Source organism: Pectinophora gossypiella, chromosome 24, assembly GCF_024362695.1.
Source record: "Pectinophora gossypiella chromosome 24, ilPecGoss1.1, whole genome shotgun sequence".
NCBI lineage: Eukaryota > Metazoa > Arthropoda > Insecta > Lepidoptera > Gelechiidae > Pectinophora > Pectinophora gossypiella.
Window position 1 is genome coordinate 10,286,329 of NC_065427.1, and position 534,158 is coordinate 10,820,486.

Below are 534,158 nucleotides of genomic sequence, written 5' to 3' on the forward strand. Positions count from 1 at the left end.
TGTATGTGTGTATACACGTTTGTTCCCTCCTAACCCCTAAAGCACCCCTAACGCACTTATCAGAGTTAAACAAATGAGGTGTCACTAAAAAGCGTCTTGATTGTCTGGTGGTAGGCTATGTGACGTACATATTACTTAATATATTAGGTATAAGTCAGTAAGATTTATAATGTGAACACACACAAACACAAAATATTAACAGAATGGAACACAAAATACTATCTCACTAGTCTTGCATAAAATACGCTCTGCTGTAATAGTTGACAATATCTGGATTGAGGCAAGATCGGCATATGACGGACTTCCCTCTCTTAATGTAGACGGTCTTCCCAACTATTATATTTTCTAATTTAAAATTTCACACGGGTATAAATTCTAAATAAAAGCTATATTCTTGCACTATGTTTAACGAATACATTAATGGATCAATAAATAACCTAAGTGATCAGAAAAACTTCTGAAAATCCTCCGATTTGCCACTTTTTTTGATCAAAAATCCGCCACTGGCCACTGCATTCTGAAGCGCGAAATGGTAAAAAAAATTGCAGGACCGATATTGTCCAAACTAATCATACTAGCGGCATCCACGGTTTTTAGTTCGAACTGGCTCTTTAGGGAGTGTTTTATAGACAGAGACGTAAGGCGCTAGTTATTCAAATTTAGAAGTTATTGGCAATATACGGTCTTTTAGCCCAGACGGTCTTCACCACATTGACTTAATGGTTTAAATGGGATGAAAATTAAGTAAGTACTTATGTATTATTAGGCTTTTTCTTGTATAATTGATATTTACTATTACATCACTAATTTTAGAGCCATGCTGTTGTCGGTGTAGCATCCTCCATGCTACTTTTTAGGGAAAAATAGAGCAGTGGTTTCCCTCTTGCTTTCTGCCCCGCAGTACTCTGTCTGACGCGAGTGGGATAACTCCCAGACTCCTACTATAACTTTCATTATTTTTCGCCTTTATAAATTAAATTATGTTGATTATAGTGTGAAAATCAAATGCAGAAAATGAAATAAAAAAAACTTTTACAACTAAAAGCAACAACAACAACAAAAAACAACTTAAATAAAGATTCTATCTATCTATCTATAAAAGCAAGCTAACAGTTATTTTATCTGATTATATACAGTCTATTGGGAAGTCATTGAACCTGTACATACAAAAAATACTGTTATACATACATACATAAACGTACACTAGGTGGGGACAGACCATAGATGTAAACATGGGGGTTAAAATGGCCACATTGAAGCAATTCCTCTAAAAAACCAATATTGCTATTTGACATTTCGTTTGCATTGCGCACTTACTTTTATATGCGCAAATGTCAAATTGCAATTGTATTGCTTTTATTGTTTTTTTGTCCTTTTGCCCATTTGAGGGTCAGGCTAAGATCGTAAGACCATTGCTGCCTAGTCTTCAGTATAAACTTTTTAGATGAATTGCAATTAGCCACTATTGATCCATCTTTGAAAGGACACAATACCAAGTAAAACACATAATACCGGGTTCATACCGCGTTATTATCAGGGATAAAAAGAAAGAGGGAAGAAATTGCTCTAGAGCAATAAGGCCGCCCAAATTGTACTGTATTCATGTGTAAGTCTGATTGTTTAAATGTAGTTCTGTGCAATAAAGTATATTTGATTTGATTTGATATGAGACTCCCGATATTATGATATATCCCATCGACGGTTTCTAGAAGAAGAGGTTGGAAAGGCCCTAACGCGCACTTTGTATGAGAACCCCACTCTCTTTTACTACTACTCCTGCAAAGAGATAACTACGATAGCTCTACTGCTTCTCAAATTCCATAGCCACTTTACCAGGAATGTATATTTTATGTGATAGGCTGTAATTTTATCATTACTTTTCCTAAGATACACTACTTTTGTATACAGTATATAATTCTTCTTCTATCGTGTGGGTTGTGAGGTGAATTACCAACCACATCAACCCTGGTGGCAAGGTTATTATTGACCCGCCAAAGGCCCCTGACATGGCTCATGTAACGACTACTTACTTACATCAGTAAGTAGTAACCGGGACCAACGGCTTAACGTGCCTTTTGAAACACGCATCATCTTACTTTTTGGACAATCAGGTGATCAGCCTATAATGTCCTAGTAAAACTAGGGATCTCAAAGTGGTTTTTGTGATATGTCCCCACCGGGATTCGAACCCGGGACCTCCGGATCGTGAGCCCAACGCTCAACAAAACGCACACACATACAAAGGATCCAAAGTGCGTACTTGAACCGTAAATTCTAATGAATTTTGATCTCTCTGTTTGTTGACGACGAAATAAGACTATTTACGTCACACTAAACAAATAAAGCCAAGAGCGTGTCGGGCTCGCGCATGTAGAGTTCCGTTCCAATATTGCATGATACGGATAAATCTTTTCCATACTTGCCTATAGGCATAACCCTTGAAATCATTTAAGTATTTCAATTAGATTGAATTATGAACATAATCACCAGCCCATTAACGTCCCCACTGCTGGGGCACGGGCCTTCCCTATGGATGGATAGGGAGATCGGGCCTTAAACCATCACGCGGGCTTAGTGCGGATTGGTGGTTATTAACGACTGCTAATGCAACCGGGAACAACGGCTTAACGTGCCTTCCGAAGCACGGAGGAGTTCGAGATGAAAACTTTTTTTTTTGTGGTCACCCATCCTATGACCGGCTTTGCGAAAGTTGCTTAACTTCAACAATCGCAGACCGAGCGCGTTTACCGCTGCGCCACCGAGCTCCTCAACGAACTCGAGCTCGTTAATGGGCTGGTGATGATGATGATGATGTACATAATTAATATAATTATGATACATTGTTTTAAGTTTACGCGGTTATTATCATAATTAAAACACATAATAACGGGTTCTTACCGCGTTTAAATGGGGATATGAGACTCCCGATATTTCGACACTGTTGCAAGTGCCATGATCACGGGATGACTGATGAGATTGGAGTGGAGTAGGTAGATCCATAATTTTCTACGGGCAGACATATCTGTCTACCCTCTTTCTTTGCCGTTTGTTTATGTTTTTGATATCGGAATGTTCGGAACCATCTGAACTCGCACCAAACTCACTACGACAAACCGCACTCACTGTCATGGCACTTGCAACAGTGTCGAAATATCGGGAGTCTCATATCCCCATTTAAACGCGGTAAGAACCCGTTATTATGTGTTTTAATAATTATGATAATTTATAAATCACCGGCTGAGCTAGGTTTACCTCGACCTCGACTTTATCACGTTTCTCTATGACGTCACAGTGTGCTTTTTCATACAAAATCCACAGTAGTAAATAGTAACTGATTTGACTAGTTGAAAACTAGCCTATTGACTCAATTAAAAAGTCACAAGGTTGACTCTACAATATACTTAATATACTTCCTACGTATTTAGTTACTGAACCCTAAAATAAACGCTATTGAAAACACTACGTCACATGCTATTACTTACCTACAAATGTTCGCCGAATTGATTTGTTTCCTACTTATGGCGCGTTCTAATTTTTTTTGCTACTATATAACACCATTGTCTGTCTGTTTGTCACAAGGAAACGATAATCTATTTATTGTATCATTATTTTATTATTTAGTATTAATCGTTTTTTTTTATCCGGAATCATATGGTAAACAATTTGGTAGTACATGAACCATGATTGATTTTAAATTGATATTGAGTCATGCCGGTTATTAGTTAGCTTCTCGTTAAAACCGATAGAGGGAACTTGTCATGCAGTTTTCACTAACACAGTTGTCTCGACCGCTATAGACGGCGATACGGCTCACCTATCACGTTGGTCTAACAGAAAGCTCGGTGAGGTGTGGGTACTTAGTTCACCTTGCGATGGATGTATCTCTGACTACCCCAATGGCATGTTTTTATTTATTTATTTGTACACAATAAAAAAGACACAAGGAACATACAAAAAAGTTAAATTTTATATGTTTTTATTAGTGGAACTTATATGATACTTCCTGGTTAAGTTTTTGTCTCAAAATGTCAGCAATTCTGCACGTTTTGTTGCATTTGTTTTGAGTTAGTATTTTGAATTTATCTTTTTTAGATCAAGATCAATCAAAGTAATTAGTTAAACTGCCTTTTTTTTAAGTCAACAATACGGAATTACTTAGGTACCTACTAAAGTGTATAATTGTTGCAAAAATAAAATCGTGCAGATTCAAAATAGTTTAAACGCGGATATGGAGAGCTTTATCACAGAATAAATAATAGTATTAAGGTTTTAGTGTAAATAGGATTTAACCCCGATACCGACCGACCGCGTGGTCGACGATTTCAGCGCTTATCGCCATCGACCTACTAGGGTCCATTAATTCTTTCAAATATTCTTCCTCTCAGACGACGCCCTGAGCCGACGTTCGCGCCCAACTGGGCACCCTCAGGCCTGTTGTTTTAAATTTGTACCGGGTGAGAGCCCTCAGACCTCCCGACTAAGTAGTTAATGCCATCTGCGGCAAATCTACAATAAGCCACGTAAAAAAAAGAAGTAAGAATAGGTTTCATTACGAAAACATCGTGAGGGAACCCACATTCCCCAGAAATGCATTTTCGGAGGTTGCTGATTGGCGAAGGTCTTTATAATTACGGTTAATAGCTGGGAATTTGAAAAGCAATAGAGCTATCGTAGATAGTAAAAAATAATCACCATCATCCATTTAAGTGCCACGCTCTTGTCGGTGTAGCATTCTCTATTCTTGTCTATTATTTTTTAATCATCATCAGCCCATTAACGTCCCCACTGATGGGGCACGGGCCTTCCCTGTAGATGATGGTTATTAACGACTGCTAATGCAGCCGGGACCAACGGCTTAGCGTGCCTTCCGAAGCACGGAGGAGCTCGAGATGAAAACTTTTTTTTGTGGTCACCCATCCTATGACCGGCCTTTGCGAAAGTTGCTTAACTTCAACAATCGCAGACCGAGCGCGTGAACCGCTGCGCCAGCGAGCTCCTCCATTATTTTTTAATAAGGAGAATATAATAATAATTAAAATATGGCGATCGCCGCCATCTTTAAATATGTATCTACGTATTAAGTACCATGTACATATCACAGCGTCCTTCCAAATACTATTCAAAGTTCATTGCTTCACAAAACAAGAAGTAAATAGTTCTAATTTTTACCTTCTTTTATGGAAAATTGCGAAATATTTCTAAGAAATTCGCTCCGTGTCTTGCTATTAGTGTATACGACGCATTTTACGCTACCTACTTAAAATGCAAATAGTCGATTAATTTCTTAGGTTCAAAATTATTTACCAAATCTTTGAAAAATTGTAGAATTACATCGATTCATCGATTACAATATCAATCAAGTTTTAAATATAATCGACACCAGCGCCGCTACCGGTGGATAATGTTACTAATTTTACAATAATTATGATTGTCAACGTTTGGCCATATCATGAAGTAAACATGCATTTAGTTGCTCATATCGTTAAACGTTTTGTGTTCATTGATCTGGCCAAACTACATCATGATGTGGCCACCGGGTGAGAGCCTTCAGCGCTCCCCATTTGTCCGGCCAAGTAGTTAATACCATCTGCGGCAAATCTACAATAAGTCACGTCAAAAAAAATCATGATGTGGCCAACGAGTGATATTCTATTTCATGAAATAAATAAAAATAAATAAATAATAAAAATATTTATTTGACCATAATAACAACAAACTTAGGACAATAGATTAAAAACTAAAAACATAAGCTTCAAAACTTGAACCCTGCTCCTTAAACTAGGTTAGCCTGTATCTTAAGGAGCAGTGATCGGTGCATGCGAGATGACAGTACAGTACCAGTGTTATAACAGCTTGTTCGGATTTAAAATACATACTTAATATTAGTGTTCATATTTGTTAGAGTGTATGTGTGTTTGTGTGTGTGAGTGTCACCACACCAATATGACCATTTTATGAAATGATCGAGCACATCATGAAATGATCAATTCTAAGATCTGGCCACGACATTTACACCGTAAGTGCAGATATGTTATCAAGTATAATTGAGAATTCAGCATTGGCCTACATATTTTATCTAAGTGGTTTTTAAACCTACATACCTGAATCTAATCATTGTCCTTTAAGCACACGTGCATCAATTAATCTTCGAAAACAATAGATGCTTCTTCTTCTATCGTGTGGGTCGTGAGGTGGATTACCAACCCCATCAACCCTGGTGTCAGGGTCACTATTGAGCCGCCAAAGGCCTCTGACATGGCCCATGTAACAACTACTACTACTCTGGGCGCCATCCCACTTGCGTCAGACAGAGTACTGCGGGGCGGAAGGCAAGAGGGAAACCACTGCCCTATTTTTCCCTAAAAAAGTAGCATTACTGCTACACCGACAAGAGCGTGGCTCTTAAATTGATGATGATGAGACTCTGCTTACCCCGGTGGGATATAGGCGTGATTTTATGTATGTTCAAGTATTTTCCTATTGTCTATCCTGGTTCGCCTTCTACCCACATCTAGCCTTACAGCAACACAAGGCCCATGATGAGTATAGCTAATAATATCACTGTATTACGAGCACATACCTAGGTTTATTTAAGTACTAGCTTTTGTCCGCGGCTTCGCTCGCGTTAAAATCGGGGCAACACGGTTCCCCTATCCTTATGTACCATTTTTTTTTGACGTGACTTATTGTGGATTTGCCGCAGATGGCATTAACTTGGCCGGACAAATAGGGAGCGCTGATTCTCACCCGGTACAACGTTTAAGACAACAGGCCTGAGGGTGCCCAGTTGGGCAATTATGTACCAACTTTAGCTTCCTACCTTGAAAACTGCGAAAAGTCCCATATAAGATATCACACCCTCTTTGAAGGGGTAGGGGCAGATTTCAAAAAAAAAATGGTGCACGATTTTTTTGTTAGTCACAAATAGTCCATCATCATCAATTTAAGAGCCACGCTCTTGTCGATGCAGCATTCTCCATGCTACTTTTTTAGGGAAAAATAGGGCAGTGGTTTCCCTCTTGCCTTCCGCCTAGTACTCTGTCTGACGCAAGTGGGATGGCGCCCAGAGTAGTCTATTACAAAGCCGTACTAGGACTCCTGTCCTCCGCCTCTGAACAGTACTGACAGTTACTGCTGCCCTCACAAATAGTCCGCATACCAATTTTTAGCTTTCTACCTTGAAAATTGCGGAATGCTCCATACAAATGTCCACCCCCTATTTTAGGGAAGTGGGGTGTTAGAAAGAGACAAAAAATAGCCTATGTCATTTTCCATCATTTCAACTATCTTTATTTAAAAAATCACGTCAATTCGTCGCTCCGTTTTGCCGTGAATGACGAACAAACAAACTGACTCACACATTTTCGCATTTATAATATTAATATGGATAACTTAGTTGTAAACATACATATCATAGTGGCTAACCTTGCTTAGAAGGGCTACGCTATTAACATAACATAAACTCACGCCTATATCCCATTTGGGTTAGGCAGAAGTAAATCCATCGCAAGATGAACTAAGTATATAATGGTCGAACCAACTTTGTTACAGTTAATAACCTCATTAGTCATCTTTTATCTACTTTTTACTCCGTGGTCCAGTTGCTGAGCGCTGGGCTCACGACCCGGACGTCTCGGGTTCGATTCCCGGTGGGGACATACCACAAAAATTACTTTGAGGTCCCTAGTTTGGTTAGGACATTACTGGCTGATCACCAGATTGTCCGAAAGTAAGATGATCCGTGCTTAGGAAGTCACGTTAAGCCGTTGGTCCCGGTTACTACTTACTGATGTAAGTAAGTAGTTGTTACATGAACCATGTCAGGGGCCTTTGGCGGAAGTAGCAATATTGTCATTTGACATTAAAGTTGGCACGCACTTACCTTTACATGCGCAAATGTCAAATAGCAATATTGCTTTTTTAGATGAATTGCTTAAATGTTGCCTTTTTCACCCCCCTGCTTAATTATAATACATCAGCACCTCTGATGTATTATAATTAAGGCGTTTTATGATTTTGTGACTGTTATCCTTATTATGTTAGTAGCGTGGTAGAACATGCGACTTGATATAATTGATTGAATTGATTTAGTCTTCATACACACGTGTTTTATTGACATAAATAAAAGTTATTTACTTATATTAATAATAATAACTATAGCCCCTACAGCCGTCCTTCAAATAAAAACACTTTCCACTGTTTAGTCATTTAATATTCCACTCCAGAAGGTTAAAAGTATAAAAATATTGTAAATTATTATAACCAGTAGGCTCTGCACGGTAACCGCGCCGCGCGCGGCGCGAATTATATCGAGGCCTTCGACCAATAGCCGTTTGTCATCCATCTACGTAGATAGCATTCGTATCGTTTATTGGTCGAAGCGCTCAATATCATTCGCGTCTATTGCAGACCCGGCAGTTCGTGTGTCACCCAACAGGGTCCACATAATATCAGCATCGTGGTTCACGCCGCGACTTGTGCTGAGTGAGGCCCTTTTATCTCAGGACGTATTATAGGGGGGACGTATTAGGGGGGTATTTTTTTTTTATTGCACCATCCCGCATCCAAGTTGTTTGCAAATGTTTGTTTCCTTTTGGTGGTTGCCTGGAAGAAATTGCTCTAGAGCAATAAGGCCGCCCAAATTGTACTGTTTTCATGTGTTATGTCTGATTGTTGAAATTTTAGTTCTGTGCAATAAAGTATATTTGATTAGATTTGATTTTTGATTTGACGTCCACCACCACCTTATGGTCATTTTTAGTGGAAATTTGATATGATGTTGTTGTCTTTTTTTGTGTGTGGCGTCCTTTTATAATAAACTTTTTCTATTCTATTCTATTGTATTCTAAAACAAAACTAAGGCAAGCGCGGTAGCAGGCAGGCGGACAGAGCGTTTATTTGGCGCGCGATTAGCACCAATAGGTGCGTTTATTTTACTCGCTATAGGACTTTCCACGCTACGTTCCCCAAAAAATATAGATGGCGGTTCTTTATAGGTGACACCTAATTCGCTCCCCATTGATCCGGCCAAGAAGTGAACAAGTTATGCGGAAAATCTGCAATAAGTCACGTCAAAAGGAAATCTTTGCTCTTCTTCTATCGTGTGGGTTGTGAGGTGAATTACCAACCTCATCAACCCTGGTGTCAGGGTTATTGAGCCGCCAAAGGCCCCTGATATGGCTCATGTAACGACTACTTACCTACATCAGTAAGTAGTAACCGGGACAGGACAGGGGAAGCACGGGTCATCTTACTTTTGGACAATCTGGTGATCAGCCTGTAGTGTCCTAACCAAACTAAGGATCATAAAGTGATTTTGGTGATATGTCTCCACCGGGATTCGAACCCGGGACCTCCGGATCGTGACCCCACGCTCAACCACTGGACTGCGGAGGCCTGTTATCTTTACTAATATCGGTCAAGAGAAAATTAAAGCGAAAAAAAAATCTGACTCGGGCAAGACTTGAACCCACAGCTCTTGGTCCATCCCACCCACGTCAAACAGAGTACTGCGGGGCGGAAGGCAAGAGGGAAACCACTGCCCTATTTTTCCCTAAAAAGTAACATGGAGAATGCTACACCGACAAGAGCGTGGCTCTTAAATTAGTGATGAGAAAAATTACTAATTTTTTTTCCATTTAATTTTCTCTTTAGTGTGAGTTTCCCTAAGCACGCGTGAATGCTATAAAAAGAAAAACAAATTACGGGGTGCTTGAAAGATACATTTATGTATGACGTATGTAGCTTGTTTGTCTTATGGTAGATAGTTTAATAATAATCGGAAATACCAGGGACATAGCGACATTCTTAGATGTAAATATTTATTTTAATTATTACATTTTAAATAATACAAATATACCTAGCTGATGTGACAGGAACCTTACGCATGGGACGTCACAGCCCAGTTATCATAGACAAATATTTACGCGTCTATTTCTGTATTTCTGGTACCTAGTCTCATCCGGTGGTACTGTGGAATTTCTACTTCCGTTCTACGAGAAAAACCCTTTTTTTAACGTTATTTGTGCCGTTTCCAGGAATGTCCCTCTTTGAGAACGTACCCGGCAGTGAAAAGGCACAAAACTCGTATAAACAGGGGGGTTAAAATGGCCACATCGAAAAAAGCAATATAGCTTTTTGACATTTCGTTCGAATTGCGCACTTACTTTTATATGCGCATTTGCTTTATTAGATGAATTGCGTCGATGTGGCTTTTTAGTCCCCCCCGAGCTTTATTACCTAACCTTTAGGCTGATAAAATCAGAATACAAGAAAGAACAATTTGAAAAAGAAAATCCGTCGGTACCTTACAGTTTAGCACGAAGATAAATTATTGATTTTTTTTTTTGTTTTGGTTTTCCCCGAAGGGTAAGGCAAAGGGAACTATGCCCATACAGCCATGTCTGACGTATTTTTTTTCTTGATGATTAATGAAATGATGAAAGGTGATGATGATGAAACCTAAGCCCCCACCCTCGGAGTAGACTCCTACTCCGAACCCCAAACGAATTAACTCAAAAGTCCGCATAAACTTTTGAGTTATGAAGCGGCTTCCCGGCACGAAGCGAAAATAGGCAGATACACTTTGTTCATTGAATACTCCAATATAATAACACTCGCGAATCTCTTCCGACTAACTTAATGCGATCATTAACCACAAAACACCACCTCGTATTAATTATTTAGATTACTCAATGAAGAAAGCAACTGTCCCGTTCCCGTTTCCCGCCGAAAAGCCGATAAATTATTGAAATGAACTTCACTGATTTTGTAAATCTTCTTCTTCTTCTATCGTGTGGGTTATGAGCAAAGAGTACCAACCTCATCAACTCTGGTGTCAGGGTTACTATTATTATTTTGTAAATTATGTAAAGTATGTTATGTAACGAAAACTTTGAGGGATGATTCAGACCATCAATCCATAAAGTTTTCGTTACGATGTCACTTACAAGTTACACCCTGTATAGTTGAACAGGAAGTCTCTTTTTTATTTTGTTTCTTATCCGTACTTACTTCATATCATATTTTACAGTTTTGGATACATGTTCGGTTTGAACACTTACTGACTTTTAAAGAGTTTTTACAACGGGATCATCCCACTTTGGGAACCTTTGCGAAAACGGCACGTAGCGAATTCTATTTGTCTTGGCATTTACTTTTCGAATTCTTTTCGAATTCGAATTTCGAATCCTTAACGGAGTTTCCAAACATATTGACCTGTTGCATTGTCCGTTGTCGAAATTCACAGCCACAACATTAAGATATCTAGATTCATTGACATAATATTTGACATCCTTTAATTTATTGTTATTGTTGTTAATAATTCTTAGTTGTAAGTTTTGTTATTTAATAGTAACGGGATGGCCTAATACTTGATATGTAGTATATGCATTACGCTGTTTGAATCATCTGATTAAGATGTAAAGGCCTGTGATGATGAGTATAATGCATATAATTATAATGGTGGAATTACTGCTGTTATTGAGATTTTAGACCGTACCACTTTGATTTTTCTTAATTCTACTTTAAATAATTTTAAATAATAGTTAATTGTATATGTTTTTTATATTAATATTGTTTGTAAAGTTGTTATTTTCTGTCATATAGTTTTTATTCATTTTTGTTAATTTTGTATGAATGTTTATTTGGTTTCTCAAAGGAACCTTGTTTTTCCATCATCGCATTGGGCTTGCCTGTAATGGTGATGTGATTGTACTATTAGATATAAGTAAATAAACAAATAAATACTTGGCCGGACAATTGGGGAGCGCTGAAACCTCTCACCCGGTACAAAATTTCACACAACAGGCCTAAAGCTGCACAGAAAAAATCAAATGCTCAAATGCAGAAAAAAAAAATCAAATATCGTTTAACACAGGCACTACACACTGACGTTATCGTACACGCGCAATTTTTTGTGTGACGTCTGACGCCCATACTTAGAACAATAATGGGTGGAAGATGTAATTGTGCCTGGGTGTAATAAAAAGGGTTATTGGCCAATGTAAAATTATTGGTTGATTTAGATTTCCGCCTAAAATTGACTTGTGTTCCATAAATACTGTCGATTACCCGTCCCTTTCCTTTTCATCCATAGATTTACTACAACCGTAGATTGAACGTTCAAAAAGTGGGACGCAAAGTTACTGTTAATATAGCGACGTTGACAGTACTTTACCTCAGTGCGCGATTAGGCGCCGAACTGGCAACACGGTAAAAAAGTCGTGGTAAAAACTTGCAAAAAAAGCTCAAAGCGAAAAAAGAAGGATAGAACATCATATTTCTAATAAGTAATGGCATTGTGCATGATATCATAGTATCAACATTTTAATTTTCGCAGTTAAACCCCCCATAATTATTATTTTAGTTTAAAATACACTAAAACAAGTATTCCCGGTCAATCCGAGTCGCAGTATAACCCGACCGCGTTACGAAACACTACGTGCTAATTTACTTAATTAGACGATACGTACTTTCTTAATTTGACACGATTTTATTGAAGGTATATACCGCTGTGTACGAATGTATAGCTAAACAAGAGCCAAGTTTTCGCCGCATTTTTGTATCAAGCGCTCTATCTATGGTGAATTGTACTAACAAATAAATGGATCTGTGTTGTCAGAAATCAGAATCATTTATTCAACGTAATTATCATGGATAAACTTGTTGAAGGTCAATGTAACATTTTTGAATTTACGTCATTTCGACGAATGAAATGACAAGAAACTGCAACAGCAACACATCTTTTAAAAACCAATGAGGATATACATTACAAGTTATTTAATAACTAGAGGAACACATTCAATACCAGACATTTTTATCATTTAGGTAGTCATTAATCTTATAATAAGCTTTTTCACATGAGCTTTAAATTTATTTTCTGACAAATTTAGAATATTATCTGGTATTTTATTGTAAAAACGTATACATAACCCCAAAAAAGATGAATTTAATTTACTTAATCTAGAATTTTGAATAGCAATTTTATGTTTATTTCTTGTATTGTAAGTATGCCTTTCACAGTTTCTCGGAAGGAGAGATAAATGTTTACGTACATATATAATGTTTTCATATATATATTGATTTGCGACCGTCAGTATATTTATTTCTTTAAACAGCTCCCTCAAAGAGTCCGACAACGCAGCTTATAAATAGCGCGAACTGCTCTTTTTTGAATGATGAAAATAGTTAGTGTCTTTAATAAATAATACATACATACAAACATAAACTCACGCCCGTAATCCCTAATGGGGTGGGCAGAGCCACAAGTAATCAAAGACAACTTGCAGCCACTGTTGATACGATATCGTTAGCTGGATATGATGAACCTTATGGTGATAAGGGATCAGCCTATCGCCCATAACATTAGTCAAATAAATAAATAAATTATTAATTATTATTATGGTAGTGGTAAATCAATGTTTTCGGCGGATAAGAAAATGACAGTTACAACTTAAAATAGAATTAGACCGTGTGTATCAGTAGCATTGCGTAGATTAAATTAATATTTACTCGGAAGGAATAATATTTAAACAATTATGAGGTGTTGAGAGTGGAAATTACCTTCACTGTTTTTTTCATTACATAATTATACTATGATCCATAAATAGACTATTGTGATGCTTTATCTTGAAAGACGTAAGTAATATTTATCTGCGGAACAGTTGTTAATGGTATCAACTCTTATTAGAGGTCAGGGATTTGGTTCCCGGTTCATATTATTTATACTGAGATAATTTCTTCACTTTATTGCATGATATAAACAAGCGTTCTGAGTGTAAAAAAACAGAAGCAGTTTTTTTTTTGACGTGACTTATTGTAGATTTGCCGCAGATGGCATTAACTACTTGGCCGGACAAATAGGGAGCGCTGAAGGCTCTCACCCGGTACAACGTTTAAGACAACAGGCCTGAGGGTGCCCAGTTGGGCGCGAACCTCGGCTCAGGGTGTCGTCTGAGAGGAAAAATATTTGAAAGAATTAATCGACCCTAGTGAGTCGATAGCGATAAGCGCTGAATGAGGGAAATCGTCGACCACGCCGGCGGGGTCGGTATCGGGGCCCTGAAGTGTTTGGTGTCGCGAGCTGATTGGCTGCCTCTATGGCTAGAGTAATCGGGTCGTCGGGATCGTATATTACGTTTAAAAGTAAGAAGTCTATCTAAGACTACGCCGAGATATTTGACTTGCTCCTCCCAAGGGATCGGCTTGCCAAACATCGTTTTGACTTTAAGTTGACGGCGTGACCGTGGCGTGTTATAATAGCCCTTTGAAAAGTACACCGCTGCACTTTTCTCCGGGTTTACCTCGATTCTCCATTTGCGAAAGCACTTGCCCAAGGCATTGGCCGCGCGTTGGAGGATTCCGGTCATCATAACTCGACTACGGCACGAAGAATAGATGGCTGTATCATCCGCAAATAACAGAAGCAGTGTAATTGTAGCTTGGTATAAAAAGGCCACAATTCCTGCAGACACCTAACTCGAAAATTATAGGTTTAGGCCCGTGCTAGATTCGAACCTGCGACTTTACAGTCAGAGTCAAGCGTTTTTCGAACTTGGCTACCACGGCTGGCTCACGGATGACTCAATATCAATTTTAAATCAATCATTGTCCAAATCTACCACCACCTAAGTTAAGTTACTTTTTTATTTTTTTGACGTGACCTATTGTAAATTTGGCGCAATGGCATTAACTATTCGTACTTGGCCGGAAAGATTAAGTTACCTATATCATAAATTCATAATGCATTATGTAACAGCTGTATTAAGTGATTTAGTAAGTATATAATATAGATCAACCTGAAGATACCAACTATAATGGCCTCGATTCCTGCAGACACCTCCTAATTTTATTTTAAGTTAAGTATACCTTTTATTTTCTGAAATATTAAGATAAGTGAACGCTTACGCATTTACTTTAAATTTCCTTTAAACTTATGCATTTATTTCGAATACATTTTTTTTTACAAAATAAGTATATCTCTTGCCTAATTTCCACCTTTAAATTGCTGGACTGATTTGGATAAAAATTTGCTCATAGACTTTACTTCTTATCGTGTGGGTTGTGAGGTGGAATACCAACCTCATCAACCCTAGTGTCAGGGTTACTATTGACCCGCCAAAGGCCCCTGACATGACTCATGTAACGACTACTTACTTACATCAGTAAGTAGTAACCACCAACGGCTTAATGTGCCATCTGAAGCACGGATCATCTTACTTACGGACAATCAGGTGATCAGCCAGTAATGTCTTTACCAAACTTGGTCTATGTCTCCACCGGGAATCGAACCCGAGGCCTCCGGATCGTGAACCCAACACTCAACCACTGGACCACGGAGGTCGTTAGGATAAAAATTGGCACATGGACTTTACTAATACTCCAGTTTAGTATTTCATTTCGACATTGAACCCCTATTTGTACGTATAGTGCGCACGAAAAACATAGTGATAGCATTTATGTATAAATAATTATGATAGTTTAAGATAATAGAGAGTCGCCTAAAAAGTCCGATGACATGGAGAGTGACAGTTTTGGAGACACGTGCATAGTAGTGATGGGACGCTTATATCGATATGTCCATGGCCAGATCGTAAAATTGATCATTTCATGATGTGTTCGACCACTTCATGTCGTGGCCAGGTCTTAGAATTGATCATTTCATGATGTGTTCGACCATTTCATGTCGTGGACAGATCGTAGCACTGATCATTTCATGATGTGTTCGACCATTTCATGTCGTGGCCAGATCTTAGAATTGGTCATTTCATGATGTGTTCGACCATTTCACGAAATGGTCATATTTCAAGAACTAAACCAGATATCCAAGTTCTGCTCAGTTGTCAAATTATTTAAGCTATATTTATCGTACTCAAGTCATAAGCCGATTGTGGGGAAAGTAATAGAGTTAATATTTAACATTTTAATTTTTACCATAACAGATTAATAACTGTCGGAAAATATTTGTGTTTTTTGGATGATTCAGGCCATGATTCTGAGTTAATATCAAGTGGAATTTTTCGTCGCAAAATTCATGATTTTTTTAGTTTTTTTTAAATTATTTTCAATTATATACTTTTGCGATGAAAAATTCCACTTGATATTAACTCAGAATAATCAGCTGAATCATCCCCCTCAGTATTCGTTACGATGTCACTTACACCCCACACAAGTACTACGGTAGCCATACAAGTAGGTATGGGTGTTAGTGACACCGTAACGAATACCGAGGGGGATGATTCAGACCATGATTCTGAGTTGATATCAAGTGGAATTTTCAGGCAGAATTAATTTTTTCCTGAAAATTTTTGTGTTTTTTTAAATTATTTTCAATTCCATACTTTTGCGACGGAAAATTCCACTTGATATCATCTCAGAATCATGGCCTCAATCACCCCTTAAAGTTTTCGTTACGATGTCACTAACACCCTGTATACATACTTAATTTTGATTTATTTACACCAAACAGCTCATTACAAGTTCAAATATTTTGCTCTAAAAGGAAACAAAAAAATAGGTACATTTCTCTGAATTTTTTCCGGACGGTTCATTCATTTATTTATTTGCATCATGTACATTATAAAAAGGTCTTAAAGTTAATAATACATACATAAACAGCCTATATACGTCCCACTGCTGGGCACAGGCCTCCCCTCAATCAATCGGAGGAGGTAATAATAGTTAAGCAAAGTTAATAATAGTATCAGTACACAACCCTGATAGGACATCGCAAGTTATGTAGTTATGTTCAGGAGACAGCCGTGGTCGTATGTTGGTTTTTAAACTTAAGTACTTATATATTTTTATTTATATTATTTTATGTTTTATTTATGAAGATAACATTCACATTCACAACTTCCAATACGTGTGTTATGCAAGATTTTGGAGATAAAACCTATCCGAAACATTTTTGAGCAGTTCCGTTATCAATTTAACGTAATTATCGAGTAAATACAAGGAAACCCGCAAGTAAAGACTGGTAATATGTACATATTTGAAATGTGCAATTTAAGACCTTTCATTTGACACCCAACACACTACCACTCAAAAAAAAATATTTCGTCCTCACTTTATGTCCTCTAGAGGGCGCCATATTGAATTTAGCGTGACGTCATATAACCTATAACCACCGGACAATCAAGACGCTTCTAGTGACACCTCATTTGTTAAATTCCGACAGGTGGTTTAGAAGTTAGGTTGGAACAGACGTGCATACACACATACATAGCGGTCAAACACATAACCCTCCTTTTGTTTCGCTGCAGTCGGGTAAAAAAAAAGTATCCACTTAACTAGAACTTGTTCACTGTCTTTCCGGCCATGTATTGAATGGTGTTGAGACACACGAGACATGTCAAAAAAAAACCTCGCGAAGGTCAACAGGACCAGTCACCTTACTGTAACGGCCTCCGTGGCACAGTGGTTGAGCGTTGGGCTCACGATCCGGAGGTCCCGGGTTCGAATCTCGATGGGCACATATGACAAAAATCACTTTGTGATCCCTAGTTTGGTTAGGACATTACAGGCTAATCACCTGATTGTCCGAAAGTAAGATGATCCGTGCTTCGTTAGGTTAGCCCGTTGGTCCCGGTTAATACTGACTGTTGTAGGTAGTCGTTACATGAGCCATGTCAGGGGCCTTTGGCGGCTCAATAGTAACCCTGACACCAGGGTTGATGGGGTTAGTAATCCACCTCACAACCCACACGATAGAAGATCTGATTACACGACCAACTAGTTACCTATTTGTGTCTCAGCATCTTTACTAAGACCGCCAATTAGGTCCCCGAAACCGAATATAGGCACCAGGTGAAAGCTCTCAGCGCTCTCCACTTGTCCGGCCTAGTGGATGTCATCTTCATCTACCTACCATCAGGTAAAAATAAGGTAATAACCTATTATAAACACGGCTCACCACCTATTGCACGCAGGTACTCAGTTCATCATGCGATGAATGCATTTTTTATTGACGTGACTTATTGTAGATTTGCCGCAGATGGCATTGATTACTTGGCCGGACAAATGGGGAGCGCTGAAGGCTCTCACCCGGAAAAAACGCAGAACACTATATTCAGTAAGAACCTAAACAGTTCATAAGAACATCGCCCATTTCGAAGTCGCTCCCGCGACATACAAACCAGCAGGCAGCGAGGACCAAGACGCCAAGACGCTGAACTCCGCCTCGAGCTACATGTGATTGAGAAAAACCATATTAACAGGCGTGCCCAATTGGGCGCGAACTTCACCTCAGGGCGTCGTCTGAGAGGGTTATATTTGACAGGAAATTGTCGACCTCCCCGGCGTGGTTGGTACTGAGGTCGAGTATGTGTTGTCGCGATCTGATTGCCCGCCTATATGGCTAGAGTAATCCGGTAGTCAGGATCATAATATTGCGTCCTTCGAGCATCTTCTTCTATCGTGTGGGTTGTGAGGTGGTTTACCTACCTCAGCAGTAAATTCCCAATGGGGCTAGTCAGAGATACATTCGTCCTCGAAGAAGTCAACCGCCTCTATGGTCTAGTGGTTCAGCGTTGGGCTCACGATCCGATCATGATCATATAACAAAAATCACTTTGTGATCCCTAGTTTGCTTAGGACGTTACAGGCTGATCACCTGACTGTCCTCAAAGTAAGATTATCCGTGCTTCGGGAGGCACGTTAAGCCATTGGTCCCGGTTACTACTTACTGATGTAAGTAAGTAGCCGTTACATGAGTCATGTCAGGGGCCTTTGGCGGCTCAATAATAACCCTGAGACCAGGGTTGATGAGGTTGGCAATTCACCTCACAACCCACATGGTAGAAGATTGTAACCACGCAAAAATGAATAAAAACAAAAAAAAAATTACAGATCCTAAAAATAAAGTGTGCAACGGTGCAACCAGATATTTTTAATTCTAAATCGGTTGTAAATCAAAATACTCGTAACGATTCCCCGTATGGAAGATTATATTCTCGAGTCGGTTTTAAAACAAGTTTCTCGAATGTCGACTATAGCCTGCTGATTAATAATTATTATTCCCTCCCTAGTATACGCATCTATACTAGCTATACACCGATATCTCAGTCAGTATAATAACTGTCACGGTCTGTGCTACACGTATGTGCCTGTAACTAGTATCGCGGAACAGAATAATATTTGCCGCCTGTGATTTTGTGCGCATCTCTAAGTGACGCGAGGGAAAAAGGTAAGTAGGTACCTAGCTTTCTTTTGTTTTTGAAAATTCAAATCGTGTTCTATTTATTTATTCTTATTTTTTATAATTTAAAATTAGTTTCGATAATAGTGAATGTTGCCAATGAAAAATAGAGCATATTGAATGCAATCTTATTTTATTTTATCATTATAAGAGGTAATTTAATTTGTTACTTTTTATAAGTAGGTATTTAATTTACTAAAACGTATCTATTTATCAAATTCGTACTTAAATGTAATATCACTATTTCTAAAATTAAAAAATACACTAATAATATCTTCAAGCACAAAATCAAATGGGATTTTTTAATGTTTCATAAAATACCTAATTTGATGTTTTATGTTTTGTGCATTTTGTTACTTTAATTTTATTTTAATATCTTCTTTTGAATAAAAAATACCTTTGACACTCGAAATATCAATATATAACATTACTTATTGTAGTTAAAACGAACGAATAAACAAGTTCAGGCGATTCTTGGGACCTTATTAAAACGGCACTATGATTTTAATTTGAATAAATAATATTCTGTCTGCCGAAAAACCATGGTTTGTTGTCAGTATTCTCACAATATTCTGCTAAAAAGCATATGACCCTACAAATAACGATTGCAATACAGTAATAATAATGTCAATTTTTGTTTGAATCCTAAGTTGTAATTGACGAATCATTGAAAGATGTAATATAGCTCTTACATGACGCGAAATTCGTAGCGGCGCACCATACATTAGGCATTAGCGGATTACAAACAAGCCAATGCGACCTTACCTTATAGTGTGAACATCGCCTTATAGATACATTTGAATACAATACTTTTACAGTTACTTTTTACTAAACGAAATTACTATGGAATTTGCATGAAAAAACACACTGTGACGTCACAGAGAAACGTGATAAAATGTCTGACTTATTATTCACAAATAATAATTAAGTCAAATAGAAAAAAGATAATGTTTTTCGTTAGTTTTAGATCTGTCTTTATGTAGTAATTAGAATTTCATATTTTATCTTGAATCAGACGAAAAAACGTCGGCGACAATTTCAAAATTCGAACATTTATAAACTAAACTGATAAAAAATAACAAAAACAACCGTCCGCGCGCTGCCTTCACGATTCAAGTCTAGACTGTTCGAGGGGGGTGAGGTAAACCTAGCTCAGCCGCTGGTGGGGTGCAGAGAATTGCCCTTCTATACGTATATTATTCCTTATTCTATAGTATTAGCAATTAGTATCGTGTAAACACAATTGACCTTTGACTAATTTATCATGGATATTACGTCAAATAAAATTGAAGTACGTCTGATTTGCGCGTAGGCATAATATTTACTTGTAAAAGAGGCCCCTTGTTTTATCTATCACTAAATATATTACATTAGGTACTTTCACTACTTACATAAATAGCCTATATACGTCCCACTGCTGGGCACAGGCCTCCCCTCAATCAACCGGAGGGGGTATGGAGCATATCCACGACGCTGCTCCACTGCGGGTTGGTGGAGGTATTTTTACGGCTAATAGCCGAGACCCACGGCTTAACGTGCCCTCCGCAGCACGGAATCAACTTATTTTTTTAGACAATCAGGTGATCCAAGCCTGTAAAGTCCTTACCAGACAAAGGACAGTCTCACAAAGTGATTTCGACAACGTCCCCATCGGGAATCGAACTCGGACCTCCAGATCGCGAGCCTAACGCTCTAACCACTAGACCACGGCTGTCACGAAGCCTTTTACTACTTAATAATATATTATATAAGTCACTGTCCTGTTGTTATAGAATAGCATAGATTAGAAATAGTTTAATTATAAAAGGACGCCACACACAAAAAAAAAGACAATAGCATCATATTTATCAAATTACCACAAAACAATTACAAAAAGCAAGACGGATGTTCGTCGAAATGATCATAAGGTGGTGGTGGACGTCCTGAGATAAAAGGGCCTCAGTCAGCACAAGTCGCGGCGTGAACCACGACGCTGATATTATGTGGACCCTGATTCTTCCTGGCTTGCTTCTGAAACAAGCCAGCGCTGGTACTAGCCCCAGTATTGAACTTGCACCAATGAGTAATTAATTTGTCTTAAGTGCAGTTTTCACTAACAGTTGGCTCGACTGGGCCCTGTGGTTCAGCGGCTTGCTTCTCAAACCGCCAGTGGCGATTCGAGCCCCGATACTGGACTTGCACCAATGAGTTATTAATTTGTCTTAAGTGCAGTTTTCACTAACAGTTGGCTCGACCATTATAGACGGCGATACGACTCACCTATCACGTTGGTCTAACAGAAAGCTCGGTGAGCTGTGGGTACTTAGTTCATCTTGCTATGGATGTACCTCTGACTACCGCATTAGGATATAGTCGTGGGCTTATGTTCATCATGAATTTAAGAGCCACGCTCTTGTCGGTGTAGCATTTTCCTCCATGCTACTTTTTTAGGGAAAAATACGGCAGTGGTTTCCCTCTTGCCTTCCGCCCAGTACTCTGACGCAAGTGTGATGGCGCCCAGAGTAGTCTATTACAAAGCCCTACTAGGACTCCTGTCCTCCGCCTCTGAATAGTAGGTACTGACAGTTACTGCTGCCCTCTGTCAGGTTCCAGGTTGCAATCCCTGTGACTTGCCCCTTCCGTTCATTGCCGTACCGATGGCTTCCATCATCGCATCTGCAACCGTCTGAGCTTATGTCATGTTATTAATATATTCGCAACCTTCTACTTCTTCTTTCCTTCTTCTTCTTTTGAAATAAATTGTTAGAGGGTAAGACATTTTAAAAACCGTCTAAAAATTGGCTAGTTGATAAGGAATTTTATGACTTGAATGAATATTTTGAACAACAATGATATTTGAAATTGACAAATGTTTATAAAGTGACTAATTATTAGGTAAGTACTTCTTATTTCCTTGATGCTTAATAATGACATAATTTGTAATGTTGTACGTCTGACATGGACATGCTGTTGAGACAATTTTATAATGTTTGACACCTGCATGTATGTACCTACACAGCTTCACAATAAATGTTTCTTGTTTCATGGCTAGCCAAATTGGTATTAACCAAACTGCCTTTTCATATGTGAAATCGTTTTTTGACTAATATTCTGACATCTCGTCAATCAATCAGATATATTATGATCGGTTGTAACTTTTACTTTCACTTTTAAGTATGCTGCCCATACGATTCATACAATTTCTTTTTGACGTGACTTATTGTAGATTTGCCGCAGGCATTAACTACTTGGCCGGACAAATGGGGAGCGCTGAAGACTCTCACCCGGTACAACGTTTAAGACAACAGGCCTGAGGGTGCCCAGTTGGGCGCGAACCTTGACTCAAGGCGTCGTCTGAGATGAAAAATATTAGAAAGAATTAATCGACCCTAGTGGGTCGAAAGCGATAAGCGCTAATTGAGGGAAATCGTCAACCACGCCGGCGGGGTCGGTATTGGGGTCCTGAAGTGGTTCGTGTCGCGAGCTGATTGGCTGCCTTAATAAACATTCTATACTTGCCTACAATGGGTCTGATTCCTGCAGACACCTCCTTATTGGGTTGTGTACCTACAGTCATGAGCAATACAATGTACCCACTTTAGGACTCTATCGCACTAACATATTTGACATTTAGTGAGATTTACAGTTCAATTTGTCAAAAAAGTTAATGAGACATGGTACCAAAGTGTATACATATTAATGCTCTTGACCGTACCAGGTTCAAGATTTCAATGTTTCAGTTTCTTGTTCAGTGGCAATTCTCTGCACCCCACCAGCCGCTGAGATAGGTTTACCTCACCCCCTTCGAACGTAGTCTAGACTTGAATCGCGAAGGCAGCGCGCGGACTGATGCTTTTTTATTTTTTATCAGTTTAGTATATGTTCGAATTTTGAAATTGTCCCCAACGTTTTTTCGTCTGATTCGAATATTTGAATCAAAGTTCATAATTGGGTCAACTTAAGTTGGCTATTTCATGAAATATGACCATTTCATGAAATGGTCGCCGAACATATCATGAAATTATCAATTCTAAGATCTGGCAACGACACATACGTAAATTCAATTAAGTAAAAACTCCTTAAGGACATTGGCTGCTTTTATTTTGCAAATTGTTACCGACTTCAAAAAAAAGGAGAAGGTTCTCAATTCGACCGTATATTTTTTTTTATGTTTGTTCGGGGATAACTTCGTCGTGTATGAACCGATTTTGATAATTCTTTTTTTTTTGTTCTTTCTTGTACTCTGGTATTATCTGCCTAAAGGTTAGGTAATAAAACTCTTTTTACATAACATTTGCGCCATTTACTGCCCGGAATCTCCCGACGACTCGATTACTGTAGCCATAGAGGCAGCCAATCAGCTCGCGACACCAAACACTTCAGAACCCCGATACCGACCCCGCCGGCGTGGTCGACGATTTCTCTCATTCAGCGGTTATCGCTATCGACCCACTAGGGTCGATTAATCCTTTCAATATTCTTCCTCTCAGACGACGCCCTGAGCCGAGGTTCGCGCCCAACTGGGCACCCTCAGGCCTGTTGTCTTAAACGTTGTACCGGGTGAGAGCCTTCAGCGCTCCCCATTTGTCCGGCCAAGTAGTTAATGCCATCTGCGGCAAATCTACAACAAGTCACGTCAAAAAAAAAATCGTATCTGTTTTTTACTTTTGAAGGGTTTGCTCTTGGCCCCAGAATTGCCCGAAGGCATTGACGAGGCCTAAGATGGAGCCCAGAAGGTGCCTGTTCACTCTAGCCTTGAAAGCACCCGGGTTATACGCATATTATCGATGTCTGTGACAAACAAACAACACTACAGATAGTAAATTCTCGATGTTATCTGTCCTCTTCATATTGTAAGATTAGATTTATGTAAATCTTTGACACTTATCTACAGTTTTTTTGTTATTTTTTTTATTTATCTTAACACATTCCTCGCTCCCCGCTCGGATCCGAGTGGGGCGGGGCTATTGAAGCGGCGCCTACCGCTCGGATCCGAGTGCTAGGGATGGCAATTAATAATATGTAAGTACTTAATAAAAATTCACCTTAAAAAGTTTTGGTTTCCAGAGCAGATTTTTATTTATTTTCTAAACAGTGAATGTGTTAAGTGCAGTTTCCACTAACACAGTTGGCTCGACCATTATCTAAGGCTGCGTTTCCATTGATGCGGAGCTGTACGGAGATGAGCGGAGTTGTGCAGGAATCGACCAATCACCGTGAGCGAGAGAGTGACAGAGCGTCTTCGTTTTCCGCTCTCTCGAACGCTGTGATTGGTCAAATCCGCACATCTCAGCTCTTCTCCGCCCATTTCCGCGTCAGTGGAAACCCGGCCTAAGACAGCGATACGGCTCGCCACCGACGCTGGTCTAACAGAAAGCTCGGTGAGGTGTGGGGACTTAGTTCATCTTGCAATGGATGTACCTCTGACTACCCCAATTAGGATATAGTCGTGAGCTTAAGTATGTTATAATTTACAAAAAGGGCTGTAAACCACTGAATTCGACTTATGAGTTTGAATTCATGTTTAAGATCATAGATAATTGATATCACGTGGTTTCCAGGGTTTGAGTACATACTATATATACACCTCTGCCTGCCTTTACTGGAACACAGGCGTGATGCTACCTCATCATCAGCCCATTAACGTCCCCACTGCTGGGGCACGGGCCTTCCCTATGGATGGATTGGGAGATTGGGCCTTAAACCATAACGCGGGCCCAGTGCGGATTGATGGTTATTAACGACTGCTAATGCAGCCGGGACCAACGGCTTAACGTGCCTTCCGAAGCACGGAGGAGCTCGAGATGAAAACTTTTTTTTTGTGGGCATCCACCAGTAGTTTTAGGTAGCATTACCTAAAAAAAACATTTCTCAGGTCGATTGGTAAATAATGCGTTTGGATGATTATCTTGGTGCGGTTGGTCATCGACCCCACCGCACAAAAGAAGATAGTGCTTATCACTCACGCATGAGTAGACAAAACAGGTCATTATGTCATCTATCCTTCAATGCAGCTTGATTTATTTGACAGCTGTCAAAACAAGATATATGGTAAACGGCCTGCGTGGTCCAGTGGTTGAGCGTTAGACTCACGATCCGGAGGTCATGGGTTCGAATCCTGGTGGGGAAACATCACAAAACGTGCTTCTGTTGATCACCTGACTGTTCTAAAGTAAGAAGATCCGTGCTTCGAAACGTTAAGCCATTGTAACCGGGACGTTACATGAGCCATGTCAGGGGCCTTTGGCGGCTCAAAGCTCTTAAAAGAGAGTTCAGAAAGATTTGTATTTGTATTCGATAGCGATAGTTCACTATGAAGCGACGGTATGTAGTATGTACTTATATCCTTATAAATACTTAGTAAATGTCTCCATGGAATTTCAAGGATAACCTGACGCTCACTTGATTCAAAGCTTTTAACTAGATAACTTCACGAGTCGTTTACAAATACTAAACTGTACATACATAAACTCACGCCTATTTCCCACCGGGGTAAACAGAGACTATAGAATTCCATTTGCTTCGATCCTGACACACTTCTCTTGCTTCCTCCACATTCATCAATCGCTTCATACACGCACGCCGGTTCAGAGCAGAGGCCTGTTTAATAAAACTTACAATTGTAAATTACAATGACAATTTTATGTATATTGCGGAGTATGTGATCACAAATATTTTGCAGTTTCATATTAGCTACGCAATGGACACCAAATTGTCGTTGTAATTTACAATTGTAAATTTTATTAAACAGAGCCCAGATCGTACTAAACCTCTTCTAAGGACATCTCCAATTTGGTTTTGGCGATACGGCTGACCTATCACGTTGCTCTAACAGAAAGCTCGGTGAGGTGTGGGTACTTAGTTCATCCTGGGATGGATGTACCTCTGACTACCCCTATTGGGATATGGTCGTGAGCTTTTATTACCATCTCGGAATCAAAACGTTCGACCGGTTTTGCTATAGCAACAGTATGAAGTATCATTGCAATACCATATGTGAGACGCACGCGCATATAATGAGGCTTAATAAGGACACTATCCTTTTATAATATGGAGCAAGGTTGCAGACTATATTAATGTCGAATCATGATTATACAGGGTGTTAGTGACATCGTAACGAAACCTTTGAGGGATGATTCAGACCATGATTCTAAGTTGATATCAAGCGGAAATTTCCGTTGCAAAAGTATGGAACTGAAAATAATTTATTATACATAATTATAAACCTTCTTGTTCTTGCGACTGGCCGGAATACGCACAGGACCGCTAAAAATGGAAAGAGGAAGGGGAGGCCTTTGCCCAACAGTGGGATCTTGTAGGCTAGATTAGATTAGATTAGATAAACCTTCCTCTCGAATCACTCTATCTATCAAAAGAAAGCGCATCAAAGTCCGTTGCGTAGTTTTAAAGATTTAAGCGTACATAGGGATATAGGGACAGAAAAAGCGACTTTCTTTTATACTATGTAGTGATAAAAACAAAAGCCTTACTTTACACCCTCGTTGCTATGCGCCATATAATTAACAAACCTAGGCAACGGGGTTGCTACAGCGGACGCCAACAGGAGAGCCAGCGCTCCCCACTTGTTCGCCCAAGTAGTTGCATATGCGACAAATCTCCAATAAGTCATGACAAAAATTTGAAAAAGCAACGCAGATAAAGTCGGTGTTCCGGCTAGTAACGTAACACATGCGGTTATTTGGGCGAAACAACTGGTATTCTCAAAATAACTCGACCCTTTATACCGTTAAGTGCATTGGTGAAATCGACATAAAGATGGCACTGGAGTGAAATCGATAATAAAAACCATACCTTAACACGTTTACTGTGTTACTGAAAATTAAATATCGACGCTGCCATTAACCCAGCTAAAGTGTTTCTAGTGACGTGAATACAATTATTGAAGAATCGTAGATGTTTAACGACGACATAAAATACACTTATGAGTATGATTAATTTTTTTGTTCAATATTTCATATAGAAAAGGCAGCCCCCGACGGATATTCCTCGGTTATGTATAATGGTAAAATTATTATCGCTACATTTAAGTATATCTACGAGAAACAGACACGTTAGGAAAAAACTGTAAACATCCATATTCATTGTTTAGGTACTTAAGTATATCTATTACCGATTTCTCGAGATATCAACTCTTTTTTAGAAAGTATTTTTAAGTCTATTATAATATTTCGTCACATAATAATTGGGTTAAGTCGGGGGTTTTGAGTTATTTTATTATTTTTCGATGAGATTTTTACCGTCGTGGGTTATCTTCAAAATTTTTAATTTTGCTTAATTTTATTACAGAAGGGACTGCCTGTCTGACCTTCCAACCCGCGAAGGGAAAACCTTACACTATTGTGTAGGGTATAGTGTATTCTATTGTATTAAATAATTAGTATTTTGTCTCCCTACAATACTTTCCGTGTTAATAAATCGCTTAAACGCTAACAATCTTATGATATTGCAAAATATATCAATGTGGTTTAACCAATACGACTTGGAGTCCCTTAATTTCTGTCGTAGCTGTACCAAACTACGGGTCTTCATGAACTGTTCGCTAGTTTTACAGTCGCGAAGTCTCATATTCTTTATGCTGGGAATATGACTTATGAGGGACTTCATGTTAAGTTTATAATGTGCAGTCTTTGATGAATCTAGTCACGCAAGGAAAGAATACAATAGAATTGCAAAACTAATGCGACCTAGACCCGTTTGTAAAGATGTCATAAGTCATATGTAAACGGTGTCTAGACTTACTGGCTTATTACGAAGGACTAAAGTCGGCCTAAGAAGGCTACATAAAATCTTTTTTTTTTAAGTGACTTATTGTAGTTTTGCCGCAGATGGCATTAACCTTTAAATTAAATTAATTAAGGCCGGACAAATGGGGAGCGTTGAAGGCTCTCACCCGGTACAACGTTAAGACAACAGGCCTGAGGGTGCCCAGTTGGGCGCGAACCTCGGCTTATGGCGTCGTCTGAGAGGAAAAATATTTGAAAAAATTAATCGACCCTAGCGGGTCGATAGCGATAAGCGCTGATTGAGGGAAATCGTCGACCACGCCGGCGGGGTCGGTATCGGGGTCCCAACAACAGTATCATCATACTGTTATGTTCCAAACGGCATAATAATGACGATAATATCAATGCTAACGTTAGTACTATTTAAAATAATTGGCACATACTGATAAAATATGAAATTTGTTATAAGTACATAGGGTTGCCATCCGTCCGGGTTTCCCCGGATTTGTCCTCGTTTAGAGGGCATCCGAGTAGCGTCCGGGGAAGGTTTTATTTGTAAACCGAGTTTTAATAAATACTTAAATAAAATTTGGGCCGCCCGCGAAACACGCACTATATATGCTCGCACGCACACCACGATTAACCGACGAACCAAGTATATTCACAACCAAGTATATTATATGTTTTTGTTTAATATTTTAATAAGGTTTTGTTTTCTTATTTCAAGAATTAAAAAAACTGTTTTATATAAACAATTTGTAACAAATTGTAATATGATTCTGTTTTGTTAAAATAATGAATGAATAAAACAGGTGATTTATGACATTTTCAACTGTTTTTTATTACATTGAATATGTTTAAAAGATCTTGTTGACATATCCGGCTTTCGGACTCTAAAATCGGGGGTTTTCACGCGTCTTGTCCTGTTTTCCAAATTTTAGAGATGGCAACCCTAGTTATACATCACAAGTTAGTCATATGTACATTGCAATGTTTAATTAGTTGTTAGTGCGCAGGAGATAAGGTTTTCCTCGTAAAATAGGTATTTATAACTATAATAATGTTTATATCACTTTCTACAAATTGGGGACAAAATGATGATGTAAATTTAACACAAACATAAGTGTTACGAGTATAAAATAACATAAGCTTACGATTATATCCCCATTGGGGTAGTCAGGAGCCAGGAGCCCCATTGGAGGAGCTCGGTGGCGCAGCGGTAAACGCGCTCGGTCTGCGATTGTTGAAGTTAAGCAACTTTCGCAAAGGCCAGTCATAGGATGGGTGACCACAAAAAAAAGTTTTCATCTCGAGCTCCTCCGTGCTTCGGAAGGCACGCTAAGCCGTTGGTCCCGGCTGCATTAGCAGTCGTTAATAACCATCAATCCGCACTGGGCCAGCGTGATGGTTTAAGGCCCGATCTCCCTATCCATCCAAAAGGCCCGTGCCCCAGCAGTGGGGACGTTAATGGGCTGATGATGATGATGATGATGGGGTAGTCAGAGGCATATCCGCAGATGAACTAAGTACTGACATCTCACCGAGCTTTCTGTTAGACCAACGTGATAGGTGAGCCGTATCGCCGTCTATAATGGTCGAGACATTTGTGTTAGTGAAAACTGCACTTAAGATAAATTAATAAGTAACTCATTGGTGCATGTCCGGTACCGGGGTTCGATCCGGCGCTTCCCGTTTGAGAAGCAAGCCCGTCCAAAAAAAAACATCCAGCCAACGACATAAATCTCCGCTCACCACCACAGCGGCTGAGCTAGGTTTACGTCACCCCTTGGGTCGTCAGACGTCACAAACACAGATGCGCGAGTGCAATTACATCAATGTATAGTGTCTGTGTAAAACGAGGTGTTTTGTATGTAGTGTCCGGGGTTTTTTATGTCATGTTTTTAGACTCCCTGATACAAAAAAAAAAAACATATAAATAATCATCATCATCAATTTAAGGGTACGCTCTTGTCGGTGCAGCATTTTCCATGCTACTTTTTAGGGAAAAATAGGGCAGTGGTTTCCCTCTTGCCTTTCCGCCCCGCAGTACTCTGTCTGACGCAAGTGGGATGGCGCCCAGAGTAGTCTATTACAAAGCCATACTAGGACTCCTGTCCTCCGCCCCTGAATAGTAGTAGTAGTAAGTATATTAAGTAATAGATGCCTAATAATCTCAATTTTCCTCCGAGCCTCCGTGGTCTAGTGGTTAGAGCGTTGGGCTCACGATCTGGAGGTCCGGGTTCGATTCCCGATGGGGACATTGTCGAAATCACTTTGTGAGACTGTCCTTTGTTTGGTAAGGACTTTTCAGGCTTGAATCACCTGATTGTCCGAAAAAGTAAGATGATTCCGTGCTTCGGAGGGCACGTTAAGCCGTTGGTCCCGGCTATTAGCCGTAAAAACACCTCCACCAACCCGCAGTGGAGCAGCGTGGTGGAGTATGCTCCATACCCCCTCCGGTTGATTGAGGGGAGGCCTGTGCCCAGCAGTGGGACGTATATAGGCTGTTGATGAATCTCAATTTTACCTTCTTTCCAGGAAAAGGAATGGCCACAGAAAAGAACAAAGTGGAAGATGCAAAAGACTCGACTCCAGCAGAACCTCACAACGCCACAGATAACACAAACAATGAACCAAATAATAAAATAGTTAAAGAAAATAATTTAAATATCAATACAAATTATACTGAAAAGTATAGAAAACTCGATGAACTAGATAATAAAATAATAAAAACTAATGAAAATGGGAGTAGCAATGAAGTAGCAGAGGGTATAAAAATTTCCAATTATGTTCAGAATATTAAGATATCGAACTCAAGTCCTGGGTTGATCGTGGATAAGGAAGGCAGGGAGATTGAACTGCTGGAAGACTCGAAGACGATCATCAAATTCTCACCGATCTGGAAACAGGTAAACATTAAAACACACAAGGTTATTATCATAATTAAAACACATAATAACGGGTTCTTACCGCGTTTAAACCGGCCGGCCGTACCGGGTCAGAGCTCCCCATTTGTCCGGCCAAGTAGTTAATGCCATCTGCGTCAAATCTACAATTAGTCATGTCAACAAAAAGCCTTCTCTTTGATCTGTTCCATGTAAGCTCTTCTTGGTCTTTCCCTTCCACTCTTTCCTAACTTATGTTGATAAAATTGCAGTTCAACAATTGGGTCGTCTAGGTTCAAGATAAATTTTGAAATTCTCATTAAGTACTAAATAAAGACAGATCTAAAAGTAATGAAAAACCTTTTCTTTTTAACTTATTTACGAATTATAATCAAGAAAACGCAATAATAAGTCCGACATTTTATCACGTTTTGTGTACTTTTTTTTTCAAATAAATTCCATAGCAATTTCGTGTTTTGACGTTTAGTAAAATGTAACTGATTTGACTAGTTGGAAACTAGCCTATTACATTGGAGTCTGTTCTGGCACTCATTGTTCCTGCCTTATCATGTATCTGCAATTTCTTCCAGACTCTGACAGCGGCAGCATCCATCCTGCTCACCTTCACAGCCGGTCTGACGTCTGGCTACTCCGCCATCTTGCTGCCGCAACTCAAGGAGCGAGGCAGCATCATCAATTATGATGAAAACACTGGCTCTTGGATCGGTAAGTAGTTTATTCCACTTATTAAGTAGTAGTAGCAAGTCCGTGCTTCGGAAGACCTACGCACGGGTGGTTTTTTCTCATGCGAGTCCCTCTCAAATCCACCGTCTACAGGTAATACAAAATCGTTTCATGTGGAAAGCCACAGAAGCTCCGTGGTTCCTTCGCAATGAAAATCTGCACATTGACCTAGGTCTGCCAACCATTACCCAATGGCTCAAATTAGCTTCAAAACGTTTTTTTGATTCTGCTCCGCATCACCCAAATCCCCTGGTAGTTGCGGCTTCCGAATACATCCCGCTTAGGGACGGTACTGAAAAGTATCGGCGTCCGAAAGACGTAATATACGATCCCGACGACCCGATTACTCTAGCCATAGAGGTAGCCAATCAGCTCGCGACACCAAAGTAGACTGGTAAAGCAAAAAATATCGGTGACATCAACCCAATCGCCGTAAAAAGACTCGCCGTAGCGGGAATCGCAATAATTCACTTAAAGGGTACTTAAACTATTATTATTATTATTAGCCAGTATGATCCCACTGCTGAGCAAAGACCTCCCCCATATCTTTCCAAGTATCCCGGTTCTGTGCGAGCTCTATCCAGTCTTTTCGGATAGAGCTCGTTTCCGGGGTCTTCCACGTCTACGGTGTCCGTCCTGTGGTACCCGTGCGTGATGATCTTTGCCCATCGTTCCGGATGCATGCGGCACGCGTGTTCAGCCCAGTCCCACTTTAGCCTGGCCGTCTTCCTGCCCCCCATGATAGTCTATCCACATAAACTATTATAGCACAGTTAATAGAAATAAGTATGCAGCTAAATGTCGCGACAGGTCCCTTACCTAAACGACGCATAAAGTGTCTGAGATAGTATAAAAAAGCCGGTCAAGAGTCGGACTCACGCACCGAGGGTTCCGTACAAGACGACAAACCTGATACCTGTACGCGAGAGGAGCTGATGAATGCCACCGAAAATGCTGTCCAGGTGGCAAAATACTGGGCTGAAAGAATCTGAATGCCATCGAACCGACAAGAAGAAGAAGGGTTCCGTTTTTCCTTTTGAGGGTTATTATTGAGCTGCTCTGCCTCCACCAAACCGCAGTGGAGCAGCGTGGTGGAGTATGCTCCATACCCCCTCCGGTTGATTGAGGGGAGGCCTGTGCCCAGCAGTGGGGCGTATATAAGCTGTTTATGTTATGTGTATTGAACTGCTAAAAGCCTCAGTAAGGCATCAGTACCTAAGTAGTAACTGCGGCCAACAGCTTAACGTGCCTTCCCAAGCACGGATCGCCTTACTTTTCAGGTGATCAACCTGTAATGTCCTAACCAAACTAGTAATCACAAAGGAATTTTTGTGGTGTGTTCTCACCGGGATACGAATCTGAAACCTCCGGATCGTGGGCCCAACGCTCAACCACTGGACGAAGGAGTCGTTATCGTGGTCTAGCTTATTAATGATAATTATGTCAGTCAACCCGCAATTACCGTAGATAAATTATAAACATTTGGGTTAAATAAACAAAAACCCTACAACGATAAAACCTTGAAAGTTGAAAGTTGTACTTAATTGGTACTAACTAATTGTACCTAAGTAGTACCAATTATGTATTTGTACCTACTAAAAGCTAGACTAATTGAGACAAGATAAATTTACCTCAAAGATTATTAATCTTAAAGTTGAATGTGCTGTTTATATCTAGACCGAAGTTCAAATGTTATTATAATATTATTATGTTTTACAAGCTATTTATGGTTGAAACACTCAGACGCATGCAAAATCCTGTTTTGATGTTTTCGTATTCGGAGATAGAGTCAATATTAAGCAGCTTTTCATCACTAATTTAAGAGCTACAATCTTGTCGGTGTAACATTCTCCATGCTACTTTTTAGGGAAAAATAGGGCAGTGGTTTCCTCTTACAGTACTCTGTCTGACGCGAGTGGATGGCGCTCAGTCTATTTCAAAGCCGTACTAGGACTCCTGTCCTCCGCCTCTCAATAGTACTGACAGTTACTGTTGCCCTCTATCAGGTTCTAGGTCACAGTCCCCGTGACTCGCCTCTTCCGTCTTGCATTGCCGTACCGATGGCTCCCATCTCCGCCTCTGCAACTGTTGAGGTCTTCACCCGTATCCCTGGGCAAAGGTTCTACGTTATATCCCGCTAGCGTTAGCTAAGTATTAACTAAACTATAAACATGAATACAATTAGTTCCTAATGAAGCCATCACAGCCATATGCGAAGACAACATGCAGTCACTTTTGAAACGAAGTCTTAAACCCACTAACGGAAGCGGTCAGGTACGCAGGTGTATTAAGGTGCGCAGACGTTCGCGCAAAACGCAGGCGCACATACTCGTCCGCCTCGTCGTCGTCGTCTTAAATCCACTAATTCGTATTATAGAGAAATGCTACGGTAGCATAGCCGGTGGCGAAATATGCACAAAACAGTCATATTATATGAGGCAACGATTGCATTATAAAACTGTCCACGTCGTTCATTGCTTCTTTTCTATCGCGCAACCACAACAAGAGCTTGTGTTACCACGCAATGAATGGCGGATAGATCGATGTAGCGGTCCAGCCAGATATGTCTTGGTGCGGCCGCTTCACACGCCGACGTGAGGTAACAGGCGACATGCTCGTGTAATGCAGTACTGAGGGCATATCTGCGTTGTTTATATGATCTGTGCTTGAAACAGATGCGATAAACAGTGTTGGGTCATTGGCCCATTATCGCCCATTATGGTAGAATGCACACAATTCCTCTGCTGGATTGGTTTCCGACCAGCTGACGTTTTTCTATTTTAATTGCCAATTTGTGTATAAGTCTGATGTTTTCTTATTGTTACTGCGTCTGGCATCCTTTTAAAATAAATAATTACGTAATTTCTTTCTTTTTAAAATCGTGTTAGGGAAGTTAAAGAGCTGGAAGCTTTCTTTCAGTGAAGTAAGTTTTAAAGAACACATTCTAAAAGTCTTCTTCCATTTCAGCGGCGATGGCGGCGCTCCCGATGGCTCCAGGCTGCTTAATCTCCGGATGGATGATGGAGAAGTTCGGAAGAAAGACCTCGCACTACATGGTCTGCGCGCCCTTCCTCCTCGGATGGATCCTGATCGCTTGCGCCTCAGACCTGTCTCTGATGCTCCTAGGACGCTTCTTCACTGGTCTCTGCGTCGGGTTGCTAGGCCCTCTTGGCCCGGTCTACATTGGAGAAACCACCGACCCGAAGTACAGAGGTTTCTTCCTTGCCGCTGTCTCCTTAGCCATAGCCGTCGGCATCCTAGTCGCTCATCTAATTGGAACCTTCTTAACTTGGCAATGGACAGCCACAATCTGCTCCTTATTCCCAGTTTTAAGCATCTTTCTACTAATGTTGGTCCCAGAAAGTCCTACCTGGTTGATAGCTAAAGGACAACTCGAAGATGGCGTGAGATCCTTCCATTGGTTAAGGGGTTTCGATGACTCCGCGAAGACTGAGTTAAAAGGACTGGTTGACAGGCAGAAAGCACAAGACTCCGAACCTCAAATGTCTTTGAAAGAAAAGCTGATCAACTTGAAGAGCCCTGAACTGTTGAAGCCTTTGTTCATCATGATAATATTCTTCATAACGTGCCAATTTTCTGGAGTAAATGCTGTAGCGTTTTACTCAATAGAAATCGTTGAGAAAGCCGTCGGTACTGGCATGGACAGATACATGGCCATGCTCTTGATAGATGCTTTAAGAGTAGTAATGTCTGTGGTAGCGTGCGTCATATGCAAAATGTATGGACGAAGACCTTTGTGCTTCATAAGTGGAATTTGGACGGCGTTATCCATGGTTGGGCTTTCAATATACCTTTATTGGTCTAATGCGACGCAAACAAGCATGTCATGGCTACCTTTGACTTGTTTGATGATGTACATAACAGCGATTTCTATAGGCTTTGTTCCCTTGCCATGGATTATATGTGGAGAAGTATTCCCAACAAGAGTTCGAGGACTGGGATCAGGGATTAGCTCAGCGACGACTTTTGCCTCCTTCTTCATAGTTGTCAAGACTGCCCCTGGTATGATGTCGAATTTAGGAGAAGTAGTGACATTCTTAATCTACGGTATAGTAGCACTAGTTGGCACTATAGTTTTATTCTTCATACTGCCAGAGACTAGAGGAAAGAGTCTACAGGAGATTGAAGAGAGATTCAGAAGTGGCAAGAAAGATTTGAATGCTGCTTAACAAATGTTATTTTTTTAACTATTTTTAAGAGTTTTTCCTTCTATATTATTGTTATGATGAGATTGATAATGCTAATCTGTGATACTTAAGTAGTGAAATTATTCAATTAGAATTGTTGTTTTCTTGTTGTTAGCTTTCGTAATCCGATACTGGACCTAACCTTACTTTATAGACACTCCCTACAATAATAAGTCCAAGAAAGAGAAAGCGCTAGTTTCACAACTGTGAAAACTTTTATTGACTTCTCACGCCATGTAACCCCGCGTGGCTAGAATAGATCTCTTTTAGAGATAAGTCCACCTATTGTATCTGTATTGTATCTGAGGAGCTCGGTGGCGCAGCGGTTAACGCGCTCGGTCTGCGATTGTTGAAGTTAAGCAACTTTCGCAAAGGCCGCAGAAATAGTGTCTACAAAAAAAAGTTTTCATCTCGAGCTCCTCCGTGCTTCGGAAGGCACGTTAAGTCGTTGGTCCCGGCTGCATTGGCAGTCGTTAATAACCATCAATCCGCAAGGAACGAGGAAGGCCCCAGCAGTGGGGACGTTAATGGGCTGATGATGATGATGATTGTATCTGATATTTTTGTCATTAAAAGAAGGCGAATGCCGCGTCTTATAAGGAAGTGAATGAATTGGATTGGATAAAATGCTAATCTAGAAATAAATGGTTGTCTCGATGATCAAAATTCAATCTCATTTTACTTTTCGACTTATTTTCGAATTTTAATTACGAATTAAGTAACAATGAGTACGACGTTTGACCGCTTTTATTGATGACGTCACAGGACAGTATTTCCATACAAACTCCAAAGAGAACTTTCGTTTTGACGTTTCAAAATAAGTATCTCATTAGTAGCCTATTAACGACCTCCGTGGTCTAGTGGTTGAGCGTTGTGCTCACCCGGAGGTCCCGGGTTCGAACCCTAGTGGGGACTGTTGTATGCGTCACTATTAATTACGGACATCTCTATTAGCTGTCATATAAAAAGGGCTATTGTCTATGTCAGACTGTCATTGTATGCTACCGATGTTAATAAAATTAATTACATTCAAGTCGTCGTATGATTTTATAACTAAAAGGACCGGCCAACACGCTAAAATACAGGGACAAATCACTTTATGATCCCTAGTTTGGTTAGGACATTGCAGGCTGATCACCTGATTGTCCAGAAGTAAGATGATCCGTGTTTCGGAAGACACGTTAAACCGTTGGTCCCGGTTACTACTTACTGATGTAAGTATGTAGTCGTTACTTAAGTCACGTCAGGGGCCTTTGGAGTTTCAATAATAACCCTGACACCAGGGTTGATGAGGTTGGTCAGCCACCTCACAACCCACGCGAAGAACTAGCCTATTCAAAGAAATCGAGGTTTTGTTAAAAAAAAAAACACTAGAATGTCATTTTTCAAAATGGTGCTTACGTAGTTTTTATTATAAGGCGACCTTTTGGCCTTTTATTCATGTTTGTATTTAGATTATGGATTGCAAGCATATTGCAAGTTATCAATGCAAGAATTCACGTAGAAAACCGCTTGATAACTGAACATTTCTTTAAAACCCCTAAAGCAACACGAGCTTACGTAGAAAACGCCTGATGAAATCTTCATATTGCGCATTTAAGCGTTATCGATGTGGTAAAACCGTCAGGATTTCTAAGTCGGTATAGATTCCTTTTCGGGTGATTCCTCAACAGTTGCAGAGGCGGAGATGGGAGCCATCGGTACGGCAATGCAGGACGGAAGGGGCAAGTCATAGGGACTGTAACCTGGAACCTGACAGATGGCAGCAGTAACTGTCAGTATTATTCAGAGGCGGAGGCAAGAGTAAGGCTTTAAAATAGAAGGCAAGAGGGAAATCACTGCCCTGTTATTCCCAAAAAAAAGTAGCATAGAGAATGCTAACCAGACAAATGCGTGGCTTTTGAATTAGTGATGACTGCGCACTTCTCTTGCTTCCTCCACATTTATCAATCGTTTCATACACGCACGCCGGTTCAGAGTAAGTACACACCAAACCGACCCTTTCTAAGGAAATCTCCAATTTGGTCAATGTTGGTTATGTAATATGTATAATGTCGTGGCCAGATCTTAGAACTGATCATTCTCAATTCAATTCTCAATTATTTATTACATTCCATGTGGTGCAATGGGGTGTTACATAGGCATAGGAACTAAAACATGGACCCTGTATTAAATGATCACATTTCATGAAATAGCCAACTTAAGTTTGACCATATCTTTGAAACGTCAACGTTTAATGATATTTCAATCAACGTTTGGCCATATCGGTAATGTAGGCGGTGTCCATGCTCTATGGTGTAATAAAAAATAATTTCTTAGGTTCAAAATTATTTATGTAATCGATTATAGTATCGATTACGATATCGATAGCGATATGGAAAATTGTACAATTACATTCATTCATAGATTATATAATATCAATCAAGTTTTAAATATAATCGACACCAGCGCCGCTACCGGTGGATAATGTTACTAATTTTACGATATGATTGCCAACGTTTGGCCATATATCATGAAGTAATCATGCATTTAGTTGCTCATATCGTTAAACGTTATGTGTTCATTGATTTGGACAAACTACATTATGATGTAGCCAACGAATGATGTGAAATATGACCATTACATGAAATGATCGAGCACATCATGAAATATATCAATTCTAAGATCTGGCCACGACATATGTATGAAAAGAAAAATAAAAGACGATGTAGAATAACTTTTTAATTTAATAACAAAATGATACAAGTAGCTATAATTATGGCACATTAGTACGATCTTAGGTAAATGCAATATGGTTCTAAACAAGAAGTCTTTTCAAATGATTTTACAAGTATAACGTAAACGAAAGCAAAATGTATGACTGGGTTATATTTCAGTAAATAAATGTATGTGTTTGTATTACATGTTATGTATGTTAATTCGATGAGGGACTTTGCACACCACGTGTCTTCAATCGTATGGGCGTCTGGCGTCACACACACAGATGCGCGTGTACGATAACGTCAATGTGTAGTGTCTGTGTAAAACGAGGTGTGAATGTAGTGTCAGGGGTATAGACGTAAGGCCGATTTAAAACCATTTAAAAACCAATCCGTTTAAAACGAAAAAAAACCGTTTAAAACCGAAACGCGCACCATATAGTACGCGGAACTGAAAACTGCTTTTTTTTTTGACGTGACTTATTGTAGATTTGCCGCAAATGGCATTAACTACTTGGCCGGACAAATGGGGAGCGCTGAAGGCTCTCATCCGGTACAACGTTTAAGACAACAGGCCTGAGGGTGCCCAGTTGGGCGCGAACCTCGGCTCAGGGCGTCGTCTGAGAGGAAAAATATTTGAAAGAATTAATCGACCCTAGCGGGTCGATAGCGATAAGCGCTGAATGAGAGAAATCATCGACCACGCCGGCGGGGTCGGTATCGGGGTCCTGAAGTGTTTGGTGTCGCGAGCTAATTGGCTGCCTCTATGGCTAGAGTAATCGGGTCGTCTGCACGCGGAACTGAAAACTGCATACGTGTTTGTGCCCGTGGCTTTTGAGACTGCAGGTCCTTGGGGTAGTGAGGCGAGGGAATTGGTCAGGGAGATCGGCCGGAGACTCAAAGTCAGAGGGGGTGACCCTAGGTCTGCGTCTTACCTGGTCCAACGCCTGTCAATGGCTGTGCAACGGGGCAATGCCGCTAGTGTAATGGGTTCGTTTGGACCAGGTCAGATTCAGAACACTTAAACGCCTAGTTGGACGTGACGAAGTTACGTATGTTTCTGATTATGCGACAAATTGTATTATTGTAAGAAAATTGTGACCTGTTTAAATCAACCATTTATTTCGATTTAAAACGGCTGCTGGTGATGACCATGTTTTTCTTAATTAAGTATACTTAAGTACATTTTCTTGATTTTACCGAGTTAGGGTAACGGATTACCTATAAACTGTGTAAAGAATTTTGAATGTGTAATAAGTATTCATAAAAAGTACCCAAAAAAGTAAAAAAAAACCCTAAATCTTTTTAAACTTTTCCCTAAAAAGTAGCATGGAAATTGCTGCACCGACAAGAGCGTGGCTCTTAAATTGATGATGATGAATACGTTATTGATAATAATTTACTTAGCGTGTTTAGTTCTATAGGTATTTTTTATTGATTGGATAAACTAATAACACGAAACATGACGTCAAGTGACCAAAAATTGCCCATAATCAAGTTCAACACAGTTCTTTTATTGTTGTAGGCGAGTTTTCAACGGTTTAAAACGATTTATTTGGGGTTTAAAACGGCAATGGCCCCGATTCCTGCAGACACCGCCTAATTTTATTTTAGGTTATATCCGTCATTTTCGTATCCGTCGAAAAGGAAAGGGACGGATGATTCACAGCTCTTAATTTTAGGAAGAATGAGTAAATTAATGTGTCGGGTTATTGACTGACGTAAAATTTTTAGACGGTTGGTTTAGATTTGTGCTTAAAATTGACGTGTGTTGCATAAATTTTATGCTTGTCGATTACCCGTCCCTTTCCTTTTCGGCGGATAAGAAAAGGACAGATATAACTTAAAATAAAATTAAATGGTATTTACAGGAATTAGCACCTATATTTGGTTTAAAACGTTTTAAATCTGTTGTTTTACATCTATTGTCCGGAGCTTTATTTTAGTCTTATATAGTCGTACGCTGCTAAAGAGTGAGAGGGAAAGGGCGTGTGGTCTCTCTCGCACTTTTGCGCTTTAGGCAGCACACGGAAAGAATGTCATTTTTGTATGGAGTATCCTGGGTGCGGTGTGGAGCAACTTGGTGAGGCTGATCGAAGCCCCTTTTGATACAGTCATGTCCATGATAATGCGTAGAAGTTTCATGATGATATCCCTGTCAGCCCAAGGTCTTCCCGTCTACTTGGACCGCGAAGGTTTGACGATGCGGGAGGCTGGTGGTGCGAACTTCGCGAACCCTTGCTGGTCGAACACCGGGAGGAGGTCGCGCACGCGCGCTGAGACCGTACCGCCTGTTACCCTGGGGATTGAGTAAGGTATTAACCGACCTCCGTGGTCCAGTGGTTGAGCGTTGGGCTCACAATCCGGAGGTCCCTGGTTCGATTCCCGGTGGGGACATATCACAAAAATTACTTTGTGATCCCAAGTTTGGTTAGGACATTACTGGCTGATCACCAGATTGTCCGAAAGTAAGATGATCCGTGCTTCGGAAGGCACGTTAAGCCGTTGGTCCCGGTTACCACTTACTGATGTAAGTAAGTAGTTGTTACATACTACTTACACCAGGGTTGATGACCCACACGAGAGAAGATCTAGATTGAGCACCGATAAAACTCACCTAGAAGGTTTAATTAGCTTGGCCGCTTGCGCCGGAGTGGCCAATTCCGTCGGGAAGTACGTAGCTCCGTAGAAGTCCAGGCCATTCTGCAGCAGAATGTTGGCCTCCTCAATATTGGCCAGGGTCACGCGGAGGACGCTGGTAGCCTCCTTCGGGATCATGCTGCTTACCAGCTCCCCGTCTATGGTCGTCAGCGCGCGAGGAGGAGTCTTCTCCAAGGGTTTTGGGGTTGAAGAGCCTGAGGGTTAAAATAGAGTTATCATAATCAGGTCAGGTACATTTTTTTTTAATCAGAAACGTCCAGGACCTTGTGCCGTGGATTTTCTTGCAGCTTCTTTTCCCCGGCCACTCAGGTTGTGAGAAGCTGCAGTAGTTTTAGGCGGATGAGCGTTCGACAAAAGTATTTGTGTAAAAATTGATCATTCAAAGTCTAGCTATGTTGCCTAACGAATCTTCTATCGTGTGGATTGTGAGGTGGATTACCAACCTCATCCACCCTGGTGTCAGGGATATTACTGAGCCGTCATAGGTCCCTGATATGACTCATGTAACGACTACAAGTCATTCAAGTCTAAATTATGTTCAAGGGGGGTGAAGTAAACCTAGAACAGACGCTGGTGGAGGGCGTAGAGTTGACGTTCTATACGTATTCATCATCATCAGCCCATTAATGTCCCCACTGCTGGGGCACGGGCCTTCCCTATGGATGGATAGGGAGATCGGGCCTAAAACCATCACGCGGGCCCATTGCGGATTGATGGTTATTAACGACTGCTAATGCAACCGGGACCAACGGCTTAACGTGCCTTCCGAAGCACGGAGGAGCTCGAGATGAAAACTTTTTTTTTTGTGGTCACCCATCCTATGACCGGCCTTTGCGAAAGTTGCTTAACTTCAACAATCGCAATCTATTAAACCTTATTCTATGCTACATTAAATTCGGACCATATTCAGAATCCCTCGCGGAGGGTTTCTGGCTTTGACTCCAAACGAAAAATCTGGACCCGACTGAACCGGTGTAGGACCATGGAAAGTCAAACCATCACCTACATAAATGGGGCTTAAAGGAGTCGCCATACTGTGAATGTGGTCACCCGGATCAAATCATATCTCACATAGTGAACGAGTGCCCTCTACACCGGTTCCCAGGTGGCTATCGAGCTGCATTGTGTGACGGATGCAGCAGAGACTTGGTTAGGGGAGCTTAAGCTGGATATACGCAGGGTATTTTATTTTTGTCTGCCATACGCAATAATAATTCACGAATGCGCTTTTAATGCGCTGTCTATTAGAGCGAATATGATAGCCCGCAGGTTCGCGCTTTGCTCTAAAGAAGCGAAGTTGACACTGTTCAGAGCTTACTGTACGACCTTCTATACAAGCGGCCTGTGGGCTACTTTCACGCAGAAACAATACAGCGCGCTGCGCGTTCAATATAACAACGCGTTCAGGGTGCTGATGGGGCTGCCGCAGCGTTCAAGCGCGTCAGGGATGTTCGCTGAGGCGCGGGTCGACTGCTTCTACACCACAATGCGTAAACGATGCACATCACTGACTCGTAGGATCCGCGCCAGCCCCAACAGTATCCTGAGCATGATTGTAAGTAGGCTGGACTGTCCGTACATGACTCATTGCTCCATGAGTCACTTAACATAACATAACATAACAAATACTTTATTGCACAAACAGGAAAAAACAAAATACAAAACAAAAGAGAAATAGAATTAGTACAATAGGCGGCCTTATTGCTAAGTAGCAATCTCTTCCAGGTCACTTGTACAGGAGCAGTAAATAAATGTCATATTTTTATTTCAATTTTATTGTGTATGTGTGTGTATTGTGCATCTATGTAATACTAATATTAGTGAGTAAGAAATCATTGTTACTAACAACCTGGGTCCAAGTTACCCGTATTTTTTTTATTTATTTTTTTATAGTAGTAATGTTACCAGTGTTAGCACCTCTGGGCGAATCGGAGTAGTGTAGGCGGACCACCTCCACCACAGAGCCGAACTTGTAGAGCGCATGCCTCACGTCCTCCTCTGGGACCTCATCAGGCACGTCGTAGACGTACACCGTGAAGGTCTTCTGGGGTCGGCAGGGGATCGCTATCTGAAGTCACACGTGGTTAAGAGGAATTATCAGACAAGAATGATTAACCCAATCAAAAAAAATCAAAATCAGAAAGTATTTATTTTCTCTTCTGACATGTTTTTTTTTTTAAACTAGTTATTGGAGCCTCCTTTTAAGCAAAATATGCCTGTACCAGGAGACTCCGCTCTTCTATAACAGTAGTAAATAGGTAAGAAAGTTTTGTTACCTTTAGGTTTTACAAATAAGCAATTAAAGAATGTTTGTATAATGTGGGTATGTGTGTGTGTGTGTGTGTGTGTGTGTGTGTGCGTGCGTGCGTGTGTGTACGTGTGTGTAAGTGTGGGCGTACTCGGGCAAAATAAGTCTTGTCACTTGAATAAATCATAGATTTACTACAACCGTAGATTGAACATCAGCGCTCAAAAAGTGGGACGCAAAGTTACTGTTAATATAGCGACGTTGACAGTACTTTACCTCAGTGCGCGATTAGGCGCCGAACTGGCAACACGGGGAAGTGCGTGGTAAAAACTTGCAAAAATAGAAGCTTAAAGAGAAAAAAGAAGGATGGAACATCGTTTTTCTAATGACTAATGACATTGTGCACGTTATCATAGTATAAACATTTTAATTTTCGCAGTAAAACCCACTAAAATTATTATTTTAGTTTAAAATACACTAAAACAAGTATTCCCGGTCAATCCGAGTCGCAGTATAACCCGACCGCGTTCTTAATTTGACACGGTTTTATTGAAGGTATATACCGCTGTGTACTAATGTATAGCTAAACAAGCGCCAAGTTTTTGCCGCATTAAAAGATAAAGATTTTTATTGTGCATAAATTTAGGTACAACACCACATTCCCACAGGCCGCAATTTCGTATCAAGCGCTGTATCTACGGTAGTGGTAAACCAATGGAATAAATAAATAAATTATTACTTATAATCATTATTATTACAGACATCACCAGAGAGGTAAACTACTTAGTAAGTATGTATATTATAAAAGTTTTATTTCTTCAACTTCAATAAGCCATCATTAGATAGGTTAAGTATTGTCAATTTTGACGTGAATTTGATTGATTGATTGATTTTTGAATAAAATACTGTTTTTGTAGAAAAGCAAATTAAAATAGGTATAACTCCCGGCAAACTTCTTGAACATCGAGTGTCGTAGTGGGGGAAAGTTCGCGCACGTACACTTCCGTGCAAAAAAAAATAACTTTTGATTATTTTCTTAACTTCATTAAAAAAAACAATTATTATATTATTTAATTATGTAAATAAAACTAAACTTATATTATTATAGTTTATTAAAACTTATATTATATTATTATATTTAATAAAAATCTAATCGTCAGGTAAGTATAATATTGATTAATGAAGATTAATATGAGGTTGAAACCAGCAATACCAGAGCTAGTGCTAGGTTTTGGATTTGTAGACATCCCAAGTAGCATTCGGGGTTCTATATAAGATGTCTAGTCGTTCACATGTACTCTACAAGCTGTGTATGTCAGCTGTATATGAGCTGTATAGCTTGCTATAATGCTTTTATTGAACCAGTTTGGGCACAAATTAGACAGCCTTAAGTTCACTATGGCTGTACATTAGAAGTATAATAGCATTATAATAGCAGTTTAAGTAGTAACATCGGACTTAAGGCTGACTTACGGCACTATATGGAACGCAGTGTGAACCATACAACGTACATGAGTGTAATAAAGAGTAATAAGTGGCTAAATACACAGCCTTTACAGTTAAAATCGGACAAAAGTACTCCAGTAAGCTACCTTAAATTCACTTGTGTCCTAAATTATTTCCACATTTTAATATATTAGTTTGACAATTGTACGGAGTGCACGGATTCGGGGCAAACTAACTCCGGCGGATTATTATTATAATATAACACGCGATTAGTACCTGTTTTATATACCATATCATGTTAATGCCATGGGAATGCAACTTTATCGTGAAATGTATACATATTGACAACTAAAAATTTCACGCGCCTCTGTAAAAACGCTTTATTCATTTTGAAATATTTAAAACTGGCTGAGAGGAAAATTTACATTTTCAGTTTTTGATATTTTATTGGAATTATAATTATACTACGGTAATTAATTTTAACATGAAACCAAAACTCATTCGCTCTATCTGCGTATTTTGTGATAAATCTGCATTAATCTTGTAGATTTATTTGGTAAATATTTTAGGTTACGTAGAACAAAATGGTGGAAATGAAATACGGCTATGTGAACTGTTATAACTCCTATTTAATGCGGTGAGCGTATATTAGGTTCACATGTGTTCTGTTAGAATGCTGTTATCTATATGAAGTCCCACATTTGTACCACTACAGCGCCAATGCCAATTAATTTATTCTAATGTGAACTTATGTACAGCTTTAAGATGTAGTTCAGGACAATTGTGTATCTTTAATTCTTTCTTCAAATACTGAAATTTTAGAGATCCGCAATAAAAATTATTAATGGCCGTTAAATGCCCAGTTAAAAATGCCCAGTTACTTATAGTCAAGTATGAATACCTAAAGTACAAATTTTGTAACAAACTAACAAAAATCACCTTTTCGTGTGAGACACACAGTTGGCGTCAGAGTATTTACATTACAAAAACACTACTCTGTTCAAGGAGGTATTTAAAATAATGTAAAAAAACTAGATAAACAGGGACAACATTATGCCCTGCGACAGAAAAGGACAGAAAATAATTTGTTTGCAATCACCATTATTTTGAAGGGAACTTTCAGGTTCAGGCATAATATTTTCCTCTGCATCATGTACGGAACCACCAACAACGGTTGCAATGGCGCTTGGGAAAAAGTGTAATAGAATATCACATTTACATTCATGTTCAGCTTACAGCAAATAAGAGTAGTACTTGTGGACAAATAAACTGCTATTGATGTTAATGGACAACACATATGGTCTTTCTAACAGCCTAGAGTCCACATGTGAATCATTTAAACACTTCTGTACAGATAGTAAAAAAAGGTTATTTTAAGTATCACAAACAAGTCCTAATACAGCTACTGGCTGTATAACAGTCTAAAACAAGTAAACATAACAGCCTTTGGCTTTATAAATGTCCACAAGTGTTATATTAAAATGCTAGCTCTATAACATCGAACTAGTAGGCCGTTAAACAGCGGTTGCCGTATCTCTACCCTCCTATAATGCTCTTAGTCAGAAAGCTGACTAAAGGATAGTTGTTAGAGTATTATAACACCCATAATCGTATAAAAGTATTACTCTACACTCCTATACGTCCCTTAGACAGGTATAGGTGTAATTAATTGCAATAATGCAGCTAATACATCACGAGTGAACTGTAGTAATGCTTTAAGTTCACCTTGGAACTAAATGTGTACTCTTAAATGGAACAAAATGCTACTTGGGATAGACCTCGTGCTAGTAACTAATTCTTAAACTTAAAAAAATGAGCAATAACAAAAAAATCCAACAAAAGAGCAATAACAAAAACGTGACAGTTTCACTGCACGCAAGTGTATTCGGGAGTCAAAGGGACGAAGACAAGAGTGCGCGGGGGAAGTGTCGACTGATCTACCAATAGCCGGTCGATGCGGGACTCACCTGCCCCCGCGCCCCGTACCGCACCACCAAAGAGATCTAAAATTCGGTTGTGCGCAGTCAAGAAGTTTGCCGGGACCTATACCGGTACTGTTTTTTCACTATTCTTCTTCTAATCCTTTTATCCCCTGTTGGGATGTCGGTTTCGAATAGATTTCCACTCCTCGCGTTCTTTTGCAGCCTCTGTGCAATCCCATGACATGGCGAGAGTTTTCTACTTTCGATCAACCGAGCGTCGCCAGGTCGGGAGTCAAAGGGACGAAGACAAGAGTGCGCGGGGGAAGTGTCGACTGATCTACCAATAGCCGGTCGATGCGGGACTCACCCGCCCCCGCGCCCCGTGCCGCACCACCAAAGAGACCTAAAATTCGGTTGTGCGCAGTCAAGGTCGATGCTCAAGAAGTTTGCCGGGACCTATACATATAGATAAGTATTCGTTTATTTATTTACTCAGGATAGTTCTAAACACAGATACAGAACATCAAAAGCATACAAGTAGAAGAAGCAGAAACAGAAAGAGAAGGTAGAAGAGAGAAAGGGACACCAACACCTTACCTTCCTATAAAACCTGGACCCGGTAACCTTATGGAATCCCTTCTTGAAGACCATCTGATAGTCATCCACGCTGGAGAATTTGAACAGGATTCCCGTAGCAGTCTTGGTCAGGGAGAAGCAGCCTTTGAACTCCATCTTCTCACAAATGGTGGAAGCTTTCTCCATGCTGAGCCCGTGAGAGGGGGTGAGCAGGAAGGCGCCCTTGCAGAGGAAGTGTTCGGAGTCCGATATGTCGGACTCGCTCTCTCCGCCCTTCATGAGGGTGTGAATCTGCTCCTTCCACATGTACGACTCTGACATCTGCGGTGGAATTTTGATGGTTAATGCACTGACATACTATAAAAATGTAGACTCACAATCTTTCTTTTTTAATTTTTTTTCAAGAACATATAATATGTCCTAACCCTCTTGTAAATACGTATTCTTATATTAAATTAGTATAAGTAAGTTCGTTTCCTAAAATTAAGATGTTTATGGTTGTTAAAAAAAACAATATCGGTTGTACAGGGTCGTCATTATGCCTTTTTTTGACGTGGCTTAATGTAGATTTGCCGCAGATGGCATTAACTACTTGGCCGGACAAATGGGGAGCGCTGAAGGGTCTCATCCGGTACAACATTTAAGACAACAGGCCTGAGGGTGCCCAGTTGTGCGCGAACCTCGGCTCAGGGCGTCTTTTGAGAGGAAAAATATTTGAAAGAATTAATCGACCCTAGTGGGTCGGTAGATCTTATGTCCTTCTAGGTCTTCGTCTACCACCCCTACCACCAACCTTCGCTTTAGCTTTCGTAATCCTATTATCCTTCATCCGCTCTACGTGTCCAAACCAACTTAACATTCCCTTCTAAATCCTAGCCACTAAATTAATAACGCCTCTGTGATCCAATGGTTGAGTGTTGAGCTCACGATCCGGAGGTCCCGGGTTCGAATCCAGGTCGGGACATATCACAAAAATCACTTTGTAATCCTTAGTTTGGTTAGGACATTACAGGCTGATCACCTGATTGTCCGAAAGTAAGATGATTCGTGCTTCGGTAGGTTAAGCCGTTGGTCCCGGTTACTGCTTACTGATGCAAGTGAGTAATCGTTACATGAGCCATGTCAGGGGCCTTTGCTCAATAAAAACCCTGACACTAGGGTTGCTGAGGTTGGTAATCTACATCACAACCCACACGATAGAAGAAGACTAAATTAATATTAATAAAAAACACAGAATGAATATAAAGGCCATACAACACAAACAACATAAGAAAACCGATGTTACAAAGGGCGTCCTTATTGCTAAGGTAGCAATCTCAATTTATCATGATCCAATGCACAGCGAAGAAAAACAATAAGAATACAATAGAATCAATGATGTCGACATAATGGCCGGTAATCCCGTCGCGGTTGGTTAGAGATCCGGCGCACGCGCAGATGTTGTTTTGGGATCGGTAGGCTGGAGAATAGGTTAGAGAATGTTTTCACCGGGTTGCTTCTCAAATGGGGACGCTGGCTCGAACCCGCTTCACTTACACTTGTAACGACTTACTGTAACTTAGGTAAGCAGTACTTAGGTACTGATGTAAGCACGTAGTCGCTACATGTCAGGGGACTTTGGCGGCTCAATAATAACCCTGACACCAGGGTTGATGAGGTTGGTAACCCACCTCACAATCCACACGATAGAAGAAAGGAAGTAACTAGTAACCGGGATCAACGGCTTAACGTACTTTCCGAAGCACGGAATTATTTTACATTCGGACAATCGGCTGCTCAGTCTGTAACGTCCTAACCAAACTAGGGATCACTAAGTGATTTTTGTGATTTCCAAAATTCGAACCCAGGACGGAGGTCCTGGATCGTGAGTAAAAAGCTCAACCACTGGACTAATTTAAGCAGCACGGTTGATAATTTAAGCAGCAAACATCCTGACCTTCCCTGGAATCATCATCTCCCTAGCATTACCCCGTTTTTCACAGGGTCCGCTTACCTAATCTAAAGGTTCTACAGGGCCGGTTTTTTACAGAAGCGACTGCCTGTCTGACCTTCCAACCCGCGAAGGGAAAACCACAATACAGGTTAGGTCACATACCTCCGAAAATGCATTTCTCAGGAATGTGGGTCTCACGATGTTTTCCTTCACTGCTGAGCACGCGGTAATCCAAACATGAATTCGAAAACAAATTCGACAATCATTGGTTTAGGCCTGTGGTGGATTCGAACTTACGACCTCAAAGTGAGAGGCAAGCGTTCCACCAACTAGGCTACGACGGCTCCTGACCTTCTATAGAATCGAATTAACCAATTAATAGGTGTAATTTGTCACTCTATATAAGTCTTTACAGCACAGATAGCAATAGATCGAAGCACAATTGGGTAGTTACAGCGTCTGTCCACCCACGGTATATAATTAAAGTGGCAAATTGCATCTCGCCTACGATTAGCTATCCTAATAGTTAAAATTGAACCAATTCGTGCGTTTTTTTTTAAGTTTTTTACGTCATTTCATGCGAAAAGCCACGGGAACCCCGTGGTTCACAATGAATCTGCATTGGTCTTCCAACCAATTCCCTTATTCACCGCGCATCGCTATCGGCCCTCATCATCGTCAACCCGTTAACGTCCCCACTGTTGGGGCACGGGCCTTCTCTATGGATGGATAGGAAGATCGGGCCGTAAACCATCACGCGGGCCCAGTGCGGATTGATGGTTATTAACGACTGCTAATGCAGCCGGGACCAACTGCTTAACGTGCCTTCCGAAGCACGGAGGAGCTCGAGATGAAAACTTTTTTTTTGTGGTCACCCATCCTATGACCGGCCTTTGCGAAAGTTGCTTAACTTCAACAATCGCAGACCGAGCGCGTTTACCGCTGCGCCACCGAGCTCCTCTATAATATTGAGTACTTACTAATATTACTTTAGACCAACAAGCCAATAGTTACGATTACAATTTTCTGTTTGTAAGTTACCCTAAACACGGGAAAGTGTTATAGGTAAAATAAAAAATCGTTTCAACGATTCTGTTCCGCACCACCCAAATCCCCTGGTAGTTGCGGCTTCCGAATACATCCCGCTTAGGGACGGTACTGAAAAGTATCGGCGTCCGAAGGACGTAATATACGATCCTGACGACCCGATTACTCTAGCCATAGAGGCGGCCAATCAGCTTGCGACGACAAACATTTCAGGACCCCAATTTCCCTTATTCACCGGAAATCGCTATCGGCCCTAAAGGTTGATTAATTCTTTCAAATATAACCCCCTCAGATGACGCCCTAAACTGAGGTTCGCGTCAAACTGGGCACCCTAAGGCCTGTTGTCCTGTTTTATACCGGGTGAGAGCTCTCAGCGCTCCCCAATCGTCCGGCCAAGTTATGAATGTTTTACAATAAGTTGAAAAAAGTGGGTTACATGGCTGTTTTTAATCTAAGATCCTTTTGTTTTGAGACCTCATATTCGAAAATTTTCGCGCACATACGTGTAAGTATGTTCGATTTGTTCACGGTTACGGAAACAGCGACGTCAAAAAAAACAAAAACAAATGGCGGAAAAACAAAAGAACATCTGCTTTTCAATGAGCGTTAGTTTAAAACTAATTTCGATTGACAAATGGCTGTTATTAATTGATTAATTCGACCGAGCAAGGCCGACGTTTGAATTTTGCAGTTTCATACCACAACTTTGAAGTTTAAGATGCTTAAATTGTTGCAGTTTTCACTAACACAGTTAGCTCGACCATTATAGACGGCGATACGGCTCACCTATCACGTTGGTCTAACAGAAAGCTCGGGTGTGGGTACTTAGTTCATCTTGCGATGGATGTACTTACATACGTACCTCTGACTACCCCATTGGGATATAGTCGTGAGCTTATGTTAGAATGAATATGGTAAGTACTTACTTGCTAAAGTCACGCTCGTAATGCCTAATGGGGTGGGTAGAGCTACAAGACAACTTGCAACTTACAACGAAACAATGATTACTACTTACTTATGTAAGTTAGGTAGTAGTTAAGGGCCTTTGGCGGCTCAATAGTAACCCAGACGCCAGGGTTGATGGGGTTGGTAATCCACCTGACAACCCACACGATAGGAGAGGAATAAAAACCTTAAAACTAGGCGGAAATGATCTTTTTCTATCTTGTGGGTTGTGAAGTCAATTACCATCCTCATCAACCCTGGTGTCAGGGTTATTATTGAGCAAAGGCCCCCTGGCTCATGTAACGATTACTCACTTACATCAATAAGTAGTAACCGGGACCAACGGCTTAACCTACCGAAGCACGGATCATCTTACTTTTGGACACTCAGATGATCAGCCTGTAATGTCTTAACCAAACTAGGGATCACAAAGTGATTTTTGTGATAAGTTCCCTACCGGGATACGAACTCGGGACCTCTGGATCGTGAGCCCAATACTCAACCACTGGACCACAGAGGCCGTTAATAAAAAGGATCCAAATATCAAGCAACAATAAGTTTTATTAGCTTCTGCCATTACATTAATACATTTTTGAATAATTATGTACCCTGAGGAGCTCGGTGGCGCAGCGGTTAACGCGCTCGGTCTGCGATTGTTGAAGTTAAGCAACTTTCGCAAAGGCCGGTCAGAGGATGGGTAACCACAAAAAAAAAGTTTTCATCTCGAGCTCCTCCGTGCTTCGGAAGGCACGTTAAACCGTTGGTCCCGGCTGCATTAGCAGTCGTTAGTAACCACCAATCCGCACTGGGCCCGCGTGGTGGTTTAATTCCCGATCTCCCTATCCATCCATCCATAGGGAAGGCCCGTGCCCCAGCAGGGGGGACGTTAATGGGCTGGTGGTGATGATGTGCCGCAGCAATGAGAAAATAAGTAATTGTCACGTTAAAAGTGAACAACGCCATCTATCGTGTTTCTGGGGAATGTCGATTGGCAAGTCCCTCAAAAACAGTCAATGAAATCCACACAAGTTCTTCAAATTCTTATAAGTATATTCTTTGATTAAAAGGATATACTCACGCGTCTTTGAATGGGCCGTGGAATCCTGCTGTTGAAGTCACGGTAATACTTCACCCTCATCTTGTCCTTGGAAACTCCAGAAAAGTCCAGAAAATTCTGGAAAAAGCTGTAGGAAAGCACTTGCCTGTCCTCTTTTATCTGGTTTCTTCTTAGCGCCCTGGTTGTTGGTGGTTGCTGTTGTCTTGTCGTCGGTCTCTGGTCGGTGTTCGGTGTCCGAGGCGCCTTCAGCTAAGGACATGGTGCGACTGAGGTTCACGCTCGACAACCACGGGTTTTCGTTGCGGAATGATGGTTGATCAGCCGTGGAGTGCCGCTCCTTGGGTCGGTGGACAGAGTACGCCGTGGAGGCGACGTTGGTGTAAATTTTTTAAATGTTTTTAATGTGGTAATGGTGCTAATTCCTGTAAACACCATCTAATTTTATTTTAAGTTATATCTGTAATTTTCTTATCCGCCAAAAAGAAGAGGGAGGGGTAACCGACAAGCATAAAATTTATGAAACACACGTCAATTTCAAGCGCAAATCTAAAACAACCGTCTAAAAATTTAACATTGGCCAATAACCCGCCAGAATTATGTTGACAGCACACGTCAAACGGTTTGCATACCAGCGACATACCTTTTTGATTCCTTATTCATTCATTTACTCATTCTTCCTAAAAATTAAGAACTGTCAATCATCCGTCCCTTTCCTTTTCGGCGGATAAGAAAATGACAGGTGTAACTTAAAGTAAAATTAGGAGGTGTCTGCAGGAATCGGGGCCATTATGGTGTTTAAGAACCGTTAAATTTTATTGGAGCGAAATTCGTTGACAAATAATAATTTAAAAAGTAGATGTATTAAAACATTCAAAGTGTTTTATTAATAAAATTAGCATTTTTTAAACTGTGTTCATTTTTGGTCGGACCATAGATACATAATATACATAAACTCACGCCTGTAGTCCCTAATGGGGTGGGCAGAGCTACAAAGTAATCGGAAGACGATTTGCAGCCACATTTGATACGAAAGGATATGATAAATCGTACGGTGAAAGGTGATCAAGCCATCGCATCGTCCATCATGTTAGGAAGGTGACAATCCTTCTGTCGGATTTTACGACAAGGCCGGGAAGATTAACAGCTTAGCGCGTTCCTTGTTTTTATTCAACAGCAAGCAAAGAAGAAGAGCTCGGTGGCGCAGCGGTAAACGCGCTCGGTCTGCGATTATTGAAGTTAGGCAACTTTCGCAAAGGCCGGTCATAGAATGGGTGACCACAATTTTTTTTTATTTCGAGCTCCTCCGTGCTTCGGAAAGCACGTTAAGCCGTTCGTCCCGGCTGCATAAGCAGTCATTAATAACCAATAACCAATCCGCACTGGGCCCGCGTGACGGTTTAAGACCCGATCTCCCTATCCATCCATAGGGAAGGCCCGTGCCCCAGCAGTGGGGACGTTAATGGGCTGATGATGATGAAGCAAAGAACCAAATATTTAATCAAAAATATTTAAGTATTTTAAATAAAAAATAACTCAATGCGACTCTACATCTTTTAAGCAATTTTTAACTAAGGAACAGCTATAAGAATAACCTTTACGAATACAGTAGGTTGATCAAAATGTTAAGATGTGTCCACAGCGTGGCAGATCGGATTAGCACACGACCTTATTTTAAAATAGACTAAGCGTTTTACATAATTTCTTAATACGATTTAAATGTGACTTCCAATTTGTAATGTTTCGGTACCTAAGCCGGATATGAATTATTGTTTTATTCTACTGTTTTGATATCACAAAAATGTATGTACATACCTACTCAAGTAAATTCACGCCTTTAATCCCAATAGGGGTAGGCAGAACGTCAATGAGTACCTCAAAGACAACATGCTTACAACCACGGAATAGAAGATTGAAGTTGGAAGGGCCAAGTGAGAGCGAAACGCGCGCCATACAAGTATGAGCAAATAGTTCGTACTTCCAACTGGGCACCCTCAGGCCTGTTGTCTTAAACGTTGTACCGGGTGAGAGCCTTCAGCGCTCCCCATTTGTCCGGCCAAGTAGTTAATGCCATCTGCGGCAAATCTACAATAAGTCACATCAAAAAAAAAAGAAAAAATAGTTCGTATTTCCACTTTGCACTTACTATTATCACAGGAAAGCTAAAATCTTTTTTAATATTATTAAAAAATATATTTTTTGTGTAAGTATAGTATAATATCTTACGAAAAGTACTTAATGATAAAATTGTAGCCTAATGGATAAAAATAATAAAAATAAAATGGATTTCTCGGCAATGGTTTTGCTCACGATGTTTTCCTTCACCGCTGAGCACGTGATAATCATAAATTTGTAAACAAATTCGACAATCATTGGTTTAGGCCTTTGCTGGATTCGAACCTGCGACCTCAAAGTGAGACGCGTACGTTCTAGCAACTGGGCTACCACGGCTAAAAAGGCGTGATTCTGTAAAAAACTTACATATCCTAGAAACACTTAGCCGTAGAGGCGGCCAAACACTTCAGTACCCCGATACGGACCCCGCCGGCGTGTTCGACGATTTTCCTTCAGCGCTTATCGTTATCGATTAATTCTTTCAAACATTCTTCCTCTCAGACAACGCCCTGAGCCGAGGTTCGCGCCCAACTGGGCACTCTCAGGCCTGTTGTCTTAAATTTTGTACCGAGTGAGAGCCCTCAACGCTCCCCATTTGTCCGGCCAAGTAGGTAATGCCATATGCGGCAACTCTACAATAAGTCACGTCAAAAAAAATCCTAGAAGCACTTCTTTAGTGCCAAAAACGCGACAGTAAAGATGGAATGCCAATAGAGAGGGTAATGGAGCATACGATGACATAACTTTCAGTTCCGGGCACCGCCTCTGTGATCAATGGCAGTTAAAATAAACAAGGATTAAATATGGGTAATATGGGTAGTAACAGCCTCCGTGGTCTAGTGGTTAGAGCATTAGGCTCACGATCTGGAGGTCCTGGTTCGATTCCCGATGGGGGCATTCTCGAAATCACTTTGTGAGACTGTCCTTTGTTTGGTAAGGACTTTTCAGGCTTGAATCCCCTGATTGTCCGAAAAAGTAAGATGATTCCGTGTTTCGGAGGGCACGTTAAGCCGTTGGTCTCGGCTATTAGCCGTAAAAACAACTCCACCAACTCGCATTGGAGCAGCATGGTGGAGTATGCTCCATACCCCCTCCGGTTGATTGAGGGGAGGCCTGTGCCCAGCAGTGGGACGTATATAGGCTGTTTATGTATGTTATGTAAATATGGGTCTGGCCGGCGGGGTCGGTATCGGGATTTGAACCCGATAACTCGCGTAAAGTACTTACTTACTTGCATATACAGGGTGTTAGTGACATCGTAACGAAAACTTTGAGGGAAGATTTAGGACATGATTCTGAGTTGATATCAAGTGGAATTTTCCGTCGCAAAAGTTTGGAATGGAAAATAATTTAAGAAAACACAAAAATTTTCATGAATTTTCCGACAGGAAATTCCACTTAATATCAACTCAGAATCATGGTCTGAATCATCCTCCTCAGTATTCGTTACGGTGTCACTAACACCCATACCTACTTGTATGGCTACCTGTATGTACTGGTACGGGGTGTAAGTGACATCGTAACGAATACTGAGGGGACTGATTTAGCTCATTATTCTGAGTTAATATCTAGTGGAATTTTTGATCGCAAAAGTATAGAATTGAAAATAATTAAAAAAATAATAAAAAAAATCATGAATTTTGCGACGGAAAATTCCACTTGATTTTAACTTAGAATCATGGTCTGAATCATCCCCCTCAGTATTCGTTACGATGTCACTAACACCCAGTATAATACCTACTTACAACATCAAAACCACGGAATAGAAGAAACAGGTTGGAAAGGACCTAACGCGCATTTTGTATGAGAACCGCTTCTTTTCCCCGGCTATAAAGGTTGTGAGAAGCTGCAGTAGTTTTAGGCGGATGAGACGTTCGTTATGTAAAAAATTGACGATTCAAAGTGTAGCTATGTTACCTACTGAATAAAGATATTTTTGAATTTGAATTTGTCGCCGGTCTTACCCCACACTCATACTACTACTCCTGCAAACAGATAACTCTACTGCTTCTCAAATTCCATAGCCACTTTACCGGCAATGTATATTTTATGTGATAGGCTGCAATTTTATCATTACTTTTCGTAAGCTGCATACACAAGTATTTTTTTCGGTAAATAACCGATCATACTAAGGTTTTTAGCTTAAAGATAAAGATAATGTATTTGCTTAAACATGAGTAATATAAATACAGATGACAGCGTTCACATTATAAGTTCTTCATGTTTGCCTTGCGGCGCACAAAATTTTAAATAAGTACCTAAGTAGTATATTGGCCCCGATTCCTGCAAACACCGCCTAATTTTATTTTAAGTTATATCCGTCATTTTCATATCCGTCGAAAAGGAAAGGGACGGATGATTCACAGCTCTTAATTTTAGGAAGAATGAGTAAATGAATGAATAACCCGGGCGAATCAAAAGGTACGTCGCTGGTATGCAATCCGTTTGACGTGCTGTCTACTTAACTGTGTCGGGTTATTGACCGATGTAAAATTTTTAGACGGTTGGTTTAGATTTGTGCTTAAAATTGACGTGTGTTCCATAAATTTTATGCTTGTCGATTACCCGTCCCTTTCCTTTTCGGCGGATAAGAAAATGACAGATACAACTTAAAATAAAATTAGATGGTATTTACAGGAATTAGCACCATTATCTATATAAATACATGCATCATGAAAAATACGACAATAGGGAAATGGAAACAGTTATGAGCATTAATTGCAGAATAAAATTAATGATTTTTTACATGACAAATTGGAACATTAGTGTCATTACAATTTATCATTCAAAAACTCATCTATCGTATAATAACATCTTTTAGTTAACAACTCATTCAATTTTCTTCTAAATAGACTTAAGTATTGATAGGCTTTCCTGGGATAAGGAGGAATCTCCTTGCATGATAGACGATATTTGACCTATTATTACCCTGCAGGTTATAATACACAAAACGACCTTTTAATATACTATAGCGGAGCTCCGTGCGTCGTAAAGTTTGCGGACGAGTGGAGTGCAAAGTTGAAGTAAGAAATATTGAGGAGCTCGGTGGCGCAGTGGTAAACGCGCGCGGTCTGCGATTGTTAAAGTTAAGCAACTTTCGCAAAGGCCGGTCATAGGATGGGTGACCACAAAAAAAAGTTTTCATCTCGGCCCGAGGTCCCGGCTGCATTAGCAGTCGTTAATAACCATCATTCCGCACTGGGCCCGCGTGGTGGTTTAAGGCCCGATCTCCCTATCCATCCATAGGGAAGGCCCGTGCCCCAGCAGTGGGGACGTTAATGGGCTGATGATGATGACTTGTATGGCGCGCGTTTTGCGCTCACTTGGCCCTTCCAACCTCTTTCGTCTATTCCGTGATCGAAAAAGTCAACAAACTGGGTCCCTCGCAAAAACGAAGTCAATACACTCAAGTTATTAAGTTTTAATTTTTTCCTCCTATCACGAAGGTCTCAAATATAGACATAAAGAGCAATTCACAGTGAAGCCGCCATGACTTACTCAATTATTTAAATCAATCAATCAATAATACTTTATTGCACAGCGACACATACAAAGGACATAAACATACGACTAAAATTAGCACAATAGGCGGCCTTATTGCTAAACAGCAATTTCTGCCAGGCAACCTCAGGGTGAAAGAAGTTTATGCATTGGAGCACGGGATGCGCGGGATTATTTTTCTTCCTATTTATGTACTTAATTGTGTCGTATTATGTTTTAAATCGGAGGGGGTATAGAGCATACTCCACCACGCTGCTCCAATACGGGTTGGTGGAGGTTTTTTTACGGCTAATAGCCGAGACCTACGGCTTAACGTGCCCTCCGAAGCACGGAATCATCTTACTTTTTCGGACAATCATGTGATTCAAGCCTGAAAAGTCCTTACCAAACAAAGGACAGTCTCACAAAGTGATTTCGACAATGTCCCTCCCCATCGGGAATGGAACCCGGACCTCCAGATCGTGAGCCTAACGCCTGACCACTAGACCACTGAGGCTGTTTGTTAAGCTTCACATAAGCTTTTTTATTTTCTGATTAATTATACCGTTATCTCTGATGTGGACTATTCTTTAGTAAATACTTACCTAACTTTTTTTTCCTCAATCGGTCAAGGCTTCATATAGTACCTAAGCCAAACCATTCAGGTAATAATTATTTTATGCCAGTTACAACACTGCTGTGGTTAAGTGAAGTGTGTTTGAAAATAAATATATAGATATTATAACATTATAATGTTCAATATTAAAAAATAACGTTACAAAGGTAAGTATTTTTTTTTTTGAAATCGGGTTTATTTTCGTAAGTACATTCTTACCTGCGCAACTGGGCACTCTCAGGCCTGTTGTATTAAAGTTTGTACTTGATCCTTCGAGTGAATAATGAATAACCCGGGCGAATAAAATCTCGCTAAATCAATCAATCAATCTGTCGGGTTATTGGCCAATATAAAAATTTCTTTTCTGCCTAAAATTGACTTGTGTTCCAAAAGTTTTATGCCTGTCGATTACCCGTCCCTTCCTTTTCGGCGGATAAGAAAATGACAGGTCATAACTTGAAATAAACTTTGAGGGTGTATAGATACTGAAATCAGTACTTATTTAAGTACAATGTGGTGTAGGTGTGACGAAGTCACATGACGGATGCATGTAAGTAACCCAATTTATGTACTTAGCCTTAGTTTTTAGACGCTTATTGGTACCTACAAATTCCTGCAGACGCCGTCTAATTTTATTTTAAGTTATATCTGTCATTTTCTTATCCGTTGAAAAGAAAGGGACGGGTAATCGACATGCATAAAATTTACAGAATACACGCCAATTTTAAGCAGAAATCTAAAACAACTGTCTAAAAATTTTACATCGGCCAATAACCCGACAGAGTTAAGTAGACATCACGTCAAACGGATTACATACCAGCGAGACGCCTATTTTATTCGCCCGGGTTATTCATTCGTTTTAATTTTAACTAGTTGTCAATCATCCGTCCCTTTCCTTTTCGGCGGTTAAGAAAATGACGGGTACTTATAACTTAAAATAAAATTAGGTGTTTGCAGGAATCGAGGCCATTTATTCAATATATCTTCTGACGTTAAACAGTTAACATTTAATTGTGTTTCACTTAATATTCCTAAAGAATCTATAACTAAACAGAAAATAGACATATAACTAAACCATACTTACACCTTTCTGAAGAAGCAAGTCATAGCGTCTTAACAAATTGAAGTAAAAAGTAGCAAACACGTGGCTTAGAATATTTATGTTATCATTACGACGTTCTTGGAGATCTTATCACTATCTACGATTGTAATGTGCAAGTGGAAATAACAAGTATACAATATGTACATGTAGCATTCTATATCTACAGCCAGTTATGAACCAGAAGCCATGACGAGGACAGGAACGGTTTCTCCGTTTTATAGACAGGTGAGTTTTAAGTATTTTTATTTACTTACTCAATTATTTACAAAAAAAGGTACTCAATTATTATGACATCATCATCAATTTAAGAGCCACGCTCTTGTCGGTGCAGCATTTTCCATGCTACTTTTTAGGGAAAATAGGGCAGTGGTTTCCCTCTTGCCTTCCGCCCCGCAGTACTCTGTCTGACGCAAGTGGGATGGCGCCCAGAGTAGTCTATTACAAAGCCGTACTAGGACTCCTGTCCTCCGCCTCTGAATAGTACTGACAGTTACTGCTGCCCTCTGTCCGATTCCAAAAATTAAAAAAATCCAATCAATTCCAATTATTATGACAAAATGGTGAACAAATCAAACCCTTTATTTTTAAAATCTTGATAATTGAATATTAAAAAACAGTGTATTAAACATTATTTTCTATTTCACCCCTAACATCCAACTTTATGGCTGTAATAACACAATTTATAAAAAAAATCGGCGCGCATTATATTCACATACACTTTATGACAGCAATTTATGTGAATTTACAACGTGTCCTTTAAGGTCTTCTTCTTCTATCGTGTGGGTTGTGAGGTAGTTTACCAACCCCATCAACCCTAGTGGCAGGGTTACTATTGAGCCGCCAAAGGCCCCTGACATGGCTCATGTAACGACTACGAACTTACATCAGTAAGTAGTAACCGGGACCAACGCGACGGCTTAACGTGCCTTCCGAAGCACGGATCATCTTACTTTCGGAGGTGATCAGCCTGTAATGTCCTAACCAAACTAGGGTTCACAAAGTGATTTTTGTGATATGTCCCCATCGGGACCTCCAAGATCATAAGCCCAACGCTCAACCACTGGACCACGGAGGCCGTTTGTGAAGTCAGCAATGACCATTTTATCTCCTTCCAGTGCTTCGTAACAGCAGCAGTATGTGGCCACATTATTGGTCACGGCTGCGCGCTGGGCTACCCTGCTGTGCTGCTGCCCAAGCTGGAGGCGCCAGGATCCTCGCTGCCGATCACTAAGGAGATGTCATCGTGGATCGGTAAGAGCGATGAACACAATAGGCGTCTGCGGTATATTTTGGAAAAACCTCTCAGACGACGCCCTGAGCCGAGGTTCGCGCCCAACTGGGCACTCTCAGGCCTGTTGTCTTAAACGTTGAACAGGGTGAGAACCTTCAGCGCTCCCCATTTGTCCGGAAAAGTAGTTAATGCCATCTGCGGCAAATCTACAATACGTCACGCTACGAATAAATAAGAAGGTATATTTTGCAAAGGAATATCAAACGAAATATAGGTTATCCAAAATGTAACTATGTTCATCATCATCATCAACAATTTAAGAGCTACGCTCTTGTCGGTGCAGCATTTTCCTTGCTACTTTTTTCGGGAAAAATAGGGCAGTGGTTTCCCTTTTGCCTTCCGCCCAACTATGTAACTATTTTACCTAAGGAATAAAGCTATTTTTGAGTTTAATGATGGATCATAATCTCCTCGTCTCCTCAGCTTCAGCGATGGCCATCCCCATGCTGCTGGGGAACTTCATGTCGCCGCCCATCATGGACCGACTCGGGCGCAAGACCGCGCACTACACCGTCGCTGTGCCAGTGCTGGTTGGCTGGATTGTCATCATCATGGCCACTAGTTTTGAGGTAATCAGCTGATTTTTTCTTTAGTGGTTTGGCGAACTCGGCTTGGTCCCCATGAGATCCCCATAAAACTGTTCTGTGCTTTTGTTAGTCTTCCAAACTGGAGACCAAACCAAATCGACCAAATTGGAGATGTCCTTAGAAATGATTCAGAAGATTTATTCTAAACCGGCGTGCGTGTATGAAACGATTGATGAATGTAGAGGAAACAAGAGCAGTATGTCAGGATTGAAGCAAATGGAATTCCATAGTCTTCTGCTTATCCCGGTTAGAAATAGGCGTGAGTTTATATATGTATGTGGTTGTGAGGTTACTGACCAACCTCATCAACCCTGGTGTCAGGGTTATTGAGCCGCCAAAGGCCTTTGACATGACTCATGTAACGACTACTTACATCAGTAAGTAGTGACCTGAACCAGCGGCTTAACCAAACTAGAGATCAGATAGAGATTTTTGTGGTATATCTCCACCGGGATTTGACCCTGGGGCCTCCGGATCGTGAGACCAACGCTCAACCATTGGACCAGAGAGGACGTTCTTGTTAGTGGAGTGCCAAGGCTATCCTTGGCGACCTAAGTGAGGCTGCTATTGTCTTCCAATGGCTGTATGGAGATAGGTTCCCAGTTAATCTATCATATATAGGAGGTCCAAGAGTACTCTATACCGGCAAGCATGCATGACGTCTTTGATGAGAGTGGAGGAAGCGAAAGTGGTGTGTCAGGTTCGTAGTAAGTGGAATTCCGCGGTCTCTGCCTACCCTAATAGGAAATAGGCGTGATCTGATCATGTATGGTCCATCATGTTAGAGAGGATATAATCCCTTTGACAATATTTATGAAACGCTCAGGATGATGAATGAGTTCTATGTTTTTTCTCTCCAGTCTGGCAGACTACAATGGTACGAAATAAAAACGATAGCATGACGTCAAATGCGTCATTACTTATTACTTGACACAGAATGACTAAAAAGTCTATATTCTCTTTTTCTCTTTCAGGCGCTAGTCATCGGGAGAATCCTCCACGGCCTATCCTTTGGCTTAAACCTGCCTCTTCGCTCCGTCCTCATCGGCGAATACACCAGCCCTAAGAACAGAGGTGCCTTCCTTACCATGGTCTCTCTCGCCCAATCATTTGGCATATTCTTCGTCCACCTAATCGGATCATTAATAAGTTGGCAGAAGACTGCATTGATCTGCATATTATTTTCATTCGCAAGCCTTATCATGACTATTTATTCGCCAGAATCACCAAGTTATTTAGCTGCTAGAGGGAAGTATGATGACTGTAGAGAAGTCTTCAGATGGCTTAGAGGTGATGAGGAAGACGACGAATTGGACAGTATGATTCAAGCTAGACAGGATATTAAGGCTAATGGAGTTACAAGAAGAAAAGGCGCGAAAGAAATGCTAGTTACAATAAAGAAAAAAGAGTTTTACAAGCCAATTCTGCTTATGGTCCACGCGTATGCTATGGTGGAATTCGCTGGAGGCACAACCATGGCATCTTATTCAACAGTTATCATAGGATTAATCCTTGGCCCTAATGCTAATGTTAACTTCTGGATGATAGCTTTGGATGGGCAGAGGATCATATCGAATACAGCTGCTGTGTACGTCATAAACAGAAGCAAGAGAAGAGTTATGATGTTTTCTATAGGAACTTTGAGTGCTGTAACGCATTTGGTGATAGCTGGTTATGTCTACGGGAAAGCAGGTGGGATGTTATCGTATGATGCACTATGGATCCCAGTGCTTTTGATAAATTTGCACATATTTACTGTTGCTACTGGGATGGTGCCTCTACCAAGCGTCATAGCTGGAGAAGTGTTTCCTTTAGAATACAGAAGTATTGGTGGAAGCATCAGCATTATATCGGTTGCAACTGTGTCTTTTTTAGTTCTAAAAACATTCCCAGCTTTGATAGATAGTTTAGGTCTATCAGGAACCTATGTTTTATACTCGGGTATGATAGCATATTTTCTGATAGTCATGTGGTTTTTGTTACCAGAGACAAAAGGCAGGACTTTGCAGGAAATAGAAGACGAATATAAAGGTGTTAGGAAGGACAATGACAGAGAGGTGATGAAACCTCTGTCTGATGATGATAAGCTATCAAAAGAGTGACTTGGATCGTGATATCTGTGATAACTGTGATACTTATGTTGTGGATTTATGTTTGATTTGTTTAATAAATTATTTACATACTTACTGAACTGTTTCTTTTCTTTTGGCAATGAGGATAAAAACTAAAAGCACATAATTATGTAGGTGGCAGCCTCCGTGGTCTAGTGGTTAGAGCGTTAGGTTCACGATCTGGAGGTCCGGGTTCGATTCCCGATGGGGACATTGTCGAAATCACTTTGTGAGACTGTCCTTTGTTTGGTAAGGACTTTTCAGGCTTGAATCACCTGATTGTCCGAAAAAGTAAAATGATTCCGTGCTTTGGAGGGCACGTTAAGCCGTTGGTCCCGGCCATTAGGCGTAAAAAAAAACACCTCCACCAACCCGCATTGGAGCAGCGTGGTGGAGTATGCTCCATACCCCCTCCGGTTGATTGAGGGGAGACCTGTGCCCAGCAGTGGGACGTATATAGGCTATTTATGTATGTAGGTGGCACCACTGTTGAGTGTTCCTAAATTATGACTAGCTAAAATCTTGCTATAAAATGTGGAGCAACGTGGAGTGTATCCCGTCTAAAAGATGAGTTACGAAAAAGAAAAGCAGCCATCAGTTGGAAAAAGGCAGTCTTGATTGAAAATAAGTTTTTCTAAGCTTTGTCTTTTCGATATTTAAGAAATAAATATAACACTCGCATAAAGGGTTACGGTCTAAAAACAATAATATTACTTACTTACTTGTTTGTTTGCTCAAATATGGGGAACTGTCAAATTTTATGAACACTCAACAGTAGCGACATCTGATGGGAAAAATAGGTAGTTTTTATCCGCATTGCTGTGCGGAGTGTCCGTTCTGTAAGTAAGTACAATCAAAGAGCAAAAGTGCAGTCACTGAGCCCAGCGAATTATTTGTGAAATTATGAACCACTAGTTGTCATAATTATATAAAACTTATGATTTTGTAGGTGTTTTTGGTCTATTACAAATACAACATGTAATCAGGAGGTTTTAAGTGCAACCAGTTAATTTATTACTTTGCAAGAAACTGATTGGACTTTTGCATCTTATCGTATTTATTATTATTCAATGCCAAGTCCACGTCAATCTTCGAGGATTTATCGTAAAATGAATCTTTTATCAATCAATCGAAGTTGAAGTGTCAAGATTGCGTTCACAAGTGTCTGAGATGTCGAAACACTTAGTGGTGCCGACGCAATGGCCGAGTCCGGGAAACTACCGCTCGTGAGACAGGTTGAGTAGTTATTTTGAATTACTGTCATAGTTGTTCATCAAATTTATCGACTTTCAAATACTTACTCTTACTAGGTACTTACCTAAGTACAGTATTTAATTCAAAACGAAGATAAATTAGGTTTAAAATACACGAATGAAGCGCGCAGATTAAGTACTTACTTATAACTTTTCAATGACTTTACAGGGTACGTTCCCCAAAAATAGTTACTGTAATTTTTTTTCTTCCTAATTTCATGGATAACAGATTACTTATATGGGTTGTTCTTCTTTTTTATAGACAATGATCTGTCCTTCGTTCTGCTTCTGATAAGTTATGTTTTAGAATTTTATTTCATGTTTTGATTGTCCAAAAATATAGTTATCTTATTATACTCAAAATACAAGCAAAATACTAATCGGTTCCTCAATTAGTTATTAACGTAGCTTGATCGTTTTTCACAAAATTATGTGACAGAGTGGTAAATTGAAATGCTGTCTCCGATGAAAAGGGCCACTCTGTCACAATATTTTTTGGAATGCGCCTGCAAAGAAAAGTATGTTACCAAGATAAAGAGAACCACTAAATAGTCCTCTACAGACACATCTTTATATGATGTTTTAAAATATTTATTGCCGTTATAATTTTAAAGATGTTAAATCCGATAAATCGAGAAAATGTCTTTTTATTGTCGATAAAAAAGAAGAACGACCCATATGCATCTTTTATTTACTTACCTTTGTTTTTGGGTATAAATGATGACCCTTTTTATTACAGACACAATTCACAACATTTCATTTTTACTAAGGTGCCTTAAATCGAAAACCATTTTGAGATATTTCTATGATTTACACAAAACACATTTTTTCAGATTTTTTAATTCAGTAATAATAGAAATATATTGAAAAATATACGAGGTCAGAAGAGGAAGGCATAATAAGTTCAGACCTTTACATAAAAATTATAAAAAAAGTAAATGTCATACATAACATGATACTTTGTTTGCGACTTGTTTTAAATACGCATGCAAAGGTACATTACATTATACTGCCTTCATTCTATCAATGGCAGAATCCAATTTTCAAAAAATATTTTTTGTAACTTCTAGTGGAAAAATCTTGAAAAAAAAAAATACGTGTCTTCTATTTAAACAAGTACTTACTTTCGAAATAGCACAAAAAAACCACGGCTTAAAAATTTGAAATGTTGTCAATTACATCTTCCACCCATTGTTATCCTGATCAAAATAAAGAGAAGCAATATAGCAAGGAGTTTTACCATTTGCTTCGATCCTGACACACTTCAGCTTCTCTTACTTACCGAGTAATAAGAAAATAAGTTATTTAATATGGTGGTAATGATTTATTTTTAAACCGATATTACAGGGTTCTCGAAGAGAAAGAATTAAAGAAAATATTAAGATACAGAATAACAATCCGCTGCCATGAGGGGCCGTGCATTTAAAATCGCTGTTACTATTTTTTTTTTGTTTCAAACGCTATACAGCCTCGTTACAGTAATAAAATAAAAAAATAAAAATAAAATGCATTTATTTCGGGTAGGTGCCCATATTGTAAGATACAATTATTATGTGACTTTAAAATTATAAATATTCTATATTATTATTGCACCTATATTTTTTACTTTTATAATATTTAACAATAAAACTATTAAAGAAAACTTAGTCCATAAATAACCCGCCCCTGACCGTTCCCGGTGCAAAGGTGCCCATAACGCTCGCCGCATTGCCGCGCTGAATAGCAATGGCTAACCTTTGCTCCAAGAACGAACCGGAGCGAGAGTCACCCGATTTTTCCCTGAGCCTGCAAATTAAAAGTTACCTATTACTTACAATGAAAAAAAAAAAAACGTAAATGGGTCGTTCTTCTTTTTTATCGACAATAAAAAGACATTTTCTCGATTTATCGGATTTAACATCTTTAAAATTATAACGGCAATAAATATTTTAAAACATCATATAAAGATGTGTCTGTAGAGGACTATTTAGTGGTTCTCTTTATCTTGGTAACATACTTTTCTTTGCAGGCGCATTCCAAAAAATATTGTGACAGAGTGGCCCTTTTCATCGGAGACAGCATTTCAATTTACCACTCTGTCACATAATTTTGTGAAAAACGATCAAGCTACGTTAATAACTAATTGAGGAACCGATTAGTATTTTGCTTGTATTTTAAGTATAATAAGATAACTATATTTTTGGACAATCAAAACATGAAATAAAATTCTAAAACATAACTTATCAGAAGCAGAGCGAAGGACAGATCATTGTCGATAAAAAAGAAGAACAACCCAAATAATGAATTAGGTAATTATCAAGTTAAAGCTGTACAACGCCATCTACATTGTTTTTGGTGAACGTAGCCTTGAAAGTCCTTCATTACAACCACTAAACAATGTGTGGCGAATAAATATTCTTCTTTTATCTTTCTAACAGTATTTCACGACTGCTTCCTTCTTCTCAGAGCTTCGTGACTGCGGGTATCTGCGTCAACATCCTGTCCCATGGCTGTATGGTGGGCTTCCCAGCTGTGCTGCTGCCGCAGCTGAGCCGTCCTGGTGCTGCTATCACGTTGACTGCTGACGCCTCATCATGGTTGGGTGAGTGACAACCGCATGCCAATTCATTTAGTGGAGACAAAACGGATTTATTATCTAGTGTTCAGAAAACGTATACTTACGTGTTTTGGGATGGAATACCCCTCGGGTTGGAAGCTAAGACAGGCAGTCGCTTCTGTAAAAAATACCGGACGTGTCAAATCTTCAGGTTAGGTAAACGGTGTTTACTCCGTGTGAAAACGGAGTAACGCTACGGAGCTTTTACCAAGAGGGAAGAGGTCAGATAGCTTTCTATGTAGAGTAAATGGAATATCAACACTTACCAAAAGTAACTGCAACTGGTCTTCTGCCTCATCAGCTCTGCACACCACATTAAGATCACTTGCAAGAGAGTATGTGTAGATTTACACCAATGATATAAGTACACGACGTCCGCGAAGATACGAAAGCGTAAGCTACCTCATTTACAAGTCACACATACATAAACTCACCTATTTCCCACCGGGGTAAGGTAAGCACACAGACCATGGAATTCCATTTGCTTCGATCCTGACACACTTCTCTTGCATCCTCCACATTCATCAATCGCTTCACACACGCACGCCAGTTCAGAGTAGATCGTTCTGAACCTTTTCTAAGGACATCTCCAATTTAGTCAATAAATAAACAACAAAGTAAGGAGAATCCAAACCAATTCTTTCATTTTCTTGACGTAAAAGTGACTAATTCTACATTTTCCCCAGACGACATTGAATACCTACTTGGTCGGACAAATGAGGAACGCCAAGGGTTTTCACCCGATATAAGATAGAGTGCATACCATTCTCATACTTTTGTACTAACGTTGAAACATGAATCACACCCACAGCATCCCTGATGATGGTCCCGCTGCTGGTGGGCAACTTCTTCGTGCCGAGCATCATGGACCGGCTGGGCAGGAAGGTGGCGCATCACTCCGTCATCATCCCCGCCATCGCTGGCTGGCTGGCACTTGCCATGGCCGACAGTCTCACGGTGTGTACTTTCAAGCATCTTACATAAACTGCCTATATACGTCCCACTGCTGGGCACAGGCCTCCCCTCAATAAACCGGAGGTGGTATGGAGCAGACGGGACCAACGGCCCTCCGAAGCACGGAATCATCTTACTTTTTCGGACAATCAGGTGATTCAAGCCTGAAAAGTCCTTACCAAACAAAGGACAGTCTCACAAAGTGATTTCGACAATGTCCCCATCGGGAATCGAACCCGGACCTCCAGATCGTGAGCCTAACGCTCTGACTACTAGGCCACTGAGCATCTTACTTCCTATTAATTAACATAAGCTCATCATCATCACAAATTTAAGAGCCACGCTCTTGTTGTGCCTAGCTAAGGAAATGCCGAAGGTGCCCCAATGAGGACTAAAGTATATTCAAATTGATTAAATTACTTTGTGATCCCTGGTTTGTTTAGGACATTACAGGCTGATCACCTGATTGTCCGAAAGTAAGACGATCCGTGCTTCGGAAGGCACGTTAAGCCGTTGGTCCCGGTTACCGATTATTAGTCATGTCAGAACCCTGACACCAGGGTTGATGGGGTTGGTGATCCACCTCACAGCCCACACGATAGAAGAGAAAATATTAATTATAGGTACATACCATCATAAGTAATGTTGCCATGTCGTTTTTATTTAGGCGGGTATTGATAGGCATAACAAAAAACTAGTACCTACCTACCTATCACGGGGTCCGCTTACCTAACTTGAAGGTTTGACACGTCCGGTTTTTTACAGAAGTGATCGCAATACAGGTTGGTTACCCTCCAAAACGCATTACGCATTCAATCGAATTCTCCTCTTTCCAGACCCTGGTCATCGGCAGATTACTGCAAGGGCTATCATTCGGGCTGATGCTACCACTTCGTTCAGCTGTCATCGGAGAATACACCAGCCCAAGGTTCAGAGGAGCATTCCTCATGACCGTCTCCTTAGCCCAGGCTTCAGGCATCTTCCTCGTTCACCTCCTGGGATCCTTCATAGATTGGCAAATAACTGCTTTAATCTGTGTCATATTCCCTTTCATAAGTCTCGTGATAACTCTTTACACTCCTGAGTCCCCAGTGTATTTGGCTTCTAAAGGTAGAATTGACGAGTGCAGAGATGTTTTTAGATGGTTGAGAGGTTTTGATGAAGAAGAAGAATTAGAAGAAATGATAGAAGCGCGGTCTATAGAGTTGGAGAACGAAAATGGTGGATTTAGGGAGTTCTTGATGACACTGAAGAAGAAGGAGTTTTATAAACCGGTGATGATAATGATACACGCCAATGGAATGATGCAGTTTGCTGGTGGGACCACTATGGCTGCGTACTCCACTACGATTATCGCCTTGATATTGGGCCCATCAGCCAACGCAAGTTTCTGGATGATATTCCTCGACGGACAAAGGATTGTCTTCAACTTCCTGGCTGTATATGTGATCAATAAGCACAAGAGACGAACCATGATGATTTCTATTGGGGGTCTCTGCGTGATATCCCATTTGGCAATAGCAGTTTATGTTTATTCTAGAAACAGTGGTATTATCCTGTACGATGCTATATGGATTCCAGTGGCATTATTGAACTTGCAATTCTTTACAGTCGCTACTGGGATGGTCCCGCTTCCAAATGTGATAGCTGGGGAGATATTCCCCTTCCAATATCGAGGAGTCGGAGGCAGCGTGAGTGTTATAGCTGTATCAGGCTTTTCCTTCTTGGTTTTAAAGACCTTCCCGACTTTATCGATCAGCATAGGCATCGAGGGTTTATATTTGGGTTACGCGTTGATAATGATGTACTTCTTAATGGTCGTATGGTTTATGTTGCCAGAAACTAAGGGGAAGACGTTGCAGCAGATAGAAGACGAGTTCAGAGGCACGCCAAGGAAGGTGGAAGAGCCTCTGATGGTCTTAAAGAATGTGTCGAGTAAAACAAATGTGAATAGGAAGATGTCTGTGATATCGAATTACAGTTTGGTTGTGGAATTATAACTTATAATTCTTTTTCTATTGTGTGGGTTGGGTTGTAAGGCGGATTAACCTCAACAACCCTGTTGTCAGTGTTTCTATTGACCCGCCAAAATCCCGTGACATGGCTTATGTAACGACTAACTTAGTAATCTATGACATTATTATTATAAGGTAGATTATGTAAGTAGTATGCCAAAGTTTTAATATTTATTGTAAGTAACTAAATTAATCTGTGATTACGACTAAATAGTTTGGGTATTTAGGTTGAAAGGACCACATTGAAAGGACCGCGGTCCGTTCAGCCGTAAACGAAAACTGACTAAGTTCGAAAGGACCGGTGAATTTTTGTACACAAATTAAATAACAGGAGGTCGTGTGCCCAACGCTTGAACCACTAGACCACGGAGGCTGTAACAGGGCAAACACAGAATAAAACACTTGGAATATTTTCTATAATTTTCTATATTATTTGGTACACGATACTTCGTCATCCTGTCCAACCATACCTGGTGAGTTAGCAGTTGGCATCTTGCTCAATTTTCACTAAACTATTCATTTAAAAAGGTTTTTTTTTCATCATTGGTCGCCTTATATCGCCTGTATAGTTGCACAGTCGACTCACAATAATTCTTAACTAGATTCTGTACAACACTTCTCATACACACATCATGTTATGTCCACTTCGCGAAATGTTATGTTATTTACCGCGTGTTATATTCAGTGTTACAGTAAAGGTAACTCACTATGTTAACAAACGTAATATTTAGTCTTTTTTTTTTGTGAATAACAAAAAGTTTAAATTTAATTTTGTGAAGTTTTGTTATTCATAAAAAAGCAAGCTCTAAGCTCGTAAGTAACACGAAGACATGTCCGTCGGTTTCGTGCGAATTCGCCGTAACATTTGAAATAACACGCGAAGTGCACGTAACATTTGGCGTAGTGAGCATGAATATATTATACAATTGTTTAACATTTAAATCAGATCAGGGCGTGGAGTAACCGCGGATATGAAGCGAGAGATCAAGTGTGCGGGATGCGTTGGCGAAATGGTCGTAACATATGACATGCCGATTTTGTATTATGAATTATTTAATGTAACATTACAATTATGTTATGGTTAATAAAAAAAATAAATAGTTTGCGTGGATGGAAATGACCTGTTGAAAATGACAGATTATCTGTACGTGCGAAAGGTATATCTTTCACTATAATGATTCAATACGTCCCTTTTCTATTTTAAAAAAAATACTGCCAACCCGAAAAGGCTTAGATAGTAAGATTTCACGTATGTCTATACTAAAAAAGTAAACAAAAATAAAGAAAGGCCAGTTTATAAACTAGCATATAAGATGCTTAAAGCAAGTGGAATTCGGATAATTCCGCCGATTAATTTGTCTGTATATATATTATTTTTTCTTTTTTACGTCATCAGCTGACCATTTCGCACATGTGCTGGGAACTTATCTATACTCAACAGCCATGTTTTAAAATAAATAACAAAATCAATACACCGACAGTAGCAGCTACTTCTAAAGTAACTAATAAAAATATTGGTTATTTTTAATACTAGCTAATCATTACAATTTTGTCTTGTTAGACACTTGCCATTAAAGTGTAAAATCAAACTAATTTCGACGATTCCTTTTTTTAGTTATTGTCCGCATTTAACATATTAATTTAAAAATAAAAATCACCAAATCATTACAAACCTTTTCCGTAAAAAACACTTAAAAGAATTTTCACAAACAAATCAATTTAACATGGTAATCAAAATATGCAAAATTGAATACTTATACAACTACAAAGTTGTCTCAAATAAATTAACGTCTATTAGTAAAGGTCTGCCTAATATTTGCTATTGACACCAAGACATAATGACTTCTTGATAAAACTGAGCTGAACTAAATCTCTGACTTAATCTACTCACATTTCTTTTTTGAATAATATAGGCTCGCGATTGACCACAATCTCACCTGATGGTAAGTGTCAATGTGGTCTAGCGTGGATCACGCTTACCTAACAAATGCCCATTCACATGGAAAAACAGAGAACAGCAGACAGCTCTTTTGCTGTTCGCATCAAAGAGACAATATTCCTTCTTCAAACTTTTCTGGCCTTGAATTTAAACAAATGCGTGCGTCCATGCCTTATCCTTGGCATGTCAAACACGGATTGTGTTTCTCCAATGCGCATGGTTCTCCCACATCCAGGCCTCATGGCAGAGCACTGGACAAAATGGCGGCTACAGCTCAGCTAATTCAAGATGGCGTCGATAGCAAATACAAGGTTACATTTGACACAATCACTTGAGCGATCACAAAAACTTTTAACGAACTCACAAACACTATATCCAAATTATATTTTGTACAAAAAAGGCCGACTTTTTTATTATCCTTATGAGTGTTGCCGTTGTTAAAAAATTATAACATTTAAATATAGAAGTTTATAAAATCGGCCTTAGCGAATAATTAGCCGTAATTAATTTGACAGATTCCAAACATGATAAATCACAAATAATTCCGAAAAACAAAGATATGGTACATTGGTTGAGGTTTATGCGGTTATTATCATAATTAAAACACAAAGTACCAGGTGCTTACTGCGTTATGAACGGCGGAGTCTCTCGAAGAACCCGGTATAATGTGTTTTTTAAAGATATGGTAGCCAGACTTCCGAACGTTGATCGCCTGAAGAAAATATTTTTCCATTTTTTTTTAAGGGGTCGACAAATTAAGCTCGGTCTTTGAGTTAATACGAGAAAAAAACTGATTTTATGATGTATGAAACAGTCAAATTCACTACGGCTAAAAAAACATTTACATAAGTAAAATCATGGTATAAGGAAACCAGGTATGTTCAATCCTATGACAAGCCGCCATTGCTAGCCCATTGATGACGTAAGTGTTACTATTAAATCGGTATATCCAACATTCCAAGGACGTAAATTTTATTATTGAATATTAAGACTTCTTCTTCTATCGTGTGGGTTGTGAAGTGAATTACCAACCTCATCAACCCTGTTGTCGGGTTACTATTGAGCCGCCAAAGGCCCCTCCCTGACATGACTCATATAACGACTACGTACTTACATCAGTAAGTAGTAACCGGGAACAACGGTTTAACGTGCCTTCCGAAGCACGGATCGTCTTACTTTCGGACAATCAGGTGATCAGCCTGTAATGAATGTATATTAAGCCAATATTAAGTGAATTACTGACTAATGTATTTAATTACTAAATTAAATTTCCTTGCAAACTAAATATGAAAACATTGGCCGTGGTTAATTTGTTTATTACGAAATGGCAATACAGGGCAGGATGACGTCAGCTGGGCTAACCTTGAAATGTTAGCTGTCAGTTTTGAGTATACCAGAGGCCTGTTTAATAAAACTTACAATTGTAAATTACGACGACAATTTGATGTTCATTACGTAGCTAATATCAAACTTCAAAATATTCATGATCACATACTCCGCAATGTACATCAAATTGTCATTGTAATTTACAATTGTAAGTTTTATTAAACAGGCCCCTGGTCTTCTTATACCATGAGTAAAATAAAACAAATTTTAAGTCTACTCGGAATACCAACCGCATCCTGTTAAACCTAAAACTATCAACAATCCAAACAATCAACTGGACTAAATCAAGTTATGGCTCGCGGCTAAAACCGTCTTTTAAATTTAATTTTGTATATTAAAAAATAAATGTTAAAATTCATATCGGCTTGTCATGAAAAACGGAATAAAATAATATTATTTAAATATAGGGAAATATTGGCCCCGATTCCTGCAGACACCGCCTAATTTTATTTTAAGTTATATCCGTCATTTTCATATCCGTCGAAAAGGAAAGGGACGGATGATTCACAGCTCTTTAATTTTAGGAAGAATGAGTAAATGAATGAATAACCCGGGCGAATCAAAAGGTACGTCGCTGGTATGCAATCCGTTTGACGTGCTGTCTACTTAACTGTGTCGGGTTATTGACGGATGTAAATTTTTTTGACGGTTGGTTTAGATTTGTGCTTAAAATTGACGTGTGTTCCATAAATTTTATGCTTGTCGATTACCCGTCCCTTTCCTTTTCGGCGGATAAGAAAATGACAGATATAACTTAAGATAAAATTAGATGGTATTTACAGGAATTAGCACCATTGGCCCCGATTCCTGCAGACACCTCCTAATTTTAATTTAATTTAGTCCCGCCATTTTCTTATCAGCAGAATAGGAAAGGGACGGATGATTGACAACAGATTATAAAATCCGGGCGAATGAAATAGGCATCTCGCTGATATGCAACCCGCTTGACGTGTGCTGTCAACTTAATTCTGTCGGGTAGGATTTTAGAAGGGTTTTAAATATCTGTATACAATTGACGTGTGTTCCATAAATTTCATGCCTATCGATTACCCGTCCTTTTCCTTTTCGTCGGACAAGAAGACAGGTATAACTTAAAATAAAATGAGATAGTGTGTATTGGAATCAACACCATTTAGGAAACATAGTGGGTTAGTTTTATTGAAGACAGTGCTAAGGATGGTGGTGAAGAAATGCTACTATCAACTAATAGAATATAATCATGCGTTTAATTATCTCTGCTCAAAACTGTATATAATAACATCGTATAATTTTGGTCTTACGATGGCATTTTGCGTTTCATTTTTCACGGAATTGCACAAACATAAACAGTAGTACGACTATATCTTAATTGCCTACTTGACAGTTGTAACAATATAATATGAATTATGTCGGATATGGTAGTTTATCATTTAACGATAATTATCCAGTAGTTTTTAAATTAAGATAATTTTTAAATATTTTATGTTCACAAAATAAGAATGACATTTTTTTATCTGTGTATTACAAGACCCGAAACACGGGCGGCCATTACTGAGCTTCGTGTGACGTCACATTTCACAAAATAAACAAAAACTATCTGACAGGTTTCAAATTTGACAGGTTACAGGTTTGACAGTTTCTTTGTTTATTGAAATGTGACGTCACTGGACGAAATGTCACGTGACCAACTGTTTTCGCGCGAAATTTGAAATTAATTAGGAAAAATATGTTTTTTTTTTCTATTATATAAATCGTTAACGAAAAAATAAAATATTTTAAGACGTATAAAATAAGAGTCTTTATTTATTTTTTTAAATACTTATCCGAAAACTGTCAAGTGGCCATTTAAAAAGGGGTATTCAGAGGTACATCCAACGCAATATGAACTAAGTACCCACACCTCAAGGTGTTTTGTTTTACAAAATTGCGTGAGTGAAAAAAATGTGTCTGTGTAATAGGCAGTGTAAGGGCCCGGCTATTAGACGTAAAAAAACGCCTCCATCAACCCGCAGTGGAGCAGCGTGGTGGGGTTGATTATGCTCCATACCCCCTCCGGTTGATTGAGAGGAGGCCTGTGCCCATCAGTGGGACTTATAGGCTTTGTATTTATGTATTGTCACCAATAAAACTAACATCCACGTATTTCCACACAAATGTCAAAAGCAGTTACAATTAGGCTTTATTATACCAAGACTGATATTCACAGATATGTCCAAGAATTGGCTTTGACTGAAAATTTACAAATTCATTCATAAATACTTCATTATGCCTTCGTAAAACATTTAAAATTTGTAAAATACGCTATGAGAACAACATCGAGTTATAGACCAATATATAATGTCATAAATCATTTAACATAGTACTATTAGCATAGTGAACTATCTTCAGGGAACGGTATCGTAAAATATACATTTATAATTATAGTAACACCTGCCAGCGGCACCGCGACCAAGTCGCCCGCGGCGCGAAATATATCAAGGGTTTCGACCAATAAACGCAGCAAATTCTACCTACGCAGATAAATGCCGTACGGCTATTGGTCGAAACCTTCTAAATCGCGCCGCGCGCGGTGCGGGTGCTGTGCCGCAGGAGTTGTTGGTCAATGATACCGTCTAAGGAGTGAAATGCTTGCCGATGTAATGCTTTTTCACTATTAACCTTAAAAAATCAAATATGATACGCCAAGATGTCCAAAATAATACACACATTGGGCTGGGTAAAACGTATAGAAAAGTAAATCAAAAGAAAAGCTACTCTTCCGACGTAGCAATTAAGTGGAATTTAGCTCACAACTGCGAAAATAGGGAATCACGGGAAAAAAAATGCACAGAAGATTCATTCAAAGAAATAGCTACTTTTTTTACACGGCAATAAAATACAATTTAGCTTGTAACCGCGATGATCGTTAGCATTCAATGAAGATAGCTTTTATCGCTACAGTACTACGTCTGCCATCGCGCTTTAATTCTAAGGCGCTGAGCAGAGTCTTGGGGAATTTGGAAGATATCTGATTCAGAGCACCGCACACGTATAAACTTCTTTATTATCCAGGTTAGGCTTGTTGGACGTGGTAAGTGGAACGAGTAGGACTTACTTTTTGGATGCTGTGGGGTATAGGCTCGCCCCGAATTACATGGGACTTGTAACATAGCTGGCGAGGAGTGAGCGTACAGTCATGAGCAAATGTACCCACTTTAGGACTCTGTCGCACTAACATATTTGACATTTAGTGAGACATACAGTTCAATTTGTCAAAAAAGTTAACGTGACATGGTATCAAAGTGTATACATATTAATGCTCGTGACCGTATATACTATACACATCTGCCTAAACCTTCAGGGATGCAGACGGGATGCTGTTATGGGCTTGTATTAATTTACCACTACCGTAGATACAGCGCTTGATACGAAAATGCGGCGAAAACTGAGCGCTTGTTTAGCTATAAATTCAAATTATCAAATCAAATCGTATCAAATTAAAAAAGTAAGCATCGTCTTATTACGTATATTAGCGCGTGGTGCTTCGTAACACGGTCGGGTTATACTGTAACTCGGATTGACCGGGAGTACTTGTTTTAGTGTATTTTAAACTAAAATAATAATTTTGGTTTAAAATTTATACTATGATAACGTGCATAATGTCATTACTCATTAGAAATATAATGTTCCATCCTACTTTTTTCGCTTCGAGCTTCTATTTTTGCAAGTTTTTAACACGCACTTCCCCGTGTTTCCAGTTCGGCGCCTAATCGCGCACTGAGGTAAAGTACTGTCAACGTAGCTATATTAACAGTAACTTTGCGTCCCACTTTTTGAGCGCTGATGTTCAATCTACGGTAGTGGTAAATCAATGTGGGCTCCTGTATAGGTTCTTCCCTCAAGGGTTGAGAGTTCAATGACCAACCTCATCAACCCTAGAGTCTGACATGGTTCATGTAACGACAAATTTCTAAAGTATGATTGTGACAAAACACTGGGCACTATTTAGTGTAATTAATGTATTGTAAAATCTTTGCCCCACCAATCGCTCCACTAACCCCCGCTCCACTCAGCCCCACCGACGTAGCGGCCACGCCTGAACAACATATATGTACTACTAATATTTACATTCCAGATACGAATATAAGCTCGACAGAATACGGCTTTCATTGCGTAACTACTGAGTTCTGTTTGGTAATTTTCTGGTGCTTGTGGGGTAAAAATTTCATTGTTAACAACTTTGCCACCTCTTTTTACTCCCTTTGGGGTTGGATTTCCAAAAATCCCGTCGTAATGAGCATCTACGTCCTAAGAGGAGCTCCAATGCAAAGTTCGAGACGCCTAGCATTTGTAATTTCTGAGATTTTGTGATGAGTTAATCAGTCAACGACCTTCATCATTATCTCCCGTCCGCTTACCTAACCTGAAGATTTGACAAGTCCAGTTTCTTATGGAAGCAACTGTGACTGTGCGGTAAAATGTTCGGAAACAAATTATATTTTTTCACTAACGAGAATGTCTTTTTTGATCTGGAAGACCACTAACCTGTAATAGGTCTGGTTGGCTGGTTCCCTTCAAGTTGCAAGGCGATGTTTTAACTTGTCACGACTTGCATCAGAATGCATCAACTACTTGGCCGGACAAATAGGGAGCGCTGAGGGCTCTCACCAAAGGCTAGTGCTAGCAAACATGGTCTGTTCGAGTTGCAAAACAGAGTCAGACTCTTTTCTCCTTGTAAGTTTTCCTTCGAAAACGAAATACTTTGACAAAAGCGTTACAATATGATTCCCATTGACATTCAGAATTTACCTTGGAACAGTTTTAAGACTGTAATTAAACAGAACATATGAATGCATGGGATTTAGTGTCTGGAAGCTGATATTAGGCACCCAAATTACTAAATTGTATAACAATATTTTGTATCTTTTTAAGGAACGTCTACGCCCTTTGCGGAGGTTTTCCTTGCAGCTTCTTTTCCCTGGCAGGTATACAGGTTGTAAGAAGCTGCAATCGTTTTCGGCGGAGATGTTCGTTATGTAAAAAATGACGATCCAAATTGTAACTATGTTACCTTTTGAATTTGAATTGAATTTTTACCCCGATGAAACACCAGTAAATACCGCCCAACACAGCCCAGCAATACACTTGAGACGGTGAACAGTAACAAACATGGCAGCAGTCACTCCACACTCGCTTCAGTTGGTCATTGACGCCAAAACTCACACAAAACACTCACAGTAGCAAAATAATATTCAAAACACACGTTAATGATATTGATTTTATGTCTCTCACAGACAAATGTCTGTGCTTAGCGACTTTCGCCGTTTCGTAAATAAGTTGACAAGCGGGCTTAGCACCGTAAGCGCGCGACTCTTTCTCGCCTCGACATACGTCACCCGTCACTCTCTCACAGTACTGCACAGAAAGAGACAGACGATCTCTGTCGCGGCGAGAAAGAGTCGCGTGCTTACGGTGCTAAGCCCGCAATAAGTAACAAAAGGCGCGCGCCTATACACCACAGCAATAAAGGCCATAGTGGCATATTAATACTTATTACACTGACGGTATGATTTTGAGCCCCGCCCCCGCGGTACGATTTTCGTTGCGTCATTTTTGAGCCATAAAACTGCTTCCATGTTTATTTCAGTTCACCGACTTGAAACATCAAAACGTTGAAACTCAGCCACTGGCGACATCTCCCGCAATCAATCAATAACAATTTCTTTTATCAACAATCACAATTTCCATGATACGCGTCCTTTGAAAAAAATTACTCCTTCCAAAAACAATTAATTACAATAAATGTAGAATTGGGCTTATTTATTTATACATAAATAAAAAAGGTAAAATAGTAAAAAAGTTATTAAAATGACTTATTTGGAACAGTTTAGAAGATTCTTTTTATAAACGGTTTGAATAATTAATACACGAATCTGATTGGTCGGTAGATCGACCAATCACAAGCCTGTATTTTCCGTGCACGTTTTATAAAAAAAGTGATCCTCTAACCTCTGAATACCCCACACAGGAATATAGTTGTGAGCTTATGTCATATTTATCCAACATACTTTTTTTACTGACAGTATAATTTAAGAATCTTATGGCCAAGGACACCCCTCAAGGACACCCATCCCTCATCATATCCATCTTGGGACTTGGTATCAAAAGTGGCTGCAAGTTGTCTTTGATTACTTGTGGCTCTGCCCACCCCATTAGGGATTACGGGCGTGAGTTTATATATGTATGTATAACGTAAGAAACATCGTTGCAAAAACGAAGTGTCGATACGGCTCACCACCTATCACGTTGGACTAATAGAAAGCTCGGTGAGGTATGGGTACTTAGTTCATTTTACGATGGATGTTCCTCTGACTACCGTAATTGGGACATAGATAAGATACATTCCGACTTAAAATACTAAGTAAAATAAGTATGTTGGAATTAAAGCCCTTTCACCAAAAACGCGCGGTTTAATCAAACACTTCGGTTAGTATGGAAGCGTGTACAAAAATCGCGCGATTTTAACGTGTACAGGCTAAGTCAAAAACAACGCTTAGTATCAATAATAAACTTAGGTTTCAAGCACATCCCACACTCAAGCACACCCCAATAACTACACCTTAAAGCCCTATCAGTATTTGCAAAAATTTCAAATATACGTTAAAAAATTTCGTCTAACACCTCTTCGTCGCCTCAAAATTTTCCTTTAAAAAAATATTTACAAAAATTTCTTTTTTATCTCTTCTTTGCGCCTCCGAAGACCTTTCTTTATTCCTAAATAACTTTCAACAAGCCACCTTATTCTAGCGTTCGAAAAACCCCTTGATTTATTCGTTCGAAATATCCCGTCCGGTTCATTGTCAACCAATCCTTGTTAAATAGTTTACTTGAGAAGTATTTGTCTGGATTTCTATTTAAGCGACGATAAACAAGGCATATAATATAATGTCGAGTTCTTTAAAAGCGTCACGTCGACACAATTCATCTAAAAAGACCACTGTAATTTCAACAAATGCCGAATAGCAATATAGCTTTCTTAGATGAATTAATGCAACATTACGAACTTTTTAGACCCCTAGAATTATACCTTCTCCTTATAATGAACACCATGTAGGCGCCATTTTGAAAAATCACATTCGGGTGTGATTTTTGTTGACAAAACTTCGCAATAGACAGGCTAGTTTTAATCCAGGTAAAAATTTGGTCTTTACTTTTATCCGAATTGAAATTAATTGAAAACAATCGAGGTTTTGTCGGAGAAAATCTTATCGGGATGATTTTTCATTGGCGCTTACGTCTCTTTCGAATTCCGCTATGAACGCTTAAATAAAAAACCAGACTTCATAGCATAATAGCTATACCCTTAATCGTCGTTACATCCCTCTGCGGAGGGACATATCCCCTCTAAACAAGAGGACCGAGCTACATAAGTAACCTTCTCTGACTTATCCAAGTCTTAAAAAAAACTTATAAAATAGACAATAAAATGACACATTTGGCCCTGATTCCTACAGACACGTAATTTCACTTTAAATTATACCTGTCATTTTCTTATCCGCCGAAAAGGAAAGGGACGGAGGATTGACAACTGTTAATTTTAAAACGGAAGATTAATGAATGAATAAACCGAGCGAATCAAATAGGTATCTCGCTGGTATGCAACCCGTTTAACATGTGCTGTCAACTTAATTCTGTCGGGTAATTATCCGATGTGTTCCATACATTTTACGCCTGTCTATTACCCGTCCCTTTCTTTTTGAGCGGATAAGAAAATGACAGTTATAACTTAAAATAAAATTAGACGGTAGTTCCGTCTCTCTTCATGAAAAAAGAGAATCGTTTTGTCCGTCAGGACTTTAAATGGGAATAGGTTAACAACTAATATAGATTACTAAAATTCCCCTATCAAAAACGAGGGGAATAAAACTGAATAAGAAGCATGGGCATCTTTATACGGAAGCTGGCACTGACAGATAAACCACAATCAATAAGAATAATTTACACGCAGTTTGAAAGGTCCCAAGTTTACTAAGGGAACAGGAAATGACTGAAAACCAACGCTGGAGTAGATCGTACTAAATCTTTTCTAAGGACATCTCCAATTTGATCAATGTAAGTCCTTCTAGGTCTTGGGTAAACACAGACGTCTGTAGTATGTATTATTCTTTATCCTATGGTAAAAGCTTGCAAGATAGAAACACCGAATATAAATTATTCTTTTTGTGCCTTTATCAACCAGTCCTAGAATGCCCACACAACTTTGGAAACCTTCCTACAGTTTCAAGTTCCGCAACCAGAGTCCATCTCCTTTCCAATAAAATATATATATAGATATTTGATATTGAATCTACACATCGATAGACATTGAACTGACATTTAGAACCATAAAATATAATTATGTATCGCGACCAAAGGAACATTTATTTCCACAATAGGGTAGTTTCCTATGTCAAAGATAAATTATGAAATTCCGATTACCAAATAAATCTAAAACCGACAAAAACGTTTTCTTTTTTCTATTTAACTTATTTATGATTTTTTGTATATTAAGTGGGACATTTTGTCACGTTTTTCTATGACGTCACAGTGTGCTTTTTCGTACAAATTCCATAGTAAGTTCGTATTTTGAAGTTTAGTAAAAAGTAACTGATTTGACTAGTTGAAAACTACCCTATTACAATTTAAAAGTGGTATACTGTGACACGACTCAGGATTTCCATCGGTTTGGCACCCGTCCATTAACCCTTGAGCAACCATTCTGACCCCGCCCTGACTGAGGCCTAGAGATTTCTAGATTAGCATGTTATTATTTATCTTTGACACAGTCAAATACCCTATTCCCGGGTCGGTTTCAATGTTTAAAAAGGCCACATCGAAGCAATTCATCTTAAAAAAACCAATATGGGAATTCGACATTTAAAAGTGCGCAATGCAAACAAATGTCAAATAGCAATGTTGCTGTTTAGATGAATTGCTTAGATGTGGCCTTTTTAACCCTTGGAACCGTCCCAGGTCAAATACCCTGTATTTGACTGTGTCAAAGATGAATTATAAAATGCTAATCTAGAAATAGACGCCAGTCTAAGACGATCAAAAACCAATTTCATTTTAGTTTCGACTTCCGAATTTTATTTACGAATTAAGTTACAATGAGTACGACGTTTGACCGCTTTTATTGACCACGTCACAGGACAGTAATTCCATACAAACTCTCAAGAAAACTTTCGTTTGACGTTTCTCATTTGACTAGGTTATCGAGTAGACTATTGAGAGGCGATCGTTTCACGTTTGAGGGTGATAATAAACCAGCCGGCCCTTCGCGGGACCTACCACCACTGGTAGAATAGTTCAGCTGTTACCACAAGCATTTCACTTCGTGGTGAACTTTATTATCATTCCCATAGAGCACAGTCTTGTATTTTATGTTATGTGCTATGTTATCTCTTTAAATGAACAGTGGGCGAATAATTTGCAGTTGTATATTATTCGTGCTCTTATTGGCAATGGGACAAGGTGCCTTTGACTTTAATCTTTATTAATAGTCAAATTAAGTTCGAAAGCGTTCAGTTACACGAACAGTGACCTGAGTTGCGTTCCAATGTTTCTATAATTTACGTCCGTATTGGACTTAGAACTCTGTGACTTCCTGAATACATCCCAATTTACTTTTGACAAAATCCTATTTGAGAACCACACAGCTGTGAAAGCGAGAAGGTTCTATCTCGTCGCTTACGCGTTTCATTGTTTGGAGATCAGACTTCGTATAGAATCTTTGTCTATTGATATTGTGCTTCAACCAATTACTACCGACTAAGCAAATTTGGAGGCACGCTATTGGTCGAAATATGATATCAAAATTATCTTTTCTACCAATCAAAATACTTCAAAATTCTACCCCTGGATCTCGGTACTTGTGTCCAATTTTAATATTGTCTATTCCTTCATATACTTATTTGTTCCGAATCGGTTAAAAAAGCTATTTATTAGCTACGTCACTCCTGTAAAAAGTCGTTTATATCTTTGAACGGTAACAAACATGGTAGCAGTCTCGCCATACTCGTGCAGTTGGTCATTGAGGGCGAAACTCACACAAAACAAAACACACTCACAGTAGCAAAATAAGGCTGCGTTTCCATTGAAGCGGAGCTGTGCGAAGAGGAGCGGAGATGTGCAGGAATGGACCAATCACCGTGAGGGAGAGAGGGACAGAGCGTCTTCGTTTTTCGCTCTCTCGAACGCTGTGATTGGTCAAATCCGCCCATCTCCGCGTCAGTCGGAAACCCGGCCTAATGTTCAAAAACCACGTTAATGCTATTTGTCTGTGCTTAGCCACTTACGCCGTTTCGTAAATAAGTTGATCAAAAAGTGACAAAAGGCGCACGCCGATTTATACTTTTGCACCACAGCAATACAACCCATAGTGGCATATCTACTTCTATCGTGTGGGTTGTGAGGTGGATTACTAACCCCATCAACCCTGGCATATAATTATAGTGGCATATTAATGCTTATTATACTGACAGTAACAGGGCGATAGGCTGATCCCTTATCACCATAAGGTTCATCATATCCAGCTTACGACATCGTATCAACAGTGGCTGCAAGTTGTCTTTGATTACTTGTGGCTCTGCCCACCCCATTAGGGATAACGGGCGTGAGTTTATGTGTGTGTGTGTGTATACTGACAGTATGATTTTGAGTCCCCGCCCCCCCGCGGTTAGATTTTCGTTGCGTCATTTTTGAGCCACCAGAACGCTTCCATGTTTATTTCCGATCATAACTTCGTATCAATATACAGTGGGTGTTTTTAATGATTCTATTTACCTTGACATTTCTGTGCCTCTTTAATGAGAGACTTTCCAATCTAAGTTCACCAAAAACAATATAGATGGCGTTGTACAGCTTTAAAGTGATAATTACCTATTTTCTCATTACTCGGGTAATTATTCCTTAAAACAATGTAATGGCAGAAGCAACAGCCTCCGTGGTCTAGTGGTTAGAGCGTCAGGCTCACGATCCGGAGGTCCGGGTTCGATTCCCGACGGGGACATGGTCGAAATCACTTTGTGAGACTGTCCTTCGTTTGGTATGGACTTTTCAGGCTTGAATCACCTGATTGTCTGAAAAAGTAAGATGGTTCCGTGCTTCGGAGGGCACGTTAAGCTGTTGGTCCCGGCTATTAGCCGTAAAAACAACTTCACCAACCCGCAGTGGAGCAGCGTGGTGAAGTATGCTCCATACCCCCTCCGGTTGATTGAGGGGAGGCCTGTGCCCAGCAGTGGGACGTATATAGGCTGTTTACGTACGTGGCAGAAGCATATATAAAAATAATTGTTGCTTGATATTTGGATCAGAATAATAATGCGTGGAGGATGTAACTGTGCTTGGGTGGGTAAAAAGGGTCATCATTTATACCCAAAAACGAAGATGAAAGATGCATATGTCTGTTGTAATAGAAAGTTACACGAAGAAAAATATGTACAATCAAAGAGCAAAAGTGTATAACTGAGCCCATCGAATTATTTATAAACAGTGGTGAAATTATGAACCATTAGTTGTCATAATTATAAAATTTATGCTTTTGTAGGTAATGTTAGTCGTTTACAGAAAAGACATGTAACCAGCGGGTTAACACCGTAAGCACGCGACTCTTTCTCGCCGCGACAGAGATCATCTGTCTCTTTCTGTGCAGTACTGTGAGAGAGTGACGGGTGACGTATGTCGAGGCGAGAAAGAGTCGCGCGCTTACGGTGCTAAGTCCGCAGGAGGTCATAAGTGCAACCAGTTAATTTATTACTTTGCAAGAAACTGATTGGATTTTTGCACCTTATCAAATTGGAGATGTCCTTAGAAAAGGTTCAATACGATCTACTCTGAACCGGCGTGCGTGTATGAAGCGATTGATGAATGTGGAGGAAGCAAGAGAAGTGTGTCAGGATCGAAGCAAATGGAATTCTATAGTCTCTGCTTACCCCGGTGGGAAATAGGTGTGAGTTTATGTATGTATGTATGTATCATACAGCGCCATCTATATTGTGTTTGAGGAACATAGCCTGGAAAGTCCCACATTTCTTTTTGAAGGCAAAACAGTGCACGAGTACTAATATGTATACACTGTGAAACCATGTCACATTAACTTTTTTGACAAATTAATCCGTAAGTCTAATTAAATGTCAAACATGATAGTGCGACAGGGTTCTAAAGTGGGTACATGATATTGCTTATGACTGTACGTGCGTTTGTAAGATTACTATATCACAAGTTAATTTCAAGCCACGTCAAGATAACATATAAAATCACTATCGCATTCAAAATCCATTTTAGAAACTCCTATTTTATTTATTAGCCTCTACGTGAACTTAATACAACATATCATCTTGTCAAATTTTGCATTTAGGTTTAATTTTAGTATAAAATAATACATTTTCAAAACTGTTAGTCAGAATCAAAGTCGCATTTATAAAATTAGATTTAATTTCAAATATTTTTATATAACTTAAATAATACGATAGAGGCCTAATACAATTAATGCTTGGAGTAAAAGAAAAGTGTCAAGAGTAGTTTTAAAAACGTTTAAATACGCGCTCGGACGTCGTTTGACATTTTTAAGACACAATTCTTTATGAAAAGTGACAAAAATATTCAATTGTACAAATGAATGCCCTCTCTTGCTCGCAAAAACCCTTTTATTTTATTCCACGCATCAACAAGTCAAATCCGGGTAAATTTAACATAGTTAAAACCGGACCAAATATATAAAAACTTTCGCTTTTCAATTTCGTCCTATTAAAATCTCCAGATGGTTTCCATGGTTATAATAGACAAACCAGTTGGGCTAACATGCGCGACGTGGTAAAATTATCGATCGATTCAATACATTTTGTCGAAATCGATAAGGTTTTTTTTTCTTTCCCTAACATGCGTGCCAGATTAAAGATAATGTGAACGTCGTGTCTTATAAGGAAGTGAAAGAATTGACCTTTGATAGACAAGAATGGTGAATGCTACACCTTAAAGAGCGTTAAATTAAGCTTTTGTTCCTATTTTAACAGAACGACACGACTTATTTGGGTTCACATATTATCACCAATCGACAAAACGACATGATTATATCGTCAGAATCGATAAGATGACTGTGACAAAATTTTAACACGCGCATGTTAGCCCAAAATCAAATCAAAATTAAAAAGGCCAGATCGAAGCAATTTGTCATTTTCGCATATAAAAGTTAGCTTCCATGTGTCCTTTTCATCCCCCCTTTTTCGTCATCAGCGGGCTTAGCACCGTAAGCACGAGACTCTTTCTCGCCGCGACAGAGATCATCTGTCTCTTTCTGTGCAGTACTGTGAGAGAGTGACGGGTGACGTATGTCGGGGCGAGAATGAGTCGCGCGCTTACGGTGCTAAGCCCGCCGAGTGTACCAAACCATTAATTTACTCGAACTGTCTTTATATACCCGGCCAGGCTTTCCAATACAAACAAAATTTACACTACACCTCCTCTCACACGTTACATTACGTTATCTACACGTCATACAGGCGTTTTACTTATCGGTCCGCGCTTGTGCGCGCTTGTCTGCGCACGCGCCGCACACGTAGTCGTCGTCCTCGCCGAGGGACCCGCGGGCGAGGCCCACGCAGTGCATGTGGAACCACTGGTCGCAGCCACCGTCGCACTGCACCCAGTCTACTTCCTTGCCTGTTTGGGGAAAAAACATAAAGGTTATGACGATAATATCATGAAGTAACTATTAGGGTTGAAGTACATCTGACCAGGACGCATATTCCTATTCTTCTATCCTTGTCCGTCACTCAGAACAGTCTTTGCTAGAGTGAGATAAAAAGCCTTCGACGATTCTATTGTTAAAAAGTTGTTGCTAAAACGCGCGCCAAACTGACGAAAATATTAAGTTATCAAAATAAAATGAGTTTATATACAAAATATTTAAATTTATGGGTAGTGTGCTCATGCGTGTGTGTGTGTGTGGGGGGGGGGATAGGGGATAGTGAGTGATGTGCGAATGGTGTGTGGGTGTGTGTATGTGGGTGGATGTCTGTGTGGGTGTGTGTGTGTGGGTGTGTGTGTGTGTGGGTGGATGTCTGTGTGGGTGTGTGTGTGTGGGTGGATGTCTGTGTGGGTGTGTGTGTGTGTGGGTGGATGTCTGTGTGGGTGTGTGTGGGTGTGTGGGTGGGCGTCTGTGTGTGGGTGGGCGTCTGTGTGTGGGTGGGCGTCTGTGTGTGGGTGGGCGTCTGTGTGTGGGTGGGTGTGTGTAATAAAGCAATATGTGTATACTGACCCGTGGGCCGCAGGCAGTCGGCGGCGGCGCAGTCCTCGTCTTCCTCGGCGGAGGAAGCTGACGAGGAGCTCGCCCGCGCCGCCTCCGCGCGCCTCGTACCAGCTGCCGTGCTCGCGCCGCGGCCTTGGTTCGCTGTTCGGAATGAAGTAAATTAGTAATTTATCTAACAACTAAATGTTATACCCCCCTCCGGTTGATTGAGGGGAGGCCTGTGCCCAGCAGTGGGACGTATATAGGCTGTTTATGTTTTTTAATGTAAATTCTATACGGCATTTCGTTCGCGTTTTTGTGCAAACCCTAATATTAATGCTATAGTAGTTTTATACAAACTTTGCCACCCCATTTTACCTCCTTAGGGGTTGATTTTGTGTAAAATCGTCTTAAAAGGAGCCCCCATGCAAAAATTAAGACTGCTACACTAGTAGTTTCTGAGATTTCGTGATGAATTAATCAGTCAGCACTATCCCGCTTTTCACAGGATCCGCTTACCTTTCCCGATTTGACAGGTCCGGTCTTTTACAGAAGCGAATGCCTGTCTGACCTTCCAACACGCGAAGGGAAAACCCGCCCAATGCTGATTAGGTCACTTACTTCCAAAACGCACTCGGATATGTGGGTTTTCTCACGACGTATTCCTTCACAGCTGAGAAGGTGACAATCATTGATGATCCAAATATGAATTCGAAAAACGATTACGAAAATGCGACCTTACAGTGTAAGTTGAACGTTCTTGCAACTGAGTTACCTTACCACGGGTCCATACAAAATGTAAATGAAGTATTTACCCATCCTGGGATGTCTGGCGGGCTGCCGCGCCGCCAACCCCCGCTTGCGGCGCTCCTGCCGCGCCATGTAGTGCTTGCGCATCATCAGCCCCGACCCCGAAGACACACCCTGCTGATTATAATTATTACCCCTTATTATGTAAACATTGACTTATTTATTCACAACTTTCATAGACATTACAGGCAATCCCAATGAGGGACTTTACAATGGGTCTATATTAAAACGCATACATTATATACTCCTATTTTTAATTCGCATAACATAATCCGCATAATTATAAAACCGCATATTCTTAATTTATATAAAATGAATACGCATAATCTTAATGTGCATCATACCAATATTCATAACAATAACAAAGCATAATTTTAATAAATATAATGTTAGTTTTCATACACATGAAAAATTCTTAACAAATTGTATGAGACGCCTTGTGAAACCCTCAAAATCAGTGACCTTAAAATGTCTTCAACGCCGCCTCTCGGCCCTTCGGGCCTCGATGGTCACAAGTAACCTAACCCACTCGGCCTTCGTAACCTATATCTACAGTGTCGGGGTGCCGCGAATTTCCGTGCTCGCTTCGCTCGCACCCGTAACTGCTGTCGTTACGAAACAAATCTTCACCGCCGCCATAATTTTATGTGTTTTTTATATTTCTATCCTTAAATAACTCTGTATGGGTAGTGGGGACCTACTCAGTAATATGTTTTGCAAATTGATTTTATAAAGAATAAAGTTATACATAGATAATGTTATGCACATTTGTATTATGCAATTTTATTGTTATTCAGATTTAGTATTATGCGATTTTATTATTAGGCGGATCTAATATTATGCGCATTTGCGTTATGCCAAGACTGTTATGCGGATTTATACTAGAACAATTAGATTCTGCCAATTAAAGGACATCCCTTTACAATACAATACAAAACACAACACTAAAAACAATTTTGCTGGGGTACATAATTTAATTATTTAAAAATGTAATGGCAGAAGAATATATAAAACTAATTGTTGCTTGATATATAGATAACATTATGTATAGAATGATGTTGCTACCTATATTGCTTCTCTTTATTTTGATCAGAATAATAATGGTGGAAGGTGTAATTTTTTTGTACCTTGGTGTAATACAAAGGGTTATCATTTATACCCAAAAACAAAGATAAAAGATGTATATGTCCATGAAATAAGAAGTCTTAACAACGCCATATATCGTGTTTTTGGGGAACGCCGATTGGAAAGTCACTTATTGACATTCGGTTTAATAAGGACAACATATTTGATTGACTTAACCTCTCATATGCCGAGATACCAGACACAATAGATAGAATAGATTTTACATTGTGTCTGGTCGAGATCCGCGTTCCGGCGTTCGAAAGATTAATCTAGAAATAGAAGCCAGTCTAAGATGATCAAAATCAACTCATTTTACTTTCCGACTTATTTCGATGAGAACGTTTGGCCGCTTTTATTGATGACGTCACAGGTCAGTATCTCCACAAACTCCAGAGAAAAAAATCATTTGACGTTTCGTAAAAAATATCTCATTTAACTAGGTTTGCAAGTATTCAAATCAAAATGAGATTGATTTTCAATCATCTTAGATTGGCTTCTATTTCTAGATTAGCATTTTATCTTTGACCGAGTGTAATGCCCTACTGTGCCAATATTTTCTATTCTTACCTGTTTCCTGTTTAGATAGTTGGTGGTGGTCGCTGAGCCTCGTTTAACTGTCGTCTTCGGTGCTGCCGTCGCTGTTATAGACAATTTTTTTTTTAGATTATATATACAGGGTGTTAGTGACTTCGTAAAGAAAAAATTGAGAGATGATTCCATGATTCTGAGTTGATATCAAGTGGAATTTTCCGTCGCAAAAGTATAGAATTGAAAATACTTTAAAATATCATGAATTTTGCAACGAAAAATTCCACTTGATATCAACTCAGAATCATGATCTGAATCACTAACTCCCTGTATTACGACCTTCGTGGTCCAGTGGTTGAGAGTTGGGCACACGATTCGGAGGTTCCAGGTTTGAATTACAAAAATTACTTGTGAGCACTGGTTTGGTTAGGACATTGCAGGTCGATCAGCAGATTGTCCGAAAGTAAGATGATCCGTGCTTCGGAAATATGTTAAGCCGTTGGTCCCGGTTACTACTTACTGATGTAAGTATGTAGTCGTTACAATAATAACCCTGACGTCAGGGTTGATGAGATCGGTAATCCATCTCACACGAGGGAACAAGATAATATATAATACGGGCTTATATAAAGTTTAAGGTCTTCTAGTGAAGGACGTAACTTATGATCCTGACGACCCGATTGCTCTAGCCATAGAGCCGGCCAATTAGCTCGTTCCAACAAATACTTCAGAACTCCGATACGGAGTCCTTTGGTGTGGTCGACGATTTCCCTCATTCAGGGCTTTTTGCTATCGGCCTACTAGTCAATTTTTTTTTTAGAAGTATATTCCTGTCAGACGACGTCCAGTCCAGGTTCGCCTCCAACTGGGCACTCTCAAGCTTGTTGTTTTAAATTTTGTACTATATGGGAGCTGAATAAAATCTCAGCATTCCCTTTGTCATAGGAGGCGAATTTACAATAAGTCACGTCAAAAAAGGCCTTATAATAGTTGTAGTTGGGCTTGTTATTGTTGGGGAGCGCCGGTTCGAACCCCAATACCGGCCTTGCACCAACGAGTGAATTTGTCTCGAGTGCAGTTTCCACAACACAGTCCCAATACGGGTGAGGTGTGCGTGAGGCCGTACCGTGCAGCGCGCGCGTGCGCTTGAGCTGTCGGTGCGGGCGCGGCGGGCGCTGCGCGCGCTTGCGGCGCCCGGCGTCCAGCACGCGCGGCGCGCCGCGCCCGTCCGCCGCGCGCGCCGCCACCACGGCGCTCCACACCTGCGCCTGCTCCTCCAGCCGCACCTGCCACAGCCACACGTTACCACGCCCGCCCACCAGCTATTTCTACCCACACTCGACAACGAAGTTTGCACAGCGCGAGCGTAGCGCGGATACAGAGCGTAACTGACATCGTAACGAAAACTTTGTGGCATGATACAGACTATTATTCTGAGTTGATATCGAGTGGAACTTTCCATCGCAAAAGTATAGCATTGAAAATAATTTAAAAAAAACATGAATTTTGCTTGATATTAACTCAGAATTGTGGTCTGAATCATCCCCATCAATATTCGTTACGATGTCACTAACACCCTGTACACTGAAAATAATAGTATTTTATGCAACAGTTGTATAAGAAGGGTCAAAAAATGCGAGTGGCGTGAGTTGCGATGTGAGCCTTGGCGAACATCGCAATAAGAGACGCCACGAGCATTTTTTGACCTAGTTATACAACGTTGCATACAATACTTTTTCTACGACGACGTCATTTTTCCTTTTTATTTTATACTTTTTAGTGTTTTGAAACGAAACACAAAAATTTTCCAATTTATTTTCCAACGCGCGGGAAAATGGCGGCAAATGTATACTTTTTTTTTATAGTATATCTATGGCACCAAACAAAGTAAAGGTGCCAGTTTCCAGGTCAAAAAAAAAAAAAAAACAACAACAATGCTTTTTTGGCGACATTATAGTACAGTTACACTTTGTAAACAATGCTTTTATAGGCCATAGAGCGTACACTTTTTCAAAGAGTTTAATTATGTATGTACTTATATTAGACTTTTTGGTTATTTAAATGCCAGATTAAAGTAGAGGAGTAGAAAAAATAAGCTACATAGTCATTTACAAACTCATTAATAAAATACAAACACTACTCTACAAGCATAACGCCGGGTTTCCATTAACGCGGAAATGAGCGGAGAAGAGCGGAGATGTGCGGATTTCACCAATCACAGCGTTCAAGAGAGCGAAAAACGAAGACGCTCTGTCACTCTCTCCCTCGCGGTGATTGGTCGATTCCTGCACATCTCCGTTCCTCTCCGCCAAGCACCGCGTCAATGTGAACGCAGCCTTACTTCTAACATGATACCTTTGGACCGTCGATCCTGATTCACACTACCTTGTGGCTAGCGGGGTACTACCCTCGGTACCCCGACACATCCTTTGCCAACAGCATCACTCTTGTCACCAAATATTGTGACCAGAGGGTCTGACAACCCTCCGTTTTACGTCGTAAGACGAAGAATCTACTTTTACTGAGATGTTCCATATCTTTTAATAAGCTTAGTCATTACTCGTATTTGAACCTATTTGGTGGCAGCACCTAAAAACACTAACTATATAAGCCAATTTTGAAGAATAATTTTGAATTTTTGTACTATCATGTCTGGTGATCCTGTTCAATTCTCGTACCTCTAATAAATCTCCTTCCATCATGAGGTCTTCCAGTTTCAGTAAGAGGCCAGGCGCTACCCTCGTGCCGGGAGACCGGGGTGTCGCGCTGTATGCGTGCTCCACACTCGCTGAAGACCTGGACGAAATAACAAACAAAAATATAAGCTTAAAAGAAACCCAATGGAACAATGGGATATCTAGGGTATGTAATCCCGAGTCGAGATCGCAAATTCGATATCCCGCGGGATTGGAAATATCAATCCTTTTATGAATCATTTTATCTTTAGTGCAGTTTCCACTAACACAGTTGGCTCCACCATTATAGACGGCGATACAGCTCACCACCTATCACGTTGGTCTAAAAGAAAGCGGCGGTGAGGTGTGTATATAGTTCACTTTATAGTCCTCGCAAGATGCGAGGATGGCTGTTCACAATGCAGTGCTTGTCCCTACGCTGAAGTACGGTAGTGAATGTTGGGTATGGCAGAAGAAGCATTTGCGTAGCATCTACGGTGTGAAGTTGAGTGATAGAGTGAGAAACAGTGTGATAAGACAGAGATGTGGTGTAAAAGACGATATAGTGACTAGGATTGAGAAGGGAATGTTAGGTTGGTTCGGACACGTTGAGCGGATGAAGGATAATAGAATTGCAAAAGCGGTATATAAAGCGAAAGTTGATAGTAGGGCTGGCAGAGGAAGACCGAGAAGGACTTACGATGATCAAATCGGAGATGTCCTTATAAAAGGTTCAATACGATCTACTCTGAACCGGCGTGCGTTTATGAAGCGATTGATGAATGTGGAGGAAGCAAGAGAAGTGTGTCAGGATCGAAGCAAATGGAATTATATAGTCTCTGCTTACCCCGGTGGGAAATAGGCGTGAGTTTATGTATGTATGTATGTATGTTATAGTCCTCTTGTCAGGACATCACAGGTCGATTACCCGATTGTCAAGACAGGTTAAGCCGTTGGTCCCGGGTACTGCTTACTGATGTAAGTACGTATATCATATATCCTTTCCAGCCGTATTCGGCAATGGCAACAAGTCTCCAATCTAGGAACGCCTAAGATGCGCTCTTATATGGCTGACGTAACCGATCTTAGCAGTGAATGTGCGGCCACATTCACGGCTGTTGGTGGCTCAATCCGATATTTTATCATTTTTTCTATGACGTTCCAGCGTGCTTTTTCTTACAAATTTGTAAGTAAATAAAATAAGTAAAATCCTTATTTCCTCTACAAAAATAAATGGTAATATTTTGTAGAGGCTGAATCCTAAACTAGATGCCATAGTAAATTCGTGTTTTGACGTTTAGTAAAAAGTGACTGATTTGACTAGTTGGAAACTAGCCTATTGTTTTACTTGTAAAATTCTATACCGCTTACCTAGAGTTTTGTGACAAGTGTGAGTCGTGGACCCTTCCCGTAGCTTTTTTCAGTTCTGCGTTGAGCTTGTCTGACTTTTCTCGACTGGCCTGTGACACAGAGTTTGATATTAGTATTAATACATACAAAACATACTGCATAGGTTACGTGTGGTCACTAGGGAATGCAATCGCGACTCGAGATCGCAAATTCGGGATCCCAAGGGATTGGACATTTTTGAGATTTCGTCTAGTTCAGAAAAAAAAATTAAAGTCAGGATGGCTGAAAAAGATGGAAACTGCTTGTGATTTTTTTTGAAATTTCACTAAACTTGAATCTAGTTTTATGATTATATATTACTGAACTGTAGCCGTACTATAATCATATTCATACTCTGAATATCATGACTAAAGATCGACGATTCAACGGTGTTACGTAGGAAATTGTAAATATGCGTTGCGCTGTAACGATGAGCGCCATCTGTGTTGTATAGGTGGAACTAGCCGATCCTTCACATCGTGCTCATACGCGATACGTACGGCGCGCGGCGGCGGCGTCGGCGGCGGTACCTGAGCGTGTGGGCGGCGCGGCTGCGGCAGCGCGGCCAGCGCGGGCCCGGCCAGCAGCGCGCGCGCCGCGTCCTGCCACGCCATGGCGCGCTCCGTCACGCACTGCAGCGCCTCGCCCTCCGCCAGCCGCACCGGCAGCTTCTGCAGCCACACCTGCGGGCGGGGGCGGCTCGTGAGGGGGGTGATCTCATCAACCATAAATGTTACTACAGCACTAGTGAATACCTTAGTGAACTTCTAATTTGTTATGCCAGAAAGGGTCTGTGATGTGAAACTCATATGTAACTTACAAACTTATACGCCATCATAATATGCAGATAAAGAATATTTAAACCCTGGTGTCAGGTTTATTACTGAGCAGCTAAAGGCCCCTGACATGGTTCATGAAACGACTATGCAACCAGCAATAAACAATATAGTCGAGTCGAATCGAACATTTGGTATTAATGTTCTTTTAAAATCAAAACCTCAGTGTTTAACTATTATACAAGTTATAAGTAACCCTTTTGGATGAACGCTTCACTCTCACTGTGTGGCCAATGATTTTCGAAATTTCTTCCGAATTCATGTGTGGATCATAAAATTATCATCACGTACTCCGCGGTGAAGAAAAACTGCTTTACGCATGTTAGCCCTGCTGATACATCCCTTATAGCTTTGGTTACATTGTCACTAACTTTAGATTATAGATTGAATGATTTATCTTTGACCATATCATGTAGCCAATTTGAATTGAACATAAGTGACTTTAAACTCACCAGCAGCGCCAGTATGCGGTCTAATCTTGGTCGTTTTGTCCTGGTACAGTCCGGGCAGAGGAATTTCGGCTCGGGTACTGGGAAGGGGAGTTCAACCCTGTCCGGGGATTCCTCTCGCTCCTCCTTGGATGCTGCTATGCAGTTTGCTGTGGATGGACGGATTTTTTAATTGACACACATCATCATGACAGGCCTCTGTGGCCCGACTGTTGAACCCAATGGCTCTCCGAATCCCTGTGGGGACACATAAAAAAACCCAAACCAACTTAATTCCCTTCTCAATCTTAGTCACTATATCGTCTAAACTTTGGTACACAACTACATAAACACGGCATTAGTGCACTTGCTTAATTGAAAAAGCATTTTATACGCTGCAGGAGTTTTTTAACAAATCTTAAAACTACTACTACTACTACGTTCTACTATTGTACTGCACTGTTTTGGGAATAAAGTTATCCTATTTTAAATGTACGTATTTTTTTTTTAACTTAATCTTCATAATTTTTATTCTTGGATTTCTGTTTTCATTGTGTATAATTTTAAGTTGTTGTAGTGCCCTTACGCGGTTATTATCATAATTAAAACACATAAATATTGGGAGTCTCATATCCCTGCTTTAAACGCTGTGAGAACCCGTTATTATGTGTTCCTGTTTGTACTTTCCTCTACTTTTAAGACCTCTGTAGAGACATCAGGAATGCAATAAATAATATCTTATCTATCTTACCGTGGAACCAATCCTTGCACAGCTCACATTGCGTCATGACGCCATACTGCCGCTTCTGGCACACGCAGAACGTCACGTTGGCAGACGCCGGCGCGCGCACCTCTTTGCGCATGTTGCGGGAACTGTTGGGAGACGACATGTTGAATAGTCAGAATCACGGAATAGAAGAAAGAGTATGGACGCGCCAAATGAGCGCGAAACGCGCGCCCTACAACTTTGATCAAATAGTTCATACTTCCACTTTGCACTCCACTCGACCGCAAACTTTACGACGCACGGAGCTCCGCGAAAATATATCAATAAGTCGTTTTGAGTATTATAACCTCCAGGGCAAAAAGTCAAATAACGACTAACATGCACGGAGATCCCTTCTTATCAAAGGAAAGGTAAAAACCTTAGAATGATCGGCTATTTAGCAAAACAATACTTTTGTATGCAGTATCTTACGAATTACATTACAATATACGTTACCGGCAAAGTGGCTATGGAATATGAGAAGCAGGAGAGCTGTCGTAGTTATCTGTTTGCAGGAGTAGTAGTAGAAGAGAGTGGGGTTGAACCGGCGGCAGCGGTTCTCGTACAAAATGCGCGTTAGGGCTTTGCTGGTTAGAATAGAAGAACCCTAGTAGACCCTATTCGTAAAAAGGAACGGCGTATCGCATGCCGAATGAATCAATGAATGCTGATTTAAACCACGGTCTATCTCCGGACTAGGGATCATGACAGGTGGACTTTGGTGGCTCAATAATGACCCTGACAACTGGGCTAGTGAGGTTGGTAATCCACCACCACCCACACGATAGAAGAACTCACCGAATCTCCTTCAAAGCTTGCAACTCGCGCCCCTCAGCCTGCTTAAAGGCGGCGACTATCTCAGTAGGCGTGGAGTCTTCGCTGAAGTTCCTCAGAAACAAGCCAGCCTCCAGTGAGGAGGGCGGAGGCTCCGTGGATGGAGGGCCGCGGGTGCGGCGGCGGCCCGGCCCGCACTCGGTGCGGGGGGACAGCGCCTCGAGGAGGGAGTACGGCCAGTTCTGCAACAGAGAATTGGAGTTAGAAAATGCCACACTAATTCTTCGGAATCATGACACTCTTCACATCGGACTTTGTGGTAAAGGTACCGGGTTCGAATCGCTAAGAAAACATCCGGGATAACGCTAGTTAGTGGGCTGGATTTTCCTTCGCGGGTTGGAAGGTCAGACAGGCAATCGCTTCTATAACAGTGATGGAAATAATGAAAGTATATTTTATTTTCTCCACTAATACGCAGTGGAACAAGGTGGTGGAGTATGCTCCATACTCCATCCGGTTGATGGGAAGCCTGTGCCCAGTTGTGTGACATATACAGGGTGTTAGTAACATCGTAACGAATACTGAGGGGGATAATTCAGATATGATTCTGAGTTAATATCAAGTGGAATTTTCCGTCGCAAAATACATGTTGTTTTTTTTTTTCAATTCTATAGTTTGGCGAAGGAAACTTCCGCTTGATATTAACTCAGAATAATGAGCTGAATCATTCCTCAAAGTTTTCGTTACGATGTCACTAACACCCTGTATGCTGTTTAGTTACCTACCTTCTTAAGGAACATATCAGCGGCGCCTCGCTTCCAGTCCTTGGCGGAGCGCAGCGCCGCAGCAAGTTGCTCTTTCTCATACAACGCGAGTGGTATCTGCTGCGCGCGCCGTACAAGCGCCTCTACACTATGCATGTAGGGATACAGGTCCTTTGACTGCATTTCTTCCACCTGCGGGAAAAAAGTTAAATATTAACACGGCTACGGGGCGTTGGTCTAACAGAAATCTCGGTGAGGTGTGGGTACTTAGTTCATCTTGCGATCCAAGTCGTGACGAAGTCGTGATGAAGTTACGGATAGTCGTGAGTGTGCAATACAAGATCTTGTAATAACAACATAAAAACAAAGATAAAAGATGCATATGTCTGTTATCCATAAAATTAGAATGTTAAAAGTAGGCAACTCTGCCGTTTCTACAGCGCCGTTTATATATATTTTTGGGGAACATAGCCTGGAAGTGCCTCATTCAATTCAAAACACTTTATTGCACATAAAGGACAATCACAAAAGACAGCAGAAGTACAATCGGCGACCTTATTGCTAAGCAACAATTTCTTCCAGTTAGGTAGGGTGGCTCGGTTACCGAGAGTTGAAAACTCTCGGCATGTCATGGGAGTAAGCTACAGACGCTGCGAAAGCTAGCGAGGAATGGAAATCTGTTATTCGAGCCCAACATCCGAACCTGTCAAGTCTTTAGGATAGGTAAGCGGACCCTGTGAAAAACGGGATAATGCTAGGGGAATGTGTATACTGCAACATCCCAACAAGGGATAAAAGGATTAGAAGAAGAGAACCTTCGGGTGAAAGGAATTGATATACACTGAAATATACAGCTTTTTTAATTTTTTTGTACCCTGTACTGGACCTGTCAAATCTTCAGGATAGGTAAGGGGAACTTTGTGAAAAGGGGATGTGTATACTGTACTGACCTTAGCCAGCCAATCCCTGGCATGGCTGACGGCAGTGTGCAGAGTATGGTAGGATGGCAGGGCGGCGTCTATATCCTCTCCCTCGGCCAATAACGCGTCCAACTCGGCCAACGTGCTGTACTGAGGCTCCACGTCGTCGTTGTCACGCGACGGCTTCGACGTGTCGATTAGCACTGCTTTGGCGCGAGTCTCCCATTCTTCGACTTGGGCTGGAAAGGAGCATGTGCTTTAGTATTCTGTGAATGAAAGTGTCCCGGACCCAACTAGTTGTCGAGCAAGTTCCGCCCATATCCAACAGATGGCGCACATCATTTAATACAAGCCTAGACCACGCGTAATCAATCGTGGAATGTATGGAGCATATCCGCTTCGCTGGTCCAGTGCGGGCTGGCATACATAAGCTGATAAACACAAAACCCCTTCTTGCGTCGCGCAGTCGGGTAAAAAAGGATAGAACCACAGTTTTGATGATAATTAAGAACGTGAGTCAGTAATTCCCTTTGTTTTCAATAATAAAATTAAAATCCTTGGAATGTTGGAGATACCAATTTTATCGTAACACTCATGTAACACTTACGTCATCAAACGGCTAGCAATGGCGGCTTTTCATAAAATTGAGCATACCTTGTTTTGTTCTACCATGGCAATATGATTTTGTTCGACTCTAGTGAGTAAATTCCTCGAATCGAGGACATAAATGTAGCAAAATGCTCAACTGAAGCCGAATCGAGTGGAGGAAGTTTCGAGTTAATATCTTAGAATGATGATGATCTCTCCGACCGATTTCGGCCATGGCGACCACTTAGAATGCAGATGTAAGGAACAGAAGACAGACACACAGAAGTTAATGAAACTCTGTAGGGAGCGCTGGTTGTATAATAAAACCCCATACAAATATTTGAAGAAATTGCAAGATCCAAACACTGAGACGCGTTGGTTTGCTCGCGCTAGAGATGTGACTAACCATAAATGGTAGACTATTAGGTATGTCCCATACAAACTCACCTTTCAGCTGTGTGAGCGCGGCCCTCTCGGTTTCCACCTTATGGTGCGGGAGTACATTCTCGGCGTCGTGCAACAAGCGCTGTATCACCTCTGGGGTGAGCGTGGAGCACTCCTCCTTGTAAGTGCGCACTTCTTCTAGAAACTTCACTTGTTGGAGACGCGCTTGCAAAGGCGGTAGCTGAGGGAGAACTATGCAGAGCTGCGACCCCAGTTCTACCACCTGGAGGGGAGATTTAATTGGTTACATTGAAAGAGAGAGAGAACATTTATTCAAACAAAGCACACGTACATAAACATAAACAAGTAGTACATAAATAAGATAAATTACAACAAAACCTTACATAATATTACGCATACATATCCGCACTAAATGTTTCGCCTCTTCCTTTTTGATGCAAACAGCGAAGGAGTGGAACTGTCTGCCGTCGTCTGTTTTTCCAACTACAAAGGCGAGCCTAAGACATGGTCAGTATTGTACTTTATTTATTTTAAAGTGTAGAACACAGACGAAGGGATACACTTCAGTGAGTGTGCGCTGGAACTTCACGAGTTAATTCCACCCACTCCATTCCACCTACGGACAACTAGACGTAGACGGGCATTTCATCCCTATGTTGTGGATATACCACCAATCCACACTAAAAGCCTCTTCCTTTTTGACGCGAATAGCGAAGGGCTGCAACTATCTGCCTTGGTCTGTTTTTCCAAATCGTTATAATATGGGAGTCTTCAAGGCTAGAGTCATATTTGCTAAGCGTGATCCACCTTCGACCACATCGTCACTTACCATCAGGTGAGATTGTGGTCCAACCAACCTACATTATTTAAAAAACATACCTCTTCAAGCTCTCTAACAGTAGCGGGGTCCGTCTCGTCCAGGTCTTTATTCAGCATATCTGCTGCTTTAGCTTCAAACTCCGCTGTCTGCCGGAGTACTTCCTTCACTGCTGATCCTGGGGACAAAACAGCTTGTTAATATTGTAGAAATACCTCTAGCCATTAGCACACACACAGTCCATACGAAGATCGCAACGTAAGTGCAAGCGAGACAAACAATCCGCAGGTTCCCTCTTACACTTTAACGGCTCATCTGAAAGAAGTAAGGGAACGCGTGCGGACTTTGTTAATATTGTAGAAATACCCCTAGGCATTAGCACACCCCGTACAGTGCATACCAAGATCGCAACGTAAGTGCAAGCGAGACAAACAATCCGCAGATTCCCTCTTACGCCTTAACGGCTCACCTGAAAGAAGTAAAGGAACGAGTGCGGACTACCTATCTCGCTTGGACTCACGAAGTAAGGCACTCGTTTGTATAGAGTGTCTGCGCTGTGACGGAACTACAGGCACAGAATAAAGAATAATAAGTTAACTCTCCGCCCAGCGCCAATTCGTATCGGGCGTCGACTTCACCCCTCTAGTTTTTACTTTAGTCTTAAATGGCCGTAAGCCTCTAAGGCCTCCGTGGTCTAGTGGTTAGAGCGTTAGGCTCACGATCTGGAGGTCCGGGGTTCGATTCCCGATGGGGACATTGTCGAAATCACTTTGTGAGACTGTCCTTTGTTTGGTAAGGACTTTTGCAGGCTTGAATCACCTGATTGTCCGAAAAAGTAAGATAATTCCGTGCTTCGGAGGGCACGATAAGCCGTTGGTCCCGGCTATTAGCCGTAAAAACACCTCCACCAACCCGCATTGGAGCAGCGTGGTGGAGTATGTTCCATACCCCCTCCGGTTGATTGAGGAGGGGCCTATTTATGGCTGTTTATGTAAGCCTCTAAGGAGTAAGAGGGAGAGCGCGAATTGTCAGTCTCGGTCGCACTTATGCTTTATACGGCACACGGTAAGAATTATTTTTTTCTATGGAGTGTCCAGGTTGTGCTTAAGAGTATAAATGTTAGTATACTAAACGTCATCCAACTGTTTTCTCTTCCTACCTTCAGGCAGCACGCAAGCCAATCCATCGATCTCCTGCGCGAAGAGCGTGAGCTCGTGTATGGTGAGGCGGTACTTGGGGTCGTGGTGGCGCGTGCGTGTGCGCATTTTGTTGAGGTCCAGCTGCTGGATCACCGACAGGCACTTCTCCGCGTCCTCTATCGCTGTCTCCAGCGCACGGACCAGTTCCGTTTTGTGCATCTGTTAGAGAAATGCAAGAATAAATCAGATGATGACCTCCGTGATCGATTGGTTGAGCGCTGGGCTCACAATCCGGCTATCATGCAAGGACATCCCTCCTTCTCTCGCAGGAAAGCTAAAAACCTTAATATGATCGGCAAAAAAAAATATTTTTGTGTGCAGTGTCTTACGAAAAGTAATGATAAAATTGCATCCTATCGCATAAAATATAATTCCCGATAAAGTGGCTATGGAATTTGAGGAGTAGTAGGAAAGCAGCGGTTCTCATACAAAAGGATCGTTAGGGCTTTTCCAACCTTTCTTCTATTTCGTGTTCTTAGACCAGGGATAAAGACATACCTTGAGATCATGCGCCCTCTTCCAATGGGCTCTCAGCCCGTCCAAGTCGCAAGTCTTGGGCGTGTCCGGGTCCAAAGCATTCTGGACAGCCTCCGCCCACTCCCGGAACAGGTCCGACTTCATCTTCAGTTTTTCCAGCATAGTTGGAAGCTCGTCAAGAGTGTAACGGTATCTGGGGAGAGGTTGATCAGTTTTAGCAGCGGCCTGGCGAAACTGTGTTTAAAGATAACACATCAAAATACTGTCACAAATGTTCTGACTGTCTGAAAAAATAAGATGATTCTGTGCTTCGGAGGGCACTTTAAGACGTTGGTCTCGGCTATTAGCCGTAAAAACACTTCCAGCAATCCGCAGTGGAGCAGCGTGGTGGAGTACGCTCCATACCCCCTCCGGTTGATTGAGAGGAGGCCTGTGCCCAGCAGTGGGACGTATATAGGCTTTTTATGTCCAGGTGTAAAAATTGACGATTCAAAGTGTAACTATGTTACTTACTGAATAAAGATATTTTAGAATTTGAATTTGAGTAGATTAGGGAGCGGCTGCATCTGACAATACCTGAGCTTGTGCCTCTGTGCAGGACAGGTGCAGAGCTGCATGAAGTGTCGCAGGCAGGCCACGTGCGGCATGCAGCTGCAGGTAACGCAGGATAGGAAGCACGTGGTCTTGCACAGGTGGCACTGGCGCTCGTCGTCAGGTAGCAGCTCGAAGGCTTCGCGTTCGGCTTCCGTTACACCCTGTGGAATCGAATGGTGAGTCAGTATATACTACACTTTGTTGCACAAATAAATATATCCTGTATATTCTTCCAGCCGTATTCGGCCATGGCGATAAGTCTCCAATCTAGGAACGCCTAAGATGCGCACTTATATGGCTGACGTAACCGATCTTAGCAGTGAATGTGCGGCCACATTCACTGCACGTCAGCACACCTCCGATATAGTATCCTGTACATCGATACTACTAGTGCTTGATGTATCGGAGGATACATCGAAACTACAACTTTTGAGGCATGATTCTAAGGAAGTTAAAATGGCCATATCGAAGCAATTCATCTAAGAAAGCAGTGTTGCAATTTGACATTTGCGCATATAAAAGTTATATCAACTAGTAATTTCATCTTTTATGTGACCTTTTTAACCCCCCTAGCCTTTATGTTATAATACAGATATAACGGCCTCAGTGGTCCAGAGGTTTGAGCGTTCGGCTCACGATCCGGAGGTCCCGGGTTCAAATCCCGGTGGGGGGAGATTGGTTAGGACATTACAGGCTGATCACCTGATTGTCCGAAAGTAACATGATCTGTGCTACGGAAGGCAGGTTAAGCTGTTGGTCCCGGTTATTACTTACTGATGTAGGTAAGTAGTCGTTACACATAGATCACACGCAAAAGGCAGTAAGTTCATTTTCGGTTAACCATTAACGTCATAAATAACGACATCTTATAGTCCCACTGCTGGGCTCAGGCGTCCCCTCAAAGGGAGAATCCACTACACTGCTCCAGTGCGGGTTGTAGGAGGTTTGAGCTGGCATCATATCACATTTTTTAAGATCGTTCCACTGTTCTACGCGATAGAAGAAGAACTTACCCAGTCAAGCAGGCACTTCCTCAGCTTCCTCTCGTCGTGGAGCATGCTGCGCATGTCCCGGTAGGCGGCAAGCGCCACCGTGAGGCTGAGCGAGTCCGCCTCCAGCGCCATCTTGCACACCAGCTCGTCGTGCGAGAACACGCAGTAGCGCCGCAACGTAGAGTAGTGATGGATGCATTCACGGCCCATCTTGAGCTGGAGCAAACATTTGATGTCACACACACTCCAAAATATCTTCATTCAGTTGGTAACCAATAGAGAGAAAGCTCCATGCCTTGCAAGTCTAACAGCATGGAGGCTCAAAAATATTGCTGGGGGGTTAAAATGGCCACATCGAAGCAATTCATCTAAGAAAGTAATATTGCTTTTTGACATTTGTTTGCTTTGCGCACTTACTCTTACATGCGCCAATATCAAATTGCAACACTTCTTTCTTAGATGAATTGCTTCGATGTCGTCATTTTAAACCGCCTGAATGTCCTTGATGTCAGATTGCATTAAAAAGAGAAAAAAGTTGGTAACAGCTTCCGTGGTCCAGTGATTGAGTTTTTCTCACGATCCGGAGGGCCCAGGCTCAAATCCCGGCGGGGGCAAATCACTTTGTGATCCCTAATTTTATTACTATTACAAGCTTTCCATAACAAAGGGTGCATATTCAAGGCTAGGATTGCCAAATCTATCAGAAAAAGATGTGTCAAAACCTTCGTATGGAGTATAGCCCTCTATGGATGTGAAACTTGGACACTGACACAGAAGGACAGAGAGAGACTCGAGGCCTTTGAAATGTGGTGTTGGAGGAGGATGGAAAGAATAAGTTGGACAGAAAGGGTTACAAATGAGGAAGTGCTAGTAAGAGTAAGGGAAAAGAGACAAATACTGAGAATTATTGAGGACAGAAGAGGCAAGATGATTGGACACCTAATAAGACACGACGAATTCATTAAAAACATCATAGAAGGAAAGCTAGAAGGAAAGAGAGGAAGGGGAAGACCAAGAAGAGCTTACATGGAACAGATTAAAGAAAAGGTTAACGTCGTGTCTTATAGGGAAGTCAAGGAATTGGCCTTTGATAGACTGGAATGGAAAATGCTACACCGACAAGAGCGTGGCTCTTAAATTGATGATGAATTTTATTACTACATTACTAATCACCTGATTGTCTGAAAGTAAGATGATGAAAACCGATAAGTCCAAAAACTTCATGATAGTCAACTCACCCAATCAGCGGGCGTGAAGTTCACAGCCTCTGCAAAGTTGTACCCCTGGTTGAACCCGGCGTGGTACGCGCGCGGGAATGTGATCACGAACTCACCGGCGTGCTGGTCCATTCTGCAGGGTAAAAAACACATAACATAAGATCATGACTACATCCCAATTGGGGAGTCGAGGTACAATCAATTAATTGTAAACAGTGGTGAAATTATGAACCATTTGTTGTCATAATTATTAAAATTTTTGTTTTCGTAGGTGTTTTTGGTCTATTACAGAAACGACATGTACCCAGGAGGTCTTAAGCGCACCCAGTTAAGTTATTATCTTGCATGGAACTGATTGGACTTTTGCAGCTTATCGTACCCACGCCTCACCGAGCTTTCTGTTAGACCAACGTGATAGGTGAGCCGTATCGCCGTCTGTGACGTTCGAGCCAACTGTGTTAGTGAAAATGTATGTATCCATGAAAATGTGTGTATCCACCTATAGACAGGAACGCCAGCCTTCATCAGTATGTTGGGATTCATGATGGTGACGAGCTGGTGGAGCAAGTCCGGTTGGAGGTGGAACAGCTCGGGGGCCTCCGCCTTCATGGCAGCCTCGAACTGCTCCGCTTTCGACCCTGGGACGCCGTACCTGGGGTATAAATAGAAAGGTTATAGTTTAAGCACACCTAGTCATAGTCGTAGTAATTTATTGATAATAATAATTACACAGATCCTTGGGGGAGGCCTATGCCCAGCAGTGGGCGTCATACGGCTGATGATGATGAATAATTACACGTCACAGAGCCCACGTTCATCCCTGGTTTATATTTTATTTGTAAGGTGGCTAGATTTTAAGATAAAAAAAGCACAATACTGACCATGTCTTGGGCTCGCCCCAGTGGAGATAGTTGATGGAGTAGCTCCAGTGGTCCTCGTTGTGCCAACAGAACGTCGCGAAGCACATACCCACGTACAGCCATGGGATCTACAACAAATATACAGGGTGTTAGTGACTGATTGTATGTCTTTGATTTATTGATTGTATGTGCGAATTCTCACCTTCATTCCAGATATGTCGGCGTTAATATGCCCCAACACGGAGCCCTCTAAGACGGGTAAGTTGTTCAAATTCCAGCTAGACTCAGCATACTGTTGCTCGCCCGGGTATAAGTGGGCGCTCGACTTTGTTGGGAAGCCTGAGGGTAAATGTAAAAGTGTAAAAGATTGCAAAGTTTTAGAGAATCGTGGTAGCCTAGATAGAAGAACGCTCGAGTCTATTGAGACATCGCAGGTACAAATCCAGCACGGGCCTAAACCAATGATGTCGAATTAATTTCCAAATTCATTTTTAGATGTTAACTGATTATCAGCGGTGAAGGAAAACATCGTGAGGAAACCAACCCCGAGAAATGTGTTTTCGGAGGTACGTAACCTAACCTGTAATTGGTCTGGTTTTCCCTTTGAGTTGGAAGGTCAGACAGGCGCTTCTACAAAAAATCAGAACTGTCAAATCTTCAGATTAGGTAAGCGGACCCTGTGAAAAACGGGATAATGCTAGGGAGAACCAATGTTATCAGTATTGCAATCCAAAAATTATACACATGTGGAAGTTACCAGGGCGGCATTGAAGCAATTCACCAGAAATATTGCAAGTTGCGCATCTGAAAGTAAGTGCGCAATGTCAACAAAGCATTATTGGTTTGATGTGACCTTTCTGCCCCCCAGTTTAATCTAAATACATATAAGACAAAGTATTTGACATATATCAGCCAATCTGATGCATCGAGCAGTCGAGCAGAAGTCCCCAAGATAACGTACCAGACCCATGGTCCATGGAGTGGAGATCAGCTCCGTACTCCACCGTGACATCCTCGTCGATTGAAGACACCACGCGCCAAAACTCCTTCTCCACTGTCGACGTTGGCACCATCTGTCAAGGAACATACAGTTACGTAAAACATCTGCCTGTATAAGGAATTTTGGTGTGGCGGACCCCAACTAGTTGACCAGCTGGGTTCCGTCCATAACCAACAGATCGCGCATTTATTGAATGTAGTCCTACAACGCGCTATCGAAGTTTGCACAGCGCGACGCATATATACAACTTCCAATATGACACTAGTGACGACTGACCTAGGCCGCCGGTGGACTCACCGGACTGACCTCACCGGATAGACCCCGCCGGCTTGAGTTGACCCGAAGCTTCCGGTCATACTCGCCGGCCACCTAACCTGACAAGGCCCGTACCGCCTGGCTGGAGTCGCTCACTGGGCCTCCCTCAACAGGGTCTCACCCGGTGAGCTGACTCGCTGGCGGTACCATCCCGGACATGATATTGGGCCCTCGGAGGGGCGAAACTCACCCGCCGTGGCCGACCTCCATGCACCGTCCATTTTTTCGGGCGGCAAGGGCTGCCGCACCCTCCAAAGTAATGAAATATGACGATTTCATGAAATGATCGAGCACATCATGAAATGTTCAATTCTAAGATCTGGCCACGACATCTGTAGAAATTAATAAATAAATTAAAAAAATAAACCTACATGTACTGGCATATTGAAGTAATCAGACTTGAATTGGTCGGCCATCTCCCCGAACTGCTGGAGTGTGTACTCGCGCGACGCCTGCTCGAAGCCAAACGCCTCTGCTGGTTTTGATACCTGATGGAAAGGAAATATTAGTTAGTTAAGGAAAACCGGACCTGTCAAATCTTCAGGTTAGGTAAGCGCACCCTGTGAAAAAAATGGAACAATGCTAGGGATGATGATGATGGAAAGGAAATAGTTGTTAAAATTGTTCTTAATTTATGTTATAATACAGACGTCTCAGTGTCACGGTTTCGAATCCCTACTTTCGACTCCTCGTTTCTAATACGAACGGATAAGGCCTGGAATGAGGATAAAAACGACTATATAACTAATTTAAGGGAGCGAACTTATACTATCTACATAGCATAATGTACACATATTTACAACACGGTTTCAGAAAAACTATATAGCGAATGTGAGTCCATTTCTGGATATCAGTGCGCTAAGAGGACAAATATTAAAAACGATATATTCCTCTACTTATTAAATAACTTATAATGTATACCCTCATTGATTTAAAAAATGTGTTGCTATAGCAGTTTCTTGTCACTTCTACTCCTCAGCCATAACACCTTGCGAACGTAGATTCAAAAATGTTACATTGACTTACAACAAGTTTATCCGTGATAATTACGTTGAATAAATGATTCTGATTTCTGATATCTGAGACAAACTAAACTTTAATATAACCAACGGGTGAATAGGCATTTTCTGGGTAAGCTCGTTCCAACATCGATCTCTTCTTCTCCTTGTGGAAGAACGAAGTAAAGAGCAAACCCATCTTAATTAAAAAAAATATATATTCAAGTTTGGATAATTGATATCACGTGGTTTCCAAGTTTTGTGCTCGGTTAATGGCAATTGGTTCGCTCCCTATTACATGGGAGTTAAACATAGCTGGCATAGAGTGGGTGTATATTCTAGAGGTGTATACACCTCTGCTTATTCCTTCGGTGATGTATGGGTTGTTTTCGCTGGAGCATAGAATTGTAGAAGCATTTGAATAAACTGATTACATACCTCTTCAGCCAAGCACACTGGGCACCGCCAGTCTCCTTTGGGCACGTCAGCCAGCGGGGGGACCAGACAGAATGTATGGTAGCTGTCATCGCAGCCGTCACAGAGCAGCATCTGCTCCTCTATGTCGCCACGGCCGCACACCCGACACATGTACTTCGCCAGCTAGGGGGTAGATTGGTTGGTTATTCTCTCTTTATTTAAGAGCTGCGCTCTTGACGGTGGAGTAATCGCCTTCAATACTCCATAGATAGGGCTTGTAGAACGGTGGTTGCCCCAATCGCCTTCCGTTAATACTTATAATACTACTAATACTAATAATACTTATATTCATACACAATAAACGGTAGTCAGTAAAAAATGTGTTAACATTGCTTAAAAAGGAAAATAATTATCACCAAAAACTTGCTACGACTCAATTTTGCGAAGGGACATATTCATATATTTTCGGATAACAAAAGTACTTTTGAGAATTGGTTGGTTATTATGTAGCTCTTATGTTAAACCGTCCCACAGCGGGTCGATTCTATCCAACATGATCCTTTTAGGCATGGTATAAGAAGACCTGCCGCGAATCATATCGAGCGCTTCGACCAATAAACGATACAAATGCTATCTACGTAGATGGACGTCAAACGGCTATTGGTCGAAAAGATAAAGATTTCCATTGTGTATAAATTTAGGTACACTTAGGTTAGGAAGGCTTCGATATAATTCACGACGCGCTCGGCGCGGTTGTCGTGCAGAGCCTACAGGTATGGTCAATCCTATGACAATCCGCCATTGCTAGCCCAATGATGACGTGTTGTCATAAAATAGGTATCTACAAAATTTCAAGGACGTAATTTTTTTTTATTGAAAATTATTTGGACCCCGGGTGAGTTAGAAAAGGTTTTTATTACAGTATGTTTGTTGAATGCTACTGTCTACCTGTTTGAAGGCTGAAGTGACTGAAGGTTTAGTTAAAAATTTTCAAACAATCAAAAAAATATGTTTATTCAGCTTTACTTTTTTTACCTTTGATGGGTTTGCCCTTGGCCCCAGACTTGCCCAAAATATTGAATTTTGTGTCCGGATTAGCACTTTTCACTAACACAGTTACCTCAACCATTATAGACGGCGATACGGCTCACCACCTCACGTTAGTCTAACAGAAAGCTCGGTGAGGTTTGGGTACTTAGTTCTTGCGATGGATGTACCCCTGGCTACCCCAATTGGGATATAGTCGTGAGCTTGTGTTATAGTGCCACTGCTGGACTAGGGTGTATTCATGATGAAACATTCTCCAGGATCGTAAAGGGACATGCACCTTTTGCTCCATTACAAAGTTTATTTATTACCATAAAGGTGCTGATAGACTTGAGCATTCACTTGTAACAGAACATCGAGCATTTGCCGTTTTTATATTTGTCGAACTGAACAACGAGCCGAGCCAAGCATAGAGCCAAACATTGCTATGAACGTTTTCATGAGCAAGAACGCTCGACAGAATACTCGCTACAATTAAAGCACATAATAACGGGTTCATACCGCGTTTAGATGGGGATATGAGACTCCCGATATTTCGACACTGTTGCAAGTGCCACGATCTACCTCATCATCATCATCATCAGCCGTACGACGCCCACTGCTGGGCATAGGCCTCCCCCAAGGATCTCCACGACGATCGGTCCTGCGCTGCCCGCATCCAGCGACTTCCCGCGACCTTCACCAGATCTTCGGTCCACCTTGTAGCGGGCCTACCCACTTAGCGTCGTCCGACGCGTGGTCGCCATTCCAGAACCTTTCCGCCCCATCGGCCATCGGTTCTCCTCGCTATGTGTCCTGCCCACTGCCACTTCAGCTTTGCAATTCTCCGAGCTATGTCGGTGACTTTAGTTTTCCTGCGGATCTCCTCATTTCTGATTCGATCGAGCAAGGAAATCACGATCTACCTACTCCACTCCAATCTCATCAGTCATCCCGTGATCATGGCACTTGCAACATTGTCGAAATATCGGGATTCTCATATCCCCATTTAAACGCGGTAAGAACCCGTTATTATGTGCTTTAATTATGATAATAACCGCGTAAACTTAAAACTCGCTACAATGTTCTCGTATTTTTCTCGAATTGTAACATTCGCACAAATGCTCATTACAAGTGAATGCTCAAGTTTATCAGCACCTTTAGTTTAAAAACGTAAACTTACAACTAGAAATAATAAAATAATATAATTTTGGTGACGCGACCAGGGTTAGAAACAAACTAATTGAATTAATGACAAAAAAAACACTCAAAGGAGATTCGGCAAATATCTCGGTAATGTACGGGAAAAAATATTAACCCACCATATTGTTTATATGCATAGTTTATTTTATATGGATTTTATCATTTATCATCATCTTCATCTTCAGCCCATTAACGTCCCCACTGCTGGGGCACGGGCCTTCCCTATGGATGGATAGGGAGAGATCGGGCCTTAAACCACCACGCGGGCCCAGTGCGGACTGATGGTTATTAACGACTGCTAATGCAGCCGGGACCAACGGCTTAACGTGCCTTCCGAAGCACGGAGGAGCTCGAGATGAAAACTTTTTTTTTGTGGTCACCCATCCTATGACCGGCCTTTGCGAAAGTTGCTTAACTTCAACAATCGCAGACCGAGCGCGTTTACCGTTGCGCCACCGAGCTCCCGTGTGATAGATAATGCTCTTTTAATTTAGCTTTGAAAGAAGCAGCTGATGGACGACTAACGATGTTCTCTAAACAAACAACAAGCCGCATGACATGTTGCGCATCAGCTGGCAACGCTGCTGCTGCGCGCTGTTGTGCAACGATTGTTGCCTAGTGGATACGAGGCTTAATATTCTACAAAACTCGTATAATTTCTTTTTTCTACTCCTCTACTTTAATCTGGCATTTAAATAACCAAAAAGTCTAATATAAGTACATACATAATTAAACTCTTTGAAAAAGTGTATGCTCTATGGCCTATAAAAGCATTGTTTACAAAGTGTAACTGTACTATAATGTCGCCAAAAAAGCATTGTTGTTGTTTTTTTTTTTTTTTTGACCTGGAAACTGGCACCTTTACTTTGTTTGGTGCCATAGATATACTATAAAAAAAAAGTATACATTTGCCGCCATTTTCCCGCGCGTTGGAAAATAAATTGGAAAATTTTTGTTTCATTTAAAATTACGTCGTCGTAGAAAAAGTATTGTATGCAACGTTGTATAACTAGGTCAAAAAATGCTCGTGGCGTCTCTTATTGCGATGTTCGCCAAGGCTCACATCGCAACTCACGCCACTCGCATTTTTTGACCCTTCTTATACAACTGTTGCATAAAATACTATTATCTTTTGACGCGAATCGTCTCAAACTCAAAAGTATCTTTATTCAATGGGTAACATTTATTTATTCATTCACAATTTACATAGTCATTACAGGCAATCCCAATTCAACTAACATAGTTATTAATCGTATTTTTTTACATAAATATATTGTATTGTCAAACGTGTCATCCGCCTGCAAAATTTGTGGGCCGGAATAAATTAAATATGATTATTATTTTTCATTAGCCGATACTGTTCATTATTATTTTTTGCCATTACAGACGGCGATACGGCTCACCACCTATCACGTTGCTCTAACAGAAAGCTCGGTGAGGTGAAGGTACATAGTTAGCCTTGCGATGGATGTACCTCTGACTACCCCAATTGGGATATAGTCGTGAGCTTGTGTTATGTTGTCATTATTTTAAAAAAATAACCTGGTCCAAAAACTAGCCAATTAGAAAACTCAAAATAATTCCGTTAAAAACGTAACATAGGTATTAATTTAGTCTATAGTATTTTACACCTAGAATATTTGTTATGTACCTGATTATCGGTTACAGCTTTGGGTTTTGCCGATTCTCCTTTAGGATACTAAAACATAGAAACACATAGGTTTACACACGTTTACAACAAAGCATTTTTGTTTTAGTGAAAGGAAATGACAAATTAAAAAAATATATATTTTTTTAAAATTTACAAACACGACAGCCACATGCACAAAAAAGTACCCTCCAAGTCCTAACCTGATCTGTTACTTACACTGTCTTGAAGCAACTAGAAGTTTGAAGTCGTTCTTGTATCGTCTTAACTTGGAAATTCCCGTCACTTTTTTCTACTAAAATCTCACAGAATCCTCCGTGTTATGCGTCTCGGCATGCGGCGGGGAAGTGACAGACCCAGCCGTTTTACACATGCGACACTCACAGGCGCGTGGAGCGCCATATCGCATACACACATACCAACTCGCGACCGTAATCCTTAAGCCGCGTTTCCATTTGCACAACATGTTGAAAATTAGCGAGGGACTTTTGTTTAACAAAGATGACTGTCTACGCATCTAATACACGTCCATCGTCGACAACATGTCGCAAGACGAATTAGTGTTGTTGCGTGTCACGTCTCGAATCAACAATTGATGCTCAACTAACGATGCTCCAAACAAACAACAAGCCGCACGACATATTGCGCTTCAGCTGGCAACGTCGCGCTGTTGTGCAACGTTGTCGTAAATGTTGAGCGTTGCTTGTTGCGCGGTAATTGTTGCCCAGTAGATACGAAGCTATACGGACTTGAGTGTACAGAACAGTTGATGACGATAGTTATCTTCGCTTTCTTCCAATCCCGCATACGCGCTACCTCTACGCGTTTGCGTAATGCTCACTAAAAGAGCTTGATTTCCACGCCCTTTGTTGCTAGCGGCTCAATAGCCCGACATCAGGGTTCCTGACATGTTTCATAGAAAAAAACAAGACAGACGCTTTTGCATGCTAAACTCACCGGATCCTCCGGGTTATGCGTGCCAGTGGCGTGTGGCGCCGGAGTGACAGACACGGTCATGTTGGACATGCGATGCTCGCGCAGGCGCGTGGAGCGCGTGACTCGCGCGCGCGACCCGCAGCTCGCGGCCGCTGACATCCATTTGTTTTCTCTAGGACCTGGGGGGGGGGGGGGTTTGAATTATTCATTTGTTATGTCGTTTTATAACCAAATACTTATTACATGCATGATTACTGAGCTACCTTCGAATCCCGGTACCAGACTTGCACCAATGAGTTATTAATTTATCCAAAGTGCAGTTTTCACTAACACAGTCGTCTCGACCTTTATAGACGGCGATACGACTCACCTCCTATCACGTTGGTCTACCAGAAAGCTCGGTGAGGTGTGGGTACTTAGTTCATCTTGCGATAGGTGTACCTCCGACTACACGTATTAGGACAAATGTTCAGCTTATGTTATGTTCTATCGTCAGCAAAAGTAATCTATTTTTCATCCGCTAAGTTCATTTTAAGTTATAACTGTCATTTTCTTATCCGCCGAAAAAGAAAGGGACGGGTAATCGGCAGGCATAAAATTTATGGGACACGTTAATTTTAGGTAGAAATTTAAAAAACCCTTCCGAAATTTTATATTGGCCAATAACCCGACAGAATTAAGTCGCCTTGGTTATTCTTTGATTTTACAATTATCAGTTGTCAATCATCCGTCCCTTTCCTTTTCGGTGAATAAGAAAATGACAGGTATAAAGCTTAAAATAAAATTAGGAGGTGTCTGCAGGAATCAGGGTCATTGGTGCAAGTCCCGTACCAGGGTAACAGAACTCCATGGAAAAAATAAAATACTGAACAACTTACTGCGTCGAGTCTCCGAGCTCTCGTCCTTGATTTTGACGGGAGTCTTGCCGCGGGCTCCGTTGGTGCCGGGGGGCGGAGTCGCAGCCGCGCGTTGTCCTGAAAGTGAACAACATATTAAGTTGACTGATTAAGACATATTACGAGGAGACATATTCTTCTTCTGTCGTGTGGGTTGTGAGGTGAATTACCAACCTCATCAACCCTGGTGTCAGGGTTATGATTGAGCCGCCGAAGACTCCTGACATGGCTCATGTAACGACTACTTCCTTACATCAGTAAGTATGTAATGCCGTATTTCTTTCAGCCTGCGGATTAGTTACGGGGACCCATTTTATAGTATTTTTATGTAGAATTGTAAGCAGCGCCGTCTCGGATTGTTCAATGTAAGGTCCGGAACCATCGACTCGCTATCGTTGGGCTCCGTACTGCTTATGTGGTAACCGGGACCAACGGCTTAACATGCCTTCCGAAGCATGGATCATCTTACTTTAATATTTCATTTTATTTATTCATTTTTTTAGGAGACAAGACATATAAAGAGTTGCCGTTCTATACGTAGTATTATTCCTTATTCTATGGTACAACCGGAGAAAAATCTAGAACGTTCCAGCAAGGTACTCACCACGTTCTTCAGTAGCAGCGTCGTCGGCATTATGAGCGAGAGCGCCCTCAGCATGGCTGCCTTCAGCCGCGGGCTCGGGCTCCGCGCGGAATCGCCGCGCAGGGGGCGGAGTCGCCGCCGGGGGACACTTGCTGGATGATCGGCTGCGGGTCGCCGCCTTCTCTGGTGTCGCCGCTTCTGTCTTGACTTCGATTTTCTGATGGAAGTTTCGGGAAATTAGAACCGTAGCAATCCAGTAGTCTCTACTCTATAGCGATGGGCATCAGTAGTTGCAGTCATTTTTAACACTAAGTCATACAAATGATGTAATCATTACAGACATAAACTCGCGACAGCTATTAAGTAATCAGAAGAAAACTTGCAGATACTTTAGTTTGATACGAAATTCTATATGATGAATCGCATAGTTAAAGGTGATCAGCCAAACGCCCACATCGTTCACGAGAGGAAGGCACAAACCCTTGGTCGTTTTTACGACATGCAAAGATAAGCAGCTCAACGCGATCTTTGTGACCAGGAGTATGTGGACAAAGTGTTTATCTATTTAAGGCCGGGTTTCCACAGACGCGTGGATGAGCGGAGAAGAGCGGAAATGTGCGGATTTGACCAATCACAGCGTTCGAGAGAGCGAAAAACGAAGACGCTCTGTCACTCTCTCCCTTACGGTGATTGGTCGATTCCTGCACATCTCCGCTCATCTCCGCACAGCTCCGCCTCAATGGAAACGCAGCCTAACTGTCATACACTTCCTTCATAAATGTGGTCGAACATAATTTTTGGTCTGGAGCAAAGCATTTAATTGGAGCAGTCCTGGCCCAAGAGGCAGTTGTTCCCTTTTTTCTCCCCTCGGAGTTCACACATGTATCTCTATGAAGACAAATATACATACCGTCTCCTTGTTATCAACGACGCCACTGCTCTTAAACACGTCGTAAGGGTACAGAATACGCTCATAGTGACTCTTCAGAATGGAGCCGATACCCTTGCCTTGGGGGTGGCCCATGCGGCGCGCGATCTTCGACCACTTGCGCTCCGCTGAGCATACTTCGAAACCACCTGTTGGAAGAAAAATATAAACGGTTCTCGTGAAATGTTTATGACAAAGACAGCTGGACCATGATCATACTAGATTCTTGAAAACCTCTAGTCTGTAAATAGTCGCACATGATTGGGAGAAGTAATTTCCTAACTACGGAATGCCTATCGGGAATCTAACCCGGCAGCTGTGGATTGGCGATCAAGATAGAAAAAGAGAAAATCGATCTCGCCACTCTTCCTAAAAATACGTGTAAATCCCGAAGAATTCTTCCTCGTTCCATGCTAGTTCTTTCTCCAAAGACATCATCGTCCTGCCCTTATCCCTGCATCATCCTGTATCCACTTTAGAACTCTATCGCACTAATATATTTGGCAATTAGTGAGACTCCCAGTTGAATTTGTCAAAAAAGTTAATATGACATGGTACCAAAGTGTATACATATTAATGCTCGTGACCATACTCCTCATCGATCCATCTCTGTCAGTCGTCTTCTCTGTACTCACACATTTCACACACATATCCTTCTTAACACAAACCATCCACACTTTCTTTGATCGTCCCCTACCCACTTCTCGTAATATGCTTTTCATCCCCCCTCATTACATTCCCATACCATGTTAACCTGTTGCTCCTCAATTTTAGTTCCTTCTCAAAACACATGAAAAAACTTTTAAAAATGATGTAAAGTAAACTCCAAACTCACCAGCCTCCTTGACAATCTTGTGGAGGGCGTACAGGTCTAGAGGCTTCCTCTCGACAGTGGGTATCTTGAGCACGGAGCCTTGCAGCTCCCAGAATTTAATGATCTGGTCCAGGAAGTTGAGTTTCACGCGGGTTATGGCCTGTTGAAGAAAATTCAGTTCACATTTTTTGTTATGTTCATTTATTTATTTGTATGGCATCTCTTGCAGAAAACAGGTAAATGGGGGGATCTCCTATGTATGATAGAAACTATTGGAAAATCTACGTGAACATTGCACCGCTGCGAAGCAGGGATCGCAAGTCATAACTTTGTTGTGCAAAACGGCAATACCTTCGGCTTTGGTCAAAATGAGTGAATGATTTGATCGATTAAGAATCGTTCTATGAAACTCCGAAATTGAACGACGAATGAGCGAGAACGCGACGGAAACGTTCATTCATATTATTATTGTCTTGTAGCAAATTTTGAACTGAATTTCTTAGTTTTTAAACCTTCGACTGAAACCGAAGGTTGTGTGTAGCGATAAACAACTTCGCCAGATATGGGCCTTCTGTAGACACTGGTCATCTGCTCGACTTCAAAAATGATACTGGTGCTCATCTGGTGCACTAACTTAACCTTATTTTACTTTGACACACTTACAATAGGTAAAAGAAAGAAATGGAGCTAGGTTTAGTCCTGTCACATGAAATTAAGTTGGTGGTTGACCGAATCGGCAACATTTACTGACCTCAAGCTCATTTAATCGCTGTATTCGGGGTGTGAAGCGCAGCCGGTCCACGTCCACAGCAAACGGGGGTTGCCAGTGCTGTAACAAACAACATATTCTATAGGCAACGATATTTAAGAAGTACGGTCACGAGCATTAATATGTATACTTTTGGTACCATGTCACATTAACTTTTTTGACAAATTGAACTGTAAGTCTCACTAAATATGTTAGTGCGACAGAGTCCTAAAGTGGGTACATTATATTGCTCATGACTGTATGTTGTCCTCTCTACCAGTTGCAGTGCCCTTAAAGAGTCCATGTTGATACTATAATACTTGCTTCTGTATTTTTATAACACCACACTTTTTACGAACACATGGTCGCAATAAAACATTTCTATTGTAAAGATATTATTAAGAAAACCCCCAGGTCAAAGGTACTCGAAACCAGTGAGCATGCATGAAGTCTTTGATAAGAGTGGAGGAAGTGAAGGTGTGGCAGAATCGTAGTAAGTGGAATTCTGTGGTCTCCGCTTACTCCAATAGGAAATAGGCATTAGAAATAGGACTTTTGGTAGGGCTGACAGAGGAAGACCTAGAAAGACGTACATTGACCAAATCGGAGACGTCCTTAGGAAAGGTTCAGTATAATCTACTCTGAACCGACGTGCGTGTATGAAACGATTGATGAATGTCGAGGAAGCAAGAGAAGTGTGTCAGAAGCAAACGGAATTCCATAGTCACTGCTTAACCCGGTGGGAAATAGGCGTGAGTTTATACAGGGTGTAACGGAAGGGGGGTATCAACCCGAAGTGTGCCAACTCTGTCACTATCTACAAATCACATGCGAGAGTATTGGCCGCCTAAGTTCATATTTGCATTAGTTATGAGCAATTGAATTCCAGGTCTTCATGTAATAAATTCAAATTTGCACAACACTACGTAGCAATCAGCTGTTCAAGGTATTTAACTTTTGAGTGAACAGCTACCACCTCTTTTATTTATGCCTGCCCTAGTAAAGGGTAAACGTGCCAGTGATGGCCATAAATAATCAATATTTTTTAAAATGTTTTGTTTCATTCTTGTGAGGCCAAGATTTCCAGACACAATAGTTAAAAAAACAATGGGCTTTGGTCCCGGTTACTACTTACTGATGTAAGTAAGTAGTCGTTACATGAGCGATGTCAGGGGCATTTGACGGCTCAATAATAACCCTCGCACCAGGTTATCCACCTCACAACCCATAGGATAGAAGAAGATTTGAACATACATAAATCACGGCTTTATCCCTAATGGACCAGACAGAGCCACAAGTAATTACACATATCTAATATCACACTTACTGCGCTACTGAGGTGGGCAGAGTCACTTTGTTGTACAAGTTTTGTCCAAAAATTTAGTCGATTACCTACATTAATAGTTGATAAAGAAATGTACTTTATAATGCATCTCGTCTCCTTGTGTATTATGCTTTATTTTATGATTATGTAATATCAGGCTCCCTTAACACCAAATCCAGGTCAAATGGGCATCACGCTAGCGGCGAATGCGTTCATGGCTAGCTAGGTACGGGACAGTTTCATTAGAATACTTTCAGAGTTTTGCAGGCCCTAAACAACTACTACTAATACTCATACAGTTACCACCAATCACTGACTAAGGTGTGCAAGTACAACCACGTCACTTTACAATGGATCAAAGGACACAGCGATTCAAGAGGTAACGACGCGGCGGACGAGTTGGCCAGAAGGGGAACGGGAGGTAACAGCCATCGGTCCGGAACCGATATTGCCGATCTCATTCGGACAGGTTCGCTCGCTGCTACGAACGAGAGCAGCCAACAAACACACCTTTTTTTGACGTGACTTATCGAAGATTTGCCGCAAATGACATTAACTACTTGGCCGGACAAATGGGGAGCGCTGAAGGCTCTCACCCGTTACATCGTTTAAGACAACAGGCCTGAGGGTGCCCAGTTGAGCGCGAACCTCGGCTCAGGGCGTCGTCTGAGAGGAAAAATATTTGAAAGAATTAAATGACCCTAGTAAGCCGATAGCGATAAGCGCTGATTGAGGGAAGTCGTCGACCACGCCGGCGGTGTCGGTATCGGGGTCCTGAAGTGTTTGTTGTCGCGAGCTGATTGGCTGATGGCTTGAGTAATCGGGTCGGGATCGTATTACATCCTTCGGACGCCGATGCTATTCAGTACCGTTCCTAAGCGGGATGTATTCGGAAGCCGCAACTACCAGGGGATTTGTTTGGTGCGGAGCAGAATCAAACGAAAAAACGCTTTGAAGCTAATTTGAGCCATTGGGCAATGGTTGGCAGACCTAGGTCAATGTGCAGATTTCCATTGCGAAAGAACCACGGAGCTCCCGTGGATTTCGTGAAACGATTTTGTATTACCTGTAGACGGTAGATTTGAGAGAGACTCACGTGAGCGAAAACTACCCCTGCATAGGTCATGATCGGACGGATGCAAGTCGTGTAGATTTTCACCTTATTCCTAAGGGATAATTTACTACGCTTGTTAAGGAGACAATGAACACGGCCCATTACAAACGTGGCGCAATCGCGTACACGTTGGATATGGGCCTTGAAAGTAAGACGTCTATCTAAGACTACGCCGAGATATTTGACTTGCTCCTCCCAAGGGATCGGCTTGCCAGACACCTTGATGACTTAAGTTGACAGCGTGACAGTGACGTGTTATAATAGCCCTTTGAAAAGTACACCGCTGCACTTTTCTCCGGGTTTACCTTGATTCTCCATTTGCGAAACTACTTGCCCAAGGCATTGGCGCGTTGGAGAATTCCGGTCATCATAACTCGACCACGGCACGTAGAATAGATGGCTGTATCATCCGCAAATAAAGCTAGTTCGGTATTAGGATATTTGGCAATGAACAAACACACCAGACTATGAACCACCGTAAATAAATGCAGGCAGGCTAAGATGGCACTACCCAACATTAATAGTTGTCTCTCCAAAAGAATTCTAAATGTGAAGAGGTCTCCACTAATACAGGTAACAGCTACAGGTAGCAGGTGTAGCTGTGTGGACACGGTGATATCAACAAACATCTGTTTACACTAGGTGTCACCGACAAGCCCCTGTGCAGAACCTGCATGGACGAGACAGCGGCCCATGTTCTACTGGAGTGTGAAGGAGCCGCCAACTACCGGGTCCGGCACCTTGGCCAGACGGGGTGCCTCCCTGAGGCGGCCGGCAACGTCAGAGGCTTGTTAGAATTCCTTGGGGATTTACAACATAGTAAAAGCAAAATAAATTTCTCAAGTACCGTTGTGACTGCCTACCCCTTAGTGATACGGGCGTGATATTATGTTAGTATGTTCTGATTACTTATGGCTCTGCCGACCCCATTAGGGATACGAGCAGCTGCAAGTGATTGTGTATCTTATTAACGAGACATTAATGTTACGTTTACAACATAGTAATGACAAAATTAATTTCTCAAGTAAAGTACCTACCTAACATAACTTTACTTTTACTATGATATGGTAAAAGTAATCTTAATAGTATTTTATGCAACAGTTGTATAAGAAGGGTCAAAAAATGCGAGTGGCGTGAGTTGCGATGTGAGCCTTGGCGAACATCGCAATAAGAGACGCCACGAGCATTTTTTGACCTAGTTATACAACGTTGCATACAATACTTTTTCTACGACGACGTAATTTTAAATGAAACCAAAATTTTCCAATTTATTTTCCAACGCGCGGGTAAATGGCGGCAAATGTATACTTTTTTTTTATAGTATATCTATGGCACCAAACAAAGTAAAGGTGCCAGTTTCCAGGTCAAAAAAAAAAAAAACAACAACAATGCTTTTTTGGCGACATTATAGTACAGTTACACTTTGTAAACAATGCTTTTATAGGCCATAGAGCGTACACTTTTTCAAAGAGTTTAATTATGTATGTACTTATATTAGACTTTTTGGTTATTTAAATGCCAGATTAAAGTAGAGGAGTAGAAAAAATAAGTAATACAATACTTTCATACAATACAATAATACTTTATTGCGTACAAGGAAATAAAAACACATAACAGTATTTTTTAAAATCTTTTTCTATCGTGTGGATTGTGAGGTGGATTACCAACCTCATCACCCCTGGTGTCAGGGTCACTATTGAGCCGCCAAAGGCCCCTGACATGACTCATGTAATGACTACTTTCTTACATAAGTAAGTAGTCACCGGGACCAACCGTGCTTTCCGAAGCACGGAATTGCAAATTGCATTGGGACAGTTAATGGGATTTATACCCTGTACCAGGATGCCAGAGCTCGCGAATAGAAAAAGGCACGCTAGTGTTTCGAACTATCGATAGTTCAGTATCGATTATCGATCACAAACATTTTCAACTACGATTTTGATTGGTAGAAATAAAAAAAAATAACTTTTCAAAAAATCTAAATCCATGGACTTTTGAGTGATTGAAATTCAGTTTAGACAATCAGCCCACTCAAAATAACCATACTATCGGAGTGTTGCAATACTATTGACTGAGGGCAAAATTATCGATAGTTTGTTATTAATCCGCAACGATACTATCGATTGTATTGCACTTAGGTAATAAAATCGAAAATATTCCCACTTTCCGAGTTATCAATAGTCTTGCTATCGATCGACTCTCGGTCGGGATAGATTATCGATAGTATTTTTTTTGATCGGCAAGCACTAGTGCACCCGAAATTCAAAATGGCGGTGCTGTTAAGGGAAAGTTATCATTAACCATGATAAAAAATATTATTTTTTTTGTATTTTTTTTTCCTTCCTAAATTGTAGTCGTGTATTGTCCAACAGTGAACAATAACATCACGCCTTTTTCCCATTGGAGTAGACAGAGATTGCGGAATTTCACTTACCACTTCACGCTCGTATCGCTACATGCCCGTACCAGACATACATACATAATATCACGCCTTTATCTCTTATGGGGCAGACAGAGCCACAAGTAATCATAACATAGGTACATAAATAATTATCATGCTCGTACCGCTAATGGGATGTTCTTGTGACTCTGCCCACCCCATTAGGGATAGGGGCAGCTACAAGTGATAGTATGTCTTATTGTTGACCGATTCATTTCGCCTTCTGTTATTGCGCGGGATATTTGCGAAGAAACCTGGCAATTCTGTGTTAGTGCCAGAGTGTGAGCGCGGGTGATCCTTATTAGATAAACGACTTTTTTACTTTTCTAGGTTCAAAGTAATCTTAAAATAAGTACCTACTTTCATAAAATACAATACATTCATTCATTCAAACAATACCATAAAAATATTTTATTGCGCACAAAGAAATAACAACATACTTACCCTTAAGTACCAGGATACTAGCATTCGAAAGAGATAGAAACATGCACACGAAAGTAAACTGTCAAATTATTTGTCAGTGCTTGTTTACTATCTGCGGAGTGAAGTTCGAAATTTGGATTTGTTGTGATAACTGTGATTACTGTGATCAGTGATAGTTCGAGGTGTCTTTGAGTAATGCAGGTTATTATGAAATGATGATATGTGTGAGTGCCGGCGATGGCAACTTGAGTGAAGCACGGAACTTGTATCGTCAGCGATTCATAGAAGGTAGACCAGCTGATGAAGCCAGGCAACTGCCTTCACTGCGCTGCTTCAGGCAAATGGTCAATCGCCTACTGCATTTAACGGGCTCCTTCCACGCGTCATCCGAGACTGGCCGCTCGGCGACCCGTGATCCGGAGTTTGAAGAAGCCGTACTAGCCGTGCAGCCAACCCAAGGACTACCACGCGAACCTTACCACATGCAACGTACGCCCGAGCTCATTTCTGCTGATTATTTACCTCGTGTGGCATTCTGCGAATGGTACCGAGCTCAAGTGGAAAGCTCACCAGACTTTGCTTCGAAAGTGTTGTGGACAGATGAAGCGTCATTTGTAAGAGAGGAGATTAGTAATATTCATAATGAACATTACTGGTCGCACACCAACCCCCACCTGTCCTCCCAGTCGTCGTTCCAACACCAATCATGGAGGATCAATGTTTGGGCTGGTATTGTTGGAGGTGTGCTTATGGGGCCACACTTTCTGGATCAACACCAAGGGAGCAGTTGCAGCAGCGCATCATTGAAGCGTTACTAACGGTGACGCCGGAGATGTTGCGCAATACCAGGGCATCTAGCTAAAGGCGAGCAGGTCTGTGCATCGAACGGGGAGGACGACATTTCGAACCTTTCTAGTAAAACGTAAGTCTAATTATTAATTACCTACCTACTTACCCACACTTTCACACTTTTTTTTCCTATTTACTATTAAATTAAATACCTTACCTAAACAAGTAGGTAATTTTAACTTATTTTACACGTCATAAAATGTGAGAATAGTTGTCAAAGCAAAATGACTCCAATTATTAGATGCTTTAGTGTCATTCTTGTTTGTTACAGTCGCCGACGTGCCGCCGACTCGGATTGTTCCAATCGGCCGCCGACTCCTTTTGACGTTGCCGCCAAAGCCGCCGCCCGCTCGAATTTCGTACCTATCGCGGCCGTGCGAGCGCCACGAGTACCAGGCGACCAGGACGCGCTAGGAGATTTGTGTAGTGCCAATATTTGAGTGGATTAAGAACAGTGACCTCAATAGTGCTGTGCCGCGTTTTTTACATGCTGGGAATATTAAAATATTTTTTTTAACTGAAATTGAAAAAAATATCAAAAGTGTTTTTTTTTTAATTGAAATTTCGCAGATAAGATCTACATAAGGTATAGTTTTGTCCCCTTTCGGCTTGATACCCCCGTTCCGTTACACCCTGTATATGTAAATATAATTAAAATGTACTAACAGAGGAAGACCAAAAACAGCTTAGATGGAACAAACTAAAGAGAAGACGAACGTCGGTGTCTTATAAGGAAGTCAAAGAATTGGCCTCTGATATACAACGCCTATGCCCAGCAGTGGGCTGATGATGATACAAGATTGGAGAATGCTACACCGACAAGAGCGTGGCTCTTAAATTAATGATGAGGACTAACATGATGTTAAGTTTTCTTTCTTCTTGCATACTTACCAGGGAATGCAATTCCGATCTCACGAGATCTCGTCTAATTTTTCGGGATGAATCCCGAAGCATAATATAACGAGATCCCATTCGAGATTGACGGAATTGGGAAAATCTCCTTGAGTTATACTTGTTTTGATTATGCTGATTTCCAAAGAAAACTTAATTGTTTAGTTAGTAATATTGAAGAATAAAGGTTTTTGTTTTCTTTCAAAAATATTTTGTTTTATTTAACCTCACTATCACAAACAAGTAATTTTCATCGTTTTCAGCCATCCTAAGTTTTCTCCATCCATTCTTTCAAATATATTTCCTCTCAGACGACGCCCTGAGCTGAGGTTCGCGCCCAACTGGGCACCCTCAGTCTTGTCGTCATAAACGTTGTACCGGGTGAGAGCCTTCAACGCTCCCTATTTATCTGGCCAAGTAGTTAATGCCATTTACGGCAAATGTACAATAAGTCACGTCAAAAAAGAAGATCTTTGCTGTCGCAAATCAACCATATTTTACTCCCTTATCACTGTATTCCTTATTCGTTCAAAGTCACTCCACTTATACTCCGCATCGCTTTTCCACTGCATTTCTACTCTCATGTTAATAAATAAATCTGGATAAATATATTTGAAAGCGTATCTTCATTTTCGCTTCGGAGCCTTCGGTAGCGGTAATCGGATTTCGATATTCCCGGTAAATGTCAGGTTGGTCTCGGTAAATCGAATCATCAACATATTCCTGGCGAGCGGAAAGTGAAAGGCTATTTTATACGAGTTCATATTTTATTGTGTGGAGTTTTGTCGGGCCTTTGGCGGCTCAGTAATAACCTTGACACCAGGGTTGAAGTTGGTATTCCACCTCACAACTCACACGATAAGATGTAGTTTTTTTTTAATAGCGGCATCGGTTTATTTTTGTTTATTTTGCCGTTACTTATTGTGAATTTGCCGCAAATGGCATTACCTACTTGGCTGGACTAATGGGGAGCGCTGAGGGTGAGAGTATCCGGTACAATATTTAAGACAACAGGCCAGAGGGTGCCCGTATCGGGGCGAGTTTTTACTGCACTTTAAAAGCCGAACCTGTATTTATTCCGGGGAACAAATTTTAGGGAACGACTGGTTTACCGGGATCGATCCGGGAGGAAGAGCGACCTTGTGTTCACGTACAATAAAGCGTATCATACTTTACCCGTAGTGCGGTCACGAGCATTAATATGTATACACTTTGGTACCATGTCACATTAACTTTTGTGACAAATTAAACCGTAGGTCTCATTAAATGTCAAATATGATAGTGCGACAGGGTTCTAAAGTGGGTACATGATATTGCTCATGACTGTACAGTACCGTGTTATTATAATGATGTTATTACTTTTTGCAACTCCTTGTTGATTATCGGATTTATTCTATAAATAATGAAGGGAATTTAATTTATTTGCCTTCGGTAAAATAGCGCGCAATATTTCAATATAACTACGGTGGGAGTGGGAGAGGGTGTCAGGATTTCTGCCGCCAGCGCAGACTAGGGTTGCTTCCATGTAAATATTAACAGTTCCATAGTAAAGTTCCTGTTGGATCGTCGATCCTACGGAATAAAAGAAAGAGGTTGGAAGGGCCAAGTTAGCGCGAAACGCGCGCCATATAATCATCATCATCAGCCCATTAACGTCCCCACTGCTGGGGCACGGGCCTTCCCTATGGATGGATAGGGAGATCGGGCCTTAAACCATAACGCGGGCCCAGTGCGGATTGATGGTTATTAACGACTGCTAATGCAGCCGGGACCAACGGCTTAACGTGCCTTCCGAAGCACGAAGGAGCTCGAGATGAAAACTTTTTTTTGCTTTTTTTTTTTGTGGTCCCCCATCCTATGACCGGCCTTTGCGAAAGTTGCTTTACTTCAACAATCGCAGTCCGAGCGCGTTAACCGCTGCGCCACCGAGCTCTTCAATCGCCATATAATCATCATCACCAATTTAAGACCCACGCTCTTGTCGGTGTAGCATAATTGCTACTTTTTTAGGGAAAAATAGGGCAGTGGTTTACCTCTTGCCTTCCGCCCCACAATACTCTGACGCAAAAGTAAGATATAAGTATGAGCAAATAATTCATACCATGGTATAAGAAGACCAGGTATGCTCAAAACTGACAGCTAGCATTTCAAGGTTAGCCCAGCTGACGTCATCCGACCCTGCGTTGCCATTTCGTAAAAAATAAATTACCCACGACCAATGATTTTATATTTATTTTGCAATTAAATTTTGAACTTTTAGCAAAAGATTTACGTAGTTTTAATGGTTTTTTGAATACATAAACAGCCTATATACGTCCCACTGCTGGGCACAGGCCTCACCTCAATCAACCGGAGGGGATATGGAGCATACTCCACCACGCTGCTCCACTGCGGGTTGGTGAAGGTGCTTTTACGGCTAATAGCCGGGACCAACAGCTTAACATGCCCTCCGAAGCACGGAATCATCTTACTTTTTCAGACAATCAGGTGATTCAAGCCTGAAAAGTCCTTACCAAACAAAGGACAGTCTCACAAAGTGATGTCGACCATGTCCCCATCGGGAATCGAACCCGGACCTCCAGATCGTGAGCCTGACGCTCTAACGTAAAATAAGTTCGGAGGGCACGTTAAACCTTTGGTCCCGGCTATTAGCCGTAAAAATACCTCCACCAACCCGCAATGGAGCAGCGTGGTGGTGTATGCTCCATACCCCCTCCGGTTGATTGAAGGCCTGTGCCCAGCAGTGGGACAATATAGGCTATTTATGTTATGTAAAAAATAATTCCAAACTTAAAAGCAAAGGTACTAGCGTTGCATCATAAATCAAAACGCAGGCATCCCTCTGTCGCTCAGTGTGAAGCCTGGGGAGGCAAATGTCCCTCCGCCCACACGCCCACCCGCCCATCCGCCCACGATACCCGGTAAATGCGCTTCTAGAAACTGCATTGATAGAGATCTCGCTATACATCTACGAACTGCGCAGTTTCAAATTGAAATCGATAACTTGTAATGCTTGTTATATCCCAATTGGGAGTCAATGATACATCCAACGCAAGATGAACTAAGCACCCACACCTCGCTGAGCTTTCTGTTAGACCAACTTGACAGGTGAACTGTATTAGAGAAAAAATACACGAATAAAAACTAAACAAAAAAAGTTTAATACAATCTACTCTGAACCGGCGTGCGTGTATGAAGCGATTGATGAATGTGGAGGAAGCAAGAGAAGTGTGTCAGGATCGAAGCAAATGGAATTCTATAGTCTCTGCTTACCCCGGTGGGAAATAGGCGTGAGTTTATGTATGTATGTTAAAAACAAAAACTCGACTACGAAAAAATCACGCTCTAAAAAGTAGGATACATACATACATAACATAAATAGCCTATATACGTCCCACTGCTGGGCACAGGCCTCCTCTCAATCAACCGGAGAGGGTATGGAGCATACTCCACCACGCTGCTCCACTGCGGGTTGAAAAGTAGGATACAAAAAAATATTTTTTTCCTCCTCAGTTTATGTCCTCTAGAGGGCGCCATAATGAATTCAACGTGACGTCACACGCATAGCCTATCTCCTTACAAAATGATACATAAACATAGCTGGCGAGGTGTGGGTTGGTATTTAATATACACATCGAACTTGATCCAACTTTCCGTTAGACCAATGATAGTGAGCCGTATCGCCGTATATGGTCGTAAGTAGTGATGTTCCGAATATCCGTATCCGTATCCGCGGATATCCGAGATAAAATAAAAATCCGTATCCGTAGCCGTGTCCGTTACTTTTCACGCGGATCTTTTACGGATCTTTTTCAGGTGATTAAGTAGAATTATTAAATAAAAAGGCTATAAAATTCCATTGAGATTGTTTTTATTTCTTAAAATCAAATATTTGGCACCTTTATATTGCAAACATTTAGATAGATAGATCTTTTTTACGAAAGCAAGATAAAATATCACTTTTATAACAATGAAATAACTAAAACTTGAATCTTTTTGTTTAAGAAAATAAGATCCGTATCCGTATCCGCGGATCTTTACACTAAATATCCGTATTCAGATCCGTATCCGCGGATATATATTTTTAACGATCCGGCACATCACTAGTCGTAAGGCCCAAAGTCCTTTTAAAATCCAAATCCCATTGTTTAACTATTGTGTCTGGAAATCCGGGCCTTACGAGGCTATAATTCAAATTCAAAATTCAAATTCAAAATCTTTATTTTCAGACTATTGTCCATAGATGTTAGTAACATAGTACTTAATCCTATGTTAGTAGACTAATATTTAGTAGAAAATTAGAGTCGTCTAGCGGGAGGAGGTATGTGTGCGTGTAGTCGCAACCATCGCGCCATCAATGGCGACTCCCAGCGGTCCGCCCACACACCCAGGATGCCGTTGGAGCTGGCTTCCAAGCGACGCATCATTGAGGCGCAACGTTTCCTTACTATTGCAAACAAACAATCCGTCTGCGTCTCAGCAAATATTAAAGATGCGCTGCAAAAACGCGGCAGCCCCAACAGCACCCTGAGCGCGTTATTATATTGGACACGCAGTCCTCCGTATTCCCGCGACGTATACGAGGGGAGGTCAAAAAGTTCGCGGAATGGAGGGGTTGGAGGGGGTTGGTTTGCTCGTACAGGTAGCCGCTAGTTGCACACCTCATTAACAGTATATGTACCAAGTTTGAAGCAAATCGGGTCATTAACGTTTGAACTATCGACCAGCAAACAAGTGAATCGGGAAGAACTCAGCGAATATGGAGAAAATTGAACACCGCGCCGTCATTAAGTTCCTCACCAAGCAAGGAAAATCCGCTCAGACGATTTTTCAAGAGCTGTTAGCAGTTTACGCGGACTCTGCCCCTGGTAAAACCATGGTTTACAAGTGGCATAGTCTTTTCAAGCAAGGAAGAGAGTCGATTGAAGATGACCCCCGCTCCGGACGGCCCATTGAGGCCACCACACCGGAAATCATCGAAAAAGTAGAGAAACTTGTATTAGAAGATACCCGCTTGAAGAAGAAGCAGCTTGCAGCAATGGTCGGTGTATCCGAAACAAGTATTTTAAATATCCTACATCAACATCTTGGGATGACTAAGGTCAGCGCAAGATGGGTTCCAAGAATGCTCACGCCACTTCAAAAAAGCGAGCGTGTCGAGTGTTCTCGCCAGTTTTTAGAGCTCTGTGGAGAGAATAAGGAAGAAGTTATGGCCCGGATTGTTACTGGAGATGAAACCTGGGTTCACCACTATGAACCTGAGTCGAAGCAAGAGTCGATGCAGTGGCATAAAAAAGGCACACCTCCTCCAAAGAAGTTTAAGGTGTCACAATCGGCCGGAAAGATCATGGCCACTATTTTTTGGGATACAGAAGGTATTTTGCTGATTGATTATAAAGATCGTGGTGTGACTATAACGGGACATTACTACGCTTCTTTACTGGATAGATTGAAAGAGGCTATCAAGGAAAAAAGAAGAGGAAAGCTGTCAAGAGGTGTGCTCCTTTTGCACGACAACGCACCCGTCCACACGTGCCATGTTGCGACGGCTGCCATTCACCGATGCGGGTTCGAAAAATTAAACCACCCGCCTTACAGTCCAGACTTGGCCCCCAGCGATTATTATTTGTTCCCAAAAATGAAAAAGGAACTGCGTGGACGAAAATTTGGCGATGATGAAGAAGTCAAGTCTGCAATTTCGGCCTATTTTGACAGCAAAGAGAAATCTTTTTTTTATGATGGAATAAACAAATTATTTGATAGATCCGGAAAATGTGTTAAGGTTAAGGGAGAATATATTGAAAAGGAAAAATAGTTTCGTGTTTAATTTCGACCCCCTTCCCCCTCATTCCGCGAACTTTTTGACCTCCCCTCGTAGTTGGCCCACAGACAGCACATGTAGAAGGATTGACAGAATGCTTTAAATCTTTTTAAAGCATTCTGTCAATCCTTCGCGGGGAGCGTGCGAGCGAGCGTTTATAATGATCGAGCCAACTGTGTTAGTGAAAAATTAAAAAAAAAAACCCATTTTTTTTTTTTTTTTTTTTTTTTTTTTTTTTTGTTTTTTTTTTTGACGTGACTTATTGTAGATTTGCCGCAGATGGCATTAACTACTTGGCCGGACAAATGGGGAGCGCTGAAGGCTCTCACCCGGTACAACGTTTAAGACAACAGGCCTGAGGGTGCCCAGTTGGGCGCGAACCTCGGCTCAGGGCGTCGTCTGAGAGGAAAAATATTTGAAAGAATTAATCGACCCTAGTGGGTCGATAGCGATAAGCGCTGAATGAGGGAAATCGTCGACCACGCCGGCGGGGTCGGTATCGGGGTCCTGAAGTGTTTGGTGTCGCGAGCTGATTGGCTGCCTCTATGGCTAGGGTAATCGGGTCGTCGGGATCGTATATTACGTCCTTCGGACGCCGATACTTTTCAGTACCGTCCCTAAGCGGGATGTATTCGGAAGCCGCAACTACCAGGGGATTTGGGTGGTGCGGAGCAGAATCGAAAAAACGTTTGGAAGCTAATTTGAGCCATTGGGCAATGGTTGGCAGACCTAGGTCAATGTGCAGATTTTCATTGCGAAGGAACCACGGAGCTCCCGTGGCTTTCCGCATGAAACGATTTTGTATTACCTGTAGACGGTGAATTTGAGAGGGGCTCGCGTGAGCGAAAACTACCCCTGCATAGGTCATGATCGGACGGATGCAAGTCGTGTAGATTTTCACCTTATTCCTAAGGGACAATTTACTTCGCTTGTTAAGGAGACAATGAAGACGGCCCATTACAAACGCGGCGCGATCGCGCACTCGTTTGATATGGGCCTTGAAAGTAAGACGTCTATCTAAGACTACGCCGAGATATTTGACTTGCTCCTCCCAAGGGATCGGCTTGCCAAACATCGTAATGACTTTAAGTTGACGGCGTGACCGTGGCGTGTTATAATAGCCCTTTGAAAAGTACACCGCTGCACTTTTCTCCGGGTTTACCTCGATTCTCCATTTGCGAAACCACTTGCCCAAGGCATTGGCCGCGCGTTGGAGGATTCCGGTCATCATAACTCGACCACGGCACGAAGAATAGATGGCTGTATCATCCGCAAATAAAGCTAATTCGGTATTAGGGGATTTGGGAATGTCACTAGTATATAATGAAAAATAGTAGAGGGGAGAGGAGAAAAAAAAACCCACGACGGTAAAAATCTCATCGAAAAAGAAAAAACGTCGTCGTAATCAATGGAACCGAAAAAAAAAAAACGCCTGTCAAAAACAATTAACTAAAAACTATTGCATATAAATTGCTATTATAAATTGAAGAGGCGTTTCGAAATTGATTCTAAACACTAATAATGTGGCGGCCCCTAGTGAGTTACAGCCATGGCACCTGTCTCATAACATGAACTCATCAAACACAAACCCTTTATTGAAAACCGCATCAAAATCGGATCATTAGTTTAGAAGATAAGTGGTAACATTACTTTGCACAAACGCACACACAAACATCTCTCACCCTAAACGCATATACCTGCTCCGTTCCGTCGTAAGTAAAAACTGCACTTGAGATAAATTAGTAACTTGGTGCAAATCCTGCACCGGGCTTAGAACCAGCGCTCCACGTGTGAGAAGCAAGCTATTATACCGTCTATAATCCATCGATAATAGGGTATTTGAAGCCAGTCTAAGATAATCAAAAATCAATCTCATTTTACTTTTCGACTTATTTCCGAATTTTATTTATGAATTAAGTAACAATGAGTACGATGTGTGACCGCAAACTTTTCGGAATCAATCCCGAAGCATATTATGACAAGATACCATTCGAGATTGACGGGATTGGGCGAATCTCCTTGAGTTATACTTTTTGTTCTCGTGACTTATTGTAGATTTGCCGCAGATGGCATTAACTACTTGGCAGGAATATACTGTTTGTTCTGATTATGCTAATTTCCAAAGAAAACTTAATTATTTACTTAGTAATATTGAAGAAACAAATAAAAGAGAAGGTGCAGGTCGTGTCGTATCGTGAGGTGACGGTTTTGGCGGGAAGAAGAGAGGAATGGCGATTACTCCACCGACAAGAGCGCAGCTCTTAAATAGAGAGAGAGAGAATATTGAAGAAAAAAGGTTTTTCTTTTATTTCAAAAAATATTTTGTTTTATATAACCTAACTATCACAAACAAGCAGTTTTCATCTTTTTCAGCCGATTTCAGTCGATTAGTTCTTTCAAATATTTTTCCTCTCAGACGACGCCCTGAGCAGAGGTTCGCGCCCAACTGGGCACTCTCAGGCCAAGTAGTTAATGCCATCTGCAGCAAATCTACAATAAGTCACGTCAAAAAAAACGTCCTTTAGAATGTACTAGTCCAATCATGATTTGGTAAGCATCTATGTATCTAAGTTTTTGTTGTAATTATTAGTTGGATCCTTGATACAACTTTGTAGGTGTAGTTTTCCTTTGCTACATATTTTTCTTTTAGTTACACCATTGTTAAACTAGGTACTCGCCATTATTGTAAATTAAATTAAAATGGAAATTAGGTTCTTCTTCTATCATGTGGGTTGTGAGGTGGAGTACCAACCACATCAACCCTGGTGTCAAGGTTACTATTAAGCCGCCATAGGCCGCATGGCTCATGTAATGACTACTTACTTACATCAGTAAGTAGTAACCGGGACCAACGGCTTAACGTGCCTTCCGAAACACGGATCATCTTGCTTTCGGACAATCTGGTGATCAGCCAGTAATGTCCTAACCAAACTAGGAACCACAAAGTAATTTTTGAGTTATGTCCCCACCGGGAATCGAACCCGGGACCTCCGGATCGTGAGCCCAACGCTCAACCACTGAACCATGGAGGTGGAAATTAGGTTAATAGCATTATTTAGAAATAATAAAATGTAGTTGAAATGTAGTTTGAGCTTGTTTTTATTTTTATTTCCAATTTCCAACACAATGTAAAGTTGTTATAAGGAATAAATGATTATGAATAAAATGTTTAAAATAGTTCATAAAAAGTAAACATAAATATTATGTTTAGGTATTTTATCTTAGGTCAAAGACCTAGGTTAGTTTAAGGAAAGCGATAATCAATTTAACACAACTAATTTATATGTAACCATAAACCTGTTTTATACACAAAAACTTACCAAAGTTTGTATTAACAGAAAAGTGGTGGATACATAGACATCATTATCATTAATTTAAGAGCCATGTAGTATTCTCCATGCTACTTACTTTTCAAGGGAAAATTAGTTTCCCTGTTGCCTTCTGCCCCTATACATATGTCGCTATTGGTATTCGCGGCCCGTTTTCGGCAACTCGGCTTCTGAGCGCCCATTTTGCGTCATACCAGAAACGGCTGGATCACTCCAGCCACCCTACTTCCTCAAGGAAACCTAACAGCCCTCTGATGTTGCTGACTGCCTCGGGGAGGCACCCCGTCAGGGGTAGGAATAAACATATTGAAAACACACTTTTACGACATGTTTGGGATATATTAGTCGTGAGTTGATATGTGTCCTCTAACATGATGGACTAATGTTATGGGCGATAGGCTGATCCCTTATCACCATAAGGTTCATCATATTCATCTTTGGACTTCGTATCAACAGTGGCTGCAAGTTGTCTTTGATTACTTGTGGCTCTGCCCACCCCATTAGGGATTACGGGCGTGAGTTTATGTATGTATGTATGTTGATATGTGTCGTGTATACATTGTTTTAAGTTTACGCGGTTATTATCATAATACCACCTACCTACCCCACACCAATCTCATCAGTCATCCCGTGATCATGGCACTTGCAACAGTGTCGAAATATCGGGGGTCTCATATCCTCATTTAAACGCGGTAAGAACCCGTTATTATGTGCTTTAATTATGTGTCGTGTATGTTAGCATGTGTCGTGTGTTGTATGTTGATATGTAGCTGTATACAATCCATGTTTTCTCTTTGGTGTTACATAGGAGAAGATTCTTAATTACTTTTATTTTTTTAAAAGGTGGGCCGTCTAAATAATTTCAATGGCTGGAAACACTAAGACCTGGACCAGATTAGTGCACAACAAAGAAGAATGGAGAAACACGGGGCCTTTGCCCGAAGGCGCACAGATTGGTTCACGTAGATCACAGATTAAGGAAAAACTTTAAAATTTTACTTCTATGTCTGATAAACGGCTATAATTAAATAAATAAGATACTCTATACATAACAACATATCATCAATTCACGACTATATATCCCAATTGGAGTAGTCAGAGGTACATCCACCGCTATATGAACTATGTACACCTCACTGACCTTTCTGTTAGACCAACGTGGTAGGTGGCCAACAGTCTTAGTGAAAACTGCACTTAAGAGAAATTAATATCTGATTGATGCACACTTTATTTACAATTTTTTTTTAAATTAATTGATAAATGAGGCCTTAAACACACTATGTGATTATGCCAGCCCCATACATGCTTTTGCATATCTCTTGTCTAGGCTAAGTCTTGTCCAGATAATTAAACTAAAAGGCTTACACGGTAGTAGCTCTGCCCACCAGTAATTGACTTCTCCGTTGCCAAGGGAAATTACATTATGAGAGTGAAGAACACTTTTTTTTCTAGTTAGTAGAGTGATCATGCCAGGCTCATAGCTACTTTCGTGTACGGTCACGAGCATTAATTATGTATACACTTTGCACCACGTCACATTAACTTTTTTGACAAATTGAACTGTAAGTCTCACTAAATGTCAAATACCTATGTTAGTGCGACAGAGTCCTAAAGTGGGTACATCATATTGCTCATGACTGTACCTATCCCTTAGGCCAAGGATTGGTCAACCAGATAATATAAACTAAAAGCCATACATGATAGTGGGTCTGCCAATCAGCACACTTTTTAAGAACACTTTTTCTCACATCTAAATTCCAGGCACACACCACTTTTTAGAGTAATCACTTTCAGATAAAACGTAGGTCATCAAGACTTTCTGCTCCGTCTGACTATGGTTATCAAATATAGCCTTTAGGATTCAGGAATAACATCAGAATAGGATGTGGAGGACGGCCTAGGTCATACCGTGGTCAAAACCAGGATGTTTTAAAGAAAGGCCAGGTTAAGAGTACTATAAACTCGTAAGGTCGAGATTTCCAGACAGTAGTTAAACAGTGGGGTTTGGATTTTAAAAGAACATTCGGTCTTATGAGTTTAAACCGGTGAACATGCGTGAAATCTTTGATGAAAGTGGAGGATGCAAAGGTATGTTAGGATCATATTAATTGGATTTCTGCTGTCTCTGCCTACCCCAATGGGAAATAGATTTCTTCTATGTTTCAATGTAAGTATGTAGTCATTACAAGAGTCAGTCAGGGGCCCTGAAACCAAGGTTGATGAGGTTTTTAATGCACCTCACAACCCACACAATAGAAGAGAAAAAGACTTTGTTTTAAGAAACTCTACAAGAATTTAAACCATGGTAATGTTATAATATTAGATCTTAAGATTTTTATTATCAAAATAAATTGTTTTAAAAAGAATCAGCAGTGGCTGCTTCGATACTTTCATAGCATTTTATGAAGTCAAGGCAAATAAGCACTCAAACATTGATAAAAATAATGTCAATACATCCAATAATTTAGGAAGAAGAAATCAAAAATACAGCAGGAAATATGTGGAGAAGGCTGGCGAGAGACAGGGATAAGTGGAAAGAGCTGGAGGAGGCCTTTGTCAAAAGACAAATGGATGAAGAAGATAAATAACATTTTTTAACATAATTAAACACATTTTTTTAAATATTAAGTATAAGGTTCATAATAAAGGCTATATCTATCTATCTATCTACCTATCTACATCCAATAATAGATCATAATTACATCAATTACAAAATAGGTTAACATTTCTTGTTGAGAAATTTACTACAAAAGCACAAGATAAGCATTGTGTATTATCAAGAGTAGAAGTTGATTGCTAGATTAGAGAAATGCACATGGCAAATTAACCACTATTCTATATGTGGAAATTGCTATTACACGTAATTACCACATGGTGTGTCTAATATTATGCAATTGTATTAGGATTTAGAGTATTTTAGAACATTTGATTAATATTATAAAGGTGTGTCATTGGAGAATGAAATTATAGCTGCCATTTTAAAAAGTGCATTTTACAAGGAAATATGATTTTCATTGGTTTTAGAAGCAAATTATATTGTTCTATTGTGATTTTAGACTGAAATTCTTATTGTGACTGAGTTAGGGTCACTGATGGCCATAAATGATGACTTTGTGCCCAAACTTAAGGTGAATATTGACTTCAGTACACTTGTCATCATGTACTTAAATTGATTTGTCATGTAAGATTCATGAGGAAGTGAAAAATCATCGAAAATTCCATAAAATTCGCGCTCATCCAGCAGTTTTACTGTGATTTACAGTTAGTACAGCAAAAACTTCGCGACAGTTCTTTTTTTATCTAAACTGTAGGCTGAGGCACGATACAAAATGGCATCCAAATCTCACAACAATATGCATTGGGATTATGACCTGTTATTATGCACTTTTTAACAATATCCCGCCACTAGGGTCAAGATTATAGCGTATCCCAGCAAATTCAAGTGGAAAAAATCACAATGTGGCGACGCGCAGTCGATAAATACGAGGTAATAATGGTTGCATCACAAGACAATAACCTTACGTTTAAGGGTTATAAATGATGTAAAATGAGTATTACCAATGGGAATCAAGGTTATTAGGGCGTGTGGGGTCGTATGCAGTGGTGTAACAAAGGAAAGTACTTACTGCGGGGGGCTTGATCTTGCAAATTCCTGACTTCTCGGCTATTGGCCTTATTTTGCTGATATAGGCGAGAGGATCCAGGAACTCTTCCGGCGTGGGCTCGAACACGGGCGCCTCAGGGGGCACCGTGAACGTGAAATTATCAGGTTTCATGGGGGACGCCGAGTCCCCCATACTAACTTCGACGTTAGCTTCGTCACATTTTCCCATTTTTGAGAAAAACTATGCAGTTCTCACTGATGCAACAACAAATAACACTATATCATCATCTACCATTAAGGGATGAACAACGCACGACCACAAAGGAAAAGTAACATTAGAATTAGTCTTTCCATAAGGAATCACGACGAGATAGTAATTGAAATTATCACCAACAAATAACAGAGTTCACTCGTACGTCCGCCATGCGAAATTGAACTTTCGAAACTTCAGTGTTGCTGCACTAGAAAAATATTTTCTAGTTTTATAGTCGCGTTCAGGATAAATATTTTACAATATAATTATTCACTCTCAAAAAACAAAATAAGACTAGTTTACCCGACTGCAATAAAGATGGTATTATGCATATAAATTCGAGAACTGTTAAACTCTGTAATGTCAAAAACAAATATTTATTTACGGCGTACGATCACGTCGGATTATAAAAGTATTAAAATATCTAAACATAAAAATATCGCTGTAGCATCCCGCGCACTAAACACGTAACACGGACACTGTCCTGCTGAACAGAAATGGCCGTGGATAGATATGCGTAATGAATTGCACACAGAGAGTAAAGGACGGATAAATATTCTCCATAAGCGCTTCCATACAGTTACTATTGCAGACTAATAGAAAAGATGTCTGCTGTTTGCGTAGTGGGCTAGGTATTCACGAGACCAGACAACAAATAATACTCAACGTCATGTGACCTGCAAACAACATAATGGTGCGAATTCTGACAGATACCAATTAAATTTTGTTTAACAGTACTGAAACTAGCTTTATAGATAAGCTCGACACGAATTATATGGAGAACTTCGACCTTTTTTATCCACATAGATAGCATTAACTGCGTCAAGTTTAAGCCCACGAACCCGTGTTGTGGGGACTGGCTGGTGCATATTTTGCCGCACCGTAACGCGGCACCCAAACTGTTTTGCTGTCGTTAGTGCGACATAGGACCACAGACGACAATAAGGCGCAACGTGGTCTGCCAATGCCAATTGACGTTAAAACAGATTTCTTCTTGGCTTATTGTGTCCATCTCCATCATGTTAATCAGTCAAACAACCGACTATTGTTTTTTTACCATAGTGCATTTAGAAAACGCCGCGTCACCGCTTCACTATCGAACTATGCCGCTCCACGTTTATTTTCTCTGTAGGGATAAAAATATTCTATCATATACATATTATGCGCTCTTGTGCAGCTCTTAAATAGAGAGAGAGATACATATTATGAGTAAATTTAAAAAATGCGATTCGCGGGAACAGCATATTTTTCTCAGGATTTCTTTATTTATGGCGATTTCATGTTTTCTAAGTACACACGTACCTAGCAAATGCTTATTTACTGTAGCTTTGTAAACTCCAATATTAAATAGTTTGAGACACAGCCTACGACAAACTGTTCCAGTCTTTAATCACTAACTAAACACTAATAAAATAATACTAAAAACGGACAAACACGCACGTTTTGTCTTATATATGTATTTTGAAAAATAAATATTGTTTTTGTTCTTAGACCTTTCTTTGAACTTTATAGTATTATTCCTTATTTTATTCTCTGATATAGCAGTATCTATTTTTATTCATGCATACTACGCAACCTAAAAGATTGATTGATGATTATATGTATGGATTGTCATTTTATTTCTGAACTAGATGTGAAACTCCAGTTTATAAATTATTATTACCATTTTACCATGATATTTTACAAAACTCCGTCTGGTATAGTTGGGTAAAAAGAGACAAATCAATAAGTAAAACAAAGACAAAGAATATTTTTCACGCTGGCAACTAAAACAATTTGAGAGTGAATGGTCGATTTACAAAACGTCAAACGACCTTCCGAAACGCGCAGACTCGAATGCAATCGATGAGCACATCCGTCATACGCCGCCATTTGCGAAAGAAAGGCCGATCGCTGCCCGGAGCGCGAGTGTCATAGTTTGATTATGTCGAGTGTGTAATTGTTATTTACGCTATAACTGTGAACTCAGTGTCGGCATTTGATCAGTTAAAATGATTGTGAGATCTTGGAGCATTTTGTGCCTGGGAGTTTTGGTGGCTTCTGTGCTCGGGGCGCAGGGAAACAACGACAATGAAGGTACCAAAATACCAAATCTTTCATCGTGTATCTATTTATTTTGTTATCACACACCTTCTGTGCCCTATTTCACAGTTTACACACCTCTAAAATCTTCCAAATTTACGTAACTGCCTAATTAAAAACAGATAAAGTACAAAATAAATTCTTTTGAAAGAATATAGTGGCTTTTCAATAGTTAGAGGAGCTTTTCAGTCATTTTCTTGTATGTGTCGGTGTCGTATTTGGGTTGGGGGCTTTCGAAAGTGTCCCAAACGTGGTGGACACGGCTTGCTATTGGACAGGCGGGTCCGTGTGGGTGTAGGGCTCCAAACCGGCCCGACGACTTCTTAAGTCTGGTGCATGACTGCACACAGCTATAAAGCCTACAGTCTCGCGTCACAGTTTAGCGCAGTTGATTCATACGTTTTTATTAAAGCTAATCCGCTATAGTCTCGTTTGTGCGACCTGTCATGTCTAGAATTGTCTTAAATCTTGTTTTGATGAGACATCAGTAGACTTCTAAGATAAAACCTACAACAGGTTTAAAAAAATAACACACATTATAAATACGTTGAGATTGTTAGGTAATAAATATTGAAAACAACACAGTTTGGAAATAAAAGTCATTTATGATTCATGAAAAATGTTATTTAGAAGTAAATAGGCAGACATACAAACTTCAGTTATTCAAAATCTGCAAAAGAACTATTTTACAACTATGGAAGAGAGTTACTTTTATGGTGTAAATTAAATTACAAGGCAATTCTAAAATATAATTCAAATTCCAGTCATAGAAAAAGACACAAAATTACACTTTATGCTCTATCCTTGTCATAATTATCCATATTTTGTTACATAATTTATATTCTAAAAACTGGTAAAAAAATATGTCTCAGTGAAGATTTTTCATAAATACTTGTCAGCCTATAGCTCATATAGCTACCCCATTGATTTAAGCATTGCCTTTGCCATGGGGGTGGGTAGGTACCTTGTGAATTTTGTAATAAAAACTGGTACCCAATAGCACCCATAACCTACCTATTCCACATTTTATCCTCTGTATCTCTCTCAAATAATTTATTTATAAAATGGTTTCTATTTATTTGTAGTAGTTTGTAATAGGGTAGTTTCCAACTAGTCAAATCGGTTACTTTTTACTAAACGTCAAAACACAATTTGACCATGGGATTTGTATGATAAAGTACACTGTGACATCATAGAAAAACGTGACAAAATGTCGCACTTATTATTACATTTTTCTTTATTAAAATTCGTAAATAAGTTAAATAGAGAAAAGAAAATGTTTTTGTCACCTTTAGATCTGTCTTTATTTAGTAATCAAAATTTCATAATTTACCTTTGAACTAGGAAACTACCCAATTAGCCTTTACTTGTTATTGTGTTGTATATTGTGTGTAAAAAGCCTTAAGCTACCCTCCCAACCCACAACTGACACTATAGAAAGAAAGCTCCGTTAAGATACTTTTTTCATTTTTGTGACCAAACATGCGATAGGTCCAATAACCATAAGCAGTTATAACTTGGTTAACAATATAAAATAAGAATATTGATTCTCGGTTTCTCATCCATATTTATTCAATCACAAATACATAACAGCATTTCCTATATCAATCAATCAATAATACTTTATTGCACGACAAATACAGAGGACATAAACATACGAATAAAAACATAAGTACAATAGGCGGCCTTATAAATAGCCTTGCTAAATAGCAATATATACCTACCTGCTCAACCAAAAAACATTAATTACATCCTTACTACTACTTTTTCCTTCTCCCAACTTCAAGCCTTCCCTGAATGCATGCTTTGTGTTTCTTTATTCAATTAATCCTTTATTTTTTTTCCCTCCAGCTTGTAGAGTGGAAGACTATCCTGAAAATCCCCTATATCCTTCTCTGCCCTAAGAAGTCTTTTCATTAGAAGATTTTATTGTTTCTTGATAATGTTATTCATTATGTGTAACTTTAATTATAAGATAAATCAATAGATTTTAGTGTTTTATTTAACAAGAAAAGGTGTAATGTACTGTGCAATTTCAGTGTTAAATTGTTTTGAAATGTTATTATTTGATAAGTATCAAAATTTTAAAAATTATTATAATATAATTATTTAGCAGTAATTGTATGTTGTTGTACATAAACAGCCTATATACGTCCCACTCCTGGGCACGGGCTGCCCCTCGGAGGGGTTATGGAGCATACTCCACCACGCTGCTCCACTACAGGTTGATGGAAGTGTTTTTGTATGGCTAATAGCTGGGGCCAACAGCTTAACGTGCCGTCCAAAACACGAAATCATCATACTTTGTTCAGCAAGATTGAAATTATAATTTATTTGATGTATACCTGACGAGGAATGGGTGTATATTACTCTGCACCTCTGCCTACCCCCTGGGGATACAGACGTGAAGTGATGACGTTTATTTGCTGTTTCAGTATTGAATATAATATTTAGAACAGAATCAGAATCATGGATAAACTTGAAGGTCAATTTAACATTTTTGAATCTAAATCATTCATTAATTTATTGTATGATTATTTGGGGCTCTGTCAACCCCATTAGGAATTACGGGCGTGAGTTTATGCGTACGGATGACATAATAATCTTCGTGTAACAAAATTACAAAAGAATTTATTACTATAATCATCATGAAATTGAAATCAATTGTTTGAAGACAATGCATATTTCTGAATTATGAATGAAAGTATATTAAATAATGCATTAGATCATTTAGTGATGTGATGTTGGCGTCTTGTCGGTGATATATTATGTAATATATTAGCTATTTTCTAAGGTAAACTTGTAAATGTTAAAATAAACAACCAGTTGACTATATTGACACAGTTGGCTCGATCATTATAGACGGCGACACAGCTCACCTATTATCACGTTGGTCTAACAGAAAGCTCGGTTAGGTGTGGGTACTTAGTTCATCTTGCGATGGATTTACCTCTTACTACCCCTAGTTCGTGTAATAGGTTCAAGATAAATTATGAAATTCTGATCTTCTATCGTGTGGGTTGTGAGGTGGATTACCAACCACATCAACCCTGGTGTCAGGGTTACTATTGAGCCGCCAAAGGGCCCTACATGACTCATGTAACGACTACGCACTTACATCAGTGAGTAGTAACCGGGACCAACGACTTAATGTGCCTTCCGAAACACGGATCGCTTTACTTTCGGACAATCAGGTGATCAGCCTGTAATGTCTTAATCAAACTAGGGATCACAAAGTGATTTTTGTGATATGTCCCCACCGGGATTTGAACCCGGGACCTCCGGATCGTGAGCCCAACACTCAACCACTGAACCACGGAGGTCGTCTGTCAATTCTGATTACTAAATAAAGACAAATCTGCGGGCTTAGCACCGTTAAGCGCGCGACTCTTTCTCGCCTAAACATACGTCACTCGTCACTCTTTCACAGTACTGCACAGAAAGAGACAGATGATCTCTGTCGCGGCGAGAAAGAGTCGCGTGCTTACGGTGCTAGGCCCGCTGAACCTGACAAAAAGCCTTTTTTTCTATTTAACTTATTTATGCATTATCCCGTTTTTCACAGGGTTTGCTTACCTAACCTGAAGATTTGACAGGTCCGGTTTTTTACAGAAGCTTTCTGACCTTCCAACCCGTGGAGGGAAAAGCAGCCCAATACAGGTTAAGTCACATACCTCCGAAAATGCATTTCTCGGGATTGTGGGTTCCTCACGACATTTTCTTCCACCGCTGAGTACGTGATAATCTTTTATGATCTAAAGATGAACATACATACATAAACTCACGCCTATTTTCTACCGGGGTATACAGAGCATATGAAATTCGTTTTGCTTCTCTTGCTTCCTCAACATTCATCAATTTCGTTTCATACCCGCACGCCAGTTCAGAATAGATCGTACTGAACCTTTTCTAAGGACATCTCCAATTGGACGTGTTTCTTTATTCTACGAACATAGTCTAACATATATATTATATTCATGCAACGTTTTAATTAACCTTAATTATATTCTGCATAGGATATATAAGGCATGGGTATGCACGCTGAAATATTAACAGTTGATAAGTACTTAGCGCTTCCTTCATACTGTTTTAGGCTACCGTAAAACATAATACAGACTAACACCCCTACTCTAAGATCTACTCGACTCTTCTTCAGCTGAGCATTTTGATATTTTAAACTGTCATTGGCCCCGATTCCTGCAAACACCTCCTAATTTTAAGTTGTACCCGTCTTTTTCTTATCCGCCGAAAATGAAAGGGACGGCTGATTGACAACTGTTACCTAATTTTAAAATTAAAGAATAACCCGGGCGAATATAATAGGCAGGTTTGACGAGTGCTGTCAACTTAATTCTGTCGGGTTATTGGCCAATATAACATTTTGGAAAATTGACGTGTGCTCCATAAATTTCATGTTTGCCGATTATCCGCCCCTTTCTTTTTCGGTGGATAAGAAAATAACAGGTATAACTTAAAATAAACTTGAGTTGGAGTGTACAGGAATCAGCACCATTTACGTCCTCGACTTGAGGACTGCTCACTGGAGTCGAGCATGTCATACTGCCAACATAATAATACGAAATTTACGTCATGCCATATTGGAGTGAACTCGAGTTAAGGTTGAGGCGCCGTCTGAGATTACCGATTTTGAGCCCCTTTCGTCGCATAATGTCTCTTTCGCAAAATGTCCCTTGGTAGCAAAAGATCCTTTCGCAAAACGTCCCTTTCGCAAAACGTCCCTTTCGCAAAACGTCGCTTTCGCAAAACGTCTCTTTCGCAGAATGTCCATTTCGTAAAATAGAGCTGAGTTCAAGGAAGACCAGGTCGCCTCAACTAAGGATGGAGTTGAGCAAGGTTTGAGTGAATCTTAGAATACGTGTTTTAGTGTTCACGCCTTCATTCAGAACTTGATCAAATATTCAATATGCAAAATTGTACACACAATGCACCATGAATATTGCATTAGACGATTTAAGACTAGAATCCTTCCCTAATACTGTTTGGCTACGTTTTGGACATCAATATAACACATACATAACATAAACAGCCCATATACGTCCCACTCCTGGGCACAGGGCTCCCCTCAATCAACCGCAGGGGGTATGGAGCATACTCCACCACGCTGCTCCAATGCGGGTTGGTGGAGGTATATTTTACGGCTAATAGCCGGGACCAATGGCTTAACGTGCCCTCCGAAGCACAGAAACATCTTACTTTATCGGACAATCAGGTGATTCAATTCAATACCAAACAAAGGACAGTCTCACAAAGAGATTTCGACAATGTCCCCATCGGGAATCGAACCCGGACCTCCAGATCGTAAGCCTAACGCTCTAGACTAGACCGCGGAGGCTGTGTGGACATCAATATAATAGTGGAATATATCTTTTGGTCCTTTGATGGGTTTGCTTTTGGCCCCAGACTTGCCCGAAGGCATTGACGAGGCCTAAGATGGAGTGAGCTCGCCCAGAAGGTGCCTGTTCACTCTGGATCGTGGAACTAAACATTTAAGACAATTACTGAGGTAATCGTGTATTCGCAGACGGATTAGGTAAGGATTATGTCGCCTAATTGGTACTGCTGATTGCGAACTAGGTCTAAAGACACTAGGGATGTCTGTGTCGAAAGTTTCGGGAACTTTTGGACACTACAAACATCGTATCACTGGCCCCAATTCCCGCAGACACCTAATTTTATTTTAAGTTATACCCGCCTTTATTCGTCGAATAGGAAATTGACGGATGATTGACAACTGTTAATTTTAAAATGAATGAATAACCCGGGCGAATAAAATAGGCATGTTGCTCATATGAAATCCGTTTGATGTGTGCTGTCCATTTAATTCTGTCGGGTTATTGGCCAATAAATCTCGCTCATATGAAATCCGGTGACGTGTGCTGTGTGCTGTCAGTTTAATTCTGTCGGGTTATTGGCCAATATATCATTTTGGAAGTGTTTTTTAATGTTCTGCCTAAAATTGACGTGTGTTCCGTTTTTATGTCTGTGGATTACCCTTTACTTTTCGGTGGATAAGAAATTGACAGGTATAACTTTAAATAAACTTAGATTGTGTGTACTGGAATCAACACCACTATCTCCCTAGCGTTATTCCGTGTCACAGGGTCCGCTTACCTAACCTAAAGATTTTACAGGTCCGGTTTTTTTACAGAAGCGATTGCTTGTCTGACCGTCCAACTCGCGAAGGGAAAACCAGCCTAATATAGGTTAGGTCACATACCCGCGCATCTTATTGAAATAAAATCACTAACTATAACTGTACCGACCTAGTAATATTAGGAATTTCTTCAAAAGCTTTCAGTTCTATACAAGTGTGCAGCTAATAGGAATTCAATTAAGAAGTGTATGTGAAATGAATGCAGAGAACACTGTCTATACTTGGCAATTGTTTGAGCAAATACGACTTGTTCTGTAAGTAATGAACGCTTGTTAGTCGGTTTCTTTCGTGATCTCTATGGTCAAGAAGTGAAGAAAAAAAGAAAGTTAAAGTATACTTATTGTGTTGGTTTGATTCCCTTTCGATTCTAAATACAAACAAAATTCTTCGTTGTCCAGTGCTTGACGTTGCACTCATGATCCGCTCCTAAGTTCAAATCTCGGTGGAAACATCACAAAAAAAAAACGCTCAGTGAGCTCTAGTTGATCACCCGATTGTCCGTAAGTGAGATGAGTCGTGCTTCGGAAGGCACGTAAAGCCGTTGGTCCCGGTTTCGTATTTAGAAATGCTAGTGCAATACGTATCCGCCGGCCGAGATGAAATGTAGAACGCTCTTGTCGGTGTAGCATTTTCCGTTCCAGTCTATCAAAGGCCAATTCCTTGACTTCCCTATAAGACACGACGATATCCTAATGTAAATCCTACTCAAGTTCGTCAGCGTCTGGGACGTATTGGAGTAGGGTTTCCGTGCGTTTTTCGCTTGGAAATCTTAATCCAGTTCGTCACGGCCAGCGGGGACGGTTTCAACTAGCATTTCTAATTACGCGTCCCAGTTGCTACTTGATCTACAACCATAAACCACCATATTGAGAACCATTTATTGAAGACTATAGAGAACCGGAGAGGAAATATGATTGGCCACCTGATACGACACGATTCATTTATAACAAACATTATAGAAGGAAAACTTGAAGGGAAGAGAGGAAGGGGTAGACCTAGGAGAACATTTATGAAACAAATAAAAGAGAAGGTGCAGGTCGTATCGGGAGGTGAAGGTTTTGGCGGGAAGAAGAGAAGAATGGTGATTACTCCACCAACAAGAGCGCAGCTGTTAAATAGAGAGAGAGAGAGGGTTACTTACTGATGTATCTTAGTCGTTACATAAGCCATCACTGACACACCAGGGTTGGTCATCCACCTCACAATCGGCATTAAGAGAACTGATTTTCAACCATCATTGTTTAACCCTTTGCTTTGTACCCCACCCACTTGTGACAATAGTAAATATTATCGGAATTATAGTGGGCTACAAATCACCTGGCTTATGGCTTGAGCGGTATAATCCGGCTTAATCTGAAAGGGTAAAGAGAAGGATTGGTGTGCTTGTGATAAAGGAAATACGATTAAATGTAAAGATTGACTTATGGTTTAATCTTTAGGGCTTGAGGAAAATTTTGACAATTTTAGACGGCGATACGGCTCACCTGACACGATAGTCTATCAGAAAGCTCTGAAGTGTGGGTACTTAACTATAATTAATTATCCAGTGTTTCTTCTCTTCAGAGTTCTTTTGGAGATATTTACGTATATAATCTATGTATTTTAGACCTTATCGACCGATGATTTTTGAATTCATGTTTGAATCAATGATTATCACATGCTCAACGGTGAAGGAAAACAACGCGAAGAAACCCACATTCCCGATAAATGCGTTTCAGAGTTATGCGACCTAACTTGTATTGGGCTGGTTTTCCCTTCGCGGGATGGAAGGTCAGACAGGTAGTCGCTTCTGTAAAAAACCGGACCTGTCAAATCTTCAGGTTACGTAAGCGGACTCTGTGGAAACGGGATAATGGAGATGATTTTAAAACTAAAGGTATCCTCATTATATTTCAGATCCACGAATTAATGATAAATATATGCAAATTCAAATGTTTTAATGATGTCATTCAAAGCTTATGAAAATACATCGAATAATTAGTAGCAGTAAACTGACTATTGTGATCCCAATTGGGGTAGGCAACAACTTAGAATACAATGTGACAACCGTTCAAGCACTAGACCTGCCAAAGCCGCGCTGTAGTAGTTGGGGCAGACAACGTGCACTCCGAAGCACGGACCATCTTATTTTCGGGAAATTAAGAAAATTTTCGGGCCATCCAAACACATCAGATCACAGGAATGTTTTTATGATACGTCTCCACCGGGGTTCGAACCCAGGAACTCCAAATGAGGAGCGTGATACTACACTGGACCACAGAGCAGATGACTGTTCTTCGTTTTTTCTCCATCTATTAGTAAGCCAAGCTCTGTGTGACGGCCTCCGTGGTCGCTAACTGACGTAGGTACCTATCAATTTTTTTTTGCCAAATCTGCCATTACCTCTTGCCATTGTGAAGCTTCATCATCATCATCAGCCCATTAACGTCCCCACTGCTGGGTCTTCCCTATGGATGGATAGGGAGATCGGGCCTTAAACCATCACGCGGGCCCAGTGCGGATTGATGGTTATTAACGACTGCTAATGCATCCGGGACCAACGGCTTAACGTGCCTTCCGAAGCACGGAGTAGCTCGAGATGAAAACTTTTTTTTGTCCACCCATCCTATGACCGGTCTTTGCGAAAGTTGCTTTACTTCAACAATCGAAGACCGAGCGCGTTCACCGCTGCGCCACCATAGGGAAGGCCCGTGCCCCAGCAGTGGGAACGTTAATGGACTGATGATGATGGTATACACTCATTGGTTTTTAAAAGATGTGTTGCTGTTGCAGTTTCTTGTCATTTCTTCTCCTCAGCCGTAACACCTTGCGAAATGACGTAAATTCAAAAATGTTACATTGACCTTCAACAAGTTTATCCATGATAATTACGTTGAATAAATGATTCTGATTCAGTTTGCAAAGTCAGCCACGAGATCCCCTTCCTTACCCTAGATAGATGACTCGTGTATTATAACATGAGTCCATATTGTTTTCACTACATTGTTTAGAATTGTTCACATTAAGACCATTGTCTTTAGCCCTTTGTAGCTGAGATATGGCGCGTAGGATTTAATACGGTTTGCGTAGATAAGTTATGCAAGTCACGCGTATGACCTAATTAGGATGAGTTGCTTCAGTTCTTCGGAAGGCACGTAACTGTTTTGGATGTTGACATAGTGTCGGTTTAGAGCAAGATTCACGTGACTGGCATACAATAGTGTTAAGCTTCTTCCATCGTGTGGATTGTGAGGTGGATTACTAACCTCATCAACCCTGGTGTCAGGGTTACTATTGAGCCGCCACAGGCCCCTGACATGGCTCATGTAACGACTACTAACTTACACCAGTAAGTAGTAACCGGGACCAACGGCTTAACGTGCACGAAGCACGGATCATCTTACTTTCGGACAATCTGGTGATCAGCCTGTTAGTCCTAACCAAACTAGGGACCACTTTTTTTGTGACATGTCCCCATCAGGAATCTCTCAACATTTGTCTCCTTTCCCTTACTCTTACTAGCACTTCTTCATTAGTAACGTTTCCGTCCAAACTTATTCTTTCCATCCTCCTCCAACACCACATTTCGAAGACTTCGGGTATCTCTCTGTCTTTCTGTGTCAGAGATGGCTATACTCCATACAAAAGTTTTGATGAATAATTTATCGTTTTGAAATAATATGCAATTCCCACAATATTAAGTCTATTTTAATTCTTAGTTTTATATTAGTAGGTAGATTTGTTCATGTAATTTCATAAAGTTTGTACGCGTATATAGGTAGGTATGTCTATCTATAGTGTTATACACTGCATGTCTCTTTGTCACGTAGGTCAGCTGGAAGAAATCTCTTTTCTAGAGATAAGCTTATCTCTTTTGTGTGTTTTCTTTGTATGTTTCTTTTGTCTGTTCTATTGTGTACAAATAAATATTATATACACTCGGGTCAAAATGAAAACATCCTTCTTTTTGTAGTTGATTTAAAATAATCTCCGCAAACAGGATACAAAACAGATAATCGTATAACCCAGCAATTGCGTCTCGAACACAAACCAGACGATAACAATTGAGTTATCTGTACCACCTCGTGCTGACTAGAAACCCATAAAAACGGGATCCCTTCTATCAAGTGCTTTGCGCAGTATACATCAAGGCAAACAGTGGGATAGCTTCATATAACGGCCGACATTTTTGGTTACGTTTTTTGCAGTGACAAGTTCATTGAGTATAAAAACTAGAAGCTCAAATGTAGGCGGCAGCACGGTTGAGATTTTGACAGTTCTCCGCACTGTTCAGCTAAAATTCGTGATAAACTGCTATAAAATGTGGAGCAACGTGCAGAACATCCCGTCTGAAGGATGAGTTACGAAAAAGAACAGTACCCGTTTCGAAAAAGGCAGTTTTGATTGAAAATAAGTTTTCTTGTATCCGATCTATAGGGATTAAATACTATGCTATGATTTTGAAGTTAAACGCTGCGTAAAGGGTTATAGTGCAAAAATATAAACAGTATGTTAGTTTACTCAAATAGTATGGGGAACTGTCAAAATTTAAGAACACTCAACAGTAGCGACACCTGATGGGAAAAATAGGCGGTTTATAGCCTCATTCAATTGAAATATACTTTATTCCATCAAAATTTAAATAAAAAATTGCCGGAAGTAACATCGGTATATTCGGCGTTCTGCAGGTATTTGTATTCGGCCCAGCCAATGTGCGTTCAAGCGAAAATTTTCCAACGCAAAACCTACCTTACTGAAACACCTTATCTATAATGCGCAAGAAACCTATAAAAACTCTTCCCCATCATATCTTCGCAAACAGGTGCAAGTTTTTTTTCTTCCGGCCCTCGGTAAACGGGTACCTCAAGTATTGAATGACACTGGCCTTATGCCTTGGGACACTTTTTGCAATTTTAGACCTCGTTTATGCTGATTGCGCGGGCGCGGAAGCGAGCGCGAGTCGGACCGCATGCGCCGGAGTCATCGCATTTTATAAATCTTTGTTTTTTGACGTAGATTTGTCGCAGATGGCATTCACTATTTGGCCGGAATTATAAATCTTTGTATGACATCGTATGCTACGTCGCGCACCTATCTGGGCTGCCAGACCTGCATTTTGCCGCAAAATGCGATGATTTCGGCGCTTGCGGCTCCTGCGGCGCGTCTACGTGCGCAATCGCCTTTAAGCGGATGCATTTTCATATTACCTGAACAGTTTGAATGAGACCTTCCATGCCACGTTCTTTATTAAAAATGTAATTGGCGCTGTCTAATTGAATTGCCAAAAAAAATGGAATTGCCTTGGTTTGAATTTCTAATTTCATGGGTTTCAGACATATGCATCTTTGTTTTTGGGTATAAAATGATGACTCTTGATAATACCTCTACACTCAGGCACAACACATCTTCCAACCATTATTATACTGATCAAAATAAAGAGAAGCAATATAGGTAGCAACAACGCCACGTGCCCGTTAGCAATGCCCATTAAAACCTATAATAAGCTCCCAAAGTACCTACTTAAAAGATGAAACTAAAACTAATATATTTACAAACAATCTAAAAACAATGCTAATTAAAAAGAGCTATTATACTGTAGACGAATTTTTAAACTTCTCTCTTCCTTTCAACGTTGCTGTGCCCTACAGGGTCCATGTTATGGTTCCTATGCCTATGTAACTCCCCATTGGACTACATGGAATGCATATAATAAATAATTGAGTATTGACAACATAATTCTATACAAATCTGATCCAACAACAAAAGAGAGAGAGAGAGAGAGAGAGTTAAAATATCAAGCAACATTTACTTTTATATATCCCTCTGCCATTACTTTATATTTTTGAATAATTATGTTTCTACCCGAGCAATGAAAAAATAGGTAATTATCACGTTGGAGTTATACAGGTCCATCTGTATTTTATTCTCTTGAAAGTTCCTTATTACCTGCGCCCGCGCCCGCGCATTCATTGTAGGTAGGCTTTATAAGACAGGTGGTCTTTGACTTCGCTCATTGAGTGATTGTGGATTTTGCAGAGGAAGTTCAGGATCTTTATGGTTTGTTCCAAATATTTGTTCTCGATTCTATCGATATATAAATGGTTCTCGATATATAAATGATTTTAATACTATCAACCCCTCACGTGCAATATTAAATTAACACATTAGAATTTATGTACGATAAGCTGCAAAAGTCCAATCAGTTTCCTGCAAAGTAATGAATTAACTGGTTGCACTTAAGACCTCCTGGTTACATGTCGTTTCTGTAATAGACCAAAAATACCTACAAATACATAAAGGAGAATGGGCGAATCTGGTCCAAGAACCTCCACTGATGAGACTTATATGTAATGAAAGCTTATGCTTTCTCTATGAATCTGGCAAAGTTCTATCAGATTCTGTACCGGGGTTCTTTTTTTACGGCCATGTTTGTCCTGGCTAAAAATGTGATTAAAATGCAGTGGGAGCTAAAATCGGCTCAAGATTTGTTGCTGGATAACTAAGTCTACATAAATAATTATATATCATATTGTATATCATTTTAAAGAGGATCTTTTCCAGAATCCGAAACATAAAAAAAAACAAAAAAAGTCTTTATGTAAGCGAATTATAGTCAATTTGCATCTGCAGCGCCATTGTTTCTCGGTAGCTAAGTTCAAGTTTCATGCCTTTTACCCCTTCCAAAAGTATCTTACCGATTTTTTTTATATTGCTTCCGGAATTTGATCTGAGTGATAATAACAAGAAAAATAAATAGACACCTCTCCGATAGAGACCGCCTAAGCTATTGCCTATTGCAAGAAATCGTCATCATTAGCAAGTCATTACGGTATTGCATATTATAAGCTTATCAGTAACTTGGAACTTGGTCCAAGAACCTCCACTGGTGAGACTTGCATGTAATGATAGCTTATACTTGTCCTATGATTCTGGCAAAGTTCTATCAAACTCTGTCCTAGGGTTTTTTTACGGCCATGTTTGTCCTGAGTGTACAGTAGTGGACTGCAAAATCACCTCAGGATTTGTTGTCGAAAAACTATTTAACTAAGTCTATATACATAATTATATATCATAATGTATATCAATTTTAAAGGGGAAGGTTATGAGAATCAGAAACACAAATAAAAAAAAATGCATTAAGTATGTAAACGACTTTTAGCCAACTCACGTCCGTAGCACCATTTTTCTCAGCAGCTACGTACGAGTTTCGCGCCTTCCAACCTTTCCAAAGAAGCCCAATCATTTTTTCCTTCTTCTGATATTGCATTCTTAACCTGACAAGTGACAACAACAAGAAATAAAATAGATACCATTCCGATAGAGGCCGCGTAAGCTATGGACCTATTGCAAGACAACGTACTCAAAGGCTAGTCATTATAATCCAACAGACGTAACATGATTAGAATGCGGGAGGACGCAAATGTAGTATGTTTTCTTTCACCACAATCTTGTTTTATTAATCCAGGCTTATATCTTGTCTTATAAACAATGCCGGATGGTACAACAAACGTATCGTAAACGTAAGGTTGCCTGGTAGTAATTGCTACCTTGGCAATAAAGCCGCCTTTTGCACCAGTTATTTCCTGAACTTGTTTAATAAATGTGTTTCTTTTGTATACAATAGAGTCATTGTATTGCATCTTGATTAGAATGACTTATTTCTTGTTTCTCTCGTACTAAGCTGTATACTGTTAGTGTTGAAGAGACACATATTTCGTCTCTTTCGCATAAGGCGATGTACTACATTTCCGTCCCGTGATTCTAATCATGTTACGTCTGTTGGATTATAATGACTAGCCTTTGAGTACGTTATCTTGCAATAGGTCCATAGCTTACGCGGCCTCTATCGGAATGGTATCTATTTTATTTCTTCTTATTTTTTTTATTTTTTTTTTCTTTGTTGTCACTTGTCAGGTTAAGAATGCAATATCAGAAGAAGGAAAAAATGATTGGGCTCCTTTGGAAAGGTTGGAAGGCGCGAAACTCGTACGTAGCTGCTGAGAAAAATGGTGCTACGGACGTGAGTTGGCTAAAAGTCGTTTACATAATGCATTTTTTTTATTTGTGTTTCTGATTCTGATAACCTTCCCCTTTAAAATTGATATACATTATGATATTTAATTATGTATATAGACTTAGTTAAATAGTTTTTCGACAACAAATCGTGAGGTGATTTTGCAGTCCACTACTGTACACTCAGGACAAACATGGCCGTAAAAAAACCCTAGGACAGAGTTTGATAGAACTTTGCCAGAATCATAGGACAAGTATAAGCTATCATTACATGCAAGTCTCACCAGTGGAGGTTCTTGGACCAAGTTCCAAGTTGCTGATAAGCTTATATGCAATACCGTAATGACTTGCTAATGATGACGATTTCTTGCAATAGGCAATAGCTTAGGCGGTCTCTATCGGAGAGGTGTCTATTTATTTTTCTTGTTATTATCACTCAGATCAAATTCCGGAAGCAATATAAAAAAAATCGGTAAGATACTTTTGGAAGGGGTAAAAGGCATGAAACTTGAACTTAGCTACCGAGAAACAATGGCGCTGCAGATATAAATTGACTATAATTCGCTTACAAAAAGATTTTTTTTGTTTTTTTTTTTTATGTTTCGGATTTTGGAAAAGATCCTCTTTAAAATGATATACAATATGATACATAATTATTTATGTAGACTTAGTTATCCAGCAACAAATCTTGAGTCGATTTTAGCTCCCACTGTATTTTATCACATTTTTAGCCAGGACAAACATGGCCGTAAAAAAAGAACCCCGGGACAGAATCTGATAGAACTTTGCCAGAATCATAGGGAAAGCATAAGCTTTCATTACATATAAGTCTCATCAGTGGAGGTTCTTGGACCAAGTTTCATACAAAAGTGCCCATTGTCATTTTATTATGACAACTAATGGTTCATAATTTCACCACTGTTTACAAATAATTCGCTGGGCTCAGTGACTGCACTTTTGCTCTTTGATTGTATATAGACACACTAAGCAAAAAAATGACAAATAGCAATTAGATGAATTGCTTCGATGTGGCCATTTTAACACCCCAGTTCTCGAATATTCCAGAATATTCTGTACAGGGTCTAGAAGGCACTTAAATATTTAAGCAGACTAAAGAAAAAAACAGCTTCTAATGGTTATTTTAAACCCGACAATTTGGGAAACATCGTAGTAACAATCATTGTTTTAATTTCATGTGTGGGAGGCAGTAGAGTCAATTAAATTGATACGCTGTTTTTAAAGAAAACACCGAATGTAGGCTTATATGTATTGGGGCTAAGGCTGTTTTTCGGAAAGCGAAGTACGTGTACATTCAAAAAGTATTTAAAGAATCACCTACTAGAAATACAGAGGTTAGATATACCAGCGATGTACTTGGGATAGCGGTTGCTGCCTCTTTAGATCACATCTGGGTGCTCCTGGATGTCCGTTTTCGTTTCGTTTTGTTATTATGATTATGAAATTTTATATGTATATTATTACGTTTATTTAATTATCGCACTCACATCACATGCACCATAGCTACACACTGCTTTCACTACTCACTTATAGATCCTTCTTTTAGTGTAATATTTCTTTCTTTTATTGTTTTGTTTCTGCTTTCTATGTGTAACACTGTCGTTTTTTTTTGTACTCTTTATTTATTTTTTAAAATTTATTGTGCGGGTACTCGCGTTTCACCGATCGGCGTGGGTTGAAAATCAGTGTTGCCCTCTGGGTAAATTTTCACTGAACCCTGGCCTTTTTTGGTGAACTGCGGCACCCATATACCTTTATGTTTTCCAACTACTTAAATATTAATGTTAATGTGTGTATATTTTAATGTTGTAAATGTATATGTGTGTCGTAGATTTTACCTAAATAAACTTTATTATTATTATTATTATTACTTAGAAGTCGAATCGATGTAAAACTTTTATCCAGCCTTTAGTCGAATTAGAAAAGTTCGGTTGTCTGTGTTCCAATTGGGATTCTAACCCGTCGAACTGCCTAACATATAATACTTATCATTGTGATAATACATATGTATGTATGGTCGCCTTACTTTTAGTAAAAAATATTATGAGGGAGTCAAAAGTGGCTCCAAATGGTTCGTGTAATATTACACACGGTGCGGCTCGCTAGTTCTGTTTCTTGAACTTGGCTTGACACGCTACCGCGTGTCTACGTATAGATCACATAAACGCCTTTATGAAAAATCACATTCTGATCTGATTTCCTCCGTGGTCCAGTGGTTGAGCGTTGGGCTCACGATCCGGAGGTCCCGGGTGAGATTCCCGGTGGAGACATATCACAAAAATTACTTTGTGGTCCCTAGTTTGGTTAGGGCATTACTGGCTGATCACCAGATTGTCCGAAAGTAAAATGATCCGTGCTTACTGATGTAAGTAAGTAGTCGTTATATGAGCCATGTCAGGGGCCTTTGGCGGCTTAATAGTAACCCTGACACACGATAGAAGATCTGATTTTCTTCAACAAAACCTCCATTTCTTTCAATTAATTTCAATCGGAGTAATAATCACAATTTTTTACCCGGATTTAAACTAAAAATTCAAATATACGTAACTTAAGTAATGTATCTATTGGTTTTATTATCTATTATATTATTATCTATTATATGCTTCTATGCTGTTCTGGGAGCAAATAAAAAACATAGAACACGTTCAGCTGCTTGTCTTCCCGGGCACGTCGTAAAAACCGACAGAGGGATTGCGTCCTCTAACATGATGGACTAATGTTATGGGCGATAGGCTGATCCCTTATCACCATAAGTTTCATCATATCCATCTTAGGATTTCGTATCAACAGTGGCTGCAAGTTGTCTTTGATTACTTGTGGCTCTGCCCACCCCATTTGGGATTACGGGCGTGAGTTTATGTATGTATGTATGTAGAATCAAAAACGATTGCATCTCTGCAAGTTGTCTTCAACTGTTTAAAAAATGACGATCAAAGTATTTGAAGCCCTGTTACTTGTGGGATTCTGTATGTAAATATCTCAAGAACAAAGCACTGCGGGCATAGAATAAACAATAATACATACTACATATAGAAGAGACACTCCACATCAAAGCCATTCATCTAAAAAGCAATATTGCTGTATGACATTTCTTGACATTGCGCATTTACTTTTATATGCGCAAATGTCAAGTTGCAATATTGCTTTTTAGATGAATTGCTTATTTATAGGCGGCCTTGGTAACCCCTGTTTTGACGCATAGCGGCACTAAACCTGTACCAACACGAGTTTGGGGCGAGCTTTTGTATTGAGTGTCTGGTCCGTACTGCGGGTTAGCAGAGAAATGCCTAGAGGCTATAAATGTCTTATTGAAATATCGAACCATGTGCAAGACTCCTAAACTGTAGGCGGGAAAGCGAATAAATCAATAACTACTCAACAGCCCACAGATTACTAAACGGCCGTCCAAACTTGGAGAAAAGTGGAAAAAGACGACCGTAGGAGTGGTGACCTAGATAATGAACCGTTTGTCCTAGTTAGTTCAGTTGAAGATCGATTGCCATTGTCATTGGAGATAGTAGCAGATAGTTTCTCAACAAAGAGGTTTAGAATTGCCGTTTAAAATTGTCAGCTGTGACTCATGATGACATAAAAAGTATCTTAACTTTTTTTGGAATTGACAGAAGCGTTCGACTTTGTACACTATGATTTTGATGTGATAAATTGAATTGAATATTAACCAAAATGTTAAAATTTGCGTCACTTGGCTTGTTTTATTTAAAAAAGACATTCGTGTGGTATAAATAAGATATTAATGCGGTACCTGAACTATGAAATTCCTTGTAATTTATTAAAGTACAGGCCTTGAAGCGAGTGACCTGCCACAGGGGAGCGTCGTAGGGCCAATGTTATTTTTTATGCATTATATCTATGTACCTTAGGCAGGTATACTTACCTACCCTATACAGGTTGTGAGAAGCTGCAGTAGTTTTAGGCGGACGTTCGTTATGTAAAAAATGACGATTCAAAGTTTAACTAATACCTACTGAATAAAGATATTTTTGAATTTGAATTTGAATATTAACATTATAGGATTATTTAACTGATCATAGAAATAAAATAAAACTGTGTTAACTTTAAAAAAAATATGAGAAAAAAGGTAAGTACTAGTACCTACTTCATTCCTTCTACAAACCCCGACTAGAATAACGGGCGTGAGTGAGTAATCTGTATTTATTGTTAAACTAGTGAAATACTTAGTTATACTTAAGGAGTTTACTCGCAAACCCAAGCGGCTAAAACTCTTTAACAGAAAATATATAGAGTACATTTGAGATCCCTCGACAAACAAGATTTATTGGCGCGACACCCGGGTCGAATATCAAGTTGGGTTTGGCGCGGTTACACTTGTGACGGATCAGTTAAATCGTAACCTTGTGTTGCTATGTTTTATGACCTGTTCTGTGGTTTTCTTTGTTTTGTTTAGAATAGTGACGAAAGATATAAAATATCTAACATGAAAGCTCGGTGAGGTGTGGGTACTAGCTGTAACTACCCCAATTGAGATATAGTCGTGAGTTTATGTATAGAAAAGATCAAAAGAATAGTATCTCACATATTAATCGAAAACTATAATTAGATCACCTATGTCTTAAAATTGAGAAAGGAATTCTAAGATAGTTTGGACACGTGGGGTGGATGAAGGAAAAGGTTTACGAAAGCACAGGTTGGTGGTAGGGCGGAAGGCTCGCAAAGAAAGACCTAGAAGGACGTACATTGACCAAATTGAAGATGTCCTTAAAAAAGTTTTAGTACGATCTATTCTGAACCGGCGTGCGTGTATAAAACGATTGATGAACATGGAAGCAAGAGAAGTGTGTCAGAATTCTATATTCTGCTTACACCTGTGTGGGGTAAGCGATTTTTTCCAGGCAACCATAAGGTTAACCTCGTAAGACCGAGATTACCAGACACAATAGTTAAAACAATGGAGTTTAAATTTTAAAACAACGTTCGGCCTAAGTCCTTACTTAATAAACAAATCCTGAACTTTCCATTTTACATGAACAAAGTCAAAACTCCCGGCACAGCAATTATAACTATGAGCGAAGCTAATTAAGATAAAATCGGGTTTTTGTTTGGCTCAACAAAAACAGACATTACCAGATAAAATAATATAAAGACCGTCACACCTTTTCTCGGCCGACACCCTAAACCCAGATACAATCTATGGTTAATACGAGAAGTTTGGACAAGCAGAACCCATAAAAAATAATAAAAAGACCTGCCAAGTGCGAGTCGGACTCTCGCACCTAGGGTTCCGCCGGTAACATAAAACAATATCACGATACAATACAATACAAAAAGACTTTTAACTAAGTACATGGCAAATGGCGGCCTTATCGCTTAAAGCGATTTCTTCCAGACAACCATAAGGTGAGGAAAAATAATGATAATGGTACGGCTATTGCACGATGAACTGTAAAGTACCGGCGTTTTACCTAGATTTGTTGATTTGTCACACTCTACACACCCGGACACTCTATACTTAAATCTCCTTACTGTATGCCGCGTTACCAAATACGTAAGTGCAAGCGAGACAGAAAGCCCGCGCTCCCTTAGTCCTAAAAAACTTCCAGCTTTTAAGTTAAGACTTGAAATAAGATTCAGTGGGGGAAGGAGGTAAATCTAGCTCGACACCGATACGATTTCATTTCAATATGTGCGGAATGTCCGTTCTATACGTAGTATTACTGTTTACTCTATGACATTGTGTTACGTGGTGAGCCGTATTGCCATCTGGAATTACCTAAATGATAAAAATGTCTGAGATGTGTTCCTCTGGTTAAATAACTTGTAATGTATACCCTCATTGATTTAAAAGATGTGTTGCTGTTGCAGTTTCTTGTCCTTGCGAAATGACGTAAATTCAAAAATGTTACATTGACCTTTAGCAAGTTTATCCATGCTAATTACGTTGAATAAATGATTCAGATGTCTAACAGTCGATAGTCAATTGGAGGGTTAGAAAGGACACATTGAAGCAATTCGTCTAAAATCAATATTGCTATTTGACATTTGGCGACATTGGACACTTTTATGAGCCGTTGTGTTTAATTGGAGATTAGATATTACTCTTGTATTCAACTGGTCACCTATGATGGTATGACGGATGGAGTCCTTTAAGGGGCGGAGCGATGACGGACGAGTACTTTATCCTTATAAAGACAGATTCTCAAAAGACACCTCTCAAAACAATAAAGATTCTCAGAAAGACAGAATCTGAAAAAGACATTCTTAAAAAGACGGATTCTCATAAAACAGACTCCCAAAAAGATAGACTCTTAAAAAGACAAGACTCTCAAATAGACGGATTCTTAAAAAGACAGAGATTCTCTAAATAACAGTTTCTCAAGATAGGTTAGTTAGGTAATGGGGTCCCATCGTTATACGGAACCCTAAAGGGGAATAAAACTGGCACCAAATAAGTAGAAAACAAACTGAGAGAGGTTCGTCCGCAACTTTTTCATTTGGCAACTTTGATTGCCGTTCTGAATCCGCTGAGGAATTTAAATTGTCTGCATTCCTGGCTTTTACATATTTTCTGATGCATAATGCCTGCTATTGATTTAGAAGATTCCATATTTTATCTGTCTAGCTTTGTTCACTTTGTTGGAGATAATTGTGTTACGTGATTTCCAGGATTTGTGCCCGGTTAATGGCAATACAGACAGAAAGCTCGGTGTGGTTTGGGTATTTAGGTCATGTTGCGATGGATGTACCTTTAACTACCTCAATGGATATATACTTGTGAGCTAATGTTATGTATTGCCAATGTTTTAAATATCGTCTAGGGCCCTGTGCCGAGGTTTCGCTTGCAGCTACTTTTCCTCGGCTTACAGATTGTGAGAGGCTGCAGTAGTTTTAGGTGGATGACAAATTTGTCAAAAAAATATATTTATGTAAAATTGTGGCCTCTGCGGTCGTATGATAGTGCGTTGAGCTCACGATCCGGGGACATATCACAAAAAATACTTTATGATCCCTAGTTTGGTTAGGGCATTACAGGCTGATCACCTGATTATCCGAAAATAAGATGATCCGTGATTTGGAAGGCACGTTAAGCCGTTAGTCCCGGTTACTACATATTGATGTCAGGGGCCTTTGGCGGCTCAATAATAACCCTGACACCAAGGTTGATGAGGTTGGTAATCCACGACTCAACCCACACCATAAAAGAAGATGTAAAAATTCACGATTCAAATTGTACCAAATACCAAACCGAATGAATAAAGATATTTTTGAGTTTGACTGCTTTGGTCAGGATATTGCAGAAACTAATCACCTGGTTATCTAGAAAATAAAATGATACTGTGCTTTGTAGGCCACGTTAAGCGATCGAGCGTGAGTTATATTATCTGTCTGTGTTAGTCGAATTCTTATTTAGAACTTTTTTCAATTTTACATAAGAAACTTAATTATGCTAGAGAAGTTTTCGACTAATATAAACCGTTCGAAGGACCCAAAAGTTTTATCAAACAAACTGATGTGAAACTCAAGAGTTCTTCGGAACTAAATTTAACATTAACAAACCCTAATAGATCGGCCAAAACTTTTAAATTGTTAAATATGAACTGAACTGACATAACTACAAATTTTAGTCTAAGTATTTAGATTTGGGTTCGTCATTAAAAAGTCTAATCTGAGATTATTTTTTTGACGTGACTTATTTTAGATTTGCCGTAAATGGCATTAACTACTGGGCCGGACAAATTTGGAGCGCTGAAGGCTCTCACCCGGTACAACGTTTAAGACAACAGGCCTGAGGGTGCCCAGTTGGGCGTGAACCTCGGCTCAGGGCGTCGTCTGACAGGAAAAATATTTGAAAGTATTAATCGACTCTAGTGGGTCGATAGCGATAAGCGCTGATTGAGGGAAATCGTCGACGACGCCGGCGGGGTCGGTCCTGAAGTGTTCGGTGTCGCGATTGGCTGCTTCTATGGCTAGAGTAATCGGGTCGTTGTATATTACGGACTTCGGACGCCGATACTTTTCAGTACCGTCCCTACTAATCTGGGAGGCACTGTTAATTTATTAGAAAATACACGAACAGGCATCCCATACTAACAACAGAGATAGCTCGTTCACATAATAATAATGGCCGTGCAATGGTACCGGGGCGCTCCCAGTGACTTTTCTATCTATTGTAAGATCATATAAATAGATTCTAAAATCCTAAACGAAAAATCTATAAAGATTAATGAGTTAAAAAAGTAAAATATATTTCACTAAGGTTCTTAAAAATAATGACAATTGAAGTGATGGAGAGTGAGATAGGCTGTTTTTCGTCTCTTTCTAATCCCCCACTTGCCTTAAATGGGGGTGGAAGTTTGTACGGAGCATTCCGCAATTTTCAAGGTAGAAAGCTAAAAATTGGTATGCGGACTATTTGTGGCTAACAAAAAAATCGTGCATCATTTTTTTTTTTTTGCAAAACCAACCCCGTCAAAGAGGGAGTAACATTTTATATGGGATTTTTCGCAGTTTTCAAGGTAGGAAGCAAAAATTGGTATATGAAAGGGGAACCGGGTTACCTCGAATTTAACGCGAGGCCGCGGGCAAAAGCTAGTAGTAGATACTGGCCCCGATTCCTGCAGACACCTCCTAATTTTGTTTTAAGTTATACCCGTCATTTTCTTGTCCGCAGAAATGGAAAGGGACGGATGATTGTCAACAAGTTAATTTTAAAATGAATGAATAACCCGTGCGAATAAAATAGGCATCTCGCTGGTATGCAATCCGTTTGACGTGCTGTCTACTGAATTCTGTCGGGTTATTGGCCGATGTAAAATTTTTAGACGGTTGTATTAGATTTCTGCTTAGAATTGATTGAGTGTATACCATGAATTTTATGCCTGTCGATTACCGGCCCTTTCTTTTTCAACGGATAAGAAAATGACAGGTATAACTTAAAATAATATTAGATTGCGTCTGCAGGAATTAGCACCACTAAAAACCTAAACTAAAGATGCATAAGACCAATAAGTGAATCGAATACACAGAAAAGATGCAGGTCTAACAAAATATGTAAAAAAACTATCAGAATTAAAGAACCTCTTCTTTTTTTAAGCCGAAAAAAGATTTGTTCAAGCAAGAACCAGTCTGAGACATCCAGGTATTGTTGCTAAGCCAAATATGTATATATATTTTTTAGGTAATTTTTTGTACAATGCCTATTGTGGTATTTGTCAAGGTAATTGTTTTTTCTTGTTTGATAGTTTGTGCTCGATAAAAGTAGAGTTGAATGAAACTTTAGTTAGCTAAGTGGTTTTTTGTTAGCTATGTTTGAATTCATGGTTAGTTCATTGTCTATTTATTTATTTATTATCTATTGAGTACAACTACATCATATGTATAAAACATTCACAAGTAATACAATTACTAAAATTAAGACTTATATATATGACAATTACAGTGTACATAGCATCTACAAATTAGTAATAAAATTAACACAGCAGTCTCTACTTATTAAATATGAATAAAATATGAAAGTAAAGTAAAATAAAAAAAAAATTAACTTATGAATTTACTTATTACTTACTAGATAGTTTAGAATTTGGTCTTAAGTATTTCAGGGCATTTATCACAAATCTTGAATGAGTGTCATGGAACACATCAAGGTTTTCAACGCGACCATTGGCGAAATTGTATTGGTTTAAAATTCTAGTCATCGGTGATTGCAAACCCAAGTTTGTTTTAGACGGAGGGGTGTAAAAGATGTTTTTAATTTTATATCGAGGATATTTATAGGGATTGTCTGGTCTTTCCAGGCTACGTTCTCCGAAAAAGATATAGATAGCTCTGTATGGAGTTGCCTTTGTGTAACCATCTAATTTCATGGATAACAGACATTCATCTTTGTTTTTGGGTATAAATGATGACCCTTGTTATTATATTATTCTGATCAAAAGAAGCAACATAGGTAGCAACGTAATTCTATACATAATTATCAGAAATCAGAATCATTTATTCAAAGTCCGATGACGCCACGTTCTATGGAACAAATGGGACCTACCCATTCTGAGTAGTGAGTTCAAAGAATATTCTCGAAACTTATTTACAGAAAATATAACACGAGATTTTATGTAAATAAATGGAATTTCTTCATAAAGAACACTTAGTAGTCATAAAAGGCTATCAATTTCATTGTCTTCATATAACGTTGAGTTTGCATTGAACAATATTAGTTACTCAAGCAATTTAATATACCTAAACACAAAAAAAACCGGTCAAGTGTCAGTCCGACTCGTGCACCGAGGTTCCGTACAAATTGCCGTAAATTAACAAAGTTACTATTTACTTATCTCTTCTTCTATCGTGTGGGTTGTGAGGTGGATTACCAACCCCATCAACCCTGGTGTCAGGGTTATTATTGAGCCGCCAAAAGGCCCTGACATGGCTCATGTAAACACTACTTACTTACATCGGTAAATAGTAGCCGGGACCAACGGCTTAACGTGCCTTTCGAAGCACGGATCATCTTACTTTCGGACAATCAGGTGATCAGACTGTAATGTCCTAACCAAACTAGGGATCACAAAGTGATTTTTGTGATGTCCCCACCGGGATTTGAACCCGGGACCTCCGGATCGTGAGCCCAACGCTTAAACCACTGGAACACGGAGGTCGTTTACTTATCTCTAAGGAAGGCTTTGACTTTCTCGTTGAAAAATTATTCCCGAGAAAAATGGTCTTGACAGACCGACAGACGGACGGACAACAAAGGGTTCCTTTTGTTTTAAGGTACGGAACCCTAAAAATATTATTTTTCGAAGTCTGGACTGTATTTCTGGGAAAAAAATATTGTTACAATCATCTTTCATTATTTTATACTATAGCAACATCGTAATATGATGTATATCGTTGTTCAAATAATCCGCTTACCTAACCTGAAGATTTGACAGGTCCAGTTTTTAACAGAAGCGACTGTCTGACCTTCCAACCCGCGAAGACAAAACCAGCCCAATACAGGTTAGGTCACATACCTCCGAAACGCATTTCTTGGGTTTAAGTATTTCCTCACGATGTTTTCCTTCATCGCTCGTGATAATCATTTATGACTCAAATATGAATTCGAAAAACGATTTCGAAAATCATAGGTTAGGGTCGTGCTAGATTCGAACCTGCGACCTTAAAGTGAGAGTCAAACGTTATTCTAACTGGGCTACCACTGGAGTTCGCATGGTAATATGCAATGATACTACCGGGACCTCATCCTGTTTGCTTAGGGTTGCCATGTCTAAAATTTGTAAAACAGGACAAGACGCGTCAAAACCCCGGGTTTTAGAGTCCGAAAGCCAGACATGTCAACAAGATCTTTTAAACATATTCAATGTAATAAAAAACAGTTGAAAATGACATAAATCACTTTTTTATTCATTCATTATTGTAACAAAACAGAATCATATTACAATTTGTTACAAATTATTTATATAAAGCAGCTTTTTTAATTCTTGAAATAAGAAAATAAAACCTTATTAAAATATAAAAAAAAACATATAAATATACTTGGTTCGTCGGTTGATCGTGATGTGAGTGCGAGCATAGTGCGTGTCTCGCGGGCGGCCCTCTCTCTCTCTCTCTATTTAAGAGCTGCGCTCTTGTCGGTGGAGTAACCGCCATTCCTCTCTTCTTCCCGCCAAAACCTTCACCTCCCGATACGACACGACCTGCACCTTCTCTTTTATTTGTTTCATAAATATTATCCTAGGTCTACCCCTTCCTCTCTTCCCTTCAATTTTTCCTTCCGCGGGCATTTGCGGGCGGCCCAATTCTTTTTAATTTTTTTTAAAACCCGATCTACAAATGAAACCTTCCCTGGACGCTCCCCGGATGCCTTCTAAACTAGGACAAATCCGGGAAAACCCGGACGGATGGCAACCCTATGTTTGCTTGTCCCGGCTTGACAAGAGCTGCGGCTTCAAGTCCGAGTCAAACGATTTCATTTTCTCTTTCCGACTCTCAAGCACTGGTGAGTGCTATATAAAAATTCTTATTCCTTCGCCAGTCAACAAAGCCGCATGCATAATATTATACTGCCTTAGCATAACATTCTTTAACGTCTGTATCTGACCCAGTGAATGTAACAGGGCTGCGTCTTCGGTCCGCTTGATAGCGCGAAGAAAGCGCTTGATTGTACTAGACGACATTATTTTTAGGTTATGGCAATGGGTCGCTTAATCTTGCAACCACATCTGACTTTTGTACTCCTTTTTATTGAATAGAATATAAATTATTTATTATAAAAAACGCCACACAAACAAGACAATAGGCTAGTTTCAAACTAGTGAAAAAAAAAGAAAAAATGTTTTTCGTTAGTTTTAGATCTGTCTTTATTTATTAATCTGAATTTTATAATTTATCTTGAACCTAGTTGGGTAGACACACGACCTAATGGGGTAGGTAGTTTCCTAGGTCAAAGATAACTTCGTATTATAATTATTTAGATTATTCAATGAAGAAAGCAACCGTCCCGTTCCCGCCAAAAAGTCCTAGCTATAGATTATCAAAACTATTCTAATATTGCTATAGCTAAAATAATCATAATCATAATTTATGGTTGAGTTGATCATAAACACTTTTTATTTTGTAATATCTCTAGTAATTGGTTACTTTTATTTTTTAATATTTGAGAAAGGAGAAATGTGCTAAGCGATGTATGAAACGATAGATTGATCCGAAGCTCCGAAAGCGCTGCTCTAAGGCTTAACATTCTTTTACAATGGTCTGAGGTGTGACCTCTTGAAAGCAAACTGTTACCTGCATAGTCGCACTTCCAGGAATTGGGTGTGGTACGCCGTGTACTCGATCGGTTCTCGCTTATAACATCGGCTCGCGTTTGACCACAATAAATATCACCTGCTGTCCGGTGGTCCTTAACTAGCTGTTGTAGTTCTGTGTTTTATTCGAGTTTGTTCCGTAGTACCACATCACATTGTACAATACAAGCGTTTCGATTTTGTTGTTCGTTCACCCCATTATTAGTACAAAGGAGAATAATCTACCAGCTTCCTGCTAAATCACTCGAGCCAAAAGGTTTTAAATGGTTTAATGTGTTTGAATAGGATCTGTGTTGAATTTATTTACGTATGTGATATTTTTAATCATCATTTTTACTATTTTTAGGTTATGTTTTAGGGTTCCGAACCTCAAAAGGAAATGCGGATCACTTTGTCCGTTCGTCTGTCTGTCAAGACCTTTAATCTCGGGAACGTGTGGATCTATCAAGTCTGCCAGCTGTAAAAATCAAGTTTCTAAGTCAATGCAATCCAAATACATTGTAATTTTTAGCGTTATTTTCATACATTTCGTTGGGAAACAAAAGCCTACATGAGGTCTCTGCCTAAACAAAGTGAATCTACGAAGCGGGCAACTCCTGAAGCCCCTATATCGTCCTCACCCCGCCGTATAAGAAATCTTCGCAATCGGACTGTACGGTTTAGACTGCATCGTTAAATCTCAACGTATGTGCGATATAACTCTATTTGTCCGAAATGGGGAACTACTTACTGATGTTAAGTTAATAGCGTTACATGAGCCAAGGGCCTTTGGCGGCTCAATAATAACCCTGACACCTGGGTTGATGGGGTTGGTTATCGACCTTATAACCCACACGATTGAAGAAGAATACGTCTACTCACTGAGAACTTTTTGGCGGCAAGGGTGTGCTGCCGCTAAAGGATGTTGTCGTGGTACCGAACAGAGCATAGTACCCCACTAGCCACAAGTTGGTAGTGTGACTAAGGAGCGGCGATCCCACGGTGTTCGAATTTCTATAATTATATGCGTCATGCTTTGTAAACTTCGATAGCGCGTTTCAGGACTGCAGTATTGAATGTTGGCGCCATCTGTTGCATGAGGGCGGAACTAGCTGGCCAACTAGTTGGGTCCGCCACAATATCATTTCCCAACTCATTCTACTATGTAATATTTGTCTATTTAATGTATACCTACCATAGACTAAAGGCCTTCTGAAGACTGGAAACTGAAGTTCAGTGAAGTAGACACTGAATTGTTTCATGTGTACTCGTGTGAAAAAGGGTACCCACTTGCTTACGTATAATCATGCCCGTATCGCTATGGGGGGTGGGCAGAGCCACGAGCACACCACGCACCGTGTTCCGCTTAGCGCGTAAGTGCGAACGAGGTAGTCCGCGCTCTCTCCTTTACTCCTTAGCGGTTTAAAAGTAAGACCCAGAGGGGATGAGGTTAGCGCCCGATACGAATTGGTGCGGGGTAGCGAGTTTCCGTTCTATACGTAGTTATTCTATGACTTAAACTGACGAAACTAAAATTGCTGAAATAATCTGTAACTGATTTCCTGCCTTCTCAATTCTAGTATTTAGTTATAATTTAACCTCAATATAGGAAACATAATCCCAAACAAACAACTTGTTATAACCAAAACTACAGAACACTAATTGAAAACATTCTGTCATTAAACAATGGCTCAAACAACTCGATTCCAACTCCGAAAACAATACAAAATCGATTTCCTTTCACTAATTACTGGCAACATTCAAGCTGTTCGTAATTTAAAACTTGTCCGTGTACTTGTCAAGAGTTTTAAAATTGGCGCGAACAAGACTTTGATTATTTAAGCCATAATTTTTCCAGTTTTCCATCTGTGCAGAATTGTGTAGTTTCCAAAGTCAAAGATAAATATAATATTCTGATTACTAAATAAAGACAGACGTCACAGGTGCGCGTGTATAATAACGTCAATGTAGTGTCTGTGCAAAACGAGGTGTTTTGTATGAAGTGTCCGGGGTGTGGAACGAATACAAATTGGTGCGGGGCGGAGGGTCTTCATTCTATACGTATTATTCTTTATTCTATTTAATTCTTTTTCAATCTGAGAGGAAAACCAAAACGAATTGCGAGACTGCACTTCGGGAAGTATACCCGCGATCTACACGAGCTCATTCCACCATCCCGCTTTTATCTTCGGACTTCCAGAAGTACGGCCGGGTTCCATCCCTATTTGGTGGATATCCCAACTATTCGCACAAAGTGCTTCGCATCGTCCTTCATTATGGCACTGCTAGGGAGTGGTATATAACCCGGGTGCTTTCAAGGCCAGAGTGAACAGGCACTTTCTGGGCGAGCTCGCTCCGACTCGTCAATGCCTTCGGGCAAGTTTGGGGCCAAGAGCAAACCCATCAAAGGTAAAAAAGAATTAGAGGTTAGGTCTCAAAAAACATTTCTCGTGCGTAGGTTTGCTCACGATAAGGCTTTTCATTTTAACATTTCATTTATATTTTCCAGCTCATTTCATTCCTTATCTCCTCAAAAGAGATGTTTATTTTTAACAAAACATCCCGGTAGATAAATAGAGGTCTATTTATTTTCCTTTTGGTCCGAAAATTACCATATTTTGAAACGTTCGTAACAGTTTTAATTTTATTACCAAGGTTCGTGTATTTTTTTTATAATGTGTTTCGTATTTATTTAGCTTATTTCCGGATGGTACTGGTGCAAATTCCCGTAGAAACCATTTAATTTAAATTCTGTCGTGTGGGTTGTGAGGTGGACGACCAACCTCATCAACCCTGGTGTCAGAGTTATTATTGAGCCGCCAAATACCCCTGACGTGACTCGTGTAACGACTACGTACTTACATCAGTAAGTAGTAACCGCGACCAACGGCTTAATGTGCCTTCCGAAGCACGGATCTTACTTCTGGACAAAAAGGTGATCAGCCTGCAATGTCCTAATCAAACTAGAGATCACAAAGTGATTTATTTGTCCCCACCGGGATACGAAACCGGGACCTCCGGATCGTGAGCAGAACGCGCAACCACTGGACCACGAAGGCCGTTAAGACCGTCAATTTTAAATTATACCTGACATTTTCTTATCTGCTGAAAAAGTAAGGGACAGATGATTGATAGCTGTTAATGAATGAGTGAATAAATGAATTTCCCGGGCGGATCAAATAGTGTCTAAAATAAACAAGAATAGAATAAAAAATGTTTATTATTACAGGACGCCACACACAAAAACAACTTAAGTTCATTAAAATGATCATAAGGTGGTGGTGGACGTCCTGAGATAAAAGGTCCTCACTCAACACAAGTCGGCGGTGTGGCGGTGTATCTCGCTGGTATGCAAACCGTTTGACGTGTGCTGACAACTTAATTTTGTCGGGTTATTGGCCAATTGGGTATTTTTTTAAGAACGTTGGTTTAGATTTGTGACTAAAATTAACGTGTGTTCAAACCATGTCCAAACCAACTTAACGTTCCCTTCTCAATCTTAGTCACCATCGTCTTTCACACCACATTTCTCTAAAGGCTCGCGTTTGATCGCAATTTCTCAAGTAGGCTCTGCACGGTAACCGAATTATATCGAGGCCTTCGACCAATAGCCGTTTGACGTCCAGCTACGTAGATAGCATTCGTATCGTTTATTGGTCGAAGCGTTTAATATAATTCATTCAGATCCGGCTGATGGTTAGTGACGATGTGGTCTAGGGTGGATCACGCTTACCCAGCAAATGCCCATTCACTCTAGCCTTGAAGATTCCCAGATTATTAACGCGAAAAATATTGTTGTTTATTTATTTATAATATTTATACACTATTCAGAGGCGGAGGACAGGAGTCCTATTATGGCTTTGTAATAGACTACTCTGGGCGCCATCCCATCTTGCGTCAGACAGAGTACTGCAGGGCGGAAGGCAAGAGGGAAACCACTGCCCTATTTTTCCCTAAAAATGTAGCATGGAAAATAATGCACCGACAAGAGCGTGGCTCTTAAATTGATGATGATACACTACTCATTCACATTTCACCTATTCTCTTTATTTAACTAGAAAATGTTATTAGGTATTGTCTATTATTTTATTATACACATAATCCTACAAGTATTTTCTTTTTTGTTTCAGGTAATACTAACCATCACCACCATACCAACAAGAAACCCTTTCGGAAAGCAGAATAACTCGCACTCCAGGTCAGAGCTCGTCGAGACATGTGTTCCACTGGTCTTCTAAGGACATGACCAATCCACCGCCATTTCTGAGTGCTGATGTCAGCCTCCACAGTAGTGGCCCAGTCAATATCCACAGTTATGTGTTTGTTATAGTTTTAGGCCAGAAGATTATTTATTTATAAAGGTACATACAACATTACAGTGTAATCCAATGCGTTGTATGACGAGAAAAAAAAACAATATAAAAACTAATATAACACAAAATAAACAATGAATGAAAAAAGAAACAAAAAGAAAAATAAGACTATGAACATGAAAAACACTAAAAAAAAATAAAAAATATACAATTTCAAAATTAAAAGGTAAACTATCATACGAAAAAATTAAAATAATAATGGAAAAAAAACAGTAAATCATTAACAAATCTTCTCGCAAAAAGCCAAACACTCTCTCCATACACTCCACCATCTGCCAGCGAACACATCACAATGTGGTGTCGATTCCAATATTGCCAAGATCTTTAATATTTGCCGTAAGCATTTATTAACACCTAGAGTTTGGCGGTTAGGTGTTTCCTGACAAACCATATCTCACACCCGTAAAATAAATACATAATGGTGCTAATTCCTGTAAACATCATCTTATTTTATTTTAAGTTACACCTGTCATTTTCTTATCCGCCGAAAAGGAAAGGGACGGGTAATCGACAAGCTTAAAATTTATGCAATACATGTGAATTTTAAGCAGAAATCTAAAACAACCGTCTAAAAATTTTACATCGGCCAATAACCCGACAGAATAAAGTAGACAGCACGTCAAACAGATTCCACACCAGCGAGATGACTATTTTATTGGCACGGGTTATTCATTCATTTAAAATTAACTTGTTGACATTCATCCGTCCCTTTCCTTTTCGGCGGATAAGAAAATGACAGGTATAACTTAAAGCAAAATTAGGAGGTGTCTGCAGGAATCGGGGCCAATATAAATATATAAATACACACATACAAAATAACATATAAGTACCTATATAAATAGTGCGACTATATACATATTACTCAGACAAAAGCGATCTACCTAAGCTACAATTCCTTTAAACAGCGTCAGTTGATGTTACAAGTTACAACTATTGTACAGTTGCTACAAGTTCTCATCCCTGCGGTTCGAGCTTGTTTAACTTGCAAATTGTGGTACTTCTATCTCGTTCACTTTATGTTCTAGTCTTAGTTATTACTTTTAATTATACCTGTTTTATACTATAAAGGACGTTCCCCTAGACGCAATTAGATATCGTATGGAGTTGTATTGTTAACGTGTATTGGGCTGGTTTTCGCTTCGCGGGTTGGAAGGTCAAACAGGCAGTCGCTTCTGTGAAAAACTGTTAAATCTTCAGGTTAGGTAAGCGGGCCCTGTGCGAAACGGGATAACGCTAGGGTGATGATGGTGTAATAGGCTACTTAACAACCTAGTCAAATGAGATACTTTTTACGCAACGTGAAAACGAAAGTTTTCTTTGGAGTTTCTATGGAAATACCATCCTGTGACGTCATCAATAAAAGCGCTCAAACGTCGTACTCATTGTTACTTAATTCTTAATTAAAATTCGAAAATAAGTTAAAAAGTAAAATGAGATTGATTTTTGAACATCATAGACTGGCTTCTATTTTTAGATTGGCATTTTATAATTTATCTCTGACCCTGTCAAATACTCAATTGCAATCTTCTTCTTCTGTCGTGTGGGTTGTGAGGTGGAGTAGCAACCTAATCAACCAATGCGATCCTCAATTGCGATGTTAAGGTAAGATTACTCATATTAGACCACATGTAATAAAACAGTCCGACGCTTTACCATTTTATGACGATGTCATCATCATCATCAGCCCATTAACGTCCCCACTGCTGGGGCACGGGCCTTCCCTATGGATAGGGAGATCGGGCCTTAAACCATCACGCGGGCCCAGTGCGGATTGATGGTTATTAACGACTGCTAATGCAGCCGGGACCAACGGCTTAACGTGCCCGAAGCACGGAGGAGCTCGAAATGAAAACTTTTCTTTTTTTGTGTTTTTTTTTTGTGGTTTAGGACGAGGTAACATAACTCATTATTCCATATTATAAATTACTTAAAAATAGTTTTATATAAAGTCCAGTAGTGGTTATCATCTACCCTATACTCAAATCGTCACTTGTGTCGATATCGCACGAATTGCAACGGGTCGTGAGGAAAGTCGCTAAGAGTTAAATAGGTAAGAGTTAGACTACAGACGTCTCCGTCTGGATTCTAGAGTTATATAACATCGTATATTTTATTAATTCCCCCCTCACTTTGAAGTTGAAACTTAATAGAATTTGTAAAAAATATTGATAACATTTTGCGTAATTATCTCCAATTAATTACATCTGCGACATTTCGAATTGGCGGTAATTAATTAAAAACGTCTCTGGTAAGTTATGGCGTCATTTCCGCTCGGGAACCAACATGGCGGTTTGATGGGCGGGAAAAAATATAACCTAAAAATGAACTGCAATATATGTTGTGACATTGATAGTTTTGTGCTAATTGTAACAATAAATAATTACTTAATAAAAACATAACTTGTAAAAATAAATCCGACTACAGAAATATTTCGCTCGACGCTTTAAAAGTTAGAAACATGAAAATGTTTTTCCAATCTATCCCGATGAGTTTGCTTACCACGGCATACGACCACGGTTATCTTCTAAACATCACTATTCGGAAGAATTTCAGAGAAAAAAAAACTTTTTATCTATTTTCCGTAGTCGGATTTTAGTTTTAATATGGTATTTTGATATTATTTTTGGGTCAGAGGGAGCGAGTGCTTGCAAAAGGATTTCCTTTGTACTGAAAGTCACCAGTCAATCTTAGTTATCTACTTGGATAGTTCACAAAGTAAGATCATTTAAATACATATCATCAATTTTTTTTCCAATTCCACCCCATTCTTCCATCCAATAAAATAATTATTGAAGCATGATACCATAAAAGTTTTTACTGTCGATTCTTATTCGTGCACTTTTAACTATTTTATCACAAGGCTGTGTGGTGTGGGCCCGTGCCAAACCAAAATGGCGGCGCCGATAAATCACAGTTTCCCGCCTTTTTTTATGTCACTCGTAAAGCCGCGTACAGACTTCGAATTATATATTGTGATTTTCGTGATTGAATTCGAAATTAGGATATAAATAAGTACTTTCGTCCGAGTGTTAGAAGAATTAAGTAACTATACTTAACGATCAAGTGCCAGCCGTGCTAGCCCAGTTGGACGAATGTTTGACTCTCACTGTAAGGTCGCAGGTTCGAATCCAGCACGGGCCTAAACCTCTCCTAAACTATTTTCGATGTGTTTGGGTCGTAAATGATTATCACGTGCTCAGCGGTGAAGGAAAACATCGTGAGGAAACTCACATACCCGAGAAATGCGTTTCGGAAGTATGTTATTGGGCTGGTTTTCTTGTCTGGACAAGAAGTTAAAAATGTTATTTATTTATTTGTAAAAGGTACACCCACAGCTTATACATCCAGGGTGTAAGTGACACCATAACGAAAACTTAAAGGGATGATTCAGCTTATTATTCTGAGTTGATATAAAATAAAATTTTCCATCGCAAAAGTATGGAACTGAAAATATTTAAAAAACACACAAAATTCATGAATTTTCTGACAGGAATTTCCACTTGATATCAACTCAGAATCATGGTCTGAATCATCCCTCTCAGTATTCGTTACGATGTCACTAACACCCTGTATAAATAAAACATTAAATAAAATAAAAGTTCACTTTGTGAGAGTGTCCTTTATTTGATAAGGACACTGCAGGCTTGAATCACCTGATTGTCCGAAAAAGTAAGATGATTTCGTGCTTGGGAACGCATGTTACGCCGTTGGTCCCGGCTATTGGCCGTAAAACAGCTCCATCAAGCCGCAGTGGAGCAGCGTAGTGGAATGCTCCATACCCCCTCCGGTAGATAGAGGGGAGGCCTGTGTCCAGTAGTGGGACGTATATAGTTAAGTTGGTTGGGATATTTTATCCAAAGTAAGTGTAACCCCAGCCTAACATTTCGACATATTATATTTCTGTATCCACATAAATCTGCGTGATCTGGTGACGAATTGATATGCCTTTTGAATCTGATTTTAGATCTAACTTCTTCCGAATAGTTCGAAACTAGCCTATTCATCCAAAAAAGCAATAATATTGTTATTTGACATTTGATGACTTAAATGCGCAAATGTAAAATTACATTTTTAGACCCCCGGATGTATTCTTTATTCCCATTGCACGAAAGATACATTTAGTCTGACCGATTTCGTGCCGCCTCTGGATTATGGCTGTCCATCGCGTCAAACGTCAATTCATCCTACAGATCGTTTAAAAAGTTATGACCACAGATAATATAGAGCTCTTGACGGTTATAGCTTCCTTCCGAATTGACCATTAACGCCATCTGTCGTTCTTTATTATTACTGATGTATGAGCGATCTTTTACAGAGTATTTATTTTTAATCCTTATTTTTTTTAGGTCTCTGCCCAGCGATAATGGGACACTAAGAACTTTTAGTCGACATTTGACAGTGTCCACTTCGTAATCGACTTATGTCAAATGTGGAATCTGTCAAATGTCGACTAAAAAATATGTGATTACTGGTTCAAAGATCACTACACAGTATAAAACAAAGTCACTTTTTCTGCCCCTATATCCCTATGTACGCTTAAATCTTTAAAACTACGCGACGGATTTTGATGCGGTTTTTTTTTAAAATAAATACAGTGATTCAAGAGGAAGGTTTATATGTATAATAACATCCATGAAATAGTGAAGAAATACTGTTATTTTAGAGGTTTTTAATGTGATGTCGTAAATAATTTCATTTCTTCCTCAGCATTGCACCTGAGCGAAGCCGGGACGGGTCGCTAGTATAATAATATAAAATGCTAATCTAATAGGTATAGAAGCCAGTCTACATTCACATACATAAGAAGGTAGACTTCCTCTTACGATGCTGATACACCACCTTTGCTTCTTCACTTTCATCAATGTCTTCATGCATGCTCGCCGGTTTAGAGTACTCCTGACCTGGCCTTTCTTTAAAACATCCTGGAACTGATCGCGACCAAGACATTCCGAGCCAGAAGTCTGAGCTAGTCAGTCTAAGATTATTAAAAAGTCAATCACATTTTTCTTATGTATCTATTTTCTATTAGGTACTGTTCTAAACAATGTAGGTACATATAAAAATCACTAAAGTATTAAATGTATGTGATTAAAATTAACGAAATCAAATATACTTTATTGCACACAAACAAAACATACAAACATTTATAAAACAATAATAATATTATTAATTACATTACAAACAATAAAATAACAATAAAACAATAACAATGCAAATATAATACAATAATAATTATTATTATTGCTTGTTACATTATTTTTTAGTTTTTTTATAAACTGTAGTAACTGTTAGTTCCTCCGAGCAATATCCACAATTTTTCCAGCAAACAAAGCTAATTCTAGACAAAATACGACTATTGATAACTGGCAATTTTCATGCACGCAACTAGCGAGTGTTGCGCGGGAGAGAACTCGGTAGCGAATGGTAACGCGGCGTTAATGTAAAGGACGTTCTACACCGCACGATCTGTCGATAGATAAATCGATCGATGACATACGTAATCTCATGATATGGTGCCGAGGTTTTTCTTGCAGCTTCTTTTCCTCTGCTATACAGGTTGTGAGAAGCTGCAGTAGTTTTAGGCGGGTGAGAAATTCGTTATGTAAAAAATGACGATCCCTATATTCCTATGTACGCTTAAATCTTTAAAACTACGCAACGGATTTTGATGCGGTTTTTTAAATCGATAGAGTTATTCAAGAGGAAGTTTTATATGTACAATAACAAAAATAATGGAGAAATACTGTTATTTTTGAGGTTTTTAATGTGATGTACATAATTTCATATTTTCCTCAGCATTGCACCCGAGCGAAGTCGGGGCGGGTCGCTAGTTTTAAATAAAGTAAATCCATCGCAAGATAAACTCAGTATCCACACCTCACCGAGCTTTCTCTTAGACCAACGTGATACGTGCCATTTTAGGATAAAGTTGCCAATGTTAGACTTCAAAGTGTAACTATGTTACCTACTGAATAAAGATATTTTTGAATTTGACTATATGTAACAAAAAGTTCGTCGATTGACAATTTTTTGATGTCGTCTTAATCTCCTAACTCCGATACTTCCAGAGACAATAGTTAAACAATGGGGTTTGGATTTTAAAAATCCATTCGGTCTTACGAGAATTATAACTCGTAATAAAAATAAACTTCTAGGCTATTTTTGAAAATTTGTAATTGATATTATATATCTAGGCAACAAATCGCACTTATTTCGATATCGCACTATTTGCACCGCGCCGTGGGGAAGGTCCCTAACGCGAACTTTATGGAATTCCATCCAAACTCATTTCGTTTTCCCACAGTCCTATTAAGAAGTTTATTTTTATGTGTTTCTTTGTTAATACTGAATGGTAAAAGGAAGATGCAATTTTCTTTTGTGTGGTAATGTACTCGTAACATAAACGGCCTATACATACGTCCCACTGCTGGGCACAGGCCTCCCCTCAATCAACCGAATGGGGTATGGAGTATACCCCACTACGCTACTCCACTGAGGGTTGGTGGAGGTGTTTTACGGCTAACAGCCGGGATCAACGGCCAATTGCCCTTCGAAACACGGAATCTTCTCACTTTTTCGGACAATCAGGTGATTCAAGCCTGCAATGTCCTTACCAAACAAAGGACAGTCTCACAAAGTGATTTCGATAATGTCTTGGGAGGGAATCGAACCCGGATCTCCAGATCGTGAGCCCATCGCTCTAACCACTAGACCACAGACGCCATTTGAGAGATTGGGAGCTGTTGAATAGTAAATGGGAAGATGTAATTTTCTTTTCTGTGTTACCTAATGTACTTGCAAAAGTTTCTTACTTTGCTTTTTAATGCACTTGTAATATGTCATATAAAAGACATAATTAACATCTTGCAGAGTTTAATTTAACAGCTCGTAAAGCCGTCAAAGTATTTTAATGGGTTTTTTTTTTCAATGGCACGATAATCCGTGTCTTTAGAAAAGGTTCAGTACGATCTACTCTGAACCGGCGTGCGTGTATGAAACGATTGATGAATATGGAGGAAGCAAGAGAATTGTGTCAGGATCGAAGCAAATGGATATATTGATGTTTAATTAATTTATATTTGTACGCCGACTGGCAGATCACAGCGCTCTAACCTATATATATGTATAACAACCTACTCTGTGTTTCACAAATAAATCAATTTGTATTTGTATTTGGAATCCCATTCCCATAGTCTCTGCTTACCCCGGTAGGAAATAGGCGTGAGTTTATGTATGTACTTTTATATGCGTAAATTGCAATTTTGCTTTTTTAGATGAATTCAGAAATCAGAAATCAAAAGTAGAATCTGTCAAATGTCGACTAAACGACAAAAAAAATACTTGACTACTAGTTCGAAAATATAATATAAAATGCTAATCTATGATAAGTATAGGTAGGCTCGGCAGTGAGGGAACGACGAAGAAGAAGAGAAGATAATAGGTATAAAAGCCAGTCTACATTCGTATAGATAAGTGAAGACTAAATAGCAATGGTAAAAGGAAGACGCAATATACGATAGCAATTTTGCTTTTTTAGGTGAATTGCATCGATGTGGCTTTTTTAACCCCCCTGGCCACGATATACTTATGTTTTTCTATCTCATTTGACTAGGTTGTGAAGTAGCCTATTTTATCCATGCTAGTGGGTTACATTACAGTCGAAACGAAGCGAAAGACATCGAAAAGAATAGTTCGCTCCGTTGTTGGTTGGTGATGTGTGAACATTGAATTCATCGCCCATTCATATCTGACAGGGGTTGCCACGGCATAAAATAACTGGATCTAACCGGTTTTGTACTAGAATTGAACTGAATCAAGTAACCTAGATTTACTTCGTACTATTTCTCTGCGTCGAATCACTGTGAGCGTGGTACAATTAAGTAAATTAAATTCATCCTTTTTGGAGTTATGTATACTTTTTTACAATAAAATACCAGATAATATTTTAAATTTGTCAGAAAATAAATTTAAAGTTCATGTGAAGCTTACTTTATGGAAAAAGCTTATTATAAGTTTAATGACTTCCTAAGTTATTACAATGTCTGGTATTGAATGTGTTCCTCTAGTTATTAAATAACTTGTAATGTACCCTCATTGATTTAAAGGATGTGTTGCTGTTGCAGTTTCTTGTCATTTCTTCTCCTCAGCCGTAACACCTTGCGAAATGACGTAAATAAAAAAAAAATAGATTGACCTTCAACAAGTTTATCCATGATAATTACGTTGAATAAATGATTCTGATTTCTTACATAGTTGTGTCATTGAATTCGACGTTACGGCATACGTCGGACATTTCATACAAACAACCTCGTTTTACACAGATACTACACATTGACATTATCGTACACGCGCATCTGTGTGTGTGACGTCTGACGCCATACGATTCAAGTCTAAACTATGTTCGAGGGGGTGAGGTAAACCTAGCTCAGCCGCTGGTGGGGAGCGGAGGGTTGCCGACTTGCCGTTCTCTATGTAGTATTTATTATTCCTTATTTTACGGTTACGGAGTTTGAATTCATGTTTGGATTATTGGATACATAGCTGGCGAGTAGGTAGGTCATCTTCTGTCGTGGGTTGTGAGGTGGAATACCAACCCCATCAACCCTGGTGTCTGGGTTACTATTGAGCCGCCAAAGGCCCTTGACATGGCTCATGCAACGACTACATACTTTCATCAGTACGTAGTAACCGGGACCAACGGCTTAACGTGCCTTATTAAGCACGGAACATCTTACTTTCGGACAATCTGGTGATCAGCCTGTATGTTCTATTTTGTAAGCTTCTACCATATAGACTTTTAAACAAGTACATACATCCCTGGGGATATCCTCATTTAATAAAGTAACCTTTCGAAGAAACTCAATGAGAAGGAGTGAAGCAAAACTGTGTCTTTCAATTTGGAGTGAGGCGTCAGGAAATCCAATAACTCGATTGAAGATTCTCCGCCGATTAAAATTCCTTCAGTGGAGATCTGACGTCTGAATTTACGGCTGATTACCCAAATTCTCAGGTAAGAATTTCGGAATTATCCCTGTTATCCTTAAGCAGGGGCGGATTTGGGATCGGCAGGAATCAAAATTCAAACTATTCATTTCAAGTTACATTAACACATTACTAATTGTGTTAGTAAATGGTCTTATTTCTATTGTTAGTTTAACCTGTGACAATTAATAAAGAGAAAATTTAAATCGAAAAAATTCTGACTCTGAAGGGACTTGAACCCGCAGCTCTTGTCAAGCCGGGACGAGCGTGTTAACCATTACACCGCCGGGTCCTCCTCCTGTTCATGCGAAATTCTTTCGATCTATGTATCGTCATTATAATTATATTCGTAGTTTTCGAATTAAATTTTCTCTTTGTGGGTTTCCCTAAGCACGGGAACAGAATGAGAAATAATACTACGTATAGAACCGCAACTCTTCGCTCACCGCCTGAGCTTGGTTTACCCCCCAAACTAGGTTTACCTCAACACCCCTCCCCCCTCGTACAGTCATGAGCAATATAATGTACCCACTTTAGGACTCTGTCGCACTAACATATTTGACATTTAGTAAGACTTACAGTTCAATTTGTCAAAAAAGTTAATGTGACATGGTACCAATGTGTATACATATTAATGCTCGTGACCGTACATAGTTAAGACTTGAATCGTATGGTCGTCAGACGTCACACACACAGAGATGCGCGTGTACGATAATGTCAATGTGTAGTGTCTGTGTAAAACCATTTTGTTTGTATGAAGTGTCCGGGGTGTGGCACGGGTAAGTGCTATAAAAACAAAAATCAATCAATAAAAAAAAAGTTAAAAAAAAGTGAAACTTGACGTTTCTTTAAAACTCTTCTTTTTCTTGAAACCTCTTTTCCCCGGCTATACAGGTTGTGAGAAGCTGCAATAATTTTAGGCGGATGAGACGTTCGTTATTTAAAAATTGACGATTCAAAGTATAATCATGTTACCTACTGTCATCACTAATTTAAGAGCCCACGCTCTTGTCGGTGTAGCATTCCCCATGCTACTTTTTTAGGGAAAAATAGGACAGTGGTTTCCCTCTTGCCTTCCGCCCCGCAGTACTCTGTCTGACGCGAGTGGGATGGCCCCAAGAGTAGTCTATTTCAAAGCCGTATTGGGACTTCTGTCCTCCGCCTGTGAATAGTACTGACAGTTACTGCTGCCCTCTATCAGGTCCAGGTTACAGTCCCTGTGACGCACCCCTTCCGTCCTGCATTGCCGTACCGATGGCTCCCATCTCCGCCTCTGCAACCGTTGAGGTCTTCACCTGTAACCCTTTTTAATTGATCATTCTCATTCATTCATATTTTATTGTTACAACTGTCAAGTAGCCAATTGTATTATTATGATGCTCTATCGTTCAAAACAACTTCAGAACCCCACGTCAGCCCAGAAATTCCATGCTCCTGGCACCAGAATCCCAAATACGTTCCTGTCCAAATCCCGGACACATCTGCGTCTAACGTCCGGTCTTCCTCATTACCGTTAACGTTACCGGTAATACGGACAGTGCCGTTACGGACAGCTACGGACTTTTACGGACTTTTTGAAAACTTTCCCCAGCAAAACCTATTTAGGGAAACGACCTACGCGGATGGTTGTTTGAGCATTTTGTTGGGGAATTACTCTGGTCTCTATACGCACTATCTTGGGAATAAGAAGGGAAATTGTGTTTGGGCAGGTATATACGTCGCAATATCTCCCTTACTCTTTAGCGGCTAGACTAACCGGCATAGGTTGGTTTTACATCGGCCTGGCCCAGTGGTTGGATCCGAAGGCCCCGGGTTCGAATCCTGGTGGGAACATCATCATCATTAATTAAAGAGCCACGCTCTTGTCGATGTAGCATTCTCTATGCTACTTTTAGGGAAAAATAGAGCAGTGGTTTCCCTCTTGCCTTCTGCCCGGTGGGAACACATCACAAAAATCACTTTGTGATCCCTAGTTTGGTTAGGACATTGCAGGCTGATCTCCTGATTGTCCAAAAAGTAAGATGATCCGTGCTTCGGAAGGCACGTTAAGCCGTTGGTCCCGGTTACTACTTACTGATGTAAGTAATCGTTACATGAGTCTCGTCAGGGGCCTTAGACGGCTCAATAATAACCCTGACACCAGGATTGATTGGGTTGGTGATTCACCTCACAACCCACACGATAGAAGAAGACCATGACATGAAAAACTTCAGCTCAAGCGATCGATAGTCGTGTCCTAGACTTCTAGGTTCTAAGTTCAACTACCTAGGCGGCGGAATGTTACTATATCCAACTTGCTTACCTAGATATGTTAGCGTTTATTAAATTCAAATTCACAAATATTATATTCAGCAGGTAACATAGTTACACTTTGTATCGTCATTTTTTACATAACGAACGTCTCATCCACCTAAAACTACTGCAGCTTCTCACAACCTATATTGCCGTTACAAAAGTTACTATCATCATCAGCCCATTAACCACCACTGCTGGGGCACGGGCCTTCTCTATGGATGGATAGGGACAATAGTTACTATAATTAATTATTTTCTATCGACGTGTCTCATTATTTCTTTTTCTTTTCTTTGTTTATCATGGTGTCCTAGTGAGAGGCCCCTAAGATCCGGGATTTTAAATTTTGTGTTCTCAAATAGGTCCTTAAGTCCTTGTATAATCATAATCACGCCTATTTTCTGGGTAAAATGAGACTATGCAATTCCATTTGCTTCGATCCTGACACACTTCTCTTGCTTCCTCCACATTCACCAATCGTTTCGTACACGCACGCCGGTTCAGAGTAGATCGTACTGAACCTTTTCTAAGGACTTTTCCAATGGCACTTATTCAATTGTTTTACACATTTGCTAATGACTTAAACTACCAAACTAAGTCTCACAAAGTGATTTTTATGACTGCGCCCATTGGGATTCGAACCTACGACCCGCAGATCGAGAGTCCAACGCTCAACAACTGGACCACGGGGTTGTTCATAAGAGTTGCTAATTACCACAGTAAATCACAATGGTGTAGGTACGTAGTACTTGTTATGCCTTTATTGCTTTTTTTTAATTTATGCGCCACTCGACTTCGTAATTGGACCGGGTTATGACTGCCAAGCGAAAGGGAATTTATTTGTGTAATAAAAACTGTTAGGGTTGCAAACTGTTAGGCTTTTTTGATCCTTCTCGTAGTTAGTGGAGTTCCATTGGCTCTTACCCCAACGGGAAATAGGCGTGAGCATATCATCTCCCTAGCGTTATCCCGTTTTCACAGCGTCCGCTTACCTAAGATTTGACAGCTCCGATTTTTTACCGAAGCGACTGCCTGTCTGACCTTCCAACACGCGAAGGGAAAACCAGTCGAATACAGGTTAGGTCACATACCTCCGAAAATGCATTTCTCGGGAATGTGGGTTTCCTCACGATGTTTTCCTTCACCGCTGAGCACGTGATTATAATTTATGAGGATCGAAAACAAATTCGACAATCTGAAAAAAGAAAATATGTGCGTGTTTATTTTGTTAGTATAAATAACCACGTGAGGTAAGTGTGTATGTCTGTGTCCTGGGGGTCCATTTTCATTCCGCCGTGTAACCGAAGATAAAATCACCAATAATATTAATTTGTTCGGCCGTTCATTCGAAATATTAACCAATCGTTTGTTTGTTTCAATGCCCCATGAAGCGTGAAGCGATAAATAAAGTCCAATCGCAAAGTTTGAATTGATATTCGAATTGTGAAACAGCCAATCAGAGAGCGCCGTCGTCGCGTGATTACGACGTGATAGTTGACGCGTCTGATTGGTTGATTGTTTATTCAGGTGTTTTTACATTTTGTTTTTGTTTTCGATTTACGAAACTAGCTTTTTCTCTAGCTGAGGTTTTTCTTGCAGCTTCTTTTTACTGGTTATACAGGCTGTGAGAAGCTGCAATAATTTTAGGCGGATGAGACGTTCGTTATTTAAAAATTGACGATTCAAAGTATGATCATGTTACCTACTGTCATCACTAATTCAAGAGCCACGCTCTTGTCGGTGTAGCATTCTCCATTCTACATTTTAGGGAAAAATAGGACAGTGGTTTCCCTCTTGCCTTCCGCCGCGCAGTACTTTGTCTGACGCGAGTGAGATGGCCCCCAGAGTAGTCTATTTCAAAGCCGTATTAGGACTTCTGTCCTCCGCCTGTGAATAGTACTGACAGTTACTGCTGCCGTCTGTTAAGTTCCAGGTTACTTGCCCCTTTCGTCCTGCATTGCCGTACCGATGGGTCCCATCTCCGTCTCTGCAACCGTTGAGGTCTTCACCCGTATCCCTGGGCAAGGGTTCTACGTTATACCCCGTAGGTTACCTACTGTATAAAGATATTATTGAATTTGAATCTGTGATTTATCAAATAGGCGTTTATGTAGGTAAAGGTTTCACTATAGAGCGAAGATTAATCGTTTGCATTTGTGGCTAAAGGAATGCAGACATAGAACGGCGACAGTAACTAGGCGTGGTATCCAATGACGGCATCAAGGTATGTTATCTATGCTAAGTTAGACTTGCATTACACGTTTATATCGTGGCTTTATAGTGTAAACCACGTTAGTGTTGCCAAGTAATCGATTAATCTATTATTTACTCCTAAATAAAATAAATATCGATGTTGGAAATTCTAAAATCTAATCAATTTATTAACAGGTCACATTTTTTTATAATAATACAATAGGCTAGTTTCCAACTAGTCAAATCAGTTACTTTTTACTAAACGTCAAAACACGAAATTACTATGGAATTTGTATGAAAAAGCACTCTGTGACGTCATAGAAAAACGTGACAAAATGTCGGACTTATTATTACGTTTTTCTTGATTAAAATTCATAAATAAGTTTAATAGAAAAAAGAAAATGTTTTTCGTTAGTTTTAGATGTGTCTTTATTTAGTAATCAGAATTTCATAATTTATCTTGAACCTAGTACACGACCCTATTTGTCGCATAATCAGAAACATACGTCCCTTCGTCACATCCAACTAGGCGCTTAAGTGTTCTGAATCTGACCTGGTCAAAAAAAAATCTACAATTATGTCGATTAATCGATTATTATCTAATAATTGTTAGATATAATCGATTATATCTATACTATTGTAAAATATTTCAAAATTGTAATTATTATACATTCGATATTATTAGATTATAACCGATATAATTTTAGAATTTTTACTATTTACGTATTTAAATTATAGCATGCAAATAATATGAGTAGTAAAATAAAATACATTTAAATATGACAACCAATAAATATACTTATAAGAAATAATAATAAAAAATTACATTGTCATCACTCATTACATTACTTATTACTTACACATCACAAAAAACAAAAAAAAAAACAAATTTAAAAATATTTTTATTCAGTTGGTAACATAGTTACACTTGCCAATCATAGTTACATTTACAATCGCCATTTATTTACAAAACAAACGTGTCATCCGTCTAAAACTACTGCAGCTTCTCACAGCCGGGGAAAGAAGCTGCAAGAAAAACCTCCGCAAATAGACGTTCCTTTTTTTAAAAAAAAAAACATAAAAAACGATGACAAGTAGCATCTAACGATTCTTTCGTTGTAATAATCGATCGTTATAATCGATTTAAGTCGTTCTTTGTTCGATTATTTTCGCCCTCACTACAAAAGAGTTTTTACAACAAGAACATTCGCACTTAGGGGACATTCTTCAGAGTTCTTCACAGTTCACACACAACCAAAAACGTTATCAACTTATTTACTTAGGCACGACTCATGACTACAGATGCTACAGATTAACATGCCTTCAAGTATGTATGTATGTAAATTCATTGAATTTAACATTTAAATGAGAATAAAAGGGGTTTCCAACGAAAGCTGGAGCTGGCTGATAATCGAATTGTGGCGGAGAGAACTGCATTTGTGCGATTTTGCGTATTCATGCATATGCACGATGAACTGATTACATTTCCCACGGTATTGCCAGAAACTAGATATTCTGTCAATCAATGTATTAACTAGTGATGTTCCGAATATCCGTATCCGCGGATATCCGAGATAAAAGATAAAATCCGTATCCGTATCCGTGTCCGTTACTTTTCACGCGGATCTTTTACGGATCTTTTTCAGGTGATTAAGTAGAATTATTAAATAAAAAACTATAAAATTCCATTCAGATTGTTTTACCATAACCAAAACAAAAGTACTACCCGCACAATGCAAGTTAAAGCGTGTCCTGCCTGACGTTGCGGCGAGCGAAGACGTCAACTATCGTTTCAAGGTCGCGGGCGCGACACCAATCGAATAATATCGAATAAGAAAATTAAGATCCGTATCCATATCCGCGGATCTTTACACTAAATATCCGTATTCAGATCCGTATCCGCGGATATACATTTTTAACGATCCGGCACATCACTAGTATTAACAGAGATACTAAATCATAGTATAACAACGCATTACGCGTTAGAAGTTAAACTATGCGGTTGCAAGTTCTAATCCCAACAAATTCAAATTAAAACTTACTTATATTCAGTAAGTAATATATGTAGTTACACTTCGATTTTTTTACATAACGAACGTCTCATCTGTCTAAAACAACTGCAGCTTCTCACAACCTGTATAGCCGGGAAAAAGAAGCTCTAAAAAAACCTCGGCACAGGGCCCTAGACGTTCTTTAAAAAAAAAAACATAAAAAATGTTAAAAAAAAACATGAAAAATGTTATTCAATTTAGTAATTAGGCTGCCTAATAGTTACCAGACATTCATATCTTCTAAATAAATACTAACCTTATAATACCTTTTTACAAAGTTAATGTTTAATTACTGTCTTAAAACTGTTCAAAGGTGAATTCGGAATGTCAATGGGAATCTTATTGTAAAAACGTATACATTGCCCCTTAAAAGATTTAGTGATTTTATGCAATCCGAAGGACGTAATATACACGATCCTGACGCCGTAGGGTAACGTAATGTCCTAACCAAACTAGGGCTTACAAAGTGATTTTTGTGATATGTCCTCACCGTGATTCGATCCCGGGACCTTCGGATCCTAAGCCCAACGGTCAACCATTGGATCACGGCGGCCGTTGCGGGGTATGGACTATGCTAAGCTAATAAGCCAAATGATTAAACTGCCAAACTGCTATGCTGTCTACGTCCAAGCAGACACCTCCAACTTTGACACTTTTAATTTGTTCGTATAACCCAAAACAGGAGCTCTAAACTCGTTGCATGTTTACGGAACTTTGGCAAAGTTAAATTTTGTATATTGGACCCTACTCATTTTAAGTTTAGCCTTAACATTTATTTAAAATCCGTGATAGCCCTGTTCGTAGAAGGCGTGGCTTACATCGCAGTGTAACTGGTTCGAATCATGGCTCGGGCTCTAAATCACAAATGCGACTTTATAAGTTTGAAGTCACGTTTGGATCGTAGATAATTGGTAACATGATGGCTCCGGATTCGAATCCAGGTGGGGACATATCACAAAAATCACTTTGTGAGCACTAATTTGGTTACGACATTACAGGCTGATTACCTGATTGTCCGAAAAAAAAGCAAAAAAAAGAAGCTGCTAAAAAAACCTCGGCTTAGGGCACTTCACACAAAGTTAGTTTTACACAGACACTACACATTGACGTTATCGTACACGCGCATCTGTGTGTGTGACGTCTGACGCCCATACGATTGAATATTATAGGGGGTGAGGTAAGCCTAGTTTAGCCGCTGGTGGGAAGCTTTTTTTTTTTTTTGACGTGACTTATTGTAGATTTGCCGCAGATGGCATTAACTACTTGGCCGGACAAATGGGGAGCGCTGAAGGCTCTCACCCGGTACAACGTTTAAGACAACAGGCCTGAGGGTGCCCAGTTGGGCGCGAACCTCGGCTCAGGGCGTCGTCTGAGAGGAAAAATATTTGAAAGAATTATCGACCCTAGTGGGTCGATAGCGATAAGCGCTGAATGAGGGAAATCGTCAACCACGCCGGCGGGGTCGGTATCGGGGTCCTGAAGTGTTTGGTGTCGCGAGCTGATTGGCTGCCTCTATGGCTAGGGTAATCGGGTCGTCGGGATCGTATATTACGTCCTTCGGACGCCGATACTTTTCAGTACCGTCCCTAAGCGGGATGTATTCGGAAGCCGCAACTACCAGGGGATTTGGGTGGTGCGGAGCAGAATCGAAAAAACGAAGCTAATTTGAGCCATTGGGCAATGGTTGGCAGACCTAGGTCAATGTGCAGATTTTCATTGCGAAGGAACCACGGAGCTCCCGTGGCTTTCCGCATGAAACGATTTTGTATTACCTGTAGACGGTGAATTTGAGAGGGGCTCGCGTGAGCGAAAACTACCCCTGCATAGGTCATGATTGGACGGATGCAAGTCGTGTAGATTTTCACCTTATTCCTAAGGAACAATTTAATTCGCTTTTTAAGGAGACAATGAAGACGGCCCATTACAAACGCGGCGCGATCGCGCACTCGTTTGATATGGGCCTTGAAAGTAAGACGTCTATCTAAGACTACGCCGAGATATTTGACTTGTTCCTCCCAAGGGATCGGCTTGCCAAACATCGTGATGACTTTTAGTTGACGGCGTGACCGTGGCGTGTTATAATAGCCCTTTGAAAAGTACACCGCTGCACTTTTCTCCGGGTTTACCTCGATCCTCCATTTGCGAAACCACTTGCCCAAGGCATTGGCCGCGCGTTGGAGGATTCCGGTCATCATAACTCGACCACGGCACGAAGAATAGATGGCTGTATCATCCGCAAATAAAGCTAATTCGGTATTAGGGGATTTGGGAATGTCACTAGTATATAATGAAAATAGTAAAGGGGAGAGGACGGAGCCTTGTGGGACTCCGGCATGTATCGGGTGCGGTAACGAGAGCGTCCCCTCCACGCGGTAGCAAAGGTTCGATTTGAGAGGAAGTCTCGTATGATGTGTACGAGACGGTCTGGCACTCCCAATGAATAAAGCTTGTAGATCAAGCCGTTGTGCCAGACTTTGTCGAACGCTTTCGCCACATCGAAGAAGAGCGCTCCCGTAGCGACAGGTTTTTTTAAGTTTAATCTACTAGAGATATGTTCAACAATACGGTGCACTTGTTGAACGCAGGAGTGTTTGGTTCTAAAACCAAACTGCTCTGGTGGAATAAGACTATTGGATTCGGCGTAGTCCCGTAATCTAGCAAATATGAGCCGCTCATAAACCTTCCCCATGGAATTGAGGAGACTTATGGGGCGGTAACTCGAAGGTTCGTTTTTAGGTTTCCCAGGCTTTGGCTGGTGGGAAGCGGAGAGTTGCTTAGTCTATCACAGGGTATATATGTTCTTAAAAAAAATAAAATAAATATTGTTGTCGCCGAACGAAGTACAAACACTCCTTTGACCAAAACTCTATGGTTCAGTCCTTTAAAAAGAAACATAAATGGCGGACATTTTTAAGAAGAAAAGAAGAGTTGACGATCGGGAGCGAAAAGGATTGGTCATGGTTGAAATAAAAACTGGTATTTGGGCACTTGACTGGGTCAAAGATAAATTATAAAATGCTAATACAGACATAGAAGCCAGTCTAAAATGTTCAAAAATCAATCTTATTTTACTTTACGACTTATTGTCGAATTTTATTTATGAATTTCCCTGAATTTTCATGAATTTTTGAGGAGCTCGGTGGCGCAGCGGTAAACGCGCTCGGTCTGCGATTGTTGAAGTTAAGCAACTTTCGCAAAACCCGGTCATAGGATGGGTGGCCACAAAAAAAAGTTTTCATCTCGAGCTCCTCCGTGCTTCGGAAGCACGTTAAACCGTTGGTCCCGGCTGCATTAGCAGTCGTTAATAACTATCAATCCGCATTGGGCCCACGTGATGGTTAAGGCCCGATCTCCCTGTCCATCCATAGGGAAGGCCCGTGCCCCAGCAGTGGGGACGTTAATGGGCTGGTGATGATGATGATTTATGAATTAAGTAACAATAAGTACGACGTTTGACCGCTTTTATTGATGACGTCACAGGACAGTATTTCCATACGAACTCCATAGAAAACTTTCGTTTTGATGTTTCGTAAAAAGTATTTCATTTGACTAGGTTGTCAAGTAGCCTATTGGTAGATAATCTAAACAAATGTAAGTGTATAATGAATGTTGGATATCGATATAAATGTGTTTGAACTAATATAGTTTTTCTTTAATAACATTTTGTTTCGTTTGAACGCCATATGGTGCTACTGCTTGTCTACAACATTAACATTTTAATACCGCAGCATAATATGCAGAAATATTCAAATCTCCTAGTGACGTAGACATTAACATAATCCGCCATTTTAAACTAAACCATCATATATACGTATTAGGTATACTATACAAACTGGACGAGCATTAAAATGCAATGAGCAAAAACTTAAAATGTTCGAATGTTTATTTTACTTTTCTGCTAGACAAAATCTTCTTCTTATCGTGTGGGCTGTGAGGTAGAATACCAACCTCATCAACCCTGGTGTCAGGGTTATTATTGAGCCGCTAAATGCTCCCCCTGACATGACTCGTGTAACGACTACATACTTACATCAGGAAGTAGTAACCGGGACCAACGGCTTAATGTGCCTTCCCAAGCACGGATCATCTTACTTTCGGACAATCAGGTGATCAGCCTGTAATGTCCTAACCAAACCAGTGATCACAAAGTGATTTTTGTGATATGTCTTCGGATCGTGAGCCCAACGCTCAACCACTGGACCACGGAGGCCGTTAATTACTTGACAGAGTAATTACTTGTGGGCGCTCTAAAAGTAAGGTAAGGTCTAAAAAGGCCATGGAGTTATTGCTTCAAAGTGGCCTCTTTAAACCTTACACATTGATGTATAATAATGTAACTATAGTTTCCTAGATATTTATCAATATGATTCGTGAATTCTAGTACAGCTTAAGCTGAAAGCAAATCAGCTGTCAGAAGTTTTGTATGGAATTGCAATCACGATTACAGAACGGACACTCCTTTTAAATAATAAACTCGTTTTACACAGACATTACACATGAAGTGAGCAGCATTACACGAGACAGACAGTCATAGCGTAAGAGTGAGACAAGGTCCGCGCGCGCTCCCTTACTCTTTAACGGTTTCAAAGTCACCAGCAATAGAGATTGTCCCTGCTATACGTAATATTACTGTTTATTCTATCATCATTATCATCATCTCCCTAGCATTATCCCGTTTTTCACAGGGTCCGCTTACCTAACCTGAAGATTTGACAAGTCCGGTTTTTTACGGAAGCGACTGCCTGACTGACTTTCCAACCCGCGAAGGGAAAACCAGACCAATACAGGTTAATTCCCCCGAAAATGCATTTCTCGGGAATGTGGGTTTCCTCACGATGTTTTCTTTCAACGCTGAGCACGTGATAATCATTTATGATCCAAACATGAATTAGAAAACAAATTCGACAATCATCGGTTAAGGCCTGTGCTGGATTTAAACCTGCGACCTCAAAGTGAGAGGCAAGTGTTCTACCAACTGTGCTACCACGGCTCTTGTAACAACCACTAACTAATAACAATTGTGCAGTGTATCTTTTCAATAATATGTTTAAATATTGGCACACGTGCGTAAACATTCAATAAAATCGTGTTAAATTAAGAAAGTACGCATCGTCTTATTGCGTATATTAGCGCGTGGTGTTTCGTAACGCGGTCGGATTATATTTCGACTCGGATTGGCCGACAGTACTTTTTTTATTGTATTTTAAACTGAAATAATAATTTTGGTGGGTTTTACTGCGAAAATTAAAATGTTTATACTATGATAACATGCACAATGTCAATACTTATTAGAAATATGAGCTTGTATTTTTGCAAGTTTTTACCACGCGTTTCCCCGTGTTGCCAGTTCGGCGCCTAATCGCGCACTGAGGCAGAGTACTGTCATCGTCGCTATATTAACAGTAACTTTGCGTCCCAATTTTTGTCCGCTGATGTTCAATCTACGGTAGTGGTTAATCTATGCTTTAATCACTCAGACCTCCGAGGCCATCGTAACCGCCAGACTGGCAAAACAATGACGTAACTGTGACGTCATTACTTAAAGGGCTTCCTGTGTCTCTACTAAGGCTCTCCAAAACAATCTTCTCGTTCAACTGAGCGAGTAATTGTTTAAAATCGCTCTCTCACTCGATTTGTTACATTTTATCTTAATATGTTACTGGATGAATGTGATCAAGAGTTCACGGCTCATTTCGTGTTAAATAGCCGAGTTTATTGGCGGGAGTTGTTGCCCTAAGTTTAGTGGTTGCTTTAAGCAGTATAATAAAGAAAAATACTACGAATATAAATGTATACAGAATGTTAGTGACACCGTAACGAAAATTTTGAGGGATGATTCAGACCAAGATTCACAGTTGATATCAAGTGGATTATTCCGTTGGAACTGAAAAATAGGAAATTCCATTTGATATCAACTCAGAATCAAGGTCTGAATCGTCCCCCTCAGTATTCGTTACGATGTAACTAACACCTATACCTGCATACTTGGCTACGCATTTGTACGGGGCCATTAATGCTTCAGAGCTTGATGATTCAGCTCATTATTCTGAGTGAATGTCAAGTGGATTTTTCCATCGCAAAACTATAAAAACACATCAGAATTATGAGCAGAATCATCCCCCTCAGTATCCCCCCCCTCGTTACGATGTCACTAACATCTTGCCCCGGAAGAATTTGTATCTGGTGCCGACTTCACCCCTTTTCAATCTATTTCCTCTCTTCTATCAAGATACAGAAGAAAAAAAGGAGAAAGAGAGAGAGAGAGAGAGTCTATTACATAAACTGCCTATATACGTCCCACTGCTGGGCACAGGCCTCCCCTCAATCAACCGGAGGGGGTTTGAAGCATACTCCACCACGCTGCTGTAATGCGGATTGGTGGAGGTGTTTTTACGGCTAATAGCCGGGACCAATGCCTTCCGAAGCACCGATCATCTTACTTTCGGACAATCATGTGATCAGCCTGTAATGTCCTAACCAAACTAGAGTTCACTAAGTGATTTTTGTGATATGTCCCCACCGGGATTTGAACCTGGGACGTATGGATCGTGAACCCAACGCTTAAACTACTGGACCACGGAGTCTGCGTTTTAATTATGATAATAACTAACCTCAAACAGTGCAGAGTCTATCCTAAAATAGTCCATTGACCAGTGCCTTAGCTGCCTTAACCAGTTTCTTGACGTACCCGCAAGCAGTTTGGAGGACATTCCCAAACTTCCATTCACTTGCCCCCAAATTCATTCTTGTCTAATTACTTCGGAAATTTATCGCCATAGCAGCATAATTTTCGGTCAAACTTTTCTAAAACCCTGGTAGGTATTCAAAGAGAAATATTGCTCAACTTTTCAACTGAAATTCTCCTCAAGATAGATACACAAATTAGTCGAGGGATGTCCTTAAACTGGGTTGTTCGGATATTATACAATTTTAACCGTTTCGCTACAGTGTCGTCGTAGGGGTACTTTGTAGTCGAACACAGTGTAGTCGAACTTTTAAAGAATACAACTCTTTTTGTAACAAAATCTTAGATCTTGATGTGTTCCATGATCCGCTGAATATATATATATATATATATACAGGGTGGCCCAGAAGTTCAGGTTCAAAATGAAAAATTAGAAAGAGGGGCTCATTAGCTACCAGAAACACCCCCATGTATGTTCAGCAATTATTTACGGTTTAGGAGATATGACCCATTTTGTACCTTTTTCTAAATTTTCTACCTTACTTCAGAAATAATCATTTTGTCGCTATCCCTTTCTTAATAATTATTTTATTTTACTTCACAACTATGCCTAAAGCTGTGTACCGCTCAATTAAAGATAAATCAAAGTGAAATCAAAGATAAAAAAAAAGTTATCGGAAGTCAAAGTGAGAATTCGACCAAAATTGTTACAGTTGTTAAAACTTCGCCGAAGAATAATAAACACATGAGATTGTCATGGACACTGAAAGTATTTCTAAAAACTGCTCCATTTAATAGGCTTTTAAAAACATTAATAAAAAGTACCCTTAATATGGGCAAAAAACTAAGTAATTAGCCCTCAAAGATTGCAAGACAGACAGGTTTGAAGGAAAATTTGACATTCTCATACAATGTAGCTGCTTCTTTCTAACGTTGTTAGCTTAAAGCCTTAGTTTACCTTAGTTAACTTAAAGCTTAGTTGCAACAGAATATTGCAAAATTCCCCCGGAAACGGGAGTTAGCGGGAAAAAACGTTTGTATGAAAAAATCGAAATCGCGTAAGATATATGTTTTCAATCTAGCATGCATGCATACCTTAGTAAATATAAAGTTTAGTTATGGCTGTATTTTGAAAAATGAGAGTTAGCGGGAAAAAAATTTGTATGAAAAAATCTAAACTGCATAAGTTAGATGCTTGAAATTTGATATGCACTCCCACACACACAAAGATCTCTCTTTTATAATACGCCACGCGGACGAAGTCGCGGGCAAAAGCTAGTACTAAATAAAGACAGATCTAAGCGTGACAAAATAATGTTTTCTTTTTTCTATTTAACTTTTTATGAATTTTAATAAAGAGAAAAAATAACTGCGACATCTTGTCACGTTTTTCTATGACGTCACAGGTTGCTTTTTCAAAGAAATTCCATAGCAATTTCGTGTTTTGACGTTTAGTAAAAAACTGATTTGACTAGTTGGAAACTAGCCTCATCATCATCAGCCCATTAACGTCCCCACTGCTGGGGCACGGGCCTTCCCTATGGATGGATAGGGAGATCGGGCCTTAAACCATTACGCGGGCCCAATGCGGATTGATGGTTATTAACGACTGCTAATGCAGCCGGGACCAACGGCTTAACGTGCCTTCCGGAGCACGAAGGAGCTTGAGATGAAAACTTTTTTTTTGTGGTCACCCATCCTATGACCGGCCTTTGCGAAAGTTGCTTAACTTCAACAATCGCAGACCGAGCGCGTTTACCGCTGCGCCACCGAACTCCTCAAACTAGCTTATTGTGGACAAACTAGCACGGGTCTAGACCAATGGTTTCGAATTTGTTTTCGAACTCATGTTTGGATCATAAATCATTATCACGTGCTCAGCGGTGAAGGAAAACATCGTGAGGAAGCCCACTTTCCCGAGAAATGCGTTACGGAGTTACGTTGATTTTCCCTTCGCGGGTTGGAAGGTCAGACAGGCAGTCGCTTCTGTAAAAAACCGGACCTGTCAAATCGTCAGGTTTGGTAAGCGGACCCTGTTAAAAACGGGATAAACGGGATTATTATAGTATGTAAGTTACTTTTGGTTGTTTGTTATACGTATTTGTAGTACCTACAATGTGTTTTCTCGGGAAGAGCGGTGTCTCCTGATAAAGGCCCTACGCTTAAAAGGAGGCTCCAATCACCTATAATAGTGTATTGGTTTTCTACAAATAAAGTATTTTGTATTTTTTTTTAATCGGTGTACTACGTAATGTTCTATAAAAAATCTGTAAAAAATCTTCTATAAAAAATCTGCCCTACCCTAAGAGTCTTGTAGCGAAAAACCCCAAGTTTTCCTGGATAGATGCCCGCAATTTATCTACAACAGCCTTCCACCCAATTTTAATTGTCAATCAATCAACGACCTCAACCGTTGAAAAAAATATCCCAAGAAAAAAAAAAAGATGCTTGTAAAATATGCCTTGACAGCTGATTCAAAGGGTTCGGACGTTGGAGAATTTACCCTGTTTTTTTAGACTTTTGATGTTATGGCTGGAAAGGGTGGAGTTTTCTTTTTTATTGCGGGGTTTTCTTCCTTTAAGAGGGAAAACGGCCGGTTAATGCCAAATGCGGCAAATCTACATAAAAAATAAAAAATTAATAATACCAATTAATAATAATAATTAATAATTATTATTAATAATTAATGATTATAGAATCAGAATCATTTATTCAACGTAATTGTCATGGATAAACTTGTTGAAGGTCAATGTAACATTTTTTAATTTGCGTCATTTCGCAAGGTGTTATGGCTGAGGAGAAGAAATGACAAGAAACTGCAACAGCAACACATCTTTTAAATCAATGAGGGTACATTAATAACCTAACTTACGGTGCCTAGACGTGGTCATTGACAGATGTCAAAAATCCAAGCTCAAGATTTGCCATAGAGCGATTGAGCGTAGTGTGTTAGCTGTCAAACGAATTGATAGAGTCCGAAACATAACACTGCGTTCAAAAACGGGAATCGCTGATGTGGGACGAAAAGCCGCCAGACTCAAATGGGATTGGGCCGGACATGTTTGTCGCATGCACCCTGAGCGGTGGGCACGGATCGTCACACATTGGGTGCCTCATGACGGGTACAGGCGTCGTGGTGACCTCGAAAGAGACGGCGTGACGACTTGGACGCTTGCCGGAGGGACTGGCCGGAGTACGCACAGGACCGCGAAAAATGGAAAGAGGAAGGGGAGGCCTTTGCCCAGCAGTGGGATCTTGTAGGCTAGATTAGATTAGATGTAATAAGGGGTAAATTTTAAAGTTAAAAATTCTTTAAAGCTATAGAAAGTGTGTTCGGGTATAAGCATAGCATGTAAAGACTACTTTTAAAACATTTCAGTGGCGGCGCGTCAACGACTAATTTAGGCACTCTGTTGGCCCAGTCACGTGAGTCAGTTTGTTGAACCGTATCGCCGTCTATAATGGTCGAGCCAACTAAAACATTAACAAAAATCTATCAACTTACAAACTTAAATTGATCAAATCAAATATACTTTATCGCACACAAACAAAACATTTAGCAACAGTGCAAATGACCAATGAATGTGCGTTGAATTCTGATTACGTCGCGATGACTAAGTTAGCAGGATACGATCGTCTGCGCACACGCATTGACATGCAAACATGGTTCGGTGACAACTGTTAGTACTCGGCGCTGTGGTTGACAATTTGGTTAGTTTGGTAGAAGAAGGACGTAATTTAATAATATGCTATTAAATCCAGGATGTTTTAAAGAGAGGCCTGGTCAAGAGTACTTTAAACCGGCGAGCATGCATGAAGTCTGATGAGATGAGATGATGATGATGATGAGATTGGAAGAAGAGAAGGTGGTGGCTCAGGATCGTAGTAAGTGGAATCCCGTGGTCTTCCACCCCCACGGGAAATAGGCGTGAACTTATGTAAGAAGTACGAAACGTATTGGCAAAAATAAAAATTGTTATTGTGCACTTAGGTACAGTTATAGATAATAGTTGCAGTTATAGTTGCAAATTACGTCTCACTATATTTAAAAAAAAAACATTTAGCGACAGTGCAAATGACCCCTCCTCAACAGCCTCCGTGGTCTAGTAACAGCCTCCGTGGTCTAGTGGTTAGAGCGTTAGGCTCACGATCTGGAGGTCCGGGTTCGATTCCCGATGGGGACATTGTCGAAATCACTTTGTGAGACTGTCCTTTGTTTGGTAAGGAATCAGGCTTGAATCACCTGATTGTCCGAAAAAGTAAGATGATTCCGTGCTTCGGAGGGCACGTTAAGCCGTTGGTCCCGGCTATTAGCCGTAAAAACACCTCCACCAACCCGCAGTGGAGCAGAGTGGTGGAGCATGCTCCATACCCCCTCCGGTTGAGGGGAGGCCTGTGCCCAGCAGTGGGACGTATATAGGCTGTTGATGTGATATTTTTTTTAAAATAACTTTGCACTCTTAATAACAGATAAAGGGGGTTTGGCAATCTGACAAATACAGTGTGTAAGTGACATCGTAACGAATACTGAGGGGGATGATTCAGACCATGATTCCGAGTTAATATCAAATGGGTATCCGTCGCAAAATCCATGTCTTTTGTGTTTTTTTGTGTTAATTATTTTCAATTCTTTATTGTCGCGATGGAAAATTCAACTTGATATTAACTCAGAATAATCCCCAATCATCCCTCTCAGTATTCTTTACGAAGTCACTTACACCCCGTACAAATACCTACGTACGGTCACGAGCATTAATATGTATACACTTTGGTACCATGTCACAATAACTTTTTTGACAAATTGAACTGTAAGTCTTACTAAATGTCAAATATGTTAGTGCGACAGAGTCCTAAAATGGGTACATTATATTGCTCATGACTGTACATGTAGCCATACGAGTACGTATGGGTAGGTGTTAGTGACATCGTAAGGAATACTGAGAGGGATGATTCAGACCACGATTCTGAGTTGATATCAAGTGAAACCTGTCGGAAAATTCCTGACAGTATAAATGGTTTAATTATTTATTTTCGTTTCATACTTTTGCGCCGGAAAATTCCACTGGATAAACTTAGAATCATGGCCTAAATCATCCCCGAAACGTTATAATTATAAACCTGGTTTATCTTTTGTGTTCGATAAAATTATATAACGGATCTTCTCATAACAATTAAACTTCTCCAGTTACCGAATAACAAGTTCACTACACAACTCTTCAATTCAAAAGGCTCACATTTCAAACTTTCATCATTCTTGTTTAGAAGTTCTCGGATAACTTGATAGAAGCAGATCTGTTACGGTACAAGTTATATTTAGATAAAATTCATTCTCTGCTGTGAATAATTTGAAAACTAAATTCAGAAGGAATTGAAGACTCAAAAATGGTACATAACTAGCCTATACACATCCCACTGCTGGCCACAGGCCTATCCTCAATCAACCGGAGGTGGTATGGAGGATACTCCACCACGCTGCTCCACTGCGGGTTGGTGGAGGTGTTTTTACTAATAGCCGGGACCAACGGCTTAACGTGCCCTCCGAAGCACGGAATTGTCTTACTTTTTCGAACAATCGGGTGATTTAAGCCTGAAAAGTCCTTACCAAACAAAGGACAGTCTCACAAAGTGATTTCGACAATGTCCCCATCGGGAATCGAACCCGGACCTCCAGATCGTGAGTCTAACGTTCTGACTACTAGACCACGGAGGCTGTTATGATTGCTTCAATATGGCCTTTTTCCAACCCCAGTCAGAGCACAGAACGAATCAGTTTTTCTTTTAATTTTGTTTTCCTTTTCCAAGGATATAAGTCCTTACATCTGATAAGGGTTACAAACTTTACTGTTTGAAGTGGTTTTTCATTAGGAAGTTCTTTCAAGTACTATGTAGGGTCACGTTGGAAGGTTGAAGAGAGGAATACATCTTAACGTTAAACCCTAATGACCCCAAGGGGGTGGGCAGTCAGTTTAACTTTTATAGACACTTGAGACTTTCTGATACTTACCTATATTAGCTTGCTGTCGAAGGGTAGCTTGTCTGTCGGTTTTTTATAGGATACACTTCGGTGAGTGTGCGCAAGAACTTCACGAGTTAATTCCACCCACTTCATCCCATCTACAGACATATTTCCGTCGCGAAAGTATGGAATTGAAAGTAATTTAAAAATCACTAAGATTGACATGAATTTTCCGACAGGAAATTCCACTTGATATCAACTCAGAGTCATGGTCTGAATCATCTCTCAGAGTAATACCCTGTATAATAACTTTTTTTTATTAAGTATTGTGATTTAGGCGATTTTATCGCTAAAAACAATCGCACACAACGCTTTAAAATACCCATTAAAATGTCCCCAACCTTACTTATACTCTTAATTCTTTAAAACTGTTTAACCCTAGTCTCTTTTAAGATAACCACTCTGGAATGTTAATCAGTTTAATTATCTATTCCAAAGAAGTTACAATTTATATAAAATACAAAAGACAAGTTAAGGAACGGACCGTCTTTCAGGAATGTTCTTTGGGGTAGAGTTCAATGTGAGACTTTCCAATCGGCGTTCCCCAAAAAACACGATACATGGTGCTGTTAAGTGTTTTCTTCATTTAAACTTCTAATTTCATGGATAACAGACATATTATGCATCTTTTATCTTTGTTGTTTTAAGTTTACGCGGTTATTATCATAATTAAAGCACATAATAACGGGTTCTTCATCAGTCATCCCGTGATCATGGCACTTGCAACAGTGTCGAAATATCCGGGAGTCTCATATCCCCATTTAAACGCGGTAAGAACCCGTTATTATGTGCTTTTATCTTTGTTTTTGGGTATAAATGGTGACCTCACGAAGGTACAATTACAACTACCAGCCATTATTATTCTGATCAAAATAAAGAGAAGCAATATAGGTAGCAACATAATTCTATACATAATATGATCCAAATATCAAGAAACATTCAGTTTTATATTTGCTTCTGTCATTACATTACATTTTTGAATAACTATGTACCCCAGCAATGAGAAAATAGGTAATTATCAAGTTAAAAGTGAACAACGCCATCTAACGTGTGTTTGGGGAACGTCGATTGGAAAGACCTTCATTAACATAGGATATAATAATATAGACGGCGATACGGCTCACCTATCACGTTGGTCTAACAGAAAGCTCGGTGAGGTGTGGGTACTTAGTTCACCTTGCGTCGTTAGCATATGTTATGTTATGTGAGAAAAGGCTAGCTTTATAACTGTCAAACAAATCCTGTTAAATTGTGCGCAATGAAGAAGTTATTCATTCGCAAAACTTTAATTTGAGTTACTAATACCTATTTCTCTTATAAGAGAGATGTTCTAAAAGCCAAATGGGGTCCTAAAGCCTTACTCAAAATCCAAATAGATCCAGTTACAACCGAAAAAAACCGGATCGTACTGGCTTCTAAGAAAGTAAGAATTAATTGCGGATTCTTCCAGCGTTCCACGGTTTTTAATTTCCTTTTTTTAACCATACGGGAAAAGGGATTTTCATTCTTTGTGGGTCGAGTGAGTAGTCATTTTTGAGGGTTATATATTGGATAGCGACTTTAATTTGGGGTTAGTGTGTGAGGGTATTTACATAATAGATATTGGATGTTGGATGAGGTTGTTATTTTTAGACTTTTACATCATGTCAAGGCCAGGTCAAGAGACATGTTAGGGTGAAATTACTTATTCTTTTCTGTCACTCAAAACTGTCACTTGCTAGAGCGGGAGGTATCGACGAGGCCGATTCTCTACAGTCATATACATGGTAGTGACACCGTAACGAAAACTATGTGGGATAATTCAGACTAGTGATGTGCCGGATCGTTAAAAATGTATATCCGCGGATACGGATCTGAATACGGATATTTAGTGTAAAGATCCGCGGTTACGGATACGGATCTTTATTTTCTTAAAAAAAAAGATTAAAGTTATAGTTATTTCATTGTTATAACAGTAATATTTTATCTTGCTTTCATTATAAAGATCTATCTATCTAAATGTTTGCAATATAAAGGTGCCAAATATTTGATTTAAAGAAATAAAAACAATCTGAATGGAATTTTATAGGTTTTTATTTAATAAATCTACTTAATCACCTTAAAAAGATCCGTAAAAGATCCGCGTGAAAAGTAACGGACACGGATACGGATACGGATTTTTCTTTTATTTCGGATATCCGCGGATACGGATACGGATATTCGGAACATCACTAATTCAGACCATGATTCTGAGTTGATATCAAATGTTCATGAAAATTTTCGAGGCTTTTTTAATTATTTTCAGTCCCAAATTGTGCTTTAAGCTGCATCATTCTCGCTAATTTAAAAGCCACGCTCTTAATGCTACATTCTCCATGCTACTTTTTTAGGGAGAAATAGGGCAGTGGTTTCCCTCTTGCCTTCCGCCCCGCAGTACTCTGTCTGACGCGAGTGGGATGGCGTCCAGAGTAGTCCATTTCAAAGCCGTACTAGGACTCCTGTCCTCTGCCTCTGAATAGTACTGACAGTTACCTACCCTCTGTCAGGTTCCAGGTTACATTGTTCCATGGATATCATTTATGTACTCGATTATGATATCCATGCACAAAAATCCTAGTAGTTTAGTTAACAGAACTGCGCAACAGAATTAGTAGGAGTAAACGCATTTACCAGCCTCCGTGGTCTAGTGGTTAGAGCGTTAGGCTCACGATCTGGAGGTTCGGGTTCGATCCCCGACTGAGACATTGTCGGAATCACTTTGTGAGTCTGTCCTTTGTTTGGTAAGGACTTTACCGGCTTGAATCACCTGATTGTCTGTCTGTCCTCCGCCTCTGAATAGTACTGACAGTTACTGCTGCTTTAAGCTGCATTGAACCCAAATGTAAAACGAAAACACATATAACTTTAAGAACTAAACTAAACGAACTAAATAGCCATAGAAACTACTATCTGGAACTATCTCTAGTTTTCTCATTTATACAAGTTAAGACGAAAGTTTCCCAGGAGGTACGCATCTGAATATGCTAATTTTATACCACTGGCTATCTGATGCGAATTATATTAAAGAAAAGATTAGAAAATCTTATTTACTAATAAAAAAGAAAGGAGAATCCGTAATAGCCTTAGCCGTAGTCACGGGTTCCAATCCCAGTTTGGACTGTAAATAACTGTATTTGACTTTATAAGTTTGAACTCGGTACCTCCGGACCGTAAGGCCACTGTTAATCCACCGCACCACAAACGCCATCATCCTCTAGCATTATCCAGTTTTTCACAGGGTCCGCTTACCTAACCTGAAGATTTGACAGGTCCGGTTTTTTACAGAAGCGACTACCTGTGTGACCTTCCAACCCGCGAAAGGAAAACCAGCCTAATACAGGATAGGTCGTCTCCGAATATGCACTTCTCAGGAATGAGGGCTTCCTCACGATGTTTTCCTTCACCGCTGAGCACGTGATAATCATTTATGATCCAAATTCGTCAATCATTGGTTTAGGTCTGTGCTGGATTCGAACCTGCGATCTCAAAATGAGAGGCAAGCGTTCTACCAACTGGACTACCACCACACTACACCACAGACGCCGACATTTAAAAAAATACAGACAACTTAAAAAAAATCAATTCACCAACGAATTCAACAGTAACATCAAATATTCCGGACTCTATCAGTAGCCATTTTATCCCGGATGCTCACGGATTACCCGGAAAATGTCTAACACCTCTATAACCGGTAAACCGGACGATATCCGGATATCGAACTATGAATATGTATTGCAGTTAATGTGCGTAGAATTTGACGTCGAACTCGAATGTAGTGTTTTACCACCAACTCATCATCATCAATTTAAGAGCCACGCTCTTGTCGGTGCAGCATTTCTGTAAAATACTCTCCATGCTACTTTTTTAGGGAAAAATAGGGCAGTGGTTTCCCTCTTGCCTTCCGCCCCGCAGTACTCTGTCTGACGCGTGTGGGATGGCGCCCAGAGTAGTCTATTACAAAGCCATACTAGGACTCCTGTCCTCTGCCTCTAAATAGTACTGACAGTTACTGCTGCCCTCTGTCAGGTTCCAGGACCACCAACTATGTCACCCGATTTTTGTTTTTATAGCACTCAACCGTGTTTAGGAAAAGTCACAAAGAGAAAAAATCGAAAAAATATCTGACTCGGACAGGACTTGAACCCACAGCTCTTGTCAAGCCGGGACAAGCGTGTTAACCATTACACCACCGGGTCCTCCTCCTGTCCTTGCGAAATTCTTCGACCTATGTATCATTAAGCCGACTCCAGCGCGATCTATCTAGAATATTGAGTACTAATATTTCTCTTCTGAAATCATCAACTCCCCAGCATTGTCTCGTTTTCACAGGGTCCTCTTACCTAACCTGCAGGATTTGAGAGGACCTGTTTTTTACAGAAGCGACTGCCTGTCTGGCCTTCCAACCCGCGAAGGGAAAACCAGCCCAATACAGGTTAGGTCACATACCTCCGTAAATGCATTTCTCGGGAATGTGGGTTTCCTCGCGATGTTTTCCTTCACCGCTTATCACGTGTTAATCATTTATGATCCAATCATGAACTCGAAAACAAATTCGACATGACAGGCCTAAACCTGTTACGGGGATCTGGCAAGCATTCTACCAACTAGGCTACCACGGCTCTAAGCTGAAATACTTAAAGGAAATTCTAAAAGTATATTTTCTTTTTACAGGTATGTATCCGGTTGAAACACTCGATTTTTGCTACCTTATATGAAAGGTAGGTTAAAGGGTAAAAGGTGTTATGAAAATTACATTTATGTTTCAGAAATTTATAAAGTGGTGTTTACCTGAAGGGCACAGCTAGATGTTATAGACCGGCGAGCATGAGACAAAGAAAACTCCCTTTGAATTTGTACAATGTATATTTTACAGTTATAATTATTACAGTACAACCATGGGCAGGTAAAAACCCTATGGAGGGAGACAGGTCGCGCTTTGGTCCGTCAGGTTAATTGTCACTCCGTTACAACCATGGGATATCACTCTGTTTAAAACACTGTCCGTACACCTGTAGGCACCTCACTTACTCGAGGACCTCTGACTATCAGGCCTACCTGAGGCGTCCCGGAATACCGTACAGGTGATGAGTTGAGGCCGGCTCAGGCCAGGGCGTGCTGGACGATGGCGGCGCAGCGGGCCAACTGTTACGCAGCTGGCGGGCTGCACGTCCACCGGTCAACCTCGCAGTCCTTCACCGGGCCTTATCCGGAGTGTTGACAAAAGGAGAGGCGCGGCACATCCACATGCGCGCCGCACAAAGAAAAGCTTCGACGTGCAAACAACCAAGGCAAGCTCCGCCGTAATGAAGCTTGAAATAACTCTCAAATGCAGAAGAAAACAGTAGGAATCTTCATTCACAAAATTTGTTGAAATAGTCTGATCCAATCATAAACTTCTTCTTAGATTAAAACTTGCAAAAACGTTTAAACTTTAAAACGTTAAAAACTTAAAGAAAACAAAAACAACTTTAAAACTTTAAAACTCAAAAACTTTAAACTTTAAAACCCCATCTGCAACAAGGAATGGCAATGATTAGCATGTGGTTCAGCTGACAGCGTGGCAAGGCAACTCACGAGTGTAAAACAAAGAAAATAACTTACAGGTTCATCCGGGATAGTTGGGCATCGCTCGGATGAAACCTAAACCCACCCACTGGACCTTAGGCGATGGGATTTCAGTGATGTTGCTGAAAACAAGGACCTCGAGGTTATCACAAAGTTGGTGCAAAAATATGCACGAAGAATTGCGAGGACTCACCATCTCGGTTAAGTTGTTTATTTAAATCGAGACATCGGCTCTTGATGTCGCCGATAAATCGTGGCTTTTAATTTGCCCACATTATTGTTACGGCAGTGGAGTCTCCGGCGCTCTCGCGACGTCCCCACTTTCCATAACCTGTCTCTCAGCTCAGCCAGCTGTCAGTCTGACACAAGAACCACGAACAAAGTTGCCAAACTAGAAAAAATCTACCAAACCATAAATTCGCCGAATCAACGACAATAATCGATCGACTTGTTTGATCCAAAAATGTAAACAATATAATTATAATATTTCAAAAATAAATGTTGCAGATAATTTTAATATACCAAATTTTGAAGAAAATTAAATAATTAAAAATATTCGGGCCCATCGATAACCCTGCAGCGCCATCTGTGATTTCCTGCGGGTAAAATATAAAAACAACGTTATATCGTCAGAAACCACAAGATGTCGCTACAAGGCTCGTTGGTCCGAAATGCTTCGTTACACGGTATATTACCTACTCTGTCTGATGTTAAGGGTAAGTTATTTTAGAATTAAATATGCCCTTTCTTAGCAACAAACTTAGGGAAGGCTTCGGCGGGGATTTTATCCTTATGTTGTGGATATACCACCTATCTGCATTAAACGTTTCGGCTCTTCCTTTTTAACCCCCGTCGCAAAAATGACGGGGTGTTATAAGTTTGACGTGTCTTTGTGTGTGTGTGTGTGTGTAAATGTGTATGTGTCTGTCTGTGGCATCGTAGCTCCCAAACGGAAGATCCGATTTTAATGCGGTTTTTTTTCCTTGAAAGGTATATCAGTCGAGAGTGTTCTTAGCTATGTTTGGTGGAAATCAGTTCAGGTCTTCAAGGTCATCAGATCGTTTGTTAGGTGTGATAGGAATTTTAACGCTCAGTTTGCTTGCAAGCATATGTGGGATCTGACATTTGAAACACTAATGTCTTCTGAAACCACTGAGCTGGTCTGCTGTTAGCGTAACTTTTTTTTGTGGTCGGGGGTATTTTGAATTTTAAATTTAATCTTTTGATGCGAACTGCGAAGGGTTGGAACTGGGTGCCGTCGTCTGTTTTGCCAACTCGTTATAATCTGGGAATCTTCAAGGCTAGAGTGAATTGGTAAGCGTGATCCACCCTAGACCACATCGTCACTTACCATCAGGTGAGATTTGTGGTCAAACGCGTGCCTATATTATTTAAAAATAAGGCGTGAAGTTTTTATATATGACAACAGTTCTCCAAAGTATGGAACTGGTTCAGAGGGTTATAGGATCCGCAACTGGGACAAACTTTGGACGGCTCTGGGTATTGTAGCCAAACTGGGTTGATAAGTGGCTTGGGCTACATAAACAGCATCACTGTAGCACTGAAGGGGTAGGCAGAGGTGTACAGTATATCCCAGTGTGTCAGTCATGTATTAACGTACTTACATCAATAAATACTAACTGGGACCCACGGTTAAACATGCCTTCCGAAGCACACATCATCTTTCGGACAATCGGGTGATCAGAATGTAATGTCCCTAACTAATGCTCAGCTCACAAAGCGCTTTTTGTGATCTGTCTCAACCGGGATTCGAACCTGGGACCTCCGGATCGTGAGCCCACGCTCAACCATTGGTCCATGGAGGCATTTACGTATACGTTTTATTTTTTTATTCTATGGCAGTTCGATGCAGTGATGCGCTATACAAACGCCCATCCGTTTGCCGATACTCCGTAATTTCCCTGAGGTACAATATTGTTCCCTGATTTAGAGGCGACACACTACACATACTCGCAGGACGCAATATGTATTGCGGGTCGGGCAGAGAATTGAGAGGGAACTTTTAAAACTGATACAAACGAAAGGGAAAATCGACAAAGAATGTTTCCGGGAGTGCCTAACTGAGCGTAGTACCCCGCTAGCCACAAGTTGGTAGCGTGACTAGGGAACAACGATCCAACGGCGTTAAGTTGAAAGTTGTTATATGCGTCGCGCTGTGTAAACTTCGATAGCGCGTTTCAGGACTGCATTATTTAATTGTGGCGCCATCTGTTGCATATGGGCGGAACTAGCTAGTCAATTAGTTAGTTCCGCCACGGTGTTATACATAAAATATCACATCATGGACCCTGTAAGGCACAGGAAAGTAAACCTAAAGTAATATTCCTATATATGAGGAGAAATCGTCATTCCTCTCTTCTCTCCGCCAAATCCTTCACCTCCTGATACGACACGACCTGCACCTTCTCTTTTATTTGTTTCTTCCTCTCTTTCCTCCAAGTTTTCCTTCTATAATTTTCTTTATAAATAAATCGTGTCGTATCAGGTGGCCAATCATATTATATACTATGTAATTCACACTTAATAAATTATAGAATTGCAGTTGAACAATAAATATAATATTATTTAAAAAAAAATCTAAGTATAGACCAAAAGCAGTAGTAGTATAGTTTTCTAAGTGTAGTGGTTTTAGTATTTAGATCTTCCTCTATCGTGTGGGTTGTGAGGTGGATTACCAATCTCATGAACCCTGGTGTCAGGGTTATTATTGACCCGCCAAAGGCCCCTGACATGGCTCACGTAACGACTACATACTTACATCAGTAAGTAAGTAGCAACCGGGACCAACGGCTTCACGTGCCTTCCGAAGCACGGATCATCTATTGGACAATCAGGTGATCAGTACTTATTGTAGAGAGATTGCGCGGGAGCATAGCCGGTGGGTTCGAAATATGCACAAAATGGTCATATTGTATATAAGATATAACGACCGTAGGTATACTCCGATCTGAACAGGGCATTCATGGATTTTCATAAAAAATAAATACACATCGTTATTTAAAATTAGTGTGGCAGACCCAACTAGTTGGCCACTTAGTTCCGCCCACATGCAACAGATGGCGCCAAATAAATTCAATATCAACTTTTGTCATAATCATCATCATTATCTCCCTAGCATTGTCACTTTTTTCACAGGGTCCGCTTACCTAACTTGAAGATTTGACAGGTCAGGTTTTTTATAGAAGCGACTGCCTGTCTGACCTTCGAACCCGCGAAGGGAAAACCAGCCCAATACACGTTAGGTCACATACTTCCGTAAATGCATTTCTCGTGAATGTGGATTTCCTTGAGGGAGGCCTATGCCCAGCAGTGGGCGTCGTACGGCTGATGATGATGATGATGATGTGGGTTTCCTTACCGCTGAGCACGTGATAACTTTTGTCTTAATGTTACCTACATAACAGCCTTCGTGGTCTAGTGGTTAGAGCGTTAGGCTCACGATCTGGAGGTCCGGGTTCGATTCCTGATGGGGACATTATGGAAATAACTTTGTGAGACTGTCCTTTGTTTGGTAAGGACTTTACAGGCTTGAATCACTTGATTGTCTAAAAAAATAAGTTGATTCCGTGCTTCGGAGGGCACGTTAAGCCGTTGGTCCCTGCTATTAGCCGTGAAAATACCTCCACCAACCCGCAGTGGAGCAGCGTGGTGGAGTATGCTCCATATCCCCTCCGGTTGATTGAGGGGAGGCCTGTGCCCAGCAGTGGGACGTATATAAGCTGTTTATGTTATGATGTATGTCACCCACATAAACACACTACACTACAAAACTCGACTCGATTCATTGACAGCCATCTTGCACTATTCCGCAACATCATTCAGCTTATACCAACACTTGAACCATCTTGAAGCAACTAAACATTGGAACCAAACAAACAGTTGGCAAAATTTACATCACATCATGCTTTCAATCTTGATACAATCTCATCTTCTAACTAACACACAGTATATATAAGCGGTGATGTAGCTTCCGTCTTGAGAGCAGTGGTAGCCCACTTGGTAGAACGTTCGCTTCGCACTTTGAGATCGCAGGTTCGAATCCAGTATAGTCCTAAACCAATGATTGTCGAATTTGTTTTCGAATTCATGTTTGGATCATAAATGATTATCACGTGCTCAGTGTTGAATGAAAACATCGTGAGGAAACCCACATTCCCGAGAAATGCATTTTCGGAGGTATGTGACCTAATAGAAAATCAAACGAACTTACCTGTAAGTGACGTTCGATGACTATTAAACGATGTGATTCGCCCGAGAGATTACACTTATATCACTTGTAGTAGCACGCATATGTGCTGCCATCGTACACAGGTTTAGAGTATAAATTATTTCTACCCACAAAAAATGGATATATTCTATGCTCGCCACACTGACAGTACCTCATACACGTTCGCCCAGTCGGCTAGGCCATAAGTATGTAAGCTATTTCGTATAAGAGGGTAAATTTTTGAACATGGTTCTAAGAGGGGCTGGGAGGGTGTGTAATCTCTCGGGCGAATCACATCGTTTAATAGTCATCGAACGTCACTTACAGGTAAGTTCGTTTGATTTTCTATTAAACTTCAGTGATTCGCCCTTCGAGATTACACTTATATCACTTGTAGATGTTTAGAGTAATACGAAATAGCTTTAAAATACACACCAAATAATAATAACAAAGTACATCAGGTTAAATCATTGTATTTTCAGAATAATAATGATACTTATCAACTTATAATATCCCAAATTAAACTGAAATTCTTTTTCTATAAGTACGTAATTGTTACTTGACAAAAAACTCGAAATAAAATCATGAATCAAGGCTAGCTTGCAAGAGAGAGCGGGCGAATTGATCACGCGAGTCCGTCTGTACTTCTCTGTTATAGAATCTCGCAAATGTCAGAGAGTTGCCGGTCCAGCCAGCGGTCTTTTTGATAAGATCTATGCTCACTCCTAACCTGCTGGCAGCCGAAGTAGACGCGTGTCTGGTGCTGTGAGCCCTATAGGTTTCCGTATCAACTCCACTCTCTGCCAGAGTAGCCTTGATCCATCGACTCAATGTCTGTGAACATACCTTTTTGAAAGGCTTTCTAAAAGAGATCAGAAGAAATTCACAGTTTGGTGGACGTCTAGATGCAGACATGGACAAATAACTATCTAAAGTCCTTGCAGGACAAATAGAAGGTTTTTCCTCGAAGTACGGGAGAATTAATAAAGGTTGCGAGCGATTTATCGCAGAAGTTTTTATTTGATCCGTTATGTTAATAACAATTTTTTCATTAGATTTAACAATATTGAAGAAATCCTTGGGTGTCGGGACGGTGAAATTTATTTAATGAAATAAAACAGCAGCGTCTTGTCTTGTGTTGTATTGAGAGAAGGGCAGAACGAAAGCTCCGCGAATGAATGTAATTACAAAAGTGTTTCCATATTTAAAATACAAATCTTAAATATATTTATATGTTTTCAACATAACTCCCAACAAGGCAAAAGATAATGCTTCGATAATGGACTGTAAGTATATAATTAATAGGTAACTGATTCAAATGTGTGCGATAACTTTTGCATTTGTCAGTGCTATGAAGAATAGTTTGAACTATCTATTACAATTACACATTCAACTTATTATTTATAATATTATCTATTTATAGTTTTAGTTTAAGTAGGTTAAGTTTAGAAGATAAGTACTTTTAATTTATCTAGCTTAAGTTTGGAAGGTAAGTACAATTATGTAAGTATGGTTTACTAGTATATAAGTTACTGTAATTTTACAATAAACATAACTACAATTATTTTTTTTTTGTTTTTCACTTAACCTTTTTAACTTTTATGTTATACAACCACTGAGGTAAGTATTACTGGTAAGTACCTATGTAAGTATCTAGTATTTATTTTTTACATTTATAATTAAGTAAAGTAAATTAAATTTTAAGTTTATGAACTTGTTACATAGGCAGCTAGTAATAGTGAAATCAATTATTTGCTCTTATAGCTATTATTCGATTATTTACTCTTATATATAACTTAGGAATTGTTCCTTTTACAAACGTAAATTGGTAAGTAACCAGTCTTAGTGACATAACTATAATTTAGTTAGGAAAATGAATAGTTTTACAATTCAACTTAATTAAACTTATTAATTAACTTAGCCTAAGTCTCTTGGCATCCTCTCAGGCACAATTAGGTTACCTGAGAAGCATCTAGGCCTACGAGAACTGGACAACCTTATACACAGGTAATAATAATAATAGGTAGTTAGACTGAGCCTGATAACAACTTACTTAAATTGTTAGGTATTTAATTTAAAGGCAATATGCAAACTTTAGTTATAGAAGTTTTGTGATAATTACCATTTGCTTTTTTAACTTCCATGGCTCTTATTTTTCCATCACTACCTGGAAATACCTTTGTGACTCTAGCCATTGGCCACGTCATGGGGGGTGTGTCCAATTCTTTCAGAATGACAAGATCGCCTATCTTTACATTTGGCATGTTATCTTTCCATTTTGGTCTATTCTGTAATACATTTAAATATTGTTTTGACCACTGTCTCCAGAACTGTTGTTTTAGAGCTGTACATTTTTCCCAAAACTTAAAAGTGTTTATATTATTTTGTGAGATATCTTGCTCTGGTAAACAAGTTAAGGGGCTTCCTGTCAAGAAGTGAGCAGGAGTGAGATATGATACATCATCACAGTCTGTAGACATTGGTGTTATAGGTCGAGAATTTAATATGCCTTCTCTCAATACAACACAAGACAAGACGCTGCTGTTTTATTTCATTAAATAAATTTCACCGTCCCGACACCCAAGGATTTCTTCATGGTCCTTCGAGCAACGTGAGCATAGTGTGCAGCTCATCTACAGGTGTTTGCGGCCAAAACGGTGCGACGGATCAGCACGATTTTTGCGTCAGAAGTTTACGTCGGGCAAGTTTGTGAGTCCATTCCAGTCGCCATTATTCCTGAGCAACGCGGTAAGATTGTACTTCATTCATTCACTCAATCATCGTTGCCGCGGCGGAAGGACACACCGACGTCGAAGTGTTCAAAACCGGAGAAAGCAATCTTCATCTGCGTGTAACCGAATTTACAAAGAAGAACTTCAATAGTGTTCGTTTATTTGTAACGATTTTATTTCGTCAAACTCGCCGAAGACAAAGGACAACGCAATACAAATAAAATTGCTATCTCACTCACTCATAGCATATTACGGAACATTAATATTGCTACAAAAAACGCGATGTTCGGAGTGAAGTGAGCGATTTTTAGCAATCAACGTTGTCGTTCAATACAATCGATCTCGATCCCAATCTTAACAGGAATTGTATTGCATCATTTTTTTACCACGTTTTCGTATACCGAGCGACCATATTTTTTTCAGGAAAAGTAAATTTAAACAATTCAGTACTTGTTTACGTAATTAGTCAGCAATATGGCAAGCGACAACGAGCTATTTAACAGGCGGAAATATGTGAAAGGCACGATGACGCGCCTACGCAACTCGCTAACGTCGGAATTCCTCGCGTCCGCATCCGAACAAATGTTACGCACGAAGCAAGAACATGCCCAGTCCATCTTCAAGGAGTATATAGACCTGACTGTTCAGGTCAACGACGACCATGATCCCACTCCTGTTGAAGAGGCCTACTTTGTGTGTATGGACTTACTGCGCACTACTTTGCAGTCAAGATTCGGGACGACGGCGGCGGCGGCAAAGCCAAGTGGCGGTTCTAATAACGTCACGTCCAAGTTAAAACTCCCTGATATCCAAATACCACCATTCGACGGCAAGTACCTAGAATACAAACCTTTCATCGAATTGTTTACGGCGCTTGTACATAACGATTCTAACATTGTTGACATTCAAAAGTTTGTGTATTTACGTGGTTTTCTAAAAGGAGAAGCCTTCGATCTTATTAATAATTTACCAATACAAGGCTCAAGTTACAGTGAAGCATTGACAATCCTGCGTGATCGATATGATAATAGTCACAAAATTGTATTTGAACATATATCCAAGTTATTGGATCTTGCCTCGATACTCAGGCCAAATGTAACCATGTTACGTAATTTAATTTCTGTTGCAAAACAGCATGTAGCAGCTCTAAAAAATTTAAATGAACCCGTTGACAAATGGGACAGCATACTTGTATGCATTCTATCTCGCAAACTCGACCCAGTCACTAATAGAGCTTACTGTTTGGATAGGAACTCATCTCAATCCCCAACTTTTACAGATTTCATAAAATATCTTGAAACAAGAGCTCTAGCTCTCGAAAACTCGAGCAACAATGATGTCATCGGCGCTAGGAAAGTACAAGCTACTGCTGCAGTAACAAATAATCATGTAGCTAAGTGCTATTACTGTGGTAAGTCAGATCACAAAATATTTTCATGCCCCAAGTTTTTGCTTGCATCGATTGCAGAACGTGTTGAATGTATAAAAGCTAAAAAGCTATGCAAAACCTGCTTAAACAGCCATACAGGGAAATGTCGCTTTCATTTTAAATGCACTCACTGCAAGCAAAATCACAACACGCTCTTGCATGATGGAAATGAAACATCATCATCTAGTACTGAGGGTGGGGTAACGTTGCTGTCAGGCTTAAATGACAACAACCAAGTTTTGTTACCTACTGCCAAAGTAAAAATATTAACTAAAAATGGGCAGGAATTGATAGTCAAGGCTTTATTAGACTCTGGCAGTCAGTCATCTTTCATTACAACTAAATTAGCTAATCTAATTGGGAGAAATCTACTAGCTACAAACACAGAGGTTTCTGGCATTGCTAAAACTGGAAAGAAAATACAAAGTTCCTTGCAAGTGGACATATTTTCATGTGCTTATCCCTATAAAGTTAATACTAACTGCCTAGTGGTGGACAAAATAACTACTAACTTGCCACAAAACAGTTTTGACCTGTCACTTATTAACATTCCAAAAAATTTATTACTAGCCGATGACACATTCAATAAAACAAGCGAGATAGACATTTTATTAGCTGCTGACATCTTTTTTCAGGCGTTGCTGCCCCAGCTTGAGGACCAGCACAATGAGCTCAGCGATCCCGCGACACCCCGACTCGTTCACACGCAGTTTGGTTATTTGGTTGCAGGAAAAGTCCCCGTACAGTCTCCCCATGAACTTCAGAGTACCCCTGTTTCTTTGTTTTGTCAAGAATGTAAAACAGACTTAAATTCTAATGTTATTCAGTTCTGGAAATCTGAGGCTGTACCAGAAATATATCCTGAGCACCCCACGTCTGAACAAAAATATTGTGAGGAATATTTTAATGAAACGGTTCAACTTGTTGACAATAAATTTGAAGTCTCAATGCCCTTAAAGATTCCAATTTACGATGTAAACAATACTTTAGGGAATTCTCTAGTTCTCGCTATGCGCAGATTTTTGAATTTAGAGAAAAGGCTCCATAAAGATGAAGCTTTGTTCAAAGAATATCAAAGTTTTATTCATGAATACATAGACCTTGGCCATGCCAGCTATGTCGATATTTCTAGTTACGATTTTAACAAAGATGCGGTATACTTTATGCCACATCACCCTGTCATACGTGAAAATGCAGTTAGTACTCGTTTACGTACAGTATTTGACGAATCTATGAAAACAACAAATAAAATTTCTCTGAATGATATTATGTTGAATGGCCCTGTGGTCCAAAACGAATTATTCGACACTCTATTGTTGTTCAGACTAAATAAATATTTTTTCGCTTGCGATATTAGGCGTATGTTTAGAAATGTTTTAATAGAAAAAAGTCAGAGGTCACTCCAAAATATATTATGGAGAGATGACCCCCATGAATCCATAAAATGTTTACAATTAAACACTATTACTTATGGCTTAAAAAACTCATCTTTTTTAGCAACAAGGTGCTTAAATGAGTTAGCTTATAGATTTAAAAATGAATATCCTTTGGCTGTCCCAGTAATTCTAAATGCAACATATGTTGATGACATATTGTATACTCATAATGATTTAAATGTAATAATAGAAACAAAAAGTCAACTTTCACAATTGTTATCTAAAGGTAGTTTCTTCTTGCATAAATGGTCAGCCAACGATTCCAGTATTTTACAGGATATTCCGAAGGAACAGAAGTATTCTGGAGAAATTAACATGCAAAAAGATGTTAAAACGTTAGGGTTGAATTTTGACGTCAATTCAGACACTTTTAAATTTTCCCCCCCGCCTAAGCAATCTGTCAAGACCAAAAGAGAAATCTTAAGTTTTATCAGTAAATTTTATGACCCTCTTGGACTGATTGGACCAATCTTTGTGCAAGCCAAACATATTATGCAAAAGCTATGGCTGTCCAAAACAGACTGGGATTCTATTCCTCCGCCAGAATTAAATAATAAATGGCAATCACTTTATAATGACTTAACTAACATCTCAAGTATTCATATTGAAAGGAATACAATGTGTAAAAGTGAACATCAAACATTTCAATTAATAGGATTTTCAGACGCATCCAATGTGGCATATGGTTGTGCAATTTATGTGAGAACTATTGACATGCAAGGTAAAGTTCAAATGTCACTATTATGCTCTAAGTCACGCATAAATCCCATTGCACCTAAACAGTTAACCATCCCACGTTTAGAATTAAACGCTGCGCTTTTACTTGCCAAGTTAGCTTCAAAAGTATACAATACTATTAGTCAGAAACAGATAGTAAATGAGGTTCACCTTTACACAGATTCACAAGTCGTATTGGCGTGGTTGAAGACCGATCCAATCAAATTAAAATCTTATATTGCGAATAGAACAAAATTAATTACTGAATGTACTAATAACTTTAATTGGTCCTATATACAGACAGATAAAAATCCTGCAGATTGCTTGAGCAGAGGAACAAGTCCCTGCGACTTACCAAATCACCACTTATGGTGGTCAGGGCCTAAGGAAATGTCAGATTGTAATTATAAATTTAAAAATTGTACTTACCAATTACCCGAGGACATTCCTGAAATTAAATGTTCACAGAACGAGGCGGTCTGTGCGGCGGTATCGCTGAGCTCAAATGGGTCGTCATTCCTTGATAATTTTATTCACAAATATTCTGATATTAACAGAATGAAACGTGTACTTGCATATGTCATTAGATTTTGTAATAATTCTAAACCTAACTCGGCCAAAATTAAAGAAAACTTTGTTTCCTTTGCTGAGACTAACAATGCATTTTCTCTGCTTATAAAGCACGAACAGCTCAAGTATTTTTCTAAAGATTTAAATGCTTTGCAAAACGGTATGCAAGTACAAGCTTCTTTAAGAGGGCTTAACCCGTTTATAGATGCTCACGGTCTTCTCCGGGTAGGAGGTAGACTGCAACATTCTGGTTTGCCATATAACCAAATGCATCAAATTATATTACCTAGGCAATCTCTAATTACTTGTATGATAATTGAAAATGAACATAACAAGCTTTTGCACGCAAGTCAAAAATTAATTTTGTCTAGTTTAAACCAACGTTATTGGATTGTCAATGCTTTACGCTTAATTAAGAGTGTAATATATAAATGTACAACATGCTTTCGTTTCAAGGCTGAAACAGCCAAACAGCTGATGGGTTCACTCCCTGCGGACAGGGTAACTACTAGTCGACCATTTAAAAAGGTCGGAATGGACTTTGCTGGGCCTATTCTTGTTAAACAATCCGGCTCGAAGGACCATGAAGAAATCCTTGGGTGTCGGGACGGTGAAATTTATTTAATGAAATAAAACAGCAGCGTCTTGTCTTGTGTTGTATTGAGAGAAGGGCAGAACGAAAGCTCCGCGAATGAATGTAATTACAAAAGTGTTTCCATATTTAAAATACAAATCTTAAATATATTTATATGTTTTCAACAAATATTAATCAGTCTTATCAATGATAATGTTTGCACACGATGGGCTGTTATTAAGGCCAAGAGAGTTGTTAGTTTTTTAGACAATAACTCGAAAGACAGATTTTCGTTAGGGTATAATTTACTTAAATAATCTAGAACCCTGGATGGGTCCCATGTACTGTTATATCTTGGAAGTGGAGTACGTAGTTTATAAATTCCTAACATAAATCGTTTAATTTGAGGGTTGTTTATAACCTCGGAATCAAGAATCAGCGAAAGAGCAGCCTTTGAGGTATTAATTGTCCCATACTTGTATCCGCGATTATAAATGTACATAAGAAATTCTAAAACTATAGTCGTAGAAACATCAAACAAATGATAGTTATTTTCTGTACAAAACTTAAACCATTGTCCAAGAGCAGTATTATACTGTTTAAGTGTATTGTTTGATAAAGATGCCATAATGACATTCACGGCGTCTGCAGGGGCGCCCTGCCTCAAGAATGCGTCCCTGATAATACACCGGCAACCAGGGTAAGGTTCTGATGCAGTTTGTGTTCGGTACTGTAAGGGGATGATAACAAACTAATATTAGGAGAGAATTCAATTAATTCAGATGTCAGCAGTTTTTTGAAAAGGGGATACCAAGGTTGTGTAGGCCATAGAGGCACAACAACAATACCTTGCGCTTTATCAAATATTATTTTTTGTAACATTTTGAGAATGAGACAAAATGGAGGAAATGCATAAAAAAAATATGACGACCAAGAGACTGTAAAAGCGTCAACCCTAAACGCGTCAGGGTCACGTTGCCAAGAAATGAATCTGTCACATTTTTTGTTTATTCGACTGGCAAACAAGTCGATATCGGGACAACCCAGTCTGCGACAAATTACACGGTAAGCTTCATCAGATAACTCCCATTCAATATCCGCATGCACCCGACGCGATTCTGTATCGGCGATAGTGTTATCAGCCGAACTAATGTAAGATGCGAATATAAATATGCCTCTGTTTTCGCACCACTGCCAAATATCGCGACTTAAATTACTTAAGTGTGGAAATTGAATGCCTCCCATTCTGTTTATATATGAAATTGCTGTTGAGTTATCAATTCTTAAAAGAACCTCACAATTTCTGTAGTTTTTTGCGAAAATTTTTAAGCCAAAAAATGCAGCTGCTAACTCTTAAGTAATTTATGTGCTGGGTAAGCTCCTCGCTTGACCACTGTCCACTAGCCGTCTCATCAGAACAACAAACTCCCCAGCCGGTACGGGATGCATCCGAATATATTTCCAACCGGTAATTGCCTGAACGTATGGGGCAGCCGTGATCATTGATGTTACGAATCCACCAATTCAAGTCTGTGCTTAGAGAATCGGGAATGTTAATATATTGATCGTAATCATCTTTAACTTTTAAGTAAAGAAACTTTGTCCTTTCGAAATTTTTAGTGTACATCCAGCCATACGGGACTGCCGGACACACTGAAATTAATAATCCTATCAAGTGTGCAAACTTACGCAGTTTACACCGTTTTATTATAGAAAAGTATAAAAGCTCTTCCATAATTCTTTGTCTTTTATCGAATGGAATACTTAAAGTAAGCTTCGCTGAATTGAAGACAAAACCAAGAAACGTAGCCGTATGACTGGGTGTATTTACAGACTTTTTATAGTTGATCGAAAAACCTAACCACTCAAGCAAGGTTTTTGTAGTTTCAAAGTTTTGAATACAGTCTGAATAAGTATCGCCGAATAAAAGCAGATCGTCTAAATAGATAACTGACAAGAAACCTTTATCACGAAGAAATTGAATTGCAGGTCTCATTAATTTTGTAAAAACGTAGGGTGCGATATTTAGACCGAAAGGTAATACTTGAAATTCGTATAGCTTTCCAAGAAAGCAAAAACGTAATAATTTTCGATAGTCCTTGTGTACACTGACTGAGAAATATGCATCTTTCAAGTCAATAGAGCACATATATGAGTTTTTAGACATAAGTCTCATTGCCGTTCTATAATCTTCGAGTTTAAAATGTGGTGCATGAATAAATCTATTTAAAGACTTTAAATTTAAAATAAATCTATTTTCTCCATTACTCTTCTTAATCAGAAAAATGCTTGACAAGAACTGACCTTCACAAGGTTCACATTCACGCACCGCACCGATCTTAATAAGTTTCTCGATCTCTTTACTCATTAATAATGACTGTAATTCAGACACTGGCTTATTTAAAGGGTAGACAGATTGAATATTCTCAATTGAAGCGGGGATACGCAATCCCGAGACCCATGACAATAATATATTATCATTGGTGATCTGCGACCAATTATTATAGAAAAATTGAAGTCTACCCGCCTGTGACTCGACGACGGCAACTGGCTCTAGCGATGCGCTGTTCGACCGGAGTGGCGCGGCTGCGCCGGCGGCGCTCGGCGGTCGTACGTCTGACGTGGCGGCGGCCTGCGCCCACCACTCGCTGAGTTCGCCTTCGCTGGAGCGCGGCGAGGTTGGGATGGCGCCGCCGACGTCGGCGGCCCCCTCCAGTTTAAAGCTCTCGATGTTGATGCCTCCCCTGCTTTATTCTTAGGTTGAGGTTTAGGCTTAACAACTGTATGTCTCAGCTCCGCACCTGTCCTTGTTATTGCCTTCATAGACCTTAGATTTTCTTGTAAGTCTTTTCCGAATAACAAATTATCTCGCTTGAGATCTTTGATATTATCTTTAACGTCTTTACTAAGGCTTGTCAGTATAAAGTTACGTCTAGTTTGTGTCTCTGAGAAATGTATGTGACACAGAAGTCTTCCCGTGTCACTGAGAGCCTTCAGCATATCATTTTTAGTTGCATCCTCGGTAATATTCCCTGATAATAAAGTCGACATTGTGTTTGCCACACTTGTTATAATCTTTCCTAAGAGCTTTTGTTTTCCCATTAGAATATTATCTCGTTTCAAGACATTTTCATTGCATGCCGCTTTTATTTCAGGGTTTAAAACAGGAGCCTGAGCTAACTTCAAGTTCTCTGGAATTTCATACTTTTGTGTAATTTCTTTTCTTGTATCTTCTTTAAGGCCATTAATAAGAAAGTCCGACCATCTGCTGGCAATGTCCTTTTGAATGCAAGGGCCAAACTTTTCTTCCCTCACGGGTTCTTCTCCTAGGATTAATAATATATCCGGGTCTAACTCAGAAACCGGCTCAGAAGCCGAGGGTACGGCCGTTTCTGAAGGGCCGACTAGCTGCATCGATGTGCTAGCTGTAGCTGGTGCAACCCCTGAAGCGGGAGCAGGCAACGGGTGCTGTGGCTGCGTTGTCGTGTTTTCAATAGCTAATTCGGGCCCCGGTGAAATGTCGAAGACAGTGCCTAATGGGGTTTCTGAAAAAATAAAATGCCCAGACTGTACTAAACACAACCACAGCCATGAATGCTATATTTGAATAGATAGAACTCACGACATAGTCTCACGGACTATGCTCACGAATTATGATTAATTATTTCCATATACAGCGATCAACCTTACAGATTGAACTGAAGTATAAATTGGCATGATGGTACATATTCCCCTTTTTATACAACGATCAACCTTACAGATTGAACTGGAGTATAAATTGGCGGGATGGTATTAGTCTTGCAGACTAAACTCCATGTCCAAAAGAGTAACATATAAATATATATCTTTTTTTTTTTTTTATTTATTTATGTAGCACAAAAGTACCTTCACATTTGGAATCCTCCTGCATAGGGTCTGTTTCCAACATAGAATAGTCTTGGTCTTGACTATAGTCTCGTCTCTCGTAATAACGTTGCAGATGTTCTTCCGATCGCGATGATAAAGATGAATCACTGTAAGTACGGTGGCGCGAGCGGTGACGACGTTCGCGAATCTTCGATTTTTTCCTTTCTAATTTCCGAATTTTCATGTCAATATATTCCTCATCGTCGTAATGTTTGCGTTTTCCCATCTCGAATAATCACGAATAACACAATACAATCACAAATAACACTAATTAGATCACTAAAGTGTAAAAAGTTAAATATTAAATAAATACAAAGTACCTACTAGTGATCGAAAAAATACGTGCACGATGGCCGCGACACAGAACGTGTATGAGGTACTGTCAGTGTGGCGAGCATAGAATATATCCATTTTTTGTGGGTAGAAATAATTTATACTCTAAACCTGTGTACGATGGCAGCACATATGCGTGCTACTACAAGTGATATAAGTGTAATCTCGAAGGGCGAATCACTGAAGTTTAACCTGTATTGGGCTGGTTTTCCCTTTGTGTTGGAAGGTCTGTCTGAACAGTCGCTTCTATAAAAAAACCTGGTCAAATCTTCTGTGTAACGTAACGGTAAGCGGACCCTGTCGAAACATGACAACGCTAGGGCAACGCTAGATGGGATTTTTTTGATCTTGGTTTTCTTTTTTTTTCTTTTTTTTTTTTCTGTGTATTGATTTCCGTGTAGTTTCTGTCCAGTGTTGAATGTAATGTACCTGTCTGTGGTGTCCGGAAGTAATTAATGTTTCTTTCTTTCTTCTTTCTTTCTTAAATTGAGATTTTTAAAGCTGCTTCACTGCCTACATCTATCCCATCCGCATTTTGCGACACAAACCGCACTTACACAGATGAGTCCCTTTGTCCTACGTTCCGTTTCACGCTTTAATTGCAAATCGTTCTGCGGAAGACAGGTTCAAATGGATCGTAGTGATATATGCTCTATTAATTATGTTTGGAGTCGTTTAGGGAATGAGGTTTGGTTTTGACGTGATTCGATGCTTCGAAAGAAGTCCGAGGGGACAAAAATACTATTCTTCTTCTTCTTAACTCGTGTGGCAGGACCTTAGAATTGATCATTTCATGATGCGTTCGACGATTTCATGAAATGAAAGTTGATAATATTGTTGAAACGTCAACGTTTAGCCATATGAATAGGCGGTTTTTTTTTTCAAATTTCGGCCTAAAATTGACGTGTGTTCCATTTTTATGCCTGTCGATTACCCGTCCCTTTCTTTTTTGGCGGATAAGAAAATGACAGGTAAAACTTAAAATTAGATGTTGTGTACAGCCATGAGCAATATAATGTACCCACTTTAGGACTCTGTCGCATTAACATATTTGACATTTAGTGAGACTTAGGCCGGTCACATACATTCGGAATTCCGTTTCGGAATTTCGATTCGAAATATCGATTCGTAATATCGAACGCATTAAATCCATACAACATCTATGAATCAACCACATACTTACAGTTTTTTTCCGTTCGAAATTTAATAAAGAAAGAAAGAAGAAAGAAAATATTAATCTGATTGGGAATTCCGTATGATGGCCTATGCATGGCCCAGTAACGGCGACGTATTTTTTTTTCCTTGATAGGTATAGCAACAGTGCTATCGCGATAAGAATATCGTCGTCCATAATGCCAAATGTCTGAACTCAAGTTCTAGCGTCGCTCAACTGAGCCTTGTTATTCCGAACGGAAATAAACGTATGTGTGTGATATATTAACGGAATTCCGAAACAGTATTTCGAATCGAAATTCCGAAACGGAATTCCGAATGTATGTGACCGGCCTTACAGTTCAATTTGTCAAAAAAGTTAATGTGACATGGTACCAAATGTGTACATATTAATGCTCGTGACCGTACTGGAATCACCACCATTAACTCATGAAGCATAAAACATGGATTTATCTACACCAATAACTTTTTTATGTATATTACCAAAGTGTAGAACTATAAAAGAGCAACGTAGATCTTCTAGTAATATCTTACTAAAGTTGAAATTGAATTTTAATGACAGTTTTATGAGTTATTTCGCAACTAATAGGTGCTTGAGAGTTGCGACTTTAATCATAAAATGAAGAAAATTACTACTTCCAGTACTACAAGTCTTCGCCCCGTTCGACATCTTTTTTTTTGACCTGACTTATTGTAGATTTGCCGCAGATGGCATTAACTAGTTGGCCGGACAAATGGGGAGCGCTGAATGCTCTCACCCGGTACAACGTTTAAGACAACAGGCCTGAGGGTGCTCAGTTGGGCACGATCCGAGGCTCAGAGAGGCTCAGGGCGTCGTCTGAGAGGAAAAAATATTTTAAAGAATTAATCGACCCTACTGGGCCGATAGCAATAAGCGATAAGCTGCCTCTATAGCTAGAGTAATCGGGTCGTCGGGATCGTATATTACATCCTTCGGACGCCGATACTTTTCAGCCGTTCAACACCACAGCTCGGACACTTCTAACAAAAATCTTATTCTTACTCTTTGCCTCCACTGTTCACGTAAGTGCGACCGAGACAGATAGTCCTCTCGCACTCCTTACTCCTTTATGTGTGACTTCGTTACATGAGTCATGTCAGGGGCCTTTGGTGGCTCAATAGTAACCCTGACACACGATAGAAGAAGAAGATTGGTGTAGTGACTGTTGGTAGAATTAATACATACACACATACATAAACTCACGCCCGTAATCGCTAATGGGGTGGGCAGAGCCACAAGTAATTAAAGACAACTTGCAGCCACTGTTGATACGATGTCGTAAGCTGGATATGATGAACTTTATGGTGATAAGGAAGCACCATAAGGGGTGGAGGGCGGGGTAGAATTAATAAATGAAAAAAATAATAGTATGCCGGCAACGTGAAGTGGCAACCCTACTGTTGTAGTAAAACAAGGAAATGCGCTGCATAAAGTTGCCTGAAAATGCCTCAAAAGCTTTTAACTTGACTACAGAGGTTAAAAGCTTCAAGATTAGGGAAGATTTCACTAAAAATTAATTTATCTTAAGTGCTATCACTTACACAGTTGGCTCAGCCATCATAGACGGCGGCGATACGGCTCACCACCTATCATATTGGTCTAACAGAAAATTCAGTGAGGTGTGGGTACTTAATTCATCTCACGATGGTACCTCTGGCTACCCCGATTGGGATATAGTCGTGAGCTTATGTTATGTTCGACTTTTAGATTAGTATTTTATTTTATAGTCAAAACGTGATTTTGTTAACATCATCATCCGCCGTACGACGCCTACTGCTGGGCATAGGTCTCCCCCAAGGATCTCCACGATCGGTCCTGCGCTGCCCGCATCCAGCGGCTTCCCGCGCCCTTCGCCAGATCGTCGGTCCACCTTGTAGCGGGCCTACCCACTGAGCGTCGTACGACACGTGGTCGCCATTCGACGAGAAGTAACTCATCCTTCAGACGGGATACACTCCACGTTGGTTCACATTTTATAGCAATTTACCTATCACGAATTTTTCAAACATATTTTTTTTTTAAGGTTCATCATATCCATCTTAAGACTTCGTATCAACAGTGGCTGCAAGTTGTCTTTGATTACTTGTGGCTCTGCCCACCCCATTTGGGATTACGGGCGTGAGTATGTATGTATGTAATTTTCCAAACACGCGCATCTTTTAATTTTTTTCAAAATCAAAATTCAATTTTTATCAAAAGCTTGATAAAATTATCGAACGATTTAATAAATTTCGTCGAATTCGATAAGTTAGTTTTTTCCCTAACATGCGTGCGACGTGATTTTATTCGTATTTTGACAGAACATGACTTATTTGGGGTCACATATTAGTATCAATCGACAAAACGACATAATTATATCGTCAGACTCTATAAAATAGCCCTGGCAAAATTATATCACATTGCGCATGCTGCGCATTGGACAGTATGGAGAACTGTCAAATTTTAGGAACACTCAACAGTGCTGCCGAAGTGGTGAAAGAATTCGAGGTTTTGTTGAAAGAAATCACATCATAATACTCATCATCATCCCATTAACGTCCCACCTGCTGGGGCACGGGCCTTCCCTATGGATGGATAGGGAGATCGGGCCTTAAACCATCACGCGGGCCCAGTGCGGATTGATGGTTATTAACGACCGCTAACGCAGCCGCGACCAACGGCTTAACGTGCCTTCCGAAGCACGGAGGAGCTCGAGATGATTTTTTTTTTGTGGTCACCCATCCTGTGACCGGCCTTTGCGAAAGTTGCTTAACTTCAACAATCGCAGACGGAGCGCGTTTACGCTGCGCCACCGAGCTCCTCCTAATACTAACATAATACTAATAAAAAACTATTTTACTATTATGACGCACGCACACACACACACATACACATACAAGCATTTATAAATTTGATATCTTCTTTTTAAGAAATATTTTATGATTTAGTCTAACAATTTAAAAAAAAAACTTAACTTAATTTTTCTTAATTTTTTTTTATATTTTGTTATTTTTTCTTGACCATGACTTTTTGGGGGTGGAGGCCTGGAGTCCTAAAACACAGGGTATCCTAGTTTAGGCTCCAGCCTCTACAAATATTGTATTTTTGTATGTATTTATGTATCCATGTGTTTTATAATTTGTAGAGGAAATAAAGATTTTACTTACTTACTTACTTTATTAAGGTAAAACCTTCCGATTAGTCGACATTTGACAGATTCTACTTTTGACATCATAGTCTATTTTAGCCAGATTCTATATTTGACAGATTCTATATTTGACAGATTCTACATTTGACAGATTCTACTTTTGACAGATTCTACTTTTGACAGATACTACACTTATCAAATTCACAGTACAGTTTTGATATTTTAGTGGAATCAAAAATGAAACCGAATTCTATGTTACTTAATCATCATTTATTTCTTACGTTTAAAATCAAGGTTTTTATGGATCTAATAATAATTGTATATAATTTCTTACAAACACGTACAACAATCAACAACATTTTTTTATAGTATTAGTAGTACTATTCTTACGTTTTACAATATTAAAAAAAAATTAAATGAGCATCTGTACATAAATTATTTATTTCTTACGTTTAAAATCAGGGTTTTTATGTTCTAATAATAATTTTGTATATAATTTCTTACAAACACGTACAACAATCAACAACATTTTTTATAGTATTAGTAGTACCATTCTTACGTTTTACAATATTAAAAAAAAATTAAATGAGCAGCTGTATATAAATTACTTTCTTTAAAAAATTCTCGACTGTCAATTCACCGCTTTGAAGTTTCCTAACAATTTTTCTATATTTTTTATCAAAATCAATATCGCGGTTACGGCGATTTTTTCTCAAATTTTGAAAGAGGCTATTAGTGATCCTGGTGTTGCAGTGTTGTGCTTCTTTGCGCAACTTTTGAATGAAGTAGAACAGGCTAGGTCGCTGTGGAATTAGGACGTTAAGTCGGTGGTGCCATCCTTCTAAGGAATTGGTCGTTCGGTGACGTTGGTTGGCACAACTTAACATTGAAGGACTCAATCGGAACCATTGCCTTTCGTAGTAATTCCTGAACTGTTGCATAGTATCGGTATGAATTGATTCCATTTTTTCCAGTATCAATTGACGTCCTTGTGGAATAAATTGTGCTGGCAGTAATGGGAGGATAGCAGCCATTCTAACAATTCGTCTTTCTACAGAAGTTCTATTTACTTTTAATTCTTTGGCTTTCTTCCACACGGCTCTTTGATAGTGGTAGTAACACCCACTTACATTTGATTCCTGGAAAACATACTTTACAGCATTCATAATGGCTATTTCGTAGTCGCATTTAAAGTGATGAATCTTAAAACCCAATTTTTTTATAATTTCAAATAATCGGATGTATGTGCGTTGGTTTTTATTTGGTAGTAGCGCGTATAATATTGGTACAATGTTTGTGGTGTTTTTATCAGAATTTAAGTCCATATGGAGGGTAAAGAGCTGATAGAATGGCCTGGGAACACTCTTAAATGTACCATCACCGAACCACAACCTTGCCTTGCGCATAACTTTTTTTGATAATTTCGTCATAAAAATTAATATTTTTTCTTCTGTTCCATCTTCAGCAACAAGGAAATTCTCACTTAGAGCCTCAGGAATAACCACATCTTCCAACTTATTAAACGACAGTCGGTCAGCACCCAAATACCTTTTTCTGGCATTATAAAAGCAATCTTTTTTGTCGTGAAAAGTCGGCAGTCTGCTTGGTCCGGCGCTTGCGTCATTGATACCGTCGAAAATATCTTCAAAAATCCTTTTTATCGGGCCCAAGTTTTTGCATACTTCCCTTTTAACTATGTTCGTTTTTATAAATAACTCATTTCCAAGATGATCAGCCTGACATGTGTGGTGAGATTTACGAATAATTGTCGTTAAATTGACATCCACTGTAATAGATGCATTGCACTCATTTCTCTTCACACACCGCCAGCACGTACTTTGATCTTGATTCACTCGTTTAATTTTGTTGTAGCGATAACCTTCGTACAATATTGTGTCAAATCCTCTCTTGTTTTTTTCAACAACAAAATCCCTTTCTTCTGCCATATTTAGTAAAATAAATCTAATAAAACATTATGCTTTTTCACAAAAACTACAACCGAACCAGTTTAGCAGTAAACTAATGTCGATTAAACGTAAATAGGTAACGTTGAAATTATTCGTTTTCTAAAAGTACCCACAATTTTTTTTAGAATTTTTTGTATTTTTTCGATATCAAGCCAGGCAAAGGAAACTTGCTCTAACGGCCTAGTTGTTATAAAAATATATTATTGTTTTGTGTACTATTGTTAACTAATACTTATTGCACATAACACACGGAAGGAAAAACTACATACACGGAAATAAGCGGTGATTTGACAGTCGAGAATTTTTTAAAGAAGTTAATTTATGTACAGATGCTCATTTAATTTTTTTTAATATTGTAAAACGTAAGAATAGTACTACTAATACTATAAAAAAATGTTACAATTATTATTAGATCCATAAAAACCTTGATTTTAAACGTAAGAAATAAATGATGATTAAGTAACATAGAATTCGGTTTCATTTTTGATTCCACTAAAATATCAAAACTGTACTGAATTTGATAAGTGTAGTATCTGTCAAAAGTAGAATCTGTCAAAAGTAGAATCTGTCAAATGTAGAATCTGTCAAATGTAGAATCTGTCAAATATAGAATCTGGCTAAAATAGACTATGATGTCAAAAGTAGAATCTGTCAAATGTCGACTAATCGAAACCTTCGACACACATATACATTTTAAACATTAAAATATACACACATTAATGTTTAGTTGGAAAACATAAAGGTACATGGGTGCCGCAGCTCACCAAAAAGGCCAGGGTTCAGCAAAAATAAGAGCTTAGTTTTCAATATGAGCCGACGTTTTTGTGTTTTTGTAGTTTGAAACTCATCATCATCATCATCATCATTGGCCTTATACGTCTGTTTCAGACGATTTATGACGTCATTGCCTCGAAGAAATGCACTTTCTTTCATGGCTGTGCAAGCCAATCCTAGAGCGGCAAATTCTACCGCACACTCTGCAGGAGAAGTCTCCAACTAGTGGATTGTTGTTGGTTTGAAACTAGCTTGTGGTATATTTATAATTTATCTGTCAACGCTTCTTACACAAGTGTTGCTTAGTCGCTAAGTTTAATGACGTCATAGCTTTTCGCACTTCAATCACAGCGTCATTAGTGTGGCTCCTAAATCAGCGGAAAACGGGAAAAGGTCCGTATATGTTTAATTAAACTTACATCTCCGAGCACGGCATACAAATAAAATGCGCGCACGCAACGCAACGCAACGACCTCATTTCTACATAAACATAACCATACATATACAGTATACGTCCCACTGCTGGGCACATGCCTCCCCTCAATCAACCGGAGAGGGTATGGAGCATACTCCACCACGCTGCTAGACTGCGGGTTGGTGGAGGTGTTTTTACGGCTAATAGCCGGGACCAACGGTTTAACGTGCCCTCCGAAGCACGGAATCATCTTACTTTTTCTGACAATCATGTGCCTGAAAAGTCCTTACCAAAAAAAGGACAGTCTCACAAAGTGATTCCGACAATATCCCTATCGGAAATCGCACCCGGACCTCCAAATCGTGAGCTTAACGCTCTAACCGCTAGACCACGGAGGCTGTTTCTACATATTACACGGGAATTTTCTATGTCTGTATCACAATATCGCGACCTCTTATAAAACCGCTTACTCCGCAGCCGCAATCACAATGTCAACATCATAACCACATTGGATATGGCGTGATGTCATTTATTGGATTATCATCGGCCGAAAAACTAATCAGAGGCACAATCAGGGTATACACTATTGGGATTTTGATTAGGCAGGGTGGACATTGAGGTAGGTATAACACAACCTATCATAGTGGAATTCTCTGCCGTCTTCTCTATTTCCGAATGCATATAACCCGGGAGCTTTCAAGGCCAGAGTGAACAGGCACCTTCTGGGCGAGAGAGCTCTATGATATAATATATCTTATGATATAAATACAGTGGTGCTAATTCCTGTAAATACCATCTAATTTTATTTTAAGTTATATCTGTCATTTTCTTATCCGCCGAAAAGGAAAAAGGACGGGTAATCGACAAGCATAAAATTTATGGAACACACGTCAATTTTAAGGACAAATCTAAAACAACCGTCTAAAAATTTTACATTAGTCAATAACCCGACACAGGTAAGTAGACAGCACTTCAAACGGATTGCATACCAGCGACATACCTATTTGATTCGCCCGGGTTATTCATTCATTTACTCATTCTTCCTAAAATTAAGAGCTGTGAATTATCCGTAAAAAAAAGTTAAAAGGAAAGGTCCTTTTCGACGGATATGAAAATGACGGATATAACTTAAAATAAAATTAGGCGGTGTCTGCAGGAATCGGGGCCATTCTGTAGTTTTTCGGACCCGACAAACTTTAAGGGTGGATTCTACTAGAAATTTCATCGAGAAAACACCCAAATTTATGTTGTATTGATTTCGAACAACGAAACATATGGTGAATATAGGTGAAGGATGTGTGTAATAACGACAGAGGTTTATGACCGGTACAAGGAGAGATATAACTAGAATGATGCTATTTTTACTATACAACATGGGTTAGTATGTCGGTTATGTAACACTAACATGCTTTTACATGTAAATCACGCGTGAATTTCTATTAGGGTAGGCAGAAAAGGATAGAAGCATAGGAAAATGCGATGTGGTACGACCAGATTTAACTTTAGCTTTCCTTAACTTGCTGTCTAGGTGAAGATTCCTACAATCTTCTTTTTTATCGTAGGTGGCTTGTGACGTGGACTATCAACCTCATCAACTCTGCCAGGGTTATTATTTAACCGCCAAAGACCCCTGATGTGGCTCATGTAACGACTACATACTTACATCAGTAAGTAGTAACTGTTACCAGCTTAACTTGCCCTCCGAAGGACGGATCATCTTTCTTTCGGACAATCAGGCGATCAGCCTGCAATGTCCTAACCAAACTAGGGATAACAAAGTGATTCGAACTTGGGATCGCGCCCAACGCTTCACTACTGAACCATTGAGGCTGTTTCCACAACGTGTTGTCCAAACTAACAGACTTTGCAAGTCAGCTCGAAACATTTTTCGTATAAATCAATCTAGAATACTAAAGTTTTGGCTCCGCTCCACGTGTAGACTTCAACTCGGGTTAGGACGTCTAGCTTAGCTCAGCACTGCGCCATGCGGATAGACTTGATAATCTAGGATCTAGAATTCTAGACTGAAAAATATATGGCTAGAATTCTAGACTGTAACATTTATTAGTTTCGGAAGTAAAGCTGAAATGAACAGTGCTAGTATGTGAAGTAAAAAATATATGTTTAAAAACTAAAACCCGACTACTAATTTACGCGTTAAAAAGTATAATCATCCCCTAGCATTATCCCGTTTGTTACAGGGTCCGCTTACTTAACCTGAAGATTTGACAGGTCCGGTTTTTTACAGAAGCGACTGCCTGTCTAACCCTCCAAGGGAAAACCAGCCCAATATAGGTTAGGTCACATACCACCGAAAGCATTTCTCGGGAATGTGGGTTTCCTCACGACGTTTTCCTGCATCGTTGAGCACCCGATCATCATTTATGATCCAAACATGAATTCTAAAACATAATCGAAATCATTGGTGGCCTATGCTACGATTCGAACCTGCGACCTTAAATTGAAAGTCAAGCGTTCTACCAACTGGGCTACCACATCTCCACGCGTTAAAAGTTTCAGAGAATTTTAGAGAAATATACCTATTTTCTTGTTTTACACTTTTTAGAGCGTGATTTTTCGGTAGTCTGTTTAGTCAGGTTTTTAGATTTTATACTTATAATTTTATTTCGTTACGTTGTCACTCACACTGTGTATAATAAAAGCCACTTTGAAGCAACACATGTCCAGAGTAATTCAATGTGTTGGATATCGTGGAATCATCGAATATTCATCAATACATACAATGTAGGAGGTTAACAATATTGAATTTACTTAGCATAGACACCTATGCGAAACTGCAATGCAATGAAATACTCATATTCTGACAGAGATGTACTAAGGTGAAATGGAAAGCCCTGCACATTTACTCGACTGCGGCGAAGAAGGAAGTTTATGTATGTATTTGTCTTTTTTGACGTGATTTATTGTAGATTTGCCGCAGATGGCATTAACTACTTGGCCGGACAAATGGGGAGCGCTGAAGGCTCTCATCCGCTTTAAGACAACAGGCTTGAGGGTGCTCAGTTGGGCGCGAACCTCGGCTCAGGGCGTCGTCAGAGAGGAAAAATATTTGAAAGAATTAATCGACCCTAGTGGTTCGATAGCGATAAGCGCTGATTGAGGGAAATCGTCAACCACGCCGGCGGAGTCGGTATCGTGGTCCTGAAGTGTTTGTTGTCGCGAGCTTATTGGCTGCCTCTCTGGCTAGAGTAATCGGGTCGTCGAATGTATTTGACCCTTTTTGACCACTATGTATGTATATGTAAGCAGATTTGTTCTCTCCTAACTTCTAAACCATCTGTCAGAATTTAGTAAATGTGGTGTCATTAGAAGCGTCTTGATTGTCCGGTGGTTATAGGCTGAACGGTTTATGTTTCTTGGTTCATCATCACCAGCCCATTAACGTCCCCACTGCTGGGGCACGGGTTTTTACGACATGCCCGGGAAGAAAAGCAGTTGAACGTGTTCTATGTTTTTTATTTGCTCCCAGAACAGCATAGAAGCAATATTCCATTAATAGTTCCAAATATCATCTTCCAATGAAGCTTTGACGTTGTTTCCCTTAAGTTCATGTAAGTAGTCAAGTAGCAACCAAGTTCGATACTGTACTTGATAAGTTCATTAAGTCAAACTTGTAGGAAGTTCATTAAACAGATAGTTGAGTTCGTAACTTGCGGCTAAATTATGGCTCTTCATACACAGTATTTGGACATTTTATACCCGTTTTTCACAGGGTCCGCTTACCTAACCTGAAGATTTGACGGTTTTTTACAGAAGCAATTGCCTGTCTGACCTTCCAACCCGCGAGGGGAAAACCAGCCCAATACAGGTTAGGTCACATACCTCCGAAAATGCATTTCTCGGGAATGTGGAGTTCTATGTTTTTTCTATTAAAAATATATTTCTACTGAAAATAATTATATTAGTATAGTTTGTTTGTTTTTTGTACCAACTAGTGCAATCATCATCATCAGCCCATTAACGTCCCCACTGCTGGGGCACGGGCCTTCCCTATGGATGGATAGGAAGATCGGGCCTTAAACCACCACGCGGGCCCAGTGCGGATTGGTGGTTATTAACGACTGCTAATGCAGCCGGGACCAACGGATTAACGTGCCTTCCGTGTACATGTGTTTAATGGTTACTCCGCGCTATTTATATTATGGTACGTTCGGGAATGTGACGTCATTCACCGTTTATGTTTTTGTAAGTGTTTTTGGTCTATAACAGAAACGACATGTAACCAAGTCTTAAGTGCAACCAGTTAATTTATTACTTTGCAAGAAACTGAATGGACTTTTGCAGCTTCACTACACAGTATAAAACAAAGTCGCTTTTTCTGTCCCTATATCCCTATGTACGCTTAAATCTTTGAAACTACGCAACGGATTTTGATGCGGTTTTTTCTAATAGATAGAGTGAGTCAAGAGGAAGGTTTATATGTATAATAACATCCGTTAAATAGTGGAGAAATGCTGTTATTTTTGAGGTTTTTAATGTGATGTCGTAAATAATTTCATTTTTTCCCTCAGCATTGCACCCGAGCGAAGCCGGGGCGGGTCGCTAGTATCGTATATGTGACTATCCCAATAGCTTACGTATGTAAACCAAAAAATAACTTAAGACTTAACACCTGAGTGCGTCCCTGTCGCACTAACGTACGAGGCAGCTCGAGTGAAGGGTAACATAAGGAGGTATGCAATAATTCTGCACTGCTCTTGCAGTAATTTCGCAGTATACTGCAATCATTCTGAAATAGCGTGCAATGCTGTATTTTGTGTTTCGTGGAATTATTTTAAGATGTTTTTAAGGTGGTTTTTATAGAGCAAATACGTAGTGGAAAATTCTACCGCTTTTAACGATGTGCTCTAATCCCAATTAGAGATTGTACGTGGGTTTTTGTTGTATGTATTTTGGAAATATTTATGATTGGTTCTTCATTTTATTTTATTTTTTAATAGTTTATTGTACATACATAAACTCACGCCAATTTCCCACCGCGATAAGCAGAGACTATGGAATTCCATTAGCTTCCATCCTGACATACTTCTCTTGCTTCCTCCACATTCATCAATCGTTTCATACACGCACGCCGCTTCAGAGTAGATCTTACTGAACCTTTCCTAAGGACGTCTCCAATTTGGTCAATGTACGTCTTTCTAGGTCTTCCTCTGCCAGCCTTACCACCAACCTTCGCGTTATATACCGCTTTCGTAATCCTGTTATCCTTCATACGGTCTGTGTCCAACCAAACCAACTTAACATTCCCTTCTCAATGTTAGTCACTATATCGTATTTTACACCACTATTTTTTTAAAAGAACGTCTAGAACCCTGTGCCGAGGTTTTTCTTGCAGCTCCTTTTCCCCGGCTATACAGGTTGTGAGAAGCTGCAGTAGTTTTAGGCGGATGAGACGTTCGTTATGTAAACACTGGCGATTCAAAGTGTAACTATGTGACCTGTTGAATATAGATATTTTTGAATTTGAATAAGTACTTTTTTAAACCTTTGATGGGTTTGCTCTTGGCCCAGAAGGTGCCTGTGGTACTTTAGTACCCAGAACCAGAACTGACTGCTCAACATGTCCTCCGAAGCGTGGACCATCTTACTTTCAGACAATCGGTTGATCAGCCTGCAATGTCCTAACCAAATTCAAAAATGTCTTTATTCATTATGTAATATAGTATTTTTTACTTAACGAACGTCTCATCCGCCTAAAACTACTGCAGCTTCTCACAACCTGTATAGCCGGGGAAAAGAAGCTGCAAGAAAAACCCCGGCACAGGGCCCTAGACGTTATTTTTTTAAATTAGGAATTTGGCTGCCTAATATCTGTTCCCCGAAAGTTAAACTAGGGATCACATAGTGATTTCTATGATAGTTCTCGACAATCGAACTCGGGACAACGGTCTAACTGCTATCGTTTCGGCAACAGACAAGTCAAAAAAGGCCCTATTCCGTCCCTTTATCAACCAAAACATGTCCCAACAAGTCTACAGCCAAATGATAAAAAAAGGAAATTCGACCCGAAAATGTGGACAATAGGTCGTTAGTCAGTTATCCATATTTAGAATGGGGCGATGATGTCATTGTATAAATGAACCTAGACCGAATTTGGGTTTCTATTGTCTGTTAAAAGTGGTATAACGAAGCTACATTTCATCTTTTATTAGTAAAACTCACCCCCAACATGTTCAATATGTGTGTGTGTGTGTGTTTGTGTGTTCCAGCTACAAGGAAAGAGAGGAAGGGGAAGACCAAGAAGAGCTTACATGGAACAGATATGTCTTATAAGGTAGTGAAGGAATTGGCTTTTGATAGACAAGAATGGAGAATGCTACACCGATAAGAGCGTGGCCCTTGAATTAGTCTTCACCACCAGGGTTATTATTGAGCCGTCAATGGCCCTTGACATGGCTCATGTAGCGATTACTCACTTACATCAGTAAGTAGTAACTGGTACCAACGGCTTCCGTGCCTTCCGAGGCACGGATCATCTTACCTTCGGACAATCAGGTGATCAGCCTGTAATGTCCTAACCAAACTAGGGATCATAAAGTGATTTTTGTGATATGTCCCCACCGGGATTCGAACCCGGGGCCTCCTGATCGTGAGCCCTACGCTCAACTACTGGACCACGGAGGCCGTTCTTAATGATGATGATGTACATGTCCAGTAGGGCTAACATGCGCTGATTTTTATCACGTTAAAAATTTCTCACGGTCATTTTATCGATTCTGACGATATAATTATGTCGTTTTGTCGATTGGTGATAATATGTGAACCCAAAAAAGTCATGTCGTTTTGTCAAAATACGAACGAAATCAAGTGGCACGCGTGTTAGAGGAAGAGACAAACTTATCGATTTCGACGAAATTTGTTGAAGCTTACTTTATGTAAAAAAGCTTATTATAAGTGATTACCTAAATGATAAAAATGTCTGGTGTCGAATGTGTTCCTCTAGTTATTAAATAACTTGTAATGTAGGGTACATTACATTGATTTAAAAGATGTGTTGCTGTTGCAGTTTCTTGTCATTTCTTCTCGTCAGCCATAACACATTGCGAAATGACGTAAATTCAAAAATGTTACATTGATTTGATGCTGATTGCTGATCAATTATTTGCCGTTGGGGTAAGCAGCCTATAGAGTTCCACTTACTGCGTTCCTGACACACCACTTTCGCCTCTTCCACTGTCATCAAAGACTTCACGCTCGCCGGTTTAGAGTACAGTCATGATCAATATAATGTACCCACTTTAGGACTCTGTCGCACTAACATATTTGACATTTAGTGAGACTTACAGTTCAATTTGTCAAAAAAGTGAATGTGACATGGTACCAAAGTGTATACATATTAATGCTCGTGACAGTACTCCTGGCCTGGTCGTTCTTCAACACGTCCATCATCATCATCATCCGTACGCCGCCCACTGCATGGCATAGGCCTCCCGCAAGGATCTCCACGACGATCGGTCCTGCGCTGCCCGCATCCAGCGGCTTCCCGCGACCTTCACCAGATCGTCGGTCCACCTTGTAGCGGGCCTACCCACTGAGCGTCGTCCGACACGTGGTCGCCATTCTAGAACCTTTCCGCCCAAGCGGCCATCGGTTCTCCTCGCTATGTGTCCTGCCCACTGCCACTTCAGCTTTGCAATTCTCCGAGCTATGTCGGTGACTTTAGTTCTCCTGTGGATCTCCTCATTTCTGGTCAACACGTCCATTATTGACATATTAACAGGTTTAAAAACAATTTCCCTGCTCCACTAAGTTTATTGCAGCAATAAAGTTGTCCAATTCCGTCGTTGGCTGGTAGCCAAATTAATTATCGCGGGTGTGTAGCGTCCACTTACATTAATAAATAGGATCTAAGTACATACATCATACATACATACATACATCATCATCATCAGCCTATAACGTCCCCACTGCTGGGGCACGGGTCTTCCCTATGGATGGATAGGGAGATCGGGCCTTAAACCACCACGCGGGCCCAGTGCGGATTGGTGGTTATTAACGACTGCTAATGCAGCCGGGACCAACGGCTTAACGTGCTTTCCGAAGCACGGAGGAGCTCGAGATGAAAACTTTTTTTTTGTGGTCACCCATCCTATGACCGGCCTTTGCGAAAGTTGCTTAACTTCGACAATCGCAGACCGAGCGCGTTTACCGCTGCGCCACCGAGCTCCTTCATACACACATACATACATGTAGAAATTGAGGTTGGGTAAAACAAATAAAATCCGTCAAGTTCACTGAGACACTGAGTTTATTATTATTTTCCACTATTTTAAACTATTTTTAACAGAAATATTCACTATCTCACACACGTCGTCCGTCACACACCATTCGCCATTTCCCCTTCCTTCTCTCCTTTCCCCTCTCATGCCATCTCACTCACATCATCTCACTCACACACAATCTGTACCGTTCGTTCCATCGTCCCAGTCATCCTACAGCTCGGCCATCCTGAAGTTAAGTCTGCCCTCAGACCACCAAAACAAAGTTACAATGAATCAAGTAAGTATAATAATTATGGTAAGTATAGCAAACAACAACTCAGAGCTAAGAAATACAATGATAGCATAGACTGGCAGCAACAAACACTTCCATGCAAAAGTTAGGTATCATCAAAACATCTTAAAATTTACAACAAACAGTTTTCATAATAAAATAAAAGTTAGGTATCATCAAACATCTTAAATTAAGAACAGTTTTCTTAAAAATAAAAGTTGGGTGTCATCAAACACCTTAAATTAAGACAGTTTTCTTAAAAATAAAAGTTAGGTATCATCAAACATCTCAAAATTAAGAACAGTTTTCATAAAAATAAAAGTTAGGCAGGTATCATCAAACGTTTTTAAATAATCTTACTCTTATCCTAATAAAAAACACAACATAGTAAAGTTTCAGTATTACACATTCTCTCAATACACAATAATGGCTAATTTTGAATAAAAGTGTACAATAAATCAAGACTATTTAGAAATATAACAGGCACTTAATTAAATTATTAACCTTTTAAGTAGCAACAATATTACATCACACAGCCACAGCTCTGAAAGTTTAGAAGAAATAAAATACCTACTGCACTATGAAAATTTTTGCTATGTGATAGTGTACCTACAAACCTTCTCTAATTAGCAGAGCTGTCACCTGCAGGCCAAGGCTTCATGAAATCTGCTGCCGAGCTGGTTCTCCTCGGTCCTTCCGCCAAGTCGTCGAGTTTCTCCACATCATAGCGATCTTTACCCTTAATTGTTGTGACCTTGTAAGGACCTAGGAATTTAGGTTTTATCTTCATTCCAACTCCAAATTGCGTTCTTCTGATCGCCACCAGATCTCCAACTGAATACTTTTGGCTTGCTTTTCTCTTCCTATTGAATGTTCTTGCATTTTCCTCTTGAATTTTTAATATTTGCTGTTTCGCTTTCTCTCTTAAATCTTCTCTATTTATAAAGTAATTTTCTATTTCCTCTTCTTTCAACAATCTACATAATTCTATGTCTTCCCTATTCTTCATCTTCACACCAGTCAGTAACTCAAAAGGAGACATGCCAATGCTTCTCTGGTAGGTACTATTGAGACATCTTTGTATTTTACTGACATGCTTGTACCATAGAGTAGGGTCTTCTATGCAATATTTAGTGAGTACGGATATGATGGTCCTGTGCATCCTCTCAACCTGTCCATTTCCTCTAGGTATGCCCGTTGTGATGGTGATATGCTGGATGCCTTCCTCTTTACAATAGTCTTGGAACTCACCACTAGTAAAAGCGGTTCCCCTGTCTGACACTATCCTAGTAGGGTTTCCAAATGTTTCTTGATGAATCTTTAGTTTCTCTATCGTCTCTCTGCTTGTGGTACTTTTAGTAGGGAAAATCCATGTGAATTTTGTAAAAGCGTCCACAATAGTGAGTATGTGATTATACTGTTTCTTTGTAGTCGTCATAGGTCCAAGGTGATCTACATGTAGGGTATGTAGTGGTACATTTTCCTTGTCTATAGGGTTCAGCCATCCCTCTTGCTTCCCTTCTTTTCGGTTTGCTAGTAAACAAGGAACACATGTGATGATAAAATTCTCAACTTTCTTCTCTAAATTAGAAATGTGGTAGTCCTTACTGATGAGACTCATCATTTTTGTTTTTGCGAAGTGACCATTTTCATGTGCTCTTTTAATTATCTCACTTTCTAAACTCTTCGGAATTACCAACTTCTTTTCTTGTCCTTTATACAGTAGTCCATTATCTAGACAATAATCTTCAAAAGACTGAGACTTCAAAATTTCTTTTATGGCTTTTAAACCTTCATCATTATCTTGCGAATATAGTATGCTGTCATGAAGATCAGAAAATATCATCCCCACATAAGGTACCCTGCTCAATGCGTCGACATGGCGCATTTTCTGGCCTTCACGGTGCACCACTTCAAAATCATAGTCTTGTAATAAAATTATCCATCTAGCCACCCTGGTGGACATTGCCAAGTCTTTCTTCTTTATTGTCATTTCAAATGCCTTACAATCTGTAACAACTTTAAAGTGTATACCAAACAAATAATGTCGAAACTTTTTGATTCCTTCAACTATAGCCAATGCTTCCAATTCGTAGCTGCTATATTTGCTTTCTGCATCGCTGGTCTTCCGGCTTAGATAGTGTACTGGATGCAATTGTCCATCTTCTGGATCCCTTTGCATTAAAATTGCTGAATATGCAATGCTTGAAGCATCCGTGTGAACTTCAGTTTCTTTTCTTGGGTCAAAGATTTTTAAGACTGGATTTGTTACCAACGCTTCCTTTAATGTGATGAAACTCTTTCTATGCTCATCACTAAACTCAAATTGAACATTCTTCTTTAATAAGTCTGTTAATGGCTTCGCCACAATGGCAAAATTCTCCACAAACTTCCTGAAATATGAGCATAATCCAACAAAGCTGTGCAGCTGTTTTAAATCTTTTGGCTCTGGATATCTCCTGACTACCTGCGTCTTCTCGGGCGATGGTCGTATCTCTCCACATCCAATAACATGCCCCAAGTATTCAACACTCTTCACCACAAGCTGACTCTTTTTCCAATTAATATCCAGGCCATATTCGGAAGCTCTTCTCAACACTCGTTCCAACCGCTGCACCGCTTGTTGTTCATCCTCTGCTGGAATTAAAATATCGTCAATGAATACCAGAACAATGCCCTCCTCAATCAGATCACGAAATATTATATTTATGAAGCGTGTAAACACCTTCGGACATGTGGCAATACCAAATGGTGCCTTTAGGAATTCGTACTGTCCATTCATAGTTACAAACGATGTGTACTCTATTGAATCTTCATGCACACCAAGGTGAAAATAACCATTTTTTAAATCCAAAGCACTAAAGATCGTTGCATTATGACATTTATCCAGCAAGTTATCAATCAATGGCAGAGGATATTGATCCTTGACCATTTTTTGGTTTAGTTTCCTGTAATCAACGCAGACCCTCAAGCTGCCATCTTTCTTACGTACCAACACCAATGGGCTAGAATATTCAGATGTACTTACGCGGATAATTCCATCCTGTAACCACTGTTTTACTTGAGCATCAATTTCAATCTGTTCCTTTAACGCCACACGACGCGGTCGCTGCGCTACAGGGATATCATCTTTCAGGTGTAGTTTGAGCTTGATGGGAGCTTCCCTCGTCTTTACCGGTTGATATGACGTCACCAACTCACCCACTGCTCGCTGCACTCCCGGCGACACCTCACGTCCTATAATGTCAAAATCAGACACAACACATGCAACACATTGCAACCAATTTTCGTTTTCAAGCATAAAATATACATCCGAGCCATCCATTACCATAACTGTGTGCTGTAAAAATTGTTGCCCAATGATAACAGAACAAGGTATAGCGTTATTTTGCACTATATAAAACGTAATGTCTCTATAACAGACGTCGTCCACAGACACTGATGTTATTATTTGCCCAAGCGCACGAATTCTCGTCGAGCCGAGTCCCGTCAACACCACGTCACAGTCATCGTATTTGCACCCAGTTAAGCTTTTATAGCACTGCCACGACATTAGATTAACATCACTGCCGGTATCAATAAGCGCACTCAGTTCCTTACCAGCAATTTTCATTATTTTCATAGGTTTTCTTGTACCCGTCATGCGTTTATCGACGCTCAGTACATCACCTGTTGTTGACGTGTAGTCGCCATCTTGTTTGCCATTGTCAAATGACACTTCACGGTTGCGTTCCGTTTCACAATATAAAGTTGACGTCTCGTTATCAAATGTCACTTCAGGGTTACGTTCCGCTTCGCAATATAAAGTTGACGTTCGTCTATTTCCCATTTCTGCCACCGAGAAAGAGCGATGTCGCTGCTGTGCCGCAGTACCGCCAACTTGACGATTTCGCTCACGCCCTCTCTGATTTTCAAACTTGCCCGCCGCCGCTTGGACTCCAATTCCGGTGTTTGCTGTCGCGCTCGCGCCGCCGCCATTGCTCGATTCCGCCATTTTGCACTGAGATGACGAATGTCCGAATGAACCGCATCGAAAGCACTTCGAACCCTTGTTTCTATGAGGACAATCCACTGATAAATGCCCATTATCGCCGCAATTGAAGCATTTTCTTCCATCTAGGTAGTGTCCTTGCCGGGGCTGCGCCGATGGTTGTGGTCGCATACCGCCGCCGTCACTTCTTCTGTCGTCGTGTTTCATTTTCTCCTTTATACTCTCATAAATCTTCAATTTTTCTTTCAGCTCGCCGTACGTGGAGACACCATAAAGCATTATTTTGTTGGTTTCCTTGTCAATAATGCCATCGACTATGTATTGTACAGCCACGTAGTCTGCCATTTTGCCGCGCCGTCCAAGTTCTTTCATTACCAACATATAATCGAGACAGCTTTCATCTCGTCTCTTTTTCCTCGCGGTCATTATTTCATGTACTTTCTTCACGTCCATTTTATCGGGAAACTCTTTCAACAGCGCCGCCTTTAGGTTCTCCCATGATTTATGAGGTCGTTCCGATTTTATCCACAGCGCCGCCGTTCCCGTTAGAGCCCGCCGTGCCACTAATAATTTCTGCAATGGTGACCACGAAAATATTTCCGCGTTATCTTCCAGGTCTTCTATGAAATTTGACACCGTATAATCTCCATCTTGGCCGTTGAATGTAGGCACAAGTTCGGCCGTCATGAAAAGCATTTTGCTCCCAAAATTGACATCCTCTTTAATGCCGTCGTCGTTAACGCGTTGCTGGTCTTTAGACATGTTGGACAAGTGATGAAAACGCCTTTTCGTCGTCGTCGTTCGTCGTAAAATCGCCTTTTCGCCGTTTTCACCCACGCCGCCACGTGCCACGCCACGCCCAACCTCAAACCGCAATACTGTTCTTCAATCCCGTACGAGCCCCCAATTTGTAGAAATTGAGGTTGGGTAAAACAAATAAAATCCGTCAAGTTCACTGAGACACTGAGTTTATTATTATTTTCCACTATTTTAAACTATTTTTAACAGAAATATTCACTATCTCACACACGTCGTCCGTCACACACCATTCGCCATTTCCCCTTCCTTCTCTCCTTTCCCCTCTCATGCCATCTCACTCACATCATCTCACTCACACACAATCTGTACCGTTCGTTCCATCGTCCCAGTCATCCTACATACATACATGCAAACATACTATAGTCTTATAGTGAACACCAAGAAGGCGCGTTTTTGAAAAATCACTTTCTGATGAACACACACGTATCACATTATACTCACACACATACACACATATATTCCATTATACAAACACACACACACGCACACATCACATTGCCAAATTCAAATTCAAAAATATCTTTATTCAGTAGGTAACATAGTTACACTTTGAATCGTCAATTTTTACATAACGAACGTCTCATCCGCCTAAAACTACTGCAGCTTCTCACAACCTGTATAGCCGGGGAAAAGAAGCTGCAAGAAAAACCTCGGCACAGGGCCCTAGACGTTCTTTAAAAAAATAAAAATGAACATAAAAGATTGGTATACAATTGAGTAATTTAGCTGCCTAATATCAGTGCTCAGACAGTTAATCCCATGCATTCATATCTTCTAAATAATCACTAACTTTATAATAACCTTTTTTGTAAAGTTTTTGTTTAACTACTGTCTTAAAACAGTTGAAAGGCAAATTTTGAATGTCAATGGGAATCTTATTGTAAAAACGTATACATGTCTAATGTGTTATGTGATGTCTGCGCACACATCACCTTACTCTCTCTCTCTCTCACACACACACACTTAGAATGTGAATCTGTGTGTATAATGGGATACGTAATTACTTTGTGACCCCTATTTGGTCAGGACATTACAGGCTGATCACCAGATTGTCCGTTAGTAAGATGATCCGTGCTTCGGAAGGCACGTTAAGCCGTTGGTCCCGGTTACTACTTACTGATGTAAGTACGTAGTCGTTACATGAGCCATGTCAGAGGCCTTTGGCGGCTCAATAAAAACCCTGACACCAGGGTTGACGAGGTTGGTAATCGACCTCATAACCCACACGATAGAAGGAGATTGACGTAAAGCTAATTATTTTTCTCGATTTGTTGCAGGTATGAAATGGACTAATGGATTGGATGTGGTGATAATGGAAGTATTAGTAATTCGTAATCACAACCACACTCGGACACTTTAAATAAAACCTCGTTTTACACAGACACTACACATTGACGTTATCGTACACGCGCATCTGTGTGTGTGACGTCTGACGTCAGACGATGGAACATAGATTTTACCTCAAACGCGATTAGGCGCTGAATTGGCAACTTACTGATGTAAGTAAGTAGTCGTTACATGAGCCATGTCAGGGGCCTTTGGCGACTCAATAATAACCGCGACACCAGGGTTGATGAGGTTGGTACTCCACCTTACAACCCACACGATAGAAGAAGAAGACTTTGTTCCTGTGGTACGGTCACGAGCATTATCTATACACTTTGGTACCATGTCACATTAACTTTTTTGACAAATTGAACTGTAAGTCTCACTGAATGTCAAATATGTTAGTGCGACAGTCCTAAAGTGGGTACATTATATTGCTTACGACTGTACACCAGCTGGCTTCGTAAACGAGGGTCCCGGTTCGACCCCCGGCATCGGATTGCACCAATGAGTTATTGGATTAGTTGGCGCGACCATTATAGACGGCGATACGGCTCACCTATCACGTTGGTCTCACAGAAAGCTCGGTGAGGTGTGGGTACTTAGTTCATCTTGCAATGGATGTACCTCTGACTACCCCAATTGGGATATAGTCGCGAACTTATGTATGAGACACGTGTGGTAATGGAGTAAGGAACTTAGAACTCAATTTATTGTTCATAAGAATAACTTGTTAACCACATTCTTGGTACTAATTACTTCTTAATAACTTGGCTATTAGCTAACAATGTTATGCTTTATCAGTAGTTTATTTATCACTCTGGGAGTTACCTTCACGGTACGATCTTTTAGGTGTAGGCAGAGAGGACGAAATCGGGAATAAAGTCGTGGGGGTTAAAAAGGCCATATTAAAGTAATTAATTTAAAAAAGCAACTTGCGCTGTTTAAAATTTTAAGTTTTTATTTTAATAATTATTAACTTTATTTCATTATTATTATTATTATTATTATTTTTTCATTGTAATAACTTTTAATTTTACCCCCGCCGGTTGATTGAGCGGAGGCCTGTGCCCAGCAGTGGGACGTATATAGGCTGTTTATGTTATGTTTTAACTTTTAATTTTAATATATGGGACATAATTATATCTTACAATATGGGTACTTACCTGAAATAAATGCATTTTATTTTTATTTTATTATTTAAAAGTAATTGCTACAAATGACAAACATCAATATCTAACATAAATTTTTTAAAGTTTACGCGGTTATTATCATAATTTAAACATATTAATAACGGGTTCTTACCGCGTTTAAAGCAGGGATATGAGACTCCCGATATTTCGATACTGTTGCAAGTGCTATTAGGATGACTGATGAGATTGGAGTGGAATGGATCCATAATTTTCTACGGGCAGACATATCTGTCTACCCTTTTTCTTTGTCACAGTGTCGAAATATCGGGAGTCTCATATCCCTGCTTTAAACGCGGTAAGAACCCGTTATTATGTGGTTTAATATATAACATAATATAATTATCTTCTTTCTTTGAAAATAACACAGCCTGCGTGGTCTAGTGGTTAGAGCGTTAGGCTCAAGATCTGGAGGTCCGGGTTCGATTCCCGATGGGGACATTGTCGAAATAACTTTGTGAGACTGTCCTTTGTTTGGTAAGGAGTTTTCAGGCTTGAATCACCTGATTGTCCGAAAAAGTAAGATGATTCCGTGCTTCGGAGGGCACGTTAAGCCGTTGGTTCCGACTATTAGCCGTAAAAACACCTCCACCAACCCGCATTGGAGCAGCGTGGTGGAGTATGCTCCATACCCCCTCCGGTTGATTGAGGGGAGGCCTGTGCCCAGCAGTGGGACGTATATAGACCGGTTATGTCTTTGAAAATTGTTTTATTTTTAAGTTTTCAAGATAACTTGCTTCAATGTTTCGTTTTTACTCAATACGATTTTTTTATCAAGCAATAATTATTTTCATACATGCCTCTACCGATACTCTTTTGAATAATTATATATGTACATGGTTTTTGGTGAACGTAGCCTGGATATATTGAGAGTTATTGAGGACCGAAGAGGCAAGATGATTGGACACTTAATTAGACACGACGAATTTATTAAAAACGTCATAGAAGGGAAGCTACAAGGAAAGAGAGGAAGGGGAAGACCAAGAAGAGCTTACATGGAACAGATTAAAGAGGTGAACGTCGTGTCTTATAAGGAAGTGAAAGAATTGACCTTTGATAGACAATAATGGAGAATTTTTTGTATAACACTGGTGCTGATTTCAGTGCATACCACCTGTCATTTTCTTATCCGCCGAAAAGGAAAAAGACGGGCAATCGACAGGCATTACCTTTATGGAACGCACGTCAATTTTAGGCACAAATCTAAAACAACTATAAAAAAATTGCATTGGCCAAGAACCCGACTTATTAAGTTGACAGCACACATCAAACAGTTTGCATACCAACAAGATACCTCTTTGATTCGTTCGGATTATTCTTTCGTCCATTCATTGTCATTTTAAAATTTACAAAAAATCATCCGTCCCTTTCCTTTTCGGCGGATAACAAAATGATAGGTATAACTTAAAGTGACTAGTTACTTATTTGTACCTGTCTGAGAATTGATATAAGGCAGCTAAATTACTTAATTGTATGAAAATATATTATGTTTATTTTTTTAAAGAACATCTAGGGTTCTGTGCCGAGGTTTTTCTTGCAGCTTCTTTTCCCCGGCTATACAGGTTGTGAGACTGCAGTAGTTTTAGGCGGATGAGACGTTCGTTACGTAAAAATTGACGATTCAAAGTGTAAATATGTTACCTACTGAATAAAGATATTTTTGAATTTTAAGTAAATAAGTAAGCACAGGTAGGATCGACTATCATTTATTAATAGACAAAGCCGAATCAACCAAGGAATCCGGAGTTCATACCACCGCCCGCGCCATACTGGCTACCCCCTTGTCCGTACTGTCCGAACCCTGAGGATCCACCGGCTCCGGAGCCATACTGAGAGCCGCCCCCTGAGGCGTGCCCTGAAGACGTGTGCGCGTCAGTGATCTGAAACAGAAAAAGCTGGTTGAGAAATTCTTCCTAAATAACATAAGTTCACCACTATATTCCAATTGGGGTAGGCACAGGTGCATCCATCGCAAGATGAACTAAGTACCCACACTTCACCGAGCTTTCTGTTAGACCAACATGATAGGTGGTGAGCCAACTGCACTTTTGACCGCGGTTCGAAGTAGTGCTCCCCGTTTGAGAAGCAAGTCGTTGGATCACAGAACCACAGTGCCTTTTTCTTGATGAATTTAATTAACCGCATATTGGTGGTAATTCCTGTAAATACCATCTAATTTTATTTTAAGTTATATCTGTCATTTTCTTATCCGCCGAAAAGGAAAAGGACGGGTAATCGACAAGCGTAAAATTTATGGAACACACGTCAATTTTAAGGACAAATCTAAAACAACCGTCTAAAAATTTTACATCAGTCAATAACCCGACACAGGTAAGTAGACAGCATGTCAAACGGATTGCATACCAGCGACATACCTTTTTGATTCGCCCGGGTTATTCATTCATTTACTCATTCTTCCTAAAATTAAGAGCTGTGAATCATCCGTCCCTTTCCTTTTCGACGGATATGAAAATGACGGATATAACTTAAAATTAGGCGGTGTCTGCAGGAATCGGGGCCATTATCACTTACCTGAGTGAAGCTAGAGTCATGGTGACCACTATCGAATCCTCCTTGGCTGGCGCCCCCCTGGTAGCCACCTTGGCTGTAACCACCACCCCCACCAGCCCCATACTGGCCACCCCCACTCTGGTACCCACTGCCCATCATACCGCCGCCCAAACCAATCCCCGCGCCCATCATGGGGCCAAACGGCTTAGCCTGGACGGCTACCGCCAGCACTGCGATTGTCAGGATCTGTAAAAAAAACACCACGGCTATATTCCCAATCGGGGTGGGCAGAGTATGGTGGTCGGACTACAAATAAGTAAAATTTCCTTAAGTAATGATAATCATAAACATATTCGTAACATAAACAGTCTATATACGTCCCACTGCGGAGGGGGGTATGAAGCATACTCCACCACGCTGCTCCACTGCGGGTAGAGGTGTTTTTACGGCTAATAGCCCGGACCAACGGCTTGACGTGCCCTCCGAAGCACGGAATCATCTTACTTTTTCAGACAATCAGGTGATTCAAGCCTGAAAAGTCCTTACCAAACAAAGGACAATCTCACGAAGTGATTTCGAGTGTCCCTATCGGGAATCGAACCCGGACCTCAAGAGGGATAAATAAATGTAAGTTAAAAAAAACCCGTTATAAAAATGTTATTAAGTCTAATATAGGTCTAGTCTAGTATTTTATCTATCTATCTATAGGCTAGGTAAGCGTGATCCACCCTCAACCACATCGTCACTTACCATCAGGTGAGATTGTGGTCAAACGCGTGCCTATTTTAATTTAAAAAAAAAAAAACTTACCAGGAACTTCATGTCTTCACAATCTGACAACCGAACCAAAACTGACGACCGCCAGTCAATATATCGTTTTTATACAAAAATACTGATAAATATTACAAGTATATTAATGTTTTTTAAATGATATTAAATCGTTTTTTAAGCACCTGGCCTTCCCGCAAAGTTATTAATTACAACATTGACAATAGAAATTAATAGGAATTCTATTAATTATCACCTTTCCATTAAATCACATTATAGAAATATCCAGGAATTAGTTAATTTCTACCATAAACTTGTTATAGGTGACTATATTGTTGAATGTGCTATCTGGTTCTCGCTTCGAAATAAAATCGTCATTACTAGTTTTAGGTCTGAGCTTCTTTTTGATATGTTTACTGCAACCTACCCCCTATGTTTATCATAATTATAACATAAGTGGCGTGCATGCATGTTTTAATGTTATAGTCTAGTTTTACGTTACACTTAATTATCTAATTTCACGACTGTAACTAGTTATGTATGCCATAAATAAATAAATAAATAAATAAATAAATGAATGAATGAATGAATGAATGAATGCATGAATGAATGAATGAATGAATGAATAAATAAATAAATAAATAAATATGAAAATTCTATCCATAAACATTGGTACTGATTCCAGTAGGTACACACCATCAATTTTTTTCATTAAGTTATACCTGTCATTTTCTTATTCGCCGAAAAGGAAAGGGACAGGTAACCGACAGACATAAAATTTATGAAACACACGTCAATTTTAGGCAGAAATCTAAAACAACCGTCTAAAATTTTTACATTGGCCAATAACCCTATAGAATTGGGTCGTGTAGTAAGTTCAAGATAAATTAAGAAATTCTGATTATTAAATAAAGACAGATCTAAAACTAAAGAAAAACATTTTCTTTTTTCTATTGAATTTATTTGGTTCTCTATTTTTACTCATAAAATTTTATGTAATAATTTACCAAAAATAATTTACCATGACATAGTCCCCGCTATTAGCCGTAAAAACACCTCCATAAACCGGCATTGGAGCAGCGTGGTGGAGTATGCTCCATACGCCCTCCGGTTGATTGAGGGGAGGCCTGTGCCCAGCAGTGGGACGTATATAGTCTGTTTATATATGTTATGTATGTGAGGGAAATCGTCGACGGCAGTCACAGGACAGTCTTTCCATACAAACTTCAAAGAAATCTTTCGTTTTGACGTTTCGTAAAAAGTATCTTATTTGACCAAGTTGTTAAGTAGCATATTGGAGAGTTATTTTTACCTTACGAATAGGTTATCCCTTATCGCTTAGTAGAAAGGTGTATGAACCCACCTTATCACAAGATATCGCCTTGAATAGGTTACAATGTAGGTCACAATAGATAAACCATAATCTTTCTAAAGGATTATACATTCATACAACAGTTTTAAATACATACATACCTACATATAATGACGCCTGTAACTCCGAAGGGGTTAGCAGAACTGAATTAAACAGAAACTTTGCAAAAAAGGTTAGTGATTATTTAGAAGATATGAATGCATGGAATTAACTGTCTATGAACTGATTTTAGGCAGCTAAATTACTCATTTGTATAACAATATTTTATATATTTTTTTTAAAGAACGTCTAGGGCCCTGTGCCGAGGTTTTTCTTGCAGCTTCTTTTCCCCGGCTATACAGGTTGTGAGAAGCTGCAGTAGTTTTAGGCGGATGAGACGTTCGTTATGTAAAAATTGACGATTCAAAGTGTAACTATGTTACCTACTGAATAAAGATATTTTTGAATTTGAATTTGTCAGCGTTTCATTAATTTTTCATTCGTTTCACTCATTCGGAGGGTGTTTCATTCATTCATTCAATAAAAAGGAGTCACTAACAATTGAAGAGCGCCGGTTCGTTATTAGTTATTACCCATGAGTTATTAATTTATCTTAAGTGCAGTTTTCACTAACATAGTTGACTCGACCATTACGTATATAGACGGCGATACGGCTCACCTATCACGTTGGTCTAACAGAAAGCTCGGTGAGGCGTGGTACTTAGTTCTATGGATGTACCGCTGACTACCCCAATTGGGATATGGTCGTGAGCTTTTGTATGTGTCGTGACCAGATCTTAGAATTGATCATTTTATGATGTGCTCGATCATTTCGTGAAATGGTTATATAATGAACACAAAACGTTTATTTATTTATTTATAAAGTACAACCACATCATATATATTAAAACATTTTACATTTATAAGGTTACGGTATTGTGACTAATATATATGACAATTAGGGCGTACATAACTTATACAATTAAGGGTACTTAAGTATTTAAAAATAGAGTAATCAAACTTAAAAATTAGAAATTAGAAAGATATAAGTATATGTAAAAAAAAGTAAAATATAAGTAAGTAATTAATATCTGTTGAGCTTTAAATAATCTAAAATTTTTAAACGTTTAACGATATGAGCAACTAAATGCATGATTACTCCATGTTATGGCCAAACGTTGGCAAAAATAGTAACAAAATATCGTAAAAATAGTAACATCATCCACCGGTAGTGGCGCCAGTGTCGATTATATTTAAAACTTGATTGATATTATAATCGACGATTCTTTTGCACATAATTTTGAACCTAAGAAATTAATCGACTATTCGCATTTTTATTACACCACATAGCATGGACACCGCCTACATTAACGATATGGCCAAACGTTGATTGAAATATCCTTAAACTTTGACGTTTCAACGATATGGTCAGCTCAAGTTGGCCATTTAATTAAATATGACCATTTCATGAAACGGTTGAACACATCATGAAATGATCAATTCTACGATCTGGCCACGACATATGCATTCAATAATGGATTGGGCAGAGTCGTAAGTAATCTGAAGACAATTTGCAGCCACTTTTGGTATAAAGTCATATCATATCCATCTCAAGTTTAAGCGTGTTAACTATGTTCACAAAGTGATTTTTATGTTATTTCCCCACCGGGTTTTGACTCTGGGACCCCAAAGTGCGCCCAAAGCTCAACCACCGGACCACTGAGGCCGTTTATATTTGAGACCTAATGATTGTACCTAACATACGTCAAATGTTTGTACCTACCTTACTTAACCTGCTTTAACCTACTTACTTAATTCTTGATTTTTATAATTGTAATAGGGTAAATAACTTAGCCACTATTAGGTGGAGACTTGTAATTAGCCTTTAGTTATTGTCTGGTTATTATGTTAGAAAATGTATATGGCCGTAAGTCTTCCTCAAAATAAATAAATAAATAAATAAATACCTAATGATTGACATTTAAATTATCAATTTTATTTTATTTTAGTTTTAGTTTTTATTAATAAATGATAAATATATTTATTGATTTTATTTTCTTTAATTATTTGCATGTTATAATTTAAATAACTAAAAATGTAGACCAAATGTTAAATGCTGACCATATGCAAACTGTAATACCGTTTTTATTTCGAATAAATGATTATGAATTATGAGGACAGACAATCTCAAAGATTAATGTGCAGAACGGACTGTGTGCGAAATAGGAATGTCGCGTCTGTTCATATTTATCGCGAGGCCCTCCCTTTGTGTACAGAATTGGATGGGATAGACATCAACGGTATACAATTGTTGTATGTAGATATGTACAGTCATGAGCAATATCATGTAACTACTTTAGAACCCTGTCGCACTATCATGTTTGACATTTAATGAGACTGACGGTTTAATTTGACAGAAAAGTTAATGTGACATGGTTGCAAAGTGTATACATATTAGTACTCGTGACCTTATGTTGATTTTTGCAATTTGATGAAACTGATTATACGGTCTGGAGGTCCGGGTTCGATTCCCGATGGGGACATTGCCGAAATCACTTTGTGAGACTGTCCTATGTTTGATAAGGACTTTTCAGGCTTGAATCACCTGATTGTCTGAAAAAGAAAGATGATTCCGTGCTTCGGAGGGCACTTTAAGCCGTTGGTCCCGGTTATTAACCGTAAAAACACCTCCACTTACCCGCAGTGGAGCTGCATGGTGGAGTATGCTCCATACCCCCTCCGGTTGATTTAGGGGAGGCCTGTGCCCAGCAGTGGGACGTATATAGGTTCTCTGTATTATTATACCTACACATACATACAGACACGCATAAGATCACGCCTATTGTTCGTTAGGGTGGGCAGACACCACGGAATTCCACTTACTACAACCCTGACACACCATTTTCGCTCTGACTGATTATAGACATAAAATATTAAAAACCCTTACAAAATAGTACTTATAAAAGCGGCTTATTCTATCTGACATAATATTTCTATTTATTATAAAATATTCTATTCATATTGTTCTTCGTATATCGAAACAGATTCGGTTATCGAATCGACTCGTAAATTGTTTCCACTTCGATACGCCTGCGTTAATGTTTCGAGCAAAACATCACCCGCGGGGTTTGCTCTTCTGTTTGCGGTAGGCGCTTTCAGTTTAATTACAGTTTTGATAATGACGTTCCGATTTCGCTGTGGACTAATTAGTTCACATTATTGATTCATTTCAAAACCGCCAGTAAACAACATTTTGGTTGCGACATGATACTGTGCAAATATACTGGAATCGAATTTGTATGTAATTTTATGAGTCTATGCTTCGCTGGAAACTGATAGTCGCTTTAACAAACTGTTTTGTTAATGACACATTGGAAATGTTGTTTATCTATTTGTGAACATTGAAGCCCGGTACCGTACTTACCACTGAGCTATTAATTAATCTTAAGTGCAGTTTTCACTAACACAGTTTTCTCGACCTTTATAGACGGCGATACGGCTCACCTATCACGTTGGTCTAACAGAAAGCTCGGTGAGGTGTGGGTACTTAGTTCATCTTGCAATGGATGTACCTTACATAAACTGCCTATATACGTCCCACTGCTGGGCACAGGCCTCCCCTCAATCAACCGGAGGGGGTATGGAGCATACTCCACCACGCTGCTCCACTGCGGGTTGGTGGAGGTGTTTTTACGGCTAATAGCCGGGACCAACGGCTTAACGTGCCCTCCGAAGCACGGAATCATCTTACTTTTTTCGGATAATCAGGTGATTCAAGCCTGAAAAGTCCTTACCAAACAAAGGACAGTCTCACAAAGTGATTTCGACAATGTCCCCATCGGGAATCGAACCCGGACCTTCAGATCGTGAGCCTAACGCTCTAACCGCTAGACCACGGAGGCTGTTGATCGGTTTAGATATAGCAAGTATAAATACCTACTTTCAGAGAGAAAAACATATATTTTTTTGTACATTTCATTCCTGTGCCAATATTTCTGTATCTTTACTTCCGGTTTCCATTTGAAGACACTATCGCATTGGAATGTCGTGTTTTCAACCAGAATATTTGAAACGACAATAATATTAAATAATATCTCACTCCAAGGTGGCAGGTTCGAATCCAGTACGGGCCGAAAGCAATTTTCGAACTTGTTTTCGAATTCATGTTTGGATTTGGAACTTGAATCATTATCACGCGCTCAGCGGTGAAGGAAAACATCGTGAGGAAGGAGGTATGTGACCAAACCTGTATTGGGCTGGTTTTCCCTTCGCGGGTTGGAAGGTCCTGTCAAATCTTCAGGTTAGGTAAGCGGACCTTGTGAAAAACGAGATAATGCTAGGGAGATGATGAAACTCACGCCCGTAGTCCATAATGGCGTAGGCAGAGCGAGATGTGACCTAACCTGTATTGGGCTGGTTTTCCCTTCGCGGGTTGGAAGGTCAGACAGGCAGTCGCTTCTGTAAAAACCGGATAAGTCATACCTTAAACCTTACTTTGCGATGGATGTATCTCTGACTACCCCAATTGGGGACACGGTCGCGAGCTTATAATATGCGTATGTTATGTTTGGATCATAGATAAATAATGAATGAATGAATGAATGAATAATTATTTATTTCGGATTTGAAATCCATAGATGTTAGTAAGTACAAAGTAACTTAAACCTAATGTTAGTAACAGGTACATAAAACAAACAAAAGCAACAAAAATAAAATATGATAAATTTATCAGACCCGATTTTACCGGCGGACACCATATCCCGAAAATAATTGATATCTCGTGGTTTCCAGGATTAGTGCTCGGTTAATGGCAATACGGTCGCTCCATATTACATGCGACTTAAACATAGCTGGCGAGGAGTGGATGTATATACTAGACAGCTCTGCCTACCCCCTTTGGGGATACAGGCGTGATGTTATGTTACTTTTCATCATATACCATCACACAAGGTTTTTACTTATAATAATATTTAATAAATGTTAATCCCAAAAACCACATGAGGTGTTTTGTGAAATGGATCGTAACAAATTTGGTGAAAATATTACATTTAATGTTCGATTAGTGTTGGGACTTAAGTGTGAAAGATATTCGGTTATTTCCGGATATTTATAAAGATTATCGTTTCCGTCGAAGACCAAGAAGAGCTTACATGGAACAGATTCAAGTGAAGGCGAACGTCGTATTTTATAAGGAGGTGAAGGAATTGGTCTTTGATAGACAAGAATGGAGTATGCTACACTGACAAGAGCGTGGCTCTTAAATATGTGATGATGATCTTTATCGTTGTCGACCTTTGGGCTGAGATCACCACAGAATGGTCTCCGAATAGAGACAGACGCTGGTGTCGCAGACCGAGGAGGAGGTGGCGCGACGACTTTGAAGCTTTCCTCGAAAGCTGCCCGGAGGAAGCACTGGAGAGAGAGTCCTGGAAGAAATGGAGGGAGGCCTTTGCCCAGCAGTGGGACACTTTAGGCTAGATAACATAAGAAGATCGTTATCCCCTAGCGGTATCCCGTTTTCACAGGGTCCGTTGTCCTAACCTTAAGACTTGACAGGTCCTTTTTTATAAAATCCAATCTTTCTAGCTTAAAAAGAACTATAATTTAAACGTTCTCAACCATTTTGTATTTATACGTAAATTACTGACTTTAAACAAACAGTTTTTTTTTTCCAAAGATTCTAAATTTGAAATTTAATTTTTTTGTTTTGTTTTTTATTTGAATATGGAATGACAGACTTTCCTCAAAAACAATATAGATGGCGTTGAACTTTAATGTGATAATTACCTATTTTCTCATTACTAGGGTACATAATTATTCCAAAATACAATGTTATTTGCAGAAGCATATAAACGAATAATTGTTGCTTGATATTTGGATCACATTATGTATAGAATTACATTGCTACCTATATTTCTTCTCTTTATTTTGATCAGAATAATAATTTGGAAGATGTAATTGTGCGTGGGTGTAATAAAAAGGGTCATCATTTATACCCAAAAACAAAGATAAAAGATGCATATGTCTGTTATCCATAAAATTTGAAGGTAAAACGAAGATAAATACGGATACCGGATATATCGTATTTTCGGATACACTTTTGAGAACGTCACATCACTAATCAATAATAGGTAACGACCACATCGCGTGTTCGTATTTATTTATACGAGGAATTTACTATATTGATTTATACGGATAATAGGTCGCTATACTATCCCAAATGGACTGGCCAGAGAGCTTTTAAAAACACATCATAAATACTTAAATTCACACCCATAATATTTATAGGCATAGCATAGCAACAACGCGCTGTAATGTTTAGACATTGTGTGATATCGTAATGAATACTGAGGGGTATGATTCAGACCATGATTCTGAGTTGATATCAAGTGGAATTTACCGTCGTAAAATTCATGATTATGGTTTTTTTAAATTATTTTAAATTCTCTAATTCTGCGATGGTAAATTCCACTTGATATTAACTCGGAATAATGAGCTGAATCATCCCTCTCAGTGTTCGTTACGATGTCACTTACACCCCATACAAGTACGTACAGATAGCCATCAAGTACGTATGGGTGTTAGTGACACCGTAACGAATGCTAAGGGTATGAATCAAACCATAAGTCTGAGTTGATATCAAGTGGAATTTCGTCTCGGAAAAGTCATGAAAAGTCAATTCTCATAAAATGACAATACACGCGCCATATTGTGAACATTTTCATCCGACGTAACAAGGAGGGTTCGAATACGGTATAAAGGACCCTCTTACAAGGCCCATAACCTCACAAGAGCTTTATTAGAACGAGTTTTATACATCCATATTAATTTTATTTTATCCATATTAATTTTATAAATGGGAAAGCGTGTATGTTTGTTTGTAAAGTGGAAAGTGTGGTGCGAAATGGAGGAGGCCATAGAATAAAGAATTATACTACGTATAGAACGGCAACTCTCCGCTCCCCACCAGCGTTTGAGCTTGGTTTACCTCATCCCCCCTCGAACACAGTTTAGCCTTGAATCGCGAAGGTTGCGCGCGGACCGTTGTTTTTTTTATCAGTTTAGTTTATAATGTTCTAATTTTGAAATTGGACGCCGACGTTCTTTTGTCTGATTCGAAAATATGATCTCATAATAATTGCCCGCAATGGGTACGACTCCGCGGCGCCTATGAATATTTATTTTTCATGATAATGATGAAGTGACTAAGATTTTCGTGGTAATATTAAGTTGGTTTGGACACGTAGAGCAGGTGAAGATAATCCATACTAATATTATAAATGGAAAGTGTGTGTGTGTCTGTCTGTTTGTTTGTCCGTCACGGCAAAACGGAGCGACAAATTCACGTGTTTTTTTTTTAAATAGAGATAGTTGAAGGGAAAGTGACAGACTATATTTTGTCTCTTTCTAATCCCCCACTTCCCTAAAATGGGTGTGGAAGTTTCTAAGCAATTTTCAAGGTAGAACGGTAAAAATTGGTATGCGTACTATTTGTGACCAACAGAAAAGTCGTGCATTAGTTTTTTTTTTAAATCTGCTCCCAACCCCTTCAAAGAGGGAGTGAAACTTTATAATATGGGACTATTCCCAGTTTTCTTGGCCGATAGCTAATAATTGATACATTAGATAAGGGGAACCGTGTTACCCCGAATTAACGCGAGCGAAGCCGCGGGCAAAAGCTAGTTAAATATACATCTAAATATATAAAAGGAGAAACTGACTGACTGACATATCCACGCACAGCCTAAACGGCTAAACGTAGGCGGATGGGACGTAGCTTAGGCACCGTAGAGGTGCACTAAGAAAGGAATTCCCGAAATTCCCACGGGAATGGGAATTAGCGGGAAAATCCTTTTGTATGAAAAGTATCTCTCTTTTATAACACGCCACGCGGACGAAGTCGCGGGCAAAAGCTAGTTTAGTTGTAATACACCCTTTGCTATGTTAATATAGACCTTTTTTGTCATAAAAACGGACAGATTTTGAATTTTAATTTGAAAGATGAAGGAGTCACCCTTTTAAGTAATTGGTATTTAAGGGTCCTCGAAGGACCATCAAAGGATAAAACGTTTATAAAGACTTGATCCGGCTTAAAAGTATCTCTTCCGGGGTAATAGATGGTTAGATAGGATGGTATGATGTCGGTATGGACTTGGTACAGAAATATTCAAATTAAAAAAAATATATCTATATAAAACGAAGTTAGGTAGAGAGTGCTTCTTACCCCGATACCGACTCCGCGTGGTCGACAACTTCCCTCAATCAGCTTATCGCTTTCGACCCGCCAGGGTCGATTAATTCTTTCAAATATTTTTCCTCTCAGACGACACCCTGAGCCGAGGTTCGCGCTCAACTGGGCACCTTCTGGCCTGTTGTCTTAAACGTTGTACCTGGTGAGAGCCTTCAGCGCTCCCCATTTGTCCGGCCAAGTAGTTAATGCCATTTGCGGCAAATCTACAATAAGTCACGTCAAAAAACAGAGTGCTTCTCTTGTCACTTTTTTTGTTAGTGTTGTGTTTATAATGTGCAATAAAGCGTTTTTGTATTGTTAACTATGTTACACTTCGGTCGTCATTTTTTACATAACGAACGTCTCATCCGCCTAAAACTACTGCAGCTTCTCACAACCTGTATAGCCGGGGAAAAGCTGCAAAAAAAAAACCATGGCATAGGGCCCTAGACGTTCTTTCACTTTAATTTTACCGGTTGTTTATCGATACAATGTTTGATATTCTGCTAACATTGGAATGTGCTCTTGTGTATGTAATATAGGTTCTATTCATATGAACAAAATGTATGGTATTTATTGTCGGGCACGTGCTCCGCAATTTGTACCACTTATAGGAATAGTAGCTGTTGATCATTTTTAGCAATTTTATCATGACTTTTCGTAACATACTGCATTCTAAAGTATTTTTTTTTTAGACCAATGTAGTAAGATAACGTGGTAGGTCAAATATGTAATTAAAAAAATATAATCGACTAGTTCCCTTCCTCTTTCCATTTCTCGCGGTCCTGTGCGTATTCCGGCCAGTCCCTCCGGCATGCGTCCAAGTCGTCGCGCCATCTCTTTCGAGGTCTACCACAACGCCTGTACCCGTCATGAGGCCTTTGCCCAGCAGTGGGATCTTGTAGGCTAGATTAGATTAGAATCGACTAGTTGGCAACTGCGCGGTGTGACCATAAAAACTCAATCGCACTCCAACATACGTACAAACTTTAAAAACGCTTTTAAAAACTCAAGAATCGCTCTCAATGTCTGAAAACTTGGAAAAAGTAAAAATTTTCCAGAATTTTCATGGATTTTCAAAGGATTTTATACGAGATTTTGCACTTTAAAATGTGAGCAGGTACTTAGGCGAAAGTTTTGAGTTGAAGTCTTATATTTGATAGCAGCTGGCTGTTAGTAAGTATGTGTGGGGGATGGGTCTTCTTTGTAGGGTCAATGATCGACCTTAGCAACCTTGGTGACAGGGTTACTATCGATCCTTCAAAGGCCTTTGACGTGGCTCATGTAACGCCTAGGTACTTGTTCAGTAAATAGCCGGGACAAACCGAAAATAACAGCAGCAGGGATTCGTGTGTCAGGATCGAAGTAAATGGAATTCCATAGTCTCTGCTTACCAACCCAACTATTGGTTACTACGGAACCGAATCCAAAAATAACTTAGTCTTTAATTTTGTACATTAAAAAAAAAAATCTGAAACTAAACGTCCTCTGTGGGCCAGTGGTTTGAGCATTCGGCTCAGATTTCACCCCACATATGGGGGTGTTTTCTCGATGAAATTACTAGTAGAATCCACCCTTAAAGTTTGTCGGGTCCGAAAAACTACACACTGTATATGTATGGAGGATGGTTTTTTTTCTGAATTCAACCATTATACGTATTAAAATCATGAAACATCGTAGGAAAAAATACTTTACATAATGTTTAAATTAACGATTATTTCCAATAAGTAACCGGAAAAGGGTTTTATATCTCAGTTGGATTTTAAAAGTAAAGCTCTTTGTTTGCTGGATTAATATGTTTTAAAAATAAATACGTATTAAATAAACTTAAAAAAGAATAAAAATAAACAATGTAGGTAAATAACCCCGATTCCTGCAGTCACGTCCTAATTTTAAGTTATACCCGTCATTTTCTCATTCTCCGAAAAGGAAAGGGACGGGTGATTTTAAAATGAATGAATATACCGGGCGAATTATATAGGTATCTCGCTGTGATGCAACCTATTTCACGTGTGCTGTCAACTTAATTCTGTCGGGTTATTCTCCAATATAAAATTTGAGAGGGTTTTTTACTGCTTAAAAAACCCTGAGGGTTTTTTCTGTCGATATGGACAAATTAAGGGTACCTCGTTACCTTAATTTTTACGGACAACGTACTAGTAAATACATTATATCGAAGATTTGGAACTGTTTACCACTGCATTTAAAGAATCTGAAAAAAAATAGCTCCGTTAAAACTAAAATAAAAGAGTTTTATATGAAAAACATAAAACATGAGGTATAAGTTTTGCTCATCAGTCGAGTTGTGTACTCAAACTGACTTGAACTGTTTTCTTCTAGAGGTATATTAGGTATGCGATGTTGCAGGTACCCGTTTGCAAGTTTGAATTGTATAACGCATAATAGGTTATTGTAAGTTATATCGGTGTGTGTGTGTGTGACGAGATGTGCTCACGCTGCGTACCTACACTCAACTAATTGTCGATCTTGGATAATAATACTTCTTTGTACGTCACGCCAGTGATGATGGCTAGTCCACGTTCAAATGGCCCTCCATTTTGGTGGACAGTAAATTGTATTAGATTAAGGTTGTTATTTTTATTTAATAAAAGAAAAAAAAAAAAAAAAAAAATTGACATCCCTGTCGATTACCCCTCCTCCTCCTGATGAGAGGTATAACTTAAAATAAAAATAGATGGTGTATTCATGAATCAGCACCAATGTACTAGCCAGGTTATCACTTCGTGTGTTGGAAGGTCAGACAGGCAGTCGCTTCTGTAAAACTGTCAAATCGTCTTTTTACTATAATAATAGTATCTATCAAAAACTTGCAAACTAAAGAAAAACTAACACGTGTCTTATGACGTCATCGATCGTTTTATACACTGCGTAAGCGATATACAATTTGACTCAAGATATTATAAGCACCGTAGCCGAGTGGTCGAGCTATTGGTCTGTCGTTCGGGCGTCGTGAGTTCGCGTCCTACCCAGGCGTCGAAACTTTTTCACTGTTTGAATTTATTTCTAAAATTTGTGTTTGTATGCATGACGCACAGAGGAATGGTTTGACGTAACCATTCAATCTGCAACAACATGCTATAGTGTTGCCAGGAAGATAATTTACGCAGTTTTCGTACTAAGAAAACTGGGTTGTGTACCCTTCCTACATTTATTTGATTTGATTTATTTATTTATACACAATAAAACGGACAAAAAGAACATACGAGAAAACAGACAGTACAAGGTAAGCTTATCTCAAAGTTTAAAAAAAACGAAACTCTTTAATTACCGAACACTAGCGCTATATTTTTTAATTTTAGTTTTATAAGTATTTACTTTACAAATAAAAGAGAAGGTGCAGGTCGTGTTGTATCAGGAGGTGAAGGTTTTGGCGGGAAGAAGAGAGGAATGGCGATTACTCCACCGACAAAGCACAGCTCTTAAATAAAGAGAGAGAGAAGTATTTACTAACACAAATAGGAAAAGTTTGTGCATTTTCTATGTGAACCTTTGTCGCCGGTTCAACCCTACTCTCTTTTACTACTAAGTACCTACTCCTGTAAACAGATAACTACGATAGCTCAAACTGTATAGCCGGGGAAAAGAAGCTGCAAGAAAAACCTCGGTACAGGGCCCCAGACGTTCTTAAAAAAAATACACAATTCGCCTGTGCGCCTAGGCCTTCGTTTTCTGACACCTGCATCATAAATCAATTTCGTAAATCTACTATGTACCTATGTATGTATTCTATAGATGTTAGTGACATCGTAACGAAAACTTTAAAGGATGATTGAGCCGATTTGAGCCCATAATTCTGAGTTGATATCAAGTGGAATTTTCCGTCGCAGAAGAATGTCATAGAAAATAATTTGGAAAAACAAAACAGAAAATGTCAGGATTTGTCCGAGAGGAAGTTCCGCTTGATATCAACTTAGAATCATGGTCTGAATCATCCCCCTCAGTTTTCGTTACGATGTCACTAACTCCCTGTATTTTTATTAAACCTACAATTTCTACATTACGTTCTGTACCTATTTACTTTGAAATAACCTTACGTTTCCAATTTCATATATTAGTATCTACTCAAGCAGCATATAGGTTATATAAGCACAACCTAGGCACGCAATTTGAATGAGGAACTTTCCAGGCTAAATTCCCTAAAAACAATAGATGGCGGTTTTTTTTGTGTCTTTGTCATGATAAAAAATAAAAGCAACGGGCCGCGCGCAACCTTCACGATTCAAGTCTAAACTATGTTCGAAGGGGGTGAGAACGAGTTTGTAACTAAATTTCTAAACACGCAATTTAGATGCACGTTTTCTCGAAAGATTTCGACTCACGAAATCTCGACACATAGTATATTGACAAACTAAATTTCGACACACGAAATCTCGACAAATGATATCCCGACTAACATTATAGGTATCCTATCCGTGTTCGATAATGACGGACAGTGAAAATTACTATGAGATATTCGATGGATGCAGTGCGCAAGCTCACATACAAATAGTACTTCTGCCTCTTCGGATTCGTCATTCTCGGACAAGAATCGGATTCGAATCGGACGCAATGTGAAATTAGCGCCTTTTTCAAAACACAGTATCTAAAGAAATAAAAATCACAATTTTTTTTACTGTTTATTCTTTATCATTGGTTACTATAATAAACTTTCATTGTGGTTATAATTAATATAAATACTTTCTTAGTTTTATGCAAAATGATGCGGGTAGTCATTGTCATTGTTGTCATGGTTTATTGACATTTAAAAAAAAACTTTCAGGAATATGTATTGATTTTATCGAAAAAAATAATAAAAATAAACTGTAATTATGTAAATAGGTAATGTTTTTCATATTAAGTTTAGTTTTAATATTATTTTTAGTTTTTATAAATATTTATAGTTTTTATTTTTGTAATTATATCGAATATAGCAATATACACTTGTCGAGATAGCGTGCAAAAAAATTACGTATTACACCCGAGGTAAACCTAGCTCAGACGCTGGTGGGGAGCGGAGAGTTGCCGTTCCATACGTAGTATTATTCCTTATTCTATAACAAGAGCACAATGTTTTTTCAGTTACCACTCCCCCTCTGTACCTTCGAGAGTGACGTCGCCCTCTCTGGAGGTTACTGAATTATTTATCCTCCTAAAGCACATTGCTTGTCGGTTGTCCTCTTCGATGCTACGAACGTTAATTACGACTGAGACTTCCGTAATTTGCAGCTTCCATTTCTAATTGTATTGTTTTGTAATACATAATATAGGTGACATATACAGCCTATATACGTCCCCCCGCTGGCCACAGGCAGACCCCGGACACTTTATACAAAACTAGCTTTTGCCCGCGACTTCGTCCGCGTGGCGTGTTATAAAAGAGAGATCTTTGTATGTGTGGGACTGGGAACTTATGCAGTTTAGATTTTTTCATACAACATTTTTTTCCCGCTAACTCCCATTTTTCAAAATACAGCCATAACTAAACTTTATATTTACTAAGGTATGCATGCATGCTAGATTGAGGATATCTACTCGTATCTTACGCGGTTTAGATTTTTTCATACAAATGTTTTTCCCGCTAACTCCCGTTCCCGTGGGAATTTTGCAATATCCTGTTGCAACTAAGCTTTAAGTTTGCTAAGGTACCTGCATGCCAAATTTCAAGCGTCTAACTTAAGTGGTTAAGATTTTTCATACAAAAGGATTTTCCCGCTAATTCCCGTTCCCGTGGGAATTTCGGGAATTCCTTTCTTAGTGCACCTCTACGGTACCTAAGCTACCTCCCTTCTAAATTTCAAGTGCCTACGTTTAGCCGTTTAGGCTGTGCGTTGATATGTCAGTCAGTAAGTCAGTCAGTTTCTCCTTTTATTTTCTTCTTTTACACTGATACGACACACTGACGTTATCGTATACACGTACACACCGGAACTGTCAAATCTTCAGGTTAGGTAAGCAGACCCTGTGAAAAACGCGATGATGCTGTGGAGATGATGATGATGATGGGAACACACCCGTGATGCTTTTGTTGTTATGTCATCAATACGCTAGCGCCATAGACATAACTTGAGCAGAAATGTGATCCAAAACCAAATATCCGGTTATATTTACAAATCCAATCATAACAGGATTATAGCAGCATTTACCATCAATAATATCCGGGTAACAGAAGGTCAGCACAAAACGCAATATTATATTAAATATTAGACAAAATCGGAACCGAACAGCGTCTCGATTGCGGATTCTTGCTGATACCGCATTTTGGTATTTGACCTCGTCTTAATTTATTGACTTTTCGAACATGGAATGAATAGCTTTTTGAAATGATACACAAAATATACACGAATACTGTTGCTGCTTCTTAAATTATTTTCAATTCTATACTTTTGCGATGGAGAATTCCACTTGATATTGACTCAGAAGAATGAGCTGAATCATCCCTCTCATTATTCGTTACGATGTCACTTACACTCCGTTCAGGTATACACAGGTAGGTATGGGTGTTAGTGACACCGTAACGAATACTGAGCGGGATGATTCAGACCATGATTCTGTTCAGTTGGAAAATTCATGATTTATTTTGTTTTTTAATTATTTTCAGTTCCATACTTTTGCGACGGAAAATTCCACTTGATATCAACTCAGGATCATGGTCTCAATCTTCCCTCAAAGTTTTCGTTACGATGTCACTAACACCCTGTATTACCTAGGTTTTTTTTTGACGTGACTTATTGTAGATTTGCCGCAGATGGCATTAACTACTTGGCCGGACTTATGGGGAGCGCTGAAGGCTCTCACCCGGTACAACGTTTAATTACCTACATTGAAACTAGTGTGTTTGTGGGGATTTTAGGTATAGATAAAGCGACGAAAAGTCATAAAGGTAGATTCAGAAGCGCAAACAAATCTGGATACACCCCAACTATGTAAATATATGCTCAAACCAGACATACTGCAAATGGAATCCAATAAAATCAACAAGTGACGGGAAGCGGGCGCGGTATTTCACCTCCCATGTTTGTAGAGGAGGATATAACTAAACTCTTCTATTGTATTCTTCTTCTTCTTGTTAGAGGTGAACAGTATCCTAGGTCAAAGTTGAATTTATTATTATTATTTATTTAATAAACACACGTAACTGGTTACAGACACAAATCTTATGAAATAATACACTTTTTGAGGTTCAGACTGTAACCCAACTAAACGTATGCAAGTTATACAATACTATGGTGAGAAAACACGACGCAAATTAAAAGATATTACAATAAAATATACTTAGCTCCGCAACAACATGGTAACAACTACGATTCATGGATCTACGACCAAATCTTCAGGTGAAAGAAAAAAATAAATAAAAAAAAGGTGTAAATTATGAAATTCTGATAACTAGATAAAGACATAATGAAGACTGTAGAGAACCGGATAGGAAATATGATTGGCCATCTGATACGACGAATAATCGTTTATAAAAAAACATCATAGAAGGAAATATTGAAGGGAAGAGAGGAAGGGGTAGACCTAGGAGAACATTTATGAAACAAATAAAAGAAAAGGTGCAGGTCGTGTCGTATCAGGAGGTGAAGGTTTTGGCGGGAAGAAGAGAGGAATGGCGATTACTCCACCGACAAGAGCAACGGCTTGACTTAAATTGACGGTTTTAAGTGTAACTATGTTACCTAATGAAAATATGTTATGAGTTTTTTTTTTTGACATTTTTTTTCATATCTCCCTTGTCTCCGTGATCTGTGTGACTGTACCTACATGCACCTTTGAAGTTGGTTTGTTTTTTTGGGGAGGATTTAAAGTTTGGCGTTTTCATACAAAAAAATCGCTTCTTTTACCAAGATGACAACTCGACCGAAAAATGCAGATAACACGTTAGCTATCATACGTTTTATTTCGTCTGGCAACACTTTTTTCTTTTCTTTTATCTGACAGCGGAAACGTTTATTTTTGAGCCGTGGTAGCGGCTTTTTTTGCGAAGCGATTTTGTTGGAAGAATTCACTCTCACTGTAAGATCGCAGGTTTGAAACCCAGCACGAGCCTAAACCAATGTTTTCAGAATTCGTTTACGAGTTCATGTTTGTCTTGTATGATTCTCACGTGCTCAGCGATGACAGAAAACCTCGTGAGGAGAACCAATGTGGGTTTCTATAAATTAATTGCATTCACATTATTTTTCGATTGTACACTTACCCTAGGTTCAATTTTATTGCATATTACTATCATGTTTTGATGAACAATCAATTCAGTACTTCAAAGGATACTTGATAATCTGCATTCCAAATGAATGGTTTTAGAAGGTTAGAATCCTTTCTCAATGTCCTCTATCGGTTTCCAAAATCCAGGAGATAATAGCTGAACGAGTTAGATAGCACCACGCCTGCATCGCCGAACGGTTAGGCAGAGGTGAAGAGTATAAAGTAAATCCACTTCTCGCCAGCTTTCTCGAGACTTTTGCTGTAAACGTTCAGTTTTTTATTTAATCCCAATATTTTTTCCACGTGTTTCGCAAATATACAATCACAAATATTTATAGGTACTTATGCTCTTAAAGGAAATATATTATGAATTGAATTTACCTTATTTGGCGATATTGTCTATTGATGTTCAGTTCAAGGATTAGGGTCCCAAATGAATTTTAAGGCGGAATAAAATATTTTATTTCGTATATTAACGGTAGTCGGAAGAGGAAGGCCAAAGTTAAGGAAGAAGGGAAAATGGAGATATGAAAATAAATAAAAGAAAAAATATAAAACAAATGGAAAGTATAATTATTTGTTTTGAGAATAGTCCGAAGCGGCCGCACCAACCCATTTCTAGCTGGACCGCTACATCGATATACTCGCTTGGCCCAGTGTTGCCAGTTCGGCGTCTAATCGCGCACTGACGTAAAGTACTGTCAACGTCGCTACATTAACAGTAACTTTGCGTCCCACTTTTTGAGCGCTAATGTTCAATCTACGGTAGCAGTAAATCTATGTTGTATCCTTATAAAACATAAACATTTTACTTACTTACTTAGTAGAAATGCCAGGTCAAGAGTATAATTGTTAATTTAGTTAATTAATTGAGGAAATTGCGTGTGTATTGAGGAAATATTGCTTAATGATCAATTTGTTATTTTCAGGTACGGATTTTCATACTGTTGAGAGTTGGATATCAGGATGTTACTTTGTAAGTATAAAAGATAATTAGTTATACAGGATGTTAGTGACATTGTAACGAATACTGAGGGGGATGATTCAGACGATTCTCAGTTTATATCAAGTGGAATTTGCCGTCGTGATTTTTTTTTCGGAATCTTTAAATTTTCAATTCTATATTTGCGATAGAGAATCCCACATAAATAGCCTATATACGTCCCACTTCTGGGCACAGGCCTCCTCTCCATCAACCGGAGAGGGTATGGAGCATACTCCACCACGCTGCTCCACTGCGGGTTGGTGGAGGTGTTTTTACGGCTAATAGCCGGGACCAACGGCTTAACGTGCCCTCCGAAGCACGGAATCGACTTACTTTTTCGGACAATCAGGTGATTCAAGCCTGAAAAGTCCTTACCAAACAAAGGACAGTCTCACAAAGGGATTTCGACAATGTCCCCATCGGGAATCGAACCCGGACCTCCAGATCGTGAGCCTAACGCTCTTACTACTAGACCACGGAGGCTGTTATGATAGAGAATCCCACTTTATATTAACTCAGAATAATGAGCTGAATCATCCCCCTCAGTATTCGTTACGTCACTTACACCCCATAGAAGTACATATGGGAATTAGTGACACCGTAACAAATACCGAGGGGGATGATTCCAACCATTATTCTGAGTTGATATTAAACGCCATCTATCGTGAGTTTGGGGAACGTCGATTGGAAAGTCCCCTATTTTCTGTCCCATCGGTTCCACGTGCCTAATCAAATTAAGGTCAAATCAATACTAATGAAAGATTTACAAATTAAGAATCATTTTGGCCAATTCCAACATTAATAGGATTAATTAGATGTTGAACCTGAGTTCGGGAACTCCGAAAATTCCGTTTGAAATCGTCAAAAATTGGGTCTAACCTATTTAATCAGCCTTTGAAAGCAAATATATGTATATTTAGCCTTTTGTTTGGAAAAAGGTTAGAACGGATACTTACCTTTCATTTAAAATGTGGGAAACACTCTCTCACGCACACGCACACACACACACACACACACACACACTCACTCACTCAATCACATCACTCGCAAAACTGCGTTCAATAAAATCCGACAGAGGGTTTGTTGCTTTTCTAACATGGTAACATAACATAAGTTTTCGACTATATCCCAATCGTAGTCAGAAATTCATCCATCGCAAGATGGACTAAGTACCCACACCTCACAGAGCTTTCTGTTACACCAACGTGATAGGTGAGCCGTATCGCCGTCTACAATGGTCGAGACAACTGTGTTAGTGAAAACTGCACTTGTGATAAATTAATAATTCATTGGTGCAAGTCCAGCATCGGGGGTCACCCAACATTGACAATGTTTGAAATACAGAATCATTCCTTTACGATTGCGCTCCGTAACCCTTTACGCCCACCGAACTTCCGGTTAATTTTGGAGGGAAAATCCAATATGTTGCAGATCAAAGAAAACCCCGAAATAGGTAACATGTAAGAAGACAGAGTATCCAAGTAGTCGAGAGACTCCACACGACGCGATCAGATATCGCATTGATGTGCGATGTTATTAGGTTATGGCGGACTCAACAAGTTGACCAGCTATTTCCGCCCACTTAACATAGATGGCGCTTATCAGTCCTGAAACGCGCTGACGATGTTTTCACAGCGCGACATATATATAAAGCATACGCTCGCCGCCAAAACGTTGGACCATTTGATGACGTCATAATCAAACTCACTCGCTACCGGCCCATTAGGGTCGAATAATTGTTTCAAATATAAAATTTCTCAGACGACGCGACGCCCTCAGCCGAGGTTCGCGCGCAACTGGGCACCTTAAGGCCTGTTGTCTTAAATTTTGTATCGGGTGAGAGCCCTCAGGTCTCATTTGTCCGGCCAAATAGTTGGTTCCATCAGAAGCAAACCTACAATAAGTCACGTCTTAAAAATATATTTAAAAAGTCATAGACGGATTTTGCCAATTTGTCAAAGTAGAGAGTATAGATTGTCATTGTGATGTGTCACGATTGTAGTAAGTGGAATTCCATGGTCTCTGCCTACCCTTGCGGGAAATATGCGTGATCTTACATTCGATATCGTTTCGATATCAAACGCGCGGTGAGGAAACTCACTGCCTACGACTTACATAGTGGGTTTGTATTGACTTGAAAAGTAGTAAAAAGGGATAGTCAGGAATTCTGATGAAATGTGGTCTACTTGGGAGGTTAAGTATTGTTAGATTACGTTTGGTTCGTAAGAAAGTTTTGGTGTAAAGAGTTTCTTGTTTTATTTTATAGATTTAGTTCGCAGGTGTTAGTGAAATCGTAACGAAAACTTTGAGGGATGATTCAGACCATGTTTCTGAGTTAATATCAAGTGGAATTTTCTGACACTAAAATTTACATTAATTTTCCGATAGGAAACACTTGATATTAACTCAGAATCGTGGTCTGAATCATCCCCCTCAGTATTCGTTACGGTGTCACTAACACCCATACATACTTCTATGGCTACATGTATGAACTTGTACGGGTTGTAAATGACATCGTAACGAATAGTGAGGGGGATGATTCAACTCATTATTCTGAGTTAATATCAAATGGAATGTTCCATTGCCAAAGCATACAAATGAAAATAATTTAAAAAACATAATCCACTCGATTTTAACCCAGAATCGTAAACTGAATCGTCCTCCTTAGTATTCGTTACGATGTAATTAAAACACATAATAACGGGTTCTTACCGCGTTTAAATGGGGATATGAGACTCCCGATATTTCGAAACTGTTGCAAGTGCCATGATCACGGGATGACTGATGAGATTGGAGTGGAGCAGGTAGATCCATAATGATGATGATGATGATGATGATGTCCTCCCAGACGTATCCGTCGACGGCGACACCCTTAGCTAGTGTTAGCCTGGGCTCTTGCATGGGCGCGGGCGTGACTAGCAAAACCAAATTTAGTTTTGAAAGTCCTGTTGCAAGAAGCGCAATAGAGAGATCCATAATATTCTACGGGCAGACATATCTGTCTACCCTCTTTCTTTGCCGCTTGTTTATGTTTTTGATATCGGAATGTTCGGAACCATCTGAACTCGCACCAAACTCACTACGACAAACCGCACTCGTTACGATGTCACTAACACACCGTATGTATAAATGAATACTTCCTCCCAAACCACTAAATTTCCTAGTTTCCCCTCCACATTAAACCATTATTGCACAAGACAGCCTTTACCATCAAGTATTTCACACAAGCGATCAAAATTAATCTCACCTAAGCCTTGTTGACCCTCTAAATAGCCTTGAATACGTAAATCAGGGGTCTACCGCGGGGCCCAAATTAGGCGAGGCCCCAGTTAATATAGTTACGGCCTCCGCCGCAAGGGTATGATAGGTCGTGCTGATTTAGCGGCCCCAGGACCAGGAAACTTGGTTTATGTGTCTTCTGTTTGGAATAATAAAGTTAATATACCAGACATTTTAGTAATGTTGGTTTTTGGGTTTTTAGCTACGGGTGTGTTGGAGGTCATATATTCCACTGCTGGTTGTGCCCAGCGAGGTAGGTCTCTCCTTTTTGACTTTGCCTCGTATTTTGAAACCTTGAACTGACTTCACTCCGCTTCCATGTGGGGTTGACTAGAACATACTTATTTTAGAGATAAGCATACCTTCTGCTACGTCGTTTTTTTCTGTTTTATTTGGCAATATATCGGGTATAACAAATAATGAAATTGACTTTTTACATTTTATTTATTTACGAACGAAAATCTATTATACTTATAAGTCTCAGTACCATATGCAGAACGGAATTCCATCTTTCAATCATAATATTGGAGTCAACATAAGACGAAGAACGAAGAAGTGGATGCAACTCTAAGCCTTCAGCTTAGTAAAATCGTAACGAGATCTAAGCCAGGCGTTTGATCGTTTGATCCATTCGTATAAATATTAAGTCGCTAAGAGCCTTAACTTTTACCTTGAATTCCAGTAATCTGATACGAAGCTCTTTCATAAACATTTCTAGCTAAAATATAGACGTTCTAAAGATCTAAGTTAAGACAGCGACAAAAGAATTTGGCTTAGGTTACCGCAGGGTACTATATTAAGCCCTTAATTCTTTCTAGTTTATATTACACTTGTAACAGTAAGTACATAAAAGCTGAAATAGCTGGTGCTTTCTTTTTTAAATTTATACACTCTTGAGTAAAGAAAAATAAAATAGAATTCTTTCAAAGTCGACTGAGGCAATGTCCTTTCCAATATTTAAGATTATTTAGGGTCAAAGCTTTTTTTTGACGTGACTTATTGTAGATTTGCCGCAGATGGCATTAACTACTTGGCCGGACAAATGGGGAGCGTTGAGGCTCTCACCCGGTACAACGTTTAAGACAACAGGCCTGAGGGTGCCCAGTTGGGCGACTCAGGACGTCGTCTGAGAGGAAGAATATTTTAAATAATTTATCGACCCTAGTGGGTCGATAGTGATAAGCGCTGATTGAGGGAATTGAGGGATTGGTATCGGACTGCTAACTGCCTTCCGAAGCACGGAGGAGCTCGAGTCCGCCTGTATAAACAAACATATCTGTCTCTTTCTCCATAATGACAAAATCCCGCAGCTGAGAGATGAACCCAAACTTTGCGCAATTTACATTGGTGCTGCATCAAAATTACGTGCGTTGAATCTCTATGAAGACTACCCTCATTTTAATGGGTTTCCGAGAGTATTTCCTGATAAAGAGGGAATTGTTGTGGTTTCTTTTTTTATTGTTTTACGTCATGGGTTTTTTTAAGGCTTTATTTCGGGTTGAGGTTGTTTACTGTAATTTTATTTATGCAAATTTTTGTATTTCTCTTTTTCAACAAACACCATATCTTGAACACTCCATACTAAAATCTCATTCGTACCGTTTGTTTGTAAACTCTTTATTGCTTTAAACTACAATGGAAATTTACATATAATTTGTCCTTACATAAAGCAAAGGCGACTTTATCCCTAGTTGGGATTTCTTCCAGCTAACCTTGGAATACCTGAAAGAAATTCAGTGGCCCGGTGTTAACCGTTTGCCTCCTAATGCGTATTTGTTTATTTAACGGATCACTTACAGCTATGCATATTATAACATTTAGTTAAGACATACAAAGTAAATCAGAACTAATGTGTAAGCGAATTACAAGTGAACACAACATTCATCATAAAAAAAACATCTAAGTTTATAGAGTCTAACTTCAAAGCAGCTAAAATCTCACTATTTAATTACTTACTTACTTTTTTTTCTATTGTTTTAACAGTAATATATCAAATTTATTGCACTGGAGGAGCTCGGTGGCGCAGCGGTAAACGCGCTCGATCACAAAAAAGTTTTCATCTCGAGCTCCTCCGTGCTTCGGAAGGTACGTTAATCCGTTGGTCCCGGCTGCATTAGCAGTCGTTAATAACCATCAATCCGCACTGGGCCCGCGTGATGATTTAAGGCCCGATCTCCCTATCCATCCATAGGGAAGGCCCGTGCCCCAGCAGTGGGGACGTTAATGGGCTGATGATGATGATTGCACTAGTTGGTACAAAAAACAAACAAACTATACTAATATAACTATTTTTATAATATATTTGTTTTATATTTTTAATAGAAAACATCGCGAGGAACCCCACATTCCCGAGAAATGCATTTTCGGAGGTATGTGACCTAACCTGTATTGGGCTGGTTTTCCCCTCGCGGGTTGGAAGGTCAGACATACAGTCGCTTCTGTAAAAAACCGTCAAATCTTCAGGTTAGGTAAGCGGACTCTGTGAAAATCGGGTATAAAATGTCCAAATACTGTGTATGAAGAGCCATAATTTAGCCGCAAGTTACGAACTCAACTATCTGTTTAATGAACTTCCTACAAGTTTGACTTAATGAACTTATGAAGTACAGTATCGAACTTGGTTGCTACTTGACTGGCAACTTGGCTACTTACATGAACTTAAGGGAAACAACGTCAAAGCTTCATTGGAAGGTGATATTTGGAACTATTAATGGAATATTGCTTCTATGCTGTTCTGGGAGCAAATAAAAAACATAGAACACGTTCAGCTGCTTATCTTCCCGGGCATGTCGTAAAAACCGACAGAGGGATTGCGTCCTCTAACATGATGGACTAATGTTATGGGCGATAGGCTGATCCCTTATCACCATAAGGTTCATCATATCCATCTTAGGACTTCGTATCAACAGTGGCTGCAAGTTGTCTTTGATTACTTGTGGCTCTGCCCACCCCATTTGGGATTACGGGCGTGAGTTTATGTATGTATGTATGCATTAATGGAATATTCCCGTTTAAATAATACGTACATACGATTTGCAAATCGTAATTTCTCCCGAGTGATAGATTCTTAGTGCTTATATCATCATCCCCCTAGCTTTATCCCGTTTTTCACAGGGTCACCTAACCTAACCTGAAGATCTCCGTGATCCAGTGTTTGAGCGATGGGCTCACGATCCGGAGGTCCCGGGTTCAAATCCCGGTGGGGACGTATCACAAAAATTACTTTGTGATCGAGACTGGGGTACCTATATCCAGAGTTGCATTAGAGAATTTATCTTGTAGTCAGTCTTCTTCCATAGAATAAACGATATATATATATATATACTGCCTATATACGTCCCACTGCTGGGCACCGGCCTCCCCTCAATCAACCGGAGGGGGTATGGAGCATACTCCACCACGCTGCTCCAATGCGGGTTGGTGGAGGTGTTTTTACGGCTAATAGCCGGGACCAACGGCTTAACGTGCCCTCCGAAGCACGGAATCATCTTACTTTTTCGGACAATCAGGTGATTCAAGCCTGAAAAGTCCTTACCAAACAAAGGACAGTCTCACAAAGTGATTTCGACAATGTCCCCATCGGGAATCGAACCCGGATTTATTTACTGAATAAACGATATAGAACGGTAATTCACCGCTCCCCAGTGACTGAGCTTGGTTTACTTCACCCCCCCCCCATTTCAATCAACCTCACCAGTCTTCAATCGTATGCGTTAAACGTCACACACACAGATGCGTGTACGATAACGTCAATGTGTAGTGTCTGTGTAAGACAAGGTTATTTGTATAAAGTGTCTGGGGTATGCTTGTATTGGCCCCGATTCCTGCAGACACCGTCTAATTTTATTTTAAGTTATATCCGTCATTTTCATATCCGTCGAAAAGGAAAGGGACGGATGATTCACAGCTCTTAATTTTAGGAAGAATGAGTAAATGAATGAATAACCCGGGCAAATCAAAAGGTATGTCGCTGGTATGCAATCCGTGTGACGTGCTGTCTACTTAACTGTGTCGGGTTATTGACTGATGTAAAATTTTTAGACGGTTGTTTTAGATTTGTGCTTAAAATTGACGTGTGTTCCATAAATTTTATGCTTGTCGATTACCCGTCCCTTTCCTTTTCGGCGGATAAAAAAATGACAGATATAACTTAAAATAAAATTAGATGGTATTTACAGGAATTAGCACCATTATATTACAAGGCGTGTTTGCAAAAGATATTCATCAGTAAGGATTATCATGCAGCTTCATTCGGCCGTGTTATATGGCGTGGCTTATTGCGTAATAAGGTTTATTGCTCATTTTATGCCATATTTTATGGCCTGGCTAGGCGCTTATTGCGTTTTCTTAGTCATTCGTTTTGGACATTTCAGATGATGAATGACTGCTTTTTTAAACATACCTACAGGGTGTTACTGAGACTATACCGAATACTGAGGAAAATGAACCAGCTCATGGTTCTGAGTTAATATCAAGTGCAATATTCCATCGTAAAATTCTGCTGCAGATTTTTGTGATTTTTGTTTAAATTAAATTATTTACGACATCACATTAAAAACCTCAAAAATAACAGTATTTTTCCACTATTTAATTGATGCTTCTGGATAAATCCGAAAAAAACAAACAATGTTAAATGGTTTTTTTTCGGGTCACTGTGATACAGGCTTATGCTTAGTGCAGGGTCCGCTGTTTTATCTGTCACATGTAGATTTTCTGAACCTACCTCATAAAACCAATTTTTGTACAACAATACAAGAAATAAAAATAAAATTGCTATTCAAAATTCTAGATTAAGTAAATTAAATTCATCTTTTTTGGGGTTATGTATACGTTTTTACAATAAAATACCAGATAATATTTTAAATTTGTCAGAAAATAAATTTAAAGCTCATGTGAAGCTTACTTTATGGAAAAAAGCTTATTATAAGATTAATGACTACCTAAATGATAAAAATGTCTGGTATTGAATGTGTTCCTCTAGTTATTAAATAACTTATAATGTATATCCTCATTGATTTAAAAGATGTGTTGCTGTAGCAGTTTCTTGTCATTTCTTCTCCTCAGCCGTAACACCTTGCGAAATGACGTAAATTCAAAAATGTTACATTTACCTTCAACAAGTTTATCCATGATAATTACGTTGAATAAATGATTCTGATTTCTGTAACAGATTACTTTTGTAAATCTCTTTTTTTTTTTAATAAATATTTTCTATAAATATATTTTCTATGATATTTATTATACATAGATATATAAACCTTCCTCTTGACTCACTCTATCTATTAAAAAAACCGCATCAAAATCCGTTGCGTAGTTTTAAAGATTTAAGCGTACATAGGGATATAGGGACAGAAAAAGCGACTTTGTTTTATACTATGTAGTGATAAATATCAACCAACATACATACATAAACTGACGCTTATTCCCCACCGAGGTAAGCAGAGACTATGGAATTCCAAGCCTGCTACACACAAGTCCGTAACACATCGGTTTCCGGAATTAATTCTCAGTGGATTCCGTCCTAATTTCTGTGCGTCGCTGTAATCTCTTAATTTCCCGGACTGACGGATTTTTCCCGGGAACACGGGACTCAGTGGCAAGCTTCGCGGATATCGTTTTTATTTCGGGTAAGTAATTTCTATTTAGCTACATTACAGTATTACATTATGACGAATTTCTGAGGGAAATTCTCTCAAGTTGTGATTTCCTAATATAAAAACCTGTATTGAGATGGTTTTCCCTTCGCGGGTTGGAAGGTCAGACAGGCAGTCGCTTCTGTGAAAAACCGGACCTGTCAAATCTTCAGTTTAAGCAAGCGGATTCTGTGAAAACGGGATTTTCGTTAATAAGTCAGTAATGTTTAACAACCTCGATAGTTCAGTGTGTCGAACGATCGGCTCTCGATATGGAGGTGCGGGTTTGGTTCCTGTAATTGGTAGAGTCTGAAAAGAAAGACTTAGGTGATCATGGCGGTTAAAGTCAGGATGCAAGAAAAACTTCATCAGGTCAAGGCGGGACTATTTAACGTAATGTAAAGTAAACACGACACTGTGCTTAAAACTCTCCCAAATCCCCTGGTAGTTGCGGCTTCCGAATACATCCCGCTTAGGGACGGTACTGAAAAGTATCGGCGTACGAAGGACGTAATATACGATCCCGATTACTCTAGCCATAGAGGTGGCCAATCAGCTCGCGACACCAAGCACTTCAGGAACCCAATCGAATCGACACCCCGCCGGCGTAGTCGACGATTCAGTCCCTCAATCAGCGCTTATCGCTATCGACCCACTAGGGTCGATTAATTCTTTCAAATATTTTTCCTCTCAGACGACGCCCTGAGCAAGTACACGCTCAACTGTGCATGCTCAGGGCTATTATTTTAAATTTTGTACCGAGTGAGAGCCCTTAGCGCTCTCCATTCGTCCGGCCAAGTAGTTAATGCCATACACAACATATAAAAATAACTTACATAGAGAAACTCACGCCTATTTCCCACCGGAGTAAGTAGAGACTAAGGAATTTCATTTGCTTCGATCCTGACACACTTCTCTTGTTTCGTTCACTTTAAAAAAAGCGTTATATTATTTTTCGGTTAAATCTGTCACCTCCGGCGCTGTTCTGGAACACAATATTCTGGTCACGAAGTCTTCAGCATTCCCCTTATGCATCCCAATGGGGGATGGTTGAATTTGCGGTACAATGTAACTTATGACATTTTTGTTGCCAAAGCCTTCCTTACTTTTACCAATCAGCGACTTTTCAGTATATGTTCCCCACAAACACGATAGAAGGCGCTGTAAAATGATGCCTTCGTTTAAACTTCTAATTTCATGGATAACAGACATGTATCTTTTATCTTTGTTTTGGGGATAAATTACTTTGTGGTCCCTGGTTTGGTTAGGACATTACAGGCTGATTCCCCTGATGACGCGGTTGTGTGCAATTGCGTTCCCGTGCCCTCGCCACATGGCGGCAAGGAGGAACACCGTTGGGTTTTAGTGGGTATACCGGGAAGCGACACCCGGGGAGTCCCACATAACCACGCCGTCCCCCCGGGCGGCGTGGTATGCGTAACGCATTTCCCAACGTTAAAAAAAAGGCTGATCACCTGATTGTCCGAAAGTAAGACGATCCGTGCTTCTTCAAATTAAGTGATGTTATTGTCTTGTCTTTGTGTGTGGCGTCCTTTTATAATAAACAATTTCTATTCTATTCTATTCTAGAAGGCACGTTAAGCCTTTGGTCCCGGTTACTACTTACTGATGTAAGTACGTAGTCGTTATATGAGTCATATCAGGGACCTTTGGCAGCTCAATATTAATTCTGACTGGGTTGATGAGGTTGGTAATTCACCTCACAACCCACGCGATAGAAGAAGGAGAAGATGACCCTTGTTATTACACCCAGGCACAATACATCTCCCAACCATTATTGTTCTGGTCAAAATAAAGAGAAGCAATATTGGTAGCAACTTCTATAGCTAAACTAAGGTCTAAATCATCCCTCGAAGTTTTCGTTACGATATCACTAACACTCTGTAAGTTTTTTTTTGTATGGGTCTTTGTTACCTTCTTTTTATCGTGTAGGTTGTGAGATGGATGACCTACCTCATCAACCCTGGTGTCAGGGTTACTATTGAGCCGCCAAAGGCTCCTAACATGGCTCATGAAACCTGTAATATCCTAACCAAACTAGGGATCACAAAGTGATTTTTCTGATATATCGCCACAGAGATTTGAACCTGGGGCCTCGGGATCGTGAGCTAAACGCTCAACCACTGGACCATAGAGGCCGTTAGCTGTATATATAAATAGCCTATATACGTCCCACTGCTGGGCACAGGCCTCCCCTCAATCAACCGGAGGGGGTATGGAGCATACTCCACCAGGCTGCTCCACTGCGGGTTGGTGGAGGTGTTTTTACGGCTAATAGCCGAGACCAACGACTTAACGTGCCCTCCGAAGCACGGAATCATCTTACTGTTTCGGACAATCAGGTGATTCAAGCCTGAAAAGTCCTTACCAAACAAGGGACAGTCTCACAAAGTGATTTCGACAATGCAATTTCCCCATCGGGAATCGAACCCGGACCTCCAGATCGTGAGCCTAACGCTCTAACCACTAGACCACGGAGGCTGTTAGACCACGGAGGCTGTTACCTAATTCAAATATAATTTAACAAAAAAATTAATGTTACGTGTTGTGGTGTTGTATATTGGGCGTCAAAGAGGGAGTTATGGGAGTCACCCCCCCTACTGTTGGGTGGGTAAGCACCGTCCAGCATTAATTACTGATGCAGGTTCGATATCAAAGAGATATTTATTGCTAAAGGGACAAAGTGAGCGGGAAAACACAAGGTTAAATTTGAAAATGGTGTCCATTACAAATTTAATGGTTATTTGTAATTTATGCTTGAGGAGCTCGGTGGCGCAGCGGTAAACGCGCTCGGTCTGCGATTGTTGAAGTTAAGCAACTTTCGCAAAGGCCCGTCATAGGATGGGTGACCACAAAAAAAGTTTTAATCTCGAGCTCCTCCGTGCTTCGGAAGGCACGTTAAGCCGTTGGTCCCGGCTGCATTAGCAGTCGTTAATAACCATCAATACGCACTGGGCCCGCGTGATGGTTTAAGGCCCGATCTCCCTATCCATCCATAGGGAAGGCCCGTGCCCCAGCAGTGGGGACGTTAATGGGCTGGTGATGATGAATTTATGCTTATGCAAATAAAAAATATGTAGGTGGAATTCCGTGGTCTATGCCTACCCCAATGGGAAATAGGCGTGATCTTATATACAGGTGTTAGTGACATCGTAACGAACACTGATCGATTATTAAGGCCTTGATTCTAAGATGCAAGTGCAGTTTACCGTCACCAAAGTATGGTACGGATAGTAATTTAAAAAAGCACTAAAATTTTCAAGAATATTCCGACAGGAAAATCCACTTGATATCGACACAGAATCATGGTCTGAATCGTCCCCTCAGTATTTGTTACGATGTCACTAACACCCTATCTACTTGTATGTACTTGTACGGGGTGTAAGTGACATCGTAACAAATACTGAGGGGGATGATGATGACTACTCGCTACGTCATAGAACCTAAGTAGCATTTTATAGGTTAGCCCGTCCCAGTGAACTACCCACTACGTTCTGCTAATCCTGTCGCTGTTCAGCTCATTTTAACGAGTCTTATTGTCTACAATTAGGGTAGGTGGAACATTTTTTTTTTTTGACGTGACTTATTGTAGATTTGCCGCAGATGGCATTAACTACTTGGCCGGACAAATGGGGAGCGCTGAAGGCTCTCACCCGGTACAAAATTTAAGACAACAGGCCTGAGGGTGCCCAGTTGGGCGCGAACCTCGGCTCAGGGCGTCGTCTGAGAGGAAAGATATTTGAAAGAATTACATCGATAAGCGCTGATTGAGGGAAATCGTCGACCACGCCGGCGGGGTCGGTATCGGGGTCCTGAAGTGTTTGGTGTCGCGAGCTGATTGGCTGCCTCTATGGCTAGAGTAATCGGGTCGTCGGGATCGTATATTACGGTCGTCGGGATCGTATATTACAAGGTAGGTGGAACAGAACATACAACGATATAGCCTTATAGTGTCTTTCAATCTTTACTATGTAGTATATTAACTATAGAACTGCAGTAGTAACGCAGAACATCGCAATAAACCGTAATTTATCGCCGCCGACGCCGCCGTTGCAACAAGGCTAGCTATATTGCATTCCACAGTCTACTCTAGGGTGTTCCTACCTACGTATATACAGGGTGTTAGTGAAACCGTACCGACTACTGAAGCGGGCGATTCAGCTCATGATTCCGAATTTACCATCACCATCATCACCAGCCCATTAACGTCCCCACTGCTGGGGCACGGGCCTTCGCTATGGATCGGGAGATCGGGCCTTAAACCACCACGCGCGCCCAGTGCGGATTGATGGTCATTAACGACTGCTAATGCAGCCGGGACCAACGGCTTAACGTGCCTTCCGAAGCACGGAGGAGCTCGAGATGATTTTTTTTTGTGATCATTCATCCTATGACCGCCATTTCCCTTTTTTAAAGAAAAAACATGAATTTTGATACAGAAACTTCCACTTGATATTAGCTCAGAATCATGAGCTGAAACAACCAGTCAATATTCGGAATCAACATCTGTATATTTTACATTTTAATATAGAAATGGAAGCCAATCTTTCTATGATCAAAAGCTCTCTTTTTATTAATCGTACATAAACGTATCGCACATCTAGTTCTTTAAGGTCATAAATGTATTTTTTTTAATTTTTTCTACTCCTCTACTTTAATCTGGCATTTAAATAACCAAAAAGTCTAATATAAGTACATACATAATTAAACTCTTTGAAAAAGTGTACGCTCTATGGCCTATAAAAGCATTGTTTACAAAGTGTAACTGTACTATAATGTCGCCAAAAAAGCATTGTTGTTGTTTTTTTTTTTGACCTGGAAACTGGCACCTTTACTTTGTTTGGTGCCATAGATATACTATAAAAAAAAAGTATACATTTGCCGCCATTTTCCCGCGCGTTGGAAAATAAATTGGAAATTTTTTGTGTTTCGTTTCAAAACACTAAAAAGTATAAAATAAAAAGGAAAAATGGATGAAGAACTATTGAATTCTACACCAGAAGAAATTTCAACGTTAGCTCAAGATTTACATCTTCATTTTTATAAATAAAATTTTTCTTTGTATAATTTTTGTTTCATTTAAAATTACGTCGTCGTAGAAAAAGTATTGTATGCAACGTTGTATAACTAGGTCAAAAAATGCTCGTGGCGTCTCTTATTGCGATGTTCGCCAAGGCTCACATCGCAACTCACGCCACTCGCATTTTTTGACCCTTCTTATACAACTGTTGCATAAAATACTATTACAGTAGAGCGCCTTTACGATTTTTGTTTTGCCATATCTACGTTAATTAAAATGAAATCAATTTCAGATTTTTTGACATTTATGACTTTTAAGAACTAGATGTGCGATAATGTGTATATGTATGTGTGTGTATATATATGTATATATTATTATTATTCTATATATGTATTTTAAGTAAATACTAGATTTGTTAGCACTATCATTATGTTTTATGAAGAACGTCATTATTTACTTATACCTGTATTGCACCGTACCCGACTCCCATATGTACCAAGTTCTTTCACCCTAAGGTTGCCGTGAAGAAATTGCTATTTAGCAATAAGGCCGCCGATTGTGCTTCTCTTGTCACTTTTGTAATTGTTTTCGGTGTTGTGTTTATATGTGCAATGAAGCGTTTTGTATTGTATTGACATATTATATGCAATATATATGGACTGTCGTTCTGAATGCCACCTAAAGGTGACCCCTTCTAAAGCATAGACTTAACAATCGTATATAGGTCACAAAGAACTATACTTACACGATATATTCCGCTAACTTCTCGCTTCTAGTCATTCCACAGTCTTTGTGAACACAACAATGCCATATGAGCTTTCTGCTTCCTGTGAGGAAAATTCCAATTTATTATTCCAACTCTATATGAAGGCATTCTCTTCCAGCCCAGGGGCGTCAGCTAAATCCCAAACGATTATAACAATCGACAGTGACAGTGATAAAAATATACAAGGTGTTAGTTACACCGCGGCACCGTAACGAAAACTTTGAGGGATGATTCAGACCATGATTCTAAGTTGATATCAAGTGGAATTTCACCAGTGGACACTAAAATTTTAATTAAATTTCTGACAGGAAATTCCACTTGATATCAACTCAGAATCGTGTTCTGAATCATCCCCCTCAGTATTCGTTACGATGTCACTAACACCCTGTACATACGGGATAACCGTGGTAGCCTATTTGGAAGGACGCTACATGGTCTCTGTGAGGTTGCAAGTTTGAATCCCAGTACGGGTAAATGAATGATTTTTGAATTTGTTTTCTAATTCATGTTTGGATCATTAATATCACTTGCTCAGTGGCGAAGCAAATCTTCCGAGCGTTATCCCGTTTGTCACAGGGTTTGGTAACTTACCTGCCCTTTGGTCTAGTCCGGTTTTTTACAGAAGCGACTGCCTGTCTGACCTTCTAACCAGAGACAGGAAGAAACAGCCCAATACAGAGTAGGTCACATAGGTACCTCCTAAAACTTACTTCTCGGGTACATGTTGGTTTACTGACGATGTTTTCCTTCATCACTGAGCACGTGATAATTATTGAATCCATGAATCCTATGCGAATAAATGATTTGATTTGTTTGATGAATTCGGAAATCGTAGGTTAAGAACCTGCATTGGTATTCCAACCTACGATCGCAGAATGAGAGTCAATTGTTTGTCCATCTGGTCCCCCGGACCCGCTACTGAGAACAACTATAACTTCTCATTACCCCGAACAAAACTGTTTCAAACCAAAACTGCTGAGTGTTTGAGCCCATATTTCATGGGTACGGACCCCGACGTTGATTAATATCACGCCAAGGGATCTCTAATTAGTCGCCGCTCTCAGCTATGTAACTTGCAGGGTTTGGGCGTGTAAGCCTTAAAGGGGACATTTAAGATTTGAGAATTGTTTACCTATGTACTTACTTGTACTTAATATCGATTCCGTTTTCTTCTTTATGATTTGAATTGCCATTGTAATATATCGGCATACGACACGATTCATTTATAACAAACATCATAGAAGGAAAAATTGAAGGGAAGAGAGGAAGGTGTAGACCTAGGAGAACATTTATGAAACAAATAAAAGAGAAGGTGCAGGTCGTGTCGTATCAGGAGGTGAAGGTTTGGGCGGGAAGGAGAGAGGAATGGCGATTACTCCACCGACAAGAGCGCAGCTCTTAAATAAAGAGAGAGATATCGGCATAACAGCCACTGAAGTCCAGTTGCTGAGTGTAGAGGTCTCGATCCGGAGGCCCTGGTTTCGAGTCCCAGTTGATATCACAAAAAGACACCTTGTGATATAGTTTAGTTAGAATGCTACGAAAGGAAAGCTGAAAACCTTAATATGATAGGCTGTTTACAAATAAAAAAAGATTAAAACACATAATAACGGGTTCTTACCCCGTTTAAAGTAGGGAGTCTCATATCCCTCTTTCTTCTGTTCCGTGAATAAAACAGATCTCTGGCTGCAAGTAATTCCGATATTTCGTCAAGTTTTTTCGGTTGATGACACACACACAGTTACAGGCTTAAAAAATCTGCTTGTCATTTTTGAGAGCCATTGAATCGAGGATATATTTTTTTAATAATTTGTGCCGTGTCACAGGCCAAATTGACAGGCGCCATTTGTTGTAGATGATCCGCATTTTTTTATTGGAAAATTTTCAGTTTTAAAAGTAAAAAACCTGATTGTTATCAAATAGAATTTCCTTTTAAAAAAATCATAAAAATTTTAGTGTCTTTTTAATTATTTACAGTTCCAGACTTCTGCGACGGAAATCTCACTTGATATCAATTCAAAATCGTGTTCTGAATCATCCCTCAAATTTTTCGTTACGATGTCACTAACAGGTATAACATAAACAGCGTATATACGTACCACTACTGGACACAGGCCTCTTCTCAATCTACCGGATCAGGTGTGGAGCATACTCTACCAGACTGCTCCACTGCGGGTTGGCGGAGGTGCTTTTTACGGCTAATAGCCGGGACCGGGATTTTAATTTCGGACAATCAGGTGATTCAAGCCTGAAAAGTCCTTACCAAACAAAGGACAGTCTCACAAAGTGATTTCGACAATGTCCCCTTCGGGAATCGAACCCAGACCTCCAGATCGTGAGCCTAACGCTCTAAACACTAGACCACGGAGTCTGTTCCCCCTTCACACCCCCTTCGGTCTTACTTTTGTCTTCAATCGTATGGACGTCAAGACGACGATAACAATTCTATATTTTCAGCGAAATGATACATCCTGATTTTATACATTTATGCATTGAAAACTGTTTAAAAATAGAATACTTTTCAAATCAATCGAACGAATATTCGTTTACGGTCTTAGGTTATTTTTTTCATATTTCGTTTGGGAAAATGTCTGTTATTGAAAAGATATTAATTCGGTTCGGGATTTCCGTCAGGTCTTATTTTTGTTTTGGAGTTCCTGGGATTAATTAGTAAAAACCCACTGGGGATTGTGGATTTCTTTGTAGCTAATCTATTTAGTAATACAAACAAGGTGTGTGGGTCGGGGTGGGTGTTTAGGATCCATGTTTTAATGTGTTCTTTTTGTTGAAAGTCACTACATAGTATAAAACAAAGTCGCTTTTTCTGTCCCTATGTCCTTATGTACGCTTAAATCTTTAAAACTACGCAACGGATTTTGATGCGGTTTTTTTAATAGATAGAGTGATTCAAGAGGAAGGTTTATATGTATACGTCCATTAAATAGTGGAGAAATACTGTTATTTTTGAGGTTTTTAATGTGATGTTGTAAATAATTTCATTTTATCCTCAGCATTGCACCCGAGCGAAGCCGGGGCGGGTCGCTAGTAATATATATTTTATTAATATATAAAATAATATATCTTCTTTACATGACCCATGTCAGGGGCCTGTGGCGGCTCAGTAATAACCCTGACATCAGGGTTGGTGGGGTTGGTATTCCGCCTCACAGCCCACACGATAGAAGAAGAATGGATAAAACTGAAAGAAAAAATACTTTATTGAGCGCAAAAAACACGAGATACAGGAAGTAGAAAAAAAAAACATAAGAAATGCACAACATACGGCTTTATTTCTCATGCACTATGGCCCAGATTCCAACAGACACCTCCTAATATTGTTTTAAATTACACCTGTCGTTTTCTTACCCGCAGGAAAGGATAGGGACAGATGATTAACAGCTGTTAATTTTTGCAATCTCCTGAATGAATTAGTTAATAACCCGGGCAAAAACTAGGCATCTCGATAATTATGCACCCGTTTGAAGTGTGCTGCCATCTTAATTCTGTCGGGTTATTGACCAGTGTACAATTTTGAAACGGTTGGGTTTAAATTTCTGACTAAAATTAACGTTTGTATAGGTCATTGTACTTATCAAAATTAATTATCTACGGAACCTCATTCCGAAATAACATCGCTCAGTTTCGCGTGTTTGAAGGCCTCATATACGGTACGATTCGTCTGTACGATCGATCTCATGAAAATCGTGACGATTGATCGCATCGCAAATGTGCGCTCATACACGAAACGATTGGTCGTAACGATCGATCATTTATTTATTTGAAACTGACATATAAACACGTGTTCTAATATTTCAATACGTGCCTAATAAAATTGAAAAGGAACTTCTTTTCCTTACCTATGTGGCGGTAACTTTGATTCGGCTACAAAACAAAAAAAATAAAGCGTAGAAAAATGTGGGTTATGAAATGGCTATTAAAGCGAAATCAGTATTCGTATATAAATATTTTATAGGAATTAAGGTTCCATCTAGAAGATTGGCATAATTATATGAGAATGACGGAACCCACGTATCTAAAATTAATGAAACTGGTATCTTCTAAAATACAGATTCATCGTTACGATATTCATGATTGCATGGGTTTTTGTTGCGATTTCCAATATCGTCTTCGATGAAGTAAATCGTTGGCGAATCGATATCCAACCGATCGGTCTGAAGCGACGGATCGTACAGACAAATCGTACCGTATATGGAGCCCTTGAGTGTTATTACCCAAAATCAAATTTTCCAAATAAAGATCTATTTTGGAATTTAATTTCCTTTCAAATCGTACCGTATATGGAGCCCTTGAGTGTTATTACCCAAAATCAAATTTTCCAAATAAAGATCTATTTTGGAATTTAATTTCCTTTTGTTAGAATATTATAATTCCTTTGTCTTTGCGGGCAATGACCTTGCTTTTGTTGGGACCGCATTAATTTGTTGTCAAAATTATACTTTTGTTTAATGTCTCGTGATAGATAAGAGAGGTTTGTTCGCAATGAAAATTGTTATATTTTTCTTTTTAAGGCGATGCGTTTTTCATACAAAACTTGATGCACTACAGGAAAACGGATAGAGGAATATTGTTTTAAAACCGATAAATAGTAATATTTTAGTGTATTATTTTCGCGAACTGATAAAAAATTTGGGTCCGAATACGAGAAATACCATATTTCAGACCCTCAATTTTGATCAATTCTACATTTTCCATTCCGCATTTTCTTTCATTTTACACTGAGTCATTGCATCCCCGACCTTCATAAGAACAACATAAATATATTTTTGCAAAATAAACATTTCTCTCTCTCTCTCATTATAAAATTGTTAGCTCTGGCCGTGCCCTCTAATTTTGGATCAGATCTTATATCTAAGCATCGTTATAATTTGATTGTGAAGTGTTGTTAATAAACTATACATATTCCTGCTGAATTTAATACGTTATTTTGTCGTCGTTATCACCAATTATCCCACTACTGCCGGCACATCGAGACTCCATCACCACCCATCGTGCCGCAGTAGCGCTCAACGTTGGGAGCTTTGTTGTTGAATTTTCTTTTAAACCTTACTTGGGCCGAACAAACAGTGAAGCTCAACAGTATACTGAGCTACTATTACTAGCAAGCGAACTACGGACTACCCTCATAACTGCCTGAGGCTACTCACATTAGCATATAGATGGCGCCGAGGGTTTTTCAGCCATGCTTTGTTTAGGTCGAGACCGTAGGAAGTCAACGGTTAAATTACACGTAGAATAAATAACTATGTGGCGTCGCCTCCACGAATTGTATTTTTGATAGCGCAAACTTTTTACTCTTTCGAATATGTCAATCATTTAGAAAAATAAAAATTCTAGTTTGGTTTAGACATTACAGGCTGATCACCTGATTGTCCGAAAATAAGATGATCCGTGCTTCGGAAGGCACATTAAGCCGTTGATCCCGGTTACTACTTACTGATGCAAGTAAGTAGTTGTTACATGAGCCACGTCAGGGGCTTTTGGCGTCTCAATCATAAGCCTGACACCAGGGTTGATGAGGCTGGTATTCCACCGCACAACCCACACGGTAAGAAGAATAAATATTTGAATAAAAACAGTTTATTTTTGTAAATGCTTATTTGTTTTTTCGACTTATAAAAATAGAACAATATTAGAACGCGAAGATGGTAAACAAAACAAACTCAAAAATAAACAAAAAGTCAAGAATTCATTAAAAATCTTATATATAATCCGGAACGCGTGACTGGGAAGGAAGTCCCGAAAAATGTCCCTAAACAATCCCCCAGAAAGGTTCAAATTCATCTTGCAACGACTTACTAATTCCGCCATTCATCTCAAAAGCTATTCACACTGAAATTGCAAAATAAGATTCCGGAGTTATAAATTCGGTTCGTGGCTCCGTTAATTTGGACAACAAATCATTTAAGGATGGCTTTAGCGAAGAACAGCCTCCGTGGTTTAGTGGTTAGAGCGGGCTCACGATCTGGAGGTCCGGGTTCGATTCCCGGTAAGGACATTGTCGAAATCACTTTGTGAGACTGTCCTTTACTAAGAACATTGCAGGCTCGAATCACCTGATTGTCCGGAAATGTAAGATGATTCCGTGCTTCGGAAGGCACAACGCTAAGCTTCGGCTAAGCCGTTGGTCCCGGTCTACTAACCCAAACACCTCCACCAACTCGCAGTGGAGCAGCGTGGTGGAGTATGCTCCATGCCCCCATTTTATATGCGCAAATGACAAATTGCAATATTTGCAATGTAACCTTTTTAACCTCCAGGACATCGTATTAACCATCATACTGAAAAGAAAGGTCACGAATGTCGGTTTTCACGACAACAAAGTAATAAAAACAAACAAAGCCTGACACAATCCTCGTAAAGATCAAACGAAAGTTAATGAACATTCCTGGAAGTATTGTATAAAGACAAGATATTAATCAATACAACCGCTGGTTGACCCAAATAGTACTCTATATAAGAGGGAGCTTGGGGGCGGGGGGGGGGGGGGGGGGGGGGGGTGTTAATATTTCTCATTTCTCACTGCATTTATTGCTTCAGTGGTCAATATATTGTTCGTCTTTTATCGTGTGTGTTGTGAGGTTGATTACCAACCTCATCAACCCTGGCGTCAGGGTGACTCATGTGACTACGTACTGTAGCAGAGTGCAAACTCTGCACAAACTGGCCTTTCGTTCTGACCGTCATCATTTTAAACTACGAAATTCAATCAAATGTTGCTCTGACGGCGGCACAAAGGTAGGTACTTTTTGAGAATATATATATATTTTTTTTTTATTATTATTTTTTTTTCTACTTTACAGTTTTCCTATACGTTTATGACCTTATTTTATTCGTTGAAACTAACAATTTTTAACTTATTTATCAATTATAATTTAATATTGAAAGTGTATTACACTCACATAACTTTGTATTTTTATTTTACACAATGCATGTACTACTTTTACTATCATGCGCACAATCTTTGCTTGGGATTTGAATGACGAGAAGGGGGCGGCAGAATAACAGCGCTTGCTCCATACTGTATGAAGCAAGCACATCGCTGAGTCGTACCCCTTTTTCCTGACTGCACACAACTTTTGTATGTATCTTTGTTTGTAATTTTTATTTTTATTGTAAGATCTTTTTTTTTCTTCTTTTTCTTCTTCTTTGTTTTTTGCTTGATTTTTGTGTGTGGAGTTTTGCAAAATAAACATTTCTCTCTCTCTCTCTCTCTCTCTCTCTCTCTCTCTCAAATTCTCATTCCATTCCACATTTCCCTTCATTTTACACTGACTCACTGCATCCCTGACCTTCATGAAAACAACACAAGTATGTTATACTGTTTAGGGCCGTGCCCTCTAATTCTTGATTCTTTTGTGAACTGTGTTTATTGTGAACTATGTATATTTCTATACTGTTTGTGAAGTGTTTTTAATAAACTGTATATATTCCTGCTTGCTTCTAATTTATCATCGTCATCACCAATCATTCACAAGTTGGCCGCTGCAAGGATAATCTCTGCAGGTGGGGATACCTGGTTGATGGTTGCGATGATTGCGAGTGTGGAGTATCACCACAAACTATGGCTCACCTTTGTGCTGTCCTAAGTGCCCTAACACCTGCACTATTGAAGACCTGTACGAAGCCACTGACAATGCCGTAAGCGTGGCCAATTATTGGTCAGCAAAAATTTAGCTTCGATCGCCATCGACTCGCAAAGAAGAAGAGAATCATTCCTCTACTCTGCCAGCACGTCGGGATACCATCCTCACCACCCAGCGTGCTGCAGTACTTACATCAGTAAGTAATAACCGGGACCAACGGCTTAAAGTGCCGTCCGAAGATCATCTTACTTTTGAAAATCAGGTGATCAGCCTGTAATGTCCTAACCGAACTATGATTCACAAAGTGATTTGTCCCCATCGGGATCCGAACTCGAGACCTCCGGATCGTGAGCGATCAATCACTGGACCACGAAGGCCGTAACCATGATTTCAAACTCATAAAGTCGGATTCAGTGTTAACAAGATAATTACCAAAACAAAACATTTGGAAAAATGTTAGGCATACCTTAATTATGAGATTAAACGAACTTACCTGTAAGTGAAGTTCTATCTCAATTATACGAAGCTCCTTGTTCGAGAGGTTTTAAACAGTGTAGTCTACGTCTTATGCTCCAGCATCGTCACAATTTTCAAAGCTCATATCCAAAGCTAAAAAAAAAAGTTAGTTTCCCGCTTCCTGAACGCAGCTGTCAACTAATGTCATTATGTTTAAAGCATGTTTCATGGACAACTCCATCACCTGTGGAAGCTTTAGGGCGGGATATTAAAATTGAAGGGAGGGAGTCCTCTCGAACAAGGAGCTTCGTATAATTGAGATAGAACTTCACTTACAGGTAAGTTCGTTTAATCTCATAATTATACTCGCTCCTTGTTCGAGAGGTTTTAAACAGTGTAGATGTTCAAAGTTTAGTTGGGAATGAAACATTTAAATTGAAACGAGTACCAATAATATGATTATTCATTAATGAATAAAGTACATTGTTATCACGAAAGCTAATTAAGCTGCCCATGACTTTCATCCCAATAAAGGCAGTGAGAGGCACAGCCGTCGCCTGATAAACTCAGCGCGGCGTTCCACCAAACGTTTTGATATTATCATGTAAAAAAACAATAAGAATAATAACTGTTCGCTAAACAAGTTTCACCAGTTCTCAAGAATGGAATCGATATTATGTATGTTATATAATATATGGTTATACTATACTGTACTAGAATAGATACATAGTTCTAAATAATTAAGTTGAAGTTGAGCAAGTACATTAAATACCTATTTCACATTACTATCAATTTCACAACAAAAGAACTACACAAGAACAAATTTCTGAATGAGCTCAACATCAAGATTGGCTATAAGAGCCTCACAGGGACCTCACCATAGAGCACATTTCCGAAGCTCTTGAACAACAACGATAGTTATAGTCGAAAGGACTGTGAGACTTCATCATATAGTATAACACTCATTTTTCATTGGCATACCAAGGGCTACAATAATTATCAAAGTTACACATTATTTGTTTACATACATAAAAGAAGAAGAAATACATAAAGAAGAACGGGTAATGACGAGGGCACCCAGACACAAGATTGATTGTAACATCCTGTGCTAAGTTGGCAATTGTTGTCGACATTGAGTAGTTAAATGAATCCTAAGACAACATGTCAAATTGATTAGAGAAAACACAAATATAAGTGCAAGTAAGAATTTCGATACATTTATTCAAATGACCTTTTTCATTAAAATATTCAGAACCACTGAACTAAACTTTCCTCTTTATTATAAGATATTGTTAAATGAGGCTGAAAGTATAAAGAGGGGAAGTGCATTTACATTATGTACTTGTGTGATAATTATCTTCGTAATAATTAAGATTTTGTTTTTATTAAAATAGATTACCTGAGCCCAAGTTATTGTGTATTACCTAATATCGACCATATGGGCTTGGTAATAATATTTAGTATATTTTTTTATGTGGTAATAATAAATATAACTTGTTGTGGATTTTTTTTCCTATTCCTCTATGCAACCTTTCACCCACCAATCAGATGATATAACAACGTGCAACACAACACATTAACACACGTAACATTGTTTACGCAGCTATCTCTTTAGTGTAATAATTATTGAATTTGTTTTTAGGACAGTAATAGTGACGTCCTATTATTTACTGGAAAAAATAAATAAATGAATAAAACATATTTTACCCTTAGGTGTGCAGTTACATATAAGGATAACATTAATTTATTAATTATCGGTCGTGTAGGTATATTATCATCGTTCGTAAAAATCATCCTTTCCTTTAACCTAACTTAACATGATCCTGTTGTTTGCACAGGGATTCACTTCTCGTACCCATCCTGAAGATTTAATATGTCAGGTTATTTAGTGAAGGGACCTGCCTGATTTACGTTACAACACTAACCGAAAAATAAGATAAACATATATTTATCATGAAAATATTATTGTTACTTCTCCACTGCAGTTTGGTTCCGATTGATTAAGTGGAGGGACATTATTGTTGTAATTTTTATATTAATTGTAAACTGTGTTTTGGGCTGATCAGCAACAACATAATAAGTCTACAACAACATAATTTAGAGAAAACGCTAATGGTGATGTAAGTTATATGTTACTAATGAACTATTTTTCCTTCCTTTTCACCTATGAGTTAATAATAAAAAGGGCAACTATTCTATCTAACCGAACTAGGTATCAATATTTTACAATTTCGAATGTAATACTTGAAGGAAATTTTCATTGAAGTTATAATATTATCAGGTAGGTACCCCAATTTATACTGAGATTAGTATTGTTATTCCTGATTAACAAAGACAGGATTTGAATCCCATGTCTTAATGATAATGCTAAAACTTTTAGTGATAGACATTCGGAATTAATTTTACCAGAATTTTGAAAAATATATTTGCTTGTGCAAATTTTCCCATTATAACTTTATAGGGAATTCTTCCTCCTCATGAGGTACTATTCTTAAACGGCCTTGCTGCCTGGGCCACTGTTGATACTAATGGCTGTGAGACTGCTAATACATCTGGTTGTAGCTCTGCTACTACTGCTGGCTGTAGGGCTGCTGGTACTGCTGGTTATAGCACTGCTGATCATGACTGGTTGCATCACTGCTTTTATTGCTGGCTGTGGGGCGGCCTGCTGATACTGTTCCTTGTGGGCTTTCTGTTCATGCTGTTGGCTGTGGGGCTGCCTGCTGATACTGTTGTCTCTGTTCCACAGATCCTGTTGCTATCTCGTTTACTCACTCTTCGGGCAATGTTATTCATTATTATTTATGTGCTATTTGAATTTTATGATGTTGGTTGAAAGAATTTAATAGCAGTATTCTCTAACCATGTCTTGTGTACAGTTATCTCTTTTGAAAGTAATCTCTGACATTACATACTTTGATTTCTAGCACAGTTGAGGTTGATTAATAGAACAGAGGCTTTTAGGTTTTGAATTGTCGGTTATTTCTTCAGAATTTGTACTCTCATTATTTTATAATAATCAATTTGACATAATAGTCTATTGTTTCTCAGCATTAGTCTAATCTTGAGTTTCAACATGGGTAGGTAAGCCCCGACAATTCAATGGTTTATCTTCGATTCCTCAAGTGACAAACCAGACATGGAAATAAAAGTATAAAAAATAGTTGGTCTATGTTCTAGCTATCTACTAGCGTTTAGCAAAAGGCGATACTTGTAGTGGTAGCTTTATGTTATTTGAGTTGATACCATCAAGTCCATTGTCTATCCTCTAAGTGATAGCTCTAGGTATGGAAATGAGAAATAGGTATATAGCGCTTGCTAATGCCGACCATAATCGTGGTAGCTCTTATATTAATAGGGTTCATACCATAAAGTCCATTGTCTATCCTCTAAGTGATAGCTCTAAGTATGGAAATGAGAAATAGGTATATAGCGCTTGCCAATGCCGACCATACTCGTGGTAGCTCTTATGTTAATATGGTTCATACCATCAAGTCCATTGTCTATCCTCTAAGTGATAGCTCTAAGTATGGAAATGAGAAATAGGTATGTTAGCGCTTGTCAATGGCGACTTTCTTAGTGGTAGCTCTTACATTCATTGTGTTGATACCTTCAAGTCCATTGTCTATCCTCTAAGTGATAGCTCTAGGCATGGAAATGATAAATAGGTATATTAGCGCTTGGCAATGGCGACCTTCCTGGTGGTAGATCTTTTGTTAATTAGGTTGATACCATCAAGTCCATTGTCTATCCTCTAAGTGATAGCTCTAAGTATGGAAATGAGAAATAGGTATGTTAGCGCTTGTCAGTGGCGACCTTCCTAGTGGTAGCTCTTATGTTCATTGCATTGATACCTTCAAGTCTATTGTCTATCCTCTAAGTGATAGCTCTAGGTATGGAAATGAGAAATAGATATGTTAGCGCTTGTCAATGGCGACTTTCTTAGTGGTAGCTCTTACATTCATTGCATTGATACCTTCAAGTCTATTGTCTATCCTCTAAGTGATAGCTCTAGGTATGGAAATGTAAAATAGGTATATTAGCGCTTAGCAATGGTCTTAGTGGTTGATTTTTATGTTAATAGGGTTGATACATCAAGTCCATTGTCTATCCTCTATTGTGATAGCTCTAAAGGGAAACAAATAGTCTGTCTATTCTCTAGTCAGACAGTTCACTACTAGTGCTTAACTAGGTGACTCTCCAAGTGGTGTTCTCTTGTTGGTTAGGTTGGTACCAATAATCATCACCCATACGTTGGAAGCTTGAATTATAATAAGATTAGAGTAATTTGGAAGAAATTGCTTACTATAATAAGGCTATCTTTTGCCTGTACTCTCTTAACACTCTTTCTGTTTTTATTGTTAGGGTATATTATCATCATCTTATATTGTAAGTATCATTCGGAGAAGATAACATTATTAACACCACTTAACAGAGACTGTGAGAAGGGATTATGTACTGTTATAATATATATAATATCATTTTTAAGTATGGTTATCTTGTAGTAAACCAATTATAATCCTCTAAATGTTTTAAGTGTTATCTTGAATAAGTTATGTATCTTGTCTCCCAATGGTGTAGATGACCTCTGTGATATTGAGTACTACTGTGTCATAGGTACTTCTTGATGAACAGGGTAAACATGAAGTGCTTCTGTCATCTAATTATCTGAACTTGTCAAATTATTTCCGAGTTAATTATTTACTTTTCTATGCCATTCTGCGGTTATATTTCACTGGTTCTCTTTGTTTTATAATAAAACTGCTCATTTCATTCGCTGATAGTAAGTTATCAACCGCAACATAAGCCAAGAACACAATTACAAAAAGAAACAAAATTTTTTTTTTTTTTTGACAGATGAAAATAAAAACGCGGCAATCAGGGACTGAAGACAAGGCTTAGGCCTATTTTGATCGTGATTTTCGAATATTAAATTACTAAAGTCAAGACTGTATAGTCCTGAGATCTTTGCCTGCCTTATATAAGGCGAATTTAAACAACATCAACATCGGAATAAAGTATAACTTTTAAATCACTGTTATAACACGAACACGATACAATTTTAATATTATTATTATTTCTGTTAATAAAACTAGTTACTTTTATTAGTAATAAGTACCAACTTAAGTTACTTCTTCGAATGTTAGGATTATAAAATTATAACCTCAAAAAAAAAGTAATTTGTTTTCGACAATAAAAGGAATTAAATTGAATTGATCATAATTATATCTTCTCTTGTTTTAGTAGATGGATAATGTTAAGACTTACCAGTATAATCCACGTTTTGTTTTATCAAAAAGAACTTACGCTCGTCGTCATCCACATTTTTTCTTTGGTACTGTTTCTAGCTTTTTTAGAGAAAAAAGCACTTGATTATGTAAGTAACAGATTTTTCGCACTATATCAATCATGTTTTTGTATTAAATATTAGTTTTCAATTAGTTTATTTACTGAGGCGAAGTGACGCGCCGGTGCACAAAAACCGTAATGACATTAGTTGACAGCTGCGTTCAGGAAGCGGGAAACTAACTTTTTTTTTTAGCTTTGGATATGAGCTTTGAAAATTGTGACGATGCTGGAGCATAAGACGTAGACTACACTGTTTAAAACCTCTCGAACAAGGAGCGAGTATAATTAAAAAAAAAAAAACAATTTAGTCCGTTTTCATGATTGCCAAACGTAAAATTGGCATTTCTCAGGTGATTAATCTTCCAGAATCGTTAATGATGGACAGGAGGCAGAGGGAGATAAACATAGGGGAATAAAGGAAGAGAGATAAATATCTTTATCTAAAAATAAATAGGAAAAAGATAAAAAAAATCGTTTTTTTTATCCTCATCTAAAAATAAATAGGATAAAGATCGTGCCACACTACCAGCGATGCCTGTTGCGACGACGAAATCAAGTGACAGTCCTTAGCGCTCCATTTGCCTGACCAAGTAGAAAATGCTATGCATTGTTTTAAGTTTACGCGGTTATTATCATAATTAAAACACATAATAACGGATTCTTAGCGCGTTTAAATCAAGGATATGAGACTCCCGATATTTCGACACTGTTGCAAGTGCCATGATCACGGGATGACTGATGAGATTGGAGTGGAGTAGGTAGACATATTCTACCTTTTTTGACGTGACTTATTGTATATTTGCCGCAGATGGCATTAACTACTTGGCCGGACAAATGGGGAGCGCTGAAGGCTCTCACCCGGTGCAACATATAAGACAACAGGCCTGAGGGTGCCCAGTTGGGCGCGAACCTCGGCTCAGGGCGTCGTCTGAGAGGAAAAGCATTTGAAAGAATTAATCGACCCTAATGGGTCGATAGCGATAAGCGCTGATTGAGGGATTCTGTATACCCTATTTCTTTGTAGAAAATGTTATATGCGCCCCTTCTACAGTCATGAGCAATATAATGTACCCACTTTAGGACTCTGCCGCACTGACATATTTGACATTTAGTGAGACTTACAGTTCAATTTCTCAAAAAAGTTAATGTGACATGGTACCAAAGTGTATACATATTAATGCTCGTGACCGTACATAATATCCTTAGTAGCTGTAACATTGCGCTAGTGCTTGATGACCCTCGTAGTCATCATCATCTCTAGCATTATCCCGTTTGATGAGATTTGACAGGTCCGGTTTTTTACAGAAGCGACTGCCTGTCTGACCTTCCAACCCGCGAAGGGAAAACCAGCCCAATACAGGTTAGGTCACATACCTCCGAAAATGCATTTCTCGGAAATGTGGATTTTCTCACCGGCCTAAATCAATGATTGTCGAATTTGTTTGTGAATTCATGTTTGGATCACGTGCTCAGCGGTGATAGAAAACATCATGAGGAAACTCACATTCACAATGCATTTTCGGAGGTATGTGACCTAACCTGTATTGGGCTGGTTTCCCCTTCGCGGATTGGAAGGTCAGAGAGTCGCTTCTGTAATAAACCGGACCTGTTAAGGCATACTTACAATACAAGGAATAAAAATAAAATTGTTGTTCAAAATTCTAGATTAAGTAAATTAAATTCATCTTTTTTGGGGTTATGTATACGTTTTTACAATAAAATACCAGATAATATTTTACATTTGTCAGAGAACAAATTTAAAGCTCACGTGAAAAAAAGCCTATTATAAGATTAATGATTACCTAAATGATAAAAATGTCTGGTATTGAATGTGTTCCTCTAGTTATTAAATAACTTGTAATGTACCCTCATTGGTTTTAAAAGATGTGTTGCTGTTGCAGTTTCTTGTCATTTCTTCTCCTCAGCCATAACACCTTGCGAAATGACGTAAATTCAAAAATGTTACATTGAAGTTCAACAAGTTTATCCATGATAATTACGTTGAAAAAATGATTCTGATTCTGATTCTGATCATAAATGATGATCACGTACTCAGCGGTGATAGAAAACATCGTGAGGAAACCCACATTCACAATGCATTTTCGGAGGTATGTGACCTAACCTGTATTGGGCTGGTTTCCCGGCTTCCGTAAAAAAACCGGACCTGTCAAATCTTCAGGTTAGGTATGCGGACCCTGTGAAAAACGGGATAATACTAGGGAGGTGATGTGTGATAGGGTGGTAGTGTAACATCGCAGTAGCGCCGGCATTGCGTTGGGACTAGCGATATCGCAGTGATCATGTCGTGTGGAACCTCACATCGCTCAACGCCCGTCTCTCCCCTCTCTCCCCTCTCTAAGGACAGTGGGAAACTGACACGTGCTGTGCTTATTAAATGTTATGAACTCTTGTGAAGGCTTTTGTTTTATGAGATGCGAGAATAAACGCCTAAATACATCATACATTTTAATGAAAAACTCGTAATTAGGATGATATTATTAAAAGTAATAATATTGTAATCTCAGTGAGGCGTGGGTGCTTAGTCCATCTTGCGATGGATGTACGATTGTAACCTGTCATATTAACTTTTTTGACAAATCAAACCGTAAAGTCTCATTAAATGTTAGATATGATAGTTCGACAGGATTCTAAAGTGGGTGATATTGCTCGAAACTGTGCCTCTGACTACCCCAATTTAGATATAGCCGTGAGCTTATGTAATATTAAAAAGCGCTGTTTTGTGGTGTGTACCTGTGTCCACACTTATAGGGAACCCATAAGGGTTCGATTTCATATAAATACAAAGTTTAACCGAGAATTTTCTGAGCCCCACGCTGGGCGCCAATTTATTTCAAAAGTTTATTTTAAAAAAATATTCGAGAAAAATATGCAAAATTCAGATTAATTAAAAAAAAGCTAGAGTTATCCCATGCTTGACCCATCACCGTAATTATACGGAATCCGCAACCTAAGGTAATGATTCTTTAAATCCATACCAAAAAGCGCTTTAAGCGCGAATATTATTTATTTACCATCGCGCCGATATTTTACGAAGCGTTAAAAAACGCTGCCGACGCTCGTAAAAACGAAATTAGCTACATTATAGCGGGGACACAGAATAAAATTATCTGCAGTTGTTCCACTTTTTAAAGAACTTGCTACTTTATTGCACCAAAATAAAAGGAAATATTTACAAAAGACTTAACTAGGTACATGGCATGACTTATATGACTGTTCTTTGTTTAATGGGGTTGCTTTTTATGAGAATAATAAATAGTCACTTATCTGTGCTGGAATTAAGGTAAAGAAAAAACAAAATGCATTCAGCTGCTAATCACTGCGAGTATGTCCAAGTCGACTATAAGATTATGTTCTCTCCAAAATGACTTTTTTTTTTTTTTGTCTTTAATTTAAAATGACTTGGTAACTGTTAACTTACGGTTCATCATATTCACTTTAAAAAAAAAAAAAAATCTTTTTATGTCCCATCATGGGCGCCATTATCAATTGTAGCTAAGTTTTCTACTGCTGTTGACATTGTGCATATACGTTTATATGCACAAATGTTCCATTGCAATATTGCTTTTTAGATGAATCGCTTTTCCCCTGATAACTTTTAGCTTTCACTCGTAAGGAATATGCGCGTGAGTTATATAAATGTAGTTTAGTTTAATTTCGTTTTTAGCTTTTTAGTTTTACATTTCAAATATATTTAAATTTAATATTGAAAGTTAATGTAACGTTCAGATTTTATCTGTCTTTTGAAGAAATATTGAATATTTTTTATAACTGCTGATGCTCACGATTCCGTCCAAACTGAACCCACTGTATTTCCTACTCTGTGCACGCAATAAAGGTAGTCGCGATAAATTGTCGCACAAAGCTGATCGCGATTTAACGTGCGATAGCTTAGAACCGCTTATGTTTATGTACTCGTATCCGGATTATATTACAAAAATTGCATTGCTGTTTGTTCTTCTATCGTGTGGGTTGTTAGGTGGAGGTCCAACCTCATCACCACCTGATTGTCCAAAAAGTAAGATGATCCGTGCTTCGGAAGGCAAGTTAAGCAGTTGTTCCCGGTTACTACTGATGTAAGTAAGTAATGTAAGTAAGTTACAAGAGTCATGTCAGGGGCCTTTAGCGGCTCAATAGTAACCCTGACACCATGGTTGATGAGGTTGGTATTCCATCTCACAATCCACACGATAAGAAGAAGATACATAACATACATACATAAACAGCCTATTTACGTCCCACTGCAGGGCACAGGCCTCCCCTCAATCAACCGGAGGAGGTAAGGAGCATACTCCACCACGCTGCTCCAATGCGGGTTGGTGGAGGTGTTTTTACGGCTAATAGCCGGGACCAACGGCTTAACGTGCCCTCCGAAGCACGGAATCATCTTACTTTTTCGGACAATCAGGTGATTCAAGCCTGAAAAGTCCTTACCAAACAAAGGACAGTCTCACAAAGTGATTTCGACAATGTCCCCATCGGGAATCGAACCCGGACCTCCAGATCGTGAGCCTAACACTCTAACCACTAGACCACGGAGGCTGTCATCAAGAGTGATATTTGAGCTACTTAACATTTACTGATTAAAACTGGGTATGTTACTAATATTTACGTTTTATTGTAGAGTTTGTTAACATTTATGTCCTTGAAGCAATGGCAGCATCGCAGAAATAAAAAATCAGAATCATTTATTCAACGTAATTATCATGGATAAACTTGTTGAAGGTCAATGTAACATTTTTGTATTTACGTCATTTCGCAAGGTGTTATGGCTGAGGAGAAGAAATGACAAGAAACTGCAACAGCAACACATCTTTTAACATCACAAGTTATTTAATAACTAGAGGAACACATTCAATAACAGACATTTTTATCATTAAGGTCATTAATCTTATAATAAGCTTTTTTACATAAAGTAAGCTTCACATGAGCTTTAAATTTATTTTCTGACAAATTTAAAATATTATCTGGTATTTTATTGTATAAATGTATATACATAACCCAAAAAAGATGAATTTACTTTAATATACCCCAGTTGGTCTTGTCATAGGATTGAGCATACCTTGTTTTTGTAATCCCCTGTGACAGACAATCTATTCGTAACCCATCCATCAATTTACATCACTGAATCCAATAAGTGAAACATATTGACAGCTCGAAATATCAAATAGGGACTCTTTTTTTATTCTTATTTATTTTTTTTAGTTAAAATAGACCATACTGCGAGACTCACAAGGGAATGCAATCGCGATCTCGCGGGATCCCGTCTAATTTTTCGGGATCGATCCCGAAGCATAATACGATGAGATCCCGTTCGAGATTGACGGGATTGGGCGAATCTAATTGTGCTGATTTCCAAAGAAATCTTAATTTAGTTAGTAATATTGAAGAATAAAGGTTAAAGAATAAATAAGTTCAAATAAATAAATTATTGAGGAATAAAAAATAAATAACTGGCATTTCCAATTGTCAGACACACCATTTATTTCCTAGCCGAGCAGTACCAATATATCTTTGTCTATGCCTCTGAGGTGCTAAAATACAGAGTGTTAGTTACATCGTAACGAATACTGAGGGGGATGATTCAGCTGATTATTCTGAGTTAATATCAAGTGGAATTTTTCGTCGCAAAATTTGTTTTTTTTTTAGTTTTTTGAAATTATTTTCAATTCTATACGTTTGCGATGGAAAATTCCACTTGATATTAACTCAGAATAATCAGCTGAATCATCCCCCTCAGTATTCGTTACGATGTCACTTACACCCCGCACAAGTACATACGGTAGCCATACAAGTACGTATGGGTGCTAGTGACACCGTAACGAATACTGAGGGGGATGGTTCAGACCATGATTCTGAGTTGATATCAAGTGGAATTTTCAATCGGAAAGTTCATGAAAATTTTTGTGTTTTTTTTTAATTATTTTCAGTTCCATACTTTTGCAATGGAAAATTCTACTTGATATCAACTCTGAATCATGGCCTCAATCACCCTTCAAAGTTTTCGTTACGATGTCATTAACAGCCTGTATATTCATTCATCTTTTATTTAACAAAGTTTTTCTTTTTACAGGTAAGAAGCTGATCTCCTAGCTCCGGAAAGAACGTTAAGCTATCCCAGGGTACTATTTACTTAAGTAAGTACATAGTTTACATGTCATAGGAGTGGGTTTACTAGACACCACTATGCAATATTGCAGTTTGACATTTGTTTGCATTGCGCACTTACGTTTATATGCGCAAATGTCAAATTGCAATTTTGCCTTCTTAGATGAATTGCTTCGATGTGGCCATTTTAACACCTCTGTTATGTTATCTAAGTAGTCTGTGATTGAGCTGGTTTCTCTTTCGGGCATAGAATATGGAATAAAATCTAAAGTATAAGGCCCATACAGCTACAATAATATTGTACAATCCTTTAATTGTGCAATAATATTGAATAACCCCTTTGATTCCAAACGTTCAATAAATTCTCTCAATAAAATTGACAAACCAGTCTGAACAATATTTTCATGCGTGTACATGTCTGACGACGAAGTTTTGGCGGCAGCCGCGCTGGTAATTTTGTTGAATAGAAAAAAAAACGTATATGGGTTAAAGAATGGTTGAAAAGAAGGCCAGTTTACACTCATGAAAGGCTTTTAAACGACTAAGCCTTATATTAAGAAAACGATTTTAAAAGCTACATGAGAATGGACATTGCAAAGTTCGAAGAATTATTACAATTAGTAAACCCTTTGGTAGAGAAAAAGAACACAGTTATGAGGGAAGCAATTTCAAAAATATTGCGCAATGTTAAGCCTACACAGTGCAAGAAAAAAAAATACATACATACATGCATACATAAACTCACGCCTATTTCCCACCGGGGTAAGCAGAGACTATAGAATTCCATTTGCTTCGATCCTGACACACTTCTCTTGCCTCCTCCACACTCATCAATCGCTTCATACACGCACGCCGGTTCAGAGTAGATCGTATTGAACCTTTTCTAAGGACATCTCCAATTTGATCATCGTAAGTCCTTCTCGGTCTTCCTGTGCCAGCCCTACCATCAACTTTCGCTTTATATACCGCTTTTGCAATTCTATTATCCTTCATCCGCTCAACGTGTCCAAACCAACCTAACATTCCCTTCTCAATCCTAGTCACTATATCATCTTTTACACCACATCTCTGTCTTATCACACTGTTTCTCACTCTATCACTCAACTACACACCGCAGATGCTACGCAAAGACCTCATTTCTACGGCATTGATCCTACTTTCATGCTTCTAAAAAAATAAATAAATATTGCCCAATAAAAATTAAGCTCGCTCAATCTTTTGTTTAATCATTGTGCAATGTTTCAATACTATCCCTAAAAGCTATGGCCAAAGTTCAGTAAAACTTGTAAGTCTGGACCACACAATCTTACTATTTTTACTTTAGAAGGCAACCCACAGGTTATTCAATTTGCAGTTGGTGCACTCCGAAGCACTCTGGTTCACTTCCAGTTGGTTTATTATAGCAGTTACATCCAGCGTTTAGAGGCACTAAATGGGTTTGCCGGACACTGGACACTTTCTTCGTAAAAGCATTTTTTTACTGCTTTTGTTTTCTCTAATTTGATTTTATACATCTCCTAGTTGGCTTGTACCACAGCACGGACATTCCATACAAAAATAAAGTAGCTCGGCTGGAAGAAATTTCATTGTTTAGATGTAAGATTACCTGTAACATAGAATAGCGATGAGGCCGCCATTTGCCATTTACTTAGTTAAGTCTTTTTGTAATTATTTCTTTTTATTTTGGTGCCATAACGTGTATTTGTATTGTATTGTATAAAGAATAACGAACGAACACGTACTACGTATAGAACGGCAACTCTCCGCTCCCCACCGGCGTCTGAGCTAAGTTTACCTCACCCCCCCTCGAACATAGTTTAGACTTGAATCGTATAGCGTCAGACGTCACACACACAGATGCGCGTGTACGATAACGTCAATGTATGGTGTCTGTGTAAAACGAGTTTTTTTGTATCAAGTGTCCGGAGTGTGTATACTCCTCTGAAGGAAACAATCAGGGTCTCAGAATAGGACAGGATGTAAGTGCGTTTGATGAAGGGAGCAATGGATTTTTCCAATACAGAATGTCAGGCCTGTTAGGCCCTGTCACTAACACTCTTCTATGAAAATGTGTCTGTAGATTGAATAATACGAGGAAAATAACTTTATAAGACACGCCTACAGTACATAGGTACAAAAACACGCGTGTAACCTTAAAAAAAATAAAGAATAAACAAAACCAGTAACCAGTATATAAAGCGACAGTTGGTGGTAGAGCTGGCAGAGGAAGACCTAGAAGGACGTACATTCACCAAATAGGACATGTCCTTAAAAAAGGTTTAGTACGGTCTACTCTGAACCGGCGTGCGTGTATGAAACGATTGATGAATGTAGAGGAAGCAAGAGAAGTGTCACGATCGAAGCAAATGGAATACCATAGTCTCTGCTTACCCCGGTGGGAAATAGCCGTGAGTTTATGTATATATGTTTAAGACTGCTTATATTATTATGAAAGATTTATGCGCATTGCGCATTGGCGCACTGTAATGTCGTGAAATGTAAATAAATACAGGGTGTTGCACAGTCACATCGTAACGAAAGCCATCATTATGACGTCAAAAATCGACCTTACTAACCTTGGTGTCAGGTGATTTTAGCCTCATCCTACTCAAACTATTGTTGGCAACATCGTCGATAATCGATAGTTGGCGCAAAATAACAAGGTGTCAAGCCAGAAAATATCCCCACCTTCTCATCCGTCAAAGTTGTTTACGACGTATGATAAAAAGGGGCGAAGGCGGTAAAACGGGTTCAGTTATTCATTTGAATTATCACGTGATCAGAGCAGTGACTGTGTGATTACTTGTGCTAAGTACTTTGTGTAACGGAAATTATTGTTGTGCCCATTTGAACTATAGTTTTTCTCCACACTATAAAGAGAGAGACATCCATTCAAATGTTTTGTTTCACATGTTCTCACCGGGAATCGAACCTGGGTCCGGTTCGGTTCGCTCTAACTACTAAACCGCGGAGGCCATGAGTTAATGGATGAAGGTGTCTATCAATATACAGAGTGTTAGTGACATCGTAACGGAAACTTCAAGGATGATTCAGACCATGATTCTGAGTTGACACACACTCACACCACATGCACCATAGCTACACACTGCTTTCACTACTCACTTATAGATCCTTCTTTTAGTGTAATATTTCTTTCTTTTATTGTTCTGTTTCTGCTTTCCATGTGTAACACTAAGTCGTTTTTTTTGTACTCATTATTTATTGTTTTAAATTTATTGTGCGGGTACTCGCGTTTCACCGATCGGCGTGGGTTGAAAATCAGTGTTGCCCTCTGGGTAAATTTTCACTGAACCCTGGCCTTTTTTGGTGAACTGCGGCACCCATATACCTTTATGTTTTCCAACTAAATATTAATGTAATGTGTGTATATCTTCATGTTGTAAATGTATATGTGTGTCGTAGATTTTACCTAAATAAACTTTTTTATTATTATTATTATTGTATGTCTTTTTCATATCTCGGGCCTATGGAGGCCCGGACTTTTGGAAGGCGTGCGTGGGGCCGAAGCCAACACGTAGAGGCCCCTTAAGACAGTTTAATCTAAATGTGGTGTGACACCAACCGGCGATTATCCCTGTATGCACTATGGGAGTGCACCCAAGGACAATCCCCGGTTCGTGTAGGACTATTGCAAATTATGGGAACAAAGGGAACTGGGCTATTGGGTTGGGGGTTAGTGGACCGGGATACTGGAGCTATGGGGGACTATGGCGCCTGCTCGACCAATGTTGGTAAACATGGATAAATGAGCAGGCGGTGACTCGCCACTCATTGGATGGGCCACCTATCTAGCCGACGCGACTGGACGGCAAGGCAGCAACATGGTTGTGAGCAGCTCAGGGTGTCGAGAGGTGTACACCGCTTTCTGCGAGGCGGTTTACCCGCCTCACCAACTCGCGACTTATGCATCTTTCACTTCCACCCTGCGAGCATATAGCTCTAACGCCCCACTCTGGCCGGCCAATGAAGGCAAGCCAGAGGTGAGAGTCCTGCGGCCCCCGCTGGGGTCCACTCCGGCCGGCCAGTGAAGGCAAGCCGGAGACGGAGGGCCTGACCGACTCTCGGGGGATCTCAGCTCCGTGGTGTCGTCACTCACCAACAGCTCGCCACAAGCTGGCCTGCGGAGACTGACTGCACTGTTGAATTCACCAGGTTCGCTGATGAATTCACCAGGTTCGCTGATGAATTCACCAGGGGGCGATGGGGTCGTCACATCCCGACGCCTTTATTATTATTATTATTTTCATGTAAGATTAATGTTATCTCAGCTTAATGCTGGTATATGTATGATATTTACGGGCTGGCGCCAAGTAAATAACATAGGTACTAAGGATTTGCAACTGTTGTCGATGTGTCGCATTCATCTGTTTGGAGGAACTTTCTAACTATCCGGCAGGTGTTCAGAATTGAGGCTTTCTGTAAGTTTATGTATGTATTTCTATTCAGATCTAATAATTTTAAGCTATGATGTAAATGTTTGGGGATAATACCTGTGGTGGACACAACTATTGGAACTATATATACTTTATCTTGTTTCCATATTATTGTTACTTCTTCTTTTAGATCTGTATATTTATGTATTTTTTCAGATATTGTTTTTAAGATGTTGTGGGTGTTGGGTACTGCTATGTCAACCAGAAAAGTCGTTTTATTGATTTTATCTTGTAATATAATGTCGGGCCTATTGTAGTGAATTGTTTTATCAGTAAGTATAGCGCGATCGTAGTATAGTTTATGTGTGTTATTTTCTAGAATAGGGTTGGGTGTGTACTTGTAATAATGTGTGGGAGTGTTCGGGATGAGTTTGTGTTTGAGAGCTAGTTGTTGATGGATGATATTGGCTAACTGGTTGTGTCTGTGAGTGTAGTCTGTTTGTGCGAGGTTTGGGCATGCTCCTGTTATATGCTGTATGTTCTCCGGGTGTCTATGGCATTTTCGGCATTTATCGTCTGTGACAGTTGGGTCTTTAATGATGTGTTTTCTATAGTTCTTGGTGTTGATTATTTGATCTTGGATGGCTATGATAAAACCTTCGGTTTCTGGAAATAATGTGCCTATTTTTAACCATTTGTTGGAGGCTTCTGCATCAATGTGTACTTGGTCTAAATCGTGAGGGTGTCTACCATGTAGTACTTTCTTCTTCCATTCTTCTATTTTCCTCTTTTCTGGTTGTTGGTCTATTGTGTTTGCTGTATTGTCATTAACTATTAAATTTAGGGGTGTATAGCTTAAGTCATTGTGAATTACAGCTTTGTGGATATTACTGGTACGACCTTTTACATAGAAGAAGTTTTTGAGACTGTGTATTTGTTTTTCCCATAGAGCGTGGATATTAATGAGACCTCTACCTCCATTTTGTCTTTTAATACACAGTCTCTCTATAGCAGATTTGGGGTGATGGTGGTTATGCTTAGTGAGGATAGTCCTTGTATTTATTTCTAAACTATTTATATCTGTTTTGGTCCATTTTATAATTCCGAATGAATATGTGAGTATGGGTATGGCGTAGGTGTTTATAGCTTTAATCAAATTTTTTCCTGTAAGTTGGCTTTTGCAAATGGCAGTGGTTCTTTTCTTGTACTCTTGAGTTAGTTTACTTTTTATTGCAGTGTGATCTAATCCTTTTGATTGTTGGTATCCTAGGTATTTATACATCTCATCCGGTTCCATTGCTGGTATAGTTTCTGTTTCATTTATTTGGTAGTCTCCTGGCCTTACTTTTCCTTTTGTTATATGTAAAGTTTTGCACTTGTCCAGTCCAAATTGCATATTAATATCTTTGCTAAATTGAGTTGTAGTATCTATTAGTAGCTTCATTTCCTTTTCAGATTTTGCATATAATTTTATATCATCCATGTAGATAAGGTGGGATACTATAGTTTCTGTGTTTTCGTGCTTAAGGCGATAACCAGTTCGGGAACTACATAGCAAGTGGGATATAGGATTTAGGGCGAGGCAGAACCATAGTGGACTCAAGGAGTCTCCTTGATATATACCTTTATTAATAGATATTTCTCTAGTGGTTATTGATTTGTTGTAACTATTTAGGTATAAAGTTGTCTTCCAGAGTTGCATGATGTGTTTAAGGAAACTGATTAAATTACTATTTATTTTATACACTTTTAGAATATGTATTAGCCACGAGTGAGGGATGCTGTCAAAAGCCTTTTTATAATCTATATATGTACAGTGTAGGTTACGTTTTTTTGCTATTGCATGCTTGTGTATAGTAGAATCAATTATTAGTTGCTCCTTGCATCCCATATGGCCCCGCCTGCAACCTTTTTGTTCTTCAGCAAGAATACTGTTATTTTCTACATGGATATTTATTTTTGACGTTATGACAGATGTTAATATTTTATATATGGTTGGTAAGCAAGTGATTGGTCTGTACTGTGAAGGTTCTGTGGTGTATTTTCCTTTAGGCAGCATGTATGTTATTCCTTTTGCAATAAAATCTGGCGGATTCTGTTTCTTAAGTATGATGTCTGTTAAGTTCTTTGCTATTTGTTTATGTAGTGTATATAATTTTTATACCAGAAATTGTGAATTTTATCTATACCTGGTGATTTCCAGTTGTGGAGTTTGCTAGTAGCGTTGGTAATATCACTTTCGGTAATCTCAACAAAATCCATTTCTTCTATTGTATCCCACCTTTTCTCTTCTTCAGTTATCCAAGATGCCATCTTGTTGTGTTCTGCTTCTGTTTCCCAAATATTTGACCAAAATCCTTCTAAATCTTCTGCTGTAGGTGTTTCTGTATGTCTGTCACTGTCACTCTGTTTGTTATTGGCTAGATTTCTGTAAAATATCTTTTCATTATTGGAGAATAAAACATTGTCTTTTTTTCGTTTAAGTGCTTTATTGTATCTCTGAAGTCTGTGGGATTTTAAAGCTAATTTTTGTTTAAGGGTGTCTAGAAATTCTGCTGGTAATTTATTACTCTGTTCGTGCTGTGTATGTACTTTAAAATTTTTGAAAATTAAATTTACTCTCTCTACTAGTTTCGGTGATCTATTGTTGTTAATATATTGTGTTAGTCTACCTATGTCTGCTCTGAGTTTTTCTATATCTTTTTCTAGCCTGATTTGCCAAGGTGGTTTGTTATTTGATTTGTGTCGCCTACGCTCACTATTTTCACCTACTTTGTAACCAAGTTCCTGGGAGATTACTACTGCACTACAATATATTAATGTATGAATGTCAACAAGTTGTGATTCTTTGCTGTAAAATCGGTTCAGAATATAGTTGTTGAATAAGTCAATTAACTTGAAAAGATATTGGCTATATCTAAGTTTTGGTAGTTTAGGTCGCATAGTTGGGTCCATTCCGGAATATTCAATTAATGTTGTTTGAAGTTTGTCGTGTATTTGCTGTGCCGTTACATCAAGTTGTAAATTATTATCTAAAGTATGAATTTCATTTTCCATTAATATTGTGACCGATTCAGTTTGTGTGGAGGCATGAGAGAGAGTATGATAATCTGAAGAAGTGAATGCCGGTATATCAGTGTGAGAATGTATAGGTGATTGTGTGCCTGCAGTGACCGGTATGTCTGTAAGGCCTGGATAGTCAGTTTGAGATTGTGTTGTATTGATTTCGCAACTGTCTTCTAATAGTATCTTGACTTCTTCCTTTATTTTATGTAATTCTTCCTCACTAAGACACTTATTCCTTATTATGACCCTTCTCTGATCTGAGACTCTTTGTTCTGACACATTAACACCTGGATACCGTCTAGTGAAAAGCTCGTGAAGTGTTTTTCTGTAACAAGTCATGTCGGTTTCTAATTTTGTTATATGATAGTAAGTACGCATGATGAATTCGTTTACATCTTTGGACCAACTCATGCGTACTCTGGGTTTCCCTGCCTTAGTGGACGCGGGTAAAAAGGCATTAGCCTCCCGCGCAACATCCAAGGTAAGATTTACTGAGTCACGGGAATCTTCATCGAAAAGCGTTGGTGTTGGTGCATATGATAGGGTGGATGGGCTATAAGGTTCTATTATTGATGATGCTACTGATGCTCTTCCTGATCTATTGTCTTGTTCTGTGTTGTTGAATATGCTATTGCTTTCGGCTGTAGTCAATTGTTCGGGGGGAACCCGCCTGCTCAGTCCCCCACCGCCAATGGTTCGCATGCTGTCACACCCAGCATCGGCTCCAGGTGCGCCCCGGCGCTCGCCCCCGGGAAGCGGCCCTTTACTTATTACTTTCTTCGACCTTAGCTCCATTTTTAATGGGTTACCTTTGCCTTGTTGGCCGCGTAAGTTTCAACAGTACGCGTGTCCGCCCCCCACGTGGGCCTGGTGTTCGGCCCGGACGTAAGGTTAATTATTATTATTATTATTATTAGTTGATATCAAGTGGAATTTTCTGTCGCAAAAGTATTGAACTCAAAAGTATTAAAAAAGCACTAATTAAGAATTTTCCAGAATCATAGTCTGTTTCATCCCCCTCAGTATTCGTTACGGTGTCACTAACACCCATACCTAATCAATACTCAGGGAGAAAATTCAGCTCATTATTCTGAGTTAATATAAAGTGGAATTTTCCATCGAAATTGTATATACGACGGAAAACACTTGATATTGGGGATGACTCAGAATCATGGTCTGAATCATCCCCCTCAGTATTCGTTACGATGTCACTAACACCTTGTATACGCGTTATAGCAAAGCGTATTCAAACTTAAATACGATGGTAAGCCTTTGAATTCGTTTCATTTCGTTAATGGCTTTACCCTGTAAGATCAATACTGTCTAGCTGACGACTTCGATTTTAGTTTTAGTTCGGCAGTCGGTTTACTTCTAAGCAGTGACGCGCCGTTTCCAGGAATGTTCCTGGGGTGGGAAAGTTCCCGTTGTAAAACCCTTTAATAGTAAAGACAATGCCCGTTTTCTTTTGTCCAATTGTCCGCACTGCTTTTGCTCAACGTCAATAGGCTTGCCAGTCTCCCTTTGTATATAATAAAATAAATAGAATAATACAAATATATCCTCTACAATTTCATACTTGTAAAAAACTTGTTTCGGACTGGCTTCACACGTTAACCTACGATGAAGTAGAAAATCTCCTACTTAGGACTACATAATAGATCATTTATTTATTTATTTATTAATCATTTTGTTGGGAAACACATACACACACACACACACACACACACACACACACACACATATATACACACGCACACTCACCCACGCAGATCATTTGCTCTCACACACATTTTCTTTTAATTCAATCTTTTTTCTTTTTAATGTGTTTATATACCTTTTTAAAATCTTATGTATACCAAAGGGGAGTTGCGAGTCATTCCCAACACAAGTACTCTAGTTACTTACTGGGAAGTCTCGACAACAAACTTCGTTACAATTATGAGAAATAAACTATTTTTTTTTTTTAATTGTTCTTTCTTTTCCTAGGAATGTTCCTGGGGTGGGAAGGTTCCCGTTGTAAAAACTCCTTAATAGAATAGAATAGAATAGAAAAAGTTTATTATAAAAGGACGCCACACACAAAAAAAGACAACAACATCATATCAAATTTCCACTAAAACAATTACAAAAAAGCAAGACGGATGTTTGTCGAAATGACCATAAGGTGGTGGTGGACGTCCTGAGATAAAAGGGCCTCACTCAGCACAAGTCGCGGCGTGAACCACGACGCTGATATTATGTGGACCCTGTTGGGTGACGCACGAACATCGTATTTCATAAACATGTGTTAATGGTGTATATATTCAAATTCAATTCCAAAATATACATTATAATATATACCAAATTATTTTAATAGAATTAAGAGTGTACATAGACAAATATTATCGCAAAGATGTATACGTAAATACCTTAGTTAGAATAAAAAAGAATAAAAAAAATAGGTTAGAATAAAAAAAAGAAAGTTATTAATATAGGTAAAACTAGTAAACAAATGTAATAATTAATAGGGACAGTGGTGCTAATTCCTGTAAATACCATCTTATTTTATTTTAAGTCATATCTGTCATTTTCTTATCCGCCGAAAAGGAAAGGGACGGGTAATCGACAAGCATAAAATTTATGGAACACACGTCAATTTTAAGCACAAATCTAAACCAACCGTCTAAAAATTTTACATCCGTCAATAACCCGACACAGTTAAGTAGACAGCACGTCAAACGGATTGCATACCAGCGACGTACCTTTTGATTCGCCCGGGTTATTCATTCATTCACTCATTCTTCCTAAAATTAAGAGCTGTGAATCATCCGTCCCTTTCCTTTTCGACGGATATGAAAATGACGGATATAACTTAAAATAAAATTAGGCGGTGTCTGCAGGAATCGGGGCCAATGGCTGGTTAATTTTTCCCAAATTTATTTATTTATATACAGAACCTGTCGAAATGTTCCCAGATTGGGAACAAATTCAGTATGTTCTCAAAGTGGGAACGTTCCCGGGCACGGCACATCACTAGTTCTGAGTCTATACGAGTATTGATCAAATATGTGTCTTGGAGCTTTGGTGAAAAAGCACTTTGTGCTTCATAAGTCCAGTCAGTCAAGTGACTATTGAAAGTCACGTAAAAGAGTTCATGTATGTACCTCTGTCGGTTTTTACGACATACCCGGGTAGATCACCAGCTGAACTTGTTCCATGTTATTTATTCACTTCGCTTCTAGTCCAGCATAATGGTGAAACTCGTAAAGAACTAAAAATGCGCTCAGATTTAAGCCAAGTTTCTGGAAGCCACCGGCTTATCATATAAAGAATGCAAACCTTGTCTCTGAGGTCTAGTGCTTTACAGAAGCCATTTTAGACCTCAAACATACTTGAAGATAGCGGGCGCGAGCACGAGCGATTTTTCTCCTATTTCCAGCAGTCTTACCGAGTAGTCTTACTAGTTGAACTACTGGGAATTTCCTTCCCAATAGACTTACTGAACAGTAAGACTTCGCTTTTCCCATTAGTTTTACTATGTCAACATTTTAAAACATAGACCTCGTAATTGATGGACTAACTGACATTAGGGGTTTTTGTTACTTTTCACTATTGGCGCCCAAAAAGGGACTTTCAGGTACCATACAAAATTCGACCCTTTATCAATCTACCGGATTGACCAAGTTTGGAATACTGCAATAAGTTAAGTCACAGACATACTGGTTCATGTCGACCATCATAAATGGGACTGAGCAGGGCACATGTTATGTAGGAAAGTGAGAATACTATTGAATGATAATGAATGGGAATTTTATTGTTTATGGTATGAAAGGAGGATGGTTAATGAATGGGACGTAAGGCAGTTTCAAAAAGTAAGAAAGGAGAGTCAATGGTGCGATGTCGGTCGGTCGGGTTAGAGGATATTGTTAAAATATAAGGAGTAAAGATATTTAAAATATCCCGTGTTATTTCTATATCCCACAGTTATGCGACAAAAACAGACTAGTGGAGTAAAACCGTTATATTGTGATAAAACGGGTTCCGTGGTCCAGTGGTTAAGCGTTAGGCTCACTATCCGGGTTCAAATCCCGGTGGGGAAATATCACTTAAATTACTTTGTGATCGCTTGTTTGGTTAAGACATTACAGGCTGGTCACCTAATTGTTCAAAAGTAATATGATCCGTGCTTGAAAAAGCGCGTTAACTACTTACTGGCATGAGTATGTAGTCGTTACGTACATAAGCCATGTCAAGGGTCTTTGGCGGCTCAGTAATAACCCTGACACAAGGGTTGATGAGGCTGGTGATCAAGAAGACGGAAGTCGAAGACGGGGACGGGCTGTTTGCTATATTAGGTTTTGGTAAAGGACAATGCTTAAAATGTATGAAGGAATCCAAAATCGATCTTCGTAGATCACGACGGATTCAATCAGTGTTACTAGAACTGTTTTAATAACACTATGGCCCTGATTCCTGGAGACACCGCCTAATTTTATTTTAAGTTATATCCGTCATTTTCATATCCGTCGAAAAGGAAAGGGACGGATGATTCACAGCTCTTAATTTTAGGAAGAATGAGTAAATTAATGTGTCGGGTTATTGACTGACGTAAAATTTTTAGACGGTTGGTTTAGATTTGTGCTTAAAATTGACGTGTGTTCCATAAATTTTATGCTTGTCGATTACCCGTCCCTTTCCTTTTCGGCGGATAAGAAAATGACAGATATGACTGAAAATAAAATTAGATGGTATTTACAGGAATTAGCACCATTATGACTCATTAGCTGCCGCCATGGTGTCTTAGTGAGATATGGCCCAAAGGGACACGCTGTCGCTTGTGTGCGTGCTCCTGGTCTTACCTACATCATACATTACGTCCCAAAGGAGGTCGCGATGCGCCTGCTTAGAATGTGGGATAAAAATTCCTTTAAAGTGCTTTAGCTATGTATGATTCAGCTCTGGTTTACGAAGAAAGAAGTTTCGGATGTTAGAATTTCCATACATAACTCACGTGCGCCCGTAATGTGGTGAGCAGAGACGAATCTGAAGCCGTTGACTACTTACCTACAGCTACTTTTGGTGCGGAGTACTAAGATGTCATCATCTCCCTACCGTTATCCATTTTTTACAGGGTCCGCTTACCTAACCTGAATATTTGACAGGTCCGGTTTTTTTACAGAAGCGACTGCCTGTCTAACCTTCCAACCCGCGAAGGGAAAACCAGCCCAATACAGGTTAGGTCACTTACCTCCGAAAATGCATTTGGGAATGTGGGTGATAATTTTATGATTCAAACATGAATTCGAAAAGAGATTCGACAATCATTGGTTAAGGCCTGCGCTTGATTCAAACCTGCGACCTCAATGTGAGAGGCAAGCGATCTACTATAAGTCACGTCAAAGTATACGAACTGTATGACGACATGTCATTATGACATATAATGATCCATGATTCAACCCAGATCATGAGTTCGAAAAATTAAGATCATCATCGTCATCATCAGCCGTACGACGCCCACTGCTGGACATAGGCCTCCCCCAATTCATTCATTGATTCAGTGCTTAGGAAGACACTTTAAGTTGTTGGTCCCGGCTATTATCCGTAGAACGCCTTTTGCTGCGTAGTTCGCAAAACTAAATGAGAATGAACATATTGGCAATCAGTCTTCCTGACTAACGAGCTGATCCATCAAAACTGACAGTGTTAGGAACTGGTTCGTCTGTTGATTTCCTCTATCGGGTGTTAGCATGACTTGCTTCCTGTTGGGAATTATTGTTGATGTAGCGATCTTATCACGTAGCATAACATTGAGAGGTGTACACATAGACTACTGTAGATTGAACATCAGCGCTCAAAAAGTGGGACGCAAAGTTACTGTTAATATAGCGACGTTGACAGTACTTTACCGCAGTACGCGATTAGGCGCCGAACTGGCAACACGGGGAAGTGCGTGGTAAAACCAAAAATAGAAGCTCAAAGCGAAAAAAGAAGGTTGGAACATATTTCTAATAAGTAATAAAATTGTGCATGTTATCATAGTATAAAAAAATAATAATTTTCGCAGTAAAACACACCAAAATTATTATTTTAGTTTAAAATACACTGAAACAAGCGTTACGAAGCACCGAGCGCTAATATACGAAATAAGACGATGCGAATTTTATTAATTTGACACGATTTTATTGAATGAATATACCGCTGTGTACGAATGTATAGCTAAACAAGCGCCAAGTTTTCGCCGCATTTTTGTAACAAGCGCTGTATCTACGGTAGTGGCATATCAATTGGTGTATAGTAATCGAACCCATGACCATACGATGTAAGTAACGTGTTCTCCAAATACCGTTATCACGTGTTGAAATGCCAACTTACAGTCACGACCCGCGGTTGTAATTTAAAACATTATCACACATCGCGACCACAGTAAACGAAGTCCAATTTTAACGAAATAACAATCCAAAATGGCGGCAAAAACGAGATCCGTCGTGTGGTTAGTGAGTGATGGCTACCGTCGGGTTGTCGGGTTGACCGACCCGACACGAAGACAGATGGTCAACCGGACAGAGCTTCATTTGTCGCGTCGGTCCAATGCTGTTTATTTTTGCGGGTAGCCGGACAAATTACTTGGTTATTTTTTTCCGTGAATGACACGTGTAGTGGCGCGCGAAATATTTGTGGGTAGTCTCGTTTTTGTGAACAATGCTTTTATGAACTGGTTATAACTCATTCTGGTGAACCGAACGGACAGTATGTCTGCTACAGACGTTTTTCTACTTAAGCAAAGAGACATATAATTGACTAAAATTTTCGATGAAAGAAATATCCGTATTGACATGAAATACAATTTACCGCTCTGCGAAAATAAAATCCTATTTTATAATTGACTAATGGCGCCCAACAAGGGACTAATGTTTTAAGAACAATTACCATTTTATGAATGTTCCGGATCTTTTCTTTTTTTTTTCAAGAAGAGCTTTGTAAATACATAAACTCACGCCCGTGATCCCTAATGGGGTGGGCAGAGCTGCAAGTTATCAGAAGACAACTTATACTCACTATGGATTGTGATGACCCGTATCGTGACTGGTGATGAGCCTTTATAATGATCATCAGTACTAAGTTAGTTTAAGAGCTACACTCTTGTCGGTGTAACATTCTCCGTGCTATTTTTAGGGACATATAGGATAGTGGTTTCCCTATTGCCTTCCGCCCCGCAGCACTCTGTCTGACGCGAGTGATATAGTGCCCAGAGTAGTCTATTTCAAAGCTGTACTAGGACTCCTATCCTCCGCCTCTAAATAGTACTGACAATAGTCTAAATAGTTCAGTCCTACATAGCCGTATCGATGACTCCCATCTTCGCCTCTGCAACCGTTGAGGTCTTCAGCCGTATCCCTAGGCAGGGGTTCTACGTTATACCTCGTAGGTCTGGGTCCCAAAATAATGAAAATAAAGATGCGTTATGTTTTTATTAGCTCCCAGTCGAGCATAAAAACTTATGTTAATATTCGCATGGAAGTTTTGTTTTGGTGACTTTTTGTAGGTTTGTCTAAGATGACATTAATTACTTGGCCGGACAAATATAAAGCGCTGAGGGCTCCCAAAACACTTTCCCACCCATATTTGACTTCCATCCACATCTTCATATTTTAGCAAGTAACTTTGTAAAACAAAGAACAACGTACATACGGCCGAAATTATAACGTATAATATTCTCAAATGTGAGCACATGACGGAGTGTTTGTTTTTCATAAACGAGGAGTGCAGATGAGACGTTTAACAACATAATTATGATGTACAAGACTTGCGACTTTCCCTGACTTCACTTGGATTCAACTGAATCAAGAATACAAAGGAAGGAACATACTGCGATCAAATGCAGGATGTATTAAAGAAACGCCAGGGGGATTAAAAATGCCATACATACATACATACATAAACTCACGCCCGTAATCCCAAATGGGGTGGGCAGAGCCACAAGTAATCAAAGACAACTTGCAGCCACTGTTGATACGAAGTCCTAAGATGGATATGATGAACCTTATGGTGATAAGGGTGATCCCTTCAGGTGAGGGCCTATCGCCCATAATATTAGTCCATCATGTTAGAGGACGCAATCCCTCTGTCGGTTTTTACGACAAAATGCCACATCAAAGCAATTCACCTAAAAAAAGCAATAATGCTATTTGACATTTGTTTGCATTGCGCACTTACTTTTATATTTTGACATTCAGAATTTACCTTTGAACAGTTTTAAGACAGTAATTAAACAGAAACATTGTAAAAAATATTAATGATTACAAGATATAAATGCATGGGATTAGCTGTCTGGGAACTGATATTAGGCAGCCAAATTCCTAATTTGTATAACAGTATTTTTTTAAAAAAGAACGTCTAGGGCTCTGTGCCGAGGTTTTTTGCAGCTTCTTTTCGCCGGCTATACAGGTTGTGAGAAGCTGCAGTAGATAACATAACATAACCAATACTTTATTGCACAAACAGGAAAAAAAACAAAATACAAAACAAAAGAGAAATAGAATTAGTACAATAGGCGGCCTTATTGCTAAGTAGCAATCTCTTCCAGGCAACCTTTAAGTATAGGAGATATAGATTTTGGGCGGATGAGACGTTCGTTATGTAAAAAATGACGATTCAAAGTGTAACTATGTTACTTACAGAATATATATTATATATATATTTTTGAATTTGAATATGCGCAGATGTCAAATTGCAATATTGATTTTTTAGATGAGTTGTTTAGATGTGGCCTTTTTAACCACCCAGGTTAAGAGTGCTCTAAATCGGCGAGCATGCATGAAGAGTTTTATGAGAGTGGAAGAAGTGAAAGTGGTGTATAGTATTAGGGAATGCAATCCCGATTTCGCGGAATCCCGACCTAGCGAGATCTCGTAAATTTTTTCGGGATCAATCCCGAAGCATAATATGACGAGATCCCGTTCGAGATTGACGGGATTGGGCGGTAGTAGTCTTTTTACGTAGGTAGTTTTATTTTTTACATTTTCGTTTTTTTTACTTTTAAAATCACCTGTAACTACTTTCTTATCTCCTTGAGTTATACTTTTTGTTTTGATTATGCTGATTTCAAAAGAAAACTTAATTACTGTAACGAAGCATTTCGGACCAACGAGCCTTGTAGCGACATCTTGTGGTTTCTGGCGATTTAACATTGTTTTTATATTTTACCCGCAGGAAATCACAGATGGCGCTGCAGGGTTATCGATGGGCCCGAATATTTTTGATTATTTTATTTTTTTCCAAATTTGGTATATTTAATTATCTGCAACATTTATTTTTGATATATTATAATTATATTGTTTAAATTTTGGGATCAAACAAGTCGATCGATTGTTGTCGTTGATTCGGCGAATTTATGGTTTGGTAGATTTTATTTTGGTTGGCAACATTGTTGGTTCTTGTGTCAGACTGACAGCTGGCTGAGCTGAGAGACAGGTTATGGAAAGTGGGGACGTCGCGAGAGCGCCGGAGACTCCACTGCCGTAACTATAATGTGGGCAAATTAAAAGCCACGATTTATCGGCGGCATCAAGAGCCGATGTCTCGATTTAAATAAACAACTTAACCGAGATGGTGAGTCCTCGCAATTCTTCGTGCATATTTTTGCACCAACTTTGTGATAACCTCGAGGTCCTTGTTTTCAGCAACATCACTGAAATCCCATCGCCTAAGGTCCAGTGGGTGGGTTTAGGTTTCATCCGAGCGATGCCCAACTATCCCGGATGAACCTGTAAGTTATTTTCTTTGTTTTACACTCGTGAGTTGCCTTGCCACGCTGTCAGCTGAACCACATGCTAATCATTGCCATTCCTTGTTGCAGATGGGGTTTTGTTTTTCCTTTAAGTTTTAACGTTTTATAGTTTTAACGTTTTTGCAAGTTTTAATCTAAGAAGAAGTTTATGATTGGATCGGACTATTTCAACAAATTTTGTGAATGAAGATTGCTACTGTTTTCTTCTGCGTTTGCAAGTTATTTCAAGCTTTATTTCGGCGGAGCTTGCCTTGGTTGTTTGCACGTCGAAGCTTTCCTTTGTGCGGCGCGCATGTGGATGTGCCGCGCCTCTCCTTTTGCCAACACTCCGGATAAGGCTCGGTGAAGGACTGCGAGGTTGACCGGTGGACGTGCAGCCCGCCAGCTGCGGAACAGTAGGCCCGCTGCGCCGCCATCGTCCAGCACGCCCTGGCCTGAGCCGGCCTCAACTCATCACCTGTACGGTATTCCAGAACGCCTCAGGTAGGCCTGATAGTCGGAGGTCCTCGAGTAAGTGAGGTGCCTACAGGTGTACGGACAGTGTTTTTAAACATAGTGTTATCCCATGGTTGTTACGGAGTGACAATTAACCTGACGGACCAAAGCGCGACCTGTCTCCCTCCATAGGGTTTTTACCTGCCCATGGTTGTACTGTAATAATTATAACTGTAAAATATACATTGTACAAATTCAAAGGGAGTTTTCTTTGTCTCATGCTCGCCGGTCTATAACATCTAGCTGTGCCCTTCAGGTAAACACCACTTTATAAATTTCTGAAACATATCAGTATTATCATAACACCATTTTCCTATTTACCTACCTTTTATATAGGTAGTCAAAAATCTTTTGTTTCAGTGGCGCCCAACGTGGGGCCCCGTAACAACCATGGGATAACACTATGTTTAAAAACACTGTCCGTACACCTGTAGGCACCTCACTTACTCGTGGGTAGGGGGGTATTGTAACGAAGCATTTCGGACCAACGAGCCTTGTAGCGACATCTTGTGGTTTCTGGCGATTTAACATTGTTTTTATATTTTACCCGCAGGAAATCACAGATGGCGCTGCAGGGTTATCGATGGGCCCGAATATTTTTGATTATTTTATTTTTTTCCAAATTTGGTATATTTAATTATCTGCAACATTTATTTTTGATATATTATAATTATATTGTTTAAATTTTGGGATCAAACAAGTCGATCGATTGTTGTCGTTGATTCGGCGAATTTATGGTTTGGTAGATTTTATTTTGGTTGGCAACATTGTTGGTTCTTGTGTCAGACTGACAGCTGGCTGAGCTGAGAGACAGGTTATGGAAAGTGGGGACGTCGCGAGAGCGCCGGAGACTCCACTGCCGTAACTATAATGTGGGCAAATTAAAAGCCACGATTTATCGGCGGCATCAAGAGCCGATGTCTCGATTTAAATAAACAACTTAACCGAGATGGTGAGTCCTCGCAATTCTTCGTGCATATTTTTGCACCAACTTTGTGATAACCTCGAGGTCCTTGTTTTCAGCAACATCACTGAAATCCCATCGCCTAAGGTCCAGTGGGTGGGTTTAGGTTTCATCCGAGCGATGCCCAACTATCCCGGATGAACCTGTAAGTTATTTTCTTTGTTTTACACTCGTGAGTTGCCTTGCCACGCTGTCAGCTGAACCACATGCTAATCATTGCCATTCCTTGTTGCAGATGGGGTTTTGTTTTTCCTTTAAGTTTTAACGTTTTAAAGTTTTAACGTTTTTGCAAGTTTTAATCTAAGAAGAAGTTTATGATTGGATCGGACTATTTCAACAAATTTTGTGAATGAAGATTGCTACTGTTTTCTTCTGCGTTTGCAAGTTATTTCAAGCTTTATTTCGGCGGAGCTTGCCTTGGTTGTTTGCACGTCGAAGCTTTCCTTTGTGCGGCGCGCATGTGGATGTGCCGCGCCTCTCCTTTTGCCAACACTCCGGATAAGGCTCGGTGAAGGACTGCGAGGTTGACCGGTGGACGTGCAGCCCGCCAGCTGCGGAACAGTAGGCCCGCTGCGCCGCCATCGTCCAGCACGCCCTGGCCTGAGCCGGCCTCAACTCATCACCTGTACGGTATTCCAGAACGCCTCAGGTAGGCCTGATAGTCGGAGGTCCTCGAGTAAGTGAGGTGCCTACAGGAGGACGGAAAGATATTTTAAACATCAGTGCTATCTTATGGTCATGTCACAGAGTGATACTTTACCTAACGGCCCACTTCTCTGTATTGAAGTCCATTCTATTGGAATTTAAATAGATCCGTTTCAGTGGCGCCCTTCTTGGTGAAATTGTCGCTCTGTACAACCATTTTAGAATATAAGTGGTGTTGGCATAAACTTTAAGATTAAATTTAGTGAAAACAGTGTATTTTTTTTTATTATTAAAAGTGATGGGATTTTGTGTGAATTGTTTGTGTTTTGTTTGCATCTTAGGTTAAGTTGTGTCTGTTTCTTAGCATAAGTAAGGTTCTAGGCCTCCTACAGAGACCTAACTTAAGTACTTATTTTATTTGCAGTAAGTTTAAACCCAATTTTATGGCCTAAATGGTCTAGGGCTTATTGTCATTTTAGTACCTACTACTACATTTGTGTTTACTTTTTTTAACCTTGTTTGTATAAATTTCAGGTTAAAACCAAATTTGAACATTTTTTTTTGATACTTACTAGCTATATTTTTTTTTTTATCAGTATTGAGTTGTTTTGATAAAATTTGGACATAAATAATTAAAAAACAAACATAATTTACGATTTATTATTAAATCAATTAATATTACTTTCAAAACATCAGCTATAAAGATAGTTTTTTGATAACATTTACAACAGGACATTGAGTAGAAATTGATATTTTGTAACTTTGCTTCATCATCATATTGTTAGTTGTGCCGCTGCTTGGCAAGCATTTTACTTATTTGTTTTTTGGAAATAATAAATATAGAACTGTCTTTCATCATCAACTTTATTGAGTATTCAGTAGTAAATTTCCTTTACCATCTTTACATATTGATTGATAACATATTACAACTTGAAAATAAACATTTACTTAATATAAACATAACCTTAAACAAAATTAATATAAAACACTGTTGTTTCTTTTATTGTTTTTGAAAATTATTTACAGGAATAAACTAAGAATTGATGTTGTGTGATAATTACAGTTATTTGGTTTATATTTAATGAAAATTTTGTACATATTTAGAAAATAAGTTTTGGAGGCAGACGGGTACATTTTGAAACATAAATTTACTTCAGTTTACTTCAAACCTCTTTTCACACTTGAAATTAAAACTCTAAAACACAACCATGGATATCCAAACGGTTTATTTACATTCACTGCTCCGCGATGAGTTAATATATGAAGTGAGTATTCGTGCTGAAGCACCGGCTGATACTGTTCTCAATTTGAAGAAACAGCTTAGGGAGTTGATCACTGGTTTCTCTCCGGATGAAATAATGGACGATGAACGAAAACCACAGGCAGAATTCCCAATCATCACCGAAAAGCTGAAGGAGCTGCAGGCAAAACTTGATTTAGCAGTGAAGTCTAGGGAACGTCATCACCTTATGCGTGCTAGGGCTTTATATAATCATCTTCATCACCGTCTTGAGCGTGTGGTATGCACGGAGTCTGTCGATAGGGACATAAAATTGAAGCTGAATAAAAATCTTATAGCTTGCGGTCACTCATTGGAGAAATTGTTGTCAACAAAAAACGTCATCGACCCAGAAGAGGAAAACAGGGGAAAGGGGACAGTTGGTTCAGCAATTAATTTAATGAAGTGGAACATTAGATTCGACGGCCGTACGAGTCCGCATACGTTCTTGCAATCGATAGGTGAACGCGCTTCAGCGTTCGGGGTCAGTGACAGTGTACTTTTCAAGTCCGCCTTTTGTTTCTTTTCGGACCAAGGTCTTCTATGGTACAGAGGTGTTAAGGAGCAGGTTTCGTCTTGGCAGGAATTGAGTGAGCTTTTAGTCCAAGAATTCGCACCCGTTGATTTCGATTATCGTTTGCTGGGGGAGATTAGAGCTCGCACCCAAGGACAGGATGAACCAACACACATCTATTTTGCAGTTATGAACTGTATGTTTTCACAATTGAAACGACCTCTTTCGGAGAATGACAAATTGGAAATTTTAATGCACAATATTAGGCCCGTTTTTAGAGAACAGTTAGCACTGTATGACATAACTACGATAGCTGAATTAAAAGAAAAAAGCCGTAAAATAGAATCTGCGCGACAAATGACACAGCTCTTTGTCGAACCACCTAAGCAGTCTATTTTAAATAATGATTTCGTGTACAAAGGCAAAACAAAACCTGTAATGCCCATCAGCGAATCCGCCGATGTTAGGGAAACGGAACAGGTCTCGGCAGTTCAGCCACCAAATCAGGCTCAAACTTTTAGGCAGCGACAACCGCCAAGTAATGAAAAGCCTAGTAGTTATCCTAATACAAAATCTGCGGCTAACAAATCAGTTTTTTGTAAAAGATGTAAGGTGTCTACTCACTCAACCGCAAGGTGTAGGGACAAGACAGTCAAATGTTTTAAATGCGGTCATTTAGGGTTTACGGTAAGGTCGTGCCCACAATGTAATAACCCAAAAAACTAGGTTGCTCGGACAATAACGCCGATCCTCCATCGAAGGTCGAAGATGGAGATTGGAAACGTTGGTTACAGGTAGTAACTAATTATTTTAAGCTGAACAACGTAGCTTCCGTTTTGTTCGAGCCCAATGATGATGACGTTCGACCATATTTGAAACTTAATGTCCTGGATTTGACAATTTATGGATTACTGGACTCAGGTGCAGCAATTTCTATTTTAGGTAATGGAGCACAAAAATATTTTGAATCATTAGGTTTCACAGTACAATCTGGGAAAGACACTAATGTAACTGTTGCGGATGGTTCCCAGTGTACCTCTACAGGATTTTTAATGTTGCCCATTACATTTAATGGAGTAACCAAAATTTTGAAATTTTTTATAATACCCAGTATTAAATTAAATGTTATTTTAGGCGTAGACTTTTGGCGGGCATACAATTTGATGCCAGAAATTTTTGAAAGTGTTTCCTACATGAGAGGTTCACAAAAGTTTGTAGAAATGCCAGTCAACTCTATACAAGCTTATGACAGTCTTCCCAATGATCACAAGGAGTTAGCGGAGCTTATGATAACGAAATTTCATGACATTTCTTTTGAGCGCAAAGGTTTAGGTAGGACGCATCTTACTCAGCATGTCATCGACACTGGGGTTGCGCCACCGGTCAAGTGTAGACCTTATCCCATGTCACCGGAAAAGCAGAAGGAACTACATAAGGAATTGGACAGGATGCTGGAGTTGGACGTCGTCGCTCCGAGCGAGAGTCCTTGGAACAATCCAGTCCTTATGGTTCCTAAAGCTGACGGTACATGGCGATTTTGTCTGGACTGCCGGAGGCTCAACTCTGTGACGAAAGGCGATGCTTATGCCATTCCCTACATACCCCAGATATTGGATAGCCTCAAGAATGCCAAGTACATCAGTTCTGTGGATTTTAAATCGAGCTTTTGGCAAATTCCACTCGACCCTAGCTCACAGGAGAAGACGAGTTTCACAGTGCCTGGTAGGGGGTTGTTTAAATTTAAAGTTATGCCATTCGGCCTGTGCGGAGCTCCTGCTCGCCAACAACGGCTCATGGACATGTTGTTTGGACATCCTTTCTGCAGTGACATAACTAAAGGCATGATATTCGTATACATAGACGATATTATAGTAGTTGCTGAAGATCTGGAAACACACATACTTCTGTTAAAGAGACTTCACGATAGGATACACAGCGCCAATTTAACTATAAACTTTGAGAAGAGTAAATTCTTCCGTAGCTCTTTAAAATATCTGGGATATGTAGTGGATGAGTTTGGGCTTAGGACGGATCCCGATAAGGTTCGTGCTGTTCTGGAGTTCCCGGTACCCAAAAATCCGAAGGAACTAAAAACCTTTTTAGGTGTTTGTTCTTGGTACCGTAGGTTTATTAGGAATTTCTCCACCATTGCAGCACCCTTACACGCTCTTACCAGCTCAAAAACCAAATATATCTGGAACCAAGACGCAGAAAACGCTTTTGATACATTAAAAACCAGTTTAGTTTCAGCTCCAATTTTAGCCTGCCCTGATTTTAGTAAACCATTTTCAGTTCACTGCGATGCATCTAATTTTGGCGTAGGAGGTGTCTTAGCGCAAAATATTGATGGCCATGACCGCCCTATCGCTTATATCAGCAGATCCCTTAACAAAAACGAACGTAACTATAGTGCTACTGAAAGGGAGGCGTTAGCAGTTGTGTACGCGGTTGAAAAATTTGAACCATATTTAGGTAGTAGACCATTCACCGTCGTAACCGATCACGCTTCACTTAGGTGGTTCATGAATTTGGAGAATCCTACGGGACGCTTAGCTCGTTGGGGTTGTAGGTTATCCCAATTTAATTTTACAATCGAGCATAGGAAAGGGAAGGATAATGTCGTCCCTGATGCCCTCTCACGATTGCTGCATGTGGATGCCATCGATGCTCCAAATGCAGGAACCGGTGATGAGTGGTATGATAAGGTTTTCTCTGGTTGTACGGCTTATCCCAAAAATTATCCCAATTATCGCGTCGAAAATGGTACTCTTCTACGATACAGCAAGGGTAAGTATGCCCTGACTCAGGAGTTTGATTGGAAGATTGTTGTGCCAAGGTCAAACCGTCTGCAGGTCATGTCCGAAAACCACGAACCACCGACCTCGGCACACCTCGGGGTGTTTAAAACGCACCGTAGGTTGTGTTTGAGGTATTTCTGGCCAGGAATGTACCGCGACGTGCTTGATTTTGTCAACAAATGCCGTATTTGTTCCGCTTATAAGCACAGGACCAAACTCACTCCTGGGATCATGGGTCAGCCTAAGCAGTGCTATAGGCCGTTTCAAGCTGTATCCGTAGATTTGGTAGGACCTCTTCCACGATCACGTTCGGGTTACATGCACCTTTTAGTAGTAACATGCTGTTTTTCAAAGTACACCATGTTATTTCCACTTCGTCGAGCGACTAGTGCTGCAGTAGCTAAAAACTTTGAGAATTATGTGCTTCTAGCTCACGGGATTCCTGAAACCGTAATTACCGACAATGGGGTTCAATTCACGGGATCAGAATTCAGTGGCCTTCTCAAGAAGTACAATATTCCACGAGTTCACTACGGGCCTAGGTACACGCCACAGATTAACATGGTGGAAAGGTACAACAAAACAGTCATGACAGCTGTTTCGTCTTATGTAGCTGATGATCATAGGACATGGGATCTTCATTTATTTAAGGTGCAGTTTGCATTAAATAGTGCGGTGAACGAAACCACTGGTTTCAGTCCATTCTTTTTAGTCCATGGCCGGGAACCAATTATTAACGGTTCTTTTTATAAAAATGACGAAAGGGAATACGAGATCTCTATGCCAAGGGACGAGTATGCGGGTGAATTTGGGGTCCTTCGGGATATCTTTCAAAAGGTTCGGATTAATATCGAGAAGGCTCACACGACGAACGCGAAGTACTACAACCTGCGACGCCGTAACGTCAATACTTTGCGCGAAGGTCAAGTAGTGTGGCGGAAAACGTACATACAGAGTGATGCCGCAAGTTTTAAAGCCTCGAAACTTGCCCCAAAATATGAGCAGTGCGTAATTAAAAAGGTTTTATCGCCCTTGGTGTACGATTTGGTTTCATTTGGTGGCAAGAACTTAGGTTCTTGGCATATAAAAGATTTAAAAATTTAATTTCCAAATTGCCCTGTGTTCCCCTAGTCATATTTTTTTTAAAAAACATTTTACCGGCTTGGATCTTTGTTTTTGGCTCAATTTAAATTTACATTTATAAAGAAAGTTAGTATTTTTCCTTTTCATGGTTAGCTTCATAACATTTTTTATTAATAAAACAATGGTGCTTACTTGTGTCGTAATAGACCTAGTAACAACCAATTTGTGACACACGTTTTTGTATGTAGTTAAAGACTATTAATTGAGTCTTTTTACTTTAAAATAACTACATTTAACAATAAATGTTTTTATGTTTAATGTTTTTTTTAGTGTGTTTATGTGTGCACGGATAAAGGCCCATACACACTAGCGTCTGCAACGCAGCGTTTTTATGAACGCCCACTTTAGCGTTCCATATTTTTTTGTTTAGGCGGTTATAGCCAACTATTTAATATAGTTTATTCATGTTGCTCGTGACAACATTTTTTAGGCTTTATGGTAGCCATTATTTTAAATTAAATTAAGATTAGAAACCTCTTTAGGTTACTCATTGTTTTTTTCCTTTTCGACGGAGCGGGTAGTGACTCCTTAAATAAGCCTCTAGCAACTGTTGTTTTGTTTTTTGTCTTTGTCTTTAGAATTGGGATATCGAGTGACACTAAGATAGTCGTCAGCTCATCAGGGGTATGAATGTGGGTAACACCCAGTGAAATGGATACTGGGTGCTACTTTATGAAAGAAGTGAAAGGTGATCAATGAATGGTGAAGAATAACAGGTCGGGGTAATTGTTGTGCTTAGGGTTGTGCTGTTTATATGTTGGTTTGTGCTTCGTTACGTTTTTTTTTATGAATTGTTTTGTCGTCTCGTCTTTAGAGACAGTTTTTTAAATTTAGACTGGTTGTGCGCCCCAGGCTCTATGGCTGAGGGCAGCCGTGTTTCTCACCCAGTTCGAAACCTCTCGTGGGTAGGGGGGTATTGTAACGAAGCATTTCGGACCAACGAGCCTTGTAGCGACATCTTGTGGTTTCTGGCGATTTAACATTGTTTTTATATTTTACCCGCAGGAAATCACAGATGGCGCTGCAGGGTTATCGATGGGCCCGAATATTTTTGATTATTTTATTTTTTTCCAAATTTGGTATATTTAATTATCTGCAACATTTATTTTTGATATATTATAATTATATTGTTTAAATTTTGGGATCAAACAAGTCGATCGATTGTTGTCGTTGATTCGGCGAATTTATGGTTTGGTAGATTTTATTTTGGTTGGCAACATTGTTGGTTCTTGTGTCAGACTGACAGCTGGCTGAGCTGAGAGACAGGTTATGGAAAGTGGGGACGTCGCGAGAGCGCCGGAGACTCCACTGCCGTAACTATAATGTGGGCAAATTAAAAGCCACGATTTATCGGCGGCATCAAGAGCCGATGTCTCGATTTAAATAAACAACTTAACCGAGATGGTGAGTCCTCGCAATTCTTCGTGCATATTTTTGCACCAACTTTGTGATAACCTCGAGGTCCTTGTTTTCAGCAACATCACTGAAATCCCATCGCCTAAGGTCCAGTGGGTGGGTTTAGGTTTCATCCGAGCGATGCCCAACTATCCCGGATGAACCTGTAAGTTATTTTCTTTGTTTTACACTCGTGAGTTGCCTTGCCACGCTGTCAGCTGAACCACATGCTAATCATTGCCATTCCTTGTTGCAGATGGGGTTTTGTTTTTCCTTTAAGTTTTAACGTTTTAAAGTTTTAACGTTTTTGCAAGTTTTAATCTAAGAAGAAGTTTATGATTGGATCGGACTATTTCAACAAATTTTGTGAATGAAGATTGCTACTGTTTTCTTCTGCGTTTGCAAGTTATTTCAAGCTTTATTTCGGCGGAGCTTGCCTTGGTTGTTTGCACGTCGAAGCTTTCCTTTGTGCGGCGCGCATGTGGATGTGCCGCGCCTCTCCTTTTGCCAACACTCCGGATAAGGCTCGGTGAAGGACTGCGAGGTTGACCGGTGGACGTGCAGCCCGCCAGCTGCGGAACAGTAGGCCCGCTGCGCCGCCATCGTCCAGCACGCCCTGGCCTGAGCCGGCCTCAACTCATCACCTGTACGGTATTCCAGAACGCCTCAGGTAGGCCTGATAGTCGGAGGTCCTCGAGTAAGTGAGGTGCCTACAGGTGTACGGACAGTGTTTTTAAACATAGTGTTATCCCATGGTTGTTACGGAGTGACAATTAACCTGACGGACCAAAGCGCGACCTGTCTCCCTCCATAGGGTTTTTACCTGCCCATGGTTGTACTGTAATAATTATAACTGTAAAATATACATTGTACAAATTCAAAGGGAGTTTTCTTTGTCTCATGCTCGCCGGTCTATAACATCTAGCTGTGCCCTTCAGGTAAACACCACTTTATAAATTTCTGAAACATATCAGTATTATCATAACACCATTTTCCTATTTACCTACCTTTTATATAGGTAGTCAAAAATCTTTTGTTTCATTACCTATTTAGTTTATAATATTGAAGAATAAAAGTTTTAGTTTCTTTTTTACAAAATATTTTGTTTTCATTAACCTCACTAACACAAATACGCAGTATTCATCGTTTTCAGCCGTCCTAACCTAATTTTACATTTTTTTATGAACTAGACGAGATCCCGAAATTTTCGAGATTACTATGTCCAATCCCGCGCGATCTCGAACTTGTGATCTCGAGTCGGGATTGCGTTCCCTAGTCAGAATCGTAGTAAGTGGGTAGGGAGAACCCTACTCTAACGAGAAATATGCGTGATCTGTAAGTGAGGATCAAGTTGAGGGGGATAAAATATATTCACAATTTTATTGTTTGTTCGTAACGCGTATTACTTTTTATCTTTGACACATTGAAAGGGTCTTTGACGAAGGATTCTTGAAAGTTTCCATCGCCTGATATATTCCAACAAGATAAGTCAATTCTTTAAAAGAGTCACATTATTAGATACTTTATAGCTATAGTAACACAGCCGAGACTGAGTTCGCAGATTCGAATCCGGCACAGGCCTAAACCAGTGAGTGTGGGATTTGTTTTCGAATTCATATTTTAATCGTAAATGATTATCACGTGATCAGAGGTGAAGGAAAACATCGTGAGGAAACCCACATTCCTGAGAAACGCATTTTCGGAATATGTGTCCTAATCCTGGCCACCTGATACGACACGATTCATTTATAACAAACATTATAGAAGGAAAAATTGAAGGGAAGAGAGGAAGGGGTAGACCTAGGATAACATTTATGAAACAAATAAAAGAGAAGGTGCAGGTCGTGTCGTATCGGGAGGTGAAGGTTTTGGCGAGAAGAAGAGAGGAATGGCGGTTACACCACCGACAAGAGCGCAGCTCTTAAATAGAGAGAGAGAGAGAGAGAGAGAGTGTCCTAATCTGTATTGGGCTGGTTTACCCTTTCAGGCAGTCGCTTGTGTAAAAAACCGGACCTGTATAATCTTCAGGTTAGGTAAGCGGACCCTGTGAAAAACGGGATAATGCTAAGGAGATGGATGGATGTTTGATAGACTTTATCTGATATTTTTACTGTATATTTTTGTATTATGCACCTATATTATCATCTACCCTACCTACATTGAGTGTAGGATTTATTATTTGCTTTGGTAACTAAAATATCCGAGGTGTACGGTCACGAGCATTAATATGTATACACTTTGGTACCATGTCACATTTTAACTTTTTTGACAAATTGAACTGTAAGTCTCACTAGATGTCAAATATGTTAGTGCGACAGAGTCCTAAAGTGGGTACATTATATTGCTCATGACTGTACCCAGGAGTTTTTAAGTTTGAAACCGTAACCCTTACCCGACGTCTACCGCTAAAGTTGGTAAGGGTCATAAATCATTCGCAAAAACCTTCTTTATGTCTTTTTACCTTAATCGGAAGTCAACCGTGATCTTATCAAAAATGCTGAAATCTCGGTCGGCCATTTTGAATTTAAATTGGTCGCCATCTTGTTTATATTTCATTTTGGCTTATCGTGAGTGTACTATCTTTGTTCTGCTGTTTTCTAATCTAAATTTTTGTCATTTCTACTCTTCAGCCAAAATACCTTGGGAAATGACGTAAAAAAAATGTTACATTGACCTTCAGTTAGTTTATCCATGATAATTACGTTGCATAAATGATTCTGATTTCTGAATAGGGTAAGTATTTCTTTTTTTTTTAATTAGAGAGTTATCAGGTCTCGTTCCCCAAAAAAAAAAAAAAATATATAGATGGCGCTGTATAAATCCAAAGGGATTATTACCTACTACTACTATAATGTACCCACTTTAGGACTCTGTCGCACTAACATATTTGACATTTAGTGAGACTTCCAGTTCAATTTGTCAAAAAAGTTAATGAGACATGGTACCAAAGTGTATACATATTAATGCTCGTGTAATAAAAAATAAATATAAAAAAATCGTATGTCTGTTTAACGAAGACAACAGTGACATCGTAACGAAAATTTTGAGGGTTGATTCAGACCATTGTTAGTTGTTATTAAGTGTAATATTCCGTCGCAAATGTACGGAACTGAAAATAATTAAAAAAAAACACTATAATTTTTCCATGAATATTCCGACAGAAAATTGCACCTGATAATAACTCAGAATCATGGTCTGAATCATCCCCCTTAGTATTTGCTACGATGTCACTAACACCCTATATTTTTATGTGGCCTGCAAAGTCTTTCAATTAGTTACCGTCCAGGTCTTCTAACAATATTACTCCTTGCGCTTTCGTAATCCTAATTTCCTCTGCCCGTTCCACGTGCCCAAACTTATATAAACGTTTACGTATTTTAACCTTTTCTATTCGAAACACCTTTCCGCAATTCTGAACTCAACTTTACGTGACAGGCAATAAGTGGGCAGTCATCACAACATGTGTCCGTGTCACGCTTGACGCTTTATTTCCCCGGACAGATGTTGCCCTTTCACAAGATATAGGTTAAGCGTTTATTCGCCTCCTGTTATAGAACAATTGTCCTGTTTTTATTTTTCTTCCTTTTGACTTGCTAAAGACGGAACCTTTGTTATGCTAACCTTCTATCGTTGAGTTCAACGGCCGCCAACCATTGCCCAATGGTTTAAATTAGCTTCCAAACGTTTTTTCGATTCTGCTCCGCACCACCCAAAGCCCCTGGTAGTTGCGGCTTCCGAATACATTCCGCTTAGGGACGGTACTGAAAAGTATCGGCGTCCGAAGGACGTAATATACGATCGGGCGACCCGATTACTCTAGCCAGAGGCAGCCAATCAGCTCGCGACACCAAACACTTCAGGACCCCAATACCGACCCCGCCGGCGTGGTCGACGATTACCCTCATTCAGCGCTTACCGCTATCGATCCACTAGGGTTGATTAATTCTTTCAAATAATTTTCCTCTCAGACGACGCCCTGAGCCGAGGTTCGCGGCCAACTGGGAACCGTCATGCCTGTTGTCTTAAACGTTGTACCGGGTGAGAGCCTTCAGCGCTCCCCATTTGTCCGGCCAAGTAGTTACTGCCATCTGCGGCAAATCTACAGTAAGTCACGTCAAAAAAAAAACTTTAACGGCCTCTGTGGTCCAGTGGTTGAGCGTTGGGCTCACGATCTGGAACTCCCGGGTTCAACCTCCAGTCCCCACATCACATCACTAATTTAAGAGCCATGCTCTTGTCGGCGTAGCAATCTCCATGCTTTTTTTGCCCCGGAGACATATAACTCTTCACTTCGCGATCCCTAGTTTGATCAGGACATTACAGGTTGATCACCTGATTGTCCGAGAGTAAAATGATCCGTGCTTCGGCCTCGGTTACTACTCCCTGATTTGTGACACATTACATGTACATAATATTTAAATAGCTCACGACTTTATTGTGGACTGATTGTAGATTTGCCGCAAATGGCATTAACTACTTGGCCAGACAAATGGCGCTCGCGCTGTGGGCTCTCACCCGGTACAAAATTTAAGACAGGCGTGAGGATGTCCAGTTGGGCGCGAACCTCGGCTCAGGGCGTCGTCTGAGGGAATAATATTTTAGAATAATATTTTATTAAAGAATTAATCGACCCTAGTGGGTCGATAGCGATAAGCGCTGAATGAGAATAATGAGGATATGCTGGCGGGTTCGGTGTCGGGGTTATGAAGAAGCTCATGACCAGCAAGATAGATATAATAAACTAGATGACAGATATGCAAAGCGAAGAATGATAGAACGCAAAAGTTGTGGCTTAACGCTAGTTTCCACCAATTTCAACCGGTTATAACCGGTTCACGCCGGTTTTACGCGAGTTTGGGAACGCTTTCCGTTATTTGCGTAGGGTGACTACGTTTTGATTTGTGTTTGCTGTGAAAGGTAAGAGATTTGTCGTTTTTTGTCGCGTCGTTTGTCATTTTCGTTTAGCATTGCTTGTTTGTTTGCTTCCAAGAGCGAACCGGTGTTAGGTTTGTTGGTGATCGTTTTTACAACGACATTAATTTCTAACTTAAAGCTATTTTGTAAACGTTTAAGGTATTATGAACGTTGTTATGATACCTCTACGCTTTTAATAAAACTCAAAAATATGTTCTTCTTCTCTTCTACTGTGTTGGTTGTGAAGTGGATTACCAACCGCAGCAACCCTGGTGTCAGGGTTATTATTTAGCCGCCAAAGACCCCTGACATGACTCATCATCATCATTATCAGCCATACGACACTCACTGCTGGGCATAGGCCTCCCCCAAGTATATCCACGACGATCGGTCCTGCGCTGCCCGCATCCAGCGGCTTCCCGCGACCTTCACCAGATCGTCGGTCCACCTTGTAGCGGGCCTACCCACTGAGCGTCGTCCGACACGTGGTCGCCATTCTAGAACCTTTCCGCCCCAGCGGCCATCGGTTCTCCTCGCTATGTGTCCTGCCCACTGCCACTTCAGCTTGACACGACTCATGTAACGACTACGTACTTACATCAGTACGTAGTAACTGGGACAAACGGCGTAATGTGCCTTCCGAAGGTCGGAAAAATATGTTTATTCAGTGGGAAACAATCAGCTATCGGTGTCTTCGTCTACGCCCACCCCATTAAGCATTAAGGGCGTGGCTTTATTTATATACACTTAGTAAGAGATGTCTATTTTATTCCCCCATTGCCATTCATTTTAAAATTAACAGTTGTGAATCATCCGTCCCTTTCCTTTTCGGCGGATAAGAAATTGACAGGTATAACTTAAAATATAATTAGGAGGTGTTTGCAGGAATCGGGGTCAATATGACGGCGAGAAGAGATACAAAAAACATAAGCACAACTTAAGATATTCAAAATTAAAACACATATCACCGGGTTCTTACCGCGTTATTACCAGGGATATGAGACTCCCGTTATTTCAACACTGTTGCAAATTCAAATTCAAAAATATCTTTATTCAGTAGGTAACATAGTTTTACTTTGAATCGTCAATTTTTACATAACGAACGTCTCATCCGCCTAAAACTACTGCAGCTTCTCACACCTGTATAGCCGGAGAAAAGAAGCTGCAAGAAATACCTCGTAAGTTTGATCACGGGACGAAAACGATACGGCTAACAAGCAAACGGCCTCCGTGGTTCAGTGGTTCCGGAGCTCCCGGGTTCAAATCCCGGTGGGGACACATCACGAAAATCACTTTGATCCCTAGTTTGGTTATAGGACATCACCTGATCACCTGATTGTCCGAAATAAAGATGATCCGTGCTGACGACACGTTAAACCGTTGGTCCCAGTTACTACTTACTAATGTAAGTTAGAAGTCGTTACATGAGCCATGTCAGGGGCCTTTGGTGGCTCAATAGTAACCCTGACGCTAGGGTTGATGGGGTAATCCATCTCAGAATCCACACGATAGAAGAAGAAGAATTATGATAATAACCGCGTAAACTTCAAACAATACACAGTGTGTAGTTTTTCGGACCCGACAAACTTTAAGGGTGGATTCTACGAGTAATTTCATCGAGAAATACCCCCCTATGTGGGGTGAAATCTCAATAAAATTTTTGCTGTTTTTTTTTCCAAAAAAAAAAAGAAAAATGAGATTAGGTGCTTTTAACTTATTTTATGTACATTTTTAGCAGTTGTGGATGTTTTTATTCGATAGAGACGACCTTTTGCAGATAAAAGCATTTTATTTCATGTCCGTAAGGCCTTTAAATCTCGACATATGATTTTTTACGAAGAAGAAAATCTAAAATTTTAAAATGGCCGCCATTTCTTGAATATTGAGATTTGACCGCACATATGGGGGTGTTTTCTCGATGAAATTACTAGTAGAATCCACCCTTAAAGTTTGTCGGGTCTGTAGTGTATTGGTCTCAATATAATTATATAAATAAATATCGGCTCGTTGCCACACACTACGTCTTCACTCCACCCCCGTACATACCCGTACAGTTTACTTTTTAATTGTGGCCACCGCGTAGTGCATTGCCCGAGACGACAGAATATATATGTCAATCGATTATATCGATTCAAGTATTTTATAATATATTACATATGCCTGCAGTGGGACACTGAGTGTTACTAATAATAATAATTACATATTTATTTATATATTTAATTATACCTACGTGTATTACAATAAGATGTGTTTATGTACTTATGTAAACACTAGAGGGTCCGAAAAACTACACACTGTATAAGGTACTCAAAGTTATGTAAGTAGATGTCAAAACAATCAGTACCAGTTTTAAAACTTTGGTCACTCCAATAATACACTTTCTGTAGCAATGTACGAAAGTTCTGCAGTAGGGCCTTCGTTGTGTTCAGATAACCCGTCTCGGATTATTATAGACAGCTCACAGCTACCCGTTGTAGCAAACTTTGTTGTCTATCTGTAACTTCTACGGTGGACTGCAAGCAAAAAAAAATTGGCAGGTGAAAAGGGCCACATCGAAACATTCCATCTTTAAAAATATAAGTTTAAAAACTAAAAAGCGACTGCGGAAAAACCAGGCTCTAAAAATGTATGAAACAAGAAAATAGGTATACAGGGTGTTAGTGACATCGTAACGAATACTGAGGGGTATGATTCAGACCATGATTCTGAGTTGATATCAAGTGGAATTTCCTATCGGAAATTTCATGATTTTTTTGTTTCTTTTTTAAATCATATCCAGCTTACGACATCGTATCAACAGTGGCTGCAAGTTGTCTTTGTTTACTTGTGGCTCTGCCCACCCCATTAGGGATTACGGGCGTGAGTTTATGTATGTATGTATGTCTTTTTAAATTATTTTCAGTTCCATACTTTTGTGACGGAAAATTCCTGTTGATATTAGCCCAGAATGATGGCCTGATACATTCCTCAAAGTTTTCGTTACGATGTCACTAACACCTTGCATTTCTCTAAAATTCTTCCGTATCAATTTTTTTTTTGTAGATAGCCATGGTCGTATGCCGTGGTAAGCAAACTCTTAGGGCATATTAGCATACGACCACGGCCATCACCTAAACATTACTATTCGGAAGAATTTCAGAGAAATATACCCATTTTCTTGTTTCATACTTTTTAGAGTGTTTTTTCCATAGTTGGGTTTTAATTTTTAAACTTATATTTTTATTTATATTATTATGGGGTCTTATTTATTAAAATAACATGCTTGCAATACGTGTTTTATGCAAGATTTGGAGTTAAAACCTACCAGGAACATGTCTGAGCATGAATATTATCAATTCAACGTAATTATCAAGTAAGTACAAGAAAACCCGCAAGTAAAAGCTAGTAATATACCTATACGTATTTGAAACGTCCAAATTAAGCCCTTTTATTTAATACCCAACCACACCCCGGACACTACACATTGCCATTACACATTGACATAGACACCACACATTGCCATTATCATACACGCGCATCTGTGTGTGTGACGTCTGATGCCATGCGATTGAAGACTTAACTATACTCGAGGGGGGGTGAGGTAAACCTAGCTCAGCCGCTGGTGGGGGTGCGGAGAGTTGCCGTTCTATATGTAGTGTTAGATATTAGTTAGGTTAAGGATAGGAGTACGACGGCTGACAGTATAAAAGCGCAGGGCACGAGAGTCTCGGGCTCACTTGCTTGTCAACCGCCGTGCGAGGTACACGTAAGAATTCTTAATATTTGTTTGTCAACTCAGTTTGTTTGCTCATTTTTGGTCTGTATATTTATTTAAATTTCCATTTATTTCTATGTAGTATTTTTATAAATTTGGTTAATTAAATTGTTATTTTTTTAAGTAAATTTGCTTCTGATTACTAAAATCAGAAGTGGGATAAAGAAATCATTCCCATACGCATTCTGACAATTTTCTTCGCCAAATTTAACCATAAACGTATTTGTTTACATTTGCACTTAAAATTTATCCATATTTTTCTGGGTACCTACCTGTTTTATAATTTTTGTTCTCTGTTGTTTACTCGTTTGTTATAAATTGCTGGCAACATGGATAGGGCGAGACGCTCGCGTTCTCGCAGTCGTCATACGCCTGAAGTGTGTTCCCGCAACAGACGTGAGCATACCTATGGTTCTTCTCCACGACAACGATCTCGAGATAAGCGCGTGCGTGGTCGTTCTCACGATCGATTGTTACGAGCTCGCTATTCGCGTAGTCGCTCCCGTAATTATTTGCCACGTTCACAACGCAAAAGAACTCGTCGTTCACGTGACCGCACTTCTAGGGGCCGGCGCTCGCGCAGCTATTCTCGTAGTCATTCGCCGCGATCTAAGCGAGCGCACGTTCATCGTTCGGGTTCGCGAGTAACACGTTCTCGTGGTGGTAATAATCGATCTCGTGATCGTAAAAGTCGTAATAAACGGTCGTCGTTGCGGGTATGTCGCACGGAAGGTGTCTCTGGCAATAGATCTGTTCGGTCAGTGCGGACGCCTTCGATGCCCTCTCGGCGGGGTAATTGTGATTCTTGTCATACCGTTTTATCACGCTTGGAGGCGTTGGAAAGGCGCTCACACGTTGAAGAACCAGCTAAGTCCGATGTTGGATCAGCGACTAATCAGATAGTCGAAGCAATCCAATCGTTAAAATCCGTGGGCAGTAATAGTTATTATGTTTCCAATTTTGACCCTAGCATTCATGATGTGGATTCGTGGTTTAGCGAAGTTGATAGGGCTAAACTTGCTAATAGGTGGGATGACCGCGAATGCTTGTCACGCATAGGCAACTGTTTGAAGGGCGACGCTAGGTCGTGGTTAAACGAGTGGGTATCTAACGACCGAACATGGACAAACTTCAAAAACGATTTTAAGCCATTATGCGTAAACAAAATAGATTCAGCTGGTATTTTGTACGACGTCATGACAACGAATTCGGATAAATACCAGACGTATGCCGAGTATGCGCGAAAGTCGTTGTTACGCCTACGCATCGTGCGAGGGCTTAGCGATGACCTAATTACGGAAATTGTTTTGAGAGGTATCACCGACCCGAATGTAAAAGCGGCTGCAATAAACGCAAACTTAAAACCCGTTGATTTGGTTAACTATTTATCTACTTTCATTAAACCATTAAAAAACGTAGACAATCGCACTTACCGTCAAAATTCTAACAGCAAATTTGATAACAAAGGAAAATCACAGGGTTTTAAGAGAATGTTGCAGTCTAGTAAATGTTTTATTTGCGGCGATCCCGGTCATAGGCAAAATATGTGCCCTAAACGTTCCAAACCTACCACCACCGTAACTAACTCGGGAACGGGATCAACTCCGGAGAACAGGACCAATTCTAGTTCTGGGGCGTGTGCTTATTGCAAGAAGCCAGGTCATGACGTAAAAACATGTTTTGCCAAACAACGTGTAGAACATCAACGCAGTAATAAAAATGTTAATTTTTGTTCCGCACCCTCACACTCGCGTAGTGACATTGTCGTAGGAGTAGTTCAGGGTATCCCCGTAGATATCTTGATTGATAGTGGTGCTATTGGCGTATCACTTATATCCACTTCTGTTGTGAATCACTTTTCATGCGCGAGAAAAACAACTAAATGTCAAATAAAAGGGGTAGGTGAATCAATAACAAAGATCGATTCGTACGTGACACTGACTATCGAGTTGGAAGGTATATCGCTGCAAGCAGATTTGTTAATTGTGCCGAGTGAATGTATGAACGCTCCTATAATTATAGGTACAGATGTACTTAACAGAGACGGCGTTATTTACGTTCGGACTAAAAATTCGCAACGTATTATCCGCGATTCGAATGCTTTCAAGGTGTCATCAACTGTTGAGTCGAATACGCTACCAGCTATTAATACGTCCTTAACGGGAAATGATTTAATTAAATTAAACGAAATTTTAGAGGAGTATTCGGAGCATATGATTTCGGGTACCGCTAGATCTACAGTCACAACTGGACACATGCGCATCCAACTTAACAGTGATGTCCCTGTTAACTATCGCCCTTACAAGATGTCTCACAGTGAAAAGCTGAAAGTACGCGAGATTATTCAGGACCTCTTGTCCAAAGGCGTTATTCGCGAATCGGAGTCTCCTTATTCAAGCCCAGTTTTATTGGTTAAAAAGAAGGATGGCTCTGATCGCATGTGCGTAGATTTTCGTGCCCTAAATAAAATAACTGTGAAGGATAGGTACCCGTTGCCATTAATCGATGACCATATTGACCGCCTCGGTAAGTGCACGTATTTTACCACTCTGGATATGGCAACGGGGTTTCACCAAATTCGGTTAGATGATGATTCTGTACCACTCACGGGTTTTGTAACCCCTGAGGGGCATTTCGAATACCTTAAGATGCCTTACGGATTGGCGAACGCTCCTATAGTGTATCAGCGAATCATTAGCAAAACACTTCGCGAATTTATAGAGCAGGGAAAGGTATTGGTGTACATAGACGATTGTCTAATTCTCTCCGACACAATTGACGAAGGTTTAAGGACCCTAAAGGAAGTTCTCGCGACTTTGACAGCTGCAGGTTTTTCGATTAACCTCAAGAAATGTTCGTTTTTGTGCACCGAAATCGAGTACCTGGGACGCGTAATTTCCAACGGCCAAGTTCGACCTTCACCCACCAAAGTCCAAGCATTAGTTGACTCTAGCCCTCCGCTAAACGTGAAGCAGGTACGCCAGTTCCTGGGTCTGGCGGGATATTTTCGTAAGTACATCTCAAATTACTCAACAAAAACAGCGTGTATCGCGTGTTTGACTCGCAAGGATGTTCAATTCAACTGGGGACCTGATCAAGAGCGTGTCAGACAAGAGATCATTGCGAGTCTGACGAGTGCGCCTGTCTTGGCAATATTTGACCCTAATTTACCCACAGAGGTACATACCGACGCGAGTAGTTTGGGGTATGGGGCGGTTTTACTGCAAACACATTCGGACAGCAACAAACGCGTGGTCGCTTACTACAGCCAGGTGACCAAGGGCGCTGAAGCCAAGTATCATTCATATGAACTTGAGACCCTGGCTGTGGTAAAGGCGTTACGACACTTTAGGCATTATTTAGTTGGCTTGCAATTTCTGGTTGTCACGGATTGTAATGCTTTAAAAGCAACTCAAAACAAAAAAGACCTGTTACCGCGTGTGGCAAGATGGTGGATTTATTTGCAAGATTTTAATTTCACAATCTCATACAGAAAGGGCGCCATGTTGCCGCACGCGGACTATTTAAGCCGTAATCCTAATCCGGTGAATAATATAGATAGGCCACGTAATTGGGCCCAAATTGCCCAAGCTGGGGACGAAGAAACCCAAAATATGGTTCAGGCTTTAGAGAGGGGAGAATTGGACTCATCTCGTTATAACGTCCGAAACGGTGTCCTGTATTACCGTTATGTTCAGGTAGGAGAAGAGCCTAGGCTCCTCTGTTACATACCCAAGGGGCAACGTCTAAGCCTACTCCGCATTTTCCATGACGAACACAGTCATATTTGTGCAGAGAAAACGTTGGAACTGATACTCAGGCATTTTTGGTTTCCGGGGTTAAGGTCATTTGTGAACAAATATATCGGGCACTGCATTGTTTGCATTTCACACAAACGAGTGCCGCGGGCACCTCTCCAACCTATTTCGTCATGGCCAAAACCCGATGTTCCTTTTGACACCCTGCACATCGACGTCCTGGGTCCCTTGCCCGAATCGAAGGGATTCAAACACATAATGCTGGTCATAGATGCGTTCACAAAGTACTGTCTGCTCACGCCTATTCACCGACAAGATTTGGATGAACTTAAGGAGGTACGTAAGAAGGTCATTTCACTGTTTGGCACACCTCGATTGATAGTGACGGACAGAGGCCGAATGTTCGAGTCCGCTGGGTTTAAGGCCTGGATGCAGGATCTGAGTATTGAGCTACACCATATTACAGCAGAAATGCATCATGCCAGTGGCCAAGTGGAGCGCTACGTACGGACGGTCCTCAACATGTTGAGGATTGAGGTAAATTACAAGAAGCATGAATGGGCTGATGAACTTTGGCAACTACAATTGATCCTTAACGTAACGCAGCAGAAGTCTACGCGAACTTCGGCCCTCAATCTACTAGTGGGTCATGAGAATGCAACACCAGCGATTCGCGCTTTAGTGAGAGATGTCGCTCTGAGCCCTATAGCAGGCAATCGTGAAGCAAGAAGAGAAATTGTTCGACAGAGGACGGCCGAGCATTTATCCAGGAACCAGATGGCAATGGATGCCAAAGCTAATCAGGACAGACGTCCCCCTCGTATGTTCCAGGAAGGCGATCTGGTCTTCGTAATCAAGTACGCTCAGTCCACCGGAAAACTTGATCACGGAATGCGTGGTCCCTACCGGGTGGTGCGCGTTCTTCCACATGGACGCTACGAGCTGAAACTGGTGGCTGGGTCTTACGGGAAGACTACCTATGCTGCTGCTCAATTTATGGTTCCCTGGAGAGGTGAATGGACTCCCGAATCATGCTCCGCTTTCTTTGATGGTGAGTGGTTTGAGGCCTGGAAGGGGTCTCTTCTGTCGCGTGGCGTGCTTCTAAAGCATACCCGTGGCCTCTGTTCTGTCGCGTGGCGTGCTTCTAAAGCATACCCGTGGCCTCTGTTCTGTCGCGTGGCGTGCTTCGAAAGCATACCCGTGGCCTCTGTTCTGTCGCGTGGCGTGCTTCTAAAGCATACCCGTGGCCTCTGTTCTGTCGCGTGGCGTGCTTCGAAAGCATACCCGTGGCCTCTGTTCTGTCGTTGAGGTATGTCCTGTGTGACCTACCCGCGGCCTCTGAAAGCTGGCCGGCCTTGCAAACCGAGCAGTCGCTGTGCGGAGTGCGCTCACAGTGTTCATTATTAAGCATGTTTCATTTATGTTCGTTCTATTGTGGCAAATTGACTTATGTAAACGTATGGTTTTACTTGACCTGTCGGTCGAGTTTGTTGATCCATTTCGAACCCATACATTCTTATAAGTCAACTTTATGTGGTGGTTGTTTAAATAACTAAAACTAACACTGGGATTTCTAAAACGCTTCTGGCTCGTATGTAAGTTTATGATCATAATTGCAGCAGACGGTGACAATGATGATGCTACACCAATCGGAGTCGAGCAGTCACATGAGGAGGAACCTGCACCGGGACCTTTAAGAGCTATCGACGACCCATCAGCAAACCTTTCGCGAGGCCTGGACATGCCTGATATTGAATGTTAGCCTGACGTGGACGTCAGGGTGTCAGGAGAGGCCGTGTTAGATATTAGTTAGGTTAAGGATAGGAGTACGACGGCTGACAGTATAAAAGCGCAGGGCACGAGAGTCTCGGGCTCACTTGCTTGTCAACCGCCGTGCGAGGTACACGTAAGAATTCTTAATATTTGTTTGTCAACTCAGTTTGTTTGCTCATTTTTGGTCTGTATATTTATTTAAATTTCCATTTATTTCTATGTAGTATTTTTATAAATTTGGTTAATTAAATTGTTATTTTTTTAAGTAAATTTGCTTCTGATTACTAAAAGTAGTATTATTTCTTATGTATCATTTTATGTCTTCTAGAGGGCGCCATATTGATTTTAGCGTGACGTCACATAGCCTATAACCACCGGACAATCAAGACGTTTCTAGTGACACCTCATTTGTTAAATTCTGACAGGTGGTTTGGAAGTTAGGTTGGAACAAACTTGCATACCTACATAGGTGTCAAACACATAACCCTCCTTTTGCTACGCCGCAGTCGGGTAAAAAAAAACTCCCTGATTGAGCTGGTGTACCACAGGACCGCAGTGTATAATTTTGTGGTTTTATAACAGAAAGTTATAACGAAATTGAGAAGCTGTCACATAAATTCTCCTTTCATGTTTCAAGCACTCTACGTTTTAAACTTTCTAACTTATAAAACTTAACGGCTACCAGGGTAGAAACACACAATACAGTTGAGTGTTTTCTTGACGTGTCTTTTTGTAGGTTTCCTGCAGATGGGATTAACTACTTGGCCGGCCAAATGGGGAGCGCTTAGAACTCAGAAACAGGCTGAAAAGTCACTCGGACGGGATTCAAATTCGCAGCTCTTGTTGAGTTGATTGTGTCCATGCAATTTTGTTTTTCTATCGTGTGGATTGTGAGGTGGATTACCAACCCCATCAACCCTGGTGTCAGGGTTACTATTGAGCCACCAAAGGCCCCTTCTTCTTCTTATCGTGTGGATTGTGAGGTGGAATACCAACCCCATCAACCCTGGTGTCCGGGTTATTATTGAGCCGCCAAAGGCCCCTGACATGGCTCATGTAACGACTACGTACTTACATCAGTAAATAGTGACCGGGACCAACGGCTTAACGTGCCTTCCGAAGCACGGATCATCTTACTTTCGGACAATCAGGTGATCAGCCTGTAATGTCCTAACCAAACTAGGGATCACAAAATGATTTTTGTGATATTTCCCCACCGGGATTCGAACCCGGGGCCTCCGGATCGTGAGTCCAACGCTCAACCACTGGACCACAGAGGCCGACCAAAGGCCCCTGACATGGCTCATGTAACGATTACGTACTTACATCAGTAAATAATAACCGGGACCAACGGCTTAACGTGCCTTCGTGCTTCGGAAGGCCCGTTATTAATGTTATAATCTAATCTGGGCGAAAAAAGATCCCACTGCTGGGCAAAGGCCTCCCAGCAGAGGAAAAGAAGAATGTTATGTTGTTTGTGTGTGTGTGTCAATGTTGTGTTATGTGTGTTGGTATGTTATGTCTTAAAGAGGAATGTTATAATACCAACATCAAAATATTCAATAAGCAAAATAATTAACAATGACATTGACTCCTTTTCGGGTGCCATTTTGTTTTCAATGTGGTCCAGTGGTTCACCGACTTACTTCTCAAACCCCGGTACTGGACTTGCACCAATGAGTTACTACATAATTTATCTTAAGTGCAGTTTTCACTAACACAGTTGACTCGACCATTATAGACGGCGATACGGCTCACCATGTTGGTCTAACACAAAGCTCGGTAAGGCGTGGGTACTTAGACCTTGTGATGAATATACAATCAAAGAGCAAATGTACAGTCACTGAGCCCAGCGAATTATTTATAAACAGTGGTGAAATTATGAACCATTACTTGTCATAATTATACAATTTATGTTTTTGTAGCTGTTTTTGGCCTATTACAGAAACAGAAACCTTAAGTGTAACCAGTTAATTTATTACTTTGCAAGAAACCGACTGGACTTTTGCAACTTATCGTACCTCTGACTACCCCAGTAGGGATATAGTCGTGAGCTTATGTTATGTTAGATTTAAAAAAAAAAACAACACACCGACATCACAGCAACTCACCCTTCCAACGCGTCAAAATTTCAATTATTACAACACAAGCATAATCCACTTCGCAGCCCTCCCAATTTGGGGTGGTCACAAAAACGTGGGTAGATCGCACTTTCGCTGAGGCTCCTGAAATCCGGTGGATTACCTCCGATGACGTGTAAGCCTGGCTCAGGCAACTGACAGGCTTGAAGACTGATGTTCCTTTGCTTTGTTTTAATGAATTTCTTCATGCTCCTGGCGAAGGATTGTATAAGGGTGGAGTTGAAAGTATATTTCTGGTACTGTACGGATCAAACTAGTTGACCAACTAGTCAAAGTCAAAGTATTTTATTGATCATCATCATCACCAGTCCACTAACGTCCCCACTGCTGGGGCACGGGCCTTCCCTATGGATGAATAGGGAGATCGGGCCTTAAACCACCACGCGGGCCCAGTGCGGAGTGATGCTTGTTAACGACTGCCAATGCAGCCGGGACCAACGGCTTAACGTGCCTTCCGAAGAACGGAGGAGCTCGAGATGAAACTTTTTTTTCTGTGGTCACCCATCCTATGACCGGCCTTTGGGAAAGTTGCTTAACTTCAACAATCGCAGACCGAGCGCGTTTACCGCTGCGCCACCGAGCTCCTCCTCCACCGAGCTCCTCCTCCACCGAGCTCCTCAATCCAATTTTATTGCTCATTTTTTTTTATGGTACACAGTTGTTATAAATATTATTATACTGCCACATATGGACCCGAGAGGGTATAGCAAAAACAAGAAAAAATAACAAGAAACTAAATTAAGCCAGAAATACCTAAAAGATAAGTACTTAACATTAAACAAATTAATCAAAAAAATTACATTTGTTTATATTGCGCACTTACTTTTATATGCGCAAATGTCAAATTGCAATATTGCTTTCTTAGATGAATTGCTTCGATGTGGCCATTTTAACCCCCTTGGTATGCTCAATGCTATGACAAGCCGCCATTGCTAGCCCCTTGATGATGTAAGTGTCCACTGTGTTACCATTAAATTGGTTACTCCAACATTCCTAGGACGTAAGTTTTATTATTGAATATTAAGTGAATTACTGACTAATCTATTTAATTACTATTACTTGTCACATATATAAAAATCATTAAAACTGTCAGTAATTCTTTTACTAAAAGTTCAAAATTTTCTTGCAAAAACATTGGTCGTGAGTCGTGAGTAATTTATTTATTACGAATGGCAATACAGGGCGGGATAACGTCAGCTGGGATAACCTTGAAATGTTAGCTGTCAGTTTTGAGCAAACATGGTTTTTTATACCATGGTGTGTATTATTTATATTTCTTTGTTTCAAAAAGATACTAATGTATTCTTTATTTTCTAGTTGGTTATATTTGAATAGGTCTTCAAAAGGTCCAATTTTATGCTTTGAATGAAGTCTAGAATGTCATTGACCGTCTGGGCCAGGCCCGAGCAGGTTAAAACACATTTATAAAGTACAAAGCGGGTACTTTACATGCAAAACACAAATTTGTTTTATTTCAAGTCGAAAAACAAAAATTTATTTGTTTCGAACCGTATGTGAATTGGAAACGTTCATCGACCCGTGAAAAACCGGTTTGGTCTAGTGGGTATCCGTACATTTAATTATTTGGAAAAAAATACGTCCTAAAGGTTTTACAGACCTAATTTGTAAACAGAATGAAAGACAAGACGTATGTTACTTCACAAGTATACGATTTCGATGTACGTCAGTTCGAACATACACTATAGCGAAGTACGAAATTCCGATGTATGTGGGATCGGAAGTATACGAGTACAATGTACGTTTGTTCGAAAGTACACTGTAGCGATTTATTTATTATAAATAATTTATCTTACCGATTATTGTTATATTATTAGGATGCATTAGGCAACGTTTAATTTCTATTTATACAGTGGCAACCCTAGTACATTTTTAGACGATGCGAGATGTCACTTTGGCGTCTCTTTAACCTTTTGTAAAAGGACATGCTGAATTAAATACGAAATAGTTTTGATGTGTATAATTGCGCCACAATTTGTAAAACTAACAACAGAGAATCTACTCTTTTCTTTTTAAAACCACAGACTAAAAATGTACCGAACGTAACAAGTTTAAATTATGCCTGTATCAATTTAATATTGAGCCTCTTTGCTGGATTATATCAACTATAATCCACCAAGGAGTATTATTATGATTGTTAAATAAAATAACTGCGTAATAATAAATAACAGCTCAGCTCAGCTTAAATTATATCAGTACAGCACAGCTCAGCTCAGCATCGGCACAGCACAGCTATACAGCCATCAGCGATCTCTGGACAGTAACTCTAACACTTCCTAAATGCGAATCCCTTTTTTTCCCTACTATATACAGTTTCTTACACCCATGAATGCATAGTATATATACTCGTTACTCTTTTTTTTAAACTATAATTTCGCCGCCCCCAATTTCGAAGCTGTGGCCAGTTGGTAGAACGCTTGCCTCTCACTTTGAGGTCGCAGGTTCGAATCCAGCACAGGCCTAAACCAATGATTGTCGAATTCGTTTTCGAATTAATGTTTGGATCATAAATAAACATCACGTGCTCAGTGGTGAAGGATAACATCGTGAGGGAACCCACATTCCCGAGAAATGCATTTTCGGAGGTATGTGACCTAACCTGTAGGGAAGGTCAGACAGGCAGTCGCTTCTGTAAAAAAAGTAAGCGGACCCTGTGAAAATCGGGATAATGCTAGGGAGATGAATTTCGGCGCCCTCAGAATCTTCCATGATGTCGAGGGCAGAAGTGTCCTATCGACTTGCTCCCCTCTAGATCCGGGGCTGCCCTCTACGGTGGTCCCATCTTGGTTGACTTCACCCCCCCGCCGTTGATGGAACCGTCGCACCGCTCGCGCCGCCCTAGGGCGGCAGCCCTACTGGTCAGATAAACAGTTTTACATTAGACAACATTCTATCGACGAGCACACGGTAATGCGTCTTCTGTCCACAGCTGATAGACGTCACAGCTTTGACCACGAGGATGGCGCTGAAGCTGCAATTAGAGAATCAAATTCACCATCCAAAACTATGCTGATTTTACAAAGCTAACAAAATTCAATGACCAAAACTCAAGGGAATAATGTGGAAGACCCAACTTATAACATTACTTAAAATTAGGATTATATTGAAATATATCAGTCTTAATAAATGTAACTACTCATTTGGGGCTAGAACTGAAAGTTAAAAGGACTTGAGTATCTCCAAACAATGGAGTCCCACGACGGGCGCCAAAACTTAAAACTACCGCAATTCTATTCCTTTTATGTAGCCATTAATTTGGCATATTTTCAAAATACCCACGTTACTGTCGCTGCTTCTATGTCGGAAATAAAGACTTTGAAATATCTTCTTCAACGTACTGAAATATTTCAGAAGACAACTTTCAGCCCCTTTCGGATATAGTGTTAAATGTCCCAATAGGGGTAGTCAGAGGTACATCTATCGCAAGATGAACTAAGTACCCACACCTTAGAGCTTTCTGTTAGACCAACGCGATAGGTGGTGAGCCGTATCGCCGTCTATAATGGTCGAGACAGCTACACTTGAGATAAATGTAATAATAAAAAATAAATAAATAAATGACTAAATTATTGGTGCAAGTCCGATGCCGAGTACCGTGTATGACGGAAATAAGGAAATCAAAATAGATATGTTCAACATGATGAAATATTTCAAAAGACAATTTTCAGCCTTTTTTGGATTTTTCGACTTTCACTTACATCTCAAGAATAGAAGACTTAGACAAACATACTTCGGCAAAATTCAGGATAATTTAATTGAAAGCAAGACCCAGGTCAAGGGTACTCTGAACCGGCGAGCATTCAAGACGTTTTTGATGAGACTGGAGGAAGCCAAAGTGGTTAATGGTATGTATGAAGGATGAACGAACGAGATGGAAGGCAGAGACCCCGGATCGTCTTCATCCGCCATATTGGGTAGGTATTGGATGTCTCGCCAAAATAAAATCTTCGTTACGTTGCTTAATTATTCTCTACACTGATTACTTGATAAGATTAACAAAATGTATGAACACGTGGAAGATGACAACAGATTGCTTTGCGGAACGCGGACAGTTCTGTGCTTTCGTCCGTTGCCCTTCCGGCCAAGCATAGACCACCCCCAGGCAATGACACTGACAGCTGTCACCACCTGACGTTTCACAAGACAACTTGATATTGACAGATAACGTCTGTCGTAGGATGACGTTGACAGCTGTTGTCGGCTTGACGTCTAGCAGGTGCAAAAGAGACGCCACCTCGCCGACATGTATGTATGTTTGTAGAGGAAGTCTGAAAGTAGCGCAGGTCACTGAGAAATTGGCCCCGATTCTTGCAAACACTTCCTAATTTTACTTTAAGTTATACCTGTCATTTTCTTATCCGCCGAAAAGGAAAGGGACAACGAGGAATGTTATGAGTATGAATGTGGTTGGATATAGAGGTAGGGGTCGACCCAAGAAAGTGTGGATGAATTGTGTGAAGAAATAGGAGGATTTGTAAAGATAGAAATACTCTAGCCATAGAGGCAGCCAATCAGCTCACGACACCAAACACTTCAGGACCCCGATACCGACCCCGCGTGGTCGACGATTTCCCTCATTCAGCGCTTATCGCTATCGACCCACTAGGGTCGATTAATTCTTTCAAATATTTTTCCTCTCAGACGACGCCCTGAGCCGAGGTTCGCGCCCAACTGGACACCCTCAGGCCTGTTGTCTTAAACGTTGTATCGGGTGAGAGCCTTCAGCGCTCCCCATTTGTCCGGCCAAGTAGTTAATGCCATCTGCGGCAAATCTACAATAAGTCACGTCAAAAAAAAAGTAAAGATAGAATAATGGCCCATACTGATGGCATTGACAACCCTATCGCAGAAACAAACGTAATGTAACTCAGAATGCAGGGAACACCCAAATATGTGTTGTTGTAAAATTTTATAGCAGTAATAACGTCCTGGGAATGTTTTTGAGCATTCCCGGGAATAAATAAAAGATTATTACGTATTTCTTGTCCTTGTGTTAACTGAGAAATGTAACGTCTAAATTATGAAGTTATTTCGTCACTCAGTGTCACAGAGCAATGAAACAATTCTCGCTCGTTCGGTAGACAAGCCTAATCACAATCCAAACAACTTCTGATGGAAGAAGTAACAGCATTAGGTACACCAGAATAGGGTATTTGTCAATTATCAAAAAATATAAGGTTTTCTTTCATAATCCATTTAAGAGCCACGGTCTTGTCGGTGTAACATTTTCTATTCCAGTCTATCAAAGGCCAATTCCAATTTATAGGGAAGTCAAGGAAGGTTTTCTTTATAATTCCAAAATAGATAAATTGATGTGAAAACAGAATCGAATTCTTTGAAAAATGACAACCAATATTGTTGTGTAATAGTTACATCTATCCAAAATCAAGGAGTTAGAAAGAGATGACAATTAGAACGCTGTAAGTTTATTTTCATTCATGCATTAGTTTATGAAACAACAAATTATCGATTTATTGCTTTATTTGTGCTGTAAGGCCTTCGATCTTGCCAAACATTCTTTCGAAATTTGCCAGAATGATAAACAATTATGACAACTGTCGCCTCTATTAGCAGCTGCGCGAGTGGTTCCATGCTCTGTAATTATTATCCTCTACTCGTGGTTTCTTCTCGTCGTCGCCGCCCGCAAAAACGGGCGTGGCACGGGGTTGGGTCACGGCGGGCGAGAACGCCCCTCCGTGAGCCACGATGTTGTCTGTCCGTGGAGCCGCCAGCGAGGTCGAGCCCACCGGGTGATTCCCCATTGGGGGAGGCCCAGTGAGCGCCCGTCAGCTGGCGGTGGTGTCAAGTCCGGTGAGCTGCTCCGTCGCCGGGGCAGCTGGTGTCGAGTCGGCTGGAGGGAGGGAGAGGACTGCTTCCACTGCCACTGGAAGCGTCAACTCATCCCCCGGGGGGTGGCCACGATCCTAACTACTCGACGAGGAGTAGTGGATGTGGGCAGCCCCGGTCCAGTCCGGTGTTGGTGTTTCAGTGCCCACCGGTGAGTTGGCCTAGCAGCGATGCCAGGCCTCCCACGATGATGGGCACTGGGTCAGTCTGCGTGCGGATGGCGGCCAAGATATTGTGCAGCAACTGCATGGTCTCCTCCAGGATTTCCAGCTTCTCACTGGAGGGAGCTGGGGGAGCCTCCGCTCGGGGCCTCGCCTTCTTCCCCTTGGGCGGGGCGGCGGCTGCTGTCTCTGACGTAGAGGGCTGCGGCGGGACATGTTCCACGGCGATTTGCTCGGCGGTGGTGGTAGCGGTGGGGGCGAGAGTTGCCCTTTTACGGGCGCGCCTCTTCCTCTGAGGCTTGGGTCCATTTGGGCCGTTCGCCGCGGCCATGAGCGAGCTCCTCGCTGTCGGCTCGCTGGTTGGGTCCACGGTGGAGGTTGCTGGGACAGCTCTTCTTGCGCCGGTCAAGGGCGCGGTGCCTGCCCTCGTGTTGCGCAGCTCGCGCGACTTGATAGGGCAAGAAGGGCTGTTTGCAGGGTGGGCTCCCCCGCAGTTGCAGCACGTCGCCGGTACCTCCCGGGGTCGCGTGCAGTCCTTCGCTGCGTGGCTCTCGCCACAGCGAACGCAGGCCGCCGGTCGGTGGCAGTTGTGGCTGCTGTGCCGAAACTGCTGGCAGCGGTGACATTGGGGGGCTCCTTTGCGTCCCCTCCATGCTTCAACCTTCACACCGGGCATGCAGAGGAGCTCGGTGGTGGCGTAGATGGACTGGAAGCCCAGTGTCCGTCGTATCTCCACAAAGAAGATTCCGCCCACCCTGCCCTGGATGGGACGGATGTACTGGGGGTCGAAGCCGCGGTTACGCAGCTCCTCCTCCAGTTCGGCGGTGTTGGTCTCCATGGGCAGGCCCTTGATGGCCAGCTTCAAGGCGCGTTCCGCCGGGGGGGCGTAGGCGAACCAGGAGAGTCCCGTCGCTTTTTCCAGGCCGGCAAGGTAGCGCTGGTAAAGCCGGAACTCTTCGTTGGTCTTCGCCATGAACCGCACACCCTTCCCGTACGGGCGCGCGTTGGGGACGTGGCCGAGCACCTCCCGCAGCTTGCGGAAGTGGTGCGGCCAGTCGGGCAGCTGGTCCACCACGATGGGCGGAATCTTCTTGCTCGCTGGGGCGAGCGGCGGCTGAAGGCGGACGGGCTTCGGCGACGGCGTGGGCGTCGTCCGGAGGGACGGACGTGGAGGCGCGTGCGGCGGCGACTCTGGGTTCGTGTTCAAGACGGCGGCGTATGAGCGCGGCGGCGTCTTCTCCATCTCGCACAGTGGCGAGAATGGGTTTGTACTTGCGTACGAGCGTGGCGGCGTTGTCTCCATGTCCAGTGAGGGCATGGAGAGTGCGACGGGCGGCATGGTCCTCACCACAGGCTGGGATGGGTGTCGCTGGTGTTCAGGCGGCGTAGTGGTCCTCCTTGTAGTAATTCCTGCTCCCGGAAGCAGCGGGAAGGGGGACATTCGAGTGCCTAGGCCGGTGAGGCGCGGCGGAGGCGGCGGTAGGTTGGGGGCTGCTGGTGTGGTGGCGACGCGCGAGGGCAAGAAGGTGCGCGCCCTGCGCTTCGTCACTCCGGCGGTGGTCGGGGGAGCCATCCTTGCTCTGCTCACCCCGTTACAGTGTGGGCGCGATGGGGCTGTCCACTTGTGCGAAACCTAGCGGTCCGCCAGGCAGCGCACACGTTATCACTCCCTCCCCGGTGAGACCCGCTGGTGGGAGGCCGGGGGTGGGTAGGAGTGATAACGGTGTTACCCTTTGGAGCCGCGGAATCTGGAGGGTATTTTTGAATAAAAATACCCCCCCTGCTTCTTCTTCTCGTCAGGCAGCGGTGTGTGGGTGGACGGAGAAAACTTCGGCTTCCGTGCGCATCCGAGTGGACAGAGCGATCCATTATCCTCTCCCACATTATAGTAATCTTCTTAGTAGAATCTAACAACGTCGATACCGCGTTCTAATAGACTACTAACGCCATCTATTGGCGCTTCACACGAACTATTTTACATAGTTGAGGTACAATTTACATTATTCAGACTAATAATAATCTATTTTGTAGTATCCTGAGAAAGGTAAACCGAATGAATGGATAACTAGCTATTATCAGAAAATTAAGGATTAATTGAAAACATGGGTCCATTGAATTGAATCTGAAAGGATTTGTAACCCTTTACATTACCTTTAACACTAAATCCACAATTGGCTCCAACAATCACCACCAGACTAGTCTCATCCAAAATTCATACAACCTTCCGGGAGGTATCCAAATTCCATTGGCGCGGGGCCTAAGTAAACTTGAGCATACAAATAAGGGAGTAATTATTCATAGAGATTGTCGCAAGTGAGTTATAACCGAGCAGATTGGGCTGGTAATAAGCTTTGTTCTGGGGCAAGACTTGGCTGAAGCAAAAAGTCCAGCGTTTTCCTGTTCACGGGGTCCGCTTGCCTTAGAAGATTTGACGGGTCTGGTCTTTTACAGATTTTACTTTGACGTAACCGGACCTGTCAAATCTTCAGGTTAGCTTAGCGGACCCTGTGAAAACAGGTTAACGCTAAGGAGATGATGATGATGATTTTGTTTTGACGTGACTTATTGTAGATTTGCGCAACTGATATTAATTACTTGGCCGGGCAAATGGGGAGCGCTGAGGACTTTCCCCCGGTACAACGTTTAAGACAACAGGCCTGAGGGTGCCCAGTTGCGCGCGAACCTCGGCTCAGGGCGTCGTCTGAGAGGAAAAATATTTGAAAGAATTAATTGACCCTAGTGGGTCGATAGCGATAAGCGCTGATTGAGGGACTGAATCGCCGATCACGCCGGTGGGGTGACGATTCGTTTGGGTTCCTGAAGTGTTTGGTTTTGCGAGCTGATTGGCCGCTATGGCTAGAGTGATCGGGTCGTCGGGATCGTATATTACGTCCTTCGGGCGCCGATACTTCGTTCGTAAGCGGGATGTATTCGGAAGCCGCAACTACCAGGGGATTTGGGAGAGTTTTAAGCAAAGTGTCGTGTTTACTTTACATTACCGTTAACTAGTCTCGCCTTGACCTGATATCGATCTGACCGCTAGCTACACCGTCCGACACGTTCACTATTAGGCTACACTTACTTCATACATACATACATAACATATACAGCCTATATACGTCCCACTGCTGGGCACAGGCCTCCCCTCAATCAACCGAAGGGTGTATAAGGGCAGCGCATGGAGTATGCTGCATACCCCATATACGCTGCACCAAGGCGGGTTGGTGGAGGTGGTTTTACGGCTAATAGCCGGGACTAACGGCTTAACGTGCCCTCCGAAGCACGGAATCATCTTACTTTTTCGGACAATCAGATGATTCAAGCCTGAAAAGTCCTTACCAAACAAAGGACAGTCTCACTGTTAACGACGGCCTCCTTGGTCATCCTTAGTTTTGTCTTTTTATATAATAATATATTGTCATACTTGAACGTTCTGTTGTTTTTTTTAAAAAATGTCAATGTCAGTGTGTTTTTTTGGTTGCAATAAATCAGTTTACAATGTTTTGGCTTTCGTGATATTTTTTACCGTACGCACGCTTAACAAGTGGTCCTTCGAGACGTTGACAATCGTAAGTGAACCCCAACGCGTACACAACTGAAATGTATCGCACGCCGACTAAAGTAAAAACACGTAGCGCGACTCGCGTTGAACGCGAGACGCAGCAGCGGAACATATCGACGCCTATCAAGTCGTCACCGGCATCATTGGCACGTCATGCCGCAGCTGACACGACGTTCGTGGCGGGCAGCAGCCATATGAAAATAGTGGCACCACCATCGTCGAGGGACGACGCCGTGCCGCACCCGCTGCCACCACACAGTAACGTACCGTCAGCCGCACCTACACGCACGTCCATGTCGTCGGTACGTAGGAGGAAACTTGAACTAGAGGCGAAGAAACAGAAAATGCTGATCGACTTGCAGCTAGAAGCTGATCTATTAGATCTCGAAGGTACAAAATACAGTCCACATAGTAGTACCACGTGTCACGACATCGTCGACAATTGGATGGAACGCAACGAGCACGACTTTACTAAAGTGCCCGCCCCCGAGAGTGATATAAAAAAGGGCGAGGCGCACCAGTCAGCGGCTCTCGTCACCTCTATCCACAATTGTGATGCTCATTTGTTGAATCGTATGTGTATGCCAAAGGATCTACCAGAATACTCGGGCGATCCACTAGAGTGGCTTCAATTCAAGCAGGCGTACGAAGAATCAACCGACGTGTGCAAATTTAGTCCTAAAGAAAATCTATGGCGATTACGCAAGTGCCTGCGCGGACAGGCTAAAGAAACTGTCTCTGCCTTACTTATAAGTGCTGCTTCACCTGACCGCATCATGTCTACATTGGAACTACGTCACGGTGACCCTGAGTTCATAATAAGCAGACTTATCCAGGACGTGAGGAGACTTCCTCCGATGTCGAATGATTATCAGAGAGATATTGTCAACTTTTCTATTAAAGTCCAGAATTTTGTGGAATCTGTAACAGCTGTGGGTCGCGAGGAGTATACACAGGGCTTAAGTATTGTGCCTGTACTTATAGCGAAGCTGCCAACCGTTCTCTTATCCAAATGGTCGGATTACAGCTACCCTCGTATCAAAGCTGGGGAAAAGTCTAGACTACGAATAATGTCCGACTTTCTGAATGATGAAGCCATAAAGATAGCTACCACCGCGAATATTCATTTGCAAAGTTTTCGCACTGACTTGAACAAAAATAGTAAGCAACATGATAGCTTCACACGCGCGCAACCTGTATTATTGCAGTCTGAGGAACGCGGCGACAACGATATAAAGGAAAAGTGTCTCTTCTGCCATACACATCCAAATCATGGCCTGCCAGATTGCAAAAAGTTTAAACGAGCCTTGCGCAAGAATAGATGGCGCTACGTTAAACAGCACGGTCTTTGCTTCAAATGTTTGTTACACCGTCACGACCGTGAGTCTTGTTCTGCGCCTGCGTGTGACAAAGAAGGTTGTGGTGGAGCACACCATAAGCTCCTGCACTATGAGGTTGACGGCAGTGCTCGCCGGCCGGACGATAACATGAACGCCAGCGCCCTGCTGCTGCCGGAGCCTGTCACGGAGCCTTCAACGTCGACACAAACAGCGAGTACGTCGGCACAAACAGCGAGTGCTACTGGAACAACGTGTTTCTTACATAATGATAAACGCGTTCTGCTGAAAGTGGTTCCAGTCAACATTCACGGTCCTAATGGCGTGTTTGGTACGACCGCTCTCCTGGACGACGGGTCGTCGGTTTCTCTCCTGAGCGACGGACTAGCGGCGCGCGTCGGACTACAAGGCCGTCGTGAAACCATGCGCGTAAGCGGCGCGTGGAACAATAATGTGATTGTTTGTGAATCGACTGTAATGACTATTAACATTTCTGGTTCTAGTGACAGTAATTTGCATACCTTGTCTGTACATAGTGTAAAAAAATTAGATTTACCAGTTCAGAATGTAAAATTAGTAGACTGCGATAAATATGATCATTTGAAAGCGCTTAAATCAGTGCTCCATAGTAACTCTTATTGTAAACCTGAGTTGCTCATAGGTCAAGATAACTATAACTTGTTGGTACCTTTAGAAATATGTATAGGTCGATCCAATGAGCCGTCGGCAACACGAACCCCTCTAGGTTGGTGTGTACATGGGGCGGTCCAGTTGGCGCGCACGTTGCAGGCAGCCCGCTCTGCGCATTCAACGCTCCACCTTTATGAGGTGCCCGAGGAAGTCAATGTCGCGCAGGCGTTGCACGAGCTGCACGAGGAGGTGCGCCGCTCTTTTGAAATCGACGCTTTAGGTATTTCAGGTAAGCCTAGACAGAATGCTAACGACGTACAGGCGCTAAAGATGTTGGAATCGTCTGCTGTACTCGACAACGGCCGGTGGACTGTGGGGCTGCCGTGGAGAGATCCGCACTATACCTTGCCCAACAGTTTCCCTACTGCGTACAAGAGGCTGCAGGGCGTGGAAAAGAAGATGCTCGCTAACAAGGCTTACGCAGATAGGTATGAAGAACGCGTCAATCACTTGTTTGAGAACGATTTCGCTAGGGAAATGGCCGATACGACACTCACGTCGAATACGTGGTACCTACCACATTTCGGAGTTGACAATCCCAACAAAAAGAAGCTACGTTTGGTGTATGATGCAGCTGCTAAGAGTGAAGGAAAGTCGTTAAACGATTTTCTTCTCCCAGGTCCGGATTTGCTCGCTTCTTTGTTCGGCATTATGGTTCGTTTTCGAGAGGACAGGGTAGCAGTAACCGGCGACATCAAAGATATGTTTTTGAGAATTAAAATCAATTCTGAAGATCAGAATGCCCTCAGATTCCTGTGGAGAGGAAAAAACCCGTCAGGCCCGGTGAAGACGTACGCGATGACGTCATTGATTTTTGGTGCTAACTGCTCGCCATTTATAGCGCAGTACATTAAAAATAAGAACGCAACCAGGTTTATTTCCACGTTCCCAGCTGCTGTCACCGCTATTCACAACCAACACTACATGGATGATTATATTGATAGTCTGCCGGATGAGTCTACTGCCATCAATATGGTAAAGAATATTCGAGATATTCATTTAGCGGGAGGTTTCGAAATCCGCAACTGGACTTGTAATAGCGTTACTGTGCTCGACACAATACCTAAGGATATATTAGGTACTACGGCTGTGACGTTTAGACTGGATGATCGCGACGAAGGCGAGCGCACGCTCGGTCTAATCTGGTACCCCGCTAAAGATGAACTAGGGTTCGACGTGTCATTTAAGCGGATCCCTGAGAGTGTGATTAAAGGCGAACAGAGACCAACGAAAAGAATAATGTTGCGTGTCGTAATGTCTATTTTTGACGTATTCGGGTTCTTGACACCTTTCACCACGCAAGGCAAAATGATGCTTCAGGACACTTGGCGTCTACCTATCAATTGGGATGATATTATTCCAGACGATTTGTATAAAAAATGGTGTAGCTGGTTAGAACTATTAAAAGTTGTTGGAGAAGTTCGTTTACCGAGATGGTATCAATCATGTATTGAGTCTGTGAATGAGCTATCCGCTAACGCAAGTAGCCCTTCCGCCAGTAATGTAACCAAGCAAAGCTATATGGATTTGGAATTGCATTTGTTCAGCGACGCATCGCTCAAGGCAATGTGCGCGGTCGCATACTGGCGCTGGAAGGATAGTAACAATAAAACATGTGTCGCATTTGTTGCCAGCAAGTCTCGTGTGTCGACAGTGAAACCTCAAACTGTACCACGGTTGGAACTCCAGGCTGCACTGCTTGCAGCACGGCTCGCCGATACTTTAGTAAAGGCTCATCGGTTACACGTCACTCGGCGATACTTTTGGTGTGATTCGAGCACGGTGCTTCACTGGATTTACAACAATACGCGTCAGTACAAGATTTTCGAGGCGAACAGGTTGGGTGAGATAGATGATCTCACGAAAGCTTCTGAGTGGAGATATGTGCCAACAGGATTGAACGTTGCAGATATTGCTACAAGAGATTCGTTCAATTATGATTCTTTTCTCACTGAATGGTTAAAAGGTCCTGCGTTTTTATACGCCCACGAGAGTAGCTGGCCAGTGAACGTCATAGAACCCGAGAATAGGGAGAGTGTTGAAGCTTGTGTAACCGTCATTCAAAACTCACCTTCTTGATTACCCGTTCCCGATCCTAAGCGCTTCTCGTCATGGCTACGGTTTGTACGATCAGCTGCTTCAGTTCTCAAGTTTGTAAATAAGTGTAGAGGTGTTTCTGCGATTGACGACTTTTCTCTGATGGAGCAAGCAAAGACACTCGTTCTACGGCAAGCTCAAGAGGATTCGTTTGCCAGCTCTTTGCAAGCTATAAAAATGGACAAAAACTTGCCACGTGACAGCAGATTGCTAAGTCTCTCTCCTTTTTTGGACGAGGTTGGTGTTCTTCGCTCGAGTGGCCGCATAGACGCTGTTTGCGATGTACCTCAGGAAGCGAAGAGACCCATAATCCTCGACGGACGACATCCAACTACCCGTCTTTTGGTACCAAGTCTTTTGGCACTATCATGTCAAGTCTGCGCATGGACAACAAGAAGCCATAGTGAACGAGTTGAAACAAAAGTATTGGATAATTCAGTTGCGTCCTACTGTCAAAAATGTTGCGTCTCAATGTATGTTCTGTAGGATAAGAAAGGCTACCCCGCGGGTGCCTCGAATGGGTGACTTGCCGCAGGCACGCATGGCGCATCATCAGCGCGCCTTTACTTTCTGTGGTATCGACCTTTTTGGACCCATGGAAGTCACTGTAGGCAGACACCGAGAAAAACGTTACGGCGTTTTGTTTACCTGCCTTACTGTTCGTGCGGTTCATATTGAAATCGTGCACTCACTCACTACCGACTCCTTGATCATGGCACTGCGCAGAATGGCGTCCCGACGTGGATGGCCTGCGCATATTTACTCTGATAACGGCACCAACCTTCGAGGAGCGGACGTAGAACTGCGAAGATCTATAGCACAGCTCGACGAAGAAGGTCTAAGAGCTGAGGCCCTTAATAATGAAGTTCAATGGACGTTTATTCCCCCTTTCAGTCCCCATTGGGGTGGGGCATGGGAAAGGCTTATACGAAGTGTCAAAACTTCACTGAAGGTAGTTTTGAAGGAGCGCGCCCCAAAGGATGAAGTTCTTTTAACGTTATTGGCAGAAGTGGAAAACATTGTCAATAGTCGTCCTTTAACGCACGTCTCTGTCGAAGTCGGCAGCTCAGAGTCCTTGACGCCAAACCATTTCCTTTTAGGCAGTTCTTCCAACTTACCTGTCCACGGAGCATTTGACGACTCGGATTTATTTCTGCGGAAACAATGGCGAAAGGGGCAAAGGTTAGCGGACATGTTTTGGCATCGATGGGTTCGCGAAGTCTTACCCGATATGTTGCCACGTCGGAAATGGGGTCAGGAGCGGTTTTCGCTCGAGGTAGGTGATCTCGTTGTAGTTGTCGACCCTGATGCACCCCGCAACTTGTGGTTAAAAGGCGTCGTTGAACAAATATTTCCAGGCAAGGACGGCCGGGTAAGGATGGTGGCAGCGCGGACAAGGTCTGGGCTGCTAAAGCGTTCTGTGGCACGTATCGCCAAAATCCCTACTTATGAGTGCTAGCGCACTAGGGTGGGGAGTGTTAACGACGGCCTCCTTGGTCATCCTTAGTTTTGTCTTTTTATATAATAATATATTGTCATACTTGAACGTTCTGTTGTTTTTTTAAAAAATGTCAATGTCAGTGTGTTTTTTTGGTTGCAATAAATCAGTTTACAATGTTTTGGCTTTCGTGATATTTTTTACCGTACGCACGCTTAACACTCACTAAGAGTCTCACTAAGTGATTTCGACGATGTCTCCGTCGGAAATCGAACCCGAAATTTCAGATTGTGAGCCTAAAGTTCTAACCACTAGACCACGGAGGCTGTTCAATTTATACACACAATATTTTAACGTTTTCTTTTCTTTAAAAGCGCTTTTTGAGCGAAGGATAATAGGATTACAAAAGCGGTATATAAAGCGAAGGTTGATGGTAGGGCTGGCGTAGAAGGACGCATATTGACCAAATTGGAGATGTCCTTAAAAAAGCTTCAAGTGGATTTACTCTGAACCGGCGGCGTGTGTGTAAGAAACGATTGATGAATGTGGAGGAAGCAAAAGAGGTGTGTTAATGAAATTCCAAATGGAATTCCATAGTCTCTGCCATTCCATGGCTCACCCCTGTGGGAAATAGGCGTGAGTTTATGTATGTATGTATGTATGTGTTTTCTTTAAAGAACGTCTACGGCCCTGTGCGAAGGTTTTTCTTGCAGCTACTTTTTACCGGCTATACAGGTTGTGAGAAGTTGCAGTAGTTTTCGGCGGATGAGACGTTCGTTATGTAAAAATCGAAATGTTACAGGATAAAGATATTTTTGAATTTGATTTAAATGTATGGGGCCAAATGAAGCGTATTGTCTGAAGCCATATATATTGATTAAATCGTGATTAAATTTAATTACAAGGTTTCTTATAATTGGCAATTATGTAATCTACAAAGTTAATTTAGCTGAACGGGAAGCCAATTTAGAAATAGCAATATCTCAGTTATAATATTTATTTCATTTACACACACAAAAATTGCAAGTTTATAACTTAGAAATACGCACTTCAAGGGTATAGTTAACTGTATAGTGGTGGAAATTACCAGGTGAAAGCCGTCAGCGCTCCCCATTTGTCCGCCAGAAAGTTGGAAATTATGTTTTTTAATTTCGTTTTATTTCTTGTTTGCAATTTAGTGTGAAATAAGTTGATAGTTATACGTATTTTTCGTCTTTTGGTATTTTTTTGGCTCTACCCAGTAATTACGAGCTTGATTGCGTCTCTCTGTCGGTCCCACAATAAACACCTACCCACGAAACTTTGTCACTCACTGTTTGCATGAGCTAGCAAGCTAGTTGGCTACGAGCCAGACACGGTCGTTACTGTAACAAACTGGCTCGAGATCGAGACAATATATTTGCTCGAAAAGTCTCGAGACTAAAGGTAACGGTCTTAGTCTTGGTTTGTTTTTGAGATTTAAAACGATCTTTGGTTTTATGATTTGTGACTACGACCTCATAATTCTCGCTGTTCACAAAGTTAGTGAACCTTATTTGGCACTATTCTAATGGCTATACACACTAACTTCATACCTATAATCCTTTTGGATTGTAAAGATTTACATACATAGGTACATAAGATTACGAATGTTTTAAACATACGATCCCGGCGACCTGAGTACTCTAGCCATAGAGCCAGCTAATCAGCTCGCGACAACAAACACTTCAGAACCCCGATACCGACAAAAGGCAGTTTTCATTGAGAATAAGTTTTTCTAACTTTTCTTCTATCCGATTTTTAGAGAATAAATTTTTGCAGTTAAACGCTGCGCTAAAATTTATGTAAGTGTAAAAATAGAACCTATATAATTTATCTTTGACCCAGTCGAACACCCTATATAAGAACACTCAGTAGCGACATCTGACGGGAGAAATAGGCAGTTTTTATCCTCATTGTAATATCGCTTTTTTGGTTGAATTGCGCCAATGTGGCCTTTTAGAACCCCTTTTATAAGTATGTAATAATATTACTGACGTCATGTCAGTAAGGGATAATCCCCAATAAGGGGTCTATTAAACCCCTTTCTAAGTGAACCCTGTATCAATTTAACTTGCTTTAATTTATATTGGATAACTTGCTCGCTTACATTACCAAGATTTGATGTTATTAGTATAAATTATTGAGGGGTATTTTCGTTCGTAGAGGCAGGGTATAAGAAAACCAGGTATGCTCAATCGTATGATCCGGAAAATTTCGGGATTTAATAAAAGAAAAAAATGGAAACTTATCGGTCACCACGCTCAAAAAGTGTAACTTGAGTTAATATCAACGAAAAAAAAAACAAAGGCAAAAAATACTGCATAAATAAAATAAATAAATAATTATAATTGCATAAGTTGATAAAAATGCTATGCAATAGCTTTACCGCGAGTGCCACACGTCTTTTTTGGAAATCCGCCCCCAACCCTTTCAAAAAGGGAGTGAAATTTTATATGGGACTTTTCGCAGTTGTCAAGGTAGGTAGCTAAAAATTGGTAGGTACGTTAGGAAACAGGAACCATATTACCGAGTTACCTAAAACTCATCATCATCAGCCCATAACGTCCCCACTGCTGGGGCACGGGCCTTCCCTATGGATGGATAGGGAGATCGGGCCTTACGAGCCTTTCAGGTTTCCCGATTCTACCTACCTCTTAAAGGCTTAGAATAAACTCATAGCATTTCGGCAAATAGAAATCGGAATATGCAGAATTCATGCTATTTCGTTCTTTGCATCTCAAACGGGTGGTCTTATATTTCGCGAATTCACAATCGGATTTTGTCGAAATTTTCGTCGAGTACTTGCTTCATGAATGCGAAATTCTTATGCAATCTAGTGTTGCCTATCGACAGTTGATAGAAAACCAGTAATATCGATAGTGGTGGCGTTAGAGCAACTCTCAATGCTTCGCTTTGTTATAATATATCGCATAGCAACAGGGTAATAAGTAAAGTTTATTTATTATACAGAGTGTTAGTGACATCGTAACAAATACTCAGGGAAGATTTAGACCACGATTCTCAGTTAATATCAAGTCTTCTTTGCGAGTCGATGGCGATCGTTAATATCAAGTGGAATTTTCCGTCGCAAAATTCACGTTTTTTTTATATTTTTAAAATTATTTTCAATTCTATACTTTTGCGATGGAAAATTCTACTTGATATTAACTCTGAATAATCAGCTGAATCACCCCTTTCGGTATTTGTTACGATGTCACTAAGGGTCTGTTCATATCAAACGGAAAATGCGTCGAGCGTATCATCCGTCGCGTCTATTCCCACTACCGTATCATCGGGTGAGTGAACGGTCGGATGTTTTTCTATACATTTATCTGCTTTCGCGTTATGCGACTGATAATACGCGACGCATTATTCGTCAGAAATAAACCATCGCTAACGTACAAGTACGTACACTAGCCATACAAGTGCATATGAATCATGATTACAGAATCATGGTCTAAATAAATCATCCCCCTGAGCATTCGTTACGATGTCCCTAACACCCTGTTTTCCCATTTGTAGTATTAGCATAGATTTTGATGTCTTCTCTTTGATAAACAAAAAAAATCAAATGGAACTAGAAAATGGTCAAACAAATCTTTTATCGACGCCACAGCAAACTGCGGAATACATCGCGAATTTCGTCCCGTTTTTCCATTTTGCAAGCAACATCCTATTACTTCTAAAATGGCTTTTATAGCCAACAACCTCCAAGTAAATGGACTCCAGCTTTATTTAGACCACCAAGCTCCTAACTTAATAGACCCAAAATGCATCCCCAGACTGTTCTAGTTTTCCAGGATTTTTCAACGTCCCGATGCCCCGGGGTTTCGAGAATGACCCGGTATTTCCCCCAAATATCCCGGAATTGGGTTAGGCCCGGAAACCTCAAGATAATGTGGGATGGAATCGTCCAATTGCGGCTTTGGGCGGCCAGTCCGAAACCTATTTCGGCGTAGTAGGCGGCTGGAGTGGTCGCCAAATTTGCCGAAACGGGAATTGAAATATTATCGATGCAATATCTAAACGATTATTAAATTTATTTGAACTTCGGATAGATTAGATTTTCGGACCTTTTTCTGCCGAATACAAATACAGGGTGTTAGTGACATCGTAACGAATACTAAGGGGGATGATTAAGAATTAATATCAAGTGGAATTTCCTCTCGCAAAAGTATGGAAATGAAAATAAGAGTTTTTTTTAATTTTCCGACAGGAAATTCCACTTGATATCAACTCAGAATCATGGTCTGAATCTATCTCTATCTATAAGTGTTGTAAAGCCGTGGTAGCCCAGCTGGTAGAACGATTGCCTCTCACTTCGAGGTCGCGGGTTCGAATCCTGCAGAGGCCTAAACCAATGATTGTCAAATTTGTTTTCGAATTAGGGCAACCAATAAAACAGGAAACTCACTTTGTATATTTCCGGGATTCCTAAAATAAGGCAGTGGTTTCCCTCTTGCCTTCCGCCCCTGCAGAGTCAGTGAAAATTGTACTTAAGGTAAATTAATAACTCATTGGTGCAAGTCCAGTATCGGGGTTTGAGAAGTAAGTCGGTGAATCACTGGACCATAAAAAAAATGGCACCCGAAAAGGAGCCAATGTTAATTATTTGACAACTTGATCGCCTATCATCTTACAACTCCCGAATCATCATCATCAGCCCATTAACGTCCCCACTGCTGGGGCACGGGCCTTCCCATCCCAGAGATCGGGCCTTAAACCATCACGCGGGCCCAGTGCGGATTGATGGTTTGGTTATTAACGACTGCTAATGTAGCCGGGACCAACGGCTTAACGTGCCTTCCGAAGCACGGAGGAGCTCGAGATGAAAACTTTTTTTTTTGTGGTCACCCATCCTATGACCGGCCTTTGCGAAAGTTGCTTAACTTCAACAATCGCAGACCGAGCGCGTTTACCGCTGCGCCACTGAGCTCCTCACAACAACTCCTGAATACAATCATGTTATTTTTGTTCCAGGTAACACCGCGAGATGACGCTGCGCATAAAGCTACGCGACATCGTTAACATAAGTACAGCTGTTGTGAATTTTATGGGAAAATTCAGAGACAACTTTTGTAACGATCTACGCCAGCTATTCTCAAAGTTGTACGTCGCGATTTCCCTTTTCAAAACGTAACATGCTCATGACTGCGGTAGTTAGACCTATAATGGTCGAGCCCTGATGATGATGATTTCCGACCGATTTCGGCCATGGCGACCACTGCACGACGCTGATGCGCCCGAAGATGGCTTATGTCGCCTATCTTTACAGTAAACTCCCGCGCACAGTGAGGGCACGTGAGCACACCGTTTTGGTAATTATAATGAATAGCGGCAGGGGGACGGGCTTTCAACTCATCACGTTTAGCGTCGAGGTCTGCTGTGCGCTGTTGCTCGAACTTGTGTACTCGCCTCATCACCAGCCTGCGCCATTCTGGGCGCTGTGCTGCTAAACATTCCCATTGAGAAGGCTCAATGTTGCGTCTTCTCATTATGCCGCTTCAGAACATCTTTATACCTGAGTTGTCCGAAACTGTGCTAATGAAACTTGCACTAGGCTAATTTCCAACTATTCAAATCAGTTACTTCTTACTAAACGTCAAAACACGAAATTACTACAGAATTTGTATGAAAAAGCAACTTATGACAAATGGAATTCTATAGTCTCTGCTTACCCCGGTGGGAAATAGGCGTGAGTTTATGTATGTGTATGTAAGCAACTTATGACGTCTTTGAAAAACGTGATAAACGTTTTGATTGATTAAAATTCATAAATAAGTTAAATAGAAAAAAGAAAATGTTTTTCTTTAGTTTTAGATCTGTCTTTATTTAGGTGAATATCAAAATGTGTGTGCGAGGAACAAGTTACCTCGTAGCTAGAACTATCCTTTTTCATGTCGGAACCCAATTTTTCACGAAAAAATAATATGAAAGTTCGCCACCAAACTTGACATTTTGATATTCACCCGTTTGGTAATCATAATTTATCTTGAACCTAGTACACGACCTAATAAAAAAAAAAAAAAACTCATTGGTGTGCGATACCGAGATTCGAACCGGCGCACCCCGATTGAAGACCGATTGAACACAGTGCTTTACTCACTATTCACAGATGTATTATTCACTCAATTTTTTCTGGGGCCAACAAAAAAAATACTCGACATATCAAACTTGTCATTTTCGGAACCCATTCCTAAAACTAAATTTATTTATACTTGTTTTAATTAGGAACCCGCCTATGATCCCTAATGGAGTTGGCAGAGCCACAAGTAATCACAAACAACTTGCAATGTGGATATGAAGTCTTTATTAATGATTACCTAAATGATAAAATGTCTGGTATTGAATGTGTTCCTCTAGTTATGAAATAACTTGTAATGTACCCTCATTGCTTTAAAAGATGTGTTGCTGTTGCAGTTTCTTGTCATTTCTTCTCCTCAGCCATAACACCTTGCGAAATGACGTAAATTCAAAAATGTTTTATTGACCTTCAACAAGTTTATCCATGATAATTACGTTGAATAAATGATTCTGATTTCTAAGATGGATATGATAAACCTTATGGCGCCAAGGGATCAATTTGTCTTATTCTTGTTAGTCCTCTGCAGAAAATGAAATGAAAGTGAAATGTGTACTCCGGTTTGGAAACTTTGAGAACCACTGACGAATGTAAATGACGTGTATCTGTTTATGGAAACGAGATCACGTGAGTTTGAAGGCTATATCTGAATTACAACGTATATTTCGTGTGGGATGATCTTGTTACTTGTTAGTTGGAGCTCGTTATGAATTCGAAGACGTGGAAACGAAATAACTATTGCTAACTATATTTCGCTAAAAATAGAGAATTGTTATCGTCGTCTTGACGCCCATACGATTGAAGACTAAAGTAACACCGAGGGGGAGGTAAGGCGATTCTCACACTGCTCCGCATGATGCAGCGTAGCGCGTGGATGCGTGTGCGGCACGCCTGGTGGTGAGGATATGGTATCCCAACGTGTCGGCAGAGTAGGGGAATGATTGGTGATAACGATGATAAATTAGAAGCAAGCAGGAATATATACAGTTTATTAAAAACACTTCACAAAAGAATCAAGACTTAGGAATTAGAGGGCACGGCCCTGAACAGTATAATACACTTGTTGTTTTTATGAAGGTCGGGGATGCAGTGAGTCAAAAGAGAGTAAAATGAAAGGAAATGCGAATGGAATGGAATGAGAATTTCGTAATTTAAAATGATGATGGTCAGAACAAAAGGCCAGTATGTGCAGAGTTTGTACTCTGCTACACTTGTTCTTCCGTTGCTTGTAAGTATCTCCGTTTTTATAGAAAACACGCACGGTCTAACACACAGAAAATGCATCCACGCGCATACAAGCGGAGAACCATGCACCCCCGCGCGTAGGTGCGGGGCGAGACGCAAGGTACGGCACACCGAATCCCGCAGTGCCGCGCGTGATTTTGGAACGGCTTTGAATGAAATGAGAGCCGCCGTGCGTTAATCTACAAAACGGCCCGACGCGCGTGAGTGCGTAAAAAACCCGCACAATGATGAAGATCTGCACTCCCGCAGGCGCGCGCGTACGCAACATGCAGCATGATGCTTGGCAGTGTGAGAATCGCCTAAACCTCGCTCAGCCGCTGGTGCAGAGCGGAGAGTTGCCGTTCTATCACACCACTAATTGAAGAGCCACGCTCTTGTCGGTGTAGCATTCTCCATGCTACTTTTTTAGGGAAAAATAGGGCAGTGGTTTCCCTCTTGCCTTCCGCCCAGTACTCTGTCTGACGCAAGTGGGATGGCGCCCAGAGTAGTCTATTACAAAGCCGTACTAGGAGTCCAGGCCTCCGCCTCTGAATAGTACTGACAGTTACTGCTGCCCTCTGTCTGTCTGTCGCTCTACATGAGGAGCTCGGTGGCGCAGCGGTTAACGCGCTCGGTCTGCGATTGTTGAAGTTAAGCAACTTTTGCAAAGGCCGGTCATAGGATGGGTGACCACAAAAAACAAAAATTTCCATCTCAAGCTCCTCCGTGCTTCGGAAGGCACGTTAAGCCGTTGCTCCCGGCTGCATTAGCAGTCGTTAATAACCACCAATCCGCACTGGGCCCGCGTAACCACCACGCGAGGTGATTCGTTTTCCATACAAAAGTTGATGCAGTGCTACAGGAAAACGGATAGAGGAATATTGTTATAAAACCGATAAATAGTAATATTTTGGTGTATTATTTTCGCAAACTAACAAAAATTTAGGGTCCGAATACGAGAAGTACCATATTTCAGACCCTCAATTTTGATCAATTCTACATTTGTAGTGGTGCAGATTACAGTGTATTTGCTGAGCGTGTAGAGGTGTCAATGTTAGTTTGTGTGCGTGATAGTTTTTTTTTTTTTCTAAAGGCTTTGACTACTTGACAAGTGTAATAGAATGTCAGTGACAATTTATAAAGAGATTTTGTATGAAGAGAATAAATATAAATAAAAAACTAAAAATACTACAATCTGAGAAAAGGAATATTGGAAAAATATTTTTGTAATAACGTATCTTATTTAAACATTTTTAAATAATGGGTAAATACCGTGTTTTAAAAGAGGACATATATTATAATAAAAAATCAATACATAAAATGAAAGAAATGGCTGTATGGGCATAGTTCCCTTTGCCTTACCCTTCGGGGAAAACCAAATCAAAAAAGAAGTTGTTGCATTTGCCGGCCTAAATAGTAGTCATTTATAATTAAATGTTTTTCCATCCAACATACAGATTTATTTATATTCTCTTTGCCGCGGACTTTTTGGTGGGACCGGGAACGGGAAGGTTGCTTTCTTCATTGAATAATCTAAATAATCAATACGAAGTGGTGTTTTGTGGTTAATGATCACATTAGTCGGAAAACATTCCCGATAGTATTATTAAATCGGAATATTCAATAAACAAAGTGTACCTATCTATTTTCGCTTTGCGCCAACAAGCCGCTTACTTCGTTTGGGGTTCGGAGTAGGAGTCTGCTCCGAGGGTGGGGGCTTAGGTTTCATCATTTCATTAATCATCATCAAGAAAAAAAAACACAAGACATGGCTGTATGTTCATAGTTCCCTTTGCCTTGCCCTTTGGGAAAAAAAATAAGATAAATTTTGAAATTCTTATGTATAATAAACAAACATCACAGACATCATGACAGATCTAAAACTAAATAAAATCTTTTTTCTTTTTTCTATTTGGCTTATTTATGAATTTTAATCAAGAAAACGTGATAATAAGTTCGACAGCAACCAGTTCAGGTCCCCGAAACAGCCCATTTCAGGCCGCGTATATATGGAAATACTACTTCAATACGTCCCAGCCTCGTCTTTTTTTAACGTCCTCGTTATAAAAAGACGTCCTAACCTGAACTAACTAACCTAACAATAAACACCACGCGTAAATATATGTCCAGAAATGCGCTGTGAGTCGTCTGGACTGGGCGCGAAAACAACATAGAATTCGATTAGGTGCTAAGTGTCCCGCATGCTATCACCAGCTGTCACTGACATACGTATGAAGTCCCGCGGATTTTATTGGAACTAAATGACAAGTCATAATAATTATATGCGGATACTGCGACATCAGCGCCGTGCTTGCGGGACGTCCTGAAGCGCTATTACATCTTTCAAACGCGATGCGACAAAGTTTGAACCTACGCAATTTAGGAAAAATCTACCTTATTATTACTGTACTGTGATCGTTATTTGTAAAATCATACAATACATATACACAATTCTTTATATACACAATATAATTATTATGACATATTGTGGACTTTTCGGTATACCTACAAAAAAGGAACAATTCAACCATACGTTGTTTTGTTATATCTCAATGGGCTCAGGCAGCGTTTTCGCCGAAAGCTCCAAGTCGGCTATATTTGTAACGATAATTATGTTTGACATTCATCATCATTTTTGAACCATTTTATACAAAAAAAATACTTGTATAAATTATAAACCCTAAAGCACGCCCATGAATCACTACTCATTGGTGAAAACCGTATGAAAATCCGTTCAGTAGTTTTTTAGTTAGCCGCATGTTCACTGATGCGATTAATGCCTGTTAGAATTTTACAAAATAAAAAATACGGAAATTACGGAAGGTACTTTAGTGCAAAGTAAATTATTGTATACTTAATTATAATATTATTGGTAAAAGTGATACTTTTTGAAAATTCCGTAACAAATAGACGGGTTCGCCAAATTCAATTGTAAAAAAAAATACAAAAAGTAAAAACAATTAAAACATGCAGTTGGGTTTGAACCGTGAACCTTAAGAATGGCGGCTACTGCTTTACCAAATGCGCCATTTAGAAGTTAGAAGTAGACTTCAAATTATGCATCTCTTTTAATAGCTAACCTAGTTCGCATGTGTGTGTGACAGCTTCGTGTTTGTACACAAATTGAAATGACACCAACTTTTGATGCAATGTTTCAATATGATATCTTCAGTAAATACTTCAAAATTGTAGCTTAACTTAAAGATAATGTATGTAAGATTTCGCCACCTAACATTTCACTGGGTCAGAACTCAACACTAAACGAATAAATGGAAAAAAATACGAAAACTGCAGAAGTAACGCCATCTACTGACGCAGCGTTACCTAGCTGACTGAAACACATCACCTTAAGGCCCAATCTCCCTATCCATCCATAGGGAAGCCCGTGCCCCAGCAGTGGGGACGTTAATGGGCTGGTGATGATGATGAATTCACGCCGATAGATAACGCAGATTTAGCGCCGAATTATCTGACGTGTCGCTGTGGTTGACTAATTGACCGTTCAATTGATGTATGACCCAACTAATGGTCTAAATCAATTTCGTGTTACACGTCTATGCTAATTAGTATCCAGTGTCGTGGTGTTCCCGGGAATATTCCCAAAGCGGGAAGGTTCCCGTTGTAAAAACTCTTTAATAGTAAGGACACTGACTGTTTTTTTTTTTTGTTCTTTTTTTTCAAATTGTTCTTTCTTGTACTCTGATCGTATCTGCCTAAAGGTTAGGTAATAAAGCTCCTTTTACATAAGTTTTGCTCCTTTTTACTGTCGGGAATACTCTAGCCATAGAGGCAGCCAATCAGCTCGCGACACCAAACACTTCCGGACCCCGATACCGACCCCGCCGGCGTGGTCGACGATTTCCCTCTATCAGCGCTTATCGCTATCGACCCGCTAGGGTCGATTAATTCTTTCAAATATTTTTCCTCTCAGACGACGCCCTGAATTCTATAGTCTCTGCTTACCCCGGTGGGAAATAGGCGTGAGTTTATGTATGTATGTATGTACGACGCCCTGAGCCGAGGTTCGCGCCCAACTGGGCACCCTCAGGTCTGTTGTCTTAAACGTTGTACCGGGTGAGAGCCTTCAGCGCTCCCCATTTGTCCGGCCAAGTAGTTAATGCCATCTGCGGCAAATCTACAATAAGTTACGTCAAAAAAAAAACTGCCGGCAATATTCCCGGAGAGTACATCACTGTTAGTGTCTATGGCATTATGGTCCTTGAAATGACCGATGAGTATGGCAAACTAAGTTAAGTAATCTTTGGTGTGGTCGCTTAATGGATGCGTTACCTTACCGGTCAGTAACCTTAAATTTTATAAGAAAAATATTACAAAATTCGTCATTAGTTACTTGATGAAAATATTTGTCCCCGTAACATGGTGTACGTATATCGCGCGCGCTGCGATAAATGAACTAACCCGCGATAAATAAATAAATTCTATTAGCTCAATTATCGCGTCGGTAATCGGTTGCCATGCCATATTTACTAATGTTAAATATGTACCACGAATGGAGATAAAAACTGCATATTTCTCCCACCAGGTGTCGCTACTGTCGAGTGTTCTTAAATTTTGACAGTTCCCTATACTATCTGAGTAGACAAACATTATTGTTTTGGTATAAAAACGACCTCCGTGGTCCAGTGGTTGAGCGCTGGCCTCACAATCCGGAGGTCCCGGGTTCGATTCCCGGTGGGTGGGTGGCAAGTCCCCACTAACTAGGGAGTTTGGTTAGGACATTACTGGCTGATCACCAGATTGTCCGAAAGTAAGATGATCCGTGCTTCGGAAGGCACGTTAAGTCGTTGGTCCCGGTTACTACTTACTGATGTAGGTAGTCGTTACATGAGCCATGTCAGGGGCGTTTGGCGGCTCAATAGTAACCCTGACACCAGGGTTGATGAGGTTGGTACTCCACCACACAACCCACACGATAGAAGAAGAAGATTGTTTTGGTTATATTTATCCACTATAACCCTTCATCATCATCATCAGCCGTACGAGACGCCCATTGCTGGGCATAGGCCTCCCCCAAGGATCTCCACGACGATCGGTCCTGCGCTGCCCGCATCCAACCCTTAACTTTATTTATTTATTCACAATTTACATAGTCATTACAGGCAATCCAAATTCAACTATGTAATGCAATTTTACTTAAATATTATAAACACAAGAGTTTTACAACTAAGTCTGTGAATTTCATTAACGAACACGTAAATAGATCGATGTCAGTATGGAGTACGGACTATGGAACTATGTAAGTATCATAGTATGTTTTCTTTATTATATACGTATAAGTAGGTACGTAGTTGAGTTTGGTGTGTCCGTGGCTCACGTTCGATAGGTCTCCCATAATACCAGCGCCGCGGCCCGTGCTAAGCTACGCTGAGGGAGATCCTTTTTTTATTTTGGGCGCCTCCATTGTGTATTTAATGTCTGTATTATTTGTCTTTTTGTCTTTGTTTTTTCTTTCTATTTTTTTTTATTTCTTAATGTAAGTTTGTAAATGTGGCGTCCAATATGGAAATAAATATTTTCTTTCTTTCTTTCTTTCTTTCTTTCTTTCTTTCTTTCTTTCTTTCTTTCACTGACAGCCTGTATGGGTATTAGAACTCTTGCCACAAGTAATTACAAGCATCATCCGTTGCTTCTATCAACATCTAGTTTACTAAAGATATCCCACTTACCTTACATATTGATTACATCGTAGACTAATGAAGATAGTGATGAAGTGTTTAGACCGTAGGTTCTCAAACTTTAATGTATGATACACACTTAATCATAGATTTACTACTACCGTACATTGAACATCAGCGCTCAAAAAGTGGGACGCAAAGTTACTGTTAATATAGCGACATTGACAGTACTTTACCTCAGTGCGCAATTAGGCGCCGAACTGGCAACACGGGGAAGTGCGTGGTAAAAACTTGCAAAAATAGAAGCTCAAAGCGTAAAAAGAAGGATGGAACATCATATTTCTAATAAGTAATGACATTGTGCACGTTATCATAGTATAAACATTTTAATTTTCGCAGTAAAACCCACTAAAATTATTATTATAGTTTAAAATCCACTAAAACAAGTAGTCCCGGTAAATCTCGCTCGTTCCCGTCAATCTCGAAGGAGAACATTCGTAACATTTGGCTACGCTGAGCACACATGTCTTGTGCTGGGATCTAGTTCAAAACAATTATTTTGTACATATTTTCAGTGTTGTAATCCCAACCTGTTTTGTGAGCCAAATAAATAAATTAAATAGGAGATTTCGTCATATTATGCTTCAGGATTGATTCCGGAAAATTTGACGAGACCTTGCGAGATCGGACATTCCCTTACTGTAACTTTTTATTCATCATCATCATTATCTGCCGTACGACGCCCTTGGAATTTTTTCAATTCAGACTTGGAATTTGATTTTGATTTAATACACATACGTAACCACAAAAAAGTTTTCATCTCGAGCTCCTCCGTGCGAAGGCACGTTAAGCCGTTGGTCCCGGCTGCATTAGCAGTCGTTAATAACCATCAATCCGCACTGGGCCCGCGTGATGGTTTAAGGCCCGATCTCCCTATCCATCCATAGGGAAGGTCCGTGCCCCAGAAGTGGGGACGTTAATGGGCTGGTGATGATGAAACATACGTAAGCATCCAGGTTGAGAACCGATGGCCTACTTCTATATAGTGCGCTACACGATGCTTCATTCGCTTTGAGGAAGGATATTAAGTCCATATTCTAAAGCAGGTTGGAAGTTCATTATGCTTTGTCGATCATTATTGGCATCCTTGTATATTGTAGTCTATCAATACATTATACAGGGTGTTAGTGAAAACGTAACGAAAACTTTGAGTGTTGATTTAGAGCAGGAATCACCCCCTCAGTATTCGGTACGATGTCACTTTCACCTGTATACTGCTATAGGTCGTTCAGTTTTTAAACCCCCGACGCAAAAACGACGGGTTGTTATAAGTCTGACGTGTCTGTGTAAATGTGTATGTGTCTATCTGTGGCATCGTAGCTCCCAAACGGATGATCCGATTGTGATGCGGTTTTTTTTGTTTGAAAGGTATATCAGTCGAGAGTGTTCTTAGCTATGTTTGGTGGAAATCGGTTCAGGTCTTCAAGGTCATCAGGTCGTTTGTTAGGTGTGATAGGAATGTTACACGCCCAGTTTGCTCGCAAGCATATGTGGGATCTGACATTTGAAACACTAATGTCTTCTGGAAGGGATTCTCTTAAAATGCATAAATGGTTTTGTCATAATTTTAATTATCATAATCCTTTTTGCATAACGTTTTTAAGCATAATAGTACTTTCCCATAATAACATCTAAAAATACTGGTTTGTTAAGTATAACTTATTTTTGGACAAATATTTGTTGGTATAAATTTGATTCGCATATAAATAGGTATCCATAATTCTTTTTTAGAATAATAGTGTTTTTCCATAATTTTTACAAGGCATAACAGTAGGTTAGGGTGCGGCGGGGGTGGCCCTCGGGCCACCCCTACGCCGCCAGCATGTTTATCTTACACACGAAAAGTATGCTGAATGGTGACCAACAGCATGAAATAGAGTCAAAAAATATAAAAAGTCACAATCATGAACCAAATGCAGCCAGGAAAAAGTAAGTTTCGGAAATGTTCAAAGTTGTGCCAAAACTTTTCTTATTCGGAGTATAGTTTTTATGCTTATAATAATTATGCTTATATATCATTATTGTCATTAATTATTATGCTTATAGTAATTATGAGTTTCAAAATTATGCTTAAAAAGTTATGACAAATTAATACTATGCGTAACTAATAATAGGACAAGTGACATTATGCCAAGGTAAATTATTACATAAAAATTTATGCGTAAAAATAGAGAACCCTTCTGGAACCACTGAGCTGGTCTGCTGTTAGCGTACTTTTCTCTGGTTGGGGGTTTTTTATTTTTTTAATTTAATTTTTTTGCTTGTAGTATGCCGTTTTAGCTTATTCCTATCTCAGCCTTAAGATAACTCTGGTCCTGTGGTACGCCAGCTTGCTCCTCAAGCGGGGAATCGGGGAGCGCCGGTTCCAACCCCAACCCCAAATGCGATGGTGGGGTCTGCCTTCTTCGTACTTCTCTTCCACTTCGCTCTATCAGACGTGTCGTTCTCGGAGACATTGTACATACACAGGTCCTTGTTGACCACATCCACCCATCTTGTTTTTGGTCGTCCTCTTGGTCTAAGCCCTGGTATGTTTGGATTGGCTGGAACATTACCCACATAATCTGGAGGTCTTCTTTTTACGTGTCCAAACCAACGACTTAGACTTGCACCAATGAGTTGTTAATTTATCTAAAGTGCAGTTTTCACTAACACAATTGACTCGACCTTTATAGACAGCGATATGGCTCACCATCACGTTGGTCTAACAGAAAGCTCGGTGAGGTGTGGGTACTTAGTTCATCTTGCGATGGATGTACCTCTGACTACCCTAATGGAATATAGTAGAGAACTTATATTGGCTCTGACCCGGCTAATAGACCATAATTGATGGCTTCTGGAGATATGTAGTCGCATCCGGGGCGTTATTTCGGAGATTTACTACCAAACTTGCTGATACCACTAGATTTTACAACAATTACGTTTCTTGGTCTAACAGAAAGTTTAGTTAGGTTTACGATTTGGAGGTTCCGGGTTCGAATCCCGGTCGGTGGGGTAATATCACAAAAAATAATTTGTGATCCAGGCTGATCAATGTCCAAACATTATTGTTTTGGTATAAAATGGTATAAAAGGGCCACCCCCGCCGCACCCTAACCTACTGTTATGCTTTGTAAAAATTATGACAAAACACTATTATTCTAAAAAAGAATTATGGATACCTATTTATATGCGAATAAAATTTATACCTACAAATATTAGTCCAAAAATAAGTTATATCTAACAAACCAGTATTCTTAGATGTTATTATGGGAAAGTACTATAATGCTTAAAAACGTTATGCGAAAAGGATTATGATAATTAAAATTATGACAAAACCATTTATGCATTTTAAGAGAATCCTACAAGAGCGCAGCTCTTAAATAAAGAGAGAGGGTGTCCCTTTATAATAAATGTATCTTTCTTTCTTTCATCAGATTAGTACACAACACCATGTTTACGAAACCAAAAGTACAGCAAATGGAAATGGAATTTGTTTGTCATGAAAAACAAGCATGAAACAAGTAGCGACATGTAAATCCGGGACAAGGAGGAACGCACGCGATATAACGATCAGGCCCCGGTGACACAGTAAAACGATATCAGCAGTGCAATTTATTTGACTGGGTCGTAGATAAATTATAAGAATACTTACAAATACAATACAATACAAAAACGCTTTAAGCACAATATAAACACAACACTAAAAACAATTACAAATGTGACATGAGAAGTTCAATCGGCGGCCCTGTTGCTAAATAGCAATTTCTCCCTGGCAACCTTAGGGTGAATGAACTTGCCACATATTGGAGTCGGGGACGGTGCAATACAGATATAAGTTAACTTGAAACGATCTACATAAAACATACATACATAGATATACACATACTTATATACACACATACATACAATACACTCATTATATAAATATACGCTTCTCATTACCAATCTCATCAACCCTGGTGTCAGGGTTACTACTGATTGATAAGAATACTGATCTTCAAACAGAACCCACATTCCCGAGAAATGCAATTTTCGGAGGTCACCTAACCTGTATTGGGCTGGTCCCTTTGCGGGTTGGAAGGTCAGACAGGCAGTCGCTTCTGTAAAAAAAAGTGGACCAGTCAAATCTTCAGGTTAGGTAAGCGGACCCTGTGGAAAACGGGATAATGCTAGGGAGATGATGATGACTGATCTTCAAACAGAATCAAGTCAATATGTCGCTACATCCGATACAATTGATAACATTAAATTGTAACTTTAACTCACGGCAGTACACACACACACAGTTTACACATTAGTTTTACAGTGTACACCTTTGCTTCTCAAGCCGAAAGCGTCTGTTCGAACCCAGGTACGGACTTGCACCAATGAGATATTAATTTATCTTAAGTGCAGTTTTCACTAACACAGTTGGCTTAACCATTATAGACGGCGATACGGCTCACCTATCACGTTGGTTTAACACAAAGCTCGGGTGAGGCGTGGGTAAGTACCCACGCATCCATCGCAAGATAAACTACTTAGTTTGAAGATGCACCTCTGACTACCCCACTGGAATATAGTCGTGCGTTTAGGTTGTGTTATGTTTTGCTTACTTATAAATATAAAACACGGCGTCCAAATAACGCACTCTTTTGTGAACATTATCTACTGTTATGTTTATGCTATGACCGATGTAGAGGAAAGTGGGTAAAGAAGGGGAGGCAAATTAGAGAAAAATGACAACATACTCGTGAAATTGATTCGAAACGACGATTTTCGATAAGAGACTATTATTACATTTTGTTTTCTTTTTCCTTTTTTGGTTCATTTTCCGGGACCAACGGCTTAACGTGCCTTTGTTCTCACTAGTTCGACTTGCCTTCCGAAGCACAGAGGAGCTCGAGATTATTTTTTTTGGTCACCCATCCTATGACCGGCCTTTGTGAAAGTTGCTTAACTTCAACAATCGCAGACCGAGCGCGTTTACCGCTGCGCCACCGAGCTCCTCAATGATAATTACGTTGAATAAATGATTCTGATTTCTGATTTCTGACTATTGATACTCGTAAGCTGTCGATTTAATTCGGACGGCGCGCGGCTTGGTGGCAGGATCCGTTCATAAACCACTCATTCAGCTCATTAATTAGTCTGGCTACGAACCTTTACTTTATGACTATTGCGAATTGCTGGCAAATCCTGGGATCAAACTATCAGCTTTAACCGTCGGTAATTAGAGTTAAACTTCAACAACTAAATGCCTTCTAAGCTTAGAACCTTTGCATTTATAAATGTTGCATAATTTATTGATTTTACTTTGTTCTTTCGCGTGTCTTACGTAAATTATATCCAGGACTGGTTAACGTGCCACGCGGAACACGAATCATATTTCGGACAATCGACTGACGAGCCTGTAATGTCCTAACGAAACAAGGCATCACAAAGTGATTTGTGATATGTCCCCAATGCGATCCGAATTCCATACCTCGAGATCGTGAACGCAACGGTCAACCACTGGACCACGACGTGATAATAAGCATCAAAATAGCAAAATATACAGGAAGTTTGCTTATATAGATCTCTAAACCAGCTTCAACTTACCTGCAATATTTGCTTAAGCCTTATTCTATAACAGCCCTTAATGAAGACTTCGTTAAACTTCAATCGAATAGTTGGTAACGAGCGTTCAGTATTTAGTTTCAGTATAACGAACGAAAAGCATTAATTGCTGCCAAATTGGATATTAATTTCACATGTTCTTGCGTCAAAAGCCGTGCAGCTTCTGCTAGAGAAAAAACATAACCCTTTCTTTGCTTCCCCGCAGTCGGGTAAAGACATGCGTTCAGCTGCTTATTATATAAAAGTTAACCTAACAGCTCACGACTATCACAATTGTGGTGGTTAAAGGTACAGCAAAAGTATAGAACTAAAATTAATTAAAAAAAAACATTAAATTTTTCATAAATTTTCCGACAGGAAATTCCACTTGATATCAACTCAGAATCATGGTCTAAATCATCGTCCTCAGTATTCATTACGGTGTCACTAACACCCATACCTACTTGTATGGCTACCTGTATGTACTTGTACGGGGTGTAAGTGACATCGTAAACAATACTGAGAGGGATGATTCACTCATTATTCTGAGTTAATGTCAAGTTTAGGTTAGTTCAGAATCATGGTCTGAATCATCCCCCTCAGTGTTAGTTACGATGTCACTAACACTCTGTATGAATATAGATCTGCAGATAAACCAACAGTGCCTATAAAAGCCTGCTCGTTAGTATTTACATTAGAAAGTAGAACTGAGAAAATACCAGCTATTTCCAGATCTATTCCAGGACACGACAATATTTGTTCTATGTAGTCTTCATTTCCATTTCATATTTACTGTCTTGTTCGTCGTCTAAGCAAAGAATAAGGGATAATACTAAGTATAGAACGGAAACTCCGCTCCCCACCAGCGTCTGAGCTAGGTTTACCTCACCCCCCGTCGAACATAGTTCAGACTTGAATCGTGAAGGCTGCGCGCGGACCGTTGTTTTTATTTTTTTATCAGTTTAGTTTATACGTTCGAATTTTGAATTTGGACACCGACGTTTTTTTTTCTGATTGGAATATTACAGGCATGAAATAGGAATTACAGGCGTGAAGTTTATTTGTCTGTGTAAAACTAAAACTAATCTAATGAAGAAGGCGTATCTACTTTATGTTTTTTTTTATAAAAAAGAACGTCTAGGGCCCTGTGCCGAGGTTTTTCTTGCACCTTCTTTTCCCCGGCTATACAGGTTGTGAGAAACTGCAGTAATTTGAGCCGAATGAGACGTTTGTTACGTAAAAAAAGAAAAAGGTCTTGACAGACAGACAGACAAACAGACGGACAACAAAGTAATAATAAGAGTTTTGTTTTACCTATTGAGGTTCGGGACCCTAAAAATGACGATTCAAAGTGTAATGTTTTCTACTGAAAAAATATATTTTTGAATTTGGAATTACATGATTATTTTAAATCCATAAATTGGAGATAATAAGAAAAATAAAAATGTAACAATAACGAATGAAGATAGTCTTTGTCGACGTTACAATACTTTAACGCAGAATAAAATAGTCCGCATTAGTATTCCACGCGCTTTGTGTCTAGAGAGAACTTAAATAGAAACGTGAAAATGTTTTTTCAAAGGTTTTTCCATTGAAGATAAATAAAATATATTTTCATTATATTTTAAAAGTAATATTTAAAAATAAATTGTGTCAGTTTAATGAAGTTTGTTTGGCCCCACGTTGGGCGCCATTAGACCATAATCGCGCCCAACGTGGGACCAAACAAACTTCACTAAATGGTTCGCGACAATAGCACAGCTTACAACAGTCGTGAGGGGAGCCTTAAGACCACCATTACGGCTTGAGGAAGCCAACTCAACCGCGGCATTAACTAAATCGGGCGAAACGTTCTCATCAAAATGGCGCGGGTGCCAAAATGGCGACCTAATGGCACATGTAATAGTGTTGTAAATAATTTCGTTCAGAGATAATAGCACAAATATTCGAGATTAAAACTTGTATATTTCCGACCCTCCCCCCCGTTTCGGACAGACATCACGGGTGCCCGATTTTAAAGAGCCTTTTGTTTAGTAAATGAAATAATTGAAGCCGCTTGCTTCGCTTTGTTATTTTGTTCGTGTAAATTGAATTGTGGAAAGGGTCATAATGTGGAACAAGGACAACTTAATAAAGGCATCAGAGGTCGGTTTCTATTCTACACTCGCGAGCAAAAGTTTGGAATCACTTTCTTGAAATTGTTTCCATGCGGTCTTAAACACTAAATATTTTACAATAATCATAAAAATGACATCCTTTTAAAGGTTCAACTCTTAACTTTAAATTGATACCAAATTCATTAAAATCAAGCCAGTATTTAAGCAGCTATCCCGGATCAAGTGAAGGGGTAACGAAAAAGACAAATGATTTTCTTTCATACGTCGCGAGTAGCGACCTATTGACCTCCTATAAAAGCACCTGTTATCGGGTTTTCTTTAGCAGTCGACCTTCACACGTTGACCAGTACCACACCCCGGACACTTCATACAAAGAACCTCGTTTTACACAGACACTACACATTGACATTATCGTAAACGCGCATCTGTGTGTGTGACGTTTGACACCATACTATTTAAGACTAAACTAGCACAGAGGAGCTCGGTGGCGCAGCGGTTAACGCGCTCGGTCTGCGATTTTTGAAGTTAAGCAACTTTCGCAAAGGCCGGTCATAGGATGGGTGACCACAAAAAAAAATAAAAAATCATCTCGAGCTCCTCCGTGCTTCGGAAGGCACGTTAAGCCGTTGGTCCCGGCTGCATTAGCAGTCTTTAATAACAACCAATCCGCACTGGGCCCGCGTGATGGTTTAAGGCCCGATCTCCCTATCCATCCATAGGGAAGGCCCGTGCCCCAGCAGTGGGGGCGTTAATGGGCTGATGATGATAATAGCACAGACGCTGGTGGGGAGCGGAGAACCTTTTGCTCGCGAGTGTATTTCCAACGCAATAAGAGCACTAGTCCTTGTATTTATTGAATTCGGATTTCTAATAACTGCGAGTTCTAATTAATTTTCTTGATTTATTATCGCGTTCATTGGTTGTGAAATAATATCTGTCTGTTCTTCAGTGTTATTAATAATAAATATCACAATATATACTTTTAAAAATAGAACGTATTTATAATTTTATTTGAACCCTTCTTTGTACACATTAAAAAAGGTTAAATTGTCTTATGGCGCCTTTACGTGTTGGCTTAGGCCGTACGCGCGCCTTCCAAAACTCCGGGACTCCATAGTCCCGAGATATGGAAACGACATAAGGTGGACTTATCTCTAAAAGAGATCTCTTCCTGCCAACCCTCCATGGTGTAAGAGGTAAATAAAAGTGGAAAGGCACAAAGTATACAAATAAAAGAAACGTATGTACACATATTTGCCTGGTTGGATCTGTTGGCAGAGAAAAGGGCTAGGTGACACGAAAGGGAAAGAATGCATCTGCAGAGCGTATAGGTAAACCTAGCGCAGACGCTGGTGGGGAACGGAGAGGTGTCGTTCTATATCCCTTATTCTATGCTCCTGTGCTCAACAGTGGGTTTGTAAAGTATTGTTTATAGTTTTTCTAGTTGAGGAAGTGCTAGTAAGAGTAAGGGAAAAGAGGCAAATATTAAGAGCGATTGAGGACAGAAGAGGCAAGATGATTGGACACTTAATAAGACACGACGAATTTATTTAAAACACCAGTGAAGGGAAGCTACAAGGAAAGAGAGTAAGGGGAAGACCAAGAAGAGCTTACATGGAACAGATTAAAGAGAAGGTGAACGTCGTGTCTTATAAGGAAGTGAAGGAATTGGTCTTTGATAGACTGGAATGGAGAATGCTACACCGACAAGAGCGTGGCTCTTAAATTAGTGATAATAACAGTTTCACGGATACAAACAAAACCTAAAACATGATTTTTTCACCCAACAGTACTTTTAGTGTTAAGTTTGAAACACCAATCTCAAAAACTTTGCCGAAATTCGCTTTTACACGAATTATTTCCACTATTTTCCCTTTTGAGTGGACAAATATCTGAATTTCCCCGTACACATAAAATCACGCTATCGTACTAAAGCCACAAGCAGCATATAGAAGCCAATATGAACGTTAAAACCCTTAACGTAATAGATCGAGAGCTAACCGGCAATTCAGCCGCTGAATACAGTGCTAAGGCTCTTTCAGGCGCTTCATTCAGCGCTAATTTACGACCTGCTTTTGACGTCCAGAGCGCCCATTTTCATATATTCGCTGCTAAAGCGCTGAGCGCACCTCCATACAGGGTGTTAGTGACAAAATAACGAAAACTTTAAGGGATGATGCAGACTATAATTCTGAGTTGATTTCCGTCGCAAAAGTATGGATCTGGAAATAATTAAAAAAAAAAACACTAAATTTTTATGAATTTTTGGGACAGGAAATTCGACTTGATATCAACTCAGAATCATCAATCATCATCATGAGAGGTGTGCGATCTAACCTGTATTGGGCTGGTTTCCCTTCGGGTTTCGATCGGAATCATCCCCCTATGTTTTCGTTGGGACCCTTTTTTTCGCATAATGTTGTTTGTCTTATTTAATTAGGCAAAACTGTCTTTTGGCATAATAGTTACTTGGCATAATGCTAAGTAAGTATTAGGTTTATCACATTTAACTTGGATACCATAGTGTAATAGTAGGTTAGGTTAGGTTACATCATGTTTAAGCGTTATGCTAAGTAAAACAGCATACTGTTTTACCAGTAACCATTATGCCATAAGACGATTATGACTAAAAAAAATATGCCATGCAAATTTATGACATAAAATTGTATGCAACAAAATAGGGAACCGTTTTCGTGATCCGTAGTACTTGTACAAAACACACAAAAATTTATGAATTTTGCGACGGAAAATTCCACTTGATATTAACTAAGAATAATGAACTGAATCATGCCCCTCAGTATTCGGTTCGTACGAAGTCACTAACACCCTGTATAACTGCTGTTACGCTGGAACTTGTTGAATTTCGACGTCGAATGTTCGGTTTAATTTATGGGAAGCGTCTTATTAACATGCGCTTGTATACAGTGCTGGAGATTTGTGGTGTAGAGAGTAAGGAAGTCGGGTTTTGAATCAAAACGTCTAAGGTTCTAGTTTGTTTACTGAAAATAAGGGAAAACAAATAATAAGGAAATAAGGGAATAAAGGAAAAAAAGGAGTTTGTTGCACCATCCCGCATCCAAGTTGTTTGTAAATGTTTGTTTCCTTTTGGTGGTTGCCTGGAAGAGATTGCTCTAGAACAATAAGGCCGACCAAATTGTACTGTATCCATGTGTTGATTTGAAAATCATAATTATGATGAATTTCCTTGGGAAGAGAGAAGGTTTTAGACAATCTACTCTGAGGACGCAACAGAATTGTGTCAGGATCGAAGCAAACTGAATTCGGTAGTTTCCTAGGTCAAAGATAAATTATGAAATTCTAATCACCATCAACTGTTATACAAAACCATGAATCCTATGTGAATAAATGATTTGATTGATTGATTTTAATTACTAAGATTTTGAAGAGATCGCTCATAGATGTAAAGCTTCGTACTCTCGTATTTATTATTCCTTATTCTGTGATCTTAGGTAATATTATAGTCTTCTTCTATCGTGTGGGTAGTGGTGGATTACCAACCTCATCAACCCTGGTGTCAGGGTCACTATTGACCCGCCAAAGGCCCCTGACATGGCTTACGTAACGACTACTTACTTACATCAGTAAGTAGTAACCGGATCATCTTACTTTTGGACAATCTGTTGATTAGCCAGTAATGTCCTAACCAAACTAGGGACCACAAAGTAATTTTTGTGATATGTCCCCACGGAGAATCGAACCCGGGACCTCCGGATCGTGAGCCCAATGCTCAACCACTGGACCACGGAGGTCGTTGTCATTATAGTACTTATTGCTATATCATTCCCCACATCCTGCAAAAAAGTACAGTAAAAAAACAACTTTGGAGGATGCTTTTGACCGGGGTGGGTGCTCTCAAATTTGAGCCGCCATTCGTCCGTCAGCCTGTAATTGATGGCAGCTTCCGACCAACAAAGCACTCGCTCTGTGATCGACGTAACACGTGCCTTAACGTGCAAAAAAATGAGCATTTTCTTTTTTTATTGGTGTTTTTTTTTTATTAAAAAAAAGTCCCTTGTTGGGCGCCATTACAACTAACGCTTGGTGTATTTTAAAGACTCCTATTTTTTTTTATTTACGCCGTAAACAAAACAGTTACTTTTTACAAGTACATTACAAAAACAAGTTTTACAGCTAACATAATAATTTTACAAATAATAGTAATAAAAAAAACAACATGTTTTCTAAAAAAGGCAGGCTTCCAACAGTCAGAATCAGAAGATAACCTGCAGCCATTGAAATGAAATTAAATAAAATTTATTGTAGTAAATAATAATTAATAATAATAAATTAAGAAAAAAATAAAAAATCTATATTTGTAAAGACAACTTGCAGCCACTGTTGATACGAAGTCCAAAGATGGATATGATGAACCTTATGGTGATAAGGGATCAGCCTATCGCCCATAACATTAGTCCATCATGTTAGAGGACACAATCCCTCTGTCGGTTTTTACGACATGCCTTTTGCCTTTTTTTTTTTTTGGTTTTTGTCTTTGATTACTTGTGGCTCTGCCCACCCCATTAGGGATTACGGGCGTGAGTTTATGTATGTATGTATGTATGTCTATATTTGTAGTTTATTGTGTTGTGTATTGTAGTAATTGTGTTTATTTCATTTCATTTAACTACTAATCCTTTATGATAACTTAATTTAAAAAAAAAACTTCTTAAGACAAAGAAGAAAGAGAACTGAGGGATTATTGACTTCCTGCCCAGCTAAATTACTTTTTAATGTCAAATAACTAATAATTATGTTTATCATTTTGTTTCAGGTACGAACTAAAGTGGTGGATATGATGACAATAATATCCCGACGACCTGATTACTCTAGCCATAGAGGCAGCCAATCGGCTCGCGACACCAAACACTTCAGGATCTATGGAGTAATGAAGGCGATTACTCCACCGACACGAGCGCAGCTCTTAAATAAAGAGAGAGAATATAAACATTAAATCCAATTATTTATTACAATATTTCTATACAAAATAATATTAATTATAATTAACAATTCAAAGCCTTACGCGTGTAATCGTCAAACATATTCATCATTCATTCATTGTTTTAAGTTTACGCGGTTATTATCATAATTAAAGCACATAATAACGGGTTCTTACCGCGTTTAAATGGGGATATGAGACTCCCATGGGGATAGGAGTCTCATATCCCCATTTAAACGCGGTAAGAACCCGTTATTATGTGCTTTAATTATGATAATAACCGCGTAAACTTAAAACAATGAATGAATGATGAATATGTTTGTTTTGATGGGGATAGGAGTCTCATATCCCCATTTAAACGCGGTAAGAACCCGTTATTATGTGCTTTAATCATTCATTTTCATTCACATCGACACCAATCGACAAATTTACGTCATTATGTCGTCAGAATCGATAAAATAACCGTTGTGCATGTTAGCCCTATGGCAGACAGACAGACAGATAGCGAAGTCTTAAATAAATAGGGTGCTGTTTTTACCTATTGGGTACGGAACCCTAAAAACGTACTGGAACAGAATATTCCAGAGAGTTTTAAAAATATAAAGCAGTAAAGTCCGTGACTTTGTGAAATATGTACTTTTGGAAGGTTCGAGAACTTCCAGAACATTCCTTTGATGTAATTGAATTAATTGATGGTTATGTATTGACAGCGATCGAGAGGACCCTCTGATGGTTTCCAAGTTTAATTTAACGGAAACGGTTTAGCGGTAACAGGTTCGTGCCCGGGAGGGGAATTTTGTATGACGTTGGCCATAATTACGGGCTGGTTATCCATCTTAGGAGTTCGTATCAAAAGTGGCTGCCAGTTGTTTTCTAATTACGTATGGCACTGCTCACTCCGGTGAGGATACAGAGCGTGATTCCATGTATATAACAGCGGGGTTTAAAATGCCACATCAAAGTCATCATCGTCAATTTAAGAACCACGCTCTTGTCGGTGTAGCATTTACCTCCATGCTACTTTTTTAGGGAAAAATAGGGCAGTGGTTTTCCTCTTGCCTTCCGCCCAGTACTCTGTCTGACGCACGTGGGATGGCGCCCAGAGTAGTCTATTACAAAGCCATACTAGGACTCCTGTCCTCCGCCTCATTTTTCCCGCCAAGTAGTTAATGCCATCTGCGGCAAATCTACAATAAGTTACGTCAAAAAAAATCTCCTCCGCCACTGAATAGTACTGACAGTTACTGCTGCCCTCTGTCAGGTTCCAGGTTACAGTCCCTGTGACTTGCCCCTTCCGTCCTGGCTTGCCGTACCGATATGGCTTCCGTCATCGCCTCTACAACCAAACAAAAGTAATTCATCTAAAACACCAATATAGCTATTTGACATTACTTGACATTGCGCAGTTACTTTCAACCCGGGCCGGGGTTCGAACCCATGACTACGATGTAATTCACGAGGTCTCCAAACAGGCCTTACCTTCGAATGTTTATTTTATTGAAAAACCACGAATGGTACTTATTTTTTGTGATCACTTTTAGATTTTGAAGTGTGTCAGGATCGAAGCAAATGGAATTCTATAGTCTCTGCTTACCCCGGTGGGAAATTGGCGTGAGTTTATGTATGTATGTATGTACTTTTAGATTTTAACTCAATAAAATCTCACAGTTTGTTAAATTAAAATTTTTTGTATAGATATTCCTTCTTTTTTCGTTTTATTTTTAATCTGGGTTTAATGTTGATTGATGTGTGTGAGGATGGTGACTGCTCATGTTCAATGCAAAGGTTTTTAGTACAAATATAGACCTGGAAGATTTAAATATTTATAACCTTATATACAGGGTGTTTGTGGCGTCGTAACGAATACTGAGGGGGGGATGATTCAGCTATTTATTCTGATGTAATATCAAGTGGAATTCTATACATTTGCGATGAAAAATTCCACTTGATATCAACTCAGAATCATGGTCTGAATCATCCCTCAAAGTTTTCGTTACGATATGACTAACACCATGTACGGTCACGAGCATTAATATGTATACACTTTGGTACCATGTCACATTAACTTTTTTGACAAATTGAACTGTAAGTCTCACTAAATGTCAAATATGTTAGTGCGACAGAGTCCTAAAGTGGGTACATTATATTGCTCATGACTGTATTATGGTGTGTTATGATTGTATATACAAAATACTTTATCTTGATAATCCCAGAGTGGCTTTTGCGAAGTAAAGCCCTGAATTACATGGATATTGCTATTGAGTCTTCTTTTTAAAAAATATTATTATCAACAGCTTATACTTAGCTTATCAATATTCCACCATCTTGAAGATGTAATCCCTTAGACAACCTTCACGGCATGTTTCAGATGATGAACAGTTTCTTTTTCGTGTGGGTTGTGAGGTGAATGACCACAGCAACCCTGAAGTGTGGCAAGACCCGTAGAATACCAGCGTCGTGGCTCACTCCTCGGCTTATGCTGGGCGAGGTACTTTTTCTTCCGGACGCCACAGCAAATGATCCAACACAGTCCTAAACCAATGATTGTCGAATTTGTTTTCGAATTCATGTTTGGATCATAAATGATTATCACGTACTCAGCGGTGAAGGAACACATCGTGAGGAGACCCACATTCCCGAGAAATGCATTTTCGGTGGTATGTGTCCTAACTTCTATTGGGCTGGTTTGCTCTTCGGGTTGAAAGGTTAGACAGGCAGTCGCTTCTCTAAAAACCGGACCTACCAGTGGGAATAATTTACGTAGTAATAGTGATTTGTTCCAGACAACCTACGACAGGTACAGACACATATAAGCTGACATGACAACTTGCTTTTGATGTTTTCTTTCACCTCTGACTACCCCAATTGGGATATAGTCGCGTATGTTATGTAAGGTTCGAACCTATGTACTCGAACGCAGCATTTCGCTCAACAAATCTGTCGGTGGATCCCCCATGAATAAATCATGCGACGGTTTAATATAATACTGTAGGACATTACCCGAAGTCCCACATTTGTTGTCGGCACTAAAACTGGGTTTACATTCATACATACATAAACTCACGCCCGTAATCCCTAATGGGGTGGGCAGAGCCACAAGTAATCAAAGACAACTTGCAGCCACTGTTGATACGAAGTCCTGAGATGGATTATGTTGAACCTTATGGTGATAAGGGATCAGCCTATCGCCCATAACATTAGCCCGTCATTTAGAGGACACAATCCCTCTGTCGGATTTTACGACATGCCCGGGAAGACAAGCAGCTGAACGTGTTCTATGTTTTTTATTTGCTCCCAGAACAGCATAGAAGCAAAACTGGGTTTAAGTTCTATAAATAATATTTACCCGGATTCACCGAATGAAAGTAAGATGATCCGTGCTTCGGAAGGCACGTTAAGCCGTTGGTCCCGGTTACTACTTACTGATGTAAGTAAGTAGCCGTTACTCATGTCATGTCAGGGGTCTTTGGCGGCTCAATAGTAATCCTGACACTAGGGTTGATAAGATCGGTCATGGCTATCATAACCCACACGGTCGCACTAGAACAGAATTAAGTTCTAAAGACCAACGTCCCCAAAACTCCCTCGACATCCGAACAATATAAACCCAACCATATGAGCAGTCACGTTCGCTACGATATTGCATTGCAGATAACACAAACAGTTTGAATAGTAAATTAAACCTGTGGAACTTGGCATATCTGTTATCCAAGCAATATCGTGTGTGTAAACCGTAAATGTGCTGATAGACTTGAGCATTCACTTGTAACAGAATATCGAGCATTCGCCGTTTTTATATTTCAAAGGAAAATTCCACTTGATATTAACTCAGAATAATCAGCTGAATCATTCCTCTCAGTATTCGTTACGATGTCACTTACACCCCGTAGAAGTACATACGGTAGCCATACAAGTAGATATGGGGGGATGATTCAGACCATGATTCTGAGTTGATATCAAGTGGAGTTTCCAGTCGGAGAATTCATGAAAATTGAAGTATTTTTTTTAGTTTTTTTCAGTTTTATACTTTTGCGACGGAACATTCCACTTGGTAACTGCTCAAGATCACGGTCTAAATCTTTAATCAATCAGTCAATAATACTTTATTGCACAACGACATATACAAAGGACATAAACATAAGCACAATAGGCGGCCACATCATCAAAGTCAACATCCCTCAAAGTTTTCGTTACGATGTCACTAAAGCCCTGTATATAACCCAAGAATCCAGCCGATGTCCAAGCACTTTCTTCGCAATTAATAAACACACAATGCCAAAAAACAGCAACCCTCGTCACTGGCTCGCAGGTGTCGACCACCACCATAAATCAACCAGACAGAAGTAATTAGCCAGAAACTTGTCCTCAGCAAAAATCCCAAACTGCTAAAGGGAAAATACTTCGTCAACGCGGATATAGAGTGGATAGATGGTGCATGAAATCCCCATCATAGATTCAAGGAAGATATTAGATGGGGTGTCGATTCAATTTTGTATGAAAGCCGTTGGAGCTACAAAAAATATTCAAAAATATTTATTTTCAAAATTGGCTTACAAAGTTAGCGCTTTGTGAACGTCAAAAATTAAATTACATATTATGTAACTAGCTGTAAAACTACTACCACATCGGAATCTGTAACGCTGATGGAAAGACGTGGCCAGAAAACCTCCCAGCACCGGGCCCTAGTCCTACTGTTTGATGTCTTTGACGTCAAAGTCAAGACAAATACTAATTTTGAAAGGCTAAAGAAAAGGCTAAGGATTTGAGTACTAGGTTTTTGACGTTTATATGGCGACGCCCCTATTTCATAGTCGTTGGGTTCAAAGTGAAATTGACATTTTCTGTTCTGTAGATAAATATTTGTAGAAAAAAACGTATTAGCGATAAAAGAAAAAAAAAAACAAAAGGAAACAAAACGTCTCTATCACCGTCGGGGTTCACACACACAAGAAGTATTTTTTTTTTTATAAAGTCTAGTGTTTTTCCCTTGGGTAGCTAGGCGTATTAACAGAAATATAAAACGACAGATCAAGTGGCTCAAACATCAACTTCCGAAATAGGAAGATTTTTTATTGGCATTTAGTTACCTTAAGGTGATGGGTGATTAGCTCCAATATAACGGTCCATCATGTTGCAAAGGACTCATCCCTTTTTCGTTACTGTTTCATTTCTAAAATGGCGCCCAAATTGGGGCCGTCCAAAGAAACAAGTCAAAACAAGGATATTAAGATATAGAGTTTATTTGCATGTGGTGCTAGTCACCTTAGGGATAACGAGTGTGAGCTGATGCTTCTATGTATAAACTCTACATCTGTGTGAACTATATCCGTGTTTCTTTGGTCGGCCCCACGTTGGGCGCCATTTGCGAAATGAAACAGTAATAAAAGTAAGCGGTTGGCGGTACTGTGTGCTGGATTTAGTAGTTGCTTTAGTAGATGAGATTACATAGTCTACTTATGATAGTTGTGGTTAGTAGTAAACTACAAGTAAATCTTTAAAAGAATATTTAATTCCCATTCTTAGTTGATTAATAGTAACATAAAATGATCATCATCAGTCTAAGATCCACGCCCTTGGCGGTGTAGCATTTTCCATTCTTGTCTATCAAGGGCCAACGGCCTTCGTGGACCAGTGGTTGAGTGTTCTGCTCCTGATCCGGAGGTTCCGGGTTCGAATCCCGGTGCGGACAAATCACTTTGTGAACCCTAGTTTGATTAGGACATTGCAGGCTGATCTCCTGATTAACCAAAAAGTAAGATGATCCGTGCTTCGGAAGGCACGTTAAGCCGTTGGTCCCGGTTACTACTTACTGATGTAAGTAATTAGTCGTTACATGAGCCATGTTATGGGGCTTTGGCGGCTCAATAGTAACCCTGACACCAAGGTTGGTGAGGTTGGTACTTCACATCACAACCCACACGATAGAAGAAGATGATTTGAATCATCCCCCTCAGTATTCGTTACGATGTCTCTAACACCCTGCAAAAGCACATCAGAACCACAACACCGAGAGAATTATACCCCATCCCTTACCTATATCTACACTTACCTCAATATATGTCGGTGCTACCTTTATATCGCGCCATAACTTACCGCGTTTCATATTCTTATCGCCGACAGTATCGCGATTTAGTGCCAACATAAAAGGTATTTTCACCTCACTCTGGGAATCAACGTTTAGAACCACCGTAATAGCGACACTTTTGTTGAAAGAAAGACCGGAGTCGTTATACCATGTAACAGAAAAGGTTCGTTTGTTTTCTAAGGCGATTCTCACACTGCTCCGCATGATGCAGCGTAGCGCGTGAATGCGTGTTGTTATACAGGGTGTTAGTGACATCGTAACGAAAACTTTGAGGGGTGGTTCAGGTCATGATTCTGAGTTGATATCAAGTAGAAATTCCCGTCGCAAAAGTATGGATTGGAAAATAATTAAAAAGAAAAGAAAAATTTTCATGAATTTTTTGACACGAAATTCCACTTGATATCAACTCAGAATCATTGTCTGAAACATCCCGCTCAGTATTCGTTACGGTGTCACTAACACCCATACCTACTTATATGGCTACCGTATGTACTTGTACGGGGTGTAAGTGTCATCGTAACGAATATTGAGAGGGATGATTCATCTGATTATTCTGAGTTAATATCAAGTAAAATTTTCCATCGCAAAAGTATAGAATTGAAAATAATTTAAAAAAACTAAAAAAATCATGAATTTTGCGACGGAAAATTCCACTTGATTTTAACTCAGAATCATGGTCTGAATCAACCCCCTCAGTATTCGTTACGATGTCACTAACACCCAGTATATAGGAAGGAAAAACAGAAAAATATATCGAACGCTACAAAAAGATGGCTTTTGCGTGTGAGCAACCGAAGAGCGTGGTGCGCGGCGGAGGTTAGCCAGAGAGAAATTAAAAATCAAAAATCGAAAAGAAGTGACGCGCAGGCGCGGCGAGCGCCATCTAGCGCCGAGTCGGTTGCCCGCACCAAATACTTTGCCGCTTTATTTTAAAACGTTACATGTCAATTCGTGTCGCTAACACGTGTTCTTCCGTTGCTTGTCATCTCCGTTTGTATAGAAAACACGCACAGTCTAACACACAGAATATGCATTCGCATGAACGTGCGTGGATGCATTTTCTTAGTTAGACCGTGCGCGTTTTCTATACAAACGCAGATACTTACAAGCAACGGAGGAACAAGCATCCACGCGCTACGCTGCATCATGCGGGGTGTGAGAATCGCCTAAATTGACTCGTACGGGAATCGAACCAAGATCGGGATCGGAGATCGGGGTATGTGACCTAACCTGTATTGGGCTGGTTTTCCCTACACGGGTTGGAACAGACAGGCAGTCGCTTCTGTAAAAAACTGGACCTGTCAAATCTTCAGGTTACGTAGGCGGAATCTGTGAACAACGGGATAACGCTAGGGAGATTGACTCGTACGGGAATTGAACTCGAGAATGTTTTGCTGATCAAGATTCTCCTATCGTGTGTGCTGTGATGTGGATTACCAACCTCATCAACCCTGGTGTCAGGGTTACTACTGAGCCGCCAAAGGCCCCTGACATGACTCACGTAACGACCACGTACTTACATCAGTAAGTAGTAACCGGGACGGGTTTAACGTGCCTTCCGAAGCACGGATAATCTTACTTTTGGATATTTAGGTGACCAGCCTGTAATGTCCTAACCAAACTTCTTAGTTTGTATCACGTATGTATTGAATCCTTTAAAACCAACCACAGTTCAAGTCATCGAAATTAACGTACGTTTGAACGAGTCAGGTCAAAGTAAACCAGCAAATATAAATTAAACTGAACTCCCAACGGTCTCAGATAATTGCACGGTTAAGGTATAACTACAGCTTTGATGCGGACTTACACTACGGCGCCGTTTACAAAGGCAAAGGGTTAAAAATTCACTACAGAGACTTTCGTCTGTACAGGGTTACCTTACTAGCGGTTTCTCATTTCTAGAAATCAAAACTAGTTCTTACAAATAGGTAAAAAGAAATCTTCACTAAAGGCGATGGGACCCTCGCCGACAATATTATATTCAGCCGTCAGGCTGGCGGGTGCGGTAAAACATGGCTATGAATCCAGAACCGTGATGGTACTAATTTTTTTACGGCAGGTACTGTTTTTTTCAGTGGGTGTACTAATTTTTGGTGTGGCGGAATTGTTTTGTGCCCATTTTTTTTTGGGGCCGCTAGCTTGACGCACACGTTTTTTTTATAGTAAGTTGTGTGTTACTCCGCGTTTTAATTTATATATTTGTTATTTGTTTTGTATTTGTTACTGTGGTGTCCCTTTATAATAAACATTTCTTTCTTTATATTATAGATGGCGCAAGTGTAGCCACGCCATTCGGTGATCGAAATTATTATTCTTATCATAGATAAACTAAGCTAAATGAGCTCTACACCTTTTTGCCACTACTTGAAGGTCTAGAGAACCTACAAACAATAAAAAATATTATAAATCCTTCCTATTTTCCTCAGGTTTACTCTGGGTCTGAAGTCTGAGGGAAATATGGTAGGTACAATACAAAAAATCAACATCCCTTATTCCGTTTTCACAGGGTCCGCTCCGCTTACCTAACCTGAAGATTTGACAGGTCCGGTTTCTTACAGAAGCGACTGCCTGTCTGACCTTCCAGCCCGCGGAGGGAAAACCAGCCCAAAATAGGTTAGGTCAATATTTATTTTTTTGTCGTTACTTATTGTAGATTTGCCGCAGATGGCATTAACTAGTTGGCCGGACAAATGGAGAGCGCTGAAGGCTCTCACCCGGTGGGTTAGGTTAGGTTAGAAGAAATAGGAAAACTATATTATAATCCTACAGGCACCAAGGTACAACAAACCCAATGACAAACTCATAACTTTATTTAACTAATTTCGTTAATTTCATTTGATAAGCTTAAACATTATTCAACATATCTTGGTAAACCCCTTTTAGTTGGATATAATTGCAGGCGACCTCTGAGATCGTAGTGAACCAATAATTAAGCTGGTTGCAAGCGGGTTGCGGTTTCTCTAGACTGGGGTCAACCGCAACCAAAGCTTGGGTGGGTCAACTGGGGTCAGCTAATTAGTATCGTGTATACCTACGTATAACATCGATCAGGGGGGTTAAAATAGCCACATCTAAGCAATTCACCTAAGAAAGCAATATTGCGATTTGACATTTGCGCATATAAAAGTTATTGCGCAATGCAAACAAATGTCAAATAGCAATATTGCTTTCTTAGGTGAATTACTCCGATGTGGCCATTTTAATCACCCAGGCTTAAATAGTAGTACTTCAGCCGTTTTTACATTCTTTATTTTTGATTCCTCATCCCCCTAGCATTATCCCGTTTTTCACAAGTTCCGCTTACCTAACCTGACGATTTGACAGGTCCGGTTTTTCACAGAAGCGACTGCCTGTCTGACCTTCCAACCCGCGAAGGGAAAACCAGCCCAATACAGGTTAGGTTACCTCTGAAAGTGCATTTCTCAGGAATGTGGGTTTCCTTCGCCGCCGACGATGTTTTCCTTCACCGTGAGCACGTGATAGTCATTTATAAGCCAAACATGAATTCGGAAATAAATTCTACAGTCATTGGTTTAGGTCTGTGCTGGATTTGAACGTGCGAACTCAATTCTTCATTTGAGATTCTTTATTTTTGACTGCATTTTCATTTTTCTTATGCGGAACCGTGGCAGTTGAAAGAGTCAAAACACGTAATATACGATCCTGACGACCAGATTACTCTAGCCATAGAGGTGGCCAATCAGCTCGCGCCATCAAACACGGACCCCGATACAGGCATAATTACAACTTCCACCTATTATTATTCTGATCAAAATAAAGAGAAGCAATATAGGTAGCAACATATTCAACATAGTCGTTTTTTACATAACGAACGTCTCATCCGCCTAAAACTACTGCAGCTTCTCACAACCTGTACAGCCGGGGAAAAGAAGCTGCAAGAAAAACCTCGGCACAGGGCCCTAGACGTTCTTTAAAAAAATAAACATAAAATATTGGTATACAATTGAGTAATTTAGCTGCCTAATATCAGTTCTCAGACAGACAAATTTATGAATAAGTTAAATAAAAAAAAGAAAACGTTTTTAGTTACCTTAAGATACATACATACATAAACTCACGCATATTTCCCACCGGGGTAAGCAGAGACTATAGAATTCCATTTGCTTCGATCCTGACACACTTCTCTTGTTTCCTCCACATTCATCAATCGCTTCATACACGCACGCCGGTTCAGAGTAGATCGTATTGAACCTTTTCTAAGGACATCTCCAATTTGGTCATCGTAAGTAGTGATGTGCCGGATCGTTAAAAATGTATATCCGCGGATACGAATCTGAATACGGATATTTAGTGTAAAGATCCGCGGATACGGATACGGAACTTAATTTTCTTATTCGATATTATTCGATTGGTGTCGGCGCCCGCGACCTTGAAACGATAGTTGACGTCTTCGCTCGCCGCAACGTCAGGCAGGACACGTTTTAACTTGCATTGCGCGGGTAGTACTTTTGTTTTGGTTATGGTTTAGTGTGACACTGTGGAATTTTATAGTTTTTTATTTAATAATTCTACTTAATCACCTGAAAAAGATCCGTAAAAGATCCGCGTGAAAAGTAACGGACACGGATACGGATACGGATTTTTCTTTAATCTCGGATATCCGCGGATACGGATACGGATATTCGGAACATCACTAATCGTAAGTTACCTTAAGATCTGTCTTTATTTAGTATTAATCAGAATTTCATAATTTATCTTTGACCTTAGAAACTACTCAATTATCGCGTTAAAGCTGTACGACGCCATCTACATTGTTTTTGGTAAACGTATCCTGCAAAATCCCTTATGAAGCTTTCCAAAACAATTCCTACGACACTGCCTTATTAACAGCCTTTTTCCAATTAAAACTTTAAACGCCCTAGCTATTCTGCAAGGGTTGTTTTCAAATTACATTAATAAACTAGTCTGCAAGTTGGACAACTTGTCAAAGACTCGTTTTTAGTTATGACGAGTTTCACGTGACTTTACATCTCGTTATGGCGAGTTTGTGGTGACTTCACAACTTTTAGTGGAGCATGTAACGAAGCATTTCGGACCAACGAGCCTTGTAGCGACATCTTGTGGTTTCTGACGATATAACGTTGTTTTTATATTTTACCCGCAGGAAATCACAGATGGCGCTGCAGGGTTATCGATGGGCCCGAATATTTTTAATTATTTTATTTTCTTCAAAATTTGGTATATTAAAATTATCTGCAACATTTATTTTTGATATATTATAATTATATTGTTTAAATTTTGGGATCAAACAAGTCGATCGATTGTTGTCGTTGATTCGGCGAATTTATGGTTTGGTAGATTTTTTCTAGTTTGGCAACTTTGTTCGTGGTTCTTGTGTCAGACTGACAGCTGGCTGAGCTGAGAGACAGGTTATGGAAAGTGGGGACGTCGCGAGAGCGCCGGAGACTCCACTGCCGTAACAATAATGTGGGCAAATTAAAAGCCACGATTTATCGGCGACATCAAGAGCCGATGTCTCGATTTAAATAAACAACTTAACTGAGATGGTGAGTCCTCGCAATTCTTCGTGCATATTTTTGCACCAACTTTGTGATAACCTCGAGGTCCTTTGTTTTCAGCAACATCACTGAAATCCCATCGCCTAAGGTCCAGTGGGTGGGTTTAGGTTTCATCCGAGCGATGCCCAACTATCCCGGATGAACCTGTAAGTTATTTTCTTTGTTTTACACTCGTAAGTTGCATTGCCACGCTGTCAGCTGAACCACATGCTAATCATTGCCATTCCTTGTTGCAGATGGGGTTTGTTTTTGTTTTCTTTAAAGTTTTAACGTTTTAATTTTCTAACGTTTTGCAAGTTTAATGTAAGAAGAAGTTTATGATTGGATCAGATGATTTCAACAATGTTTTGTGAATGAAGATTCCTACTGTTTTCTTCTGCGTTGGCAAGTTATTTCAAGTTTCTTTACGGCGGAGCTTGCCTTGGTTGTTTGCACGTGGGAGCTTTTCTTTGTGCGGCGCGCATGTGGATGTGCCGCGCCTCTCCTTTTGTCAACACACCGGATAAGGCCCGGTGAAGGTCTGCGAGGTTGACCGGTGGACGTGCAGCCCGCCAGCTGCGTAACAGTTGGCCCGCTGCGCCGCCATCGTCCAGCACGCCCTGGCCTGAGCCGGCCTCAACTCATCACCTGTACGGTATTCCGGGACGCCTCAGGTAGGCCTGATAGTCAGAGGTCCTCGAGTAAGTGAGGTGCCATACTAGGAGGACGGAAAGATATTTTAAAACATAGTGCTAGCACATGGTATGTTGCAGAAAGATACTTTACCTAACGGCCCACTTCTCTGTATTGAAGTCCATTCTATTGGAATTTAAATAGTTTTGTTTCAGTGGCGCCCTTCTTGGTGAGATTGTCGCTCTGTTCAACCATTTTAGTATATAAGTGGTGTTGGCATAAACTTTAAGAATAAATTTTGTGAAAACAGTGTATTTTTTTTTTTAATATTAAAAGTGATGGGATTTTGTGTGAATTGTTTGTGTTTTGTTTGCATCTTAGGTTAAGTTGTGTTTGTCTTAGCATAAGTAAGGTTCTAGGCCTCATACAGAGACCTAACTTAAATACTTTTTTTTGTACAATAAGTTTTAAACCCAAATTTAAGACCAAAGTGGTCCAGGGCTTATTGTCATATTTAGTAGCTACTACATTTGTGTTTTCATTATTTATTTAACCTTTTGTATAATTACAGGGTTAAAACCATATTTAGAACATTTTTAAATGCTTACTAGCAATTATATTTATCACAATTGAGTTTTTCTTTTGGTAAAATTAGGACTAATATCCATAATAGTAGTACTGCATATTTTCAACATTTTTTTTTACAATTTGTAAACATAAATAATTAAAAAACCATTTATTATTAAAACAATTAATAATACTTTCAAAACATCAGCTATAAAGATAGTTTTTTGATAACATTTACAACAGGACATTGAGTAGAAATTGATATTTTGTAACTTTGCTTCATCATCATATTGTTAGTTGTGCCGCTGCTTGGCAAGCATTTTACTTATTTGTTTTTTGGAATAATTATAGAACTGTCTTCCAATAACATCTTTATTGAGTAATATTTAGTAGTCAACTTGCTTTACAATCTTAATTTATTCACAACATATTACAACTTGACAATAACAATTAAAAGTAAACATAACCTTCAACAACCAAAATTTAATTAAAAACACTTGTTTCTGCTATTATTTTGAAAATTATTTACAGGGATAGACTGAGAATTGATGTTGTGTGATAATAACAGTTATTTGGTCTATATTTAATGAAAATATTGTACATATTCTAGAAAATAAGTTTTGGAGGCAGACGGGTACATTTTGATATAAATTTACTTAGTTATAGTTAACTTCAGAACTCTTTTCAAACTTGAAATTATAGCTAAGACACAACCATGGATATCCAAACTGTTGGTTTACAATCACTGCTCCGTTATGAGTTGGTTTATGGAGTGAGTATTTGTGCTGAAGCACCAGCTGATATTGTTCTCAAAATGAAGAAGCAGCTTAGGGAGTTGATCACTGGTTTCTCTCCGGATGAAGTACTGGACGATGAGCGGAAGCCACTGGCCGAATTCCCAGTTATCACCGAAAAGCTGAAGGAGCTGCAGGCAAAGATTGATACTGCAGTGAAGTCTAGGGAACGTCATCGCCTTATGCGTGCTAGGGCTTTGTATAATCATCTTCATCACCGTCTTGAGCGTGTAGTATGCACGGAGTCTGTCGATAGGGACATCCAATCGAAGCAGAATGGGAATCTTAAAGCTTGCGGTCACTCATTGGAGAATTTTTCCTTTTCATGGTTAGCATTCAATAACATTTAGAAAAAAATTTGGGGTTAATTGTGTCATTAGGACCTAGTAACAATCTATTTATAACAAACACATATCTTTTTATGTAGTTAAAGACTATTAATTAGTCTTTTGATTTTAAAATAACTAGGTACATTTACCAATAGATGTTTTATGTTTGTTTATGTTGAATGTTTTTTTGTTTTTAGTGTGTTTATGAGTGCTCATAATAAGGCCCATACACACTAGCGTCTGCAACGCAGCGTTTTTTATGAACGCTCAACTTAGCGTTTCATATTTTTATGCTTTTTTTTATGGGCGGTTATAGCCAACTATTTAATACAGTTTTATGTTGCTCGTGACAACATTTTTTTTAGGCTTTATAGTAGCCATTTATTAGAAATTCATTTAAATAGGAAACCTCATTAGGTTGACTATTTTTTTTGTTTTTCGACGGAGCGGGTAGTGACTCCTTAAATAAGCCTCTAGCAACTGTTGTTTTGTTTTTGTCTTTGTCATTAGAATTGGGTATCGAGTGACACTAAGAGAGTTGTCAGCTCAACAGGGGTATGAATGTGGGTAACATCCAGTGAAATGGATACTGGGTGCTACTATATGAAAGAAGTGAAAGGTGATTAACGAAAGGCGAAGAATAACAGGTCGGGGTAATTGTTGTGCTTAGGGTTGTGCTGTGTAGATGTTGTTTGTGCTTCGTTACGTTTTTTTTTTATGATTTGGTTTGTCGTCTCGTCTTTAGAGACAGTTTTTTTAATTTAGACTGGTTGTGCGCTCCAGGCTCTATGGCTGAGGGCAGCCGTGTTTCTCACCCAGTTCGAAACCTCTCGTGGGTAGGGGGGTATTGTAACGAAGCATTTCGGACCAACGAGCCTTGTAGCGACATCTTGTGGTTTCTGACGATATAACGTTGTTTTTATATTTTACCCGCAGGAAATCACAGATGGCGCTGCAGGGTTATCGATGGGCCCGAATATTTTTAATTATTTTATTTTCTTCAAAATTTGGTATATTAAAATTATCTGCAACATTTATTTTTGATATATTATAATTATATTGTTTAAATTTTGGGATCAAACAAGTCGATCGATTGTTGTCGTTGATTCGGCGAATTTATGGTTTGGTAGATTTTTTCTAGTTTGGCAACTTTGTTCGTGGTTCTTGTGTCAGACTGACAGCTGGCTGAGCTGAGAGACAGGTTATGGAAAGTGGGGACGTCGCGAGAGCGCCGGAGACTCCACTGCCGTAACAATAATGTGGGCAAATTAAAAGCCACGATTTATCGGCGACATCAAGAGCCGATGTCTCGATTTAAATAAACAACTTAACTGAGATGGTGAGTCCTCGCAATTCTTCGTGCATATTTTTGCACCAACTTTGTGATAACCTCGAGGTCCTTTGTTTTCAGCAACATCACTGAAATCCCATCGCCTAAGGTCCAGTGGGTGGGTTTAAGTTTCATCCGAGCGATGCCCAACTATCCCGGATGAACCTGTAAGTTATTTTCTTTGTTTTACACTCGTAAGTTGCATTGCCACGCTGTCAGCTGAACCACATGCTAATCATTGCCATTCCTTGTTGCAGATGGGGTTTGTTTTTGTTTTCTTTAAAGTTTTAACGTTTTAATTTTCTAACGTTTTGCAAGTTTAATGTAAGAAGAAGTTTATGATTGGATCAGATGATTTCAACAATGTTTTGTGAATGAAGATTCCTACTGTTTTCTTCTGCGTTGGCAAGTTATTTCAAGTTTCTTTACGGCGGAGCTTGCCTTGGTTGTTTGCACGTGGGAGCTTTTCTTTGTGCGGCGCGCATGTGGATGTGCCGCGCCTCTCCTTTTGTCAACACACCGGATAAGGCCCGGTGAAGGTCTGCGAGGTTGACCGGTGGACGTGCAGCCCGCCAGCTGCGTAACAGTTGGCCCGCTGCGCCGCCATCGTCCAGCACGCCCTGGCCTGAGCCGGCCTCAACTCATCACCTGTACGGTATTCCGGGACGCCTCAGGTAGGCCTGATAGTCAGAGGTCCTCGAGTAAGTGAGGTGCCTACAGGTGTACGGACAGTGTTTTTAAATATAGTGATATCCCATGGTTGTTACGGAGTGACAATTAACCTGACGGACCAAAGCGCGACCTGTCTCCCTCCATAGGGTTTTTGACCTACCTATGGTTAATGAAATTTGTAGATTTAAAAATATACATTGTACAAATTCAAGGGAGTTTTCTTTGTCTCATGCTCACCGGTCTATAACATCTAGCTGTGCCCTTCAGGTAAACACCACTTTATAAATTTCTGAAACATATCTGTATTTCCATAACACCTTTTACCCTTTAACCTACCTTTCATATAAGGTAGCAAAAAATCTTTTGTTTCAAGCAACGAAAAACGCTCCAAGCTTTTTTAATTTGTGCATTCTTCTCGGTATTGCAGAATAGTACGGACTTTAATATATGGGGAAGGAAGTTATTTTTTAAGTGCTTTTCCTAAACCTTAATAAGGAAATAGTCGTATGTGCGTCGACGGGACTCTTCAAGGGAGCTGTTTAAAAAAATAAATATACTGTTTTTCTTTTCTTTTTTTTTTTTGGACGGACAAATGTGGAAAGCTGCAGGCTCTCACCCGGTACAACGTTTTACTGACGGCCGCAAGTCAATATATTTATGAAAACATATAGGTAAAATTGTATCTCTCCTTCCGAAAAACTATGCAAGGTTACTTACAATACAAGGAATAATAATAAAATTGCTATTCAAAATACTAGATTAAAAAAATTACAATACAATACACTTTATTGCACCAAAATAAAAAGAATCATAAATTACATTCATCTTTTTTGATGTGTATACGTTTTTACAATAAAATACCAGATTATATTTTGAATTTGTCAGAAAATAAATTTAAAGCTTCTGTGAAGATTACTTTATATAAAAAAGGTTATTATAAGATTACTGATTACCTAAATGATAAAAATGTCTGGTATTAAATGTGTTCCTCTAGTTATTAAATAACTTGTAATGTTTAATACCCTTATTGATTTGAAAGATGTGTTGCTGTTGCAGTTTCTTGTCATTTCTTCTCCTCAGCCATAACACTTTGCGAAATGACGTAAAAAAAATGTTATATTGACCATCAACAAGTTTATCCATGATAATTACGTTGAATAAATGATTCTGATTACTGTATGTTTTTAGAAATCGTATTATGGGAAGTTGATAAGTTAAAGTGACATAAAATCTCTTCTGGTAAACTGTCTGATAGAGTATCTGCCGGATTAGTATATTTGTGATGGTAAATGACGATGTGGTCCAGGGTGGATTACGCTTAACTAGCAAATGCCTATTCACCTTGATGGAGCGAGCTTTAACCCTGACCCCAGGCGCGCACTACGAGTTTTACACCGCGCGGCAGAAATAAGCAGCGGCATAATGTCGCACTGTAATACTGTACCAAACAGATTTAAATTGTATTGCGCGCACTTGACGGCAGAGCCACCGCAGCGGCGATTACAGTGCAATCGACTGTTCTTTTCTGCCACGCGGCGAAAAACTCGTAGTGCGTGCCTGGCTTAACACCAGGGTTGATGAGGTTGGTATTCCAACCGATAAGGTAAGAAGAAGGCTGCTGGGATTGTTTCCAGTTTGACGCCACATCACTACTGCCAACTGCGGCCCTGCAAGTACAAAACTTCAAGACTTAAGTAGAAACTACTATACTTCGAAAGTAGCATTAAAATTACAAAGTTCTACTTCACTGGCAAAGCGCTGGGTTGAATTTGTTTTTAAGCTTATTTTAGTGTTGCCAGGTGTTTCAATTTGAAAGTCTTAAGGGACTTCGCTGCTGAGAGTAAAAGAACCAACAAAAAAAAAACTACGGACACATTATAATCAAATCAAATATACTTTATTGCACACAAACAAAAATACAAACGTTTAGCAACAGTACCCAGTAAATGAGCGGCCTTAATGCTCTGAAGCAATTTCTTCCAGGCAACCACTACCGGGAATCAGCCATGAAAATACTTGCAATAAAAAAACGTAACTTTCATCGAACAAAAAAATCTATCGAAATCAGAAATGAGAGATTTTATTTTGGTTTTATTCTACAATCCTATTACTATTACTATTAACGGCCTCTTGGTCCAGTGATTGAGCGGTAGGCTCACAATCCGGAGGTCCCGGGTTCGAATCCCGAGACATATCACAAAAATCACTTTGTGATCCCCAGTTTCGATAGGACATTACAGGCTGATCACCGGATTGTCCGAATGTAAGTTTGGAAGATACATTAAGCCGTTGGTCCCGGTTACTACTTACTGATGTAAGTAATCGTTACATGAGTCATGTCAGGGGCTTTTGGCGGCTCAGTAATAACCCTGACACTAGGGTTGATGGGGTTGGTAATCCACCTCACAACCCACGCGATAGAAGAAGATTAGTATTACTACCGTCGCGATACCTGTTATGGTTCTGAAAAAATCGACGCAAGAAACTGCTCAATTGAAAGGCATAAAATTCGAATTTTGCTTAAACAGCGACTGTTTAGTGGCAATTCTCCACATCAACCAATCAAGGGAGCTTCCATCTGAAAATATCAGCAAAAAATCCTCGTCCCATGAGGATAACAGGACGATTTATCACAATCACCTTCTTCCGTGTTCATAAAACCCATTTCTCCCAAATCTGCTAGTAATTGAAACGCAAGGTTCAAAGCCTCAGCCGTCCCGAAAGTCGTTAATCTATAGAGAACACAGCTTGTCAGTCAGGAGGCAGTATAATGTGACAATTACCCTGGATAACAGGAGGAGGGTTTACCCTCTGTCCCTCTTCCCAGAACTGTGAATATGTGCGGTTGTGAATTTGGATACACACCCCTGTCAGAAGTTTACCTTTTTTGAGGGAGGACTGTGTTAGTTGTTGGCATACGCGAATAAAAATATAAAACATTATTTATTGTTTTTTTGTTGTTCTGTTTTTAAATAATATTTTTAGCCTGTGATGTTCTTGCACGTCCGACTCACGCTTACAACCTTTTGTTTTAATTTCTTCTTCTAATCCTTTTGTCTCCTGTTGCTGCAGGTCTCGAATAACAGATTTCCACTCCTCGCGATCTTTTGAAGCCACTGTAGCTTGCTCCCATGACATGCCGAGAATGTGATGTCTTGTTTCAATTTAAAAACATTAAAAAATCATTTTTTTTCAAATCGCCTTCACCTTCGTTTTACCTTTTAGCGGATGGGACTTTAAAATAAACTTTTTGCAAACGAGGAGTATACTACATATACTCTCTGCCTACCCTTTCGGCGATACAAGCGTGATTTTATCCCAGGACGTCCACCACCTCCTTATGATAATTTCGACAAACATCCGTTTTATAAATGTTTTGTAAAAAATTTAAATGATATTTTTGTCTTGTTTTTGTAATAGACTATTTCTATTCTACTGCGTAGTTGAGCTAAAGGAACTGCAATAAGTAACGAACTGACAATCAAGCTATGTTTAACACCTTACTAGTTGCCATCTTCTCCTTATCGTGTCGATGGCAAACTAAATAGTATCGGCCCAAAACCTGGCAACAAGTATGGCGCTATCTGCAGCTCTCATCAGTTCCTCCTACGTGCAGGTGTTCGGGCACGCAGGACACGATGTAAGATGTTCTATGGTTTAGGGAACAGTCCCGCACTTGCGCATTAAGTCCGAACCATCCGAGAAACCCCACCTGAACAAATTGTCCTTACTTCGGCCCACCTGAGTCCGAAGTCTATTTAGAGACTTCCAGGTAAGCAGAGGTAAATTAAGACCTGGCGGAGGTCTCTCGGACGGCGATACAAAAGGGTTTGGAAGGTGTATCCGTTCCTGCCGAATGATGATATAGAGGCGACACACTTGGCGAAACTTTACTACAAGTTCCTATTATTGTATCCAAAAGTAACATTTCTAATTAGACACAGCAAACTCACTTTGTACACCAAACAAACCTCGGAGCAACACTATTGTTATTCATATTCACTTAGACAATAGATTCTCCCTCTCAAGTACATTGCATGTGCATTTCAGTCTAGATCCTAGACCGAAGCGAATCTAATTGGCAGTTGCGCGTATGTACTGCATATTTGAGTGTGTATAAACATGCAGATTGGTTCTGGAAACGCTCTGGCGAGTGTAAACCGAGGTATCACGTCATATCGATTTATTGCCGTCGCCAAGGTAAATAATGGCGCCCAGCATGGGACTAACTTGTAACTAATCTTTTTAGAGTACACGATTACTTTGTATATTAGTTTTAGTGTCATTAATTTATGTGCAATTTTATCGAGGATATTACGTTTTAAGTTGTAAATTGTTTCTATAAATAAGAAGATATTATGTAATATTAGAAATTCACGTTATATTCAGATCGTTTCATACCGATTTCAGAAACACTCGTGCGTTAAGATTTCATAACGCGTCTGAAAGTGATTCTCGACTATATTTACCCAGAGCACACACAGTTCAGTTAATATTATGAACAAAATGTACTGCTTTTGCAACAAAACACAATATTGAAAGCTTTCTGTGTAACTTCATAGAACGTGTGCTGAATTCTGAACAAAAACTATGCGATGCAATAAACGGTAGCTCTAAGTTGTGGCGCCCAACAATGGGCCATGTGAATACCGTTATGAATTTTGCTGATATCATTCACAAAGGGATCGCGTTCGCTTTGCCTCTCTGTCGATGTCACAGTCGTTTAGATAGTATTTAAATATAGGTAATATGAATTTTATTTACTGCTTACTTCTGGTTGAAGTTCCTTTTGTAAATGTTCTACTTTAACCTCGTAAGCCCTGGGGTCCTCTGAGAAGGACCAAATAATTGTAGTCATAAAGGCCGAAGGTTTTGTAATAGTTTGTTCTAATAATCAACGAAGGTACTTTTAAAAGTACCAAAACTTTGCCTGTCAATTTAATTCAAACCTTTGCGCCGATTGAGAAAAAAAGTATTTTGTCTATGAACTAGTTCATTCAATTTCGTGAATAGGTGGCTTTAATAAAAAAGAAATATGTATCACTTGTCGTAATTTGTCATTTTATTGGTAAAGATGGTGCGCACACGGCAACGAGGTAAAAAAAAAATCAAGTCAATAATCGAATTTCGTAGTTTTTCATACACATTATTTTCAGAAATCGCAGGTAATATAATAATCAACAACATGATATAGTTATTTTATCAATTTCGTATCTATATCGTTAGCAATATGAAAGCAAACTTTTTTAGTCCTTTGCAAGGGACTTTAGGTGTCATGTCCGGATATTTTTCAAATACTTTTTTAAATTGTTATATGTGATTAAATCATACCGATATAGACTGACTTGCTTACGTGATCTTATTATTAAAAAAAACTACCATCTTCATTTTATTTCCTTTTTCCTTCTAATGATGATCTAGACTGACACCATGAATTAATTTCTTTCCTAATAATAAAAACCTAATGTACTTCCAGAGGGACTAATCACAAACTACATCATAAAAACTAAAACTCGTTACGTATTTTATATTTAAATATTTAAGTATATACACATATTTATGACGTACAAATAGGTATGTATGTTAATGAAAAAATACATAACCCTTTATAATAATAATATTTTTCAGATTTTACTAAAAGTAGTGACTTAAACCGGGAGTCCTTCTGGAAGAACTAAAAAAAAAACGTATTTTTTTCAAAAATGTCTTCTATTCATCCTTACATAGGTCTCCACTTAATTTGAACCCGATCGGATAACTCTAACACTTTAAAATTTGTACTTGAAGTGCTCGGCCTTTACGACTACAAAAATTTGGTCCTTTTCAAGGTACCACCGTCGTTTATTACTTCGAAATCGTAATTATGCTTCGGCGTTACGAGGTTAAGATGAAATAAAATCTTTAGAATACTTTATTTGAAATTGACAATCATCATCTAGCCTGTTTTTTACGGTAGCGACTTCCTATGGATCCTGTGAAAGCTAGGAGGATGATGATGATTTGAAATTATTAATATCCATTGCCACATGATGTTGGAATTTATTATTTATTTATTTTATCGTTTATTGCAAACTTTACAGCATAAAACCACAATATTAACAACTTAAGATTACATACTTATACCCACTTAAAGTTTGACAATTCAAAATACATATTATAAAATAATGAGAGCGGATATAATGTACATAATAACAATGACTTAGGTGGTTAGGGGGTACTGTTGCACAAGGTGATGGGTGAGTAAGATTTGATGTGTTTGCGTTTGTGAAGTGGGTGCAGATATGTATGTATGTGATTTTCGGTACTCACTTTTTTGGGCTTCCTCGTCTACTAGACCTGCGAATGTTCAGATCAATCACCTTGTTTCTAATGTACTCTGGTGGTCCGTGTTATCATCTCCTTAGCGTTGTCCTGTTTTCACAGGGTCCGCTTACCTAACTTAAATATTTGACAGGTCCAGTTTTTTACAGAAGCGACTGCCTCTCTGACCTTCCAACCCTTAATACGTTTTACGTTACCAACATACCGACGTAAATGATATTCGAGAAATATTTTCCTATTTTACAAATAATTTTCACTGTTCAATCAATCAGTAAAAGTTAATTAATGGAAGGTCGAAGAGAAGTAAATAAGAAAGACGTACAAGGATCGGTGGAACGAAGGCGTTGCTAGGCAACCACATGCCTTGGTAATAAAATATTTGGGCACAACAGCCTCTGTCGTCTATTGATTGATTCCTAAGTTCGATTCCCCGTGGACATGTCAAAAACACTTTGTGAGATTGGCCCTGGTTTGGTTAAGATGTTTTTTTTAAAATAAAATAGGCTCGCATTTGACCACAATCTCACCTGAAGGTAAGCGACAATGTGGTCTAGGGTAGATCACGATTACCTAGCAAATGCCTATTCATCCTAGCCTTGAAGACTCCTAGATTATATCTAATATAATCTAGCCTACAAGATCCCACTGCTAGGCAAAGGCCTCCCCTTCCTCTTTCCATTTTTCGCGGTCCTATGCGTACTCCGGCCAGTCCCTCCGGCAAGCGTTCAAGTCGTCACGCCATCTCTTTCGAGGTCTACCACGACGCCTGTACCCGTCATGAGGCACCCAATGCGTAACGATCCGTGCCCACCGCTCAGGGTGCATGCGACAAACATGTCCGGCCCAATCCCAATTGAGTTTGGCGGCTTCTCGTCCCCAGGTTATAACGAGTTGGAAAACCAGACGACGGCAGACAGTTCCAGTCCTTTGCTGTTCGCATCAAAAAGGAAGAGGCGAAGCGTTTAGTGCGCATTGAGGGAAATAAATATGTTAAATAGGAAAAACGAAACATTTTCGTTAGTTTTAGATCTGTCTTTATTTAGTAATCAGAATTTCATAATTTATCTTGACTTTAGTACACGACCCAATTGGGATATAGTTGTGTAGAAAAAGAAACATGGAAGGAATCCGTCGAACAACCACAAGGCCTTAAAATATTCAGAATGGCTACAAAATGTTAGAATAACTTACCACGATAATGGTCGATCAGTATCTATTATTCCCTAGGCAAGAAAAGGACGGAAAGACTTGAAAAAAATTCATCTGACGTCGGCGCTGAAGGAGATGTATTGTTATTAGGTTTTTGGACCATCTGTTGGGTCAGGAAAAAAAGGGTCTAGACATTTTTACGACGGTTAAAAGAGTTACTTTTTATTGAACACACCAAACATAAACCTCTTCTTACCATGCGTGGGAGTGGCGTATTTCGAGCACGCTTCCTTCTTTCTTAACAGCTTAGTAATAAAACTATTGCAACCTTTATCGTCTTATAATAAAAAAAAATTAAAAAAAAAACCCTGACCAAAAAAGGTACTCAATTATTATGACAAAAGGTTAAAAATGCTAAACCCTATAAAAAGCAAAAAATAACTTATCCCACATATGCTTGCAAGCAAACTGAGCTTGTAACATTCCTATCACACCTAACAAACGACCTGATGACCTTGAAGACCTGAACCGATTTCAACCAAACATAGCTAAGAACACTCTCGACTGATATACCTTTCAAACAAAAAAAAAACCGCATTAAAATCGGATCATCCGTTTGGGAGCTACGATGCCACAGACAGACACATACACGTCAAACTTATAACACCCCGTCGTTTTTGCGTCGGGGGTTAAAAAGGAAGTTGTCAAAAACTTCAGACCCAGAGTAAACCTGAAGGAAATAGGAAGGGTTTATAATTTTTTTTTTTTTTTTTTGTAGGTTCTGTAGACCTTCAAGTAGTGGCAAAAAGGTGTAAAGCTCATTTAGCTTACTTTATGAGTATCTATGACTAAAAATAGAATAGGAATGGAATGGGCTGCCGGCGTTGGTGTTTCCTGTATCTTGTAACCTGGGGTCCTTTAAATCACGGGTGAATAGGCATTAATTTGTGGTTGTATTTATTTAGAGGTGCAGTCCAGTAACTGATATCCTCAAGGCTATGTTAGGCTATGTATCGGAATCAGAATCATTTATTCAACGTAATTATCATGGATAAACTTGTTGAAGGTCAATGTAACATTTTTGAATTTACGTCATTTCGCAAGGTGTTATGGCTGAGGAGAAGAAATGACAAGAAACTGCAACAGCAACACATCTTTTAAATCAATGAGGGTACATTACAAGTTATTTAATAACTAGAGGAACACATTCAATACCAGACATTTTTATCATTTAGGTAATCATTAATCTTATAATAGGCTTTTTTACATAAAGTAAGCTTCACGTGAGCTTTAAATTTGTTCTCAGACAAATTTAAAATATTATCTGGTAATTTATTGTAAAAACGTATATATATATATATATATATCCATCCAGCCGTATTCGGCCATGGCGACAAGTCTCCAATCTAGGAACGCCTAAGATGCGCTCTTATATGGCTGAAAACGTATACATAACCCCAAAAAAGATGAATTTAATTTACTTAATCTAGAATTTTGAACAACAATTTTATTTTTATTCCTTGTATTGTAAGTATGCCTTTCACAGTTTCTCGGAAGGAGAGATACATTTTTACGCACATACATAATGTTTTCATAAATATATTGACTTGCGACCGTCAGTATATTTATTTCTTTAAACAGCTCCCTTAAAGAGTCCCTTAAAGCTCCCTTAAAGAGATGTTATAGCCGAGCTGCATTGTGTGACGGATGCAGCAGAGACTTGGTTAAGGGAGCTTAAGCTGGATATTTGATCCAAGCAGGATATTTGTCTGCCATATAATTAAAAAAATGTTAAATAAAAAAAATGATAATTTCGATCACCGAATGGTGTGTCTACACTTACGCCATCTATTGACACTGAAACGAATATAGCGAGGGTCCCAACACCCTTAAGATTATGAAACTCCTTACACGTGTCGTTTACTATTAACAGGCAAAATAACGTTTCTCATCTACCTAACTTAAAGGTTTCACCCACGCAAGGTAATTATTAAAATTATTAATTTATCGTGTGGAACTTTCTTATTGATTGTCATGAAATTATTAAGTTATTTATTACATCGTCGGCCAATCTTATATCGTGTGGGTTGTGAGGTGGATAACCAACCCCATCAACCTTGGTGTCAGGGTTATAAATCAGCCGCCAAAGGTCCCTGACGTGTCTCATGTAACTACTACAAACTTAAATCAGTTCGAATCCCGGTGGGTACAAATCACAAAAATCACTTTGTGTTCCCTAGTTTGTTTAGGACATTGCAAACTGATCACCAGATTGTCCGAAAGTAAGATGATCCGTGCTTCGGAAGACATGTTAAGCCGTTGGTCCCGGTTACTATTTACATCATCATCATCATCTCCCTAGCATTATTCCGATTTTTTACAGGGTCCGCTTACCTAACTTGAAGATTCGACAGATCCGGTTTTTTACAGAAGCCACTGCCTGTCTGACCTTCCAACCCGCGATTGGGAAACCAGCCCAATACAGGTTAGGTCACATACCTCTGGTTTCCTCACGATGTTTTCCTTCACCGCTGAGCACACTTGATAATCATTTATGACCCAAAAGTGAATTCGAAAACAAATTCGACAATCATTGGTTTAGGCCTGTGCTGGATTCGAACCTGCGACCTCAAAGTGAGAGGCAAGCGTTCCACCAACTGAGCTATATGACGACATGAATTCAAACATCATAAAGTTGAATTGAAAATGGTTTAGAGCCGGAGCTAGGATTCGAACCTGTGACACTACTATGTACAGTCATGAGCAATATCATGTACCCACTTTAGAACCCTGTCGCACTATCATATTTGACATTTAATGAGACCTACGGTTTAATTTGTCAAAAATGTTAATATGACATGGTTTCAAAGTGTATACATATTAGTACTCATGACCGTAAGTCACGCGTTCTCCGAACACGACATAAAAAATGTAAAGAAGTCGGTAACAACAACAAAACAACAAAATATGAGTAAATAAGAGGGTAGTTCGAATTTTAAATGTGGCGCGACTCGCCGTCGAGCGCTCGCTCGTCAGACGAGTTAGAACCACGGTAGCTGTTACACGCGTTTCGATGAACCGGTGAGTTTTTTTTTATTCTAATCGCTTTTAATATCGTAGTCTTTATACCTAGTGAAAAAGGAATATTCAGTAGATAATATAAATCAGTGGAGATTATCTTACAATACAATACAATACAAATACACTTTATTGCACCAAACTAAAAATAAATAAACCAAACAACAAAACCACGATTTAAAAAAATCATTACGGGTAAAAATTGAGACTGCAAATTACCTGAATTGAATCTAGCTTGCGTTTTTCAAGGTCATGTTTACAAAAATGACACTGGAATGGAATTTTTCAAAAATCTGCATGGACATTGAAACTGTGTTTTATTTTTTTCTTTTTACCATATAACAAAAACTCACGACTATATCCCTGTAAACGACAAACGAACATTTTCATATGGATTTTATCATCATCATCGGCTGATCACCGTTAAAGGGCTCTTTAACGTCCCCACTGCTGGGGCACGGGCCTTCCCTATGGATGGATAGGGAGATCGGGCCTTAAACCATCACGCGGGCCCAGTGCGGATTGATGGTTATTAACGACTGCTAATGCAGCCGGGACCAACGGCTTAACGTGCCTTCCGAAGCACGGAGGAGCTCGAGATGAAAACTTTTTTTTTGTGGTCACCCATCCTATGACCGACCTCTGCGAAAGTTGCTTAACTTCAACAATCGCAGACCGAGCGCGTTTACCGCTGCGCCACCGAGCTCCTCGTGGATTTTACACTTTTTATTAATTATATAAAATCTTCTTAAGAATTTATATATATTTTATTCTTCTATATGGTTTGATTGTCTTTTGTTTTCTCTTCATTTTTAGCTCTCTAAGAACGGTCGTTGATTTTTAAGTTATTTTTATTTTCGTTTTTATTTATGTATTGGATTCGTATTCATTTAGTAAAATTGATATTCGTTTAGTTTATCTTTTTTATATCCGCGCACTCGCTGCCGAACATTTACAATCCCAATTGGGGTAGTCAGAGGTGCATCCGTGGCGACATTAACTAAGTACCCACACCTGACAGAGCTTTCTGTTAGACCGAACGTGATAGGTGTTGAGTCGTATTGCCGTCTATAATGGTCGAGCCTACGTGTTAGTGAAAACTGCATTTAAGATAAATAATACAATTAGTCACGTCAAAAAAGAAAACACCCAACAGTGCTGCCACCTACATTTGAGCTTGTAGTTTTTATACTCATTCCGACCTTGTATTCATATTGTATGTTTGGCTGTCCATCGCGTGACGGTGACAAGGTCTCATGACGTGTGGGAACCAACACACCCTGCTTCGGTTACGGGGTAGTTCAAGACATATTCAATAATATAACATAGTAATAAACCCTACGAATAAAAACAAACCTATATCCCGTGTATTACCTATACAGGCTGTTAGTTACATCGTAACGAATACTTAGGGGGATGATTCAGACCATGATTCTGAGTTGATATCAAGTGGAATTTTCCGTCGCAAAATTAATGAGTTTTTTTTTTATTATTTTCAATTCTATATTTTTGCGATGGAAAATTCCACTTGATACTAACTAAGAATATTGAGCTGTATCATCCCTCTCAGTATTCGTTACGATGTCACTAACGCCCCATAGAAGTACATACAAGTAGCCATACAATTATGTATGGGTGTTTGTGACACCGTAACGAATACTGACGGGGATGGTTCAGACCATGATTCTGAGTTTATATCGAGTGGAATTTTCAGTCGGAAAATTCATGATTTTTTTAAATGTTTTTTTTAACTATTTTCAGTTCCATACTTTTGCGACGGAAAATTCCACTAAATATCAACTCGGTATCATGGTTTGAATCATCCCTCGAAGTTTTCGTTACGATAACACTAACACCCTGTATACACCATGCTCGCCAGCTATGTTTCATCATCATCATTGGCCTTTACATCTTTATCAGATGATTCAAACAGCGTTTCTGTGGCAGCTTTTAAAATGGCTGTAAAGTCCGATGCGAGAGCGACAGTAGCGGCCGCACGACTGGTATTGTAGTTGAGGGTTATTAGACGGTACAGGTGGTAAATCGGCCCTCTCACTTCTGTGTCGCCTCTCGCGCTTGTCGGCTAGAATCTGGAACCAGGTCTTATCGTGTGCTTGGCCAAAGACGTCCTCCAGCTATGTTTAAGTCCCGCGTAATAGGGGGCGAGCCAATTGCCATTAACCAAACTCATTGCCACCTAGATATCAATTATCTATAATCCTAATATAAATTCAAACTCATAAAGTCAAAATCAGTGGTTTAATGTCCGAGCCGCGATTCGCACCTGCGCGCTGCGACCCCAATATAATTACCTATATACATTCATTAATTATAAGTTATACCTGTAATTTTCTTATTCACCGAAAAAGGACGAATGATTGACAACTGTTCATAAATAATAATTATTTATTTACTTATTGCATAAAACTAAATATACAGAACTTGGTTAACAAAGTAATAATCATAATGCTCTATAAATATTGTTGAACAGGGGTCCTTAAACTAGGCAAGTATCTTGTTCTTGAGGAACCAGTTAACAATATTCAGCCTTAAATTAAATGTACAATGGCCCCGATTCCATCAGACACCTCCTAATTTTATTTAAAGTTATACCCGTCATTTTCTTATCCGCCGAAAAGGAAAGGGACGGATGATTGGCAACAAGTTAATTTTAAAACTTATGTCTATTCAATTGAAGAAAAATACACGATGGCATAATCTTTATTCGAAAGCAGTTTTCTATTCCTACTATTTTTATTCCTTTGCAGCCGTTGGCAAAGACGTTTTCACAATGGGCTGCTTGGCTTGAGGTTAGGACCCCTTTAGTCTGCATTTACATTATCAAGAGGGAGCGGAAAATTAAAATCTCTTTGCTAGTGAACTACAAAGTGCTAATAGGTATAAAAAAAAGTAAAAACTTAAAACCCGCCTACGGAAAATCTTGTCGTTTCTATGGCGTTTCAGATTGTATGACCAGGAGTAACCGAACCTGACAATCTTCAGGTAAGCGGACCCTGTGAAAAACAGGATGATGCTAGGAAGATGATGATGATGATGACCGGGTGTGACCGATCAGCGCTGCTCCCTTTGTCTAGCCTTTGTTAATGCTTATTGCGACAATAAGTCACTTAAAAAAACCAATTTCAACTCAGTACTATTAGAACGACCTCCGTGGTAAATTACTCAATTGTATACCAATTTTTTTTTTTAAAGAACGTCTAGGGCCCTGTGCCGAGGTTTTTCTTGCAGCTTCTTTTCCCCGGCCATACAGGTTGTGAGAAGCTGCAGTAGTTTTAGGCGGATGAGACGTTCGTTATGTAAAAATTGACGATTCAAAGTGTAACTATGTTATCTACTGAATAAAGATATTTTTGAATTTGAATTTTGAATAATTTGTAGTTCGGGGAGTGCCGGTTCGAACTCCGGTACTGGACTTGCACCAATGAGTTATAAATTAATCTTAAGTGCAGTTTTCCCTAATATAGTTGGCTCGCCCATTATAGACGGCGATACGTCTCACCGCCTATCATGTTGGCTAACTGAATAAGTAATAATACTACGTATGGAACGGCAACTCTCCGCTCCCCACCAGCGTCTGAGCTAGGTTTACCTCACCCCCTACCCCCTACCCCCACCCCTCGAACATAGTTTAGTCTTCAATCGTATGTCGTCAGACGTACTATCTATCTGTTTACTATCTTGTTCACTTGTTTGCTGCTTGCCAGTTTCTCGGAATCGCCCGCTCATACGTAGGTATGATGCGCCTCACTTGTGGCGAATTACCTATCCTACCGGTTCTTTCGTCCATGTATGCGTTTGGCGTTTGACATGTGTACTTTATTTGTTGAATAGTGTTATTAATTAATGGTATACTTCTGAAGTACAAACTGTAACAATAGCGGAATATTGCATTGAGACAAACCTGCAAGGTTTAGCAATGCGATTCAATTGTATCAAGAAAAAAAAAAAAAAAAAAAAAACGTCACATACACAGATGCGCGTGTACGATAACGTCAATGTGTGGTGTCTGTGTAATACGAGGTCGTTTGTATGAAGTGTCCGGGGTGTGGTGCGGGTTACCCCTAGGGGTGGGGGGTGCCCCCATCCCCTTAGGGGTTTAGCCCCTGTGCACATGTGATCGCGGGTGTCGCGATAAATTATGTATTCAGGAGTTTCTGGCCTGTTGCATATGTGACTTGGAAAAAATGGTTCTGTGTTGTGTTTGGTTGGTTGGGTTACTGGAGTTTTATACAGGGTGTGAGTGACACTGTACTGAAAAAAAAATTAGAAGTCTACTTTCATCATCATCATCAATTTAAGAGCCACGCTCTTGTCGGTGCAGCATTTTCCATTCCAGTCTATCAAAGGCCAATTCCTTGACTTCCCTATAAGACACGACGTTAACCTTTTCTTTAATCTGTTCCATGTAAGCTCTTCTTGGTCTTCCCCTTCCTCTCTTTCCTTCTAGCTTTCCTTCTATGATGTTTTTAATGAATTGGTCGTGTCTTATTAGGTGTCCAATCATCTTGCCTCTTCTGTCCTCAATAATTCTCAGTATTTGTCTCTTTCAGAAGTCTACTTTATCATACTAAAAACAATGATAGGGGTTTTTTTTTGTCGGAAATGTGTCCAGGGTAAGCAGAGTCTGGAATTCCATTTGCTTCGGTCCTGACACACTTCTCTTGCTTCCTCCTTCATCAATCGTTTTATACACGCACGCCGTGTTTTTTTTTAATAATTTGCCATTTTTATTTTTGGCACTATCTATGCAGCTCAAAGCACAACATGGGACTGAAAATAATTTAAAAAGAACACAAAATATTTCCTATATTTTGCGACCGGAAATTCCAATTAATATCAACTCGGAATCATGGTGTGAATTATTCCCCTAAGTTTTCGTTACGGCGTCAATAACACTCTGTATAGCGAGAAATTATGTATGTGTGGCTTTAAATATTTATCGGAATTGGTCTTTTGTTATGTTTATTGTAGCTTTCGAATATGAATTAGGACATTATACATAATCTTGGTATTTCATATGCAATAAACTTTTTTTTTATAAAAATAGTCAAAATCAAAAATCAAATCATTTATTCGCATAGGATTCATGTTTGGGGCCTACAATAGGTTCGATCGCAATGTAGTGGCCGACCAATTCTTCCCAAGACGAAGGTGATGGAGAATAATTAAAACAGTAGTCAGTGGCCGACAAAAAGCTGTAATTTGAACTTCGTTACAGAAAAGTCCAGAGCCGAATGACAGTCTCATTCGCAACCAGGCAGTGTTGCCATAATAATAATAAAATTCGTTCAAAAACCATTATAACTATTATTATAATTATTATAGCGTTACGTTATAACTAACATTAATGATAATATTTATTATAACTTTTATAATTGAAATAATGGCGTGCGTTCCAGAACGCCACACATGGTCTCCTAGTTAGTTACTGTTCTACCCACCCTTTTACGAGACGTGTATTCGTATGTTCCAATATTAACATGCAATGGCCCTACCCAACTGGGTATCGAACTTGGGACCTCTATCGACGGTTGTATATTATTTAGTTCAACCTAAACAACTGGTGGCGTGGGTGTATAAAATATGTATACTAATATATACATCTGCCTACCCCTCCGAGGATGCAGGCGTGATGCTATGCTGACATCTAAAATAATTGTCACAATATAAATTAAATATACACAATATGTCTCCATCAATCCGCACTGGAGCAGCGTGGTGGAGTATGCTCCATAGCATACCCCCTCCGGTTTTTTGGGGGGAGGCCTGTGCCCAGCAGTGGGACGTATATAGGCCTTTTATGTTATGTTATGTATAAACTAAATATAAAACAGACAACCGCAACCTACGACTAATTAAATCGCATAAGCGACTATATCCCAATCAGGGTAGTCAGAAGTACATGCAACGCAAGATGAACTAAGTACCCACATTTCACCGAGCTCTCTGTCAGACCAACGTGCCGGGACTAATTAAGTTGATTTAAAAATAAACTGACCTCTTTATAAAATTTACAATTCAAATCGTGACCTTATTGATTCGGTCACGACTGAAGCTAGAAAAAGAAAATGGTGGCGAAAAAGGTAAACTTCTTGCATTAAGAATGGCGTTTTAGAATTTTAAAAAGGGCAGTATAGACTTCACTAACATAGTTGTCTCGACCATTATGGACGGCGATACGGCTCACCTATCATGTCGGTCTAACAGAAAGCTCGGTGAGGTGTGGGTACTTAGTTCATCCTGCGATGGATGTACCTCTGACTACCTCAATTGGAATATAATCGGCAGCCTATGTTATGTAAACATTCAAAAACTTTTTTTTGTTCTCATTCTAGCGAATAGGGAACTCCTTTAGAATATACCTACCTATTTTTTGTTCAACAAAGCGAGAGTTAATTTAAAATTTTGGAATTCAGAAAATTTGGTTTACAGGGTTTTAGTGATCTCGTAAAGAAATCTTTGAGGGATGATTCAGACCACGATTCTGAGTAGATATCAAGTGGAATTTTCCGTCGCAAAAGTATGGAACTGAAAAACACTGTTTTCATGAACTTATTTTTGAATTTTTATCAAGAAAAGAAAAAAGGAGCTCGGTGGCGCAGCGGTTAACGCGCTCGGTCTGCGATTGTTGAAGTAAAGCAACTTTCGCAAAGGCCGGTCATTGGATGGGTGACCACAAAAAAAAAATATGTTTTCATCTCGAGCTCCTCCGTGCTTCGGAAGGCACGTTAAGCCGTTGGTCCCGGCTGCATTAACAGTCGTTAATAACCATCAATCCGCACTGGGCCCGCGTGATGGTTTAAGGTCCGATCTCCCTATCCATCCATAGGGAAGGCCCGTGCCCCAGCAGTGGGGACGTTAATGGGCTGATGATGATGATGATGAATCAAGAAAATCGTAATAATAAGTGCGAAATTTTATCACGTTTTTATATGACGTCACAGGTTGCTTTTTCATACAAATTTCGTGTTTTGACGTTTAGTAAAAAGTAACTGATTTGACTAGCTGGAAACTAGTCCTTACGGAACTTAAAGTAGTCGGATGTCTCGTTTTTTTTTTTATGAGATATATGCGGTAGATATTGTAAATTTCTACAAGGGTTTAAAGTTCATTACGAACACTATATAACGGGCGTTCCCTCCTTTACACCCTATAACGCCGTTAAGGAGAAGGTACACGCGTTAATAGACTCTGGAGTTAATGATGGGACATAATTATGTAAACGCCAGGTACCGGGATTAGGGTCCATTTCATTCTGGCGTAAAGCTGCTGTTACGACTATGGTGGACCTCGTATTTACTACTTCCGGCTCCAACCGGCTTCCAAAATTCAAATTCAAAATTCAAAAATATCTTTATTCAGTAGGTAACATAGTTACACTTTGAATCGACAATTTTTACATAGCGAACGTCTCATCCGCCTAAAACTACTGCAGCTTCTCACAACCTGTATAGCCGGGGAAAAGAAGCTGCAAGAAAAACCTCGGCACAGGGCCCTCGACGTTCTTTAAAAAAATAAACATAAAATATTGGTATACAATTGAGTAATTTAGCTGCCTAATATCAGTTCTCAGACAGTTAATCCCATGCATTCATATCCTCTAAATAATCACTAACTTTATAATAACCTTTTTTGTAAAGTTTTAGTTTAACTACTGTCTTAAAACAGTTGAAAGGCAAATTCTAAATGTCAATGGGAATCTTATTGTAATGCTCTATCTATATATTCATCTACTCAGCCTCATCTAACAGCCTCCGTGGTCTAGTGGTTAGAGCGTTAGTCTCACGATCTGGAGGTCCGGGTTCGATTTCCGATGGGTGCATTGTCGAAATCACTTTGTGCGACTGTCGTTTGTTTGGTAAGGACTTTTCAGGCTTGAATCGCCTGATTGTCCGAAAAAGTAAGATTATTCCAGGAGGGCACGTTAAGCCGTTGGTCCCGGCTATTAGCCATAAAAACACCTCCACCAACCCGCATTGGAGCAGCGTGGTGGAATATGCTCCATAGTCCCTCCGGTTGATTGAGGGGACGCCTGTGCCCAGCAGTGGGACGTATATAGGCTGTTTATGATGATGATGACTCAGCCTGTATCCACCCACTGCTGGGTATAGGCCTCCTCTCGTCACGCCATCCTTTCCGGTCCTGTGAAAATCTCATCCATTGCTTTCCGGCATACCTAACAATGTCACCCGACCACCGGGCTGGTGGTCTGCCTCGATATCGCATACCATCCCTTGGCCAGCATTCAGTAACAGTCTTAGTCCATCTGTTGTCTTCCCGTCTTGCCAAGTTTCTTGCCCATCTCCACTTAAATCTAGCGATTCTCTACATCTTCGACTTTAGTGCGTTGCCGAATTTGCCAAACTCATACTCAAAAATATATTTATTCAATAGGTAATATAGTTACTCTTGGAATCCTCAATATTGCACCGGACAGTCCGTTTTTGTACTCTTCGTTCCATACTATAACATAACATAAGCTCACGACTCTATTCCAACTGGGGTAGTCAGAGGAACTAAAAATCCAAATACCCACACCTCACCGAGCTTTCTATTAGACCAACGTGATAGGTGAGCCGTATCGCCGTCTGTAGTGGTCGAGCCAACTGTGTTAGTGAAGTCTACACTGCTCTTTTTAAAATTCTAGAACGCCGTCGTTAAATGGAAGAGGTTTCCCTTTTTCGCCGCCATTTTTTTTTTCTAGCTTCAGTCGTGACCGAATCAATAATTTATTTATAAATCAATTGAATTAGTCCCGTCACGTTGGTCTAACAGAGAGCTCGGTGAAGTGTGTGTACTTAGTTCATCTTGCGATGGATATATCAACGTGATAGAATGAGAAACAGTGTGATAAGACAGAGATGTGGTGTAAAAGACGATATAGTGACTAAGATTGAGAAGGGAATGTTAGGTTGGTTTGGACACGTAGAGCGGATGAAGGATATTAGAATTTCAAAAGCGATATATAAAGCGAAAGTTGATGGTAGGGCTGGCTGAGGAAGACCTAAAAGGATTTACATTGACCAAGTTGATGTCCTTAGAAAAGGTTTAATACGATCTACTCTGAACCGGCGTGCGTGTATGAAGCGATTGATGAATGTGGAGGAAGCAAGAGAAGTATGTCAGGATCGAAGAAAATGGAATTCTATAGTCTCTGCTTACTACGGTGGGAAATAGGCGTGAGTTTATGTACTTATGTATTTATACCAACGTGATAGGTGAGTCGTATCGCCGTCTATAAAAGCCGAGCTGACTGTGTTAGTGAACATAATACACTATGCATAGTATTATTCATTACCCTATATCTGTACACCCTGCAGCGAAAGTTCACCCTTATGCCAGTAGGTACGAGTATTTGAAGGCAAAATTATCGAATTATGCCGCTTCACCCGCTGGACGTAATTAGGTTCGCTCGTTCCATAAACGATACACCTCGTACGACCATGTAAGTTAATTCCACGCCAATATATGCTGTATTAAACGTTGTTATGACGTCATATGACGGTTTAGTTAAAGGGTCTTTAGTGAGGAAAGCGCGCGGAGATTGTCTCGCTCACACTTACGCGTAACGACCTCCGTGGTCCTGGGTTCGGTTTCCGGTGGCATCACAAAAATCACTTTATGATCCCTAGTTTAGGACATAACAGGCTGATCACCTGATTGTCCAAAAAGTAAGAAGATCCGTGCTTCGAAAGGCTGGTTAAGCCGTTGGTCCCGGTTACTAGTTACTGCTGTAAGTAAGTAGTCGTTACATGAGCCTTTGGCGGCTCAATAATAACCTTAACGCCAGGGTTGATGAGGTTGGTATTCCACCTCACAACCCACACGATGAGAAGATTGTATAATTACATTGATTGGCTCGGACTTAAAGTGCCAGTGCGGAACTGTTCTCCAAACGATGGAACATCTTACATCGTGTCCTGCGTGCCCGAACACCTGCACGCAGGAGGATCTGATGAGCGCTGCAGATAGCGCCATACTTGTTGCCAAGTTTCGGGCCGATACTATTTAGTTTGCCATTGGCCCCGATTCCTGCAAACACCTCCTAATTTTACTTTAAGTTATACCTGTCATCTTCTTATTCGCCGACAAGGAAAGAAATGGATGATTGGCAGTCGTAAATTTTAGGAAGAATGAGTAAATGAATGAATAAAAACCGGGTGAATCAAAAAGTATCTCGCTGTTATGCAAACCGTTTGACGTGTGCTGTCAACTTAATTCTGTCGGTTTATTGGCAGATGTAAATTTTTAGACGGTTGTTTTAGATTTCTGCCTAAAATTGACGTGTGTTCCATAAATTTTATGCCTGTCGATTACCCGTCCCTTTCTTTTTCAGCGGATAAGAAAATGTCAGGTAGGTACTTATAACTTAAAATAAAATTAGATGGCGTCTGTAGGAATTAGCACCAATGACACAATAAGAAGAAGTTTGATTCATCGATTATAATTTAAAAAAATGTATCAAGGAAACCTTACCTTGTTATAAGGAAGTGAAAGAATTGGCCCTTGATAGACAACAATTGAGAATGCTACACCGACAAGAGCGTAACGAAACCTAACCTACAATTTTCTTTGTTGCAGACATACCCTATTTGGAACTCGCGGAGCCTGATGAGGGCTACCATGGCCTGATCCGGGAGAACGAGACCTTAGTGGAGGTGACGCCTCCCATTCGCGCGAGAGGCCCTCTCTGCTCGTTCCTTATCCTCAACAATAAGCATCATGGGGAGGCTCCTTTTGAGGTAAGATTTTGCTTGCTGAATTTGATTTTACGAGTTTGAATAATTGAAGCCGTGGTAGCCCAGTTGGTGAAACGCTTCCCTCTCACTTTGTCGAATTGGTTTTCGAATTCATGTTTGGATCATAAACGATGATCACGTGCTGTGCGGAGAAGGAAAACATCGTGAGGAAACCCACATTCCAAAGAAATTAATTTTCGGAGGTACAATCTGTATTGGGCTGGTTTTCCCTTCGCGATTTGGAAGGTCAGACAGGCAGTCGCTCCTGTAGAAAACCGGACCTGTCAAATCTTCAGGTTATGATAATTGGCATTACGTGACATCAGAAGAGCTATCGTAGTTATCTGTTTGCAGGAGTAGTAGTAATAGGGAGTGGGGTTGAACCGGCGACAGCGGTTCTCATACAAAGTGCGCGTTAGGGCCTTTCCAACTTCTTTCTTCTATTCCGTTATATAACCCTAAGGCCGGGTTTCCTACTGACGCGGAGATGTGCGGAGAAGAGCGGAGATGTGCGGATTTGACCAATCACAGCGTTCGAGAGAGCGAAAAACGAAGACGCTCTGTCATTGTCTCCGTCACGGTGATTGGTCGATTTCTGCACATCTCCGCTCTTCTCCGCCCATCTCCGCGTCAGTGGAAACGCGGCCTAACATCGTAGCAAAAAAGGACAATACAATGAAAATGTGAACAATGTCGAACACATTTAAACAACGCGGTACCACATTTCAACTTTTGCTATTCACACAAAAATGCGGGTAGTTTGAAATATGTTTCGTTTTTTACAACGCTTTTGTTTCATTGAAGCCCTGGCGACGATACTGTAGTACCGGCATAGAATAGGGAATAATACTACGTATAGAACGGCCATTCTCCGCTCCCCACCAGCGGCTGAGCTAGGTTTACCTCACCCCTCTCGTTCTTACTTTAGTCTTCAATCGTGTGGGCGTCAGACGTCCCACACAGATACGCGTGTACGATAACGTCAATGTGTAGTATCTGTGTAATACGGGGTTTTCTGTATGAAAAACTTTGAGCGATGATTCATACTATGATTCTGAGTTGATATCGAGTGGAATTTCCCGTCGAAAATTCATAAAAAAATTAGTTTTTTTTTTAATATTTTCAGTTCCATACTTTTGCAACAGAAAATTCCACTTGCTATCAACTCAGAATAATGGTCTGAACCATTCCTCAAAGTTTTCGTTACTATGTCACTAACACCCTGTATACACCCTGCACCCTGTGCGCCTCCGGTATGTTCTGCAAGGCGCGCGTAGACGATTTCAACGCGATCATGCGTAAGCGCTGTGCGTCTCTGTTGCGCCGTGCGCGTGCCAGCCCCAACACCATCATGAGCGCATTGGTGGACCGGTACGACTCGCCGCTGCTGAACCGCTGGGTGCGATTGCACGCTGTCACATAGCTGCCCGCGGCTTCGGTGATTCGGGCCGGTCTCTTGTGTTTTATTTTTATGTTGTTCGTCTTTCGAATCTGTTACTAATACTAGGTTAAGCTTTTTGTTACTAACTAAATATGGACTAGTTTCCGAAATAAATATTTTGAATTGAATTGAATTGAATAAATGCAAAGTTCAGATTCGCGTAAAATATTTAAAAGTATAACTCGCGACTGAAGCGAGTTAAACTCTTGAATCATTTTACTTGAGTCAGGTAACTTTCAGAAAACGAGTCAAGTGGAAATATTTAATAATCTCACGTGAAGACGACAGATTATGGATGATAATATGAAGTATTAGGATAATCTCATTGGGTTAATATTTTATTAGAAGATTAACTAGGTACCTTCTTTGCACCATTATAGTATTTTATGCAACAGTTGTATAAGAAGGGTCAAAAAATGCGAGTGGCGTGAGTTGCGATGTGAGCCTTGGCGAACATCGCAATAAGAGACGCCACGAGCATTTTTTGACCTAGTTATACAACGTTGCATACAATACTTTTTCTACGACGACGTCATTTTTCCTTTTTATTTTATACTTTTTAGTGTTTTGAAACGAAACACAAAAATTTTCCAATTTATTTTCCAACGCGCGGGAAAATGGCGGCAAATGTATACTTTTTTTTATAGTATATCTATGGCACCAAACAAAGTAAAGGTGCCAGTTTCCAGGTCAAAAAAAAAAAAAAAACAACAACAATGCTTTTTTGGCGACATTATAGTACAGTTACACTTTGTAAACAATGCTTTTATAGGCCATAGAGCGTACACTTTTTCAAAGAGTTTAATTATGTATGTACTTATATTAGACTTTTTGGTTATTTAAATGCCAGATTAAAGTAGAGGAGTAGAAAAAGTTATTAATTTATCTTAAATGCAGTTTTCACTAACACAGTTGGCTCGACCATTATAGACGGCAATACGGCTCACCATCGATAAATTCCTGTAGACACCATCTAATTTTATTTTAAATAATACCTGTCATTATCTTATCCGCCGCAAAGGAAAGGGACGGATGATTCACAACTGTTAATTTTAAAATAAATTAATAACCAGGGTGAATAAAGTAGGCATCCCGCTGATATGCAATCCGTTTGTTTTGTACTGACAATTTAATTCTGTCTGTAGAAGGGTTTTTAAATTCCCGCCTAAAATTGACGTGTGTTCCATTTGTTTTTTGTTTTGGTTTTCCCCGAAAGGCAAGGCAAAGAGAACTTTGCCCATACAGCCATGTCTTATGTATTTTTTTCTTGATGACGATTAATGAAATGATGAAAGGTGATGACGATGAATGATGAAACCCACACTCGGAGTAGGAATATGTCCCTGATTTAAACGCGGTAAGAACCCGTTATTATGTGTTTTAATTACGATAATAACCGCGTAAACTTAAAACAATGTATATTGCAAAACTTTTAACACCGGGATACGGCCCTGAACTCCGTGGTTGTCATGTGCAGCTGCATCCGAATGTTTAGTTATTTGATTTTATTCATCCTCGAACGTGATAGATGCCGTTTTGTTTTATTTGTTACATCGGATTTGTTACCTATTTCATTGAAAACATTGATTGGTAACGGAAGTGATTGGTAACGGATTTTCATCTAGTTTTTAATAGTTTTTTTTCTGGATTGGAGCGATATTTTTTGATCTTTTTTTGAATTGGTTTTAGAGCTGTTATTTTTTATTAACTTCTTTTTTATTCTTTTGTTTTTGGAGTATGCTTCATACCCTCTCCGGTTGATTGTGGGCAGATCTGTGCCAAGAAGTGGAACGTATATAGGCTCTTTATGTTATGTTATGTACTCGTATGTTGATATTTTATTTAAGGGCTTTTAACAAAGTTTCTTATGCCAGCATCAATCAAGACTGTCTAAAACTGATATAAAAACATGATTAGTTCATGCCACTCACAACAGCCTAAGATAAGTTATCTACCCACTGTAGCGGGTATTTTTAGCAATACCAACAATAGGGTAGTTTCCAACTAGTCAAATCAGTTACTTTTTACTTAACGTCAAAACACGAAATTTCTATGGAATTGGTATGAAAAAGCAACCTGGGACGTTTTAGAAAAACGTGACAAAATGTTGTACTTATTATTACATTTTTCTTTATTAAAATTCATGAATAAATTAAATAGAAAAGAGAACGGGTATTGTTACCTTTCTTCTTCTTTTTCATTTTCTTCTTCTTCTTCTTTTTCTTCTTTTTCTAATCCTTTTATCCCCTGTTGGGATGTAAGGCTCGAATAACAAATTTCCTCTCGCGATCTTTTGCAGTCCCTGTAGCTTGCTCCCATGATATACCGAGAGTTATGATGATTGTCACCTTTAGATCTGTCTTTATTTACTAAAAAGAATTTCATAATTTGCCTTTGACCTAGGAAACTACTCAATTTAAATTGTTATGTGTGGGGAGCATTGAACAAACGTTGTTTGAAATATCATTAAACGTTGAGGCTTCAACGATACAGTCAACTTTAGTTGACTTTTTCATGGAATAATATGACCATTTCATGAAATGATCAATTCTAAGATCTGGCCACGATACCTATATGTACAAAATACTTGTTAAACGAATTCTTTTCTCTAGAAATTTTTCTCTTTACTGAAGATAGGAAATACCTGTTCCTCGTTAGTTCGCCCAAACTATTTCCTTACAGACTTTTACATTTTGACTAAAAGGCGTGTTCTTTGAAACTGCACGCTTTGGAACGAGTTGTCGGAATATGTCGGAGTTGGCCCAAGTCGATGGCCGTACAAAGTTGCCATCGGTCGCTTGCGGGTCGGTCGCTAGTTGCGAACCCTTGGGCTTATAATCGCGGCCACGAATCCAGCGGGCGGTGGGGCGGATACGTTAGCGTTTACAGGCTATTGGCTACGCGATAAATATAAGAATTTTACGCAACAAAGCATCACGTTTGTATCCCCGAAGGGGCAAGCTTAGGTGTATAATATTCAGGGTGTTAGTGACATCGTAACGAATACTGAGGGGGATGATTCAGACAATGATTCTGAGTTGATATCAAGTGGATTTTCCCATCGGAAACTTCATAAAAATGTTAGTTGTTTTTAGACGGAAAATTCCACTTGATGTCAACTCGGAATCATGGCCTGAATCATCCCTCAAAGTTTTCGTTACGATGTCACTAACACCCTGTATACACCCATTCTTCGCCATATATGTTTCAGTCTCATGTAATAGGGGGCGAGCCTGGTGCCATTAACTGGCCACAAATCCTGGGTACTACATGATGTCAATAGCTAAATGAATTATATTGGTGTAAATATCTAACTAATGATAAGCACTGAAGGAAGAAAAGGTCGCCCATACAATTTGATATTATTTTCCTAGAGTGAATGATTGAGGAGCTCGGTGGCGCAGCGGTAAACGCGCTCGGTCTGCGATTGTTGAAGTTAAACAACTTTCGCAAAGGCCGGTCATAGGATGGGTGACCACAAAAAAAAAGTTTTCATCTCGAGCTCCTCCGTGCTTCGGAAGGCACGTTAAGTCGTTGGTCCCGGCTGCATTAGCAGTCGTTAATAACCATCAATCCGCACTGGGCCCGCGTGATGGTTTAAGGCCCGATCTCCCTATCCATCCATAGGGAAGGCCCGTGCCCCAGCAGTGGGGACGTTAATGAGCTGATGATGATGATGAATGATTCGTTCGTCCGGCTAAGTAGTGCTAAGTCACTCCCCGGACACTTCGTACAAAACACCTCGTTTTACACAGACATTATACATTGACGTTATCGTGCACGCGTATATGTATGTGTGACATTTGACGCCATACGATTGAAGTCTAAAGTAAGAGCGACGGGGCGTGAGGTAAACCTAGCTAGCCGCTAGTGGGGGAACGAAAAATTATCGTTCTGTAGTAGTATTATTCCTTATTCTATGGCCAAAAGGAAAATCTAGTTGATATAAATAAATAAATAGTATGTCGTCCGCTACAGCGCCGCTTTCCGCTTTTCTCGAGGCCACACTAACGGGCGAACTTGCTAAAAAGATGCTTTTTTTATTGCACAAGAAAGTCCTGCTACTTTTTAGTTTTTAACTGATACTGCTGTTGGCCTTCGACTTTGCTTGGTTTTTTTTTATTTAGGTTTTTCAAGCTTCGGTGTTTTAGTTTCGTTAGTTGAAGTTTAAGAATGTTTTAAGTTGCTTCGAATGTTTGAATTCTCTTTTTAACGTGTCGTTTAGTCTTTTGTTGGTAAGAAGTAGGTATTTCTTTAGTCTAAATGTTAGAATAGTAGTTCTACAAAGCGCTTCGCATCGTCCTTCATTATGCGCACTGCTAGGGAGTGGAATTCTTTGCCGTCTTCTGTATTTCCGAATGTGAGTGAGTGAACAGGCACCTTCTGGGCGAGCGAACTCCATCTTAGACCTCGTCAATGCCTTCGGGCAAGTCTGTGGCCATGAGCAAACCCATCAAAGGTAAAAAAAGGGAGACACAAAACTCATTATCCCGTGCGTGCTCCTTACTCCTCATATTTTCATCATCATCAATTTAAGAGCCACGCTCTTGTCGGTGTATCATTTTCCATTCCATTCTATCAAAGGCCAATTCCTTGACTTCCCTATAAGACACGACGTTAACTTTTGTTTCTTTTTTTTCTCATATCTTAAATAGACTAAAACGACCTCGCCACTCGATACAACATAAATTTCGTTTTGTGCCCCTTAACGCATAAGTGCGAGGAAGACAGACATCCCCCGCGCGCATTCTTAGTCCATAGACGAGTCTCGGCCACTGTAGGGGGTGAGATCGGCTCCGATGCGAATTGATGCGGGGGGGCGGAGGGTGACCGTTCTATACGTAGTATTATTCTATATTTTAGCTAACATTCTAATGTCGGATAAGACGAAACGTCGTAAGAAAGTCCACAATTTTCTTAAAACGTCACGCCAAAGAATGACCGCAATCTCGAAGCGATTTAACGAAATTCACTTTACCAAGACCTCGTATATTTTCTCCAAAGTCCAGTCAATAAGCTGAGTTGCCGTCAAGATTTATAGGGTCCTGACAGGCGGACAAATGGATGCTTGTTACAAAGTTAGGGACCTCCTCATAGCGCGATTCGAAATCGCATTGATCTGTTGTATATTCTGCTATTCATTGTTGTTTGTGTGTTCAGTAGTCCAATTGGTAGAAAATTTGCCTCTCACTTTGAGGTCGCAGGTTCAAATCCAGCACAGGCTTAAACCAATGATTGTCGAATTTGTTTTCAAATTCATGTTTGGATCATAAATGATTATCACGTGCTCAGCGGTGAAGGAAAACATCGTGAGGAAACCCACATTTCTGAGAAATGCATTTTCGGAGGTATGTGACCTAACCTGTCTGGGCTAGTTTTCCCTTCGTGGGTTGGAAGGTCTAGACAGGCCCCGGTGGTGTAATGGTTAATAAAGGCTCGGTGAAATGAGGGTGTGGCGGACTCAACTACTTGACCAATTAGTTCCGCCCATACAACATAGATGGCGCTTATCGGTCCTGAAACGCGCTAACGAAGTTTTTTCACCGCGACACATATATACAAGTTCCAACGGCATTACCACCTTGTGGTTAGCGGGGAACTTTGCTCTATTCGGTACCCCGAAACAACCTTTGGCGATGTATTTGGTATACATTCTTTGCGGTTTACGCGGTTATTATCATAATTAAAACACATAATACCGGGTTCTTACCGCGTTAATCAGGGATATGAGACTCCCGATTTTTCAACACTGTTGCAAGTGTCATTGATTACGGGACGACTGAATTGGAGTGGAGTAGGTAGATCCATAGCAAGTTAGTAGTCGTTACATGAGCTATGTCAGGGGCCTTGGGCGGTTCAATAGTAACCCTGACACCAGGGTTTATGGGGTTGGTAGTCCACCTCATAACCCGCACGATTGTAGAAGATATTTGGTATAGTCGAGAATCCCGTCGCGTTGTGAGGGTAGTCGCTTACTGATGTTACAATGTATTGGATTGTAAACTAGGGCGTAGATGTTTGTTCTGGCTCCGAATGTGTTTGTGTACTGTGAACATTATTGATGAGAGTGTGATATAGTTCTTGGAGAATTTGTTACACTGCGAACGGCATTTGGAACCTTGGGGTGTAGACAGATGGATACAAAGATCGTACGAGGGAAAGTGATGCAGAAGGGAAATCATGAGGTCTTCTATCGTGTGGGTTGTGAGGTGGATTTCCAACCCCATCAACCATTAGGGTTATTATTGAGCCGCCATAGGCCCCTAACATGACTTACATCAGTAAGTAATAATCGGGACCAACGGCTTAACGTTACTACCGAAGCACGGATCATCTTACTTTCGGACAATCAGGTGATCAGCCTGTAATGTCCTAAAGAAACTAGGGATCACAAAGTGATTTCTGTGATATGAAACATTCTGGGATTTGAAAATTCGCTTTCTAAGTACTTGTGCTTCTGCCCACCCGTTTAGGGATCACGGGTTTTAGTTGCGTTAGTATAGGTATATTTTTCTCCACAAATCTTCAGTGGAGCATCGTAAATTCGGTAGTTTTCTAGGTCAAAAATAAATTAAGAAATAAGAAAAAGATAGATCTAAAGGTGACAAAATCCTTTTCTTTTTTTTCTATTTCACTTATTTATGAATTTTAATAATGAAAAATGTAATAATAAGTGCGACATTTTGTCACGTTTTCCACAGTAATTTCATGTTTTGACGTTTAGTAAAAAGAAACTGATTTGACTAGTTGGAAACTAGCCTATTGTGTACTTGTCTAAACGATAATGTTTAAAGACGTCTTATGCATCGTTTTAACGTGTAAATTTTTGCCACAGATCATGGTTATCGACGAGAACGAGGCCCGGCTGCGCGTGCGCTTCCCGCTCAACTGCGAGAAGCGGCGGAACTACAAGTTCGACATCGCCGCTGTAGGCTGCGACGGGTCCTACTCTAACACGTGAGTTGAGTTATTGGCTTATAAAAATAGATAGAGGGCGCTAGTGAGACTTGAGGTCTAAGGTGACAGTTAATGGTCACAGTAGTTTTGTGACTAGAGCATTCGGATTAGATCAAGATCTGGAGTTCCTTGGTTCCGGTAAGGACTTTGTCCTAAATTGTACAGTGTGTTGTAAAAGTTGGCTTGAAGGCTGCGTTTACCCATGTTTGACTTTGCATATAGGCTATAGTTTATAACCTGTGACTATAATGGTTCGTTATCAATATTATAATGTAAAAGCACGCTCTCTTTTAAGTCTCAGGACCCTGATACCGAGCCCGCTGGTGTGGTCGAGGATTTCCCTCATTCAGCGCTTACCGCTATCGACCTACTATGGTCGATGGATTTTTTCAAATATAATCCTTTCACTACGCCTTGAGCCGAGATTCGCGCGCAACTGAGCACCCTCAGGACTGTTGTCATAAATTTGGTACCGGGTGAGAGCCCTCAGCGCTCCGCATTTGTCCGGCCAAGTAGTTATTGCCATTGCCGGCAATCTACAATAAGTCACGTCAAAAAAATAATTGAAGTGCCAAGACGAAGAGACGAAACAGTTTAGCTACTAGTTATTATCTAGTTAATGTGTCATTAATTCAAATTAAAACAAGAGTTTATTGAGCTAGGTAGCATAATATAATGTGTCAATCTAAAACTACCCACTAGTTAACTAATCTTATTTGTCAAAAAGAGAAACAAGTATCTACCCACAATACCTACCACATACCGGGTGTTATGACACCGTAACGATACTGAGGGGGATGATTCAGGCCATGATTCTGAGTTGATATTAAGTGGAATGGAGTGGAGTGGAGTTTTTTTTTTAGTGGAATTACCTGTCGGAAAAGTCATGAAAATTTTTGGTTTTTTTTTAATTATTTTCCGTTCCATATTTTTGCGACGGAAAATTCCACTTGATATCAACTAAAAATCATGGCCTGAATCATCCGTCAAAGTTTTCGTTACGATGTTACTAACACCCTTATAAGTGACACTAGTGGAGTGTTATTTTAAGATCTATGCTTTGTTGCTCATGCGTTGTCATTTCTCCGCAGCGTCCCAGTCCACATCACAGTGACAGACGTGAACGAGTTCGCCCCAGTATTCTCGCAGTCAGCCTACGTCAAGACTGTGGATGAAGGCCGCATCTACGACGAGATTCTCAGAGTAGAGGCCACAGACAGAGACTGCACCCCGCGATACGGCGACGTCTGCAAATACGAGATCCAGAGCGACAGGGCTACGCCCTTCGCTATTGATAATGAAGGTAAGTTAGATATTTTGGGCGCTACACTCGTAAAAATACACCAGCATCATCATCGGAACGGCTTGACGTGCCAAAGCACGGATCATCTTACTTTTAGACAATCAGGTGATCAACCTGTAAAGTCCTAACCGAACTAGGGACTACAAAGTAATTTTTGTGGTATGTCCCCACCGGGATTCGAACCCGGGACTTCTTTATCGTGAGCCCAACGCTCAAGAACTTAACAACCCAGTCTTTTAATCCAGTTCTCTTTAACACATGTTCCGAAGCAGAGATCATGTTCCTAGATGGATTTCACTGATTGACTGTTACACTGATTATCCTATTTTTCTTCTCCCCAGGAGTAATCCGCAACACGGAGCCGCTGGACTACGAGAAAGCTCACAACCACATCCTGTCGGTGGTGGCTTACGACTGTGGCATGCTGGAGTCAGCCCCCGTCATGGTCACCATCAAGGTCAACAAGCCCTGCCGCGCTGGCTGGAAAGGTAACATATTTGCTTGCTTGTTTGTTTGTTTAAACATCAGTGTGAAAGAAGTCTACTTCTATCAATGACTTTCCATCCGGGTAAAACTTGAGACTACTTTTTACCTGGTTTGAAACTATTTTGTCTATTACACATCTTTGACGGCGAGGAGGTGCTGCCACTAAAGGATGTTTTCTGGGTACCAAACTGAGCATAGTACCTCGCTAGCTACAAGTTCGACGGACCACTGATGTCATGTTGGAAGTTGTATATATGCGTCACGCTGTGAAAACTTCGATAGCGTGTTTCAGGACTGCAATATTGAATGGTGGCGCCATCTGTTGCGCGTGGGCGGAACTAGCTGGTCAACTAGTTCGCCACACATCCGGGTCCGCCACACATCCGAATATGATTTTTCAAAAAGATAACACGCATAAACTTAGTAATTAGTCCATGGTTACTATCAGTACATTATACAAACTTTAGGACAATGCATCATCAAGCCAATTATTTCTGAAACTGATAACGAACTACCCCAAGTAATAAACTGGGTCACATTAGCTCATTGTGGGGCTAAACTTTAATTATAACTTGGGACAAACTGCCCGGGGCATGCTAGTTGACTTTATTGAGGAGTATTAACAAATATTAGTTATCTTCATCGAAAGGAAATTAATTACTTCTCTATACGAAGCAAAAAAGAAATTACATTTGGAGGGAAAATATCGTGAGTTATTTTCTCCATAATACAACAGTTTTCAACATAATTAATATTTTGAGTAATAAATATCCTAGGTCAAAGATTAATTATGAAATTTTACAAAATGTACTAAATAAATCAGATCTGACGAAAAACATATTCTTTTTTAATTTAACTTATTTAAGATGTTTAATCAAGAAAAACGTAATAATATGTCCGATATTTTATTGTTTTTCTATGACGTCACAATGTGATTTAGAAAAAAGTTACTGATTTGACTATGGCACCTAGCCTTTTGTTTCTCTAATAGTGCGTATAGTTTTGCAACGTGGTTGCGATGGCGGCCGAAGGGTCGCCTCGCTATCTAATTTCTAAATTGTAAATTGATTCAATTTTCAATCGGAAACGCTGTTTAAAAACTGGCAACACTACTAATTTGGTTATCAAGTTGTCACACTTGTATTGAGTTCAAGACAGACAACATGACAGTTGAGAAGAGTAGAATGAATGAGAAGTGTGTTGTAGATGTAGATGACTAGGCCAAACGAAAAAAAAAATGAGAACTGAAGTTCCGGCAGATAGTTCGGATTGGATTGCGCGCGGAACGATGGTAGACATGTCGTTCCCGTAATGAATTTGCCGCGTTTTTTAATCGTTTTGTATCAGTGCCATTCGCCATTGTTTGTTGTGATTACAATTGTAATATTTGTGTACAAATTGGTTATTGAGCGTCAACGATTTAATTTCAATAAAAGACAATGTGTGAAACCGGCAATGAGATAGGTCGCCTCGCCTCTTCGTCAAGTTGATTTCTTTCTTTTTTTAAATAATATAGGCTCGCGTGTGATACAATCTCACCTGATGGTAAGTGACGATGTAGTTTAGGATGGATCACGTTTACCTACTGAATGCCTATTCACTGTAGCCTTGAAGACTCTCAGATTATAGTGAGTCTGTGTTCTAGACTTTGGAGTTAGGTTTCTTCTAAGTAATGAACGTTTAATTATTTAGATTTTGAATTATATTAATGTTAGTATAAAATCTGAATAAATCAAATCTTGTAGATTAAAAGTCATAAATGATCCTCTTTTCATTTGTAAAGATATTTCGTTTTTTGCCGGCATTCTACTGCTTCTTCTGCCCGTTGTATAGTGTATAATAAACATTACATAAGCTCACGACTATATCCTAATTGGGGTAATCAGAGGTACATCCATCATTGGGTTAATTCCTTGATGCTCAATACTGACATTATTTGTAATATTGTACGTCCGACATGGACATGCTGTTGAGACAATTTTATAATGTTTGACACCTGCATGTATGTACTTACACAGCTTCTCAATAAATGTTTCTTGTTTTCTTGTTTCATCCATCGCAAGATGAACTAAGTACCCACGCCTCACCGAGCTTTCTGGTAGACTAACGTAATAGGTGATAAGGTCGTCTATAATAAAGAATATACAAGATTACAGACATTACACAGATTATAGACAGATTTATAACATAAACCTTCCGTCTTTCCTTCCAGGAGTAGCAGAACGCGTAGACTATGCCCCAGGCACGGGTCCACTCGCGCTGTTCCCGGCAGCCCGCTTGGAGGCGTGCTCGTCGGACGAGCGCTGCCCCGGGGTGACCAGGATACAGGCCGCGGTCACCCTGCAAGCTTCCCGCGCCGGCACCGGCTGCGACAGAGACACCTACTCACTGCACGCGCAGAAAACCATATGTGGTGAGCTTGAAAATCCCCCAATTTTGGTCAATTTTAAGACAACTTTAAAAGCCGAAGAGAATTAGCCGCCTATAGTTTTTTTGGGCAATTTAATTGTATAAGCTAGATTCAACAGCCTCCGTAGTGTAGTGGTTAGAGCGTTGAGCTCATAAACTGGAGGTCCAGGTTGGAGATTGAGATTGGAGGCATGGATCATCTGATTGTCTGGAAAACTAAGATGATTCCGTGCTGCGGAACAAATACTAAGCTGTAAGTCTCGGGCTACTAGCCCAAACACTTTTGTATGGTTCTGTGCATCTACCAATAATGATCGGAGGGTATTGTCAACTTTTTCTGTTTCTCTAAAATTGGCTTATTTTTGTTACTGAAACCGATTTGTGTATGTTACAGGTATGGATGCTAAGACAGAGGATCTCCTCCCGAGCCCTGGCGCTGGAAGCGAATGGACGAAGTCTCTAAAACCTGACCTGGGTAAGTACCATTTAGCGTACAATAAACTATTCTATTGTTTATTTATTTATATAAAACCTTAATTTGTTTGATTTTTGTAATTGTTACAGTTAGATTATAATATTCCTGATTCCACAAATGTACATATTTGACTGACGGAACTCTGCCTTCCAAGTCACAAGTTTTCCACTTAGTTTGGAAGTCAGTGGACCATGCTTTGTACCATGTTCCAGTTAAAAATAAGCTCCATGTACTGTTGACAATAAACTATTTTTTTTTCTGTGACTGCCCTTAAGATCATGCCTAAGGCTCAAGACCGTTTTTATAAAAAAACTGTCACATTGACATGATCTTGACGGCAGTCTCGAAGCTGAGATTAGTTTAACCCACCCTTAGTAGGAATAGTCCGTGACCTCGTGAAATTATCAGTCCTCGGCAAAACTAATTCTCATCCCAGATTTGTTTAGATAGAGATCTTTAAGATAATCGTTTAATGGTGCTGATTCCGGTCCACACCGTATAAGTTTATTTTAAGTTATACCTGTCATTTTCTTGTCCGCAGAAAAGGCAAGGGACGGATAATCGACAGGGATAAAATTTATGTTGTTCCACATGTAAATTTTAGGTAGAACTTTAAAAAACCCTTCCAAACTTTTATATTGGCCAATAACCCGACAGAATTAAGTTGACAGCACACGTCAAACGGATTTCATATGAGCGAGATGCCTGTTTTATTCGCCCGGGCGGAGAAGAAGATGACGGGTATATAACTTAAAATAAAATCAGGAGGTGTCTGCAGGAATCAGGGCCATTGTCTTAACTGGTTACATCATTAGTACGTATTTATCAGTTTGCCCTCTACACACGTGTAATATAAGAATGTCAATAAAAGTAATATTTAAAATCAATAATCTTATATTCAGATATATTATATATTCATTACGTTAAGTCAAAGTACCAGCTCAGTACCAGCTCATGCTAGTCATAAACACATTTGTCTTTGATTAGTCCATATTTTGGTGCATCTGAGGTATTTCTTTCGGGTCTGCGTGCCCTCAAAACAGCCAAGAATTTCTGGACACACCTAAATTCAAATTCAAAAATATCTTTATTCAGTAGGTAACATAGTTACACTTTAAATTGTCAATTTTTTCATAACGAACGTCACATCCACCTAAAACTACAACAGCTTTACACAACCTGTATAGCCGGGGAAAATAAACTGCAAGAAAAACCTCGGCACGGGGCCCTAGACGTTCTTTAATTAATAAAAAAACATTAAATATTATTATACTAAACATTATTAAATTAAATATTATTATTTTAAATTGCGGTTGCAGCTATCATACTAAACTCTTCTTGTGAATTTTCTTTTGTATCCTTGGATTTAACTCCAATTTTTCACCCCCAGGTCGCGACGGCGAGCAGATGTTCGAGTTCGATGGGGAGACAACAGCGGCCATAGTTCCGGAATCAATCCTCCCTCACACCCTGGCTGGGAGTTTCTCGATCACGACGTGGATGCGTCACGCGCCTGCGCCAGACCAGGACAAGCATCGCAAGGAGCATGTGCTGTGTCTCGCCGATGATCATAGTAAGTGGCTTACAGCAGATAAATCAGGGGGTTTAAAAGGCTACATTAAAGCAATATCATCATTATCATCAGCCCATTGCAGTCTACTTTTGGATATAGGCCGAGGCCTTATATCCTTGGGCGAGCCCAAGGCGTATAGTAGACCGTATGGACCATCCAAAATATTGATAAGTTAGTTATAATCTCAGGCGCCCAACAAGTGTATTCTATTACAACAAATACATTTTTCTCCAACCCCCCTACATAACAAGACTACCCCAGTTGGGATATAGTTGGTGAGCCGTATCGCCGTCTATAATGGTCGAACAAACTGTAGTGGAAACTACACTTAAGATAAATATTGATGGTACTCCTGTTAAAGCCCTAATACCGGACATTATGAACCAGACCCTGAACTAACCCACACGTCTTCCTCCCACAGAGATGAACCGCCATCACTACGCGCTGTTCGTGCGCAACTGCCGTCTGATCCTGCTGTTGCGCCGCGACTTCGGCGAAGGAGACCTGAACATCTTCCGCCCGGCTGAGTGGAGGTGGAAGATCCCAGAGGTAAGTTTTGCTTCTTTTTGTTTTAAAGTATTCTTGTTTAGCTAACTCTGTGCCAGGTTTCGCAAATGCGGAGAAAGAAGTAAGATGATCCATGCTTCGATAGGCACACGAGAGAAGTTATTGTTGGAGTGGAGTCGTGGTGGCCTATTTGGAAGAACGTAAGTTCAAATCCAGCACAAACCTCCAATGATTTTCGAATTAGTTTTCATAAATGATTATCATGTGCCAGCGGTGAAGGAAAACATTGTGGGGAAACCTACATTTCCGAGAAATGCTTTTCGGGGGAAAAAAATCACCAGAGAGAACCTATTTTGGGCTGGTTTCCCTATCGCGGGTTGGAAGGTCAGACAGGCAGTGGCTTCTGTAAAAGACCGGACCTGTCAAATCTTCAGGTAAGGTAAGCGGACCCTGTGAAAAACGGGATAATGCTAGGGACATAATGTTGACTTCGTCAATTGGCATGGAGCAATAGTATTTTAGAAACCCAAATTGTAATTTCCCTGACTTTTCCCCTATGTCTTTACGGCTCACCTATCACGATGGTGATACAGAAAGGTCGGTGACGTGTGGGTACTTTGTTCATCTTGCAATGGATGTACAATCAAAGAGCAAAAGTTCACTCACTGAGCCCAGCGAATTTGAAGAAAACAGTGGTGAAAATATGAACCATTTGTTACTATAATTATAAAATTGTGTTTTTGGTATATTACAGAAACGACATGTAACCAGCAAGCCTAGCACCGTAAGCACGCGACTCTTTCTCGCCGCGAGAGAGGTCGTCTGTCTCTTTCTGTGCAGTACTGTGAGAGAGTGACGGGTGACGTATGTCGAGGCGAGAAAGAGTCGCGCGCTTACGGTGCTAAGCCCGCTGGATGTCTTAGAAACTGTTTGGACTTTTGCAGCTTATCGTCCTCCACTCCTCCACTACTCCATTGGGATACAGTGAGCTTATGTTGACATTTTCCTATCCCAGGTATGCGACAACGAATGGCATCACTACGCGATCAACGTGCGTTTCCCGAACGTGGAGCTGATCATCGATGGAGAGCCCTACCACAGTGTCGACGGCAAGGGACCAGAGGTCATCGACGACTGGCCACTGCATCCGGCTCATGGGGTTAACACTACTATGGTTGTGGGGGCCTGCTGGCAAGGTAAGGGCTTGGTCTACTTCTTTTTCTTAGTTCTAGGAGCCTCACTGTAAGGTTCGAATGCACAAGCCTGGACAAATGATTGCCCTCAGCGGGAAGGAAAACATCCCGAGGAAACCAGCTTTCGCAAGGAATGTGTTTCGAGGGTACCTGACTTAACCTGTATTAGGCTGTTTCCCTTCACGGGTTGGTGGGACAGTCGGGAAATCGGTTTTGCAAAAAAAATATGAAGTTTTTATTTTCTCCAAGTCATATAACTTCTTCTTCTATCGTGTAGGTTGTGAGGTGAATTCCCAAACTCAATCAACCCTACTTACAGTAAGTAGAAACCGGGATCAACGGGTTAACGTGCGTTCCGAAACACGGAACATCTTACTTTTTGGACAATCAGGTGATCAGCCTGTAATGTCTAACCAAACTACAATGTGTGTTGAGATGAGATTACAATGTGTGTGTGTGTGGCGAAAAAAGCCTCGGGAATAAGATATTTTTACAAATAAAATGCGGTTGTGTTTTGGCAATATTTATTTTGTCGCTATCTCTTTCTTAATAATTTTATTTTACTTCATACCCTGTTCCTAAGGAAGTGGACCGCTACCTGAAACAATTAAAACAGCCAAATCAAAGATAAAAAAAGATAGTGATGGACACTGAAAGTATTTCAAATCGTACACGCGCATCTGTGTGTGTGAAGTCTGAGGGGGAGGGGGGAGTTGCCGTTCTGTACAGTCATGATCACTATAATGTACCTACTTTAGGACTCTGTCGCACTAACATATTTGACATTTAGTGAGACTTACAGTTCAATTTGTCAAATAAGTTAATGTGACATGGTACCAAAGTGTATACTAATGCTCGTGACCGTAAGTATTATTCCTTATTCTATAGTTACGGAAAAAAGGAACTGTTTTTCTTTTTGTTTTGGATTTTTTTTTCTGTGTATTTATTGATTTCCGTGTGGTTTCTGTCCTGTGTTAAATGTAATGCACCTGTCTGTCTGTGTCTGTGGTGTCCGAAAGTAATAAATGTTTCTTTCTTTCTTTCTAACAAGTTGGGTCCTGTTCCAGGTACAGAGAGCGACATGAAGCATCACCTGCGGGGTTGGCTGGCCGGGCTGGGAGTGCTGCGACACGCCGTGCAGCCTGCCCACGCCTTAAAGTGCGTGGCGCGATGCCGAGAGGGGCTGAGTCTTGCTCCTGATCTATGTAAGTATTTGTTGTTTTTCTGTTTTTATACAGGGTGTTAGGACACCGATAACGTTGTCGAGTCGAATTGATATCAAGTGGAATTTCTTGTCCGAAATTTCATGATTTTAGTGATATTTTGTCTTTAAATGTTCGTTTCTATACAGGGTGTTAGTGACATCGTAACTAATACTGGTGATTCAGAGCATGATTCTGAGTTAATATGAAGTGGAATTTCCTATTGGAAAATTCATAAAAATGATTTTTTTTTTATATTTTCAGTTCCATACTTTTGCGACAGAAATTCCACTTGACTCAGAATCATGGTCTGGAATCGTCCCTCAAAGTTTTCGTTACGATGTCACTAACACCCTGTATTGTGTTTTAAGCCGCATGGAACCCCAAATTTAACATTTTATTATTATTATTATTTTTTTGGGAATTATTTTTTTTTACCGGATGAGACACCTCAGCGGTCCCCATTGCCGGCCAAGTAGTTAATGCCAAATCAATAAAAGTCGAAAACACTGCTGGGCAAAGGCCTTCGCTCGAATAGCCTGTACCCTCGACTTTGCGTGTTCTCTGGCCAATCCTTCCTATATGCATCGAGTTCGTTGAGGTGTGTGCTATAAAAAAAATGTATGTAATGTATGTATGTTATGTTCTTTTGTTTTTCAAGACCCAATATTTGATCCTAAACGTACACTTCCAGATCTGAAGTCAGTATCAGTGGAAGGTGACGGCGTGGCGGACGTGGAGACACTCCTGCGCCGCGTGGCGTACGGCGACGCCAGGGCATACCCCACGCCCGGCCGGCGCAACGTGCACGTCGCCACTACCATCACGTGAGTATACAAAAAAAAAAACGGCCTCTGTGGTCCAGTGGGTGAGAGTTGGGCTCACGATCAGGAGGTCCCGGGTTCGAATCCCCGGGAACATATCACAAAAATCACTTTGTGATCCCTAGTTTGATTAGGACATTACTGGTTGGTTGTCTGAAAGTAAGATGATCCGTGTTTCGGAAGACACGTTAAGCCGTTAGTCCCGGTTACTACTTAGAATATGGTATGGTTATCTTATAATTATCCAACAGTTTAATTATATTCATCATCACCAGCCCATTAACGTCCCCACTGCTGGGGCACGGGCCTTCCCTATGGATGGATAGGGAGATCGAGCCTTAAACCATCACGCGGGCCCAGTGCGGATTGATGGTTATTAACGACTGCTAATGCAGCCGGGACCAACGGCTTAACGTGCCTTCCGAAGCACGGAGGAGCTCGAGATGAAAACTTTTTTTTTATTTGTGGTCACCCATCCTATGACCGGCCTTTGCGAAAGTTGCTTAACTTCAACAATCGCAGACCGAGCGCGTTTACCGCTGCGCCACCGAGCTCCATTTTCATTATATTAAGATCATTTTTTTTTATCTGTGTATTTAATAACACGGGCGGCTATGAGCTTCGTGTGACGTCACATTTCACAAAATAAACAGAAACTGTCTGTCAGGTTTCAAGTGATACTGTTTGACAGTTTCATTTTCGCAATTTGAATTTATGTTCTTTCTATTATATAAAGCGTTTTTTTTTTTTAATTAAGATGGGTTTGCTCTTGACTTCGTTCTTCCACAAGAAGAGATCGACGATGGAACGAGCTTACCCAGAAAATGCCCATTCTGTTTTTGCGAAAATAAAACATTTTAAAAGGTACCCCGAAGTACCTGTGAGATTTTATATCGTGGTTTATAATACAAACAAACTGTACACGTGATATTGTTTTTATATTTCTTATATAGCGATTAGAACACAGTGGGAAAAATGATGACAGGAGAAGTGTCAGATGGGCGTTACAAAGATGCGTTTTTTTATGTTATATAAACTAACAGTACCCAATTAATTGCATAGAATAAATTTGGGTCATCTCTACGCTTTTATTTCCATCCATGGAGCTATGAATTGAAATCAATCTTACTTCCGCAGCTGCGACAACGGGCGCATCATCAAGGCCATGCCAGCGGAGTCCTACGTCATGGTGCTGCAGCCGCAGACGCCGACCATCCTGATCAACGGGTCCGGGGACGCGGCGCGGGACTACGCCCACTTCAGGGCGGGGCTGCGGGTGTTCCCCGAGCTGAGTGTCCACGTCATGGCCAGAGGCGGAGACTACATGCGCGGTGAGTTGGGATCTTGCTGGTCTCCTGCCCACCTGTGGGTTGTGAGACCAATGATCGACCTGAGGGGGTCAAAAAGCCCACATCGAATATCATCTCCCTAGCATTATCCCGTTTTTCACAGGTTCCGCTTACCTAACCTGAAGGTTTGACAGGGCTGCCTGTCTGACCTTCCAACCCGCGAAGGTAAAACCAGCCCAATACAGATCAGGTCACATACCTCCGAAAATGCATTTCTCAGGAATGTGGGTTTCCTCACGATGTTTTCCTTCACCGCTGAGCACGTGGTAATAATTTATGATCCAAACATGAATTCGAAAACAAATTAGACAATTATTGGTTTAGGCCTGTGCTGGATTCGCATTTGCGACCTCAAAGTATGAGGCAAGTGTTCTACCAAGTTGGTAGAACCTACCATGGCTCCTTTAAGCTTTTTTGGAAGCAATTCTTGTAAAAAAGCAATATTACATTTTGCTTTTTACATTATATTTAGACCACATTATGTGTAGAAAAGATATTGCTTGTCTTTATTTTGATCCGAATAATAATGGGTGGAAGATGTAAATTGTGCCTGGGTGTAAGAAAAAGGGTCATCATTAATACCATTTAGGATGGGACAATGGTTCCATGATTGCATTAAAAAGGGGAGAAATAAAAAAAATATATACCCAAAAACAAAGACAAAAGATGCATTTAAGTCTGTTACCCATGAATTTAGAAGGTTGAACGTTGAAAAATCTGTACAGCGCCATTATTGTTTTTTGTTCTTACAATAAATATCTTCTTCTCCCTCCAGAAGCAGAATCCCAGAAGTTAGACTCGTGCGTGGTGTCTGTCTACCCTGCACTGAACCCAGACCATGAAGCGCTCTCCCTGCGCGACGCGGCCGACCTGCCGCTGCGGTACGACATCCGCGCGGCGGTCACGCGGGACGGCGTCATACTCACTGGCGCCGATACTGTGCAGAATTATCAGGAGGTGGGTCTGGAAATTCATAAACACTTTATTGCACGCACAACTGGACATTTTTATACATAAATTGTTTATAATGTCCCAATGCTGGGCACAGGCCATACCTCAAAATAGCCTATAATGTCCCACTGCTGGGCACAGGCCATACCTCAAATAGCCTATAATGTCCCACTGCTGGGCACAGGCCATACCTCAAATAGCCTATAATGTCCCACTGCTGGGGACAGGTCATCCCTCAAATAGTCTGCTGGGCCCAGGCCACCCCTAAGACGTTCCTTCCTCCCTGCGAGCCTAAAGGATGGTTAACATTGAAATACTTAAAGAAGCAATATTTCAATATGATCAAATGTCACATTGCAATATATTATTGCTTTCTTTTTAGATGAATTAAATCAATGCATGGCAGAGCATCTTCTTTCTCGCTCTTACAAATGTTTTATCTCCTTTCCGCTTTGGTGTGTACAGCCACGCTAAGCTTGCAAGGAGGTGCCTATGCACCTCTTCCTACCCATTTATATGTTCACTAAAGTTGGCTCGACCATTATAGGCGGCGATACGGCTCACCACCTATCACGTTGGTCTAACAGAAAGATGGAGGTGTGGGTACTTAGTTCATCTTCCGATGTACCTCTAGCTACCCCAATTGGAATATAGTCGTGAGCTTATATAACATAACCAGCCTATATACGTCCCACTGCTGGGCACAGGCCTCCCCTCAATCAACCGGAGGGGTATGAAGCATACTTCCACCACACTGCTCCAATGCGGGTTGGTGGAGGTGTTTTTACGGCTAATAGCACGGAATCATCTTACTTTTTCGGACAATCAGGTTGATTCAAGCCTGAAAAGTCCTCAAAACAAAGAACAGTCTCACAAAGTGATTTCGACAATGTCCCCTATCGGGAATCGAACCCGGACCTCCAGATCGTGAGCCTAACGCTCTAACCACTAGACCACGGAGGCGGGAGTCGTGTGCTTATAATGTTAATATCTTGTTTTAAGTTTAAGCGGTTATTGGTGCTAATTCCTGTAAATACCATCTACTTTTATTTTAAGTTATATCTGTCATTTTCTTATCCGCCGAAAAGGAAAGGGACGGGTAATCGACAAGCATAAAATTTATGGAACACACGTCAATTTTAAGCACAAATCTAAACCAACCGTCTAAAAATTTTACGTCAGTCAATAACCCGACACATTAATTTACTCATTCTTCCTAAAATTAAGAGCTGTGAATCATCCGTCCCTTTCCTTTTCGACGGATATGAAAATGACGGATATAACTTAAAATAAAATTAGGCGGTGTCTGCAGGAATCGGGGCCATTATCATAATTAAAACACATAATAACGGGTTCAGTCATCCCGTGATCATGGCACTTGCAACAGTGTCGAAATATTGGGAGTCTCATATCCCCATTTAAACGCGGTAAGAACCCGTTATTATGTGTTTTAATTATGTTAATATCTATTTTGGTGTTCTCAGGTGCTCCGCGAGATTGAGTACAGCAACAAGAAGCCAGCGTACTACCTGAACCGCGTGTTCAAGCTGACCTGTTCTGAACTGAACGGACGGTTCACCTCCAACGAATACGTGCAGACGGTCAGTACTATATAGCATTTCAAAACCCGTATTAATTCGATACTTTCCGACTGAACGGGTCTCAACCAAACAAAAGATAATGACAATCGACAATTGAATTGCCTATTTCTCCCGTCAGGTGTCGCTCTGTTAAGTGTTCTTAAATTTTGACAGTTCCCCATTATATTTGAGTAAACAAACATATTGTTTTCCATTTGGCCAATAGCCCGACAGAATTAATTTGACAGCACACCAGTCAATGAGCGAGGTTCCCATTTCATTCGGTCGGGTTATTGTTTCATTTTAAAATTAACAGTTGTCAATCTGCCGTCCCTTTCCTTTTCGGCGGATAAGAAAATGACGGATGTAACTTAAAATAAAAATAGGAGGTGTCTGCAGGAATCGGGGCCAGTATGGACATACATACATACATACATAAACTCACGCCCGTAATCCCTAATGGGGTGGGCAGAGCCACAAGTAATCAAAGACAACTTGCAGCCACTGTTGATACGAAGTCCAAAGATGGATGGGGATCAGCCTATCGCCCATAACATTAGTCCATCATGTTAGAGGACACAATCCCTCTGTCGGTTTTTACGACATGCCCGGGAAGAAAAGCAGCTGAACGTGTTCTATGTTTTTTATATGCTCCCAGAACAGCATAGAAGCAAGCATAGGGGCCAGTATGGAGAACTGTCAAAATTTAGGAACACTCAGAGCTGCCGCATACATTTGAACTTTTAGTTTTTATCCTCATTACTTGGCAGGACAAATGGTGAGCGCCAGACTAGGTGATCGCGAATAAGCGACGTCGCATATGATTTCATACAGAGACATTAATCAAATACGATGATTGCGGCGCATCTATGCGCGTTCATCTTTATGTGACTTTAGCTTTTTTTTTGACGTGACTTATTGTAGATAAGCCGCAGATGGCATTTAACTACTTGGCCGGACAAATGGGGAGCGCTGAGGGCTCTCCCCCGGTACAACGTTTAAGACAACAGGCCTGAGTGTGCCCAGTTGGGCGCGAACCTCGGCTCAGGGCGTCGTCTGGGAGGAAAGATATTTGAAGGAATTATAGCGATAAGCGCTGATTGAGGGAAATCGTCGACCACGCCGGCGGGGTCGGTATCGGGGTCCTATGTGACTTTAGCGTTTGTGTGAGTGTTATTGCATTACCTGATGCTTCACATCCTTTGTACCGTTGCAGCTGACGGTGGTGCACCCCCACATGTCCGGAGGGGAGCTGGCCCGCGAGCTGCACCCCAGCGGCGTCGCTGACAAGATGGACGCCGTCGCTAGAGACAAACAGGTGAGATAATAATTAGTGGAACGAACAAGAATCTATCACCTTGGTAGGTTTGGGTACTTCTTTTATTCGCGTGGGTTAAGGTGGATTATCAATCTCATCAACCCTACTAGGGTTATAGGCCCCTAACATGACTCATGTAACGACTACAAATTTATCAATCAGTGAGTAGTAACCGAGATCGGCAGTGAGACGTGGCCGCTTACTATGGGTCTCGTGAGGAGGCTCGGTGTCGCTCAGCGGGCAATGGAGAGAGCTATGCTCGGTATTTCCCTGCTCGATCGAATCAGAAATGAGGAGATCCGCAGGAGAACTAAAGTCACCGACATAGCTCGGAGAATTGCAAAGCTGAAGTGGCAGTGGGCAGGACACATAGCGAGGAGAACCGATGGCCGCTGGGGCGGAAAGGTTCTGGAATGGCGACCACGCGTCGGACGACGCGCCCGCTACAAGGTGGACCGACGATCTGGTGAAGGTCGCGGGAAGCCGCTGGATGCGGGCAGCGCAGGACCGATCGTCGTGGAGATCCTTGGGGGAGGCCTATGCCCAGCAGTGGGCGTCGTACGGCTGATGATGATGATGAACCGGGATCAACGGCTTAACGTGCCTACGGATTATCTTATGAACATACGGGTGATCAGGCCGTAATGTCCTAACCAAACCAGGGGTTAAAATGGCCACATCGAAGCAATTCATCTAAGAAAGTAATATTGCTATTTGACATTTGTTGTTAAATTGCAATATTGCTTTCTTAGATGAATTGCTTCGATGTGGCCATTTAAACCCCCCTTAGGGCTCACAAATAGATTTTTGTGATATGACCCTGTTGGGATTCGAACCCGGAACCTCCGGATCGTGAGCCCAACGCTCAACCACTGGATCATAGAGGTCGTTAGGTGTGGGTACTTATACCCCTGATGACTACCCCGCTGGGATGATATAGTCGTGAGTCATGAAAAAGAATAATATTACGTATAATACCTCTCTAAGGAGGCTGTAAATCGCCAAAGAGTATAGAGAACGCGTGGATTGTGGCGTCTAATAACCATGTCCCCCCCCGCAGCCCGCGGCCCGCGCCCCGTCCCCGCGCGTGTACGCGGCGCACGCGCTGCGCTCGCCGCACGCCGCCGACCTGCCCGCCGCGCGCCTGCTGGACGTGCGCGGCAAGGACGCGCCCGCCAGTGAGTACACGCCTACTACTACTACACCTAGCCTGGGAATGCTGTAAAATGTCATAGAGTGTAAATGTGCATGCGTATTCCCCATTTAAAAAAAAAAGAAGAAATTGCACGTCCAATAATATGCCGTTCCCACAGTGATAGATTCCCGGCAGTAAAAAGACGCAAGTCATCATGTAAAAGAGCTCCATTGCCTGGTCTTTCGACAGATAAGATGAGTACGTGAAAGAAAAAAAAATTATGACGTGACTTTGTACATTTGCCGCAGATGGCATTTAACTGCTTGCACGCACAAAACAAAAATAAACAAAACAGCCAAATATACTTAGGTAGCTTTTACAACAAGAACATTCTTATAATCTAACACCACTTCAGAATCGAAACGTGATAAGATGCTGTCTTCAAAAACTTACCTAAGTTAGCAACACGACAGCAAAAATTTGTGTCGACAACGACATTTTATAACTGTGCAAACTGAATAGAAACAAAATTCGAAAAATCCAAAATAATCTCATAGAATAAAGAATAACGGTAACATCTCTCCCCACCCAGCCCCCCTCACCCGCTTTATTATATTATATTATATTCAACAGTATGGCGTCAAACGTCACACACACAGATGCGTGTGTACGATAACGTCAATGTGCGGTGCCTGTGTAAAACGAGGTGTTTTGTATGGAGTGTCCGGGGTGTACTAGAGCAGAATATAACATAAACAGCCTAGTAGTATACGTGCACCCGCCCCCAGACCACGTGGCCCTGCTGATCGGCGTGGTGTCGTGCGGCGTGGTGGTGGTGCTGGCGGCCGTGGGCATCGCGCGCGCGCGCCCGCGCCGCCTGCCGCGCGCCGCGCGCCGCCTGCCGCCCGCCGACACCGACATGGCCTGGGACGACTCCGCGCTTACCATCACCGTCAACCCCATGGATGAGGTCCGTATACTGTCACTGTCGAACTACTATCCTACTACTACCACTGTCGATCCCACTACTACCACTGTCGATCCTACCTACCACTGTCGATCCTACTACTACCACTGTCGATCCTACTACTACCACTATCGATCCTCCTACTACCACTGTCGATCCTCCTACCACCACTGTCGATCCTACCTACTACTGTCGATCCTACCTACCACTGTCGATCCCACCTACCACCACTGTCGATCCTCCTACTACTGTCACTGTCGATCCTACCTACCACTGTCGATCCCACCTACCACCACTGTCGATCCTCCTACTACTGTCACTGTCGATCCTACCTACCACTGTCGATCCTACCTACCACTGTCGATCCCACCTACCAATGTCGATCCCACCTACCACTGTCGATCCTTCTACCACTGTCGTGTCGATCCTACTACAACCACTGTTGATCCTACCTACCACTGTCGATCCTCCTACCACCACTGTCGTGTCGATCTTCCTACCACCACTGTCGTGTCGATCTTCCTACCACCACTGTCGTGTCGATCCTACTACTACCACTGTTGATCCTCCTACTACTGTCACTGTCGATCCTACCTACCACTGTCGATCCCACCTACCACTGTCGATCAATCTACCACTGTCGTGTCGATCCTACTACAACCACTGTCGATCCTCCTACTACCACTGTCGATCCTACTACTACCACTATCGATCCTCCTACTACCACTGTCGATCCTCCTACCACCACTGTCGATCCCACCTACCACTGTCGATCAATCTACCACTGTCGTGTCGATCCTACTACAACCACTGTTGATCCTACCTACCACTGTCGATCCTCCTACCACCACTGTCGATCCTACCTACCACGGTCGATCCCACCTACCACCGATCCTACTTACTACCACTGTCGATCCTCCTACCACCACTGTCGATCCTACCTACCACTGTCGATCCCACCTACCACCGATCCTACTTACTACCACTGTCGATCCTCCTACCACCACTGTCGTGTCGATCTTCCTACCACCACTGTCGTGTCGATCCTACTACAACCACTGTTGATCCTCCTACTACTGTCACTGTCGATCCCACTACTATCACTGTCGATCCTACTACTAACTACTATCACTGTCGACCATCACTGTCGATCCTACTACTGTCACTGTCGATCCCACTACTATCACTGTCGATCCTACTACCACCACTGTCGATCCTACTACTGTCACTCCCCTTTCAACCCCGTGGATGAGGTCCAGTATACGATTACTGTCAATCCTACTACTATGACTGTGGATTCTACGGATGACATCAGTATACATACACTCAACCCTAACTGGTCCTATTGATCAGATCTGTACACTGTCTGTCAATCCTATGAAAGGAGTCAGAAATTCAGAATATTGTCACTGACAATTCTACGGATGAGGTTAGTAATAAATACCACATGAACGTAAAGTGTAGCTAATTGTTTTATAAACTATCGTTTTCCATTCCAGTCGGCGCCGTCGTGCGGGCGGCCGGCGGCCGAGAGCTCGGAGGGCGAGTCGTGCTCCGACTCGGACTCCGACCACCACGACTCCGATGATGATGATGACGAAGGTAACAACAGCTCTTTACATCCTAAATGGATTACCTATTCGTCAGCGACAAAATGTCCAAAAAAAAGTCCATTGAAGCAATTCATTTAAAAAAGCATTTTTTCTTTTTATATGCCTGATGGTAAACATAGAGAAGCCCTAATTGCAATAGCAACTGAAAAGCATCGCAATGAGTCAGTTTCGAATCAGTTGCGACTACCATACTGGCCTACTAAGTGCTTCTTCACGCTTCGCTTAAAGGACCCCATGTTGTAAGAAGGAGCTTAGGTAACACTTGAGCCGGCAACTTTTAATGGTGCGGCAGAGATGTTGCGCATATAAAAGTAAATGCGCAAAGCAAACTAATGTCAAATAGCAATATTGCTTTTTAGGTAAATCGCTTCGATGTGGCGTTTTTAACTCCTATTCTAGAAATCAGATTAGTTTGACATCCCTAGCGTTAAAAACTGTATAAAAATGTTGTTACACTTACCTAATTCCATTTTTTATTATTTTCAGTGTTGCCAGGCAAACAGCACAAGTACAGAAACATCAGTCAGTTGGAGTGGGACAACAGCACGATGTAATGCGATGTACTTATTTCTGTCTCTTTCACTCCCGCCGCGCCGCCGCTCTTCTCTGTCGCACGCGGCGCACCGAGTGACGTTTCAATATGGCCGCCAATATCTTCTGATTGGTTGCTGTTGAAAACACGAAAAAGTATATAATTTTAAAAATAGAACATTCGTTATATGATCTAAAAATGATTATTTATTATTAACTTTGTTAATCAAATATTCATATTTGGAAAACTGGATTTTTCTGTTTTATTTACGAATGTAACTTGAATTTGCTTGTCGAATATAACGATGTATATCTTCGACTATTGAAAGCTATAAATAAAAGTTACAATTAAGTCATATTGAGGCGTCACAGAACATAAAAGATCAAAAAGTTCTATAACGGAATTGATTTTGTATTTGCATCGGTCGAATAGTTTATAAAAATAACGCTTTTGCACAAAACCACGCGAGGCACAACATTTTCTGAACTCATAATTTGTAGTACTATTTTAAGGTCTCAAAATTGATCATATCAAAATTAATACGTAATAATTTTCCCTTCTGCTTGCTTTAGTAGGACGAATTGGTCTAAATTACTAGGGACGACACTCTTCGTATCTTTTCTATTTAATTTCTAAGTGAAATCAGATTGTATGTATTGATTGTATTAGTCGTTGTAATTTCGTATGAAATCGGTAATAAGAGATAATATAGCTGTAAGATCAAACTATGTATATTACTGAAACTTAAGACGTATCGTATGCTTCACTGTTTCAATCATTTTTAAGTTTCTTTTTTAAAAACCAAGATGGCGTCAGCTGTGAAAAAAATACTTTCGAAAGCCAGAAAATTATAGACTTTGATAGTGCAATCTTTCAAATTAGACGTTGGTGAAGAGGTGGTACTTAAAGTTGGCAGCTGATTATTTAAAAAATGTGAATGCAATAGTTTGATAATCAAACTATTAGCAAATCAAAAATCTATAAACTTAGGCTGTATGTATAAAATTCACTATCTGAACTGTACTTATATAATCTGTAAGCTCACGACGCCATTTTGGATTTGACGGCAAGTTCAAATACGCATTTAAGTTGAATGGTTTTTTTATATTTAAAAAAGGAACGCATTTAATTTGTATAAATGCTAAATTATGTCTTTCGACAAAAAATGTCCAAATACGTTTTACCCTTACGAGCTTTTCAATAAATCGGCTTAAATGTATATTTAGACAGAGTTATTTCAAATAATAGATGTACGATATACACATATACAAACAGTGTCTGTTTAGAGCAGCTATGAACTATATAATTATATATATATTTTGAATGCGTTAAGGGATTTTTACTAACAATCTAGGTACTAAGTTATGTGTTAGAATGTGAGGACGCTGACATAGTATGGGACAATAAGCTATCTTCATACGATCGTCCAAACGGAGCTAAGGTTAGGTTAGGTTACGAACACCCAAAGTTGCATAATATGAAACATATCTAATCAAAGTGGGAACATTCCTGTCACTAAAAAGGCGTTCTAAAAAGAGATTTCCTATATACGCAGATACGATCAGAATACAAGATAGAACAATTTGAAAAAAAAGCAACCATTCTGACTGTACTTCTTGAAGCCTCGTTTGCTACAGGTTAATGGAGAAAGCTTAAGGTGATTCGTTTTCCATACAAAAGTTGATGCAGTGCTACAGGAAAACGGATAGAGGAATATTGTTATAAAACCGATAAATAGTAATATTTTGGTGTATTATTTTCGCAAACTAACAAAAATTTAGGGTCCGAATACGAGAAGTACCATATTTCAGACCCTCAATTTTGATCAATTTTACATTTGTAGTGGTGCAGATTACAGTGTATTTGCTGAGCGTGTAGAGGTGTCAATGTTAGTTTGTGTGCGTGATAGTTTTTTTTTTTCTAAAGGCTTTGACTACTTGACAAGTGTAATAGAATGTCAGTGACAATTTATAAAGAGATTTTGTATGAAGAGAATAAATATAAATAAAAAACTAAAAATACTACAATCTGAGAAAAGGAATATTGGAAAAATATTTTTGTAATAACGTATCTTATTTAAACATTTTTAAATAATGGGTAAATACCGTGTTTTAAAAGAGGACATATATTATAATAAAAAGTCAATACATAAAATGAAATGGCTGTATGGGCATAGTTCCCTTTGCCTTACCCTTCGGGGAAAACCAAATCAAAAAAGAAGTTGTTGCATTTGCCGGCCTAAATAGTAGTCATTTATAATTAATTGTTTTTCCATCCAACATACAGATTTATTTATATTCTCTTTGCCGCGGACTTTTTGGTGGGACCGGGAACGGGAAGGTTGCTTTCTTCATTGAATAATCTAAATAATCAATACGAAGTGGTGTTTTGTGGTTAATGATCACATTAGTCGGAAAACATTCCCGATAGTATTATTAAATCGGAATATTCAATAAACAAAGTGTACCTATCTATTTTCGCTTTGCGCCAACAAGCCGCTTACTTCGTTTGGGGTTCGGAGTAGGAGTCTGCTCCGAGGGTGGGGGCTTAGGTTTCATCATTTCATTAATCATCATCAAGAAAAAAAGCACAAGACATGGTTGTATGTTCATAGTTCCCTTTGCCTTGCCCTTTGGGAAAAAAATAAGATAAATTTTGAAATTCTTATGTATATAGGCTTTTCGGCGGGAAACGGGAACGGGACAGTTGCTTTCTTCATTGAGTAATCTAAATAATTAATACGAAGTGGTGTTTTGTGGTTAATGATCGCATTAAGTTAGTCGGAAGACATTCGCGAGTGTTATTATATTGGAGTATTCAATAAACAAAGTGTATCTGCCTATTTTCGCTTCGTGCTGGGAAGCCGCTTCATAACTCAAAAGTTTATGCGGACTTTTGAGTTAATTCGTTTGGGGTTCGGAGTAGGAGTCTACTCCGAGGGTGGGGGCTTAGGTTTCATCATCATCACCTTTCATCATTTCATTAATCATCAAGAAAAAAAATACGTCAGACATGGCTGTATGGGCATAGTTCCCTTTGCCTTACCCTTCGGGGAAAACCAAAACAAAAAAAAAATTCTTATGTATAATAAACAAACATCACAGACATCATGACAGATCTAAAACTAAATAAAATCTTTTTTCTTTTTTCTATTTGACTTATTTATGAATTTTAATCAAGAAAACGTGATAATAAGTTCGACAGCAACCAGTTCAGGTCCCCGAAACAGCCCATTTCAGGCCGCGTATATATGGAAATACTACTTCAATACGTCCCAGCCTCGTCTTTTTTTAACGTCCTCGTTATAAAAAGACGTCCTAACCTGAACTAACTAACCTAACAATAAACACCACGCGTAAATATATGTCCAGAAATGCGCTGTGAGTCATCTGGACTGGGCGTCCTGAAGCGCTATTACATCTTTCAAACGCGATGCGACAAAGTCTGAACCTACGCAATTTAGGAAAAATCTACCTTATTATTACTGTACTGTGATCGTTATTTGTAAAATCATACAATACATATACACAATTCTTTATACACAATATAATTATTATGACATATTGTGGACTTTTCGGTATACCTACAAAAAAGGAACAATTCAACCATACGTTGTTTTGTTATATCTCAATGGGCTCAGGCAGCGTTTTCGCCGAAAGCTCCAAGTCGGCTATATTTGTAACGATAATTATGTTTGACATTCATCATCATTTTTGAACCATTTTATACAAAAAAAATACTTGTATAAATTATAAACCCTAAAGCACGCCCATGAATCACTCTACTCATTGGTGAAAACCGTATGAAAATCCGTTCAGTAGTTTTTTAGTTAGCCGCATGTTCACTGATGCGATTAATGCCTATTAGAATTTTACAAAATAAAAAATACGGAAATTACGGAAGGTACTTTAGTGCAAAGTAAATTATTGTATACTTAATTATAATATTATTGGTAAAAGTGATACTTTTTGAAAATTCCGTAACAAATAGACGGGTTCGCCAAATTCAATTGTAAAAAAAATACAAAAAGTAAAAACAATTAAAACATGCAGTTGGGTTTGAACCGTGAACCTTAAGAATGGCGGCTACTGCTTTACCAAATGCGCCATTTAGAAGTTAGAAGTAGACTTCAAATTATGCATCTCTTTTAATAGCTAACCTAGTTCGCATGTGTGTGTGACAGCTTCGTGTTCGTACACAAATTGAAATGACACCAACTTTTGATGCAATGTTTCAATATGATATCTGCAGTAAATACTTCAAAATTGTAGCTTAACTTAAAGATAATGTATGTAAGATTTCGCCACCTAACATTTCACTGGGTCAGAACTCAACACTAAACGAATAAATGGAAAAAAATACGAAAACTGCAGAAGTAACGCCATCTACTGACGCAGCGTTACCTAGCTGACTGAAACACATCACCTTAATGTTCCAGTAACTATGGCAAGGGGAATGGCAAGTAGACTTGCGTCAACACAATAGGTTAAGGTAGTTAGGTTTTTATTTCTCTGTCCTACCCCGCTCGCGCGGCACATTCTGTCTGATGTTGCATATCAAATGTGAAACTTTTATAACTAACTGAAGGTAGTTGTTGAATGAGGAGAAAATATTTAACATGATCAAGTCGTTTTTGTCGCCATTGGGGTGGAAATATATTCATAATATAACAGAGATCACACCTGCATTCCCGAAGTAAATCGTGGAAACCAATTATTTGTGATAACATGAATACTACTTTTGTGGTTTAGAACCAAATTGCGTCTATAGGCAGACAACTTTTGAAAAAGAGAGAGTATATTATCAACATAGGCAGACAACTTTTGAAAAAGAGAGAGTATATTATCAACGCGTGAATTTCCCAGAAGATCATAGATAATTAATAAATCACGTGGATTCCGGCATTAATAGCAATGCGATCGCCCCCTATTTATTACATAATATAGCTGGCGAGGAGTGGGTGTGTAACGGACCCAACTAGACCAGCTAGTTCCGCCCATATGCAACAGATGGCGCCACCAATCAATAATGCAGTCCTGAAACGCGCTATCGAAGTGTTCACAGCGCGACGCTTATATACAACTTCCAAAGTCACACTGCCAACTTGTGGCTAGCGGGGTACTATGCTCTGTTCGGTACCCTGAATAACATCATTTGACGGCAGCACACTCAACTCTGCCTATCTAGGGGTTTTTTGAACATTACCTTCAGTTAGCAAGCTTCATAATATCAAATATCGTTTGCCATATTAGTATAAAATATCGTCACTTTTGACGCGGGACTTAAAGCAATCTTCGTGGACATAATCATCGGTGTATTTGATATAGTTGACGTCATGTTTTGTTTTGCACAGCTTCTCTGACTGCCAGTGCTGAGATTATCAGTGCGTTTTGGTGTTGCATAAGTTTTGGGACAGTTACATACATACAGTTACATAATAACATGAACAGATTATATACGTCCCACTACTGGGCGTAGAGTTTCTCTCAATTAACCGGAGGGGGTAAAAGAGACTTCCACCGAGCTTCCAACATGAGAAAATTATCAATCGATTTAATCAATTTTGTCGACATCGATAAGTCTGTTTTTCCCTAACATGCATGCCTCGTGATTTTGTTCGTATTTTGACAGAACGACATAACTTTTTGACCGTGATAAAATTTTATTACGATGCGCATGTTGGCCCTACTGTCCTTTGTTTAAAGCATACTGGATTTGATCGCAGTATGTACGCCTAGGCCTTAAATAGTTCGGCATCGCCTTAAATACTTAATTTAGCAATTTGTAACAATACAATACAATACAAATACACTTTATTGCACCAAACTAAAAATAAATTATTACAAAAAGTCTCTTAATTAAGTACATGTAACACGCAACATGTAATATTAGTCTCAATAACTATGCAATATTAACCGCACTTAACGAGTGGTGTGTTTCTGAACAACTCTAAATTAATTGTTTTTTATGTTAGTATCCTAATGTTAGTGCCATGTTTGTTTTCGTACAACGAACTGTGTTCGCGGGCACACCACTCGCTTCATTAAGTTTTCAACTGCCTTTAGACCTCATAATATTGTACTTTAAGTGTTGGCATAGAAGATACACTCCGCCCCACACAGATTCGAGCTACCTTACCTCACCCCCCATAATTGTTACCGCGACTACGCGGAGCCGCTTACAATTGTTTTAATTCAGTTCACTAACGCGCTCACATGCACAGGGAAAGCCATTGGGTAGCGTAAAAAACATACAGTGTATGTGAAAACGAGATTTAAAACCTAGCAACACAAAAAAAAAACATTTTTAAGTCACTACACAGTGAAAGACTGGGGCGTTACACTGGCTAGGTAAGCGTGTCTCTCTTTAGACCGTGATCACTTATCATCCCTAATTTAGCGCTTATCTCTATCGACCCAATAGAGTCGATTAATTCTTTCAAATATAATCGTCTCAGATGACGCCCTGAGCCGAGGTTCGCGCCCAACTGGGCACCCTCAGGCCTGTTGTCTTAAATTTTGTACCGGGTGAGGGCCCTCAGGGCTCCGCTTTGTCCGGCCAAGTAGTTAATGCCATTTGCGGCAAATCTACATCAAAAAAGGGTCGCTTACCAACAGGTAAAGTTATGATCAAACGCGGACATTATTATAAATTATAGTAAGAAGAAGAATAAGATAAAATTGTCAGTAACAATAACTAGTAAGAGTAACTACTACCTAATAGTATTTTGCTATTAAAACATTCGGTACAAACTTTAACACAGTAAAAATAAATGTCACTAAAAAGCATAATAATATGAGGTCTCGTTTCTTGTTAGTTTGTAGTTGTGTTCAAGTTTTCGACAACCGTCCAAACGCTGTTCCCTTAAAAACATTTTATATTTTAAGATCTGACCTTAAGGCGCGTAATGATGACAGCGGAACGCGAGGCGGAAGCGACTATGAAACGAACTATGTGACTCCAAAAACATCTAGTTACCGTTATTCGGAAAATTTATAATAAGTTACGTAAAAAAAAATGTTCAACACTGCGCTAGGCGTGGATTCGTACGGGCGTAATTTTTTGAACGTGGCTTTATTGTAGATTTGCCATTTCGTCGTTGCCAATTTAAAAGCTCTTGTGGGTCGCCCTCACCATTTTTTTTATTTAGTATTTTGCTATTTTGAATAGTATTTTGCTTCTAAAACATTCACTACAAACTTTTAACACAGTCATACAAAAAAAATTCAGACGGAAGTTATTTTGAATTTCTATAAAATTGACCCGCACATAAGTAATGTATTTTAAATTGGCAACGACAATTTGGTATTGACTATGGCCGGACAAATGCGGAGCGTTCGAGGCTCTCCGGTACAAAATGAAGATAACAGGTCTGAGAGTGCCCAGTTGGGCGCGAACCTCTTCTCAGGATTTGAATGAAATACATGTATTTATGACATCGAAATCTTGATGTCAAACTATATTCGACTGACACCTGTCAGCCGAGCTATAATATAGTGACAAAAGCCAGCGACTTAAAAAATAGCACTCTATCGCCTCCGCCCCGCTTTCCGCCGATTTATTACCCGTTCTAATTTGTTCCGCACAATGTCTAGAATGTTCTGGAATGTAAGCATGAGTACTTTATGTAAAGCTGTCTTTATATTCTTTCACTACTGTCGTATTCGATACTTTAACGTTATTTTTTTTATTCGCGGTATTATTACAATATACTTAGGACCCCTTTGATGTATGGATTATTATATTTTAGCTAAAAATAAAGTTGGTTTAAAATATATACTTGTTTTATTTATGTCTTCTGTGTTTTTTCGATCGCCGAATGGTGTGGCTACACTTACGCCATCTATTGTCGCCGAAACGTATATGTCGCAGTCGGATTGTATAATCCGCTGTATTACATTACGGCTAGCTGTTAACGGCCCTGTTTTTGAAAACAGCTAGACGTAATGTAATACAGCGGATTATACAATCCGACTGCGACATATATACCAACCCAACATCCTTAAGGGTGTTGGGACCCTAGCTCGGCGACTAGATGGCGAAAGTGTAGCCATGTGCTTGAAATTTTTATTTTTATAAATAATAAATTCGATCACCGCTACACTCACGCCTTCGCCATTGTTGCTGAGCGAAGGTCCCAACACCCTTAACGTAACATAGCAACGCTCCTGTATCCCTAGGGGGATGGACAGTGTGTAGTAATTACCCACTCGGCAGATGTGTTTGGGTTCCTTGATGAATTTATAAAATTGAACCAGTAAACATTCTAGTCTATCTAACTGCTTAGTCCTATGTGTCACCAGCTTATTTCTCAAACGGGGAGCGTGGGTTCGATCCCCGCTATGTTCCGGACTTGTACCAATGTTGGCGCAACCATTATAGACGGAGATACGGCTCACCACCTATCACGTTGGTCTAACAAAAAGCTCGGTGAGGTGTAGGTCAAACGTAGTGATTATATCCTTTTTGGTGAGTGTACCAACTAATAAATGTGGCGAAGATAAGGCAATCTTTTTCATTTCATTAATCAGCGCCCGAAAGCGCTACAAAACCGCGGATAAAAAAACCGGACCTGTCCAAAACTTCAGGTTATGTCACATTAGACTTTTTGGCGGGAACTGGAACGGGACAGTTGCTTTCTTCATTGAATAATATAAATAATTAATACGAAGTAGTGTGTAGGTAATGATCACATTAAGTTAGTCGAAAAACATTCGCGATAGTGTTATTATATCGGAATATTTAATAAACAAAGTACCTATCTATTTTCGCTTCGTGCTAACAAGCCGCTTTCTAACTCGAAAAGTTTATGCGGACTTTTGAGTTAATTCGTTTGGAGTTCGGAGTAGGAGTCTGCTCCGAGGGTGGGTTAGGTTTCATCATTCATCGTCATCACCTTTCATCATTTCATTAATCATCATCAAGAAAAAAATACACAAGACATGGCTGTATAGGCATAGTTCCCTTTGCCTTGCCCTTCGGGGAAAACCAAAAAGAACAACATCAGGTTATGTGAGCGCACCCCGTGAAAAACTGGATAACGCTGGGGAGATAATGAATCAGCGCCATCTAGCGATTAAAGCATGCAACTCCCCCATCCTTCAAAGGAAAAAGCTTAGCACAACCTCGCTACTGAACTTAGGACAGATGGCGGTTTATCGTAGATATTTATTTTAAAAGACTGGAGAAAGAAGAGGGACATTCCAGGTCACGTTCACCAATAAACATATAGAAGGCGCTGTCCAACGGTTCCTTCGTTTACAGCTAATTTCATAGATATCTAGGACATCTTTTATCTGTGTTTTGGGTATAAAATAGTGACCCGTTTAATGACACCACACAACATCTTCCAACCATTATTCTGTTCGAAATAAAGAGAAGCAATCATAGGTAACAACAAAATTCTATACAAATTTGATCCAAATAATAAGAAACTATAAAATTTAAAATTATATTTTTAAATTATTGTGTAGGTAGGTACCCGAGCAATGTGAAAATACCTATTTACATTATTACTCAGGAGTTGGACAGCGCTATCTGTAGTTGTCTCGGGGAACATTGTCTAGACCTTGTATAGGTACCTTGGTGGGACAGGGAGCTAATAAAACCACCAATATGCTTCTCGTCTTCCCAGGTAAACGGGGGAGGCGGGCTAAAATGGCCACATCGAAGCAATTCATCTATAAAAACACATATTTTACTTAGATTGAAACTACCGTATCATAATCTCCCCCTAGCGTTATCACGTTTCTCACAGGGTCCGCTTACGTAAACTGAAGATTTGACAGGTCCGGTTTTCTACAGAATTGCCTGTCTCATCTTCCAACCCGCGAAGGGAAAAAAGATTAAGAAAAGATGAAAAAAGATTAGGTCACAAACCTCTGACATTTCTCGGGAATGTGGGTTTCCTCACGATGTTTTCCTTCACCGCTGAGCACGTGATAATCATTTATGATCCAAACAAAATCGAAAAGTTTTAGGCCTATGTCGGGATTCGAACCTGCGACCTCAAATTGAGTGTCAAGCGTTCAACCAACAGGGCGATAAAAGCTCCTATCGACATTTACAATTCAATCAAAATCGTTCGAGTTCAAGGATCATTAGATATTTTTTTTATTTTATTGCACTTCCACCTGGCCGGTCCAACGGTGAGCGTCGGTCCCACCCAATATGCGTTGTCTCTACATCACTAACTACTCTATACAACTAGACAAACCGTATAAAGCGTTCGCCAAACATACTGCATAATAGACGTGTAGACCCGCCTAATGAGTGGGAGGGAGACAGGCAGATGACCTACCAGGTGAGTTAGGGAGAGACGCAGGATTTGCAGAGAGAAATGCGCAACACCCGTAAGAGAGGAGGGGGAAGGAGATGGCCATTTGGGTTTCAAGCGAGATTTTGGCTGGATTCAGCGGCTAGTGATTTTTGTGCATTTACACGCTTAGAAATACGTACTTAGAATTTATTATAAGAATGCTGAATTTCGGAGCACCGAAAGTCAAGATTTAGTCAGCGCTATCTTTTGTTTGTTTGTTTATTTTGCAAAAAATCTAAATCTATGGGTCAGACCACAGATTAAAATATAGGTAAGTATCAAACAAAGCATCACGCGTGTATCCCCAAAGGGGTAGGCAGAAGTGTATAGTATACACCCACTCCTAGCCAGCTATGTTTGAGCCTCATATAACACGAGGAGAATCACTATAGTCCCGTCTGGGGCTAGAAAATACCAACTTTATTGTACGAAAATAAAAAGGAAAGAGTCAAAGAGAGTATGTGTTAAGGTGAGTGGAAGAGAGAAGCTTTTTCGATCTTTCCTCTTCTAGGGATTTATCCCGATCCCTGGGGTCGAGTCCCGGTGCGGTCAATTTAAACATTTTTTTCCAGATGCTCTTCTGGTTGTTAGAAAAGAAACTGGCAATGAATTAACTAATGGAGCGCGCAAAACTACAACCCACCAGAGGACAACTTGACTCTAGTTTTGACATGAAATCCTTAGATGGACATGATGAACTGTATAGTGACAGGGGACCAGCCCGTCGCCCATAGAAAGGTCTGTTCGTTAGAAAGGACCCAACCCTCAAAAACCCCGCTTGAAAAAGCGCTCAAGCGCACCCAACGACCACAGAGCACGAAATAAATACACCGGCAAAATGGGAGGGGCAACGCTACCGTTGGTTCGTTGCATTATTGAAGCCGCACGCCCTTTGGCTGCGAGAGGCGCGCGGGGCGTATTTGCTCGCATTTCGCCGTCGAAATTCGAATTCGGAACAACCACCGGCCATTTTTAAACAGTTTAAAAATTCGAATTCGGAACAAGCATCGGACATTTCTAAATAAATTTGAATTCGCAACAACCACCGCTCATTTTTAAGCAGTTTGAAAATTCGAATTCGAAACAACAATCGGACATTTTCAAACTGTTGTTTTCTTCTACTAGTGCGATGACCTGACGATTCTAATTCTATTTGAGTGACTGTGTTGTGTTTTGTGTCCAGTGGTGTTAAGGTGGGTGGTGATTTTTTTTTAACTGATTACTAGGTAAAGCTAAGTCTACCTATTTACCTAAAGCTTTCGCGCGTCGTCGCAAACGGCCTCCGTAGTCTAGTTGTTAGAGCGTTGCTCTTTTGATCCGAAGTTCCCAGGTTCGATTCCCAGTGGGGACATACAAAAATCATTTTGTGATCCCTAGCTTGGTCAGGACATTGCATACTAATCACTCACACGCTTTTACGATAATAAGATGATCCGTGCTTCGGAAGGCACGTGATGTAAGTAAGTAGTCGTTACATGAGTCATGGCCTTTGGCGGCTCAATAGTACCTAACCCTGACACCAGGGTTGATGAGGTTGGCAATCCACCTCACAACCCACACTAGAGAAGAAGTTTTAGAACGTAGTATTGTATTTAGGAGTTTAGATAAACCATCATACCTATTAAAAAAGAGTTTGCAGCCGCGATTAGGTAAGTACGAGTAGATAGGTAAGTAATATCTACGTTCCCATGTAGGTATGCTCTGTCGGCTCCTTTAACACTCATCACAAAGCAAGTATCGGAAACAGTTTGCAAATATATCACTGGTCAACCCGGAAGGATTATAGTTAATTGTCCGCTAATCTTATAGTGAAGGCGTAGGACGGATGTTTGTGTGAAAGTGTTGCCATTTTAACAAAGTGCATTTGGAAAAAGTTTTTGGAATTTAACCGATCTTTTACGTAATAGAATTAGAAACCATTTAAAAGATGTGTTGCTGTTGCAGTTTCTTGTCATTTCTTCTCCTTAGCCATAACATAATAAAAATAAAATACCTTGCGAAATGACGTAGATTCATTTAAAATGACCTTCAACAAGTGTATCCATGATAATTACGTTGAATAAATGATTCTGATTTCTGAACGTCTTTCGAGTTCTCAAAAATAGGTTGTTAGAATAAAAATATTCAAATCAGTAGCTACCTCTGAACAGAAAAAGATAGCTACATAGCACAGGTAGTACCTATTGTAAGTGCCAGCAGTGCTTTAAAATTGTTAATCTCCTAATATATAATCATATAATTGTACCTATTCGTTTTTAAGTTGTTGGAACAATAAATACATTTTATTATTATTATTATTATTATTACCTACCCACTTACATTCGCCTCTCAATTTCCTACTTTCTCCTTTGTTAAAGTCGGTCAAAAAAGATATGCCTGCCTAACTAACAACTTTTAAAATCTACGTAACCTCATCTAAGTAACTTTCCAAAAAAATCCGCAACCATGATACCTACCTTCTTTCGAAAATAAAATAGAATAGTCATTTGACAAAACAAAATATTCCATCAAAATGAGATTTTTCCTTCATTACTTGCTTCAGTAATTGCTTACTTAGAAAGAGAAATCTTCAAAAATCACATGGGATTCCCACCAGCTATGCTCCCACGGCATCTCTCTATTAGAACTCTGAGAATTCTGTGGGTGTATTCCACGGAATAGAAGAAAAAGGATGGAAAGACCCTAACGCGCATTTTGTATGAAAACCGCTGTCGCCGGTTCAACTCCACTCTCTTTTACTACTACTCCTGCAAACAGATAACTACGATAGCTCTACTGTTTTTCAAATTCCATAGCCACTTTACCGGCAACGTATATTTTATGTCGTAGACTGCAATTTTATTAAGTACCTACTTCTCGTAACATACTGCATACAAAAGTATATTTTGGTAAATAGCCGATCATACTAAGGTTTTTAGCTTTCCTGTGATAAAGAGGGACCTCCTTCCATGATAGTCGATATTTTTTTGTTGCCCTGTAGGTCATAATGCACAAGACGACCTTTTAATATACTATCGCGGAGCTCCGTGCGTCGTAAAGTTTGCGGACGAGTGGAGTGCAAAGTTGAAGTGTGCCTTTCAACTGTTTTAAGACAGTAGTTAAACAGAAACTTTACAAAAAAGGTTATTTAGGTTAGTGATTATTTAGAAGATATGAATGCATGGGATTAACTGTCTGAGAACTGATATTAGGCAGCTAAATTACTCAATTGTATAACAATATTTTATGTTTATTTATTTTTTTCAAGAACGTCTAGGGCCCTGTGCCGAGGTTTTTCTTGCAGCTTCTTTTCCCCGGCTATACAGGTTGTGTGAAGCTGCAGTAGTTTTATGCGGATGAGACGTTCGTTATGCAAAAATTGACGATTCAAAGTGTAACTATGTTACCTACTGAATAAAGATATTTTTGAATTTTAATTTGAATTCCTAACGAAAATACACATTTCGAGTACGTTAAGATTTCGCTTCCACATTGAATAAAAAAAATGGTTTACAGCTGGTCCTTTGTCCTATATAAGCTAGAAATCTTATACAATTTTTTTGTAGTATACGTGTGTCGTAAAGTTTGCAGACGAGTGGAGTGCAAAGTTGAAGTGTGAAATATCTTACTTGGCCCTTCTAACCTCTGCGCTGTAATCAGTCACTACGGAACCCTCACCCGTCAACACCCATATTAAATAGCACATTGAATATAAATAATAACTAACTAGTGAATAGCATATTGTCACCCTATCACAGTTTAAATTGAGAAGTTCAGGTGTGCGGCCACGGTCCAACGCCCTCACATTGTCACTGAGGAACACGGAGGGATAGGGAGGGACTCGGTAGTTACAAATTTTAAATAAATGACGTAACATCTACAGGGTGTTAGTGACATCGTAACGAAAACGTTGAGGGATGATTTGGAGTTGATATCAAGTGGAATTTTCCGTCGCAAAAGTATGGAAATGGAACTGAAAATAGTTAAACAAACACTGAAACTTCAATACATTTTCCGCGTGCAAATATTCACGTGGACATAGAGGATACCGAAGTATGGTCAGAGTATAAAAAAAAATAAGTCTATGGGTCAGACTACAGATTTATACACATATAACATAACATAGCATCAGGGTAGAGGTGTATCAATTTATGCGCCCACTCCTATTACATGGGATTTAAATATAGCTCGCCAGCTATATTTAAATTCCATGTAATAGGAGGCGAGTCTAATGCAAATAAACGGGCACAAAAACTGGAAACCACGATAAGTAGATATATGAACTCATGCCTATTTTCCATTGGGGTAAGCAGAGACTATGGAATTCCATTTGCTTCGATCCTGACACACTTCTCTTGCTTCCTCCACATTCATCATTCGTTTCATACACGCACGCCGGGTTAGAATAGATCGTACTGAACCTTTTCTAAGGACATCTCCAATTTGGTCAATGTACGCCCTTCTAGGTCTTCCTCTGCCAGCCCTACCACCAACTTTCGCTTTATATACCTTCTACTTTCGTAATCCTATTATCTTTTATCCGCTCTACGCACAAGTTATGTAAAATGTATGTTTAAAAAACCTATAACATTGAATTTCGTTGTTTAAAGTTCAGGATTCCACGCGTTCTCCATCTAATTTTATTTTAAGTTATATCTGTCATTTTCTTATCCGCCGTAAAGGAAAGGGACGGGTAATCGACAAGCATAAAATCTATGGAACACACGTAAGCACAAATCTAAAACAACCGTGTAAAATTTTACATTGGCCAACAACCCGACAGAATTATGTTGACAGCACACGTCTTACGGTTTGCATACCAGTGAGATATTCTTCCTAAAATTAAGAGCTGTGAATCATCCGTCCCTTTCCCTTTCGGCGGATAAGAAAATGACAGGTATAACTTAAAGTAAAATTAGTAGGTGTCTGCAGGAATCGGGGTTATTAAATGGATTAAACACATAAAATTAATTAGACTGAGTATAGTTTTCACTTACCGGTTCGAAGTGTAGAGCAGGTGAAGTGTGGAGTCTCTCCGGTATTCTGTAGTCTTTTCTCTCGCTGCCCTTGATAGCAAATCGACGGGGAAGAAGCAAATACTCCTATCTTACAGTTAGGTCTGTGTAAGATAGGAGTATTTGCTTCTTCCCCGTCGAAATTGATTTCTGTTGTCCTGTAACAAAAAAAAACTTATTTTTAGAACAATTCATTAAACATCAAGCAATAAGGTGGAAATTGGTAGGGTTGGCCGAGGAAGATCTAGAAGGATATACAATCAAAGTGCAAAAGTTCAGTCACTGAGCCCAGCGAATTATTTATGAACAGTGATGAAATTATGAACATTAGTTGTCATAATAATAAAATTTATGTTTTTGTAGGTGTTTTTGGTCTATTAAAAAGGGCATATTAGACATCCTAATAAATAAAATAAAATACATGAAATAAAAGACAGAACTATGCAAAGCCTTTTTCTTTTAAAGTCGTAAGATCGGGATGACCTTTCAAAATCTTTTGCTTTTTTTTTTGACGTGACTTATTGTAGATTTGCCGCAGATAGCATTAACTACTTGGCCGGACAAATGGGGACCGCTGAAGGCTCTCACCCGGTACAACGTTTAAGACAACAGGCCTGAGGGTGCCCAGTTGGGCGCGAACCTCGGAAAAATATTTGAAAGAATTAATCGACCCTAGTGGGTCGATAGCGATAAGCGCTGAATGAGGGAAATCGTCGACTACTCCGGCGGGGTCGGTATCGGGGTGAAGTGTTTGGTGTCGCGAGCTGATTGGCTGCCTCTATGGTTAGAGTTTCAAAATCCAAACGTCATCTCGACCTTAGGAGGTTAAGGTAGATTTACACGTACTCCCTCTCTGCCCTACCTCAGAGAGACATAACGCACTCACCTGAGTGGACAGATTGAATTAGTCCCTCGCCCCCTATAAGGGTGAATTGAGGGGTTACCGACGTTGTGAGGGAGTTAAAATGATCCGGCTTATTGCCAATCGAGTGGAATGATGTGTTGTTTTGTAATTAGACGTCGTGTTTTGGGAAATGTTTCAATACACCATCACGCCTGTGTCCCTGAAGAGGTAGGCAGAGGTATAGTAAAACACTGGTGCGAATTCCTGCAGACGTCATCTAATTTTAAGTTACACCTGTCATTTTCTTATTCGCGCGAAAAGGAAAGGGACGGATGATTGTCAACAAGTTAATTTTAAAACGAATGAATAACCCGGGCGAATAAAATAGGCATCTTGCTGGTTTGCAATCCGTTTGACGGGCTTCTTAACTCTGTCGGGTTATTGGCCGATGTAAAATTTTTAGACGGTTGGTTTAATATTTCTGCTAAAAATTGACGTGTGTTCCATAAATTTTATGCCTGTCGATTACCCGTCCCTTTCTTTTTCAGCGGATAAGAAAATGACAAGTAAAACTTAAGATGGCGTCTGCAGGAATTAGCACCACTCACTCCACTATGTTTCAGTCCCATGCAATAGACGGGCCTATTGCCGTTAACCGAGCACAAATTCTGGAAACCACGTGATGTCAATTATCTATGATCCAAACATGAATTTTAACTCGACGTCAAATTTAGTAGTTTTAAAAACTAAGCCGGGATTCGGGATTTGAATTGACGATTCAAACTACATACATTTTTTTTTGACGTGACTTATTGTAGATTTGCCGCAGGTGGCATTAACTACTTGGCCGGACAAATGGGGAGCGCTGAAGGCTCTCACCCAGTACAACGTTTTAAGACAACATGCCTGAGGGTGCCCAGTCGGGCGCGAACCTCGGCTCAGGGCGTCGTCTGAGAGGAAAAATATTTGAAAGAATTAATCGACCCTAGTGGGTCGATAGCGATAACTACATACACACTGTAACATAGTTACACTTGCATTTTTTTACATAACGAATGTGTCATCCGCCTAAAACTACTGCAGCTTCTCACAACCTGTATAGTCGGGGAAAAGAAGCTGCAAGAAAAACCTCGGCACAGGGCCCTAGACGTTCTTTAAAAAACATATTGTATTTTTTGTAAGTGTAATGTAGGCAGTTTTAAATGGTATCATAATAATATGATAATTATTTTGTAGGGTAAATTGTAAAAAATGTGTCGTAACAAAGTGTTGTTGGTAATAGACTTTTTTAGCACCATAATTTCCATGAAGTAGTTTATACTTAATATCTAAGGGCCTCCGTGGTACAGTGGTTGAGCGTTGGGCTCATAATCCGGAGGTCTCGGGTTCGAATCCCGGTGAGGACATATTTTATCACAAAAATCACTATGTACAGGCTAATCACCCAATTGTCCGAAAGTAAAATGATCCGTGCCTGTTATCAAACGATTGATGAATGTGGAGGAAGCAAGAGAAATGTGTCAGGATCGAAGCAAATGGAATTCCATAGTCTCTGCTTAACCCTGTGGGAAATAGGCGTGAGTTTATGTATGTATGTAAAATAAGCCGTGCCGATTACTAGTTATTTATATAAGTAGGTACGTAGTCGTTACATGAGCCATGTCAGGGGCCTTTGGCGGGTCAATAATAACCCTGAGGGTTGCTGAGGTTGGTAATCCACCTCACAACCCACACGATAGAAAAAGAATATCCAGCAAAAGACAAACAAAACACAACTCACGGTAGGAATCACCTCCGGTGTCGGTAGGACCAAAAAGTACAGGCAATTTGAATCCACTTTTGATGCGAAGTCTATAATATGCGATGGTCACTTTAAATACGTTCGCATTTTTCACACACACGGGTCACTTCGTCTTATGACGTATGTACTGAAGTAAAAAACGAATAAATAATTTTATCAAATTATTTTTCCCGTCGCGGCGTCTCGGACGCGTTGCTGCGAACGTGGCCACGGGCGTTATGACTGCCGAGGCGAAGATTTTATGAACATAGAAGCGGTTTCTGTAACTACCTTCACTTAACTATTATTTTTCTAAATTCAAAATTTCTTCGTTTTAGTCAACGTAATATTGTGTCATAATTAAAACACATGATACCGAGTTCTAAAGGCCTCCGTGGTCCAGTGGTTGAGCGTTGTGCTCACGATCCGCAGGTACCGGGTTCGAATCCCGGTGAGGACAAATAACAAAAAATCACTTTGTGATCCCTACTTTGGTTAGGACATTACACAGCGCTTCGGAAGGCACGTTAAGCCACTGGGACCAACGTCCCAGTTATTATTTACTGATGTTAGTACGTAGTCGTTACATGACTCATGTCAGGGGCCTGTGGCGGCTCAATAATAATAACCCTGACACCAGGGTTGATGGGGTTGGTAATCCACCTCATAGCCCACACGATAGAAGAAGACCGCGTCAAAATAGAGTCTCAAATCTATGTAACTTTCAGACAGAGGCAGGTTTTGTGAGGCAGTCGCTTCTGTAAAAAACCGGACCGTCAACTCATCAGGTTAGGTAAGCTGACCCTGTGAAAAACGGGATATTGCTAGGGAGATGGGGATAATAGTGTAACTTTACTTATCAATAATTGTTTTAAAATTAATATAATAAAGAGGTAAAGTTTGTGTTAGTTTCTACAATCTTTAGAACTACAGACGAGGTGCGCTGGTTCGAACCCTGGTTATTAATTTACCTCAAGAGTTTTCACTATCACAGTTGGCTCGACCATTATAGACGGCGATACGGCTCACCGCCTATCACGTTGGTCTATCAGAAAGCTCGGTGAGGTGTGGGTACTTAGTTCATTTTGCGATGGATGTATCTCTGAGTACCCCAATTAGGAGATAGACGTGACTTATGTTTTGGAATAACTAACTACGGGTATTTGAGATGGATGGGTACGTATATCAGTAATTTGCAGAGACGTGGAGTTAAAACAGGTACCTCAAAGTAAATCCAGACTACAAACACGAAGTTAGATGAGAGAACTTCAATAACTTTACTAAGTTGGCCCAGACATCGTGGTTATACAGAGATAGGTTTTCATTTTTTGACGTGAATGATTAAAAACTTAATATAATATGTACAAAAACATATAGGATTATTTGCAAAAAATAGCGATCGGCACATTGTTAATACCAGGAATAAAAATAAACTTGCTTTACAAGTCAGTCGATTACATAAGATCACACACATAAAATATTTATTTTAAGGGGCAATGTATACGTTTTTACAATAAGATTCCAATTGACATTCAGAATTTGCCTTTCAACTGTTTTAAGACAGTAGTTAAACAGAAACTTTACAAAAAAAGGTTATTATAAAGTTAGTGATTATTTAGAAGATGAATGCATGGGATTAACTGTCTGAGAACTGATATTAAGCAGCTAAACTACTCAATAATTGTATAAAAATATCTTATGTATATATTTTTTGAAGAACGTCTAGGGCCCTGTGCCGAGGTTTTTCTTGCAGCTTCTTTTCCCCGGCTATACAGGTTGTGAGAAGCTGCAGTAGTTTTAGGCGGATGAGACGTTCGTTATATAAAAATTGACGATTCAAAGTGTTATGTTACCTACTGAATAAAGATATTTTTTAATTTAAATTTGTAGATTTGCCGCAAATGGCATTCAGATGAAAATTCAAAATGTATTTCGGAAACTTGTCCATATTATGTTAGTAACAGAAAGCTTAACCTAGTATTAGTAACAGATTCGAAAGACGATAACATAATAAGAAGCTACATGAGACTGGCCGAGTCACCGATGCCGCGGGCAGCTATGTAACTGCGTGGAATCGAACCCAGCAGTCCAGCAGCGGCGACTCGTACCGGTCTACCAATACGCTCATGCATTAATTACTTGGCCGGACAAATGGGGAGCGCTTTAATGTTTTTTATAATGTGACAAGTCATAGTAATTAAATACATTAGCCAGTAAATAACTTAACGTTAAATAATAAAATGACAATGGGCACTTTTGTATGAAACTTGGTCCAAGAACCTCCACTGATGAGACTTATATGTAATGAAAGCTTATAATTTTCCTATGATTCTGGCAAAGTTCTATCAGATTCTGTCCCGGGGTTCTTTTTTTACGGCCATGTTTGTCCTGGCTAAAATTGTGATAAAATACAGTGGGAGCTAAAATCGACTCAAGATTTGTTGCTGGATAACTAAGTCTACATAAATAATTATGTATCATATTGTATATCATTTTAAAGAGGATCTTTTTCAGAATGCGAAACATAAAAAAAAAAAAACAAAAAAATCTTTATGTCAGCGAATTATAGTCAATTTATATCTGCAGCGCCATTGTTTCTCGGTAGCTAAGTTCAAGTTTCATGCCTTTTACCCCTTCCAAAAGTATCTTACCGATTTTTTTTATATTGCTTCCGGAATTTGATCTGAGTGATAATAACAAGAAAAATAAATAGACACCTCTCCGATAGAGACCGCCTAAGCTATTGCCTATTGCAAGAAATCGTCATTATTAGCAAGTCATTACGGTATTGCATATAAGCTTATCAGCAACTTGGAACTTGGTCCAAGAACCTCCACTGGTGAGACTTGCATGTAATGATAAAGCTATCAAACTCTGTCCTAGGGTTTTTTACGGCCATGTTTGTCCGGAATGTACAGTAGTGGACTGCAAAATCACCTCAGGATTTGTTGTCGAAAAACTATTTAACTAAGTCTATATACATAATTATTATATATCATAATGTATATCAATTTTAAAGGGGAAGGTTATCAGAATCAGAAACATAAATAAAAAAAAATGCATTACGTAAACGACTTTTAGCCAACTCACGTCCGTAGCACCATTTTTCTCAGCAGCTACGTACGAGTTTCGCGCCTTCCAACCTTTCCAAAGGAGCTCAATCATTTTTTCCTTCTTCTGATATTACATTCTTAACCTGACAAGTGACAACAACAAGAAATAAAATAGATACCATTCCGATAGAGGCCCCGTAAGCTATGGACCTATTGCAAGATAACGTACTCAAAGGCTAGTCATTATAATCCAACAGACGTAATATGATTAGAATGCGGGAGGACGCAAGTGACAACAACAAGAAATAAAATAGATACCACTCCGATAGAGGCCGCGTAAGCTATGGACCTATTGCAAGATAACGTACTCAAAGGCTAGTCATTATAATAGGACAAGTATAAGCTATCATTACATGCAAGTCTCACCAGTGGAGGTTCTTGGACCAAGTTCCAAGTTGCTGATAAGCTTATATGCAATACCGTAATGACTTGCTAATAATGACGATTTCTTGCAATAGGCAATAGCTTAGGCGGTCTCTATCGGAGAGGTGTCTATTTATTTTCCTTGTTATTATCACTCAGATCAAATTCAGGAAGCAATATAAAAAAATCGGTAAGATACTTTTGGAAGGGGTAAAAGGCATGAAACTTGAACTTATCTACCGAGAAACAATGGCGCTGCAGATGTAAATTGACTATAATTCGCTTACATAAAGACTTTTTTTTGTTTTTTTTTTTTATGTTTCGGATTCTGGAAAAAATCCTCTTTAAAATGATATACAATATGATACATAATTATTTATGTAGACTTAGTTATCCAGCAACAAATCTTGAGCCGATTTTAGCTCCCACTGTATTTTATCACATTTTTAGCCAGGACAAACATGGCCGTAAAAAAAGAACCCCGGGACAGAATCTGATAGAACTTTGCCAGAATCATAGGGAAAGCATAAGCTTTCATTACATATAAGTCTCATCAGTGGAGGTTCTTGGACCAGATTCGCCCATTCTCCTTTACGTCCTTGGAATGTTGGAGTCAATTTGACGAGCCAATTTAATGGTAACACTCATGTAACACTTACGTCATTGAGCATACCTGGTTTTGGTATACCATTTAACCACTGGATCACAGAAGTCATGGTATAAGAAGACCAGGTATGCTCAATCCTATGAAAAGCCGCCATTGCTAGCCGTTTGATGACGTAAGTGTTACCATTAAATTGGTATCTCCAACATTCCAAGGACGTAAATTTTATTATTGAAAATTAACTAAATGACTGACTAATGTATTTATTTTTTATTACTTATCACATATATAAAAATAAATTAAACTATATGTATTTTTTTTACTAAAAGTTCAAATATGCCTTGCAAAGTAAATTAAAAACATTGGTCGTGGGTAACTTATTTTTTACGAAATGGCAACAGGGCTAACCTTAAAATGTTAGCTGTCACTTTTGAGCATACCTGGTTTAATACCATGACAGATGCCACGGCATTCCACCACTAGTATAGTTTTAAACACCCTCAACAATTCCAACATATGTCAACAGATTCTCATCATTTCCGCCACAATAATTTCCTCCCCGAGGACTGAACCCGCGACACACCAATTACAAGACGCAAATATTTGCCGTCGGGTGGAGGAACCGCTGGGGATAAGCGCGCCGATTTGAATTATACGGTTGGACAGTACAAATTGGTTTTAGTGTAAATATGCAAAGTGGAATTGAGGTTTATATGATAGTTATTTGTTGTTTTAAATACTTCCCAGCTGCACTAGATAGGCCAGCTTCGGGCGCATCAGCCTCGTGCCGACTAGGAGTCGAAGTAGTCGCCATGGCCGAAATCGGTCGGAGATCATCATCATCATAGTGGTAGGCAGCCCAGTTGGAAGAACGCTGGACTCTCACTGTGCGGTCGCAGGTTCGACTCCTCGGGGGTAACCCGATCATCACACATAACATAAGCTCACGACTATGATGATGATGATCTTCTTCTTATCGTGTGGGTAGTGAGGTGGAATAGCAACCTCATCAACCCTGGTGTCAGGGTTATGATTGAGCCGCCAAAGGCCCCTGACATGGTTCATGTAACGATTACTCACTTACATCAGTAAATAGTAACCGGGACCAACGGCTTAACGTGCCTTCCGAAGCATGATGATGATGATGAATAGGCTATATAAACAGAGGTACATCAGGTTTAACCTTCTAATTTTATGGATGACAGACATATGCATCTTTTATCTTTGTTTTTGGGTATAAATGATGACCCTTTTTATTACACTCAGGCACGATTACATTTTCCACCTATTATTATTCTGGTCAAAATAAAGAAAACACTGGTGCTAATTCCTGTAAATACCATCTAATTTTATTTTAAGTTATATATCTGTCATTTTCTTATCCGCCGAAAAGGAAAGGGACGGGTAATCGACAAGCATAAAATTTATGGAACACACGTCAATTTTAAGCACAAATCTAAACCAACCGTCTAAAAATTTTACATCAGTCAATAACCCGACACAGTTAAGTAGACAGCACGTCAAACGGATTGCATACCAGCGACGTACTTTTTTGATTCGCCCGGGTTATTCATTCATTTTCTCATTCTTCCTAAAATTAAGAGCTGTGAATCATCCGTCCCTTTCCTTTTCGACGGATATAACTTAAAATAAAATTAGGCGGTGTCTGCAGGAATCGGGGCCAATATACTTATGTAGCAACATAATTCTATACATAATGCGATCCAAATATCAAGCATCAATTATTTTATATATATGCTTCTGTTATTACATTGTATTTTGGGATAATTATGTACTTACCCGAGTAATGAGAAAATAGGTAATTATTACGTTAAAGCTGTACAACGCCATCTATATTGTGTTTGGCGAACGAAGCCTGGGAACATACATACATACATACATAAACTCACGCCCGTAATCCCTAGTGGGGTGGGCAGAGCCACAAGTAATCAAAGACAACTTGTAGCCACTGTTGATACGATGTCGTAAGCTGGATACGAAGCCTGGAAAGTCTCTCATTATCTAATAAAAAAAAACAAATCATGCAAATTGCAAAAATCCGAATTCCAATCGTCACCTTTCTTCTAAAACATTTCTTTATGAAACAAAATTCCTTCTAAATAAACAATTATATCATTCAAACGTAAAGATGCGTTCACACTTCCGTCGGAAGCGGACACTCGGTCTAAAGACGTATTATCCAGACTTTTTCTGTACATTTAAATAAAGGATTACACCTTATTAGTCCCATATTATGTCGCTAAATATTTGTTGGTCGGTCGACTATCACTATCTCGACCGATCCTTTTGTGAAAACGTTTTTTTTTTTCGTTCTGACGACTTTTGAAAGTGAATTTTGTAGTAAAAGTGGAATTTGTAGCGTGGAATGTATGGATTACGTATACTAACACGCTATGACGGCCGTTTTGACATAATAGTGCAGCAATGAAGGATTTTCCAAGCTACGCTCCCCAAACAAAACACACATGGCGCTGTTCAGATTAATAATAATCATAATCAATCATTTATTTGCAAGAACACAAAGATCTTATTCTAAGTAAAACAGTGCATGCATTCAACATACAAGCAGGTGTGCAAATATTTACATAATTATATTATTATTATTAGATTTAACGTAATAATTACCAGAATTATTCAGAATTATTTTCTAATTCCCTAACTTGATTTAGTTTTAACTTAATTTAATTTCACTATTTTGTTTTATTGATATTGGAATTTTAATTTTATAATTGCTAATGTAAATTATGGGTTACATGCTTGAAATAAAATTATTTTATTTATTTATTATTCAAAAATCTAATTGACATAAATAGGTAAAAAATAAACTAGAAATTTTCGGGATCTCGTCTAGTTCATAAAATTTGAAGATAGGAAGGCTAAAAACGATGAAAACTGCTTGTTTGTGATAGTGAGGTTATTTAAAACAAAATATTTTTTTGAAAGAAAACGTATAGATCTTTATTCTTCAATATTACTAACTAAATAATTAAGTTTTCTTTGGAAATCAGCATAATCAAAACAAAAAGTGAGAGTTTTCGTTAAAGAGTTTTTCAATCCCGTCAATCTCGAATGGGATTTCGTCATATTATGCTTCGGGATTGATCCCGAAAAATTTGACGAGATCTCGCGAGATCTCGCTAGGTCGTACCTAGTCGAAAAAAGACACAGTACTTATTAATAACTAGCGACCCGCCCCGGCTTCGCTCGGGTGCAATGTAGAGGAAAAAATGAAATTATTTACGACATCACATTAAAAACCTCAAAAATAACAGTATTTCTCCACTATTTAATGGATGTTATCATACATATAAACCATCCTCTTGAATCACTCTATTTATTAAAAAATAACACATCAAAATCCGTTGCGTAGTTTTAAAGATTTAAGCGTACATAGGGATATAGAGACAGAAAAGCGACTTTGTTTTATATACTATGTAGTGATTGTGCTGCAAATTATTTCTTATTTGTTGGTTTGTGATCTACTCACTCCTTTACGGATTACGGGCATGAATTAGTCATGTCTGTCTATCTGTCATACGCGTAATACTTAATTCAATTTCCATAAAACTCACTGAAGCAAGTAGGCAAATGCGAATAGGACAACAATACCCCGTGCGTAGGGTAAGTGGCCACTAAATGTCGCATCCAATCTTTCATAATCATAACCTTGATCTTCTACCGTGTGGGTTGTGAGGTGGAGTAAGGTGCATACTCCACCACGTTGTTTTACTGCGAGTTGACATGGAGAAACACCCGTGTTGGCGTCAGATCTGGCAACCCCCGTTGCCTAGGTATTGTTGATTATATGGCGCTTAGCAACTGTCAAAAAACGGAAAGTAGCGTATTTGGGGCATATTCTTAGGAATGAAAGATACCAGCTGCTTCAATTAATTATGATGGGCAAAATTGAAGGGAAAAGACGTCGAGGGAGGAGGAAGAAGTCATGGCTGCGGAACATCCGCGAATGGACCGGCGTTACAACCGTGGAACAGCTGTTTCGTCTTGCTTCTGACAGAGAGGAGTTCTCAAAGCTGACGGCCAACGTCCAGTAATGGACAGGCACTAGAAGAAGAAGAAGAAGAAGAAGCAACGGGGGTGTAAGTTAGGTTTTTTACATTAGTATATTTTTGTGATCTTTTACTCTTTATTATACATTAATACTGAGTTGGTCATCTTTCATTTCGCTCGCTAATAACCCGACCAGAAAAAAATTAATTAGTCAGTCAATAGGTACAGTATGTAAAGAAGATTTGCTTATAATTTTAAATCAAATTAAATATACAAATAAGCGGCCTTATTTTTAAATCCTGGCTGGAAAACCTGAAGCAAAAAAGTCTTCGTCGTGCTTTACCACCTCCTGAGGAGTCGCGTTTTGTGTGCAAACGATGTGGTAAGAAATGCCGCGCTGCTATAGGGCTCTAAAGCCATCGGTGGCGCTGCGGGAACCCGTAGACTCACAAGCTGCAAGAATCATCTACGATAGATGCTGTGGCCAATGATGATGATGATGATTTTAAAATCCACTTACTTCAGTTCAAAACCCTCATATCAAAACAAACATTGCAAATCGAGTCATTTGTATGTCTGATAAAAAAAGAAGATTCCTTTGTTCTGGTCGTAAAACACCTCCGCCAACCCGCAGTGGAGCAGACTTGTGGAGTATGCTCCATACCCCCTCCGGTTGATTGAGGGGTGGCCTGTGCCCAGCAGTGGGACGTATTTATGCGTGTTTATAAGAGACAGATCTGTGTTTTACAAACACTTGGAATTCTAAAACCTATAGCCTCAGATCATTACCATCAACGACCTCCGTGGTCCAGTAGTTGAGTTGCCCTCACGATCCGGAGGTCCCGGATTCGATTCTCGGTGGGGACATATCACAAAAATGACTTTGTAGTCCCTAGTTTGGTTAGGACATTACAGGCTGATCACCAGATTATCCGTAAGTAAGATGATCCGTGCTTCGGAAGGCACGTTAAGCCGTTGGTCCCGGTTACTACTTACTGATGTAAGTATGTAGTAGTTTCATGAGCCATGTCAGGGGGGGCCTTTGGCGGGTCAATAGTAACCGTGACACCAGGGTGGATGAGGTTGGTACTCGACCTCACAACCCACACGATAGAAGAAGATTACTCCAAGGTAAGATTTGTTGTCGAACGGTAACCTACTTTCTGTTAAAAACAAGTGCTTTACCTGAAGCATACAACAAAGAAGAAATCACTACGTATAGAACGGTAACTCTCCGCCCGCACCTATTCGGATCGGGCGGACACCGCACCCCCTCTGGGGACTTTAGTCTTAAAAGGAGCTAAGGAATAAGGGGGGGGAGGATGGAAAGTCTCGCCCGCACTTTCGCGATAGGCGACAGACGATCCGGAGTGTGCCTGAAGCCAGACCCTCTATGAACTGAGCTTATCATAAAGCCTGCTCAAGCGAATATGCAAATCCAAATATTATTTTATATTTTGACGGTAGGGTAAAGCTCACTTAACGTCACTTCTTATCCATCACACGCGAATATCATAGGGCTGCCAACAACGGGATTTGTCCCGATTTAAAGTCCCGGATTTTGTCACCCCTGAGATGAAAGCACTCTAAAATATTGAAGTTTATAACGATGAAATATTATGCGGAAACTCACATTTCCGAGAAATGCATTTTCGGAGATATATAACCTAACCTAACCTAACCTGTATTGGGCTGGACCCTTCGCGGGTTGCAAGGTCAGACAGGCAGTCGCTTCTGTAAAAAACTGGACCTGTCAAATCTTCAGGTTAGGTAAGCGGCCCCTGTGAAAACGGGATAACGATGATGATGATGAATGAGGAAATAATATTTCATAAGAATGTCCTTTACATTGTTTGCTATTGATTTTCCAGATTCGCAGAAAATCAATACAGTTACAGCTTTAAGGCTTTTGTTCAAACAAATCACTAAATTACAACCCGTGGGAATTGACTAAACACTTTGCGTCATAAAAAAATGCACTGCTAGCAAGGTGTCCAATTTGCACTGATTATATACTTCTCAATATATTGAAATCTTCTTCTATCGTGTGGGTTGTGAGGTGAATAACCAACCTCATCAACCCTGGTACTATTGAGCCGCCAAAGTCCCCTGACATAGCTCGTGTAACGACTACTTACTTACATCAGTAAGTAGTAACCGGGACCAACGGCTTAACGTGCCTTCCGAAGCGCGGATCATCTTACTTTTTAGACAATCAGGTGATTAGCCTGTAATGTCCAAAAATAAAAAATAATTTTAAAACTGTAATTAAATAGAAACTCCTTTTGCTTTTTTATTCCTTTTCCTTTTTTTTACAATTCGGGACAGCCCTACTAATCCCGAAAGATGGCGGACAATGACGAGCGATGGAGTGGCACAGACTGCCTGTGACGTTTGACGCGCGCGATGAGATTTAAATATGGAAAACGTCAGGTTGTTTGACATGTAAAATACAGTTGAATGCCGCGTTTATCGCGACAAGTCTATGGTAGAATGAGGCGCTAAGCTTGCGGTTGCGACGGTAATGTTCTGTGATTTCTATGAAGAAAAGAGTTCTCAGTTTATTACATAATTTCCACCCCATTTAAATTTAAATAATGGGGTGGATATTATGTAATATTACCCCATTAAAAATAAATTTAAAACTCATGTAAAGCTTACATACATAAACAGCCTATATTATGTCAGGGGGGCCTAAATATTTATATAAAATCAGTTTAATTAGTCGATAAATGTGCGGAGCGAGACATTTCACAACATAACAGCCTCAGTGGTCTAGTGGTTAGACCTTTAGGCTCACGATTTGGAGGTCCGCGTTCGATTTCTAAGGACATTGCAGACTTGAATCACCTAATTGTCCGAAACAGTAACAAGATTGCATGCTTCGGCGGGCACGTTAAGCCGTTAGTCCCGGCTATTAGCTGTAAAAACACTTTTTTTTAACTCGCATTGCAGCAGCGTGGTGGAGTTTGTCCATACCCCCTCCGGTTGATTGAAGCCCGTGCCCAGCAGTGGGACGTAGTGTTTATGCCACGTCTTTACATAAAAACATCAATTCGGACTCAGGAGGGCCGAAGTAAGGACAATTTGTTCAGGCGGGGTTTCTCGGATGGCTCGGACTTGAAGTGCAAGTGCGGCACTGTTCCCCAAACGATGGAACATCTTACATCGTGTCCTGCGTGCCCGAACACCTGCACGCAGGAGGATCTGATGAGCGCTGCAGATAGCGCCACACTTGTTGTCAAGTTTCGGGCCGATACTATTTAGTTTGCCATCGACACGATAAGAGAAAAAGAAATCAAAATAAACGGGAAATTATTCAACACATCAAAACCATTCATACAAATGTATTAATAAATAATCCATACAATAATAGTTTTCCAATTGCTTCCGACTACAGCGCCTGTTACCCTAAATGTTTAATACTTAGTATGGAATAACCAGTGTTGATAGAACTTTCATTTGGTGTAAAATGTTTTATGTAATGGGTCTTCTTTGGACTGTTGGCTAGGGGTGTGGACGATTAAGTATTTCGGATAAATGGTTCATAAGTGGTTAATGGTTTGAACACTTTATCTACTTAAAAATATATTGAAAATTATAAAGTATTTATCTTTAGACACCTCGAACCTCGTACCTGACTTGCACCAATAAGTGTAATTACATACATACATAATCCCTAATGGGGTGGGCAGAGCCACAAGTAATCAAAGACAACTTGCAGCCACTGTTGATACGAAGTCCAAAGATGGATATGATGAACCTTATGGTGATAAGGGATCAGCCTATCGCCCATAACATTAGTCCATCATGTTAGAGGACACAATCCCTCTGTCGGTTTTTACGACATGCCCGGGAAGACAAGCAGCTGAACGTGTTCTATGTTTTTTATTTGCTCCCAGAACAGCATAGAAGAAACCAATAAGTTTAATTTATCTCAAGTGCAGTTTCCAGTAACGAAGTTATCTTGACCATTATAGACGGCGACACAGCTCACCACCTATCACGTCGGTCTAACAGAAAGCTCGGTGAGGTGTGGGTACTTAGTTCATCTTGCGATGGATGTACAGTCATGGGCAATATAATGTACCCACTTGAGGACTCTGTCGCACTAATATATTTGACTTTTATTGAGACTTACAGTGCAATTTGTCAAGAAACATCATGTGACATGGTACCAAAGTGTATGCGTTGATCATTTCATGATGTGCTCGATCATTTCATGAAATAGAATATCATTCGTTGGCCACATCGTGATATAGTTTGGCCAGATCAATGAACACAAAAAGTTTAATCATATCGTAAAATTAGTAACATAATCCACCGGTAGCGGCGCTGGTGTCGATTATATTTAAAACTTGATTGATATTATAATCGATGAATCAATGTAATTGTACAATTATCCATATCGATTAGGTAAATAATTTTGAACTTAAGAAATTAATCGACTATTCGCATTTTTATTACACCACATTACATGGACACTGCCTACATTAACGATATGGCCAAACGTTGATTGAAATATCATTAAACGTTGACGTTTCAAAGGTATGGTCAACTTAAATTGGCTATTTGATGAAATATGACCGTCACACACACACACACACACACACACGCGCGTTACTTTTAGCTTGATAAGTTTATACAAATTGTTAGCTGTATTTACCTTTAATTGGTTACGCATTTAGAATAACACCTTCGTTTGTTGAATAAGCGTAGTAATAATGTTGCAACTGTTGGTAAATATATGTTGGTAAAAATGATATCACCTCAGGCACCTTCTGGGCGAGCGAGCTCCATCTTAGGCCTCGTCAATGCCTTCGAGCAAGTCTGGGCTCAAGAGCTTTTTTTGATGTGACTTATTGTAGATTTGCCGCAGATGGCATTAACTACTTGGCCGGACAAATGGGGAGCGCTGAAGGCTCTCACCCGGTACGGGGCCAAGAGCAAACAAAAAAAATCTAAGATCTTGCCACCACATACCCGTACCTCTGACTACCCCAATTGGGATATAGTCGTGTTTACGGATACATATCCCATTCACACTTTGCTACAATTCCCCAACGCTACCCATTAATGATCTTTCAACACATCAACAGATTATCCCATTGAAAGCGAGACAGAAACACTCGTTTCACCAAAGTGCGAAAGGGACGGGACAACTTAAATAGGTTTAGGGGTGTTTAGGGCGCATTACTTGTGACGGCTGTCAACCACAGGGTTCCGGGCTCGAATCCCCGGTTAGGTAATGACATCTTGAGTTGACAGATGTCGCGGTTTGTGTGACTTTGATTATCCTTGTAATTATTTATTTGATGAGGTGTTACGATTGAGTTTTGATTGCGGGGAGGCAGTCGTGTATGGGGACGGGTATTCGATGCTTGAGTGATGTTGGAAATGGTTCGCTTGACTGCTGGATTGAGAAGTAAATGAAATATAAAAATATAAGTTTAAAAGTTAGGTTAGTTTGTGTTGTCTTTTGTTTGGTAAGGACTTTTCAGGCTTGAATCACCTGATTGTCCGAAAAAGTAAGATGATTCCGTGCTTCGGAGTTCACGTTAAGCCGTTGGTCCCGGCTATTAGCCGTAAAAACATCTCCACCAACCCGTATTGGAGCAGCGTGGTGGAGTATGCCCCATACCCCCTCCGGTTGATTGAGGGGACGCCTGTGTCCAGCAGTGGGACGTATATAGGCTGGTTATGTTAAGTTTAAAAACTTAAAAACCCGACCACGGACGGAAACATCGCTCGCATCGCATCGTTCTAAAAGTACGAAACAAGAAAATGGTACTGATATCAGTACGGTCACGAGCATTAATATGTATACACTTTGGTACCATGTCACATTAACTTTTTTGACAAATTGAACTGTAAGTCTCACTAAATGTCAAATATGTTAGACGGACAGAGTCCTGCTCATGACTGTACACTCCATCTAAGTTTATTTTAAGTTACACCTGTCATTTTCTTATCTGCCGAAAAGGAAAGGAACGGATGATCGACAGGCATGAAATGTATTGAACAAACGTTAATTTTAGGCAGGAATTTTTAAAACCCTCCCAAAATATATTGCCTAATAACCCGACAGAATTAAGTTGACTAGACAGCACACGTCAAACAGGTTGCATACCAGCAAGATGCCTATTTTATTCATTCATTTAAAAATTAACAGTTATCAATTATTAGGGACTGTTACCTGGAACCTGACAGAGGGCAGCAGTAACTGTCAGTACTATCCAGAGGCGGAGAACAGGCGTCCTAGTAGTCACTTGCGTCAGACAGAGTACTGCAGGGCGGAAGGTAAGAGGGAAACCACTGCCCAATTTTTCCCTAAAAAAAGTAGCATGGAAAATGCTGCACCGACAAGAGCGTGGCTCTTAAATTGATGATGATGATCAATTTATTCTTTTTTCTTTACGGCGGATAAGAAACGTATAGAACGACTGCGGCGAAGCAAAAAGAAAGGTTATGTGTTTGACCGCTAAGTATGTTCTCGGAATTAACTTTTTAATCCATCTATAACATTAACACTTTCAGCCAGACGATACTCCTTAAAAAACAACCCTTTAAAAAAATCAGCTATCAAGATGTGTCTTCAAACACTTTTTACCCCTGACAACACAGTAAGATGTCCACGCCAGATTACCATGGCAATACCATAATTACCGGTTACCCTCTCGTTACCAATACCACTTGAGGGCGCAGACGCGACAAGATGGAATCTTTTTGCGAGATAATTTCGAGATACAATCGGTGTTAGATCGAGATAGGACAGGCAGACGGGTGTAGAGTGGATGAGATCTCATCATCTAGTGACTGCAGTGGTCATAGAACGGGGTAATTCCGGCCAAGTATTTAATGCTGGTCGTGGAGATCTTTGGGGGAGGCCTATGCCCAGCAGTGGGCGTCGTACGGCTGATGATGATGATTTAATGATATATGCGGCAAATCGAAAATAAGTGATGAAATGAATAATGCTTCTGATATCTATATAGAGGCGGCCAATCAGCTGGCGACGCCAAACTCTTCAGGACCCCGATACCGACCCCGCCGGCGTGGTCGACGATTAATCCTTTCAAATATTTTTCCTCTCAGACGACGCCCTGAGCCGAGGTTCGCGCCCAACTGGGAACCCTCAGGCCTGTTGCCTTAAATTTTGTACCGGGTGAGAGCATTCAGCGCTCCCCATTTGTCCGGCCAAGTAGTTAATGCCATCTGCGGCAAATCTACAATAAGTCACGTTAAGAAAAAAAGCTGCCTAATTTATATTGCCATTATTTTAACTTCAAAGTAAGCATCATAAGTACAGACCTTTTAAAGTACCTATTATTAAAAAAAAAAGAAATTCGCCAGCACAATGAACTCAGTCACCCCTGGATTTGTAAACGTTGACTCCACTTCCGCTAACGGCCGTTTTAACAATCACTAACTTGTACAATATGAGAATTATTGCTTTCATATGAAAACAAAGATTGAATTGTGTTTGGCAATATGAGCGTGTATTGTGGTACAACATTCGCTGGAGACCAGCTGCCTTCGAAGTTCTACATCTAGGGTAGCCAGATCAACAAAATGTATGGCTATTAATTATTAGATAGATAGATAAAATACTTTATTGAGCACAATGGACACTTTTCAACTTCTACGGGGTGTAATATCTCTTCCCAGGCAACTGATACTGTTTAGTCTTAAGTGTTCCTACCATTTCTCATCAACGACTGCGGCCCCGTTTAAATCCCGACGACCACCTATTTAGTTCATCTGGTGGACCAACATATCAGCCCTTTGATGACGTGAGTGTTACCACTGTGTTACCATTAAATTGGTATGTCCAACATTCCCAGGACGTAAAATTATTAAAAATTAAGTGAATTACTGACTAATGTATTTTATTATTATTCCTTGTCACATTATATAAAAATCATTAAAACTTTAATTACTTACTTAGTTTAAGTCTTTTTTCGTTCAAAATTTCCTTCCAAAGTAAATATAAAAACATTGGTCGTGGGTAATTTATTTTTTGCAAAATGGCAACGCAGGGCGGGTTGACGTCAGCTGGGCTAACCTTGAAATGTTAGCTGTCACTTTTGAGCACACTTACCCGGTTTTCTTATACCATGACTTTTACTATAAGGTGACGTTTTTGATTTAATAAAACGGAAGAAATAAACTCAAATATCGCAACCAATTATTTGTAAAATATTTTATTGTGGACCGCACGAGCGTATGGAAGCACTGAGGGGCTCATTGTTTTTGTGCACAAAAAAATTCGAATAATATGTTGTTCAATTGCTTAGCTTTGTTTTGTATTAACGCCTTGAGGGCGAAAGGGGGTTTACGTTTGACGTGACTTATTCCAGAAACACAATAAAGTATACTTTGATAAAATAACCCGCAGTGGAGCAGCGTGGTGGAGTATGCTCCATACCGGTTGATTGAGGGGAGGCCTGTGCCCAGCAGTGGGACGTGTATATGCTGTTTATGTTATGTTGATTAAATAATACAAATGTTTATGTTACTTCATTACTTAGTGAGTTCGTAAGTAGTGAAAAGCCTGCAATGTTCTGTAAATAATGTTTACATAAACTCACGCCTATTTCCCACCGGGGTAAGCAGAGACTATGGAATTCCATTTGCTTCGATCTTGGCACACTTTACACATTGTTTTAAGTTTACGCGGTTATTATCACAATTGAACTCCCCATTTAAACGCGGTAAGAACCCGTTATTATGTGCTTTGGCACACTTTTGTTGCTTCTTCCAAATTCATCAATCGCTTCATACACGCACGCCGGTTCAGAGTAGACCGTACTGAACCTTTTCTAAGGACGTCTCCAATTTGGTCAATATGCGTCCTTCTAGGTCTTCCTCTGCCAGCCCTACCACCAACCTTCGCTTTATATACTGTGTTCCTATCCTATCTTCATCCGCTCTACGTGTCCATCACCATCATCATCACCAGCCCATTAGCGTCCCCACTGCTGGGACACGGGTTTTCCCTATGGATGGATAGGGAGATCGGGCTTGAACCATCACGCGGGCCCAGTGCGGATTGAGAGCTCGAGATGAAAACTTTTTTTTTGTGGTCACCCATCCTATGACCGGCCTTTGCGAAAGTTGCTTAACTTCAACAATCGCGGACCGAGCGCGTTTACCGCTGCGCCACCGAGCTCCTCAACGTGTCCAAACCAACTTAAACATTCAACTGGAAACAATAATCAAAGTAAAAGATAATTTATTTGCTTTAACTAATGAATTATCTACTCGTATTGTGCAAGCAGTTTGTTTCCTTAATAAGCTCGGTGAGGTGTGGTTACTTAGTTCATCTAGCGATAGCGACCTCTGTCGACCCCTATTGGGATATAGTCGTTAGCTTACGTTGCTATACCGTGATAGATATTTTTCGCTCCCCTCTTTCCAACATACGTTCGCTCCCCGACCGACCTCCCAGGAGGGTGCCGAGATCAATGGGAGTGCTTATTGTTTTACAACCGCGGTTTTAACCAAATTGGACTCCACCCAGTTATTCCGTAAAACATTCCTCATTGTGTGTATAATGTCTGGGAAATGTTGATTGTCGAAGCCACCCCGGACACTTCATACAAACCACCTCATTTTACACAGACTTTACACACTGACGTTATCGTACACGCGCATCTGTGTGTGTGACGCCCATACGAATGAAGCATAAAGTAAGACCGAGGGGGTGAGGCGTAGCTCAGCCGCTGGTGGGGAGCGGAGAGTTGCCGTTCTATACGTAGTATTATTCCTTATTCTATGGTCGAGGTTTTTGAATAGGTAGGTATAGAATTGTGAATTTGTGAAAGGTTCGTGTCTGTAGTGACGTTTTGAATGTATTTTTGTGTTTGTGGGTGGTGAGAGGGGTCTTATGAGAGTAGAATAACACCTCATTTGTTAAATTCTGATTAGTGGTTTAAAAGGTTCCCTATTTCGTTGCATAAATTTTTATGTCATAAATTTGCATGGCATATGTTTACTATTCCTAATAATCGTTGCGCATAAAAGGCATTAGGAATAACTATTTAGGACACAATATAATAAAGCATAAACACTTTAAACATAAATTCATATCTAAACAAACATCAATCATCATGTCTATTTAAATAAACATGTCTTTCAAACAAAAAAGCCGCATTAAAACCGGATCATCCGTTTGGGAGCTACGATGCCACAGACAGACACATACACATTTACACAGACACATCAACCTTATAACACCCCGTCGTTTTTGCGTCGGGGATTAAAAATGATGGCAACCTTAGGCTCATGTAGAAAAAAAAATCTAGTCCAAGCGACCTTGATGTACCTGACTTGAGGTTCATTCAAGCGGTCTCCCTCTCCACCCTATTCAGTGCCAAATTCCGCTAGTCTAATAGACCCTTTCTTCTTTCCAGAACAGCTACGATGCAGCCGTTCCAGTCCAGCGCCCGCGCCGACGGCCCGCGGGAGTCATCCCCGGAGCGAGCGAAGTCCCCAGACACCCCGACACCAGTCCTCAACTTCTCCATCGCCCGGTTGATGGAACCTGATAGGAAGAAGTCTACTTCCCCTGAACCTCCTAACAACCCGAGCTTTCTATCCTACGGAGCGCAGTTACTGGACTCTGCCTTCAAGCAGTACATTCCTGCCGCAAGAAGGCAGTTAGTTTCTCACTACCCGTTGTTGTATTACGGGCCGGATTTAGTGTCTTTAACTTATGCTCACCAGTTGCACCTTCCAAGGCCGCCACCAGCTCCGTCACCAGTCCAAAGGCCTGCAAGTCCTAGACCTCCCGCTGTAGATACTGTATCTTCTACCACTGGGCCTTCCTCCTCGCCAGCTAAGAATAAAAGCTTCGCTTGCGGGGATTGTGGGAAGGTGTTTAACGCCCATTACAACCTGACGAGGCACATGCCCGTCCACACAGGAGCGAGGCCGTTTGTCTGCAAGATTTGTGGCAAAGGATTCCGACAAGCGTCCACTTTGTGTCGTCATAAAATCATCCATACTTCAGAAAAGCCCCACAAATGTTTGACTTGTGGAAAGGCGTTTAACAGATCCTCCACTTTGAACACCCATGCGAGGATCCATGCGGGGTACAAGCCGTTCGTCTGCGAGTTTTGTGGGAAAGGGTTCCACCAGAAAGGGAACTACAAGAACCACCGTTTGACCCACAGCGGGGAGAAGGCGTACAAGTGTTCCATTTGCAACAAAGCCTTCCACCAAATATACAACCTAACATTCCACATGCACACGCATAATGAAAGAAAACCGTTTACATGTAGCATTTGCGCTAAGGGGTTCTGCAGAAACTTTGACTTGAAGAAGCATACGAGAAAGCTTCACTTAGGAGTTGGGTCTAACAATGACTCTTCAGTAGATACCCAGGATGAATCGACGCAGGAAGCGAGCACTAGTCCAGAAGAAGCCAGCAGAGTGGCATTCAGACCCTTTCTCGGGTCTTCGTACCCTAGAATCCTGGATCCGTCTAGAATGACCACTCCTAACACATTCTTCTCGAAACTATTGTGACCCGGAGGATATTTCAATCACTTTGGTGAAGGTAATGAGTGAGCTATGATCCATCAATTGATTGGATTGCAACATCATCTGTGAATAGAGGTCGATCAGATATTTTGCTAGATGATCTCCTAGGTGTTAAAACCTTTTTGTTTTCTCCTCTATAATTTATTTTATGGTGAATCAATGAGTCATATCTTCCAAGAAGAAGACATAGCAGGCCTGGTCAATCTGAGTGACATAAAGGAGCCATGTCATTCACATAAGCTCACGACACGAATTGTGGTAGTCAGAGGTACATCGATCGCAAGATGAACGAAGTACCCACACCTCAGCTTTCTGTTAGACCAACGTGATAGACGGTGAGCGGTATCGTGTATAATGTCGTCCTTGTTACACGCTCAATAAAAACTTGATTATGTCAATCGTCAACTTTAATAGAAGAATGCTTTAAGAGACCCCCCACACTAGCGTCTTTCGCCGCGCATTCTCGGGGTTCGGCCAGCGCAGGCGTCGCGTCGCCACGGCGTCGACGCTCGAAAGACGCTAGTATGGGGGGTCTGTTATCCCCCCAGAATAACAGTGAATTGTAAAGGATTTGATGTAGATAAACATAGAGAATATATTATATTATAGTATTAGTGATATGGTATGTTAGACAGTGTAAATATTTATCCCAAAGCTTTATGTTGTGATGGATGTAAAGTAGTTATGTATTCTCCCTGGTTTATCCGCAACTCAGAGGTCTACAAATGGCAACAATTGCAGAAGTAATTGAAAACCACAATAAAAGGCATATGGAGCAGCTGACTAACCATCCAAACCCATACAACCATGCTGTTGGAAACCAGCAACCGAGTGGAGAGGCCAAATAGATCGGTTTTTCTTGGGCTCAAATAATTGGAAGCTACCTACCTATTGTCTAAATGTAGATTAAACTTATGTGACTTGAGAAATGTAATAAGCTGTTTCCAAATGTAAAAATATCTTTCAAAATGTTGTACTGTCTTAAAATATTTTATCTTTGTCATATTGTATTGTCTGTCTTGTCTGTTTTGATTTGACGAAGCCTGTGGAGGATGTCTTTTTTTAATAATTAAAATAAATACACCAACTTCAAAATCTGTTGTACACAATATTTGTAAAATATTTAAATAGGGTAATTGACCGGTTTATTATTGCATCAATCTATTTATGTGAACATGTTGTACTTATTACATCTGAAATTTGTTTTTCAATGGCCCTGATTTCTGAAGACACCTCCTAATTTTATTTTAAGTTATACCCGTTGTTTTCTTATCCGCCCAAGAGAAAAGGGACGGGTGATTTTAGGCCAAACATACTTACATACATAAACTCATGCCTATTTCCCACCGGGGTAAGCAAAGACTATGGATTCCATTTGCTTCGATCCTGACACACTTCTCTTGCTTCCTCCACATTCATCAATCGCTTCATACACGCACGCCGGTTCAGAGTAGATCGTACTAAACCTTTTCCAAGGACATCTCCAATTTGGTCAATGTAAGTCCTTCTAGGTCTTCCTCTACCATCAACTTTCGCTTTTTCTTCTTTCGATTTTAGGTCATATACCACCGAAATATAAGCTCTTCTTGGTCTTCCCCTTCCTCTCTTTCCTTGTAGCTTCCCTTCTATAATGTTTTTATCATGGAACAGATTAAAGAAAAGGCGAACGTCGTGTCTTCTATGGAGGTGAAGGAATTGGTCTTTGATAGACAAGAATGGTATGCTACACCAGCAAGAGCGTGGCTCTTAAATTAGTGATGTGATCTCCGAAATGCAGAGGAAAAAGGAAGCTTAAATGAAGGAAAATTTTTACAACGTCTCTTGGAAAGTTCCTCAATTTAAGCAGAGTCTGCATCACTAACGCCGCGGCCGCGGATCGTCTTTCGTAACACGGACTATATTTTAAACCTAGTTTATCTTTCGGTCTTCCTTTTGTAATCATCATCATTATCTCAGGCCTTTACATCTTTATCAGATGTTTCAAAAAGCGTTTCTGTGGCAGCTTTTAAAATGGCTGTAAAGTCCGATGCGAGAGCGACAGTAGCGGCCGCACGACTGGTATTGTAGTTGAGGGTTATTAGACGGTACAGGTGGTAAATCGGCCCTCTCACTTCTGTGTCGCCTCTCGCGCTTGTCGGCTAGAATTTGGAACCAGGTTTTATCGTGTGCTTTGCACCCATCGGCTAAAGACATCCTCCACTTGTACTTGTCTCCTTTTGTAATAACACTGGAGTATTTATGACTGTTTTAGAGCGATAGTTTAAACCGGGTCATTTTCGATACTTGTCAAGTACTTACCCTATTAATGTGATCCCACGTTCCCGGCAGTATACTTATGTAAAAAGAACTTTATTACCTAACCTTAAGGCACCAGACCAGAGTACAAGAAAGAACAATGAGGCACTTTCCAATCGACGTTCCGCAAACACACGATAGATGGCGTTATTCACTTTTAACGCGACAACTACATTTTCATTGCTGGCGTACATAATTATTCAAAAATGTAATGTAAGTAATGGCAGAAGCATATATTAAACTATTTGTTGCTTGATATTTGGATCACATTATACATATATATATATAATGATGTTGCTATCGTGTGGGTTGTGATTGTGAGGTAGTACTAACCTCATCAACCCTGGTGTCTGGGTAACTATTAAGCCGCTAAAGGGCCCTGACATGGCTCATGTAACGACTATTTACATCAGTAAATAGTAACCAGGCCCAACAGCTTAACGTGCCTTCCGAAGCACGGATCATCCTACTTTTGAACAATCAGGTGATCAGCCTGTAATGTCCTAACTAAACTAGGAACTACACAGTAATTCATACCCAAAATAAACATTGGGTCATCATTTATACCCAAAAACAAAGATAAAAGATGCATATTATGTCTGATATATTTGAAATTAGAAGTTTAAACGAAGAAAAAACTTAACAACGCCATCTATCGTGTTTTTGGGGAACGCCGATTGGAAATTCCCTCATTTGAAAAGAAAAGCAGTCAGGGGAACATTCTCGGGAAAGGCACATCTTTGGTTCCCATACATTTTCCATACAATACTATGTGTTTTTTTTATATAGTTGTATGTATAGATCCAGTAGCAAATGTGATGTAGACTGTAAATAATATGTTATTAGTGTCCAAACGCAATATTCAGTGTAATTAAAGAATAATATTATATGAACAACATGAATTTTATTTGTTGACACAAGGCGTGATTCTTGGCAGAGGTGTCTACTTAATATACAGCTTTTTTTTTGACGTGACTTATTGTAGATTTGCCGCAGATGGCATTAACTACTTGGCCGGACAAAGGGGAGCGCTGAAGGCTCTCACCCGATACAACGTTTAAGACAACAGGCCTGAGGGTGCCCAGTTGGGCGCGAACCTCGGCTCAGGGCGTCGTCTGAGAGGAAAAATATTTGAAAGAATTAATCGACCCTAGAGGGTCGATAGTGATAAGCACTGAATGAGGGAAATCGTCGACCACGCCGGCGGGGTCGGTATCGGGGTTCTGAAGTGTTTGGTGTCGCGAGCTGATTGGCTGCCTCTATGCCTAGCGTAATAGTAGGTAATATGGTCGTCGAGAAACCTAATATACAGCGTGTTAGGGACATCGTAACGAATACTGAGGGGGATGATTCAGACCATGATTCTGAGTTAATATCAAGTCAAATTTTCCGTCGGATAATTCATGAAAATTTTTGTGTTTTTTTTTTTTATTTATTAATTACACTTGATATCAACTTGAAATCATGGTCTGAATCATCCCTCAAAGTTTTCGTTACGATGTCACTAACACCCTGTATACACCCACTCCTCGTTATGTTTAAGTCCCATGTAATAGGGGGCGAGCCTATTGCCATCAACCGGGTACAAATCCTGGAAACCACGACATAATTATTTATTTTTTAATTGATATCCTAGCTCCTGGATAGATGGCGCTAAACTTGGTAGGTTACTGCAACGAAACGTTTATTTGTGATTTTTCTTTTTAAAATCATGTAACGAAACGTACATGTCACAATGATTATGTTTTGAAAATATACTTAATAAAAAGAAAACGAAAAGAAAAGGTTAACATCGTGTCTTATAGGGAAGTCAAGGAATTGGCTTTTGATAGGCTGGAATGGAAAATACAAGACAACCGACCGACAAGAGCGCTGCTCTTAAATTGATGATGATGAAAAAAGAAAACAGAATCTTATCAGAATATCCAGAGGTAATGAGAATAAGAAGCCTAAATGTTTCGGACTAGACATGTCGTTGTTTATTAAACTGTCAATTTTTGAATTTTGTATTGCCACCTAGGTCTAGCGCAGGCTGAATGGGCTAAATTCCCTTTGCCAAAAAAAGAAAAAAACTTGGTCTAGCGCAATAAATGAATCTAGTGAATTTATTATTTTTATTTACCAAAAATAACATTAAAGATCTTTTTTTTGTATCCTTGGCATCTTGAGAACTTTTTTTTTTAAATTCTAAACAAGAAAATCTCATGTAATCTATAATATCAATATTCAATATTCTTTATTTGCATACTATGATGGCTATGACGATTCTCATGTACTTAAACAAACTTGAAGTCAAACTCATAAAGTCGAAATCAGTGGTAGGCCCAAGTCGGGAATCGAACCCATAGCCGTCACAGATTCTTCCTAACGCAAATTAAAAGTAATTCGAGTCAATATTTCTCTTCATACTACCGTCTCTCAACCGTTATAAGAGTACCTAAATGTCAATAATTTGTCGCGTATTCCATAAAGAGCAATGCACGCCAATTTTATTGTTATATTCGCGACAAGCTTTGTTAACTGAACAGTCAAATTGCAGGCTTGACCCACCCCGTGTAGTCACTGAGGGCAGAGGTTCTTAAAGTTTTAGATTATTCTTGCTGTCCGGGTGGCAATACTGGGCTGAAAATCTGAATGCCATCGAAACTACAAGATTTTTACCTACAGTGTTGGCAATAATGGCAATTTCAAAAAAGGAACGCCATGTCAATATTTTAAAAAGAAACGTCTTGGGGTTACTGAAGACTTTATTACTGAAATTTGACAAAAAAAACTTAATTAGGTACATAAGACATTATTTATTGAACTTTACAACAAGATATAAAACTGAAGACGTTATATTTCGGATTTGACAAAATAAATTACTACGGAAGACCTTTCGTATTGAAATTGAACAGCAAAGGAAATGTACTGAAGACTAGGCAGCATGGTCTTATGATCTTAGCCAACAGTGAAACAGGTTGAATATCAGCGTGATGCCTATTTTACGAGCTTAGTTTACGATTTAGAGAGAAAAGGCCCGAAGCGGGCCTACTTATATAAGTTCTGAAGGAGAGCCGTCGACCACGCCAGCGGGGATGAGTGTAGGGAAGGGGACGAAAACACAAACTATTTAGGTAGATTCATTTTTTTAAATGAGAGTTAACATTTGAGAACCACAGCCGACCAACGGCATACTCTGTAACTGGAGCCGCACATAATTACAGCTTTTTACAACTACCCCCGACGCCGCGTCTCGCTGCGCTTTTGTGCGCACGCGCATATGCCCGCTGGCGGAAGTGGCGCGCAAGAGACGTCATTGTGCGCTGTCGGTTGCGCAGATTGAACGATTAAGTGAGGTGAGAGTAATGAGAGGTTGGTAAACAATAGGGGTAAAATAAGTAGTTAACATGGGAAATGTGGCTTAGATACCTAGTCACAACAAACATAACATAAAAGAGGTACATACATCACCAGATGAACACAAAAAAAAACAACACTCATCGAGACTCAAAGTTATGGATAGAAATAGTTATATAGGTAACTGCATCATCATCACCAGCCCATTAACGTCCCCACTGCTGGGGCACGGGCCTTCCCTATGGATGGATAGGGAGGTAACTTAAGGTATTTTATTAATTGTTATTTATTATATAGGCAGAAGTTAACGTAATGTAACTTGTACCGTCCGTTCTTGTGTAAAATTTTCATTGTGTATGCTTGAAAAAGTAGAATTTGGTGATACCTACTATTTTTATGCACTGTAATCTGCAATGTACCTAACCTAAATTCATACAATAAACGTTTTACAAAATAAAACGAAAAAAGAAACATTTCTATTTCACGCCTCACCGAGTTAAATAGCCAATTAGATGTCCACCATCAGCTCGGGGAAGTGAAAAAATGAAAAAGTGAAAAATGTTTTTATTACCAAAAAACAATACAATGAGGCACGTAAAGTAGGATGGGTACTTATTTTAAAAATATATCCAAATGAACAGAGGTTCCCAAACTAGGCGGAGCCTATATCTTGGGAAACCGTTAAAAAGGGGTAGGTACATGTGATGTTGGCGCATAGTTTGCCAAAGGAAAAGACCCGCAGTACTTCAGACATCTCATTACCTTGAGGGATAAATATAACATATTATTATATAGGTACTTAATCGCTCATACGGAAATACAACCATACATACATTACATAAACAGCCTATATACGTCCCACTGCTGGACACAGGCCTTCCCTCAATCAACCGGAGGGATATGGAGCTTACTCCACCACGCTCCATTGCCGGTTGGTGGAGGTGTGGCTCGAAGGACCAAATGCATGTGTCGTTGGTTATACATAATATGAATGAAAACACATGCTTGAGTTGTTGAATTGCCTAACATATTAAAAGAAGAAAAAAGTGACAAAATCTTTATTAAAAAAATAAAAGAACTTCTCATTAATAAATGTTACTACAGCACTTAACTAGTGAATACCATAATGATACTGATGTTACTAGAAAAGCTTCCTCCTCTCTTTTAAACTTGTATTTTGTTGTGCCCGAAAGGGTATAATGATGTGAAACTCATAATGTAACTTACAAACTTGTACACCATCATAGTATGCAAATAAAGAATATTGAATATTGAAAATATTGAGTTTGTAAATGTGGACTGTTACTTTAATAATGGAAATGGAAGAAAGAATGAGGAAGAATCGAAGTAAGTGGAGTGGTAGTGGAATGGAAGTTAGAGAAAAAGCAACACCCGTCGCCATGATGTGATAGCCTATAACATCATAAATATAGCCTATAACTATTTACGTTATACCTGTAATTTTCTTATGCGCTAAAAAAGAGAACTTCCAAATCTCTATATTTATCCCGCTTCCTAATAAAAATATTGATTTTTTCGATGAATTGTTTTGATTTTCGATGTGACTTTTTCACCCCTAGATGTCCAAACTGTGGCTTCGGGAAACATAAAATACCGCACAGCATCGCGTCTGTATCCCCGAAGGGGTCGCCACAGGCAAGAGGTGGAAGGCTCTTCGGTAAAAGGTGAAAAAAACTCATCGGAAATCCGGAAGCAAGTTGGGACGTACCACAAATTGGCTCCACATGCCTCCGCACTCACAATCCTCGTCTGCGAGTGACAACTTGATGGAGGATGAGACGGTGAGACCCCATGACGTATTATTGGGATGGGATAACGACCACACACCTACTAGACACCCTTCGTGGAGTGGAGTGGAGTGACATCGTAACGAAAACTTTGTGCGATGATACAGACCATGATTCTGAGTTGATATAAAGTTTACTTTTCCGTCGCAAAAGTATGGAACTGAAAATAATAAAAAACACAAAAACGTCATGAATTTTGCGACGGAAAATTCCACCTGACATTAATTCAGAATCATGGTCTGAATCATTCCCCTCAGTATTCGTTGCAATATCACTAACACCCTACTTATATGTTTTTTTTTATTCTGATAGACTGGTTCTAAAAGATGCAAGACGCTGTCAGCTGCTTAACTTAACGGCCTTCGGGGTCCAGTGGTTGAGTGATGGGCTCGCGATCCGGAGGCTCCGGCCTCGAAACCCGGTGGGGACATATCTTTCGAACCTTGGTTTGGTAAGGACATTGCAGGCTGATCACCATATTGTCGGAAAGTAAGATGATCCGTGTTTCAAGCCACGTTAAGCCGTTGGTCCCGGTTACTATTCTGATGTTACGTACTTATTCGTTTCAATGACACATGTCAGAGGCCTTGGCGGCTCAATAATAACCCTGACTGTTCCGAACATTCCGATATCAAATACATAAACAAGCGGCAAAGAAAGAAGGTAGACAGATATGTCTGTCCGTAGAAAATTGTGGATCTACCTACTCCACTCCAATCTCATCAGTCATCCCGTGATCATGGCACTTGCAACAGTGTCGAAATACCCGATATTTCAACACTGTTGCTCATAGTCTCATATCCCTGATTTAAACGCGGTAAGAACCCGTTATTATGTGTTTTAATTAATAATCCTGACACGAGGGAAAAGGGCACTAAAAGAGTTCAAGCAAATGAAAAAAATAAGAGGTGTCTATCTAACAGTTAGTCTATGTGTCATATGAGGCTTCACGAGCCTTCGGCAAGGCCTCGTTAGTGAGATGTCAGGCTGTCTACGATTGTGATAAGCTATAAGTATATTTAGGTACATTTTATTTCACATGTGACCCGTATGAAGAGCCCAGTTGGTAAAAAGCTTGCCTTTCACTTTGAGTTCACAGGTTCGAATCCAGCACAGGCCTAAATGATTGTTGAATTTGTTTCCGAATTCATGTTTGGAACATACTTAAATGATTATCACGTGCTCAGCGGTGAAAGAACATCGTGAGGAATCCCCCATTCCCGAGAAATTCATTTTCGTATGTGACCTAACCTGTATTGGGCTGGTGTTCCCTTCGCGGGTTGGAAGGTCAGACAGCCAGTCGCTTCTGTAAATAACAGGATCTGTCAAATCGACTTTCATTGCTTTAGGCCTGTACTGGATTCGAACCTGCGACATCAAAGTGAGAGGCAAGGGTTCTACCGACTGGGCTTCCACAGTTCCATGTAGCACAGTATGTTATGTTATGTACATGTGTAAATATTAGTTGAAAAATGTTTTTTTTTTTTAAAGAACGTCTAGGGCCCTGTGCCGAGGTTTTTCTTGCAGCTTCTTTTCCCCGGCTATACAGGTTGTGAGAAGCTGCAGTAGTTTTAGGCGGATGAGATGTTCGTTATGTAAAAACTGACGATTCAAAGTGTAACTACGTTACCTACTGAATAAAGATATTTTTGAATTTGAATTTGAAAATAAGGTGGTAGCAAAATCGGTACAAATTGTACTCAATGTATCGACAAAAAGCTTAACGTATTTATATTTATCCAAATGTCCCTTTAAATCATAACACGTTAATTACGGCCCCAGTCCACAGCTCACAATAAAACATCAATCATGGCGATCTTATTCGCAGCATATTGCTCTGGTTTTTTATTGCCACCCCTCAGGCGAGAGGGCGCGATGGAACAATCTGCGCACTCTCTACGCTGCCCCCGAGAGTATAAAGCGCGTAGAGGGGCACTTTCCGGGGAGATTTTACCTACAGACATAGAAAAAGAAGTTTATTTTCTGTTTGCGTAACGGTCTGTAACAAGCGGTCCAGTGGATGAGCGTTGGGCTCACGATCCGGAGGTCCCGGGTTCGAATCCACAAAAGTTACTTTGTGGCCCTAGTTTGGTTAGGACATTATAGACTGATAACTTGATAAATAAAAATACTATAAATTGTTTTAAGTTTACGCGGTTATTATTATAATTAAAGCACATAATAACGGGTTCTTACCGCGTTTAAATGGGGATATGAGACTCCCGATATTTCGACACTGTTGCAAGTGCCATATCCCTATTTAAACGCGGTAGGAACCCGTTATTATGTGCTTTAATTATAATAAAAATACTACTTACTGATGTAAGTAAGTAGTCGTTACATGAGTCATGACATATTAACCCTGACACCACTCATTGATTTAAAAGATGTGTTGCTGTTGCATTTTCTTGACAATTCTTCTCCTCAGCCATACTTTCGAAATGACGTAAATTCAAAAATGTTACATTGACCTTAAACAAGTTTATCCATGATAATTACGTTTCGTAGATTTCTGTAAAAAAAGGTTTAAACTCTCGCATCTCGGAGTCTGTAGGCATAAAACTCTCACCCTTCTACGAGTTACTTATTCTATGTGATTACATTATTATTTTTCCTCTCGCATTATATAATTCGCCCGCTGATGGCGAGTGCATTTAACATAACGTTCCACTTAACTAGATTTTATTGTTAACCGGAGTTTATTAACCGGTGGGTTAATTGTTAATATTGTTTAGTTTGTTTAACTGATGCGAGTGGATGTGTGTTGATTGTTTTTGATGTTTTTATTAAAACATATTGAGTACTTCAGTACTTTAAGGGTAAGTTATTAAATTGAGGAGCTCGGTGGCGCAGCGGTTAACGCGCTCGGTCTGCGATTGTTGAAGTAAAGCAACTTTCGCAAAGGCCGGTCATAGGATGGGTGACCACAAAAAAAAAAGTTTTCATCTCGAGCTCCTCCGTGCTTCGGAAGGCACGTTAGGCCGTTGGTCCCGGCTGCATTAGCAGTCGTTAACAACCATCAATCCGCACTGGGCCCGCGTGATGGTTTAAGGCCCGATCTCCCTATCCATCCATAGGGAAGGCCCGTGCCCCAGCAGTGGGGACGTTAATGGGCTGGTGATGAAGTTATTAAAGAAAACACATTATATAACCTAACACATTGGTCTAACAGAAAGCTCGGTGAGATGTGGGTACTTAGTTCATCTAGCGATGGATGTACCTTTGACTACCCCAATTGGATAATATATCAGATAGTAACGACCTCCGTGGTCCAGTGGTTGACCGTTAGGCTCACGATCCGGAGGTCCCGGGTTCGTATGCCGGTGGGGAAATATCACAAAAATTACTTCGTGATCCCCAGTTTGGTTAGGACATTACAGGCTGATCACCTGATTGTCCGAAAGTAAGATGATCCGTGCTTCGGAAGGCCCGTTAAGCCGTTGGTCCCGGTTGCTACTTACTGATGTAAGTGAGTAGTCGTTACATGAGTCATGTCAGAATCATCCATCTCAATACTTAAATTCGTGTTATCTTTTGACAGCTCTTCGCTCTGCCCAACCCTATATGTATTGCAGGCGTGAGCGTAATAATTATAACTAGCTATCTATACAGAATAAATCCCCAAAACTAGATAAAAGCTCGAAATTGCGCAAAACACGAATTTTCCGACGAAATCTCGCAACAATGGTATTAAGTCCGCCCTTTGTGCAAGGTCGGTCTTAAGCCTATTAGCGATCTCTCCCACCCAACAATAGGACGCTTGTTTACGTGGGTGGAAATTGTATGGAACGTCTCCTATTTTGGTTCATTTCATTTGATCGTAGTAAATGTATTTGAAATACAATTAAGTTATGTGCCTGCTATGTATTAGACAGGTTAGAGCCGTTTGCGCTCCCCATTTGTCCGGCCAAGTAATTAATCGTATCGTATATTAGCCCTTCAACAAGTGAGTTTATGTATGTAAGTATGTATGTAATTTATACTTATCTACATTTATACTATGTAGTGATGATGCCAAGTTGGCTTTTCTTTTTTCAAACAAACAACATAGATAGACACACTTTCCCATCCCATTTATAATATTAGTATGGATCCTAATCCATTCCCTAGAATGCAATCCCGACTCGAGATCGCAAATTCGAGATCCCGCGGGATTGGAAAAATCCCAAAAAAAAAAACCCGCGGGATCTCGATAATTTCGGGATCTCGTCTAGTTCATAAAAAAAAATACGATAGCTGAAAACGATGAAAACTGCTTGTTTGTCATAGTGAGGTTAGTTAAAACAAAATATTTTTAGAAAGAAAACAAACACCCTTCAATGTTACTAAGTACGTAAGTAAATAATAAAGTTTTATTTTTTATTTTTATCAAAACAAAAAGTATAACTCAAGGAGATTCGCCCAATCCCGTCAATCTCGAATGGGATCGCGTATTTTATTTATTTATTTATTATTAAGGCTTTAAATAACACTAGTATAAATGCAATGTCCTGTAAAATTGCATAAGCAATTTGACTGCAGGATCAGAGTCTCACTAAGACATGGTTAAATTACAAAAAATATGAAATAGGTAAGTTGAGGAGCTCGATGGCGCAGCGGTAAACGCGCTCGGTCTGCGATTGTTGAAGTTAAGCAACTTTCGCAAAGGCCGGTCATAGGATGGGTGACCACAAAAAAAAAGTTTTCATCCCGAGCTCCTCCGTGCTTCGGAAGGCAAGTTAAGCCGTTGGTCCCGGCTGCATTAGCAGTCGTTAATAACCATCAATCCGCACTGGGCCCACGTGATGGTTTAAGGCCCGATCTCCCTATCCATCCATAGGGAAGGCCCGTGCCCCAGTAGTGGGGACGTTAATGGGCTGATGATGAGGTAAGTACCTGCTAAATTAAATAATGCTTCGGGATTGATCACGAAAAATTTGATGAGATCTCGCGATACCGCATAGCCTGGTAAGGCAGGTACCTAGTCCCCACAATCTCAGCATATAAAATAAAATTAAATCAATTCACTCCAAAATTAACACTCTTATACATTTCATAATCCGTTTTTTCTCCTTTCCGATAATCCGGACTTTATTCCTGTCTGGACAAAGCAGGCGACATGCCGTCTGCACGTCTGTTTGGAGTACTATGGAGTATTGTGGAATGCGCTGGAGTATTACGGAATATTGGAGTATTGTGCTTATATTTGTGGGTGTCGGCACAAATCAAATCGTAATGCCCCCGAGTGATTGAAGATTAGCAGTTTTTTTGGTTAGTTAAGGCGAAGACATACCTATTTGTAAAACACTTATTTTACAAATTCTATAAGTTACAAAAAGGCTTAAGTTTAAAAGTAATATTCAAAATAAAGGAGGGGGAGGCCTATGCCCAGCAGTGGGCGTCATACGGCTGTTGATGATGATTCAAAATAGAAACCGACCGAGTACGTGGCAGCGCCAACAGTCTTCTAAGAATCGTAGCAGAGAGGATGGATGGCCCATTCTGGAAACACTGGGTTATGACTCACGTGTTACCTATACGCCGTGTGGCCAAGTAATGTCATTTAATTTAATATGCTAACATAGTTCGTAAGTCTCTATTGTTTAACTAACATTATATGGATGCAGAATCTGAAATAAATATTTTATTATTATTGTATTATATTATATTGTATTGTATTGTATTTTATTATTATTATTATTATTATTATTATTATTAACGGCTTTATAATATGCACTTATTAGCGATAGCGATTATAATTGCTTAGTTGCTGAGCTTGGTAATTCACCTCACAATCCACACGATAGAAAAGTAATTATAATTACATACAAAACTGAAAATTGAGCCTGCGTGTACGCTTTCAACTTTTAAATTTCGTACCGCGTGAGAGCCCTCATCGTTCCCCATTTGTCCGGCCTAGTAGTCAATGCCATTTTTGGTAAATCTACAAAAAGTCACGTCAAAAGAAAGGCTAGTATAATATATAACCAGCAAAACGCAAGTCCAATAGAAAAAAAGTATTGTAACTTCGCCTTAACATCTGAAGATGCAACAACCCTAACAAGACTTATCTCCACATCCGGTTCCGACCCCGCGTTGTACAATCGACTACCGGACTTTACAACTACTGAGCCATTGTCGCCTTCCGTGTTAATCACTCAATCGTGCGCCGACTTACATTCTAGCTATAGGATGTAGCGAAATTGCCGAGCGGCTCTCACCTCTCCCCATTTGTCCGGCCAAGTAATGCCATGTTGGTCCCGGGTACTACTTACTAATGTAAGTACGTAGTCGTTACTTGAGTCACGTCAGGGGCCTTTGGCGGCTCAATAATAAACCTGACACCAGGGTTGATGGAGTTGGTAACCTACCTCATAACCCACACGATAAGAAGAAGATGACTTTATTATTCCCTAATGTTAAAAATCCGAGCAACCTGTATAGACATAAATGTAAGTACAATATCACGTTGAAACCGCAAGGAAATCCGCGTGAATGAGTATGTATGAGAGATTGCGTTGTTACGATGTGATAATTCAATAAAGGCGATAGGTTCTTGGAAGTAAAGTTGGCTGGTGTTAAAATTAGGAAAAAAATACATTTACAGCCTATATACGTCCCACTGCTGGGCACAGGCTTCCCCTCAATCGATCGGAGGGGTTATGGAGCATACTCCACCACGCTGCTCCACTGCGGGTTGGTGGAGGTGAGTGAGGTGAGTAAAAAGCATTTATTCTACCTACTTGAAACTTTAATTATCCTTCTACATTTCAAGTAAGGAATAAGTAATACTACGAAAATTTCGACTCCGATACAGGATTTGCACAATTTTCTTAAACAAACTTTGTTTTTAAGTAAAATTTTCTTTAACACAGTTCACTCGACCATTATAGACTCCGATACGGCTCACCACCTATCACGTCGTCTAACAGAGAGCTTGGTGAGGTGTGGGTACTTACATAATGGCCGCGATTCCTGCAGACACCTCCTAATTTTACTTTAAGTTATACCTGTCATTTTCTTATCCGCCGAAAAGGAAAGGGACGGATGATTGACAGCTCTTAAGTTTAGAAAGAATGAGTAAATGAATGAATAACCCGGGCGAATTAAATAGGCATCTCGCTGGTATGCAATCCGCCTGACGTGCTGATCTAAATCTATTAATGTAGGTAAGTACCTCTGACTTCTCCAATTTGTAATATAGTCGTAAAACTAATAAAGAGTAACTTCCTAAACACTCGAACACGCATCATCAAAACAAACATCAAGGTAATTGCCCAGAAGGGTGCGCAGTGGGGTGAGATACAGTCGTTGTAGAGAACCCTCCGTACTACTTATGATTGCGAATATTAACGAATAAATACATATTTGCTACAATTACTAAGGCAAACTTCAAGTTAGGAGCACATATGGCGAGTTGTTGAGAGTTTCTACACTTCATACAAACAACTTCGTTTTACACAGACACTACACATTGACGTTATCGTACACGCGCATCTGTGTGTGTGACGTCTGACGCCATACGATTCAAGTCTAAACTCTGTTCGAGGGGGGGTGAGGTAAACCTAGCTCAGACGCTGGTGGGGAGCGGAGAGTTGGCGTTCTATACATAGTAATTATTCCTTATTCTATGACGCGGTTACATAGCTGTCTTCGGTGACTCGGCCAGTCTCATGTAGCTTATTATTAAGTAGTCGTCTTTCGAATCTGTTACTAATACTAGGTTAAGCTTCCTGTCACTAACATAATATGGACTAGTTTCCGAAATAAATTTTGAATTTGAATCTGAATGCCATTTGCGGCAAATCTACAAATTCAAATTCAAAAATATTTTTATTCAATAGGTAACATAGTTACACTTTGAATCGTCAATTTTATGACATTAAGAGAACCGTGTTACACAACTTACATAGAATTTAACGCGAGTGAAGCCGCGGGCAAAAGCTCAAACTAAAACTTAAATTCAACAACCAAAAACCAATCAGAAATCTTATAAACAATGTTCTCACGATAAAAGTGTTGAACGATGAAACAAAAGCCAATTTCCGTCGCGTGTCGCGGAATTGAACTTACGCTATACAAACACGCAAATAAGACAATAGTTGGGTTTATACACGCGATATAACAATATATATCCTTATTTTTAACCAACTTTAAAAGAGGGTTATCTATTTGACCCGAAAGTAGGTAAGTACGTATGTAATATTGTTGGAATTGATGGGTTATGAGCCAAATAAAGCAACTTTCACAAAGGCCGGTCATAGGATGGGTGACCACAAAAAAAAAGCTTTCATCTCGAGCTCCTCCGTGCTTCGGAAGGCACGTTAAGCCGTTGGTCCCGGCTGCATTAGCAGTCGTTAATAACCACCAATCCGCACTGGGCCCGCGTGATGGTTTAAGGCCCGATCTCCCTATCCATCCGTAGGGAAGGCCCGTGCCCCAGCAGTGGGGACGTTAATGGGCTGATGACGATGACGAGCCAAATAAAAGAGTTAATATATTATAATTTTCTAAAAAGATATTACAACCGGCGGCCATACAATGCAAGGAGCAAGAGAGGTTATAGATGTCAATATCATCATCATGTAGTAAGACCACGGTAACATGATCATTAACTAACATACGGATACCTGGATATACATAAAGCTGCCTCAGGTACATGCTCTATAAATAAAACAACCATTGAAATAATAAATAATAAGTATATTGGTTACTTACTCTAAATTTCCAAAACGCACGCGTGCTCAAACACAAGTGTACACGTGTTCAAAATGGTACGTCTGCCTTCGATGCGTGCTCGAATCAAAAGAACCCCAATGAAAGACAAACACGCCTTTTTATACCCTTTCTCCTAGTGTTGCCATATGAAGGCAACACAAATTCGCACAAAATTACAGAAAACCTAACATTCGACCATCCTGACGTCGTGCATGTCCTCATGCACGTAGACAAAACGTCTAATGTTCAAACCTAACATTCGGCGGGCCAAGTGATTCCACACTCATCGAGAACAGTTACAAAGCTTCACTTAAAATCTAAAAGTACAACGACATATAATCACATTTACGGGGTGAAACATCAGCTCTTCTTTCTAATCATAATATAAAGCTATTCAAGTTGTCAATAGTTCGCAAACCCTTCCTTCTCACGAACTATTGCAAAGCAATTGAGTGTGAACCTTCTTTCTCACACTTGTAATTATCGTATACAAACCTTCCTTCTTATATACGATAATTAAAATAATCATAATATAAAGCTACTCAAGTTGTCAATAGTTCGCAAACCCTTCCTTCTCACGAACCATTGCAAAGCAATTGAGTGTGAACCTTCTTTCTCACACTTGTAACTATCGTATACAAACCTTTCCTTCTTATATACGATAATTAAAATAATCATAATATTACAAAGCTATTCAAGTTGGCAATAGTTCGCAAACCTTTCTTTCTCACGAACTATTGCAAAGCAATTGAGTGTGAACCTTCTTTCTCACACTTGTAACTATCGTATACAAACCCTTCCTTCTTATATACGATAATTAAAATAATCATAATATTATAAAGCTATTCAAGTTGGCAATAGTTCGCAAACCCTTCTTTCTCACGAACTATTGCAAAGCAATTGAGTGTGAACCTTCTTTCTCACACTTGTAACTATCGTATACAAACTCTTCCTTCTTATATACGATAATTAAAATAATCATAACATTATAAAGCTATTCAAGTTGGCAATAGTTCGCAAACCCTTCTTTCTCACGAACTATTGCAAAGCAATTGAGTGTGAACCTTCTTTCTCACACTTGTAACTATCGTATACAAACCCTTCCTTCTTATATACGATAATTAAAATAATTGTGAACCCTCCTCACAAAATTGAAAGTCACCTTAACTAAATAGCTATGAGCCCTCCTTCTCAAGCTATTACTAAATACACATCTTACAGTTTCATCCAACAAACAGTACCTCTACTTACTTTCTTTTGATTGTATATAATAATGACACAATCAGTCATCTTCATCACTACTTTCTTTATCATCATTAACGTGAATCCAGGGTGACATTCGATTTGTTAAATGAAGTAGTCATCAATCCCAACAAATTCAAACTCAAAAATATGTTTATTCAGTAGGTAACATTGTTACACTTTGAATCGTCAATTTTTACATCTTTAAGGGATTCCCGAACTGACAATAAAGTATAATTTTGCGTTTCGCATACTATTTCGTTCAACATAGGATTAATTTCCGCATCCATCTGAAGTCCAAACATTACCTCAGTCCGTCCCGTTGTCTTCCGACGGGTGTTGTTCATGCCCCATTGGACTCTACCTATCTTGTCATCCCAGACGTTCTTGTCAAAATTAAGATTTTGCGCAGTTAACGACCCTAACATCGTGCGATTACACTGCTCTACTTGTCCATTGGACCTAGGACTTGCAACTGCGTTCAACACGTGTCTAATACCTTTATCCGAGCAAAACGTTTGAACACGTACGATGTGAAGAAAGTACCGCGGTCGCTAATAATTCGATCTGGGTTTCTGAACGTATAGAAAATATCTTCTAATTCTCGCGTTGTTGTAACTGTTTTTGGTATTTCTGACTGGCCTGATAAATTTAAATTTCGTAAAGGCATCTACGACTACCAATAGGTAAGAGTTTTCCTCTCTTTTTTACTTTAACCCATCTGCATCAATATCAGTGGTAAGAAATTACCGAATGCGACCCAGTTCACTATCACCTAATTGAAGAGTCTACAACCTGTCCCCCTCATTGATTGACATAACCGTCGGGTAAAGACCAGCGTCAATTTCCATTGAACTAAGATCCTCAATTGAGTTCCGAAATAGAAGGTCCACGTGCGACATTTTCGTGCCAGCACGATATTCCAAAAAGCAAAAACAGCCACCAGCGGGCAATACGTCTAACCAAATCGCGTTTGGAAAGCATGGAGCGCAACGCACTACAATCGGTCATGATTTTGAAATTCTGACCCAGAAGATAAACCCGAAACTTTTGAGCGAACTTACTACCTATAGCAAGAGTCTCAAGTTTATAAACCTTTTCTCTTCTGGAGATGTCTGGCGACTATAGTACGCTACGGGATGGTAGGTGTCGTTTCCATTACGTCGCTGCATCAATATTCCACTGACGCCCACTTCACTGGCGTCAGTGTGCAACTGTGTTTCGGCGGTCGGGTCGTAAATGGCTAAGATTGGCCTATCTATCAGACTACTCTTGAGATCAACAAATGCGGCTTCTTGTTCCTCAGTCCAACACCATTCCACATCCTTCTTGAGCAACTTATTCAACGGATGTGATAAAGACGCGTAACTCCTTATAAATTTTCCGAAAATATCCTACTAGTCCCAGAAATTGGCGGACGGAATGTGGACTGGTGGGACGAGGAACATCAAACACTGACTGTGTCTTTTTGTCAGCCGGCCGCACCCCAGCAGCGCTAATATCATAACCCAAATAGTTAATAATTCTGCTGTAAGAAATTACATTTTGCCAAATTCAGAGTTAGGCTTGCCTTTTCTATCAACTGTAAAGCCCTTTCTTACCTATCCAAACACTCTTCTACATCCTTTTCGTAAGTTAATACGTCATCGATGTAAGCAGTAGCTTCTGAGAACCTAGCGGAAACCAATACCTTATTCATCAGCCTTTGAAATACAGCTGGTTCGTTAGCCAACCCAAACGGCATACGATTAAATTCATATTGGTCGTCTGGGGTGATAAAGGAAGTTAAGGGTTTCGATTCTTCTGCAATAGGCACCTGGTAGTATCCAGATGCCAGATCCAAAGTTATAAAGTAGGCCTGCCCCACTAATCGAGCAATCTCGTCTTCAATCACTGCCATCAGGTACCTTATCTTAACTGTCATTGAATTCAGAAACCTATAATCAACACAGAGCCTTTGTTTACCGTCCTTCTTACGAACCAACATAATTGGACTCGCATATTCCGATACAATTTCTCGTACAATCCCCGCATTCATCATCTCACCAACAATTTCTCTTACTTGTTGTCGTTCCTTGTGCGACAATATGTAAGGCCGGTAAACCACAGGACGCTCAATATTCAATTCAATTTTCATTTCAGTCATATTTGTACATCCCAACTCCTCTAATGATTGCGCGAAGCAATGCTTGTATTCGTTCAAAATGTTAAAATAGACGTCGTTTATGTGGCTCTTCAAGCGTTTTTGCTAAAGTTAACATCTTTAGGCTCTATACCTAAATGCTCGCCAACGAGGTCTGTGGGTGATGTACAAATATGATTGACAATCTGAACTCTATTTCATCTACCTATAATATCACCTTCATCAATATAACAAAAGCTGACAATGGGGTAATATGAACAAAGAGCTGACCTTCCTCTACTTTGTATAACCCGCCGGCTATCGTGAATTCTCGGTTTGGCTTCCCCATGACTCTTCCGCTAAGCCTAACATATCAATTAATCACAACATCAGTACGAGCTCTGATAATCGCCCCTCCACTCAATCTTGCGCATGAAGCGGAGACGACCTTTACACTCGCAGTATCACCACTACCACCGTTAGCAAAAGGGAATTCATCATCATAATAAAACCTCAATTCGTTGGCATTCTTGAATACCAGCACCTGCTTCTGTTCGGTGAAGGACTGTCCTACTAATATCGGACAATTGAGCAGATTACTGTCAACCACGTGACACAAAACATCCGCACTAACACCGTCGATGCAGAAATTAACCTGTGTCCTGCCCATGGACAAAATAAAATTACTACCAAAACTTTTAATGGAGTCGGGGGTTGATCACAAGTCTACCCCAAAATCAGTGTCGTTGTTTGTTTTATGAGCGAAACTTCGCTACCGAAATCTATAAACGATATCATAGAGGTGTCATTTACCCTAACTGTATTGAAATATTTTGAGCCCGACTTAGAGGTAAGTATGCGCATGATTTTAGGAATGTTACCTAGTTTATCACGGTTTTCAAAAAAAAAGGGACTCTGCAAGTTTCCATTTTATGACCGAACCTACGACATCCTGTACATTGGACCAGAGGTTTGGGGCATTTAAGATACGGGTAACCTTTTTCCCTACAGTTAAAACAAAATAATTTGTAACTTGAATTTTTTTTGAAGTCTTAACTGATTTATCCCTATTGTCATTATTACTTCCCGCTGTGGATTCAGTCGACTACTTTGTTTTATTAAAATGAAAGCGATCGGGCGGCGGTTGGTTCTCCTTATTACTCATCAGAAAATGGAGTTGATCAGGCTGCGTACATCGTAACGCTTATCGCTGGATCTAATTGTCTTGTCACTTAATCCGTGGATAATGCAGTCCACGGCTCGTTTCCCTTCGATGTCACACCGGTTCACGATGGCTAATTCTTCATAATAATAAACCTCTAGCGGTTCACCAAACCTACTCTTTCGCCTAAGCGTATCCTCCAGGGATTGGCCATAATCATGTTCAAAAGGAAATGCGTCTAACTACTTTTGCTGCCATTCTGCCCAGCTGTACAAAATAGAATTGAAGCTTTCATACCAAACTTTGGCCAACTCCTGCAGTTTCTGCATTGCGAAGTGGATAACGGTTGTTCTCATCCCATCCGTAAACAGTGGCACACTCATTAACTTTCTTTAACCAAGTATCAATCTTTTGACTTTTCGATGAGGGTCCAAATTCGGGTAACATGGTTCATAATACTACTGGAAGGATGTGATGTGGCGACTGCTGTCGGATTAGGTTAAGATCTTAAGTTAACTAATGATTCAACAATATTAAGAACATCTTTAGATGAAAATGTAGGGCTATCTGACCTTTCTATTCCCTTAGCTGCCGACGAACGTCGCACCTCCTGCCCTTCGCCGCGACGTCGTTGGCTGTGTCGCTCGTTGTGCCGACGCGTGAAGCGACGTCTCTCTCCGGCTGCACTCCCGGCTCTCTCTCCGGCTGCGCTCCCGGCTTGTATCGGCTCGGCTCGGCTCGGCTCGGCTCGGCTCGTCTCGGCTCGGCTCGGCTCGTCTCGGCTCGTCTCGGCTCGTCTCGGCTCGTCTCGGCTCGTCTCGGCTCGTCTCGGCTCGTCTCGGCTCGTCTCGGCTCGTCTCGGCTCGTCTCGGCTCGTCTCGGCTCGTCTCGGCTCGTCTCGGCTCGTCTCGGCTCGTCTCGGCTCGGCTCGGCTCGGCTCGTCTCGGCTCGTCAGTCGTCTTCGTGGAACGATCTCGTCTTCAAGAGGCATAATCTGGAACTCGAAAACATTGGAACATGTAAATATTCTTCAGATAACCCTATATGTATATATTTATACAGATATATTTCCAAAGTAAAATATCTCAAAAACGGTGTATCCTGATTAACACATATGGATACGATCCCACTTCTGAAATGTAGTAAGACCACGGTAACATGATCATTAACTAACATACGGATACCTGGATATACATAAAGCTGCCTCAGGTACATGCTCTATAAATAAAACAACCATTGAAATAATAAATAATAAGTATATTGGTTACTTACTCTAAATTTCCAAAACGCACGCGTGCTCAAACACAAGTGTACACGTGTTCAAAATGGTACGTCTGCCTTCGATGCGTGCTCGAATCAAAAGAACCCCAATGAAAGACAAACACGCCTTTTTATACCCTTTCTCCTAGTGTTGCCATATGAAGGCAACACAAATTCGCACAAAATTACAGAAAACCTAACAATCATCATCATCATGCAGAAGTCATCCAAAACTTAGTACTTACGTAAATAGTTAAAAATCAACTGGGGACCGCCGTGCAAAGTCCTTTCAGCATTAGCGACAAGCAAATCAGTAAAATGACTCTGATAGATGCGGTTAACGTTCCATTATGCTGAATTTTATTACAAAATATATCTAAACATTATATTCCAACAGGAATTGCATATAAAAACTAGCCAAGTCGGACCTTAGGCCACAATATGTAATCTTAAATTATAAAAAGAAATCATATTTTATGTTGTTGTAAGTAAATAAATTTCAGTACTGACCATTGAACTTGGCACCCATTTAGATCTCACTTCTTTTGTCGTTGAAGTCAACAACCGAGGCATAGCTATATCATAATATTGAACTTGGCTCTCATTTCACATTTATGTTTTTGATGAGATATTACAATATCCATACATGTTAGTGCGGTATTAATGTGGGTTGAGGGGAGTTTGGACGCGATGCTGTTGAGGTTGAGGGGGTAGATGTGGGTGCAGGTTTGGACGCGGGAGTGGGGGGTAATATTTTTGTAATTAAAACACATACCGGGTTCTTACCGCGTTCTATCTAAGTCATCCCGTGATGATGGCACTTGCGACAGTATTGCAATATCGGGAGTCTCATATCCCTGGGTAGTCTGATTTAAACGCGGTAAGAACTCGGTATCATGTGTTTTAATTATGATTACAACCGCGGAAACCTCAAATAATGTAATATTTTCAGTGTAACCCACATGAATAGGGTAGTTACCAACTTTCATATCAGTCACTTTTCACTAACCGCGAAATTACTATGGAATTTGTATGAAAAACCAATTATTTCGGTCGGCATTGTTCATGAAAGTATATAAATTAACTACTTGGCCGGACAAATAGGGAGCGCTGGGGAGTCTCACGGTACAAAATTTTAGACAACAGGCCTGTGGGTGCCCAGTTATCATGGAAATAGATTAACTATTTATGTAGAAAAGGAAATGCGTACTCAATAAAAGAGTCAGTCAGTGTAACTCACTTGATCGTAGAGAATCGGACCCGCATCCTCTCTGAATCAACAAATCGCCTGCAGGAAGGAGTAACGGCCTCTGTGGTCCAGTGGTTATTTGCTGGGCACACAATCCGCAAGTCTCGAGTTCCAATCCTGGTGAGGACATGCCACAAATATCACTATGTGATCCCTAGTTTGGTTAGGACAAGGCGGTGAGTCGCGGCTCAACTCTCCCGTATTTAATTATATTTCCTTGTTCTACTAACCTAGTATATAAGTTTTGTTATTAACAAATTATGAGTCCTAGTAACTTGAATAAAGAATTTAATTTAATTACAGGCTGATTGTCCGAAAGTAAGATGATCCGTGCTTCGGAAGGGACGATAAGCTGTCGGTCCCGGTTACTATTTACTGATATAAGTGAGTAATCGTTACGTGAGCCATGTCAGGGGCCTTTGGCGGCTCAATAGTAACCCTGACACCAGGGTTGATGAGGTTGGTACTCCACCTCACAACCCACACGATAGAAGAAGACTTATTTTATTAGTAAGCGTCTATTGTCAGTAAATATCTTAATGTTTCCAACACATCCAATAAATAAACTATCGACAAACTCAATAACATACCAATCCAAACAGCAATAAATGTGAAGCATCCAATTACTCCAGTTTATTACTACCCACGTTTGCAGGTTATTAACAGTTAATATTATCGGGTAGATCGCCACGCGCCCGCCACGCCACTTCACGACCTATTACCCGCCGATCATAACAGGGTAGATAGCAAGTTATATTTTGATAGGTAATTTAGAATTTATCGTTTCAATGAGAGAATTTAAAGGCTACGTTCTTCAAAAAAATATATAGATTGTGTTGTAAAGATTTAACGTCATAATTATTCAAAAATACAATGTAATGGCAGAAGCGGTAAACACGCTCGGTGTGCGATTGTTGAAGTTAAGCAACTTTCGCAAGGGCCGGTCATAGGATGGGTGACCACAAAAAAAAAGTTTTCATCTCTTCGGAAGGCACGTTGAGCCGTTGGTCCCGGTTGCATTAGCAGTCGTTAATAACCACCAATCCGCACTGGGCCCGCGTGATGGTTTTAGGCCCGATGTCCCTATCCATCCATAGGGAAGGCCCGTGCCCCAGCAGTGGGGACGTTAATGGGCTGGTGATGATGGCAGAAGCATGTATTATAAAAATAATCGTTGTTTTTATTTAAATTAAATATGGTATAGAATTATGTTGCTATAATTATTATTTCTCTTTATTTTGATCAGAATAATAATGATTTGTTGTGCCTGGGTATTGCTTTTTTATAGATGAATTGCTTCGATGTGGCATTTTTAGCCCAAACTGGGGGGTTAAAATGTCACATCTAATCATAAAAACAAGACTAACACAAGACAGACAAATGCTTCAGCTTATTTCTAGTAGAAATCTTCAAGCAGACCTTTTATCATTGCGAAGCGACGGCAACAGACTTCCATCGCGTACAGTTGTGTAAATGGGTCGTTCTTCTTTTTATCGACAATGATCTGTCCTTCATTCTGCTTCTGATAAGTTATGTTTTAGAATTTTATTTCATGTTTTGATTGTCCAAAAATATAGTTATCTTATTATACTCAAAATACAAGCAAAATACTAATCGGTTCCTCAATTAGTTATTAACATAGCTTGATCGTTTTTCACAAAATTATGTGACAAAGTGGTAAATTGAAATGCTGTCTCCGATGAAAAGGGCCACTCTGTCACAATATTTTTTGGAATGCGCCTGCAAAGAAAAGTATGTTACCAAGATAAAGAGAACCACTAAATAGTCCTCTACAGACACATCTTTATATGATGTTTTAAAATATTTATTGCCGTTATAATTTTAAAGATGTTAAATCCGATAAATCGAGAAAATGTCTTTTTATTGTCGATAAAAAAGAAGAACGACCCAAATACGAATTTTATACCTTCTTGACCCCGTTTTTTATTTACCCTCTCCGCCTGTTCAACAGGACAAATTAACTAAATGTTTGTTAAAATATTTAGTTGTCATGATAAGTGACTATGTATAGTTTTTTTTTTATGAGAATAAAGCTCTTTAAACTGATACGACATGGGCGAGGAGTGAGCTCCCGGTTTTCTTCCGGGATTTGGTTTATGAACACCAAGCCCGGGATTCCTACAAGTCTACTGGTACGGCATAGTGGGAACTAAAAAGCTAAAAAGAGTGTTTGTGTTGTGGTAAAGATAGCTTCGATAGCTCCAGTGGTGTACGTAAACATAGGTCGCGTTGGTTGTATGAGCGAAAAGGGCGGTTATACAAAAATATCCTACAGACAAGTAACAGAGGGAAGGTGGGAAAAACTTACAGATGCGCTGCAAAACGGAGATTTATATCCCCGGGGATACCGTTGCTCGACGAGGGCCCTCGGAGATGATGAATCAGATGGCTGCGTGCACTTTTATGATGATAATTGTATTTTGTTTGGTCGGCCGGCACTCTCACGCACGGTTGTTGAAGCAAGAAGAGAATGAATGATTCGGAAATTTGAGTGAGCGTGTTCGATGAATGAATGAGCGCCGCCGGGTGATAGGAAAGGGTAGGAAGCGGGAATGTCTGATACTTGAACAAAGAGGCTAATAGTAATAGAGGGTAATATTAAAAGGTTAGTTGCAACTGTCATACATGTTGGAATTGGTATTTGCGAGCCGTTTTTCGCAACTGGACGTCGGCTGGATCACTCCAGCCTGTCATACCTTACATAAGCGACTTTATTACTGAGAGCCCTCAGCGCCCCTCAATTGCCCGGCCAAGTAGTTATTCCGCAAGGCAATAAGTCAATGAAGAAATAAAAAAATATGCTGGTCAAATTGTTCGTGGCATTGGTAGTGAAATAAGTATCATAAATAGGCTAGTTTCCAACAAGTCAAATCAAATCAATTTATTATTTTTTAAGTCCAAATCAGTTACTTTTTAATAAACGTCAAAACATGAAATTACTACGGAATTTGTATGAAAAAGCACACTGTGACGTCATAGAGAAATGTGACACAATGTCGCACTTATTATTATAACACTTTTTTTTATAAAAAATTATAAGTAAATAAATTAAATAGAAAAAAAAAGAAAACGTTTTTTGACACTTTTAGATCTTTTATTTAGTACTTAATCAGAATTTCATAATTTACCTTTGACCTAGGAAATTACCCAATTTAGGTAGGTAACGTAATAAATATTAAAAAAAAATATTCTATCTACCTATCTATAAAATTATTTATGAATAATTAATCCATCACAGTACTTAATTTATTTTTCTATTTAATTTTAAGGCGTTGTATCGTAAAATCTTGTATTGATTTAACTACCTACCTATTCCAACACCCCACAAAGCTATGCCAAAATTAGGGGTCAATATCGAGGCATGAAATCCCTTAAACGGCAATTTGGGTTCCGCGCATTGCTGTGATACAAGAGGGGTCCAGAGACACAGTGTAAAAATAACAGTAGGTTAACCGGAGGTCCGTTCAGTTCGATTCCGGGTTGGATCAAATTAAGAAAGAATATTTTCTAAATGATCTAAGGTTTGATCTAAGTACTCACTCTGCTCTCTGTTAGACGAACGTGATAGGTGGTGAGCCGTATTGCCGTCTACTTATCACATCACTAATTTAAGAGCCACGCTCTTGTCGGAGTAGCATTCTCCATGCTACTTTTTAGAGAAAAATAGGGCAGTGGTTTTCCTCTTGCCTTCCGCCCCGCAGTACTCTGTCTGACGCGAGTGGGATGGCGCCCAGAGTAGTCTATTTCAAAGCCGTACTAGGACTACTGTCCTCCGCCTCTGAATAGTACTGACAGTTACTGCTGTCCTCTGTCAGGTTCCAGGTTACAGTCCCTGTGACGCGTTCCGCGCCCCGCGCGTCTTCTTATATAGTGATTTAATGTAATGATCGAGCCAACTGTTTTAGTGGAAACTGCACTTGAGATAAATCAATAGATCATTTCATTAATGATATGGCCCAACGTTGATTGAAATATCATTAAACGTTGACGTTTCAACTATATGCTTAAGTGAAATATGATCATTTCATGAAATGGTCGAACACAAGTCACAACCTGAAATGATCAATTCTAAGATCCGGCCAAGACATACCTACTGTTATTTTTTTACTGTGTCTATCACGCGGGAGGGGTAAATATTTGCTGACTATAATCGTTATGGGAATACCGGAATAGAACCCGGGAATTTGAGTTGTTCGGATCGTTGTTTATATTTGTTAAGTTACCAACTATAACAAGAGATACATACTTATTTTCCTGGATTTTATTAACAAATCAATTCAAATACACTTTATTGCACACATTGGTATACTAATAAAACTATACTCAATCCTATTACAAGCCGCCATTGCTAGCGCATTGTAGACGTAAGTGTTACCATTAAATTGGTATCTCCAACAATCCAAGGACGTAAATTTTATTATTGAAAGTTAAGTGAATAGCTGACTATTTACATAAAAATCATTAAAACTGTAAGTAAATCTTTTACTAAAAGTTCAAAATTTCCTTGAAAATGAAAATTAAAAACATTGGTCGTGGGTAATTTATTTTTTACGAAATGGCAACGCAGGGCGGGATGACGTCAGCTGGGCTAACCTTGAAATGTTAGCTGTCACTTTTGAGCATACCTGGTTTTCTTATACCATGATTGCACAGAACTTAATTTGAAAAATCAAACTTAACACATCAATACAGTACAAGTTAGGCGGCCTTAAACAACTTAAGTTATGGAACAAAATAACAATCCTAATTACGGACTTTACAGGTTAAGTTCCTCAAACTCAATACAGATAGCGCTGTCGAAATTTAACGTGATAATTACCTATTTTCTCATCACTCGGGTAGGTAAATAATTATTCAAACATACCTACAATAATGTTGCCGAATGAATGAATGAACCCGGGCGAATGAAATAGCCATCTCGCTAGTATGCAAACCGTTTGACGTTTGTCATACATTTTATGCCGGTCGTTTACCCGTCCCTTTCCTTTTCGGCGGATAAGAAACTGACAGGTATAACTTAAAATTAAATTAAAAATTTAATAAAACCCCTGACCAGAAAAAAGTACGTTAACAGCAGACCAGCTCAGTGGTTCCAGAAGACATTAGTATTTCAAATGTCAGATCCCACATGTGCTTGCAAGCAAACTGAGCGTGTAACATTCCTATCACACCTAACAATGACAAGGTCGTCAGACCTTGAAGACCTGAACCGATTTCCACCAAACATAGCTAAGAACACTCTCGATTGATATGCCTTTCAAACACAAAAACCGCATTAAAATCGGATCATCCGTTTGGGAGCTACGATGCCACAGACAGACACATACACATTTACACACATACACAGACACGTCAAACTTATAACACCCCGTCGTTTTTGCGTCGGGGGTTAAAAATAAACTAAGATGATGTGTAGTACTGGAATGAATACCACTATCTGCTTGTAAAATATCTACAGCAGATAGTAAGTCATGTAGGTATTAGACCTTAACACCACGACTCTCCATTCCATTTAACTGGGACATCTGGGTCAGTAGCCCCGGCCAGTCGACACAGCCGGAAGGTCATTTTATCCTGACGACATTATGACATGAGGCGTCAATTGGCGGAACAGTTTTAACAGGCTTACACCGCGCTATAGGGCCTATAGGAGTGAGCAGCTCCGGCCAAGTAGTTAATGCCATCTGCGGCAAATCTACAAGTCACGTCAAAAAAAAAAACACAAAAAATGGAGTGAGCAGACAACACACGCGAAGACTGTTAAATATGGCAACCCTTTAGCATAATTGTTAACTAACTTACAAATACCAATTATTACTACTACGAATTATAATAAGTAATATTAATAAAATCCAATACAGAAACTAGTTTTTCAGTTACGCTTCTCACAACGACTCAATCTGTCTTCACTTGTTTTTTCTTCGAAGTCCCAGACGGAACACCCGCCAAAAAGTTTATTTTCTTAAAAAGTGACGTGACGTTCCTTTTTTGAAATTGCCAACATAATGGCCCCGATTCCTGCAGACACCGCCTAATTTTATTTTAAGTTATATCCGTCATTTTCATATCCATCGAAAAGGAAAGGGACGGATGATTTACAGCTCTTAATTTTAGGAAGAATGAGTAAATGAATGAATAACCCGGGCGAATCAAAAGGTACGTCGCTGGTATGCAATCCGTTTGACGTGCTGTTTACTTGACTGTGTCGGGTTATTGACGGATGTAAAATTTTTAGACGGTTGGTTTAGATTTGTGCTTAAAATTGACGTGTGTTCCATAAATTTTATGCTTGTCGATTACCCGTCCCTTTCCTTTTCGGCGGATAAGAAAATGACAGATATAACTTAAAATAAAATTAGATGGTATTTACAGGAATTAGCATCAATATCAAACAAACTATGTGACGTTTTTTTACTTTTTTCTATTATCTCTCTGCAACCATGTCCGCCTGTCATACATCGATATTTTCATTCTCTCTCAATGTAATATTATAATTAATGAATCCAAGACCTCAGTACAATTCTAAATATTTATGACGTGTTAACAAAGACAATAACTACAGTGTTCGTTTGTGAAGCCCTGCTGTTTTAATGCTTACGCCCTCTGCCTCCATCAACCAGTTTTTATAAACACAATAGGCTAATTTCCAACTAGTCAAATCAGTTACTTTTTACTAAGCGTCAAACCACGAAATTACTAAGGAAATTGTATGAAAAACCACACTGTGACGTCATAGAAAAACGTTATTACTACGTTTTTCTTGATTAAAATTCTTAAATAAGTTAAATTGAAAAAAGAAAATTATTTTCGTTTGTGTTAGATCTGTCTAGTGATCAGAATTTCATAATTTATCTTGAACCTAGTACACGACCGTAGTACACGACCCAATTTGTGGCCAGGATTTTTATTAAAGTCGAATACGGAAGTAAGTATATTTCAATGGGGTAGTCAGAGGTACATCTAAAGGGAAGCCCTACACCTCCCTCGCCAAGCTTTCTGTATACCTAATTGCACAACGTCGCCTTGTAGTGAAACCAACGTAGATACTTTTTAAGCGCCATTTTGAAAAATCATTTTCGTTAATAAACCTCGCACGTTTTGCGACATGCCTGGGATGATGAAAAATGAGCTGCTGAACGCGTTGTATAGTTTTCTTCACTTCCTGCAACAATTCTGTTCAGTAACAAGTGAAGGAATGTTAGCATGTAATCAAAAGCAATAAACTTATAAGTAGGTACTGCTCTTACTATAGACAATATAGAGATGAATGTATACAGTATAGGTACATAGTATCGTATAGAATATTGGCCCCGTGCTACATAGCAAAATTGTTTCACAGAAATCTGTAGTGTACTGAACCGTCAACACCAAAGGGCGGTCGCTGTAAATTATTCACAAACGCAACACTGAGTACGTACATCTCTCTCATTCACTCTCATTACCTCCATATATTGCTATATCTGTCACACGCTACACAGTAGGTATTGCGCTTTCGCCCGCCACATCCAGTCGTCTCTTTCGTTACTCTGTGGAGCGTATATGTGCGTCTCGCTCGCTCTCATTAGGTTAGTCTCGGGGATGTTTGCACGACGCTTCGCAGTCGCATTTTGGATGATGTACAGAGCAATGGTGGTAAGAGAAACCTTCATTTTAAAATTAAATCCAGTGAGTGTGAGATATTCTGATTACCGTCCATAGTCATTCTAATAACAAGAATGATCACTTCAAGAAATTATTAATTGAATTCCTGCAGACACCCCTAATTTAATTTTAAGTTATACCTGTCATTTTCCTATCCGCCGAAATGGAAAGGGACAGATGATTGACATTGTTAATTTTAAAATGAATGAATAACCCGGGCGAATAAAATAGGCATCTCGCAACTACTTAAATCCGTCGGGTTATTGGCCAATATACAATTTGGGGATAGCAATGGATGAGACTCGCACAGGACCGGATAGGATGGCGTGAAAGAGAGGAGGCCTATACCCAGCAGTGGGTGGATACAGGCTGAGTAGATAGATCATCATCATCAATTTAAGAGCCACGCTCTTGTCGGTGTAGTATTTTCCATTCCAGACTATCAAAGACCAATTCCCTATAAGACACGACGTTAACCTTGAATAGATACCTAGATAGGTAGGTAGAATTGATACCACGTGGTTTCCAGGTTAATGGAAATAGGCTCGCCCCTTATTACATGAGACTTAACTTAAACAAAAACACCTCCACCAACCCGCATTGGAGCAGCGTGGTGGAGTATGCTCCATACCCCCTCCGGTTGATTGAGGGGAGGCCTGTGCCCAGCAGTGGGTCGTAATAGACTGTTTATGTTGTTGTTGTAACTTAAACATAGGAGTGGGTTTATACTATACTTTATGTTTAAGTACGCATCAAAACTCTTGAATTAATTACGAAGTCACTGTGGTCCTGAAGCGCCGGTTCGAACCCCGGTACCGGACTTGTTCTTCTTCTTCTATCGTGTGGGTTGAGAGGTGAATTACCAACCTCATCAACCCTGGTGTCAGGGTTACTATTGAGCCGCCAAAGGCCCCTGACATGACTCATGTAACGACTACGTACTTACATCAGTAAGTAGTTACCGGGACTAACGGCTTAACGTGCCTTCCAAAGCACGGATCGTCTTACTTTCGGACAATCAGGTGATCAGCCTGTAATGTCCTAACCAAACTAGGGACCACAAAGTAATTTTTGTAATAGGTATGTCGCCACCGGGAATCGAACCCAGGACCTCCGGATCGTGAGCCCAACGCTCAGCCACTGGACCACGGAGGCCGGCCACCGCCGACCGGACTTTTAACAATGAGTTACTTATTAATTTATTTTCACTAACACAGTTGGCTCGTCCATATAGAAGGCGGCTCACCGTTGGTCTAACAAAAAGCTCGGTGAGGTGTGGGTACTTAGTTCATCTTGCGATGGATGTACCTCTGCCTACCCCATGGGGATATAAGTTAGCCGTGAGCTTATGTTGTGTTATGAATTAATCGTATTTCACCTTGTCCTTTGTATTAAGAGAAGTGCACAGCATTGTGTTTAAATCAAAAGATTCTAACCCCACATCTGAGCTTGATTGCCGGCACTTAACTCCCTTTGATTTCGAACACTAACGAGGGCTTACATATGTTGTTTATACTTCTATGAGAGTTTGTTATTTTTTTTTAAATAAAGAACTTCTAGGGCCCTGTACCGAGGTTTTTCATGCAGATTCTTTTCCCCGGCTATACAGGTTGTGAGAAGCTGCAGTAGTTTTAGGCGGATGAGACGTTCGTTATGTAAAAATTGACGATTCAAAGTGTAACTATGTTACATACTGAATAAAGATATTTTTGAATTTGAATATCAATAAAATATGAAATTAAAGTAGAATAAAAATAAAAGAATGTGAATTTACTTATTACTACTATTCCTGCAAACAGATAACTACGATAGCTCTACTGCTTCTCAAATTCCACGTACCTATATGTACTTATATTTTTTTATTGAGTAGGTACCTACTTAGCCGATCATACTTAGGTTTTTAGCTTTCCTGTGTCAAGGAGGGATCTTCTTGCATGTTAGTCGATATTTAATTTTTTGCCCTGCAGATTACAATGCATATTACGACCTTTTAATATAATATCGCGGAGCTCCTTGGATCGTAAAGTTTGCGGATGAGTGGAGTGCAAAGTTGAAGTACGAACTATTTGCTCATACTTGTATGGCGCGCGTTTCGCACTCACTTGTCCCTTCCAACCTCTTTATTCTATTCTGTGAGTAAACCCATCATTAATTATGTTATTCATTCTGCAATAAGTAATGCTCCGCTACCAGATACGCCCGGGTCGTCCTGTTTTCTACAAGATGTGCCATACGAATAATTAAAAATAGATTCATACTAAAAACTCAGTACATTTCCAGAATAATGAGAAACGCTTACAGTAAGATTTATTTTATCATCATCATCGTCCCCCTAGCATTGTCCCGTTTTTCAAAGGGTCAGCTTACCTAACCTGAAGATTTGACAGGTCCGGTTTTTAGCAGAAGCGACTGCCTGTCTGACCTTCCAACCCGCAAAAGGAAACCAGCCCATTACAGGTTAAGTCACACACCTCGGAAAATGCATTTCTCGGGAATGTGGGTTTCGTCACGATGTTTTCCTTCACCGCTGAACACGTGATAATAATGTATGATCCAAACAAGAATTCGACAATAATTGTTTTTGCCTCTGCTGGATTCGAAGTGAGAGGCAGGCGTTCTACCAACTGAGTTACCACGGCTCTATAAGATTTATTTTATAAATATCAAAATAATGCAAGGAATCTCAATAAAAACGCAATGCAAATAATAATATTACAAAAACATAAAAGCAGCCGCCGATCGCAGGTCAATCAAATTAAAATCTCGATGGCGTCACTCGAGACGACATTTTGAAAAATATTTGCTCTTGCCGGATGTCGGTAGGCTGAATGATTCCTACCCTTTGCCGCGCATCGATGAAGCTCGAGTGCGCGCGCTTTTGATTATTTTTTGCGCAAATTACTCTGTGCGACGTATTATGACAGTTTGATTTTATTTAATCTGTGGGTTGACACGTCAGTAAAAATGATTTAAAATAATATGATATGGGTAGGTTTTTTAGTTAGGTAGAAGTACTTTGGTCGATTGATGGTATTGTTGTGTTGTGAGTGCCGGACTGGCCGGTCACTCGATGTATTTAAACTAAAATGTTGCTAGAGTCGTAAATACAACTACCTAGTGTCATGATCACGCATATTTTAAAAAGAAGTTTCATTATCTGCAAGTAGATATCTCAATATCTAACATGCATATTGATTAGGTTACAGTTAAAAGTTGCGAAACAATGGAATATAATATGGACCCTTAATTTACCTGCACTTTTAACGTCCAAGCTAATGGGCCTACTCGTATGATTTAAAAGTATTTTAATGACGGGAAAACCAGCCCAATACAGGTTAGGTCTGAAAATGCATTTCTCGGGAATGTGGGCTTTGCTCACGACGTTTTCCTTTACCGCTGAGCACGTGATAATCATTTATGATCCAAACATGTATTCGAAAACAAATTCGACAATCATTGGTTTAGGCCTGTGCTGGATTCGAAACTGCGACCTCAAAGTGAGAGGCAAGCGTTCTACCAACTGGGCTACCACGCACGGCTCGGCTTATTTATAATACAATAATACATTTATATTATAATTTGCGTTCGAATATGTATTGAACTGAGGAGCTCGGTGGCGCAGCGGTAAACGCGCTCGGTCTGCGATTGTTGAAGTTAAGCAACTTTCGCAAAGGCCGGTCATAGGATGGGTGACCACAAAAAAAAAGTTTTCATCTCGAGCTCCTCCGTGCTTCGGAAGGCACGTTAAGCCGTTGGTCCCGGCTGCATTAGCAGTCCTTAATAACTACCAATCCGCACTGGGCCCGCGTGGTGGTTTAAAGGCCCGATCTCCCTATCCATCCATAGGGAAGGCCCGTGCCCCAGCAGTGGGGACGTTAATGGGCTGGTGATGATGATGTATTGAACAGTTAAGTACACGGGCGTTTTTGTCCGGCTAAGTAGTTAATGACAATACGAAAACAATACAAAGCTACAATAAGTCACGTCAAAAAATAAAGCAGACGATATAGTGACTAGGATTGAGAAGGCAATGTTAGGTTGGTTTGGACACGTAGAGCGGATGAAGGATAATAGAATTGCAAAAGCGGTATATAAAGCGAAAGTTGATGGTAGGGCTGGCAGAGGAAGACCGAGAAGGACTTACGATGACCAAATTGGAGATGTCCTTAGAAAAGGTTCAATACGATCTACTCTGAACCGGCGTGCGTGTATGAAGCGATTGATGAATGTGGAGGAAGCAAGAGAAGTGTGTCAGGATCGAAGCAAATGGAATTCTATAGTCTCTGCTTACCCCGGTGGGAAATAGGCGTGAGTTTATGTATGTATGTAAAAAATATAGCAGACATGGGCGTGAGTTTATGTATTTATTTATGTTTGTCACGTGTAAAAACCCCCGATGGCCCGCAACACAGCAGGCTTGAGATGCAAAGGAGTCTCATTTGAATTCCTTTGATTAAAATAATGGCGCTTTAAAACAAGCTTTGTGGGAGCACCCTCGCATACATTTACTCTCTGCATAAACGATACTGAATGGGGACGATGTGGTGGTATTTTTTATACCATACAATACAGTCATGAGCAATATCATGTACCCACTTTAGAACCCTGTCGCACTATCATATTTGACATTTAATGAGACTTACAGTTTAATTTGTCAAAAAAGTTAATGTGACATGGTTTCAAAATGTATACATATCACGCCTATTTTCCACCGGTGTAAGCAGTGACCATTTACTTCGACACACACTTCTCTTACTTCCTCCAAATTCATCAAACGTTTATCATCTGTCGTGTCGTTGCTATGCAATAGATTTTTTTTTTTAATTCGGCGATGGGAGTATAAGCGAAAGTGGTGTGTTAGGATTGCAGGAATTTCCTAGTCACTGCCCACCCCAAAGGGAAATAGGCGTGATTTTATGGAAGTAAAAATAACTTTATGAGTAAATAAATACAGTTATACTAGCTTAAGAGCCAGGGCCTTATTTATAATTGTAACTTGTTTCTTGTACTGTTCTGCTCACCACTATAGGGATAGGGACCGAGGACGTGAATGTAGATGTGTATAAATTATGTAAAAAAAAATATAATGATAAACAACACTTTACAAATCTTTAGTGCTAATGTTAATTATTAGCGCCCAACGCGGGGCCAATAAGAAATGGCAGATTATAATTATTTTCTGTTTTCATTTTTCTATTATTATTTTTATATTTTTTTGTGATAGTTTACCTTTTAATTTTATAATTGTATTTTTTATAAGTAGTGTTTTTTTTTGTTTCTTTTTTCATTCATAGTTTATATTGTATATTAGTTTTTATATTAAGTATTTTCTCGTCATACAACGCATTAGGTTACCTTATAATGTTGTATGTAACTTTATAAATATTTATTTTCTACTAATACTGAACGTAATCTCACGATTTTATCCCAATTAGGGTAGTCAAAGGTACGGTCACGAGCATTAATATACATACACTTTGGTACCATGTCACATTAACTTTTTTGACAAACTGAACTGGAAGTCACACTAAAAGTCAAATATGTTAGTGCGACAGAGTCCTAAAGTGGGTACATTATATTGCTCATGACTGTACATCCATCGCAAGATGAACTAGCAAGATGAACTAAGCACCCACACGCACGCTTTCTGTTTGACCAACGCGATTGGTGGTGAGTTGTATCGCCGTCTATAAAAAAAAAAGAAAAAAAGGTCGACTGCTTTATAATAACAAAAATCGCATAGCGACTACCACTAACCACCGAACCGTTCCCATTATTTTTGCCCATCTCCATCACTCCACCTAACTTTGATCACTGGCTCTCAGAGACGTCTAAGAGTCAATTCAATTAGACAAATCCTTTAATAAGCAAATAACCAGAACAGAGCGCGGATCAAAGCGACGCGCTGGCGCCCCCTGTCGCTTCGGCGGCGGGTTGTATAACGCGGGGAGATTGCATCGGTCGCACTCGTTCCACTAACCTAACCTCATTAAAACACTTCCTGCAGAATCAGAATCATTTATTCAACGTAATTATCATGGATAAACTTGTTGAAGGTCAATGTAACATTTTTGAATTTAAGTACGTCATTTCGCAAGGTGTTATGGCTGAGGAGAAGAAATGACAAGAAACTGCAACAGCAACACATCTTTTAAAAACCAATGAGGATATACATTACAAGTTATTTAATAACTAGAGGAACACATTCAATACCAGACGTTTTTATCATTCAGGTAGTCATTAATCTTATAATAAGCTTTTTTACATAAAGTAAGCTTCACATGAGCTTTAAATTTATTTTCTGACAAATTTAAAATATTATCTGGTATTTTATTGTAAAAACGTATACATAACCCCAAAAAAGATGAATTTAATTTACTTAATCTAGAATTTTGAATAGCAATTTTATGTCTATCTCTTGTATTGTACGTAGTAAGTATGCCTTTCACAGTTTCTCGGAAGGAGAGATACATTTTTACGTACCTACATATCTACATAATGTTTTCATATTATATTGACTTGCGACCGTCAGTATATTTATTTCTTTAAACAGCTCCTAATTTTACTTACTTATTACATCTTCCACCCATTATTATTCTGATCAAAATAAAGAGAAGCAATATAGGTAGCGACATAATTCTATAGGTACATAATGTGATTCAAATATCAAGCAAAAATTATTTTTATATAATGGTTCTGCCATTACATTGTATTTTTGAATAATTTGGTATCTACCCGCAGTGGAGCAGCGTGGTGGAGTATGCTCCATACCCCCTCCGGTTGATTGAGGGGAGGCCTGTGTCCAGCAGTGGGACGTATATAGGCAGTTTATGTTATGTTATATTAGGTATCTACCCAAGTAATGAGAAAATAGGTCACGGTCATAGGATGGGTGACCACAAATAAAAAGTTTTCAGCTCGAGCTCCTCCGTGCTTCGGAAGGCACGTTAAGCCGTTGGTCCCGGCTGCATTAGCAGTCGTTGATAACCATCAATCCGCACTGGGCCCGCGTGGTGGTTTAAGGCCCGATCTCCCTATCCATTCATAGGGAAGGCCCGTGCCCCAGCAGTGGGGACGTTATGGGCTGATGATGAGGTCACTTTAAATCTGTACAGCGCCATCTATATTATTTTTGGGGAACGTAGCCTGGAAAGTCCCTTAATAAGTAAAGTTAGAAGCATCTTTAAACCGATGCGACCAAATCGAAGTAGCGACGTTACACCCTCACCCCAATGGCTGTCAATCTGTCACCTCACTTCCGAAGCTCGTTACATCCCTGTTATCGTGCCTACCCTGCAGAGGCGAGGGGTGGAGATATCTGATCATCTGTGATATGACAGATCATGTCTGATTGATACTGATGTAATGTGGGTGTCATATCATCAGATGATTGGGTGTCATCAGTAGCTGGTGAGTTTAATTTACTAGGTGGTGTTAAAAGAACATTCTGACAGAGAAGAAAATGGTCTCTGTGGTCCAGTGGTTGAGCGCTGGTTTCACGAACTGGAGGCCCCGGGTTCTAATCCCGGTGGGGACATATCACAAAAATCACTTTGTGATCCCTGGTTTGGTTAGGATATTACAGGCTGATCACCTGATTGTCCGACAGTAAGATGATCAGTGCTTCGGAAGGCACGTTAAGCTGTTGGTCCCGTTTACTATTTACTGATGTAAGTTAAGTTACATGAGCCATGCCAGGTGCCTTTGGCGACTCAATAATAACCCTGATCACAGGGTTGATGCGGTTGGTAATCCACCTAATAACCCACACGATAAGAAGGAAAGACAAAGAAGATTGCGAAAAGTAAACATTACAAGGGCCTTGATTTCTGCAGACACCTCCTAATTTTAAGTTATATAGCCCGTCATTTTCATATCCTAAAATTAATAAATACCTAACCCAGGCAAATAACATCAATAATACCCGCGCGGCGCGGCTGCGCGGCGTGTAATATTTATTATGAATAAAGAATTGAATTGAATAAAATAGGCATCCTAATAAACAAACATGAAAAAAGAAAATATAAAATGAAATTATAACTTGTCGCGCCATCTATGGAACATTTAGCGGAACAAACTTGTCAAATTATTTTTACAGCCGTCTCGGCGACTCTCTCCTCTTCTTGTTATGCAAAGCTACCAATAGAGGTCACCCTAGTCAAATGCATGATTGGATGGACTATTAGACTATGGATGGATTACGATTAAATATAATTAGACTATGGATAATGGATAGTTTATTTTCTGAAATATACCAGTTATCTTCTGGATAGCAGTTAGTACTGTACATTTTTTACAACAAGTCAGACATAAATTAAAAAATCTCCACTAACCTTTACATTCACCATCCACCTGGGCAGCACACCACCTCCACAAGGTCATGCGCGCCACCTTAGTAGGTGAAGTAATTGGTAAAGTCCGACACTTCAAGGTTAACCACAATTGAAAATTCTTTAATAGTCATATAGTTCACAATTTGACAATATTAGCACGAATCTCTGTAAGTGTACTCTTACATGAGGTAAAAAACATCGAGGGCACAACGGTTACACGAGAAACGTAGCGCGAAGGGAAGACAAAACATTTGTCACGAGCGCGTCTGACAATGAACTGCCCGTTTCGCAAGTGAGAAGTGACGGTAGTTTGACAAAGTATCATTTTTAATTTATTATCCTCTTTGGGAAGAGCAAAGGTAAGGCCGTTCAGCCTTTTGTCTTAGTCATTTAATTGCATTTAATTGAGAATAAATATGTGGAATTTTTGGAGACTACAGTGCTTGAAAGTAATTTTAAAATATTTTTTTAAGCGCATAAATACGGATATTTTTTTCTGAGACCGGGTACACTTACTGTTGCTACTGGCGCACCTTTTTGGCTTTTCTATGGTTCTAGACGAGATCAACAGACTTAATTAGTATCTCTGAAGAGCTAATGTTATGGGCGATAGGCTGATCCCTTATCACCATAAGGTTCATCATATCCATCTTTGGACTTCGTATCAACAGTGGCTGCAAGTTGTCTTTGATTACTTGTGGCTCTGCCCACCCCATTAGGGATTACGGGCGTGAGTTTATGTATGTATGTCTGAAGAGCTTTAGATGTCTGAATACACGATTTACAGATATGGTAGGTAGTACCCTGCGCTTGCGCTTCGCTTCTCTTGGCGGGGGCACTACTGTGCCCCAAGATAAAATCCTTAATGATACATATTCGAGTGAGATACAAGAAGAAACAACGCACATTTTTGTAATTTCTTTATTTTTTTCACCATTTATCGTAAAACTTTCCTACGGCACACCGCGCGTCGCAGTCGCGCACCAATATTCCGCCTTGTGTATGTCGAGCGGATCCATCATCATTACACCAGTGCAGTGACGCCACGCCACGCCACGCCTCACATGACGGCCCAACACGCGACACGTCCGACTACCCCCGCCATCTATCGGTACAATGAGGCTTCTCGTTACTCTCTTTAGAACATAGATGGCGGTAAAGTCGACGCGTCGCGCTCACATACAAAGATTTCAAAATAAGGCAATGAAAGAAACTAAAACTAGGGACATGAATAAACAATTTTGGCTTACAATATAAATTTTAGCATTATACAAAATAAATAGGCGAAATTTTATTTTATCATTTTTTTTAGAAGTATAAAAAGAAATATAAGATTCCATCGTAAGTACACCAAGCACCGAGCAGTTTGACTGCTTTTCAATCCGTACGATCTAAAATCTGCGTCCAATTATATTGCTTAGTAATTCACGTTAACATCAATTTCATATTGGACGCAACATTCCAACTTTCCAATTCATAATCAGAATACATAAATATAATGACAGATATCTACAGCTTTTAGCCTCGGGAGAAAAGAATTTTACAATTTCAAGAGTACAATTTCACAATTTCATTACAATATCGTATCTGCCACGAGAGTTCACAAATACTACACAAGTTCCACAAATTCGTTCCAGAGATCTTTCAATGTTCCAAACATCGATACGAACTAGTGTCAAACAATAGAAAAAATAACAAGTACATATAAAATACCAGTATCATAATAAAACTTATATGAAGTATTCACACTATGCAATCTTTGGATACAAAATCTCTCTGACGCAAGTTTCACAGTATTCTCTAGCTGTTCGTTTTAGTCTTTGACCAAAAATTTACAAAGATTTTGCGGCCGAGAATAATGTGAAAATGGCGCTTGAGCGTCGTACGGTTGGAGTCTACAGCTCATGATTCCACCAAGCTTAGCTTCAAGAGTGTTTCTGATTGTCTTTCTTTGAGAAAGATAGAGAGCAGTATCCCAACCTCCAGCCGCCGACGCCCCACACACCGAACCAGTCTCAAGAAGCGAGCGTGTTACACACGAATTTAGAAATAAAAAAGTCCAAAAAATTTATCCTCATTTGATGAGCCCGTCAGTCACACAGTTCCAACTCGATATCCCTCCCAGCTAGCGCGCCTCCCGCATATTGGGTGCCTTAACTTACATTATAAAGTTACTTTAACTTTAGCTCTATTTTACGAAGCAAGTCGGATTCTCTCGTTCACAATCACACCACGCAAATGGTATGGCATTCTAATAAACAACTGAATTGAAAGTTAGCACGCTGAGCCGCGCTAGTCCCCCCTCCATACACAACACCCAATATGCCGTCTTCGTTAATCCTAACACCACATTTTATATTGCAATCTATTTTTTTTTTACAACTTTGCTCCGCCTAATGGCGCCGCGGCGCCGTGTCGCGCCGCGCGTCTCGAGGCGGCGCCGACGCGATATGGCGCGCGACAAGTGCAAACCTATCTAGACAACGCCCTGTCGCTCGGTACACTACAGAACACAGTTTGTATCCATCGCCTCACCCTAAGGAAAACATTTACACGGCGGCCGACAGTGTCCGAACACCCGCAGTTCTGCAATCCGTGTCCAAAGGCACGACCGAAGCGATCCACCTGAAGTGTGACGGTGTACAGTGGAACAGAACCGACCGCCTTTATATCAATACTATACATAAAATATGAAATATTTAGGACACAATATTTCGAAATTGTTTACCTCTACAAATCATTTACCATTATCTTTAATAACTACAATCGATTGGCAGTATTCGTTCACCTCCCTCGTCCTTGATATCGGCGCTATCACGTGACGTCACTTCGCCCGCCGCACGCGGCCGGTAGAGGGCGCTCGTCTTACATTATCATATCACTTACGAACGAAATTTTTATAAACAAGATGTATGTCCTCGACCATTCCCCTCTAACTACAATAGATTGAAGCTGGCTCTACCACTTGGACGTAAATACAAGGGTACTAACGCATACATCGTTTTATCGCTTTATTTCGCTTCGAAAATGACAACACTGGTTTGCTGCAGTGTTACCATCTGCATCGCGATTCGACACTTGTTATGGCACGTCCTAAGCTTACATTTTCTGGCCCTGGCAAGGCGTGTAAAGCCATCATGTCTTCAGAATTATTCCACGATTAGAGTAGTCCATTGCTGATGAAATAAGATTCCTACCATGACGGCAGGTCGACAAAACCAGTAGATTCTTGTTCCATGATGGCGCGAACACGTTTTGGCCGGGTTAACATCGTTTGCGAGTCAAACCTCGCCGTGATCCCTTCAACCGTGAACCCTAGCCCATGCTCCTGCTCCCGACGCAACAACTACCACATTTCCAACTCCGAAGCAAAGGAACCTTGAAAATGATTGGAAATATTCTAGTTCTCGGTCCTCGCAAGTCCCAGGCAACAGTCAGTATGGAGTGTTTGCATGGCCGTTGTATGGAACTCGCTCGCGGTACAACCGCTCGGAAAATAAATCGCACTCAAATCAAAATTCAACCGTTGAATCTGCCTCTCACTACACCGCCAATGCTAGTTATGTTCAACCACTATTTCCGTATTATTACATTTTAACTTTTTATATCTCTTTATCCGTTTTCAGGTACTGTGGTATTGCTTATATGTAATTAAAAATTTTGAGGTAAAATTTTTTGTACAGTGGCGGTTGATTGGTGTGGAGGTCTGGACGGAGAACAGGCCGGCGCAAGCTTCCCGTCCTCCGTTCAGACGCGATGCTGATGCAGCGTTTCAGGGACAGTGACCACACAATGTGTGGAACAAATGCCGCGATGTAAGAGGTCGCGGACGCTTGTATGCAGGCCTCTTGCTTTGAGTTGTTTACGAACCTCTAGAACAATCGATGGAAAACAAAAGAGTCAGACTATAGTTGAAGTCGACAGGCGCCATACATGACAAGCGTCTTAGCTCACATTCTGATTATGCTTTCCAAATCTCAACCAATCACAAGCTTTGAGAATGACGTGATACAAAAACCTGATTGGCGGAAATTTGAATTAACGAAATGAGAACGCACGCTATTGGCCACGACGGCGCGCGCGCTGCGTCCGCGCTTCAAACGTAACGTACACGATAAATCATCTTTAGCAAAACATCAATTAATATCAGAAATATAATTAAAACTAACGTACTATTATAACTCTGTTTTTTTTTTTACTTTTAAGTTTCGCGGTTGAATCGTTTCGTATCTAGTGACCTATTGTAGACGCGGGGCGACGCGCAGCAACGCAGTCACACTCTTGACATAACAAACGATACGCAACTAATCTTACTTTAAAAAAACATTTCATAATATTACTTCACTATTACGTAAAAGCAAAACCAATAGCCCGCCATCCATATAACATGACTCGTGCACTTAACATTTAATAAACAGGGTTGAAGAGTGTGACACCGTTGCGGTATATAATGAATACTATAATAATTGACTATCATACGAGACTGCATGCTGCGATGCGATCGCTCTAGCGACCAAATACGATCACAATTTACCTCTAATAATCAATACAAGTCAAACTAAAACATGGCAGAATAAAGAGTACATTTATCCACAACCGCAAATACTTGACAAGTTAGGGGTAGGGGTGAGGTGACTTGAAACCGCAATTCTTATAACGAAACGAGAAGTGTTTGCCCAGAGTGAAGAAATTTCTGAGGTCCAGTACAGGATATTTGTCTAAACGACAGAATAGTCGATGTTAGATGACCATGAAACTCCACTCTACTAAAAATGAGAGGACCCTTATAAGTTGCTGTTTGAAAGTCGAAGATACATAATCCACAGTTCTTCAAATGATTCCGTCGAGATTGGAGACAATAGTTATTGTCTGTTGGGCATTTGATTATATTCTGATAATATTTGATTGTCCAGATGAAAGAAATTATTCAAGTTTGTTGGTACATAAAGTACAAAATTTGATTACACTGGGATAATGCTAAAAAAGGTGATATTATAAAATCCAGTCAGTTTAAGTCGAAGTAACATTTAAAACGTTTTAAACTCTCCGGATTATCATCAGGACCAAGATAGATAACTCTCATTTATCCTGCCATGAACTAAACAAGTGGAACAACGCGAACTAACAAAAGTAATACCTAAACTTATAGCTAGCGATTGCCAAGCGAGTGATGCGAGATGGGTTGCCAGAGGTCTATAATTTAGCTGGGTTTTTCTGGAGATCCTCTATTATGTGATTATATTCTGATGATTTCATTTTTTCCAAAACAGCTTCACATTTTGGATAGTTTTTACTGACTCCAGGAGTCCTACCACTATAGGGCGTCAACGAGTCATTAGTTGATGGAAGACCTCCAGAAGATCCAAAAATTTTCCAAAATTCTACGATTCTTTCAGAAATATCTTGGACAAATTCTGCCAACTCAGTTTGAGTCAACTTCACAGAATCCCGAACTATTGACTGTACAAACTTGAGCGTTACCATGGCAACCCACAAGCGTGCGAGGCGGGAAGTAGGGGGTGGGGGGCGGCCGCGGGCGCGGGGGAGACGCGGGGTATCACAGGGGGCATCTCGAGCACTCGGCGCATTTGGCTCGTTGCGACGCTCGGGCTGGCGACACACACACTCCTCATATATGATGATATAATATAATATGTGCTGGCAAAATATGTTGGTGTTTCAAGGATTTCCCATGTGCAAATAATACCAAATGGAGTTTTAGTACGCTCAAGACATGGAGTAAATACTGCGTCAGATTCACTGATGAAATAAGGCTCACAATCGCTAAGGATTTTTTTTAAAAGCCTCCGATCCTGTTCTTTGGATAGTAGAAGTTAATTCCATCAAATGAATATGTTATGGCCACTCATGGCTGTTAAAATAAATAAACCACAATATCAGTTGTACAGTGCCGACATTGCGCGCATTGCGACTAAATTTGATCTTGACTCGCCGTCGCTTAGCTTGCTTAGTGACAAGATGCGCTACGGACACTTTTTACGCACGTTAAGCTGTTACTTACTGATGTCGTTACATGAGCCATGTCCTTTGGGGGCTCAATAGTAACCCTGACATCAGGGTTGATGAGGTTGGTAATCCACCTCACAACCTACACGAATAGAAGAATGGAAATTGTTCATCATTGCGTGGCGTTTGTCAATATTTTGATTTTAAAAATAGGATTCCGCTCTATTGTGGGATTACCAGTGAATCCTAGATTGTTGCAACAGTATTTTTGTAACAATCACCACTCATAGTTTGCTCGCACACCGTTAAGATGATGAAAGATAGCTTTCTAAACCAGGAAGCCTAGTATCCGATGAGTTCAATATTGTTGACATTTAGTGAGACTTACAGTTCAATTTGTCAAAAGTTAATGTGACATGGTGCCAAAGTGTATAGATAATAATGCTCGTGACCATACAAGTACACACACCTCACCGAGATTTCTGTTAGACCAACGTGATAGGTGAGCCGAATCACCGTCTATAATGGTCGAGCAAACTGTGAACAGCTGTTATGTTTAATTATATACTGGCTCGCATAAAGCTAGAAAAATGGAAGTAATATCATTTTTAAGCGCACTTCATGCTGATTCTGAATATGTATTTAACTCATTGTTAGCGCGGCAGTGTGGGCCGATGTTTTATGGAACTCAAACAGATACCAAGCTTCAGATGACGTTATGAGAGACAGAAATGAGAACGGCACATGAAATCAAGGTCGCCAGCCCATCCGAACACTTAGTTATCCCGAAAATAAATCCCGTAGCGAAATACTCACGCACTACTGCCTACAGCCGACGTATGACCACGCGATATCTATCTCCACAACAAATACACTATATTATATTAACTTTAATGTTACACATACATACATAGCATTAATTTTATTATTGACTGGATGAGGCGGCCGGCCGGCGCGGCCGTTCTCAACTTATGACAGATTAGGCTAGCTGACATGTGTCAAAACTCAAAAACAAAGTCACTTTTCAACGTAATTAGATAGTGTCCCAGAGCTAAATTGTGGAATTCTGATTACTAAATAAAGACAGATCTAAAGGTGATAAAATTTCTTTTTTTATTAATTTTAATAAAGAAAAATGTGTGCGACATTTTGTCACGTTTTTCTATGACGTCCCAGGTTGCTTTTTCACACAAATTAACTGATTTGACTAGTTGGAAAATAGCCAATTATCAAAGATAACTTGTAGGAGACAATTTAACATTGTTTTTTTGATAAACTTGAATTAAAATTGAATTTGATTTTTGGAAATCCGTGACAGTGTTCGGAGACATCGTAGTAATCAGAAATCAGAAATCAGAATCATTTATTCAACGTAATTATCATGGATAAACTTGTTGAAGGTCAATGTAACATTTTTGAATTTACGTCATTTCGCAAGGTGTTATGGCTGAGGAGAAGAAATGACAAGAAACTGCAACAGCAACACATCTTTTAAAAACCAATGAGGATATACATTACAAGTTATTTAATAACTAGAGGAACACATTCAATACCAGACATTTTTATCATTTAGTTAGTCATTAATCTTATAATAAGCTTTTTTACATAAAGTAAGCTTCACGTGAGCTTTAAATTTATTTTCTGACAAATTTAAAATATTATCTGGTATTTTATTGTAAAAACGTATACATAACCCCAAAAAAGATGAATTTAATTTACTTAATCTAGAATTTTGAATAGCAATTTTATGTTTATTTCTTGTATTGTAAGTATGCCTTTCACAGTTTCTCGGAAGGAGAGATAAGTTTTTACGTACATACATAATGTTTTCATATATATATTGACTTGCGACCGTCAGTATATTTATTTCTTTAAACAGCTCCCTCAAAGAGTCCCGACAACGCAGCTTATAAATAGCGCGAACTGCTCTTTTTTGAATGATGAAAATAGTTTCTACATCAGCGGCTCGACCCCACAGCAAAATACCGTAAGACATTATGCTGTGGAAGTAGCTGAAGTAGACAAGTCTAGCAGTGGGTACATCTGTGAGTTGTCGGATCCTTCTGACGGCATATGCTGCTGAACTTAGCTTGCCCGCTAGTGATACAATATGTGGGCCCCATTGAAGTTTTGAATCTACAGTAATTCCTAAGAAAACTGTGTGTTCAACAAAATCTAGTTTCTCATCGTTAATTTTAATGTTATTATTTACTTTCTTTACGTTTGGTAGAACAAATTTAATACACTTCGTTTTCTTAGCATTTAGAACTAGGTTATTTACTGTAAACCAACTTAGAACCTGCGACACAGCGCTGTTTGCTTCGTCAAATTCCTCTAACTTTCTGTCGAT

At 40.0% G+C, this 534,158-nt stretch overlaps 9 protein-coding genes and 3 long non-coding RNA genes across 17 annotated transcripts; 6 read left to right on the plus strand and 6 right to left on the minus strand.

Moving 5' to 3' along the window:
- Positions 1–19,040: 19,040 nt before the first annotated feature.
- On the plus strand, positions 19,041–35,852 carry LOC126377734 (facilitated trehalose transporter Tret1-2 homolog). Its single transcript, XM_050025540.1, has 4 exons — positions 19,041–19,186; positions 30,460–30,830; positions 31,397–31,532; positions 34,518–35,852. Exons 2-4 carry the CDS (start codon positions 30,468–30,470, stop codon positions 35,738–35,740), a joined length of 1,722 nt encoding a protein of 573 aa, XP_049881497.1. The 5' UTR covers positions 19,041–19,186; positions 30,460–30,467; the 3' UTR covers positions 35,741–35,852.
- Positions 35,853–38,521: 2,669 nt separating this feature from the next.
- Positions 38,522–52,615, minus strand: LOC126377757 (uncharacterized). 2 transcript variants are annotated; one of them, XM_050025580.1, is made up of 5 exons: positions 52,438–52,615; positions 47,332–47,631; positions 43,036–43,186; positions 41,075–41,312; positions 38,522–40,756 (listed from the first exon to the last, which is right to left on the minus strand). In XM_050025580.1, the coding sequence occupies exons 1-5, from the start codon at positions 52,549–52,551 to the stop codon at positions 40,636–40,638; spliced, it is 924 nt and encodes a 307-aa protein (XP_049881537.1). In that variant the 5' UTR covers positions 52,552–52,615; the 3' UTR covers positions 38,522–40,635. The 2 variants fall into 2 exon arrangements, with proteins under 2 accessions (XP_049881537.1, XP_049881536.1); XM_050025579.1 differs by having other exon boundaries at positions 43,024–43,186.
- Positions 52,616–58,558: 5,943 nt separating this feature from the next.
- On the plus strand, positions 58,559–63,664 carry LOC126377744 (facilitated trehalose transporter Tret1-like). The gene is made up of 5 exons (XM_050025555.1): positions 58,559–58,667; positions 59,769–59,827; positions 60,718–60,853; positions 61,317–61,462; positions 62,455–63,664. Exons 2-5 carry the CDS (start codon positions 59,789–59,791, stop codon positions 63,580–63,582), a joined length of 1,449 nt encoding a protein of 482 aa, XP_049881512.1. The 5' UTR covers positions 58,559–58,667; positions 59,769–59,788; the 3' UTR covers positions 63,583–63,664.
- Positions 63,665–64,753: 1,089 nt separating this feature from the next.
- LOC126377742 (facilitated trehalose transporter Tret1-like) lies at positions 64,754–70,772 on the plus strand. The gene is made up of 4 exons (XM_050025553.1): positions 64,754–64,826; positions 67,290–67,425; positions 68,252–68,397; positions 69,231–70,772. Exons 1-4 carry the CDS (start codon positions 64,791–64,793, stop codon positions 70,392–70,394), a joined length of 1,482 nt encoding a protein of 493 aa, XP_049881510.1. The 5' UTR covers positions 64,754–64,790; the 3' UTR covers positions 70,395–70,772.
- Positions 70,773–70,817: 45 nt separating this feature from the next.
- Positions 70,818–137,860, minus strand: LOC126377714 (lysine-specific demethylase lid-like). 4 transcript variants are annotated; one of them, XM_050025487.1, is made up of 34 exons: positions 137,452–137,860; positions 117,638–117,715; positions 116,908–117,046; positions 116,055–116,221; positions 115,166–115,361; positions 114,544–114,639; positions 113,687–113,844; positions 112,733–112,780; positions 108,874–109,035; positions 107,809–107,925; positions 107,084–107,195; positions 106,325–106,461; positions 106,144–106,250; positions 105,762–105,914; positions 105,284–105,395; positions 104,067–104,261; positions 103,036–103,214; positions 102,481–102,652; positions 101,943–102,141; positions 100,846–100,961; positions 100,009–100,228; positions 99,004–99,212; positions 98,075–98,245; positions 97,314–97,531; positions 96,501–96,622; positions 95,774–95,919; positions 95,016–95,168; positions 94,468–94,556; positions 93,100–93,217; positions 91,548–91,707; positions 90,461–90,531; positions 88,774–88,882; positions 87,989–88,120; positions 70,818–87,390 (listed from the first exon to the last, which is right to left on the minus strand). In XM_050025487.1, exons 1-34 carry the CDS (start codon positions 137,656–137,658, stop codon positions 87,236–87,238), a joined length of 4,923 nt encoding a protein of 1,640 aa, XP_049881444.1. In that variant the 5' UTR covers positions 137,659–137,860; the 3' UTR covers positions 70,818–87,235. The 4 variants fall into 4 exon arrangements, with proteins under 4 accessions (XP_049881444.1, XP_049881443.1, XP_049881446.1 ...); XM_050025486.1 differs by having other exon boundaries at positions 88,774–88,885; XM_050025489.1 differs by lacking the exon at positions 112,733–112,780.
- A 1,640-nt stretch (positions 137,861–139,500) lies between these two features.
- LOC126377722 (calsyntenin-1) lies at positions 139,501–450,412 on the plus strand. Its single transcript, XM_050025512.1, has 20 exons — positions 139,501–139,758; positions 421,108–421,268; positions 429,542–429,663; positions 430,755–430,966; positions 431,308–431,454; positions 433,665–433,865; positions 434,256–434,336; positions 435,727–435,909; positions 436,331–436,458; positions 437,432–437,612; positions 438,677–438,814; positions 439,506–439,638; positions 440,773–440,966; positions 441,760–441,941; positions 443,420–443,536; positions 444,732–444,833; positions 445,894–446,011; positions 446,757–446,938; positions 448,435–448,537; positions 449,035–450,412. The coding sequence occupies exons 1-20, from the start codon at positions 139,674–139,676 to the stop codon at positions 449,100–449,102; spliced, it is 2,838 nt and encodes a 945-aa protein (XP_049881469.1). The 5' UTR covers positions 139,501–139,673; the 3' UTR covers positions 449,103–450,412.
- On the plus strand, positions 211,643–216,558 carry LOC126377753 (uncharacterized). The gene is made up of 2 exons (XM_050025563.1): positions 211,643–213,253; positions 213,907–216,558. Exons 1-2 carry the CDS (start codon positions 212,317–212,319, stop codon positions 213,924–213,926), a joined length of 957 nt encoding a protein of 318 aa, XP_049881520.1. The 5' UTR covers positions 211,643–212,316; the 3' UTR covers positions 213,927–216,558.
- On the minus strand, positions 239,097–240,603 carry LOC126377769 (uncharacterized). The gene is made up of 3 exons (XR_007567985.1): positions 240,128–240,603; positions 239,828–240,036; positions 239,097–239,436 (listed from the first exon to the last, which is right to left on the minus strand). It is a non-coding gene; the product is annotated as an uncharacterized LOC126377769 (long non-coding RNA).
- On the minus strand, positions 438,133–449,144 carry LOC126377765 (uncharacterized). The gene is made up of 5 exons (XR_007567981.1): positions 449,009–449,144; positions 444,701–444,819; positions 441,735–441,947; positions 440,765–440,998; positions 438,133–438,207 (listed from the first exon to the last, which is right to left on the minus strand). It is a non-coding gene; the product is annotated as an uncharacterized LOC126377765 (long non-coding RNA).
- Positions 450,413–450,676: 264 nt separating the features above from the next.
- On the minus strand, positions 450,677–453,630 carry LOC126377771 (uncharacterized). Its single transcript, XR_007567987.1, has 2 exons — positions 453,506–453,630; positions 450,677–450,731 (listed from the first exon to the last, which is right to left on the minus strand). It is a non-coding gene; the product is annotated as an uncharacterized LOC126377771 (long non-coding RNA).
- Positions 453,631–485,550: 31,920 nt separating this feature from the next.
- On the plus strand, positions 485,551–486,657 carry LOC126377747 (fez family zinc finger protein erm-like). Its single transcript, XM_050025556.1, has one exon. It carries the CDS (start codon positions 485,551–485,553, stop codon positions 486,655–486,657), a length of 1,107 nt encoding a protein of 368 aa, XP_049881513.1.
- Positions 486,658–507,094: 20,437 nt separating this feature from the next.
- On the minus strand, positions 507,095–508,796 carry LOC126377760 (TRIO and F-actin-binding protein-like). Of its 2 annotated transcripts, none has more exons than XM_050025588.1 (2): positions 508,610–508,796; positions 507,095–508,331 (listed from the first exon to the last, which is right to left on the minus strand). In XM_050025588.1, the coding sequence occupies exon 2, from the start codon at positions 508,326–508,328 to the stop codon at positions 507,837–507,839; it is 492 nt and encodes a 163-aa protein (XP_049881545.1). In that variant the 5' UTR covers positions 508,329–508,331; positions 508,610–508,796; the 3' UTR covers positions 507,095–507,836. The 2 variants fall into 2 exon arrangements, with proteins under 2 accessions (XP_049881545.1, XP_049881544.1); XM_050025587.1 differs by having other exon boundaries at positions 507,095–508,337.
- Positions 508,797–534,158: the final 25,362 nt, after the last annotated feature.

Coding starts and splice junctions, on each gene's coding strand:
- LOC126377734 (XM_050025540.1), top strand. CDS start 30,468: ATGGCCACAGAAAAGAACAAAGTGGAAGATGCAAAAGACTCGACTCCA. Junction 30,831..31,396: donor TCTCACCGATCTGGAAACAG/GTAAACATTAAA, acceptor AATTTCTTCCAG/ACTCTGACAGCGGCAGCATC. Junction 31,533..34,517: donor AAACACTGGCTCTTGGATCG/GTAAGTAGTTTA, acceptor CTTCCATTTCAG/CGGCGATGGCGGCGCTCCCG.
- LOC126377757 (XM_050025579.1), bottom strand. CDS start 52,551: ATGTCCTTAGCTGAAGGCGCCTCGGACACCGAACACCGACCAGAGACC. Junction 43,187..47,331: donor GGTCCAGGTTTTATAGGAAG/GTAAGGTGTTGG, acceptor GTGTGACTTCAG/ATAGCGATCCCCTGCCGACC. Junction 41,313..43,023: donor GCCCAGAGGTGCTAACACTG/GTAACATTACTA, acceptor TTTAACCCTCAG/GCTCTTCAACCCCAAAACCC.
- LOC126377744 (XM_050025555.1), top strand. CDS start 59,789: ATGACGAGGACAGGAACGGTTTCTCCGTTTTATAGACAG. Junction 60,854..61,316: donor GGAGATGTCATCGTGGATCG/GTAAGAGCGATG, acceptor TCGTCTCCTCAG/CTTCAGCGATGGCCATCCCC. Junction 61,463..62,454: donor TCATGGCCACTAGTTTTGAG/GTAATCAGCTGA, acceptor TTTCTCTTTCAG/GCGCTAGTCATCGGGAGAAT.
- LOC126377742 (XM_050025553.1), top strand. CDS start 64,791: ATGGCCGAGTCCGGGAAACTACCGCTCGTGAGACAG. Junction 64,827..67,289: donor AACTACCGCTCGTGAGACAG/GTTGAGTAGTTA, acceptor CCTTCTTCTCAG/AGCTTCGTGACTGCGGGTAT. Junction 68,398..69,230: donor CCATGGCCGACAGTCTCACG/GTGTGTACTTTC, acceptor TCCTCTTTCCAG/ACCCTGGTCATCGGCAGATT.
- LOC126377714 (XM_050025486.1), bottom strand. CDS start 137,658: ATGGGAAAATGTGACGAAGCTAACGTCGAAGTTAGTATGGGGGACTCG. Junction 103,215..104,066: donor GGAAGTGCCTGCTTGACTGG/GTAAGTTCTTCT, acceptor TCGATTCCACAG/GGTGTAACGGAAGCCGAACG. Junction 102,653..103,035: donor GCACAGAGGCACAAGCTCAG/GTATTGTCAGAT, acceptor ACCTCTCCCCAG/ATACCGTTACACTCTTGACG.
- LOC126377722 (XM_050025512.1), top strand. CDS start 139,674: ATGATTGTGAGATCTTGGAGCATTTTGTGCCTGGGAGTTTTGGTGGCT. Junction 439,639..440,772: donor CACGTCGCCACTACCATCAC/GTGAGTATACAA, acceptor TTACTTCCGCAG/CTGCGACAACGGGCGCATCA. Junction 443,537..444,731: donor CCAACGAATACGTGCAGACG/GTCAGTACTATA, acceptor GTACCGTTGCAG/CTGACGGTGGTGCACCCCCA.
- LOC126377753 (XM_050025563.1), top strand. CDS start 212,317: ATGGCAAGCGACAACGAGCTATTTAACAGGCGGAAATATGTGAAAGGC. Junction 213,254..213,906: donor AGCTAAGTGCTATTACTGTG/GTAAGTCAGATC, acceptor ATCTTTTTTCAG/GCGTTGCTGCCCCAGCTTGA.
- LOC126377747 (XM_050025556.1), top strand. CDS start 485,551: ATGCAGCCGTTCCAGTCCAGCGCCCGCGCCGACGGCCCGCGGGAGTCA.
- LOC126377760 (XM_050025588.1), bottom strand. CDS start 508,328: ATGCCTCTTGAAGACGAGATCGTTCCACGAAGACGACTGACGAGCCGA.